The sequence below is a fragment of the Macaca thibetana genome, chromosome 12 (genome assembly GCF_024542745.1).
Source record: "Macaca thibetana thibetana isolate TM-01 chromosome 12, ASM2454274v1, whole genome shotgun sequence".
Taxonomy (NCBI): Eukaryota; Metazoa; Chordata; class Mammalia; order Primates; family Cercopithecidae; genus Macaca; species Macaca thibetana.
The window spans coordinates 118754428-119292100 of NC_065589.1; the positions used below are offsets into that span (position 1 = coordinate 118754428).

Below are 537673 nucleotides of genomic sequence, written 5' to 3' on the forward strand. Positions count from 1 at the left end.
GAAGGAAAGGAAGGAAGGAAGGAAAAAAGAGAGAGAGAGGAAGGAAGGAAGAAAAAAGAGAGAGAGAGGGAAGAAGGAAGGCAGGAAGGCAGGCAGGCAGGCAGGCAGGCAGGCAGGCAGGCAGGCAGGAAGGAAGGAAGGAAGGAAGGAAGGAAGGAAGGAAGGAAGGAAGGAAGGGAGTTTTCTGCCCACCGGCAAGATCTAATTAAAGGTGTTGCCTTTCCACCTGGATTATGTTTCAAATCACCTAAAGGCATGGGCAGAGGGGCATGGGCAGAGGGGCATGAACAGAGGGGCATGGGCAGAGGGGCATGGGCAGAGGGGCATGGGAAGAGGGGCACAGGCAGAGGGGCACGGGCAGAGGGGCATGGGCAGAGGGGCATGGGCAGAGGGGCATGGGAAGAGGGGCACGGGCAGAGGGGCACGGGCAAATGGCAGAGATAATCAGTTACAGAGCCCCAAATTTTCAGACTGAAAAAAAAGATTTTGGCAGTAAGTATAATAGTGATGGGATTAATGTCCAGAATATATTCAGACTATCCATAAATCAATGGGAATGCAACAAACCACCCAGACACATAATGGGCAACAGAATTGAAGGGACATTGCTCAGAATAAGGAGCACAAATTGCCCATAAATAGATCAGACATTGCTCAACCTCATTAGTAATCAGAAAAATGAAAATTCTGGCCATGAGATAGGATTTCACAGTCAGAAGACTGGCAAACATTTTCAGAAGACATCAAGTATTGGCCAGGATGTGATGGTGTACACTGATGTAACGCTGTGGAAAATAGTCTATCGGGAAACAGTCGAACATGTACATACTTCATGACCCAGCGATTACACTCCTAAATATGCAGACCTTCTCTGCTTATGCTTACCATGATTTGACGTATGATTTTTCGACTTTGTGATGCTGCGAAAGTGATACACATTCAGTAGAAACTGTACTTCGAGAATCCACACAACCATTCTGTTTTTCATTTTCAGTAGTGTATTTAATAAGTTGCATGAAGACTGAGCATGGTGGCTCATGCCTGTAATTCCAGCACTTTGGGACGCCGAGGCAGGTGGATCACTTGAGGTCAGGAGTTCAAGACCAGCCTGACCAACATGGTGAAACCCTGCCTCTACTGAAAATACAAAAGTTAGCTGGGCATAGTGGCGCATGCCTGTAATCCCAGCTACTCGGGAGGCTGTGACAGGAGAATCGCTTGAGCCTGGGAGGCAGAGGTTGCAGTGAGCCATGATCGCGCCATTGCACTCTAGCCTTGGAGACAAAGCAAGACTCCATCTAAAAAAAAATAGTATTAATAAGTTACAAGAGCTATTTGATACTTTATAAAATAAGCTCTATGTTAGATTTTTTTGTCCAACTGTAGGCTAATGTACGTGTTCTGAGCACATTTAAGTTAGGCTAGGCTAAGCTATGATACTCGGTAGCTCAGGTGTATGAAATGCATTTTCAGCTTACGATATTTCCAACTAACAATGGGTTTATCAGGATGTAACCACATTTTAAGTTGACAGACGTTTGTATTTTCTGGAGAAACACTTGAAGATGTAACCAGGGATCAGTTGCAAAAAATCTTCAGAGCAGCAGTGCATGTAAAAATAGGGGCAGTTGGCCGGGTGCGGTGGCTCACGCCTGTAATCCCAGCACTTTGGGAGGCTGAGGCGGGTGGATCACGAGGTCAGGAGAGTGAGACCATCCTGGCTAACGTGGTGCAACCCCATCTCTACTACAAATACAAAAAATAACCCGGGCGTGGTGGCAGGCACCTGTAGTCCCAGCTACTCGGGAGGCTGAGGCAGGAGAATGGCGTGAACCTGGGAGGCAGAGCCTGCAGTGAGCCGAGATCGCGCTACTGCACTCCAGCCTGGGTGACAGAGCGACATTCTGTCTCAAAAAAAAAAAAAAAAGAAAAGAAAAGAAAAGAAAAATAGGGGCAGTAAGGACCTATGCTCAACTGTAGAATGGCATAATGTTTCTTAGCAGTGAAAATGGAATCAGTGTAGCCACATCCATCAACAGGGTTCAATCTGAGAAGCATAATGTTGAAAGAAAAACTCAAGTTGTAAGAGGATTTTTTTTCTGTTTGTAGAAAGGGCAAAAAGGGGAAAAACTCAACAATATAATAGAAAGAAATATGTAAATATGTGGGAAAATGAAAAGTAAAGGAATGGTTAATACAAAATCAGGATTTAAGTCTCCCTGGGGAGAGAGAGAGGATGTGATTGGAGAGGGGACCCAGGCTTCTAAATTATATGTTCCACTTCTTAACCTAAGTGTGGGGAGTGGAGGGAGAACATGGGGGTTTGTTTTCATTTGGAAATGTCTGTATCTATGATATGCACTCTTTTACATACAATACGTTTCACAATCAAAACAAAACAAAATCAATCACAATCAAAACAAAACAAAAAATCTGGGAGAAGCAAGCTATTGGCCTGTGGTGACTTGCACATAGATTTGGCCAGAGTAATATACCCTGCAAGCAAAGTTACTATATTACAAAAAAATAGAAAATCAAAGGCCGGCCACAAGACTCTGACCCTGAACTCATGCCAAGAGGAAGCCATTGCTAAAGCCCTAATTATGGTTTCTGGGAGGGGCACCTCCTCAATGCCCACACCAGCCGTGGCCTGGAGGGATAATGGGTCAGGAAGATCCCCATGGATGGCACACCCAGCAGTGCCTCATGAGCTGGCCACAGGACTCACTCCACTGCCCAGGCAGCAAGGCTTCAGAATGTGATCACATTCTGGGGTGGTGATTGTGACGTATTTCCTAGTGTCTCTTTTTTGAATGAGTTTTTGTTGTGGATACCCCATGATTTATCTTTCAGATTATGAGTTGCAGGTCCCTAACAAGATACATCCACCCTGATGGAGAGGACGACACGCCACCCAGGGACCCTGGACTTTGAGCTGGTTACAATCACTGGATGAGAGGTGGGCAGGGCACATGTGTTCTGTGGATGGGAAGAGCACGTGATGGGTGGTAGATGGAACAGGGAGAAGACAGAGTGGAGACTGCTCTTGGTCACCAGTATAAACATCCCCTTTCTTCTTTATTAATCAAACCCTGATTTTGTTGGGGGAACAATGTGCTTAGCTAAAACAAACACAAAAACTGTATTTAGCAGTCTTCCTAGCAGTTGGGCAACCACGTGACAAGGTCCTGACCCATGAAATCAGGTGAAATTTGAGTGACGCATCAGGGAAAGCGTCTTAAAAATATATATATATATATAACTCAGCTAACAAGTGCCCTTCTGCCGTTGCCTTCTTTCTGTTGTCCGGAACATGGACATGAATGTTGAAACAGCAGTAGAAATCTTGTGATCATGAGGCATTTTTTTTTTTTTTTTTTGAGACGGAGTTTCACTCTTGTTGCCCAGGCTGAGTGCAATGGCGCGATCTCGGCTCACTGCAACCTCCGCCTCCTGGGTTCAAGCGGTTCTCCTGCCTCAGCCTCCCAAGTAGCTGGGATTACAGGCAGGCATCACTACGCCTGGCTAATTCTGTATGTTTAGTGGAGACAGGGTTTCTCCATGTTGGTCAGTCTGGTCTCGAACTCCCAGCCTTAGGTGATCTGCCCACCTCGGCCTCCCAGAGTGCTGGGATTACAGGCGTGAGCCACTGTGCCTGGCCGAGGCATTCTTAATGATAGAAGTGTGGACAGAATGTCTGTGTTCCCGCCAAATTCATATGTTGAAACCCTAAACCGCAGTGAGACTCCATTTAGAGTAGGGAAGTAATGAAGGTTGAATGAGGCCATAAGGATAGAACCTGATCTATAGGATAGGTGTCCTTAGAAGAAGAGAAACCAGAGCTCCCTTGCTCACTCCCACTGGCTCTTTGTGCTGCGTTCCATACTTAGAGGAAAGACTATATGAAGACAAAGTGGCTGTCTTCAAGCCAGGAAGAGGGTCCTTACCAGAAACCAAACCCTGGCCAAGAACCTTGATGTTGAACTTTCAGCCTCCAGAACTGTGAGAAAATAAATTTCTGCTGTTTAAGCCAACTAAGCTGTGGTATTTTGTTATGGCAGCCCGAGCTGACTAGGACAGAAATCGTGTGTTATCATTAGATGGTAGCACAGAAAGATGGAAGAATTCTGTGATGAATCAAGGAGCCAAGAAATAGATAATTCAATACTAGTAGTTGGAGACTTCAACCTCACTTTCAATACTGGATAGAACTGAGTAGATAGAAGACTTTAACAACACTATAAACCAACTAGTCCTAAAAAAAAAACATCTATAGAACACTCCACCCAACAACAGTAGAATACACATTCTTCTCAGGCACTCGTGGAACTGTTTCCAGGATAGACCACAGGCTAGGTCATAAAATGAGCCTCAATAAATTTAAAAAGTTTGAAATCATATAAAGTATGTTCTCTCACCACAATGGAATTAAATTACAAATCAGGTCAGGTGTGGTGGCTCACGCTTGTAATCCCAGGACTTTGGGAGGCCAAGGTGGGTGGATTGCTTGAGGCCAGAAGTTTGAGACCAGCCTGGGCAACATGGCAAAACCCTGCCTCTACCAAAATTACAAAAATTAGCCAGTCTCGTAACCCAGTGTCAAAATAAATAAATAAATAAAAATTAAAATAAATTACAAATCAGTAAAAAATGAAAATTTGGGAAATTCACTAATATGTGGAAATTAAGCAACATATACCTAAGCAGTCAAATGAAGAATGGGTTAAATAAATCACAAGGAAAATTAGAAAATACTTTGAGACAAATAAAAATGAAAACAACATATCAAAACTCATGGATGGGCTGGGCACAGTGGCTCGTGACTGTAACACCAGCACTTTGGGAGGCTGAAGTGGGAAGGTTGCTTGAGCCCAGGAGTTCAAGACCAGCCTGGGCAACATAGTGAGAGCCCATCTTTACAAAAAAATTTTTAAAAATTAGCCAGGTGTGGTGGTGCACACCTGTGGTCCCAGCTACTTGGGAGGTTGAGGTGGGAGAATCCCTTGAGCCCAGGAGGTTGAGAGCAGCAGGAGGCCACATTCATACCACTGTACTCCAACCTGGGCAACAGCGTGAGACCCCATTTCAAAAACAACAACAAAAAAAATGGATGCAGGACAGACATCAGTAAGATGGTAGACCAGGAATATCTAGGCCATTATTCTCCATGGAAACATTAAATAAACAACTGGAGACTGGTTAAAATGCCTTTATGGAAGCTCTGGAAATCAGTCAAGGTTTAAAGCAAACAAGAAAATTTCATGATGTTTTTACTTGCCTGTACTCCATCCCCTCCCCAGGTGGTACATTTTGGGGGAGGCAGTGTCCTGGTTTCCTGCTTCTTTCCACAAGTCAGAGGGAGCAGAACCAATCAAGTATACCACATTCTAGCCTCAGGGGCTGCCTGAGGGATTGTTCTCTGTAATTGTCTAAGTTGGAGCTCAGACAGCCAAAAGTGACAATGCTCAGATCTCGAGCTGGAGGAACCTGTGGGACGCAATGGTCATAGCTTCTGAAAACTGACCAGCAGACCTCTGAGCTAAGAAATTACTGATTAAGAAACACAGTAGAATACCTAAGACCTTGAGAGGAAGCAGGGGGAGAATCTAAAGGGAATTTAAGATGTTTAAAGGTAAGTGGTACATGCCTATAGTCCCAGCTACTCAGAAAGCTGAGGCAGGAGGACTGTCTGAGCCCAGGAGTTTGAGGCAGTAGTGTGCTACGACTGCACCTATGAAAAGACCTGGGAACAACACCTTATGCCTTCATGCCTGGCTGACTAGTGGTCTGCATGAGACTGGTCTGCAAAGACTGGGAAAGGTGGCTGTTTTGTCAAATGCCCAATTTTTAACAAAGGATCATAAAATATACAAATAAAGAGCAAAACATGGCTAATTCAAAGGACCCAAATAAATCTTCATAAACACAGACATCAGCCTTATTGCGCAAAGTCTTTAAAACAATTGCCTTGTGTTTGTTCAAAGAACTAATGGTAAACATGGACAAAGGACTAAAAGAAGGCCGGAAAACAATATATAAACAAAATGAGAATATCAACAAAGAGATAGAAATTATGTATACATAAAAAGAACCAAACAGAAATTCTAAAGCTGAAAAATACAATAACTGAATTGGAAATTTTGCTACCAGTATTCAATAACAGATTCAAAAAGGCAGAAAAATAATAATCAGAAACTTGAAGACAGGTCACTTGAAATTCTTGAGTCTGATGGGCAAGAAAGAAAAAAGAGTGACGGAAAAAGTGATCAAAGCCTGTGAGACTTGTGGGACACCATCAGGTGGACCAATACAGTCACTATGAGAGTCCCAGAAAAAAAGAGAGAGAAAGGGTCAGAGAGAGTTTAAGAAATGATATGGCCCCAAACATCCCATATTTGAGACATGAATATACAAATTCGAGAAGCTTAATGAACTTCAACTGGATACATCTGAAGAGACCCACACCAAGATGCATTATAATCGAACTGTCAAAAAGCCAAAGACAAAGAAGGTATCTTCAGATCTGCAAGAGAAATGCAACTCATCAAGCACAGGCGGTCCTCAATGTTACCAACAAATTTCTCAGCAGAAACCATGCAGGCCAGAAGGCAATGGGATAATATGTTTAAAGTACTGGAAGAATAAAACCTGTCAGTAGAGAATTCTATGTCTGGCAAAACCATCCTCCAAAAATGAGGAAAAAATTACAACATTTTTAGATAAGCAAAAGTTGGGAGAGGTTATTATCACTAGACTTCCCTACAAAAATGGCTAAAGGGAATCCTTGAAGTTAAAATGAAAGAACACCAGATAGTGACTTAAAAACTGTATGAAAGTATGTAGTTCTCTGGTAAAGGTAAATAAATGGGTAAATGTAAAACCAGTATTACTGCAATTTTATTTTAGAACTTCACATTTTATTCTTCTATGTAATTTAAGTACAAAAGCATAAGAAATAATTATAAATCTATGTTAATGGGTACACAATATATACAGATATAATCTGTGACATCAATAATGTAAAGTGGAGGGGGCGTGGCTATAAAGGAAGGGATTTTGTTTGAAATTCAAGTGAAGTTATAGCAGTTCAAAATACATTGTTATAGCTTTGGGATATTATATGCAATCCTCATGGTAACCACAAAGGAAATAGATATATAATACATACAAAAGAAAATAAGAAGGGAATCAAAACATCTCACAACAAAAAATCAACTAAACACCAAGAAAGGAAGTAATGGAGGAAATGATGTACAAAAATTATTCAAGACATACAGAAAATAAATAACAAAATAGCAATAGTAAATTCTTCCCTGTGGGTAATTACTTTAAAAGTGAATGAACTAAACTTCACAATAATAAGACATAGATAGGTATAATGGCTTTAAAAAGCAGTGTCTCTATGTTAACAGCATAAGAGACTCACTTTAGGTTGAAGGATATACATTGGTTAAATGTGAAAGGATAGAAAAAGATATTCCAAGGAAATAGTAATAAACAAAGCAGGAATGACTATGCTAATATCAGACAAAATCGATTTTAATGATAAAAGGGTCAATTCACCAGGAAGACACAACAATTATAAACATATATGCACCACACATCAGACCTGCTAATTATATGACATGAGTATCTACTGAATTAAAGACAGAAATAGCTCTACAATAACAGTAGAAGACTTTAAAACCCAATTTTCAATAATGGATAGAACAACCAGACAGAAGATCAATAGGAAAATAGGGGATTTGAACAATGCTTTAGACAAGTTTGACTTAAAAGATATATATAGAACATCTACCCAGCAACATCACAACACACAATTTTCTCAAGTGCACAAAGGTGAGGGAGGGTGGCTCACACCTGTAATCCCAGAACTTTGGGAGGCTGAGATGGGAGGATAACTTGAGCCCAGGAGTTCAAGGCCAGCTTGGGCAACATAGAGAGACCCCATCTCCACAAAAAGAAATGTAAAAAATTAGCCAGGTATGGTAGTGGTAAGTGCCTGTAGTCTCAGCTACTTAGAAGGCTAAAGAGGAAGAATTACTTAACCCCAGGAGGTCAAGGTTACAGTGAGTCATGATCATGCCACTGCATTTCAGCCTGGGCAACAGAGCAAGATCCTTTCTTAAAAAAAAAAAAAAGAAATAGAAAGAGAGAGAGAGAGAAGAAGGAAGGAAAGAAGGAGTGAGGGAGTCCAGGAGAGAAGGAGGAATGAAAGGAAGGAAGGAAGGAAGGAAGGAAGGAAGGAAGGAAGGAAGGAAAGAAAGGAGGGAGGGAGAGAGGGAGGGAGGGGAAGAGGAAAGGAAAGGAAGAGAGAGAAAGAAGGAAGGAAGGAAGAAAGAGAAAGAAAGAAAAAGAAAGAAAGAAAGAAAGAAAGAAAGAAAGAAAGAAAGAAAGAAAGAAAGAAAGAAAGAAAGAAAAGAAAGAAAGGAGGAAGGAAGGAAAGAAAGAGGAAGAAAGGGAGGAAGGAAGGACAGAAAGAAAGAGAGAGAAAGAAGAAGGAAGGAAGGAAAAAGAGAGAAAGAAAGAGAAAGAAAGAAAGAAAGAAAAAGAAAGAAAGAAAAGAAAAGATAAGAAAAGAAAAAAAAAGAACATTATCCAGAAGAGATCGTATGTTAGGGCACAAAATACGTTTTAATAAATTTTAAAAGATTGAAATTATGCACAGAGTCTCTTCTAATCACAATGGAATGAAACTAGAAATCAATAGCAGGAGGAAAATTTGAAAATCCACAAATATGTGGAAATTAAACAATACACTCTTAAACAACCAATGGGTCAAAGAAGAAATCACAAGGGAAAATAGAAAATATCTTCAGACAAATTAAAATGAAAACAGGTTTCTGCTGTTTTGGAGAGCAGTGATCTAATCTGCAGATACCGTATCCCCTCTTCCACTTCCTGCTGCAGCCAATAAAGGCCGTTGCTACCATTAAAAAACCAAAACAAAACAACAACAACAGGTTTCCTCTTTCACCAAGGACCTACCAAGATGAGTCATGTTCACACCAAAGCCATGAATAAGGTGGCCTGGGTCATCACAGAAAAGCCCTACATGAGCCTGGGCAACAACTTCCACATGAACATGCGTGTGTGTGTGTGTGTGTGTGTGTGTGTGTGTGTGTGTGTGTAGATTGCTATTATCTCCAGTAGGAAGCCCTGCAACAAGATAGCAGGCTATGTCACACATCTGATGCAGAGGATTCAGAGGGCCCCAGTGAGAAATATCTTCATCACGTTACAGGAGGAGGAGAGAAAAAGGAGAGATAATTCTGCTCCTGAGGTCTTAGTCCTATATTAGGAGATCATTGAAGTAAATTCTGACACTGAGGAAATGCTAAAGCTTTTGGACATTGGCAGTCTGTCCAACCTGCAGGTCACTCAGCCTGAAGTTGGGATGAATTTTAAAATGTCACATGGAGCTGTTTGACTCTTTCTGCAATGTTATAATATTTTCAGTCAGCCTGGGACAACAGCAAAAAATAAATAAAACCACAAAATAATACTTATGGGATGTAGTATAAATAGCACTAAGATAATTCATAGCTATAAACACTTAAGTTAAAAGAGAAGAAAGATATGAAATCAACAACCTAATTTTACACCTTAAGGAGCTAGAAAAATATCCCAAACCTAGCAGAAGGATAGAAATTATAAAGATTAAAGCAGAGATAAATAAAATAGAGAATAGAAAAACAATACAGAAAATCAACAAAACCAAGAGCTAGCTCTTTGAAAAGATCAACAAAATCGAAAACAAACCTTTAACTAAGTAGACTTAAGAAAAAAAGAGAAATGTAAAATAATATCAGAATGAAAGAAAGGCCATTCAACTTTACAGAAAAAAAATTATAAGAGAGTACTAGAGGGCTGGGCACAGTGGCTCACCCCTGTAATCCCAGCACTTTGGGAAGCTGAGGCGGGTGGATCATTTGAGGTCAGGAGGTCGAGACTAGCATGGCCAATATAGTGAAACCCCATCTCTACTAAAATTACAAACATTAGCCGGGTGTGGTGGTGTGTGCCTGTAATCCCAGCTATTCAGGAGGCTGAGGCAGGAGAATCGCTTGATCCTGGGAGGCAGAGGTTGTGGTGAGCCAAGATCTCACCACTGCACTCCAGTCTGGGCAACAGAGTGAGACCCTGTCTCAAAAAAAAAAAAAAAAAAAAAAAAAGAGTACTAGAATAATTGCATGCCAAAAATATTAGATAACCTCGATGAAGTGAACAAACTCATAGAAACACACAACATACCAAGACTTAATGATGAAGAAACAGAAAATCTGAAAAGACCTATCAGTAGGAGGGAGATTGGATTCAGAACCAAAAACTCCTCAACAAAGAAAAGCCTAGGACCAGATAGCTTCGCTGGTGAATTCTACCAGACATTTAAAGAAGAACTAACACCACTTCTTCTCAAAGTCTTCCAAAAACTTGAAGAGAAAGGAACATTTTCAAACTCATTCTGTAAGGCCAACATTACCATGACACAAAAGACACTACAAGAAAATAAAACTTTAGACCAATATTGCTTATCAATATTGATCCAAAATTCCTTAACAAAATTCTGGTATACCAAATTCAACAGCATATTAAAGGGACACCACGACTAAATAGGATTTACTTCTGGAATAAAAAACTCCAAGGATGGTTTAACATATGAAAATGGATTAATGTAATACACCATAGTAACAGAATGAAAAAAAAAAAACATGACCATCTCAACTGATGAAGAAAAATCACCTGACAAAATTCAATAGCCTTTCATGACAAAAACATTCAACAAACTAGAAATAGAAGAAAAGTACCTCAACATATTAAAAGCCATATATGAAAAATCCAAAGCTAACTTTATCCTGAATGGCAAGACTGAAAGCTTTTCCTCTAAGATCAGAAAGAAGACAAAGATGCCCGGTTTCACCACTTCTATTGGACATAATACTGGAAGAGTCCTAACCAGAGAAACTGGGCAAGAAAAAGAAGTGAAAGGCATAAAAATTGGAAAGGAAGAAGGGAAATTATCTCTGTTTGCAGACAATATAATCTTATATGTAGGAAACCCTAAAGGTTACACACATACACAAACTACTAAATGCATTCAACAAAGTAGCAGGATACATAGTCAGTATGCAAAAATCAGTTAATTTCTTTTTTTTTTTTTTTTTTTTGAGACGGAGTCTCGCTCTGTCGCCCAGGCTGGAGTGCAGTGGCGCGATCTCGGCTCACTGCAAGCTCTACCTCCCGGGTTCACGCCATTCTCCCGCCTCAGCCTCCGAGTAGCTGGGACTACAGGCGCCCGCCACCACGCCTGGCTAGTTTTTTGTATTTTTAGTAGAGACGGGGTTTCACCATGTTAGCCAGGATGGTCTCGATCTCCTGACCTCGTGATCCACCCGCCTCGGCCTCCCAAAGTGCTGGGACTACAGGCTTGAGCCACCGCGCCCGGCCCAAATCAGTTAATTTCTATACACTAACAATGAAGAATCCAAAAATGAAATTAAGCAAACAATTCCATTTATAACAGCATCACAAAGAATAAAATCCTTAGGAATAAACTTAACCAAGGAGGCAAAAAACTTATACTGAAAACTACAAAATGTTGCTGAAGGAAATTAAAGAAGACACAAATAAGTGGAATGACATCCCATGTTCATGAATTGGAAGTCTTAATACTGTTAAGATGCCAATGTTACTTAAAAGTGATCTAGACTCAATGCAATTCACATTACAATCCCTACATTGTGTTTTGCAGAAATAGAAAAATCCTGGGGCTGGGTGTGGTGGCTCACGCCTGTAATCCCAGCACTTTGGCAAGCTAAGGCAGGCAGATCACTTGAGGTCAGGAGTTCAAGACCAGCCTGGCTGACATGGCAAAACTCTACTAAAACTACAAGAGTTAGCCAGGTGTGGTGGTGCGCACCTGTAATCCCAGCTACCTGGGAGGCTGAGGCAGGAGAATCATTTGAACCCAGGAGGTGGAGTTTGCAGTGAGCTGAGATTGTGCCACTGCACTCCAGCCTGGGTGACAGAGCAAGACTCCATCTCAAAAAAAAAAAAAAAAAATTCATATGTAATCTGTGAGAGTCTAAACAGTCAAAATAATCTTGAAAAAGAACAAATTTGGAGGTGTCACGTTCCCTGAGTTCAAAACTTCCTACAAAGTTATAGTAATCAAAACAGCATGGCACTGATGTAAAGACATACACATAGAACAATGCAACAGAATAAAGAGCCCACAAATCTGCCCTGAATGTATGGCCAAATTATTTTAGACAAGGATGCCAAGACCATTTAATGGGGAAAGGGCAGTACTTTAAACAAATGGTGTCGGGGAAACTGGATATCCAAATACAAATGAATTATGTTGGGTCCTTATCCTACAACATGTGCAAAAATTAACTCAAAATGAATAGAAGACCTAAATGTTAGAGCTAAAACTATAAAAACTCTTCTAAAAATATAGGAGGAACACTTTATGACATTGAATTTGGCAATGACATCTTAATAATGACACCAAAAGCACAGGCAACAAAAGCAAAAATGCACAAATGGGACTACATCGAAATTTAAAACTTTAACAGAGAAACAGAAACTACAAAAAAGAATCAATTAAAATTTTTTTACTAAAAAAGATAACGTCTGAAACAAAAATTTACTGGATAGGCTTAACACCAGATCATAAATGACAGAGTATAAATAAACTTGAAGCTAGATCAAGGGATCTAATCTGAAGGACAGAACAACAACAAAAAATCGAAAATAAAAACACAATCTCAGGGAACTGTAAACAACATTTAAAAACCCTAGTTCCCTTGTATTTGGAGTCTTGGAAAAAGAAGAGAAAGAAAATGAGGTCTCAAAAATATTTGAAGACATGATAGCAGTCGCAAATTTTGTGGGCATACATTTATAGATTCAAGAAGCTCGGCAAACCCCACACCAAAAAAATACCAAAAAAATCACAAGGCATATGATTGTCAAATAAGTGAAAATCAAACATAAAGCAAAAGCTTTGGAAATAGAGAAAAATAATACATAATATATAGAAGATCGAGGATAAAAAATTTGAGTGTTCCTCTCATCAGTAACAATGAGAGTCAAAGATGGTGGGACAATATCTTTGAAGTGCTGGGAAAAAAAAAAAAAAAAAAAAAAAAAAAAAAAAAAAAAAAAAAAAAAACAAGAATTGGCTGGGTGCGGTGGCTCACGCCTGTAATCCCAACACTTTGGGAGGCCGAGGCAGGCAGGTCACCTGAGGTCAGGAGTTCGAGACCAGCCTGACTAAAATGGAGAAACCCCGTCTCTAGTAAAAATACAAAATTAGCCGGACATGGTGGCATATGCCTTTATCCTAGCTACTCAAGAGGCTGAGGCAGGAGAATTGCTTGAACCCAGGAGGCGGAGGTTGTGGTGAGCCGAGATCGCACCATTGCACTCCAGCCAGGGCAACAAAAGTGAAACTCCGTCTCAAAAAAAAAAAAAGATATTTTCAAATACATGAAAACGAAGACAATTAATCACTAGTAGACCTTCTCTGTAATAAATGTAAAAAGATGTTCTTGAGGTTGAAAGGCAGTAATACTAGAAAGAATATCTAGGAAGGAATGAAGAGCTCCAGAAATCCTGTATATGTGTATCAATATAGCCAGGCAAGGTGGCTCACACCTGTAATCCCAGCACTTTGAGAGGCCAAGGTGGGTAGATCACTTGAAGCCAGGAGATTGAGATCAGCCTGGCCAAGACGGTGAAATCCCATCTCTACTAAAAATACAAAAATTAGCCAGGCGTGGTAGTGGGCACCTGTAATCCCAGCTACTCGAGAGGCTGAGGCAGGAGAAACTCTTGAACCCGGGAGGTGGAGATTGCAGTGAGCCTGATATCATGCCACTGCACTCTGACCTAGACAGGACTCCGTCTCAAAGAAAAAAAAATGTGTATAGATATAAATATACAATTTTCTTTTGTTTTTTGTTTTGTTTTGTTTTGTTTTGAGATGGAGTCTTTCTCTGTCACCCAGGCTGGAGTGCAGTGGTGCTATCTTGGCTCACTGCAACCTCCACCTCCCAGGTTCAAGCAATTCTCCTGCCTCAGTCTCCTGAGTAGCTGGGATTACAGGCACAGGCCACAGTGCCCAGCTAATTTTTTTGTATTTTTAATAGAGATGGGGTTTCAACATATTGGCCAGGCTGGTCTTGAACTTCTGACCTCAAGTGATCCACCCACCTTGGCCTCCCAAAGTGCTGGGATTATAGGCTTGAGCCACTGCTCTGGCTGACTTTTTTTTTTTTTTTTTTTTTTTTTTTTTTTGAGACAAGCTCTTGCTCTGCCATCCAGGCCAGAGTACAGTAACGTGATCACAGCTCACTGCAGCCTCCACCACCCAGGCTCAAGTGATCCTCCCATCTCAGCCTCTAAAGTAGCTGGGACTACAGGTGCACCTGCAGGCCCAGTTAATTTTTGTATTTTTTGTAGAGATGAGGTTTTGCCATATTGCCCAGGCTGGTCCTTTTCATGACTTTAAGATGCATTTGATTGTGTAAAGCAAAAATCATAGCATTGTGTATGGGGTTTACAGCATATGTTGAGGTGATACATATGACAATTACTAAAGGATGGGGTTAGTACATGTATCTACATAAGCACAGCCAAGGTTTCTGCATTTTACATGGTGTGGACAATATTATTTCCAGTGGAATTCCACTGTGGTCAGAGGACATGCCCTGCGTGATATCAGTCCTTTTAAAAAATTTATTCAGATTTGTGGCTGGGTGCAGTGGCTCACGCCTATAGTCCCAGCACTTTGGGAGGCCGAGGCAGGCGGATCGTTTGAGGTCAGGAGTTCAAGACTAGCCCGACCAACATGGTGAAACCCTGTCTTTACTAAAAATACAAAAAAAAAAAAAAAATAGCTGGGCATGGTGGCACATGCCTGTAATCTCAGCTACTGGGGGAGACTGAGGCAGGAGAATCACTTGAACCAGGGAGATGGAGGTTACAGTGAGCCAAGATCACACCACTGCACTCCAGCCTGGGCAACAGTGAGACTCCATCTCAAAAAAGAAAAAAGTATTCAGATTTGTTTTATGGCCTGGAATCTAGTTTATTTCAGTGTAAACATGTACCTTGTTTTCCACCTAATATCAAGACAATGGTAAGGATGTCTGCTTTCCCTAAACATTGTGCTAGAGGCCCTAGCCAGTACAAGAAGGCAAGAAAAAGGGAGGGGAAAATGCAGGCCAGGTGCAGTGGTTCACCCCTAAAATCCCACCACTTTGGGAGGGAGAGGAGGATGGATTGTTTGAGCCCAGGAGTTCAAGACCAGCCTGGGTAACATGGGGAAACCCTGTCTCTACAAAAAATACAAAAATTAGTGGGGCCTGCTGATGTTCGCCTGTATTCCCAGCTACTCTGGAGGCTGAGGTGAAAAGATTGCTTGAGCCTGGGAGGTCAAGGCTTCAGTGTACCACTGCACTCCAGCCTGGGTGACAGAGCAAGACCCTGTCTCAAAAACAAACAAACAAACAAACAAAGGCACACAGACCAGAAGAAAGAATTAAAATTGTCTCCATTCTCGAGAACTCTGCAAAATAATTACAAGAATTTAAAAGAGAATTTAGAAACGTCACACAATACAGTTTAGTGTGCAAATAATTAAAAATTTAAATTAAAATAATTTCCCTTTATACCATCAAAAAGTATGTCAGTCTTAGAGGTAATTTTTTTTTTTTTTTTTAGTTGGAGTCTTGCTTTGTCACCTAGGTGTCACAATCAAGGCTCACTGCAGCCTCAAATTCCTGGGCTTAAGTGATCCTCCCGACTCAGTCCCAAGTAGCTGGGACTACAGGCATGTGCCACCACACCTTGCTAATTTTTTAATTTTTCATAGAAATGGGGTCTCACTATGTTGCCTAGGCTGATCTCAAACTCCTGGGCTCAGATAATCCTTTCGCCTCAGTCTCCTAAAGTGTTGGGATTACAAGCGTGAGCCACCACCCCTGACCCCTCTGATAATTTTTGACAACCAAAAATACCACACATCTCCAAGTCACCACCAGTAGAGAACCACTGAGAATCTTTTATGTCTTAAAACTTTGGGACTGATGTGGCCAGAACTTGGGAGCAGACTTGACTCTATAGGCCACTGTGTAGGTTGAACTTCCAGCCTCACTAGGTTCCTTTTTTATTATTTATTTATTTATTTATTTAGAGACAGAGTCTCGCTCTGTTGCCCAGGCTAGAGTGCAGTGGCGTGATCTTGGCTCACCGCAATCTCTACCTCCCAGATTCATGCGATTTTCCTGCCTCAGCCTCCCAAATCGCTGGGACTATAGGCGCATGCCACTACGCCCGGTTAATTTTTTAATTTTAGTAGAGACGAGGTTTCACCATATTGGTCAGGCTGGTCTTGAACTCCTAACCTCAGGTGATCCACTTGCTTCAGCCTCCCAAAGTGTTGGAATTACCGGTGTGAGCCACCGCGCCCGGCCTAGGTCCCTCTTTTAATAAGGCATGGACAGAGAAAAAGCAGGACCTCAGGTGTCGGAGGACTGCCTAGGAGGATTCAGGGACACAAAAGATCCCACACTCTTCAGCCCTCTCCATCTCCCTGTCCTGCCAGTGGAGATACTCCCCTATGGGAGGAGGCTGCTCCCGCCTTGTTTGAAGACCCTAATCCTCCTTACGCCCATCCTTACCTGACCTTTGAGTGTCCTCCAAATCCCAGCATACTTTAGGACAATACTTACAAAGAAAGCCTGGGGGGACAAGCTTACACACAGAAGTGATGGTAAGATTTTGGTATTTTATATCGGGAACAAAAAGCACTCAGGGAGTCAACGTGGGAGTGGATTCTGAGAATGAAAGATGAAGTCGGGACGAACAAAATTTCAGACCTGGATCTGTTCTGAAAATAGGTGTACTTACTTCACATCTTGGGATTCCCAAAACTCTTGACTGTACTTCCTGAATCTGCTCCCCTGACAGCTCTCCCCATCTCTGTACAGTTGCCCCTTTAGCAGTGCAGGGGTTAGGGCACTGATCCCCACCCTGCATGAGCTGAAAACGTGCATATAACTTTTTCTGTTTTTGAGACAGAGTCTTGCTCTGTTGCCCAGGCTAGAGTGCAATGGCATGATCTTGGCTCACGGCAACCTGCACCTCCTGGGTTCAAGTGATTCTCCTGTTGCAGCCTCCTGAGTAGCTGGGATTATAGGCGCATGCCACCATGCCCAGCTAATTTTTGTATTTTTAGTAGAGATGGGGTTTCACCACACTGGCCAGGCTGGTCTCGAACTCTTGACCTCAAGCAGTGATCCGCCCACCTTGGCCTCCCAAGGTGCTGGGATTACAGGCCTGAGCCACCGCGCCCGGCCTAAATAAACATATAACTTTTGACTCCCCCAAAACATAGCTACTAATAGCCTACCATTGACTGGAAGCCTTACCAATATGATAAAGAGTTGGGTAACACATTTTTGTGTGTGTGTGTGTGTGTGTGTGTGTGTGTGTGTGTGTATATATATATTACTGTATTCTTAAAGTAAACCAGAGAAAGGAAAATGTTATTAAGAAAATCATAAGAAGGAGGAAATACATTTATTATTCAGTCTGTGGAAGTGGATCATCATAAAGATTTTCATCCTTGTCATCTTCATGTTGAATAGGCTCAGGAGAAGGAGGAAGAGGAGGGCTTGGCAGAGGCAGAGGAAAATCCATGCGTAAGTATTCCTATGCAGCTCAAAACCATTGCTGTTCAAGGATCAACTATAATTGCCTAATCCTGCCTTTTAAGATCTCAGGCCAAAAATGTTGGAGTCAGCCTGAGCTCTTTTTTTCTCTCGCTCTATATTCAATCTGCATGATCTATTTCAGAAACATATTGAGGCTGAGCATAGTGACTCATGCCTGTAATGGCAACACTTTGGGAGGCTGAGGCAGGAGGATGGATTGAGCCCAGGAGTTCGAGACCAGCCCGGGCAACACGGTGAGACCCCATCTCTACAAGAAATAATAAAGTAACTAGGTGGGCGTGGTGGTGTGTGCCTGTAGTTCCAGCTACTCTGGAGTCTGAGGTGGGAGGATTCCTTGAATCTGGGAGGTTGAGGCCTCAATGAGCCATGTTTGCACCACTGCACTCCAACCCGGGTAACAGAATGAGACCCTGTCTCAAAAAAAAAGAAAAAGAAAAGCCTGTGGTGACATGGACAACGCTGCCATGAAAGGGGCCCTGTGTTTGGCAGGGATGGAGAGATCATGGGTGGCAGAGGCCATGTAGCAGCTCCTCCAGAGGCAAGTCCATGAGCCTTCTGGTGACGTTGTCTGAGCCTGGGTTCTCTGGGACTGAATGAGATGTGGCAGCCCAGCTAAGCTCCTACTTGATTTATGCAACCGAGAAGCTCCAGATGTTGAGGATGGATGTGTGACCTGAGAAGGCAGGATACAGAGTCCCTGCCCCTCACCCAATTCCCAGAGCTCCAGCCTGGGTTCTGCAGAGTGCACGGGAGGCTAGAAGTCTTGAGAAAGAACCCCATGCTATCATCACGAGGATGGACTCTCAGTCCTCCTCTGGGTCTTCCCTAAAGGTGCATGTGGATGTTTACCAGAGTAACTGTGCACTGGACACAACCTTTTTTTTCAATTATTTTGTTTGTTTGTTTTTGTTTTGAGACAGGGTCTTACCCTGTCACCCAGGCTGGAGGGCAGTGGTTCGATCGTGGCTCACTGCAGCCTCCACCTCCTGGACTCAAGCAATCCTCTCACCTCAGCCTCCTGAGTAGGTGGGACTATAGGTGCACACCACCACACCCGGCTAATTGCTTATTTTTTATTTTTGTAGAGATAGGGTCTCCCTCTGTTACCCAGGCTAGTCCAAAACTCCTGGATGCAAACCATTCTCCCACCTTGGCCTCCCAAAGTGCTAGGTGGTGTGAGCTACTGCACCTGGTCTGGCCACAATCTGAGCTCATGCAAATTCTTAGGGAGAAAAAAAATTTGTTACTGCAGTGCACTGGTCAAATGGGGGTTTATGGGCATCAGGTGATAATAGGTGGACTTCAGGCCCACGGGCATCTTGTGTGAGGTAGGTCTGTAAACATATCCTATGGCTACTGTCCCTTAACAACTTTCAGAATCTTCGCTGGGGCACTTTGACCCAGAAGTGAGTGCTGTTACTGTTGGAAGAGCCAGACAGAGACCTCTGGGTTCCTCCTGTCTATGAAAATAATTTATTGAAAGCTGCACCACATCCCTGTTTGAACTTCAAAGATTAATACCACCATGAAAGACTTCAAAGATGCAGAGGCCATCCATACCGTGGCCTCACAGACTTCATATATTTAGCCTGTAGACAAGACAACTGATTTTTTTTTTCTTAAAGTAAGCCAGAGAAAAGAAAATGTTATTAAGAAAATCACGAGAAGGAGGAAATATATTTATTTATTATTCTTTTTCTTTTTGAGACGGAGTCTCGCTCTGTCACCCAGACTAGAGTGCAGTGGCGCTATCTTGGCTCACTGCAAGCTCCGCCTCCTGGGTTCACTCCATTCTCCTGCCTCAGCCTCCCGAGTAGCTGGGACTACAGGCGCCCGCCACCACGCCCAGCTAATTTTTTGTGTTTTTAGTAGAGACGGGGTTTCACCGTGTTAGCCAGGATGGTCTCGATCTCCTGACCTTGTGATCTGCCCATCTCAGCCTCCCAAAGTGCTGGGATGACAGGCGTGAGCCACCACGTCTTGGGTACTGGAAAATTTAATCAGGTGGTGACTTCAAATGCAGCTCTTCCACAGACTCTCTCCTCACTGATACAAATCATTGATCCTGGTACCTGGCATTCAGCTGTTGATCTGAATAGAAACAGGAAACACTAGGAATTTTATTTTTATTTTTATTTTTTGAGACAGGGTCTTGCTCTGTCATCAGATTGGAGTGCAGTGGCACTATCACGGCTCACAGCAGCCTCTACCTCCAAGGCTCAATCAATCCTCCCACCTCAGCCTCCCAAGTAGCTGGGATACAGACATGCACCACCACACCCAGCTAATTTTCGTATTTTTTTGTAGTGATGGAGTTTCCCTATGTTGCCCAGGCTGGTCTCAAACTCCTGGACTCAAGCTATTCACCTGCTTCAGCCTCCCAAATGCTGGGATTACAGGTGCGAGCCTCTGCACCTGGCTGGGAGTTTTCTTTTAAATTGATACATAATTTATATACCATAGTAGTTACCCATTTAAAGTATACAATTCAGTGATTTTTAGTATATTCTCAAAGTTGTGCCACTATCACTATGCTTACATTGGAACATTTTTATGACCCAAAAAGATCCAGAAGTTTACTTGTACCTGACAAGGAACTAAACATTCCTTTGGCACTGTGCTTTGGAACGATGTCACCTCTCTGGTTCTGGCCCACGACATAGAGAACCGTGCCATCTCACTGTCCATCCTACAGGACGCGCTTATACCTCAATGGATCCAGTGGTGCTCAATGTGTCTGTGGTGGCTTTGGAGCAAAGCCATACCTCCTCCTCCTTCTCCTCCTCCTTCTCCTCCTCCGTCGTAGTCGTCTTCGTCGTCATCGTCGTCTTCTTCTTCTTCTTCTTCTTCTTCTTCTTCTTCTTCTTCTTCTTCTTCTTCTTCTTCTTCTCCTTCTCCTTCTCCTTCTCCTCCTTCTCCTCCTTCCCCTCCTTCTTCTTCTTCTTTCTTCTTTTCTTCTTCTTTTTTTTTTTTTTTGATATGGAGTCTCACTTTGTTGCCCAGGCTGGAGTGCAATGACATGATCTCGGCTCACTACAACCTCTGCCTCTGGGTTCAAGCAATTCTCCTGCCTCAGCCTCCCGAGTACCTGGGACTGCAGGCACCCGCCACCATGCCCAGCTAAATTTTTGTATCTTTAGTAGAGATGGGGTTTCACTGTGTTAGCCAGGATGGTCTCAAACTCCTGACCTCATGATCCGCCTGCGTCAGTCTCCCAAAGTGCTGGGATTACAGGTGTGAACCACCACGCCTGGCCAGCCATATGCTCTTCTGTGAGTGGCCAGTCTCCTGAGAAACAGCTTTCATTGTGGTTGAGAGTGAATATCCATGGGATACCAGATGACTGTGACCGTGGAACTGAACACCCCAACATGCACTGAATGTTTTCTGATCCACCAAGCCATGCAGTCTTGTGTGCCAGCAGCACCCCGCCCTCGAATGGATGGGAGCAGGCTCATGCAATCCTGGAGGGCACAGGCAAGTTGCACGAGCAGGTGGTCACCCACCCGTATGCCTACTCCTGTCATCTTTCCTCCCCTCAAACACACCACGAGCAGTGGACAGGGGAGGAAAGCAATGGAGTCTGGTGTCTGATGGCTCTGCACAATATGCTGGCACCAGCAGAATATGGATTTCTAGACCGGGCGCAGCGGCTCACGTCTATAATCCCAGCACTCTGGGAGGCTGAGGCAGGTGGATTCATTACATGAGTCCAGGAGTTTGAGACCAGCCTGGGCATGTCTGTACTAAAAATACAAAAAGAAATAGCTGGGCATAGTGGCACACACTCGTAATCCCAGCTACTTGGTAGGCTGAGGTGGGAGAATCACCTGAGCCCGGGAGGTCAAGGCTGCGGTGAGCCGAGATCATGCCACTGCCCTCCACACCTTGGGTAACCAGAATGTGACCCTGTCTCAAAAAAAAAAAAAAAAAAAAAAAAAAGCAAGCAAGCAAGAAAGAGCCGGGCACAGTGGTTCACGCCTATAATCCAAGCACTTTGGGAGGCTGAGGTGGGTGCATCACCTGAGGTCAGGGGGTTGAGACCATCCTGGCTAACATGGTGAAACCCCGTCTCTACTAAAAATACAAAAATTAGCTGGATGTGGTGGCACGTGCCTGTAATCCCAGCTACTTGGGAGGTTGAGACAGGAGAATCACTTGAACCAGGAGGCAGAGGTTGCAGTGAGCCAAGATTGCACCACTGCACTCCAGCTTAAGTGACAGAGCGAGACTCTGTCTCAAAAAAAAAATAAAAATAAAAAGATGAACTTCTGCGGAGCTCAGCCCTACTCAGTGGGTTTCTGAGGACAGTGGAGATGGGAAATCCTCCCCAAAGCACAGAACCTCAAGGATTACATCATGCACGATCCTCTTGTCCAGGAGAGATGATATGAGGTGTGGACCTCCCTAATTTGTGTGTGGTAGCTAACGGTCAGTGGTCAGGAAGTTGGAAAAAGCAAGATGGGGAAAGACTGGTAACAAGAAGTTTAAAGAAAGAGGTAGAATGAACCCAGAATGTGAGGATATTTGTGTCTTTTGTGAATGTTCCCCAAAGGGTGCCCATTGCGGAGGAGGTTTTAAATAATCGCTTTCCCTAACCAGTACCTACTCATCGACAGAGTGGAACAGTGGCAGGGGATGGAGGTTATATATTGGTTCAACAGCATGGAACTGACCATTCCAGAGCCAGTTTAGCGACGGTCACTACTGAGTGCCCAAGCAGCCTACTGCCAAAATCAACCCTAAGCCTTCAAAATGGCATCATACCCTGGGGGACCAGTCTGACTCCTGCTGGCGGTTGATTGTACTGAGTCCCCTCCGTTATTGAGGGGGCAGTGATTTTTATCCTTATTGAAGTAGTGATTAATTTTGTAAGTGAGGCTGGACCCAGTGGCTCACACCTGTAATCCCAGCACTTTGGGAGGCCGAGGCAGGAGGATCATCTGAGGTCAGGAGTTCGAGACCAGCCTGGCTAACATGGTGAAACCCCGTCTCTACTAAAAATACAAAGATTAGCCGGGTGTGGTAATGCGCCTCTGCAATCCCCGCTACTTAGGAGGCTGAGGCTGGAGAATCATTTGAACTCGGGAGGCGGAGTTTGCAGTGAGCCGAGATTGTGCCACTCCACTCCAGCCTGGGCGACAAGTGTGAAATTCCATCAAAAAATAAAATAAAATTCTGCAAGTGAGTTTTCCTTCCCTATTTGCCATGTTTCTCCTGCTAGCACCATCTGTGGACTTGCTGGAGGCCTTACTCAGCATTGCTGCTGATCAAGAAATGTCTTTCCCCGCGTGAAGAAAAGTAAGGCAATGGGCTAAGAATGCCAATGGGATTCACGGGCTTAACCATGTACCTGATCCTTCTGAAGCAGCTGGTCCTATAGAACGGTGGAATGGCCTGTTGAAGACTCAGTTGTGGCACCAGCTAAGAGATGACGCCTCTCAAAGTTGTGTTCTTCTAGACAACATGGTATATGCCCTGAATCCCTTATTAATATCTGAATATCTGGCCCTTTTTTTTCCTCTCAGCCCGAAAGGGTCCAGGTATACCTCACTCTACAACTAATAACCGACTCACAAGACACCTGTTTTTTGTTTTTTTTTTTTTTTAATTTTACTTTAAGTTCTGGGATTCACGTGCAGCACGTGCAGGTTTGTTACATAGGTATATATGTGCCTTGGTGGTTTGCTGCACCTATCAATCTGTCATCCAGGTTTAAAGCCCCGCATGCATTTGGTATTTGGCCTAATGCTCTCCCTCCCCTTGTCCCCCATGCCCCCACGACAGGCCCAGGCGTGTGATATTCCCCTCCCTGTATCCATGTGTTTTCTTTTTTTTTTTTTTTTTTTTTTTTTTTTTGAGACGGAGTCTTGCTCTGTAGCCCGGGCTGGAGTGCAGTGGCCGGATCTCAGTTCACTGCAAGCTCCGCCTCCCGGGTTTACGCCATTCTCCTGCCTCAGCCTCCGGAGTAGCTGGGACTACAGGCGCCCGCCACCTTGCCCGGCTAGTTTTTTTTTTGTATTTTTAGTAGAGACGGGGTTTCACGGTGTTAGCCAGGATGGTCTCGATCTCCTGACCTCGTGATCCGCCCATCTCGGCCTCCCAAAGTGCTGGGATTACAGGCTTGAGCCACCGCGCCCGGCCCCATGTGTTTTCATTGTTCAACTCCCACTTATGAGTGAGAACATGCGGTGTTTGGTTTTCTGTTCCTGTGTTTGCTGAGAATAATGGCTTCCAGCTTCATCCATGTCCCTGCAAAGGACATGAACTCATTCTTTTTTATGGATGAATAGTATTCCATGGTGTATATGTGCCACATTTTCTTTATCCAGTCTATCGTTGGTGGGCATTTGGGATGATCCAAGTCTTTGCTATTGTGAACAGTGCTGCAATAAATATACGTGTGCATGTGTCTTTATAGTAGAATGATTTATAATCCTTTGGGTATATACCCAGTAATGGGATGGCTGGGTCAAATGGTATTTCTGTTTCTAGATCCTTGAGGAATCACCACACTGTCTTCCACTATGGTTGAACTAATTTACATCCCACCAACAGTATAAAATTGTTCCTATTTCTCCACATCCTCTCCAGCACCTGTTGTTTCCTGACTTTTTAATAATCACCATTCTAACTGGTGTGAGATGGTATCTCATTGTGGTTTTGATTGACACCTGTTTTACATCCCCACTATGTTGGGCTCTATTATTTAAGTGGTCTTGATAACTCAAGGGATGAATGTATCCACTAGAAGAATTAAATTAAATTGGAAATGGAGACTGTCACCTTTGGAGCTCCCCATGCCACTGGAAGGTAGTCCAGAGAAAGGAAGGCTGCCAAGAATGTGGTAGCAGAGACTCCTAATTGCCCCTAATATCTGCTCTTCCCTTCTATCATGAACCCCAGCCTTCCGCTGGACACATGGGTGGATGTTCAGAAGGCAGACCCCACTTCCCTTGTGCTGGGCGAACCCATGTGACTGAGTTCTGGCCAATGGGACGTGAGGGGAAGTGACCTGTCTCAGTACCGGGACATGGCCTGAAATCCCGGGGTACTCGCCGCCTGCCTTTGTGCCTTTCTTGGAGCCTGGGTGGTTGGCCGGCACTCCCTCTGGTCTCTGGAGTCCAGAGTCTAGGGGTGATGCAGAAGGCGGCAGGGAGGGAAGCAGCCTTGCTTCGGATGACTGTGCCGCCACCGCTCCAGCACCGAGCCCTGGGGCAGGACTTGCACAGGAGAACACATGGGCTCTACCTTGCATAATGTGTCCCTGCTACTCCTGACACGTGCAGCAAACACAAACGTAAACCGCTTCCGGGGCTAACATCCCAGGGTGCTCAGCATTCTGTCCGCCCCTCCTGCTTCATATTGCCCTGGCTATCCATTTACCATGGGCAAAAGCCTTCTCAAAACGAGTTGCAGACCCTCAGGCCTGCTTGGCAGAGGCCCAGGACCCACCCCACATCTCTCCTGATCCACTGGGCACTTCCGCCTCTCATCTAATCCACTGGGCACTTCCGCCTCTCCTCTGATCCACTGGGCACTTCCGCCTCTCCTCTGATCCACTGGGCACTTCCGCCTCTCCTCTGGCCTCCCCTGTCTTCTGTTCATGGGCTCCACCCCAGTTTTCGACTCATCTCCCATTTCTCGACTCATCTCCCATTTCTCGGACTTGTGCCCATATTTGTCTTCCTGAGCCATGGTTTCCATTTCTTTTCCCTGCGGCTTATCTCTCTCCAGACGACCTCATGGATCTAAACTGTCAGACACCCAGTTCCAGCACTAGTAGGACTGCTAGGGACTGGAGTGGGATTCAGATGGGGTCTTCATTGGACAATCGAGGGCCTATTGTGTCCGGAATTTATTCCTTCTGGTGGGTTCTTGCTCTTGCTGACTTCAAGAATGAAGTTGCAGACGCTCGTGGTGAGTGTTACAGCTCTTAAAGATGGTGTGTCTGGAGTTTGTTCCTTCAGAAGTTTCCGGAGTTTCTTCCTTCTGGTGGGTTCTCCCTCCCGGTAAGTGTTACAGCTCTTAAAGGTGGTGCGGACCCAAAGAGTGAGCAGCAGCAAGATTTATTATGAAGAGTGAAAGAACAAAGCTTCCACAACATGGAAGGGGACCCACTGGCTGGGGTGGCCAGCTTTTATTCCCTTATTTGTCCCCACCCACGTCCTGCTGATTGGTCCATTTTACAGAGTGCTGATTGGTCCATTTTACAGAGTGCTGACTGGTCCATTTTACAGAGTGCTGATTGGTGCTTTTACAAACCTTTAGCTAGACACAGAGTGCTGATTGGTGCATTTTTACAGAGTGCTGATTGGTGTTTTACAATCCTTTAGCTAGACTCAGAGTGCTGACTGGTGCATTTACAATCCACTGGCTAGACACAGAGCGCTGATTGGTGTGTTTACAATCCTCTAGCTAGACAGAAAAATTCTCCAAGTCCCCACTCAACCCAGAAAGTCCAGCTGGCTTCACCTCTCACTATCACAAGGCCTGCTACACAGATTCTCGATCAACATGGCTGAATGAATGGACAACAGATGGTTGAATGAACCAGTAAATGATTACATAAAACACAACCGTGTGCCTACTGTGTTTAAAACCAGTACTGCACACTGGATCTCAGTAAGAAATCACAACACTGGCAGTGCCAAATATTCACATGGTTTGTGGCCTAAACATTCATTAATGGAGTGCAAGCAACGTTATTTACCCTAGACCCAATGGTGGAGAGGTTATCCCAGGATGTTACCCAGAGCCCACGTCATTCAGAATGTCACTGGAAAATTGGACCACAGTCACTGGTAGGATGGTGACAGCTAAAGCTCCTCTCTCCTCACTGTACTAAGGAGCAAGTAATGAATTTTTAAAATGACAATTTGATGAAAAATGATGTGTTTATTGTAAAACATTTAGTACTGTAAGTTAACAACCATCAAAAGATCAAAATGCAAAATTTTAAATATAAAATAAGTTATTATTTTTATTTGTGAGATGGGATCTCACTGTCACCCAGGCTGGAGTGCAGTGGCATGATCTTGGCTCACTGCCACCTCTGCCTCCTAGGCTCAAGAGATCCTCCCACCTCAGCCTCCTGAATAGCTGGGATTACAGGTGTCCACCACCACACCTGTGAAATTTTTGTATTTTTGGTAGAGATGAGGTTTTGCCATGTCTCCCAGGATGCTCTCAAACTTGTAGACTCAAGCGATCCACCTGCCTTGGCCTCCCAAAGTGCTGGGATTATAGGCATAAGCCACTGTGCCTGGCCTGCTATTATTTTTAAAGGTAAATATAAACTAAGTTAATATTTTATAAAATGCAACTAAGTTAAAAAAAATGTAAAATAAGTTAATAAAGATCACCGCCTAATTCTGCTACTCAGGGTAAATAGGCAGAATTCAATGTGGGTTCCACGATTCCTGCCCCACTGGCCAGGTCGCGGTAAAATCTCCTTCCCTTGCCTGTGGGCAGGCCTGACCAGATCACATGAACCCTTTACCTCCGGGTCTAGAGGTCAGGGATGAAGTCAGAGAGAGATGAAGCTGCAACAGATGCTTTTCTGTTGGCCTTAAAGAGTGCTGTGGTCTGACTGTGTCTCCCAAAATTCCTGTGTTGAAATCCTTACCCAAGGTAACAGTATCCGGAGGTGGGGCTTTGTGGAGGTGATTAGGTCATGACAGTGGAGCCCTTATGAATGGGACTAGTGCCCTTAGAACAAGAAGCCCAAGAGAGAGCCCTCACCCCTCCCACTAAGGAGGACACAGCAAGAAGGCACTGTCCATAAGGAACAGGCCCTGATAAGACACTGAATCTGCTGGCGTTGTGATCTTGTACTTCCAGGCTCCAGAACGGTGAGAAATCAATTTCTGTTGTTGACAAGCCCCCAGGTTATGGTACCCTATGACATTATAGCAGCCGGCATGGACCAAGAGGAGGAGGCAAACCATCACGTGTGGAGAGGGTCACAGGGCAGAAGACAGTGGTAGGAAAGGCAGCCCTAGGAGGTAAGGGCATCTCCCAGCTGATGGCTGGCAAGAGTCCAGGGACATTAGTTCTACAACCACAAAGAACTGAATTCTGCTAACAACCATGTGAGCCTGCAAGAGGACGCCGAGCTCCAGAAAGGAACTCGGCTCAGCCAACATCTTTTTCTTTCTTCCTTCCTTTTTTCCTTCCTTCCTTCCTTCCTTCCTTCCTTCCTTCCTTCCTTCCTTCCTTCCTTCCTTCCTTCCTTCCTTCCTTCCTTCCCTCTCTCCTTCCTTTCTTTCTCTCTCTCTTTCTTTTTCTTCTTTATCTTTCCTTCTTTCTTTCTTTTTCCTTCTCTTCTCTTCTCTTCTCTTCTCTTCTCTTCTCTTCTCTTCTCTCTCTTCTCTTCTCTTCTCTCTCTCTCTCTCTCTCTCTCTCTCTCTCTCTGTTGACAGAATTTTACCCTTTCACCCAGGCTGGAGTGCAGTGGTACAATCTCGGCTCACTGCAACCTCTGTTCCCTGGGTTCAAGTGATTCTCCTGCCTCAGCCTCCCGAGTAGCTGGGATTACAGGTGCCCACCACTACACCCAGCTAATTTTTGTATTTTTAGTAGAAACAGGGTTTCACCATGTTGGCCAGGCTGGTCTTGAACTCCTGACCTCAGGTGATCCTCACACCGCAGCCTCCCAAAGTGCTAGGATTACAGGCATGAGCCACCATGCCCAGCCACAGTAAATATCTTGATTTCAGTCTTAGAAGACTTTGAGCAAAGGAGTCAGTCAGAGAACCCAAGGTTGGACTCCTGACTATGGAAACTATGAAATCACACATTTGTGTTTTTTGAGCTGCCAACTTTATGGTAAATTTTTTATGTAGCAATAGAAATGATTACAGAATGCACAGAAACATGTTTGTATATTTTCTTTCATATAGGCACATATATAAAATAAAATTGGGGGAGCTGGGTGCAGTGGCTCACACCTGTAATCCCAGAATTTTGGGAGACTGAGGTGAGCAGATTGCTTGAGCCCAGGAGTTCAAGACCAGCCTGGGCAACATAGTGAAAGCTCATCTCCACTAAAAATACAAAAATTAGTCGGGTACAGTGGCACATGCCTGTAGTCCCAGTTACTCGGGAGGCTGAAGTGCGAGGATTACTTGAGTCTGGGAGGTAGAGGCTGCAGTGAGCCAAGATTGCACCACTGCACTCCAGCCTGAGCAACAGAGCAAGACCCTGTGTCAAAAAAAAATAAAAATAAAAAATAAAATTGGGTTTATATTATATATATACTTTCGCAAATGGCTTTTGTCTCTTAATATGTCATAAGCATTGGTTACCATTTTGATAGTTTGGTTTTTAAAAATGAAACCTTTGTGTGTCTGTGTGTGCAGTGGGGCATACTTGGGCTCTACAGTGAGGTCAGACCCTTCAAAACAGGAGAGTTCTCCTTTAGGAACTGGACTTTCATTTCCTTTTGGTGGGAACACAACAACTATTTCAGTAAATGCCATCTCTTTCCTCAATAACACTGTAAACTCTTTGAGAGCCAGATTTATGGCTTCTATTCCTGTTTATTCTTCTTGGGAATTAATTCTGTGCTGAGCTCCCTTGATGAAGCTGTGGCATGTTGATGGTGAGAAAAATGTCCTGTGGCCACTCCAGGTGCTAATCCTCTTGTTTCTGGCCCAGAATGGCCTAACCTTAAGAACCCTGTTGTATTAGTCTGTTCTCACACTGCTATAAAGGCATTACCCAAGGCTGGGTAATTTATAAAGGAAAGAGCTTTAATTGACTCACAGTTCCATATGGCGGGGGAGGCCTCAGGAAACTTACATAATGGTGAAAGGTGAAGGGGAAGCAAGGACCTTCTTCATGCAGTGGCAGAAGAGGAAAGTGTAAGCAAGGGAAATGGCAGATGCTTATAAAACCATCAGATCTTGGCTGGGCGCAGTGGCTCATGCCTATAATCCCAGCACTTTGGGAGCCCGAGGTGGGAGGATCACCTGAGGTTGGGAGTTTGGGACCTGAGGTTGGGACTCCATGACCAACATGGTGAAACCCCATCTTGACTAAAAATACAAAATTAGCCTGGTGCCGTGGCACATGCCTGTAATCCCAGCTACTCGGGAGGCTGAGACAGGAGAATCACTTGAACCCAGGAGGTGGAGGTTATGATGAGCCAAGAGCACACCACTGCACTCCAACCTCAGCAACAAGAATGAAACTCCATCTCAAACAAAAACAAAAACAAAAACAAAAAAACATCAGATCTCGTGAGACTCACTCACTATTACGAGGACAGCATGGGGGAAACTGCCCCCATGATTCAATCACCTCTCTCCCTCGACACGCGGGGATTACAATTCAAGATGAAACTTGGGTGGGGACACAGAGCCAAACCATATCATCTGTTGAGGTGTGTTAGTTTACTAGAGTTGCCATAACAAATGCCACAGACTGAGGGACTTAAAAAGCAGAAATTTATTTTCTCACAGTTCTAGAGGCTAGAGGTTTAAGATCAAGGTGTCAGCAAGGTTGGTTTCCTCTGAGGCCTCTGTCCTAATCTTGTGGATGATTATTCTCTTCTGTGTCCTCACATGACCTTTCCTCGATGCATGTGTGTCTTCATGCATTTTATGTTACTATAACAAAATAGCACAGACTGGGCAATTTACAATAAACAGAAATTTATTTGGCAAACAGTTCTGGAGCCTGGGGAGTTCAAGAGCATGGTGTCAGCATCTGGTGAGGGCTTTCATGCTGCATCATCCCATGGTCCAAGCCAGAAGAGCAAGAGCAAAAATCCACTCCTGGAGGCCTTTTTTTTTCCCCCTAGACAGGGTCTCACTTTGTCACCCAAGCTGGAGTGCAGTGGCGCAATCATGGGTCACTGCAGTCTCAACCTCCTGGACTCAAGCAGTTCCCTCACCTCAGCCTCCCAAGAGTAGCTGGGATTACAGGCACATGCTAACTAAGCCCAGCTTTTATTTTTTGTAGAGATAAGGTCTCCCTATGTTGCCCAGGCTGGTCTTGTACTCCTGGACTCAAATGATCCTCCTGCCTCCACCTTCCAAAGTGTTAGGGTTACAGGCGTGAACCACCATGCTCAGCCTTGGAAGTCATTTTTTAAAAGACATTAAGCCCACCCATGAGAGTGGAGCCTAATCACCTCTTAAAGGCCCCACCTGGCCAGCTACAGTGGGTCACACCTGTAACCCCAACACTCTGGGAGGCTGAGGTGGGCAGATTGCTTGAGGTCAGGAGTTCAAGACTGGCCTGACCAACATGGTGAAACCTTGTCTTTACTAAAAATAGAAAAAATTAGCCAGGCATGGTGGCACACGCCTATAGTCCCACCTACTTGGGAGACTGCGGTGGGAGAATCACCTGAGCCCGGGAGGTCAAGGCTGCAGTGAGCCAAGATCACGCCACTGTGCTTCAGCCTGGGTGACAGAGTGAGACTCCCTCTCAAAAATCAAACAAACAAAAAATGCCAGGCATGGTGGCTCACGCCTGTAATCCCAGCACTTTGGGAGGCCGAGGCAGGCAGATCACGAGGTCAGGAGATAGAGACCATCCTGGCCAACGTGGTGAAACCCCGTCTCTACTAAAATACATAAAATTAGCTGGGTGTGGTGGCATGCATCTGTAGTTCCAGCTACTCAGGAGGCTGAGGCAGGGGAATTGCTTGAACCTGGGAGGTGGAGGTTGCAGTGAGCCGAGATCATGCCACCGCATTTCAGCCTGGTGACAGAGCAAGACTCCGCCAAAAACAAAAAACAAAAAACAAAAAACAAAAAATAACACCACTTTTTAATTCAGTTATAGTGGTAATTAAATTTCAACATGAATTTTAGAAAGGACAAGCATTCAAACCATAGCAACGTGCATCCTTGGTACCTCTTTGTGTATCCACATTTCTTTTTCTTATCAGGACACCAGGCATATTGATTAAGGCCCACCTGAAAAAACACAATTTAACTTAATTAACTTTTTGTTTGTTTGTTTTGAGACGGAGTCTTGCTCTGTTGCACCCAGGCTGGAGTGTAGTGGTGTGATCTTGGCTCACTGTAATCTCCGCCTCCCGGGTTCAAGCGATTCTCCCGCCTCAGCCTCCCGAGTAGCTGGGATTACAGATGCCCGCCACCACGCCTGGCTAATTTTTGTATTTTTAGTAAAGACAGGGTTTCACCATTTTGTCCAGGCTAGTCCCGAACTCCTGACCTCAGGTGATCCGCCTGCCTCAGCCTCCCAAAGTGCTGGGATTACAGGCGTGAGCCACCGCACCTGGCCTAATTAACTCTTTAAGGGCCCTATCTCCAAATAAAGTCACATTCAAGGTACTGGGGGTTAGGACTTCAACATATTAATTTGGAGGTGGACATAGTTCAGCCATAACACTAGATCAAGGCGGACTCAGGGTCTTGTCATTGACAGTGGGCAAATAATTTGGAGGTCAGTCCTGCAGTCACCTGGGAAGAGAGCTGAGCTTTGCAGGGAAATGCTGCCTTCTCTAGGAGGACTTGGGCTTCCCAAAATCTGACATGAAACTCCAAGGGAGGCCAACTGAGAACTAAATGTACAAAGAGAAAGGATCTAAACCATCTGGCTTCCAAAAACAGCTTCTTGTTGGGACCTCTAGGCCCCTTACCTTTCCCTTAGGATTTGAGGAAGACAGAAGGTGCCCTGGGGGCTTCATCCATGTGAGGGCTGATACGGCCTCCACCCGCAGGCATCCTCCTGCACAGGCTTTTACACATCTTTTAATTTTTAACCTTTTACTATAACAAATTTTTAATAAACAAAACAAGTTTAAACAAAAATATAGAGTATCCTTATAGACACTTCCTAAGCTTAAATGGTTAGCGGTTTGCCATATTTGCCTTACCTATCTTTCTGTTTCACTTTTTCTTTTCTTTTTGGCTGGATCTGGGTAGCTTCTTATTAATGTTAATTTTATTTATACTTACAAATGTAATACAGACTTGGCTGGGCACCGTGGCTCATGTCTGTTATCCTAGCATTTTGGGAGGTCAAGGCGGGTGGATCACTTGAGCGAGGAGTTCAAGACCAGCCTGGGCAGCATAGCAAAACCCCGACTCCTCAAAACACACAAAACTTGCCTGGGTGTGGTGACATGTGCCTGTTGTCCCAGCTACTCAGGAGGCTGAGGTGGGAAGACTGCTTGACCCTGAGAGGTCAAAGCTGCCGTGAGCCAAGATCATACCACTGCACTCCAGCCTGGGTGACAGAGGAAGAGTCTGTTTAAAAAAAAAAAAAAAAAAAAAAAAAAAGGAATGTAGACTCAGTGAAGAAAACTTAGACCATACAGGCCAATATAACGAAACAGAAAAATCACCCATGTTCCCACCATCCAAAAACAACTACGAATCATCTTATGGTGCCTTTCTTCATATATTTTATAGTTGAGATTCTGTAATACACATGGCTAATAATTTATCATTTAAAAGTGCTGTTCAAGCAATTCTCCTGCCTCAGCCTCCTGAGTAGCTGGGACTACAGGCATGTGCCACCAAGCCCAGCTAATTTTTTTTGTATTTCTAGTAGAGACAGGGTTTCACCATGTTGGCCAGGCTGGTCTCGAACTCCTGACCTCAGGTGATCCGCTCGCCTTGGCTTCCCAAAGTGCTGGCCTTACAGGCATGAGCCACCGCGTCCGGCAGGCACCTTTTCTTATACTCTCATTTGGATTCTAGTTTTGTGAACACCACTACTCTATAGCCCACTGTTCTTCTAAATTGTCTTTCCTTCTTATTGATTTAAAAGAGTTTTTCTTTTATATATTTTGATATTGAACGCTTTATTGGTTAAATATATTGCGAATGTATTTTTCCATTATCCAGGTTACTTTTTCTTTTTTTTTATATTTATTATACTTTATGTTCTAGGGTACATGTGCACAATGTGCAGGTTTGTTACATATATACATATGTATATATGTGCCATGTTAGTGTGCTGCACCCATTAACTCGTCATTTACATTAGGTTACTTTTTCACTCTTTTAATAACTCATTTGATGACAGGAAACTATATATTTTATGTATTTTATTTTATTTTTGAAACATGGTCTCACTCTGTTGCCCAGGTTGGAGGGCAGTGGTGTGATCATGACTCACTACAGCGTTGGCCTTCTGGGCTCAAGCAATCCTCCAGCCTCAGCCTAGGCACATGCCAGCATGCTTGGCTAATTTTTGACTTTTTCATAGAGATGAAGTTTTGCCCAGCCTGGTCTTGAACTCCCGGGTGCAAGTGATCCTCCCACCTCAACCTCCCAAAATACTGGGATTACAAATTTGAGTCACCATGCCTGGACTGAAATTATTCATTTTAATGAGTCAATTTATTGATCCCTTCCTTAATGAATATTGCTCTTTATTTTCTATTTAAGAAATCTTTTCTACCCTGGGAGCATGATGATATCTGCCTTAATTATCTTCTAAATTATTTGTTTTGTCTTTCATGTTCAGGCCTATAATCCTCCTGGAATTAATTTTGTGCATGGTGTGAGGTAGGGGTCACATTTTTCTTTTCTTTTTTTTTTCCCATGTGTATCTAGTTGGCCCAGATTATTATTGAAAATGCCCTCCTCTTCCCACTTGTTTGCAGTGCCACCTTTGTTCTAAACCAAAGCATGCATGGGTCTATTTTCTCTTTATCTATTTGTCTATTACTGACGCATACCACACTACCATAATTATTTTGAAGTTTGTAAAAATTATCGATTTTTGTTTGTTTGTTTTTGAGACAGAGTCTCACTCTATTGCCCAGGCTGGAGTGCAGCGGCACAATCTCAGCTCACTGCAACCTCCACCTCTTGGGTTCAAGGGATTCTTCTGCCTCAGCCTCCCAAGTAGCTGGGATTGCAGGCACCCGCCAATACACCACTAACTTTTGTATTTTTAGTAGAGATGGGGTTGCATCAAGTTAGACAGGCTGGTCTTGATCTCCTGGACTCAGGTGATCTGCCCAGCTTGGCTCCAAAATTATTGATTTTGATGGAACAAATCCTCCTACCTTTATTTTCCTCTTCCTCAAGGGTGTCCTGGCTATTGTTATTCCTTTGCACTTCCATATAAAGTTTAAAATCAGCTTACCAAGCTGTATAATAATTCCCATTGGGATTTTTATTAGAATTGCATTAAATGTACAGATCATTTGGGGAGAACTGGTGACTTTACAATACTGTGTCTTCCGATCCATGAACATATCTCTCCATTTACTTAAACCTTTAATTTACCGCAAAAATTTTTCTAATAGTTTTTTTCAAAGTCTTGCCCATTTTTAAAAGATTTATTTCTAGATACTCAAAATTTTTATTCTGTGTAAACATTATTTGTTTAAAAATTTCACTTTCTTCTTGTGTTTATAGACAGTTTTAATTGAGTTTTATTCAGCAACTTTGCTAAACTTTTTATGAATTCTCATAATTATCTTTAGATATTTTGGGGGTTCCTATTTGCATGGTCATTTCAGTCACAAATTATGACAGTTTTACTTCTTTCTTTCTGATCCTTATGTCTTTAATCTTTCTTCTTGCCCTTCACACCGCTTCACACCGCACCACAGCATTTCGTGGAAGTAGTGATAATATGCATCCTTGCCTTGTTCAGATCTCAGAGGGAAAGCTTTCAACACCTCATCATTAAGTATGATATTTGCTGTAGGTTTTTTCATAAGTTCATTTTATCAGATTAACACAATTTTCTACTATTCTGAGTTTGCTAAAAGTATTTTTTAAAAATCATAAATGGATGTTGAATTTTATAAAATGCTGCTTCTATATGTCTGATGATTATGATTTTTCTCTTATACTCTGTTCATGTGATAAATTCCACTAACTGATTTTCTTTTCTTTTTCTTTTCTTTTTTTTTTGAAACGGACTCTCACTCTGTCACCCAGGCTGGAGTGCAGTGGCACAATTTCTGCTCACTGCAACCTCTGCTTCCCAGGTTCAAGTGATTCTCCTGCTTCAGCCTCCTGAGTAGCTGGGATTACAGGCGTATGCCACCTCGCCTGGCTAATTTTTGTAATTTTAGTAGAGATGGGGTTTCACCATGTTAGTCAGGCTGGTCTCGAACTCCTAACCTCATGATCTGCCTCAGCCTCCCAAAGTGCTGGGATTACAGGCGTGAGCCACCGTGCCCAGCCTTGATTTCTAATTTAAACCAACTTCGGAGTAAACACTATTTGATCATTATATGTTACAAGATTCCATTTGCTAATGTTTTGTGCAGGATTTTTGTATCTATGTTTAATGAGTAGATGGCCTGTAATTTTCCTTTCTCATAATGCCTTCATCAGGTTTGGTATCAAGGTTATGCTGACCTGATAAGGTAGTGTTTCTTCTCTTCTATTCTCTGGAGGAGTTTGCATGGAATTGGAATTATTTTCTTCCTTGAATGTTTGGTCAATGTACAAGTGCAGGCATCTGGGTTTGGAGTTTTCTTCACGTGGAAGTTTTAAATTATCTATTAAATTCCCTTAATAGTAATAAGACTGGCCAGGCACGGTGGCTCACGCCTGTAATCGCAGCACTTTGAGAGGCTGAGGTGGGCAGATCACTTGAGCTCAGGAGTTTGAGACCAGCCTGGCCAACATGGTGAAATCCCATCTCTACTGAAAACACAGAAGTTAGCCTGGTGTGGTAGTGTACACCTGTAGTCTCAGCTACTTGGGAGGCTGAGGCAGGAGAATCACTTCAACCTGGGAGGCACAGGTTGCAATGAGCCAAGATTGTGCCACTGCACTCCAGCCTGGGCGATAGATTGAGACTTCATTTCAAAAAAAAAAAAAAAAAAATAGTAATAAGACCATTAACAGTTGCTTTTTTCTTGTATTAGTCTTGGATTCTATTTTTCTATAATTCATCCATTTCATCTACATTTTGGCATAATATTGTTATTGCTATATTGTATATACTTATCTTTTTTGTTTTGTTTGTTTGTTTTTTGAGACAGAGTCTCGCTCTGTTGCCAGGCTGGAGTGCAGTGGCGCAATCTTGGCTCACTGCAACCTCCGCCTCCCGGGTTCAAGCGATTCTCCTGCCTCAGCCTCCCAAGTAGCAGGGATTTCAGGCGCGCACCAGCACGCCCAGCTAATTTTTGTATTTTTAGTAGAGACGGGATTTCACCATGTTGGCCAGAATGGTCTTGATCTCTTGACCTTGAGATCTGCCTGCCTCGGCCTCCCAAAGTGCTGGGATTACAGGCGTGAGCCATTGTGCTTGGCCTTTTTTATCTTTAAGTGTACAATATAGTAGTGTTTGTTATAGCCACAGAGTTGTGAAACCATCGCCATTATTTAAATTCCAGAATATTTTAATAATTCTCCTAAGAAACTACATCCACTAGCACTTACTCACCGTTCTCCCCTTCCCCCAGCTCCTGTCAACTACTAACCTATTTTATGTCTCTATATGTTTGCCTATTTTGGACATTTCATATAAGTGGGATTATATAATATGTAGTCTTTCGAGGTTGGCTTCTTTCACTTAGTGTAATGTTTTCATGGTTCATCCACGTTACAGTGTGTATCAGTACATCATTCCCTTTTATGGCCAAATAATATTCCATTGTATAGCTATATATTTTGTTTCTCTGTTCAGCACTTGATGAACATTTATGTTTGCACTTTTTGACTTTTATAATGTTGCTACAAACATTCTTGTATATATTTTTATGTAACATATATTTTAAATTATCTTAAGTAAATACCTTGGCTTGAAATTGCTGGTCATATGGAAACTCTATGTTTTACTTTTTTAGGATCTGCCAAACTCTTTTCCAAAGTGGTCGTACCACTTTACAGTCTCACCAGCAATATATGAAGGATCTAGTTTCTTCACATCTTTGTCAACACTTGTTACTGTCTGTCTTTTGGATTCTAGCCATTCTAGTGGGTGCGAAGTTGTATTTCATTGTGGTTTTGATTTGCATTTCTTTAATGACTAATGATGTTGATCATTTTTCATGTGCTTGTTGGCTATTTATGTGTCTTTTGGGAGAAATGTCTATTCAGATCTTTTGCCCATTTTTAAATTGGTTCATCTTTTTATTGTTGACTTGTAAGAGTTCTTAGATATTCTGGACACAAGTCCCTTATCAGACTTGTGATTTGCAAATATTTTCTTCTATTCTGTGGGTTGTTTTCTCACTTTTTTTTTTGTTTGTTTGTTTGAGATCAAGTCTCACTCTGTCGCCCAGGCTAGAGTGCAGTGGGGTGATCTCAGCTCACTACAACCTCCGTCTCCCGGGTTCAAGAAATTCTCCTGCCTCTGCTTCCTGAGTAGCTGGGATTAAAGTTGTGTACAACCACGGCTAATTTTTTTGTATTTTTAGTAGAGACAGGGTTTCATCATGTTGGCCAGGCTGGTCTCGAACTCCTGACCTCAGGTGATCCTCTTGCCTTGGCCTCACAAAGTGCTGAGATTACAGGCGTGAGCCACCACACTCAGCCCTCGCTTTTTTTTTTGAGATGGAGTTTTACTCTGTTGCCCAGGCTGGAGTGCAACCTCCACCACCTGGGCTCAATAGGTCCTCCTCCCTCAGCCTCCCCAGTAGCTGGGACTACAGGCATGTACTACCATACCTGGCTAAATTTTTTATTTTTATTTTTAATTTTTTTCAATCTATAATGTGAATTCATATAAAGTTTTAATTTTTAGTAGAGACAGGATCTTGCCATGTTGCCCACACTGGTCTCTAACTCCTGGGCTCAAGCGATCCTCCTGCCTTGGCCTACCAAAGTGCTGGGATTACAGGTATGAGTCACAGTGCCCGGTCTGTTTTTTTGCTTTTTTGAAGCAAAAAAAAATGTTAATTCTGATGAAGTCTAATTTATCCATTTTTTATTTGTTTGCATGTGCTTTTGGTGTCATATTGCCTAATACAAGGTTACAGAGATTTAACATATGCTTTCTTCTAAGAGTATTATAGTTTTTGTTTAATCGTTTCTTTATTTTAGAGATGGAGGTCTCACTATGTTGCCCAGGCTGGCCTTGAATTCCTGGGCTCAAGCTATCCTCCCTTAGCCGGGACAACATAGTGACACCCTGTCTCTACAAAAAATAAAAAAAATTAGTAGGGCATGGTGACACAAACCTGTAGTCCCAGTTACTCAGAAGGCTGAAGTGGGAGGATCACTTGAGCCCAGGAGGCCGAGGCTGCAGTGAGCTGTGACTGCACTACTGCCCTCCAGCCTGGGTGACAGAGAAAAATACTGTCAAAAAACAAAACAAACAAACAAACAGAAAAAGCTCCCTCCCTAGCTTGCTGAGTAGCTGGGACTACAGGCATGCCACCATGCCTGGCTTATAGTTTTAGTTCTCATGTTGGGGGTCTTTGGTTCATTTTGAGTTAATTTTTGTATATGGTGTGGGGTAGGGTTCCAAATGTACTCTTTTTGTATATGGTGTGGGGTAGGATTCCAAATGTACTCTTTTTGTATATGGTGTGGGATAGGGTTCCAAATGTACTCTTTTGCATGTGAATTCCAGTTGCTCCCAATTATGTTTTTAACATCTATAGGAGGTCTGATAATGTTCCTCATTTCATTCCTGATACTGACAATTCATGCCTTTTCCTTTCTGTCTCAATTAATCTTGCCAAAGGTTTATTAATTTAAAGAAAATGTGTAGAGACAGTCTCACTATGTTGCCCACACTGGTCTCAAACTCCTGCCTCAGCATCTGAAAATGAAATGATTATAAACATGAGTCACCACACCTGGTCAGGTTTATTGATTTTTATTTTCCAGATGGGGTCTCACTCTGTCACCTAGACTGGTGTGTAGTGGCAAGATTTTGGCTTGCTGCAACCTCCACCTCCTGCACTCAAGTGATCCTCCCACCTCAGCCTCCCAAGTAGCTGGAACTATAGGTGTGCACCACCACACCAGGCTAATTTTTGTATTTTGGTAGAGACGGGGTTTTGCCATGTTGCCCAGGCTGGTCTCAAACTCCTGAACTCAAGTGATCCACCCACCTCAGCCTCCCAAAGTGATTACATGTGTGAGCCACTGCATCCAGCCATAATTTCAGTTATTTGAAATATATTGAGACTTTATTGCCCAGTATGTGCTTAATTTTTATGAATTGTTCCTGTGTGCATGAAAAGGATGTGGACTATACCATTGCTGGTTGGAGTTTGATATATTTGCCATTTAGGTCAACTTTATTAATTGTGTTGTTCAAATTTTCTATATCCTTACTAATTTGGTAAGGGGGCCGGGCTGCTTTTGCTATTAGTATTTGAGAGAGTTGTATTAAAATCTCCCACTATGATTGAGGTTTTTGTCTATTTCTCCTTTTAGTTCTGTTAGCTCTCTTCTCCATGCACTTTGAAGCTGATGTATCAGGTACATCAACTTTAGAACTGTGTTAGCTCCCTGATGAATCAAACCTTTTACCATTTTGAAATTTATCTTTTAGTTCTAATACTGCTTTTTGCTTAACTCTACTTTCCCTAATTTTATGAAGTTTCCTGCAGCTACAAAGCTTTCTTTTGGTTGGTGTTTTCATCGTATGTCTTTTTCCAATCTGTTTTCAACTTACGTATATCTTTATATTTAGATGTGCCACAGAATATAGTTGTGGTTTTTTAAAATCCAATCTAAAAATGTGGGTCATTTCACTGGTGTATTCTGTCCTTTTTTTTTTTTTTGAGACAGAGTCTCGCTCTGTCACCCAGGCTGGAGTGCAGTGGTGCAATCTCAGCTCACTGCAACCTCTGCCTTCCTGGGTTCAAATGATTCTCCTGCCTCAACCTCCCGAGTAGCTGAGATTACAGTCTTGCACCACCATGCCTATCTCATTTTTTTGGTATTTTTAGTAAAGTCGGGTTTTCACCATGTTGGTCAGGCTGGTCTTGAACTCCTGACCTCAGGTGATCCACCTGCCTCAGTCTCCCAAAGTGTTGGGTTTACAGGCATGAGCCACCGTGCCCAGCTGCCATTGTCTTTGAACATACTGCTTCTGCTGCACTCTGTTTCTCCCTGGCTCTGGGACCCCCATTATGTGGAGTTGAGTATTCTTTTTATTGCTATGCTTCCTCTCATGGCTTCTGTATTTCCATCTTTCTGTTTTTCTGTGCTTCCCTCTTGATATCATCTTCCAACTTGTCTTCCAGTTCACTAATCTTTTCAGCTATATCTAATCTACTGGTAAAGTTATCCTTTGAGTTCTTAATTTCAACTATTTTATCTTTCTTTTCTTTTCTTTTTTTTTGAGGCGGAGTTTCTCTCTGTCGCCCAGGCTGGAGTGCAGTGCCGCGATCTCGGCTCACTGCAATCTCTGCCTCCTGGGTTCATGCCATTCTCCTGCTTCAGCCTCCCAAGTAGCTGGGACTACAGGCGCCCACCACCACGTCCAGCTAATTTTTTGTGTTTTTAGTAGAGACTGGGTTTCACCGTGTTAGCCAGGATGGTCTCCATCTCCTGACCTCCTGATCCACCTGCTTTGGCCTCCCAAAGTGCTGGGATTACAGGTGTGAGCCACCGTGTCTGGCCTATTTTGTCTTTCAATTGTAAAAATTTTAAAAATTCTGTCATATCCTTTTTTTTAGTATAGTATGACAAATTTTTAAAATTTCTAGTCAGTCTTCTGCAGAAACCCTCAATCTTGTCATTTATCTCTTCGAACTTGTTAACGTTATTTTAAAGTCTGTTTGATAACTCAGATAGTTGGAGCCTTTTGTGGGTCTTCATTCATTGTGTGTTTTTCCATGGGTCTTTGTGCACACTGTCTCCTCATGTGGTGGGCTAAACAGTGTACCTGAAAATCGCATAAGTATCTTGTGGCCTGAATGATGTTATCCTCCTCCAGAGAAGCTTTAGGTTTGTTTCTGCCAGGAACTTGGGGCATTAACAACTTGGATCCAGTTGTTTCTATTAAAGGTAATGTGGCTGTCAAAAGCCTTGCCTGGCATCTCAATTGTCTCTTCTGGAGCAGTGAACATCCCTGGGACACAAGTTGTCCTAAATGCTAGGCTCATCTCTCCAGATTGTCATCCTCTCATTCTCTCCTGCAAGTTCCTGGAAATTGTTTACTACCTCGTTAACTCTCTAATACTGTCAATAAATGTACAAAATATTTTGTCTAGCTTTTCTAGTTACCCTCTGCAGGAGGCTTTACCCAAAATCATCTAGCATACCATTATCAGAAGAGGAAATCCTCCCTACCTTTCTACTTTCCACTTAATATTAACTGTCAGTAATCCCCATGTCTTGAATAATTTTTTGGACATACACTTTTTTTCCTTCAAATTTTAAGTTCAGGGGTACCTGCCCAGGATGTGCAGATCTGTTGCATAAGTAAACGTGTGCCGTGGTGGTTTGCTGCACAGATCATCCCATCACCTAGGTATTAAGCCCCCTCATGCATTAGCTGTTCTTCCTGATGCTCTCCCTCCCCCATTCCCTCTGGCAGACCTCAGTGTGTTTTGTTCTCTTCCATGTGTCCTCATAATTCAGCTCCCACTTATAAGTGAGAATATGCTGTGTTTGGTTTTCTGTTCCTGTGTTAGTTTGCTGAAGATAATGGCTTCCGGCTCCATCCATGTCCCTGAAAAGGACATGATCTTGTTCCTTTTTATGTCTCCATAGTATTCCATGGTGCATATGTACCACATTTTCTTTATCCAGTTTATCACTGATGGGCATTTAGGTTGAGTCCATGTTTTTGCTATGGTGAATAGTGCTGCAATGAACATATGTGTGCATGTATCTTTATAATAGAATAATCTACCTTCCTTTGTGTATATACCCAGCAATGGGATTTCTGGGTCAAATGGTATTTCTGCCTCTAGATCTTTGAGGAATTGCCACACTGTCTTTCATAGTGGTTGAGCTACTTTACACTCCCACCAACAGTGTAAAAGCATTTCTTTTTCTCCACAACCTCAGCATCTATTGGTTTTTGACTTTCTGTTAATAGTATTCACCATTCTGACTTGTGTGAGATGGTATCTCATTGTGGTTTTGATCTGTATTTCTCTAATGATGAGTGATGTTGAGCTTCTTTTCATGTTTGTTGGCCACATGAATGTCTTCTTTTGAGAAGTGTCTGTTCATGTCCTTTGCCCACTTTTTAATGGGGTCTTTTTTTTTTTCTTGTAAATTTGTTAAAGCTCCTTGTAGACTCTGGATATTAGGCCTTTGTCAGATGGATACATTACAAAAATTTCCCCTAATTCTGATAGGTTGTTTGTTCACTCTGATGATAGTTTCTTATGCTGTGCAGAAGCTCCTTAATTAGATCTCATTTTTCAATGGTTGCTTTTGCTGCCATTGCTTTTGGTGTTTTCTTCATGAAATCTTTGCCTGTGCCTAGGACATACACTTTTAACTGGCTGGATGGTCTTCCACCAAAAGGCTAAGCCATCATTTATTGAGATGTTTTCTCTTCAGTTGGATGCTTTAGTGGTCTTGTCTCTCCATGGCTCAGAGTTCTCTATTACAGATGATGGCGCCCCCTCCAGCTAGTTTATATATGTATTTAGAGACAGGATCTCATCCTGTCACCCAGGCTGGAATGCAGTGGTGCAATCTCAGCTATTTGCAACTTCCGCCTCATGGGCTCAGGTGATCCTTATACCTCAGCCTCCCAGAGTATCATCTGGGACTATAGGCATACTGGTATGTGCCACCATGCCTGGTTAATTTTTTTTTTTTTTTTTGGTAGAGATGAGGTTTCGCCATGTTGCCCAGGCTTGTCTCACACCCCTGAGCTCAAGTGATCTGCCAGCCTCTTCCTCCCAAAGTGCTGGGATTACAGGTGTGAGCCACCACGCCCAGCCCCTCTCCAGCTAGTTTAAGCAGAATGGGACTTCTTACAGACAGGTAGTGGACATCATCATTGGGAGGGCCAGGGTGCCAGGGCTGGGTGCCACTCAACCAGGAACAACAAGAGACAGAGAAAATTTCTTTCCAAATCTTAGTGGCTGCCACTTGCAGCTTGGTAGCTTTGAAACTGAGGACAAGCTAGAACCTGCACCTGAGATGCCCCACAAAAACCAAATGTCACCACCACTGTGTCCATCCTCAACAAAAGCTGCTTCTCATCTTGTGAGGTTCAGCTATCTCCTTGGCAGAACCTGGCCATACACAAAGCCCTAGCATTGAGGGAGAGGAAGCTGGGTCCCACCATAGAGGAAGGCATGATGGGGGGATGGCCCTGAGACCCAACCTCTCCCCGCTGCAACCTGACACTTCGAGAGTAGCCCCCACCCCACGTGCACCTGCCTCTCTGAGTGTGTCTCTCTTGGGTCCTCTTTTGTATACTTTCGGAAAATGTCTCACAGAGAATAAGGGACCTCAGACTTGGCTGGAAAAGCAGGAGCCTGTGTGATTAGTGCTAATTTGGACAGCATCAAGACCATTTCAAATCCCTTTGGCTTTTGTTAGGAGGCAAAACCAGGCAGAGAGGAGCCAAGGAGGAGCAGGTGGTGAAGGAGACAGAGCCCATTAATGCTCGGGCCGGAGGGCAATGCCCAGCCCTTCCCCACCGCCATGTGCAGAAAGTGTTCCACAAAGGCTGACAATATCATGTATGTGGATACAGGCCTGTTAGGACACTGGGCTGGCTCACGCGGGGTGGTTTTCCTTGGATGGGAGTTCCACACAGGTGCTCTCAAGGCTCTGTAAATTCTCTACAGGAATTTTACACCTGGGGGTTTTCATGTCTGTGATTGTCTAAAGAATCAACAGGAGACTCACCTAAATGACCACCTTATAACTTGGGATTCTCACACAATTTTAGTCTTTAAATTATGAAACATTTGATAATGCAAAAGAAAACATAGAGCATAAATGAGAGTTATGGGCTATATAACAACAAAACACACACCTGTGAACCCACTCCCAAATTACGAAGCAGAACATCGTCTGGTCATTGAAACTGATGACATGCTCCCCCGATCTCAGTCCCGTCTCCCCCAAACAGGCAGTTACTCTCCTGAATTTGTTTCCTAACCACTCATTTTGTAGAGTTTTACCACGCACGTGTGTCTCTAAGAAAACGCGTGGTTTTGTTTTAGTTATTTTGGCCTTTAAAAAAAGCAAGATGCGGCTGGGCGCGGTGGCTCACGCTTCTAATCCCAGCACTTTGGGAGGCTGAGGCCGGCAGATCACCTGAGCTCAGGAGTTCAAGACCAGCCTGACCAACGTGGTGAAACCCTGTCTCTACCAAATACAAAAAATTAGCCGGGCGTGGTGGTGGGCGCCTGTAATCCTAGCTACTTGGGAGGCTGAAGCAGGAGAATTGCTTGAACACGGGAGTCGGAGGTTGCTGTGAGTCAAAATCACGCCCTTGCCCTCCAGCCTGGGCAACAAGAGTGAAAATTCCGTCAAAAAAAAAAAAAAAAGACAAAGAGAAAAAGTCAAGATGCTCTATGCTTTCTTCTGTGACTTTCTCTTTCCCCCCAAAATGGCGTTTTCAATTCCCCATGTGATAAACGCAGCTGCAGGTCCTTCCTTTTCCTTTCATGGTATCGCTTATGTGGGCAGTCCACAGTTTCCTGATCCCTTCTCCTCCCCAGGTGCCTTTGGGCTGTGTCCTGTTTCGCACACCCTTGCTGCAGGGTGTGTCCCAGAAGCAGAACTGCGGGTTGTAAGGTACGTACATCTTCTACTTTACAGACTGTTTTCCACAATGGTCATGCTGCTTGCAACTTTAGGGCTAATAGAAGCCAAAAGACTCGCTGAGTTTGCAGATAAAAATGGGGAAGCTGGGTTGGACCCCAGGACACCTCCACGGCCAAGCATGCTCCCCCACTGAACCGGCTCAACTGCCCACCAGACAAAGCACAATGGCTGCCAGGATGTGTGGGCGGTGGCTGCGTGCTCTTATATTTCATTTATTTTTGTTTTTTATTTTTTGAGATGGGAGTCCTGCTGTGTTGCCCAGGTTGGCCTCAAACTCCTGGGATCAAATGATCCTCCCACCTCAGCCTCCCGAAGTGATAGCATTACAGGCATGAGCCATTGTGCCCAGCCATATTTGCTGGGTTTTTTTGTTTTTTTTTTGTTTTTTTTGAGATGGAATCTCACTGTCACCCAGGCTGGAGTGCAATGGCGCAATCTGGGTTCACAGCAATCTCCACCTCTTGGGTTCCAGCGATTCTTGTGCCTCAGCCTCCTGAGTAGCTGGGATTACAGGCGTGAGCCACCACGCCCAGCTAATTTTTTGTATTTTTAGTAGAGATAGGGTTTCACCATATTGGCCAGGCTGGTCTTGAACTCCTGCCCACCTCGGCCTCCCAAAGTGCTGGGATTACAAGTGTGAGCCACCACGCCTGGCCATGTGCTGTTATATTTCAGTGATTTACAAATATCCCATGAGGTAGATACTGCTGCCATTGGCACTTTTTCCATGCAGAGGAAGAAACTGAGGCACAAAGAGTGAAGTAACTTGCCATGGTCACACAAGAGCTAGGAATTGAGCCCAGGCAGTTTAGTAGCAGCCACTGTGTTCTCAGGTACCATGGCAGGGCTCCCAGCTAAATAGAAAACACTCGAAGCCCCAAGTCACGTTCTGAGACCACATCCTAGTTGGGGAACCATAAACCAGTCATCCATCCATCCATCCATCCATCCATCCATCCATCCATCCATCCGCCACCTACCATGGGCCAGGCTAAGTGTTAGGAATACAGAGGTAAAGGATGCAGGTCCAGTTCTTAGCCACAGAGACGACTCAGATGACAAATAATTGCACAAATAGATACAAAATGCATAACACGTGTTAGGAAGGAAAAGCAAAAGGGTCTAATTTAGAATATTCTCCAAAAAAGGAAGGGGGCCTGGCACTGAAGCTGGGACCTGAAGGATCTGTGCAGTTAGGCAGAGGAGTGCTTGTGTAGGTGAGTGCATGGGTGTGTGTGTAGACAGGGGGCCAGACACAGCCAACAGCAGTGCAAAGGCCCTGAGGCCGGGAGGCAGTGCCTGGGGCACAGTGGCACAAGATGGGGTGGCGGAGAAGGCAGGGGCCAGGTGGCAAGCCCCGTAGGCCATGTTCAAGATTTTGGAATTTTATCCCATAGAGTGTGTATGGCAGTGACGGGTAGGAGGTAGGCATTGCACGGTCTGACATGAAAGAATGATACATCAGAGGAGCATTTTTTTTTTTTTAAACAGCACGGGCCTGTAATCCCAGCATTCTGGGAGGCAGAGGCAGCAGCATCACTTGAGGCCAGGAGTTCAAGAGGCTGAGGCAGGAAGAGTGCTCCAATCCAGGAGGCTGAGGTTTCAGTGAGCCATGATGGCGCCACTGCACTCCAGCCTGGACAACAGAGTGAGACCCTGTCTCTAAAAGACAAAAAACAAAGGCTGGGCACGGTGGCTCATGCCTGTGATCCCAGCGCCTTGGGAGGCCGGGGCGGGCGGATCACGAGGTCAGGAGATCAAGAGCATCCTGGCCAATACGGTGAAACCCTGTCTCTACTAAAAATACATGCCAGACGTGGTGGCACATGCCTGTAGTCCCAGCTTACAGGGGAGGCTGAGGCAGGAGAATGGCTTGAACCCAGGAGGAGGAGGTTGCAGTGAGCTGAGATCGCGCCACTGCACTCCAGCCTGGGCGACAGAGTGAGACTCCATCTCAAAATAATAAATACAAAACAAACAAACAAAAAATACAAATACAAAAGAAAAACCCAGCAGCCATGCAGCTTTGGGGAAGAGGATAGAAGGGGTGGAGGATGTAGGGAGTTGGGAGCGAAGGGCTGGGTAGGAGAGGGTCCCAGCAGCATCTGTTCAATGGGAGGCGGGTTGCGGGGGACTGTGGGGGCGCTGAAGGGGGAGTGCAGGGTGGGGAGAGCCTGGCATCAGCATCCACAGACTAGAGAGCAGCAAGCAGTGGGAGACGGGCAGGGAAGCCGGGCCTGGCTGCGCTAGGTTTGAGCAGCCCAAGGACAGCGTGGAAGAGGCTCCTGGCAGGCATAGGGGGTAAGGGGTGAATGGGAGGGGATGCTGGCCCCGTCCTGTCCCCAGCCCCATCATCCCCCGAGGTAGGGAAAGGTGCCTGAAAGCCCACAGTTGTCGTGTGAATCTTTCACGTGGACTGGGGGGTGATGGGGCAGAGACTTTACATCGGTTGTTCATTTGTCCAGACCTTTGTTGAGCGTCATGTGTCAGAAACGGGGGCAGGGACCTCGAGGATAGTAATAATACAGGAATTATGATGGCTGACATTTGCTCAGGCTTCTGGAAGGGTGTCAGGGACTTTAACACAGTGCGCTAATCCTCACACCCTCACACCCCAGCCCTACCTCCCCAATTCCCATCTCCTAGGGTTTTACAGAGGAAGAAACTGAGGTCGTCATAAGCTGGAGTCATTTGGCTAAAGTCACAGGTTTCAAAACACTCAGGATTGGATTTAAGCCTCAGATTCCAGCACCCAGGTGGGCCTTTCCCCCCCCCAGGCCCAGTGAGCAGTCCCCGGGCAGTGCTGTGGAGATGTTTACCATGAGCTTGGTGTCAAACGCTGGGCAGGCCTGCCTGTGACCATGGCCCATCTGAACTTGCTAGCAAGAGTCAGATGGATGGGAATGGAACAGAGGCTCAGGGAAGGGACAGAGTTACAAAGCAAAAGGCTCTGGTTCAGTCTAGAGCTAGACTTCCTGGGTTTGAATCCCAGTTCCCTTACGAGAGAGACCTGTGACCCCAGGTGAGTTACTGAGAGTCTCCGTGCCACTGTTTCCCATGTACAAAATGGGAATTATCATAGGAACTGCCTCATGCGGCTGTTGTGAGGATTACATCAGAAAGCTCAGCACAGCATCGGAACAGAGTTTGCTTTCTGTTTTGTCATTTTGAAAGAGGGTCTCTCGCTGTCACCCAGGCTGGAGAGCAATGGTGCAGTCAAGGTTCACTGCAGCCTCGATCCCCTGGGCTCAAGCGATCCCCCCGCCTCCACCTCCTGAGTAGCTGGGACTTCAGGTATTTGCCATTACACCCAGCTAATTTGTAAAACTTTTTGTAGAGACGGGGGTCTCCCTCTGTTACCCACACCGGTCTTGAATTCCTGGGTTCAATTGATCTTCCCGCCTCAGCCTCTGAAAGTGCTGGGATGACAGGCATGAGCCACTGCACCCGGCCAGCTTGGCAGTAGTAAGCACTCACAGGTCCCAGCTCTTGTCCCCACTGAAGAATGAGCAAGTGTCCAGTGGGAATGGCAGGACAGCAGAAGACCAGAGGAGAGGCATGGCCTGGGTGCTGGCCCTGGACATACCTCTGGACCCTTCCAAGTCCTCACGGTGGGGGAGCAGAGGCCACGGTGGTGCAGAGCCCGAACCACCGCTGTAGGAGGCCGCACTGCCCGCCCCACCCAGACTGTTCCCTTGGCAGGGCACGGGGGAGGCAGGGCATCCCGGAGCTGCTGGGAAGTGACTCAGGAACACGGTGTCTCCCGGAGCTCCAGGGCCCGGCAAGTCCACCTGGAGGCCGGGCCCCTGCAGCTGAGGGGGGCACAGCACGAGGCATTTTAATGTCTTTTAAATCCGTAGCTGGGATGAGACACCCATTCACACGACCTTTGTCCGTTCCTGCCTGGAGCCGCTGCAGTGAGTTAATAAATACTGGAGGAGGTGGGCCGAGCCTGCGGGGGAAGGGCTGTGCCCTGAGGAGGGAGCTCTGGCCCAGGCGGCCTAGGCCCTCATGGTCTCCTCTGCTAACGGCATCCCAGACCAGTGCTGAGTTAGCTGGTCACTATACTTACCTGTAACGACAGGGATGGCCTGACATTCCTGAGGCCATGCCTTGTTTTCAGCCACAGCCTGCGGGATCGTCCCCAACCTTGGGGTCAAACCACCTGTCACATTGTAAGCAAAATGCTCTACAGTGGTACCCCCAGTCCTGTAGGGGTGGCATTGCCTGCGCGCTCTGTGGAGATGCACGTTTTCAGGCTGCCCCAGCCCCACTGGGTCAGCAGCGCAGGCCGGCCATGATCGGCTTCACAAGGCCCCAGGGGTTCTGAGGTGCACTCTGAGGAGAGTCCTGGTAACTCCAGGGAGATGGAAGGGTGTGATGCCTGACGAGGGTGGGGGAGCACTGCCGGACCAGAAGCAGAGCGGGGCCTGGCCCCAACTCCATCAGTCACTGTTTAGCCGGGGCTCCTCCTGTGCCTGTTTCCTCTTTTGGAAACCGAACACGACAGTGTGTCCTTCGATGGCATTTCAGGACTGCTGTGAAAATCAGCAAGATGCTACAGACTAGAATCTTGCAAAGTGTGAAGTTCGTCAGTCAGGAATGCTAAGAGCCTCAGTACCCCACTCTTCACAGGTGGCCTGTGACCCTCTGAAAAATGGCAAGGACTTCCTGGCAGCCTTTGGTAAGGCAGGGCAATGGCACCAGGGTTGGAGAACCACATACAGAAAGCTGAACAGGCTGCTGTGCCTGAACCTGGTCCCACCCCCCGGGGTGTCTCTTTCGCTAATGAATAATGGGCTCTGCACACGCAGGTGTGCCTGTGGGGAGGGAAGGGGGGTGACATCAACCTCTTGTGCATTTCCGGGTCCACAGGAGGCAGGGCAGGTGACCATCGGAAGCATTTACTTCAGGCCAGCTGCTTCACTTACATCATCTCCATGAACTCTCATGGCACCTCTGCTAGGCAGTTATTTTTTATTTTTTTCTATAGTTTTGAACACAGCCAGGCAGTTCTTAACCCAATTCATAAATGAAAAGACTGAGGCAGGAAATGACCTGCCCAAGGCGGGCAGGGGTGGAGCTGGGATTCCAATCCACGTATCTGCGATCCGGAGCACGCTGTGGCGTCTCAGGCAGGGGTGCAAGGTGGTGGGCCACGGGAGAAAGGAGCACAGAGTCCCTGGATAGCGGCACTCGGGATGTATCATGCAACACGATGGAAAACAACTTTTTAGTAAAAAGTAAAGCTTCAAAATGTGGTCTATCCATACAATAGAATATTATTCAGCCTTAGGAAGGAAATTAAAAATGTGAAAAAATGCAGGTGAACATGTGTTTAAAGAAAAATTAAAAAAATAAATTCTGATACATACAACATGGATGAACGTTGACATGTTAAGCAAAATAAGCCAGTCACAGAAAGCCAAATACTGTGTGATCCACTGATGCGAGGTGCCCAGAATAGTGAAATTCAGAGAGACAGAAAGTAGGATGCTGGTTGCCAAGGAGCTGGCGGGAGGGAGGAATGGAGAAGTTAGGCTTCATGGGGACAGGTTTTTTCACTAGCTGAGAGCCCTATAGAGGGAGTCCAGAACACCATGATGATGGTTGCACAATGACCTGAATATATTTACCACCGCTGAACAGCACACTTACAAATGGTGAAGATGGTAAATCTTGTGTTATGTGTATCTTGCCACAATTTTAAGAATTGAAGGAAAAAAGGGCTTCAAAGAAGTGGCTGTGGAGACCGTGATGTGCATTGGCTCCCAGAGGCTCCGCTCCTGCCCTGCCCAGCCTGCTCCAGGCCCCAGTGAGCGGCAGAGAAGAACTGCAGGCACGCAGGGGAGCCCGGCTGCTCTCAGTGGAGCCTGATTTGCTCTCAGTGGCTCTCCAGCTCATCTCAGGATTCGAGGCTGAGGCTTCCTCCTGCTTCCACCTTTTCCGGGAGCTACTGTTCTCACTGCTCAGTGGAGGAAATGGAGCCAATGAGGGAGGCCCCTGCTCACGCGGCCTCTGGGAGCCTGGCTGGGATTCCAGCCCATGCGTCTCATCTCCCACCTTGTCACTGCACACACTGCACAGCAACCCGCTCCCAGGCGACTCCATCAGGTGTGACATTTCCCCAGGTTGACCTTTTTAAATAAAAAAATATATTTATATTTTTTTCAGATGGAGTATCACTCTGTCACCCAGGCTGGAGTGCAGTGACGCGATCTCGGCTTATTGTAGCCTCTGCCTCCCAGGCTCAAGTGGTTCTCCCACCTCAGCCTCCTGGGTAGCTGGGATTACAGGCACACCACCACACCCAGCTACTTTTTGTATTTTTAGTAGAGACGGGGTTTTGCCATGTTGCCCAGGCTGGTCTTGAGCTCAAGTGATCCGCCCGCCTCGGCCTCCCAGAATGCTGGGATCACACAGGTTGACCTCTTGATGTCAAGAGGGGAAGAAGCTCTCCTGATGTATGAGTCCTCCCAGATCCTTTATAGAAATGGCTGCGTTCTGGTGGCAGGGGGAGGGGACCAGCTATCTGCAGCGCACGGCGGTGATAAAAACATCATCAAGCAGAACATTGAATTAAGTCTCATTTATTCTAGGGCAAACTCAAAAGGGTTTTTTTTTTGTTTGTTTTCTTTTTTAGCAAATCCTAGCACATTATTAACAAAAAAAATCTGTACATTTGCCATGATACACTTGAAAGTGAAACAAATAAGATATAAATACAGATATGGATGTAACATGAAAAAGCCCCAAAACAAAAAAATACCAAAAAAAAAAAAAAACAACCCAAAAAACCCACCCAACCTGGGGATGTGGGGACCATGCGTGTGAACACAGTGCCAACAAAACTATTTTGGTGGCTGATATTTTTCAGAGCATTTCTTTATTTCCAAACATTATTGTTAGCAAAGTCCTGGTGGGATTCTACAAAGTTCTTATTTGCTGTCCTTTAAAGTGGAACATTATGCTTGATAAATAAAGGGTGGCAGGGAAAGAAAAAGGCTGATGAGACAAAGTCGGTTGCATTACCTGCACAGGGTGGTAAGCTAGTGAGGCGCGTAGAAAAGGCAGGCCCGCGGCATCGCCGCAGGTCCGGGAAGCACACACAGTGCACTTGAAGGAAGCTGCGTGCCCCAAGGACTGGCCGCGCCCTGCCCAGACCCTGGCTGCAGGGGAGGCAGCAGCTTGGAGGAAGCAGGGAGTCAGCCCTCCCGGCCCTGCAGTGGAGCAGCAGGGCTCTCGGGCCCTGGCCAGTCAGGTAGATGGGGAGGCAGAGACAGGCCTAGGTGCTCTGCTCTTGTGTGTTCTGTTTTTCATTGGAACAGGGGCCCTGCAGGGAGGCGGCGGCAAGGCAAGGCAGCTGCAGCTGTCAGGGTCTAGGGGGCGACGGTGGGCTCGGCGCCCTCCCAGTGAGGTGGTGGCGGCATGCGAGTCTCCTCGGCGCGGCGGCAGCAGTTTTCAGATTGAGGCCAAGAGACCTGTGACGTGATTGTGTCTCTCTTTGTCAGGAGACTGAAGACTGGGCAAGTGACATTCAAGGCTAGCCCTTTGTGAGTACTATGAGGACGTCCAGCGATGTTCAAGATCCTTTCTCAGTACACCGGGGACTGCAGGGCCTTCTGGAGTCAAAGAGCTCAAGGAGAAAGGTCTTTCTAACTGCATGAGGCATGAAGACACAGATAACCTAGCCCGACGCACATTCCTAAAACAGACGCGTCAACAAAAGACTCCCTCATTCACTTGTAGAGTGTAAAAAAGAAATACCATTCATGACATTTTAATAAACCAACAGTATTTATCAACAAAAGACCTGGTCCTGCTATATTTTAAGCCAAAGCTAGTCAGGAATACCCAACTCCTTGAAATGCATCCCTCAAGTTCCTGAAACAGCAGCAGTGAGGTACCACACGTGTAGGGTGCACGCACACACACACCACACGCCAAACACACACACTACATGCCACACACACACACCACACGCCACACACACACACACACACCCACAGTCAGCACCCTGGCTTCACTGTTCCTACACATTATGAGGCCTTCATTTTCAGCGCATGTTTCCAAATACAACATCAGTCTTTCCCAGCTTCCTACATCCAATCTGGAGGGTCAGGGCAGAGGGGTCTGTGGAAATGATGGTGAGAACCACGTGCTCTGGCACCCAGCGTCTGCTTTCAGTCCTAGCAGTTGCAGTGGGCTCTGCACTGGAATAGCAAATACATTATTAGAATTAATCTCAAAAGAAGCGTTTTCCTTATGGAAAAATCAGTTCCATTTATAGGATCTAATACAACAGGAAGAGACAATAGAAGTCCTCATGATTGCATTAAGAATTTCCATTTGGCTTAAGAATTTTAGTCAAAATTGGCCGGGCGCGGTGGCTCAAGCCTGTAATCCCAGCACTTTGGGAGGCCGAGACGGGCGGATCACGAGGGCAGGAGATCGAGACCATCCTGGCTAACACGGTGAAACCCCGTCTCTAATAAAAAATACAAAAAAAAACTAGCCGGGCGAGGTGGCGGGTGCCTGTAGTCCCAGCTACTCGGGAGGCTGAGGCAGGAGAATGGCGTGAACCCGGGAGGCGGAGCTTGCAGTGAGCCGAGATCTGGCCATTGCACTCCAGCGTGGGTGACACAGCAAGACTCCGTCTCAAAAAAAAAAAAAAAAAAAAGAATTTTAGTCAAAATTTATTTAAACTGACTGCAAACCTCTAGTTGCTTTTATTGGAGTAATCAGGCTCTAAAGGTGTGTGTAAAAGGGGGTAGTGGTTCCTTGAGGAGGAAGACAGACTCTAAACGTGTGTTCTTTTTAAGTGTGTTTCTAATCCTGTTTTTCTGCAATCTGCTACACCTCATAATTATTTTCCTTAAACAGTGACTATTTCATCAACAGACATTCAAGGAACGACTTCAGTTTATAACATTAAGAAAACTGTGATATCCAGTCTCTCTAGGCTTTTCTTTGCTCTTAATCCCACATTAAATGGAGAAGTCAGAACTAAGATGGTAAAGATGGCATTTACCAGATTAACTGAGACCATGTTAGAACTGAACAGCTTCAGCAGAACTTCGGGGAGAGGAAAGAGGTTGCTGCTAAATCTGAATCACCAAGTAGCCCAGGGATGTGGGTCTTGGCAGAACCCCCATGACAACAGTGTTCCCAAGGATCTCAGCAGTAAAGATGAAAGACTTCTCTTTTATCTTCTGTGCTTCATGAACTGCCATCTCAGGCATCCCTACATGATGCCATACATTTATCTTATTTTTGTGTCCAGATTTAAATTTGAAGAATTCCTTTGCATGGAAGCTCTGGGGTGAGGACCTTGTCTGTGGAGTTGATTAGGGAGGGCTGGAAGGAGACTGCTGGGGTGCACTCCCAATTCTATGCTGAAAGCCAGGGCAGTCGGCCTCCAGTCCGGATATGACAAGAAAAATTCCCAGCGTTTGTTAAAAGGCCATCTTCAGACCGTTCTTGCCAAGACTTGCTTCCCATTTTTAGTAGGTCTCAGAACACAACTTAAAGATGTGTCACCTTTCATGGTGTCAGCTGTGAAAGGGGCCCCACACAGACCATACTCACAAGAAAATAGGCTAAGGAGGAGGAACACAAAGTAACACCCCACCCCACCCCCAAATCCGTTATTAACTGAAAAAAAAAAAATGCTACTTTCTACCAAGTAGTGGCTACAGCGCTCTGATTTTTAAAAACTGCACCCCACACACATGGTTTCGCCATCGCAGCAGGCTGTACAAGACATGTTTCAGCATGGCTCTTTTCTGTTCTTACTCCTTTCATTTTGTATGAAGACTGCAATACAGGCCTTGCTTCCTTTACATTCAATACCAACAAGATTCTACAGAAAAGCTGGAAGGGACCAAAATACTGATTGTAATAAATATTTGTGGGCCTCCTTGTACTGACTGGGCAGCCGATGAAGGGGGTGGGGAGAGGTCTCTGAGAGGCACCACCGATTGCTTCTAGGTCTACACAAGAGACAGGTGCTGCCATTAGCTGTGCGTGGAGACATCGGAGGAGGAGCTGCTGTTGCTGTTAGTGGTCTGGGCCCTCTTGATATATAAGTTTAGTAGCTTCATCTGAAAAGAGAAGATGAAACTGAATTAGCAGGAAGAAAAGCAATCAGAAAGTAGAAAACAGGAAAAAGAATCCCAGGTGACAGTAAGAAAACAGCAAGTCCCTTCGTTCCCTTGGTTGAGGAATTCATTATAAAAACATGTTCTGAGTGCCTGCTGCTCATCCAATGCATCTGCCAGGTGCTAGGGACACAGAGGTGGAGAGGGAAAAGCAGTGGGCAATTACAAGAACACCACCAGGTGTCACAACTAGGTGGGCCGCAGCAGCTCATGGAGGAAGGGATACGGGGGCAGGGCCATTCATCTCAAGGGCGACTGCAGCCCAAAGGCTCCATCAGAGCCAGGGGAAAAGTAGGGTGAGAACCCCGCTCCACAGGGGTGAAGTGGCTGGGCCAAGGTCAGAGGGCAAATCCTCTAACCTTCACACCTTTAGCTTCTTGAGTAGCTGGGAGTACAGGCGTGTGACACCATGCCTGGCAGTACTTTAAATGTAAATGGATTAAACTCTTCAATCAAAAGATAGAAATGGGTGGAATGGATAAACATTTGATCCAATTATATGCTGTCTATAAGAAATTCACTTCAGATCCACAGACATAAATGGATTGAAAATGAAAGGATATAAAAAGATATTCCATGGAACAGTAGTCAAAGAGAGCAAGGCTGGCTATACTAACATCAGACAAAACAGACTTGGCATCAAAAAAGCTTCTGGAGGTAAGACTTCGATACCCCACCCTCAATAATGGATAAAAGAACCAGACAGATGATAAGCAAGCAAATAGAGGACTTAACCCTAAACCAACTTGATCTAACAGATGTATATGAAACTCAACAACGGAACACACGTCCTTCTCAAAGGATACGTCAAGTTTCAAATCTATTGAAACTTAATGTGTGATTTAACATATGGTTTATCCTATTCTCCAGGATAGACCACATGTTAAATCACACATTAAGTTTCAATAGATTTAAAAAGATACCAAAGTATCTTCTCCAACCATAATGGGATGAAGTAAGAAATCAATAATAGAAGGAAAACTAAAACATTCATAAATTTGTAAAAACTGAGTAACATATTCTTAAACAACCAATAAGTAAAGAAAAGGTCATAAGGTAAACTAGAAAACATATTTAAAACAGAATTTTTTTTTTTTTTTTTGAGACAGGGTCTCACTTGGAAGCCCCGGCTGGAGTGCAGTGGCACAACCTCAGCTTACTGCAGCCTCGACCTTCCAGGATCAGTGATCCTCCCACCTTAGCTTCCTGACTAGCTGGGGCTACAGGTGCACGCCACCATGCCCAGCTAATTTTTGTATTTTGTATGATGGGGTTTTGCCATGTTGACCGGGCTGGTCTTGAACTCCTGGGCTCAAGTGATCCTCCTGCCTCGGCCTCCCAAAGTGCTGGGATTACTAGCATGAGCCACCGCACCTGGCCTTAGAAAACATCTTGAGACAAATGAAAATGAAAAGACAATTTTGGGGGATGCAGCAAAGCAGCGCTGAAGAGGGAAATTTAGAGTTATAAATGCTTACATTAAAAAAGACCTCTCTAATCAACAACCTAAACTTTACCTTAAGGAACTAGGAAAAAGAAGTACATCTAAAGCTAGCAGAGCAAACAATAAAGATTTAGAGCAGAGATAAACAAAACAGAGAATACAAAAATAGAGAAAACTGGCTGGGCACGGTCACGCCTATGATCTCAGCACTGTAGGGGGCTGAGGTGGGAGAATCGTTTGGAACCAGTTCAAGACCAGACGTGCAACACAGCAAGACCCTATCTCTACAACAAATTAAACCATTAGCTTGGATTATGTGTGCCTGTAGTCCCAGCTACTTGGGGAGGGGGCTGAGATGGGAGGATGGCTTGAGTCCAGGAGGTCAGGGGTGCCAGTGAGTCATGATTGTGCCACTGCACTAAAGCCTGGGTGACCAAAAAAAATTATGTTTATTTATTTATTTATTTTTGCACAGACGTGGTCTTGCTGTTGCCCAGGCTGGTTTGGAGCTTCTGGCCTCAAGCGACCCTGCCAAAGTGCTGGAATTACAGGCGTGAGCCACCCGCTCCTGGCCCAATCAAATAATTTCCAGCAAGTGTGCCAAGACCATTCAATGGGGAGAGGATCATTTTTAACAGATGAGAAATCGCCATTGGGTATGTCTTTTCAACAAACGAGATACCCATCCTCATCTCATAGAGGATGACTATTAGAAATAATTAGGAATAAATTAGAAAAATGAAAAATAAAAACAAAGTAACAAGTGTTGGTGAGGAAGTGGGGAAATTCGAACACTTGTGCACTGCTGGTCAGAATGTAAAATGGTGCAGTCTCTGTGGAAAACAGCAGGGAGGTTCCTCGAAACCTTAAGGACTTGAACAGATGCACCAGTGTTCACAGCAGCATTATTCACAAGAGCCAGAAAGTGGAAGCAACCCAGGGTCCATCAACAGACGAGCAGATAAACAAACCGCGCTATCTACACACAATGGACATTCAGTCTGGAAAAGGAAGGAAATCTGACAAATGCTGCAACATGGATAAGCCCTGAGGACACTATGCTAAGTGAAATAAGCCAGCCATAAAGGACACATATGATGTAATTCCACGTATATGAGATACCTGGGGTATTCAAATTCATGGAGACGGAAAGTAGAATGGTGGGTGCCAGGGGTTGGGAAAGAAGGAAATAGGAAATTACTGTTTAATGGGTGCAAAGGTTCGGTTTTGCAAAATGAAAAAAGTTTCGAAGATGGATGGTAGTGATGGTTATACAACAATATGAACCACACACTTAAAAATAGTTACAATGGGCTGGGTGCGGTGGCTCACACCTGTAATCCCAGCATTTTGGGAGGTGGAGGTGGGGGGCGGGGGTGTTGCTTGAGGTCAAGAGTTCAAGACCAGCCTGACCAACATGGTGAAACCTTGTCTCTAATAAAAACACAAAAATTAGCTGGGCATGGTGGCAGGTGCCTGTAATCCCAGCTACTTGGGAGGCTGAGGCAGGACAATCATTTGAACCTGGGAGGCGGAGGTTGCAGTGAGCTGAGATCACATCACTGCACTCCAGCCTGGGTGACAGAGTGAGACTCCATCTCAAAAAAAGGAAGTTACAATGGTAAATTTTATTATACCACAATAAAAAGATTGGGGGCGGGGGGGAAGAAAAGAATGCTTGTTCGAGATCATAAAACTCGTAAGTGGGGAACAGGGAACAGAAGGCAAGCTGACCCCAAAGCTAGTGCTGCTGCCCTAGCAACACGGCATCTCTCCAAATGTACTACACAGTCTCCTTCCCGTCATCAGACCTCTTCCTACAGACCCTGGTATCATTTATTTTTTCTTTTTCTTTTAAAAAACATTTGAGACAGAGTTTTGCTCTGTTGCCCAGGCTGGAGTGTGGTGGTGCATTCTCAGCTCACTGCAAGCTCCACCTCCCGGGTTCAAGCAATTCTCCTGCCTCAGCCTCTTGAATAGCTAGGATTACAGGCATGCGCCACCACACCCAGCTTATTTTGTATTTTTAGTAGAGATGGGGTTTTACCATGTTTGTCAGGCTGGTCTTGAACTCCTGACCTCAGATGATCTGCCTGCCTCGGCCTCCCAAAGTGCCGGGATTACAGGCGTGAGCCGCTGCACCCGGCCTTCATTTATTAACCTCATTTAAGCACAAGGAGAGGGTGTTCCCACAGGCCTGTAACACTGGGACACAGGGAGCCATGACTTGATTCTCTTTGTTTCTAGTGAAGGAAACTGAGACAGACTTGGCACCAGGTTCTGCCAGCTACCATCCAGCTGAGGAAGGGAGGGAGTTTGTATTAGGAGATGCGTACCTGAGTCTATGAAGGTCATACGAATATACCAGAGCTATTACATTAAAAAAAATTTAGGCCAGACATGGTGGTTCACATCTATAATCCCAGCACTTTGGGAAGCCAAGGCGGGAGGATCTCCTGAGGTCAGGAGTTCGAGACTAGCCTGGTCAAGTGGGCAAAACCCCGCCTCAACTAAAAAATACAAAAACTTAACCAGGCGTGGTGGCACACGCCTGTAATCCCAGCTACTTGGGAGGCTGAGGCAGGAGAATCGCTTGAACCTGGGAGACAGAGGTTGCAGTGAACCGAGACTGTGCCACTGCACTTCAGCCTGGGTGACAGAGTGAGGCTCCATGTATTAAAAAAATAATAATAATAAAAAACTTAATGGCTGGATGAACTGGGCTACTAAAGCAGAAAGATGTGAAGGCCAGTCTCTCCAAAGCCCTGAGGAACTAGGGTTGTAACTGGGGGAGGGAAGGTGCTGGCTCCTGGTCAGGAACGTGGGTTCTGGACCCAAAGCTTCACCACGAGTGGCAGCAGTGGGTCCACTGCCAAATGGGGAGGAGAAAGCGCCTGGATTTTCCATCCCTCATCCAAAGGGTCAAATGAGTTGATGGGGCAACTCTCTTCCTCAGGAAAGTAAAAAGTGCCAGACAAAACCAAGGTGTGACTCATGTTATTTTTGGATGAATTTTCCATTTTCTAAATCTAATTTCCTTTGTGAACTGTACCATCGAAGGTCCTCCCGGGCAGCAGGAATCACCTACAAATCCCTGATGGAGGTAGGAGAGCTGGGGGGACTTTTGCTCAGGACTGTTCAGATAATCAGGAAGGGGATCTGATGAGGAGCCTGTGCAGCAGTAGGGCGAGGAGAAGGAACTGGAGAACAGAATCAGGTCACTCCCAAGCTATGCACTGCACACCTGCCTCATACACCTCTTCCAGCCTATCTGCTGATTCCTGATTACAAAAAGAGGAAAGTGTCTCCTCTGAACCACCTGTTCTCAACCAGGGGTGATTCTGCCCCTCAGAGGGTATTTGGGCAGGTGTGAGACAGCAGGGATGGTTACAATGGCAGGGGGTGCTATTGGCACATGTCGGTATAGACAGTGGTGGTCAGAGATGCTGCTTAAACTTCCTACCACACACAGGACGGCCCACCTCAACAAGGTGGCCCAGAGTGTCAACAGAGCCAAGGTGGAGAAACCCTGCTCTGAACACCCCAGCCAGAGCTTCGCTTCCCCAGAACTCCGGAGAAGCAAGGCTCCAGCTGTAATGCTCACCAGCTGTATCAAAGCAACAGCTCAATCTGAAATGAAATGGGCCCCACTTGCCAATTCCTCCTCTCGTAAGAGCAGGCGCTTCTGGTTTCATGCTTTCCACTGGCTTCGTCTGATAAGAGTGGTTTGTATAAAAAGGCGGGGATTTTAAACCCCACAGAGATGTGCTTTCTCCACAGGCAGGTCCTGAGGCCCCAGGCACAGCTGGCCTCCTCTCCGGGAGCCAAGGCCTCACCTCTTCGCCATGCCTCTCCTGCTGCAGCATGAGGCCGGGTTTTTAATCTGCTCTCACCAGCCTAGCACGTCAGATTTGAGTGATGTCGTTGTTCTTTTAACTAAAACCAATAAGCAGTCCAGCCACTCTCATTTTCAGTGACACCCATTTTGGTCCATTTTCTTCCCCTAATTCCAGACACCCTTAAAGGAACATAGGAGGCAGCAGTGTGAGGAAGAAGTCTGCCTCCTGGAGTCAGGTCTGCGCCTGGGGCAGGTTAAGGGGATGACCATGCCCACAGGGATGTTGCTGTAAACATGAGTCAACACATGCAGAGTGCGTGGGGCTGCCCCGCGGGCTCAGGGTGAGAGCCAGCTATTGCCACTACTGATGCCCATGAGGGACTCAGCTCTGATTCAGCAACTGCTAAGCAAGCAGGTACATTTCTTTAGTGTTTCCATGAACAACTGGATGGTTTCTGATTAAAGCTGTTTTTCTTTTGGAAATAAAGCAGCAGCTCAAAATCAGCATTTCATAAACAGGAGTTGAGGCAGACTATGTTGTATAATGTTAGTGTTACCTTCAACTGATTTCACTGTATAGTTCATTTTTATATTTAGAAAAATGCTATTGGAGAAATAAGGCCCCGCTAAAACACAATGAACAAAACCTGTCTGGAATCCAGAGCTGCAGTCAAATGGGTTTAGGACGAGCTGGCAGAGCCCAGGTGTGCTTCTCAGCCAGGTAACACTATACATACCTTGCTCCCTGTGAGCTGTGCAAGGTGAGGTTTCAGGTCTTCTCCAATTACGGAATAAATTGCCACCAAGCAAAACACGCTGGCCTTGCGCACGCTACTTTCGGTGTTGTCATAACCCTAGAGAGCCAGAGGAACACGAAAAGGAAACCAGATCAAAGATTCAGTCCCTAGCCAACATCCCATCAGCGTTTCCACAAATGCCCTCCGAGTTCAACCCTGGACTTGTCAGTAACAACCCAGGATAGACCTCAGCCCCGCAATGGAATCCAGACAGCTTTCACCCCAAAGATGTCACAACTTAGCATCAAGAGAAACTTGGTTTCTGGGGCGCGGAAGCAGGAGGGTGGCGAGTCCCAGACTGGTCTCTGCGTCTGCACAGGCACCACCGTGTAACAAGCTGCCACCCAAGAAACATTGCAGGCAAGAGAGAATGAGAAAAAGCAACAAAAATTGCTTTGTTCCCATTTCTCCCAAAGGTCAAGCAAATTTCCCTGTGAAAACGCCTTTAAAGAAATGAGAACAACATTACTCGTTCTTGTGAGCAAACCCTTCTACCCTCCAGGAATTGCTGGGGACCGTCTGGTCCCACAGCCTGATGTCCGTGTCCCTTTGCAGCTGGGCCTCCATCTATCTGTCGGCCTCATCCTGGCCCACACCCAGCTGGGGCTACCTGCTGCTGTTCTCCAAACAGCCTGGGACTCTTCAGCCTCTGTGCCTTTCCCTTGGTTTGGAATAATCTAGTCCTCAACAGTTAAGTGTTTAATCCCCAAGCCAAGCACCCAGCAAACAGCAGCAATGATTAAAAGTGATGCTGACTCCTCTCTACCTTTCCCCAGTGAAACTCCCTCGCCAAGGGCCAACTTGAACCCACCTCTTCTATGAACCCTCTCTCCCCCACCCCAGCCCGGAACCACTTCTCTACTGTCATGGAGCCCATGGTGACACCTGTCGTTGTCTGTGTGGCTGCACAGTAGGCTGAAAATCTTCTGAGGCCGTCCACACGGTGGAACACAGCTGCTTGATGCCAGTCTGTCTCACTCACTGTCTCATGCTTAGAAGAGTTTCAGTAAGTATTTGTGTGCTGCATGAGACCAAGGACCATTGTTTGATTTACACTCAATGGCCCACCTCGCCCAGGGCTGGGGCTACAGCAGGTGTGCAACACGGGTTTGTTGAAGGAATGGACAAAAAAAAATGATCAAAATATGTTTATAGTAAACAGAAAGTTCATTCTTTGAGCCGCCAGGAAAGTCTTCTCAGTGCATTCAGGAGAGGGGGTGAGCTGGAAACCCACAGAGGAGGCGGTGAAGTGTCCCTACCGCACGGCCTCACAGGTCCTGCCTGGTTGCCAGTGAAGGAGGAGCACAAAGCCCTTAAACATTAGTTCAAGTTAGGCAGCCCCACCCAGGCCGGGGGCAGGCCCCACCAACACGCGGGCCTACCTGCAGCAAGCCTGGGATGATGTCGGCGAGGAGCTGCAGCAGCGACTCCTTGGCGATCCTCTCGACGACTTTGGTCTGCATCTTGATGGCAGCAAGGTTGATGGGGTAGTCGGCCGTCTGGATGATGGGGCAGAGCACCTTGATGCACTGCTCCGGGTGGATGGAACTGGCCAGTGTGGACGCAGCCTCCTCAGCCGCTCTCACCACCTGAAACGCCCAGTTCCCCCAGAGAGTGAGCTCCACAGGCCACACGAAGCGAAAGATCAAACATCGCTTCTGATTTCAGAGGCCAAAGGACAATGACCTCACTCAACGTCAGACGACAGCCATTGCTTCGCCTGGCTCAATTGTTAAAGTAAACACGGTGGTCTGCAGGGTGATTTTAAAGGGGAGTGTGGGCCACGGAAAGGCAGATATGGGGGATTCTGGCAAAAACCTTAGAAAAGTGGTAGTCCAAGTGCAGCCCCCCATCAGCGCCAGCAGCAGTGCTGGGAGCCTGTTAGAAATGCAACTTCTCAGGCCCACCCAGACCTGCTTACTCAGAGGTGGGCCCCAACTGGGGGAGGGGGTGCAGCGAGCTGTGTTGGCAAGCACCAGGTGATTTCTAGACACACTAAAATTGGAGAACCTCTGGCCTAGAAGACTAGGAGCTGAATACAGAAATGCTTCCCAATGGCTTGTGGGACACCTACAACTGGAGCATCTGGAAAGCAGCCTGGAGGAGATCAGTGACTTCAACGCTGGCACTTCCTGGAAGAGGCCCACCTGCCAGGCAGCTGGGAAGGCACAGAGAGAAGCCCCTGAAAGGGTTTTCCTGAGGAATCTCTTCTGGAAAGTTGCTTTTCTACGACTCTGTGCTCACGATGACCCCTTTGCCTTCTATTTTTTAGGGAGGTACGTGAAATGGCTGTCTCATGGTCAAAGGAGCAGCCTCTGACTTCTGGAGGGCCACAAGACCCTCTTGTAATAAAGATGGAAGCTAAATGCAAAACCCAGTGAGGAAAAAAGAGGACAGCAGAAAGCCTGGTGGAAAGAGCCTGGGCTTTGGGCTCAGGGAGCAAGTCCCCGTCACGCCAGTCCCAAATGCTAAAACTCCATGTCCTCATCTGTAAAACAGGGATGTCACAGAGATGAATGGGAAGCAGTACTCATGATACAGTAGTCAGTAAAGGATGCTTCCTACTATCAGTAGCACAGAGTCCACATTGTATAAATGACAGACACAGACAGGCACCAGGCTATACGCACAGGCATTTTCTTACAAAGTACAACCGAACTCAAACACTTTCCGCCTGCTGCCCGCCCTGGCTGGGCTGCTCATTGCATCCAGATTCCTCTCTGCATTATGTTCTGCTACTCAAAGTAACTCAGCTCTAACTTCATACAACAAAAAGGTGAAGACCACCAGCCCACAGCTCCAGTCATCCCAGCCCTTGTGACTGAAGCAAGGCAGGCCCATGGAAACAGCATACGGATCATCTGGAAAGCTGCTTCTAGCTATGGGCATGGAGCGGGTGAAGAAGTCTGCAAAAGTCAGGGAGCGTGGCAAACGGACAGGAGGCCCACAGAGAGGCCACCTGAGCTGTGTAGCAGACAGGCCCAGGGCTGGGCTCAGAGGCCATACAAGCTGCTTTGGGTCACTTTGGGGCCCTCACTGAGGCTCCCCTGGGCTCTGGGAAGAGACTGTGGCTCCAGAAGAGCCTGGGCTTCACCTTCGGCCCAGGGCTACACCGCCGCACGAGCACGGCTCACTTCAGGGAGTGTGCGTGGGTCCACGTTGTCAGCTCTGCTCTGTGGAATGGCAGAGGGAAATTTTTCCAACTAGACAGCTGAGTTCATCCCATTCACGATGGACATGTTTGGGGCCGGCCGTGCTGCTGACAGTGGGTTTTTCATTACAAAGCCCCATATGAGCTTTGGCTACTCACACCCACTACCTGACACTTATCACTACAAAACCCCTGGAAGAAAGTGCACCAAGGGTTAACGCTGCTTCTCTCAGGGCGGTAAGATGATGGGTAACTGTTTTCCTCTTCATACTTTTTAGATAGAAAAATTGCAAAGAACATTAGGCTGGTGCAAAATTAGTTGCGGTTTTTACCATTACAATATAACCTTGGTAGCAAGGAAAATGTATTCCAGAAAATCTACTTGAATTGTGTGAGGCCAGGGAAAGCTGGCAGCCCAGGCCTGGCTCAGGGTGGAAGGTGGCAGGGCGGTACACTTGAGGAGCAGGCTGCGCCTCATTGGATTCCTGAAGGGAACCCCACCCCGGCATACGGGAGGTGCTCCGTGGTGCAGCCAGCACCATCATCATGACTGCTCCTGCTGACCTCCCACTCTCTCCATAAAGCCCGTCTGCTGAACTATAAAACTCACTGTCCCTCAGATGTGGCTGACACACATGTCCCAGCCCCTGCCTAGGCCTCCCTATCGGACCGGTGACACTTTTCCCCCAACTTCTGTTCTTCTGTCTGTGACACTCATACGGCACCACATGCAGACGGCTTTGTATTTTTGGTGGCATTTCCGTGTGTGTTTCTTCTTACCAAACAGCTTAGAACTGAAACATTTCTGTCATACCTCAGTACCCACTAAGCTGGGCATTTACCAGGAGTTTAGTACTTACTGAGGGACTGAGAATTCTTTCTCCTGGCTGTCTGAGACTATGTCCCACTTAAAGAAGCCCTACCTCCCTCACGTCTTTCTTGTGGAGGCCTTTTGTACTTTCTCTAGGAGGACCCGCTAACTCCTTGCAGCGCGGAGGAAAGGCTAGGAGTCTCATGAAGTAAGATCACCACACGCATCACCATGTAGCCGGCACCCTAGAGTGAACACACTGCAGCCACCTCTGGGGCCTACACCGGGATTATGGATGAATCCCTGATGGAGCCCCGGGTCAGCATGGCTTAAGGGTAAGTACTGTGTACAGGTCACAACACCCAAGATTCGCCCGTGCTCACTACGTATGTGAAGGTCAGGCTCGAGGACAAAGCACTGTAGAGAGGCAATTTTATTTTAAAAGTCATGTCCAACTCTCAAGCACCTGACAGGATTCTTTCCTCTCATTTGTGCTCTGTGTGGACGTTTGTTCACCCAGCACTGACCAGGTGCCTTCTGTGTGTCAGAGACTGAGCTCAGAGCTCTGGCCACACCGCTGAGGACTGGGCCATGCTCTGGTGGTTCAGGGCAGAGCGAGGGTAGTCTATGCAGAGGGGCAGCACGAGGGTGCGGAGACCCAGGAAAGAATCAGATGGCGGGGACCTGCTACCTGATGCACTTCCTGTGGGCGGCCAGGATTAGACGGGAGGAGGAGGGAGAATGGATGTGTGCAGAAGGCTTCTTTGGTGTTCTGCGGGCCTTCCTCCAGCTCAAGGGCCCTCAGCCATGCACGGCCAGCCTACCTTGCCTCTGCCTCATCCAGGCACCTCAGTGAGCAGGCCTTCCCTTGCCAGCCAAAGTGTTAGACTCAACGCTGATGGCATTCACTCCATGCCACAAACGTATAGGAAGGAGCCTATTTGAAGGAAGCCCACCGTGATTTCTTTTTCTTGCCAATTCAAACTCCTGCCAAAGTAGCTTTTGCCACACAGGTCACCTGAAAGCAGAGTACTGTTTGGACCCTGGTGTGTACATATGACCTTTAACTTTTTTGCCCCGACAAGGGCAGCCTCCAGAGTTAGATGAGCACATTCTCAGCCTCTGAGAGAAGGACAGGAGACAAACCTTAGTTCAATCCTCTGGCAAAAAACCTCCCTGGTCTGAGCTTCCATTTTTTAATCAAAAACTCCTAAAATGAGGATTTTATTTTTATTGTTTTGAGACAGACTCTCACTCTATCATTCAGGCTGCGGTGCAATGGAGTCATCTCGGCTCACTGCAACCTCTGCCTCCAGGTTCAAGCGATTCTCATGCCTCAGCCTCCCAAGTAGCTGGGATTACAGGTGCCCACCACCACACCCGGCTAGTTTTTGTATTTTTAGTAGAGATGGGTTTCACCATGTTGACCAGGCTGGTCTCAAACTCCTGGCCTCAAGTGATCCACCCACCTCGGCCTCCCAAAGTGCTGGGATTACAGGTGTGAGCCACAGCGCCCAGCCTAAAAGGAGGATTTTAAAGTATCTACTTTGACAGTTATCTGAATTAAGAGAGACAAGATGTGAACCAGCTTGGTATATTTCAGCTACAAAACACATGATGGCTAAGCCAGACATGGAGGCTCCCACCTATAACCCCAGCTACTTGGAAGGCTGTGCTGGGTGGATCACTTGGGCCCAGGAATTTGAGACTAGCCCGGGCAACATGGAGAAACCCCATCACAAACAAAAACAAAACACAAGCTAGGTGTTGGTGGAGGAATGACACCAGAGTGGAGCTGAGCAGCACAGGCGCCACCAGAAGGCACAGCCGCTGAGCCGGGAGCTCCCAAGTTGCTGGGGATGGGGAGTGAGGGGGGCAGAGCTCTGGGACCCCGAGACTCCACAGAGGGCTCCCAGAGCTCTGGGACCCCGAGACTCCACAGAGAACATCACACTGAATGTTCTAAGAATGGGTAACACTGGTAAGCCAGCTCCTTCCCTGGGGTCCAGTGCCAACATCATGACGGGCCTGCCCTCTCCAATGACCTCTAAGATGCCAGAGGCTCCTCAGCAAGGCTTGGCTCCTTCCTGCCTATGTGGTGCCTCCTCTCCCTGCCCACACCCTGCCCAGCCACATCTCTATGCCCCTGGCCAAGTCACCCTGAGGACTTACTGCAACACAACTCCCAGGACGCCTCATCATGTGTACGCTTCATTTTATCACTGCAGGTAAATATTTTGCTGAAATTTTCCCTCCCACTAGACTAAAAGTTCCTTGAAGGCAAGATCCCATCTCAGCCATCTTTCTATCCTCCATGCCTGGCACAATGTCCAGTATATACCAGGTGCTCAATAAATAGCTGAACTACTTTCCCCATAGCGTGGGACACACACACACACACACACACACACACACACACACACACACACACACACACACACACACACAGAGACAGGGTCTTGCTCTGTTGCCCAGGCTGGAGTGCGATAGTGTAATCATGGCTCACTGCAGCCTCGATCTCCCGGGCTTAAGAGATCCTCCTACCTTAGCCTCCAAGTAGGTGGGATTACAGGCACGCATAATATTTTAAGTTTTTTGTAGGGGTCTCAGTATGTGAGATGGGGTCTCACTATGTTAACCAAACTGGTTTCAAATGATCTGCCCACCTCAGCCTCCCAAAATGCTGGGATTACAGGCATGAGCCACTACACTCAGCCCAGCGTACAAATTTTTAATGCTCATGACTCACAAAGTCACATCTGGAGAATGCCGCATTGACTTGGATTTACACTTTTCCTAAGGAGCTAGCACAGAAAACTAGGAGCACGGCAGGTTATCTACAAATGATCAGCTTGGGCTGTGGAAAAATCAACTGTACAAGGCCCAGAGAGTACCGTTCCAGGCGACACACTGGCAAAGCAACAGACTAGTTCTTCGGAAAAGAGACTTCAGCTCAGGCTTTCCAGTCACCAGCTGTCTGAGGAGGACTGCCGTGTTTCTTGGAAGAGCTCCGTCAGGTAATGGGTTACCTCAGACGGGGTGCTCTTTTTCCTCCCCCATTTGTGCAGATCCCGAGGGCGTCTCTGAATCTGTGTGTGTTTGGGAGAGCCAAGCACGTGGCTGTGCGCCTATGTGGCTGAGTTACACACGGCTGAGTGGATGGTGAAAAGTGGAAGGAGACAGTCCCTCTCTTTTCTAATCTGGCCCAGCAATGAAACCATGCTCAGAAACTGCTGGCTTTCTACTGTGAGAAATCACTGCACGAGTATCCTAACACACCAGCCTGAAAGCTGAGGAACTTTTAGGCCTGTTTTTAAACCTGGAAAAAGAAATAAAAGGTCAGGAAACACTGGATGATTCTGTAGCGTATCAAAGTTAGAAAGCCCTGAAGCACAGGAGTCAGTATCTGAGGTCCCCGGGGAGGTGGGAAACAGCTCAGTGGGTGAAAAGAACACGGCTCTGGAGACAGGATTCAAGAGTTGGCAGCGTTGCTTTCCAGGCTTGACAGGAGCAAGCTAAGGCCTCCTGGTGCTCTTTGGGGTTGCAACGAGGATTAGTGAGAGCAGGCAATCGACTGTGGGGTTCATGGTGAGAACTCGCAGTTTTCCTTCTCTCCTCCCCATCTCCCGCACTCTATTGCCATTCAGGTTAAAGTGAATTACCCTACAGGCAGCTGCTGGGAAAAAAGGCTGTTTCAGATCTGCTGTGCTGAAACCCAAACCCAAGGAGCCCTTCACCTTACAAAAATCCAGGAATTCTGGATGTGGCCTGCAGGAAGCATTTGGTGAAATTTATCTATTATTTTATTTTATTTTGAGACAGAGTCTTGCTCTGTTGCCCAGGCTGGAGTGCAGTGGCGCCATCTTGGTGGAAGCCTCCTGGTTCAAGTGATTCTCCTGCCTCAGCCTCCAACTAGCTGGGACAACAGGTGCACACCACCACGCCTGGCTAATTTTTTTTTTGTATTTTTAGTAGAGACAGGGTTTCACCATGTTGGCCAGGCTGGTCTCAAACTCCTGACCTCAAGTGATCTGCCTGCCTTGGCCTCCCAAAGTGCTGGGATTATAGGCGTGAGCCACCACGCCCGGATGATCAAATGTATCTAACATGGATGAGGGCTTTGGTTCTAAAATGTCTGAAAATACAGTCAGAAGCTGCACATTAAGATGGGTAGTTTGAGGCCCTCTTTTTCACTGGAGTTACAGCAAGTTTCCCAAGACAGACGCTGGTTTTGGCAAGGCAGGTAGGTGTTCTCAACTTCCCTCTATACGCCAAACCCCTGGCTTTGGCGAGCTGCCTGAATCAGGGTGAACTTTAGGTTTTGCCCCTGTGTTCTATGTAACATAAGAAGCAAAGATTAAAAATGTAAGCAAACAGAGAGCAAAAGTCAACATGGGCAGCAGAAACAAAGGAAGACAATACCACTTAGTACACACGGTGGCCAGAAGTGGCAGGAGTTAGAAAGGGGTGAGGGACTATTCAAAGAGGACAGGATCAAAAAGCCTTCTGGGTTATAATCTGCCTTGAAGTCATCAAAAACTGTTCCAATTCTGCTACAGTCTCATTAGAAACACAGGACTCCTTCCCCTTTCAGAGTCAGTGAAGTAATAGTGTCTAGCTAAGAAAAACATAATTTTCACATCTAGCTTTTTAAAAATGGCATTATTACTCAGAATACTGGTGAGTGTTTGCTTAAAGGTTTCTTTCTTTTAGCACATAAAGTTTTCAAACTTTGGATTGCATGGTTTAGGTTCACAAGGTTGTGCTCTGGCTCTGTCACAGACACACCAGAATAAGTGGTTGAGTCAAAAAAAAAAAAAGCAAAGGTCCAGGAACAACAGTGGCTGGAATCAAAGAACTCTTCATGGTAGATGTCCTGAGCGTAGCTCCTCAATCGTGTGGAAGCTAAGGAAGAGTTTAGCGCCACCTTCTGGGAAAGGCCAGAAAGACCGTAAAAAATTGGATTGACTATGAGTTTAAGTATCCACCAGTAGACTGGGGGAAAAAAAAACGACCAATGTCCCAGATTGGCATTGACATGGTCCTGAGATTTACAACAGAGTGCCAGCATGGCCCTGAACCTGGGACAAGAGTCCTCACTTAGCTAGGCTCAGTACCAGTGGGAGGGGAAATAAAAGTTCCAGGCTCTAAGTCTGGAGACCTGAGTTTTGGCCCTGGTTCTGGCATCAACTAGCCAAGTGAGCTTGGGGTAAATTTCTTCATTCTCTATGCCTTGGTTTTCCTCATCAGTAAAATGAAAGGGAGAACCTAAATCAATTATTTTAAAGGTATTTCAGATTATGACATCTTATCATCCAACTCTACCTGATGAGTCTCTTCCCCTGAAAAATGTGCATGCACAAAATTCCAAGGAACTTTGAAGAGCCTGAGGAGTAGTGTCTATATGAAATGACCTCTAACAAGACAGTCATCACATCCTTGCCTGGAAAAATAGATTCAGGGCAACACAATGGACATCTTCAAATGTGGTCGGGCTCTTACGTGGGAGATTTATTCTGTTCTACTCTAAGGGGTAGAATTAGGGCCAACGGGGCAAATGATGAGAAGTGTAAAGAGTGGCAGAGAGTCCAGGAGGTGGTGTGTCCTGCTGTCCTGGAGATGCTGCAGAGGCTGGGCTGGCCTCTCAGGAGGTGCTCAGCATTAGATGGGAAGCTGGGCAGCACGTGTAAGGCTCCTCTTTGGCATTCTAATTCTGGTATCCATCTCTCAACACCCACGGCATTTCCTAGCCTAACGCAGACAATGTACTGGCTACCCCAGCTCAAATATGGACGGATTCCAAACAAAGCAGTAGCCAAAAGATACAAGTCGTATTTTTGCTGGTGTTTTAGAATTTACTCAATTGCATTTAATAGCTTCTTAGGTGTATTTAGAGAAATGCAGTTGTAACTGCTTTATGTAGAATTTTAAAAACTTGACAATTCTATTCAAAATCAGTCTACTTTCTTCAATGGAAGAGTTTAAGAAAGATACTATCTTCAATTTTCAACAATGTCAACCACCTTACTTCACTTGACTTTAATGCCAGCCTCTCAGGGCAGGGTATAAAGCACCTGCCCCCCACCTCCCACCCACCATACAAGTGCTTTAGATATCCAGAGTGTCTGTGACTTGTCCACAATTGCAGCCCGAGCTAGCAAAAGCAGCATGGGAACCCAGGCCTTCAAACCCCAAACCCAAAGGTGTTAACATTAAGCAATGGCTCTTTCTGAAGCTACAAGAGCTAAAGGGCAGGTGTCACCTCTGGCTCCTTAGTCAGTTCATCGGCGAGGCGGAACTACTCCCTACCCATGAGTAACGGCAGGAGCAGCCGCCACCACAGCCGCCACTCAGAACTAGACACCGTGCCTGGCACTTCACAAGCCTGTGAGGTGGGCTATGTTTCTTCACTCGCCAGAGAGAATATGAGGGCTCACAAAATGGTAAGTCTCCTGCCGTCTTGGCTCAGCGGGGTTCAACCCAGGAGTGTCTTCCAACCCATGCCCCCTCCCTTGACCACGTGGCCTTGGCTCCTAGACTTCTCTCCCTATCTGCTCTTTCTCAGCCCATCTCAGGTTCTAACTCCCTAAGGAACTCTTCCTTGACTATTCTGGCCCACTCCTAAACTCCTGGTGCACTTCACTTGGAAGCACACATGACTCTTTGCTTTAATCTCAACTAAACCGCAAGGCCCTTGAAGACTACAGTACACCACTACCCATCAATTATAAAACATTTATTGGAGTTTGTGCTATTAGTGTGACTGCTGGCTCAGTAACTTGGAACCTCTTGATGAAGCTATACAGGTTTTGGGGTTTTGTCTTTTTATTAAAAAGCAAAAACCTACAAAGAAAATGGGGCTTCTGGTCACATCCCAAGGTTGGGCCCAGGGAAAACTGAAAATTTAGAATTTGAAGATTTAGGTTTGTTACTCAATAGCAACTTGTATTATCTTGAGGCTGGATGAAACACAGATAATCATCTAGTCCAATTGGTACGATAAAAGATAAGGAAAAACCAAAGTACAGAGGGGTAAAGGCATTTCTCCAGAGTTCATGCAGTGTATTATTTCCCAGCGTCCACGGATACAAATGACTGCTGCCCTGAAAGGCATCTAAGGGCCATTCTTGAGTGCAGGGGATCTGGCTGAGATGAGGTCAGCTAGTGATTCTAACTGGTATTTGATCACAGACCTCTGGCACACCGGTGCCTTTCTCTGGCTACGGCGTTTGTCTAAAGGACTGCATGAGACACCATGCTGGCTGGGTGAATCAGAAACCAGACAAGTTCCCAGGAAGTTCTCTTTTCTTTTATAAATAACTTTGGTCTGATTTTGCCATTTTAATTCTTTAAAGTCATAAAATAAAAAGTTAACCAGAAATGATTTAAAAATAAAACCCCTGAAGACATAATACTGGTGGTTTTATATTTATCTAAGAATCAAACTTCCCAAAACAAGTCAAACCACTTGAAGCTGGATTCTGGTGCCTTAAACACCACGACCTTTGTGTGTGTAGCAAGAAATGTTTGGTGACCCAGCACGGTGACATGAATGATGCTAATATTTTCCTCTTTTAACAGACAAGTGTAACTGGATATGCACTAACGTGGCAAAGTTCAGAATAAGCTAAGTCTAGTGATCGGAAAACCTCAATTACAGAATATCTTCAAAAAACAGAGTTGGGCTTCTTTCGAGTTGGGCTTCTTTCAAGTTTAAATAAAACATTTACTGCGAACTTCAACATTATGGGTACTACAGGCACATCACAATGACTGGCAGCAACAAATATTCTTGCATTAAATGTGCATACAATGATTTATAATTAGTATGTTTCCTCAGAAATGGGCACTTCTGAAATGAATAAGGATGTCTGAGAACAGTTCTATGTAGCAACATTTGTAGAGCATATGACAATTTTAAAAGCGTATTTCTATATCATAATATCTTTCCTTCTCACAACAGAACTGCTTATTCAGGGTTATGCTGAGATGAAGAAACCGGGAACAGCTGGACAACAGGAGACGCGAGACTAAAAACCAGGTCTTCTGCCTCAAGATTTGTATCTCACACTGACCCCAGAATCTCTTTGTAGTATCCATTCTCTTATTTAATCCTCTCTTTTTAATCACCAAAGGAGAGGTTCTGGACCAGCTCTAAGAAACAGATTACAAATTCTAACATAAGAAGAGTTCAAATAAATGGAGTTCTCTTGGAAACAGAAAACGGGTTCAAAATTTTAAAAGATCGCTCTCAAGGCCTTAGCCCTTTCAGGTGTTTGCTAAGTGCCAACTCTACTGCAGACCACACTGGCTTCATGAATGAGGCACTGAAACTCAATAGCAAAATCTGTTTACCAAAAAGATAAAAAAGAAGTTAGATAATGAAAGAGACTTATTCAAATAGGGACTATGAAAACATTATGTCTAAGCTCAGAAACACCAACTTTTAAAATAAACACTCTAAATCGATGTCCAAATCCTTCATCTATCTTGCTTACTACTACAGAACATGTATGTTAGCTTTGGATGAATGGTGTCTGAGACAGATTTGGTACTTGGCACATTTTCAGTGTGTAAGAAACACATTCTGCACGTATAGCTCCTTTCAAAAGAAACTGAGAAAGCAGACGCTTGCTTACATGAGAAAACAAGCCATCTTATCATCAGTCCTACCTCATCCATCTTCCCAAATAGTTTTTGTGACAAATTTCAGTTTACAGAAATTGTATTTCAAGCAGCTGTCCTTCCTCACTGCAGTCACACAGTCAGAGCCGCAGTGCACGCGCTGGTGTGGTAACATCACGCTGGCAAGAGCAGGGCAGCTGGTGCCAGTGTCTCTACAAGCAGCCCCATTGTTAACCTGCCGAGTCTTTCTGTTCTTCATCTCCTGCTGAAGCCCAGTTTTTGTCTGGGAATATAAAACCAACTAGCTTCTTATTGAGAAGGAAGTTCCAAGAGAGCTCACTCTGGGATAAACATACTTTGGAAGTATTAATAAGACAGGAAAATAGACTATGTCTTTGTATGACAAATAAAGTAAGTCTAGAAACATTTCAGATCCTTTTCAATAAATGTTTGGAGTTGTAAGAATTGAATACAATGATGAGAAAATGGAAGGACTAGAGAACAATTATGTGCCATATTAATATGCCAACAAGATGCCTACAACACAAACTTTATGCGCATCTCAGCCTTCTGCCCTAAAAAAACAGCAAGAAGGAATGGAAAAAGATTGGTTAAAATAAGAGGAAGCTAAGAACTTCAAGGGAAAAGAAAAAAAAGGAACGAAAAAGGAAAACCCAACCCCAAACCTAAATATACAGGTTCTTGAGTTATTATAGTGGCTCCTGGCAAAGAGACAGAGTAAAGTTTTATAAGGAAACTCCAAGGGCAATGAGTCAAGGTGAGTCAAACTATGCAAAGCAGGAAGGCCTGCCAATGCAGGCACTGTTCCCAACACAGCTCCTCCACCGGCTCTACCACAAGTCAGTAACGGCAGCATGGAGGCCCCTGAACCTGAGTGCTGCTAAGTTTATGTTAAGCAGGACATATATTCTGCTCTTTTCCCTCGGGCAATTTAAAGGGCCTCATACCTGAGAATTTTCTCTCCTAAATTTCTAATTTTGCAGAAAAAACAAAAGATCTTCCAAGAAAACAGCAAATAACGAATCAATTACTTAATGTTGTTAACTTATACTTCTTAGGACTCACTTTAGATAGATATCTTCCAACTGGAGAGTCAGAAAGTACGTGCCAAGACACCATGGACGGCCTGGCATTTCATTTAAATGCCCAAGTCTAAGTATGTACTGCCCCATGAAAACAACTGATATCATCTCTATGTAAAAGAACATCAGGCCGGGTGTGGTAGCTCATGCCTGTAGTCCCAGCTACTCGGGGGGCTTAGGCAGGAGGACTGCTTCAGCCTGGGAGATGGAGGTTACAGTGAGCACAGCTTGTGCCACTGCACTCCAGCCTGGGTGACAGAGCAAGACCCTGTCTCAAAAACAAAGCAAAACAAAAAGAACATTTTAATTTCATTTTTTGATCATGTATTCTCATAAAGGAGAAGCAATTATGGTTTTAAAAAGTTAGCAAATGCCAGCTGCCCCTTAAAGGAGACGCAAAACCTAGCTATATCTCAGTTCTGCCAGTAACTGCTGTGCATACAGTTCCTCTAGGACAAGCTTGTCCAACCCGTGGCCCAGGACGGCTTTGAATGCAGCCCAACACAAATTCAAAAACTTTCTTAAAACATTATGAAAATATTTTGTGATTTTTTTTTTTTAAAGGCTCATCGTCTATCATTAGTGCGTTTTATGTGTGGCCTAAGACAATTCTTCTAATGCAGCCCAGGGAAGCCAAAAGATTGGACCCCCCTAATCTAGGACCTTCCCTCCTCACCTGGGAATCACTATATTGATCGTACTAGCTCACCTGGTCTTCACGTTTTTTAAATGAGTTATTATAAATGAAAAGTGCTTTGTTCAAATGTGAGTGATTATCGCCATCATGCAACCAAGCCAGATTTTGGAAACCCAGTCATTAGTCTGAAAACACATCCATCCCCTGTGTACTGTGTGCTGTTTTCTAGGACTAGCAGGTGGAGAGAGGCCCAGTCTGAGGACAAGACCTTCGCCCTTGCTGAGCTACAACTGTGGTGGAGATTTGAAGAGGTCACATCAGTCACTGCTTAAGCAGCCACACAAATGCCAAACAGAACTACGATCTAGGGTCTCTCTATGTAGATGGAAGAATTGTGTTAATTACAATTCCCTTAATCCATGAGCGTGCTCACATGACAGTCACACATGAGCCAGGAGATCAAACCGGGCAAGTAGTTATGTCTCACTTTGGGGTCAAACCCATTATCTGGCAGGCTGTTTTCTGAAGTTCCAATATATGATTTTGTTTCCCACAGTTCATTTTACTGAAGGGTGTCACTGAATCATTTGTATCAGGACAGCTCCAGCCACCTCCCCATTCTCTGTAGGCTTCTAGCTACTTGAAAGCCTGGTGAGGCACAGGGGTTGGACAATCCAGTAAGTAACAGGCTGAGTTTCTGCTGAGTGTGCACCCTCCATGGCACGTGTGCAGGATACAGAGCCATGTTCTGCCGCTCTCTACCAGGCAGCTGACATCCCAATGCCAGAAACTGCAGAGATGGCTTGCTAGCGTTTTAAATACTCAACAGCGAGTGGAAGGGGCACGGCAGGGCTGCCTCCACTCAGCCTCATCTTGCAGAGAGCGGCACACTGAATGCCGGCAGGGAGGAAGGTCAGTACAGCAGCGTGCTACCCGCTGTTGGCAGGAGCTGGGCTGGAACCACCCCTGGCCGTCTCATTTAATTCTCATGAAAAACTCTGTGGAAATATCCATTCCTGTTTTACACACAAGGAAACGGAGGCTCAGAAGGTGAAATGACTGGTCCACATATTTGGAGCAAGGAGGCACTGGTTCTGGGACTTGCACGTCTGCGATTCCAAAGCTGGTCTCCACTTCCCACACCAGACTACTAGAGGCTAAATGCCAGAAAGCAGCAGCAGACCCTTCCCTCCCACAAAGGCAGCCGGAAGCCCAGGCGTGGAACACATCTCAGGGACAGGGCAGGCCTGTTGGAAACAGCGAGAAGGAGCTGGGAACTGAACAAATGGCACTGGCCCTGGAACTGCGCCACTGCTCAACAAGGATGACCGCAACGGGGACTCGACATGGCCGAGACCCAAGGAAGGGGCTCTTAAGCTGTGGGCTGATTCTGATTCCTCTATCTCCACATCCCAGCAGCTCCCCATGACCCGCCTGTTCAGCACCCCCGGCCACGTGACTGACTCACCTCCTTATGGGAGTCTTTGTGGGCTTCCAGAGTCTTCATAATCGTCAGCTCGGCGTAGTTTTTAAATCTTGCTGGTTGATTTCTCAGAATTTCCCTCAAAACTCTCAATGCCAGTGCTCGAATTGAATGCTAGAGTACAAGGCGAAAGGAAGACATCACCAAACACCACACCGCACTTTCACACACAGCAGTCAGCAGGTTCGGCAAGGCCAAGCACCCAGTTCTGGGTTCCCCGGAACCTTGCAGAACCCTCTACACAGATCACATGGTTTACCTGAAATCAGCTTTACTTGACACTGGCTCTCTAGACATCAGCTCCATGAAGGCAGGCACTGTGCCTTAGGGTGACATTCCCAGAACCCAGTGCCTGACAGGCACTGAAACAAGCTTCTCGAACAAGCCGTGCACTCGAGACCAAATGAGGATGATACACCTAAGTTCATTACCAGTTTTCTGGGGATTTTCAGATTTCCTGAGGCTTCAGCCTACAAATTAGGCTTCTGTAAAATGTATGAAAGAATGTGTACAAAGCACCTGGATGTTTCATCAACACAGCCTGTAAGACTGAACTCCACCTAAGGACAGTGGAAGGCCTGTCATTATTCCTGACCTTCCATGTGATGAGATCACTGGGTGTGTAGAGGCCTCAAGTTGGTTAAGGCCAGAGTCATGCATCTGGAGGAAAGCCATTCCAAACAGACTCCTAATCTCAATAAAAGAGAATGGAGTTTACACCAAACAGAGCCAGAAAGTACATCCTGATTCTCTGTCACTCATCTGTACAATTCACACACTAATACACCATTTTCCCTGTCTTCTACATGACATCACTTTGTCTCCCAACAGAGCCAACAAGGCATAACTGCCTTACGAGCCAATACTTTGTCTTTTTTAAAAAGTATTTTTAAGAAGTTTTTTTTTAAAAAAAGGTGAAACAGATTACTTATTACCATTCTTCTATCTTTACTTATCCCTAAACCAAACCATTAATCCGAAGCATCAGAAAGCTATCTGAGTCTCCACAGCATGGCACGCAGCAGCCTCCCTGTCACTCGGTGGCCATGCAAGTCCCCTCTAGCTGGCCGTGGGCATGGCCTGTCACCTCCTGGCAATCCTCCCATCCCCCTCCTCCAGCCCCTCATCACAGCACTCTCTTCTCATTTCTGCTGGCCTACACAAAGCCAATGTGGATGGAGAAAGTTTTTCTTGCAGAGGTTTAATTCTGGTAATTCCCAGCATCTATTCCTGTTTCCATATAAGGGACCAGCTCCACAGGTGGGAGAAGGCAGGACTTTGACCAGATTACTCCCCCTTTTAAGAGTTCTCTATGTGCAATGTGCAGATCACAGACCAGGCATGTCACAAATGCCTAGTTTGTCACATTCAAATGTCCCAGCATAATGAAGCTTTTTTATTTTAATATTAATAATACAAAAATCAGAATCATGCTTCTGGAGCCTGCCACTTGACTGATTAAAATTATTGGAACTCTTAACATATGTAGGGGGGAACCAAGATGGAATTTCATGGAATGTAGCATTTAATTAGGTCTTTTAAAATGGACCTTTTTATTTCTCAATTACATATGAAACAAAAATCAAACTCACAAGTGAAAAAGTGTATCCTAAAAGACCACATTCTATGCTAATGAAGTTTTAAGAAATTCTGTGTTAAAGCAACTAGATGCAGGAACGAGGTTCCCTCAACTACTATAAACCCAGTTGCAGACCATGCACGTAAGCCAAGAAGCAGCTTGTTGCTGATAAAAACATGACCTTACTAAACGTGCTCAGAAAATATGTGAAAAATGAACAAATAAATGTTTTGATGTAAACAGTAAGCACAACCCAGAAAGTAAAGCTGAAGCCAAGCCCAGCAAAAAAAGGACATCGTGACCCCATTACACGGAAAGGGGCAAGGTAAGGCCAAAGCAGCATCTCACGTCTTTGTCTCCGAGGGTCTCCAGCAGCAGGAGCAGGATGGTCTTGAAGTGCTCCTCCCAGACACCCAGGCTGTCTTCCCGCGTGATCTTGAGCAGCTCTAGCAGGGCTCCCTTCCGTTCCTCCACTCGCTCGTTATGGTTGGACAGCTCTTTCAGAAGGTCAGCCACCAGGTCAGAATGGTCGATGGGCACTGGTGAAACACACCACACATACGTCACCTCGTGAGGAAATGCCCGGCACAAGGGCTTCCTCAGTGGTGCCCAGTGATCCTTCCCTTCCTGCCTCATCTCCCAGAGGCGACACCTCCTTCATGGTTCCCCTCCCACCCTCCACTCCGCTTCACTGTCCGGCCTCAGCCTACACACCCTCCACCAACCTTCTCACCAAGTTCACTGTGAAAGCAGAGGTGCGAGACCAGCTGTCCAGTACCAACAGTCAACGTCTTCACCCTTCCTTGCTATCTTTTCCCTTCTACTTCAGATAGAGAGGAGAAATGCCTGCATCCACCAAAGTCCCTTTTCAACCCTCTTATTTTCCGAAACTCTCTCCCACTGCCATGGTCCTGAGTCAGCCCCACCACTGGACAGCCTTTTACCAGGGTCAAATCCACTCCCATACACACATATTCCTCAAGGCCTCCTCACCAACACATCTGATTATCATCCATCCCCTTCTCAAATGTCTATAGCTTAGGAACCAGCATGGGGAACACACACCAATCAAGGTGTTTGGACTACTGGTGGACTATCTATGTGGAGACTAAAAACCGGCCCAAGATGACTCAACATAGTTACCTGCAGGGCTGTGAACACGGTTTCTATGGCAGAAAGGCACATCCTTTCTCCTCCATGTTCTTTTAAGAAACCTCAACTCTGAATATTCAACTTTAAATAGAGAGGATGAAAAAACAAACACATCAGACAAGTTATTAGGAACTACTTAAACGTGTATTTGCATACTTCTTTAGCTTCTAAGATGGGGTAGCAAACACACAAGAAAGCCTGAAATGGTAAAGAACTCTGTCACTTCCTCCTGCCTTCCTACCTTTTTCTCCTTTTCTTTAAGCCTTTTAGTAAACAGTTGGTGAATAACCAACATTGTAATTTCTACCTTAATCGAGATCTATAAAGGATAAGGTAAACAATTCTATAAGCAATGAAAACAAATAGTCCACTTCTCCCAAGAAGTGCCAGTCCTTACAAACACTATACCCTATTCGCTCACTGCCCAGTAAACAGAGTGTGGGCAGAGTCTGAGACACTACCCACCAGCCCATAAGCAATTAATAGCCAAGTGATTCGGCTTTTCATCCCTACAGCCACTTCTGCTTTCAAACAGAGAACTTCCCTTCTATCTTAGCATTCCCCTACTATCTGATCTCTGCAAGAGGATCAGCTTTCTTTTCTTTGGGCCCCCACTGGATCTGGCATCTGCCTCCAGCACAGGCCTTCTCTGGCACTATCAGTCTACTTCCCTGACAGACCGTGAGCTCTCTGAGGCCAGGGACTGTGTCTCCTGTGCCTCGGTCCCCGGCAACCCATACACTTCATGACACACAGTAGGCCCTCAGTGAATTTTAACTATTTAGAATTCTAATGTAGGTTCTAATTACTCATTCAAGCTTGAGAAATAAACAGGCCTCAAAACCATAATTTTTTAAAAGCACTATCAGATTGAAATAAACCAAATCACGTAACATGAGAGATGAAAAAACAAATAATTAAGTTTTGGATAAAAATACCGTCGTACAAATACATACTCATCACTCACTAGTTTATTCAATAATGGATACTGGTCTTAACACAGGAGCCAGAAAGAAACCAGACTAGCTCTGCCTCTCCTCCCTACTTCCTATGTTATGTGCTTACATTACATTTTGGGCAAATCTTTCTGACCCCACGCTTAGCTTAGCACCACACACGGTAATGCAAGTGGTCAGTGTATGTCAAACCCCTGCCTCCCAAATGCAGCACGGAGGTCAACACAGCTCCAGGAAAACCTGGTTACAAAGCAGGTGTGAGAGGAGAGGGAAGCCTCGGAGCGGTGCTTCAGGATCTCACTCCACAGCTCGGGGAGCTGGGAAGCGCAGGTCCAAGGCCTTCACAAAGGCTGAGCCCGTGCTCGCCATCCTGTTTGTTCCTACACCCCTGGCTTGCCTGGGCCCTGGGTTCTGCAGCAGAGCCTCCCTGATGGTAGAGTTTGGCCTTCCCTCATGCTCAGCTGTGGCAGTGGCTACTTCATATCATGTGTGACTGTTTATTTCCTCACCGCCTTGCCACTTGTGCTTCTGTTCACTGCCGTGTTCCCCGTGCCTAAGCACACAGTAGGGATTCAGTAAGTAGTGCCTGAACAAATGACTAAGCAGAAAGAACAGACCCAGCGTCTCCATTTACATCTGACCAGTGGGCCTGGTACTGGCCAGACAGGAGGGAGCACAAGGGAAGCACTTCTGGGTGGGGACAGTTAAGCAAAGAGACACCAACCATCTCGAAGCTGCTCCATGTCGTCATCGAACACAGCCTCTTTCAGGGCAGTCTTGTCATAGGTGTTGATGGCATCTGAGTAGGGGTATGGGTTGTAGTCTCGTGCCCGCGGTCCCGGGAAGGCGCGCGGAGGCTGGGTGTTGAGTAGCGAGGTCTTGTTATCCAGAGCTGTCCGGCCTCCTTCTACCTCACTGGTGGCAGGGGAGGCAGCACCCCCATCGCGGGACACCTGGAGCACAGTACACTGTCAGTTCCCTTCTGGGACTTATAATGGACATTTCCTTTGAATGCTCAGAAATATTAAGAGGGCCAGAGATTTTCACTTGAAATATGTATGGCCAGTGACAAAAGGACAGCTATTAGTATTGCAGTGTAAAAATACCAAATCCATAAACTACCATAAAAGGAACAATATGCCTGCATTTGCATCTAGTCTTTACACTTCAAATCTCCTTTACTTTGTAATTTGGTGATTCACTTTACCAAGATGTTTCCTGAGGGATGAAAGGCTCAGAAGCCTTTCCTTGAGAAGGAAAGGCTGTCCACTCACATCCCTGCTCTCAAGGACCAGATCAGCAATGGGGGATTTGCACTGCGGCCCTGCCCACATCCACAGACAGAAGCTCTTCCAACTGCCATCATTAAGTCTAATGGGTGTCATCCATCCCCAAATTAATTCCTTGTACTCTATGTATTCCTGCCTAGTGCTGGGCCTCAATGTGTCACAATCTCCTGTGACAGAGAACTCAGCACCTCCTAGGCATATCATCCTTCTTTTAGATATTTCTGACTCAGAGTTGTTATGCTGGGTCAAAGAACAGGTCTTTAGTATCTTCCGAATTTTATTTTTCTTTGCTAATACATTCTGAAAGTTGTCTTCAACAAATTCAACCGCTGGCCCTCTGACTGGCCCCTTGCCATGGTACTGACAAGAGCAAATCACTTTTACTCTTAGGGTCCTCTCATATGGGGCACACCACTGGTCTAGCCCCTTTGCAGGTGGCAGTGTAGCCCAGCAGGTGTGGGCTGGTGCTGGCAACGGGGCCAGACTGTTTTCCTCATCCCAGGCATCTGACTATCCAACAACGGTGGAAACATTCCAGGCAGCCAGAACACGTCGGTGACACCTATGGCAAAATTTTTACTTGTGCTGATGACAGGATACATTTCTCTCAACTTGTGCTAATGCATGTACACTTTTTTCTGGTTGTAAAAGAAAAGTAGATGTAACACATCATTTTAATCATTCGTAAGTATATAATTCAGCGTCATTAAATACATTTATGATGTGTAACCATCACCACTATGTATACCCAAAACTTTCTCATCATCCCCAACAAAAACCCTGCATCCTCATCCCTCTCCCTTCCCCACAATCCCTGATAACCTTTATTTTACTTTGTCTCTCGGAGGTTGCCTATGCTAGGTACCTCAGGTAAGTGGAATTGCTGAGCACATCCCACTGTGTGTATATACCACATTCTGTTTATCTGTTCATCTGCTGATGGGCACTTGGGTTGCTTCCGCCTTTTGGCTTTTGTGAATAATGCTGCTACGACACAATGGTGCACAAATATCTGTTCAGGTCCCTGCTTTCAATTCTTTTGGACTTGAATCTAGTGGAGGTGCTAGGATGCATTTGGTTTTTAACACCCACAAACAAAATTTTATATTAATTAAGATGTAAAAAGAATTCATAATATATGCATAGACAGAAACAAATTAAGACTAAAAAGGTATAAATCAAATCTTAACAGAGGTTTTCTCTGGGTGGAAGAAAATTCATAGATGGTTTTAATTGCTTCTTTTTATAAGTCTTCTAAAAATACTACTATTATAATGAAAAATTATTTATAAAAGAAAAAGGTAAGCCATTGAACAGGAGGTTTAAAAAAAACAACAAAAAAAGAGAAGGGTTTTAAAAACTTCAGACATTTTAAAAATAAAGCTCAACTCCCAATTCTAATCACTGTTAACAACAAAACCTTACTACCTCAGTGTGTGTCTCCACGCAGGCTTTGCACAGCAGGAATCCTGTGTGCACGCTGCCTTCTGTTTTTTTTTTTCCTTACAGTGCAATCATTTCCCACGTGGATGAAGTTTTTGTAACCACCATGTTTAATCACACCACTACCTCTACTTGGGTTTTAAAAAGATTTACTCAGATGTTCCCCTTTAATATTTTTGCTACTGTAGATAATGCTGAAATAAGCTACCTTATGGAAATGACATATATATTTTTTTCTTCTGTTGAGTTCTTTCTTTAGTGTAGACTAACCATACTGGGTAAAGAATATGCAAATCGCTTTTGCTAAATATAATTTTGCTGAGTTCCAAAACATTGTACCAATTTCCCATGGCACCAACATTACACTAGATCCTTATACCCTTTCTAGTATTAAATGTTATAATTTCTATTAAAGCAGAGCAGAAGGGAACCTTGATACAAGTCTGCTGTATTTCTGTAAGTGACCATAAGGATGGGCTTTCTCCCTATGTTGAATGTCCTCATTTTTGCTGTGTGCACCACCCTCCTACTGCATCTGACATTCATCCTATGGCTTGTCTCCCTAGATTTGGTTTCCTTGTTAGGCTTAAGAGGAGCTGTACTGGCTCCCGAATCTTTCACATTTAACAGTTTTATATTCACCTCAATGTTTTAGCTAAAAATATGGTAAGTGGTGGCTAAGTCAATTTTGAAGCTCCTTCATTCTTCGATTTTCTTTCTTTCTTTTTTTTTTTTTGAGACAGAGTTTCGCTCTTGTTGCTCAGGCTGGAGTGCAAATGGTGCAATCTTGGCTCACTGCAACCTCCGCCTTCTAGGTTCAAGCAATGCCCTGCCTCAGCCTCCCAAGGAGCTGGGATTACAGGCATGTGCCACCACGACTGGCTAATTTTTTGTATTTAGTAGAGATGGGGTTTCACCACGTTGGTCAGGATGGTCTTGAACTCCTGACCTCAGGTGATCCACCCGCCTCGGCCTCTCAAAGTGCTGGGATTGCAGGCGTGAGCCACCATAACTGGAAAAAGTAACCCCTCACACATCCACCTTTTCTACTGTTCTTGGTAGGAGTTCTGTTTCCCTAGTCAGATTGCTCCATTCCTCACACTCCTCACAAGTCCCCCGCTTCAAAGCAGGCCTCCTTCCACTGCCCTGGGAAACCAGCAGTGGGAAGACACTCTACTTCCTGCTTCAAGCCCCTAAAGCTGCCCTCCACCCTAGCTAAGACCAGTCATTCCACCTGGGTCCTAACCTCAGGTCCCCACATCCCGAAGGATCCGCATCCAATCATCTGCTCCCCTCCGCTGTGTAGGCAAGGTGCTTCTCTCCACCGGCCCTGCTGGGAGAGATCTTTCCCATCTGAAATGCCCTGTGATCCTCATTTCTCTCCAGTTTGTTCCTCAACGTCTTCATCCACTGTGATCTGGTTTCTATTCTCAACCCTGCACTCAACTATGCTCACAAGAGCCAATGTACTCCTGGAAGAAACTAAATTTGGATATTGCAGACTGTAACTACGTGTAAAGTTTATTTAAGAAGAAAAAACATGGAAGTCCAGTGAGTCCATTCTCAAAGGAAAGGTCTTAACTTTACATCAAAACGTTGGCAAGTAAATGTGTATTTTATATCTTTTAGGTTAAAATAGAACATTTAACGTGGATAATAAACAAATAATCCAATGGAGCCCTTTCATTTCATATGTGACCCGTTATCTCTTTGCAGCATGGCCCCTTTGGCTAGAATGTCCTTCCTGAAATAGTCTCCCTTATCTTCTATGCCACTACCCTCTCCTGGTCTCCCTCCTGTCAGCTCTAGCTTCTGTCCTTCCCTTAGTGCTGATGCTCCTTAGGATTCTGTCCTTATCCTTTACCTGGTGATTTCACTTACTCACTTTTCTTTAGTTATGTTCAAGCAACTAATCAATATCTCTCAAATATCGAACTTCAGCCTGAATCACTGGCTGAAACAGACTGGTATATCCAAAGTCCTGATGGATATATTTGCTTAGATATTCCACAATTTCTGCAATTTGCATGTATTCAAAAGAGCATTCATTGTATTTCAAAGACAGCATCTCCTTCTAGAGTAATATTTCACTGAATTGCACTAGCATTTGCTCAATAGCCCCAGAAGACTTCTGATTCTTGTTTCTGCTCATGCCCTATTCAACCCCACTTCCTCCTGAATTATTCTCCATTCCAAAGTTAACAGTAGCCTGTCTAAAATATAAGTATGACTATGCCACTTCGCTGCTTAAAGATCCTTCAATGACTCTAATATCACCAGGGTAAAGTCAGAGCATTGGTTGGGAATACCCCAGTGAGCACATCCTTCCTGAGCTGGCCTCTGCAGCTCTGCTCTGAATCTCCCCAACCACTCCTCATGCCCAGTCTTCTCCACTTCATCCAAATTCAAACAGGAAATCACACCATGCCCACGGCCATGTCTTAGTCTTCGAACAGGCCCTCCTCTGACTACAACCCTCCTACTCAACCTGACAAACTCCTCTGGACCTCCAGGCTTCAGTTCAAAGGTGACGACATCCTCTCTTTTGCACATCTGATATGGTTTGGCTCTGTGTTCCCACCCAAATCTTATGTCAAATTGCAATTTCCAATATTCGATGAGGAACCTGGTGGGAGGTAATTGGATCATGGGGGCGGAACTCCCCCTTGCTGTTCTCATGATAGTGAGTGAATTCTCATAAGACCTCGCTGTTTAGAAGTGTGTAGCACTTCCTCCTTTGCTCTCTCTCTCCTGCCACCATGTGAAGACCTACCTGCTTCTCCTTTGCCTTTCTGCCGTGACTGTAAGTTTCCTGAGGCCTCCCCAGCCATGCCTCCAGTATAGTCTGTAGAACTGCGAGTTAATTAAACCTCTTTTCTTTATAAATTACCCAGTGTTAGGTAGTTCTTTATAGCAGTGTAAGAACTAATATAGAAAAATTGGTACCAGAAGTGGGGTATTACAATAAAGATGCCTGAAAATGTGGAAGCAACTTTGGAGCTGGGTAATGGGCAGAGGTTGAAACAATTTGGAGGGATCAGAAGAAGACAGGAAAATGAAAGAAAAGTTTGAAACGTCCTAGAGACTTGTTGAATGGTTGTGACCAAAATGCTAATAGTGATATGGATAGTGAAGTCCAGGCTGAGGTGGTCACAGATGAAGATAACGAACTGGAGTAAAGGCCACTCTTGATATGCTTTAGCAAAGAGACTGGCAGCACTGTGCCCCTGCTCTAGAGATCTGTGGAACTTTGAAGTTGAGAGAGATGATTTAGGGTATCTGGTGGAAGAAATTTCTAAGCAGCAAAGTGTTCAAGATGTGGCCTGGCTGCTTCTAAAAGCCTCTGCTCATTTGCACAAACAAAAAAATGACCTGAAACTAGAACCTATATTTAAAAAGGAAGCAGAGGGTAAAAGTTTGGAAAATTTGCAGCCCAACCAGGCAGCAGAAAAGAAAAACTCATTTTTGGGAAAGAATTCAAGGCTGCAGAAATTTGCATAAGTAATTAAAAGCCAAATGTGAATAGCCAAGACAATGGAGTAAACATCTCCAGGACATTTCAGAGACCTTCATGGCAGTCCCTCCCATCACAGACCTGGAGACCTAAGAGGGAAAAATGGTTTTGTGGGCCAGGCCCAGGGCCCTGCTGCTTTGTGCAGCCTTGGTACATGGTGCTCTGCATCCCAACTGCTCCAGGCCCAGCTATGGCTGAAAGGGGCCAAAGTACAGGTTGGGCTGTTGTTTCAGAGGGTGTAAACCCCAAGCCTTGGTGGCTTCCATGTGGTGTTGGGCCTGTGGGTATGCAGAAGGTAAGAAATGAGGTTTGGGAGCCTCCACCTCGATTTTAGAAAATGTATGGAAATGCCTGGATGTCCAGGCAAATGTCTGCTGCAGGAGCAGAACCCTCATGGAGAACCTCTACTAGGGGAGTGCAGAGGAGAAATGTGGGGTTGGAGCCCCCACACAGAGTCCCCACTGGGACACTGCCTAGTGGAGCAGTGAGAAGAGGGCCACAGTTCTCCAGATCCCAGAATGGTAGATCCACCAACAGCTCTCAACATCAGCCCATGAAAGCAGCAGTAGGGGCTGTACCTTGCAGAGCCATAAGGGTGGAGCTGCCCAAGGCTTTGGGAGCCTACCCCTTGCATCAGTGTGTCCTGGATGTGAGACATGTAGTCAAAGGAGATTATTCTGGAGCTTTAAGATTTAATGACTGCCCTCCTGGGTTTCAGACTTGCATGGGGCCTGTAGTCCCTTTGTTTTGGCCAATTTCTCCCTTTTGGAATGGGAGCATTTACCTAATGCCTGTAGCTCCATTGTATCTTGGAAGTCACTAATTTGTTTTTTATTTTACAGGTTCATGTTGGAAGGGACTTGCTTTGTCTCAGATTAGACTTTGGACTTGGACTTTTGAGTTAATGGGGGAATGAGTTAAGACTTTGGAGGACTGTTGGGAAGGCATGACTGTGTTTTGAAATGTGAGGTCGTGAGATTTGGGAGGGGCAAGGGGTAGAATGATATGGTTTAGCTCTGTGTCCCCACCCATATCTCATGTCAAACTGTAATTTCCAATGTTGGGGGAGGGACCTGGTGGGAGGTGACTGGATCATGGGGGTGGACTTCCCCCTTGCTGTTCTTATGATAGTGAGTTCTCACCAGATCTGGTTGTTTAAAACTGTACAGCACTTCTCTCTTCACTGCCTCTCTCCTGTCACCATGTGAAGACATGCTTGCTTCGCCTTATACCATGACTGTAAGTTTCCGGGGGCCTTCCCAGCCACAACTCCTGTATAACCTGTGGAACTGTGAGTCAATTAAACCTCCTTTCTTTATAAATTACCTAGTTTCTGGTAGTTTTCTTTTTTTTTGAGACAGAGTCCACTCTGTTGCCAGGCTGGAGTGCAGTGGCGTGATCTCGGCTCACTGCAACCTCCGCCTCCCGGATTCAAGTGATTCTCCTGCCTCAGCCTCCTGAGTAGCTGGGACTACAGGTGTGCGCCACCAAGCCCAGCTAATTTTTGTATTTTTAGTAGAGACGGGGTTTCACCATGTTGGCCAGGATGGCCTCAATCTCCTGACCTTGTGATCTGCCTGCCTCAGCCTCCCAAAGTGCTGGGATTACAGGTGTGAGCCACCGCACCCGGCTTCTGGTAGTTCTTTATAGCAGTGTGAGAACCGACTAATACAACATCCTCCCTAGGTACCACAACTAGCCATGGGTCTCCTGGATGCTGAGCAGTGGCCATACTCACTGCACCAGGATCTTGTGCTTATCTGTCTGCCTCTCCCATGAGACTGGAGCTCTCAGAAAGCCATGGTGGTGTCTGGTTCAGGCTCACTATTTTTATTACATCATGAAACATAACTATGTCCAGAATAAACAAAAGCAAACTGAGAAAAAAGGCACTTAACATTCCTTGAAAAGATAGCTGAGGGCTCCTCTTTTGAAATTGAAATTTTGTAAAATTAATTACCTTGGGCCTCTTACTACTATTTTATGGTTATTTTCAAAAAGACAAAAAATAACGAAGGTGAGGATGTGGAGAAAATGAAGTTCTTATATACCATCGGTGAGAATGTATATTAGTATAGCCATTATAGAAAACAGAACAGTGGTTTTTCAAAAACCTAAAAATGGAACTACCGTACAACCAACAATTCCACTACTGGGAATTTATCCGAAGAAAAGGAAATCAGTATATCAAAGAGAAGCCTACACCCTCATGTTTGTTACAGCACTATTCACAACAGCCAAGATACAGAATCAACCTAAGTGTCCCTCAACAAATGAATGCATAAAGAAAATATGACATATATACACAATGGAATACTATTCAGCCATAAAAAGAAATGAAAGCCTATCATTCACAGCAACATGCATGAACTGGAGGACATTATGTTAAGTGAAAAAAGTCAGGTACATTAAGACCAAAATCATATATTCTCACTCATTTATGGGAACTAATAAGAGTTGAGCTCATAGAAGTAGAGAGTAGAACTGTGGTTACTAGAGGCTGGGAAGGTGGGAGTGGGGGAGGAAAAGAGGCTGGTTAATAGCTACAAAACTACAGCTAGGTAAGAGGAATAAGTTCTAATCCTCTATAGCAGGAGTCCCTAACCCCCATGCCATAGACTGGTATTGGTCTGTGGCCTGTTAGGAACTGGGCAGCACGGCAGGTGAGCAGTGGGCAAATGAGTGAAGCTTCATCTTATTTACAGCCACCCCGCATCGCTCACATTACTGCCTGAGCTCTGCCTCCTGTCAGATCAGTGGCAGCATTAAATTCTCATAGGAGCGTCAACTCTGTTGTGAACTGCACATGCGAGGGATCTAGATTGCGTGCTCCTTATGAGAGTCTAATGCTTGATGATCTGTCACTGTCTCCCATCACCCCCAGATAGGGCCATCTAGTTGCAGGAAAACAAGCTCAGGGCTCCCACTGATTCTACATCATAATGAGTTGTATAATTATTTCATTATATATTACAATATAGTAATAACAGAAATAAAGTACACAATAAATGTAACGTGCTTGAATCATCCCCAAACCATCCTCCCAACATGTGGCCCAGTCTGTGGAAAAATTATCTTCCACAAAACCAGTTCCTGGTGCCAAAAAGGTTGGGGACTGCTGCTGTATAGTACTGTAGGGTAAATACAGTTAACAACAGTTTATTGTGTACCTCCAAAACACTAGGAGAGAGAATTTTCAATGTTCCCAACATAAAGGAATGATAAATGAGGTGATGGATGTACTAATTACCCTGATTATTATACATTCTACACATGTATCAAAATATCACTTTGTAGCTCATAAATGTGTACAATTATTACATGCCAACTAAAACTAAAAGGAAAACATTATTTTAACTACAGGAAAAAAATAATGATGAAGCTCAGTAATCATGATGTTCAGTGTTCAGAAGTCTCATTATCTGTCATTTAACTGATACAGAGTTCTCTTTTAGCCTAGGCATACTTACAATATCACATTCCTTTTTGCCATCTCGTTTAATGGGCTCATTCAGATCTTCTTGGCTTCGAAAACTAAACTTTTCAATGGCTTCTGTAACTCCACGTAGAGAACTATAGATTTCTTCAGAGTTCAGGTTCTCTGTATCATAGTCCAGCATGCTAAAGATAAAAAATAATTTATTTCTTAAACTGAGGCACATACATGGAAATGAGAGGTGGGCATAAGTTACTTCCCATAATTTAAAGAATAAGACATATTTATAGTTTTGTTTATCGGGTGATTTGGAATGAAAAGGAGGCATCTTTTGTTAGAGTACCACCACCGGACAATTACACATCTTCCTTGTTAAAACTGCCAAACACATTATATCAGCACTCAATAAAAACCAGTGGGAAACAACAGTAACCACGAGAATGTAGCAACTCAAAGAGTGACACTGGTGACTGAAGGCACGAGATAATGAAAGTGGAAAAATAACTTTCTTATTTTGAAGATGGAAAAAAGGAGTTTGGTTGTTACTGGTCCCAAATGTACAAACTTAAGAGGAATGGGCAGTTGGAAATAAAGCTAGTACTACAAGCAAATTTCAAAGGAGCAAAGTAAATAACCTCACGAGACAAGGTTATACTCCCAGGTATCCAATCCAGAAAACAAACAAAACCCTATTAAAAAAACAAAAACAAAAACAAAAAAACAAAACAATCCTAGACTCAAAGTCAGATCCACCCTACAAACGGGCCCAGAAAGTCTAACTCACACATCATCTCACCCAGGGGCCTGACTCTTCTACATGCTTCTATTTGGAGTTTTATAACCAAAGCAGATTTTATAAAAAGTCACATTCCTGGATAGACATCTAAGAATCCTCATAAAAGCAAGAAATATTTGTTGTTCATGGACAAGTGTTATTGACTGCTGTCTTTACAGACATTGGGCATAGCAAAACATGAAATGAAGCAAAAAAGCCAAACAATCCTTTTTGGTGCACTGTAGTTTGTCAACAAGTGCCCTGTAGATGTCTGGAAAGTGCACTGAAACAGGGAGAATCCTGAGAACAAAAACCATCCTGAGAATAGAAAAGTTTTAAAAGCATGGGATGGATATACCAGCATAAAGCAAGCAAAACATGAAGCAACAGTCAACCAAGGGCAAGTTAAAAAAAAAAAATCTTAGTTTCAATGTCACTCGTTTCAAGAAAAGATCAGATGAATTAATCTAATTTAATTTTTAAAATAATCCTGAGCTATACTGAGGATTGCTAGGGACATGCAAAGAATCCTTGGCTGTATATAAGTAAGCATGCAACATTGTTTAAGGACTAAAGAAAAGCAATCTTCCTGTTCTTCAAGAGAGTAGTAACTGAAGAAACTAAGTATCCTTCCTACCCGACCAATCCTATACATTCCCCCAAAGTGAGTTTCCTGTAATGTAAAAATGACGAATATTTACTAAGTACTCTTCCTTAAGTACTCTGCCCTAAAAAAAAAAAAAAAAAAAAAAAAGTTTGGGCAGATGAGCAAGGTAAGATTTGGAGAGCTCTCACTTGGAGTGGCCAGATCTCTACTGGCTTGATGTTGCAATGATCCAAGTGTTTTCTAGGGCTGGTGCTGGTAAGTTCTAGAGCCCAAGAGCTGACCACAATCTCAAAGATGGGAGCTATTTGTCTAGAATTGCAAATATGGCCCAGATAAAACCCACTTTTCCTGATGAATGAAAGAAAATACATAACCCAATTGTATTCGGAGTGTTCACAAAAAAAACCAAACAAACAACAACAACAAAAAAATTTCAACTCGAAGATTGACTTGAGCATCAAACAAAAAAAAATGTGAACCTTGAACAGGTATTCTGTTGAAATTCCATGTCTCAACTGATAGGAGGTAGAATAAAAAATCTGAACAGAATTTAAGATCTCAACCTCTTCTATGTTCACAAGGCTATCTGTCAAAGAGGCAACACTCCTTAGACGTGAGGAAGGCATGACCGAGGGGCCAGAGGCTCCCCTCCTCCTTCTGAGGACACCACAATACTAGCTCATGTACAGACAAGGCATTTATACATCTGGCCAGTACACTATGTTTTATATATAAAGACTGAGTATTATGACTCAAACAAAAAATATATATACAAGATGTAAAAAAAAAAATGCCTTAAAATACTTTTAATCACAACAACCAAAAATAATAGCATAGCCCATGCAAAAGAAAAAAATCCAAAAAACTGAAAGAACGATGGGATGGACAAGAGGAAGTCTGGCGGAACGTTCAAGTTTTTTAAGGGATGTCACAATATTATTTTCCATATGTCGCTTCAGATAATGTCAGCTTTCAGATAATTCATCTCATTATTCTTAACCTGAACTTTCCTAAAAATATTTCATTTCAGATCACATCACTTCACTATTACAATAGCCTCTTTTTAGAATAAGAAAATAAAGGATTCTGCCAGGTAATTTCCGCCTTCTCACTTTGAATTAATAAACCAACTCAAACTCCCAATTTAGGAGCACCATTTGCAGAACCAAGAACAATTGAAGGTGTCTTCTTTTAGACGCACTAGCCTGAGGTTTGAAGTATCTCCTTGGTATGAAGCTAAAACAGTGAGCTGCAGGTGAGAGGCATAACTGCTTAGCTCTAGGAGGAAATGGACCATGCTACTTTCTTTGCTACTTTTACACTTTGGCTTGATTTGTAGTTTTCCAAATCAGTATCAGTTAAGTTCTCACTTAAAGGAAAAAGGAATTTCCCATGAAAGCCATTATCAAGGAGGGTAGATATTATGTCCTCACAAGCGGTATATGAGGGAGCCGCAGGACGGCCTCAGAAGTGGACTGAGAAGAGAACTGGGGAAACCTCAGTCTGCCATCTGCCCCACAGCCTGTCTTGTTTCAGCCCTGAGACAACCCCAGGACATAATTCTTGGGTTAGAGGTCAAGCCCTGATCACCTGTAAATACTCTGGTTAGACTCCAGAAGGGCTCTCTTAGGGTTTTTTAGATTAGGGAGAATTCCTTAATCAGTCAATAGTCACTGACCTAAGGTTAGGCTTACATCAGGCCATGGCAACCAACGTGGAAGCTGAATGCAGCCCTGGGCTTGCCCGCTGAAGGATTCATGTCATGGGGAGGGAGGAGGGCATGGGGTCAGGTCTCCAAGAGAGAGAAACTGGAGAGAGAAGTCTGCCTTCTTTGTCATTTTGTAGGAAAAGGGTACAATGTATAGATTAAGCATAGTCATTCTTTGTTATGGAATCAACAGGATTTTGGCACAGAGCAAAGAAACAGGCATATAGATTCCCTCTTAGTTTTATGTAACTGATAGGTTTTCTAAATGTAAAAGTCTCTAGTCAACTATCCCTGCCTCCAATGGGCAACAGAAGTTGTAAGCATTTAGTAAGCATTCTCTCTTAATGAGTTAGGTCAACACGTATTATTGTGTACATATGTGAAAGATGATCCTAGGAATGGGATGTGCTCTGGAGGGATAATCCTGATGTGTGGCTGGCAGTGAAGCTGAGTGCCCATGAGGGCATACGGGTCAACATACTGGGAGATAGTCAACAAACTGATCTTACACTTGGAGGCACAGCTAACCTTAAAAAAATGAAAAAGGAGTGACCTGCTTTGTTAACATTAAAGACAGTAGCCGTCTCCTTGTCTGCTTGCCCTAACCTTGTGTATCTAGAAACATTCATTGCAGGGTTCTCTGTACACTTTAGAAATGACTTTTAGAGGTATAAGAGCTTCAAAAGGAAGGTGTTGTTAAAATATTTCATTTACTGTTTTTGGCTTCACCATGTAGATTATTTGTATTCCACAAAAGTCAGAATACAAATCTGTGCAAAAGCTATCTATGAAGCATTTCAAAAGTAACAGACCGTTTTTTTTGTTTGTTTTTTGTTTTTTTTAACCCTTTTCCTATCACACCCTCTATCATAGAGGGTAGAAACTCATCTCACAAAGCACAATGACAGCTGGACTGCCCGGTGCTCTAACAGGTTTCTAGGGAAGAGATTCTCTGATCTTTGGACCTTATAAAAAGCATCCCCAAGAGACCCTGAAATAGACATCTGCAGTACTATGTGGACCCTTCTTTGCACCACAGATTTACCATCTGTCAGCATCTGAGGGAAGCCCACCCCGTCTTCCAGACTCATAAATAATTGTTGCATAACCAGTGTCCATGATGCTGCACTCGGCATCAACTGTGGGGGTGCATGAGGTGACTGACAGTTCTCCTTCTTCGAGGCAGGGCATCCTTAGTGAGCTAAAACAGTTATCCTGCCTTGTGGGGATTCCTTTCTGGATGTGTGTGCTCAGACTACCCTCATATGACAGTATATTAGGAAAGAAATCAGTTATATATAGTCAACAGCATGGCTGAGAGTGGGAGGTGTGGTTTGGGAAAGAGTAGGTCTCCTGGCTTCTCAGGGGAATGCCTTCTGCACTTTAGACACATGCTAAGGAAACTGCTCCCACTATTGCCCACGCTGACCTCACAGCATTTCCTGAGCTCTTTCTGGGGGCTGAGCACTGCACTGTACAGAAAGGCCCACAATAGTGGGCGGTGATGAATCTGATCAGGTTATAAAGGGTCATCTGTCCCTGTGACACAGCAGGAACCGTACTTGTGAGATTTGGCAAAGATCACACACCTGCTCACACTTCTCACCAAGGCTCTACTCCTGCTATGTGACACCAAGAAAGGGACCACACTGGAGGCAGCTTAGAGGCTTTCCCAAAGACCTGAGACGACCTTGGAAACGCAATAATATTGTGACACCTCAGACAAGTTTGACAGGTAGCTTGTTACCTGGGAGAGTAAGAGCGCCTGAGAGCCTTGTGGGAGGGAGCGGTGGGGATGGAGTTAGGCTGAGAAAAGGGAGGTGGGTGCTTCGCTAACCCGTCGGCACTCCAACCCCATAACCGACTGCAGTGATCAGAAGAGGAAAATCAGAGAGAAATACAAAAAGCAAAGGGGAGGGGAGGAGGAAAGCACTACACACTAAGTGTCTTAGTCTCTTCTTTCCTTGACAAAGTTCTATTAAAGTTAATCAAAGCAAAATTAGCACTTCATCATACAGAGAAAAGAACAAATTTTGTTTTACAATTTGGTCCTTGATGAGACTGGTTTATTCTTTCCCCTCACAACCATGGAATGTGTTTACTACTTAAAATCACATGAGATTCCAAGAGTGTCTATGTGAGAGACTGTGTGTATGTGGGAGTATGAGGGGGTGTGTGTATCTGCATGCACTGGGAAGGACATAACACAATACACAAGAAAATATGGATGTTCACTTTCAGTGAACTCATCAGTTATTTTAGAAAGAACCAAACAAAAATCATGGGGCCTCAATTCAAATGGGACCAGAGGGACTCCAGAAGGAGGACTCAGAGACCGTGCTACTCTGACCAGAACTCTCCAATGTGGAGCAGTGCATTCCCCGGGGCTGTGATCCAGTTGGATGGTGTTCAGAGACAGCACAAGCTGTTTCCTTCTGAAACAAGAGTAGCACCACTAGAGGGCTAGTGTGTTAAGTCTCAGCTGGCCAGCACAGAGTACTAGGTCATAAAAACCAAACCTCTCTGCTCATATCACCTAATATGAGAACTGAAATTCTTCTGGGAACACAAGTATTCATCTTCCCTTCGCAAATGTCACTGGGTGCCTGGGCTTGCAGAGGCCCTGAAGGAGAGTTCTAACAACTGCTGCAATTCAAAAGGATTGCGGGAAAGCCTGGGAAAGTGGGGAGCTGGGCTGGCTGGTGATGTGGGGGAAGGCCAGGGTGGAGTCCATGGCATCAGCGCCAGGGCACCTACAGAACAGCCCTGCTTGCCACTGGCATTCACTGGCATCATCACAGCGGGAGCCTCTGCATGCTAGTCTTCCCTGAGCACAGGTATAGCTCTGCTTTATAAGGAAAATAAGTCATGGAGATGTGAAGTCACTGCCGTACAGAGGCCTAAAGACACACTGGCCTCTATGTGAGGCACACACTGGGTCAGACACACACAGTGGGTTGGAGGTGAGGGCACAGGAGGGATGCAGGTGACATCTCCGGCTGGGCATCTGCTTGGGGAAGGAGGGGCAGACACACCCACCTCCGAGTGTGGGGCGGGGTCTCCCTGTTAAGCACACTTTGATTCGATCCATACTCTGGATCCTCTCACAAGAGGGCCACTAAAAATGACTTCCTATTGCTAGGGCCACACACGCTATTTACAGAGTCATCCCGCTCTATGACATGTTTGCCAAGAACAGATGGCAGACCAGCAAGGACCACCATATACTTTTTTCTCTTAAAGGAAATGGACTTCAGATGATTTCTGAAGCCCCGTGCAACTCAGTGTTTCATTTACCATAAAATCACATTAGGTAAAATATAAATATGTACTTCACATATTTATATAGGCAGTTTACTCTTTCACACAGAAATGATGTCTAACAGAATGTTTTACAAAAGTTTAACCTATTATCTACAGCATCTCTACTACTACTGGGTTGATAAAAAAAAAAAATGACTTCCTCACTGGTGAGAGATATATACATATATATTTTATATATATGTATATATATAAATAAATAAATATGACAGGGTCTCATTCTGTTGTCCAGGCTAGAGTGCAGCTCACTGAAGCCTCCATGTCCTGGGCTCAAGCAATCCTCCCACCTCAGCCTCCCAGGTGTGTGGCATCATGTCCGGCTGATTTTTTACTCTTTGAAGAGACAGGATCTCACTATGTTGCCCAGGCTACTTACAAACTCCTGGGCTGAAGCAGTTCTCCCACACTGGCCTCCCAAAGTGCTGGGATTACAGGCATCAGTCACCATGTCCAGCCGCTAGTGATATTTTTAAACAATTATCAGATTTATCATTTTAGAATAGTTTCTTACTATCATCATGATCCAAGTATAGAAATTTTGAACTAAAAAAAAAAAGTTCATTTTGACAGTTAAAATTAGACTTAAAACAGGCCAGGTGTGGTGGCTCATGCCTTTAATTCCAGCACGTTGGGAAGCAGAGGTGGGTGGATAACCTGGGGTCAGGGGTTCGAGACTCCGTCTACTAAAAATACAAAAATTAGCCTGCCGTGGTGGTGTATGCCTGTAGTTCCAGCTACTCAAGAGGCTGAGACATGAGAATCGCTTGCATTCAGAAGGCAGAGGTTGCAGTGAGCAGAGATCATGCCACTGCACTCCAGCCTGGGTGACAGAGTGAGACTCAGTCTCCAAATAAATAAATAAATAAATTTGACTGAAAATAAATAATTGGTAATAGCTTTTACCCTACAGAATAAAAGGCTAACACTGTTTGGTCAAGATAACTCAAAGGAATGGCAGGTTGCAGAAAATCAACAATTTAAGAGCAATGCTCAGAAAAAATAGCTGAGATTATATACAACAGATCTGTCTACCTTTCTATAGTCTCCTTAAATGAGGTAACCTACTCAATTCTATTTAGTGCAATAATCCATTTCTTTTATCATTTTCCTTTAGAAAATATGTAGCCTATTTGAATATTTCTAGTGACATGAAAACATGAGGCAGTTTTTCCCACTGCCGGACAGTTTTAGTTGCAAGAAAAACTATTTCTTCCGTGAGCTCAAGTTGGCTGAGGCCATCTGGCTATCTATGCACTGAATGATGGCAAGTTTAAAAAAATGTATTTTTCCAAGAAAGAAACTACATAAATAACTCCCTAAAGAAGAATCTGATAACAAGAAAATATTTAGACCACACATGAACTACCGAATATTGAAAATAAATCTCGTTTCTTCCACTGATCTGTAACTATAAATAAAAATTAAGATGAGGCCAATTAAGAAGGGATAATGACCTTGAAAAACAAAATTTTTAATGACTTGAGGACCCATGGAGATTGACTTAGCCAGTTTCAGCTCTGATGAATGATACTAACAGCATTAACAAGTTTTTACTTAGATTAGTAGCACAAATAATAATAAAATGCTTAATATGAGTTATACCTTTTGACTTACTATCTAAAGAATGTGCCACCCTAAGAATGCAATAACTAAAAGACGTATGAACTGTATATTATGGAAGAAAAGACTTCCCAATTAATGTTGTGTAACTATCTCTTCTAGACAGAGGCAACAATTTACAGAAAATTCAAGTTTTGCATATAAGTTTCTCCACTAGGAAAGACAATTTTATGATTTTACTGTCACCACTGTACCACCATATTCTTTAGACATACATGGTAGTATTAAGGAAAAAAACAAATGGCTAAACCTCAGTCACACCTGGGGAAAGTCAAACATATTTTCATTAGTCTCTGGCCTCAATTTTTTAATTGTAACAGCCTGTTGAAGCCATGACAATACAGACCAAATCTGGAGACATAATATCACATTGCCATCTACCTAAACATAGTGCAGAGAGACATCTGGGGGAGTAAACATAAGGGCAATCTAAACAGCAAGATAAGACAGCTACAGAAAATACTTGGTTTCACCAAGAGGAAAATACACATTTCTTATGTTCCAAAGTATTTAAAGGATATGAGGAACTGGAAATCTAGAGTGATAAGGAAGAAGTGTGGGAGACTCTTCATCATTTAAAAAACTAAATGTAAAAGCAATTATGTTTTGATATCTTCCTAGTAACGAGGTCCCATTAAAGGGAAAACAGCATACTTGTCATACTGTCATTTCATTTTCAGATCTCGGTGCCAGCAGCCTTCAGGACAAAAGCTTACTGGTTTGTATTGTTAGTGATCCCAAAGAGTTAATCCTGTAGACAGAGCATGTGTGCCCCTTGCTGGTCCAGACACTGGCTCTTTCATCAAAATTCTGGCCTGTAGGGCAACTACTTTGAGTGGGGCCACGGGTCACTCCCAGCCCATGTGAGGGGGTCACTAAAGCCACCACACAGACTTCTAAAGGCTCTGGTCAGATGGTGAAGTATTACTAAAGATCCCGACAAAGCAGGTTCTCTTTTTAAGTCACTGCCTCAGCTTCTATAGGGCCAATATTTGCATGGTCCCAATAAGAGTATGAAATGTGGACCCAATTTTAGTTCTCAGATTCTAAATCACAGTCCTTCAGAGCAGCATTCTGCTTCAAACATGACAGCAACTATGTTTAGAATGACTACTTGGGTTAAAAAACTACCCCAGACTTGGTGTAACTGACTATAACAAGTTGGCTTGGATGACTAAATACCTTCAGGTTCTACCACTTGCAGAACAGGTAATAAGGTTCTACATGGATTCTATGCAAAACAGTACTAAATGTAAACTTTCAGTTGTAGGTACTATTAGGTACCAGTGAGTGTTTAGAGCTACTAGAACCAGAGAACATTCAGCACACACCACTCATCTTACCATAGAAGTTAACCCCTTTGCGGAAGATTATACAGTTACAATTTGAGTGAGGACTAGAACCCATGGTTCTTGATACTCAATATTCTTTTTGTTATTTAGCTTAGTCTAAAAAATCTAGAAATAGGCGGCACAGCAATTAAGGTGCTTTAGTTTCTTTAATTCTGTGGAAAGTAAAGAAGTGACCTTACCTTGGAGACAGACCCCCATGGGAACAGTTGGTGGGTGAGGTTAGGGGGCTGGTCCTGCTGCTGGTGTGTCGGGAGGGCGTTCGGCCAATCGTATTGCTTGGAGAGCCCTGGGGTGAAGCAGAATAGGCATCATTATTCCAGTGCTGTACATAGAATATTATTCTATTCTCTCCTTGGTCTTTTAATCCACATGTAAATAAATGGGTAGAATCTGCCCAGGATGGTTCCCCTGCCCCTCAGAATCATAAGGCCAATTTTAAACCAAAAATGAATAATCATCATACAGGCACTCCTGGAGTCGAATGACTGATGTTGGGTGTGCCAGAGTGACAGACAAAATTGAGCATCTGCATCTTTCCAGTGTTGAAAAATAAGACCAACTCAGTGAATGAATGACTAATTGGATAGCCTAGTGAAAATGTAGCTGACTGAACAACCTAAGAAAAAAGGCCATACTTAAATATCAGATTCATTCATTCACGGGGCTCAGGATGGCCCCGTCCTCAGGATGCTCGGCATTTCCTGAAAGAGGACAAGGAAACGGGGTACTCTATGAGAGTAGGTTCTAGGTAATGGCTCCGCAGAGGTCATGGACATCACAGAGGCACCAACCGTGACCAAAGCACTCACCACACTGGTGTTACTGGAATTCTTGAGGTGGTTGTGCAGGAGTTTGGTGGCACCATCCTGGAATGTTTTTGGCAAGGCACCAAGTAACATGGTAAATTCAGGAGTATTCAATTCAAACAGAGAGATTAGCACAATTTGTGCTGCCTAGAAAAAGGAACCATGATTAATCTATGTAACGTACAATAGGTCCTTCATCAAAATGTTGATAAAAGTTGTTTTTAAAAAATATTTTATACGTAAAATCACTAATAAGAGGGCATTCTAGGCATCAAAAACAAAGAAGCATCTGAAGAAAATAATATCAATCATTAGTCTGACTTCAATCTGGAAAATAAACTCTGGCTTCACTTTAATGTCCTGGCCTTGGAATTCCACAGCACACTAATAATAAATTCCTAGTACTTTTCTTTTGTTATCTGGTACTAGGAAGGAAGCTGGTAAATAGCTAAATGAAACAATTAAAAAGTTTAAAAAGTTTAAGATTGATCCCACTTGAATAATTCAGAACTGAACAGGGATCTCAGTGTACCTTGGAGAGCACATATTTTTAAACAAGCTACATTAGGTTATCTTGAGAAGCCACATTTCTCTTAACTAAGAAACACGAGAAAACGAGTATAAATACCTCAGAAAAACTTCTACTTTTACACCTATAAACCAAGGAGAGAGACTTCTGAGAAGCAAACCGGACTTTGAAGGAGTCTACATTAAAAACATGCTCTTCTGCCTTTTGGAAAATGTTCTACTTTTGCTTATTAATTGAGTCAACACACTGCAAGCCTGCTTGTAATGACTGTGGTAGCAAGGTAGGCAAGCAGTAAGAGTAGTCAACGAGACTAGGGCTTCTAGTAAGTGATGTGCTTTCTATGGATTTAGTAGCAGGCAATCTGAGCTTAAAGCACAATGCCTGAGGAATTAATTATAATAATAATAGTTTTCATTTAGAAAAGCCAAGCCAAAAAAAATTTAGTAAATACTAATTGGCATTTCTTATTAATTTCTAAGAGTCAAGGGAAAGAAAAAGACACAAAAAACTGTCTGTGAATATAATCACTTCTTTTTCGTTTTTAACCATAAAGATTTTACAAACATAAAGTCTTTCCAAAGACCGTAATTTTTAAGATTGCAGTAATTATTCAGAATTTTTTTCCATGACATAGAATATTACACAAAAAATGTGCTTGCAGAGAGAATCTTTTGGAAATAAAATCACAAAATAGTTCAAGGATTTTACAATGCTACAATTAATTATACATCCAGTTAGGACAAAATTACTATTTTGTGCATGGAGAAGGAAAATAAATCCAAAAACCCAAAGGTATTTAACCAAAAATAAGAATTATGAATTTAAAAATATAATCAAAAATTACTTTAACATTTTGAAATCATTCATCAAAGCATTGGGCAAAAGTACATTACTTTTCCCCCCTTTAATTTCAAATACAGTCATCAATACCTTTTCCACCCAAATTAAATCATAAGTGGCCAAAATATTTTTATGACATGGGCAAAAAACATTATTATTGATTTTACTAAAATATGCTTTTCTACATTTCATTTTGGAAACATTTTAAACAAATTATCTGAAGGAATCTACTTCACCAACAATTCAATGTACTGTTAATTTGATATGTACATTTGTATAACAGAACAAGTTTTTCCAAAACTCATGCGAAATAACCTGCATATTTTTAAAACACATTGTATTAGGTGTTAGGAAAAAACCAATGCATGCAGAAAAATAATGCACTACAAGAAGAAAGCAAGCAGCAGCCTGGAATTGCAGCAGGAAAAACACATCAATGTCATCAATTTAATTAAAAAATATTGGCACTTAAATTTTGTTGACTGAAAATGGCATCTGAAGGTTATAAAACATATAATTACCTTCTTGAATAGTATGCTTTTTATGTCAAATGTGCCACTGCCTTTATTTAAGAGACAATATTTCTTCCCAGAATGTTATCTAATGTCTCAAGCTAACTTGAGGCTTTTCATGATGCAAATTATAAACTTAGTAGCTTAAAGTATTTCCAAAGTAAAATCTTTTAAAAATAAGATCCAAGTTCTAGAAACTGGTAGAAAGTATCATTTAAATATACATTTTTTTCCTACGAAAAGAGGCAGGGGTCTCATTGCCCAGGCTGGAGTGCAGTGGCTATCTACAGGTCCAATCACAGTGCACTGCAGCTCGAACTCCTGTGCTCCAAGCAATCCTACTGCCTCAGTCTCTGGAGTAGCTGGGATTATAGGCATATAGTGCCCGGCCCAAGTATCCAATTTTTAAAAGATTTTATATCAGAGTTTTGCAAGGAATTAGACTGTTATTATTTTCAAATATTTTATCTCTGACCCTCTGAATTAGTGAGAAGTTAAAATGGAATCCAAGCAAGGAAGAAAACTGGGTTATATTTATCATTACCATCAATATGATCTCATTAAACAAGTAATTCCAGATATGGAACTGGGCTGGAGAGATGCATTTAAAAAGCCTGGGGCATAGCTCATGTTCACTAGTGACTCAAAAAGCGGAGTACGCCACTGTTCTTGTCTGCATATCTGAACTGTTGTCTTCGTAAGAGGCAAGACCATTAGGCAGCCAGATGAAAAACTCAAGAGTACTGCTGACTTTTTCTAATGGGCAACCCTAGGGCAATTTATTTTAAGGATCACACGGCAACTTAAAATGAAATGATTCTCACACACACCCTCATAGAGGAATTTGAGAGGTGGGATTTGTAAAAGGTTCTTCATATCTCACTGCTACCATATGAAGAGAACTCCCAGGGACATCAACTGTCTTGAACGTTGCACACCTTATAGCAGAAAGGAATTCTTCCTAGCAGATCAAATCAAAATAAAGCTTTGCCAAACACTTCAGTGTTGTTATTAATTTGGGAAAACAAAATTTGAGAGGAAAAGCAGAGTTTTCCAATTTATTAAACAACTCACTGCTCCCTTCAGACTCTCAATAAAAATTGCTTCATGAAGTCACCAAAGAGAAACTATTTCAAAACCTTCAGTCATTTCTCATTTAGCATCTCTCCTTTTTTTTTTTTTCCAAGAGATGGGGGTCTTGCTATATTGCCCAGGCTGGAGTACAGTGGCTATTCACAGGCATGATCACTGTGCACTGCAGACCCGAACTCCTGCAATCCTCCTGCCTCAGCCTCCCAAGTAGCTACAGGCATGTGGTACTGCTCCAGCCTACTATCTCTCCTTTTTACTATTCTATTAAAATATGGTAGCAGTCGACACAAACATGGGTATATCACTGAGAAGGTAGTTAATCATAAAACACACCATAACACAAAGGTTGACACAGGCACACATACACACGCTGATATAGTATTATATTAATTTTAGATTTATCAAAAGCTTCCCAGTGCCTTCATAAGGGCAACTGGTATTAATAATCTAAAATGCAAACAGTGAAGTGTGCTGTTTGAAATTAGTACACAGTTTTCAATCTACCTGTTTACAACTTTCTTCCAAGTTTCCTTCTCCAGGCCCAGAGCAGGTTGAAGCTGACCTAGCGGGGAAATCCTCACCTACTCGACTACGCTGAAGCGAGGACTGGCAAACAGGAAAGGTGGGAGGATTGAATCAGAGAGAAGCAGAAAGTGCCTAAACATGGCAATCTGTTAGCTACAAAAGCATTTGGCTTCTTAGATAAAATCAGCGAGACACACATGATTGAAAGTTAGGAAGAATCAGAATAACAACAGTAGCTGCCAGTTTTAACCCTCAGTAGCATCACTAGGTCTTTTACTTAATAAACTTAAAAGTAGTATTCTTGCTTCAGGTGATGAAATGGAAGATGTCCAAATACGACTTGAAAGAGTCCGGCATGGTGGCTCACACCTGTAATCCCAGCACTTTGGGAGGCCAAGGTGGGCAGATCAACTGAGGTCAGGAGTTTGAGACCAGCCTGGCCAACAAATGAAACTCCCATCTCCACTAAAAATACAAAAATTAGCCAGGTATGCTGGCGGGCGCCTGTAATCCCAGCTACCCAGGAGGCTGAGGCAGCAGAATCGCTGGAACCTGGGAGGCGGAGGTTGCAGTGAGCCGAGATCGTGCCGCTGCACTCCAGCCTGGGTGACAGAGCAAGACTGTCTCAACAACAACAACAAGAAAGACTTAAAAGAGACTCACAGTCACAGTTAAGCTGAGATTCAGTTATTTGATAGTAAAACCCTTAGCTTTCAGACTAGAGGCATGCTGCCTTTATAATCATATATTTTTTTAAAGTTAATTAGAAATCTCACCTTTTCAATGCAATTTATGCATTAATACTTCTCCCTGCTCTAGCCAACAGCATCTTTATACTTCTAGGTTTCTCTGCCATGCCTTCATTGCCCACACTTCTCAAAACAATGTTTTGGGGGCTAAATCTGTTGCTTCATTTGACAAAGAGAATCACATGTGATAAGCTAACATACAGGCATTCTAAATTCCAACATGTAAACATACAATTAAAATTCTACTGCCATTACCGCATTCCCTCTGACTGATCACATGGCTTCCTAATCTTAGAAAAAATTCTGGTACTCAGTTTATTCCATAAATAACAGCAGCAGCAAAACCAAAACAATCACCAAAAAATAATAGCAGAGCTGCAACTGCAAATAAAATGTCTAGGTTTTAATATATGTTATTAATATATTAATAAAAATTTAATCCGCTTAGTAATGCCTGAGGCAAGTGTTACTTATGTATTTTAGAGATGAGTCTCTTTTTGTGGGTGCAAGCAATCCTCCCACCTCAGCCTCCCAAGAAGCTGAAATTATAAGCACGCGCCACCATGCCCAGTTTGAGGCAAGTATTATTATTCCCATTTTATAGACAATAAACAAGAACTCAGGCATTAAATTACTTGCTCTGACCCCAGTGAGTGGCAGACGCAGAAGTCAAATGGAGGTCAAACTCCAGAACCCACCTTCTTTCTATCAGTAATATAGACTATTATCTTATGTCAATACAGTGCATTAAGAAAGGTCTAGTGTACGTCTGCATAGTTTCATCACACAACTAAATTAGTCAGGGCTCCCACACTGAGAAAATGGAAAAGTTTACTTTTGGAATACAGTAGGCCAGTTACAGACTGGGTTGGGCTTTTTCGTCTTGTCCAAACCAGTCTCAGTGTGGTAAGCACACCTCACTGGTGATTCGTTCGTGTTTTGATTTTAAAAACACCTTAATAATTTAAGCACCCCTCCCTCCACAATGTGAAACACCCCAATATACTAAGAAGGAAAACAAAATATTAAAAATGCTAAAATCAATGAATCTGAGTTATATCAGCTTGTATTAGTTTAAAATGCTTCAAAAGTGCTTTCACAAACATGGTTGTATGGACTTAGAGAATGTCTGAAAAGTCCCCAGGTACTCTGTTTACATAAAATATTCTCCAGAGATGAGTCTGAGAATTTACTGTATAAATTTCAGACTGAAGGGCTCTTCTGTATTTAGAACACCCACCCTAAAAAAATTAAAGCAGGACATTAACAGAAGAACTTGGTTTAAGATCACAAAATGCTTTTAAATCACCAAGATTTCCATAATCCCTAATATAACCTTTAAAAAACTCTGGAAATGAAGGATGAGGCAGAACAAAGTTTATTTATACAGACATGTATTTTACGTTTAGTGTGTTAAATGATCTAGATAAGAATGGTATTAGTTTTATTTTTATACAGCTTTAAAATAATTTTAAATCTTATCAATTTTAGATCTTAGAGCAGTGATATATGCTATATCACAATTCTTCTAAGTATTTTAATTTATTTAGGCACTACTTTCATTTTGACAGTACTTCAAGAACATCTCATATTCCTGGGTAAGGCAGCTGCATCACTGACAAAAGCAACTATATTTATAAATGTTCAATGGATGGTACATCAAAACAGGGAATTTAAATAAAAGTGAATCTACCTCCAAAAAGGATTAATCTGCAGCGCCCTAGAGTTTGAGGACATCTATTTTAATACCGTCCTATGATACAACTATTTGAATCAAAAGTAATGCTTTACTAGTTAGTGCGGAATGTTACTGAAAGCCAAATAGTTTAGAGCCACGGATATCTTAGATGATTTAAAAAAAAAAATCTAGGTGACAGAACACAGAAATGCGTCTGCTAAGTAACTTGAACCACATCATAATTTGCATAGATAGCTAAAAAAGCTCCCTCCTAAAATAAGAGCCAAGGAATTATGGAATAACTACAGTAGCCTTCTGCCAACCCCCTAAAAGAGACACCAAAGTCCTGGTAGTCAAGACACTAAGACGGCCCCCAAGATTCCCCATAACGTACTACACCCTATATAATCCCTCCCACCCTTAGAGTGAGCAGGACTTGTGAATATAATGGATATCACTCCCATGACTGTGTTACATGGCAGAAGGGATTTTCGAAAAATGTAATTAAGGCCCTTAATCAGTTGACTTTGAGTTAATCCAAAGGAAGATTATCCTGGGTGGGCCTGACCTAATCAGGCAAGCCCTTAAAAGGCATCAGGGAGGCCGGGCGCGGTGGCTCAAGCCTGTAATCCCAGCACTTTGGGAGGCCAAGACGGGAGGATCACGAGGTCAGGAGATTGAGACCATCCTGGCTAACACGGTGAAACCCCGTCTATACTAAAAAAACACACAAAAAACTAGCCAGGCGAGGTGGCGGGCACCTGTAGTCCCAGCTACTCGGGAGGCTGAGGCAGGAGAATGGTGTAAACCTGGGAGGCGGAGCTTGCAGTAAGCTGAGATCGGGCCATTGCACTCCAGCCTGGGCGACAGAGCAAGACTCTGTCTCAAAAAAAAAAAAAAAAAAAAAAAAAAGGCATCAGGGAGATTCAAAATGAGAGAGATTCTATGGCTGGCTTTGTTTTAATTTCTCCTTCATTTTGGAATTAGAGTTTTGCCAAACAGTGAATTCTTGGCTAATCGCTTTTTTTCTTTCAGCACCTTCAATGTCATCCATTGCCTTCTGTCCTCCGTGGTTTCTGAAGAGAAATGAGCTGTTAATCTTATTGAGGATCTTGTGCATGGGATGAGTTTCTCCCCTCTTGCTGCTTTCAGCAAGCTTTGGCTTTCAGCAATTAGATATTATGTGTCTAGGTGTGAATCCTTTTATTAAAAGATCTTGGCTGGGCGCGGTGGCTCGTGCCTGTAATCCCAGCACTTTGGGAGGCCAAGGCGGGCGAATCACGAGGTCAGGAGTTCAAGACCAGCCTGAACAACATGGTGAAACCCCGTCTCTACTAAAAATACAAAAATTAGCTAGGTGTGGTAGTGTGCACCTATAATCCCAGCTACTCAAGAAGCTGAGGCAGGAGAATCACTTGAACCCCGGAGGCGGAGATTGCAGTGAGTCGAGATCGCACCACTGCACTCCAGCCTGGGTGACAGAGCGAGACTCCATCTCAAAACAAACAAATAAACAAACAAACAAAAAATCCAAATTTTTTTAGGTTGTTGGGCTACTTAGATGTATAATGTTTTTTGTCGAATTTGGGGAGTTTCTTAGTTATTATTTCTTCATGTATTCTCCCGATAGCTTTGAATAAGCAAACTTCCTGGTAGCCTCTACTATCTGAGAATGGCTCCCCGGTTGACAGTCAGCAAGAAAGCAGGCGGCTGAGTTCTACACCGGCGAGAGACTGAAATTTGCCAAGAACCAATGAGCTGGAAGAAGATCTCAGCCTCAGATGAGACTGCAGATCCAGATGACATCTTGTTTCAGCCTCTGAGACACCGACCAGAGGACCCAGAGAACACATGCCAGATTCCTGATTTATTACTGTGAGATAATCTGTATTGTTTCAAGGGAAGTATGTGGTAATTTGTTATACAATAGAAAACGAATAAAGAAGTCAAAAGAAGGGAACTTCCAAAACTATAGTTTTAAAAATGATGGCTTCAAAATATCATTTGAAATGAAATCATTCCATATGGGTAGTTATCATTCATTAATTCATTCAAAATATATTAATACCTACTATGTTACTCCAGGCATATGCCAGGCACTGAGCATGCAGGGTGAGCAAAACAGTCTCCTTACTGCTCAACTTCCCAAACCCTCTGCTTCAGACATATCAGTCTATTTCACTGTTCCCAGACAAATCTCATTTCTTAAACAGGACTATTGTCCTTCCCCTAAACTCATCACTTATGCAAACTGCATCCATATTCCACATCTGAGGATGAATCTTATCTTCTCTAGGAAGCTTTCTATGATTAATACAGAGTGCACTGAGTGACAACATACAGAAAACCAGGCCAGTATTCCATCAGTTTGAAGGAAGTTGCCCAGGGTAACAGGGCCCTAACCACTAAAGTGGGTTTAGAGGAAGCACAAAAACTCTAGGTCCAAGGTAGGGTGGTGGGGAAGATGCCAAGGAACACAGAGGCCAAGCCTAGTCCTGAAGATACTGAGGAGCAACACTGCCTAGCAAGAGAATTTGCAAGAAACAGATCAAGACTACATCAGTAGTCTGTATGTCTTGAGGTTCATTCCAGGGCCATGGCCCAAAATACTAGGCCTTGTCTGTGTATTAAAAATCAGCCAAGAGTGAAAGGAACCCCCATCAAAAAAACAACAGAGTGTCTAGGTTCTGCCCTATATCAATGAAATCAAATTCCTTGGGAACAGAGCTCAGAAATCCACGTTGATTTTAATTGCAGCCAGGACTGGGAACTATTAAATCTGAATCTTCTCAAATTCCTCTGAAGATCAGGATTATTGTCCTAGAACCTAGGTATAAGTTAGGTGTGAAGGTGAGGATTTAAGTACACCTCACAATGGGAAAGGAGAAGTAGGGGGGCAGGCATGGAAAGTAGCACGTCAGTGGAGATAAAGCTTTGCGAAGTAACACTGTATAATCCAAAATAACTGAAACAAGTGTTGAAGCTCATTCAAACAGTAAATGAACGAAGTGATTTCTGGCAAGATATCTAATGTTCTATTTATATTTGGCTTGAGCTAGTATTAAAATAAGCTGAGGTTTTTGGAGCCTCAGGCTAATAATTCAAAATTATCTGTAATGTTCTGAATAGAATAGTAAGGACAGTAAGTCCTTGTTCAAATATTATAATGTGCATGTCCACAGGGAGTGGGCATTATCATCAAAGCTCATTTGTTCCAAACAGGCCCTAATCGAGGTAATATGCAAATCTAAAATATGTTTCAGCCCGTAGCAGGCAATACTTAAGTAACATTCCATCGCAGAAGCACATACTCACATATCACACACATACTTATGTGCTACATATTGAAAGATGTTTGCTCTTTTTTAAGAATCTATTGCATCTTATCAAACTTTTCAACTACATTTTAACGATCAGGAACCTTGTAGCCAGCCAGCCCTAGGTCTGCAATTTTGTCTTCAAAGTATGTATTACAAACTGATATAAGGAAAACAAACATCTGTGTAAAAGACACTAATTTACTAGTGATTTCATATTAGAAAATATATAAAATAGATGCCTGGGGAAACCATAAGCCCATCGTGCAAGATCTCAGATTTTCATTTTTATGTTCAAAACTGGGCAGAGCCGGAGAGAGAAAAGAGCAACAGCAGAGCCTTAGGGACAAAAGGTTTGTGTGTGGGCGGCGTGGTTTTCAAGTTTCTAAATACATTTGTCTAACACAAGCCCAGGAACAATCTGTAATTATACATCAGTTCTCTCGGACATACCTTTCTCACGTCTGAACTCTTTGGTTCTGTTGTCCAGGTTATGATTCTAGAAACAGCAAGCCTTGTCTCACTAGAGTTTACAAAATCTGTTGGATCCATCTGTCTGGCCAGAGACTCAATGTATTTCAGGATTGCAACTTTGACCTGAAAGAGCCAATAACTATAAACATTAAGTACACTTGATGAATCTTTGAACACAATTCTTATCAGGTGGCTAGAGAAAAGTAAACCCTGTTGAGAGTGATCGCCTTTCTTTCTCCTGTATTGATAGTTTCCACATGGAGCGACATCCAACAGGGGAAAAAGCATGAAATGACTGATCGGTAAGTCTGGGGACAGGAAGAAGCACAAGACTCAGTTTTCTTCATTTTTAGGTGCCTGTAGAGAAGCGTGCTCTCCCCCTCACCTATGCTGTAAGACACTTCCGGGGCAGGAGCCCTTGTGAGAGGCCTGTGGGATTTCCAGCTCTGCCACTGACTGCAGGCTACGTTCAGCTCTAGTCTTGTCACACATTCTAGGCCATGGTCTGTAAGGCAGCATTTTCAGTAATCAAGCTGATGCTCTGCCCTAACTTCACCATCAACTTCTCAACTAGTTTTGACTTCAGGAGAAAAAGGTAATTATTTATTAGGCTCATCCTAAAACCTCCAAAAAGTTAATGATCAAAGAACAGACGATGAACGTGACCTAATCCAAATTAACACACATCCTCCCTCAAACTTGGTCTTGTTATTACAGGTATGATTTTCCACAACATGTAACAATTAACTTGCATAGCTTAGAATGTTAATATTAAACATTCCAACAAGATACCTATTTCCACACATAAGAATGTCTTAATTTTCTAGTTTAAATATTAATTGTGAAAAAGACTAGTACTGCCCAAATGTTAGTGAGGATGTAGAAAAACTAGAGCTCTCATAAACTACTGGTGAATACAATATGGTACCACCATTTTAGTGGTTTCTAAAAAAGCTAAACATATACCTATCCAATGAACCAGCAAATACACTACTAGGTACCAAACCAAGAGAAACAGGAACATGTCCACAAAGAATCAAGCAAGAATGCTCACAGCAGATTTATTCACAATAGCTAAACATGGGTCATGTACAAACAAAAGTAAATTTAAGCAAATTTGAGTTCCAGGGTTGAATTGTAATGACAAATAATTACTGACCTTGAGGTTTGGAGTTTGAGTTTGATCCACAATAAATCTCATCAAAATGTTAAATTGTTGATCAAATGGAAAGGAGTCCCTAGGTTGGTGGGAAAAAAGTGATTTTTAAAGAAATTTATTACAAAACAATATAAAACTATTTAACAAAAGCATATCATTGTAAGTTAATGTATGTAAAACCCTGTTCACATTTTTAACAGTGCTTTTCGTTTTATGTAAAGTAATATATGTTATACAGAAAATATGGAAAAAGGAAAATCTTTTTGCAGTCCCCAAACACAAACTGAACTTACTTTGAGTGGCTATTTAAAAAATTAAGACTAAGCAATAAACTAAGGAAGAAATTTCTACCCGCCATTTTAGGGAGTTGCTCATTTTCCCTCCAGCTACCTTTCTGGATACTGCTTAAACATAAAAATCACTTCTGATACCCAAATCTCATTTTTACATCCTGACTGGGCTGCTTACAGCTGACCCTGCTTAAACTAACCGTACCATCCTCTTTGGTCCTGGTCACTGCTTAGGGTCCCTGCACACCACAAAAGTGTGTCGCCTGTGAGACGGCGACAAAACATTTTCCATCCAGCCACAAATCACACACAGAAGCCTGGGGCCCCAGGAGCCCCTTCTCTTGCTCCATTCTTGCCTTTGCTGATCTTATTTCTCGTGGCATCATGCATCTCTAACCCAATCAAGTAGCCCTCAGGGACTCTTGGCCAGAGAGTCAGTGCTCTTTCTGTTAAAATGCTGTAATTACTAGTATTAGTTAAAAATTGCACAATGGGGCCCATGTGGAAAATGGTGATGTAACGTCCATATTAACGGGACAGATAATTGCAAGGCAAATATCTACACTGCTTTCTTTGGACCCCCTTAGAGATTTTTCCCAATCTACATAAATGTAGTAAAATAAAGAAGTAGGTTTGACTCTTTAAAATGAAGCAAATAGAATTGATTTGAAAAGTAAATAAAATCATACAACAAAAATAAAAAGCACATGGCATATATTAGGTACCAGTGTTATTCTACATATAATTACTAATAAAAAGTGAACTTGATCCAATAGTACCCTTTCCTCCCACCATCTAGTTGGACCCTGGAATCTCTGAAGATCACTTCGGGAAGGAAAGTATACTTTAGTATACCTGATTTAAGTGACTGTCAACAAACCACCCACAAAATGTCTCTCCCTTTTTCTGGCAGCATGGGGTGGATGGAGAAGACATTTCAGTAATGGGCGTGTATAATCGGGAAATACGCCATTGTTAGGCACAGGCAAAGGAAAGGAAACCGAGGCAGATTAGCACTCAAGTCTATAAACTGAGAAGCAATTCTCAGCCGTCACTAAAACCTCCTATTAATAGTCACTGACTATTCTAGATCAGCTTAAACAACTGTGTATCTCAACTGCTGAGAAAAAGAAGGGAATATTAAAAATGCTTTAGGCACTCACACCAAATCTACTGAGATGAGGACTCTTAAAGGGGCATCCGGGAAAACTAACAGGAAGTCACAACTGTATTCCTTAATCACCAAAGTTTAGGAATACAATCTTAATAGTCCTACCATTCCTAAAAATATGAAATGGATCTGGTCATTGGTAAATTCACCTAAATTAAGTGACCTATAGGCCAAGTCTGGCTCACATATGTTTTGTTTGGCCTTCACAGTATCTTAAAAAATTCTCAAATATGTTGCCCAAATCCACATTTCTCACATTTCTTTAAAAGTCTGGTACTACTGAGCCCATGTCCCAATGTGGTCACAACTGGCCCCAGCCTTTCAAGAGCCCTCCTATCTACTCCACTCGATTATACCAGCTTATCAGCCTAGCCCCTCAGTCAATCTTGGCTAAACCTTTATAATTCATTGGTATAATGGTGTACTGTAATGCCCCCTAACTCCACTAAGTTTAGCCATGCAAAGGAATGACAAAGTTTGAAGGCTTTATTGCAAATGTAGTACGTTACTTTCATTCTTATTTATTTATTTTATTATTATTCTTTTTTTAAGGCCTCACCAACAGATGCAAGTACATTACTTTGAGTTCATTAAAAACCAGAAGGGAAATCTCTCTGGATAATAGAATTCTATAGCAATGCAATTACACAGACTGACAGGGTCAAGGGCCAAAAGAAAACAGCTGGCATCATGGTGTAGAGGAACAGATGCATTCTTTGAAGTCAGAGTCATGTAACAGCTGCACACATAGGGAAGCTGGCAGGACAGGATATGCTACTGTGCTAGTCAAGGGAGCCAGAAAGGGCAGAGAAGGCTCTAGTGCTATCCATACCACCCCCCTGCCCTGACAGGAGGTGAGGACACACACCCACAAGACAGTCTGCAACAATAAGAACAGACAACAGTGCAATCATCAGAAATCCTGGATTTTCATTCCCAAACAGCCACTAACACAAAGTCAAGGTAAAGTGTCTGTTTCTCACTGACAAAATGAGCATCATCTTTAAGGTCCTTTCATCTTGAAATTCTATGATAACTATAATTATTCCAGGTTGTAGTAACTTATAAAAGTTATCGCCCTGATAATTTTCTGAGTCACTTGGAAGTTATTCCTTTGTTCTTTAAAAAAGTTCACCAATTTGACATTCCCCCCCATCCATATTCCACCAAATCACAACCAAGACATTACTGCAAAGTGTCTTCCAAGATCTTTTAATTCTCATACTTGCATACTGAGGACCCACAACTGCACAGACGATAGAGAAGCAGTTTCTGAACAGCAGCAGCACGTAGTCTTTTCTAACTTTTCTGGGTTTCAGCAGTTTTTCTTTTCTCATAACAGCCAGAAGGGTCACAACTACTGCAAATGTGCTATTAATCTCTGAGCCAATGTACTGTCAATTTAGAGAATTTTCCTGGACCAATGGAAACTCTACATCATACACTGATAGAACAATTTCTAGTATGACTTGTAAGTTGAAGTAATAAAAACACTAAGGTCTTCAGAAAAATGTAAACAAATATTCTAAATGTTTTCTTTAAATGTTTTTTAATGAGAAGAGAATCAATTTCCAAAGTTTTACATTTGTTTGTTATGTATGTCTTAAATACAAAAGTAATATCAACACAAGGAAGATATGGTATTTCATTTCATGGATTGGTGAGACATGTCAACAAGTATGTCAACAACAGAAAGTGAGAACTGAGTAAAAGATATTCAAGTGAGTGACAAACGCCATGGGTAACAAAAGAGAATGGCAAAAAGTCACCTACAAGTATCCTGTAACGTCAAAACTAACTCTTAAACACTTACCTTGTGACATCTAGAGCCTTTTGAACTTTTGCTTGCACAGATCCAAGTAAATCTGCTCCCATTTTCTTAAGTAATTGTGTGAGAAGAACAAAAAGCCAGTCTTGTAAATCATCCTTATGAATTATTATAAAATCCACAAGAGTCTCCAAAAACATACTGAAAACCTAGACACAAATGAAAACCAAGTACTTCACATATTGAATTCACAATTTCCTCCAAAGTCTACAAAACATTAAAAATGCCCATACGTGCTTTGCCCAGACTCTTGTAACTTAGGTTAACACTGTCAACAACTGTTCCTAGTACAGAAGGAAAATCTAGTGCAGAAAACAGATAAAGGAAAAAGGAATGGAACTTACTCTCTGTTGTGAATTCCACCGCAAACGAGGCCATGCAACAAAACAAATTCCATGTTAGTTGGCAGTGAATTAATACCATTTTCATGCGTTTAAGAAAACCTGAAGAGGCTACAAACCAATGAAATATTCTCTCCTCCCTCAATATACGTCTTTAAAAAGCAGTACAGAGAGAAATGAACTTTTCTGAGTTTAATCATGAAGGCTTTTCTTTCTTAAACAACAACAAATCCTTGTGTCCTAATTCTATAGTATTCTTATTCACTATCTAGCAGTCAACACATACTATTATAAAATGAGCCAATAAAAACACCTACTCACTAGTGTGTAGCTATTGCTTTTCACGTCAGATATTTTAATGTACACCAATTTCAGGATATCATAAAGTAACAGATGGTTACAGTTTAGAATAAAAGATATTAACATAATTCTCATGCTGTTGTGTAATGATTTTTGCTAAGGCAAAAGAGAGTGCATAGTGGAATATCTCTGAACCGATTTCAGAGAGAAAAGTAGCACTGAGTATCCCTACCTTGCTAACGAAACTTGTTCTACTTGGACAGCCCATGAACCCTATCCCGCCTCATTTCTAGTAGAGCAACTATTCACCACCAGGGGTCTCCTGTGAGACAGCTCAGGAAAAAGGTCATTTAGCTGTGGGATTCCTGGCTTAGCTTACAGGCAGCTAACAAATATTAACTAAACTGAGACCTCCAAACTCACTGTACAAGAGACTTCTGATGGAAACAAATTTCCTTCTTTATCCTCACATTCTGCTTCTGAATCAGCAATCTAGGGGTGACAGGTAACAGAAATTTATCAATGTTCTAAACCATCTAATAGTGCTTATGTTTTAAATCTTAAGAATCTAATTATGCTTATGCATTAAATCTTACTGCTTTTAACACTACCTTAGAGAAAAATCTTGATACATTTTATCTTTGGATATCTATGTGGCCTTTAAAGGTTTAAGCTCAGCCTTTCCTGAATTTTTATTGAGACAGAATCTCACTCTGTTGTTCAGGCTGGAGTGCAGTGGTGCGATCTCAGCTCACTGTAACCTCCGCCTCCCAGGTTCAAGTGATTGCCCCCCAAATAACTGGGATTACAGGCACACGCCACCATACCCAGCTAATTTTTATATTTTTAGTAGAGACAGGGTTTCGCCATGTTGGCCAGGCTGGTCTCGAACTCTTGACCTCAAGTGATCCACCCGCCTCGGCCTCCCAAAGTGATGGGATTACAGGTGTAAGCCACCGTGCCCAGTGGATTTCTATTAATATTGTTAATGTTGACTTTGCTGTGAGGGTCATAGCAGAAAGTTTAAGACATGCTTCAAGAATGACACTGAGTGAGGAGAGCTGTGGGGAGAGGGGAGGAGAACCCTTGCATTCACTCCCCTTTACGCTCATGAGCACCTCAAAAGGCTGGGGCCGTATCTTCTTTTCTATATCCCCGCCCCAGAGCAGTTACTCAGTAAATGTTAAATGACTGGGTGAATGAATGGGTGGATGGATGTTTGATATTTCAAGGACAATTCCTACGAGGAAGCAAGGATAGGAAAAGAAAGATGATGATGACTAACTGGCTGGGCTCTCTGGCTGCCACGGGTTTCTTTCTTCCAGGAAGACTCGGAGGAGGCCATCTTTACTAGGAAAACTAGTTGATCCTGCATGTCAGCATTAAAGATTTGCTTCTGCTCATTTAAGGTTCTATCCATTTCCACACCTTACTTTTGTTCTTTATCTACCCCTTTCCCTAAATCTTCATCCTGCCCTCTACTTTCTTCCTCTAAAAGCATTTAATAGTCTCTAAGGGCCTCCTCCCAAACAATGGTATTTAAAATCTAGACCCCAAGTAAATTTCTGTAAAGAGTCCTTCTCTCACCCCTTTTCCACCACCCCTGGAAAGTGTTCTGTCCCATACGCATGGGCGTTTCCCCCTCAGCTGGGACTCTCTCCTCAGAAAAAGCATTCCTCAGGCTTAGTGTTCCCTATGGCCCTCAGGAGGTGTGGGCACCAGCTAAGTGATCACCAATTCAGCAAGTTCTTGGGAACAGCAAAATCCTATTTTAAGAAATAATCTGGTTTTTCAATAAATCCATTAAATACTTTCATTTTTTCTATCTTGTCCTATACAGACATATTCTACATGGGATACAAAAATAATTATACACTTATTTTCTTCACTATATACTATAACATTAAAAAATGCATGATATTATAATACGATCTTATACCCTAGCACCTACCTCACTGTTTGGCTAACAGGAGACATACAGAAATATTTGCTGAATGTAAGAAAGACCATCTGATTCTCTCCCTGATAACTCTTACTTGAAGCACACTTAATTAACTTGAAATTTTATGCACATTTAAGTTTCCAAGAATTCTGTTTTAAAAAGATGTAACATACACTAGTGCTGAAACTGGTGTTACTCTGTAAGGTCGGAACTGCACTATCGGGAATTCGCTCTCATTCTTGGATAGTATATCACACAGAGCACACAGACATGCAGGGGGAAAGACAAGGGCAGGCATGACTTCCAGACCTACCTTGCTATGAGGGTCAGCAAACATCCGGGTGAAGATCTCACACAACCTTTTCAGTTCAACTCGACTAGAAGAAATAAAACAGAATTCAATGAATTGACTACTTGTATTATTTTTGAGACAGGGTCTCATTCTATCACCCAGGCTGGAGCGCAGTGGTGCAATCATAGCTCACTACAGCCTTGATCTCCCAAGCTCAAGCGTTCCTCCCACTTCAGCCTCCTGAGTAGCTGGGAGGTGCACACGACCACACCTGGGTAATCTGTTTGATCAGTCAACTACATAAGCTTTACATAATTTATATCTACATAACAAGGTTTTTTTTCACAAACTCTTATTTAATTTGTAGCTAAATCAAATAGGAATACAAAACCAGAGATCGGTTCTCATTTTAAGATGAGGAAACTAAGACTGAGTGATTTACTCAAGGGGACACATCTGGAAGTGATAAAGCCATGCACCAAAATCTTTTTCATTTTATCCCAGCTGTGTCTTCCACATGCCACGATTGAAAAGCAATGGAATAAAGTTTAAAAAGCATGTCTATCCTGCATTGTAATGAGAGGTACAAAACGAAAAAGGCAAAAAACAAAACAGCATGTGTTTCAGGGTCAGACAGACCTGGATTTTAATCTCAGTTCTGCTGTAAATAAGGTACTCTGGGCCGGGCACAGTGGCTCACACCTGTAATCCCAGCACTTTGGGAGGCCAAGGCAGGTGGATCACCTTAGGTCAGGAATTCAAGACCAGCCCGGCACCATAGTGAAACTCCGTCTCTACTAAAAATGCAAAAATCAGCTGGGCATGGTGGCGAGTGCCTATAATCCCAGCTACTCAGGAGGCTGAGGCAGGAGAATCGCTTGAACCCAGGAGGCACAGGTTGCAGTGAGCCGAGATCACGCCATTGCACTTCAGCCTGGGCAACAAGAGCGAAACTCAGTCTCAAAAATAAATACATAAAATAAATAAGTACTCTGCTATCTTTAAGCCTGGTTTTTCCTTATTGGTCAAACAGGGTGCCATGTCATGTGGCTGCTGAGAGGATGAAAAAAGATAACACATTGTACCTTCTACTGCACCTAGGACAAAACAAACATTCATTTCACATTGGTGCCCTTTGTCTTTTCTGATCCTTGACAACCACCAAGTCCCATGGTTAAAGTTTGATAGAAGGGTCCTCTCTTCCACAAATCATCCCTGATTAATGCCTTCTTATGTGGATGAGACAGTTGGTTCAAGGACCCTTCAATATTGTTAACGATGTAACCTAGATTAGACCAACGCCAATCAACAGATTCCTAGAAATTATTCAATAGGTACTTGGTGAACACTAAGAATCTACAAAGTGGGACCACCAGGATTAAACAGATTCTTGAGGAACAATCGTGACAAACCATCTTCTGTTTCTGACAGGTGACCAGAGCATCACAGGATGCCTGTGTTTCAGAAGGCATATGACAAAACTTCCTATATCGCCTTCATGAACAGACGAATAATGGGGGGCAGGTATGAGTACAGGAGGCTGGAGTCAGATGGCCTGAAGAGCCACAGTGAGAGCTGGGCGACTTATCAGCCAGTGCTCACTTAGCCTTACAGAACCCAAGAGGGATGCCCATCTATGACCATTAACTTATCTTACAAAAACTATCCAAAGGATAAAGTAGACTGCATTTCATGTATTCTAAGTCGCCCATTTCTTAGTTCCCATTCACATCTCCTTTCTCTAATTTTCACATCTCTGTAATTGAGTCATCTTATAATCAATGACATTTTTGTGCTGTCACGGTTTAATACGCGTGACATTTATTAAAGGGCTAAAAATAAGGGTGTGTGTACGGTGCCTTAGATTTGACAAAATATGGTATAACCACATACTTTTTCGGTATGTATAATACACGCTTACTTTAGAAAATTCATGAAACAGAAACAAAGAAAAAAGCAAAAACAATCCATTTAAAAGACAATGCTGTTACTAGAGTGCTCCATTTTGTTACCTCCTTACTATGTACATTTATAAGCTACATATATGCACACGTGCATCAAAATTTTCCAGACTAAGACTGATAACATCCTATCTAGGACCCTAAAGTATAATGAACCATACTAACCTGCAGAGTTGTTTTATTTATTTATTTTAAACCTGAATTGCATACTGTACACAGACATTTCTCAAATAACATCTACTGGACAAATATGAAACAGAAGGGAACCAAACATGAGGTTTTTGTTTTGTTTTGTTTTGTTTTTGAGACAAGGTTTTGCTCTGCCACCCAGGCTGGAGCGCACTGGTGTAACCATAATGCACTGCAATCTCCAACTCTGGGCTCATGTGATCCTCCTGCCTCAGCCTCCGAAGTATCTGGGATTACAGATGCATGTCACCACATCTGGCTAACGTTTTAACTTTTTTGTAGAGATGGGGGTCTCCCTTTGTTGCCCAGGCTGGTCTCAAACTCCTGGACTCAAGTGCTTCTCCTGCCCTGGCCTCTCAAAGTGCTGGGATTACAGGTATGAGCCACTATGTCCACCCTAAATCTTTTATCAGCCTAATAAGTTACAGAATATTTGCCAGATGGGCTGGGCGCAGTGGCTCACGCCAGTATTCCCAGCACTTTGGGAGGTAAAGGCAGGCAGATTACGAGGTCAGGAGTTTGAGACCAGCCTGGCCAATATGGTGAAACCCTGTCTCTACTACAAATACAAAAATTAGTCAGGCGTGGTGGCGCGGCTACTCAGGAGGCTGAGGGAGAAGAATCGCTTGAACCCGGGAGACGGAGGTTGCAGTGAGCCAAGATCGTGCCACTGTACTCCAGCCTAGGCAACAGAGCGAGATTCCATCTCAAAAAAAAAAAAGTGAAAGAAAAAAAGGATATTTGCCAGATATTTCAAAGCCTCTGGATGGCAGGGACTGTCTCTTAGTCATCTTGGTACCTTTAGTGCCTGTTCCTGCAAGCGGACCTCTTGAAAACTCCATTAATTATAGGAAAACCCTTTAAGCCCCTGAAGAGTTCAACAGGGGATTCAAACTTAGCTCATATTCTTGCTGTGGTCCTCACCTCAGTGTTCTTTGGCTCTTCAGTAAGTTCTGCAGGCCCAGAAGCCCTTCTTTCCTTTCTGACCAGTTTGAACTAGCACAGTGGTTGAGAACTTCTGCTACATCTTCAGTCTGCCGCAGATAATGGGGAATGCCACCATTCCTGGAGCCATATGAGCGCTCAGAGCAAACACTTGAGGCATCACTGTTGGCATCATCGTCAGAATACATCCCATACGGCTCATATCTCCTCCTCACAGGCTTCTTCTGACAGGACCAATGAGGGATGGGAGTGATTGAGGAAGAAATAGAAAGGTGAAATGACCGTGAGTCATACCAAACAAAATCTACAACAAAGAGTTAAGTGTAGAAAGACATATGCACACACACACTTTTCCTGTGCTTACAGATTATGGAAATACAAACAGAAAAGCAGTTTTCCATTAGGTAAAATAACTAATAAGCAAAGCACTCTGTAGTAGAGAGGAAAGAGTGTGGCCTCTAGTACAGTGTGTGGACTTTACAGGAAGACAGAGAGATCACAATCCTGGTGCCAACACTGACTGGGCTGCATGACTTCTGAAAGCCTCCTAGGCCTTTTGCTTCGGTTTCCCCGTCTTTAAGACAACAATAATTATACCTATCATACAGGCTTGTTGTGAGGATTAAATGAAATTATATGTTAAATATTTTAGCTGGGCACCTGGCACAATGCAAATACGTGCAGCCAACAGCCCCTCCGCAGTCAAAAGCAATATATCTTGAGCATGGTCTATGGATAAACTTGTGTGAATATTTATGTTTCCTGAAAAAGTCAGAATTTGAAATGTCAGTGGCAGAAGCAGCCCATGTAAAAGGATTCCTAAGTCATCTCCCTCTGTTGCCCAGGCTGGTTTCTAACTCCTGGCCACTTTTATTAAAGACTTAGGGTTTTGAAACACAAATAGGCTTCTCTGAAAGTAGACTATAATACCCACTTTATTCATTTCTCTGACCCTGAACACAAAACTGCTATACCCATAAATATGATATAGCAGCAACTATATAAAATTGATAGAAGCAAAACAAATAGCTATTGGCTTTTTTTTTTTTTTTTTTTTTTGAGACGGAGTCTCGGTCTGTCGCCCAGGCTGGAGTGCAGTGGCCGGATCTCAGCTCACTGCAAGCTCCGCCTCCCGGGTTCACGCCATTCTCCTGCCTCAGCCTCCCGAGTAGCTGGGACTACAGGCGCCCGCCGCCTCGCCCGGCTAGTTTTTTGTATTTTTTAGTAGAGACGGGGTTTCACTGTGTTAGCCAGGATGGTCTCGATCTCCTGACCTCGTGATCCGCCGGTCTCGGCCTCCCAAAGTGCTGGGATTACAGGCTTGAGCCACCGCGCCCGGCCATAGCTATTGGCTTAAACCAAACAAATACACTTCTCTAATAATATGGCATATTATTATTAATCCAACTTGCTCAGGACTGTTCTGCCTTAAGCCTATTGTCATAATTATTAATAGCATCTCCCTTTTAATCTCAAAAGCATTTTTGTTTGGATAATAAATTATATGGTCACACAAAAACCAGATTCCTAAAATAAGAAAAATGTTGATAAATCCATTCATGAAATCATGACGACGTAAGAATAGGCACAAATTGAGTTAATAAAATGAAACACTACTAGGCGAAGGAGCAGAGCTTGACATTCGAAATAAATACTAAAACAGATGTACATGAAAGGTGACTGACTCCACCATGAATAAAGACAACAATGATGGTGAATCACTGTTATGATTCAGCAAAATCATTTTTCAGATCAGAATTTCTATACTATATTTTTTGGTTTTCACTAGCTTCTGAAAGAAATATACTTGCAACAGAAGAAATAAAGTTGTAAAACAAAAGTTAAAGCACTGGTACCTTGCTCCTGGAGTCTCCTAACAGCTGTAGGCAGGAAAATATTGAAGGATGGGGAAAAAGCATAGAGAATTATGTCAGAAGCATATGTAGGGACTGTTCTTGCAACAAAAGTGTACAGCAAAACATATCTTAGCAAACCAAAAACACAGGTTAGCGAGCGTTTCATATCAAGCGAATAATAATAAAGAATGCTTTCAAAATGGCATTTCCTAACCCTCCTCCATGTCTCAGAAGACCTTCTGGTAACTTGCTGTAATTCTTTGCTAAAACTTTTCCCATACCAGTGAGGCAAATCTCTAAGGTCACCATTAATTCTATCTCTTCCTCTGAGACATTCTGTCTGGCACCGTGGTATCTATTCAGTGAGGCAAAGATTCTGTACCATTTCTGTGTTTTCTCTTCAGAAGCAGGTCACTTGGAGAGACTAAACAGTTTGGACAAAAAGTAACAAGGGCAGTATGAATCTAATGGGAGCCAGAGCTCAGAGAAAAGCTCAAGTCAAGTCAAGCCAAAGCTCAAACTCTCAAGTCCTATTCTGCCTCCTAGAACTTTACACACAGTCCCTTATGTAGTTCTTTAAAGAACTAAGAAATTCCCCTGACTTAAGTGGAAATCTCAACTAAGGGCTTCACATCCATCATTTCCCACCCCTTTGACCTCCACTTCCCAGGGTCTCTGAACGAATAAGATACAGACTCTAAATGCTGCAACTTGGAAGGACAAACAGTTTCAGAGAATTCTGTCCCAGCTCTTGACTCTTAAAGCCACAGTTAGAGCAATTACCCTGAACTCTAGCACCTGCCAGAAAAAAGTCTTTCTATACATAAGGTTGAGGAATACACATGGCCAGGCAGCTTGCCTACAGGAAAAGCATTATGAGAGTAGCAAACTGCTTGCTCACAGATACTTGTCAAAGAACCTGACTGAGCAGGAATAAATGAGGGCGAGACAAGAAGGAATGAAAACTGGAATCACCATAGCCATAAACTGTAAAATGTTGATCTGACAAAACATGGCTGGATTAAAAACTTAAGAATCTGAAAGCAGGATATTACATACTTTTTTTCCTTTACACGAGAATAAATCTTAAAACAGCAAGAGCAAGGCCAGTGATCAGACAGTTCTAAAGAACATCCATTTCAAATGCTGAGCACATAAACCGGAATATGCAAGAGACTGTGTGACTAGCTGAAACGCATCTTTAAAAAGCAATTTGACCACAAGCTGATTCTACCAAGGAACTTTTTGGTATAACCAAAAAAATTAAAGGATCCATGATCATTTATGCTTTTCAGATATTACACTATAATGATGCAAAAACATACTCCACCATTGCTTCACATCCTCAAAGATTTAGGAAAAACAACATAAAATCAAACGGACAAGATAATAGAATAAACGCAAGATTTTCAAACCTCAAACTCTATTACCTATTATTATAATAAAATGTCTAGGTTATGCCATCAAAGTCTGTAAAGCAATAGAAGCAACAGAATGGAAAAAAGGAAGTGCCAGGGGGGAAAAAAAAAAAACCATGGTTAAAAAGAAAAAAAGAAGCCCAGTGACATCTGAGAAGTCCAGTGTCATCAAAAGCTCCTTGATACTGAAGAGCACCGATAAGAAATACTTGACACTAATATTTTCTGTAAAGTCCATTTTCACTTATATGTGTGCAGAGATAAAAGTTTAAGGAGCAAACAATAACAATATAAATTTACCCAACAGTTACACAATTTTAAAGAGTGTCAAAGATGATTTAATAATCTGATTTGGGGGCAATTTCCTGTTAAGACAGAGAGAAATGCAGATGAGTATTTCAAACAGACTCTGTTTACATACATACTGTGCCTCTTACCAAAGCATCAGCAACAGCAGCTTCAAGATCTGTACTTGTGCTCAGAACTCTCATGGCATTCACAGAACCAGGTATTCTTCCTGGCTGGCCAAGCCCAAATCGATCTATTTAAAAAACAAAAGCAAAAGATGTGTCACTTTAATTGAAATTATCTCAATTCCTTGCAAGGACTACTGCCTCTTCCCACCAAGTAGACAGAAGCACTGAAAAATCTCTAGCCAATTTTAACTACACTTGACTTTACCAGTGGTAGAGGTTAAGCTGTTCACATTTAATGCTATTGTGCCACAAAGCACTGTCACTCAAAATTGTTCAAACATGATATTTTATTATTGAAAAGTTTCTGAGATATGAGAGGGAAGGGGGAACTTATGGGAGCTGGGCTATGAGTCGAATCTTTTAATCTATTTAGCTTTCCCTATAGAGGCAAGTGGCCTTGATGTTTGGTCAAACTAATTAGAAAGCTTCATGGTTTCATAAGAGTTCTAATGCAATGTGTGGTAAAAAATTAAAATTTGAAACAAATTGATTTCTGTGCAAATTTTTATTAGTGTCACTACTGTTTATTGCTAAACTCATTTTAGATATTTGTTCGTCATGATACCTGTGTCAACAAAAATTACTTAAAAATCAATTTATTAAAATTAATAATCACCAAAAATCTTGCACTTTCACTGATGAACATTAAAAATTTAGATAATATAAGTTTTACTTGGGTTCCTCAAATAATTTAGAATGGTAATCTTTATACAGATAAACAAAATAACAGAAAGAATCCAATGAATTTAAAACAAATTTAGTAGTTCAAACAATAATTTTAAGTTTATTTGTGAACATGGAAATGAAAACTCACTTTTTAAAGTCCCATTAAATTAGCTGACCAGCCTTCCTTAGGAAGTGCTGGAGATTAAAACTATACTAGGAGAAAGGCAGTGTAAGTCGTATCTTCATTAAGTGTGTTATACATTATCTACCAGTAAAAAATTTCTTATTTAAAAAGTCTAACATATAAAAACCTTTGGAAGAAAAATGTTACGATAAAATATTTTCTATTTTCTCTGTGTTAACAAATAAGACATTGGACAAGGAAAATCTCTATGTTAGCCACATTCTAGAAGCATCTAGAATAAAAGGGAAGCTAATTTTACATGAATTGATCTTTCCTATAAAACAACATATTTAAAATTTTAGATATGTAACAAGACAGTGCCTACAAAACTGGTGAACTTAAAAAGCGAATTGTTATTTAGCTTTTTAAAAATGTCAATTTCAAAACATTATACCTTCCACCACCATAGAAAGGGAGAAAAATTTAAACACTGCTTATCAATAGTTATACAGTCATGAATTTTTTAAAAGAAAAAAAACTGTATGTTATACTATCCCCTTTTTTAATGCATTTGCTGGTCATTCCAACTGTCATCTTAGTCATTATGTTTAAAAGGTAATGTGCCATATAAACTAAAACAGGCCATTAAAAATTATATATATCTATATTTATCAGTTGAAATATGAAACAAGTGTAAATGTGAGATTTACTGTGCACATATAGTTTTATAGACGATCTTTGTTCAAGTTTTTTTCATTAAAAAAGGGTAGATAGTAGATTTATGAGTAACAGAATGAAAGTAATTCAATTATAAGCCATTAAAAAATTACCCAGCATAAACTTAAATAAAACGAAGTCTAACAAAATTAAAAAAAAAAAAAAAATCTCATGCCAGCAATTCTTGCTCCAGGGAGAATACAGATTTTTTCAGACACAAAATTAAAACTATAAGAACAATGCAATTATTCTGTGCTTCCAAGATGCATACAGCTTTGCCATACATAGTGACTACAGATCATTTGATATATATCATAGACAATTTGAATTTCAAATCTTAAGGGGAAATGTTTATCCAGATCTAAGCAAAACTATAAGCTTTGTGTTTTCACCAGAGCAAAATCTGTTCCATAGTCTCAAGGCTCTGATACTATTAAAAGTTCAATTTTTCCAAGAGATGAACACATATGACTGTGCTCTCAGTCTGGCCCCTAATCTTCAGGGAAATGTACATAATCAGAATATACAGAAGGCAGGGCATGGTGGCTTTGCCTGTAATCCCAGCACTTTGGGAGGCCAAGGTGGGTAAATCGCTTGAGCCCAAGAGTTTTGAGACCAGCCTGGGCAACACGGTGAAATCCCGTCTCTACAAAAACAACAGAAACTAGCTGGGTGTGGTGGCACGCACCTGTAGTCCCAGCTACTTGGGGAGCGAGGTGGGAGGACCGCTTGGGCCCAGGTAGCAGAGGTAGCAGAGGTTGCAGTGACCCGAGATCACACTACTACACTCCAAGCCTGGGCAACAAGTGAGACCCTGTTGCAAAACCCAAAACCCAAAACCCAAAAACAAACAAAGTATAGGGGGCTTCATTTAGAGGGAAAAAGAGAAAATACCAGACTCAGTGAATTGGTAACAATTGTCACCATCAACGGTCTGCAAATTCATAGATTCTACCTTACTCAATTGAGAAAACTGTAGTCATTAGGGACTGTTAGCATGAAATCTAACAAACTGATATATTACTGTATGCTTACTTTTTGCCACTGTGGCTAACCAGTGGATGCTGAGTATTGCTAAACAGAACTGAGGGAGCAGGTTTGGGGTTTGCAGGCTGCAAAGGATACCTCTGGCCTGACTTGATTACCTGAATCCTGATCTTGTTTTTCCATAAAACTTTGAGAACAATACACTTATTTTCATACATATGAAATTATGTATGCTATAATTTGCAACACTGTTAACTAAATGGTACCTTAAAAAATGTGAACTTGACATTAATAACTAGCATTAATATTTGGCAGTTTATTCGGAGTAAAGACTTTGGAAGGGAATCTGTTGGGTGATATCCATGCCCCCTTGCCCCACAGGAACCCTAAATAATACCTAATTTTGGTTATTTTCCTGGGGACAGAGTGGCAGGAAGGGAATTACTTCCCGGTTTTATGTTTTGTTTTAACGTAAATATGAATACTGGAGAAACGATGTTGTCAAACAGGCTATAAAGCATCTACAGCCTATTAACAGAACTATAAACATTCAATAACTTAAAAAAATTAAAGCACATTGGGGAAAAAAATATGAGGTGCATACATGCCAAGTGCTAGCCGACACAGATGAAAACAAATGTTAACATGGGTGTGAAACTAGAACATATGAAGAAGCCAAGTCATGCAGTTAGCACTTGTTCACCTGACTGCCCAACAGATTCAGCAGTGGAGAGAGCACTAGTGGACCTGGAATGACGTCGAGAGGCTGCAGGTAAAAGGAATGGCAACACCCACAGGATTAACACAGAAGTACCAGAGACAGAAAACGCCACAGTCCAAAGGAAATGCAGGGACTGCTACCAACAAGGCCATGTTTTCTCATGAGAAGAAATGGTGCTGGATATGAATGGACAGCAAGTGCCAGTCCCCAAACTCCACAGTGGCCCGCTGGCTCTCGCACAGCTATTAAACACACAGGCACAACAAAGGCACTCTTAAAGGTGCTCCAAACTATGCATCAACCAACTCGGACTCCAGGGTTATTTTCACGCCATGAAGCCTCTATCAGCCAGTATGGAAATATGCAACATGAAGAACAGCAGGAGTCACAGAGCACCGTCTACATCCCAGAGTGGAACGGCAGTAAGACGGACTGTTAACTCAGCTCACGAGATGTTTTATCAGTACGTGATGCATATGCAACCATGCACCAAAAACAAGCATAGAAGTTCATAATGTTACTTCAACGGAAATAAAATGAAATCACAGGAAGGGGATTCAACAGTTGGAATTCCATTTTCCCCAGTCAAAATGTTTGTTGTTCTGTTGCATGAATATCCTAATTATTATTATTACTATTATTTTCAGACAAGGTCTCACTCTGTTGCCCAGGCTGACGCGCAATGGCGCAATCATGGCTCAGGATCAAGCAGATCCGCCTGCCTCAGCCTCCTAAGTAGCAGGGACTACAGGGATGTGCCAGCACACCCGGCTTTTTATTTATTTTATTTTATTTTATTTTATTTGTAGAGACGAGGTCTCCCTATGTTGCCCGGCTGGTCTCGAACTCCTGGGCTCAAGCAATCTGCCCACCTCAGCCTTCCAAAGTGCTGGGATTACAGGCGTGAGCCACCACGCCCGACCATATCCTAATTATTAGTACTTGTGTAATTGTTGGAATTTGGTTGTATTAAGTTTAATGATTTTTCCCTGGAGAAGCAGTTACAGTACACTGGTTATGAGTACCAGCTCAGTAATGCAGCTGTAAACCCTGGTTGGATCACAACTAGCCATAGGACTGACCTTGGGCAAAGTACTAAATCTATCTGTGTCTCAGTATCTTATCTGTAAAATGGTGCTAATAACGGTTAATGTTACCTACCTCTTGGGAGTTACTGAGAGGATTAAAAGAGGCTATAAAGCACTTAAACAATGGTTAGTAGCGTTGGTAGTGCCGGTGGTGGCAGTAACAGATAAGAGCAACCTCCAATTTACGATCTGACATTATTATAGTACCATTTTATTAACAAGTATTCCTAAAGAGCATATTACTTCATCAACCTGAGGAAATACATGCTAAATTCTGTCCTCATGTGGACAGAAAATAACTTTTAGAAATAATTATGAAATAAAGACTTGGTTCAAAACATTAACTTATTGACTATAGTTCCATGCAACATATGGCTTTTCCTTAACCTCAGGAAAAAACAAAAGATAATGTTCTTCCATTCATTACTCTGAAAAATTCACAGTGATTATACCACAGAAAATTTATAGGTTTAACAAAATAATACTGAGCAGTGCCACATTTTATCCATACTACTATTCTGTACATGTTAACGCTCTCACATTCAGTCATAAAATATCAATACCTCGAATTCTTTAATATAATTTTTAAGGTCCATGTTACTTTGTAAAATGTGCATCCCTATGGCACATGTGGTATTAAATAGCAAAGATTACCTGGCAATTTTTACCAGTTTGCAAAAAAAGGAAAATATCCCTTTCTCAAGATTCACAAAAATTAAAACTAAATTGGCAAAGAATATTATAAAATTATCACTTTCCCTAAAAAAGGAAGTTGGTAAAATATCTTGTGTTAGGACTGAAGCAAACTATACATTTTTGTACAAGCACATCACTATCTTGATAGTTCAGACTGAAATAGTTTTTAAGCAGTACCTGATATGCAGGTTCCTTACCAAGTGGTCCTTTGGTTCAGTTTCAACAGAATATTCTAAAAAAAATCTGTCATGCCATGAGTCCTCTGTCACATTCACAAGTTAACACCCAACACTGGAATCCTAGGCAGACCCACTTATGTGAGAGCCTAATTTACAGCACCCCAGAGCCCTTATTTCCCTTAATCAAAAATTCTCACCATAACCATATACATTCGTACCATCGAAATGGTCCAAAACAATAAAAATGCAAACTTAAAAATATATATTCACTAGAATATAAGTACTTTTACTCTTTTTTTGTTGTTGTTAAAGAGTTGGCTATGTAAGTGGATTCAAAGAAGCACTGACACACGATCTCACTAATTTCCAAAAGGGGTGGGAAGAGATTATTAAAATTAATGAGCTAAAGAAGAAACCTTCAGAGGATGTGTAGTAAGCTCCCCTGAGGACAACAACCTTCTGGGATGTATCTTTGAGTTCCCAGGTCCTAACCCCAAGCCTGGGAATAAATGATTCAGAAACATCTTCTAAGCACCCTCCCATCAAGAAGCCTCAGAACGAGCATTTAATATATTTTTCAAGGAACAGATGAAAAACACTGAATTATCCAAACTACTTCCAAATGAGGCAGGCTTGAAGTCAAATCTGAATTCAAACCCTGGCTCCACCATTTAGCTGTGTGATCCTGAGAAAGTGGCTTATTCTCCCTAAGACTCTGATGATGATGATACCTGTCCCAGAGGATGAACAGGGACCACACAGCATTATGCTTGCTGACTGCTCCAAATGGTGTGCATACACATGAGCAATGCTGTTGTTCTTGCCGGACATAAGTTTTAGGGTTAGGTTTAACCTAAGGAGGGGAAACGCATGATACAAAAATTTAGCTCGAAGAACTTAACTACTGCCCTGACCACAACAGAAGACATGTGCTGATGCTAGAGTTTGTGAGGACCCACACCTTCTGCCTTGGTAGTGGCAATTACACATTTCAACATTCTGGGTTGTCACCAAGACAGCTAAGCAGATCCACTTAATCAAACAATGCACAAAACAGACAAGATTCACTCAACCACTCAGAGTTCAATTAGGGTCTCAAGAATTCAGCACACCTCGCCTGCTCCACGTGCCAGATACCAAAGGAGGCTTCCACGGACAGTATCAAAAATAATAGTACATATTTGAAAGGAAAACACTGAATTGCTTCTAAGAGACAAAATAACGAATAAAGGACTGAATTGTTCACTCATAAATAGGTTGTTCAGAAGTTCAAATAGTGAGCAAGGATGCAAAGATATACAGCCTTAATTTAAAAGGAAAAATCACCAGTTCATTCAGAAAAAAAAAAAAAAATCATCATTGCCACCTCTGATTATTGAGAATTCTGCTGTAATGCTTCAGACTGCTGTGGAATAGGTGGCATGCAATAGGTAAGCTGCCCCACTCAGGGGCTCATGCTAACAAGGTGGAACACCTCACAACAGGTATTGCCTCGCTAAATCACAGGGACCGTCTAGCAGGGCTTTGGCATGTGGTTGCCTGTTCTTTTTCAGAATCTCATTAAGGACAATGGGTCATAAAGAAATGTATCTAGATTTTTATTATCGATACTGATTAGGGAAAAAAGATCAGAAGCAGTGAATAACATTTTTAGAACGAGCTAGGTAGAGGCATATATTAAGACCTTATGCTTTTAACATCCCTCTTTCGTAGTGACATGTATAGTTTTCAAAAGACCAGTTATATAAATATATAGTTAAAATTAATAGACTGCTGGAGTCCAAAGATCCATATAATTTCAGGTCTAGGTCTAATTATTACAAAATGATTTCTACGTTTACGCTTATCAAGAGGAAAATGGACATCTGTACAGCACTTAACATGGCAAGCAGCCAAAAATAATTATTGAAGAATACAAAATATTCCTTTTCACAAAAGTATGTGCTGACAGATGTCTTTTGGGGATCAACAGTTTATACTAACTAAAAAGGGTTTATTATGTGTCCATTTTAGAAGGCAGGACTATTAACACTAAACAGAAAACTCATTTACTTTTCTAAACATTATTGCAATTGTACTTTTGTTCCTTCTTTGAATTAAATTACACACAGACTGATCTGTAGTAGAATTAAAGATAAATTGTAAAAAGTCAATGACTCAGAATAAACTTTGGATTAACTTTATTTTTAAGCAGCAACGAACTTCGGCTGAGTTTTGCCTTCGGTTAGAAATGACAACACAGATGGGCTTGCTGAGAGCAAGTGGTCATCAATGACAACAGTACAGAGTGAAGTGGTGTTTTTTTCCTCTAATATATAAAAATTCGAAGTTGCCAGAATTCAAGCATGCAGAGGGGGACAACGGGGTAACTAAGGAAGAGGAAAGAAAGAAGAAAGGACCACAAGGACAGTAGAGGAGGAAAAGCAGGTCATTCCACCTAGCAGTGTCTTGGACAAGCAGGGTAAGGAACTCTTTGCTCCTCAGCCAGCGCCTACGTGTACTCACCAAGTGGAGGAAAGCCCCGAGCAGGGCTTGTATCTCGGCTGCTCTCACGGCTGGTATCGCGGCTGCACCCCTGACTCATGCTGGGTCGAGGGATACGGCTGCTCCGTGCTAGCGTGCAGCATGAAGGGTTTCAGAGAAGGTGAACAAGTTTAATGAAGACAGAAAAACTCACAAAATGTCAGTCACATTTGGTTACTGTAATTACAACATTGTTCACGCTGGGGAGTTCTGATGACTGAGCTGCCTATCCATGCTGAGGTCTCACTGACTGACATGCCAACAGGGGAGGGTTTGGGTAAAATGTGATTATGCTCAATGCCTCAGAAAGCTGTGAATTTCAGTATGAAGGTGAAATTACACCTAAATGTAAGAAGTGAAAAGAAATCTTTCCGAACAACAAACTGGCATCAGAAAATACAAGATCAAAGGCCTTTTAGAAACGATCAGTTTTTATGAGTTTAGCAAACTTCTCAACAAGAGGACAAAAAACCAAAGCTGTATTCATACGCACTTGTTTCTTAGAAAGGTAATTTAATTTGGATTAACAAACAGAATAACCATGTCGGTCACTGAAGTCCATGAACTTACCTAATGAAAAGGAAGAGGGCTCACTGCTCCCAGGCTGGCCATCTTCACCAAGAGAAGCCATAAGGGTTGACATAACCAGACAGCCTACCCACTCCAAGTAAGTGTGCAGATGCTTCACACATATCCAATTCTCGAAACCAGCAGGTAGAAAAAGTGGGGACTGTTATCCTTTCCTTTACTGATCCCAACATCTTATCCCTGCTTTTTCTATGAGAATCCAGAAAGATCTGCCTGTGCTCTACCAAGCACCGCCACTGACCCAGTCTTCCACACTGTGTCTCCAGCAAGTAGATCAATACTCTCAGTACTTGGGGGAAAGATCCCTCCACTGACCTGAGAACAGCAAATAACTTTCTGATCATCTACGGATACAGTTAATCATTCTCATGTTATAAAACACTGAGACTACAAGACAGAATTGCATGGATAGCCCAGGGTCTCATAAAAACGGGGCTGTGAAGCTCAGAAAATACCCTTGTTTCTCCATCTGAGAAAATGGAGATACATTACTGGCAAAATACTCCAAAACAACCTTAGATATTGAATACATGTACGTGGACTGCCTAATGTAACAGCTGATGGGGACAATATACGCTTCCATCTTGAGAGGAGGGACTAGAAAAAATGTCAAGAGATTTTAGAAAATACTTGCATCGCTGATCTAAAAACAAGTATGTTTCCATACTGCAACAAACATTGTCTATTATTTAAGAGCAAAGATTTGTTATACAGCGAAAGTATAACAAGAATGTCTTATAAACCAGAATCATAACACTCCTTGATTAAAAAAAAAGAATATGAAAGGGAAAACCAAAGTCAACTTTCTATTGTGCTCAGCCGCTCAGTGCTAGAGTAGAACTAGACTCTGAAGGCATTTAAGTGAAATCCAAATGCTTAGTACTGGTCAGGAAAAAAAAAAAAAAAAAGTCAAGCACAGGAACATCATCTCAACAATGTAGACATAAAGGGCTTTATTTGGGGGTTTACCAGAAATTCTTAAGCTCTCCTTAATTTTGCCAGAGTGATGTGAAAGCACTGAATTTTTACTCAAAGTAGTAGTGACTATTTAATCAGCAATTCTTGATGACATTCTAAACAGCTCCTACAATGATGACAAAAGGAGATGCCAAATTAAATGCTTAAAAAACTAGGGAACATGTACTGGCTCTACCAATCTGGAAAACTTTCCTAGAATGTACACAGCAATACCACTCATCCTTAGAAAACCAGTGCCAAATCTGAGTCAAAAACTGACCATTCCAGTTCCACGCCATCTCACTGGTCCAGCCACTTGGCCTCTTTGGGTCTCAAGCCTCCCATTAGGAAAACGAGGAAAAAGAACACGTCTCCTCATTTTAAATGAGAAGGGTACTGTGAGATAATGCGCATACATAAGTATTTCCAAGTCTCTTGCTGAAGAGCACACGTGAAAATTTTGTCGTATTCCACTGCTCACTCCAAAACAAACGATAAAAAAGCTATAAAAAGTCTTGATAGTTGTTTAAACAAGTTCATGCTTAGTTGAGCATTTTCTTAATAGTTCTTGCCTGATTATTTCTGAATTTTTCCCAGCCCCATCTCCTTCCTTAAATTCATATACATGCTAGAACAATGGGGAAAAAATGCTGTCTTTTTGGTCTGAGTCTGTTTTGTGAAGACAATAAAAAGCATTAACAGTAGTAAACAGATATGCTCTGAAATAACAGTATGCATAAATTTCTTAACAAGGTTTACCCCCCACCCCCCGTATTTCACCCAGAGACAGTTTATTCACCCATTTGAGCTGATTTTCTCCTTTAACATATGGCTAGTAGCAATATAAAGAAAAATAACTCTGTCTGTTCATGATTTTGTGAAAATATGGCCATAGTTACCCTAAACTTCAAGAGCTCTGGCATCATTTACTCTTCAAAGTAAACCTAGTGGTGACATCAATGGTTCAAATGTTAAATAATTTAAAATACAAGAGAAACACAAACTCATACTACTACTTTGAAAGACTAATATAAAAGAAGAATTTAAAATAAGTATATTTATTTATTTCATTTCTTTCTTTCTTTCTTTTTTTGAGATGGAGTCTCGCTCTGCCACCTGAGCTAGACTGCAATGGCATGATCTCAACTCACTGCAACCTCCGCCCCCCAGGTTCAAGTGATTCTCTTGTCTCAGCCTACCGAGTAGCTGGGATTACAGGTGCACGCCACCACGCCCAGCTAATTTTTTGTAGTTTAGAGACGGGGTTTCACCATGTTGCCCAGGCTGGTCTCAAACTCCTGAACTCAGGCAATCCACCCGCTTCAGCCTCCCAAAGTGTTAGGATTACAGGCGTGAGCCACTGCGCCCGGCCTATTTTTTATTTTTGAGCCCGGCCTATATTTTATTTTTGAGACAGAGTCTCCTTCTGTTGACAAGCTGGGATTTGGTGGCACAATCTTGGCTCACTGCAACCTCCGCCATCCAGGTTTAAGTGATTCTCCTGTCTCAGCCTCCTAAGTAGCTGCGATTACAGGCACGCACCACCACAGCCAGCTAATTTTTCTATTTTTAGTAGAGATGGGGTTTTGCCATGGTGGTCAGATTGGTCTCAACTCCTGACCTCAAGGGATTCACCCATCTCAGCCTCCCAAAGTGCTGGAATTACAGGCGTGAGTCACTGCACCCGGCCTAAAATAAGTATATACATGATTTTTTATAAATGAATTAATTAGGTGATCAAAACTAAAAGAAAAAAAAACACCAAAATAATTTGTCTCTTTAAGTGCCAAACTAAATGTTCTATGTGAAAATATGTTACAGAGGAGAAGGCATAAGAGGGAGAGACAAGGAAAACATACTTGTACGGTGAACTTCCTAAAAAAGCAGTATTCCTAGGTACCTCTGGGGTCTTCTGCTTACACGAAATGCTGGGAAGCCATAAGATCCATAAGATACCCACTTGATTGGTTTACATTTCTTGATAGACACTCTACCCTACTTCAGTGTTTTAATGGTAATCTTGACTTTTACATCTTAAGGAAGGGTGCAACCAGGACTCATGAAAGCAGAATATAAGAGAATTAATAAAAAGCACCAGAAGTTAAAGACATGAAATGTCTCTCTGGTCTAGACATTTTCATGTCTTGGTCTTAAGACAGGAGTCTCATTTCACAGTTGAAATGAACTATTATTAATGTTTAATTATTTCAAAGTATTTTAACCAGAAAACTTTAAGAACATTTTAAATACACATCCACAGAATGAAAGCTGCAAAAATATCAAATGTGTTTTCATAGCCTTTCCATAGATGAGTGGGAGAAGAGAACAAGGGCAAACTTCCAAAATATAATCACTACAGATATTGGTGATTTGTGTGACATTATTGTATCTATAAAGTATTATCTTTAGGACATACAGAAATAAAACAACTTAAAAATATATTTTCCTACTCGGACAGCTTATGAGGGAACAAATCACCAAGAAAAAAGAGAGTAGCAGGGATATATTTTGCTTCTTGAATATTCAACAGGAATTGCAGGCTGTTTTGCTTAAGAAAATTTAAATGCCAAAGAAGATCCTTGGCATTAGTTTTAAAACAAATGAAAAAAGAAAATTTTGTTAAGAAGTATCATTTCAAACAAAAAGAGGCATAGGTGAACCAAACACAATTTGTAGATAACTACAATTAATTCTCAGTGCAAATTCCAAACCTAGTTTAGCTATCATTAAAACTGTTGAATTCGTTGGTTTGGGAATTATAGAAAATATTCCTAAAAGATGTTCCTCCTCTTTTTTTCAACAATTATATTGAAAATTGCTATACAATGAGTCAAATGTTAAGAAACATAGGCATATATCCAGTATATACTAAACGATAATAGTAATATATAATCTATTACTGAATAATGCTATTATGTCTGCCACCCTATTAAACGGAATTTCTAAGCAATACCACAGGGAAAAAATGAAAATACATTTTATTCATATATATTTCTTTATAAGCATATATTCTCACAATGTGTGGAAATTTAAAGAAAATATCTTCCTTAATATGACCTCAAAGCTCCACACATAACTGATCCCTTTAGCATCAAGGAAGTAACTTTCTTCAAATAAAGGTTCAAATAACTCTTTGGAAGGGAACAGGCTTCTCTTAAGTTCCTACTGATGCTCCATAATACCTGTTTTAAAAACGTATAAAATATTGTCTTTTCAACTACACACAACACAAACCTCTTAGTTAAAATCATGGAACACATTAGAATTACGTTAGATAAATGAAGTCGGGTTATCTCCCAGTTTTCAGAAGAAGATTAAATTGGCATCTTCAATAATATAAAAAGAAAAAAATCTCAAAACAGAAAAGAATCTTTCAATGTATAAAACTAACATGGATTGCAGACAGACATCCTATAAACTTAAACAATTAACTATGGAAAAAGACAGCTAAAACATAACACCTAGATTTAAAATCAAATGCATTTTCCAAACATAAATACGTTACAGCATCAGACATAAAATTCAGATATTCCAGCTGTGCCCTTTTCTATTGTTGTATCCACATCGCCAACCAAATAACTTGTCAGCTAAGAGACCACACTATGCAATGCCAGTAAAAAGCTGGCATCATAGAGAATTACTAAAACCACGAAATACTTTCTACTTGCTTTGGAAATAGGATTTCAAATCAAACCATATCCATTCTTAAATATCTTCTCCTGCCTTCTCGTAGCTAAGATGGCCTTCAAAGACTTTCATGAGCTGGACTCTACCAGTCTCTGCCCCCAACTCCCACCCACTCTGACTTTCGGTACAGTAGCCAAATGAATGACGTATGGCTGCCTCTTGCCTGACTGCTTCTGCAGATGCTTCTCTCTCCTCTGGAAACCTTTCCCTCCTCTCCCCACCTGGACCAATCCCATCTTGTACTTCATGAAACCAGAACCTACACTGGGCAGCCTCCCCTAGCAGGAAATCTGGGGTGACCAAGGGTCTAAGATACTCCTTTTTTAGGTCATAGTTTTGATTATGGGGAGCACCCCATCATAGTATTTGTCTTACTGTCTTACATTTCCACCTCTCCCCAACAGATATCAAGCTTTTTGAAGTCAGAATCTAAATCTATGTCATGTATCTTCTAATTCTCAGGTCTAACAAAGTGCCTGGTACATCACAGTAAACACTGTTGATGAGATAAATGAATAAATGAGAAAGATAAGCCAACACAATGTAAGAATACAGTAGTCTGATTTTATATTAATACATTTTACCCTTAGGAAGTAAAGAAGTCATAGAGTATTAATTTAGATTTTTTGTATTATATCACAAAGACTTCTAAATTTTATATTTAAAAAGGTAGTATATGAATTAGATTTTAATGGAGTAAAATATATTTAAGCTACTGAGAGTAATTCACATGATTCTATACACTATTACAAAGAAGCTAAGTAACACAAAAATAAATATTATATATTGGTTTGAATCAATTCCTAGCTTGCATGCTTAAACAAATCTATGTCAAAAGTAACTATACATATTTTTTAACCATAAGTTTCACCAATTAGAGAAGATCAGAATTAAAATAAATGTGGACCCTAAATGTTGTTTTTGAAAAATTCATGTAGGTTAATGTCTACTTAGTGCTAATCAGTAAAAGGAAAATGAAAAGCAACACTGCTTCTAGTTGTGGGGGAAACACCCTATTTCCCCAATTCCAGTGCTTGGTACAATGACTGCAAAATACAAAAGCCTATAATGACATAATTCCTTCCCATCAATTTGAATGGTTAAGTCCCACATATTTTTCTAACTGAAACCTCAATATGCCAAAATCTGTATAAAGCACACCCAGGCAAAGTGACATCCTCAGTTCAAAAAATAGATCTATATTTCCTACATTAGACATAGTCATTAGCTTATAATCAAAACTATGACCAAGCTGGGAATGGTTTTCCAAGATCTTTGAGAATCCTTACCTAATCCTATTCGGTTTGGACTTGTTTCCCGGCTACATCCCTGGCTCCTGGGAATCTTGCTTCGCTTTTCTGAGGACGGTGTCACAGGTGGGCCTCGTGAGGAGCCCCCAGCAAGTCCACCATAACCACTTCCCAACAATTTTCCTGGGGAACTTGACCGGCTGCCAGCTAAAAGTGAAGCAAAATGACAATGAATAATAGATGTAAATGTAGGAATAAACTATAATACTTTCAAAAGCCAGGTTTTACACATTAATTTGGCTAAAATACAGAATTTTATATAAAAATAAATTTTTATTTGGTGGTAATTTTTTAAAATGTAGGAGCATAAAAGACAACTGAATATCATAAAAGAATATACTTAGAAGAATTACTGGTAGAATAGCCTCCTTATTCCACAGTAAATATCTACAAATACTACAAAGGTGTTTATTCTTGTTCTGGTTTTTTTATTCTGTAAGAGCTGATTATGTTAAAAATTTTAGGTGTCACTGCTAGAAGAGCAGAAGTAGAACTATAACAATTTTCTTAAGCATTAGCTACAGAAAATAGATCCAAGAAAATTCTATTAATCTGACAAATGATATAAAAGGGAGTAGGGGGATAAAATAACCAGAAACCTGGTAAATAAAAATCACAAAATAAGATAGAAGTTCAAATATATTAGTTAATCATAACAAATGTGGCAGGACTAATTCATCTATTTAAAAGAGATTAAAACAAGCCTGGGCTGGTGGCTCATGTCTGTAGTCCCAGCACTTTGGGAGGCCAAGGTGGGAGGATCACTTGAGCCCAGGAGTTTGAGACCAGTGTGGGCAACAACAGGGAGACCCCATTTCGCCAAAAATTTTTAAAAATTTGCCAGGCATGGTGGCACATGCCTCTAGTCCCAGCTACTCAGGAGACTGAGGTGGGAGGATCACTTGAGCCCAGGAGGTCAAGGCTGAAGTGAGCCATGAGCACACCACTGCACTTCAGACCGGGCAACAGAGCAAGACCCTGTATCTTTAAAAAAAAAGAAAAAGAAAAAAGAAAAGAAAAGAAAATGCAAAGTAAAATAAAATGAAATTCAGCTGCCTGGTATTTTTAAGAGTCAAACAATACACCACAAACAAAAACAAATAGAATAAAACACAGCATTTAAAAAGGACAAAGAAGGATATTTAATATTTATGAAAGAATAATTGTCCATGAAGATACAATAATCACGAACCTTTATGCTGCAAACAACACAGCTTTGAAATATAAAACTAAAAAAAGATAAAAGTACAGGGAGAAATGGAAAAAGTCACACCTACCGAAAGACCTCATGGAAAGACTAATACTACTGAAAAACGATATACCTCACAGAAATTGACAGAGCAGTCAAAATTGTGTCTGTGTGTATACATGTAAGTATACAAACACACACTTCCCACATACACATATATATCCCAACAAATAGAACACACATTCTTTTTACCTTTCCGCACATGAATATTAAAAACAAAAATCGTGTATTAAGCCTCAAAGTAAATCTCAAAAAAAAAGTCTACAAAAGTAGAAATAACATGGAGCACAATCTCTGAGAAGTATGCAATAAAACTGGAAATTGAAAACAAATAATATGGCTGATAATTTTTATTAATAGATAAGTAGCTAGATACATATATTACTATTTCTTGTGGGACATAATTCTCTCTTAGAGGAAACAACAAAATTTTAAGCATCACACCAATACACTCAAATGGCAATCATTTGCATTGATAGATTACCTCCCTAAGTAGAGAAGGCAATACAATTCTAAAATATAAAGGATACATTTTTTATGTACTAGAATAGAATGACCCAGAGGAAGAAAACATTTGAAGCAACACTTACCTGTAAATTTATATGTGTGTTTATTTTAAATATATATTATTTAAAAATAAGTATTATATAAATCAAAACCACCATCATTCAAATGAAACACTTAGGTGAATACTCACAAAAATTAATAGTTTATAATGATTTAACTACAAATTGAAGTGAAAAATCATTATAAAAACCAATGAAGAATTTGTCTCAGGACCTACTAATCTCACCCATTAAATTTGAGCATACTAATAAACTATTAAACTATGTATAAAGGGGAAAGAAATCCATTTCAAACTCTAGAATTTGAACACAAAGAAAAATGCAGAAAGATTAACTAAGCTTACAATAAAGAGAGAAATTAATATTGTGCAGGGAGCATGGGGTCGGGGAGAATGCCAACAACAACAACAAAAAGGCAAGAAGAGAAACGGCTTACCACCAGCAGGATTAGCAGATCTGGATCCTTGATTATGAGAGCAGACCAAAGGACAGGCAAAAAGTGGATTAAAAGACAATAACACAATACAGAAGGTCAGCATGCAACACAACACAAAGGTCTTTGTTCACAAATACATTAGCAAAACAGCTATATTTCCTAGGACTTGTTCCTCCTATTTTTGTACTTATGTTTATCTTTGTCATTCTACATTAGCATTTATTTCAGATCTGTTCATAAAACACTTTTAAACCTACAATGTGCGAGGCTCATATCTGCTTTCTAGCTTTAAGCAACCTGAGGGAAGTGATTGTAACGTACTCATCTGTGTATCACTACCATCTTCAAAAGTGCTTACCACATAGTAAGTGCTCAATAAATATCAACTAACTGAAACTGCTGTTAACTAGTTTCACCTGTCCTGACTTCCCCTAAACCTCAAATATTTAAAATATGCCAATTATTAAGGGCCCTAAATCTAATATTAATGAAGCCTACTTAGTATTAAATCAGGACTATGAATACTAGTATATCTACATTTGTGATATATATGCTTATATTTACCACTTATTAATTGTTTAAACTTTTAATTTACATGCATAAGTTGAAAGTACAGGCTTGATCACTGGCTAGTGTGGTCACTCTTCCTGAGTATAATTTGGTGAGTGAAGTAAAACTAAGGAGTTTTAAAAGGGGAGCCCCAAGGCTAGGTACAGTATTTTTATAAGACTGAAAAATTAAAGCTGTATTATCACCCTAACCACTATTAGAGAAGGAAGTGTAATCTTCACCACCTGCCAAGGTAACCCACACATTCCTAAAACCTACAATATAAGAGAGAAAACTACAGCATTGACCTAGCTGGGGCAGGGAATCCCAAAGACCCCAATGCTGATAAACAGCATTAGAATGAAACACGTAAAATACTGTTCAACCCTCAGCCTCCACAGAGGGAAGTAACACTGCATAGTTACACGCTTAGACATTTTTTATTTGGTTTAATTTCATTATATCGACCTAGGTTCTGAGATTTGAACACTTTTTGTCAACAATTCCTTTGCAGTAAAATTTGACCCATATGTATGAGTCAAATAACCTTTTGTGTCTCCAGGCATCACTAGGGTTCAACAGAATAACCAGAGCCAAGAAGTTGTTCCCAAGATAGACACTTCCGGACTACACTTGCACCCTGGATCTGAATGAAAACTCAGTTTAAGTTCTACAGTAAGGAGAGCATTCTTGGTCTTAATGGACTCAATCTATCTTCAACTGCATTCCTTATCATGTAAATCCATTCCTAGCCTTATTTCCTAAACCTACTGAAGTAGACAGGGATCAAGGACGCTCAACTTCAGCTAGGATGGGAGTCTGCTGATCTGAAGCAATTATGACTATAAAGCTTGTGTCCATTTACTGTCTATCACATGCTAAGCTCCTAATGCTCATTAAATCCTCATGAAAACCCCATGCGGGTGGGAACTGTTATCACTCAATTTACAGACAATGAAACAATGGCTCACAAAGGTTAAAAGACTCACCCAACATCACACTGGAACCAGGATGCAAACCCAGTTTTGTCTGACACTGAAGCCCATGCTTGTAGTGTATCATACTACACAATACAACCTAGGCCACAGGAAGGTTCTGTAGCCTCACCAAAGGCAGCACTATAAGTGATCTTCTGCTTTCTTTGCAGAAATTATATAACATGAGGACTGCAGTTATCAAAGGGAAAGAATTTAAATTCAGAAGGTGTTAAGCAAGGCCATTCTCTATACTAAGACAGCTCTTAAAGTTTGGTGCAGACTGAGCACTCTTTACAACAGATAGATAGTTCCTTGGGTCACAAAGGAGGCAGACAAATGTCAGCTAGTGAGTGCTATGCTGTGGGACCACATGCAGCTCCTGGGGACAGGAAGACTTCCTTCCCATGCTCACCTTGCCCAGGAGCACTCTGCTACCCAGCTCTACTCGACATGCACACAGGGGAAGCGGGCCCCTTAAAGTTTATGTGTGGCTGGAAAGTGAGACACCAAGGGAGGATCTGAAGAGTGGCCAGAATAAATTCATTCCAGCTGTGGCTGCTTTCATGGCTAAGGCTAACAAACCAACTGACTTCACATATACAGAGACGCAATCATGGAAGCAGCTAGGCAAAGCAAGAGCCCACATGGCAGGAAGAGAGGTGTGGGCTGCAAATGTTAGAGCACAGAATTAAAGGGGGAGAGCTTTCAATGGATTTACTTATTTACCACTGGAAAGAACATAGCATTAATAGTTTTCTGCCCAAGGTACCGTTCTAAAATTACATCAGAAGGATTCCTTATCAATGCAAAAATGAGTCACAGAACAGGTTAAGTTACAATTTGACAGGCTTCAAAGGAGGGAGAAAAACTACATTTTAATGTTTAATGTTTAACAATACGAAAATGTAAATCACCTGGACAGGAGACAAATGTATGCCTGGAATGTTTCATTTTTTAAGCTTACCCAACAAACAGTAAGAATACTCACAGTATCTTAGAGCCACAAAAAATGTGTTTTTCCCTCTGAAGTCAACATAAAGATTGTAAAATGTTCAACCGCAGAATGAGCTGTTGAATAAAACTGAGGTAAGCAAGACCATAAAATATGTTTCTTACGCTGGGACTGTGAAACCACTTTAGCGCGACTGCGGCCCCGGTTATCAGGTGTAGAGGCGACGTTGGTGGCACTCCCAGAGCTTTGCCGTCTTGTGCGGATCCGACCTGGAGGACATAGCAAAAAGAGTGTTTCACAACATTTCCAGTAAGTGCCACCTACTCAAGAAAAGAACCCACGCCCCAGAAGAGAGGCACTGACCAGCCAACTACAGGGGAGCAACGGCGTGTGTGAGCAGATCCTCCACATGAGGTCTGCCACGTCCCCCTGTGTGAGAATGCACACACACGTGCATATGATCCACGCGTAACTGTTCTACGGACACAGCAGGAACTCCTGAGATGGAGCCATGGACCTGCAGTTGTTTATAGGTTCCAACTATCTTAGTATGTTATCTCTTCAGACAAGGAAATGATATCCATTTGAGGACATTTCCCATAATTTTTTCCAGATTAAATTTTCTTTTCTATGGTCTACGAATCTGGCAAATTTCCAAAAACAGAAAATATTAGCTGTCACTGTAAAAAAAAAAAAAAAAAAAAAAAAAAAAAAAAAAAAACAAAACTATAGAAAATAAGAGTAATGCAAAAAAAAAAAAAAACAAAAAACAAACCCAAAACAAAAAAGTCTACCTTCTTAACTCAGCCATCATAGAAGCGATAGCTCCCCAGTGAATAAACGTGTTTTTGATATGTAGCATTAAACTTCTATTTTTAAAGCATGTATGTCAGTAAGTTTCTAAGATAAAGAAAAGATAACGCTAAAGAGAGAGATACAGCTAAAAAGCATCAGTATTAGGAGTACCAAGAGAAATGATGGCCCGAAGATAATTCAATGCTGTAGGCAGTTATGAAAAAATTACAGCAATTATTGAACCATGAAGACATAAAACTGAAAATGAATTCAGAAACACAAAATCATTAGTGATCAGACTAGTATGAGTAGCGATTAAACTTAAAAAAAAAAAAATGGGCCTTTTTGGTTTCCAGAGAGCACAAAATGCCTCTCCAGTCATAATTCAATGGGAAAACCACAACCAACTTGAACTCCCACTGGCTTTTTATGTTGTTCAAAATCAGTTCCACCCCCGCAAGCAAAAAAGCTTACAGAGAAGTAACGCAGAAAGCAAATCCTAAAGCTTGAAAAAGGTTCAAGAAAGGAAGGTAAAGAGCAATGAAAGAAAGCTGGCATTAAAAAAATAGTAAAAGTAGTTAAGAATCAATGACTTTTAATAACAGTTTAAGGAAAAACTTATACACAAACTCTAGAATCTATACAGAAGTGAAAAGCTATACCATTTACTAACAACTATATATGAGTCAATTCAGAATCCTCACAGCACATAAAGTAATTACTCCCATTTTACAGATGAGAAAACCGAGAAACAGGGAAATAAATCAATTTGTCCAATGTGACACTACTGGTCTAGATACCTGTGCCTGCCTGGCTGGCTGGCAAGGCTATGAGTGATGACCTTTGACTTTCCTAAGGAAGTCACCGAGCTAAATCAAGGCAGTCACAAAGGCAAAGTGAACATGAAAAACCAACTGAATTTAAATTCTTAAACTCATTATAAAATATTTAGGTCACAAAGACTTTTTAAATGGACATGTATACTTATTTAGCTTAAAAAATACAAACTCTCTTTGCTAACCCTCTTGTATTCTACTTTCCCCCACCATTTGGTAACATGAACCTAAACGCAGTGTTCAGCATTCCCTTTTTTTTTTTTTTTTTGTAAATACATGTCTTCACAACCAATAACTATGTGGTTTTGTTTTACATATTTAGAAAGTTTTAAAATTATAACACAAGGTCTGTATTTTTCTAAAGCATACTATTTTGCTAATATTTTACTGGAAGAGTCACTTATGTACGTATGGATAAGAGCGGATATACTTTATTTTTTCCATATAACTAACTAATGTTGAAATAAATTTACTTAACAGCTTTCTTACTGATTAAAATGCCACCTTCATTGTTTATCAAGCAGCACTTGTGTGTGTCTGGGTTTCTCAGCCTTCTAGTCAATGTGTTCATACCTACATGACATCACAATACTGTGATTAGCTTTTTATTAACTAATTAATTAATATATGAGGCAGAGTCTCTTTCTGTTGCCCATGCTGGAGTGCAGTGGTATGTGATCTTGGCTTACTGCAACCTCTGCCTCCTGGGATCAAGCGATTCTCCTGCCTCAGCCTCCCCAGTAGCTGGGATCACAGGCACGTGCCACCACACCTGGCTAATTTTTGTATTTTTAGTACAGACAGGATCTGACCATGTTGGCTAGGCTGGTCTTCAATTCCTGACCTCAAGTGATCCACCCGCCCTGGCCTCCTAAAGTTCTGGGATTATGGGCGGGAGCCACTGCACCTGCCTGTGATGAGCTTTTTTTTAAAGGACATCCTGCTAATTGGCAGGACAAGTAAATTCACCTTTTCCTAAGCCCTTTGCTCTCTTCCATATGTACGTGCAGACACAATAATACCTGTTGAAATGCTGACTGGCATTATGCGAAAGTCTGGGTTAAGGGGAAAAGCTTTATAACACTGGTCTTCTCATTCATTATATCTTCTATGTTTAACTTTTTCGATGTCTTTTGGTAAAGTTTGATCATTTTTTCAAAGTTCTTACTCAATTTTTATAGACTTGTTTAAAGTTGCTTTATTTTTATATTTTATTAAATTATATTGTCTGTTCTTGGCAGGTAAGAATGGAATCGTTATATTTTGATCCTAACACACTAGGATTCTGCTAAACTTTTATTAATTCTACTAATTTGTATACAGATTTGGGGTTATCTAAATAGAATAAAACCCACAAATAACTCATCAGCTTATTCCCCTGAAATAATTCACTTTTACTTCTTTGCCTTTATTGTGGTATCTCGGTCATGTAATACAATGCAAAATAGAAGCAGTGAGGGTAAGCACTGTTGACTCAAACAAGATTTTTTAAAAGAATTTCTGAAATTTCACAGAAAGTGTATCTGTCAACAGGTTAAGAAAATTTGGCCTTGTGCAGTGGTTCACACCTGTAATCCCAGCACTTCGGGAGGTTGAGGGGACTGGATCACCTGAGGTCAGGAGTGTGAGACCTGCCTGGCCAATGTGGAGAAACCCCGTTTCTACTAAAAATGCAAAAATTAGCCAGGCGTGGTGGCGCGCGCCTGTAATCCCAGCTACTCCGAAGGCTGAGGCAGGAGAATCTCTTGAACCCAGGGCGGAGGTTGCAGTCAGCTGAGATTGTGCCACTGTACTCCAGCCTGGGCAAAAGAGCAAAAAACTGTCTGAAAAAGAAAAGAAAAAAAAGAAAATTCATTTCTGTGCCTAGTTGCCAAGAATTTTTATCACAAACGTTTGAATTTTTTGATGTTTTGATCTTTTGAGATAAGAGGGTTTTTCTCCTGAATCTGAACTACATTAATAAATTTTTAAGTATTAGGCCAGGCGCAGCAGCTCACGCCTGTAATTCCAGCACTTTGGGAGGCTGAGGTGGGCAGATCCCTTGAGGACAAGAGTTTGAGACCAGCCTGGCCAACATGGCGAAACCCCATCTGTACTAAAAATACAAAAAATCAGTCGGGCATGGTGGTGCAGGCCTCTAATGCCAGCTACTTTGAAGGCTGAGGCACAAGAATTGCTTGAACCTGGGAGGCAAAGGTTGCAGTGAGCCAAAATCGTGCCACTGCACTCTAGCCTAGGCAACAAAGTGAGACTCTGTCTCAAAAAGAAAAGAAGAAAACTTAAACTTGGGCTGAACCTACATGGTCATGACATATACACTCACATACACAATGTTTGTATGTACTCTGGTCATACGAGCTGCATAAAACCAGTGAGGGAAGTACTCCCTCTTTTCCTTTGCTCTGAGTTTACGTAAGCTTGGAATTACCTGCTTTTATTATGTTTTTTTGCATCTCCACTGATAAACTGACAATGCAATTATCCAATGTTTGATACTTGCGTGTGGAACCATCTGAGCATGGCAGGAATTTAGAGTATCTTTTCCATTTTTATTGTTTATTTTGGCAGGGCGGGAATAGGGCAACGAATTTAACTACTGATTCAAATTGTTTAATGAGCAGTCTTAAAACCACTCACATGGCTCATTTCTTTGAAGAAAACAGTTTTGGGTTTTCTTGAAATTTGTGCAATTTGTTTTTGAATTGAATTTATCTGATTACCTTAATTTTTAAAAATTATTATTATGTTTTCTTTGAGACAGAGTCTAGTTCTGCTGCCTAGGCTAGTGATCACAGCTCACTGATGCCTCACTTCCCAGGTTCAAGCTGTCCTCCCACCTTAGCCTTCTAGTAGCTGGGAGCAGCTGGGACTACAGGTGCATGTCACCACGACAAACTAATTTATGAATTTTCTGTGGAGACGGGGGTCTCACTATGTTGCCCAGGCTGGTCTCAAACTGGCCTCAAGCAATCCTCTCACCTTGACTTCCCGAAGTGCTGGGATTATAGGCATGAGCCATTGTACCTGGCTTCCTATTACCTTTAAAACTCTACTGATCCACATTTATGCCTAATTTATTATTCTTAACAGTTAATTTGTACCTTTTCTGTATTTCGTCATTTTTCAAAAGTTTGCCTACTTTATCAGTATTTTCAAAAACTGAAATTTTGCTGGTTGCAGTGGCTCACATCTGTAAGCACAGCACTTTGGGAGGCTGAGGCAGGTGGATTACTTGAGGCCAGGAGTTCGAGACCAGCCTGGGCAACATGGAGAGCCCTACCTCAGCCTCCCAAAGTGCTGAGATTACAGGCGTGAGCCACTGTGCCTGGCTTTCATGTCTTTCACCAATTATGAAAAATTCCCAACCATCATCTCTTCAAATATTGTCTGTGCCCCATTCTCCCTCTTCTTCTTAAACTCCCATTAGACATGTTAAATTTCTTTACTATCTTGCATGTAACTTAACAACTTTGTCATATTTTCTAACTCTGTACTATAGTCTGGATAATTTCTTCCTAACTTTCTTAATTCATGAGTTCTCTCTTCAGTTACACTGATTCTACTGCTCAATTTACCCATGCAGTTTTTTATTTTTATTTTTTTCAGACAGAGTCGTGCTCTGTTGTCCTGACTGTAGTACAGCGGTTATGATCATGGCTCACTACAGCCTCAACCTTCTGTGCTCAAGGGATCCCCCTGCCCCAGCCTCACAAGTATCTGGGGCTACAGGTGTGCACCACAATGCCTGGTTAACTGTAAAAAAATTTTTTTTGGTAGACATGGGGTCTCATTATATTGGCCAGGCTCAAGCAATCCTCCTGCCTCGGCCTCCAAAATTCCTAAGATTACAGGTGTGAGTCACTGTGCCCGACCAGTTTATTTTAAAAATTTATTATATTTTCATTTCTAGAAGTTCCATTTGTTCTTTTTCAAAATCTGCTTGGTCATTCTTGACAGCCTCTTACTCCCTTTCTAAAATTTCACTTTATTTCTTTAACTGTTAAGACAATGAAATGATTACTCTTCTTGGAAATTTATGGAAATTCTTTAAGATCTAGATTAAAGCTGAATTACTCCAAAGAAGATCTCTGATTTTGTTTGTGTCCTGTGGACAGAAGTAATCTACAGTCAACTTAAAATGATTTATCTATTTGGGTTTTTCAGACTACAAAGGTAATGTAAATTCTGACCAGAATCCTGCATCAAGATTTTGGTTGTGCATTCTCGAGGGAGATTACTTTCCCCCTCTAACCAGTACCAGAGTTAAGATGGGCAAATTTCTCCGTTGCTCTTTTCAGTTTAGTAGAGTTAACTTTTTGTTCACCAATGACGATGCAGGTCTTAAGTGGGCTTGGGCTTTCTGTCCTTTCTGTTCTGCACAATCATCACATCAAATGCCCAAGGAGTTTAGGGTGACGGCCAGCATTAGCCCTGACACACCAAGGCTCCTGTCACGCTTAGGTTTGAAGCTATGTGGATTCACTGTTTTTACTCTAGAACAGTAATATATTCTCAATTGGGAGGATTATTCTGGCTACTAAGTTGTATATATCCTTAAAAAATACAAGTTTCTTATTTCTTTTAAACACTTATTTTACATTTTGTAACAGATCCTTAAGTCCTTAAGGGTACATTCTGTTTTTATTCTTTTTCTCTGCTGCCTCTTACTCATAATGGATATAACTCAGCATATGAACTCTTACTTCGCTGATTTCCATCTGCAGGAAACCCGAGGAATTAGATTTGACAGCCGCTTCCGCTACAGAAGTTTAATGTTTGTTCCTGGCAAGCACCCTTGGGGGCTATAAACACAAACTACTTTAGTTCATTAGCTTGGAGTCTTCCAAAGACCACAAGTGAAGTAAATTTAAAACCACAACTTGTGTGAGTAGACAGCTTAGTTACAAATTATGAAAAAAGATTAGGGGTTTTTTTCCCCCCTCTGTCTAAGGCAAAGTCAAGACAGACATCATATCAATTTGAAGATAAAGAGGAGTTTTTGTGTTGTTTTGTTTTTCTCACTTGTCCGTCTTGTCATGGATATATAGCCCCTTGTCAATGCTTAATGCCAACTCTCAATCTTCACCTTGGGTCAACTCAAGGTCTTGTGATCTGTGTGTCTAGCTATTCACATCAATAACTGAGCCCTCGGGGACAGCCTTAAAAATCACTTCAAGCTTGTCACTCCAGTCTGTGAACCTCTTGGTTTTGAACATTTCCTTACTTTTTTGGGAACACAGCTATGCAGCTTAAAGGGTCTCTGTTGTGTAAAACTCAGATATATATTTATTTTATAGGAAGAGGTGTCTTTTGTTTCATTTTGTTTTGTTTTCAGTCTATTGATTTGGTAATATTACTATGAGTACCTGTGTACGTTTTTAAAAGATGATATAAAATGCTCTGTGGTAATTAGGGGAAAAAAGTTTCAATAAATGAAACAAGCAGGCTGGGCGCAGTGGCTCACGCCTGCAATTCCAGCACTTTGGGAGGCCAAGAAGGGAGGGTCACTTGATTCCAGGAGTTCGAGACCAGCCTGGGCAACATGGTGAAATCCTATCTCTACAAAAAAACACAAAAAATTAGCAAGGCATGGTGTTGCACACCTGTAGTCCCAGCAACTTGGAAGGCTGAGGTGGGAGGATCACTTGAGGCTGGGAAGTCGAGGCTGCAGTGAGCCATGATCATGACATTGTACTCTAACTTAGGTGACAGAGTGACACCCTATCTCAAAATACAGATAAATAAATAAAAATAAAGCAACAAACAGTAAAAATATACTTCAGTTCTGTATTATGATCTATTAAGTAACAGAGACAAGCAGATAGATGTGAAGGAAGAAAAAAAGTCAGCACAAGTAACAGAAAAAAAAAAAAGAGGTAAAGAACTGTATGGCAAAAAGAATTTTGGAGGGAGGGATGAACAAGATACACAACAATAAACAAACCTAACCAGAGCAAAGCCAGACTCAGAGGAAAACAAAGACTTGTAAGAGGAGCGCAAAGCCTTCGACTTTCTTTTTCTTTTTTTTTTAATCAGTGTTGACCAGGTTGGCCTCGAACGTGTAGCCTCGCCTCCTCGAGTCCCAGGGCAACCCGCCTGAGCCACAGCAGCTCCCAAAGCCTTCAACTTTCATGGAATAAAGAAAGATCACTCATCTCATGACTTTTAAATACTGCTCCTAAGGATTCTTTTTCACTCACATTGCCATTCCTTCTAGAAAAGACTCCAAACCAGGAGAAATTCAGCCTGTGTACCAAGTGTAGTTTGTGGGCCTGGTTTCCCTATTTCCTTGTTAGGCAAATGAAAAACCACTAAATAGCCTCATGTCACCAGGGTTTTTCTGTTCCCTGCATGTTTCAAATGTTTCAGCAAATTCCCAGATTACAGATTATAAAATTAAAAGGTCTTCAAAGTAAGTCTCCATTCTCATCACACTGGGACGTGTTGGCATACCTACCTGTTGCACATTTCACTGCTTGGGGGCATAATTAAACCAGCCTTTACTCATACACTGACATCTTTCATAGAACCAAAACCGAGGAACTCGATCATTTCTAAATTCGCTACCTATGACTATTCTCCCCAAAAGAATAATTTCCTGCCAGGCATGGTGGCTTACACCTGTAATCCCAGCACTTTGGGAGGTTGAGGTAGGAGGATGACTTGAGCCCAGGAGTTTAAGACCAGACTAGGCAACATAGGGAGACCCCATCTGTACAAAAGAATTAAAAAATTAGCCAGGCAGGTATGGTGGTGCATGCCTGCAGTCCCAGCTCCCCACCTCTGACGGGCAGGGTAGGGAGCTGAGGCAGGAGGATCACTTGAGCCTGGCAGGTCAAGGGTGCAGTGAACTGTGATAGCACCACTGCACTCCAGAGCCTGGGTGACAGATGAGACCCTGCCTTAAAAAAAAAAAAATTCCTTCATATTTTAAAAATTTAAAAGAGGCTTAACACCCTTTTACTTCAATATATAGACATGCGTACTTTTCCCATTGTATAAAAAGATCAATTACCTAAAATTTACAGTTCTTGGATAATTTTTTACATTTTATTTCCCTGTAAAACTGTACTAAAATCTAAGTTCTTTTTCCTGAAGACAAGGCTATATGGTTTTTATTGTGTAATCTTAATTAAAAACACCGAAAGTTAAGTTGATAAGGCTTTTGACAACATTTTAATAAACATGATTATTCCCCAAAACAAACAATGGTTGTCAGTCCCACAGGCCATTCCAAGCACTGTAACTTTTCATTTAAAGTTACTTATTTGGGGAAAAATATGAATGCTTTTCCTAAGCATAATAGCTTTTTTAAAAAGTATGAGAATGCATTCATTTACCATATGACAATCTAATCATAAACTTCCTCATGTGCAACATAAAAGACATTATGTTTCCCTCATCAAAATCTCCAAAATTACTGAACATAATATACTGAAGACAATAACCTAAAAATAAACTTTCATCCAGAAGTTGAGTTTTTTGTTCTTTACAAAAAGTATTTTTCTAATTAGCCGTGTTAGGATTCCTTGATGTAGACAATGAATAGCTCCTAAGGAACATATATTTTTCTCAATTACTATAGTAATAAAATTGCCAATAAACTCAAATGTACTGCCTAAATTTCTTTCTTTTTTTTGAGACGGAGTCTTGCTCTGTTGCCCAGGCTGGAATGCGGTGGCATGATCTCCACTCACTGCAACTTCTGCCTCCTGAGTTCAAGCAATTCTCCTGTTTCAGCCTTTTGTTTTGTTTTGTTTTGAGACAGAGTCTGGCTCTGTCTTCCAGGCTGGAGTGCAGTGGCACGATCCCGTCTCACTGCAAGGCCCGCCTCCAGGGTTCACGTCATTCTCCTGCCTCAGCCTCCCTAGTAGCTGGGACTACAGGCGCCCACCACCATGCCCAGCTTATTTTTTGTATTTTTAGTAGAGACGGGGTTTCACCGTGTTAGTCAGCATGGTCTCGATCTCCTGACCTTGTGATCCACCCGCCTCGGCCTCCCAAAGTGCTGGGATTACAGGCATGAGCCACTGTGCCTGGCCTGTTTCAGCCTTTTGAGTAGCTGGGACTAGAGGCGCATGCCACCACATCTGCTTATTTTTGTATTCTTAGTAGAGACCGGGTTTCACCATGTTGGTCAAGCTGGTCTCGAACTCCTGACCTCAGGTGATCCACCTGCTTGGCCTCCCAAACTGCTGGGATTACAGGGGTGAGCCACTGCACCCACACTGTAAGTTTTTAATTTAGAGCATACAACTGTTTTAAAATCATTTAGTCTCATAAGCTAGATTATGAAATATTTAAGAGACTTATTAATAAATTTTTAAAAGGCCCATAATGGTTCCAAAAATGCAGGTGGAAAACTCATATTGAAAAGGCACCAAGTGACATTTCCTGCAGACTTTACCTAAAAAACCACTGTGGCGTTTCTAAACAGAACAGGCTCTCTCAGTCTCACTGCTGAAACCAACAGAACAATGACAACCTAGAAGTGTTCAGACTCACGGGTCTCTCTAGGCCTTGACTAGCCAGGTGTTGGCACAGCCTGTGCAGCCCCAGTACACAAACACTGACACTCTCTGTGCTTCTCCAGCAAGGGTCTCTATTGTTGGAGTCTGAGCTCTCTAGAAAAGCAATTTCTCCCAGCAGAAGGAAAACCAGAGAGTTAGTTTCCTGTACAATAACTGAGGCGGCAATTCTGACCTTACTCAGGACTGTGGAACTGATGGGGAAAAAAAAAAAAAGGTTAAAAACTTCTAGGGCTGGGTGGAACAACAGGCTGATTTCAATTCTGTTACATAGGCATGGAAATCAGGACATTCTGGAAAAACATATAATTTCCCATGTAGTGTCTTTGCTTTCCATTTCATCTACATTATTCTCTTCCACTCTCCTACTCCCCTCCCAGCAAGGCTGAGAAAACACTCAGGACTGTTTCTTTGGGGAGGAGACACATAAAATTACCCATATCAGCTTAAGAAATGAAGAAAATTATCAACCAGCTTTTCAATCACACCAGCCTCTGCCTTCTGCTGTCAGACATGACGTGCTCATCAGCACAGAGGTTTCTTGTCTTTATTTAATTCTGGAAATTTTTTGTTTTACAAAATTGTCCAACCCTAAGAACCACCAATGAGGCTGAGTAGAAATTCAGATTCTCTGGTTCCTTCCAAACTTAATCAGCATCTTCAGGGGGAAGGAGCTAAGAGTATTTATTTTAGTAAGTATCCAAGTAATTCTCACGATGTGATACATTTAAGAAAGACTGATCTTGGGACCATGTTCACCTTTAAAAAAAAAAAAATCCATTCCTCTCTTTCCTTTATGAGTCCTTAGAAAGTAACACATGGATTAAAGGAACTGAGCTGCACACATCAAGCTAAACCCAGCCAACTTTGCCTGCTAGCCCTTTGGGGCGACTAAATAATATACGAAAATGAACTAGCTCTGCCTAATTGTTAAGTAATTATCCTGAAGGTTGGTGGGTCTAAGCCTCTATTTAGGCAGAGACTGTTCCTCTAAATTTCAATTACTTAAAAGCATTATCACGCGTTCTATCTAGCAAAGGAATAATATTGTCTTACATGCACTTATCAAAAACCTGCAGAGACTAAAAAAACTATGTCTAAAATTCTAAAGGTAATGCAAAAATAGGAAGAGCTTCTTGAGAATGGCATAAAAAAGAAAATAAAGTGGATTTGGATATGCCTATTTCTTTCAGCATTGTTATATCCTTGGTGTGTAATACAAAACACGGCACATGGAAGGCATTTAATACATGGTTGATGAGGGGATGAATGAGAGTAAATAAATGAATGGGGCGTGTGTCCATGAGACAAATAAAAAATAGCATCATGTAAGTCAGTAGTACCTTTAGAGGAGAGAAAAAAAATTTTTTTTTTAAATTTCTTTAAATTACCTGTTAGAAAACGTTTACCAGCCTTTAGTCTGAATAATTGACATTGAAATTTACTTTCAAAACAGGAAAGGCAAATCCTGAGAGGCCCACAAAAGCACAAAAGGAAAGAAAAGGAAACAAAAGCTAAGGTAGTGCTTCAGGAGTAATAAAACCCAAGACAGGCAGTCCATGAGGACAGCAGCACACAGTGTGACATCGACGCTCCTCCCCAGAGTGTGGACTCAGCATGAAAAACCACGCACAGCATACTTTAGTGCTAAAATTCACAAGAACAAAGACTGAACAAGAAAGGGAAGGAGAACTTAGGTAGAGGTAGGGCAAAAACCCAATGGAGACAGAATGAAAAGAGAGGAGGAGGGACAGCGTGCAACATCTCATGCAGGGGCCTTGGTGAGGACAAGTGGGTACTGGGCAACACTCGGTGAGAACAGAGGACCAGAGAAAGTGAGACACACCTCAATCACAGAAACAAACCGCTTACCCTCCGCTTTAGTGGTAGTACCATCTTTAAGCAAATTAAAAAACAAGGGAAGGGATAACAGGGAACAGTTAGTAACATTCAAAAAATTAAAAAGCCAAATGTTATTAGCTACTAAAAAAGCAAAAGTACAATTTAAAACAAAATTAAAAGGGAAACAAGTTCAACAGCAAAGCAGAGTCTGAAGCAAGTAAGTGTGCCTTGTATTGAAATTAGCTTGACATAGCATAATGGTTTTTTTGCCTTTGGAAAAAAAAACATAGAAGGGCAACCCAGGGTAGTGCCACAGTTGAAAGAAAGATTGTTTTTTGTTTTAGCCAACTCTAATCCTCTTAAGAGTTCCTTTTTCTTGGAAGAAAGTACCAGCAGAACAGGGCAGAGAGGAGGAACTAGAAGATAAAATACTGAAGAGTTACCCAAAGGGCAGAGCCAAGTAAGAAGCTCAGAGAAGCTTGCTCTAGCAATGCCTATCCCAACTACACGTCCAGCAGCGAAAGCTGTCGAGCATGGTACCTGAGTCCAGGCCTATGTACTCCATGTCTTCCCTCATGTGTCTGGACTCTAGAAGTTTGGAAAAGGATCATCAGCTTTAATGCTACACTTTTGCAAAGATGTCATGTGTCAACCTAAGTAGCAACTGTAACAAATTCTCACTAGGATTGTGTTATATTTCAATTTTTTGGTGTTTTCGTTTGGGGACAAAATAAGGGAAATTGAGGTAGAATTCTCAGGAAACAGAGAATTTGAATACTCCAGTCTCGTTCTTTGAAGAGGTTAATACTTGACTGAAAACTTACCATCAGTGCTTCTGAAGGGTCAGTTCCATATTATCATACCAAAAGATGTGAGGGCTTTTACTAGCACTGGGGGAAGTCTATACCAGTCATATTCAAACACTCCAAATACAGACAGAAAAACAAAAACACTGAGTATTTTAATGGCTGATTTTTACTCACTTTTTCCAGCAATGGAACAAACACTAATTACAAATACTAAAGGTGGATCTAATATACTAAAGCATAGGTAAGTACTGAAAAACTAAACTAAAATTAACAGAACTAATTCAGCGTAGGAGGGAAGAGTTGTTACTTCTCCTTTCTTTTCTCAATGGTTACATAACATAATGTTGGAATACTTAAAACCATTTAAAAAAGAGAGTTCTTAATGACATTGTTTCTTCTCAATTGTCATGTGTGTATGAGGTATTTCCATAAAAACAAGACTGACTGAGCAGATGTTCCAGAACACATATCTTTCAAATTAATAATGTTCCTATCACAATCACACTGTCTTCCACCTTACAGGACAATAGTTTATAAAGAATCTTTATATAATTTTGTTTTGCCTCATATATGAGTTAGGTGGCTATTATTACAAGTAATCTGCAGGTATGGAAAACAGACTTACAGATTCCACGGCCTGCTCCAGGTCACAGAGCTAATAAATGGCAGACCCTAAAATCTTCTCTGAATGCTATTTGTTCACTGTACTTCCAACGTTGAAAACGTTTTCTGAACATTAGTTTTAGAACTGACTCCGGAATTTGTTTGAAAGTTACATGAGTAACTCCACCACAATATTTCAGGAAGTTTAAATTTTGTTCATTTCCGTAAAATCTAAACTAGAACCAATCCAGCTAAATCCTTAGATTCTGACTTTGGATGAATTGGCTCTTACAAAAACAAAACGAAACAAACAATTAGCCTGACACATAGTACGTGTTAAGCATTTGCTGAAAAATATGAGTAGCTGATTTGTCACTATGTGAGATAGTAAAAATTTTGAAAGTAATTTTTTAAAAACATTTTTGGGCAATCCTCAGAAGGCATGCTCCTCCCAACGTGATACATGGAAGGACAACACTCGTTTGCACAGACAGGATTATGCTGATTCATGAGCTCATCACATTCCTTCAGATTCTTCCTGCCATTCCCCACAACCCAATCCAATGATCCCTGCCAGCTCTGGTTATATTCTCAAATTGAGAAATACCTAACTACACTACCTTTGGTGAATTCCTCACTGAACCTGCTGGCTCTGCTCCCACCAGAGTCAGAGGTGGAAAAAACTTAGCTTTGACAATATGGGAGGTGGCTGGGCTTGCCACGGAGGAGGAGGAAGAGTTGAGGAAAGGGTGTGCTCAGTGCCACCCACCCTCCGAGCACGCATGTACTGTGTACTTACTCATCACTAAAACGGATGATGCACCAAAGAAAGGGACACTCAACAAGGGTAGCTGGCTGATCAGCAGCAAGCGCACAAAGCTACTTAAACAGTAGCCCTGCAACAGTGAGACTTGCCTCAATCATGGGTTTTTGTATTTTGCTAAGAGGTAAGAGTCATCTCTCGCAGAGCAGTGCAGGAGGGAAAGGGTGACAGTGGTGTGGTTACCTAAGGATGCGTATGACCCTGGAGGCAAAGCCGCTGCAGAGCTGAAAGGCGTCGTGCCCGCAGATGAGGAGACTTTGGATTTGGCACTGGCTGCTGCATTCACATCAATATCACTTCGAGATCGCTGGAGGGACCCAGTCGTTGACACAGATTTGGTACTAACTGTAGAAGCTTTAGTGATAAAGGAGGAAATATGAATAAGGACTACATAGAATTTTGAAAATACACTGCTAAAGTTTGATGTTGTTTTGCTTTCCTGAAAACAAATACCACGTTTTAACAAATGTTGGAGCATAAAAAACTGACCAACAGTTTTTCCTGGTCCCAGAAGAGAGTTCAGGCAATGCTGAAGGAAACTAAAAGTGACCTCAACTGTAATGTATCAATTACATTTGTTTTCTTGTTATCGAAGACTATAAACCCCAAGGAAACGGACCATGTTTCTGCTTGCTATGAAGAAGTGAGATAAGGAAAAAATGCTCACGTCTATGGAGTCTCCTCATGAAATGACGTAACTGCGCCACGCCCTCTTACCTAGACACCCTCCTCCTTCTGGAACACGCCACTCTCCCACCACCAACCACCACCACACTGCTGCTGCTGCTCAAAATGCCACCAAGATGTCTTCACTGTCTCATCAAAGGATCAGAGACAGGAGGTGCAGTTTGTGGCAGTGTCAACATGCAGGGGAGGTGGGGAGAAAAGGTCACAGAGCTTCATTCCTAAGTCACCCCGTCAATGTTGTCCTCAGCAGTGAGTGGCCCTGACAAAGCGGAGCTCTGCCGGAGAGTCAGAGCAGGGCACAGCAGGCTATGTTCAAGCCTAAGAAGGAACTGAGAGCAGGCTGCCGGCCTCCCGTGCCTGGGCAGCCTCTCGCAGCTGCACGTACAGACCACCAGAGCCGAGCACAGGCCTTCTCCGCGGCTGTCAGTCTCACCTCTAGATGTGGTACTTCCAGTAGGACTTCTTTTGGCAGACAGCGGACGACTAAAAGTAAAGATGTATACTATTTATTACACGTACTTTATCCGAATTAATACAAATACAAACTACAACAGGAAATTATTACGATGAAGAATTATTTCAAACACAGAGAGTGAAATAGTCACTACAGACAGAAATCAAACACAGAGCAGAGATGACAATATATTAATTCATGGAGTTTGAACGCCCTCCATTTCCAAACTTGTCTCCAGGTTCACACTTACATCCTCTGAGAAGACTCTCTGAAGCACTGGTGTATATAGTTCACACTACTCCATAATTCACTTATGTTACTCTAAAACTGTATTCTAGGACTGCCATATAAATTTAACTGAAAAATAGTATGGTAGAGACCAAAGCAACCTATTTCTTACCACTCCGTGGTGGTATCTTACTTTGCACCAGGATCTACCTGAAGTAAGGGGGTGTTGTAACAAGCACACATGTAAAAACATAGCTAGAATTTGTGTTCTCATGCGACAAACTTTGAAACACAAATTCTCACGAGAATGCTAAGCAAAGATGAATCCCTTACTTTAGACTCTCTTGAGAGCTGGAAGACGAGCGGTCTGACTGAGGCAGAGACACTATGCTGTCTGAGTTCTTCAGGTGGGACTGCAGGGCTTTCTGGTAGGAGGACTCCAAGGTGTGGTATAAGTGCTCGGCTTCTCTGCTGAAGTGACTGTGGAAACCCCAGTAACATCTAGAGGAAACACACAAAATCCTGTTCTAATCCAAGGATCCACACAGGTCTTTCGCTGAACTCTGGAGTACACCACAGAGGATTTTCAAGGACTGGAAGCCTCAGTTTAGCTGCTAATAGTAGCAGGAGGAGAGGGTGAACAAAGGGGACCTGGTACGAATCCCGGCCTCACAACTTTACTGTCTTTTAGACAATGGGCAAGTCACTTACCCTCTCTCAACGTCAGCCTCATTTATAACATGGGAATTAAAGAGTCTAACTTGCAAAACTGGGGAATCTTAGGGAAGGTGCAGCTAAACATCTAGGACTATACCTAGAACACAGGACAGGCTCATTAAAATGGCAGCTATTATAAATTCACATCTCTTGATATAAAGTATTTAAAATTGCCTTAGGTAACATGTGCAAAAGAAAAATTTTAAATTTTAAAATGTTCTGAGCTACTTGAAATCGGTATCACATTATGACTAAAAGACCAAGAAAAAAAAAGACCAAGAAAAAAATGGGCCGGGGATGGGAAGGGTCCAATACAAGGATAAAAACAGCATAAACAGATCATTAACAAATCCATTCCTAACAGTTTTCAGCAATGACTAATTATGTCACTTATTTTGGTAGAAACCAGCCAAGAAAAAATTGGCACGAACACTTCATAGTTATAATAAGCTCAGAAACAAGTGAAATATAATTTAACTGTGAAGGCAGTCAAAGATCAACAAGTACTAGATCAGGATGCATCACTGCAGCTAAGCAAAACCATAATGATGCAGATTAGATTTTAGCATGTATCAATTAGGAGAGTTGGTCAACTATGAGAGTAAATTCAAAAAAAAACCACAGATGCAACATTGGCAGCAGTTATCGATGCACTGCCCAAGAGAGAATGTCTTAATATCAAACTTCTGGTATTTACAGTCACAGTAGCAAAAATTATTTCCAAGGCCAGACGCAGAGGCTCACACCTGTAATCCTAGCACTTTGGGAGGCCAAAGCGGGCAGATCATGAGGTCAGGAGATTGAGATCATCCTGGCTAACATGGTGAAACCATGACTCTACTAAAAATACAAAAACTTAGCCAGGCGTGGTGGCGGGCACCTGTAGTCCCAGCTACTGGGGAGGCTGAGGTAGGAGAATGGCGAGAACCCAGGAGGCAGAGCTTGCAGTGAGCCGAGATTGTGTCACTGCACTCCAGCCTGGGTGACAAAGTGAGACTCCATCTCAAAAAAAAAAAAAATTTCCAAGGAGGTAACAAATACAGAGGCCATGCCCACATGATTGGAGGAAACAGTCCTAATGGCAAAAGTACCTCATTTGTGAGACAGAAACAGCAAGTTATCACTGTGATAATCCCAGGCATTAGGTCAATTCAGCTCCCCTTAATATGATTCACACCAAGGAATCACAGATGCTTGCAAAGAAGTGACTGCAGGAAGAGAATTCCCTGTGGCCACGATTTTTCATGGTAAATCATTAAAGCAGCTTTGGATTACAATATGGCTTAATGAATAAATGAATACATTGAGCATGTATACAAGTGCCTTCCAGAGCTATGTGATAATTTGTGATGAATGTAAAAATGAGCATTCTTTTGTCTCCCTCAGTCCTGTTTATTCACAAGGTTGAGTGATGTTATTTAAAAAAGACAGAAATATTCCAAAATGGCCTATTGGGGGTCATGTTTAAAATTCATGGTTAACAAATATGTTCAAGTAACTTAACAAGTTTTTAATAAGGCAATCCATATAATTCATGTGAAATACAGAAGAAGTTAATTTAAAAAGTGGGGTACAATAAAAACTTACTTTCTGGCTTCTATTCTTGCTTCGGAATCAGCATCATGTATTCCCTTCTTTATTGTTTCAGCTAATACTGATATGTGTCTAGATATTTAGAAAAGAAAGCAGTAACAATCATAAATGTATGGTTTAATGCGGATGAAACCAGGTGGGAGAAATAACTTCCAAATAGCAACATGGAGCTGGGAGTCTCTGTGCCAAGGCTGGTCAATTCCCAGGTGGCTGGGCAAAGCAGAGCACTCCTACAATCCTTTAATTTTCAGCCCTGCCCCAACACCCTAGCTCCACTCCAACCCACCCATACCTAAAGACTTTCATAACTCTATTCTCTTGTGGGATTTTTTTAAAAAACAAAAGCTGATTTTTCAAAATTTGCACTTACAGCTCAATCTTTTATGAACCCCAAAAACAAAATCTTGTGTTTTTCATATCAGAACTAGTTTCTAAGGAAATTATGAGATAATGACCTTAATATTGAATAGGCTGTCTACATCAAATACAGAGGGAGAAAAAGAAAACTTTCAAATGAATGAAATTCCTTGAAGGACCTAACAGCTACAACTCGTCTACTAACAGCAACTTTAAACAGTTACCTCATGGGAACTGAAGGGGATGTCAAGCAGCAGGGCCAGAGTCAGTAAGAGTTTCTACTGGCTCTGCAGCTGTCAGAATGCACACGGACATAGTAGTATTTCAACCAATGAAATTCACTAAAAGTGTCTGCGAATATTATGTGACCAACATCAGTAAAACAACAGACGTAGTCATGAAAACAAACGCATATATTCCTCCATTCTTACAGAAAGCCAGCTGGACCACTCACCAAAGCATTCACTCTCAAGATTCAATTCAGAGGGAAAAATGGTTTCAAATCAGATGCTCACCGTTCTAGTGAATGTGTCTGCCATTCTTGTAAAAGCAAATCTAAAAATTCAAAACAGCGCCTAAAAAGTATTAAGAAATACACAACTTATTAATATATATTTTAGTGAAAATGAAACAGCATTTTTCTTAAGTGACCCAATACTGCTTTTTATAATTAGTAAATTTCTTCTGATTTCTGTGATTAGAAAAACAGAACATAAAGAATGAATCAGAACTGACTAAAAACCAAAGCAAATGAAAGTAATGAAACAACTACTGGTACCACAGGGACACAGGGCCAGGATCCAAGCATTTCTCTCCAATCAGAAGCTTGCACTTCATGGCAACATCACTAAAAGGACTTACCACTGTCATTCGTTTTTACACTATCCTAAGTAATATGTTAATAGAAAATGTACGCATGCACAGAAGATCAAGAAACACGACAGAATCAGGTCTTTGCATTAATTTCAGAAAATGCTTTGCACAAAAAAAGTTAAAAGTACCTTGAAAAACTAAGTGCTCCCTATATTTTCATGCTAAGAAGGCCCTAAGTAGTGCTTACAATGGATTTTCTCCAACTACTGTGCTTTCCTCTGACCAACCTTTCAGCATTCTTCTTTAAGCCTTTTCACTTTTATGATTTTTCTTGGTCTGATTTGTGTACAAAAACAATTGAGATTACATCACCACTTCAGGTTCTACCTCTACAAAATTTTCTTTTTCTGGCTGGGCAGAGGCTCATGCCTGTAATCCCAGCACTTTGGGAGGCCAAGATAGGCGGATCACTTGAGGTCAGGAGTTCAAGACCAGCCTGGCCAACATGGTGAACCCCGTCTCTACTAAAAATACAAAAATTAGCCGGACATGGTGGCGGGCACCTGTAATCCCAGCTACTTGGGAGGCTGAGACAGGAGAATCACTTGAACCTGGGAGGCAGAGGTTGCAGTGAGCCGAGATCGTGTCATTGCACTCCAGCCTGGGCGACAGAGCAAAACTCTGTCAAATAAACAAACAAACAAATAAATAAAATTTTCTTTTTCCTAAGTCTAGCATTTCTATTTTTGTATGAATAAATCTTAATAGTCCTAGGAACCCATTCAAGAACACACAAATCAGAAGTAAAATCTTTCTCTAAAGAAATGACCAGTCTTTCTTTCCTACAATCTTCCCAATTCACAACTTATAATCCATACACAATCATTCAATACATCAAGGCTGGGAGCAGCAGCTCATGCCTGTAATCCCAGCACTTTGGGAGGGCAAGACAGGAGGATCACCTGAAGTCAGGCGTTTGAGATCAGCCTAGGCAACAAAGTGAGACATCTCTCTACAAAAAAAAATTTTTTTTTTTAATTAGTTGGGCCAGGTGCGGTGGCTCACGCTTGTAATCCCAGCACTTTGGGAGGCCGAGATGGGCGGATCATGAGGTCAGGAGATCAAGACCAACCTGGCTGACACAGTGAAACCCCGTCTCTACTAAAAATACAAAAAATTAGCCGGGCATAGTGGCGGGCGCCTGTAGTCTCAGCTACTCGGGAGACTGAGGCAGGAGAATGGCGTGAACCTGGGAGGCGGAGCTTGCAGTGAGCCGAGATCGCGCCACTGCACTCCAGCCTGGGTGACAGAGCGAGACTCTGCCTCAAAAAAAAAAAAAAAAATTTAGTTGGGCACGGCGGCATGCGCTAATAAAGTCCTAGCTATTTAGGAAGCTGAGGTGGGTGGATTGCTTGGGCCCAGAAGTTTGAGACTGTAGTGAACTATGATTGCACCACTGCATTCCAGTTTAGGCAACCAAGTCAGACCCTGTTTCAAAAATAAATAAATAAAAATAATTATTTACTAACCCTTTACCGTGTGTCAGATGCTGGAGATCCAATGATAACCAAGACACAGCCCAGAGAACAAAAGAGACAGTCACATTGCTAGACTGTTTGGGGCTCCAGCAGCTCACAGGAGAGCCCTGCAGCTTGGTCCTAGGGCTGGCAGTGGTGGGGCCAGAGGGGTAAGCAAGTCTTTTCAAAGGAAAAGACACCAACTACACACACACCCATTCCTCACCATCACCTTCCCTATTCCTGCCCCAATCTAGACCATGTTTATTCTACTTTCACCTTTTTGCCTGTGGCATTTCCCAGTCTGGGTTTTTCTTGGCTCTTTACTGCACTTATTCCTACTCATCTTTCAAAATGTGGCTCATTTTTAACCCACCTATGAAGCTTCTTGGGAAAACATCAGCAAGCTTTAATCACTGCTGTATCTGAACTCCTAATTCCACAATATATATGATAACGTCAGAGTGTGTGTAATCCATTTGTTACCAATTCTACACAGCCAAGCTAAGTACAGGCTGCATATGTAACAGAAGGTGCACTGCTTTGCTTACACTGCACTCTTAAGCTCCCTCTCCCTTTCTGAGGGCAGAGGGCAGAGGGACTGGGCAAGATGGTCCCTATTACTTCTCTCAGCATTAAGACATACAGTTCTGACTGACACCCACTGGCTAAATACAGAAACAACAATCTGAGTGTGTGGTTCAGAAATTGGTGAGGGTGGAGGCATTTCTATTGTCACAATGACTGTGGGGTGCTACTCATATTTAGTGTCAAAGGCCAGAAATGCTAAATGTTATGAAGTGAATTTTATCTCCCTGCCCCACCAAATTAATATGTTGAAGTCCTTACTCTCAATGTGACGGTTATTTGGAGATGGAACCTTTGGGAAGTGATGAGGTTTAGATGAGGCATGATAATGGGGCCCTCATTATGAGATTAGTGTCCTTATAAGACGAGATAACAGGTAGCTTGCTCTCTCCTCCCTCCCACCCTGCTCTCCCTCTCTCCCATGTGAGGACACAGGAGAATACTGGTCTACAGGCCAGGATGAGAGTCCTCACCAGAATCTGACCTTGCTGGCACGCTGATTTTGAACTTCCAGCCTCTAGGCCAGGGGTGTCCAATCTTTTGGCTCCTCTGGGCCACCGTGAAAGAAGAAGAATTGACTTGGGCCACAAATAAAATACACTAACACTAATGATAGCAGATGAGCTTTAAAAAAATCTCATAATGTTTTAAGAAAGTTTACGAATTTGTGTTGGGCATTCAAAGTTGTCCTGGGCTGCATGGTTGGACAAGCTTGCTCTAGACTGTGAGAAATAAATCTGTTGTTCATGCCATCCAGTCTGTAGTATTTTGTAATGGCAGCCCAAGATGATGAATCCCCTAAACATCCTGCAACTTTCCACAACAAAGATCTGTGTCATCTTATTGGAGAAATTTTGCCTTACACAAGGAAAAACACATTCTGAATTTCTCTTGGAAACCTAACATTAGCAAAATGAAAACAGCAGCAAGATGAAAATAACAGCCACAGCTGCAACAAATTAAGCTTTCACTAAATGTTTTACCTAATGACTGAATCCTCCAAATCTTATAGAGGAGTACCCTTATACCTAACGAGTCAGACGAGTAAGTGGGAGAGGAATGTTTCAACTGATGCTCGTCAGGTTCTGAAGTTCACAATCATCCCTCTGGTGTGCTGACTTTACATTCTCATCTCTAGGGGGAGCTGAAGCTGCTCCACTCTAACCCCAGGAGAAGCTGAACCCTAGGTCAAGGGTAGATTGCATTCGCTGGGGGTACACACTTAAGTCACACAGTATGGAGTTACATTTTTTCAGTGGAAGGTATACATTTCTTTTTTCATGATTTTAGATAGCTGGATTATTCCTCTTTTCTCTTTTTGTCTTTCATGTAGCTATTAATGAGATGGATCTAAAACCAACTACTCGGTATATATCGCAAAAAAATGCAGTCAGTATGTTGAAGAGATATCTGAACTCTCATGATTATTGCAAGACTATTCACAAGAGCCAAGATAGGGAATCAACCTAAGTATCCATCAACAGATGAGGAGATAAAGATAATGCAGCATACATACACAACAGAATCTATTCAGTCTTAACAACAACAACAAAATAAAGCCTGTCATTTAAGACAACACAGATAAACTTGGAAAATATTATCTTAAAAGAAATAAGCCAGGCATACAAAGACAAGTACTGCATGATCTCACTTATGTGGGGAGGAATCCAAAAAGGTCGACTCAGGCTTGGTGCAATGGCTCACACCTGCAATCCCAGCACTTTGGAGGTTGAGGCCAGCCTGGGCAACATGGTGAGACCTTATCTCTATAAAAAATTTAAAAATTAGCTGGGGGCGTGATGGCACACACCTATGGTCTCAGCTATTTGGGAGACTGAGGCGGGAGGATCACTTGAGCCCAGAAATTAGAGATTGCAGTGAGCCATGAGTGTGCCACTGCACTCTAGCCTGGGTGACAGAGTGAGGCACCACCTCTAAAGCAAATAAAGTTGGACTTACAGAAGCAGAAAGTAGAATGGTGGTTCCTAGAGGCTGGGGGTTGGGAGACGGGGAGATGTAAAGTATGCAAAATGTCAGGCAGATATGAGTAAGTTCAAGAGATCGATTGTACTTCATAGTGATGGTGACTATAGTTAGTAACAACATATTATATACTTTAAAACTGCTGAGAGTAGATTTCAAGTGTTCTCACCACAAAAAAGTAAGTATGTGATGTGATACACGTTAAAGAGCTTGATTTAACCATTCCAAAATGTATACACATTATCAACACAGCATGTTGTACACCATAAGTCTTCACAATTTTTACTTGCCAATTAAAAAAATAAAGGTTGGGCATGGTGGCTCACATCTATAATCCCAGCACTTTGGGAGATCAAGGAGGGAAGACTGCTTGAGCCCAGGAGTTCGAGATCATCCTTGGGCAACAGAATAAGACCCCGTCTCTAAAAACAGTAAAAAAAAAAAAAAAAAAAAAAAGATTAGTGGGCCATGGTGGGGTGTGCCTCTAGTCCCAGCTACTTGGAAGTCCAGGAGCTTGAGGTTACAGTGTGCTGCACTCCAGCCTGGGTGAAAGAAAGAAAAGAAAGAGGCCGGGCACGGTGGCTCAAGCCTGTAATCCCAGCACTTTGGGAGGCCGAGACGGGCGGATCACGAGGTCAGGAGATCGAGACCATCCTGGCTAACACGGTGAAACCCCATCTCTACTAAAAAATACAAAAACTAGCCGGGCGAGGTGGCAGGCGCCTGTAGTCCCAGCTACTCGGGAGGCTGAGGCAGGAGAATGGCGTGAACCCAGGAGGCGGAGCTTGCAGTGAGCTGAGATCCGGCCACTGCACTCCAGCCTGGACAACAGAGCCAGACTCCGTCTCAAAAAAAAAAAAAAAGAAAAGAAAAGAAAAGAAAGGAAAGCAATAAAGGAAGAAAGGCAAGAAAGGAAGGAAGGAAAGGAAAAAGGAAAGAAAAAGAAAGGGGAAGAGAACAAAAGGGAAAAGAAGAAAAGGAAAGGAAAGAAAATTTTTAAAAAGGCAGTCTGTGGCCAATTTGCTAAAAATAATAAAATAAATTTTAAAACGACAAATCCAGAGCTGCTGCATGCTTAAGAGGGTCTTGTACCCATAGAAACCCAGCAGGATCAACATGACACCCCAGGGAAAAAGGCAAACAGCTAGCAAAAGTCATCCGGGCTCTAAATCTTAGAGTGAAGGATTCTTTCACAGGTCTGAGCTAAAATAACACAGTCTTTACTCCTCACACGTAGTTTAGGGCAGCTCACCAGCACATATAAGACAGGGACTTGGGAACAAACCCCTAGCTAGTTACCCAGGTTGTATTTGCCTGCGTCTTCTGGATATATCTCCCACAACTGCACAGAACTAAGTAATAGTGAAGATTCAGAATCCCAGAAATCGCTAAACAGAAGATGCAAACAACACATACCTTTCATATATGAAACTACTGCCATTGATGTTTACGGTATTTTTTTCTTGCATGCAGTTACTGCTTTTACTCAGGGAATAGGGCAGACCAATGACAAAGGTAGGAGGATTATCACAGGAAAAAAATGTACAGGGGGTCCTCTCCCCTTCTCCTTCTGCCACTAGCCCCCAAACTCACTCTCTCTCACACAGACACACACACACACACACACACACACACACACACACACACACAGAAACATAATAGAGGTTGTCCACATTCATTTCCCAAAATATTTAGATCTTGATTCTTCAACTCAAAATCATTTATTGCAGTGATTTTAAGTAATACTAAGCATTTTAAACATGAAATTTTATCCATGGAAGGAGATTTGGAATTTGTTTTGGTTTTTAAACAATTTAAAAACAATGAGAAAACCCTTTAAAATTTACCTTCTAACAGCGACAGACTTAGAGGTACAGTTGCTTGTTATGACAGGTATTAACCTAGGGATGTGTGTGTGCTGTGAAGAACAACAAAAAACAGAGGTGAACACTTGCAAATACAAAAGTAAAACAAAATTAAAAGAATCACTTCCTCACTAATCTACTTATATAGCACATATACATTCAGATTAGAATGTCAGTGAGTTTTAAAAGAAAAAAATAATTCACAGGATATTGTCAAAAGGCATTAGAAAATTTACAGAGTTAAGAACAGGCAACATGATGACATGAAGGTAAGCCTAAAACAATCATTACTATGAGGTCTAAATTATCTCAGCTGTAGAGATCTGAGTGGGTTTGAAAGAAGTCATCAGACCAATGTATTTTGATATTGTTTCAACGGAAATGTCCAATAATGACCTTGGGTTTAACAGTTAAAGTAGGCAGTGCAAGTAAGAACAGTAAGAACTAATAATACAAAGTAAACAACCAAAATAATCAAGAATATTCTGGATAGACTTTAGACAGTATCATCAAGCCTCAAAGCTTCAAGAGCTGCTTCTGGGCAAAAAGGACTTGAAAGTGGTGGGGAGGTAACGTGGAAAACCATTTTAAACCTTTGTGAACTATTAGATTTTGTTAAAAACTTGTGTACAAATTACTTGGATAATTATTTAAATTTGAACAAATAAGTGCCTAGAAAATCTAACCAAAGAGAATATTTTGTTTCTGTGCTTATGTGCAATTAATTGAACTTTTGGGTGAACAGCAAAACCACAAGTACCAATACCTAAAATGGAAGGACTGGGATTAAGGAGGTTAAGACTAAGAGTAATATCTAAGTAACAAGAATACAATATAATCTCAGAAGCAGACACCGGATGTTCGAATATTTTAAACCAATAGTGAGCTAACAATCAATACCTCATTAACTTTATAACACATCCATAATTCACATTATGGATTATAAAAAGCTCATATGCCACAATTAAGTAGGGGGAAAAGATGATATATATATATATATAAAATTCCAATATAATTATGCTAATAAATTTAATTACTCAATATAATTATGTTAACAAAAATGCCTCTAATATTTATCAACCATCGGTATTTACCACTTGCTTATTTCATGTATGGCCTATAACATACTTACCCGAATAATTAACCTAACAGCTACAACACCAGACGTGGCCATAATTTTGGCACTGTTTGGAATTAAATTAAAGATAGTTGGCATAATGGCTTCGGCTCCATGGTCAAACTTATTCCCCAGAACTGATGACAGATGCCTAAAACAAGAAATGGATACTGGACTGTAGTTATTTTTCTTAGAAACAGTGAAGCACATAAACCATTTAACATCTAGAGCCTTCATTTAAAGTTATCTAGAAAGGACAAGGGTCTAAGATTTCCGATGTGCATGTTGAGAACTTGGCAAATAGTTCTTAGCCCAAAAGTGGTTTTTTGTTTGTTTTTTTGTTTTTTTTTTTTTAATTTCCAACTAGTCTTTGTGGAGCTTTTTGTTTTCTAGAGGCAGGATCTCACTACGTTGCCCGCGTTGAACTTGAACTCCTGGGCTCAAGCAATCCTCCCACTTTGGCTTTCCAAGTAGAAGGGACTCCAGGCAGATACCAGCCCACCTGCCCCAACTAATCTGAAAATACCAAACAAACTGACGATATATTAATAAAACACAAATATGAAAAAGCACCCTTGGCTCCTTTTTCATATTTTTTCTTTTATCTTAACATAAAATATTCAGGCTTCAAAATCTGACTGCAGCCAAAACTTTAAACAGCTGTGATGCCTCCTCTTGCTGCTGCTGCTTTGATATTCTGAGATACATTCTAACACAAAGTTTTATTAGCTTTGATTACTAGTACACATATAGCTAGAATAAAATTTTACTGCAGTAAATGCCTTTAACTTCATAACTACAGTACTCTTCTAGGAACAAACATTCTGATAACCACACTATTGCCTGCCAGCAAAAATCAATGAAAAATGAGAGAAACAGGATTTCATAGAGTTTCATCTTTCCATATTAATAACTGCTTCAAAGTTTGAAATAAAGGCTTCAGAGCTATATCACTGAATAAAATAAAATTTAAAATCTGTCACACTTCACATAATTGAGCAAAAAGTATTGTAAAACCACTGACAGAAGTGTTAACTGGAATGGGTCTTGAAGACTAGTCGGAAGTTACATTAAAGAGACCCAGCTCACAAGTTCAAGGAGACATCTCTGAAGCTCTGTGGTGACACTATTTTATGGTGAGAATATGGAGCGTCGCAGTCCTTACCCCAACGTGATACAAGCCTCCCGCACTACCTGAGACCGCAGATCCTTAGCAGAGAGTTTAAAGGCTCCATCCAAAAGACGCAAATGTTGAAAGAAGTTATCATACTCAGCGGCACCAGCCAAAAGTAAAGATCTAATCTTTTTTAGCTAATGGAATAGAGAAAATTCAGAAAAACAGAAAACAATTCTAACACAGAATATACAAAACAGAAGCCATCAACTACAAAAGAGATAATTGTTAAAGTTCAACTGATTAGAAAGCATTCCCAAGAGAATTCAGCCAGTATTGTATTAGCTAATACAATAAACAAATCTACATATCACAAATAAGACTAAATAATTTTTAACTGGAGTATTTGTGACACATATATTGTAATTTCTGCAAAAACAGTTTTACATTTGAAATATCTTAAAGTATTTATAGATCCTACAACACTAATGATAAATAATTAAAAACTTTTGGCTTGTGAAAAGCCCCTCCTAAGCTTACCTCCCCTCACACCCCACTTCAACTGCCATTTATTTAATGAACCAAAGGAAGCAGCATTCCTACCTGAACCATTATCCTCCACCGAACCATTAACTGGCTGGTCTGATTTAAAATACAATATAATGGCAATGGTACCACCTCCCTTCTTGCCAGCCAACCAGTAGAAAATAGCCTTCTCAGATCAGACACACCCTCGCTTTAACGCCCAGCCCACTTTCCATTAATCTACTTTTAAAAATAAAGGAGACACAACTTTCTAGCAAGTGATATGAAGAAAGAAAAGAATATTGGGGGACATATACTAAAACTGCCACAAAAAAGCCACTTTAAAGGCAAACAATCACAGAATGAAATTTCTGCTAAGGTGACAGTGGAGGCTGTCACCATACACTCCACAGTTAGGTCTTTGTTAAAAGACTAGATGATTCATAAAGGTTTAAGTTGGTGTGTTTCAAAAATAAAAATAAAAGGAGATACTCTACTAAAAGGGTGAAGTGTACATACAATAATTTGTATTTAAAATATATATTATTTAAAATTCATTAGAGTTGTGCCCTGATTTCATAATAAAGTATGAGATACTTAAATACATCTTATGAAAAGGTAATCACATGAAGTCAACAGCTTACAGCATTTACTCTCTGTTCCCAATCATGCTTGTCATCAGATAGTATTTCCCTAATTTTGTTTATGGATTCCTCAAGGTCTCGGCTGGAATAAATCTGTAAGCAAAATTAATTTACAATCAATATAAAAACATGCAGAATAAACAGATTACTTCTTAATTACATGAAGTCAAGACCATTTAGTAAAAGAAATTATTTAATTTTTAAGAAACACCTATGAGAAAATATCTGCAGAGTTTTGTCTATAATGAGGATCTTTCTCACTATAAATGTGTACACACATGATTTGCTGCCATATGTGAATAACCCTGCCTCAAACGTAGCTTTACTATAAACTTAACAGATGATTTCATGTACAAAGAGAAACAAGCCTAACGGGAAACAGTCAGTGATGCCTAAGTCATTTCTTACTCTTAGTATTATTTATAACATGACACTATACCTATAATTTTAAAGACTTTCAAATCTACATTCTCATTTATCTCCACATCTTACTTAGAAAACAGGTAGGGTACAGGGTATAATCAATCTTGATGTATGCTGGGAAGGTCAGGTCAAGCACTTAAGGATGAACCTGAACCCGAGATTGTTTTTTTGTTTTGTTTTTTTTAAGAGACTGGGTCTCACTCTGTCGCCCAGGATGGAGTACAGTGGCGCAATCTCAGCTCATGACAAACTCCACCTCCCGGGTTCAAGGGAGCCTCCCAGCTCACTCTCCTGAGCAGCTAGAACTACAGGCATCTGCCACCACAGATGATTTTTGTATCTTTTGTACAGATGAGGTTTCGTCATGTTGCCCAGGCCACCGAGATTCTTGTTACCTGCTTTATACACATACGGCAACGAAGGTGGCAAAGAGAGTTGTACACAACAGACTAGTAAGTGCCACAGGAATCCAGGGCACAGACAGCCGGTGTAGGCTGAGGAAAAGTATTAGTCTCAACCAGCAATAGATGATACTAAGGCACAAAGCAGTCAAAAACTTGCGGCTGTATCCCAATTTTTATAAATAATCTTTGTTTCATCTGTTAGGTATTTAAAGTGAAGCATCAAAGAAGGTATAAACTAAGCTCTTATTAAATCATTCTCTGTAACTTTTCAGACACCAAAATCCTTCAAAGTTATGAAGTTTTCTAAAAAAAATCCCTAAATAAATATGCCTTTTTTATTTTCTAATTGAGCATCACCTATTTCTTACTCTTTTATGTAACCTGATCCATAAACTTAATAATAGAGCAACCAATGTCTTTCCTGTTCTTACTGAAAGATCATCTTGGGCCTTGACTTTTGCTCCAACATTTTCTAGTCTGCACCTCAGATCTCCTGTAGTGTTGACAGTTAAAATTACCTGACCTAGTAAAGAACATTACACAGGCATACTTGAAAAATAAAATGTGAAGAAAAAGTCTACCCTTGTTTGTAATCACACTCAAATATCCTCACTGACCTGTACTACAGGTACATCATCAAATGCTTTAATAAAATCCTCTTCATCCACAGCACCAGCTCCTTCTTTTGCAGCTGTAAAAAAGAATTTCAAAAAATATGAAACAATGTATATAACACATACACTGAAGAAGTCTAAACATACACAATCAAAATTCTGTTTTGGAAGATTCAGAACTATTTTTTAGAAAGGCTTCATATAACTTTGGAGTGTCATGAAATTGACAAACATTACTGACTTCACATCAAGATGAAATACAGTAATTCTACAATGCTATATACATTAGCTTAAGGTCACTTAGACTACCTGTTTAAGCAGGGAGGGTATGGTTTTAAAGGGTTTAGATATTGTATTAATACACAAGTCTTTTGAAAGATTCCTAATAAATGGATCAAGCAGAAAATTTAATTCTTCAGGGAGTAACTTAAACTGTAATTACTAGGAATTCAGCATTACAAATTTGTCACTATTCAAACCAGTCCTAAATAATTTCAGTTTTATTTAACTTTATATTAGTTTGAAAACATTTCTATTTCCTTGAACTCATGATAACTATCATTTTTTTCATTTAAGAATCAGTTACAAGTTTCTCCTACAAAGTTATCCTAAGATGCTTTGTATACTTAAAAGTATGTGAAGAAAGTATTTCTTTTTGCTAATCTGAGCTCCCTTTTATGCATGAAAATCAAGTGATGCTTTATCAGATTTTTTCACATTTTAAAAACTGGTGTCTATAGTCATCTTCATAACCCCCATTAATGATTTACATGGATTAGTCTGATTGCTTTTCTAAGACTTTCTTACCACACATGTATCTGGTGTTCGGGGTCCTGATAATTATCCAGACAGAAAGGAGCTTTAAAGACAATCCCAGGTAGCAGTAAATGTGTGTCATCACTCTTGCTGAAGATCACTCACACCGTGGAAAAGCTAACTACTCTAAAGGCCAATAGTTACTCACTGTGATGTGGTGCTCTGTGTCTGTTTCAGCATAAAAACTGGATCCCATTGAGCAGATAGGCCCTGAATGCCTCCTTTGCATGAGGCCCTACACCATGCACCCACACATACCAAAGAGGACTCAGAGGCCAACAACAGTCCCTGAGCCTAGGGTATCTGATGAGGAGGAGCAAACCAGGAAATTCATGACTATGGTTTTAAACAACATGGAAAAAAGGATAAGTGCAGGGCTGAAGGGGAAAACCGAGCTGATATGTGCATAATCTACACAGCAGGGACTTCTGGAAAGTGTATGGATGTGGGATGGGAAGGAAAGCACCAGTCTAGTAATTTTCTAAGCCTTGTTTGTGCAACAGATAATTACCCAATAATAGATCAAGTAAAAAGAAAGATTGTTCAGGCATTAAAAGGAACAAAGTATTGATATATGCTACAAGGTAGATGAAACACTGAAAACATTCCCTTTAAAATGGCTATTTTATGTTATGTGAATTTAAAATCAGTAACAAAAAGTAAAATGTTTTTAAATACACCAAAAAAATGATTAGAAAGAACTGGAAATAAGTACAATTAACATTCCTACAGCTCCTCTATCACAGATGCTGGGGTCAGGAGGCAGAGTGGTCCCATGCTGGTCTGGTCAAGATACCAATATTCTAGGGCCAGTTCAGAATTCAGGAGAGGCCATCAGGAGACAGCATTTTAATGCTAATCACGAGTATAGCTTTTATTTGGTCCTTTTGGCTTCATCTTTTTTGGCTCATGGGATTCCCCATCCACCACTATCCCCACCACCACCAACAGCTCAAAAGCTAAAGCCATCAGTGAAAATGGTTCTAAAAGCAGCAGCTACACAATTTTTCTGAGGTAAATTTCGGAAGGAATTTGCATGTAAATGTGAAACTTGACAGAAGATGAGAGTTGTATATAACAACTAAACTGTCTACATTAGGAGTGAAAGGAAGAATTTATGGGAGAAATCTCCTACAATTTATTTAATGCAACATCCTTACTGGTCTCACAAGGAACCATGTTACTTGTAAGAACAAAATGTATTTTATCTTATTTATTTTTATTCCCAACTTTTAAGTTCAGGGGTACATGTGTAGGATGTGCAGGTTTGTTACATAGGTAAACGTGTGCCATGGTGGTTTGCTGCACAGATCACCCCATCACTAGGTATTAAGACCAGCACATTAGCTATTCTTCCTGATGTTCTCCCTCCTCCCACCCCAAACTCTGCAACAGGTCCCAGTGTGTGTTTTCCCCACCCATGTGTCCACGTGTTCTCATCATTCAGCTCCCACTTATAAGTGACAACATGCAGTATTTGGTTTTCTGTTCCTGCGTTAAACTGCTGAGGATAACAGCTTCCACCTCCATCCATGTCCCTGCAAAGGACATGATCTTGTTCCTTTTTATGAATGCATAGTATTCCATGGTATATATGTACAACATTTTCTTTACCCAGTCTCAATGGGCATTTAGGTTGACTCCAGGTCTTTGCTATTGTGAATAGTGCTGGGATGAACATATGCACACATGTATCTTTGTAACAGAATGATTTACATTCCTTTGGATATATACCCAGTAATGGGACTACTGGGTCAAATGGTATTTCTGCCTCTAGGTCTTTGAGGAACTGACACAGTCTCTTCCACAGTGGTTGAACTAATTTACACTCCCACCAACAGGGTAAAAGCACTCCTTTTTCTCCACAACCTCGCCAGCATCTACTGTTTTTCTGACTTTTTAATAATAGCCATTCTGACTGGTGTGAGATGGTATCTCATTGTGATTTGCATTTCTCTAATAATCAGTGACGTCGAGCTTTCTTTCATGCATTTGCTGGCCGCATGTTCATCTTCTTTTCCTAAGTGTCTGATCATTTTCTTTGCCCACTTTTTAATGGGGTTGTTTTTTCTTGTAAATTTAAGTTCCTTGTAGATTCTGAATGTTAGGCCTTTGTCAGATGGATAGATTGCAAAAATTTTCTCCCATTCTGTAGGTTGTGTGTTTGCTCTGATAGTTTATTTTGCTGTGCAGAAGCTCTTTAGTTAAATTAGGTCCATTTGTCAAATTTTGCTTTCATTGCAATTGCTTTTGGCGTCTTTGTCATGAAATCTTTGCTCATGCCTATGTCCTAAATGGTATTGCCTAGATTTTCTTCTAGGGTTTTACAGTTTGAGTTAAATTTTAACTCTTTCATCCATCTTGAGTTGATTTTTGTATAGCGTGTAAGGAGGAGGTCCAGTTTCAATTTTCTGCATACGGATACCCAGTTCTCCCAGCACCATTTATTAAACAGGGAATTCTTTCCCCATTGCTTGTTTTTATCAGGTTTGTTGAAGATCAGATGGTTATAGTCGTAAGGTCTTTATTTCTGGGTTCTCTATTCTATTCCATTGGTCTGTGTGTCTGTTCTTGTACCAGTACCACACTGTTTTGGTTAGGGGTAGCCTTACAGTATAAAGTTGGATAGCGTGATGCCTCCAGCTTTGTTCTTTTTGCTTAGGATTGTCTTGGCTATATGAGCTCTTATTTGGTTCCATATGGATTTCAAGATAGTTTCTTCTAATTCTGTGAAGAATGTCAATGTTAGTTTAATGGGAATAGCTTGAATCTATAAATTGCTTTGGGCAGTATGGCCATTTTCATAATATTAATTCTTCCTATCCATGAGCACGGACTGTTTTTCCATTTGTTGTATCGTCTCTGATTTCTTTGAGCAGTGTTTTGTAGTGCTCCGTGAGGAAGTCCTTCACTTCCCTTGTTAGCTATATTCCTAGGTATTTTATTCTTTTCGTGGCAATTGTGAATGGGAATTCATTCACGATTTGGCTCTCTGCTTGCCTGGTGTTGATGTATAGGAATGCTAGCGATATTTGCACATTGATTTTGTATCCTGAGACTTTGCTGAAGTTGCTTATCAGCTTAAGAAGATTTGGGCTGAGACAATGGGGTTTTCTAGATATAGGATCATGTCATCTGCAAATAAAGATAGTTTGACTTCCTCTCTTCCTATGTGAATACCCTAACCCTAACCCCAACCCCGTGCTCCTTTAGCTCAGTGAAGTTCATTATTATCCACATTCTGAGGCCTACTTCTGTCATTTCAGCCATCTCAGCCTCAGCCTAGTTCTGAGCCCTTGCTAGAGAGGGGTTGCGGTTATCTGAAGGAAAAGATGTTTCAGCGCTTTTGTGTTGATTCTTTCTCATCTTTGTGGGCTTATCTACCTTTGATCTTTGAGGTTGTGGTCCATTGGATGGGGTTTTTTGTGGTTGCTGTTTTCTGTTTGTTTTTCTTTCAACAGTCTGGTCACTCTTCTGTGGAGCTGCTGCTACCCAGCTTTCTACAGATTGTCTTTGAGGTCTTGAGCTCTGCCCTCCCTGCATGAAGAGCCTGCAGTCCAGGTAGAGAAACACGGGCCTTCCACTCCCACAGAGCTACCTCCCGCTGGCCCAGCTCCACCTCACGCTACCATCCAACAGACACACCAACAGCTGCCACCTCACCATGGCTCACCGGGAACTGGAGCAGAGGTGGCTGTCTCCACCACCCACAGCCTGACCTGCATGCGGAGCATGCACACACGCCCCAATACCTAGGGGCCAGTCCACAAGATGTATTTTAAAGACAGGAGTTACAGTGTGACTTCTGGATTATTCTCAGTCTTGTTAAACAGAAATTGTCTAAAACGCCCCTAGTGGTTTCAGGCATTGCTGGATCCAGATAACTAAACAATGCGATGAGGGTGTGCTCTTGCTTTTATCTCGGAGCTATGCTTTCCTCTGTGCTAGTTTCCTTCTTCTATAGGCTCCGCCTTAGCAGAATGTGGCAAAAGTCAACACAGTAGCTCAGATTTACAACTTACCAGCTAATCAGCACCAGTACTGCAATGCTAATTCAATTAAAGAATAGCAGGCAGAAACCTGCTGCATACGGGGACTGTATCACTTCTGAGGGCCACCACAGGCAAGTACTTGCATCTCTGGTTTGAAAAGCTGGCATAGCTGACCCTAGAACGCCACACAGAGCTTAGACTAACCTGAAGACTTGGATCCCAGGGTGGATGAACCAAGCCGGCGGGTGGTTCCCATTCCAACGTTTCTCCGAGAACTCGGTGGAGCCTTGGATGACGTAGAACTAGCAGAGGAAGGTCTGTTACCATCCACAGAATCTTCATCATCGAAATTTTTATCTGAACAGTAAGCACAGAAACCAATGTTTTTTAAAAAAAAAAAAACTATATACACACACACACACACACACACACACACACACTTTTTCATACTTTTGCATACTCTTTTGGAGTCTGCGGTGCCCCTCTAGGGTCTGGAAAGCCTTAGGTTAAGCCCAGAATGAAGCCACAAAGATCATACTTGCTTTCACATACCCAGAATACTTTTGCACTCAAATTTTGAAAAATAGAACAAATATAAAGAAGAAAACAATCTCTCATAAAACCACCACCTAGAAACAGTTATTTTCACATTCTGGAACATTTCTGACCATCCATGCTTTTTTATTTTTTTAAGATAAAGGGTCTCACTGTCACTCAATCCTCCCACCTTGGCCTCTCAAAGTGCTGGGATTACAGGCATGAGCCACTGTACTTGGTCACTTGGGTATTTTAAAGTAGCAGCTGAGATGAGAGTATGTATCATATTGGAATAGTGCTTACTTCAAATATGTAAATGTTTCCTCTGTGATGAAATATTTTTCAGAACCACCATTTTAATAATTGTATGGTACTTTGTAATTGGAAAATGGCACAAGTGAAACATTCTTATGGTTAGACATTTAGGGTGTTTCTAATTCCTCACCATTAGAAATGCAATATTGCAAATGCCTTCCAACATTTTTTGTTTGTTTGTTTGAATTTCCAATCGTTTTAGGAATGAAAACCCTAGAAGCAACAACAGTGGGTCAAAGAATGTAAAAGTTCTTGATGTATAGTGCCAAAATTATCAGAGAGGTCATATAAATGTACATTTCCCCTAGAAGTTCAAAGAAGTACTCATCCTTCCACACCACTGCCAACATTTAATATTACTATTTTTAAACTTTAATCAATCTGACAGGTGAAAAAAAGACTTCATCTTCTATGTTGCATTTCTTTTTTAGTGAAGATGAACATTTTTTTCATAAGCTCATTAACTTTTAAATTTTTTAAACAGCAGTGGATTCAATCAATACTCCTCAAGTTGCATTTAAAATAAAAAAAAAACAAAAAAAAACACAGCTGTAGTCCTACCACTTTGGGAGGCCAAAATGGGAGAACTGCTCAAGGCCAGGAGTTCAAGACCAGCCTGGGCAACATAGCAAGGTCCTGTCTCTTAAGAATAAAAAAATATGTCAGATATGGTGGCATGTGCCTGTAGTCCCAGATACTCAGAAGGCTGAGGCAGGAGCATCACTTGAGCCCAGGAGCCTGAAGCTGCAGTGAGCCAGGGTCATTCCACTACATTCCAGCCTGAGTGACACAGCAAGACCCTGTCTCAAGAAAAAAGAAACATCTTTGGATTCTTAAAAATCAATAAATTTATAACAACACTTCAATGATGCAAAATTAAAGTTTATGCATCAAGTATAAGAGTGAGTCATTTAGGAGGCTAAACAAAGAACTTAAGAGTAATTTAAATAGAACAAAAATCAACATCTGTAGCTGGCAATATTCATGATTTCTCAAAGGGGCATTAGTTCTTTACCAATAAGTTTGAAATAAATCATTGTGATCCAAAAAATATACAGAATTCCTGTTTTCCTTGATCTAGTCGCTTCTTAAGCTAAATTATCAACAGCGAAGTCTTGTGTCTACTCAAGACCCCAGTGCTCCCTGAAACTCAACAACAATGCACTCCAAATTACACGGCTCAGTTTACTCAACACAGGGTAGGGGGAGGAGGAGAGAAAGACATCCTCACAAATCCATGTCTTTATGCAAATTAGCTCCTTTCACTGTGCCTTTAAATCCCCCAGATTGTCTTGTTATGCCATGCTGTTTCAAGATGGTTCTTTCAACCCATACATCCATTTTTTATTGATTCACATGCACAGTGCTATTAGCATAGACTTCCCGTGGATTCAGAAAGTGGTTCATAATGGCCTTCCCAAAATGAAAATTTAAGTCTAATGTAAAGAATAAGAACAACCCAAAGGAGAAGTCACCCACTGAGTACTGTCAGCATTAGCGGTGACAAGGACAGATCTCACTCAGCCTATCTGTCCTCTGGGGAGCTCTAAGAACATCTGAACAGATGTCATTATTCTACTACCTTAAACCATAATCATTCTGCTGAGTAGGAACAGTTCTAGTCTGTGGGACAGGTAAAAAATAAATGGGAGACATGAGGACACTATCATGCTTCACTCACAAATTCATGTAAATTATGTTTAATTCAGTCTTCTAACACATGCAGGCATGTCATTTAGAACAATACTCAGTTGCCAAGAATTATTTTCAATGGACCAATTTCAATGGAATTCCTGAAATTTTTTGCTTGCATCAGTGATAAGACTAGGTGTGGACCAGACTTAACCTCCTGCAATAAATAGCTAGAAAACCTGACAGTATATCTGAAAGAACTACGTGCAGGCACTGGATACTACGCAGTGCAGAACTTGGCTGCTCAGCTAATTTGCATAAAGATATAGATTTATTTGTTTCTCCCTGCAAGAAAAGAAACAAACAAGGTAAGCTATACAATCACCCCAACTTTCTGCCTGGAGGTGTTAATAATTTCCAGGTCACCAAGTACAGGGAAGGGGACCTCAAATTAAACTTAGTAGCCCTGCAGATTAGATACTGCAGACAATAAAGAACAGAGTTCAGAGAGGTTGAGGGTGCTAGAAATTACAGGAAGCTACACAGAAAGAGGGCTACAGAAATGTGCTAAGTTCTAGGCCTCACGTGTGAGTGAACTTCCACGAAGCAAGGCAGAAAATGACCAAGAAGGTGTGAAATGAACAACTCTTAGAGTTTACACAAGTAGGGAAGCTCCAACCAGCCAAAGTGGAATGTTCTTGGTGACCCACCCAAGGCATTCCATGGAGACCCCCAGAGAGGTCAGGTCTTAGTGAGGTTGAAGTATGTCTGGAGTGAAAGTTAAATGAAATCTGCCCTATCAGAGCTTAAAAGCAGGCCTACAGGGCATTAGAAAGACCTGCAAGTAACTTATCTGCTTTGCCAAAACAAAGTGTGATATTCCTAAAAGAAATAAAACAAGACACAGACACTCAACAAGGTAACATTCACAATATACAACATCTAATATAAAATTCCTTCACTATGTACAGAGAAGCCTTAAAAAAAAAATTTCCTAAACATGACAAGGAGGAAAATGTGGCCCATAATCAGGAGGGGCAAAAAAATCAGAAAATAGTAAACTTCTGAGAAATGATGAGATAAGACATTAAACTTCTATTATAACTATGTTCAATATTAAAATAATACATAGATATTCATAAGAAAAAAGGAAGTTTTTTTAAGAATCCAGTGGAACTTACAGATTTTAAGAAAACATAATTATCTGAAATGAAAATTTCACTGATTGAGATTAAGTGCAGGCTAGACATTGCAGAAGTAAAGAAAAAAATCAGGGAACTTAAACATATAGCAACAGAATTTATCCAAAATAAGCACAGAAGCACAGAAACAAAATAGGCTGAAAAAATAAATAAAAGGAATAGAGTCTCAGAGACCTGAAGGATAATATCCAGCAGTCTAACACACACAACACTGCAGGCCCGAAGGACAAGGGGAAGAAGGGGAAGGACAGAAAAAGATTAAGAAATGATGGCCAGAATACTTCCAAATTTGACAGAAACTATAAACCTACAGATCCAAGAAGCTGCATGCCCCAAGCAAGACACACACACAGAAAAGCATACTGAGGCACACCATAATCAAACTGTTAGGCCCAGACAAGAGCAGCCAGGGGAAGAGACATAGTACACAGAACAACAAACATAACAGCAGCAGCAGAATTCATCAGAAACCCTGCCAGCCAGAACACAATGGAAATGACAGCTTGAAAATGGTATTCACCTAGAAGTAACCTAGAATTCTATATCCAGTGAAAACATCTGTTAAGAATAAAGGCAAAATAAAAACTCAAACAGAAATTGTCATCAGCAGACCTGCACTTCAAGAAATGTAACAGGAAGATCTTCAGGCAAAAGAAAAAATGATACCAGTTGGAAACTTGGATTTACGTAAAGAAATAAAGAGCAGTAGATACGGTAAATATGTGAATATAAGACCTTCTTCTCATATTTTATTATTTATTCTCCTGTTTTAATTCTTTCACACTACCATTTCTATAGAAGATGACTGACTGTTTAAAGCAAAAATATTTAGCTTTCATTCTTTTTATATTCTCATGTAATAGGCCAATAACCTGGGGGCCAGAGGAACCATAATTAGGATATATGTTGCCGTACTAGATGACACACACAAAACAATACGGGAAATAAGGCACAGGGAAGGCATGAAGAAAATGGAAGCAGTTCCTTTCGGTCCTCAAAGAGCATATATTTTTCAAAGTTGATTATAACTTGTCTAAACTGCCTGAAGATGTCACACAACAGTGTATCACAAACCTTACCGAGAAGGCACACCCTTCATCACCAACACCTGTATGAAATGTCTCCCAAAGAAGGGAAGGATGATGCCGGGCGCGGTGGCTCACGCCTGTAATCCCAGCACTTTGGGAGGCTGAGGCGGGCGGATCACGAGGTCAGGAGATCGAGACCATCCTGGCTAACACGGTGAAGCCCCGTCTCTACTAAAAATACAAAAAATTAGCTGAGCGTGTTGGCAGGTGCCTGTAGCCCCAGCTACTCGGGAAGCTGAGGGAGGAGAATGGCGTGAACCCAGGAGGCAGAGGTTGCAGTGAGTCAAGACAGCACCACTGCACTCCAGCCTGGGTGACAAAGTGAGACTCCGTCTCAAAAAAAAAAAAAGAAGGGAAGGAGGAAAGGGCATACCAAGCAGCCAATGCAGGGCTTTTTAAACTGAATTTTAGGAGTTCTACCTGTCTTTTTACTTACCCTTTGGAAACAAATTTAACAAGCTTACTTAGCTGATTCCCTAAGCAGATTAGAAGTAACTAACTACAGGGATAGTGAGAAGGAGGACGTGCAAAGTAATGTTAATAAGTGAGCTGAAGGCCTAATAGCCTAATAGAAACTACGAAAAGCAAACACATGCACATAAAAACCCCTAAACCCAAAATGCTTAGAATACGGTTGACAGTACAGGGGTCAAATCATATCTATACAATAACAGCACAATGACCCCACACAACAACTTAAGATTCAATTTTTCAATGATCTGTGTGCTAGTGAAGAAAGTAATTCACACTTCCCATTTCGATTGGAAATTCAGGAAAACAAAGGACAAAAGTATATTTATTTTCTAGATTAAGAGCTGGACACAATGCTTTGAACTGAAACACCTGCAAAGGCTTTTGGAGGATAAAAACCAACTGAGCCAATTACTTGAAAACTTAACTAACATTTTACTGTTTAAAAATAAGTTTAGCCTATGTTTCCTAGCTTTTTGGACACCAGAAATTAAGATTAAATTTAAAAGGAGGCTGGATCATCAGAAAAGTACCCAGTTTCAGTTAACTAGGAAATTCTACTATGTAGAATGAGCCATTCTTTAACTGGACAAATAAGCTGTATCTGCAACTGGACCATGGTTACAGCAGAAGATGAAGAGTCTCACACCCAGGCTCTAACATTCAGTATTTCTCAGCTAAATTAACCCATACTGAACTCTACTAGCCATTTGGATTCCCATTTTCTTTAGGCTTTTCTGCTAAGCAGACATCTGGCAGTACCTAACCTCTTTTTCTAGAGCTTTAACTAAGGCAGAAACGTGTGAAATTGAGTATTTTTAACTGCAGGCTTGTGCCATTACATCAATTTTAACATTTTCACATAATACAAGAGCATATGTTACACATAAAATCATCTTAAGGGGAAGTTCTCTTTAAGCCCAAAGAAATAATTAACTGTATCTTCAGCCACCACTGCAAAGACGGCCATGGGAGGGCCACTTCTTTCATCTGATAGTCTCAGGTAGAAATCCGAAATAAGCAGATGGGAACCTTCAGCTCCCAGCAAGCATCACCTCCTCTGATTCTTTAAAAATCATCTGAGCTCCATTCCACCTTTTATAGAATCAGGATAAACCACTTAAAAATGACTCATGAAAGGCCAGGCGCGGTGGCTCAAGCCTGTAATCCCAGCACTTTGGGAGGCCGAGACGGGCGGATCACGAGGTCAGGAGATCGAGACCATCCTGGCTAACACGGCGAAACCCCGTCTCTACTAAAAACACAAAAAATTAGCCGGGCGAGGTGGCGGCGCCTGTGGTCCCAGCTACTCGGGAGGCTGAGGCAGGAGAATGGCGGGAACCCGGGAGGCGGAGCTTGCAGTGAGCTGAGATCTGGCCACTGCACTCCAGCCTGGGCGACAGAGCGAGACTTCGTCTCAAAAAAAAAAAAAAAAAAAATGACTCATGAAATTTCTACAGAGTGATATTATAATTTTCACCCAACCCTGAATCACCCCAGGGTGCTATCAGTCTAAAGACAAACACGAACTCAAGTCTGAGGTCTGGAACTTGGAATTAGAAGCTTTGGGCCATACTGTTTGCTTGGAAAATTTAAACACTCATCTATGAGGACCAACAAAACGTCACAGAAACTAAGAAATATCTGCTCATTGCCTATCTGCCAGGAAAGCCAGAACCTAAACTACAAAGCTTTTCCTTCTCTTCTCCTGAGGCAGGCTTTGACGGACAGAAGCACAACGGGGAGAAAATGCCTCATTTTCTAAAGAAAAGACAACTATCTGCTTCACTGCAGCAGGGTCACTTTGAAGAAGCTGCTATCCTGACAGGCTTTCAGATTCACCCACTCCCTGCTAATTGAGATTCTTCTCCAAGGGAGTAAGAAATGTGGCAGCCTACTAACTAGACTATAATTAGCTCTCTCAAGAGGAAGCGGCACAGAGACAGGATAATGAGCCCAAAGGCTGGCTGCTTTTCATAAATATCCCAACATTTCTTTCTTCTTGAATTTGCAGAGCTCCAAGCCTTTTGCAAAGGCTGTTTCTACTATCTGCAATTCTTGTCCTGTCTGCCAGACACACCCCTATGCATTCTTGAAAACACAAGTCTACCGCTAGCCTGAGATCCTGCCCGGCTCTGACCACGCGTGTACCATTTACTCCATCGCCCCCTGAAATCAGCTGGCTGCAGATCTGTTTGGTCTCTCTGTCCCCAGGGTAGAGACCACTTTGTATTCTTCTTGGTATTTACAACATCTAGAACAGAGTCTGGGCCAACAACCAGTAGACAGTCAAAAAAATTTAATTCTGGTAGTCCACATGAAGAAAGGCAAAATTTGTGAATGGATGAAAATCTTTTCTCATATATCTTTTTTAGAAGCTTTTATTACTTTTTTTTAACATGCATATGGCTTAATTAGATAATAAATTCAAACAAGGTTATGAAAATAACTGAGGACAAATCAACAAACACAATTAAAACCTCAAATACTTTTTAAGCTTCCAAATTTTCCTGCTAGAAAGAAATGTATATCCTTCTTTCCCAATAAAACATACACCTATTTTTAAATTAAGTCACAGTTCCACTATAAGCAATCATAAGCTCCCCAAATTAAACTAACAATTTGATATATATGCATTTCTAGACTTTAATGCATTCATAAACATGAATTCTATACACACGTATAAAAACTGCTTTTTTGCACACCACCAATATTTTTCTAGATCAGTATTAATCTAGTCAATTTTAAAGACTACTTACTATGACACTGTGTGCATTTACTATATTTAATCAATCATCTGTTTATCGATAGTTGAATTGTTTTCAATTTTTCACCCTCATAATACCACTGCAGTCGGTATCTTTAAAAGTAACAAGAAAAGTAACAACTAATAGAATCACAGCACTTAACTGTGTACCAGGTCCTAGGTTTGGTTGTGCATAGTCACATTAAATCCTCCTGACAACCCTGAGAGTTGTCACTTTGGTCTTAAAAATAAAAAAACTTAAGGCATCCAGACACAATATGCCCAAAGCTACACAGCTAACAAGGAGGTGGAGGAAGCCAGGATTCAAACCCAGGCCTGTTCAACTCAACATCCTATGCTCTGAGTCAGGACATTAAACGACCATCTGCCAAAAAAAAAGCAATTCCCATAAGCTGATGCTTAGTAGGTGCGGGGCACTGTGCTAAGTGTGTTCCGCACGTTGTGTTGTTTAATTCCTACTGCAGATGTTTGCTTACTCAAAATTATTTGTTTAAGATAATTTCTCAAGTACAGTATCTTCAGTATCTCTTATGAATGTAAACATTAAAAATCCTCAAAAAAATACTAGCAAACCCAATTCAGCAACATATCAAAAGAATTAACATTATGGCCAAGTGCGACTTATCCCAGCAATGTAATGTTTGTTCAGTATACATCATAGTTGTCATATTAATATAATAAAAGGCAAAAAACAACATATTCTCTAAACACAGTAAAATGCTTTCATGCTAAAAACACTACAAGCAGGGATTAGAAGAGAACTCCCTCAACCTGATAAAGACCACCTCCAGGCCAGGCGCCGTGGCTCACACCTGTAATCCCAGCACTTTGGGAGGCCGAGGCGGGCGGATTGCCTGAGGTCAGGAGTTCCAGACCAGCCTGACCAACATGGTGAAACCCCATCTGTACTAAAAATACAAAAATTAGCCCAGCGTGGCAGTGCACTCCTGCAATCCCAGCTACTCGGGAGTCTGAGGCAGGAGGATCGCTTGAATCCGGGAGGTGGAAGTTGCAGTGAGCTGAGATTGCGCTACTGCACTCTAGCCTGGGCAATGGAGCCAGACTCCATCTCAAAAAAGAAACACACACACATATACACACACACACACACACACACACACACACACCATCAACAACATGGTCAAAGACCAGATGCTTTCCCCCTAAGATCAAGAACGAGGAAAGATGTTTACTCTCACTACTTCTATTCAACATTGTGGTAGACGTTCTAGCCAGGGAAATCCGACCAGAAAAAGAAAAAAAAAAAAAAGCATGCAGACTGAATTGGAAGAACTAAAACTATCTCCATTTACAAATGACTTGATTTGGTATGTAGAAAACACTGAAGAATGCACGCAAAAAATCAGAACCAATAAACAAGTTCAGTGAGGTTGTAGGATATAAAACCAGTATTAAAAAATCCATTGTATATTCTATACATCAAATTAAGAAAACAATTAACAATAGCATCAATAAAAACACCTAACAACTTTAACAAAAGGGAACTACAAAACACTGTTAAGATCAACTAAAGACAAACCAATAAATAGAAAGATATTCCATGTTCATATATCGGAGGAATTTTTGCTCATTATCTAAACTATATTCCTTGCCCAACTGTTCCCTCTTAATTTTAACCAAAGTTGGATAAATAGAAAAGTATAAAAGTGCAAAACACACTGTATGAATTGAATGGCTAGATAAAGACTTTTTCTTCCAAGTTTCTACCTCCCTTTCTCCATCAAAGTATGGGAAGCGGGGTACACGTATCACCCCCAATCCAGTCAATATGGACCAGCGTTAAACAGGGCCGGTTCTACCACTCTGTACAAAAAAATCCTTCAATATCCATATTCTGAAACAAAAATTCCTCTCCCTGTTTACAAAATTAAAGAAGGCTTTTGTCAGAACACAGGGAACATAAAAATTTCCAACTTGGCTGGAAATGTTGGCATTTTTGACAACACGAAAGTGGAAATGGCATACTAGAAGCTCTGAGGGTGCTAGCAGAGTGCTACTTCTGCCCTTGGGCACCAGTAATCCATCCTCTACCACAGAAGTGAGCCTGGAATGCAATCAAGCTGCCAGTTAGGGATCATGTTTCATTCCTTCCGCCCAAAAGCTTGCTGCCAAAAAGCTGGGCTGGCATTTTAAGACGATTTCAACAATGACACCACTGGTACAGATAATGTGAGAAGAGAGAACTGGAGCACAGACAGGTGGCAACTCACAAATTCATTTCAGCTTTACTAGTCCTTCACAAAGGGAGTTAAAAAGGGACAAAACCTTCTGCTGGGAAAGACAGGCAAGGAAAACACCAACAGAAACCAGAGAGGGAAATGAACTGTGAGGAGGGCAGAAAACAAACTTCCATAGATACCTGCTCCTGAAGGCACTATAGGAGCTCAAAGTTCACACTGGGTAAGAGCTGCTGAGTGCCTCCTGCAGGTGCAGATCAAGGCACAATTAATTCCTCTTTGGGTCTTGGGGAAAAGGCCCTGGCTGCTGCTGTATAACTTACAACCAGGCTCCAGAGAGATGCAGGCATACTCACAACAGAGGAGCCCAGGGATGGTTCTGTGCAGGGAGAAATCCACAGCTCGCACTGGGCAGTGAGCCTGCCCTGGGGCAGAGCTGTAATGTCACAGGCCTGCACTTTCAGCAAGACCAACCTCATGTGAGGTATAAAAAGAAAATGAAAAGAGACAGGCTTCTGTTTCCCTGTCTGAAAAAAGGATGATCCTGTCTACCTATGCAATGCGCTGCCCACCCAGTATCAACCCTCTTCTTCTACTGACAGCCCAGGGCAGTTCTTGGGTAACCACCTCCCCCACCCTCAGAGTGACAACACCTTTGTTTGCCTCAGTGGATCCTGGCCACAGCATCCGGGCTCTCCCAACCCATCACAGTAATTAATTCTAGAACCTCCCTTCTTGTGGACTTAGAGCTATGCAGGTACAAGCCTAGAGCTGTTGGAGCCAACCAACGGCAGTGCCTGCCCAAGAGAGAGGCAAAGCAAAAGAAAGTGGAGTGAGAGGCAGTGAGAGTCGAGGTCTAATGCCTGGCATGTGTCCAAAGGAGGGCAGCAAGACCCACACACCCAGACTTAGTTCCACGAGCCAAGTCACTCCCCTTCCCCCTTATACCACTTGGAATGAGGCCTGTATTGCTGGCAACCCAAAGCATCTCTGTACTATATCAAAGGGATGTCATGCAGATTAGACAACATGCATTAAAGACAGGAAAACCATAAGTACTGGACAAATGGCAGCTATTTTACACCCTCATTATTTATGCTATGCTTTGCATGCAAAAAAATCAGCTCTTCAAAAATATTTCAACAGAAGTGAGGAATTAGGAACAGAATTTTCTTTAAAAATGTGCTTAAAAGGCCATACAACTAATTCAAGTTAGGCAGCCGAAAGAAATGTATGGACATTATAGAGAAATGGAGGAAGGCATGGTTAAAACCACCTTCTCTAGAACTGATTCCAAAGGGAAAGTACCCATTTCCCCCTTGACAAGTGTCCTTAAGAGGTCTCAATGACAAGTTTCTCAGGGTCACAAGAAAGAAATTTGTCATTTGTAAGCAAAAGGAAAAAGCTCAATTAGGAATATGCTTCCATCAAGTGGCATCAATGTTTTAAACTCTCTCCAAACCCTCCATGTCCTGGAACTTGAAAGTTCGAGTCCAGAGCACAGGGTCACCTTACAGGTGATTTGGTCTCAAAGTAATCATTTTGTTACTTCTGTAAGAAAACTGGACTCCCAGAGCACCCTAGCCTCTACTACTGGGAGGCTACTGGAGAGCATACCACCTCTGAATACGTCTAGCATTTCTCTAGTAAGCACACTTGTGTCCCAGGTACTTTGTTGGGAGCTGGGATGTAGAAAGGGAAGTCATGGTTCTCACTCTGGAGTGCACAGTCTGACGTGGGAACACAATCAACAGCACGTAGGATTCAGTGTGAGGTTTTCCTAACAGCACACACACAATATGACATATGAATCCAAAGTAGGGCCAGACAAATTTAGAAAGGATCCACTGTGCCTTCCAACCAACCCTCGGATGTGATCCGTACTACTTTGGTCCACTTAACATTGACTAAAAGTGTGAGAGGCTTTAAATGTGTGCACATCTTACTTAACTCAGGAACACCCTGGGCTACCAGGCTCGGTGAATATACAGCGAAAGAGAACAAATTCCAAAGACTCTTGCTGAACAGATGTAGCAGAGGCAAGGAATTCCTGACAGGGGATAATGAAAAAATGAGCCAGCTTCCCTCTGCACCTGGACAGGCCCAGGTGCCCCCACTACTCTGTGTGCCCATCCTGGACACTATGGAACAGAGAATTAAAGGCAAAGTTTCCAAGTCATACCCAGGAGTTAGGATTCCTGAAGTTAGAATCTCTTGGCCAAACTGGAGGCCCAGTTTAAGTTAACCCTGTTAATATTAAGCCTTCCTCAGAGAAAAGAACTTACAGCAACATGCCAAGAGTGATGTATTTAAGATCAGTCTTGAAGAAGAGTATCTCCAAACATATGTCTTACCCTTAGAGACAAAAAGCAAAGGAAGGGAGTACAAAGAGACTGGTACTTTAATATCCAGAGTAGATGAGAATAAACTATCCTTCCTGCTGGAATAGCTAGTTCCCGACACAAAACTCTGAGCACCTGAGCTGAGCCCACAGTATCATTTCCTGGAATGACACTCACACTGAAACATCCACAGGAACTCAATTCTCCATAGAAATATCCACCATTCCTCAACATCCACAAGAGCTCTTAGACTAGGCCCTGTGCGGGGCGGGGAGGGGGAAAAGGGGCAGCTAAAGCAGGATGCCCAGATGGAGGAGGTCAGTTCTTCTGCCAAAGCCCAGGAGAGCTTTGGTATCTAAAATACACACACACACACACACACACACACACATTCATTCATTCTCTCTCTGTCTCTCTCAGATAAATGCTAGGAGAAACCTTCAGATTCCTAAAGTAAGAACTAATTTTTTCCTTCACTACAATGCCTAATTCTTTTCATCCTATCCCGAGCTTTACTGAGCTATTGTGGATGTTTATAGTCATCATGTTTCCACAGAGACAAGCTTGAAAGCAGCTAGAAATTCATGACCAGAGAGTACAAAAGTCAATAGTGAGGTGATTCACAAACTAGCTTTCTACCAGGCCCTGTGTGGGTCGGGGAGGGGGAAGAGGGGCAGCTAAAGCAGAATGCCCAAATGGATGAGGTCGGTTCTTCTGCCCAGAAGAGCTTTGGTATCTAAAAGAGGAAGATTCCTATTGATGACCACTTATTTCAACCCCTCTCCCCTCCCTCTCTTGCTGGATGAACTCTGAGTTAGGTGACTGATGGAGGGTACTAGAGGGCAGTCCCAGCTCCGCGAACCTGGCAAGTAGGAGAAGCAGAAGCAGCTCTCTTGGGGAAGGCTCTGTCTGTTTTCGTCTTACCCTGGGTCTGTCCGGTCCTGGGCAGAGTTTGAGGCACTAATACACTTAGGTCTGGGAATGATGGTCCTTAACGACACATGAAGCCAGGCTTTCAGTCTAAGAGCTCTTGTGGATGTTGAGGAATGGTGGATATTTCTATGGAGAATTGAGTTCCTGTGGATGTTTCAGTGTGAGTGTCATTCCAGGAAATGATACTGTGGGCTCAGCTCAGGTGCTCAGAGTTTTGTGTCGGGAACTAGCTATTCCAGCAGGAAGGATAGTTTATTCCCATCTTCCCTAATTCACCCCCAGGGAGCTCTTTGGTACTCTGGATATTAAAGTACCAGTCTCTTTGTGCTCCCTTCCTTTGCTTTTTGTCTCTAAGGGTGTTTATATATACACACACACATACAAGAACTTGGGTTTATTTTGTCCAATCAATATTAATATGTCTGTTTTTTTGGTGCAATGTTCATTCAAATCTGAATAATTCCAGTCCTACAATTTGAAACGTTAAAGTCATATTTTAGTTGATGATTTTCAATGATTTTAATAAGACCTTTGGATAACTATAGCATACATACACTTAAAACAAAAGCTATCTAGAGTGCTCATTGCTGTATTTACATAATTATAAAGAGTTAACATAAACCAAAAACAACTTGTCTCAAAATTTCAAAGTAGTTAGCTTTCTAAAATTCTTTTAATTATATGTGGATATTATTACAAACCTAAATGTAAATGGCGCTCATCTTCCCTGCTATCATTTGTCTAGAGAATTGTCCAGACATTCTGATGCATGGCCGGGTATACAGGCCACACAACTGCAGGCTAAAAACAGGAAGAAAGCAAAGCTTAGGAGGAATCAACATCATGAGAGGTTTCAACAAGTATATTTTAGGAGGAGGAAGTGCAGATAAGTGCAATTATTCTATGTAAGGTACAGGATATCCTTAAAGAGATTTTTGTAAATGATAGCTATATTACTGAAAGTACTTATTTGATAACTGTCCCCACACTTTGATCATATGCTTATTTTCTAGGCCAAACAGGTCAAGTGAGTGTGCCACACACCACATCTCCATCATCTCGGCCCACCGAGGCCTGCTCACCACTACCTTCAGCTTCCATCTGTATTCCCCAGCTCCCAAGCCAACCGCCCACATAATAATCACATTGCCCAATTTATGCCAAGGACAACCACTGTGTGAGAAATTTCACACCCAATTTATAAGCACCAACATCCCATGCTCCCTTTTGTCCTGCATACCAAAAAGTCAGCCTTGCTGAGCACAAACACCACCATGCAGAGAACTTCTGAGCACGAACGCTGCGGGGCCAGGGTCTTGGGCCCCATCACAGGCCTTCCATCCAGCTCACAAATATGCTGTGACTATGGAGGCCAGGATTCTCTTCCAGCTGACTATGGACCTCTTGATAGCAGTGGGAGGAAACAAGGGAAGGACACAAGAGAACATGGTGGGGAAGAGGTGGGAGAAAAGGGGAAAAGAAAGGAACAAATGGAGAATGGAAGAGGAGAACAGATTCTCTTTCTTAAGCTCTAGTTCATGAGTAAAGCATTAATTTACTTCAAGAAACAACAGCCAAGATAATTTACAGGAGGAGGAGACGGCTTGTTGCCACCTGACTTGGATAACTATCTCCCTCTTTTGCTTATTCACTGAGGATGAGGATCTACTACATTTCAGGCACTTCACTAGTTCCTGGGAATATGGTATGAACAAAACATTCATGCTAACTGCCCAAAGGGACTTTCCACTATAAAGGGGAACAACATTTGTAAAGACAAATCTGTGATAAAGGCGAAGAAGGAAAAGAAGAGTGTTCTGTAACAAAGTGAGGGGAAAGGCCGAGGGTGGTGAGAGGCATTTTGGACATGGTGGCTCAGAGAAGGCCAAATCACACTATGCTGCAGGCCTTTTACCAAAGGCATAACCTCATCTACGTGGGACAGGACTACTCAGGCATCTCTGTCATGGACACGGAATTTAAGAGTAGGAGGCAGAGAAAGGTAGAAGGAAGGTTCCAATTTGCCTTGAACAATGAAGCAAAAGAATGCCTTTGACTAAGCAGCAGGGCAAGGCTCACTGTTTTGACAGGGAGAGAGATCCTACAAAAAGTGTCCTCTTTCTCTTTGGAAAGGGTTTACTTACCCTGTAGGTCTAGCCTCACAGCCACCACCAGCACATGCACAAAGGTTATCAGAGCCTGGCCTAACTGCAGTAACTGAATACAGTAAGCCAAGCTCAAACACCATTTTCATTTCTGTACAAAGAAATCCAAGTACACTAACGACTCCAAAAATTGTTTTAAGATAGAAAAGAGGGCCTTCCAATTGTGTGTGTGTTTTTTTCCGTCAAATTTTATATTTTAAAGACCCATGAGCTGGGTATGGTGGCTCACATCTGTAATCTCAGCACTTTGGGAGGTCAAGGCAGGTAGATCACCTGAGGTTTGAGACCTGCCTGGCCAACATGGTAAAACCCCATCCCTGCTTAAAAAAAAAATACAAAAATTAGGGCATGGTGGCAGGCACCTGTAATCCCAGCTATTACAGGCATGGGCCACCACACCCAGTTCACATACCCTTTGTGTATGCCTAGATGTTTGTAAATGCCCACCCTGTGCCTGGCACTCAGTTGGCTGCTGGTAATTCAGAGGTGAACACAGCAGTTTCCATCTTTATTCCGCAAAGCCGATCATAAGCCAGCATAAGGAGCCTTAGGAAAGCGAATTCCTAGAGGCCACAGAAGTCCAGGCAAGGCATTTCTGAGGAAGCCTCTGCACCAAGACCTGAAAACTAGGCAGGCGTGAGGAAAGTGAAGTGCATTCTAGGTGAAAATAATGTGTGCAAGCTTCCTGGGGCAAGAAAGGGACAAGGCAGGAATGGCAAAGGCACAAAGGCATTAATGAACGAGAATGGGTGACTATAATTACAATAATAAGGACAACCACAAACTTCTTCCTGGTAATAGGTTAGAGAATAGTAGGGCAGTGAAATCATCATTTATCCCTCAAAAAGGAACTGAAAAGGTACAACGCAGGCCTTAAGTGGACATATTCTAACTTACATTTTTACTATTTCATGGAAAAGGGGAAAGTTTTAAGCAACACGAAGGGATGTGAATAAAGTTGGCATACTGATGACTGAAACCTGAGACTTCCAAAGTCAACAACTACAATTTCAACACCTTAATCTGAGTGTCATATTACGTAAGAGTCACCATATATCCTTTCATTGATTAAATGTTCATTTCTCCTTTTGATCACAGTACTTATTTTACTTTCCAACTTGCCCTGAAAGTTATAAATGTCAGAACCCAAATCCCACAGATACCAGATCTACACCCTGCGCTCTTTTGGAAATGTCATTTTAATTAACACTGTACCAATCCTGACCCAATTCTTTTTGACAATCACTACATAGGCACAAAAGTAAATCAGGTGGAAAAACTTAGAGCCAAATTTGGAAAAGGTTTCCTACCAGAATGTTCTCTCATACTTTAAAGTAATTACACTAAGAGCTACTTGCCATTTGTGCAAATAATAATAATTCTTCAAATCATCCATCTCTGCTTTAACGATCTCATTCTCCAGAACCCTGTTTGGCTAGAGAGGCAAATACCATACTGCTACATACGAAGACAAAGATAAATAAGATGACAATTTAACATAAATATCCATGTTCCAATAATACCTACTCCTCTAACAGCAATCTCAACTCTACTCCAAGATACAAACCCGTTTGAATCAAACTCACGTACAAACAAAATTCTATGTCCAAGTATCCAGAACTATAATCACCTATAATCATCTTACCCTCAAAACCTGCTGTCCCTCCAGGCTCCCCACTTCAGTTGGTCCCACCACCATTTGTCCAGGCCAAAATATGGAATTGTTCTTAACTCTTCCCCTCCTATCTCCTATCAGGTCTTTCTCCACCCACTGCCCTAAACAAGCACTGGGTGTGGTCAGTGCTGCTTCGAACCACCTCTCACTTCCAGTTCCTCTCCAGTCCCACTGAGGCCGACCTAATTTGGGTCTTCCTCATCCCTCAGGTAATCTGTATTACCAAATAGTATCCTTACTGGTGTCCATGTCTTTAATCTTTGTATGTTTTGTTTTTTTAATGACATGTTTTAAAGACACGAAACAGTGAAAAAGATTTTCTTAAAGCACATAACCCAACATGCAGACCAACTGTTACCTTTAACTACTGTCCCTAGCGTATTCAGCATTCCTTAGTTTTTCCCTAACGTCCTTTATCTGCTCCAGGATCCCATTCAGGACACCACATTACATTTAGTCATCCTGCCTTGCTAGGCTCCTCTAGGTTGTGACAGTTTCTCAGACTTTGTTTTCAATGACCTTGACATGGTTAGGGAGTTTATAGAATATCCTTCATTTTGGGTTGGTCTGAGGCTTCTGCCATGTTTCCACAGAGCTTATGGGGCTTTGGGAGGAAGACCACAGACATAAAATGCCATTCTCATCACATCCTATCAAGAACACCCACCACACTGACAGACTAGCAAGTTATGCTCCCCTCCTTTAGAGTGGGATATTTGCATAAATGATTTGGAATAATTCTGCACAAGAGGTTCGTCTCTTCATCTCCATTTACATACTTTTCAGTCATTTTATTTACATCAGTATGGATCATTAACATTTATTTTATACTTTGGGTTAAAACCCAACACTACTTTACTATGTTGCTTCAAGTGTTCTAGCTTTGGCTATTGGAAGCACTTTCAGTTGACTCCTGTCTCTCAGAGATACCCATACTGTTGTTTTGTTTTGCTTTTTCTTTGATTTTTTTCAACCACTTCCCTACTTTCTGGCCCTGCGAGATACACTGGCTCACCTTGCTCCAGGCCTAAACTCAGCCATTTCCCCAAGGAGCCCTGGTGGAATTAGTGACCAAGATCTGCGTACTGAATGGCGGTTTCTTTTTACAAGATCTTAGGATACATTTGATTCCGCATCTTGTTTTCTTAGTTTTCCCTATCGACACAAAAAGATCAATTGTATTATTTTAAACCTCAGTTCAACCTTCACACCTCCTGTTAGGAGATCATCTGGAGCTGCCACAGTGGATGTGTCCCTATATCAATAGGATAAGACTGATGTGCCAGGCCCAAGGCCCCCACTGGCTCCTTAGCATAGGGACTATCATCCCCAATTTGCACATGAGAAAATGAAGGTGGACAGCCATGCTGCCAGTCCCAGGTCACATACTGCCCGTGCAGTGGTGGCACTCATACCCTGTCTGAGGGATTCCAGAGCACTTGGCCTGACAAGATGGCTTTCTGGAAGAAAGACTTAGGTCTAAGATGGCAAAAACTAGGGCTCTCCCCTGTCCTGCAACTAACCCAATTCTAGAAAACCCAAAACCTTTGGTATCTGTGTTGAAAAGCCGCCCTTCCTACTCCTCATGGGGCTGCTGTGACGTTCCTAAAACACAAAATGCAGGAAAGAGTTCTGAAAACACTAAAGTACCCTACACACCTTGGAAGACCCACTGCTGTTATATTTTGCAGATTTTTAATGGTCATGAATTAATATATGATTCAAATATGCCACTTCCATAAGAAACAGTATTTTAATCCTTGTTTCCTATCACGATTACAGTTACTGAGGGTAAAAGTTACCAAAGCATCTAAGCCTGAATTCCAGGTGACAGTGACTAAGGAGGCAGGCAATTTGAAAAAATATATTAAGTGAAAGAACAGTCTTTATTTTAAACTCAGATTCAGGAGGCTATCTCCATGGCTTTTAACATGAAAAAGTTGGCTCCCATATTATGTTGACCTGTTGCTAAATACAAATGAAAATATCACAACTTAAGACAAATGCCACTTATAAGTGACACACTTTCAAATCCTCAAAGGAAAGGCTCTGGGAGAGGTTACTTCAGAACATGAATTATTTAACTCCCTGCCCAGGTATTGATTTCCTGCAGCAGTTTAACCTGAAAATAGCATACGCTACTTAGGTATGAAATAAAAATATTATCACTGTATACCTTAAATCCTCAATTAAAAAATACAAATATACTTTAAACTCTCGATTTAAAAATATGAGCAGAAATGTAGCATCTTCCAGTACTTTCAGCCCAACTTAACCAAATTTAAGAAAATAGCTGTAGAAACCTTTAATAATCTACTACAAAATAAACACTGAGCAAAAGTCCTGAATGTGGGCCCAATTCCCCACAGCAGGAGACAAATAAACACTTGTTACTGTATGCAATTTTCCTCTGTGCAATACCTGTTTCAGTAGAAGAGTCTGGAAATACCCTTTGGAGACAACAAATTAAGAGCCTGCCAGCAAAACCATCCCCTAGGAAAGCAAGACAGCGATACAGGTTGTTCCCATCACATCAACTGCACCCTACACCTTTGAATGCAAACCCTGTTTACACAGACTCTTTTAAAATCACTTCGATACTGGCCAAACCTGGGAAAAAGCTATGTGGAAAGACTGACAGCTAATCAATAAGATTTTTTGTGAACAACACTTCTTTTGTAGTTTTCCTGTACATTTCTGCATTTTAAAAATGCAAATCTTTTAAAGGGGAAAAAAATAAATAATGACTTAAGACAGAAGCAGTATCCTTGCACTGCTATCATTTATGCTTTTCCTCTATATGCTACTGGGAAAACTTAGAAATTTCTAGCCAGTAGATTCCTTTCAAGACTGCTTAGCTTTATTAACAAATACCCTGCAATTGCAAATAGATTTATGTTCATAACCCTCATACTGTGAACATAGGAAAGCAGAGAAAAATTAAAAGCCCATGAAATAAACAGAAGATAAAAACACAGCTAGCCTCAGCCTACTGTGCCTACTTCCTTGGTCCTAGTCTTAGAAGGTTAACATTGATGTTTATTTCCCTGTAGGCTTCACAATTTTTCCCTGCTTAAATACCAACAAAATTCATAACAATCTTTCCCATATTTCACCCAGGATTTTTAGTTATCAAAGGAATTATAAAAATATTCAAGCATTTCCTAGCCAAGCAGCAATAATTATAAACACTTTTCAGAATATATTAGAACAGCCTACCTTTACCAGTAGTCATGATTGTCAGTAATCCTGGTACCAAATAAAAACACTGCTCTGAAAGCTATACCTACTCACAGCAACTTAAGCATCAGCAAACCCTCCACCCACACTTGTTCAGTGTGATCCGGCGGCACCAATGACAACTGCCACCCTATTCCAAAATAAAAGCCTAGACTAACACTGATTTTTTAAAAAGGGTTGGGGGGTGGGGGCTGGGGGGAGGTGTGAGCCTTCTCCATCCAACTCCACTCATGTAAGAGAGTCTTCTTTAAAAGTGCTATTAAAAATTTTTTAATCAGTTCTTCCCCCTCAAGAAACAGAAGAATATTCCTAACACAAATCTTAAATAGAAAAGTATCAAAAAGCAATCTTATTTCCACATAGAAAATAAAATAAGCTGTCCGCTGCAGCTTACGTGACTTATGCTGCCATCAGAAGCAGTCTCTTCCAGGCTATTTTAGGTGGGCTTCTTAGCACAGCTCAACACATATGCCAGCCTTGTAACAAACACATTATCCTTGTATTCGTGACTATGGAAACACTTTCCTAAGATACTGAACCACTATCCCAAACCTTGTAATATGCATAGTCTAATAAACAAGCACAGGGAGAGAGTGTGAACCTAGTATTGGCACCTGATCCACTTATTCACAATCATTGCTTTTAAAGGATAAGCATGGATAATAATGGCTTGGCTTCTTAATAAAGAAAAGACAACTGATTTGCCTTTAAATGAATGCTTTGTCCTAGCTACACCAGGCAATAATTCCGATCTTATCTAACACAATCTGTCAATGGTCTGTTTTCAGACTTGCACAGGTATTTCTCATTTCCAACAAAGTAGAACTGATACCTGTAATATTTTTCAAGTTACAGTTTTTTAAGTGTAAAACCATAAGGCAGAATGCATTTGGTAACAAAATGATACCCGGTACATTCACGTATAAGAGTCAATAATGCTATGATTACTTGTTACCTACTTTATAGTTTTATTAGCAAATAAATATTGGGTCTTTTACTTTAGCTACAAATTTATTATAGAATTATCATGGATTTAACCAAAATGATAGTTTGTATCTTTCCTCATAAACATGTTAGTTTTGCTCAAGAAACTCAAAAGCTTGTGTATTTTTTAACCAAATTAATGTTCATGGGCCTCGCTTCAATCAAATCCAATTAAAGATCATTAAGTGGTTGCAGATAAAGGACACTGAGTAGTCCATAATTACTGGCTCTTTCATTCTGAAAATCCAATTCTCCCATGAGCATAAGCACATCTGCATGATTTAAAAACTTACAAATAATTTGCTTTTTGAAACTCATGGAAAGAAAAACTGTAATTTTTGCTTCAAGGGGCTTGCTAATTACACAGAGATGAAAAAAAGAAGAAACATCTATATAGCAACATATTTTTAACTCTCATATTCTCACCATTCAAAGCCGAAAGGCCTTCGGGTAACCTAGCAACAAGAAGGAATCACACAAAGATGAAGTATTCTATTACAGACAGGAAGCCCATTTCAAATTGCTACTCGGCTGCTTTTTCATTGCTGTTTTAGTCACAATTTGATTACGCTTTTAAAAATTAAGTCCATGGGTTTCATATAAATATTAAGCATCAGAGAACAACATAATTTTGAACATGTCAAGATATATAAACCCTGGATAAAACCCTATTATTTCTTAGGAGTATCACCATTAAATATGGTTCTTCCAACTTAGCTAAAATCCAGAACGGTTATTTCTTACTCAAAAGGACACTGTTGTTCACAAGCAACAAAAGAAAAAAAGCAAATTGGACTTCATCAAAATTTAAAACTTTCATACACCAAAAGATACTTAAAAGTGAAAAGAGGCCGGGCGTGGTGGCTCACGCCTGTGATCCCAGCACTTTGGGAGGCCGAGGCAGGAGGATCACAAGGTCAGGAGATCGAGACCACCCTGGCTAACATGGTGAAACCCCGTCTCTACAAAAATACAAAAAAAAAAAAAAAAAATTAGCCAGGCGTGGTGGCAGGCGCCTGTAGTCCCAGCTACTCGGGAGGCTGAGGCAGGAGAATGGCGGGAACCCGGGAGGCGGAGCTTGCAGTGAGCTGAGATGCGCCACTGCACTCCAGCCTGGGCAACAGAGCAAGACTCCGTCCCAAAAAAAAATTCTGAAAAGATTGGCTCACACCTGTAATCCCAGCACTTTGGGAGGCCGAGGCGGGCAGATCACGAGGTCAGGAGATCAACACGATCCTGGATAATACGGTGAAACCCCGTCTCTACTAAAAATACAAAAAAATTAGCCAGGCATGGTGGTGGGCACCTGTAGTCCCAGCTACTTGGGAGGCTGAGGCAGGAGAATGGTGAGAACCCGGGAGGCGCAGCTTGCAGTGAGCCGAGATCGCACCAGCGCATTCCAGCCTGGGCGACAGAGCGAGACTCCCTTTCCAAAAAAAAAAAAAAAAGTGAAAAGATAAGCCACAGAAAGAAAAAAAAAAAAAATTTTACAAATCGTATCTGCAAATCATATATAGTTCAACAACAAAAAGACAGACAATTCGATTTTTAAGTGGGCAAAGTACTTGAATAGATGTTTTTCCAAGGAAGATCTACAAATGGCCAGGAAGCACAGGAAATACGTTCAAATATATTAGTCATTAGGGAAATGCAAATCAAAACCACAATGAGATACCACTTCGTATTTACTAGGGTGACTATAATAAAAAAAAAAACAACATCAACAACAAAAAACAACAAGCATTGCCAGAAAGTGGAGAATTGGGCAATGGCTAGAGAGAATATAAAACGGTGCAGCCACTGTGGAAAACAGTTTAGTGGTTCCTCAGTAAGTTAAACATAGAATGACCATATAATACAGCAATTCAACTCCTGGATATACACTCAAAAGAACTGAAAACAGGTGTTTAAAAGCTTGTAAACAAATGTTCAAAGCAGCACTATTCACAATAGACAAAGGTAGAAACAATCCAAATGTCCATCAATAGATGCACAGTTGCAGCTATCTGTGAATATACTAAAAATTACTGAATTATACACTTGAAATGAATGCTGTCATGGTATGTAAATTATATTTCAATAAAGCAATTTTAAAAGAGCATTACTATCCATACTACTCAAAGCAATCTATAGATCCAACATAATCCCTATCAAATGCCAATGACATTCTTTACAGAAATTAAAAAAGTAATCCCAAAATTTACATGGAACCACAAAGGACTCAGAATAGCCAAGGCCATCCTTCCTAAGCAAAAAGAACAAAACTGGAAGAATCACATTATCTGACTTCAAATTATACTATTACCATTGCTGTTTTTGTGGCAGCATGGTACTGGAATAAAAACAGACACACAGACCCCAATGGAACAGAATAGAGATCCCAGAAATAAAATCCACACATCTACAGTGAACTCATTTTTGCAACAGTGCCAAGAACATACACTGGGGAAAGGACAGTCTCTTCAATAAATGGTGCTGGAAAAACTGAATATCCATATGAAGAAGAATAAAACTAGACCCCCATTTCTCACCACAAAAATCAAATAGAAATGAATTAAAGACTTAAACCTAAGACCTCAAACTATAAAACTACTAAAAGAAAACATGGGGGAAACTCTCTAGGACATTGGTCTGGACAAAGATTTTGTCAGTAACACCCCACAAGTATGGGCAACCAAAGCAAACAATCAACAAAGTGTAAGACAACCCACAGAATGCAAGAAAATATTCGCAAACTACCCACCTGACAAGGGATTAACAACCAGAATATATGAGGAGCTCCAACAACTCAATAGAAAGAAAACCAAATAATCCAATTTAAAAATAAGCAAAAGATCTGAATAGACATTTTTCGAAAGGAGACACACAAATGGCAAACAGGCATATTAAAAAAGTGCTCAACATCACTGATCATCAGAGAAATGCAAATCAAAACTACAATGAGGTATCATCTCACCCCAGTTAAAATGGCTTTAATCCAAAGACAGGCAATAACAAATTTTGGCAAGGATGTGGAGAAAAGGGAACTCTTGTACACTGTTGGCAGAAATGTTAAATTAGTACAGCCACTACAGAAAACAGTATAGAGGTTCCTCAAAAAACTAAAACTGAAACTACAATATGATCCAGCAATCCCACCGCTAGGTATATACCCAAAAGAAAGGAATCAGTATATTGATGAGATATCTGCACTCCCATGTTTACTGCAGCACTGTTCACAATAGCCAAGATTTTAAAGCAACCTAAGTGTCCATCAACAGGAGAAAGAATAAAGAAAATGCGATGCCTACACACAACGCAGTACTATTCAGCCATAAAAAGAACGAGATCCTGTCATTTGCAACAACATGGATGGAACTGGAGGAAATTATGTTAAGAGAAGCTAGGTATAGAAAGACAAATTTCACATGTTCTCACTCATTTGTGGGAGCTAAACATTAAACCAACTGAACTCATAGAGATAGGGAGAAGAATAACGGTTACCAGCAGAGGCTGGGAAGAATAGTGGTGGTGGGGAAGGGAGTGGGGATGGTTAAAGGGTACAAAACCATAGTTAGAATAAGATCTAGTATTTGATAGCACAACAGGGTGACTACAGTCAACATTTATTATACATTTTAAAATAACTAAAAGAGTGTAACACAAGAAATGACAATTGCTTGGGTTGATGGATACCCTACTTACCTTGATGTGACTGTTATACAAAATACCTCATGTAACCCATAAATATATACACCTGCTATATGCCCATAAAAATTTAAAATCTTGAGCCAGGCACATTGGCTCACGCCTGTAATCCCAGCACTTTGGGAGGCCGAGGCGGGCGGACCACCTGAGGTCAGGAGATCGAGACCATCCTGGCTAACACGGTGAAACCTCGTCTCTACCAAAAATACAAAAAAATTAGCCAGGCATGGTGGTGGGTGCCTGTAGTCCCAGCTACTCGGGAGGCTGAGGCAGAAGAATCCCTTGAACCTGGGAGGCGGAGGTAGCAGTGAGCCGAGACTGCACCACTGCACTCCAGCCTGGGCAACAGAGCAAGACTCCATCTCAAAAAGTAAAATAAAATAAAATAAAATAAAACAAAATAAAATAAAATATAAAAATCTTTAAAGAGTATTGTCACTTTAAAGAATACAATGGCTGGGCGCAGTGGCTCACGCCTATAATACTAGCACTTTGGGAGGCCGAGGAGGGTGGATCACCTGAGGTCAAGATTTCAAGATCAGCTGACCAACATGGTGAAACCCCGTCTCTACTAAAAAGACAAAAACACAAAAATTTGCTGGACACGGTGGTGAGCGCCTATAATCCCAGGTACTCGGGAGGCTAAGGCAGGAGACACGCCTGAACCCGGGAGGCGGAGGTTGCAGTGAGCCAAGATCGCACCACTGCACTCCAGCCTGGGCAACAAGAGCAAAACTCCGTCTCAAAAAATAATAATAACAATTTTAAAAGTAAATAAATGTTAAATTTTAAACATGTACTCCAAAATAATCTGAAAGTCGACAAGCATGACAGTTATTCTCAAATATTATTTTTATTTAAAAAATGAATATACCCCTAAAATCGAGCAACTGGAGGAGAATCTATTATTCTGAGCACCAACCATGTCCCAGGCACTGTGCTAAGAATTTTACACACAATCTCATTTATTCTCCACAAAATCTCTTTAAGGTCTTCACTCCATTTTACAGATGAGCACATGTGGTTCACAAGAGTTAAGTCACTTGCCCAAAGTCCCACAGCTAAAGCGTTGCAGAGCAGGGCACAGATGCCTTTCCTAAGGAGGAAGGATAGTCACACATTTCCAAAGCAATCCCCTTCGGCTTGCTCCCTGACACTGTCTACACTTCTCCACATGGAGGCATGGGGGCACCCACACTCGAAAATTAACAACTAAAACTACTGCTTGGCATACACAGTCACCATTTATTAAACAGATACTTGTTGCCAAGTCCTTATGCTGAGTACAGGCTGCTAAATTTTCACAAATGGGCATTAGAAGGACATAGATCATTTAATAGACACCCTTTTGAGTCAGCCTAGGAAGCCCCTCTGTGGACATGCAGCGCTAACCAACCAAGGCAGCTATCGAGTGATCAGAACCTCTGCCCAAGAGGTCGCTTAGGAGCCTGGAAATGAGCCCCACGTTGTCATTCATTCTCTCCTGTGTTTTGCTCAGTTCTCTCTCAGCTCCAGCTCATATGCAACACTCCAGAACCCAGTGGGTATATAAGAATCCATGGGAAAAAGCAGAGAGAAAAAGAATCTAGTCATCTCAGATACTAAATGTTCGTACACGCACTCAAGATTTACTAAGAAGAAAAGCTGGTTCCTGTGAAACAAACCAATCACAGAGAACACTGGGACTAAGAGGACAGCCTGCAAGGTATCCGAGTCTCAGAATGAGCAAAAACAGACACACAGTCCCCTGTATGCAGAAGGGTTACAGTCCAGTGCCGAGATAGGTATTAGTCAAATAATCGCCAAATGTAAACCTGCAAAAATGATGCCTACCAAGCAGTGGGGTAGGGGGTGCCTGCCCAAATTTAACAGAGGGATCTGACACCATTTGGGAGGACAACAGATGAATGGAATTAAGAAAAATGTGTATATATACACAATGGTATATAATTCAGCCATAAAAAGAATGAAATCCTGTTATTTGTAGCAACATGGATGGAACTAGAGGCCATTATATTACATAAAATAAGCCAAGCACAGAAAGACAAATATCACATGTTCTCACTCATATGTGGGAGCTAAAAGGGTATATCTCACGAAGGTAGAGATTAGACTGGTGGTTACCAAAGGCCAGGAAGAGGGGGGAAGACTGAAGAGAAAAAAATATATATAAATGTATTTATTACCACTGAACTGTACACTTAAAAATGGTAAAAATAGTTAATTATATATGTAGATTTTACCTCAATAAAAAAGCAATATTTGAGTTAAACTCCATACGAATCAGTGGTAATATTTATGAAAAGCGAGGGAGAGGGAGGTATCAAAAATGACACCCAACCTTTAGCATACCAGGATGAATAATGGAGCAATCACGCTTATAAGGAGTACAGAAAACATTTAGGGTGGAGCAATATTTACTGTTTTGTGTTTTGTCTTTCAGCCAGAAGTAGCATATAAATTTGGTTTTAGATATATGTTTCAAATACAAGAGGAAATGTCAGACAGGCAGCTGTTTCACATACAGTTCCAATCCTGTCCCAAGATCTGTATAGGAGACAAACATTTATGAAAAAATGTGATATAGCTAATAAATAAAATTACAGCTATGGATATCTGTAACCAGGGAAAAAGCACTGCCTGAGAAGGGAAAAGGCCTAGAATCAAGCTTTAGGAATATAATGACTAATTAGTAGACATTAGATAAAGGAAGCCAAGAAGGTGCAGCCCAAAAAGCAGGAAGAAACCAGGAGGAGGTCAGACCCAGCTTTCCTTTCTTCTTTTTTTTTTAGATGGAGTCTGGCTCTGTCACCCAGGCTGGAGTGCAGTGGCACAATCTCTGCTCACTGCCACCTCCACCTCCCGGGTTCAAGCGATTCTCCTGCCCCAGCCTCCCGAGTAGCTGGGACTACAGGCGCTCACCACCACGCCTGGCTAATTTTTTGTATTTTTAGTAGAGATGGGATTTCACCATGTTAGCCAGGATGGTCTCAATCTCCTGACCTCATGATCCCCCGCCTTTGGCCTCCCAAAGTGCTGTGATTACAGGTGCACACCGCCACGCCCAGCTAATTTTTTGTATTTTAGCAGAGACGGGGTTTCACCATGTTGCCCAGGCTGGTCTGGAACTCCTGAGCTCAGGCAATCTGTCCGCCTTGGCTTCCCAAATGCTAGGATTACAGGCATGAACCACCATGCCTGGCCTCTTTTCTGTGGTAAAAATAGGTAATAGTTTCTTCTTCTTCTTTTTTTTTTTTCTGAGACAGAGTCTCGCGACCAGGCTGGAGTGCAGTGGCACGATCTCAGCTCACTGAAACCACTGCCTCCCAAGTTCCAGCAGTCCTCCCACCTCAGGGCCCCACCTGCCACCCCCATAGCTGGGACTACAGGGGTGCACCACCACACTTGGCTAATTTTTGTATTTTTGTAGAGATGGAGTTTCACCATATTAGCCAGGCTGGTCTCAAACTCCTGACCTCAGATAATCTGCCCATCTCGGCCTCACAAAGTGCTGAGATTACAGGTGTGAGCCACCACACCTGGCCAAAAATAGGCAATAGTTTCTTAGGTATAACAAAAGAAAAAAGAAACAGATAAATTGGACTTCATCAAAATTTAACACTTTATATTTCATGTGACACTATCAAGAAAGTGAAAAGAAAACCCACAGAATGGGAAAAAATATTTGCAAATAAATCACATCTGTTAAGAGTCTGGTATGTAGCACATCTAAAGACCTCTTATAACTCAACAATAAATAGGCAATTAAACCCTTTAGAAAATGGGCAAAAGATTTATTTGAATAGACATTTCTCCAACCAAGGTATATAAAGGGTTAACAAGCCCATGAAAAAGATGTTCAGTACCATTACTCGTCAAGGTAAAGCAAATCAACACCACAATGAGATACCACTTTACACCCAGTATGGTAACAATAATGAAAAAGACAGACAATAACAACTATTGGTGAGGATGTGGAGAAACTGGAAACTCTTACAGGTGGCTGGTAAGAATATAAAATAGTGCCGCAAAACTGGAAAACTGTGTGTTTACTGTGTTTGAGCAGTTACTCAAAAAGTTAAATGTACAACTCAGCCATTCTACTGCAAAGTATACAGCCAAGAGAAATGAAAATACATATCCACATGAAATCTTTTACAACAATGTTCAAAGAATCATTCTTCACAATAGCCAAAAAGTTGAACAACCCCAAATGTCCATCAACAGATGGATAAAGAAAATGTAGTCTAATCACACAATGGAATCTTGCTCAGCCATAAAAAGCAACGAACTTCTGATACATGCTACATTATGGATGAACCTTGAAAACACCATGCTAAGTGAAAGATACCAGACACAAAAGCCAAATATTACATGATTCCAATTATACAAAATGTCCTGAATAGGCAACATAAAGACAGAAAATAGGATGCCAGAAACTGGGGAGAGAGGGAAATAAGGAGTAAGTGCTAATGGGAATGGGATGTGAGGGTGAAGTATTTTAGATTTAAATAGTGGTAACAGTTGCACACTTTGTGAATATTCAAAAAAAAAAAAAACCACTAAAGCACACACTTTAAAAAGTGAAACACCAGTAGGTAAATTATATATAATCTCAATTTTTAATTTTTAAATGAACGGCAACTAGAAGGAGAAAGTATCTCAATTTTTAAAATATACTGATAACTTCACAAAAAACCTAACACCTATTTCTGACAAAAACTCAGATAAGGGCATTTAACTTTCTTTCTTTAACTTTCATGTGCCCACCTGGGTCTCTCCCAAGCACACCTTCCTTTCTTTCCTGTTCTGAGCCTTTTTAAATAAACTTCTATTCCTGCTCTGGAAAAAAAAAAAAAAAGATAAGATAAACAGAAGTAAATAGAAAACTACCTCATTTTGATAAAGAACATCTACAAAAATCCTACAGCTAATACCATACTTAGCACCTAAGATAGGAACCAGACAAGGATGTCCTGTCTCACCACTCTTATTTTACATAGTACTGGAAGTTCTAGCCAGTGCAATAAGGCAAGAAAAAGAAATTAAAAGCACACGTATCTGAAAGAGATAAAACTGTTGCTATTTGCAGATCACAAGACTGTATATGTAGGAAACTCCACAGACACTACAAAAACTCCTACAACTAATAAGTTCAAAAAGGTTGTAATATAAGCCATATAAGGTAAGAAATGGAGAAAGCAGAGGATGGATGGATCTAGAGAAAGCTGAACAGTCAAAGGTTTGAAGTTCAAAAGAGATCAAAGAATTACACTGGGAGTTGTGTTAAAAAAAAAAACACGAAGGAAGAGGAGGTTGGGGGGGAGAGAGAGAGAGGGAGAGGGAGACAGAAAGAGAAAAAGAGAAAGAGAGAGAGAGAAAGAAAAGAGAAGAAAAGAGTTGAAAAAGGAAAGGAGGGAGGGAAGGAAGGGAAAAGAAAAGAGAAAAAGAAGGAGGAGGAGAAAAGGAGGGAGAGAGAGAGAGAGAGAATTAGATAAAAGAGGGAGACAGGTTTTATTCCATCACTACTGCAGTTTCTCTACGCCATCTAAATGTGCAATGAAGGAAATCAGGTGGTTTGTTTTTTGACAGCAACTGAACAATTTATTGGTCTCTCAAAGTTACTGTAAAGAGATGAAAATCATTTAGGTTAGAAATTCTAAAATTTTACACATATGGCTATATATTAGTTTCCTTAAACATTTTGGCTCTAACAATTAAAACAGTAATACTATATATATATAAAGCAAAAAGCTGAAATTATCGACCTCCAAGAAATTTTGTTAAGGCTTCCTTACCATTTGCTATTTTTAACACAGATGTTTAAAAGAACTGTTTCCATTCTCAAACCTACACCTATGTGTGTGCACGAGCGTGCACACACACACACACACACACACACACACAAAAGGGAATTTGGGGGCAATATTTATACCTAACCACATAGAAAATGCTGCTTGTGATACATCCAATGCCACACAGTTTTGGCATTCCTGAGGGTGAAATCATATTTGTCACATCACTGGATCCCATGGAGTGTATGTACACTCTTTTAGGCAAGATCCCCAATGTGGATGCAGTCTTTCTCCCCAATGCCAGCACTATAATGAGATTCTGTTTCACAGCCGTAATACTGGCTTATGAAGCACAAACTCACTTTCCTGCCACTGCTTTTACTTACTTGCCCAGCATGCTCTGTCCCAGTGCCAACAATTTTTAAACTGAGAAACCACACAAATACACCCACACAAAAGTAAAAGCATGTGTCCATCAACTAACTGCCTGTGAAGACCTGCCTGCGGACACCAAGCAACCCCACTCATCACGAGTGCACCACTCAGATGCCATTGGCTCTACCAATGATATGTTTTTTAAAGTACATATCAAAGTATGTACACTAAAGTACAGGGTAGAGAAAATTACACCATAGTTATATACAAATTATACTGTTATAGGAAAATGAACTAATATAGCAAAAATGATTTTTAATGGTAATAGCTGAATTATGATATTCGTTTTCTATTATTTTTTACGATCTACGAAAAAGAGATAAGGAGGATTAACGGAAGCATTTTTAGATCACTTTAAGCATTTTATATAGGAAACATGTTGTTCAAAGAAAAAATCCTCTGGAATAATAATAGGTACACAGCAGAGCGCAAGTCAAAAGCCTTGCATTCGGTTACCCGCTCTGCCCTATGTACCAACTTACTTTGAGGAAAAGCACTCAGACTCTTCTTTACAATCTCAAGATATTCAAAATGTGAAGGCTTGTACTAGGAAGACAGGAGTAGTGATGAGGAGAATTACTGGGATTCGGGGTACAGTTTTAAAAGTAAATCCAACATGATTAATGAATTCGGTACTGGTTGTAATCTAATATACCTAAAAATTCTAAAATAGCCTAGCTATGATACAATGAGGTATCCAGAGTTAGAAAAGTTTTTCTCAGCAATTAACTTTTTGATATTCTTTCCTTCATACAGGAGTAATTCATTCCTGTCTTTTCCTCTCCTGGACTCACAAGAATTACCCACTAGTTCTCAAATATCATCACAAAGTATAGGGAAAGAAATACAGGAACCGGAAACAACAGGTTACGATTCACATCAAAATCATTACTTTATTTATTCAACAATACTTACTGCACACCTATCACAAGCCAGGGACTCTTCAAGGCATTGAACTCACGCTCATTGAGAAACAAATAAAGAACAATAAAGGGAATAAAGTAAAGGTCCTGCTCTCATGAGTAAACACATACTTTTCTAGTGATACACGCTAAGAAGAACCCTCCAACAGGGTGAGGCACAGAGCGTGCTATTCCCGTGGCCTTCAGTAATGCAGTGATACTGTATGAAGTGAGATCTTCATGGCATGAGGGAGGAGGGAGGAGGCCACAATGATACCCACAGGGCAAATACTTCAGGCAGAAAGAATTATAAGCACAGAGGTCCTGAAGCAGGAGATGCTCAAAATGTTCAAAATTAGCAAGGAGGTCAACGTGGCTAGAGCAAAGAGAACTTTCACAAAGAACAATTCAAATGACATCAGAATGGTGATGGGTGCCAGATCACTCAAGGCCCAGTGAGCCATGGTGAGTTGCTGAATTGCAGCCTGGGTGTGATGGGAAGCCTTTGGAGGTTTAGGAAGAAGATTCACATCACCTGACTTGTATTCTGAAAGGATTACTCTGGTTGCTATATGAAAAACAGACTTTAGGTATGGGGAAACAGTAGAAGAAAAGATACTGTTTAGGAGGGAAACACAAGAGCCCAGGTAAAATACTATGACAGCTTGCGCTGGGAAGACAGTAGCAGTGATGATGAGAGTTCCTGGGATTCAGGATGCAATTTTAAAAGTAAAGCCAACAGGATTAGTTAAATTCAGTACAGGTTATGAAAGTCAGTGATGATTCACTCCACTGTTTCTGGCCTGGAAAACTGGGTGAATGGAGGTTAAGTTTTAAGAGTTAGAAACTCTTACTAAATTACCTAATTCAGCTGTTCACATATAACATAAATGATACAAATGTAAAACTGAAAAAGCAAAAGCAGAGAATGCTTTTTCTACTCACCATTTGCAGATTGTATCATGTTTCCAGATTTCTGGACTTCATCAAATTTTGTAAAAATTACATTCAATCTGTATGAAAGCAAAAATGTAAACAAACCATCACTGCTCATAGCCAATTACATTAAAATGCTAATGTGAAGTTGATCCCCACCGCCCCCCAAAAATCAATGATACAGACCCACCTAAGAACGAAACACAGTGACTAAATCAATAACATTAACAATAGCCAACAATAACTGAGCACTTACTATGGGTAAAGAATGGGCCTAGAAGTCTATCTGAAAGAGCTCACTTAATCTCCTTAAGGTGACATACATGTGGGGTGGAGATTCTAGCCCTGAGAGTAGTAATCCAGAGCCCCTGCTCTCAGACATTACTGACTACTCTACACAAAATGTATATATTATGAGAAGTGTGTGTTTCTCCTATTTCTCTCTTAGCGCAAACTATCAATTACTTAGGATGGAGCTTTTCAAAATGCACTAATAGTACATTACAAAGGCTTGTGCTTCCTGCTGTGATTCATGCTCAATCCAAAAATGCTAGAAATAATTTCTCTAGAAACAAATGCTGTGACTGGATAATCTTCAGCTTAAAAAAAATCTGTATTACATTTATTTTCTATTAATGGATCATTTCACCTTGGCATTTAAATTAAAGCAAAATTCCTTAACCAGTCTAAATACTCCATCCTAGTGACACCAAAAATGAAAGAAAAAGGTGGGAGAATGCAATCATACTTAATAGAAAAAGTTAAAAAAGAGGCTTTCTTGAGCCCAGCGTGGTGGCTCACACCTGTAATCCCAGCACTTTGGGAGGTTGAAGCAGGTGGATTGCCTGAGGTCAGGAGTTCGAGACCAGCCTGGCCAACATAGTAAAACCCCATCTCTACTAAAAATACAAAAAATCAGCTGCATGTGGTGGTGGGTGCCTGTAATCCCAGCTACTAGGGAGGCTTAGGCAGGAGAATCGCTTGAACCCAGGAGGTGGAGCTTGCAGTGAGCCGAGACTGCGCCACTGCACTCCAGCCTGGGCAACAAGAGCAAAACTCTGTCTCAAAAAAAAAAAAGAAAGAAAAAGAAAAAAGAGGTTTTCTCAAGCACAGCACAGGTATATTGGAGTAAGTGTTGAGATTCCAAAGTAATGTATCTATGCCTTCAATTTTAGGGACATTTTAGTGCTTTTTAGCACACCATCCTATCCTGCCAGCTCTCATCATTTCAAACATGTTTGTCTTTTCTTCTCAAGCGAATGGAAGCTCCTCAGGGGTATAGATGTGAGCTATGCTCTCTTGGTATTTGTATCAAGCACTACATATGCCATGCAGATGCTCGCTCAGGAGTTACATCTCTATGTTAGACAGCTGAAACCTAACTCCTCACTCTGGAAAACTGTGGGTATTCACACAAGCTCTGGTGTTTGTTCATTCATTTGTTCATTCACTCAAAACTAGAGTGCCCACTATGAGCCCAACACCGAGCTAGTGAGTTCTTACCCTCTGGAGCTCATGCTCTAAGTAACAGAGAGGCCAAAATTACACATCAGCAAATGAAGGGGATGAACCAGCCTGATGCACTGCCTCTCCCCATTCCATAGGTGACACCAACAATCTTTTCAAGCCATCTTTCCACCAAGCCCAGATGTTCCCTCAGAATCCTTCTCAAAACTATTCCAGGCAGACGCTACCCATTAGTTAAAACTGGCACTGAATAAAACTCCAACTGCCATCTCAGGACCAGAAATGAGTAAAACTATAACTCACTTTCAACTCCAGCAGTTACTAAAGAACTGGAAAGATGCCTTACATGATTGTGTTTCTTATGATGTTTCCATTATCTTCCCTTTTTTAAAGTAACAAAGATCTTCAACGGCTTGACAAACTCATAAATAACATCATGACACAGGTTGCCAGGGCATGCCCTCACTAAAGCACTACTTGATTGTGTCACAACCACAGCCTCTGATGTGAGCATGCCTGCAAGTTTGTAAGTTGGAGCCAAGGTATACCTCTAGTCTGGTTGTTCCTGAAATTACTGGAAGAGGGCAAGTATTTCTCCCATTCCTGGGAGAGTATTCAGCATTCTAAATGGTAATTGTGTACGGAGTCTGTGGATTCGTTCTCAGTGGTAAGGCATGCTCACTGCGGTCACATTACCCACGACCTGGCAGGCCTGAACAACTAGGTATGAGAACACTATAAACATAACTATTATTGGTATGTGCACCTTAATTCAGAATTCCCTCTGCTTTCACACTCCTGTCTCACTAGCTCCCTCATTCTCTGCTCATTAATGCTGCTACAACAGCTCCTATCAAGGTTACCACCTAAAGAGACACTCTAACACCAACAAAGCATTCCTTAGGAATGAAAGGACTGGTTTTGTTTGCTAGCTCTGAGCACAAAAATATAAAATGTCTCTCTTGGGAACTACTGATTCACACAAATCTAAAGGGATGAGTTTTATATATTCAAAGACATTGAATACATAACTAATGATTACCCTCTGAAGCCACCAAATTGTTTTATTTTAAATCTCTGGATTTCCATTTAAAATAAATTTCTTTACTGGTTTGACAAATAACTACCATCTTCCCCTACTTTTTCTGAATTTAAATTTCCATATTAAACTCTTCAATCCAATTGGAATTTATTTTACTATAAGATTTAGTTCAAATTAGTTCCTTCCTAGAAAATTTTATATATACATTTTAAATAATTTCCTGGAAGCAAATACTTAAACACAGCAATCTCAGTCAATAAGCTGCATCCATATACTTAGAGCTTCTAGCATGAAAAAGAGAAATCGACATAAACACATACTTAGAAATCCAAACTTGGAGGACAGACGAGATTTTGAAGAGAAAGAAAAAGTTTTCAAAAAAATGTCATTAGTGCTTCCAAAGAGATAAGAGAAAATATTGTGATCATAAAACAGGAGAGGAGCCCTTTAAAATGGCAGAGTATGGACCCTCGAAAATCTGCTTCAAAGAAGCAAAGAAAACATTGGCAAAAACTGTCCAAATCAACTTACCATCATGGTAAGAGAAAACAAGCAGCCTGGCAGCCACTAGAAAGAGCTGAAACTCCCAAGTCTGGAGCTCCCTAAAAGTCCCCATTCCCAAAGAACTATCATTCCACCTACCTGGCACATCCCTGCGAGCCCAATTGTAGGGCTTGTCTTTATCTGACCTGACTTAGAGCTTGTTCAATGTTAGAGGCCTTTTCCCTGAGGTGATGATCAAAACTAACCAGTGACAACTGTTCAATATGGTGGACACCTGAGACAGAAATAACAACTGGAGCAAAGAAACTGACCAAAAATGGGGGGTGGGGGGACAGGAAAAGAGGGCGGGGGCTAGAAATTGAGATGTCCACAGCAAACTCCGAATATACTGACATACTCCTGGGAATCTGGGAGGTATATGTGCAAGGCTATGCAAATGCACAGGCCCAGGAAAGACCCCTGAAGGCTCTAATGTCCCCCACTGGCTGACTTTGACACTCTGAACAAGCAGGAAGTAAAAAGGAAGACAGAGGTGTCACAAAACACCTCTCACAGCACTGAAAGCATGCCCCCAAAACACAGAGCCAGTCACTAGAGTCTGGGAGACTTACTGGTTCAACACGCTTAAGGAAACCTCTGTGCAATCATTAGCTAATCGCTAAGCTAACTAACCAGAGAATTCAGTGGCCACATAAAATAAAGAACAAAGACTTTAAGGAATTCATTTAGGAAAGTCACTAGACCAAAATAAGCAACAAAAACAATAAACAGTAACAACAAAAACTCTGGGGAGGGGAAAGAATATGATTTCCTGAGTTGCCACAATATATTATTTAAAGTGTCCAGAGTCAACAAGAAATTGTGAGACAAAGAAACAAGAAAATATGGCCCATATAAAGGAAATAAAATTCAGTCAACAAAAACTATTTGTAAGGAAACCTATACATTGGCTTAACTCAATGAAGACTTCAAGTCAATTAATATAAATACGCTGAAAGATCTAAAGAAAACTATTTCTGAATAATTAAAGTGCAAAAACAATGTCTCACCAAATAGAGAATAACAACAAAGAGAAAGAATATATTTAAAAGAACCATATAGAAATTCTGGAGACGAAATGTACAATAACTGAAATTAAAAATTCACTAGGAGGAGTTCAACAACAGATCTGAGCTGGGACAAGAAGTAATCAACAAATTTGAAGATGAGTCAACTGTTATTATATCCTATCTAAGTAACAGAAACAAAAAAAAAATGAACAGAGCCCAAGAGATCATCTTACAAAACCAATGTACCAACACAGTCACATAATAGAGGTCCCAGGAAAAGAGAAAAAAGACAAGGCCATATGGTACTTTTCAAAGACTTTTTGGGTCCGATTCTTTGCCCTAGTTGTTATTGTTGCCTCAGGCAACTACCACGTTGAAAAATTATCAAAAAAGATATGAAGAATAATGGCTAAAAACTTCACAAATTTGATATAAAACAATCTATATATTTAACAACCAACTCCAAACAGGATAAACTTAAAGAGATCCAAATCTAGACACAATAACCAAACTGTCACAAGAGAAGACAAAGAGAAAATCTTTAAAGCAACAATGGAGAACCCACTCATTGTGCACAAGGGATCCTCAAAAAGGTCAATACCTGATTTCTCATGAGAAACCATGAAAGCCAGAGTGGAGCAGCGTGAGAATAGATAATATATTCAAAGTTCTGAAATTAAAAAGACAATCAACCAATAATTCTATATGTAACAAAACTATCCACCAAAAACAAAGGAGAACTTAAGATATTACCAGATAAACAAAAAGCAACAGTCCTTCGGGTTGAAATGAAAGGACACTGTACAACAGCTCAAATTCACATGAAGAAATAAAGAAAATAAGTAAAAATATAGTTATACCTATGTAGTCATAGGTAAATACAAAATATAGTATAAAGGTACTTTTTGTTCTTAACTCTTTTCTTGTTCTACATAACTTAAAAAGAAACTGCATAAAGCAATAAGTATAGAACTATATGCATTGGTGGGCTTATAATGTATAAAGATATAACTTACATGACAACAGCAAAAAAGAAGAAGACAGCTAAGTAGGAGTAAAGCTTTTTAACACTGAAATTAAATAGTATCAGTTTAACTAGGCTGTTTAAGATGTTAATTGTAAGCCCCAGAGCAACCGCAAATAAGCCCCTCCAAAAAAGTAAAATAAACAGAGAGTTATAGTATTACACTAGAAAATATCTATTTAACACAAAATAAGGCAGTAACAGAGGAACAAAGAAACAAATCATGACATATGGAACATAAATAGCACACCTGCAGACATAAATTCTACCTTACCAGTACTACATTAAATATAAATGGATTAAACACTCCAATGAAAAGTTTTTAAAAGTCAGACTGCATAAACAAATAAGACTCGGAATAGGAACAGCTCCAGCCTCCAGCTCCCAGCAGGAGCGACACAGAAGATGGTGATTTCTGCACTTTCAACCAAGGTACGGGTTTATCTCACTAGAGTCTGTCTGGTCCCCCCTTCCAGCCAGAGCTGAAGCAGGGCGAGGCATCGCCTTACCTGGGAAGGGCAAGGGGGAAGGGAATTCCTTTTCCTAGCCAAGGGAAATTGAGACACACAACACCTGGAAAATCAGGTCACTCTCACCCTAATACTGCGCTTTAAGAAGGGTCTTAGCAAATGGAACACCAGGAGATTATATCCCACACCTGGCCCAGAGGGTCCCAGGACCATGGAGCCTCCCTCATTGCTAGCACAGCAGCCTGAGATCTAACTGCAAGGCAGCAACCAGGCTGAGGGAGGGGCGCCCGCCATTGCTGAGACTTAAGTAGGTAAACAAAGCCTCCGGGAAGCTCGAACTCACCCACCGCAGCTCAAGGAGGCCTGCCTGTCTCTGTAGACTCCACCTCTGGGGACAGCGCATAGCAAAAAACAAAAATGCAGCAGAAACCTCTGCAGATATTAATGACCCTGTCTGACAGCTTTGAAGAGTGCAGTGGATCTCCCAGCACGGAGGCTGAGATCTGAGAACGGACAGACTGCCTGCTCAAGTGGGTCCCTGACCCCTGAGTAGCCTAACTGGGGGACATCCCCCACTAGGTGCAGACCAACACCTCACACCTCACATGGTGGGGTACACCCCTGAGACGAAGATTCCAGAGCAAGAATCAGACAGCAGCACTTGCTGTTCAGCAATATTCTATCTTCTGCAGCCTTCGCAGCTGATACCCAGGCAAACAGGGTCTGCAGTGGACCTCAAGCAATCTCCAACAGACCAACAGCTGAGGGTCCTGACTGTTAGAAGGAAAACTAACAAACAGAAAGGAACCCACACCAAAACCCCATCAGTACATCACCAGCATCAAAGACCAAAGGCAGATAAAATGGCAAAGATGGGGAAAAAGCAGGGCAGAAAAGCTGGAAATTCAAAAAATTCAAAAAATCAAAGCACATGTCCCCCTCCAAAGGAACACAGCTCATTGCCAGCAACGGATCAAAGCTGGATGGAGAATGACTTTGACGAGCTGAGAGAAGGCTTCAGTCGATCAAACTTCTCAGAGCTAAAGGAGGAACTACGCACCCAGCGCAAAGAAACTACAAATCTTGAAGAAAGAATGGAAGAATGGATAACTAGAATAATCAATACAGAGAAGGCCATAAACGAACTGACAGAGATAAAAACCATGACACGAGAAATACGTGACAAATGCACAAGCTTCAGTAACTGACTCGATCAACTGGAAGAAAGAGTATCAATGACTGAAGATCAAATGAATGAAATGAAGTGAGAAGTCTAGAGAAAAAAAAGGAAAAAGAAATGAACAAAGCCTCCAAGAAATATGGGATTATGTGAAAAGACCAAATCTACGTCTGATTGGTGTGCCTGAAAGTGACGGGGAAAATGGAACCAAGTTGGAAAACACTCTTCAGGACATCATTCAGGAGAACTTCCCCAACCTAGTAAGGAAGGCCAACATTCAAATTCAGGAAATACAAAGAACGCCACAAAGATACTCCTCGAGAAGAGCAACTCCAAGACACATAATTGTCAGATTCACCTAAGTTGAAATGAAGGAAAAAATGTTAAGGGCAGCCAGAGAGAAAGGTCGGGTTACCCACAATGGGAAGCCCATCAGACTAACAGCAGATCTCTCGGCAGAAACTCTACAAGCCAGAAGAGAGTGGGGGCCAATATTCAACATTCTTAAAGAAAAGAATTTTCAACCCAGAATTTCATATCCAGCCAAACTAAGTTTCATCAGTGAAGGAGAAATAAAATCCTTTACAGATAAGCAAATGCTTAGAGATTTTGTCACCACCAGGCCTGCCCTACAAGAGATCCTGAAGGAAGCACTAAACATGGAAAGGAACAACCGGTACCATCCACTGCAAAAACATGCCAAAATGTAAAGACCATCGATGCTAGGAAGAAACTGCATCAACTATTGAGCAAAATAACCAGCTAATATCACAATGACAGGATCAAGTTCACACATAACAATATTAACCTTAAATGTAAATGGACTAAATGCTCCAATTAAAAGACACAGACTGGCAAATTGGATAAAGAGTCAAGACCCATCAGTCTGCTGTATTCAGGAGACCCATCTCACATGCAGAGACACACATAGGCTCAAAATAAAGGGATGGAGGAAGATCTACCAAGGAAATGGAGAACAAAAAAAAAGTAGGGGTTGCAATCCTAGTCTCTGATAAAACAGACTTTAAACCATCAAAGATCAAAAGAGACAAAGAAGGCCATTACATAATGGTAAACGGATCAATTCAACAGGAAGAGCTAACTATCCTAAATATATATGCGCCCAATACAGGAGCACCCAGATTCATAAAGCAAGTCCTTAGAGACTTACAAAGAGACTTAGACTCCCATACAATAATAATGGGAGACTTCAACACCCCACTGTCAACATTAGACAGATAAACGAGACAGAAAGTTAACAAGGATATCCAGGAATTGAACTCATCTCTGCACCAAGTAGACCTAATAGACATCTACAGAACTCTCTACCGCAACTCAACAGAATATACATTCTTCTCAGCACCACATTGCACTTATTCCAAAATTGACCACATAGTTGGAAGTAAAGCACTCCTCAGCAAATGTAAAAGAACAGAAATTATAACAAACAGTCTCTCAGACCACAGTGCAATCAAACTAGAACTCAGGACTAAGAAAATCAATCAAAACCACTCAACTACATGGAAACTGAACAACCTGCTCCTGAATGACTACTGGGTACATAACAAAATGAAGGCAGAAATAAAGATGTTCTTTGAAACCAATGAGAACAAAGATACAACATACCAGAATCTCTGGGACACATTTAAAGCAGTGTGTAGAGGGAAATTTATAGCACTAAATGCCCACAAGAGAAAGCTGGAAAGATCTAAAATTGACACCCTAACATCACAATTAAAAGAACTAGAGAAGCAAGAGCAAACACATTCAAAAGCTAGCAGAAGGCAAGAAATAAACTAAGATCAGAGCAGAAGTGAAGGAGATAGAGACACAAAAAACCCTCCAAAATATCAATGAATCCAGGAGTTGGTTTTTTGAAAAGATCAACAAAATTGATAGACCGCTAGCAAGATTAATAAAGAAAAGAGAGAAGGATCAAATAGATGCAATAAAAAATGATAAAGGGGATATCACCACTGACCCCACAGAAATACAAACTACCATCAGAGGATACTATAAACACCTCTACGCAAATAAACTAGAAAACCTAGAAGAAATGGTTAATTTCCTGGACACTTACACTCTCCCAAGACTAAACCAGGAAGAAGCAGAATCCCTGAATAGACCAATAGCAGGCTCTGAAATTGAGGCAATAATAGCCTACCAACCAAAAAAAGTCCAGGACCAGACGGATTCAAAGCCGAATTCTACCGGAGGTGCAAGGAGGAGCTGGTACCATTCCTTCTGAAACTATTTCAATCAACAGAAAAAGAGGGAAGCCTCCCTAACTCATTTTATGAGGCCAACATCATCCTGATACCAAAGCCTGGCAGAGACACAACAAAAAAAAGAGAATTTTAGACCAATATCCCTGATGAACATCAATGCAAAAATCCTCAATAAAATACTGGCAAACCGAATCCAGCAGCACATCAAAAAGCTTATCCATCATGATCAAGTGGGCTTCATCCCTGGGATGCAAGGCTGGTTCAACATACACAAATCAATAAACGTAATCCAGCATATAAACAGAACCAAAGACAAAAACCACATGATTATCTCAATAGATGCAGAAAATGCCTTTGACAAAATTCAACAGCCCTTCATGCTAAAAACTCTCAATAAATTCGGTATTGATGGACCGTATCAGGATACAAAATCAACGTGCAGAAATCACGAGCATTCTTATACACCAATAACAGACAAACAGAGAGCCAAATCATGAATGAACTCCCATTCACAATAGCTTCAAACACAATAAAATACCTAGGAATCCAACTTACAAGGGATGTAAAGGACCTCTTCAAGGAGAGCTACAAACCACTGCTCAGTGAAATAAAAGGACACAAACAAATGGAAGAACATACCATGCTCATGGATAGGAAGAATCAATATTGTAAAAATGGCCATACTGCCCAAGGTAATTTATAGATTCAATGCCATCCTCATTAAGCTACCAATGACTTTCTTCATAGAATTGGAAAACTGCTTTAAAGTTCATATGGAACCAAAAAAGAGCACATATTGCCAAGACAATCCTAAGCCAAAAGAACAAAGCTGGAGGCAACACGCTACCTGACTTCAAACTATACTACAAAGCTACAGTAACCAAAACAGCATGGTACTGGTACCAAAACAGAGATATAGACCAATGGAACAGAACAGAGCCCTCAGAAATAATACCACACATCTACAGCCATCTGATCTTTGACAAACCTGACAAAAACAAGAAATGGGGAAAAGATTCCCTATTTAATCAATGGTGCTCGGAAAACTGGCTAGCCATAAGTAGAAAGCTGAAACTGGATCCTTTCCTTACTCCTTATATGAAAATTAATTCAAGATGGATTAGAGACTTAAATGTTAGACCTAAAACCATAAAAACCCTAGAAGAAAACCTAGCTAATACCATTCAGGACATAGGCATGGGCAAGGACTTCATGTCTAAAACACCAAAAGCAACAGCAACAAAAGCCAGAATTGACAAATGGGATCTAATTAAACTAAAGAGCTTCTGCACAGCAAAAGAAACTACCATCAGAGTGAACAGGCAACCTACCGAATGGGAGAAAATTTTTGCAATCTACTCATCTGACAAAGGGCTAAATCCAGAACCTACAAAGAACTCAAACAAATTTACATGAAAAAAACAAACAACCCCATCAAAAAGTGGGCAAAGGATATGAACAGACACTTCTCAAAAGAAGACATTCATACAGCCAACAGACACATGAAAAAATGCTCATCATCACTGGCCATCAGAGAAATGCAAATCAAAATCACAATGAGATACCATCTCACACCAGTTAGAATAGCAATCATTAAAAAATCAGGAAACAACAGGTGCTGGAGAGGATGTGGAGAAAAAGGAACACTTTTACACTGCTGGTAGGACTGTAAACTAGTTCAACCATTGTGGAAAACGATGTGGCGATTCCTCAAGGATCTAGAACTAGAAATACCATTTGACCCAGCCATCCCATTACTGGGTATATACCCAAAGGATTATAAATCATGCTGCTATAAAGACACATGCACACGTATGTTTATTGCAGCACTATTCACAATAGCAAAGACTTGGAATCAACGCAAATGTCCATCAGTGACATGCTGGGTTAAGAAAATGTGGCATATATACACCATGGAATACTATGCAGCCATAAAAAAGAATGAGTTCATGTTCTTTGTAGGGACATGGATGCAGCTGGAAACCATCATTCTCAGCAAACTATCGCAAGAACAGAAAACCAAACACCACATGTTCTCACTCATAGGTGGGAATTGAACAATGAGATCACTTGGACACAAGAAGGGGAACATCACACACCGAGGCCTATTGTGGGGAGGGGGGAGGGGGGAAGGATAGCATTAGGAGATACACCTAATGTAAATAATTGTTACAATAGTAACAGTTATGAACATATATGCATCTAAGAACAGAGCCCAAAATACAGGAAGCAAAAAGTGACAACTGAAGAGAGAAATAGATAATTCACCAGTATTAACTGGAAACTTCAATATGTACATTCCTTAATGGATTTTAAAAACCAGAAAGAGGCTCAACAAGAAAATAAAAAGACTTCAATAACACTATAATCCAACTAGAACAAACATCTATAAGATATTCAAACAAACAGTATCAGAATACAGATTCTTCTTTTTTTGAGACAGGGTCTCTCTCTGTCACCCAAGCTGGAGTGCAATGGCACGATCTCAGCTTACTGCAACCTCAACCTCCCAAGCTGGAGAGATTCTCCGGCCTCAGCATCTCATGTAGCTAGCTAGGACCACAGGCACATGCTACCACACCCAACTAATTTTTTTATTTTTTTGTAGAAATGGGGTCTCACATTGCCAAGGCTGGTCTTGAACTCCTGGGCTCAAGCAATCCTGTCTCAGCCTCCCAAAGGGATGGCATCACACGCATGAGCCACTGGGCCTGGCTTACAGATTCTTTCCCAGCATACATGGAACATTATCCAGGAGTCCACATGCCAGGCCACAAAAATAAGCCTCAATAAATTTCAAGCCGGGCATGGTGGATTATACCTGTAAACCCAGTACTTGGGGAGTCTGAGGCAGGGAGATTACATGAGGGCAGAAGATCGAGACCATCTTGGGCAATGTGGCAAAACCTCATCTCTACTAAAATTAGAAAAATTAGCTAGGTGTAGTGGTGTACATCTGTAAGTCCAGCTACTTGGGAGTCTGAGGCACGAGAATCGCTTCAACCCAGGAGGCAGAGGTTGCCGTGAGCTAAGATTGTACCACTCCACTCCAGCCTGGACAAGAGAGTGAGACTCTGTCTCAAAAAAAATGTTTTTAATTTAAAGAAAAGAATTTCAAATGACTGAAACCATACAAATTATTTTTTCTAACTACAATAGGATAAAATCAGAAATTAATAACAAAAAGAAATGAGAAATCAAAAAATGTAGAAATCAAATAAACACTCCAAAGTAACAACTCAAAAATGAAAACAAAAAGGAATTAGAAAATCTTTGAGATATATGAAAACATTAACATATCAAAACTTATGGAATACAGCTAAAGCAGTACTTAGAAATTCATAGGTGTAAATGTCCACATTAAAACAAGATCTCAAATCAATAACCATCTTAAAAAACTGGAAAAAGACAAGTACATCAAACCAATCAAAAGTAAAGATTAGAGTGAAATAAGCAAAATATATACAACAGGAAAAAGAGAAAAATCAATGAAATCAGAAGTTAGTTCTTTGAAAAGACAAAAATTGACAAACCTTAACCAGACTGACCAGAGGGGCAAAGGCTCAAATTAATCAAATAAAAACCTTGAAAGGGAAGGCATCACTGCTGAGCATGTACAAATAAAAAGGATTACAGGGGAATTCTATGAACAATTATATGCCAACAATTAAATAACCAAGATAAAATGACTAAATTCCTACAGAGACCCAAGCTACCAAAACTGCTTCAAAAAGAAACAGAAAATCTGAATAGACCCCTAACAAGTAGAGAAATTGAATCAGTGACCTCTAACAAGTAAAGAGATTGAATCAGTGACTCAAAAAAAATCAGCCTGAGACCAGCCTAGACAACATGGCAAAACCCCATCTGCACAAAAAATACAGAAATTACCCGCACATGGTGGCGTGCACCTCTAGTCCCAGCTACTTGGGGGGCCGAGGTGGAACAATTATTTGAGCCCAGGAAGTTAAGGCTGCAGTGAGCAACGATCATGCCACTGCACTCCAGTCTGGGTACCAGAGTGAGGTCCCACCTCAAAAAATAATAACAACAAATAAAAATAATTTTTAAAATTAAATAAATGGACAAATGAACAAATGAATGAATGAATGAACCAAGAAAGAAAAGGCCTGGTCTCCAAGAAACAGCAGATGCACCTGCCGAGAAAGGTGAAGCAAAGACCCAGTATGACAAAGAGATGTCAGGATGATGGGTTTCCAAGAGGCAGTGAAGGCAGCCAGTCCAGGTGGAAACAGGCTTTAGGGACCAACTGGCAGAGAGGTTACAGGTATCCAGCATAAACCACACTGTGCTGTGCAGTTTGACACAGTGAGCCACTCTTATCCCACTTGTTGGGAATGGTGGGGGCCCTCCCCAAACCCACATTTCTAGACACCAGCCTGGGGCCAGGCCTGTAAGCAGGCCTTTCTAAGGACAGCAGTCTCAGGCTGGCTGCATGAACTCTTTCCTGTACTCTCACCTCTCTAGATCTCGGTCCTACCATGTCGTTTCTCCCTGATTTGCTAGTTTGCTGTGGTTACTTTCCAAACATACAGAGGAAGCCTCCTGTTAAGATGGAAACTGTGTAAAATGGTGGATTCACGGTCTGGGGTCACATCACGTTACACAGCATGGCGTGAGGCCAGCCCTGCAGCAGGGCAGGGTTTCACTCTCAAGACCTGTTTCCTGAACAACCATGGTGACTTCGTCATTTAACAGTCCCTTCCCTTGATATCATGCCTTCCCTGATCATCTGTGCCCTCCAATTTTCCCTGAGAGATTGTTCAGTATTGCTGCTGAGTTCTTTTTCCTCCTCTGTTCTCACCGTATATTCAAAGACCAGAAGGCTGAGGTTCACAAAACAAAGGAATTAAAAAAAAAAAGAGGCCGGGCGTGGTGGCTCAAGCCTGTAATCCCAGCACTTTGGGAGGCCTAGACAGGCGGATCACGAGGTCAGGAGATCGAGACCGTCCTGGATAACACGGTGAAACCCCGTCTCTACTAAAAAATACAAAAAAAACTAGCCGGGCGTGGTGGCGGCGCCTGTAGTCCCAGCTACTCGGGAGGCTGAGGCAGGAGAATGGCGTGAACCCGGGAGGCGGAGCTTGCAGTCAGCCAAGATCATGCCACTGCACTCCAGCCTGGGCGGCAGAGCGAGACTCTGTCTCCAAAAAAAAAAAAAAAAAAACTATTCTCACAGATTATCTTTTGTAAAGAACATGAAAAGTAGTTTTATTCCCATCTAATCATCCTGTGCACAGATGGTGAGAGCAATTCCAGATCAGGCATGACTCTCAACCACAAGGAAACATAGTCCACTTGTTTGCCCGTGGAGCCGCCACTTGAGGGTCTGGGGCCCACTGCTGTCATATTTGCCTTAGAGACATCAAGACAGTTAACTCCTGTATATTTCAGTATTCCATACCATTTCTAGATGCCCAGTACGCCATCAACTATTTTGTGAAACAGGGCAGAGAAAATTAAAGGCAAGTCCGAAGAACAGGATTTTGAACTTGGTTCTGACTCTTAGTAGCTGTGTAATCTCTCAAAAGTCACTTCATGTCTCTAGGCCTCTGGGGTTTGCATAGACAAAATGACAGGCTCAGATAAGCTGCCCTGTGAGTCCACTCCAGTTCTGTCTGGAATTTTAACACTACTTTCCCCCTTAAAGGAATGACCCAGGGTAAAAGTTTGGAATTAATTTGGTGTTAAGTTTCTCCATCACAGTTAAAATTATACATATCTGATCATTACACTATTTTAAAAATTTGGACTATAACAAAGTCACATTTCTGGACTCCAGTTGTCTTGGGTCTGATGAGACGCTGATCCCTTTGCATGGAATTATACACATTGAGAATGACATGAAAACAGAAAGTTACATTTAAAACATGATTTCTAAAATTATAACTTATGAATTTTTATCCAAACACATCCTGGAATGGCTTCATTCATTCAAATGTATTCTAGGCACCTACTATACTAAGTGCTGTCTGTACAGATATAGATACAGAATCTTAGATATAGAACCATAAAACTGTAAGAGTGCTGAATTTTTCAATACCAATTGCTTTTAAAATCAGTATGTGGCATGGGACCTGGCCAGTCTGGGTGAGAAAGTCTCATTTCTGAGGAAGTGGAATGGGAGGGGACCCCTGATGTATGATCTGGACAAAATCTCCAACTACCCTCTAACCGTATATTCTTTGAATAAAATAACCACAACAGAAAAAGTACTGCAAATCAAGATATTAACTGGAAAAGAATGGGGGGTAGAGCAGAAGAAAGCAAAAAATCTGCACTCACCGGGACTGTGGCAATCCTTTTTTACTGAGATCTGCCCTCACACGTTCTCCTACATGTCTGTAAATTTCCACTAAGCTGTTTATTGCTGCATCTCGAACCTAGATATAAAAGAAGAGATCTTACAGCTGCTCTGTGTCATCCCCCAGCAAGTCCTGCTGGGATACAACAGGCCATATACCACCCCAATTTATCACCATTTTACCAGTGGAACTGTGAATATAATCCTTATATACATTTGTCTAGAGAAAGCCATGTTTGACAGTTTTCACTTTGCTGATACAATGTCAAAGGGTAGTAAAACTGTGGGACCCCCATCCCTATATACACAGTAAAGTCCATATCCTTAGTTCTTTGCATTCTTTAAGATAATTTCAGAAAACTGGAATTTTCAGACCATCTTTCCAAATTAAGAAACAACACTAAAAATAAATAAATTATACTAAAAATAAAATACCATGTGAAACACTCTGGGTTTAAGTCAACTAAACAAATACTTAATGAGCAACAAAAATGGAGAGTACAGGCTATATGAAGTTCCATACTCAAGAAGCCCCTAGTCCTAAGAAGGAGATTTTTAAAAAGTCCTAAAATTCTACATTCATTACAGGGCATGATGCAATAGACATTATTCAAGAGCATAAAGAGCTTGCGGTTTAAAGAAGGGAGCAAACACATTAGGGGATGTCAAGGGATGCCACATGAGGAAAAACCACTGCAAAGTGCTTGGAACAGCAGGATTTCACCAGGTCCAGATGGAATGAGCGGATTCCGAATAAGACACAGCCTGTGCAAAGGCACGAAAGCAGACATGTACGGCACATGCCTCAGGAAGAGGAAGCACACCAGTCTGGCCAGACCAGATACAAACTAAGAAAGCAGCATGAAATACGAAATAAGGTGTGAGAGACAGGGTAGATTTTTTCTTTTTAACCTGGGAAAATTTGAATACAGACTGTATATTACACATCACTGTATCAATGTTAAATTTCCAGGGTGAGAAAAATGACAAGTTTATATAAGAAAATATCCTTGTTATTAAATGATACACACTGATATGTGTAGGGTTTAAAATATCGTTATAGGCTGGGCGCGGTGGCTTACGCCTATAATCCCAGCACTTTGGGAGGCCGAAGCAGGCAGATCACGAGGTCAGGAGTTCGAGACTAGCCTGGCCAACATGGTGAAACCTCGTCTCTACTATCAATACAAAAAATTAGTCGGGCACGGTGGCGCATGCACCTGTTATCCCAGCTACTCAGGAGGCTGAGGCAGGAGAACCCAGGAGGCGGAGTTTGCAGTAAGCCAAGATCGTGCCACTGCACTCCAGCCTGGGCAACAGAGCGAGACTCTGTCTCAGAAAAAAAAAAAAAAAAAAAAAAAAAAAAAAAAATAATTATATCTGCATGTTACTTTCCAATGGTTCAAGAAAAAAGTGTGTGTCTGTATATGTATGTATGTGTATACACACAGATACAGAACAAATGTGACAAATGTTAACTGGTAAATACACTCAATTTCTCTGTACGTTAAAAACAATTGCAAATAAAAAGATAGGAAGAAAAACATTTTTAAAATATAAAATGGAACCAAGGCCAGGTGGTACTGGGGGAGGCTGTGCTTAATTCAGTAAGCAAAGATGGGAGTACAACATCAAGGTAGTGCAGAATGGAGAGAAAAGAAGTAGGAATACAAACAAAAATTTACAGTTTGAAACACTGAAGGTAGCCCTCTGATTTAGCAGTGTTACATGACAGGTAACTTTACTCATAATTTTTATCTCTTCCAGCGGAAAAAGGCAAATCTTAGGCTACATTATCTTGTCCCCCAAAACCTCATGCTATGGACTGAACTGTGTGCTCCCAAAATTCAAATGATGAAGCCCTAACTCTCTAACATATTTCAAGATAAGGCCTATAAGGATGCAATTAAGGGCCGAGCACAGAGGCTCACACATGTAATCCCAGTGCTTGGGGAGGTCAACGTGGGAGGACAGCTTGAGCCCAGGGGTGTGGGACCAGCCTGGGCAACAAAGTGAGCACCCAACTCTACAAAAAAATTTTTTCTGAATTAGTTGGGCCAGTTGGTACTCACCTACAGTCCCACCTGCTTGGGGGGCCTGAGGTAGGAGGATCACTCAAGCTCAGGAGTTGGAGGCTGCAGTGAGCTATAATCCTACCACCGCACTCTAGCCTCAGAGACAAAGCAAGACTCAGGCTTTTTGTTTTTTTAAAAAAGAAGGTAACCGGGTACGGTGGCTCGTGCCTATAATCCCAGCACTTTGGAAGGCCCAGGCAGGCGAGTTCAAGTTGAGGAGTTCGAGTTCAGGCGAGTTTGAGGTCAGGAGTTCAAGACTGGCCTGGCAAACATGGTGAAACCCCGTCTCTACTAAAGTATACAAAAATTAGCTGGGCGTGGTGGCACACATCTGTAATCCCGGCTACTTGGGAGGCTGAGGTAGGAGGATCACTTAAACCTGGGAGGCAGAGGTTGCAATGAGCTGAGATCACGCCACTGCACTCCAGCCTGGGCGACAGAGTGAGACCTCGTCTCAAAAGACAAAAGAAAAAAAGGAGGCAATTAAGGTTAAATGAGGTCATGATGGCAGGACCCTAAAATTAAGAGGATTAGTGTCCTCATAAGAGAAGCCAGAGAGCTGTGTAGGCACATAGAACAGGTCATATAAGCACATAGTGAGATGGCAGCCATCTACAAGCCAGGAAGAGAGCCCCAACCAGAACTTAGCCTCCAAAACTGTAAGAAAACTAATTTCTGCTGTTTAACTCACTCAGTCTACAGCTTTTTGTTATGGCAGCCAGAGCTGACAAACACAGATTATCAGTTTATTTTGGGGGGGGAAAAAAAAGTAATTTCTAATGTTAGGAAACATTTTTACATTGAAAAATGCAGTCGGGTACAGTGGCTCATGCCTGTAATCCCAGCACTTTGGGTGGCCGAGGCAGGCAGATCACTTGAGGTCAGGAGTTGGAGGGAGACCAGCCTGGCCAACATGGTGAAACTCCGTCTCTACCAAAAATATAAAAAGAAAAAATCAGCCAGGCATGGTGGTGTCTGTCTGTTTGTCCCAGCTACTTGTGAGGCTGAGGCACAAGAAACGCTTGAACCCAGGAGGTGGAGATTGCAGTGAGCCAAGATCACACCACTTCACTCCAGCCTGGGTGACAGAGCAAGATGCTGTCTCAAAAAAAACAAAAAAAGAAAAATGCACATATTACAGAAGTAGTCAATGCTACTATAACTTGAATATTATTATTAAAGTATATCACCACTGCTTATTTTCTAGGGATAACACATCTGCTCAGAGCAAATCTCAATGGGTGATCTCTTTAAAGAACAATCAATACCCAGTCAGTTACTTAGAAAGTCTGGGCCATAAACGTTTAAGAGATTTACTGGAAAAATTACTAGCTTTAGAGTGAATTATTAATAAGTAGACTTAAGGACCTACTTGGCCATTTAGGGAGCTGTGTAACCTTAGACAAAACACTAGAACTCCTTTGGTCTCAATTTCTTCCTTTGTAAATTGAGGATTGCTCTGAGGACTGGAAGAAATAACAGTTTCATTCAACAAATATTTGAAGGCCTACTAGGTGAAAATGAACTGAAACGCCTACACAGGCCAGGCAGTGACATGAGGAGTGAATGACTGCAGCAGGCTGAGTGCAGGGTGACGAATGGCACTGGCAGGAAACCCTGGAGGCAGGGACAGAAGAGGGATAAGGTGCAGAGGTTCAGGCGGACGGGCCAGCACCACCCGGCCACAGAGGAATGGAAGCACAGCTGTACCAGACCTTCTATTCTTTCAAGACAAGTTAAAAATATAAATCTCCCAAATATAAAATCATTTGAATTCAAAATATAAAATTAAAACACTCTGCAGGCACAAGCATACACACACCCACACATCTATAGGCTGAAACCAGCTTTACGCCAGCAGTTTGTGGCCTATAGTTTGTACCTATAAAGCAATCAACACAATGGCTAGTGTTATCTACATCTTTTAAACCAATATCTTTATCCTTTAAAATAATTGTTCCTTAGACCTAGAAAGTTACAGGGTCAGATAGCATTTAGGGGTCTAAACTATTCTTTACTGAAGAACTGCAGATGAACAGATATTCTTCGGTACTGCAAAGTAGGACACTCTAATAGAGAAGAGGTTTAAATGAAAGCCATTCAGCCGAGACTGAAGGACAATGCAGCTATTCGCTTCTACACAGGCTCTCACTGGTCTCGCACTGCCTCTCCCTGCTGAGCCCTCAGGCACACCCCAGAAAGGCACCGCAACGTGTCAGGCCATGAAGACCGCAAAAAGACAAGAGCCCCATACAGGCAGCATGCTCTGCCAGGTCTCATACGCGTGCTTTACAGAATCTAAGGTCTCCAACGTCCGACCATATTGTTCCTTCCTTCCTCATAGTCACTGCACAGAGGAGGGTGTAGAGGCTGGCAAGGTTAGTCACCTGCCCAAGGCCCACAGAGCAGGAATGGCAGGCTGGGGTCCAAAATCCTACCTCTCTGGGGCAAGCCAACATTCTTACCAGCACACTGCACCTTAATGCAGATGCCAAAATAAGGGCTTCCTGCAAAGGAAAAAACTCAAAGGAAGGCTTCCGCCCTAGGGTGCGGGACAGGGAAGCAGTCTATAAACTGATGAGACCCTAAACCCACCCTGTCCTCCTAGAACCCAGCACAGCCCCGCAGCCAGTGCCTTGGAGCATGGGTACCCCAGCACCCCACACAGCTGGGCCCAAGAGCTCAGCCCGGCCCAAGAGCTCACCCCGGCTCCCAGGCTACAACTGTGGCGGGCCACATGGGAGCTCTGGCAAGCCGGCAGCAGAGGTGCTCCTCCCTCCTCCTGAGCTCTGTCTAGCTGGAGAGAGCACGGAATGAGCAATGGTCATCATATGTTTCAAGATGTTTTAGGCTTTGAAAACGTGACCTAACTCAACAAGAGGGCCAGCAGTCAGCATGGGGAGGCCCACTGGATGCCACCCTCTGCCAGCCTGCCTGCAAAAAGGGAGGTGAGGTGCTGTGAAGATGAAATCAAAAGTTTTCAGGCAGAACTCAGGCTTTTCTTATCTAGTCAAGGGAATTCCTAGTGTCAGGATGCCTTGGACCACCGGCTACCTCTGTTACAGCCACTGCCCTGTCCTCATCAACAAGCACAGACTTTGTACTGAAATCCACACCTCCGGGAAGAAAAGCTTCTCTCAGCTCAGGAGGGACAGCCTTAGTGTATGGCCGTCACATAATTCTAATCCCTTCCCAGCAGCCGGGTCACACAGGAGCATGGAACGCAACTCTCCAACAATGAAACATGATGGGAGTCTGTAGGAAAGCTTCTGGAAAACATTTCTCTGCTCTTGGAAAAAGACATTCAGGGAAAAGTGAACACCAGCTGGGTGTTTGACGATAGGAGAGAACTGCTGATTCTTGGGGCATACGAGGTGACAATGTTATTTAAGGTTATGTTTTTGAAGGAAAAAAAAAGTCTATCTTTTAAAATATTTAAGAGTTAAACAAATGTGGTCTAAGATTTGCTTCAAAATAATCCAACTTTTGCTTCAAAATAGTGGGATGCAGGAGGGAAAAAAGGCAAAACTGCACTGGCCTTGTCAAATGAGCTGATGGCACATGGGGACGCTTTATGGCACTATCACTACTTATGTGTATGTTTGAACCTTTCAATATGAAAGCTGAAAACAGAAGAGGAGCTCAGGAAGCGCCTCCCCTCTGCCAGGCCCACTGTGCATGCGTACGGCAGCTGTACCTGTGCTGTGCCTGTGCTAAGAGCTCCAGGGGGCAACACACACAGCCTGAGATGCCTGAGACTCCGGCTCCGAGCTACTGGCAGATCCCGGAAACTTCCTATGTCAGGACCCGTCATCATGCAGAATGACACATTTCCCCACTGCTCTGATGATTCTCAGTTGGGCTTTCAGTCACTTGTAACCAAAAGCATCCTAGCCCACACACACTGTGCACCTGTGGCCCCCTCTGAAAGGCTTCCCTGCTCTGAGTCACTGCACTCAGACCACTAAGAAACGAACACTTGCCGAGTTAATTTTAACCACCAAATCCAGTCTCTGTTAGCCACTGCCCAAAGAGCTGAGAGGATTCTCCACACACTGGCTGTATGGAAATGAAGAGCTGGAGGCTGACCACTAGATCAGGCGCCTGAGGGCAGAGACAACGCTGATACAACAGTGTCCCCTCTGGTCTGAGACTTGGCAAATAAAGGAAAGTTATTCAAATAATTATGGGGCATTGGGAACTGCAAAGAGGAACAAGTTATAATCCTAAATCTAGAGGATGAGAAACTAGTAGGAAAGATTAATGAAAAAATTAAAATAAAGGCAACAGCAAAAGCACATGCAAGCTACACAAGAACCCCAGAAGCAGGAATAATTAACTTGGTTAGTATCGGGGAGGTGGATGGCAGAACTTCCTGGCAGAAGAGAGATATGGATTGACTGTATGTCTGTGTATGTGCGTGTCTATGTGTGCAAATATATGTGCGGACAAACCATTCCTAAGGCACATGTGAATATATGGATTATTTTCAGAGTCTCAGTTTGGAATACTCTAGCCGTAAATCCTGTCTACTACAGAATACTGAAAGCTGCCCATAGAGTAACAATCTCATTTTACGGATGAGGTGGGGGAAATGAAAAAACAAAACAAATAATAAGAATTTTCTCAAAAGCAGACACACAGGCCTAGAACTCAACCCACAAAACCACTATAGGTTCCAAACTCCTGGCCAAAGCCTAGGGCTTCCTGGCACAAAAAGTATAACTGCCATTAAAGACACTAGGCAAGAAGTGCTAACTTGAATTTTTGACTTAAACAAGTCTCATATTTTCTATCTTATTTTTAAAAACTATCTCTTTGTTTCTTCATAAATTATTTTTTAAAATTATACAATCTATTTGTGATTTATACAGCAGTAAGATGTGAAACAAAAAACAAAACTACTTTTGTTTTTCAGTTGTATTATTACTATTACCCACAATCAGTCAGGAGCACCTGATTTGTGGTAGTGAAACTAGTGTCTGGTATGTGGCAGTATGTGCACGGTCTACTCCAGGGCTGCCAATGTTTGGGGTAAGTATGGCTATGTCAGTATCACAAATACATCTCAAGACACTAAGGCTATCCTACAATTAAGGCTTTTCATATTCTTAAAGCACTATACACCTGAGTTTCTCAGAAACCCACTGGCACATGGTAGGTGCACGATTTCTGCAAATGAAAATGGCCATCTCAGATGAGGAGGAGACTACTGAGTAACTTGGCCTTCTGAAGAGTCTTCTACTTGGACCAACAGGTCACACCAGCACCTAAGAACACTCACTTGCAAGGACTCTCATAAGGATTGAGGGGTGGGGCACTTACCACTGCCTCCACTTTAAAGGGGAAACTGAGGCTCAAGATCCAAGTGACCCCAAGGTCAGCTATTACATACAAAGCAGGCATCTATGCCTTTAACCTAGGTATCTTACATTGCGTCAGGTAGCTCAAGTATTAATATTTAACATACTCTGCCTTTTGGCAACTTCAGAACAGTATGTCAAACTATTAAAGACTCAACATTATCTTAAATTCTTAAACAACTGAATCAACATTTTGAGAATGTGGGATTGTGCTGATCGTTTGAAATTTAATCTGTGTACTTCTAAAATAAAGGAAATCTTGTTAAAATCCCTAGAGAACTTACAAGTTAACTCTAGATGTAAAGGAAAAAAATAGCATCAGAGAGTAGCCCAACACAAAAGCAGACTAGGCCCTACCTGTCTCCTTTCTACCGAAGCTTTCGGGAACCTTTAAGTGAGGCCTCCTCTAGCAGAGAACTTCAGGGAAAAGGAAACCCTGTGAAGAGTAAGGTACTCTCCAAGGCTCACCTGAATAGCTTCAAGGATGAGAATGGGCCCATTCAAAATATTAAATGTGCTTACATTCCACTCCCAATGTCTCTTAAAATCTACACCGAATGCATGATCTTTTGGGCAGGGAAATACTGAGGTTATACATCAGTGACGAGCCCTAGGACAACGAGGCATTTCCTTCACTTTCCTCTAGAGGATGTGGTCCACCTCAGTCACAGAAGCAAAATCTGAGTCTCAGAAGCAAAATTAAGCTAGTAATCTCCATCCCCTTCCCCAAAAAGCCCAAGGATCCAGACAGACAAGGCAGGCCCACAGCACGAGCTCTCGCTAAATATATGTGGAAGAAAAAGAGGAAGAAGGGGAAACAGGGGTTAGTGAGGGGACCCTGTGGGATGGACTGCAGTGTGGTGCACAGCCATACAGTGCTTCCCTCCCCAAACCGGATTCGAGACAACGTCCCTTGCTGTCGTTCTGGACGGTGTAGGTCTGGCCTGTGTTTTTATACTGCCTCCACCGTGGAAGTGCATTTAGAGGAGCCAGCCCCGCACCACCCACCCCAGGTTCTAAGATCTCCACAGGCAGTGTGAACATTCACATCACCTGTCTGGCCAAAGTCAGCAACTGAAAGAGGATAGAATCACCTCAGCAAGTTGGCTTTTCTGTTCTGCTAGAGCACTCCACGTGGCAGCAGCCACACCCCCAGAGTGCCGCCTCTACAAAGGATTTTTCCCACAGAAAACAAAAACAGAAACAAAACCCAAAGGGGGAAGGGTACAAAACAATAATCTATTTGGTAATTTAGAATCTTTTTAAAAAATAGTTCCATTTATTTTTAAATTAACATTGAATATAAAGTATGATTAAGTAAATAAAAATGTCTAGCCGGGTGTGGTGGCTCACGTCTGTAATCCCAGCACGCTGAGAGGCCGAGGTGGGCGGATCAAGAGGTCAGGAGATCGAGACCATCCTAGCTAACATGGTGAAACCCCGTATCTACTAAAAATACAAAAAATTAGCCGGGCGTGGTGGCAGGTGCCTGTAGTCCCAGCTACTCGCGAGGCTGAGGCAGGAGAATGGCGTAAACCCGGGAGGCGGAGCTTGCAGTGAGTCAAGATCACGCCACTGCACTCCAGCCTGGGGGACAGAGCGAGACTTCGCCTTTTTCTTTCTTAGAAGAAAAAAAAAAAAAATCCTAAGCATTTCTTTCCAATGCCATTTATTTTCCTTTTCTTTTCTTTTCTTTTTTTTTTTTAGACAAAGTCTTGCTGGGTTGCCCAGGCTGGAATGCAGTGGCACGACCTTGGCTCACTGTAAACTCTGCCTCCCAGGTTCATGTGATTCTTGTGCTTCAGTCTCTCAAGTAGCTGGGATTACACGTGAACGCCACCATGCCTGGTTAATTTTTGTATTTTTAGTAGAGATGGGGTTTCACCATGTTGGCCTGGCTGGTCTCAAACTCCTGGCCTCAAGTGATCCACCCACCTTGGCCTCCTGAAGTGCTGGGATTACAGACATGAGCCACCGCATGCCCAGCCTAATGCTATATATTTTCAACAAAGGCTGAAAAACGGCATGAGTGGAATAAGCAAGCAGGGAGACAGCAGACGACAGGCAGTGAGGAGGGGAGAGGCTGGAGTGGAAGGAGCAGCACAACAGCCAAAGAGAAGGGAGAGACAACTGCTGCTGGAACTAAGAGCAAGGTAAGGAAAGGGCCTGGAGAGCAGGAGGGGAGGGGTGCAGACTCAGGGGAGCTAGAGGCCAGGGGAGGCTGGGTGGAAGGCCAGCCTGATACAGCCTCCTGGGAGGGTAACTTAGCAATTATCAACCAAGATTTCACAGAGAGGCCACTGCCCATATATATTTATCTTGTAAATTACTGTTCCACTTTCTGTCCCTTCTTCTAATGAAGTATCATTCTTATCAGTTTGTATGAGATGACATAATAAAAATGACTCTGGTTGAGAAATAGCATTGAACTGGGAGGAGAGTTCAATGCTACTTCTCCAGCCCAGACTTGTACAACTTTTGAATTGCCTGGTAACTCACAGGTGAGACAGCCAGCTCCTCTCCTACCCTCACACTAAAGAAGTGGTACTTTTCGTTAATTTAGGCAAAATCTGCAGTTCTTAAGGGTTCAGAGTTCAAGGAGTTTCCACAATGATATACACAGTGGAGCCACCCCCACAAAGCAAAATGTAGAACATTCCCATCACCTCAGAAAAGTCCCCTCAGACCCTCTTCCAATCATTCTCCCCCACCTCAGCAGATTCTGCACCACAACCCCCGGCACCACCCCTTTTGGCTGCAGAGGTGGTGGCCAGACATCTTATCTTGGAGGCTGGTCTGGAAAACATCAGTTTCTAGGCTAGTTGATTTCTCAGCCCTGTGTATGGAAGAGCGCAGAGTGGCCACCACATTTACCAATTTTAAACTTAAACGCAAACTTATTTTATATATTTAAATGTATAAATATTTTATAAATGCTAATGGGTACTGGATCTCTTAAAAAATCATTGTTCTATGAAGACTAGGACTCCAGTCCCACCCACCTATCGGGTATACACAGAGCACCAGAATGCATCTCAACAGTCTGTAAGCAATGGCCTCCCCCGCGGGTTTTCCTTCTCACTCACCTGGCTGTTTGGATCTCCAAGTAAGTTGCATATATGTGGCACAATCTTGCTTAGTGTTAAAGTCTGAGCTCCAGAGCTGAAAACAAAAGGAGTGCTTTCTTGTTAGTGAGAACTGAAGAAAGACAGACGCCTGTCTGCCCACACCTGCCCTTCCCGTGTCTCCCCAATCCCCACCACCACCTCATACCAAGTCTCTCTCCATCCCATCCACACTGGCTCCAAAGTAAATGTGTCCGATGGCCCCTTTGCACAGAGTTCAAAACCTAGGGTGGCTTCTCCCAGGTGAGTCTTCCTCCTGTCCCCCAGGGCTCTGGCCAATCTGGCCCTACCCCTTTAACACTGGGCCAGAGCACCCCGGGTCCCGCTTGCCTCACAGGTGCTGCCTCTGCAGTGCTGTTCTGTCACTGTAAGCCAACTACGAGTCACTGGAGGGACCTTGTTTAACTCTCCCGTGTGCTGTGGCAGAGCCCTCTGCTACGGTAGACAGTCAGGCAATACCGCTGGATGAAAAGACTGCAATCAAATCAGAGCATCTACCTACTGGGGCACATCTGAGCCAAGTACTACCCTACTGGGGCACATTTGAGTTACAATTTTCACCATCACCATCCCTGCCATGACAAATGGCCTTTGTGAATAAAAATCTCTTGGTTAATCTGCCTACTACCTTACCATAAATTCCTAAAACTGGAGCTACTGTGATCAAAGGCTAGAGGTTTTTTTTTTTTTTTTTTTTTTTTTTTTAAAGCTTCAGCTACATATGGCCAAATTTAATGGCACTGAAAAAACTAACATATTAAGATGGAAAAAATGTACAAGTAATATAAACATTACAATCTCAATTTTGTTTTTAAAAATAACATAACTTTACAGGTTAGGATAAAATGATTATCTGAAGGTAACAGAATTACAGTAATCTTTATTTTTTCCTTGTGTAAATTTTTATGATATATACAGTATTATTTTCATAACCAGAAAAAAAGTCTTGAAATTTATAATTTTAAAAAAGCCTCTCCTAAAAATAAGTACATGAAAAAAATGTTCACCATCAACAGCCATTAAATAAATACAAATTAAAACCACAATGAGGTATTACTACACACATATAAAAATGGCTAAAATAAAAAAGTGACAACATCCAATGGCTAGCAAGGGTATGTAGAAACCAGATCATTCGGACGTTGCTGGTAGGAACGTAAAACAGTGTGGACAACTCCGGGGAAAAAACTGGCAGTACCTTTTAAACTAAAAATGAAATTACCAAATGACCCAGCAAGTGTACTCTTGGGCACTGATCCAAGAGACATGGAAACTTATGTTCGTGTAGAAACTTGTACATGCATGTTCACAGCAGCTTCATTTATAAAAGCCAAAAACTGGAAATCACCCAAATGTTCCTCAACAGGTGAATAGTTTAACCAACTGTGATACATCTATACCAAGGAATTCTATTTAGCAAGAAAATGAACTATCAATGTGATGTGTAACCTCAAGGGTATCATGCTGAGTGAAAAAAAGATAAAACTCAAAAGGTTACATACTGTATAATTCCATTTACATAACACTCTTGAAATGACAAAATCATAGGCAGGGAGAGCAGATTCGTGCAAATTCAAACAGATTCACGGTTGCTAGGGGTCAGGATGTAGCTACACATGGCAGCATGAGGGAGCCCTGCAGTGACTGTACAGTTACATATACACACAAATGCACATGTGTTTACCTGAGACACTTGCACAAGTTCTAGGGATTGTATCAATCTCAATGTTCTGGGACTGATGCTGTACTATAGTTATTCAAGGTGCTAACACTGGGCAAGGGTGGGTAAAGGGGGTGTGAGACCTCATACTACACTTCTTTGCAACTTCCTGTAAATCTATAATTATTTCTAAGTAAAAAGTTAAAAAAAATTCAGCCAGGTAAAAATGTCAGGCTCATCCCAGACTTACGCATTGAGTGTTGCTATAAGGCAGAGACAGATGCCTTCTCGAGTACGGAAATTCTTGTGTTTGAAGCCTCCGAGCATTCTGTCCCATACGTACTGTAGATGACAAAGAACAGGTGAGGAAAGGAGAAGACTGCTGCAGCTGTCACTTAGTAAGGCAAGCCTCTCAGAAGGCAAGCCTCTTAACGGGTACCAAATTAGTCCCATCCTCTACCAACACATTTAATCCTCTCAAGAGCATACTGGAAAATGATGACATCTATCATGTTACCAAGTATACTAAATTATAATTTTTAAAACACATTCATTTACACAAGCATTTAATTCTCCCAAGAACCCTAAAAGGGAGGTACAACTGTCCTCATTTTATGGGTGAGGAAAGCCAGGCCAAAAGAGCCAGTGAGTTGCCAAAGATCACACACTCACACTGCCCTCTGCTTTTTCTCATCACCTCCCAATAAAGGACAGTGGAAGCTGGGAAGGCAAGGCTGTTTCGGTCCATCCCAGCAGCCCCAATTAACCAGAAGACAGGGGCCAGGGCTCCAGCCAGGCCTCCTGACTCCCAGACACCACGGCTTCCTCTTTTCAGACAACTGGAGAGTCGGTTACATAAATGAGCTGAAGGGTCTAATGGATTAAAACTAAGTATATTACATTCACTAATTTATTCAATACCCCCATGTTAAATCCACTATTCATCTCATACTTTTGTGACTTATTTATTTAACTATCTTGCATGAGTAAACAGATTGAATGCTGTGAAAATTTTTATCTGTAATACATCAGCTTAAGTCTATGGAGTCACACCGTTTGTGCAAGCACACACACACCCTCGCAACTGCATGCATGCGCACTGGCCAGCTGACCTCAAAACACATCTCTTGCCCCTACCTGGGGATTAGCAGCTTGATCCATGATCTTTAGCAGCAGAGTTTGGTCTTGCTCCCTCACAGAGTCTTTAGCATCTCCTAGTCTGTCTATTAGACTTGGCAGCACTGAAAATCAAAACGGAAACTGATCAAATGAAACCCTATTTGGGGGTCTGCGGTCACCAAGTACTGCTATTTCAATTATGTGGGAAGACAAACCCCTGACCCAAATGATGTATCTCCTCCTAAAACCACTCATCTTTGCTCACAGCTCTACTCTCCTTGCTGAAATCCATGAGAGTCACCAAAAGAGTCTGCAAAATCCTTTGCATGGAAAGATATACTATTTGTCTTCCTCCTTACCCCACGTTCCTCCAGCCAGTTCCAAACGTATTTGTAAGCTGATAAAAATTGAAGACCTTGATAGGAAGAGTCAATAGAAAGGAAAATTTAGGTAAAAGACAAGGAGGGGGCTCCAGCATATGTGTTTGGGGGTGGAAGGGGTAGGCACTTATGAATAATCTTACATTTCATCAACATTGTGTATTTTTAGTTTTACATCACACCCAAACACACATGAGACAGAGCCCAGCTGTCCATCTTCCCCCACCTACCCAGTGTGGACCCTCCCACCAGTGCTCCAAGTGCACCTATAGACCAGAGATCAGCTTATTTTAAGAGCTTGCAAACCTCTATAACAAGAGCTATCCCTGAATAATTCAGCTAATTTAGGAGATAAATGGAACCCTATTAAAATATCAAATTTCTAAAAGTAAAGGTTTTTTTTAAAAAATTTGTAAACAGTCGGTGCTAGAATGGGAAAATAGCTCACGACCTTTTCAGAAGGAGCATATTGGTCAGAAACTTAACAGAAAAGAATACATGTGTACCAATGTAAAATAGAGAAATTCCATAAGGAAATGGTTGCATAGAGCTTCTTAGTGTTTATACTGCCCCCATGAAACACCGGAGGTCAGGAATTTAGAGGTATTTAAATCTATGAAATCTGTGGGGTTTGTTCCATTTTGCTGACACATCGTTTTTCCTTCAGAATAACAGTGAACGTTTACTATACACTTGTAATGACATTTACAATCAAGATGAAAATAGTAATGCCAACCATAGTCATCTGGGGAAAAATACAACTGGCTTGGTTTTACAGGATTTCTCAAAGAAAACCGCCTCTCATTAAAGGGGACCGCGGTCAGGGTCAAATATGACTTGGTTGGCACAAAGGGTGACAGCTAATTTAGCATAAGAAATAAAAATGGCACTAATATTTCATATTAGAACACGTATTACTAATTTCCGTATGAGAACACAGTGAAGCCAGTACAAGGTATGGGGAAGGGGAAGGGCCAGAGGCCAGGAAGCCCAGCGGGAAGGGAAGGCAGCGGGGCGGCCGGCCGGGGCTGCGAGTGCTACGGGGGCTGCGGGGGAGGGCGGGGACTGACTGACTGGGAGGAGCGGAAGGGAGGCCGAGGGGGCTGGAGGGGAGGCAGGGTAGCGGCCGGGAGGGTTTGGGAGCAGCTAAGTGGAGAAGCCGGGAGACCGAGGGAAGGCTGGGGGTCTGAAGGGGCCGGGTCCGCTCCACAAGTGCCGCAGCTCACCTGTGCCGATCTGCGCCTTGAACCGATCCTGCAGCCGGGTCACCAGGGCGGACAGGATGTCCATGCCTAGCAGAACCACCTGCAGCGGGAAACACCGGGAGCCTGTTAGCGGCCGGCCTGCGGGGCAGCGCTCCCGCCCACCCGCTCCGGGGACGCCTCGACATTTCTGGCCCAGACGCAGTCCGAGAGTCCAGAGCGCGCATGCCGACTGGAGGACCAAAGAGATTAGCACGAGGAAGGATGATCTTCCACAAAAAGAGCTGTGTACAGCTATAACGGAAAATACTCGGTGAGGAGAAACGAAATAAAAGGCAGTACAGCGTAGCCAAACCCAGGGTAGCCGCCCGTGGAGTTCAAGAGAGCGCCGTGGCCCCGCCCCCTCCAGCCCCGCCCCGGCGAGAAAACGTATGCAAATTTTCGAGCGGCCGACGCGCGGTCTTCTGGGTAAAACCGAGCCGCCGCTTTTGCGACCCTTCAGGAGCCTCAGAAAACAAAGAATTGGTGGTGTCGTCGAAAGCCGTGGAGGCTGGAGGTAAGCTAGCTACCAGACCGACTAGGGCGGGACTCACAAATTAATCACCACAACGCAATCAGGTATTGGCGCTTCCTGCTTGCAGCGCACGCAATTTGTCCCGCAACCATCCTTTTCTTGGGGTTGCGCTACTGTCCAATGAGCGCATAGTGAGGGCAGTACTGCTAACGCCTACACAACACACCCGCATCAACTAAAGCTTTGCTTTACCTTGGTGCAATTTTTGGAAAAATGAAAAACCGCTTTTCCCAGACTTGTCAGTTTAAAAAGTAGTAAACTGCAAATAAGCTGCACTCCTGTAGCTGTGTGTTAAACCAGTAGGTGGTGCACAATATACATGATTTCATTTTCTCATCAAAAACTCTCTCAGTTTTTGCTGTGCAAACGGGGAGGGTTTCCATGTAACTTTACCCCGGTCATCTACTTCGACTGTCATGTAACTCCAGCTTTACGCTGAGCCAGCCTAGTAGTCTAGATAAAGTTTCAATAGGAGGCGAAGTTTCAGTAGGCCTTTGTACCACATAAAATGGAATCCCAGCACTTTGGGAGACCGAAGCGGGCGGATTACAAGGTCAGTAGATCGAGACCATCCTGGCCAACATGGTGAAACCCCTTCTCTACTAAAAATACAAAATTAGCCGGGCCTGCTGGCGCACGCCTGTAGTCCCCACTACTCAGGAGGCTGAGGCTGGAGAATCGCTTGAACTTGGGAGGCGAAGGTTGCAATGAGCTGGTATCCCACCACTGCACTCTAGCCTGGCGACAGAGCGAGACTCCGTATCAAAAAAAAAAAAAAGTTAAATAGTGAGCTTTCTGTGGAATGGTCCAATAGCCAGATTAAACCCTTCCTCTGTAGGAAGCAGTTTTGCACTGTGAGACTTCATTAAACACGCTTCCAACACAAAGCCGAGCACTGCCCAGTGTTCACACAACAACCAAACAGGACGGGGCAACAGTTAGGATTTCTTGCATGCAGCCTGTGCCTGCGTCTGGCGGCTGATAAAAGCAAAAACTGCGACTTTTCTATTCAGCTTTGAAATCCACTGCTTCAAAACTGAAGGAATCCAAATTGGCCCAATAATCCCCACAATATATAAAATGTTCTTGCAAGAAACTGGCTACTTGACAATATTGAAGAAAACAATTTTTAAAACTTTTATAGAGAGAACAATTTATAAACAGATTTTTCTTTTAATGGTATAAACACTTTAAAATAATGACTCTACTTTCGAGCTAAAAAGGATTAGGTTTCACACTATGACTTCCTTCCAAAGAGTACAGTATGAAGTGGGGGAGTAACTATCCAGCGGAGAAAACTGACAGACACAACCTCAGCCAGACAGTGGAGGTCAACATCAAGCACACTTGGTATGATGTCATGAAAACGGCATTTTGCCTTTGTGATAGTCCTTCCCAAAACCCTTAAGCCCAGTCTAAGCATGAGGAAAACATCAGAGAAATTCCGATAGAGGGGCATCCTACAAAACACCTGACCAGTACCCCTCAAAACAGTCAAGATCATCAAAAACGAGAACTCTGAGAATCTGTCTCAGCAACAGGAGCCGAGGGAAACATAACAACTAAATGTAATGAGGTATCCTGGAAGAGAGTCTGAAACACAAAGATGACATTTTTCCTTAGGTAGAAACTAAGGAAATATGAATAAAGCATGAAATCTAGTTAATAATAATACATCAATACTGGTTCATTGATTGTCATAAACCACACTAATGTTAGATATTACAATGAGACGATATTACCTTTGCAATTTTTCTGTAAAAAAATAGTTTATTTTTTAAAAAGAACAGCCCATCATGGAAGTGAGTTATTTAGCTTTTGTTTGGTGAAATCTTAAGCTTATCTGCACAGCTGCATTACTGGTTGCGAGTAGGGGTATTATTCATGACAGAAACATCCCTTCATACATCGCTCAAGGCTAAGGTGAAGAGGACTGTTGTTTATTTGGGGGAAGGCTGACATCAGCTGTTCCAGGACGGCAGTTTACTTGGTAGGTCTGAGCAGAGAAGGCCTCGCGAGGCCCGGGACAGTCAAGTTTCAATGCCTTGCCTAGATGAACTGGGGAGCGTGGAAACTCCCAAAGAAGACTGAGTCAGTAGATGCACCTGAGTCCCCAGAGAAACAGAACAGGAGAGGTCCAGGGCGCCAGCCAGGAGGACAAAAGGCAGTTCCAGGTACTTTCACAGCCCTTCTCCTGGGCTTCCATTTCCCTACTGAAGAAAGGGATACATGAAAAAGTCCTTGCCCAGAAGACCACTCTGATAATTAACTGTGAAAACCTCTTTGTGCCTAAACCTCCTCATCTGTAAAACAGAGACAATAGTAACAGCTACCTCGTGGGTTGTTGTGAGGATTAAATAAAGTGTGTATGTAAACTGTGCCTGGCACGTGGTGAGGGTACTTTCTTTTTTTTCCTGTTCCTGCTTTCTTCAGCCCTTAGGTCTATAAAACCAACTTCTTCTCCATGGCTCAATGGAATACACAATTCTCTTTCCTGGAAATGAGGTGTTACCTGATTCTAAAATCACAAATAAAAGTCATTCAGAATCTTTAAATTTTTTGTAATTTTTTTCTTCCAACACCATTAGCTCTGCGTGACCCTTGAGCACTGCCTCCGACATTTTACTTAATTATCTACGTTTGTGCTTGTTTCCCCAGCTACACTCCTTGAATGTAAGGAACACTACCATCTTGCATTTCCTCAGAATTCCCATAATAAATAGCACAGCGCTGGGTACAAGGTAGGTGATTGATAAACCCTACTGTATTGATGTGAAGGAGACTGGAATAGATGAGCTCTCAAGGTCCAACATCTTCTTTATCCTAAAATCCTTTAAAAGACCCTTTTGTAAAAGAGAGAAGAGGGCTGACCAGGTCACTGGGACCAATACTCCTGCCGAGCACAACTAAGAATGCTGGATATAAAAGAACTTCTGCAGCATCAGAGAACTAAGAAGGCACAGAAGAACTTCCAGGTCAAGAAACACAAACAACTAAAATCCACAGACATGAGCCTGCAACAGCTGGTTCTCTTTGCCCTGGGGCCATGTATATACTGGGAAAGGGTGCAGAGAATCACTTTAATAACCTTGTGGGTCATCTAGGAGGGCAAAGGTTACATTCCAAAGCCCTCCAAAGTTGGTGGCCTAGTTAACCCCCACCACGTGTGCTGGAAACCCAAATGGCTAGACATTAGGAGGAGAGTGAGTTGGAAATAAAACAGCCTTCACAGGGACTGCAGCCCAGTTTCCAAGCATCTGGGTGGCCCGGAAAAAAATTCTAATCCCTGACATCAGATTAAAGTGAGTTTAGACTGTTTGTGTCCAAAAGCCCTTAGCAGATAAAAACACATGTCATTTCTGGATAAAGAAAACGTCATCTTAATAATCTAGTCCTTGGTTTATTCCTGTAACAATTTTTCTTTTGTTGCTGCTGTTTGTTTTTTTGAGACGGAGTCTCGCTGTGTCGCCCAGGCTGGAGTGCAATGGTGCGATCTCTGCTCACTGCAACCTCTGCCTCCTGGGTTCAAGAGATTCTCATGCTTCAGCCTCCCGAGTAGCTGGGATGTGTTATCAGCCCGGCTAATTTCTGTATTTTTAGTAGAGATGGGGTTTTATCACATTGGCCAGACTAGTCTCGAACTCCTGACCTCAAGCGATCTGCCTGCCTCGGCTCCCAAAGTGCTGGGATTACTGGCGTGAGCCACTGCGCCTGGCCTATTCCTGTAACAATTTTTCAAAGAGAACATGTGAAACACAACCAAAGATAACCAGGCACACAGGACAAAATAAATGAAAACTAGCAGAAACAAAGACCAACCTGAACTCTGGATGCGTGGATAGGAGAATAATTACAAACAGACTTCAAAATAACAAGTCAGGCCGGGTGTGGTGTCTCACACCTGTAATCCCAGAACTTTGGGAGGCCGAGGCAGGCGGATTGTCTGAGCTCGAGTTGGAGACTAGCCTGGGCAACATGGCGAAATGCCATCTCTACGAAAAAATACAAAAACTAGCTGGGCGTGGTGGCGGGCGCCTGTGGTCCCAGCCACTCTGCTTGGGAGGCTGAGGTGGGAGGATCACTTGAGCCTGGGAGGCGGAAGTTGCAGCAAGTGGAGATCGTGCCACTGCACTCCAGCCTAGGCAACAGAGACACCTCATCTCAATAAATAAATAAATTAAATTAAATAACAAGCCTTATTATGTCTAAGACACATGATTAAAGTTTTGGGTAGAGAAATGACAACTTTTAAAGTTACACAGATTAAACAAATAATACAAGAGAAAGTTAAATACTCAACGAATGGGCTCTTTTTCCTAAGTGCACTGTAAATACATGAAGAGAACTAAACAGGAAACTAAGTCTGCAGAAAAAATCCAGAATAAAGTAAAGAAAGGCAAAAAGATGGAAAATTCAAAAGAACAGGGAAGAGAGAATAGAGAGAAAATGTTAAGTTTAAATGGAATTCAAAAAAAGAAATGACACAACAGGTATAAAGCAATGGCTGACATTCATTAGAATTTTATTTTTATTTTATTTTATTTATTTTTTTGAGATAGGATCATACTCTGTCACCAGGACTGGAGTACAGCTGCGTGATTTCGGCTCACTGCAACCTCCACCTCCCAGCTTCAAGGGATCCTCCGCCTCAGCACCCCGCCCCCTCCCCAGTAGCTGGGACTACAGGCACGTGCCACCACACCTAGCTAATTTTTTGTATTTTTGTAGAGGAGGGGTTTTGCCACGTTGCCCAAGCTGGTCTTGAACTTCTGGACTCAAGCAATCTGCCTGTGTTGGCATCCAGAGTGCCGGGAATACAGGCATGAGCCACTGCACCCAGCCCAGAATGGTATTTTAAAAAATAATAAATAAATAGTGTTGGTGAAGATGTAGAGAAACTGAAACTCTTGAACACTGCTGGTGAAGTGTAAAATGGTAGAGTTGTTGTGGAAAATGGTTACAGCAGTTCCTCAAAAAAGATTAAACATAGTATTACCATATGATTCCAGCAATTCTACTTCTGGGCCTATACCCAAAAGAAGTAAAAGCAGCCGGGCGCGGTGGCTCAAGCCTGTAATCCCAGCACTTTGGGAGGCCGAGGCGGGTGGATCACGAGGTCAGGAGATCGAGACCATCCTGGCGAACACGGTGAAACCCCGTCTCTACTAAAAAAATACAAAAAACTAGCCGGGCGAGGTGGCGGCGCCTGTAATCCCAGTTACTCGGGAGGCTGAGGCAGGAGAATGGCGTAAACCCGGGAGGCGGAGCTTGCAGTGAGCTGAGATCCGGCCACTGCACTCCAGCCTGGGCAACAGCGCGAGACTCCGTCTCAAAAAAAAAAAAAAAAAAAGAAGAAGTAAAAGCAGAGTTTCCAAAGACAGTTGTAAACCCAGGTTCACAGCATCATTACCTACAACAGTAAAAAGGTGGAAACGACTCAAGTGTTGACTGACAGATGAATGGATATGCAAAATGGAGTCTACCAGTCTGCCCATACGATGGAACTTTAGGCCTTTTCTGAAATACTACAACATGATGAACCTTGAAGGCTTTACGTGGAGTAAAGTAAGCCAGTCACAAAGACAAATGTTGTCTGGTTCCACTTACATGAAGCACCTAGAGTAGTCAAAGTCACTGATTCAGAAAGTGGACTGGTGGCTGCCAGGGGTTGTGGAAGGGAGAAACGGGAGTTATTATTTAATGGCTTCAGGGTTTCAGTTTTACAACAGAAAAACATTCTGGAGATACATGTTGGTGATGGTTGCATAATTCAAATGCACTTAATGCCGCTGAATTGTACACAAAACTAGTTGCATGGTGAATTTTATGTTCTGTATATCTTACTACAATTAGAAATAACTTTTAAACAGCTATTTAAACAATAGCTGATGGTTATGAAGCTTGTGTTATGGGGCAATAAAAATGCTCTAAAATTAGTGGTGATGGGTTGTACAACTCTGTGAATGTACTATCAACCACTGAATTTTACCCCTTCAAAAAGAATAAAAGGCCAGGCTAGTGGCTCACATCTGTAATCCTGGCACTTTCAAGGCGAGCAGATCACTTGAGCCCAGGAGTTTGAGACCAGCCTGGGCAACATGGCAAAACCCTGTCTCTACAAAAAAATACAAAAATTAGCCAGGCCTGGTGGCACAAGCCTGTAGTCCCAGCTACTCGGAACGCTGAGGTGAGACGATCGCTTGAGCCCAGGAGGTTGAGGCTGCAGTGAGCTCTGATGATGTCACTGCACTCCAGCCTGGGTGACAGAGCAAGATCCTGTGTCCAAGAAAAAAAAAGAGAAAGAAAAAGAAAGAGAAAGAAAGAGAGAAGGAAAGAAGAAGGAAAGAAAGAAAAAGAAAGAGTATATCAATACCTGAAGAGATAATGGCTGAAAACGTTCCAAAAACTGAAGAAAAACATCAAGCCACATATGCAAGAAGCCCAGTGTATCACAGTACACTAAGGAAAAAGAAATCCATACCTAGATACATTAGCTACATTGTTTAAAAGATAAAGATTAAGACCAATACTGCCAACAATAAAGAAATGCATCAGCAAAGTGAACAGACAATTACTAATCACCAACCTATAATTCTATGATCTGTAAAATACACCTTCCTAGAAAGTGAAATAATTCTCATACAAAAACTAAAAGAACTTTTCAATACTTATCTTAGAAGCTATCCATTCTTTTAAATTCAATTTTAGTGACTGTCCTGGTGCTACTGGCTTAACAATAAATCATTCCATGTAACTTGCCATATTAATAGCATGACTTTCCCCTTTATTATGTTAATCACCTCAAAAGATGCAAAGCATCTGAGAAATTTAACATCCACTGCATTCATGATTAAAAATTCTTAGCAGATTAGGAAGAGAAAGATTCTTCCTTAACTTCACAAAGGATATATTTTTTCAAACCTACAAAAAGCATCACACTTAATGATGAAGTGCTGAAAGCTTTCTCTCTGAGAGTGGAACACGATAAAAATATCCACTCTACAATTTCTGTTCAACATTGTGTCTGCAGTCCTAGCAAACTAATTTTGGCAAGAAAAAAATAAAAGTATGAAAATTAGCAAAAAAAGAAAAAATTATCATTCTAAATGGAAAATATAACTGCATAAAACAAAATCTAGAAGGGGCCGGGCACGGTAGCTCATGCCTATAATCCCAGCACTTTGGGAGGCCATGGAGGGCAGATCACGAGGTCAAGAGATTGAGACTATCCTGGCCAAGATGGCGAAACCCCATCTCTATTAAAAATACAAAAATTACCTGGGAATGGCAGCGGGCGCCTGTAATCCTAGCTACTCCGGAGGCTGAGGCAGAGAACTGCTTGAACCCAGGAGGCGGAGTTTGCAGTGAGCCAAGATCATGCCACTGCGCTCCAGCCTGGGGTGACAGAGGGAGACTCAGTCTCCAGAAAAAAAAAAAAAGAAAAACACTGAAAGATCTAAAGATGCATTATAAAATTAATAAGCTTTGTAAGACTAATACAAAGCCAATATATATGAAAAAAATTACATTTCTATTCTCACAAGCCAAAAATGTTCCTATTTTTAATTGCATAAAAATAAACACCTATGAATAAATCTAGCCAAAATAAATATCTGCCCAAAAAGTTATGTAACAATTTTTAAATTTTTTAAAGATAGCTAAAATAAATACAAAGATAGAAGTATAGGTTGGAATACTCAGTATTGTGAAATTTTCAGTTCTCCCAAATTGATCTAAACATTCAATAAAATTCCACTCAAAACCCCAATAAACACAAACATGTATTTTTTTTTAAGAACAAGTTGATTCCAAAATACATGTGATAATATGAATGGCAAGGCACTCTTTTGGTAAAATAAGGTGATAAAACTTGCTCCCCGTGGATATCAAGATGTATTACAATATCATAGGAATTAAGACAATGCGCTGTCAGTTGATGGACAGACACATACACCAACAGAGAGGAAAAAGAAACAGACTCGGGCCTATGGGGAATTTTATGACAAAGTAGGCATTACAGAGCAGTGACAAGAGGGCTACTTTTTAAATCAATGCCCCTGGATCAACTGAGTATCTACATGGATTTAAAAAGAAGCTGACTCCTATCTCACACCCTGCACAAAAATGAATTCCTGACAGTAGATAAATGTGCAGAAAGCAAAGCAATACACCTTTTAGAAAATAACATAATAGCTTCATGATCCCAGGACAGAGGAAAATACCAAGACACAATAAACACAAACCATAAAGGACAAGATTGATGAACTGGACCAAATCAGAGTTAAGAACTTTGGCATATCAAAACCACTGAAGAAAGTGAAAGTCAAGTCACACTAGAAGAAGATACTACAAACAAATCAGCAACAACAGGCTTGTTTCCAGAATATATAAAGGTGCTCTGCAAAGCAAATGGTAAGCAAGCCAGTAGAAAAACGGGCAAAATATGTGAAGACGCACTTCACAAAAGATACCAACGGTCATCATTCTAAGAAAAGCTGTTCCATTTCCATTAGTCATCAAGGAAATGCAAATTAAAGGAGACACTACTGCACACTCACAATGGCTAAAATGAAAAAGACCCACAAGACTGAGTGTTAACAAGGATGTGGGACCACAGACACCCTCCTACATGCTGGCAGGAATGTAAATTGGCATAATCAACACTGAAGAAAACATCTTGGCGTTAGCTAACAAATGTGAGGATATGCAGCAATACTGCTGCTAGGAATATGCCCAACAGAAACACAGGCACACATATAACAGGTGAAATGCACAAGAATGCTCAGAGCAATAGTACTACAGTAGCCAAAAACTAGAAATTCATAAGTCCATCCACTGTGGAATGTTGAAGTTGTGGGTTTCATACTAAGAGATGCAACAAACATTGAAAATAAATGAATCATAGCTACACTCAGCAATACAAAATCTTGTAAGAATGAATCAAAAGGCCAGAAACAAACATACCCACATTTGTATGAAGTTCAAAAACAAGCAAATAAAGTGGACACGATGGTGTCTAGAGTCCCAGCTACTTGGGACGCTGAGGCTGGATGATCGCTGGAGCCCAGGAGTTCAAGTCCAGCATGGGCAAGATAGTGAGACCCCATTTCTAAAAATAATTAATTTTCAAAAAACAAGTAAACATGGCCAGGCGGGGTGGCTCACACCTGTAATCCCAGCACTTTGGAAGGCTGAGGTGGGTGAATCAAGAGGTCGGAGTACGAGACCAGCCTGACCAACACGGTGAAACCCCGTTTCTACTAAAAATACAAAAAATTAGCTGGGCATAGTGGCGGGCACCTGTAATCCCAGCTACTTGGGAAGCTGAGGCAGGAGAATCGCTTGAACCCGGAAGGCGGAGATTGCAGTGAGCCAAGATCGCACCACTGCACTCTAGCCTGTGCAACAGAGTGAGACTCCATTTAAAAAAAAAAAAAAAGCATACACTGTAATCTTAAGGTGCATATTTAGATAATAAAACTAAAAAGAAAAGGCAGAAAGCAGTTACCATAAAAGTCAGAAGAGTGGTTACTTAGGAGAGTCCTGGTGGCGATGTCCTAAGCAATGTTCTATTTCTTGTCCGGAAGATCAATTAAACAGCTATTAGCTTTAAAATACATTCTTAAACTGTGTCTTTGTGTTTTGTGCACATTCTATCACACTTCACAGTTTTAAGTTTTAAAAATTAGAGCAGTGGGAGTGATGCTGACCACCAGACCTGTAAGTTTATAACAAGTGGCTTAGACCTTGTTTCTGCCTTTCCAAAACACTTGTAAAGGCCCCCAAATGGAACAGTTCTCTTTCCAGATACATGAGTTCTGCTCATTGGCAAAGAAAGGAATACTCAATCCTTTTCTCCAAAAAACATCCATAAGGGACAAACCAGGTGGTAAAAACAGGCCATTTCTTAAGCTTCAGAAGACTGGATTGTCTAAGGTAAAAACAGTGCTCACACTCATACTGTATTTTATTGTTTTAAGGTATTTTTGCATGAATCTGAGCAATCTCACAGTAATCCTGAGATGGAGAATATATTATCCTTATTTTGGAAATAAGGAAAATAAAGACCAAAAGACTTACCCAGGGTTGTAAAGTGTGGTTAATGACCAAACTGCAAACAAGCCTGAGCCTCCTGAGTACACCAAAGCCATTTTCACTATAACATAATAATGATGTACACAAAACCCCACAGTTTTAGTGTTTTTCATCTCTCTTTCTCTCTCTCTAGCTAGCTTAAGACCTTCTCTGCCAATATCAGATAACCTCAAACGTCAGCCTCGGCGCTGCACCCGTCTGAGACTCTGGGAATGCCTTAGCTAGGAAAAAACACGCTGGCTTTGCATGCGCCGCTTCGGGGCTGACGTCCAGCTCTCCCCCCAGTGGCCGCTGCTCCATCTCCGAGCCTCAAATGCTCATCAGTAAAACCAGAATAATAACACGTTTACCTTAAAGAGTACACATGAGGCTAACAAAGTCTTAACAAAATGCTCAGAATATCACAGGCACCCAGTAAGTACTATTTCCCTTCTTTATGAGAGCAGCACTTTTAAAAATAATAAAAAAGCATGGCTTACTGAGTTAAGGGGCAAACAAAGTAGGTACAAAATCTAGAAAAGAAAATGAGGTTGCCTAAAATTCCATCACAACAATACCCCTGTTACTATTTTGGTGACATCTAGGCACACTCACATGCACATTTTTCCATTCAACGTGCAACAGACATCTTCCCAAGTCAATAAATACAGATCTACACCCCTATTTTCAGTGGCTTTATAATACTGTACCTAGGTATCATCATTACTCACCCAGTTCTACTAACATGCAGGGTTTTCATTATTTTACACAATATGATGATGGACACACACTTCCACACATGTGCTATCATCCCCTTAGTACAAATGCTGAAAACATTTGCTGGGTCAAAAAGAAAACACACTGTATACTACACTGTTAGCTCTGTTCTTAATGTAATGCACTAGGTGCTGCTTTAAACACAGGACTATGCCCTGCTGATTTCTACACAGTTTTTAGTTATTTTAAAAGACTCTAGATTGCAACCTCACTAAGTAAGGAGAAATTAGCACTCTACACTGTACTTACTTTCACATTCAAGAATAAAAGCACAACACAAATACCCCCTCAAGAAAAGTGTGATAGTCAGTGACTTTGCATACACACGCGTAGATGGGAAAAGTAGTTACCGTTACCCAAACTTGTCATCCTTCAAAGCAGTCACCTAGGAAATGCCTGGGTGCTCAACCCAACAACAATGCCACTGGGCAGTCTATTTTTAAAATTCCTCTTCTGGAATGCCCTCCAGAGATAGTGTATGAACCATCAAAGTAAATGTCTGTTAAAATACGTAATTAATATTAGATTATTGGGACTTGCAAAGTTATGGGCTATTACCAGTAATCGTCCATATAAAGGATTTTACCCTTCAAAAGGTATTTAGGATCATCACACCATCAAACCACTTTTTTTTATTACACATGAGGCAGCAATATGCCAAGTCATGCTAGGAGACAAGGTTTCAAATACAATGAGAGGCAGAGTTAGTAACCTTTGTTTGAAGACCTAGACCAATCCAATACAACTTTCAGCAATGATAGAAACGTTCTACATCGGTGATATCCAGTACAGTAGCCACTAGCCACATATGGTTACTAAGCAAACGAAATGTAGCTAGTGCAAATGTGAGACAGGACTTTTCATTTAACTTCACTTAATCTAACTTTAAACCACCACAGGAGGCTCCTGGCTACTGTGCTGGACAGTGCTGCTCTACACCACTGGCTGCAAATTCGGACACACAGGTAGAAGAAATATGGCCGGTCATGTGATAGAGGTGAAGGGACCATGGAAACTTGGGGTACCTCTTAAAGCTCCAGTCACTTGATAACATGTGGGACTGAAGAACAGTAAGGCCCCATCTCCAGATTTTAAACCCTGGCAACTTATCCAAAGAATTCTAAAGCACTGAGGAGGCCAAACAAAACATATCTGCGGGTCATATCCAGCCACAGACCTCTAAATTTGCAATCTCTCTCATCCAGACACATCCCATAAACATGAGATCAGGCACCAAGACATTCGTGATGGTTTAAGGAAATAAACAAAGATCCAAGTTTCCCATATGGACTTTCAAATTTTTCCCTAATATGCTTCCAAGCTGATCTACCTGTTTCTCTCTCCCAGCAGCCCCCAGCCCGCCAGCAGAACTCACAGGTCTTCCTCCGGCCCAAGATTCCTGGAGTCTCCCTAGACTCCTCCAAAGCTCAGGTCCCAATCCTTCTAAGAGACAGTTGCAGCTAGCCCCCTCCACAAGGTCTCCAGCCTCCTAATTTCTCTAAACCCCAATCTGAATAGTACTTTTTTCTATCTCCTTTATATGCATACTAAGCAACTCTCCAAAAAGACCACAAACTACTCAAAGCAGAGCAGATTCTTACACAACCTTTTTCACCCACTCACTTGCCCAGAGACTGTAAAAAAAAAAAAAAGTGGGGGTGGACGGGAAATCATGGGGCAGTGAACATCTATCTTGCAGAGATTCTCTATTTAATCCTCACAACGACATTTTGAGGCAAGTATCATATCTATAAATATGCCTACTTTGCAGATAAGGAAACTAAGCCCCAAAAAGATGAACAAATAATTAGGCAAGGTCACTCCATGGTTATGTGGTTTAATAACATTAATCCGTTAGTCTTACAAAAGGGCAAACCAAGAACACTACGTTTGTAATGACACCCAAGTAAATCACTCTTCTGTGTCTACTTTTTCCAGAGAACCATCTGCCCACTGGTGGTGCTTCTGACAAAAAGTGTGTAACAGAAGCTGTTCCCAGAGTGTACTGGAACTAATTTTAGAGACCAAAATATCTGTGAATCGGCTAATTAGTTCTAGCTCCCAGCATGCCAGTCTCCACAGAGGCACTGTGGGAAACGAGTGCACTCCTTCCTGAAGTCAGGAGTCATCTCCGTCCACTGATTTTTCTCCGAGTTCAGGCCAGGGTGAAATCCCGACAAAAATCTTAGCTCCAGGATGACATTTTATTACTTTAAAAAAAATACAAAACAATGTATAATATTACTACCCTTTCTTGAAATACTGAAATCTGGAAAAATATAACAATAGTCTGTGCTTAACATACTCTCTAACTCATGCAATGCATGTTTTTTTTTTTAAAGGGGGAAGGTGCATTCATTTATTTACTTAGAATTTACTGATCACTTATTAGAATTCTATATACTTGATCAAATACCAATCAAGTATAAGGGTAGGATGAACAAGCTGTTAGACATATAAGGAGTTACTAAACACACACGTACCACATGACTGCAATTCCACTCCATACATAAAGATCTGGGTCAGTAAACAAGAAAATAAACAAAAAAAGAGAAAAACATGGGATCCTAGAAACAGAGGGGCCTACTCAAAAGAGAGGTGAAGGCAATTACCAAGATGACAGCAAAAGGGATTCTCAGAACGATGGCAGGACACCTAATTTTTTCTTTCTTTTTTTTTTTTTTTTTTTTTTTTTTTTGAGACAGAGCCTTGCTCTGTTGCCCAGGCTGGAGTGTAGTGATGGGATCTTGACTCACTGCAACCTCCACCTCCCAGGCTCAAGCAATTCTCCTGCCTCAGCCTCCCGAGTAGCTGGGATTATAGGCGTGAGCCACCACACCCAGCTAATTTTTGTATTTTTAGTAGAGACAGGGTTTCACTATGTTGGCCAGGCTGGTCTTGAACTCCTGACCTCAAGTGATCCACCCGTCTTGGCCTCCCAAAGTGTTGAGATTACAGGTGTGAGCCACTGCACCTGGCCTGGGCACCTAATTAAAATCAGCACAGCGAGGGGAGAGAATGAGAGCAAGTCAGAAATCAACAGGGGAACACGAAGCTGATGCTCCAAAATCAAATCTCCAAGTTTGTCTCCAAAAACTTTTTGTTTTTATTTTATTTGTTTGGTTTTTTTATTGCGGGGTTGGGGTGGGTACGGAGCAGATATTTGCTTGAATTATGATCCAAAAAAATCCATACAGGACGTTTAGCAGGTGTGGCATACGGCAACTCAAGGTTATTCTAAAGGCTCTCTGACTCTAGAGTTGGCCCCTCCTACCCCATTTCTTTGCGTGTCATTTTCATGCTGCAGAAATCCGGTCAGTTCTGTTACGGAGACAGCCACAGTCAGCTTTGTCTGTTTCCTCGGGCATCACTGAACTTGACCCTCTATCTGTGCATTTCCTGCAGATGGAAGTCAGCTCCAGAGATCTGACTAGACTCAGATTCAACATTTCTGGCCAGAATATTTTATAGGTGGTACTATAATCTTTATTCCAATAATATCTCCCACATTTCATCAAATCTAAGACACCACCAACTTTATGAACACCAAAGAAATAACTAGTGACCCAACTGATGAAAAGACTCATCTTGATATCAGAGATGGTAAAACTGTAGAGGTAAAAAAAAAAAGTGTCTCAGAATTGAAATTCTATCATAGTTTGCTCATTACTTAAAAAAATAAAAAACTTTAATTGCATTTATAGTTCTATAGAATGACAGCTTCAAATACACCTTTTAAAACTGAAAGATTCTTAGAAGTATGGCATGCTTTACATGCAATGCCTCTTGGAAACAGAAATGATCTTTCAAGGTACTTTCCAATGATGGATTTCAAGGCCCTTTCCCTTTCACATCTCACCCCACCACATTTCCTGTGATTTATCACATCTCTATACTTTAGCCATGAGACTACCTTTCAGGGGATACCCAGAAAAAGTAAAAACAAGGAACAGCTAAAAAACTCAGTTATGTTGGAAATAACTCAGCAGTTTATTTAAAAACTAAACATGTACCATATGACTGCAATTCCATCCCTAGGTATCCACCTAGAAATGAAATACAGAAATGAAAGTGTAGGGGGGTGGCCAAGATAGCTGACGAGAAGCAGCTAGTGTGCGCAGCTCTCACAGAGAGGAACGAAGGGGCGAGTAAATATAGCACCTCCAATTAAACATCCAGGTACACGCACTGGGACCAATCAAGGAAACAATTCCACCCATGGAAAAGGGAGAAAAGCAAGACAGGACAACGGCCCACTCGGGAGTGAAACGGAGCCAGGGGAACCTCCCCCATCCAGGGAAGCAGTGAGAGAATATGGGACCCCAGGAACCCACGCTTCTTCCACAGATCTCTTTGCAACCCTCGGGTCAGGAGACCGCCTCACGAACCCACTCCACCAGGGTCTTCAGTCCAACACAGAGCTACGTGGAATCTTGGCAGAGTAGTTGCTCAGGCGTGAACAAAGACCCAAGAGCCGTGGACACCCAGGCTTTCTGGGCTTCAGAGCAAAAGGAGCTGCAATTCCATCTTTGGGTTTGAAGCGACCGAGGCAACTGGGGGCTGAAGCAGACCCTGAGCATAGCACAGCTGCTCTATGAAAAAGAGGTGAGACTGCTTTTTTAAGCAGGTCCCCGATCCCATTCCTCTTCAGTGGGTGGGCCCTCCCAACCAAGGTCTCCAACCGCCACCTACAGGTGCCTTTGGGCTGACAACAGATCCGTACCTCTGCTGCCTCCAAACTAGAAAAAAACATAAACACCGAGATTGTCCCAGAGCTGCAGTGGGCAGCTCAGGAGTGCCAAGCTGCGATCTACAGCCAGCACTCAAGGTGGAGAGAAACCCACGCTTTTTGAGAATTGAGAGGGAACACGGCTGCAACTGTGAGGAAATACAGGGGAGCCACACAACCAAACAAGAGTCTACCATGACTCAGTATGCCTATGTGCCACATACGGGATCATAACCCAAAGCTTCAACACCAAAAATACCTCGCTAACATACCACCCTCTGAAACCAAAGACAAGAAGTCAGCTTCAAAGACCCTACACAAAGCCTCAGCCCTGTGAAAACATCCAGCAAAGAAGTCACTTGACTGTACTCAATCTACACTGCAGTTAAAGGAACACCCAGACTTAGAGATAAGCAAAAAAACTTTGCTTAGAGATAAGCAATGCAAGAACTCCAGTAACTCAAATGGCCTGAGTGTCATATGTCCTCCAACAACCACACCAGTTCTCCAACAAGAGTTCTTAACCAGGCTGAGTTGGCTGAATGGCCAAAATAGAATTCAGAATATGGATAGGAACCAAGATCATTGAGATTCAGGAGAACAGCAAAACCCAATCCAAGGAAACTAAGAACCAAAATAAAATGATACAGGAGCTGAAGGACAAAATAGCCAGTATAAAAAAGAACCTAAAGGATCTGACAGAGCTGAATAACACAATACAAGAATTTCACAATGCAATCACAAGTATTAACAGCAAAATAAACCAAGCTGAAGAAAGAATCTTGGAACTTGAAGACTGGGTCTCCGAAATAAGATAGTCAGACAAAACTAGAGAAAAAAGAATAAGGAATGAATAAAACCTCAAGAAGTATGGGATTATATAAAGAAGCCAAATCTATGAAAAATTGGCATCCCTGAAAGGGAGGAAAAGAAAGCAAACAACTTACAAAATATATTTCAGAGTATCATCCATGAAAACTTCCCCAACCCTGCTAGAGAAGCCAAAAGTCAAATTCAGGAGATACAGAGAACTCCTGCAAGATGCTACACATGAAGATCATCCCCAAGACACATAATCATCAGATTTTCCAAGGTTGAAATGTAAGAAACGATGTTAAAAGCAGCTAGAGACAAATGGCAGGTCACCTACAAAAGGAACCCTGTCAGGCTAACAATGGACTTCTCAGCTGAAACCATGTAAGTCAGAAGAGATTGGGGGCCTATATTCAACATTCTTAAATTAAAAAAAAATCTTCAACCAAGAATTTCATATCTAGCCAAACTAAGCTCTTTAAGCAAAGGAGAAATAGGAACCTTTTTCAGATAAGCAAATGTTGAAGGAGTTCGTTACAACCAGACCTGCCTTACAAGAGATACTGAAAAGAGCACTAAATGTATTAATATAATAGAAGGGAAAGATCACTACCAACAAATGTAAAAACACAGACCAGTGTTAAATATACAGACTAGTGATACCATAAAGCAGTCACACAAACAAGCCAGCATAATAACCAGTTACAAACACAATGACAGGATCAAATGCACATATATAAAACTGACCTTGAATGTAAATGGGCTAAATGCCCCCACATAAAAGGCACAGAGTGGCAAGCTGGATAAAAAAGCAAGACCCAATGGTATGCTGTCTTCAAGAAACCCATCACACATGTAATGACACCCATAGGCTCAAACTAAAGGGATGGAGGAAAATGTACCAAGCAAATGGAAAACAGAAAACAGCCAGGGTTGCAATCCTTATTTCAGACAAAGAGACTTTAAACCAACAAAGATAAAAAACAACAAAGATGGGCATTACATAATGGTGAAGGGTTCAATTCAACAAGAAGACCTAAGTATCCTAAATATATATATGCACCCAATACAGGAGCACCCAGATTCATAAAGAAAGTTCTTAGAGACCTTCAAAGAGATTTACACTCCCACAAAATAATACTGGGAGATGGCAACACTCTGACAATATTAGATCATCAAGACAGAAAATTTATAAAGATATTCAAGACTGGATCTCAACACTGGACCAATGGATCTGATAGACCTCTACAGAACTCTCCACCCAAAAATAATAGAATATATAAGCTTTACATCATCACATGGCACATACTCTAAAATCAACCACATAATTGAACATAAAACAATCCTCTGCAAATGCAAAAAAAAAAAAAAAAACCAAAACCTGAAATCATACCAAACATACTCTTAGACCACAGCACATTAAAAACAGAAGTCAAGACTAAGAAAATCACTCAAAATCATACAATTACATGTAAATTAAACAACATGCTCTTGAAAGACTTTAGGGTAAATAAAGAAATTAAAGCAGAAATCAAGAATTCTTTGAAACTAATGAGAACAAAGATACAACATACCAGAATCTCTGGGACACACTAAGGCAGTGTTAAGACAGTAATTCATAGGACTAAATGCCAACATAAAAAGAAAGATCTCAAATTCACAACCTAACATCACAACGGAAAGAATTAGAGAAGCAAGGACAAATCAACCCAAAAGCTAGCAGAAGACAAGAAATAACCAAAATCAGAGCTGAAATGAAGGAAATCGAGACATGAAAAACAATTTTAAAAAATCAACAAATCCAGGAGTTTAAAAAAAAAATTAATAAGATAAATAGGCTGCTAGCTAGACTAACAAAGAAGAAAAGAGGGAAGATCCGAATAAACACAATTAGAAATGATGAAGAAAATGTTACTACTGACCCCACAAAAATAAAAACCATCAGAAACTACTATGAACACCTCCATGCACACAAACTAGAAAGCCTGGAAGAGATTAATTAATTCCTGGACACATACAATCTCCTAAGATGGAACCAGGAAGAAACTGATTTGATTCCCTGAGCAGACAAATAATGAGCTCCAAAACTGAATTCGTAATAAAAAGCCTACCAAATTCACAGCCAGTTCTACCAGATGTACAAAGAACAGCTGATACCATTCCTACTGAAACTATTCCAAACACCTGAGGAGGAGGGACTCCTACCCAACTCATTCTACTAAGCCAGCACCATCCTAATACCAAAACCTGGAAGAGACACAACAAAAAAAGAAATCTCAAGCCAATATCCTTGATGAACATCAATACAAAAATCTTCAACAAAATACTTGCAAATCGAATCCAGGAGCACATCAAAAAGCTAATTCACTATGATCAAATAAGCTTCATCCCTGGGATGCAAGATTGGTTCAACATAATGTAAATCAATAAACTGATTCATCACATAAACAGAACTGAAGACAAAACCACATTATCTTAACAGATGCAGAAAGGGCTTTCAATAAAATTAAACACCCCTTCATGTTATTAGGTATTGAAGGAACATACTTCAAAGTAACAGCCATCTATGACAAACCCATAGCCAACACCATACTGAATGGGGAAAAGCTAGAAGCATTCCCCTTGAAAACCAGCACAAGACAAGGATGCTCACTCTCACCACTCCTATTCAACATAGTATTAGAAGGTCTAGCTAGAGCAATCAGGCAAGGGAAAGAAAGAAAGGGCATCCAAATAAGAAGAGAGGAAGTCAAACTATCCCTATTTATAGACAATATGATTCTGTATCTAGAAAACGCCACAGTCTCAGCCAAACGCTCATTCAGCGATCAACAACTTCAGCAAAGTTTCTGGATACCAAATCAATATACAAAAGTCACTAGCATTCCTATACACCAACAACTGGCAAGCAGAGAGTCAAGTAATGAATGAACTCCCATTCACAACTGCCGCAAAAAGAATAAAACACCTAGGAATACAGCGAACCGGGGAGGTAAAAGATCTCTACAATGAGAATTACAAAACGCTGCTCAGAGAAATCAGAGACGACACAAACAAATGGAAAAATATCCCATGCCCATGGATAGGAAGAATCAATGTCATTAAACGGCCATACTACCCAAAGCAATTTACAGATTCAGTGCTATTCCTATCAAAAGTAGCAATGACATTCTTCAAAGAACTAAAAGAAAATATTTTAAAATTCATATGGAACCAGAAAAAAGCCCAAAATAGCCAAGGCAATCGTACGCAAAAAGAACAAGGCTGAAGGCATCACATTACCTGACTTCAAACTATACTACAGTAACCAAAACAGCATGCTACTCCTACAAAAACAGGCACATAGACCAATGGGACAGAATAGAAAGCCCAGAAATAGGCTGCACACCTATGACCATCTGATCTTCAACAAACTGACAGAAACAAGCGATGGGAAAAAAACTTCCTATTCAATAAATGGTGCTGAGATAACCGGCTAGCCATCTGCAGAAGATTAAAGCTGGACCCCTGCCTTACAACATACATAAAAATCAAGTCATGCTGGATTAAAGACTTAAATGTCAAACCCCAAACTATAAAAAACCTGGAAGACAACCTAGGCAATACCATTCTGGACACAGGAACGGGCAAAGTTTTCATGACAAAGACACCAAAGGCAATTGCAACAAAAGCAAAAATTTACAAATGGGATCTAGTTAAACTTAAGAGCTCTGCACAGCAAAAGAAATTATCAACAGAGTAAACAGACAACCTACAGAATGGGAGAAAATATTTGCAAACCACGCATCTGACAAAGGTCTAATATCCAGCATCTATAAGAAACTTAAATTTACAAGAGAAAAAACAACCCCATTAAAACATAGGCAAAGGACATGAACAGACACTTTTCAAAAGACATACATGCAGTCAACATGCAGGCATATGAAAAAAAGCTCAACATCACTGATCATCAGAGAAACGCAAATCCAAACCACAATGAGATACCATCTTACACAGTCAGAATGACTATTATTAAAAAGCCAAAAAGTTACAGACGCTCGTGAGGTTGCAGAGAAAAGGGAACACTTACCACTATTGGTGGGAGTGTAAATTAGTTAAACCACTGTGGAGAGCAGTCTGGCGATTCCTCAAAGAACTAGAAGCAGAACTACCATTCGACCTAGCAATCCCATTACTGGGTATATACCCAAAGGAATATAAATCATTCTACCATAAAGACACATGCATGTATATGTTCACTGCAGCACTATTCACAATAGCAAATACATGGAATCAACCTACATGCCCATCAATGACAGACTGGATAAAGAAAAGTGGTACATACACACCATGGAATACTATGCAGCCATAAAAATGAATGAGATCACATCTTTTGTGGGAACATGGATGGAGCTGGAGGCTATTATCCTTAGCAAACTAATGTGGAAACAGAAAACCAAATATTGCATGTTCTCACTTATAAGTGGGAGCTAAATGATGAGAACACATGAACACAAAGAAGGGAATAACAGACATTAAGGCTTACTTGAGGGTGGAGGGTGGGAGGAGGGAGAGGACCAGAAAAGGTAACTTTTAGGTACTGGGCTTAATACCTGGGTGATGAAATAATCTGTACAACAAACCCCTGTGACATGAGTTCACCTCTGTAACAAACCTTCACATGTACCCCGCAACCTAAAATAAAACTTTAAAATAAATAAAATTTTAAAAAAATAAAATAGCAAGGTATTGCATTTTTTAAGAAGAAAAATGGGCCAGGCATGGTGGCGCATGCCTGTAATCCCACCACTTTGGGAGGCTGAGGTGGGCAGAGTAGGAGGTCAGGAGATAGAGACAATCCTGGCCAACATGGTGAAACCCTGTCTTTACTAACATACAAAAAATTAGCCGGGCGTGGTGACGTGTGCCTGTAGTCCCAGCTACCAGGGAGGCTGAGGCAGGGGAATTGCTTGAACCTGGGAGGCAGAGGCTGCAGTGAGCTGAGATCGTGTCACTGCACTCCAGCCTGGTGACAGAGCAAGCCTCTGTCTCAAAAAAAAAAAAAAAAAAGTAAAACATAAAAATGTATGGTCACATAAAGATTTGTATCTTTAATTATTCATCATTAATTATTAATTAATGCATAATTATGAAATACTGCCATATTATTCATAATAGCAAAAGGCAGAAATAAGCCAAATGTCCATCAAATTATGAATGGATAAACAAAATGTGGTAGATCCATATAGTTAAATAACACTCAACAGGCTACAGACAGTGACTCACACCTGCAATTTCAGAACTTTAGGAGGCCACGGTGGGAGAACTGCTTAAGCCCAGCAGTTCAAGATTAGCCTGGGCAACATGGTGAGATGCCATCTCTTTTAAAAAAAAAAAATTAGATGTGTGTGGTGGCATGTGCCTGTAGTCCCAGCTATACTGGAGGCTGAGGTGGGAGGACCAGCTGAGCCTAGGAGGTCGAGGCTGCAGTGAGCCATGATCACCTACTGCACTCTGGCCTGGGCGACAAAGCAAGATCCTGTCTCAAAAAATAAATTAAAAATAAATAACACAACAGTAAAGAGTAACAAACTACTGGCACATGCTATGACATAGATGAAGCATGAAAACATGATGTAAAGTATAATAAATCAGATAGGCTGGTTGTAGTGGCTCACACCTGTAATCTCAACGCTTTGGAAGGCCAAGGCAGGAGGATCGCTTGAGCCCAGGAGTTTGAGACCAGCCTGGGAAACATAGGAAGACCCCGCCTCTACAAAAAGTATTAAAAAAAAAAAAAAAAAAAAAAAAAAAAGCCAGGAGGGGTGGCACTTGCCTGTGGTCCCAGCTACTCAGGAGGTTGAGGTGGGAGGACAGCGTGGGCCCAGGAGTTCATGGCTGCAGTGCGCTGAGATGGCACCACTGCATACCTGCCTGACCTTGTCTTAAAAAAAGGAATTAGACTAAAAGACGACATATTGTATGTTCCCATTTATAGGAAATGCCAGAAAGGACAAATCAGTAGAAACAGAAAATAGATATATCATTGCCTAGAGCTGGGGGTAGAAGTGAGGGTTGACTGCAAATGGCATGAGGGATCTTTTTGGGCTGATAGAGAAACGTGAAGATGGTTGTACAACTCTGTAATTTTACTAAAAATAATTAAACTGTACATTTAACAGATAAATTTTATGCTATATAAATTATACCTCAATAAAGCCACTTTTAAAAAAAAGCAAAATCTGTTACTAGGCTTAAAATCATTCTCCTATGATGTCTCTAGTGACTGAATTATGCACAGAACTTATCATACCGGCCCAAAACAAGTATTTCTTATTTCTCTATCCAGAAATACTAGCTGTTGTGGAAGAAAACAAGGCCCTGGGTCAGGAGCTGAGAGTTGTGGGGGGAAAGCAGCATGGTCTGTGCAGACCCAGAGTCCTAATGGAGCCGAGAACACCCTGGAGAGCTCACGCTGCACACAAACCTCAGCAGGTCTCTCTGTGGCCCACGAATCCCCTGCAGTTGTCCTGGATGTGCTGTGCTCTCGCATGCTCCCGTTTGCAGCACTGTGCGTTCTCTCTGCTGTCTGCTCTTGTGCCTCTTTCAGGACTCGCTTCACGCCTCATCAACTCCACTGGCCTCCCACCAATATCCACTAGTCTGAGACAGAAGCTGTTTCCAGCCACCTATTATACTGTTCTTCCAGCAGTCAGACTCATTTGTGACCTCTGATTTTAAAACCATCTATTTCTTTAATGCCAAGAGTCCAGACTGCAACCTTCCAGAAGACAGGTTTTTATTCTTCTATCATCAGCATCAACTATAATGATAGCAAATTTTGAGGAGGAGGATGGAGGGAAGCTGAATAAGACAAACAGAAAAGAATGTAAATATCATGAACTATGTATTCCAATTAACAAACCCAAATACAATGACTGCCATCAAGACATTATCACTCTGTCCTACTTGTATCCTTGCTTTCAATCCCAGCCCGCTCAAGGTCTATTCTCAACAGACAAGCAAAATGTCTTTTTTTTTTTTTTTGAGACAGAGTCTCGCTCTGTCACACAGACTGGAGTACAGTGGTGTGATCTTGGCTCAGTGCAACCTCCGCTTCCTGGGTTCAAATGATTATCCTGTCTCAGCCTCCTGAGTAGCTGGGATTACAGGCACGCACCACCACGCCCAGCTAATTTTTTTGTGTTTTTAGTAGAGATGGGGTTTCACCATGTTGGTCAGGCTGGTCTCAAACTCCTGACCTCATGATCCACCCACCTCGGCCTCCCAAAGTGCTGAAATTACAGGCATGAGCCACCGCACCTGCCCCCTACCCGCCGCTTTTTTTTTTTTTTTTTAAGACAGGCTGCGGTGCAGTGGCACGATCTCAGCTCACTGCCACCTCTGCCGCCCAGGTTCAAGCAAATTCTCGGCCTCAGGCTTTCGAGTAGCTGGGATTACAGGCACACGCCACCAAGCCTGGCTTATTTCTGTATTTTTTGTATAAAGATAGGGTTTCGCCATGTTGGCCAGGCTGGTCTCATACTCCTAGCCTCAAGTGATCCGCCGCCTCAGCCTCCCAAAGGGCTGGGATTACAGGTGTGAGCCACCACGCCCAGCCACAGAATGTCCTTTTGAAAGGCAAGTCATATCGTTTCACTCCTCTCTTCAACACCATCCAATGGCTCCCCAGCTTGGGTAAGAGCCAGTCTTACTATGGCCTACAAGCCCTCATGATCTGACCTCTCATTACCTCTCTGAGCTTATCTAGTGGCCCTGCCCGCTCCCTTCACTGGCCTCCTGGCTGTTCATCAGATGTGCCAGACCCCTTCCGCTCTCTGCACCGGTGCTCTGTATGCCTGGAATGCTCTTCCCCAAGCTACCTACCTGGCTTGTTCCAGCATCTCCTTCAAGTCTTTGTTCAAATGTCATAAAATTCACGGTTAACATGCTTATTGGCTCCTTCCCCCAAGTAAAACATAAGCTCCTTGAAGACAGAAATATTCACCTGATTATCACTGCTATTGTCTAGAATCATATATGTTGAAAAAATGAACGAATCCCACTGACAGGCCTCAATGCTCACCTGGGAAAATGTCTTTCTGTTGGGTTCTAAATTAAGTTGAACATGAATGAAAACTTATGACATGCAACTCCCCTCCCATACTTCTTGCTGCTAAAAAGTGATACCAAAATACAAATAAAGAGAAACTAATACAACTAAAGCACCATGAAAACAGTGGTACCACGTAAGTTGTCCTGTACTGGGTCACAAGACCTGCATCTTAGTTCTGCTACCAAATGACTCTAGGTGTGTTATTAACACTTGCATCATTGGAGGCAACGGTCTACAAAACTAAAACTAGTGGTCTCTGAGACTCTGCAAGCTCTGTGGCTTGAATTCTGTTCTTCATTCTCCCCGTTCTGCAGTTCTGCTCACTGTGAGTGTTGCCAATTCCTGTTGCTGGCCCTGCCCTAGGTTTCTACCGCTGCCTTTCTCAAGAGCACGTGACAGAACTTACTCTTACCTGGTTATCAGTTCAGAGGATAAGTTTTGTTTGTGCCTTTCTTCACTCAGTAGATAGCTTAAAGCAGTGGCCTCTAAACTTTTTGATTACATAGAATACCTATTATGTGGCCAGGCTCAGTGGCTCACACCTGTAATCACAGCACTTTGGGAGGCTGAGACAGATGGATCACTAGGTCAGGAGTTCGAGACCAGCCTGGCCAACATGGTGAAACCCTATCTCTACTGAAAAAACAAAAATTAGCTGGGCGTGGTGGCAGGCGCCTATAATCCCAGCTACCCAGGAGGCTGAAGCAGGGGAATTGCTTGAACCTGGGAGGCAGAGGTTGCAGTGAGCCAAGATCGCGCCACTGCACTCCAGCCTAGGCGACAGAGTGAGATCTGTCTCTAAATAAATAAATAAATAAAAGAACTATTAACAATGGAGGGCGGAAAGAAGAACAGAATCAACCATAAGCTCTGCTAACTTTTTAGTCTATTGTAGAACCCTAGAGACGGAGGTTGCAGTGAGCTGAGATCGCGCCACTGCACTCCAGCCTGGGCAATGGAGCAATACTTCATCTTGGAAAAAAAAATACCTATTATGTGTAGGCTGGGAGCAGTGGTTCACGCCTGTAATCCCAGCATTTGGGAAGCAGAGGCGGGTGGATCACAAAGTCAGGAGTTCAAGACCAGCCTGGACAAGATGGTGAAACCCCGTCTCTACTAAAAATACAAAATTAGCTGGGCGTTGTGGTGGGCACCTGTAATCCCAGCTACTTGGGAGGCTGAGGCAGAGAATTGCTTGAACCTGGGAGGTGGAGTTTGCAGTGAGCCAAGATCGCGCCATTGCACTCCAGCCTGGGTGACAGAGTGAGACTCCATCTCAAAAAGGAAAAAAAAAGAATACCTATTATGTGTATTTACTTATAAATCATACAATCTATTGTTATGTAAATTTAGTTATAAAGCATATGCAAAACAGAATAACTTCAAAGAATAAGGTGAAAAATAAATACTAACAAGGAGTTGTAATGTTCTTCCTATAGCCCAATCACTGGCCTGTCCCTCACAGAACCCACTAATCTAAAATGAAAGCAGCATCACGCAGATTGAAAATGGGAAAGCAACAGAAAAAAAGAAATCCTCCAGGCATCCTAGGAAGCGTCTCTGCTGTGGTTTGAATGTGCCCCCAAATTTCACATGTTATCAGTTTAATCTACAATGCTACAATATTGAAAGGCGAGGCTTTTAAAGAAGTGACTGCATCATGAGGGCTCTGTCTTCACAAATGAATGAATGGATTAATGGGTTATCATGGGAGTGGAACTAATGGCTTTATAAGAAGAGGAAGAGAAACCTGAGCTAAAGCACTCACAGCCCCCTCACCATGTGATACCCTGCACCACCTCAGGACTCTGCAGAGAATGCCCACCAGCTAGAAGGCTCTCACCAGAGGTGGCCCTTTGACTCTGGACTTCTTGCCCCTCACGACTGTAAGAAAAAACATTTCTTTTTAAAATAACTTATCCAGTTTCAGGTATTCTGTTATAAACAAAAGAAAATGGACTAATACACTCTTGCTGCCAATCGGGTGAAAGTGACAGGTAAGGTGATATATTCCCAAGTGCCTCAGACTCCAAATCACGAAGAATTTCAGAGCTAGCCAGATTCTCTCATGGTTCTGCTCAGAACGTTTCGTAAGAATGACCTTGCAAACTGAAGCTTTCAACCTGGTCTGGGTACCTTAAGAATATTTTATGAACAATCAATCCACTGAACTGCACGTATCAGTAGACCCCGGTTAACGGCACAGAGTACCTGAAAGCCATCCCTTGTCTGAAATCACACAGAAAGGTTTTAGAGCCATGGCACTGTGATGGAAGGAAAGAAGGTGTGGACCACACCTCATGAGATGTGCAAACAACATGGCTCATGACAAACCCAGCAGAATGCTCAATCTTTAGAAACCCAACATGGCTACAGCAATACAGACCATAACAACTTTTGGCAAGGACATGGAGAAACTGAAACCCTCATACATTATTGGTGGGATTATAAAATAACGTAGCCACTCTGGAAAACAATCTAGCAGTTTCCCAAAATGTTTAACATAAAATTACCACGTCTTATACATTCCCCTCCTAGGTATATAGCCAAGAGATTTAAAAATCTACATCCACACAAAAACATGAATGTTCAAAGCAGTATTATTCATAATAGTCAAAAAGTGAAAACATAATATCCAACAATGGATGAATAGGTAAACAAAATGTGATATACCTACATAATGGAATATTATTTGGCAATAAAAAGAAATTAAGTACTGAATTCATGCTACAACATGGGTAAACCTTGAAAACATTACGATATAAATGGAAGAAGTCAGATACAAAAGACCACATATTGCATGATTCTAGTTTATGAAATATCTGGAATAGAGATAGAAAAACAAATCCAAAGACAGAAAGTTGATTAGTCATTTGCCAGAAGCTTTGGACAGAGGATGGGGAGTGACTGCTGATAGGTACAGAGTTCCTTTTCAATACAATGAAAATCTTCAAAAATTAGACAGTGGTGATGAGTATACAACTCGTATGCAACTCGGAAAATACAAAAAAACCCACTTAATTGTATACTATAAAATGGAGAATTTTATAATTCATGATATATAAATTATATTTTAGTACATTAATAATTATCATCATCATCATCAATATCATCATAATGGCTAATGAAATATGGTATCCTGGATTGGATCCAAGAAAAGAAAAAGGACATTAGTGGAAACACTGATGAAATCCAAATAAAACCTGTAGTTTGATTAATAGTGTTGTACCAAGTCCCTTGTATTTCTTAGTTTCGATAAATGTACCATGGCACTGTAAGAAGCTCACACTAAGGGAAGCTGGGTGAAATGTACATGGGAACTCTTAAATCACTTAAAAGTAAAAAAAAAAAAAAAAAAAAAAAAAAAAAAAATTAATGATAATGAAAAAACTTAAAGTACTATACTTCAATACCACAGAACACAGTGCAGCTACAGGAAAGAATAATTTATATCTACATGTATTTAACACGGAAAGATGTCTGTGTTATGAAGTTTTTAAAAACAGCAAGCTGCAGAACAGTGTGCAGAATAGTATGACTACATTTCCTTAAACACTTACATGCCGTGGTTGTGAGCAATGTGTTTGTATGCCGGGGAGCAGGATGTTCACCGTGTGCTTCATACATGTGTGCATTATGCAATTTCCATAGCAGATACACATAAATTTGAAATTTAAGAAAGCCACAATCAAAACAATTTTTAACATTTTAAGTTTTAAACACACACATTTAAATCCCCTCAGAAGCTGCCTGCCAGGAAGGAATGGAAGATGGTCTTCTGTCTAGGTTTTCTCTGCAAAGCGGAGAAGGAATCCACACCCAAGAACAACTCTCTGCTCCGCGGTGGTTTCCACCTCCGGGAATAAGGGGTATCGCATCAGTACCAGGCATTCTAAGAACAGCAAGTTACTGGGAATCCCTGAAGTTAAATGCTGGGTGCATGGATTCCTTATAACATTCTCTCTACTTCTGTGTATGTTTCACAATTTTCTTTTTGTTTTTGCCCAAGCTGGAGTGCAGTGGTGCTATCTCAGCTCACTGCAACCTCTGCCTCCCGGGTTCAAGCAATTCTCCTGCATCAGCCTCCCAAGGAGCCAGGATTACAGGCGCCCTCCACCACTTGGCTAATTTTTGGTTTTTTTGGTTTTTGTTTTTTGAGACAGAGTCTCACTCTGTAGCCCAGGCTGGAGTGCAATGACACGATCTCGGCTCACTGCAACCTCTGCCTCCTGGGTTCAAGTGATTTTCCTGTCTCAGCCTCCCAAAGTAGCTGGGATTACAAGTGCCTGCCACCACGCCCAGCTAATTTTTGTATTTTTAGCAGAGACAGGGTTTCGCCATGTTGGCCAGGCTGGTCTCGAACTCCTGGCCTCAGGCAATCCACCTGCCTCGGCCTCCCAAAGTGCTGGGATTACAGGCATGAGCCATCGCGCCCAGCCCAATGTTTCACAATTTTCATAATACAAAGTTAAAAAAGTAATAATAAAGGTGTCCTATAGGTTTGATCTTTAGGAACTATCTCTCCTTAATTACCTGGGAACCAGGATTAAGGCTCATGACTATTATTCTAGGCAAAGAATCCCTACTGTACAATCTATCCTAAAGCCTTCTTTTCTCTTACCTTAAATACTGCAGTGACTAAAGAGAGTAGCTTGCAGTGCACTGATCTCATACAATCACTATCAGAAAAACTAGAGACAAAATGAAACAAAAAGACAAATACTTAGATCAAGTGTCCAATCTTTCGGTTTCCCTGGGCCACACTAGAAGAAGAAAAATTGTCTTGGGCCACACACAAAATACACTAACACTAATGACAGCCGACGAGCTTTAAAAAAAAAAAAAAAAAATCACAAAAAAATTTCATAATGTTTTAACAAAGTTTGTGAATTTGTGTTGGGCCACATTCAAAGCTATCCTGGGCCTCCGAGCCAGCGGTTGGAAAACTTGATTTAGATGGAGATAAGGGAAAGTGAATCCCGCCTTCTAAAGCACTGCGCTCCCTAAATAAAGGATGGTGCAGGTATTTAAAGAGGAAAAAAAATGCCAAAGTTAGAGTTCATACACTCACTATTCTCCCTTGAAGAAAATCATCAGTTTCCTACCTTTGAGTGGCTTATCTACAGGGTTGTTACATGTCTGCAGACATCAGGATTGCAAAAATCAGAGATAACGTTGTTTTCATTAGGGAATCTGGCAACTTACAAGAAAGGGGCTCAAAACTACATTATGTTAAGGCTTAATGTTAGACAAGTATTCTTTGTCTTCTGTGGTTTTTCTGGAGATGAAACGCTTTACTTCTGACTGTGGGACTAATGTGTTCCTACAGGTTGCAACATAAAACGGATTTCTCCCTATGAACCTTACAGAAAGAGCTTGACAACCTTTGTCCTGGACAGCAAGCCTTCTGAGAGCGGGGGCCAAGTGACTTCTCTTAGTCTCCTCTGAGCAAAGCCCAGGGCCGGCCACAGCATAGGAACCTGGACAGGCAGTCCACCCTCAGGGCCTGCCTGTGACCCCTGCTAACCTGTGCAGAACAAAGACGTGCTGAAGGATATGAGTTCTTCAGAGGACTGGGGGAATTGACTTACAGAAAATGCTCAGCACGTGGCCTAGCATGAGGCATTCTTTAAATCTGAGTCTCCTCCCCATTCCAACTCTCATCCCTTTTCCTGAATTCTGTCTTTACTGATTTATCTAGTCACCCAGCAAAGAACAAATCACTCCGAAGCCATGGCAGGCTAGAACACAACTAGTTACTGCAACACTGATGGAGTCCTATGACTCCCTCCATAAAATCAACTGAGTAGAATACTGAACAGCTCTTCTGAACATTTTCAGACAAATCTAATCTAGAAACCTTTCCACTTGGGAGCTATCTCATCAAACTCTTCAATTATGTACTAGGGGATCAAACACAAGCACAGAAACACAACAGGCAAATTTCACTTAAGCTTGGCTTTTGCCCTCTGGTGTTTTATTATTGCTCAGGTTTTGTTTTTAAGTTTTGTCTTTCAATGATGTGGCTTGGTACAGAGAACTTTCTCCTGCTTTTGATTTTATTCTTTCAGAATCTGGAAAGGAGGTCAGCTGTCCTTTCTAGGCTTCAGTTCCTTCATCTGTAAAATGAAGTTGTTCTAAATTATTTTTCATGTCTCTTCTAAATTTAAAATATTATATGCACACACGTTTGTGAGTCCCGATGACAGTCCCAACACAGGCCAAGCTAATCGTGTGACCGACACTACCCCAGAGGCACTTGGCTGAGGCTCTTGGGGTCTGGGGTGGGCAGTGTATCTGCCCCATCTGGCATCACACTCCTAAGGTGTGCCCTCCCTCCCAACTGATCCCTTTCAAATCAAGTACAAGGCATCTCTCCTCAACTAGAGGCTTCCCCCAATGCCAAGCAGCCTTCACTTCCCTCTCCCTTCTCTGACCTCTAACCACAATCCTCGAGGACAACATAAGTGGGCACTTGATTTTTCTCCACTTTTTTCATAGGGTAGTTTATATCATGCTGAACAGGCTGTCAAGCAACCACTGCCTGATGATTTGTTGACAGAGTCTGCATCACACGGAAAAAGGAGATGGGTAAAGCAACAAGACTTTGTCACAGGCCAGTAGCAGTTTTAAAGAGGAGGCAGAAAGAATCAGTAGAAACCTCACGTCTGGATTGAGTGTCACCTCTTCCATTTCAGGATTTCATTCATGCTTTCAAACATACCATGCTTTTAGCCAAAAAATAAAACATTAACATGCCGACACACTTAATGAATTCTCTTATTAAAAAAATATGCTAACTTGTTCTAGCATAGAAAGCTTAGAGGTAGGATATGGAAATCAAAAATAAATTTGCTGCTCTAATTTCTTCTAACTTCCAACTTTTTGTAAAACAAGAAAGCCCTGAGAACTTGGAACAAATTCTCAGCTCTGGGGAAATTAGCTTCTTTTGTATTACCTCCCACTCTTATCTAATCCTGATTTCAAATTTCAGAAGTAAGTAAAACCAAATTTGGGAGAAACAAACAAAACAGAATGAGCAAGGAGTGAGAATGAAAGTTCATTGTATTCACTTGTTTTCATGCTGCTAAGGAAGACATACCCAAGACTGGGCAATTTACAAAAGAAAGAGATTGACTGGACTTACAGTTCGAGGCCTCACAATCATGGGGGAAGGCAAGGAGGAGCAAGTCACATCTTATGTGGATGGCAGCAGGCAGAGAGAGAGCTTGTCAAGAGAGGCTCCCATTTTCAGAACCATCAGATCTCATGAGACCCATTCACTACCACAAGAACAGCATGGGAAAGACCTGTCCCCATAAGTCAGTCACCTCCCACTAGGCCCTACCCACAGCATGGGAGAATTATGGGAGCTACAAGATGAGACTTGGGTGGGAATAAAGACCTGTTCCCATGAGTCAGTCACCTCCCGCTAGGTCCTACCCACAGCATGGGGGAATTACGGGAGCTACAAGATGAAATATAGGTGGGAATAAAGACCTGTCCCCATGAGTCAGTCACCTGCCACTAGGTCCTACCCACAGCATGGGGGAATTATGGGAGCTACAAGATGAGATATAGGTGGGAATAAAGACCTGTTCCCATGAGTCAGTCACCTGCCACTAGGTCCTACCCACAGCATGGGGGAATTATGGGAGCTACAAGATGAGATATGGGTGGGAATAAAGACCTGTTCCCACGAGTCAGTCACCTCCCACTAGGCCCTACCCACAGCATGGGGGAATTATGGGAGCTACAAGGTGAGACTTGGGTGGGAATAAAGACCTGTCCCCATGATTCAGTCATCTCCCACTAGGCCCTACCCACAGCATGGGGGAATTATGGGAGCTACAAGATGAGACTTGGGTGGGAATACAAAGCCAAACCATATCATTCATGATGGAATTATTCCAAGTGAGGAATTCACTGCTTAGCTAAAGGCACTGATGAAAAACAAAAAAAGCTGGGGGGTGGGGGCTAACATTTATCCATTCTTCTATAAATGTTCCATTGTATGAACCATGTTTTACAAATCTATTCTTTCTGAGACCCTGTCACTTAACCTCTCTGGCCCAGCACTGGACAATCTCATATCATGACTAAAATGGTTTGATTTCTATAATTAAGGACTTCACCCTAACTTAGAACCACTGAAGAAGAATTATCAAAGATTTTAGTCAGAAAGGGCCTGGGTCATCACCCTGTATTTGATTTACCCTGTTTTAGTGACAGATTTATCACCTGTACTCACATCCAAGTCCAAGAGTCCAAGGCGCTCCAAAGCCCGGCTCTTTCTACGGTACGATGATTATTCCCAGGGGTGGAGAGAATTAGGAATCCAAGTCCAAAGCTATGCCAGTTAAACATGCGAAGCCAAGGACACAATTTCATCAACTTTTACTCCTGACAGCCCACCAGAATGACAGAAGTACAGATCATCGCCAAAACAACCTAAAGAATTGGGGCATTGGTAGAACATAAGCAGCCATTAGCAAATACATTTTTTTCCCCAAACACAATTTGAGAAGAAAAAAAGAGAGGGAAAGCCGCAACTCAGAATATGCTCCAAAGGGGCTGCAGTTGACGTGAAAGCTTATCCTCCTGGTCCCTAAATAAGTTCTGGGTTCCTGTGGCAGCTATGGGGCAAGAAGGACTGGGACACTGGGATAAGCAGGAGAATGCAGGTGGACAAGGGGACTGCCACTGCCAGAGAAAATAAGTTGTATACACTGGTGAGGAAAGACGAGGAGGAGGCCTATCGACAGGCCAGGTTGGGCCCCCTGCACAGAGGATCGATTCTGTGATGAGATGAGAGTTCATATAATTGCCTCCTACCACTAGACTATGAATAAGGTAACCACATAATTTGTCATCTGAAGTGGGGAACTTTGAGATTCAAAGGACACACTCTTATACCAGGACAAGAGGCATAAATAGGGAATGTCCGGGCCATGTGGACATAGGGTCTCCCTGGGCATGAGTTCCTCAGGGCAGGAACCATGTCTCATTCTGCTCCGTATTCTCAAGACCAAGGAGGCTCTCAGGAAACATGCAGAATAACTGATGTGACTACTTTCTCCAGTAAATCGAATTTGCCAACAGCAATCTGTATAGTATTTCTACCAGGGCTGCCTTGTTGCACAAGTCCAGGAGGCGCTGTCACAGCCCCATGCAGCAGCTGTGTTCACAGAAGAGATGCACTTTTTTTAAGAAATTTGTTTTTAAACCCTCTCTAAATGAACTTCCTCCACATCCACAGCCAACCAAAGCTCTGCCCTGAAGCCACTTTCCCACTGAACTTGCTGTGACCTTCCAGGTTCATCCTTCTCTTGGCAGGGACAGGCTGTCACAGCCCTGAGAGCTGCAGAGACAGCTGATGCCCCATACTGTGAGCCCAGAACCTTTTTTCACTTGGCTGCTCCAATTCTGGCATTATCTGGCTTAGCAACTCAAATCAAAGATCATCAGGCATGACCAGCAGATCTGCATGCTCAAGTCTAGATGCTGACAGCAATACTGAGAGTCAGAACACACATTAAGAGCAGAACGATCCTAAAGCTTGTTCTAAGTCTTTTCCCTGTTTAGATCAGTTTGTTATAGTTATCCACAGGTAAGGTACTAAAACAAGGGCCCTGGGATTTATCTCTTTTCCGAGGAGAAAACACCCAAAAAGCACAAGTGAACTTTCTTGCAGGGGTGTTTCAGGGAAGGCCAGAAACAAGCACACAGCAGGAGCTAGCACTGGGCTCTGAGACTGACAGGTGTGAGTCCTATTAATGGACCTCCAGCACCCTTCTTACATTTCACTGCTTTAATCCAAGCTACCAAACAATTCTAATGAGACCAGCCCATAAACTATTCAGGTGCCTCTGAAGCAATCATCTCAAAGTCCTCCCACAAGAGGGGGTAGACGTGTGGGTGCAAAAAGAGAAATGGGGAGGAAAGCAGTGGGACCACAGGCCAGACCTCAAGGTGCCTTGCACTTCTTAGACCCCATTATCAGATCACATGGTAGGTGTGTAATGTGAATTCCCATGTTTATAAATCCTATAATTACTTTGCAAACTATATTGCTCTGTAATGTGTTCTGTGTTGCACCATACTTTGTGTTAAAAGTAATAGTTTGTAAAATGTAAGCAGTTAGTGGAAACAACCTGGTCCTCTCTGTTTTTCTTGAAAGGCTGGGTTTTCAAGTAGAACTATGGCAGAGAACTAAAGAAATATTGTTTATAAGCATGATGCCCAACATGTCTGCAAACAGGACTTCCTTAGGTGAGGGAGATTCAAAGTTCCAAAACAGTAAGCATTGTAGACAAATTACAATCATTTTATTGAGGATTTACTGTGTGCAGAGCATAAGCTCATGTCTTAAATTACTTTCAGATGCCACTAGTGATTTTGATAAGTACCTACCAATGCCAAATGCTCAAACTAGTACCCAACTAGCTCCCCTAACATTCCAGTAATCCACCCTCAATCTCATTACCTCTTACCCACTGAACTATTTTCTAGGAACCTCTTATTCATCCTCAAGTTGGCTGACACCCCACCATAATTTTTTTTTACTTTCCAAGCTGCAACTTGGAACACCCTAGGAGCCTGCTCAAAAACCTTCAATGAACCCTCAGAGCCTGCTTAAAAAACAGCTTAACAGCCCTGGTGTGGCCTTCATGCCCTCTGAGGTTGGGCACCAATCTCTCTTTAGGAAGCGCAGTTCAGGGGAAGGGTTTGGGTTCTGAACCCATAGCCCCATTTCAGATGCCAGCTCTACCACTTATCTTCACCTATTAAAGGGGAATTACAACAGCAACTAACAAGATGGTTGTGAGGATGCAGGAAAATAATTTGCCTAAAAGAGCTCAGCGCAGGCCTGGCATGCAGAACTGTTTCATAAACGTTAGCTATTTTCATGATCCTCGGCTTCTTCCACTCACTGAACAAACAGTCGAGCACCGCTGTGGGCCAGGCACTGTCCTGCCCCATGCTCAGCTTACAGACGGAACAAAACAAAGCCCTTGCCCTCCCTCTGGGAGCTACCCAAGAATAGGGGGAGGGAGGGTACCCCAGAGCTTCACTACACACGATCCATGGGCCAACGTGGAATTTCCTCAGCCTGCTCCAGCATTGCTCAGCACTATTTCCACCTGGAATGTTTACTTCTACATGCCTAAATCCTGCCTATCTTATAAGATACAGCTCCAGGGCCACCTTTCCAGAAGCTTTTGCTAGTTATTTCCCACAGAAGGGCAGCCTGGACTTAGCACTCTGCATCTCTTGTAACTGGTTGGCTGTAACGTACGACACGAGGTCCTCCCGTGCAAACGTCTCCTCTGCTATAATCACTAGTTTTAAGGCAGTGAATAGAATTTTTCTCCCTTTAACTCACACACACACAAATACAAAATGTGTGAAACAGGCAAATAAATCTCTAACCTAATTATCCTCTCATCATGCTACGATTAAGCTATGAAACCTAAAGAGAAATCTGGACTACAAAGAGGTGTTAGGAAAGAAAAAAAGTACCTTTGGAGCTCCACATAATACAAATACACAGTATCAGAGTTTAGTGATTTATCTTGGCTAAGAAGTTATAAAGTCTCTTTCTTCATGTGACTACTTCTGTCTTCCGAGATGGGATTGGGAAGCTGGTAAAGTTTTGGTGGACTGGTGAACTAAGATTTTCATGCTTTTACACCCATGAATCAAAAACAGACAAAGATCAAGGCTTTATAGACTTTCAGGATGTCATCAGAGTATCCAGTTTCCAACATGCATTGAACAGCGCCACTACAGAACAGAGGGAGGATTCATCCACTTTTCTAGAGGGCTTCGGACAGATGTGTACTGTGCTCTCAGACTCAGGGCTGAATCAGTAATGGACAGGGGTGGCTAATGACGTCCAGCCAGAATTGGTTCAGTATGATTCAGAGCTCAGAGACAGCACATTACTGCTAAGCAGGGCCAAAGAGACCTAGCTTCCATTCCTCCTGGAACCCTGCGGGCACCTGTAACAATGGACCAGAGACGGGTGGTCAGCGGCCTTCAGAGCCCCCTGGTCCTCACATTGGGGCGGTCCAATCAGATAACAAATGACCCTCAGAAAACTCAGCCTTTGATTTCAAATAAGAAACATGTTGTATTCTAGATAAGCAAAAGAACAAATGGAACAAACATGTCTTTAATAACCATAACTCAACTTTAGTGAAGACTGCCCAGCACTAAGCAAGTAACAGGCTCACAGCTCAAAGAAGGGATGAGTCTATCTGGAGAAAGGATTTTTCCACGTAACTGAGGACCGATTCTAAATGTCTTAAGTTTCCATTTAGTTAATAGAAATCTCCTAAAATGTACGAGACATGCCTATTATAGAGAATATTCTAGAGTTTGGCTTTTCTTGAAGTCACCATTACAAATAGAGCCACTGTGTGAAGCTCAAGTCCAAGAGTTGCTTTCCAGGGTCCTATAAAATAGAGCAAATCAGAGAAGACCTCTGTCATATCCAGGTCCTTGGTCTTCCCTATCTTCACATACTGCTGAGACACTGCAGGAGACAAACTTACACACAAGTTTTAGTTAGGGAGGTGGCAGGAACTGTGGAGGAACAGAATTGGTAGGGTAGCCTCTGGCTGTCCTGAGCTGGTGTCATATATCCTTGAAGCCAGAGGGATCTAAAAGGTTGCTCTCAGGAAAGCCATGTGCCTTCCGGAGATATAAATGTTCAATCCCTCATTATGTTAATTTACTCAATAAATATTTATTGAGTGGCCACCATGTCCCAAGCACTGTTTTGGGCAATAGAGAACGCTAATGACTTTGCCTGTCTTGCTTAACTGCCATCAGAGGTCTCTGCCTCAAGAATCTTACATTCAAGTAGAAAGAATTTCAAATAGTGGCAAAGTAATTGGCTGAGGGTAGAGGCTATTTTAGCTAGGGACGTCACAGAAGGTTTCTAAACAGTGAATTGAAACTGAGACCCAAATGACAGGATATAGCTCATAACACAGATCGAGGGAAAGCCAACTAGACATTAGAAAGCCCTCTGAAGCACAGTCTAGAGACAGAGAGACCAGGGTGGCTGGAGTACAGTAAAAGACAGCAGGAACGAGAACAAGGCCAGGGACGGCTAGGGCTAGGCCTTGGGCACAAGGTCATTTACCCTTGTAAAGTAACTATTTTAATTTTATTTTAAGTATAATGGGAAGACACTGGAGAAGGTTAGGCTGACAAGTGATAGAACCCAATTTATGATGTTAAAGGATTTCTTGGGGCCAGACGTGGTGGCTTACACCTGTAATCCCAGCACTTTGGGAGGCCAAGGAGGGCAAATCTACTGAGATCAGGAGTTTGAGACCAGCCTGACCAACATGATGAAACCTCATCTCTACTAAAAATACAAAAAGTTAGCAGGGCGTGGTGGTGCGTGCCTGTAGTCCCAGCTACTCGGGAGGTTGAGGCAGGAGAATCGCCTGAACCCAGGAGGCGGAGGTTGCAGTGAGCCAAGATCGCAGCACTACACTCCAGCCTGGGTGACAGAGTGAGACTCTGTCTCAAAAAAAAAGATTACTTGGAATGCTGTGTGCACTGGAGGCTCACCATGGCCAACCTTGTTTGTAAACTGTGCTGATGTGACAATAACACATGGTGGTTAAGAGTGCAGACTCTGGACCTAGATTCTGCCACGTACTAACTGTGTAACTTTGAGCAAATTAATTCCTCTATGTGCCTCAGTTTCTGCATCTGTCAAAGGAAGATATTTGCTGTTTTAGTTTCCGTGTTAAGGAAAAAAGGTAAAAAGGGGGGGCGTCCAAGTGTCTAAATGTACTAATATGCACACACTTCTTTCCAAGAGGCCTCTAGCATGTCAGTCTGTTCTCTCTTTCCCTCCTTTCCCTCCCCACCCAATCCCCAAAGGAAAGAGACAGGCGGCACAATCTTGTTAACAAAGTAAAAAGTGCCTCTCCTTTTTATTGCTGGAGACTATCACTAGGGTGGGAGGAAGAGGTATGCCCAAAATGTGACCTAGAATTTAGTGCAGCACTCAGTAGAACACTTTAAAGATAAAGCCCAGCTTGCGTAAAAAGGTTTTCCTTCTCAAAGTGAAAAATATCTCTGTGGCTAAAGTCATTAAAGCTGAGCATTTAAGCAACATGGTAGACTCCCACACGCCTGCTTGTTCATTTTCTAACAGCTGCAGGCAGAAGCTAGTGAACTCTTAATGATCCACGGGGCTTTCAGCCTGCCATGCATCCTCTATCACAGCAAGCATGCGGTTTTCAGTATCAGGGAGCCCGGCTTCTCCCTTCAAAAGGCAAGAGGGGGTGAGTGTTCCTTCTACAGTGTGAAAACTAGAATTTCTATGTCTAGATTTCCTTCACTAGGACCCTGTATGATATAATACCATGATTTTTCTATTTGGAATTTTCTGAGAACAAATCACAATTTAAATTCAAGTTCTTCAATTAGTAACAAAGGTTAGGATGGATGCCAAGGCTTTCATCCAACTAAAACTCATTTTCTGGATTTATTGGACAGGAAGGAAACAAGGAATATTCCTGGCTGATTCCCAGGTGGCCCTCCCACTCACTTACCCCTCCCCACTTCATTCTCATGAGAAATGAAAGTCACCCAGGGGATCTGGATGCCCATTAGAATCTTCCTGCCTTACAGAAACCGTGGCTACAAATTTATCCCCCTCATAAAGCTATACTGAATTAGGATACAACTATAAGAAAGGAAATTGTCATGGGGATTTCTATTTTTTTAATGACATGGTACATTAAGCAAAAAACACAAAGAAAAGGCCACCTCAAATACAAGCAAGCAGGAGACACTTATAATGCAGCTTACTATAATTAAATGTATTTATTTAGTTTTTGTTTTTTGTTTTTCTTTTGGGATGGGGTCTGTCACTCAGTCTGGAGTACACTAGAGTGATCTTGGCTCACCACAATCTCTGCCTCCCAGGCTCAAGCAATTCTTCCACCTCGGCCTCCCAAGTAGCTGGGATTATAGGTGTGCGCCACCATGTCCGGCTAGTTTTTTCATTTGTTTTGTTTTGTTTTGGTAGAGATGGGCTTTCACCATGTTGCCCAAGCTAATATAATTAAATTTAATAAGCAGTTACTATATGCTAGGTACTGCTGTGCAAGCAACGGGTTGAGACACACAAAGAAAAGTCAAACTATGGCCCTCTTCTGCAAAAATATCAATATTATAGCTGAAACAAGTATGCGAATGGCAACGACATAAAGCAAAACATGGTCTGGCAAAGTGTGGTGTGGGCTCAGTGGTATGGGAGCAAGCCATTTCAACTGGGAAAAATTAGCACAGGTTTCACAGGAGCCATACCATGTAAGCTGAGTCTTCAAACATGAAAAGAAGCTTGACAAGGCCAACAAGAGGCAATCCACACAGAGGAAAGAGAATGGGGTGGCGGGAGGATGCACCAAATCAGTGTGGCTACAATATAGAGGGAACGTGGTGGAAGAAAAGCAAAGAATGGCATGTTTAGGACAAAAATATTAGAAGGTGTTGAGTATCATGCTCACGTGCTTGGGCTTTCTTCTTTAGGCAGCAGAGAACTCAAGGCTTTGGAGCAGGGATGGACAAACAAATCTGTGTTTTAGAAAGCTCACCTATAAAAGATGTAGTTCTGAATACCAAAAACAAAGAAAAAAGAAAGAAAACCACTTGGCCTAGGGAGGGAAACTAGTTGGAAAGCAGCTTCAAAAGGCTAGGGAAGAGAAAAATGGCATCTGATTCCTATAGCAGAGGCAGACTTAGAAGAAAAAAAGGCAGAAGTCTGACAGGTAGACATTTCAGATAAAATAGTAGGGCCAGGCACAGTGGCTCTGGCCTGTAATTCAAGCACTTTGGGAGGCCGAGGAGGGCAGATCACAAGGTCAGAATATTGAGACCATCCTGGCTAACATGGTGAAACTAAAAATACAAAATCCATCTCTACTAAAAATACAAAAAAAATTAGCTGGGCATGGTGGCGGGCGCCTGTAGTCCCAGCTACTCGGGAGGCTGAGGCAGGAGAATGGCATGAACCAGGGAGGCGGAGTTTGCAGTGAACCAAGGTTGCGCCACTGCACTCCAGCCTGGGCAACAGAGCGAGACTCCATCTCAAAAAATAAAAATTTTTTAAAAAAAGATAACATTTTCTTCATGCTTTTCTGCCATTTTCAAATAGGCACACATTCTTAAGGCGGGCGGGGGAACAAAAAATAATTATTTCAGAGAAAACAAAAGTACTAAAATTTATTGACAACTGGATTGTGTGTGCTAGGAGAGCGGAACATTTGAGACATAAAGAGTTAAAAGTTAGGGCCAGGGGCAGTGACTCACACCTCTAATCCCAGAACTGTGGGAGGCTGAGGAGGGCAGATCACTTGAGCTCAGAAGTTTGAGACTAGCCTGGGCAATATGGTGAAAACACGTTTCTATCAAAATATATATATGCTAAATTTTCTTTTTTAAGTTAAAAGACTTCCATTGATGGTGACCGGTCATGCCTCAAACCTAAACAAGAACAAAGGAGGAAAGGATGCATAGTTCATCCACCACCTTCTTCTGACCAATGAGAAAAGGGAAAGGGTATTAAACCTAGCTCAGGTCCCACTAACCCAGAGATGAACTAAAATTACTCTGCAATGCTCATGAAAGCACAGTTTTGTTTTGTTTTGTTTTTGAGATGGAGTCTCGCCCTGTCGCCCAGGCTAGAGTGCAGTGGTGCAATCTCAGCTCACTGCAATCTCCACCTCCCGGGTTCAAGCAATTCTCCTGCTTTGGCCTGTCTAGTAGCTGGCATTACAGGCGTCCGCCACCATGCCCAGCTAATTTTTGTATTTTTAGTAGAGATGGGGTTTTGCCACGTTGCCCAGGCTGGTCTTGAATCAGGTGATTCGCCCACCTCGGCCTCCCAAAGGGCTGGGATTACAGGTGTGACCCACCGCACCCAGCTGAAAACACAGTTTTCTAAGCAAAATAAATATAAACAAAGGAATATGTAAACAATGTGACAGCAGGATATGATTAAGAAACAGTTTTCAAGTTTAAAGTCCTTTTTTAAGTGTCTTCAGCATGCCAAGAATGTATATGCTAATAAATTAGTTCTCTAATTTTTAAGACACCTGTTAAATAACATTATTGCACTATTTGGCCCAAAAGTATCATGGTCTGGATTACCACATTCACTACAGTTAGATCATATTTCTTCAAAGTCTAAGTTAATTCTCTCATATTAATTGATATTTCTTCCTATTACCCTGTCACTTTAAATCTGAAATGCTGAATTAGAAGACTTTTCTGTTCAAAAGCCAACAGACACACAACTTAAGTACAAATAAAACTGAATACATGTGAGTAAAATTATTGGTTTGTATAAGTATCAATATCCCGGTTGTTATTTGATACCGTGGTTTGGCCAAATGTTACCATTTTGGGAAACTGGGCATTTATAAAAAGGATCTCTGTATTTCCTTATAACTGCATGTGAATCTATGATTACCTCAATTTTAAAAGGGAGAGGGTGGCCTTAAAAACAAACAAACAAACAAACAAAACACTAATGGGCAACTCTGTCCTGTGAAACCCTATTTGCTCTCACCACACAGAGACCAGCAACAAAAACAGAAGCTTTGCAGAAAGTAGAGTGGTGGTTACCCGGGTGTCTGGGGTATTCTGCTGAGGAGACACAAAATTTCAGTTAGACAAGAGGAATAAGTTTAAAGGATCTATTGTATAATATGGTAACTACAGCTATTAATAATGTACTGTATTCTTAAAAATCACTGATGGCTGGGCGCCCTGGCTCACGCCTGTAATCCTAGCACTTTGGGAGGCCGAGATGGGTGGATCGCCTGAGGTCAGGTGTTCCAGACCAGCCTGGCCAACATGGTGAAACTCTGTCTCCACTAAAAATACAAAAATTAGCCAGGTGTGGTGGCACACGCCTGTAATCCCAGCTACTTGGGAGGCTGAGGCAGGAGAATCACTTGAACCAGGGAAGTGGAGGTTACAGTGAGCCGAGATTGTGCCACTGAACTCCAGCCTGGGGGACAGAGCAAGACTCCATCTCAAAAAAAAAAAAAAAAAAAAAAGCGAGGCGCAGTGGCTCACACCTGTAATCCCAGCACTTTGGGAGGCCAAGGCAGGCGGATCACGAGGTCAGGAGTTCAAGACCAGCCTGGCCAACATGTGAAACCCCGTCTCTACTAGAAATATAAAAACTAGCTGGGCATGGTGGTGCATGCCTATAATCCAAGCTACTCAGGAAGGCTGAGGCAGGAGAATTGTTTGAACCAGGACCTGGGAGGTGGAGGTTGCAGTGAGCTGAGATCATGCCACTGCACTCCAGCTTAGGCTACAGAGAGAGATTCCGTCTCAAAAAAAAAAAAATCACTGAGAGATTTTAAGTGTTCTCACCACAAAAAGATAACTATGTGAGGTAATGCATACACTAACTAGCTCGATTTAGCCATTCCAAAATATATACAGATTTCAAAGCATCATGTTGTATACAATATATATAATTTTTGTCAATTAAAAATACATTTTTTTTCTTTTGAGACAAGTCTCCCTCTGTCGCCCAGGGCTGGAGTGCAGTGGCGCAATTTTGGCTCACTGCAACCTCTACCTCCCAGGTTCAAGCAATTCTCCTGCCTCAGCCTCCTGAGTAGCTAGGATTAGACGTGCACCACCATGCCTGGCTAACTTTTTTTTTTTAGTAGAGACAGGGTTTCACTGTGTTGGCCAGGCTGGTCATAAACTTCCAACCTCAGGTGATCCGCCCGCCTTGGCCTCCCAAAGTGCTGGGATTACAGGGGTGAGCCACCATACCCAGCTACATTAATTTTTTAATAAAACACTTTTTTCAAAAAAGGGAGGCTTTAGAGCTAATTGCTTATATATAAAAGCATAGCAATGTATCATATTCTGAAGCTCACAGACCACAAAGTAAAAGGGAGAAAGGAAGAGAAGATTCGTGAATAATAAGCTTTACACAGTCCCGTAAACAGGTAGGGCACGTAGTATTATTGCTCTCCATCGTACAAACCAGGAAGCAAAGACTCAGTGACATAAAGTGGTCTGCCCAAGTCTACACACCAGAGTAAAGCAAGTGTTCACAACTCAATATAAAAATACGAAAAGGAAAAGTAATTTCCTACTAGGAGAGGAGTGGGTGAGGAGAGGCAGAAAGGAGGAAGACGGATAAATACACCTAAGCTAACATTACTTAAGTGGCATAATCTCCAAAGCATCAGTGTAAATATCCAGGCTCATGACCTGCTACAGGGCTTTATATTATGAGCTATAGAGAAGACACAGTTAAATGTGTCCCTACCCAACGCCAGAGGGTGCAGATTCTCACCCCCAACTAAAAAATGACTGATGTTGCTAAGACCCAGGCCAAAGCTAACCTTTGAATCCCTGATGGATAGGCCTCTATCATGGCAAGGTATTACACAACTTGGCCTGCAATTATTATTCGTATTTGACCATGAAAAAATCTTGTGGAATACCATGAACAGGAGGGGTTAGGGGTCTTCTCATTTATTAGACAGATTTTACTGAGTAACAACTATGTGCCCAGGCACTAAGCAAGGTGTTACACGTAAAATTATTTTTTTAAAAAGGGGGTAGACATGGGGTGAGAGGTACAGACATTAATCAAATTATCACAACATAAATTAAGCCATGGTAAATGCTACAAGGTAAAGCTTTGAAGGCATACAAAAGGGATGCAGGAATGCCCAGCAGGAACAGATCTAGGTTATGGGACTTCAAAAACAAAACACAGTCCTTGCCCTCTGGAAGCTCATAATCTAGTGAGGAAGACTTGTACAAAGAGGTAGCTTCAATATAGTGCAACACCAGGTAAAAGTGCTTCCTTGTGTTCAAGTCTGACAAGATGTTCTAGGCTTATCTATCTCGGACACTTCCTGCTTAGATTTGAAACCAGCCATTTCTCCAAGGAGCCTCAATTCCTTTCACTAGGAATTGGCCTTTCAGATTAGCTCTGTGCCCTCTGACATGGCTTGAAAGGGCTCCTACTGGCTAATATGAGACCTCAAGAAGATGCTCAAATGGAATGGAACCCATGTATGTTTAAATTCATGAGTTATATTAATACTAAAAAGATCCTCTTACTTTCGGAGACTGGTAGACACTAACTTATGTTCTGAAAATCTAAGGAAACACTAAAACAGTCAAACTACCTTTCCTACACAGAATGTATTTCAGAATAATCAACTAGTTGAAGAGGCAAAGTTCTTTATAGAAGAATCACAGCTACCAAATAATAGAACTAAAGGAAATGACAGAATTAGAAAATGTCCTATTTTTGTGACAACTGAGGATAACCAAACACAAACTAATTAGTAGGTGACATTAAGGGACTGGTGGTAATTTTGTTAGGCGTGATAATGGTACCATGGTTATTTTGTAAGACCTTATCACAGATACATATTAAAATATTGATAGGTAAAATGATAGGACACGTGGAATGGGCTTTAAAATTCTCCAGGGGACTGGGGGCCAGCGGAGGGAAGACAGATGAAACAAAAGCAGCAGAACACTAACAGTGTTGAAGCTGGATGATGAGTATGGAGGTTCATTCTTTCATTTTCTTTACTCTTACGTATTTTTGAAAAAAAAATCCATGACAAAAGATCCACCTTTATGCATGGGATAATCATCACAATGCATACTTCAAATGGCCAAAATGTGCACATGACCTAAATCTCTATCACTAGGAGACAAATTAAGTAGACCGTAACACATAAAAGGAATCCTATGAGGCCATAAAAATGACCATATTTCAACAAGAAAACATATCTGGCTAACTTTTTACATGGAGTAAAACAAAACAACAAACCAACAGGCTATAGAATAGCATATATGGTGAAATTCTAATGTGATATACGCAGAGAGAAATGCCACGATGCTGTTCCCCATGGTGCGGGCATCTCTGGGAGGTAATGTATGAGGCAAGTTATTTTCCTCACTGCTCTGTGGGAACTTCTCATAAAGACACTGACCCACATAATTCTTTGGGAGGCAAGAGGGTTCAAGTTTATCTTCAGTTTCCTCAAATTTAAAATGAGGTTGAAAATATGGTTCTTGTGGTGATTTAATGAATAAAATACTGAAAGCAATTATCACAAGATCTGGCATATAACTAGATATTCAAAACATGTTAGAGGCCAGGTGCAGTGGTACATGCCTGTGATCCTAGCACTTTGGGAGGTCAAGACGGGAGAAGCGTTTGAGTCCAGGAGTTCGAGAGTAGCCTAGGCAACACAGACGACCTCATCGCTACAAAAATTTTATTGATTGATTGATTGATTGATTGATTGAGACAGGGTCTCACTCTGTCACTCCAGCTAGAGGGCACTGGTATGATCTCTGCTCACTGCAACCTCTGCCTTCTGGGTTCAAGTGATCCTCCCACCCCAGCCTCCTGAGTAGCTGGGGTTACAGGCACCTGCTACCACGTCCAGCTAATTTTTTAATTTTTTATAGAGATGGGGTTTCACCATGTTGCCCAGGCTGGTCTCGAACTCATTAGCTCATGCAATCCGCCCACCTCGGCCTCCCAAAGTGCTAGGATTACACAGGTATGAGCCACCACACCCTGCCGCTACAAAAGATGAAAAACAAACTAAACACCTGGGCATAGTGGTGCATGCCTGCAGTCCCAGCTACTCAGGAAGCTGAGATGGGAGGATCACTTAAGGCCAGGAGTTCTAGGTATGATTACACCACTGCACTCCAGCCTGGACAACACAGTGAGAGACTATCTTAAAAAAAAAAAAAAAAAAGTCACACCAGGCACGGTGGCTCACGCCTGTAATCCCAACACTTTGGGAGCCGAGGCAGGCGGATCACGAGGTCAGGAGATCAAGACCATCCTGGCCAACATGGTGAAACCCCGTATCTACTAAAAATACAAAAATTAGCTGAGTGTGGTGGCGCATGCCTGCAGTCCCAGCTACTTGGGAGGCCGAGGCAGGAGAATCACTTGAACCAGGGAGGCAGAAGTTGCAGTGAGCCAAGATTGCGCCACTGCATTCCAGCCTGGCGACAGAGCAAGACACTGCCTTAAAAAAAAAAAAAAAAAAAAAAAAGAGCTAGACCTCTTCTTTTTGCTTTTTTACATTCCAAAACCAAAATAAAGCAATCACTTCTTAAAAACACATACGCTTATACACTTCCCCTCTCTTCCTCCATAAATACCATAAAATTCATCCTGTTAAAGTGTACAGTTCAGTAACTTATCTGTTGACACCTAATATACATATCTGTTTCATTTTAAAGATAGAATTCAGTCTTCCTTAATACAGCTCCATAAGGTATCTTCTGAAACAAATCTTTGAAAATACAGTATTATCCACGTCCTTAGACCGTCACTTCACAACATGTTAGAGGTGAGCCTAGTCATTTAATCAAGTGGTTTTTTACTCTCACATCAAATGCCTGTGAAAATGCAGCATTCTCTCAGAACCAGGCTTCTCCGTAATTTACTATGAAGAAGACAGAGGGACTAGGGGGATCTGAAGGAGCTTTCTCACATGTATGGGATTCCTTCACATATGGAATCCCTTCCCCTCTTCTAGTTCACTTGTTAAAAATTGGTGTTTCATGTGCATACCATAACATTCATCCTTTTAAAGTGTACAACTCTGTAATTTACAGTACCACACATAGGTTGTGCAGCCATCACCACTATCTAATTCTAAAATATCTTCGTCATCTCAAAAATAACTGTTATCCATTAGCAGCTGCTCCCGATTCCTCCCCCCCTCAGTCCCTGGCAACCACTAATGCAATTCTCATTCTCACTAAGGCTATTTTGTTGGTGAAGGGGAGAGGAAGATGCAAGACATTCATTCTTGAGTCAAAGGATCTCTATTCTACGAGGTTTGTAATATACAAAGAACATGCTTTAATTCCCCATGTACCATTATGCATTGAGGAAGATAAATAAGCATCTTCCTCTTGAATTAATCCTTCTACTATAAAGCAGAAATCAAACCAAACTGCCAGATTTGGCTTACTCTGACTGCATTGCTAATAAATGCTGAACATTTGGCATGGCATATTTCATAATCTTCTATCTCAAAAGTCTGAGGCAAAAATAACAAAAAAAGAAAATCTGCAGCAATTACCATGAAAAAATAAACTAAATGTAAAAAGTAGTAAATGAAGTCATTAAAACAAGCTAAATTCATACCAGTGTTTGCTCATCTCACTGGCAAAACTCATCAAAACAGTTCAAGTATTAAATGTAGTGTGTAAGAGATTTTCTACAGATTTTTATTTCTGTCTTTTTAGAGCAACCAGATTAAAATTTAAGGGAAAAAGTGGGACTGATGCAGTGGAATATGCTTTAGTGGATCCCTGATCCTAACTGTAACATTGTTTGGGTATTGCCCATATGTTAAAGATGCAAAGTTACTTTATTATGAGCAGAATTCCAAGAGAAAACATTAAGAAATCACTGTGAGGTACCAGTGATCTTCCTTAATTTCAGAACTGCAACTATATACCTAACAAGGGCATTACTTTTTGCAACAAATTTTTTATTTCTTCATGTAGCAGACAACATAAATAATGTATCATCCTTGATCATATCCTGACAAATACCTTCTCAAAAGCACTTGTAGAAGAAAATTTTTAAATTTCTCTTTATAAAATAATGTATGCCTAGTGCAAGGCATTTTAAACATGCAAGACAGAAATATAACCTATCTATAATTTCATCAATTAGATTAACACCATTAACATTTTCATTTCTTTCTAGATCATTTTTCTACACATTTGTACAAAGTTGAGACTTTGCTGTATTTAAATTTTGCACTTGCCTTTTTCATTTTACATTATTCCATTAGCATGTCCCCCACATCACTGAAAACTCTTTATAAACTATACTTGCTGCAGAGTGCACCATCACCTGGATAAACATGTAAACACTTATACACATTTATCTTATATTCTCCTAGTGCTGGGTAGTTAAGATTTCCCGATTTGAAAGTCATTATTTCTTATTTCAAGTGATTTTTTAAAATCATCATGCACATATTTTTTCTTGGACACATAACTCATGCACAAAGTCATAACTCATGAACCGTATAATTTGGTTCCAAAGGACTTGGATATTTTCAAGCCATTGTGATGCAGAGTAACTGCCAAAAACTACATTCCCGTCTGAGAAAAAATATCGTCCATATCATTAGGACTTTGGAATGAACAAACAATGACCCATACATTCTTTAAACCACTTAGAAATTAAAGGCCGTGCCCTCAATCAGTCGAAAAGCATTCTCTCCTATCTTAAAGGTGCAATCAGACCCCTCTCCTGACCTTTAATACCAAACACGTGAGGAAGGAAGATTCATTTTGTTTACCTGTGTGTCATTTTGGTAATGGCTATCGTATATAGCTGACCTTGAATTTCTAATTTAGACTCTATTCACAGGCAGACCAGCATTCCACAAAGGTCACTCTGCAGAGCTAAGGATCTCAGGAACTATTATACAGTACCCTAGAATAATTTATCTGCCTACCAAAGGCCTTTTGTTCTTAAGTAAGAAATAAGGCCAGGAAGGGTGGCTCAAGCCTATAATCCCAACACTTTGGAAGGTCAAGACAGGAGGATTGCTTGAGCCCAGGAGTTTGAGACCAGCCTGGGCAACACAGTGAGACCTCATCTCTACAAACAATTTAAAAACCAGGTGATCAGGGTGGCACATGCCTATAGTCCCAGCTACTTGGAAGGCTGAGTTAGAAAGATTGCTTGAGCCTGGGAGGCAGAGGTTGCAGTGAGCCAAGATCGTGCCACTGCACACCAGCCTGGATGACAAAGTGAGATACTGTCTCAAAAAAGAAAAGGCCAGGCACCGTGGCTCACAACTATAATCCCAGCACTCTGGGAGGCCCAGGCACGCAGATCACTTGAGGCCAAGAGTTCGAGACCAAGCTGTCCCAACTGAAAACACAAAAATTAGCCAGGCGTGGTGGCAGGTGTCTGTAATCCCAGTTACTTGGGAGGTTGAGGCAGGAAAATCATTTGAACCCAGGAGATGGAGGTGGCAGTGAGCCAAGATCATGCCACTGCACTCCAGCCTGGGCGACAGAGTGAGAATCTATAGAAAGGAAAAAAAGAAAAGAAGAAAGAAAGAAGAAGGGAAGTGAGGGAACTGAGGGAGGGAGAGAGGACAGGACAGAACAGGGCAGGGCAGGAAAGGGAAAGAGAAGGAGAGAGAGAGAGAGAAAGACAGACAAAGACAGAGAGAGAGAAAGAAAGACAAAAAAGAAACGAAAAGAGAAGACAGAAAGAAAAGAGAGAAAGAAAGAAGAGGGAGGGAGAGAGGGAGGAAAAGAGAGAAATAAAGATACATGTTTTTGGAAGGAAGGAAAGAAGTTGGGGAGGGAAGAAGGGGAGGGAAAGGAGGGAGGGAAGGAGGGAGAGAGAAAGAGAGAAGGAAAGAGAAAGACAAAGAAAGGCAGAAAGACAGAAAGGAAGAAAGACAGGCAGACAGACAGAAAGCAGGGGGGAAGGGAGGGAGGGAGGGAGGGAGGGAGGGAGGAAAGAAAGACAGAAAGGAAGGGAGGGGAAGGGAGGGGAAAGGGTTAGTTTTCTTCCTAAACTTGGTTCTAAGGTAGTCAAAATTATTCTTCTGGCTATTAAAGTGCTAGTCCACTTAAAATCTGTATACCTTCAAAAAATGTTTTCTTTCTTTTCTTTTCTTTTTTCTAATTGAGACAGAATCTCGCTCTGTCACCCAGGCTGGAGGGCAGTGGCGTGATCTCAGCTCACTGCAACCTCTGCCTCCCAGGTTCAAGCAATGCTCTTGTCTCAGGTTCCCAACTAGCTGGAACTACAGGTGCCTGCCACCATGCCCGGTCAATTATAGCATTTTTAGTAGAGACGGGGTGTCACCATGTTCGCAAGGCTGGTCTCAAACTCCTGACCTCAAGTGATCCGTCCGCCTCAGCCTCCCAAAGTGCTGGGATTACAGGTGTGAGCCACCGCGCCGGCCAAAGGCGTTTTTCTTTTTCTTTTTTGTTTTTTTTTGAGACGGAGTCTCACTCTGTCGCCCAGGCTGGAGTGCAGTGGCCGGATCTCAGCTCACTGCAAGCTCCGCCTCCCAGGTTCATACCCTTCTCCTGCCTCAGCCTCCCGAGTAGCTGGGACTACAGGCGCCCGCCACCACGCCCGGCTAATTTTTTGTATTTTTAGTAGAGACGGGGTTTCACCATGTTGGCCAGGATGGTCTCAATCTCCAGACCTTGTGATCTGCCCACCTCGGCCTCCCAAAGTGCTGGGATTACAGGCGTGAGCCACCGCGCCTGGCCTGTGTTTTTCTTATTCATCTGTGCATGCCAAGCCAGAACCCAGTCACTGTGATAAGGGACTGTTGTTGTTCTTCTGAGCATCTGCTGAAATTTTTTATTCCCTCCACTGAAAATCTAAACGTACTACGTACTACTATTAGCCTGAGGGAAATTCAAGACTTGTTTTATTTTTCTTATACTCCCTAAACAACGTGATTACAAAGCAAAGTTATACCTATTAGTCAGAGGCTGCATGAAGGACCATTCAAATTCCAGTTAAATGCTGACTATGTGGTTTAGAGACTATTACTTAACCCGGAGGAGTCCCAGAGCTAACCAACCTCTGGGAATTGTGATAAGATTGAAGAATAATGCATATATATATATATATATAAACCTGACACATAGCAGGAGGTCAAATACATGGTGATTATCTTCATGATGTTCAGACCATTTCTTTTCTACAATCCCCACCGCCATTTATCCATTTTGGCAAAATATGCAAAGCAAACATTTCTAATTCACTCTTGACTTCACTCAAGCAAAATCACCTCCCTTTTTTCACAGCATGCCCATCAAGTACCCATAGAGTGCTTATCAAAGCTAGTATCTCCCCTCTCAAGTCCGTCCCTGTTCTTGCTCATCTGTATTCTCTTTAGTTCTTCACTACCATGGTGTGAATGTTTGTGTCCCCTCCAAAATTTATATTGAAACTGAAACTCAATGTGATAGCATCAAGAGTTGAGGCTTTGGGGAGGTGATGAAGTCATGAGGGCAGAGCTCTCATGAATGAGACTAATACTTTATAAAAGTGTTAGGATCTTTTCTGAAATATCTTTATGTAAAAACTGGGGGGGAGGGCAGGTGGAGGAACTAGCTAGACCCCTTTTTTCCCTTCCACTCTTCTGCCATGTGAGGACGCAGCATTTGTGCCCTCCAGAGGACGCAGCAACAAGGTATCATCCTGGAAGCCAAGGCCAGGTCCTCACCACTCAACCTACCAGCACCTTGACCTTAGACTTCCAGCCTCCACAACTGTGAGAAATACATTTATTTTTTATTTTTGTGGAGATGGGCATCTCACTTTGTTTGTTGCCCAGACTGGTCTCAAACTCCTGGGCTCAACTGATCTTCCCGCCTCGGCCTCCCAAAGTGCTGGGATTACAGGCATGAGCCACTGCACCTGGCCAAACTTTCATTATTTATAAATCACCCAGTTTGTGGTTCTTTGGTTACTGCAGCAGAAACAGACTAAGATATTCTCTATGATCAGTTTTATGCTCATTTGGATGCAATTTCTTCCAACACTGAAAAATTTGAAGGGCACTCCATTAGTTAAATAGTCAAATTACTGCTGACATGGTGACTTAAAGTCTCCCCCTTACTCCAGCCTGATTGAGAATCAACTACCTGAAGCTTAGACATGATCTAAGCCTGGTTTTTAAGGAAAGGTGGAGAGGGAGGCTAAATGCCCTCCAGGTAATTCTGATATGCCTCACAAAGAGATGATTGCTTATTTCCAGAAGAAATTTTAAAAAATAAAAAGGCGGGGTATGTACCCTACAATCCTTTTTTTTTTTTTTTTTTTTTTTCCGGAGACAGCGTATCACTCTGTCACCCAGGTGGGAGTCCACAATCCACTTTAGTACACATTTTGACGCAGTGAGAAACCTGGCCCAGTAGCCTTCACCCACTGCACTGCAAAGACACTCAGCCAATGCACCCTCAACTACCGTCTCTTAAAATGAGACTGCTCTGCAAACAAACTGTTTATCCATCTGTGGCCTCTCTACCACTGTTTGGTTGTTTGGGTACAATTTAAATCCGTAACAGGTCATCAAAGGCCAGCAGTGATAGTGCTGGAATGCTGGATCAACCACAAAGAAATGAAAGAAGGCTATCACACTGGATGCTATAACATGATCATAAAGCTAACAAGTACTTACTACACGTCAGCACTTACGATACGTCAACCACTTTCTACACATGAACTCTTCTACACTCACAACAACCCTATGGATCAACACTGTCCCCATTTTGCAGATGAAAAACTACGGAGAGGTTAAGAAACTTATCCAGTACCACACAGCTAGTGAGGGAAGGTCTAAAGGGGGAGTGTGAATTCTAACCCAAACAGTCTGGCCCCAGGTTAACTTTTCAATTGTAAATTGCCTATTTTACATAGCTGGAGTCACCTTCAAACAAAAGAAAACGGGGCACGGTGGCTCACGCGTGCAATCCCAGCACTTTGGGAGGCCGAGGCGGGCAGATCACGAGGTCAGGAGATCGAGACCATCCTGGCTAACACGGTGAAACCCCATCCCAACTAAAAATACAAAAAATTAGCTGGGCGTGGTGGCGGGGGCCTGTAGTCCCAGCTACTCGGGAGGCTGAGGCAGGAGAATGGCGTGAACCTGGGAGGTGGGGCTTGCGGTGAGTCGAGGTCACCCCACTGCACTCCAGCCTGGGCGAGAGAGCGAGACTCCGTCTCAAAAAAAAAAAAAAAGAGAAAGAAGAACACCAACACCACTAGGAACTGATGAGTGGAAGCCCCAACATTACAAAATGTTTTTAAGACATCTCTGTAGCTTGAGAGCATTTGTCAGCAGGTTACAAAAAACAACAGATGGAATAGCCAGAGGTAGGTCATGATTTCAAAGGATATGCAGGTATAGAAAGCAACTGCGAAGTGAGATTAGAACACAGCTCCACATAAATTAAGTACATCTGCTCTCCTTTGCCTGTGTTCCCATTTCTAGGACTGCATCCCCTGCCCTAAACAGGGTGTATCTAGTTTTGGAGATGGGAAAAAAACAAAAAAACAGATCAATTTTCCTTATAGAGAAAGCAATCAAGATCTCAGTCTATAAAAATAAGTCTTTCAGCCAGGCGCGGTGGCTCCTGCCTGTAATCCCAGCACTTTGGGAGGCCGAAGCAGGCAGATCATGAGGTCAAGAGATCAAGACCATCCTGGCCAACATGGTGAAACCCCATCTCTACTAAAAATACAAAAATGAGTTGGGCATGGTGGTGTGCACTTGTAGTCCCAGCTGCTCTGGAGGTTGAGCCAGGAGAATCACTTGAACCCAGGAGGCAGAGGTGGTTGCAGTGAGCTGAGATCGCACCACTGCACTCCAGCCTAGGCGACAGAGCAAGACTCCATCTCAAAAAAAAAAAAAAAAAAAAAAAGTCTTTCTACCAAGATACTTAAGGTTTCTTAAGAGCATAGCTACTTGGGGGGAAAAACAGACTTCTGGATGGCTTTCCATTCTGCCACATTCAACCTGACTACTCTACTTGCTCCTTTAGTTAAAGATAACAGACACAGGCAGAAAGAAACAAACACATACCTAATACAAATACGGCTGACATGTACTTTGACATTTTTGAGGACCTTATTCTTTTTTTTTTTTTTTTTTTTTTTGAGACAGAGTCTTGCTCTGTCATCCAGGCTGGAATGCAGTGGCATGATCTCGGCTCACTGTAACCTCAGCCTCCCGGGTTCAAACAATTCTCCTGCCTCAGCCACCCAAGTAGCTGGGATTACAGGCACACGCCACCACGCCCGGCTACTTTTTATATTTTTAATAGAGATGGGGTTTTACCATATTGGCCAGGCTGGTCTCAGACACCTGACCTCAAGTAATCCACCTGCCTCAGCCTCCCAAAGTGCTGGGATTATAGGAGTGAGACACTGTACCCGGTCCCTATTCTTCAAAAAGAAAGAAAAATTTTAAATCATAGTTGTATTAAAAATTTTCCAACAAGAAGTTATAAAGTAGTAATCCCTATAATTCTCTCTACCCCCCTTAAAAAATATGCTATTAATAGTTTGGCATATGCCATACCAGATTTTTCTGTATGCACAGGCATAAGGTTTTCTTAAACTAAACTATGCTCAATATGAATTTAAAAAAAAAAAGGCAACTGTCCTTAGTGTGCACGAATGTGTTTCCATTGTGCCCACATCCACCTGTGCTTTGGGGCCCTGTGAGCATAAATCCTTCTCCTTCATTGTATATGAAGAGCTGCACGTTGAAGCCCCTGAGGCCTAGGTTGGTAGCATACACTCAGCCCCCACGCAGTATGTACTGTGAAGCGCACAGCTTTCTCCCAGCTGCTCTGAACATACTTTTCTCAAAGTAGCATAACCAAGCAAGTTGGCTGATCCTGGCTAAAATAAAGTATCCCAGGGAAGAAAGATCTGGCCTTAAAAGACTAGATCGGGGCCGGGCACAGTGGCTCACGCCTGTAATTCCAGCACTTTGAGAGGCCAAGACTTGCGAATCACAAGGTCAGGAGCTCAAGACCAGCCTGTCCAACGTGGTGAAACCTTGTCTAAACTAAAAATACAAAAATTAGCCAGGCACGGTGGTGTGAGCCTATAGTCCCAGCTACTTGGGAGGCTGAGGTAGGAGAATTGCCTGAACCCTGGAGGCGGAGGCTGCAGTGAGCTGAGATCACGCCACTGCACTCCAGCCTGGGCAATAGGATGAGACTCTGTTTCAAAAAAAAAAAAGAGAGAGAGAGAATAGATCAGAACCCTAAGGGGTAAGAGGTATGCAGGGAATCCCGCCCTCCCTCCATCCTTAGAACATCCCCCTGCCTGGATCCAGGGCAGGGCTGGAAATTGGTCCTGGAGCATCCCTTTCCTAACCCCCACTACCACATCCTCCTCTTAATTTCCTTAACATCTCCCCTTCCCTTCTCATTTTAAAACCCCTCCATTTGGGACCTCTAAAAGAAGAGCGCAAACTGGCTCTTAGAAAAATATGTGATGAATAAACATAAGAAGCTCAATGCTGGCCGGGCGAGGTGGCTCACGCCTGTAATCCCAACACTTTGGAAGGCTGAGGCAGGCGAACCACCTGAGGTCAGGAGGTTCGAGATTAGCCTGGCTAACATAGTGAAAACCCCGTCTCTACTAAAAATACAAAAAGTGGCCGGGTGTGCTGGCACGCGCCTGTAGTCCCAGCTACTCAGGAGGCTGAGGCAGGAGAATCACTTGAACCCGGGAGGCAGAGACTACAGCAAGCCGAGATCGCGCCACTGTACTCCAGCCTGGACAATGGAGTGAGACTCAGTCTCAAAAAATAAAAAAAAAAAAAGAAGCTGAACTCCACTAGTTTAACTCCCATTCCCCACAACACAATACCTGTGATGGTTTTAAACAAGTTTAAAACAACAACACGGTTTTAAATTTATGTGGTAAGTGTTATGTATGATGTCTTAAAGCAGAATATAATCCCTTATACATACCAATACCTAAAGAATTCAAACTTCACATTTATATAGAAAAAATGGCATCATGCCATAAAAACACTAGTATTTTGCAAGTAGAATTACAAAATTTAGTATAATCACTAAGGATAAATCTTCAGTTTAAACAGGTTGGAAAGTTGGAAAAGTTCTTGCTTGATAACACAGCTGAAAGCCCAAATAATGAAGGATCATCAGAAGAGAAAATAAAGGAAATAAAGTACAAACACAGAGACGTATTATGCCAAGCACTGTGCAGTGCCTGGGCATGCCTCGGGTCTCCACGAAGTATGCAGTAGTCTCCTCTTATGGACAATAAATGAAGGCTCAATGGCATGTCTAAATCCACACAAACAGTAAGTAGAGAGCTGCGATTCAAACCCTGACCTCTGATCCCAATGCCTGAGGCTTCCACTAGACCCCAGGCCTTCCCCAAGCAATCTAAAGTATGAAGTTCATGATTCCCCCGGGGGTCACACATGGGCCATTTGCCCCCAGCCGAGCCCCGCTTCTTTTAGGAGACCTGGTACTCCTTGCCCTGTCCCTTTACGTGAGTGGGAGCGACCATTTTCGTGCACAGCCATGTCTCCCCGGCTACAATGTATGGGCTGAGGGTTTACAGGGATTGTTTGGGGATTTGTGGTGGTTTCACTCCAAGCTGGGAAAAGAGAAACTCAGTCTTCTGATAGTGGAGCTGCAAGATGTGAGCTGGAGTCATAAACAGCATGAACACAACACTGAAGAGAGGCCTATATCCAAGAATGCAGCCACGGGGCAGACAGAAACACGGTTCTCGCCACCTAGTTTGCAGTGCTGTCTCCAGAGCGATCTCAACCACCACGCTGGCCAGTGACATGCCCATCCATCTGACTTGCCTCCTATGATCAGAAAGATTACTGACCATCGTTTTCTCTACAAAGGTGTTTTTTGAAAAACATTCTTTAGTTAGGCTAGAATCATATGAAGAATCAAATAAAATCACATACTTACCCCTCACTACCCAACAAAAGCATATCACTATGGGCCTGGTGTGGTGGCTCACGCCTATTATCCCAGCACTTTGGGAGGCCAAGGCAGGCGGATCACCTAAGGTCAAGAGTTTGAGACGAGCCTAGCCAACATGGTAAAACCCTGTCTCTACTAAAAATACAAAAATTAGCCGGGTGTGGTGGTGCACGCCTGTAGTCCCAGCTACTCAGGGGGCTGAGGCAGGAGAATCGCTTGAACCTAGGAGGCAGAGGTTGCAGTGAGCCGAGGTCACGCCATTGCACTCCAGCCTGGGTGACAAGAGTGAAACTCTGTCTCAACAACAACAACAAAAAATACCACTACGTATTTGACAGTATTATTTACCATCTTCCAATTTAGCCCAGTTAAGATGAGCTGATATTTATTAGGTTATAGTAGGTGTGAAAGCACTTGGAAAAAAGAGTGGAATATTCCAAAGAAATGAATTTTGATGTTTTTTTCTCACAACTCCATTGGGAGATAAATCAATACTATCCTCATTTTGTGGAGGAAAAAAAAAAGATAACTGGATTAAATAACAACAAATAGACCCAAATAGATCCATTTCAATGTGCACATCGTTGAGGTATTAGGTCTTCCTCCTCTGCATATAGGCATCTCCTGCTCTGCAAATGTGTAATACACCTCAGACAGACAATTTTCATCAAGCAGTTAAGGGGGAAATGAGATCAACAAAAATAAAACCATTTTATTTACCTTATTTCCTCTTAAAATGTGCTCTTATCTGAAAGATTAGAAGCAGAAGAAATAGTCTCCATTGCTGCACCTAGCAACAAACAGATATCTTTGGCCCATTCCAAAGGAAAAATATCAAGAGAAATGGTAACACCCAGGATTAATATGGAGGCACTCCTGCAACACTGACGGGCGGGCAATATGCCAGACTCTGAACCAGCAGTTCAGCTTTTCAGAACTTCCAGCGCAGAGGTACACAAGAGGGCAGAAACACGTATGTACAGGGATGTCAGTGCAGTGATGCTCTGGCCAAAAGATGAGAAACCACTTGGATGATAGCAACCATGTACAGAAAAGGAAATGAAAGCTACACATGTATAGAAGAGAGTGTTACATTAAAAATATTTTAAATCATCTTATAAGTGATATAACTTACTTATTGCTAAGATGATCATGACACACGTTTAACTCAAACAGCTGACAAGAGAGCATGATCGGTCTTACATAAATATTCTTTCCATCTTTTTTCTACGGATATAAACAATAAGATACTTATCTCAGGGCAAAACACTGAGTGATTTTAATTTTTTCATTACAACTTTTAAAAAATATGTTCCTGTTTATACAATAAGTACACATTACTTTTACTGTAATAAAAACAAAAAAAAATTATTATCATTTGCAAAAATCCTCTAAGCAGCCTCCAGAAATGTGTTTGAAAAAGGTTGTTCCCAAGATATATGTATAAATCACAAAGAACATAAGCTTAGGATTCTCAGCCAAAGTAAGAAGTCAAAGACAAAAATATCTCCATGGCTATTTTTCTAAATGTTCTTCAAAAATTATTTGATTTTTAAAAATTACTTCTCTAAATCAAAAAGAAATCAGATGCACCATGCAGAAAAAGAACTTGGACATCTTTTTTCACAAGGCTATCCACAGCCAATAAATTGTATCATGAAGCCTGAAATCTCAAACAATTATCAAATTCATCCCAGTCCTTCACATATGCACACTAATACCAAAAACCACCAGGTCGTCGTCCTCCCTAACGCCATTACTCAAATTAGCTTCTCCTTCACTTCCTCTTAGTCCTAGTCCACAAAGCCTTCATCAGACAATCTTTAGCACCCACTGCTGCGGTGTCTGGGTGAGACCCAGACACCTCTCCCTGAGGTCTTTCAATGGCTTCCACTGCCCTGCAAATCAGTACTAAGGTCCTACACTACAGTGCTGCAGGGAAGTCTCTCGATTGCCCTCAGGGCTCCCCCACCTAGGAAATGTGCTCAGCCTCACTGGTGCACAGCCAGGCCACTTGTATCTCAGAATATTATCTCTACGAAGGACACTGAACAGCTTCCTTCATGGAGCCGGCTGAGCTATCTCTTGTCCCTCATCCAAAAGAATCCTAAAGACCATCTCATGCACAAAGCTTTTAAGGATGGTTAAACACCGAGAGATTCCTACCAATCATCAAAGAACTTCCTCCCCATGTATAACCATATCTATTTGCTCCACAATGGACAGCTACCTTTTAACAGCTCCCTCTTTGCTCCTTCCCAAAATCCCACGTAAAATGCAGCTGTAGCTGAAATAATTCTTCCAGGTTGACCTCCCATTCTCTACTTGGAGCCATTTTCACCTGATTTTTCTGGATTTCTTACCATGATCCTTGTCACAGACTCTCCCTCTGCCTAACCTGTTAAACAGGTAACTGGGTAGGGCCTGCCAGCTTGGTTTTCTTTTTACTCCAGTGCTGTCTGACAATTCCCTTAGCCCACAGTTCAAGCTGGTGAGTTCTGTCTACAGCTGAATAACCTGGATCTCACTTACACTCAGACCGTGTCATCCATGTGCATGTTTTGCTATTCTTCTCCTCTTACAAAGCATCCTTTAATATCCTGCTAACTCCAGGAAGATATTTTGCTATTACATGTCTTTTTATATTCCCTTAATAATATTTATGAAAACTTTTAGCTAGCCATCGCTCCATTTTAACTTCAGGCTCAAACCAAACTTCATCGCATTATTACATGTTCACTAAATTATTAGGTTGCCTTAAATAATGCATGAATATGAATGTACCTAAGTAACATTAATTTTAAACACTTTTTTCTCCTTCACAGTAGTTCCTTTTTGTGATAACTACCAAAAAATATACACTTCACTCTTTCTATACATTTCAAAAATATATGAAGCCAACATAGGATATGCATTTCAAAAACATATGAATCCAACTAATAAATGAAGAAGGAATGTTGAACTAGAAAATGACCGTTTGGCAACCAGCATAGTAATTAATAACTGTTTTAGGTAAAAATCATCAACGGATCCTGAAGCTACAGGTGAAAGTTTGATGAGTAATAGGATATTTATACAGTCTTGAAGTATCTCCCCACAAGATACCTATTAATTAGAAAGACGGGGAAAAAGTAACTTTTTGAAACCTGGCAAACACCTCTTTAACCACGTAGGAGGAAGAGATACCGTGTCCCTCCTGATGTGAAGCACTGAGAAGGGTATGTCATATCTACAGAATTCCTGCCAGAACCGTATAAACGTCATCTAACCAGGAAGAAGCATCAAACAACATCAAATTGAAGAACTACACACAGTAAGGTGACCTAATTCTTCAAAATTATTAAGTCAATAAAAATAAGGAAAGACTGACAATGAACTGTTCCAGGGTAAAGGAAACTATGGCCGGCCGCGGTGGCTCACGCCTGTAATCCCAGCACTTAGGGAGGCCGAGGCGGGTGGATCACCTGAGGTCAGGAGTTCGAGACCAGTCTGACCAACATGGTAAAACTCTGCCTCTACTAAAATTCAAAATTAGCTGGGCAAAGTGGTGCATACCTATAATACCAGCTACTTGGGAGGCTGAGGCAGGAGAATCACTTGATCCAGGGACAGGGAGGTTGCAGGGAGCCGAGATCACACCATTGCGCTCCAGGACTAGATCATGAAACAGGATTAAAAAATTTTTTTCTTGTTGCTATAAAGGACATTAGCATGACAACAGGTGAAATGTGAGTATGTCTCATCAAAGGTATTAGTAGTCAATCAATCTTAATCCTGATTTACATAGCTGTACTAACATTATATAAATGAATGACCTCATTTCTAAGAACCACTGTTCTTAGAACACAGCATGTGTGTATTGCAATGGAGCACTGTGTCTATTACTCTCAAATGATTACAATAAGCATAATAATAGAGAAAATAAGACAAATGTGATAAAGAGTTAACACTGGGGTCCAGGTGAAACATACATGAAAATTCTTTTAACTGTTTTCTGATGTTTTCCCACATGTCTGAATATTTTCTGCAATAAAAAGTTTAAAAAGTATGTATGGTCATGATTCTAATAGGACCAAAGAACTATTTTAAATATATTCCTCTTAAATATCTTTTATTAAAGTCGAAAATAAGTTGCTTCTCTCTCATTCAAAACTCGCTCCCTTTAAGAAATGATCTATGGGGTGCATCCACACCCTTTTCTTTTATGCTCCAATAAATGCTACTATTACCTCTGCTACAAAATTATAAAGAAAATACTGCATATTGCTTCAGTGGTGGGTGCTAAAGTCCTGCCTCTGACACTTTATTCAGACTAAAATCCTGCCTCTGACACTTTCTAGTCATGTAACCTGGGGCAAGTTTCTTCAGTGTCCCCAGTTAAAGAATGGGAATAATCACAGGGCTTATCATACAGCATCTATGTCATAATTACAAGGCAATGCATGCAAAACGCTTAACAGTGTCTAGCACATAATGGTGCTTAATAAGTGTTAGCTACTAGTAAACATTAGCTGTTAATCATTAGCCTCATTGTTGACTTCATGTTCTCACTCCAGCTGTTTTTCTTTCTGTCTTGACATTCAATTTTTATTACTTCTTCTGTTGCATGTATCCTTACTTAAATTTTTAGTTTTCAGAAACAAGGGAAAGTATAAGTGTTAAAAATTTTACAAACAAGTGAAATCTTCCTAAAACAGGGGGCCTCAGTCAATGGGTTGGTTTACACCAGTCGGTTTTCAACTCACCTTTCACAGACTTCCCAGCCAGCTGCTGCTCTACTCAGGGAGTTTATTATCAACACTGCACAACTGATGGATTCATATCTTATTACAAGAGACCCAGGGCCTCTGTTCCAGGGCAAAGGCTAACTGACAAGGCCACAAGAAAACATGTAACCTCAGTCCCACATAAAAGTTAACTTTCCTCAGATTTTATGATTATTTGGCCCAATAACATACATTTTCGTCAACTTCCTTTTACTGACCACATGCCACATATTAAAAGACTACACTGGCACCTTATATACATGGGCTTACTGAATCCTCTATGTAGTAAATATCATCAGACTCATTTTACAGGTGAGGAAATACATTCTAGAGAGAAAGCTACCTGCTCAAAGATATGAGTGGCAGAGCCAGACAGGAATCCAGACAATTCACACTCAAATCTAAAATATTTCCAGTACACTTTGTTGCCCTTGCATATAGGTAAACACATTGAGGAAGAAATGCCACTAATTACATACATCAAGGACACCATTTTTACCAACAATCCACATAAATTTTCTTGAAATAACCTTTCCTAAGGTTTTTTGCTTTTGCTTAGTGCTGCTAACTGTAGCTTTTCTACTTATGACAGAGGCACCTGTCTTTTTAGATTACACCATAGAAATTCACCTCCTACAGCCAACAGGACAAACACTGCAAGGAAAACCTGGAAAGAATGGACAGTCTCTGAAAGGATGTGTCACTTGGTGGCAGCAGCGAGGGGACTGCCAGAAAAGGAAACAGAAGTCACTTAATATGAATCCAATAATCTTTTCTGGCTCTCCTCTCAAGGACACAAGGGGGAAAATAAAACCCTCAATGAAAGCCAAGGTTTTGGAGATAGGCAAAAGAAATGAGAGGAACCTCCCTTATCTGTCAACACAGTGTCCTCCTGCCCATAAACACACTTGATCCAGGGGTATCATGTGCTCTGTAAAGCAGCTTAGGAGAGACTAAATCTTCTACAGTCTACCAAGAAAATGCTACCCAGAAAGGGAGAAACAGGAAAGGAAGAAAGACTTTTTCAGAACCCTCTGCAGCTTACACCTTTTGGTTCTTTATAACCCCATTTAATCCCACGTCTCTGTCAAGGCCTCTCTAACTAAGCATACCCTAACATTTTTTCTTTCTCCACATGACAGAATTTATACAAATTCCTAGGATGCAATTTAGCACTGAATTATTTCCTATCCTACACTGTGCACTGTCCTCTCATATGCCCTACGTGTCCCTCCAATCAGACCACAGGGCAGAGACAAAGGAAACTCTGGGTTAACAGGGAATCCACAAATTTCAAATATAAGGCAGCACAGAATGGCCTTGAGCCAAATGTGCATGGAGATGAAGCCCACACAGATTGGACAGACCTAGACAGCCTAGGCACTAGGCCGGGACCGCACCCAGTTTTTCCCTACTGCATAAGTGTAGCAACTGGCACATCATACGTGTTTAATTAACTCTGATCGCTGCATAAGGACTTGAGTTCAAGTCTCAGAAATCTTAATTACTAGCTTTATCACCTGGAACAAGTTAGCTAATTTTTTCAGCATCAGTCTTCTCAGGTGTAAAATGGGAAAAACAATGTCTGTCTCATATGGTAATTATAATTTAAAAAATGAACACATATTTAGCACAATTTCTGGCTCACAGTAAATGCACCACAGCCATAGACTATCATTATTATTCTACAGTATTAAATACAGGTCCACAATTGCTTATCCAAAACTCTAGAGGCCAGATACATTCTGGAATACAGAATTTTTCAAATTTTTAGGAAGGTAAAATAGTGCACAGAGAGAGAGAGAGAGATTGTGTGTGTGTGTGTGTGTGTGTGTGTGTGTATGTGTGTATGTGTGTCGGGGGGTATAATATAGCCCCTTGAACAGAATCCAGGGCAGCAACCCACAATCAAGCACATTAATATTTTGTAGTGAAACACAGCCTAGCCAGGTAAATACAGACCATAAATAGTCTCATGTCAGTTCACTTCAGGTCAAATGGCAAATTAGTAATGAAAAACAGCAGGCTTTCAGAGTGTTTTGAATTTTGAAACTGCGGAGAAAGGCCTGTGGGGCTGTATTCACAAAAAGCACCAAGCCCCTGCTAGGAAGCGTTGTTTCCAATGAGCCCAGTAAAGGTGCAGGTACTTGCACTGGTGTGGTGTGGTGTGGATGTGAGGCTGCATGTTACTGCACTGCTGCGCAGAATCAAAGCTGTCAAGATGACCCAAGAAAACTGCGTAGCATAAGTCCCCCCCAATTCCCTCCGGTTGTATAGCCCAGGCAGTCTCTCCAGGACAGGTCATTCTTAATATTTCATCTCTTCTCACCTGAAGAGGGAAGAAGGAAGAACAGAAGCAGCTGGAAATGAGTGCAAGAACCTATCCCCACCATTTTTCCCTTTCAGAAAGTTTTAATCAAGGCAGACAGGAAGAGGAGAACAGATCAATGAGGACAGCCATATTCCAAATTTGGGGTTATTTTTATTATTTAATGTCTCCTGCCAGGATTCCCATGGTCACTATGACAACATGGAACCTTCACAAATTCTTCCATGTTGAACAGCACCCCCATGGTGTAGCACAGTGCTGTTCTGAATGTATGCTTATTTAAATAACCAATTACTCAACCCACAGATGGCTTCTACCACCAAAGAAAGTCCAAGCCAGCTCCCTGTAGATGATTAGCAGTAAGCTAACAGAATTCAAACTGATCCTAATACGAGTCTGAGTGAGAGAGGCAAGTTTTTCTGAAGTATCACATAAGGTAGTCTAAAACCAAACGTGATCTATTTAATCCAAACGAATGCTCTCCCCTATTCCCAAATTATATGCAAATGATAAGCCTTCCTACCCATCTCCCAGATGAATCACTAATGGTTCTCACCACTGAAGGAAAAAGTGTTTACCTAAGTGGCACACAGTTGGTACTCAATGTTCTAGTGAAGGGATAGGCAAACCATGATCCAAGGGCCAAAGTGGCCCTCAGCCTGTTTCTGCAGATCAAGTTTTACTGGACACAGCCAAGCCCGTTCATTTACCTATTACCTGTCACTGCTTTTGCAATACAGTGACTCATATTAGTTGAATATTTCAAAGAGCATATGGTCTCACGAAGCCTACAATATGTACTATCTGGGTTTTAAGGAAAAGTTCACTAAACCCTGTTCTTATGAAAGCAGCACTAGCCAGAAAATCAGGGACCTATATTTAAATCTAGTTCCATAATCACTAGTTAAAATTGCCTCATTATTTCTGGGCCTCAGTTACTTCCTGTATAAAATTAGGACACCACTATCTACTTACCCTGCAGGGTTGTTATAAAGACTACATGAGGTAAGACAGATTAACATACCTCAAACTAAGTAAGGAATAAATGGTAGCCATTAAATTGCCATTAATACCACATACACATTTATCTGTTAGGGAACAGTTAAATGCAAAGATACTGAAGCTCCAGCCACTTTTTTTTTTTTTTTTTTTTTTGAGATGGAGTCTCGCTCTGTTGCTCAGGCTAGAGTGCAGTGGCGCGACCTCAGCTCACTGCAAACTCTGCCTCCCAGGTTCAAGCAATTCTCCTGCCTCAGCCTCTGAGTAGCTGGCACTACAAGCATGTGTCACCACGCCCGGCTAATTTTTGTATTTTTAGTAGATACGGGGTTTCACCATGTTGGCCAGGGTGGTCTTGAACTCCTGACCTTGTGATCCGCCCGCCTGGGCCTCCCAAAGTGCTGGGATTACAGGCGTGATTCACTACGCCTGGCCATATTTTTTTTAATAAGCAATTGAGCTGACATTCATCTACCTTCCCTGTTAAGAAAAGAAATAACAACACACAAGTACTATTGTTGGGCAAGCCAAAATTACTTTTCCATTCTCTTTTTAAAAGAAGGCCCTTAATTAAAAAAATAAATAAATAAATAAATAAAAGGCCGGGCATGGCGGTTCACACCTGTAATCCTAGCACTTTGGGAAGCCGAGGCAGATGGATCACGCAGTCAGGAGTTCAAGACCAGCCTGGCCAATATGGTAAAACCCTGTCTCTACTAAAAATACAAAAATTAGCCTAGTGTGGTGACGCATGCCTGTAGTCCCAGCTACTCGGGAGGCTGAGGCAGAAGAATCACTTGAACCCAAGAGGCGGAGGTTGCAGTGAGCCTAGATTGCATCACTGCACTCCAGCCTGGGCGACAGAGCAAGACTCTGTCTAAAAAAAAAAAAAGTTCAAGAAGCCAAGGTTACAAGGTCAGGTGTAGTGGCTCATGCCTGTAATCCCAGCACTCTGAGAGGCCGAGGCAGCCAAATCACTGGAAGTCAGGAGTTCGAGACCAGCCTGGCCAACATGGCAAAACCCCGTCTCTACTAAAAGTACAGAAAAAAATTAGCCAGACATGGTGGCACACGCCTGTAATCCCAGCTACTCAGGAGGCTGAGGCACAAGAATCATTTGAACCAGGAAGCAAAGGTTACATTGAGCCAAGATCGTGCCACTACACTCCAGCCTGGGTGGCAGAGTGAGACTCTGTCAAAAAAAAAAAAAAAATCCAAGAAGCCAAGCTTCAAAGTTTTGTTAAATATAAAGCTAATCCCTTTAATCTAAAATATTAAAGGAATCATCTATTAAAGAAATGACAAATAAAGCTGAAACTGTACCTCAGGAATTCAATTTTTAAAATCTTGATTTATAATTAAGAAAAAAAGGGAAGTAGGAACTAAAAGGTAGTTTCCAGGTTTCGGTAAAGCCACCAGCAACACCTGGCTGAGGAGTCTATGTTCCTGAGATCACTCATGGAACCAGTACTTGTTGAGCACCCACAATGTTCCATACTCTGGGCTCCAGATGTGAACATGCAGATGCTGCCACTACACTTAGAGAACTTACAAACCATAAGACATGGCCCTTGAGTGCAAAGACCACCTCTATTAAGTCATATAACATATTAGAGCTTGAGGGCTCCCAAGAGATTATCTAGTCTAACATCTGCATCGTACAAACAGGTTAACTGAGTTGTCCGTGGTTACAAGCAAGTTAGTGGTAAACTCCAACTTCCTGACTTTCCTTCACACTAATCTGTCTTTGCTTAGGAATTACTTCACCAAGAGTCAAGTCTGAATCTTTCACTCCTCTGTAACCCTGCAAATGTCATTCTGGAAAAACCAACCAACCTTCAAACTTCTCATTTCCTTTAGACAGTGTTACTACTTTCTTCTTCTGTCTTCCCACAGAACTCTGTGTATTTGCATTACTGCACACATTCCACTGTTCTGTAACTTGTTTATCAGTTTCCTCTCCATACACTACGAGCTCCTTGAAGACAATTACTTTCGCACCAACCTAATAATTTAACATCCATGCTAACCCAGTTCCATCCCAAACCTCCTTTTCCTATTAGGAGCCTGACAGTATTCAAGTATCTGCCCTCTTTCACATGGTCACATGCTTCACTCAAGGGAGGCCCCCACTTAAGACCAGTAGGTTAAGCATGACATTCAAAAGAAATCACGGACACTCGTTTTCCAGTGGTGCTGAGGTGGGCACGCAAAGCCACTCTGGCAAATGTGATGAAAGAAAAGTCTGCTGGGGAGCTTCTGAGAAAGGTTTCCTTCCCCCAAGTGAAAGGCACAAGAAGATACTCTCCTTCCCTGGACATTGCCTTAACTACTACTGGATTTATTTGAGACACTAGATTTCCTTGGAGAACTTTAGGTCATTTGAGTCAGTTTCCAATTACTCTTAGAAGCATCCTAATATGCACATAGAAAAAGTGGTGGAGTTGTGACTCAAAAACACAGACAAGGTGATTTCACAGACCTTAAAAATGTAACAACCATAGATAACAGATAACATCTGACTGAATGAGGAAAAGCTTTCAGCTTTTTTTTTTTTTTTTGAGATGGAGTCTTGCTCTGTCACCCAGGCTGGAGTGCAGTGGCATGATCTTGGCTCACTGCAACTTCTGCCTCCGGGTTTAAGCAATTCTCCTGCCTCAGCCTCCCGAGAAGCTGGGATTACAGGCGTGTGCCACCATGCCCGGCTAATTTTTGTATTTTTAGTAGAGATGGGGTTTCACCATGTTGGCCAGGCTAGTCTCGAACTCCTGACCTCATGATCTGCCTGCCTCAGCCGCCCAAAGTGCTGGGATTACAGGCATGAGCCATCGCACCCAGCCCGCTTTCGGCTTTTAAGAACTAGAACAGTATAAATATGCCCACTCTCACCCTCTTATTCAACATAGTACTGGAAGTCCTTCCCAGAGCAATTAGGCAAGAGAAGAAATAAAAGGCATCCAAATTGGAAAGAGTAGGTAAAATTGTCCCTATTTGCAGATGACATGATCTCATATACAGAAAAACCTAAAGATTCTACCAAAAATCTCTTACCACTGATGACCGAAATCAGTAGTTACAGGATACAAAATATACAAAAATGAGCAGCATTTCTATACACCAAACAACAAACTAGCTAAAAAAGAAATCAAGAAGGCAATTCCGGCAGGGCACAGTGGCTCACGCCTATAATCCCAGCACTTCGGGAGGCCAAGGCGAGTGGATCACCAGAGGTCACGAGTTCGAAACCAGCCTGGCCAATGTGGTGAAACCCCGTCTCTACTAAAAATACAAAAATTAGCCGGGTATGGTGGTGCACGCCTACAGTCCCAGATACTCGGGAAGCTGAGGCAGGACAATCGCTTGAACCCAGGAGGCGGAGGTTGCAGTGAGCTGAGATTATGCCACTGCACTCCAGCCTGGGCAAAAAAGCAAGACTCCGTCTCCAAAAAACAAAAGAAGAAGAAGGAGGCAACTCCATTTATGACAGCTACCAAAAATAAAATACCTAGGAATAAATTTAACCAAGGAGATGAAAGACCTCTACAAGGAGATGAAAGACCTCTACAAGGAAAACTACAAAACACTGATAAAAGAAACTGAAGAGGATACAAACAAATAGAAAGACATCACATGCTCATGGATTGGAGGAATTAATATAGTTAAAATGACAATAGCAATCTACAGATTGAATGCCATTCTACCAAAATATCAAGGACATTCTTCACAGAAATAGAAAAAAAAGTCCCAAAATTTGTATGGAACCACAAAAGACCCTGAATAGCCACAGCAACCCTGAGCAAAAAGAACAAAGCTAGAGGCATCACACTAACAGACCTCAAAGTAAACTACAAAGCTGTAATAACCAAAACAACCTGGTACTGTCATAAAAACAGACACATAGGCCAATGGAACAAAACAGGGAACACAGAAATTAATCCAGGTATCTACGGCCAACTGACTTTTAACAAAGGTACCAAGAACACTCACTGGGGAAAGGCCAGTCTCTTCAATAAATGATACTGGGGAAACTGGATATCCAGATGCAGAAGAATAAACTAGATCCCCATCTCTCACCCTATACAAAATCAAGTGTAAATGGATCAAAGACCTAAATGTAAGACTCAAAACGATAAAACTACTAGATGAAAACATTTAAGAAATGTTTCAGGACATTAGTCTGGGAAAATACTTTATAAATAAGACCTCAAAAGCACAAGAAACAAAACCAAAAATGAACAAATAGGATTATATTAACTAAAAAGCTTCAGGGCAACCAAGAAACAACAAGGTAAAAAGACAAGCTACAGAATGGGAGAAGATATTTGCAAATTACTCCTCTGACAGGAGATTTTTTTTTTTTTGAAGCCAGTTAAATTTAGCAGTGGGGAGTCATATACCAACTTTAGTGACACTATGTTAAATTCTGATAACTCATTACCATTGGACCAGCCAGACGGGGGTTAATATCTAGAATAAACAAGGAACTCAAATATCTCAACAGAAAAAAATACATATATCCAATTTTTAAAATTGACAAATAATCTGAACAGACATTTCTCAAAGAAAGACATACCAGTGACCAATAAATACATGAAAAAATGTTCGACATCACTAATCATGAGGGAAATGCAAATCAAAACCACACTGAGGTATCATCTCACCCCTGTTAGGTTGGCTATTATCAAAAAGACAAAAAATAATAAATGCTGATGAGGATGCAGCATTTATTATTTTCCCACTGTTGGTGGGAAAGTAAACTAGAACAGCCACTATGGAAAACAGTATGGAAGTTCCTTAAAAAACTATGAACAGAACTACCATAGGATCCAGCAATCCCACTAGTGGGAATTTATCCAAATGAAAAGAAATCAGAATATGGAAGAGATATCTGCTCCCCCATGTTCACTGCAGCACTATTCACAACAGCAAAGAATGAACTTACATGTCCAACAACAGAGAATGGATAAAGAAAATACGGTATATATATTCAATGGAGTATTATTCAGCCATGAAAAAGAATAAAATCCTGTCCTTCACAGCCAACATGGATGGAACTAGAGGGCATTATGTTAAGTGAAATAAGCCAGGAACAGAAAGCTAAACACCACATGTTCTCACTCATATGTGAAGCTAAATAAAAGTTGATCGCATACGTTAAAAGCAGAAGAGAGGATAGCAGAGGCTGGGAAGGATAGGAGGAAGAGAGGAGTAGGAAGAGATTTGTTAAAGAATACAAAATTACAGCTAGACAGGAGGAATAACTTCTGGTGTTATATACCACTGTAGGATGACTAGAGTTAACAGTAATATAGTTTCATTTAGCTAGAAGGAGGATATTAAACGTTCCCAACACAAAGCAATGATAAATGTTTGAGATGATGGATATACTAATTAACCTGACCTGATCACTACAAATTATATTCATCAAAACATCATTAGGTATCCCACGAGTATGTAAAATTATTTGTCAATTTTTACAAATAACTTTTAAGAAAGAACAAAATTGTAGTGACTAGACTCTATCACCTCTCATCTCTTTTAACACTCCCACCATCCAGCACCAATGTGAAACACGTTAAGAAGCAACCAATAATTTCAGCTAAGTGAATAAACAGATGAATGAAATAGAATTTTAGCCAGAGTTTTAAGACAGGTAGGATAGGCTGGGCGCAGTGGCACAGGCCTATAATCCCAGCATTTTGGGACGAGGAGGCGGGTGGCTTACTTGAAGCCAGGAGTTCAAGATCAGCCTGGGCAACATGGCAAAACCTTGTCTGTACAAAAATATAAAAATTAGCTGGGCATGGGGGTGCATGTCTGTAGTCCCAGCTACTTGAGAGGCTGAAGTGGGAGGACTGCTTGAGCCCAGGAGGTGGAGGTTGCAGTCAGCCGAGATAGAGCCACTGCACTCCAGCCTGGGTGACAGAGCAAGACTCAGTCTCGAAAATAAACATATGAAGACAGGTAGGATAAATGTTATATCCAGTGATAAGTGAAGTATTAGGGCCATAGGTAACGTATTTAGAAAACAGAGTACATACCACAGCAAAGGAGTCCTGTGACTTTTTAAGTCCAAACCAATCTCAAAAGATTGAGTCAATGAAAACAGCACAAAATATTCTATTTCTGTAAGCCCCTTCAACAACGTTTATAGCACCTATTAGCAGTCGTGCAAGCTTTCCACTCTTCCTTCCATCTCAATCTTGACCCAAAGGGGCCACCCTCTAGGGAAATGAAAAGAGAGAGTAAGGGGATGGGGATAGGGGAGGAAGCAGAGAGAGGAACACCACCTCTTCAGCACTTCAAGTTCAATCTAGTTTTCATTCACAAAAACTGTCTCTGAAAGGTAAAATGGTCAACCTTCACAACTCATTTGACCCATGGGACCTGGCCCCCACCCCCAGCCCCTGCCAAGGTCACATGAACAGCCTTGACCTTTATATCCTGAAGGATATCCTCTAGGCCATTACACACAGGTCACAGAAAAGTCCTTGACAACCTATTTCTGTCCAGGTACCTGGGCCAGCTTCACAACAGTGACCTGAAGGTAAAATGCTCCACACCCTATTACCAATTCAATCCCCCAGAGAAAATCAGTGAAGACATTTGTTATTTATAAAGGGCAACTCACCAAGGTCTCAGGACCTATTTGCTGCAAAACACAATATACACAGTAACTTCAAGGCTACAAATGCTTGCCAACTTTCCAGCAAAAAAAAGCCTCCCCTTATCTGTTCACTTGACCTTCTGTCAAAGTGCTAAAGGATAAGAATTTTTTGATCTTCAATGAGTATCAAAGAAAACTCTACTTTCTCCAGAATGAAACAACCCAAGGCCACAATCTGATTGAGTATCTTACTGGAAACCAAGGAAGCATGCTGACTGCTTACAAGGCATTTTTATAAGGGTCAATTTTGATCTACCAATGCAGCCCAGCCACCTCCAAAAGTGCCTTCTAAAGCACAGCTTACCTTGTAATTGCTAGAGTTCACCCAAGAGGTAGCAAGTCCATCCACAAGTTTATCTAACATGGTCTGGTCATGCTCAAGGTCAGCAGACTTCTGTTTGTCTGAGAAATAGTCTATCAATTCTTGGCCAACCTGCAATCGTTTCCCCACATCCTTCTGCAACACCTGCGCCAGGCAGGACTCCATGCGAGGCTCCATAGTGGAATTCAAATCCAGATCCAGCAAAAGCTAGAGGGCAGTCAGGATGACTCCCTCCCAGCAGACGTATCGGGGAGGTTGCCTCTTTGTTCGCTGAAGGTTACTAAGAGCCTGTGTTTCAAAGATGCAATCTGGGGAATGGCAACAATGCACCATGTGTGTCTGAAGAGCAGCTGGTAGGATATTAAAAGTCCAATTTAAATAACTAGTAGGAGATAAAGGAGTGAGTGGCAGAGTGATGTTCTACTATTGGGTCTGAAATACTTCATAATTCAGCAGTCCATTCTGAAAAGTAAGAGAAGAGAACGACAAATTAGCACAGATAACACAACACTCAAATGTTACGAAACACTAAATCAAAGACAAAGCAATTCATGCTGCAGAAGCATTTATAGTCACAAGCAGAGTGAGAAGCACGAACGGCTTGGCAACCATATCGGAATAACATAATTATTATTTTTATCAGGAAGAACATCGAAGCCCAAAGAAGAGCCAATGAGCCACACAGTTGGCGGGTCGATGTTTTCCACAGTTTCCCAGCTTGTAAATGCACCAGTCAGGAAAGCAATCTTCTGCTTTAGCTAGAGTATTTATTTGTAACTTCAATTCTATTTCCCACCAGAAATCTAACACCACTCTGTGTCTGAATCACTGTAGGTACTGCAGCTTACTGCCTTACTCTCAGTCTTCTTAAAAAAAAAAAAAACCAAGTATGGGAAATGAGGAAGGCTCCACAGAAAACACTGTTGACCAAAGTGGCTGGCTCGGTCACATTAAACAAAGTCAAGGGCAGCACCTACATCACACTACTTTACAATGGAGTAAGTGGTAGCCTCCACCTCCTCCTCCCTACAACAAAGAAAAGAAAGACACAAAAAGAGAAAGGAGGCGGGCGCAGTGGCTCACGCCTGTAATCCCAACACTTTGGGAGGCCGGGGCAGGCAGATCATTTGAGGTCAGGAGTTCGAGACCAGCCTGACCAACATGGTGAAATCCCTTCTCTACTAAAAATACAAAAATCAGCTGGGCATGGTGGCAGTGCCTGTAGTCCCAGCTACTCAGGAGGCTGAGGCAGGAGAATTGCTTGAACCCAGGAGGCGGAGCTTGCAGTAAGCCAAGATCGCGCCATTATATTCTAGCCTGGGTGACAGAGCACAACTCCGTCTCAAAAAAAAAAAAGGCTGGGCACGGTGGCTCACACCTGTAATCCCAGCACTTTGGGAGGCCGAGGCAGGTCAGGAGTTCAAGACCAGCCTGGTCAACATGGTGAAATCCCATCTCTACTAAAAATATAAAAACTAGCCGGGCGTGGTGGTAGACACCTGTAATCCCAGCTACTCGGGAGGCTGAGGCAGGAGTATTGCTTGAACCCAGGAGACGGAGGTTGCAGTAAGCCGACACAGTGAAACTGCACTCCACCCTGGGTGACAGAGCAAGACTCTGTCTCAATAAAAAAAGAGAAAGGCAACAGGCTCATATTCTGATCAGTTATTGACACAGTATTCTCGGCTAACAATAGCACCATTTGGGCCTAGTGTTTTGATATTAAAATTAGGAGATCGCAAAATCATGTTTGAGTAGGGCAAAGTACATGATATGGGAAAAGTACCCAAAACTGTTTTAACTACACAAATTGCATAAGCTCTCTTGTTAACCTACAGCTGCTGGAGCATTGTACACATTTATTTCTTACTTATCCTAAAACCATTACTTAATTCCTTTCATTTTAAACCAAGAAGACCCATAGGAAACCTATCTTCAAGATTTAGTACCTCCCTGATACTGTGCCAAATTGAAGTTTTTTTCACACCAATAGTAAGTCCCAACTTTCAAAGTTTCCAGAAAATATATCTTTGTTTTCTAAATAAAGTAAAATTAAAATTCTCAGTAGAATAACTCACAGTCTGAACACAGCAATTCTCTCCCTTTCTAATACCACCCCATCCCCACCCCTCATCTCAACATAAAAACATTGAGATTCTTTCTGAGGTATGGAATCACATACATCAAGTCACTCAGTGAGGAAAACCCTCCTTCAAAGCCCCAGCACATAACTACCCATCTTCTACTTTACTACTTCCAATAACACAGAAGAGTGAGGGAGGGACAGCATTCAACAGGACTTAGTATCTCACAGAGCAATCCTTCCTTATATTGAGGAGAGATCTGCTTTCCAGTCACTTCCAAATGCTGGAACTAGTCCCTCCTTCACAGGAAAGAGCTTCAAAAGCAGCTATTATCCTTCATTCCAATTTTTAGTACAAATATGATACTTCCAGTTCCTTTATCATCTCTTATGTTGGACGAAAGAAGGTATCAACGACACGGGAAAACTTAAGAAACCAAAAGGATTTCTTCCGGACCTAATATTAGTCCAAGAAGCAGACCAAATAAGCACCAGGCTGATGGTATATTAAAAATGGCCACAAATTCTTTGCTACTCCTCCCTCACCAAGGTGGAGTCCAGGTTCCCTCCTGCAGTGACTCTGGGCTTAACCCTGTGAAATCAGCAACTACAAAAGCAAGCAGAGACTTGCTATGCAAGCAATGGAACTTGCCCTCTTAGAATGCTGCCCTGGGATGGCCATGCTGTAAGGAAGCTGGTCTAGCCTGTCGGACATGAGAGGCCACGTGGGGAACCAACACGCTCTGACCAACAGCCAGCAGCAACTGCCAGACATGTGAGTGAGACCATCTGGGACCATCTACCCATTCCAGTCGTCATCCGACTGCAGTGATGCCAGTAAGTGTAAGGAAATAAGCAGAAAAGCCACCAAGCCAAACCACAGAATTATGAGAAATAACACTTCATTGCTGTTTTATTTAAGCCACTATATTCACAGCAGTTGGTTACACAGTAACAGATAACTGATATACTCCTTCTTCCCCTAAACAACTATCATTCATTTTCATTCATTCTCAATGAAAAACAATTTCATAGTGTTTACTCCTTCAAGGGGCCTAAAATGAACAGATACTAACCAATAATAATAATAATATAATAATAAAATTTAAGGAGCTACATGAGGTGTCAGGTTCTGTGCTTATGTAATACTGATTTATACAATACTAACTCTAATTTTTCAATTTTATAAAGTAGGTGTTAACATCCTTATTTATAGATTAAGAAATTGAGGTAAAGTAAAGGTAAGCAATTTTCCAAGGTTGCATGGACAATGAGTTTCCTTCCCCCACCTTGAAAACATTATTAGAAGTCTTAGCCTAATTCTGTTTTGACTCAAGAGGAGGTTAGATTTCCTGTTTAGCTAGGAAGCAACAGGCAAGAGAGCAAGGTCTCCATTCCTTAAGTAAACACTAGGAAAGATCCCATTTGTTCAGGTCTCCCTACCATGATTTATAAATATATATCATAAGAAAACCTCCCCTTCAACTAGAATTGAATAAGATTTCTAGCAAATAAGCTTATGGTTCTTGAATGTAATTATGCAACAAAGGCTTAGTACACTCAGAAATAGGTCACAAATTCCTATGAACGAAATGCAAACAATGAAAGAGACTGGAAGCCCCTAGGCTTTCAGCAGATTGAATTCTCTCTTCTTTTTCTTCCTAATTTACAACAAGGTAACTATTATCTCTTACACGTATTCTTACTAAACTGAGGTTTTTGAACTTTTTTAATGCTTTTGTGTGTTTTCTACATCTCTACTTTCAAGGAATATTAATCACATAGTTCCAAATTCACAAGGTACAAAAGTGCAAGACCTGTCTTCCACCCCTGACCCTCCCAGCCACCCAGTGTCTCTCCTTAAAAGCAAGTAATGGCCGGGCACAGTGGCTCACGCCTGTAATCTCAGCACTTTGGGAGGTCGAGGCGGGTGGATCACGAGGTCAGGAGATGGAAACCAACCTGGCCAACATGGTGAAACCCCGTCTCTCCTAAAAATACAAAAATTAGCTGGGCATGGTGGCACGTGCCTGTAATCCCAGCTACTCGGGAGGCTGAGGCAGGAGAATCCTTGAAGCAGGAGTCAGAGGTTGCAGTGAGCTGAGATCACGCCACTGCCCTCCAGCCTGGCAACTCAAAAAATAAATAAATAAGGCCAGGTGCGGTGGCTCACGCCTGTAATCCCAGCACTTTAGGAGGCCGAGGTGGGCAGATCACGAGGTCAGGAGATCGAGACCATCCTGGCTAACACAGTGAAACCCCGTCTCTGCTAAAGAATACAAAACCTTAGCAGGGTGTAGTGGCGAGCACCTATAGTCCCAGCTACTCGGGAGGCTGAGGCAGGAGAATCGCTTGAAGCAGGGAGTCAGAGGTTGCAGTGAGCCGAGATCACGCCACTGCACTCCAGCCTGGCAACAGAGAGAGACTGCATCTCAAAAAATAAATAAATAAGGCCAGGCGCAGTGGCTCACGCCTGTAATCCCAGCACTTTAGGAGGCCAAGGCGGGCGGATTACGATGTCAGGAGATCGAGACCATCCTGGCTAACACGGTGAAACCCCGTCTCTACTAAAGAATACAAAAAATTAGCCGGGCGTGGTGGCGAGCGCCTATAGTCCCAGCTACTTGGGAGGCTGAGGCAGGAGAACGGCGTGAACCCGGGAGGCGGAGGTTGCAGTGAGCCGAGATCCGGCCACTGCACTCCAGCCTGGGGGAGAGAGCAAAACTCTGTCTCAAAAAAATGAATTTAATTAATTAATTAATTAATTAATAATAAGCAAGTAATGTCACCAGTTTCCCATGTATCCTTTCAGAAATATTTTTAACTATCAAAACAAATAAATATATGTGTTCTCCTCCCTGTATCCTCTAGGAAGAGTTTTCTAAACATTTATAATTAAATCATAAAAAGAGAAATCAAAAAATAATTGTATTTTAAAATGCAGAAAACTTAGAAAATAAGAGGAAAAAAGAAAGACTTGGAGGAGTAAGAGAAGAAGGAGGAGGAGTTACAGGAGGAAGAGGAGCTGGAGGAGGAGAAGTTACAGGAGGAAGAGGAGCTTGAGGAGGAGGAGTTACAGGAGGAAGAAGAGCTGGAGGAGGAGGAGGATTTAGGAGAGGAAGAAGAACTGGGAGGAGGAGGAGGAGTTACAGGAGGAAAAGGAACTGGAGGAGGAGGAGTTGGAGGAGTTACAGGAGAAAGAAGAACTGGAGGAGTTGTTGGAGGAGTTACAGGAGAAATAGGAACTGGAGAAGGAGTTACAGGAGGAAGAGGAACTGGAGAAGAGGAGGAGGAGGAGTTACAGGAGGAAGAGGAACTGGAGAAGAGGAGGAGGAGGAGGAGTTACAGGAGGAAGAGGAACTGGATGAGGAGTTGGAGGAGTTACAGGAGGAAGAGGAACTGGATGAGGAGTTGGAGGAGTTACAGGAGGAAGAGGAACTGGATGAGGAGTTGGAGGAGTTACAGGAGGAAGAGGAACTGGATGAGGAGTTGGAGGAGTTACAGGAGGAAGAGGAACTGGAGAAGTTGGAGGAGTTACAGGAGGAAGAGGAACTGGATAAGGAGTTGGAGGAGTTACAGGAGGAAGAGGAACTGGAGAAGTTGGAGGAGTTACAGGAGGAAGAGGAACTGGATGAGGAGTTGGAGGAGTTACAGGAGGAAGAGGAACTGGAGAAGTTGGAGGAGTTACAGGAGGAAGAGGAACTGGATGAGGAGTTGGAGGAGTTACAGGAGGAAGAGGAACTGGAGGAGGAGGAGTTGGAGGAGTTACAGGAGGAAGAGGAACTGGATGAGGAGTTGGAGGAGTTACAGGAGGAAGAGGAACTGGAGGAGGAGGAGTCGGAGGAGTTACAGGAGGAAGAGGATAAGGAGGAGGAAGAGTTACAGGAGGAGGAAGAGGAGGAACTGGAGGAGGAGGAGTTGGAGGAGTTGCAGGAGGAAGAGGATGAGAAGGAGTTACAGGTCGAAGAGGAGCTGGAGGAGGAGTTACAGGAGAAAGAGGAACATGAGACGAAGGAGGAGTTACAGGAGGAAGAGCAACTGGAGGAGGAGGAGGAGTTACAAGAGGAAGTGGAGCATGAGGAGGAGGAGTTACAGGAGGAAGAGTAACTGGAGAAGGAGAAATTGGAGGAGTTGGAGGAGGAGGATTTGGAAGAATTGAAAGAGGAGGAGAAGGACCTGGAGGAGGAGGAAAAGTGGAAGGAAGAGGAAGAGGAGGAATTAGAGAAGTTGGAGAGGGAAAAGAGGAGGAGGAGTTGAGGGAGTTGGAGGAGAAGGAGAAAAAGGAGGAGAAAGAGGTGAAGTTAGAGAAGTTGGAGGAGGAGGAAGAGGAGCTGATGGAGCTGGAGGAAGAAGTAAAACTCTTCCATCCACCCATATCCTGCCCAGGCTCTCCATGAGGGAAAGGTAGAATAAGGAAACCTAGGTCTCGTTAACCATAACCAGTGGTCACTTATGGCTGAGCTAAGTAAAAATCAGGTCTATTTTATTTAAGACATAATGGGAGGCACTAGGATACAAAAAAAAAAAAACAGGACTCAGCCCTTGCCTGCCCTTAGTGAGATCATGAACTACCAATTACAATCCCTGCAGTCGGTTCTATCATCAATGTTCAAAAGAGTAGTGTTACAGAGAATTATCTTACAGCAGTGTTGACATCAGAGATTATTCAGAAGGTAACACTATTTCTGAGTCCAAAAAAAAGTTCAATTTTCATACATTTTCCTAAAGAACATGAGAGACATTAAAATGATACAGAAGAAACAGTAGAGGAGGTGACAATAGCAAAACATCTTTATTCTTCATCAGGAAAAGTTTTCTCTTTTAGCAAGATCTACTATGAAGGCTACTGAACATATTAAATGTCACTGTATCAGTCACCTGAGAAAAGGGACACATTTCGGATATTTCTAAAAAAATGGTCCAATTCTTCCCAAACCCAAACCCCTTTCATTCCCCAACACCAACGTTCTATGCCCCCACTACAGTAGTTAGGTTCCAAGCATCTCAACCTTTTCCTGTCACATCATCTTGGTCCACAGGGACAAAACAATAAAAGGTCAAGACAATTGTCCTAGTCTTGCTCCTTTATAGTACCCTGGAAAGTAGAAATTATCGGAGGAACCAGAACAATAGGCCAACTCTGCTGCAGGCCAACAGGAAGAAGTTTAAAAATACCAACTTCAACAAAAAGGAAGGAACACACAATAAAAAAGGACATCTTGATGTAATGAAAAGAGGCATCAAGTTGGGAATTTTGGCCTCTGGTCTTGATTCCTGAGTGGCACTGTGGAGAATACCAGCTCTAGCATGCATCAAATAAAATTAGGAATGGAAAAGGAAATGCACAGAGCCTTTAAAAAAAAAAAACAGCACCTATCTCCAGCCCCTTAATTACCATATCTACCTGTGGCACTTACACACACTATCAGTAAAGAACTATTAACAATGGGGGATGGAAAGAAGAACAGAATCAACCATAACCTCTGACAACTTTTTTAATCTACTGTAGACTTCTTTGTAAGAAATTAAAAGTCGGACCATTTATACTTAGTAGCTTAAAACAATCATGAATTAATATTTCTCATAAGTCTACGAGGTGGCTGGGGTCAGCTGGGAAGATCCTGTGCTAGCCTTTCCTGGGATTATTCATGCAGCTGAGTCATTTGGCATTTTTACTGCAGCTGAAGGCTCTACAGTGGTGTCACTCACATGTCTGGGACTCTGGTGCTGGCTTTTGGCTGGGCCTCTCTCCACACATGATCTGTAACCTTTCAGTGGCACAGCCTAGAGTTCATCATGTAGTGGCTGGAGCACTCCAAGATGGAAAGGGGGAGGCTACCAGGCCTCCTGAGGCCTGAGATCCACAACTCGCATGTTACTTCTGCCACAATCTATTGGTAAAAGCAAGTCACAAGGCCAGTTCACAATGAAAGTGTGGGGAAGCTGGGCGCGGTGGCTCATGCCTGTAATCCCAGCACTTTGGGAGGCCAAGGCAGGTGGATCACCTGAGGTCAGGAGTTCGAGACCAGCCTAGTCCACATGGTGAAACCCCATCTCTACTAAAAACTAGCCAGGCGTGGTGGTGCGCACCTGTAATCCCAGCTACTCGAGAGGCTGAGGCAGGAGAATCACTTGAGCCTAGGAAGCAGAGGTTGTGGTGAGCTGAGATCACACCACTGCACTCCAGTCTGGGCGACACAGTGAGACTCTTGTCTCAAAAACAAAAAACAAACAAACAAACAAACAAAAAAGTGTGAGGAAATGGATTCTACCAATCAATAGGAGGAGCTACAAAATACTGTGACATGTTTTTCAATCTAACACATATGTACGCAATGGATATTTGTAGAATGAATAAATGGATGGAGTGAATATATTCACATACCCTGTTTATCCATTACCAGTCTATCTCAATCACTTTTATTTACTCATCAACTTATCAAATATAAAATCTCACTATAGAATATACTAAAGAAATAAGTCTATGACTTCACTTGAAAGAGCTTCCAACATACTTGGAGAGGACAGGACATACATACACACAAAAGGCTTATCAATGTCGGAGGTCAACACAAACACAAGATGGATAATTGGTAGCTTTAACGAGTAAAATACTGCACCTGCCAAATAAGGAATATGAATAAGTACTATGAAAATTTTAGAGGAAGGAATGGCTTAAGAAGGCTTGGAATGACCAAGTCAAAACTATATAAACAAGATTCAGCTTAAGCTTTGTGTTAAAATGTGGCTAGGATGTGCATTCAATAGTTATGGTGGCCAGGCCCAGTGGCTCACACCTGGAATCCCAGCACTTTGGGAGGCCAAGGCAGGCAGATCACCTGAGGTCAGGAGTTCGAGACCAGCCTGGCCAACATGGCGAAACCCCATCTCTACTAAAAATACAAAAATTAGCCAGGCATAGTGGCGCATGCCTGTAATCCCAGCTACTTGGGCGGCTGAGGAAGGAGAATCGCTTGAACCCGGGAGGTGGAGGTTGCAGTGAGCCGAGATCACAAAACTGCACTCCAGCTAGTGTAACAGGAATGAGACTCCATCTCAAAAAAACAAAAACAAACAAAAAAAATACTTATGGCACTTAAGGAAAAACAGCATAAGCAAAATGAGGGAGGTGAAGTGTGGTAAGGCAGACACAGTGAGATACCTGTGAGATAAGTAGGCATTATTATTCTCATTTTGAAGATACAGAACTGCAACTCAGAAAGGTTAAAAAAACAAAAACAGGCCAGGCGTGGTAGCTCACACCTGTAATCCCAGCACTTTGAGAGGCCGAGGGGGGCAGAAGTTTGAGACCAGCCTGGCCAACATGATGAAATCCTGTCTCCACTTAAAATATAGAAATTAGCAGGGTGTAGTGGCACACGCTTGTAATCCCAGCTACTCAAGAGGCTGAGACAAGAGAATCGCTTGAACCCGGGAGGCGGAAGTTGCGGTGAGCCAAGATCGTGCCACTGCACTCCAGCCTGGGTGACAAAGCAAGACTCTGTCTCAGAAAATAAGAATAAAATAAATAAATAAATAACAAAAACCAAAAAACCTGCCTAAGGTTTTAAAACAACTGTCAAGCAATAATTCAAAACCAGAGCTGCCTGGCCCCAAAGTTTGTGTTCTTTTCACTATACTACAAACTCCACTGAAAGTTCAAAGCATGGGCATTTACTAACTGAAACATGAAAATGTCTCAGCTACAGCATGTGGGGCATAAGACGGAGAAAATTAAGAAACATGAAGTCAAATCATAAATAAGGAGTTCAAGAAGCCTTAATAAAATAATATTCCATATGAAAGTATCAAGAAGGAATTAAATTACCAGCACCAATAAATCAATAACCACATTTAAAAATCTCCCTGGGGTCAGTTGCGGTGGCTCACGCCTGTAATCTCAACACTTTGGGTGGCGAGAGCAGGTGGATCACCTGAGGTCAGGAGTTCGAGACCAGCCTGGCCAACACGGTGAAACCCCATCTCTACTAAAAATACAAAAATTAGCATGGTGGCAGGCACCTGTAATCCCAGCTACTCGGGAGTCTGAGACAAGAGAATCACTTGAACCTGGGAGGCAGAGGTTGCAGTGAGCGGAGATTGCACCACTGCACTCCAGCTTGGGCAACAAAGAGCAAAACTCTGTCTCAAAAAATTTAAAAAACAAAATCTCCCTGGAAAATAGGATTGAAAGAGGGTATGATAATTTAAAGCCAGTTCTGGAAGAAGGTATGATAGTTTCATGCCAGAAAGAAGGTATGATAGTTTAAAGCCAGAAATTAGCAGGATTTACTCACACTAAGTCAGCACGTTTCTATCAATAAGACAAGCTTTTTTGCATTAGGATGATTTCTGCAACAATTATAATATGATTGAAAACGAAGAAAGACAGATGCGCTGCCATGCCCTGCCAGCAGGAAGTCTGTTCTTAGTCTACCTGTTCCTTCTGTCCTTTCCTTCTCTTTTTTCTCCCTCCCACTGTCCCACTCATTTTGAGGCCCACACATTCACTCAGTGAGCAAGCATTTACTCTGACAGGTATTGAACTATGCTAACTACTAAAAATCACAGAAAGTAAAGACTTCATCAAGGCCTTCAAGAAGGTCACTGTCTGAAAGAAGAAAGAGACAAACACAAACAGTCAAAATAGTATGTGGACAAGTCTTAAACCAGAAGTCTGCAGAAGGTGCTGTAGGTAGAAGAGAAAGGAAGATAAAACTGCCTAAGGGAACTCAGTAATGCTTCAATCAGGAATTGCAAGGATGGGGCACTGCACCTATCAACTAAGCACCACGCAGCTCAGCACTGGGAGCTCAGCACTGGGGCAGCCCTGGCTCTCATCTGTCAGTCACAGGTCCTTCCCTGTCTGCCACTGCAGACTCACACTCCAGCCTCCCTGACTCCCTCCCTATCTCCTCTCAGCTTCCTTAATGGTTTCAGCACCCACACAGATGACAACTCCTCCTTTCTGCCTCCTCAGACCTTTGACCTTCCAGTTGTCTACTCCCAGGAATCAGCAATCTCTCCTCTGCTAGCTCATTCCCAGCAGCTTGTAAATGTCCTCTAAATCACTCATCTTACAAAGGCCCTCTCTTGAGCTCACATGCCTTTCATCAATGACACCATCAACAGTGAAGCTTCTTTAAGCCGTTGTCTACACCAGCCAGCTCCACTGATGCACTTCCTGTCCCCTCCATAGACCCTCTGATCTGGCTCCACTCACTCACTCCACAAGAGTAGCTCTTATCAGGATCACCAATGACAGCCATGTTGGCAAATCCAAGGAAGACTTTTCTGTACTTAACAAACTGCACCCCTCAGCAGCAATCCAAAGTTGATCGCCCCTTCCTTCTTGAAAAATTCCCTACTTGTGTGAAAATAAATGTTTATGCCTTCTTGCTACTTCTCTGGTTGCATCTACTAAACCATCTCTCATCTCTACCCACCTTCCAGATCTCTGTTGGTGGGCTCAGTCCAGTGCCTCTTGTCCCCTCATGCTGCTCACTCCAAAATAACCAGCATCCATTCCCATGCCGATAAACCGATGTCTCCCAAATTTGTATCTCCAAGCCAAATACCTCTGGGCTCTGTCATATACACTGGCCTCCTTTTGGTTCCAAACTCTTTACTACTTCAGAGGGCTATTGCTTATGTTGTTCCTTCTGCCAAAAACTCTCCTTACACCTATATTGGCCCAGCTACCTCTTTTTCATCTTTCAGACTTCAGCTTAAATGCTGTCTCCTCAGAGACCCATTGGAAGGCCATTCTAGGGGTACTCCCTTGTCACTGCATGCTGTTCTCTACTTTCAAGCATTTAAGGTGCAATTCTATCACGTATTTTCTGTCTGATTTCCCAACAGGACTGTCAGGCTCAAGAAGGTAGGGACTTAATTTATTTTGTTCACCTAATGCCTATAATGCCTGTTGCAAACAAGGTACTCCAGAAATACTTGTCCAAAGAATAAAGTTTGCTCGGGCTGAAAATCAAAGGACAAACAGTCACTGGCAGTCTTGAGTTCCATTCTTTCTTAGAAGTAGAGGTAAGGGAGAAGGCAGAAAACATTACAGGTAAAAGGAATGTGCAAATACATATGGACAAAGCACAGACGCAAGAGTGTGTGGCCTGTTCAGAGGAAACAAGCAATCTAGAAAGATCACAGAACTGGTTCCCAACCTGTAAACATTACCGATCCCCACTCCTGGGCTGAAAGGGGAAAGTTATTAAAAGGATGTCTGATAATTATTCCATACATACACCAAGAATTCCTATACAGACAAAATATTCATATTCATGTTTCAATACTGAGAAAGTATTCATATTTTCAAGCTTACCTTTATGCATTATGAATGTATTATGAATTTTTAACGCAAAAATAATATAAAAAGTGCTTCGAAATTCTTAGTTTGATGTTTTTATTTCAATTAACAAATACTAGAAATTCTACTAGAGCTCTCTAGAGCTCTGTAATTCTAGATACTAAGAAGATGAAATAATTATCAAAAAGCCTATAAAATACCAGTCAGGCATACAACAAAAAGACTGGACAGAGATAAGACCCAACAGTCAATTTCTAGCACCAAAAGTCAACAGTGCTTTGGTCTTGCAGGGAAATCTATACAAGTCATCTCTGAACTGGAGAATGTAGAAACTGGATGAATATGTAATTGTGTAACTTGGAAAGAACATTAAAAGCTGGAATTACTCAAGTATATTCAAGAATATTCTGCAGTAGGGAAAAAATCAAAGTTAAACTAATTTTCTCTCATTCTGTATCCCTCACTCCAGTGTGCACAATGATTAACTACAATGTAATTACGACAAAACCCAACCACAATGTAAAAGCACCAAAATGAATAAAAGGTTCAGGCTCACCACATTACATTAAAAAGGCAGGTCACGTGAACAACAAAATAAAATCATTAACATTGGTTAATTTTCAGCTGATAAAATTACAGGTTCCTTAATCTTATCTTTGTGCTTTCCTGTGTTTTCCAAATTTTTTCTATGATGAATACATATTACTTTTATAATTACAACTAGAAAAATGGTATTCAAAACTCAGGCACTATCATTTCATAGTGGAGGGAAACCTACCTTTCAATACTAGGGAATACAGTGAAGTAAACAATAAGAAAAAAATTCCTAAGAAAATGGAGCTAGCAGATCAGTTATTTCCATAAAAACATGTTGTGAAATACTACAGGCTGGTCAACACAAATAACTGTAAAAACAAACAACAAAAAAAAAGGCCACTGCATTACAGTACACTTGCCATCAGAAAATAACAGGAAAAAATACTACACAGGTGTCAGATAAGGTACTCGTGATTAGAACTTACCTTCACCAGTATTTTAATAAAGTAAATTTTTAAAATCCTCTCAGATATTTTAAATATATTTTTCCCTAAATGTGAACTGTAAAAGTAGAACACAGTTTCATTCTATTTTTTCTCCTCCTGTGGCAGATTTAGGCTATTGGATTAAATTTGCTTCTATTTTTTTCTACTCCTTGAAACTCCCCCAAAGATGAAACAAGATGGACATCCACTGAGAACTGCTGAAGTTTGGGGATGGGTATTCCAAGGTTTGTTAAAATCTCTTTACTTTTATATCTGTTAGAAATTATCCAGGGCCGGGCTCGGTAGCTTACGTCTTTAATCCCAGCACTTTGGGAGGCCCAGGTGGGTGGGTCACCTAAGGTCAGGAGTTCAAGACCAGTCTGGCCAACAGAGCGAAACCCTGTCTCTACTAAAAATACGAAAAGCAGACGGGAGTGGTGGCGCATGCCTGTAATCCCAGCTACTCAGGAGGCTGATGCGGGAGAACTGCTTGAACCCAGAGGCAGAGGTCACAGTGAACCAAAATCACACCACTACACTCCAGCCTGGGCAACAGAGCAAGACTCTGTCTCAAAAAAAAAAGAAAGAAAGAAATTATCCAGAATTAGCGGGACCAGTGGCACATGCCTGATTAGGGATCAGAAATTACCTATAATCAAAGTGGCATCTAATTGTGCTTTTGATTTTCATCTAAGGACTAAGGATACTGACCTTCCTTTTTTTTTTTTTTTTTTTTTTTTTTGAGATGAAGTCTCGCTCTGTCACAAGGCTGGAGTGCAGTGGCACGATCTCAGCTCACTGCAACCTCTGCCTCCCAGGTTCAAGCAATTCTCCCACCTCAGCATTCCGAGTAGTTGGGACCACAGGTACATGCCACCACACCCAACCAAATTTTGTATTTTTAGTAGAGAAGGGGTTACACCATATTGGCCAGGATGGTCTGGATCTATTGACCTAGTAATCCACCCACCTTGGCCTCCCAAAGTGCTGAGATTACAGGTGTAATCAGCCTAGACTTGAGCTTCTTTTCATGATGTATTAGCCATTTGGATATCTTCTTTGGAGAAATATCTGATCAAATCCTCTGCTCATTTGTTAACTGGGTTATGTGTCTTTTTACCGTTGATTTTAAGAATTTCTAAAATATACTTTGGATAAAAGTCCTTTATCAGATATATGACAAGCAAATACTTTTTCTCATTCTGGGATGTCTTCATTTTCTTGATGGTGCCATTTGAAGAAAAAAAAAATTTCCATCTTAATGAAGATCAATTTATCTGTTTTTCTTTTAGTGCCTATGTTTTAGCTGTCATACTGAAGAAGCCAGGCATGGTGGCTCACACCTGTAATCCCAGCAGGTTTGGGAGGCTGAGACAGGAAGATTGCTTGACTCACGAGTTTGAGACCAGCCTGGGCAATGTGGCAAACCCTATCTCTATAAAAAATTCAACAATTAGCTGGTACATGCTTGTAGTCCCAGCCACTCGGGAGGCTAAAGTAGGAGGATCGTTGAGCCCAGCAGGAAGTCAAGGCTGCAGTGAGCTGCAATTCCCCTACTGTACCCTAGCCTCAGCGACAAGAGTGAGACCCTATATCAAAAAAAGAAGAAAAAAGAAACCATTGTCTAATACAAGGGCATGAAGATTTACAACCATGTTTTCTTCTAAGAGTTGTTTTTTCTTTTTTAATAGAGATGGCATCTCGCTATGTTGCCCAGGCTGGTCTTGAATTCCTGGGCTCAAGTGATCCTCCCACCTTGGCCTCAAAAGTGCTGGGATTACAGGTATGACCCACTAGGCTTAGCCTGAGTTTTATTGTTTCAGATCTGACATTTAGGTCTATGATGAATTCTGAATTTATATATATATAAGTGAGGTAAGGGTCCAAATTCCGTTTTTTGTTATGTGGATATCCACCTGTACCACCATCATTTGTTGAAAAAGATATTCTTTCTCCACTTAATTGTCCTTGCACTTTGTGGAAAATCAATTGACCATAAATGGAAGGGTTTAGTTCTGGATTCTCATTCTATTGCATTGATCTATATGTCTATCTTTAAGCCAGTATCAGATGTCTCAATTATTGTAATTTTGTAGTAAGTTATGAAAGTCCTCCAACTTTTTTTTCAAGATTGTTTTGGCAATTCTGGGTCCCTTGCATTTCTACATGAGTTTTAAGATCCGCTTATCAATTTCTGCAAAGTAGGCAACTGGGTTTGTTTGTTTGTTTGTTTATGAGACGGAGTCTCACTCTGTCACCCAGACTGGAGTGCAGTGGCACAATCTCGGCTCATTGCAAACTTTGCCTCCCAGGTTCAAACAATTCTCCTGCCTCAGCCTCCCAAGTAGCTGGGATTACAGGCGCACACCACCACGCTTGGTTAATTTTTGTATTTTTAGTAGAGATGGGGTTTCACCATACTGGTCAGGCTGGTCTCGAACTCTCGATCTCACACCCGCCTCGGCCGCCAAAAGCACTGGGATTATAGGCATGAGCCACCACACCTGGCCTGGAATTTTAATAGGGATTGTGCTAAATCTATATGGGGAGTATTACCATCATAACAATAATAAGTCTTCCAATCCCTGAACATAGAGTATCTTTCCATTTATTTAGATCTTTCAATGATGTTTTACAGTTCAGAATGTAAGTTCTGGCCAGGCACAGTGGCTTACACCTGTAATTCCAGCACTTTGGGAGGTCGAGGCAGGTGGATTGCTTGAATTCAGGAGTTTGAGACCAACCCAGGCAACATGGAGAAACCTAGTCTCTAAAAAAAACAAAAATTAGCCAGGCGTGATGGTATACGCCTTTGGTATCAACTACTCAGAAGGCTGAGGTGGGAGGATCACTTGAGCCCAGGAGGCAGAATTTGTAGTGAGCTGATACTGTGCTACTGCACTTAAGCATGGGCAACAAGAGTGACACCCTGTCTCAAAAAAAAAAAAAAAAAAAAGGAATGTAAGTTCTGCACTTCTTTTGTTAACTTTATTCCCAAATGTTTTATTCTTTTTGACACTATTGTGAATGGAATTGTTTCCTTGGTTTCATTTTTGAATTATTCATTGTAAATGTATAACAATAAAATTACTTTCTGTATATTGATCCTGTATTCTGAAACTTTGAGGAGCTTATAACAATTTTATAGTGCATTCCTTAAGATGTTTTATATACAAGATCATGCCATCTACAAATAGAGATTATCTTACTTCCTTTCCAATATGAATGCCTTTTCTTTCTTTTTCTTCCCTAATTGTCTTGGCTAGAACCTCCAATACAATGTTAAAGCTAAGTGTCAAAGAGACTATACCTGTCTTGGTCAGGCGCAGTGGCTCACACCTATAATCCCAGCACTTTGGGAGGCTGAGGTGGGTGGATCACTTAAGCTCAGGAGTTCGAGATCAGCCTGGGCAACATAGTAAAACCCCATCTATATAAAAAATATCTCTAGCTCTCCTCCCGCTACCCAAGATGCCGAAAGGAAAGAAGGCCAAGGGAAAGAAGGTGGCTCCAGCCCCTGCTGTCGTGAAGAAGCAGGAGGTCAAGAAAGTGGTGAATCCCCTGTTTGAGAAAAGGCCTAAGAATTTCGGCACTGGACAGGACATCCCGCCCAAAAGAGACCTCACCCGCTTTGTGAAATGGCCTCGCTATATCAGGTTGCAGCGGCAGAGAGCCATCCTCTATAAGCGGCTGAAAGTGTCTCCTGCTATTAACCAGTTCACCCAGGCCCTGGACCGCCAGATAGCTACTCAGCTGCTTAAGCTGGCCCACAAGTACAGACCAGAGACAAAGCAAGAGAAGAAGCAGAGGCTGTTGGCCCGGGCCGAGAAGAAAGCTGCTGGCAAAGGGGACGTCCCCACTAAGAGACCACCTGTCCTTCGAGCAGGAGTTAACACCGTCACCACCTTGGTGGAGAACAAGAAGGCTCAGCTGGTGGTGATTGCACATGCCGTGGATCCCAGAGAGCTGGTTGTCTTCTTGCCTGCCCTGTGTCGTAAAATGGGGGTCCCTTACTGCATTATCAAGGGGAAGGCCAGACTGGGCCGTCTAGTCCACAGAAAGACCTGCACCACTGTCGCCTTCACACAGGTGAACTCGGAAGACAAAGGCGCTTTGGCTAAGCTGGTGGAAGCTATCAGGACCAATTACAACGACAGATACGATGAGATCCGCCGTCACTGGGGCAGCAATGTCCTGGGTCCCAAGTCTGTGGCTCGTATCGCCAAACTCGAAAAGGCAAAGGCTAAAGAACTTGCCACTAAGCTGCGTTAAATGTACACTGTTGAGTTTTCTGTACATAAAAATAATTAAAATACAAATTTTCCTTCAAAAAAAAAATCTCTCTATATATAAATTTTTAAAAATTATAATGATTATATGTCTTGTTCCTAATCTTAGGACAGCATTCTGTCTTATCATTAAGTATGATATTAGCTGTAGGTTTTCACAGATGGTTTATCACACTGAGGAAGTTCCCTTCCATTTCTAATTTGTTGAATGTTTTTTATCATGAAACAATGTTGGATTTAATCAAATGTTTTTCCTGCCGCTATTGAGATGTTCATGTTGGTCTTGCCCTTTATTCTATTACATGGCATGTTACATTAATTTACAGATATTAAGCCAACTTTGCATTCCTGGGATAATTCCCACTCGGTTACAGTATAGAATTCTTCTGATATGTTGCTATATTCAGTTTGCAAGTATTTTGTTGAGGTATTTTACACCTACATCCATAAAGAATACTGTTCTGTAGTTTTCTTGTCTTCTGATGTCTTTGCCTGGTTTTAGTATCAGCCTAATAATGTCCACACAGGATAAACTGGAAAGTAACACCTCTTCTTTATTTTGAAAGAGCGTGTGAAGAATTTGTGTTGATTCTTCTTTAAATATTTGGTGGAATCACAAAATGCGAAGTTATCTGGACCCAAGCTTTTTTGGGAGGGGCTTTTTTATTGTTAATTCAATCTATTTACTTTATTGGTCTATTCAGATTTTCTATTTTTGGGGAGGTTGAGGCAGGAGAATTGCTTGAACCCAGGAGGCAAACGCTGCAGTGAGCCACCATTGTACCACTGCACTCCACCCTGAGTGACAGAGCAAGACTCCATCTCAAACAAACAAAAAAGACTTTATTTCTTTTCGAGTCAATTTCAGTAGCGTCTTTCAAAGACTGCATACATCTCATATGTGTTATCTAACTTGTTGGCATAAAATGGTTCCTAGTATCTCCTTATAATCTTTTTTAATTTCCATGTAAGGTCAGTAGTGATGTCCTTTCTTTCGTTCCTCATTTTATTAATTTATTAATCTAGCTCAAGGTTTGTCCATTTTGTTGATCTTTGCACAGAACCTATTTTTGGTTTGATTTTCCCTACTTTTTTTTCCCTCTATTTCATTTATTTCTATTCCAGTTTTTATTATTATATTCCTTCTGCTTGCTTTGGATTTAGTGTGTTCTTCTTTTATTAGTTTCTTAAGGTGGAAGATTTGACATCTTTCTTCTTTTCTTAATTCAAGCATTTATAGCTATAAATTTCCCTCTGGGAAATGCTTTTGCTGTATCCCCTAGCTTATGATACATTGCTTTGTTTTTTGCATGAAGCACAGTAGGCCCTCAATAAACATCCATTGTTGAAAAACGAGTGGCAGGGTTTTTTTTCCTCTTGTTGTTGTTTTTTGAGATGGAGTGTCACTCTGCCACCCAGACTGGAATGCAGTGGGCAGTCATGTGATCTGGGCTCACTGCAACCTCCACCTCCTGGGTCCAAGCTATTCTCCTGCCTCAGCCTCCCAAGTAGCTGGGATTATAGGCACCCACCACCACACCCAGCCCAGCTAATTTTTTGTATTTTTAGTAGAATGGGGTTTCGCCATGTTGGCCAGGCTGGTCTTGAACTCCTGACCTCAGGTGATCCACCTGCCTTGGCCTCCCAAAGTGCTGGGATTACAGGTATGAGCCACCGCACCCAGCCCAGGGTTTTTTTGTTTGTTTTTGTTTTTTCAATTGTGGCAAAACATACATAAGATTTGCCATTTTAGGCCGGGCGCGGTGGCTCAAGCCTGTAATCCCAGCACTTTGGGAGGCCAAGGCGGGCGGATCACGAGGTCAGGAGATCGAGACCATCCTGGCTAACACGGTGAAACCCCGTCTCTACTAAAACATACAAAAAAAAACTAGCCGGGCGCGGTGGCGGGCACCTGTAGTCCCAGCTACTCGGGAGGCTGAGGCAGGAGAATGGCGTGAACCCGGGAGGCGGAGCTTGCAGTGAGCTGAGATCCGGCCACTGCACTCCAGCCTGGGCGACAGAGCGAGACTCCATCTCAAAAAAAAAAAAAAAAAAAAAAAAAAAAAAAAGATTTGCCATTTTAACTATTTTTAAACATACAATTAATTCGGTGGTATAAAGTACATTCACATTGTTTGCAACCATCATCATCATGATGTGATATATTTTGTCTTCATCTCAGAGTATTTTCCAATTTTCCTGTGGCTTTTTCTTTGAATCATTGGTGATTTCAGTTTGTGTAGTTTAATTTTCACATATTCTGAATTTCCCAAATTTCCTTCTGTTATTGATATCTAATTTCATTTCATTATGGTCAGAGAACATAGTATGATTTCCATCCTTTAAATTAATTGAGGCTTGTTTTATGGCATAACATATGGTCTATCCTGAAATGTTCCATATGTATTTCAGAACAATGTGTATCCTACTATTATTGGAAGGGGTGTTCTATAAATGTTTGTACCTTAATGATTTAAAAGTTTGCCTGTATCTAGATCAGGTTTACAAACAAAAAAAAAAATTCTCAATTATTTCAATTTTAAAATTTTCATTTTATGACTTTCTATACTAAGTATTCCATGTGCATATACAAATAAAAAGAAAGTCTCCCTTCAAAAATAAAAATGTTTCTGGTAACACATGAATAGTTGGTTTCTAACAGTGAAATCCACTAAAAAGCTAAGCACAAAGGAGCACATATGCTGGCTTGAGAGATTTTCTTTCTTTTTTTTTTTTTTTTTTTTTTGAGAGGGAGTCTCGCACTGTGATCCAGGCTGGAGTGCAGTGGCACAATCTCGGCTCACGGCAACCCCCGCCTCCCAGGTTCAAGCGATTCTCCTGCCTCAGCCTCCCAAGTAGCTAGGATTACACACACCCACCACCAGGCCTGGTTAATTTTTGTATTTTCAGTAGAGACAGAGTTTCACCATGTTGGCCAGGCTGGTCTTGAACTCCTGATCTCAGGTGATCCGCCCGCCTCAGCCTCCCAAAGTGCTAGCATTACAGGCGTGAGCCACCGCGCCCAGCCTGCTTGACAGATTTTCTAAGAGGTTCACGAAACAGAAAAATCCCCAGACTTAGGTGAATAAGAAAATAAGAGAACAGGCCAGGCCCGGTGGCTCACAACTGTAATCCTAGCACTTTGGGAGGCCAAGGCGGGAAGATCATCCTGGCCAACATGGTGAAACCTCATCTCTACTAAAAATACAAAAATTAGCTGGGCGTGGTGGCAGTGCCTACAGTCCCAGTTACTCAGGAGGCTGAGGCAAGAGAATCGCTTCAACCCGGGAGGCAGAGGCTGCAGTAAGCTGAGATGGCACCACTGCATTCCAGTCTGGTGACAGAGCGAGACTCTATCTCAAAAAAAAAAAAAAAAAAGAGAGAGAGAAGAGAAATCTGATATGTCATCTGATATAGTATGACAGCTGACATGGCCATCCCAAATTTCCCAAGGGAGCTAGGTTATACCCAGTTGAAAAAAAACAAAACTCCTAAAGTCCTGGGTATTTAATGTGACGACAGAAGGTGTAAGAAGGATGAGGATTTAAAAAAACAAAAGAAGTCTTTCTGCGTTACCAAATAAAGAAGTCAAGCTATTAATAATTAATACACCAATAGTTTAAAACTTGCCTTTCATTTCATCAATAAAATAAGCATAGCTACTTCATATTTGAAGCAGTACCTTCCAATTTGTTAAGTGATCATACAAATGCTACCTTCTCTATCCCCTACAAAATCTGTCAGATTATAATTATAATGCCTATTTTACAGAGAAGAAAAGATTCAGAAGCAAAGTGACTTCTGGGGTAACACAGCAAGTATGAAACAGAACCAGGATTTCGATTCCTTTTTTGTTTTGTTTTGTTTTAGAGAGATGTGGTCTTCCTATGTTGCCCATGCTGGTCTCGAACTCCTGGCCTCAAGTGATTCTCCCACTCTGGCCTCCCAAAACACTGGGATTACAGATGTGAGCCACCACGCCTGGCCAGAACCAAGATTTGAATTTTGCTTTCTAACTCAAAATCCAGAGCTATTTTCACCAAAATGCAGCTCCTTCTTCTCACCAAAAACAGACACACATCTCTGAGTACTTTAGACATACATATCATTTAGGAAAAAGACCTACAAAAGAAAGATATATGCACCATATTTAATGTTCTCAAAATAAGAGCCAAAAAGCTTGAATATAGAGGAACAACTAGTACCTGGCCCAGCACCACATACTGAGCAAGTGATCCACAAAGAATAAATGAAGAGAAAGAACCATCACATGCATTCCCGTAAGTAGCTTAGGACAGTAATCGGCAACATTTAGTTCAGAGAGTTCAGGACGTCCCATAGATGCCAATGGTGAGCCAAAAGCATGATCAAAAATAGGAAAAAGAGAGGAAAACTAGGAAAACGTATGGAAAGAAAAAGAGGAGAAACAACAAAATATGCGTAACCATTGGGGGAAACTGGGTGAAGGGTAAACATGAACTCCCGTACATTTTTTGCAACTGCTTGTGAATCTATAATTATTTCAAAATAAGTAGTTAAAGAAAACAAAAGAAGAAAAAAGTGGAAAGACAGACATGAAATGAAAAGGCTCTTGGTCCCAGTTTCCTAAGTTCATGGAGTACCTAATGTACCAGGCAATCTGCCAGGCACTGCCCTCAACAAGCTCCATGTTCACTGCAGAGAGAGAGACAAGTAAATAATCTATTCCACCACAGTATATCAAGATGCTTTCCTGCAAGGCTCTACTTTTCTAATTCCTTAGCAAACATGGATAAAAGAAAGGCTACAACAGTGAAACAAATATAAGGGCACCACTAGATAAAGCTACATCTTAGGTGTACCTTGAGCATGAGAATGCAGGCCTTGCTTATTGTCCCTCACCATCCAAGCATATTTACCTTGCTTAGGCAAGATTCATACTCCTCAGTACGAATCTGATGGACAAGGAAAATGTGCAGAGTCATAGACAACCTTCAAAGATAAGGAACTCTGTGTCTACTAAAGAAAGAGAACTTCATTTTGGGCTTTAGAGATTCATTTATTCATTGACAATTTAGATCTTCTTATGTTACTTCAAACCCTTTCAATGCAATTTAAGTGACCTGTCAGGGAAAAATAATGTGGAACGTCACCTGAGCAATGACAAAGGCTACTGAAAAGATAATTTCATATACTATAAAATAAGCAATTTTATACACTGTATACAATTTCATATACTATGAAATACTGTGAAATTTCATACCCTGTCTACCACTATTCAATCATATTTCAAGCTCATATACTTTTAAGTCTGTACTTTACTAAGCTTATACCTAACAAAAATTTGCTATATTTCTCAGGTAAGCTATAGAAAGACACTGCTTTTACTAAAATGAAATTTTTATAGTTATGTTTTATGGGCTTACAAAAAATAAATTCCAAAAGAAAAGTGCAAAAAGAGAGCTGTGCCTTAACAATGTTAGTATAAACTGGGTTGTACTACATACAGCAGCTCGGTTTTCAAAATGAGTTGTGATTGCCTCAATATTTTTCCAACATAAACTTATTCCTATTCAACATTAACATGGTTTTCCTTAAAATATCAAAAGACCTAACCATCACTCTAGTCCTGCATTTTCAAAAACGGTCACTTAAGAATGTAATTGAGGCCAGGCACGATGGCTTACACCTGTAATCCCAGCACTTTGGAAGCCTGAGGCGCGTGGATCACTTGAGGTGAGGAATTCGAGACCAGCCTTGCCAACATCGTGAAACCCCGTCTCTACTAAAAACACAAAAATATTAGCCAGGTGTGGTGGCGCATGCCTGTCATCCCAGCTACTCCCGATGCTATGGCACAAGAATCGCTTGAACTAGGGAGGCAGAGGTTGCAGAGTCAAGATCACACCACTGCACTCCAGCCTGGGTGACAGAACAAAACTCCTGTCTCAAAAAAAAAGGAATGTAATTGAATATAATCAAATAAACAATTTAATGTACTGCTGATGAAAATAAAAAGTAATAATATATAGGACAATTTGGCAACATCTCTTGATCCAACCAGTCCAAATCTAAGAATGCATCTAAGGAAATAATTTATCAAGTATGCTAAAATGGGCTGGGTGCCATGGCTCCTGACAGAGCGAGACTCCATCTCAAAAAAAAAAAAAGGTATACTAAACTAAACATATCAAGTTGTTCACTGCAGCTGGTCATCCTTTCTTTTAATTCTTTTTTTTCTTTCTTTATTTTGGTCATCCTTTTTAAATGAAATAATCCTAAATGTTAATGAATAGGGAATTGGGAAATAAATTACAGGACATCCAAACAACAGCAAACCATGCAGTTACCAAGAATGATAATAAAAAATCTGTTCTTGCCAAGCGCAGTGGCTCAGCCTGTAATCCCAGTACTTTGGGAGGCAGAGGGGGGCGGATCATGAGATCAGGAGATTGAGACCATCCTGGCTAACACTGTGAAACCCCGTCTCTACTAAAAATACAAAAAATTAGCCGGGTGTGGTGGTGGGCACCTGTATTCCCAGCTACTCGGGAGGCTGACGCAGGAGAATGGTATGAACCCAAGAGGCGGAGCTTGCAGTGAGCCGAGATCGCACCACTGCACTCCAGCCTGGGTGACAGAGTGAGACTCCGTCTCAAAAAATAAATAAATAAATAAATAAAAATAAATAAAAAATCTGTTCTTATTGGTCTGTAAAGATATCTGCAATCATTTTAGTGAAAAAAGCAATCCAGAAAACAATTAGAAACGCAAACTAGGCCAGGAGCGGTGGCTCACGGCTGTAATCCCAGCACTTTCGGTGGCCGAGGCCAGAGGATCACCTCAGGTCAGGAAACTGAGACCAGCCTGGCCAAAATGGTGAAACCCCGTCTCTACTAAAAATACAAAAATTAGCTGGGCATGGTGACGGGCCCCTGTAATCCCAGGTACTTGAGAGACTGAGGCAGGAGAATCACTTGAACCCAGCAGGCAGAGGTTGCAGTGAGCCAAGACTGCGGCACTGCACTCTAGCCTGAGTGACAAGAGCGAAACCCCATCTCAAAAAAAAAAAAAAATTAAAAAGTATTTATTTAAATGCATCATGCATAGAAAACGTATGGAAGGGAACACACCAAAATGTTAATACTGTGTTTTCCCTCTTGTCACCCAGGCTGGACTGCAGTGACATGATCTCGGCTCACCGCAACCTTCGCCTCCCAGGTTCAAGCTATTCTCCTGCCTCAGCCTCCTGAGTAGCTGGGACTACAGGTGCACACTACCATGCCCAGCTAACTTTACATTTTTAGTAGAGACAGGGTTTCACCATGTTCGCCAGGCTGGTCTCGAACTCCTGACCTCAAGTGATCCATCCGCCTCCACCTCCCAAAGTGCTGGGATTACAAGCATGAGCCACTGCGCCCAGCCTCTATTCCTATTCTTTTTAGTTAAATCATAATCTATCCAATAAATACCAGAAAGTTGTTTTTAAAGTTAAATCAAATTGTAATCCTGATATCACAATCATCATCCATTACTACAAGTATTGAAAACCACAGAAAGTTTGGTAGATCACCATATTAGAAAGAAACACACGTGCACACACGTACACACACACACACACAGAAGCAATTATTCAGTAAATCTTCTGTATCTAGTACTCATCTCTAGAAGGCAGTATTGGTAACACCTACAAGGAAACAAAACTTATTCCTGCCTCGTCCAGTCACAAAATTCTTGCCAAGTCAAAACAGAAAAGCAAACAAGAAATGAGAAGAGGCCGGGCGAGGTGGCTCACACCTATAATCCCAGCACTTTGGGAGGTCGAGGCGGGTGGGTTGCCTGAGGTCAGGAGTTTGAGATCAGCCTGGCCAACATGGTGAAACCCTGTCTCTACTAAAAATAAAAAACATTAGCCAGGCATGGTGGTGGATGCCTGTAATCCCAGCAACTCAAGAGGCTGAGGCAGGAGAATCGCTTGAACCCGGGAGGCAGAGGTTGCAGTGAGCTGAGTCTTGCCACTGCACTCCAGCCTGGGCAACAAGAGTGAAACTATGTCTCAAAAAAAAAGAAAGAAATGAGAAGAGTGACCAATTTGCCTTTGATCACTGAACTATGGTCATGTTTTCACTCAAAAAATGACACATGACATGTTTCTGCACCGTTTTGAAATTATTTATTTATTTATTCACTTTTTTTGAGATGGAGTCTTGCTCCGTCACAGGCTGGAGTGCAGTGCTGCGATCTTGGCTTACTGAAACTTCCGCCTCCTGGGTTCAAGCAATTCTCCTGCCTCAGCCTCCCAAGTAGCTAGGACTACAGCCACATGCCACCAGGCCCAGATAATTTTTGTATTTTTAGTAGAGACGGGGTTTCACCATGTTAGCCAGGATGGTCTCAATCTCTTGACCGCGTGATCTGCCCACCTCAACCTCCCAAAGTGCTGGGATTACAGGCATGAGTCACTACGCCAGACCTGAAATTACATTTTTTAAATGTGTTTTTAAAATACATATCGCAGGCCGGGCACAGTGGCTCACACCTGTAATCCCAGCACTTTGGGAGGCCAAGGTGGGAGGATCACTTGAGCTGATGAGTTTGAGAATAGCCTGGGCTACACACTGAGACCCCAGCTCTACAAAAAATACAAAAATCAGGCCGGGCACAGTGGCTCACACCTGTAATCTCAGCACTTTGGGAGGCCGAGGCGGGTGGATCACCTGAGGTCAACAGTTACAGACCAGGCTGGTCAACATGGTGAAACCTTGTCTCTAGTAAAAATGCAAAAATTAGCCAGGTGTGGTGGCGTGCCCATGTAATCCCAGCTACTCGGGAGGCTGAGGTGGGAGAACTGTTTGAACCCTGGAGGCAGAGGCTGCAGTGAGCCGAGATCACGACACTGCACTCCAGCCCAGGCAACAGAGGAAGATCCCATCTCAAAACAAATAAAATTAAATTAAATAAATAAATAAAATAAACAATATTAAAATCAGCCAGGCATGGTAGTATGCACTTGTAGTCCCACCTACCTGGGAGGCTGAGATGGGGGAATGGTTTGAGCCCAGGAGGCAGAGGTTACAGTGAGCCAAGATGGTGCCACTGTACTCTAGCCTGGGCGATAGAGCTTTGTCTCAAAAAACAAACAAACAAACAAAAACGTATCTATATTGCACACTGAATTTCATTAAAACTTCCAAGGTGAATAATCTGGGAATATCTAATATCTATTTATATCAATGTTAAGGCACATAACTTTTAACCCAAAATGTCGAACTTCTGGGAATTTATTCCTATATGTGCAAAAATAATATATTATAGAATTATTCTTTGCAGCATTGTTTATAAAAGCAAAAGATTAGATAAAACTAAATGTTCATCAATAGAGGACTCAGGAAATCATGATATGCCATGCAACAGCGTACTATTCAGTCATACTATTCATTAAAAAAAAAGGAGGAAGTCTTTAATGTACTGACGTAGAATGATTTCCAAGATATACTAAGTTTCAAAAAAGCAAAATGCGGCTGGGCACGGTGGCTAATGCCTGTAAACCCAACACTTTGGGAGGCCAAGGTGGGCGGATCACCTGAGGTCAGGATTTCAAGACCAGCCTGACCAACATGGGGAAACCCCATCTCTACTAAAAATACAAAATTAGCCAGGCATGGTGGCGCATGCCTGTAATCCTAGCTACTTGGGAGGCTGAGGCAGAAGAATCACTTGAACCTGGGAGATGGAGGTTGCAGTGAGCCGAGATCATGCCATTGCACTCCAGCCTGGGCAACAAGAGTGACACTCCGTCCCAAAAAAAGGAAAAGAAAAAGCAAAATGCAAAAGTAGTCTATAATCAGCCACGATCTGTACAAAAATGGAGGGAGGTATGTGTGCATATATGTATATATGTATGGGTGTGTGTATATATATATATATATATATATGGGCTTTTTTTTTTCATGAATATAATTAATAACATTGGTTGGCCAGGCGTGGTGGCTCACGCCTGTAATCCCAGCACTTTGGGAGGCCAAGACGGGCAGATCACGAGGTCAGGAGATCGAGACCATCCTGGCTAACACGGTGAAACCCCGTCTCTACTAAAAATACAAAAAAATTAGCCAGGCGCGGTGGTGGGCACCTGCAGTCCCAGCTACTGGGGAGGCTGAGGCAGGAGAATGGCGTGAACCCGGGAGGTAGAGCTTGCAGTGAGCCGAGATGGTGCCACTGCACTCCAGCCTGGGCTACAGCTATAATATTAAAATTTCATGCATTTAACTAATAGTCCTATTTCTCACTTCTGGATAATTTGAGCAAGATGAAGCGAATTCTCATATAACTATAATACATTTACATTCACTCATAATAAAAAGAGAAACAAATATATCCCTTAGATACCTTCTTAAAACTTCTATGTTCAATAATGCACATAATAAACTTGTAACTACAATTCAAAATAATAATGCCATCACTATTCAGAAGCAAACACAACAGCAACAAGTTTCCTAAAAGAACAATGTCTAACCCCTGCCCTGCAAATTCCAAAACTGAATCACTGACCAGTTTATAATTCAAGTAAGGATCTGAAAATACAAGAGTCCTGATTTCATCAATATTTAGGACTCTCTACAACACATTAGTTTCAAACAGCCTTCTTCTCTCAGCAAGAGTGCTTTCTTGCCTCTTATCTGCGGCCACTTCTCAAAATGAGACCATGACATTACTATAGCCAAAAGTCAATCTCCTTGTCTTATGGTGACAAGCTAGGTCCCCAGCCAACACTGCTCTCTCAAAAATGGAAGACAACGAAACAGACCCCAGAGTACCCCACCAGGAGAGTGTGCACCTGGCTCACGGCCTCACATCCTTCAGGCCAAAACAGGAAGGGGCCACATCTCTTTCCCCAGCCCCAGATTAGGATCTCATCCCTCTTCAGTTTTCCCATAGTAGCACGCTTAATACACAGAATAATAACCATTACTCGTCTGCCTTCCCTCTAAGGCATGGAGCTCCTTGGAAACAAGGCTTAACAGCCTTTCTCTCTGCCCTTAAGCATAACAGCAAAGTTTGTTGAATGAAGATTTTGATCAAGTTATACAGTTTGTTCAATCTCTAGTAATTACCTAGGATATATCCTAGAATAATGCTCTTATTTTAATGTCAGCAGTTTCATTAAAGACTCTCTGTTTTTAGGTCCATTTCTCATTAATGCCTTGTGTACAGCCTTTCTGCATCACCTCCAGTCTCCCTACCCCACCCCAAAAGAGGTCTAGTAACCAGATGATTACAATGAGCCGTTCCTAATCTCCCAGTGCTTAGTCATTCTTTCATGACTCCATAAAATCAGTAACTCTACAATTAAACTAAATACTGTCCCTTTGTCCAAACAAATTCTCTTTTGGCCACTTCAGAAATCTACTGCATGTTCTGAAAAGAAAGACAGAATGGCAAGCTTTCCCCACTATGTTTACTTTAGAAACACAGTCACAGATCACAAGAAATCTGCCTGGCACACCAATCACTCCCAACAGGTACGCTCAATCAGCAGTAAGTCCAGACAGCTCACACTGAGGGCATTTTTTAGAGGGCTACCTTCCTCAGAATAGGGTCCCATGTCTGGAGGGTAATTTATTAAATAAAAAGAATGCCTCTTCTGTCAAACGTTTTAGACAAAATATATGCACAAAAGTATAGCAATAGCTATAGATTCAGATACACACCAGTCCAACTTCTCCATAAAGAAGGATAGAGGTAGTAAAAAAGTTTGCATCCCTCCTTCCTACTCTCCCTGGCAAAAATCATGCTTCCTACTAAGTGGGTTTAAACTCTTGTTAAATCACTCTCTTAGAGAGCTAGGCACTGTGGCTCACTCCTACAATCCAATCTCAGCACTTCAGGAGGCCGAGGAGGGAGGATCACTTGGAGCCAGGAGTTCCAGGCAGCAGTGAGCTATGATCACACCACACTGCACTCCAACGTGGGCAACAAAGTGAGATTGTATCTGAGAAGGAAAGGAAAGAAAAAGGAAAAGGAAAGGAAAAGGAAAAGGAAGGAAAGGAAAGGGGAAAGGTAAGGAAAGGAAAGGAAAGGAAAGGAAAGGAAAGGAAAGGGGAAAGGTAAGGAAAGGAAAGGAAAGGAAAGGAAAGGAAAGGAAAGGAAAGGAAAGGAAAGGAAAGGAAAGGAAAGGAAAGGAAAGGAAAGGAAAGGGGAAAGGAAAGGGAAAAGGAAAAGGAAAGGAAAGGAAAGGAAAGGAAAGGAGAAATGAGAAAGGAGAAAGGAGAGGAAAGGAAAGGAAAGGAAAATAAAAGAAAGGAGAAAGGAGAGGAAAGGAAAGAGGAAAGGAAAGGGGAAATGGGGAAGGGGAGGGGAGGGGAGGGGAGGGGAGGGAAGGGAGAAATCCCTCTGTTGATTGACAATTATCTGGAAAGCATATGAAATACTGTATTTGCTCTGGCCTCTCTGATGTTGTTATGTTGCTTGGAATTAAAGAGAATACAATAATTCCTTCCTTTGTTTCCACTGTTAATAATAAATAGCTTCTAAAAAAGACAACAGATGAATAACCAACACCTCAGATAATAGAAGTGTTTACATAACAAGATAATAAGAAATACCTACTTAAGAGTCAAAATTTACTGGAAAACAAAAAGCAAAGGCCAACCTTCAAGCGGAATCTTTCCCTTCTTTGACATCTGGACTGTAGATTACAAAATGGACTCCCCAGGGAGGTCTGATCTCTTAGGGCAAGTAACATTAGCCACTACCGAACACTAAAGAGTGATGGAGGGAACTATGATAACACAGATTCGGAGAGAAAGATCAGAGACTTCACTAGTTAACTTTTGGAATTTCTAGACAAGAATTTTCTAAGGCTGTTTATTTTAATTTTTTGTTAGAAAAGTAATACATACTCATTGCTCAAACTCAAAATAATTTTTGAAACTAAGAGTATTTGTCAAAAATGAAAAAGCAAGATATAGACATACAAAATAACCTCTAAAATAAGTATATTCTCAATTCAAAATTCAGTTACCAGAATCTTAAATAAATAGTTAACAAATTTTCAGGCTAGGTGCAGTGGCTCATGCCTATAATCCCAACCCCTTGGGAGGCACAGGCGGGCAGACTGCTTGAGCCCAGGAGTTTGAGATCAGCCTGAGCAATATAATGAGACCTTGTCTCTAAAAAAATAATAAATTTTTGAGGCCAGGCGCGGTGGCTCATGCCTGTAATCCCAGCACTTTGGGAGGCTAAGGCAGGTGGATCACAAGGTCAGGAGTTCAAGACGAGCCTGGTCAAGATGGCGAAACCCTGTATCTACTAAAAATACAAAAATTAGCCAGGCACAGCACAGGCACCTGTAATCCCAGCTACTCAGGAGGCTGAGGAAGAACTGCTTGAACCCGGGGGGTGGAGATTACAGTGGGCCAAGATTGCGCCACTGCACTCCAACCTGGGTGACAGAGTGAGACTCCATTTCAAATAATAATAATAATAATAATAAATTTTAGGGTGGGCACAGTGGCTCACACCTGTAATCTCAACACTTTGGGAGGCCGAGGCAGGTGGATCACCTGAGGTCAGGAGTTCAAGACCAGCCTGACCAATATGGTGAAACCCTGTCTCTACTAAAAAAAATACAAAATTAGCAGGATGAGGTGGCTCATGTCTGTAATCCCAGCTACTCAGGAGGCTGAGGCATGAGAATCACTTGAACCCAGGAGGTGGAGGTTGCAGTGAGCCAAGATCACGCCATTGCACTCTAGCCTGGGCAACAAGAGCAAAACTCCATTTCAAAAAAATAACAATAATAATAATAAATTTTTTTTAAAATTTCAGACATCCATAAAATGAGCCCTATATTGTGCTACCTAACTAGAGCTTACCCAAATACCACGTGTCACACACACAAAAAAGTCCTAAGGCATTTGAAAGACCAAGATACTATTGTCAATCCCTACATTTGGGAAAATGACTTAAAAGGACCAGAGTAAAAAACTCTGAAGAACTTTTTAATACACTGACCAGTAATTTTTTTTTTTTTTTTTTTTTTTTTTTTTTTGAGACGGAGTCTCGCTCTGTCGACCAGGCTGGAGTGCAGTGGCCGGATCTCAGCTCACTGCAAGCTCCGCCTCCCGGGTTCGGGCCATTCTCCTGTCTCAGCCTCCTGAGTAGCTGGGACTACAGGCGCCCGCCACCTCGCCCGGCTAGTTTTTTGTATTTTTTAGTAGAGACGGGGTTTCACCGTGTTAGCCAGGATGGTCTTGATCTCCTGACCTAGTGATCCGCCCGTCTCGGCCTCCCAAAGTGCTGGGATTACAGGCTTGAGCCACCGCGCCCGGCCCCAGTAATTTTTTAAGAATGATTTTCTGCAACTACCCCAAATGTATTCACATAGATCTATGTTCAGCTTCACAATTCAGTCAATATAGGTTAAGCATACCACCTGTATGGTACTAGACTAGACACCAGAGTGATGTCCTCTCCTCAAGAGAAGAGGAAATTGAGAAAGAAAGAAACAGAACATATACTCTCCTACTCCGAAGGTCCTTACAATCTGTTTTTGGGACACAAACTATTTAAAAGTTAACTACACAAAGTTAAAAGAAAGGAGGGGAATTCTTATTTATTAAGTGCCTCATATATCAAGCAGCAAAACAATAACACACACAAAACATTTTGTGTTTTGAGGGAAGAAAATAAGGAAAAGAGGAGGAGGTTGAGAGGATAGGAAATGAAGTCAAAATCCCAAAGCAAACTATAAATGCCACTCAGTGATACAGAAAATAAGTAATTAAAACGTTTATATTGGTCTTCAACAAATAGTGCTAGTACAATGGGCTATCTACATGAAAAAAAAATGAAGTCAGACCCCTACCTCACACCATGTACAAAAATTAAATCAAAATGGATCAAGGATCTCAAAGTGAGGGCTAAAATTATAAAATCTTAGAGGAAAACATATGGATAAATCTTCATTACTTTGAATTTGGCAATAAATTCTTAGATATGCTAACATAAACACAAAGGTTAAAAAAAAATTAGGCCGGCATGGTGGCTCACGCCTATAATCCCAGCACTTTGGGAAGCCGAGGCAGGTGGATCACCTGAGGTCAGGAGTTTGAGACCAGCCTGGCCAACATAGTGAAACTCCGTATCTATGAAACATACAAAAATTAGCCAGGAATGGTGGTGCATGCCTGTAATCTCAGCTACTCAGGAGGCTGAGGCAGGAAAATGGCTTGAACCCAGGAGGTGGAGGTTGTAATGAGCTGAGATCATGCCACTGCACTCCAGCCTGGGCGACAGAGTGACATTCCATCTCAAAAAAAAAATTTTTAGGCCGGGCGCGGTGGCTCAAGCCTGTAATCCCAGCACTTTGGGAGGCCGAGGCGGGCGGATCACAAGGTCAGGAGATCGAGACCACAGTGAAACCCCGTCTCTACTAAAAATACAAAAAATTAGCCGGGCGCGGTGGCGGGCACCTGTAGTCCTAGCTACTCAGGAGGCTGAGGCAGGAGAATGGCGTGAACCCAGGAGGCGGAGCTTGCAGTGAGCCGAGATCGCGCCACTGCACTCCAGCCTGGGCAACAGCGTGAGACTCCGTCTCAAAAAAAAAAAAAAAAAAAAAAAAATTTTTTAATTTTCTTAAGAAAAAAAAAATCCTTCCTGTAAGAGGTAACTTTAAAAAAAACAAAAAAGGAGATAACACAAGCAACAAAAGAGGACATTATCGAGAAAGTGAAAAGACAACCTACCCAGTGTGAGAAAATATTTGCAAATCATATATCTGACAAAGGACTTGTAACCAGAAGATATAAATCAATCGTAAAACTCAAAAACAAAAAGGCAAACAATTCAAACAATTCAATTTAAAAATAAGACTTGAACAGACATTTCTCCAAATAAGATATACAAATGACCAATAAACACATGAAAAGATGCCTAACATCTTAGTCATTAGAAAAATGAAAATCAAAACCAAAATAAGATACTACTTATATTACAGAATGGCTATAAAAAAAATTAAAATAAAAAAAAAACACAGAAAATGACACGTGTTGGTGAGAATGTGGAGAAATTGGAACCCTTGTACATAGCTAGTCATAATGTAAAATGGTACAGCCACCGTGAAAAAACAGTTCAGCAATTGCTCCAAAAAGTTACAACACAGAATCACCCAAATGACCCAACAATTCCACTCCAAGGTATATACCCAAAAGAAGTGAAAACAGAGATTGAAACAGATACTGTACAACAGTGTCCACTGCACCATTATTCACAATAGCCAAAGAACAGAAACAAGCCAACGTTCACCAACAAATTAATGGATAAACAAAATGTGGTATATCCATAAACTAGAACATTACTCAGCAATAAAAAAAAAAAGAATGGTGTTCTTTTTTTCTTTTTTGAGACAGAGTTTTGCTCTTTTTGCCCAGGCTGGAGTGCAGTGGCATGATCTCGGCTCACTGCAACCTCCGCCTCCCAGGCTCAATCGATTCTCCTGCCTCAGCCTCCCAAGTAGCTGGGATTACAGGCACGCAGCACCACACCCAGCTAACTTTTTGTATTTTTAGTAGAGACGGTTTCACCATGTTGGTCAGGCTGGTCTTGAACTCCTGACCTCAGGTGATCCACCCGCCTTGGCCTCCCCAAATGCTGGGATTACAGGCATGAGCCACCGTGCCCAGCCAAGAATGGAGTTCTGATACATGCTACGACACAGATAAACCTTGAAAACATTACACAAATGGGGACGGGTGCAGTGGCTCACGACTGTGATCCCAGCACTTTGGGAGGCTGAGGCGGGTGGATCATGAGGTCAGAAGATCTAGACCATCCTGGCTAACACAGTGAAACTTCATCTCTACTAAAAATACAAAAAAATTAGCCGGGCATGGTGGTGGGCGCCTGTAGTCCCCGCTACTCGGGAGGCTGAGGCAGGAGAATGGAGTCAACTCGGGAGGCAGAGCTTGCAGTGAGCCAAGATTGTGCCACTGCACTCCAGCCTGGGCGACAGAGCGAGACTCTGTCTCAGAAAAAAAAAAAAAAAAAAAAAAACACTGTGCAAATGAAACAAGCCAGTCACAAAAGGAAAATATGGTATGATTCCATTTACATGAAATATCCAGAATAGGCAAATCCATTGAGTCAGAAAGCAGATTACAGGTTACCAGGTGCTAGGAGACAGAGGAATGGGCAGTTAATTTCTTGATGGCTACAGAGTTTCCATTTGGGATGATGGAAAAGATTTAGAAACAGATTATAGCAATGGTGGCACAACAGCATAAATGAATTAATGCTACTTAATAATGGTTTAGGCCAGGCGCAGTGGCTCACACCTGTAATGCCAACACTTTGGGAGAGGAATAAGGCAGGCAGATCACCTGAGGTCAGGAGTTCAAGACCAGCCTGGCCAACATGGAGAAACCCCGTCTCTACTAAAAAATACAAAATTAGCCAGGCGTGGCAGCACATGCCTGTAATCTCAGCAACTCGGGAGGCTGAGGCAGCAGAATCACTTGAACGCAGGAGGCGGAGGTTGTGGTGAGCCAAGATTGTGCCGTGGCACTCCGGCCTAGCAACAAGAGGGAAACTCCATCTCAAAAAAAAAAAAAAGGATTATAAATCATGCTACTATAAAGACACACGCACACGTATGTTTACTGTGGCTCTATTCACAACAGCAAACACTTGGAACCAACCTAAATGTCCATCAATGATAGACTGGATTAAGAAAATGTGGCACATATACACCATGGAATACTACACAGCCATAAAAAAGGATGAGTTCACGTCCTTTGCAGGAACATGGATGAAGCTGGAAACCATCATTCTGAGCAAACTATCACAAGAACAAAAAACCAAATACCGCATATTCTCATTCATAGGTGGGAACTGAAAAATGAGAACACTAGGACACAGGGTGGGGAACATCACACACTGGGGCCTGTCACGGGTAGGGGGCGGGGAGAGGGAGAGCACTGGGAGAAATACCTAATAGAAATGACAGGTTGATGGGTGCAGCAGGCCAGCATAGCACGTGTATAACTATGTAATAAGCCTGCACACTGTGCACATGTACCCTAGAACTTAAAGTATAATACAAAAAAATGGTTTAAATGGACAATTTTATGTTATGTATATTTTATTACAATAAAACACTTAAAAGGAAAAAAAAACTTTATCAGGTCTCCAGTTATCTGGATTAGGTCTAAGGTTAGATTTCATATCAGGAACTCAAATCTAAAAAGAACTGTACAGTCACTGATCTAATCCTCGTGGAAACCCTAGTCGGAAGTCTGCATCTCTACATCCCTCCTGACTAGTGAGTGGTTTCCAGATGCTGCCAGATAGTGGGAGCAGACCTTTCCCCAAGGCAGCCCACTGACCTTCACGAAGGAAGAACAACCTGAGCTGGAAAAAAAAAAAAAAAAAATGGGATAAATGAAAAGCATGCTGAAGATTTTGAAAGCCAAATTCTGCTATTCTGCAGGTGTGTGACAACAAACAAATTATTCAACTTCTCCAAGTCTCCGCTTTCTCTCATTATAAAATGACAATAGCACCTGCCTTTAAATGTTACTGTAAGAACTGGCAGAAGTATACCTCTAGCACCCATCCAACTGCCTGGCAAATGGTGAGTGTTCTATCCCATGATAATTGCTCATGTGACAATAGGTCTATGTGCCACCTTTCGGCCAACCAAAGGCTGAGCAGGATATGGCTTGTGTTGGGAGAACACTATGACTTATCAGAACTTAAATAAAACAGCCACCAGCACCACAGAGAAACATCAGAGAAGGAGCTGTTTTTATGCAGTTCCACTCTCTTAGGAAAGACTGGTTTATTGTTCCAAGAACGAACCCAGCTACTCTTCATTTAGGAAGGCACTGCTACACAATTCATTCTCTCTATACAACAGGCCTCTGTTGGCATGTCTGGGCTACTGTTCGTAACAGAGTCTGCCTCCACCCACAGGAAAGACACAGTCAGTGAAGAAAATTAGCTAAAACTTACTCCCCAGAGAATGCTCTCAAACTTGTGTAGCCCCAGAAGCACTTGGGGAACCTGTTAAAAAAAAAAAAAAAACAGGTATTGCCCACACCCACAGATATTCTGATTACTAAATATTTTACACAGGAGCCTAGCACAAAACTGTTTAAAGAAACACTAGAAAGTAGGCCACAAAAATGTAGTAAGATCACATTCTGATGTGGACAGTCTAACTCCAACAATCTGTCCCACAAAGCAAAGGCTGCATTCACCTCTATGCCCATCAAGAAATGCAATAATTTTGGTCATGCCAGACAGGATTGGAAACCAAGGAAGTAACAGAGACCACCCGCATGTAATACCCAATGTGAGTTTCATACAGTTTCTTCTGAAAGCCCTCATGATTGCTTATTCTTTTTAAAAATAAACACAAAAAGTAATGAAAAATAAAAATAATGTACCAGCTACACCTCATATAATAGCAAAAATATACTTAAATTATATTCACCAGAAGTTGGTAACATTTTTGTGAAACTAGCACATCCTTAGATTGCTGGGAAAATTACTAAATGGTACAAATTTTTGGTTAGCCAGTGGCAATACGTATTAAAAGTCATAAACATAGGCCGGGCACGGTGGCTCAAGCCTGTAATCCCAGCACTTTGGGAGGCCGAGACGGGCGGATCGCAAGGTCAGGAGATCGAGACCATCCTGGCTAACATGGTGAAACCCCGTCTCTACTAAAAAATACAAAAAAAAAAAAAAAAAAAATAGCCGGGCGAGGTGGCGGGCGCCTGTAGTCCCAGCTACTCGGGAGGCTGAGGCAGGAGAATGGCGTAAACCCGGGAGGCGGAGCTTGCAGTGAGCTGAGATCCGGCCACTGCACTCCAGCCTGGGCGACAGAGCGAGACTCCGTCTCAAAAAAAAAAATAAATAAATAAAATAAAAAAAATTAAAAAAAATAAAAGTCATAAATATGAGGCTGGATGGCCGGGTGCGGTGGCTCAAGCCTGTAATCCCAGCACTTTGGGAGGCCGAGGCGGGTGGATCACGAGGTCAGGAGATCGAGACTATCCTGGCTAACATGGTGAAACCCCGTCTCTACTAAAAATACAAAAAACTAGCCGGGCGTGGTGGCGAGCGCCTGTAGTCTCAGCTACTTGGGAGGCTGAGGCGGGAGAATGGCGTGAACCCGGGAGGCGGAGCTTGCAGTGAGCCGAGATCATGCCACTGCACTCCAGCCTGGGAAACACAGCGAGACTCCGTCTCAAAAAAAAAAAAAAAAAAAAAAAAAAATGAGGCTGGATGTGCTGGTGTGTACCTACAGTCCCAGCTACTCAGGAGGCTGAGGCGGGAGGATCATTGAGCCCAGGAGTTCGAGTAGACTAGGCAACACAGCAAGACTCTGCTTCTTTAAAAAAAAAAAAAAAAAAAAAAAAGTCATAAATACCCTTCAATTCAATAATCCCACTTCTTTGAATTTATCCTAAGGGAATAACACAGGAGAAACTACACGAAAAAGATAGTCACTATTGGATTACATATAATAAAAAATAAATAAATAAATAACTACTCAGACACAGTGGCTCATGCCTATAATCCCAGCACTTTGGAACGGTGAGGCAGGAGGATTGCTTGAGTCCAGGAGTTTGAGACCAGCCTGGGCAATATAGTGGGGCCCTGTCTCTACAAAAAATACAAAAATTGGCAAGGGTGGTGGCATACACCTGGCTAATCTCAGCTGCTCAGGAGGTTGAGGTGGAAGGTCAAGACTGCAGTAAGCCATGATCATACCACCACACTCCACCCTGGGTGACAGAGCAAGTATCTTTTTGCTAAGAAAAAAAAAAAGAAAGAAAATCTTCATGTCAAAACTCTCAGGCCAGGCGCAATGGTTCACACCTGTAATCCCAGCATTTGGGAGGCTGAGGCAGGTGGATCATTTGAGGTCAGGAGTTCGAGACCAGCCTGGCCAACATGGTAAAACCCAGTATCTACTAAAAATACGAGCCGGGCATGGTGGCGCACGCCTGTAATCTCAGCTACTTGGGAGGCTGAGGCAAGAGAATTGCTTTAATCTGGGAGGCAGAGGTTGCAGTAAGCCGAGATCGCGCCACTGCACTCCAGCCTGGGCGTCAGAGTGAGACCCTGTCTCAAAAAAAATCTCAAACAGTTTACCAACATTTGCCATATTAACTCAAAATGACAAAGCTATTAAAACTTAAAATTACATATCTTATGTAATTATAAGAAAACCATTCATAAAACATGGAAGACCTAAAATTACTTACAAAAAGAATGGACACATGGACAGTCTCAAAGAGTGATGCACTGGGAAGTAACAGCTCATGTTGAAATGGTCTGATGTGGTTTTCCTCCACTGGTCTCTCAACTTTCCATATTATTGCTACATTATTGGAGTAAGACTAAATAAATTTAACTGATTCTGCCTGGAGAGTTAATTGGACAGCAGTGAGGAAAAGTCCTACACTGACCTCAGCTATCCTAAATGAAGACAGGCTCACCTAAAAGTACCATGCTATCAGATGGCCACAAGGCCAGTTCTAGATTTCTGTCCCCAAAAGATCAATCTTAACAGATACACAAAAATATAAAACCTTGAATTTACTTCTTTTCCTTTTTTTTTTCTTTTCTTTACTCTAAAAGTAGTATTTTTCTAAAAGCAAGTATATACGCACTAAGGGAAAGGAGGAAATCTGATTTGACAGCTATTGGCATGGCAAAAAGACTAGAAGACTTCATGAGCCACAACTTCAATAGAAGCCGAGATGATGCAGCTAGGAAACAGCGTGGTTCACATGAAAAGGACATTAGGCTGAGAGACAGAAGGCCTAGTTCTCATTCTAGATCAATCAGGGTGAATTTCACTTGCAGGCCTTGATTTCTCATCTGCAAATTGATAGGATCGTGATGCTATTTCCCCTACCCATCTCATAGGACTTGGAAGGGAACAAAGATTATGACTGTAAAAGTGCATTAAAAATCATTTTTATCTTTTAAATCTGGCCATTATTATGATGAAGACATTTATTTATAAATTTACAAAAAAAGGGTAACAATGTGTAGAAGGATACATTCCAAACTGGTTAAGTGGGTGTTTCTCCAGGACTCTGAAATTGGGAGCCATGCCTTTACCTGTATCTGCATTGTTTGAATCTTTTAGGAAGATCTATTCATCTATTACTTGGGGAATTTTAAAATTTTAATTTGTAAAAGCTAATGATATCATGCATGTAAAGTGCAGAGTTTTCCACCTCTGGGTCATCTAAGAATCATCTGGGGACTGTTAAAACTGTGGTCGCCCAGGTACCATACAAATTCTCCGGGTAGAAGATAATGAGGCCAGGCTGCTTGTATTTTAACAAGGTCCCAAAGAGATTCCAGTGACTTGATTACTGCAACTATTACTACATGGTTATTAACTCCTACCATGTATTACCCACTTAACACATACCCGTCACTGCCCTCAACACTTTACATGTATTATCTCATTTAATCCTGACAACAACCCATAGGTAGGTGCTACAATTAACACCGCCCTCCCCTCACCCTCGGTTTACAGATGAAGACACTAAAATTATTGAGATTATTTAGCTGGCCTAAAATCACAGCACTTGTAAGTGGCAGAGCCAGAATGCACAAGGAAATTTGAAAATCATTGATTCAGTTTCCTAACTGAAGAAAACAGCTGTATATTCTGGTCAGGTCATATCTTCTGTTTTGTTTCAGACACTGCATTTAAAGGACATTAAAACAACAACAACGGCCGGGGGTGGTGGGTCACGCCTGTAATCCCAGCACTTTGGGAGGCTGAGGCGGGCAGAGATCACCCGAGGTCAGGAGTTTGAGATCAGCCTGGCTCAACATGGTAAAACCCTATCTCTACTAGAAATACAACAAAAATCAGCCAGGCATGGTGGCACACGCCTGTAGTCCCAAGCTACTCAGGAGGCTGAGGCAGAACTGCTTGAACCTGGGAGATGGAGGCTGCCGTGAGCCGAGATCGCGCCACAGCACTCCAGCCTGGGCAACAGAGCAAGACCCCGTCTCAGGGGGAAAAAAAAAAAAACAGTTGGGCCGGGCTTCCTAGCACTTTGATAGGCCAAGGCAGGAGGATCACTTGAGCCCAGGAGTTCCAGACCAGCATGAGCAACACGGTGAGACCCTATCTCTACAAAACATTTCTAAAACAAAATTTAGAAAATTAGCCAGGTGTGGTGGTGCATGCCTGTAGTCCCAGCTACTCAAGAGGCTGAAGCAGGCAGACTGATTATGTCCAGAAGGTCAAGGCTGCAGTGAGCCGTGACCATGCCACTGCACTCCAGCTTGAGCAACAGAGCAAAACCGTCTCAAAAAAAACAAAACAAAACAAAAAACAGAGTTGCCTAAAGAAAGCATGGTGAGCCATAACAAATCAGGAAAGAACTAACGATTTAGGGCTGTTTGCATACTTGCATGATTATAATGGCTGGTTACCAGCCATCGATTCATGTTATCGTTGTCTCCGGAACTAGACTGCAAGCCCCTGAAGTGCAGGGGCCATGGATGTCTCTTCAACTGTGCCCTCTTGGTCCCTGGTGCTCAATTCAAGAGAGAGTTTAATAAATAACCAATAAGTCTAGAAGTGTCAGATCTGTCATGGGAAATACGAAGGGCTATTATGTGAAGAAGAAACAGACTTAATTCAGGTTGCTTCAGGAAGTATAACTAAGGTCAATAGGTGAAAGGGAGGGAGCGGACTGGAGTAATCTAAAAACATTTCTGGCAACCAAGACCTGTCCAGGGACAGATGCCTGCAGTTTGACACTGATGATCAGAATGTAGCAGACAAAAGGAAAGATGTTGGACTACTGGGCCTCTAACAACTCCTCCAAAGCTCAAATTTTATTAGTCTACATTAGGATACATTTGTTTACTCTTTCATACATTCTACAGTTTCCATTAGTTACACAAGTCACTTAGTCACTTAGTAAGCAACAGAGGACACCACATTGTGTTCTACAAACTCCCTGTGCCCTCAAAGATCTAGAGAAGAGTAAATGCACAAGAGTGAATCTAAGCAAGCAGGAAGGTGATATATACAACAGGAAGCAGCAAGCAGTGAGGAAACTTCCAGGCAGGAAACAAGACAGAAGTTAACAAAGGTATTATGGAAGAAATGTCACCATTTGAGCACACCTGAGCTAGAACTTTAGGATCCATGAGGGGAGGTGGGAGGAGGGCTGTCATAAGAATGTGAGGAGGAAAATCACTGTGTGGCAGTAATGGTCTGGGCATAAAGGGGACAGAAAAGCCCTGGGGAGGTGAAGAACAAGCGAGAAACAAGCAGTAAATGCCAGCATTTTAGAGGTCACTTAGTCAAACACATATACCCATACTTTGTCGATGATGCCCCACTGGCAATGGCTAAAACAGTTAGTTCATTTTTTTTTTTTTTTTTTTTTTTTTTTTTTTGAGACAGAGTCTCGCTCTGTCGCCCAGGCTGGAGTGCAGTGGCCGCATCTCAGCTCACTGCAAGCTCCGCCTCCCGGGTCTACGCCATTCTCCTGCCTCAGCCTCGCGAGTAGCTGGGACTACAGGCGCCCGCCACCTCACCCGGCCAGTTTTTTGTATTTTTTTAGTAGAGACGGGGTTTCACCATATTAGCCAGGCTGGTCTCGATCTCCCGACCTTGTGATCCGCCCGCCTCGGCCTCCCAAAGTGCTGGGATTACAGGCTTGAGCCACCGCGCCCGGCCAGTTAGTTCATTTTTTAAAATTACATCTTACAAACCAAAAACTATATCATTAATGATTTCTACTTCGCTTAGTTTTTGTTTTTAAGACTAACAGATCCTTCCCTTGTTTTGTTTTTGTTTTTAGACAGGGTCTCACTGAGTTACTGAAACTGTCAGTTTTTTGCCGGGCACGGTGGCTCAAGCCTGTAATCCCAGCACTTTGGGAGGCCGAGACGGGCGGATCACGAGGTCAGGAGATTGAGACCATCCTGGCTAACACGGTGAAACCCCGTCTCTACTAAAAATACAAAAAAACCAGCCGGGCGAGATAGCGGGCGCCTGTAGTCCCAGCTACTGGGGAGGCTGAGGCAGGAGAATGGCGTAAACCCGGGAGTCGGGGCTTGCACTGAGCTGAGATCCGGCCACTGCACTCCAGCCTGGGCAAAAGAGCAAGACTCTGTCTCAAAAAAAAAAAAAAAAAAAAAAGAAACTGTCAGTTTTGGTAACTACAGTTTGGTAACTACAACCTACTTTGTCATCCAGGTTATAGTGCAGTGGCATGATTTCGGCTCACTGTAGCCTCAGCCTCCCAGACTCAGGCAATCCTCCCACCTCATCCCCCGCTCCCTCCGAGTAGCTGGGACTACAGGTGCATACCACCATCCCCAGCTAATTTTTGTATTTTTTGCAGACAGACAGGGTTTCACCATGTTGCCCAGGGTGGTCTCAAACTCCATGCGACCCGCCTGCCTTGGCCTCCCAAAATGCTAGCATTACAGATGTAAGCCACTGCACCCAGCCTCTTTTCTTGTTTTCTAGGAAATATTTTAAATGTTCTGTTTCTAAACATTTAAGTTTTACTTCTGTCTACTGTTTCCACTATTTGACAACTAGATGTAGTTACCAAAACTGACAGTTTCAGTAACTCAGTTGAACCTAATATTTGTAATCACTTAAATGTTTCTATTTACCAATAGCACTACAAAATAAAAAAAATTATAATCTAAAAATTATTAAGTAGAAGATTATTAAGAATAGATGGGTCTCAAACAGTAAATTTAAGTCTCAGGCCCAAGAAGCCATCTCACTCAACTTATAAATCATGACACTAAGCTACTTAAGAAAATAAACAAGACTGAAGCAAAAAATCTCAATCTAAAACCAGTAAACACGGGCCCAGCATGACTGCTCACGCCTGTAATCCCAACACTTTGGGAGGCCAAGGCAGGCAGATCACCGGAGGTCAGGAGTTCAAGACCAGCCTGGCCAACGTGGTGAAACCTGTCTCTACTAAAAACACAAAAATTAGCTGGGCATGGTTGTGGGTGCCTGTAATCCCAGCTACTCAGGAGGCTGAGGAAGGAGAATCGCTTGAACCCGGGAGGTGGAGGTTGCAGTGAGCTGAGATTGCACCATTGCACTTCAGCCTGACCAACAAGAGCAAAACTCTGTTTCAAAAATAAAAATAAATAATAAATAAAACCAGTAAACAAAATATAACACACTTAAATGACAAACTTAATGTTCTTCTGGCCAATCATTTCTCAACATCCCTGTCAAACTATTTTAAGCGTCTGAAATCTTGCTCTATAAAAAGCAAGTTCCCATCATCTGAACTACACTTAAAGAGATCTATCCCACTAGTTACTGAAGCATAATACACCAGGCTTGAGAGTTTCACTTGCTATCAATTAAAAAAAAAAAAATGCTACCTCTTTTACATAAATAAAGTTTAATCTGTAGGTTAATTCAAAAGCCTGACATACTAGGAGATCTGGGTTTTCCGTTCTAACACAACTTTATGGTGCAAACTTAGCAAAAGCCTTTTCTGTATTTGCCAATTCAGTTATAACACACACATACAATATTTGATACCTCCACCACCAACAAAGTCTTTTCTAAGGAGTTCTGACTTTGGTTAACCTTACTTGGGAGAATTAAAAGCTATGGCTGAAAACTCCTTCATAAAAACTAAAACTTTAGAAGTCTAAAATGGTGTTACAATCTAGCCCATAATAAACAATGAATACCATCTAGCCCATAATAAACAATGAATTATAGAAACTGAGATTTGAGTAACAACTGCTAAAAAGGTGTATTACACAATTTAACAAGATAACCAAATCATCAAAATTTAAATCTTTCTTAACAAAGGTAAAAAATAAATAATATTCAGTACTCTGAGGCATTGTGCTACCTTTTATCTATTTGGTCTCTACATCAATGTTGCTATTCTCCCACTCCCTTGATGAGCAAACAGAGGCAATGTCCAGGACCCTTCATATCATCAGTTAACGTCGTAAATGATCATAGCAATAAAAACAATTTCTAATGCCAGAATTGAAAACGGACTGTGCCACCCAAATAGGGTCCAAGGTAGGTGACGGCATGAAACTATTTCTCGCTTCTGATTCTTCTGCATCACTGTCTCCCAAAGGACTAGAGAATCTGAAGCTCTCATTGCCACATCTACAAATTAAAGTATCATGTTTAAAGAGCTCACAGTTTCTACGAATGGTCAGTATTTAATGAAAGCACCTCACTACACAGAAACTCACCCAGCTGCAAACTCATCACAGCGTGCTTTCAGACTCCACATTAATTTTTTTTTAATTTTAGAAACAACTATTTTAAAAATATTATGTAATAATTTAAACTCTGGAAAGCCCCATACTCATCCCAGCAGCTCGGAAAATGGAAAGCAAAATTCGATTAGCTCCATTGTATCTAGCCAGGCTAATGTGCAAGATCACACACTCATCTTCGTCAGAGCGTCTCTGCCAATACCAAAGAACAACAAAGGCAAGTTGAGAAGTCTGCACAGGCTTAACTCAGCACTTGTTCGCTTTCCCAGCTTCAGAAAGAAGCTCTTCGAAGGCCCCGGGGACCAAGGGGACCTTGTGCATCCCATCAAGCCAGCCGCTCTGCTCGGCGCCGCTCGCGCAGCTTTTGTCTGGCCCGGTTGGGAGCCCGGGCCGCCCGCCTCCCGGCACCCCTTCTCTCTGGATCTTTCTCCACACCCATCACTCGCCGATGACTAGTTGTTGTGGGTTTCTCTCCCTCGCCCCCTCCCTTCCTTTCAAACGCGCCCCGGGCTCGCTGGCTTCTCCCACCCAGCCCGGGAGACTCGGTTTAGGAAGGGGGCCCGGGTGGGGTCTGGAAAAGGGAAACAGAGAGGTGCACACAAAGCCGACTGACCCCACGGCCGATCCCCTCCCTCTGCAAAGCAGCCTGGGTTCAGCGACCTACTGGTTGGATAAACAACCCTCGCATCCCGCTCCTCGCCAGGCTCCCACCTCAGAGCCGCCCCATCCCCCCAAAGTGCACCCAAGAGCCGATGACAGCGCTGGACATCGCCCCCACCCAGACCCGGCGCCCGCCACTGCGCGGGAGGGGCCAGGGCCGCGGGAGGGCTCGGGTCTGACCCTCCACCCCCTGACCGGGTACTTACAGCCCTGTTTTTCGTTACTGTTGCCGCTGCGGACCAGAGAGCCGCCGCCTTCTCCTCCACCCCAATGAGGTTAAGCGCTTGGTGCGGGGATTAAAAAAAAAAAAAAAAAAGGAAAAAAAAAAAAAAAAAAAAAAGACCGAGAGCGAGAGAGACGCCGAGGGCGCCTGCGCAGTGCGGTCCCCCTTTTTCTTCTTACCGCCACCGACCCGGCTGCACCATAGAGAGCGTAAACCGATACCAGAGAGGCGGTTGCCTCTCTATGGTAACGCCCCGCGCACGCGCCGGCCTGGCCGTGTTAGGCTTCGCGGGCGTAAAGTCCCCGGGAGCTTTGCCCCTCACGGAGAACGTTGGTTGACCCTGATGGGTACCCGTAGGGTAAAGGTTTTGGGGGTTTTTTTGTTTTTTTGTTTTTTTGTTTTTTTCAGGAAAGGGTGCCCCCAGTGTAGTTAGGCCCCTTGGAAAGTTGCGACAAAACTCGAGTTACACAAGGAAGGTCGGAACTAAGTGGCCACAGCAACAATGCACCAGCAAGCAGGGAGCGTGATAGGAAGAGCTAAAGAGAAGTCGGGAAACCCTGGGTAAAAGTCGTCCAAGTGGAACTTCCTTTGGTCTGGGGTCTGATACTCGAAGGAAAGGGTCTTTCACTTCTGGGTTGGTACGGCCGCCTACAAGGCGACTGCAATGAAGGAAATTGTGCCCTGCGACTTCCCGTAACAGAGCTGTGCGTCCACTCTCCCTTTTCCGAGCAGGCGCGGACGCTTGTGCCGGAAGTAAACTTTGTAACGGTTCTTTACCTTTTGGGGAGGGGAGACAGCCCTGAGAAGGCTTCGGAGAGCCTTGAGTCGGCCTGCGAGCAGGGTTTCTTACTTGAGCGCCTCCACAAATAAACGCTCCTTCGCTCCTCCGTCGCGTGCGTTTCCCTGGGATAATAAGTAGGAAAGTGGTGGCTTTTATTTTTTTGAGACAGGATCTCACCGCTGTCGCCCAGGCTGGATGGAGTGCATTGGGCGCGATCACGGCTCACTGCAGCCTCGACCTCCCAGGCTCACATGATCCTCCTGCCTTAGCCTCCCGAGTAGCTGGAATTACAGGCGCGCACCACTACTCCTAAGTACTTTTTGTGTTTTTTTGTAGAGATGGGTTTCACCATGTTTCCCAGCCTTGTCTCAAACTCCTGACCTCAAGTGACCCGCCTGGTTGGGTCTTCGAAAGTGCTGGGACTGCAGGAGTGAGCCACCACATCCGGCCCGGAAAGTGTTTTGGAGGGTAGAAAACTGCAAATTATAGTGCTGCTTTCAAGGATCCCGAAGGACCCACAGTTTTGCCGCATCAGGCTCCTATGCGCGCCGGTAATTTGATGTGTTGAGATGCACTGCCTAGTGCATCGTTTTTACTGGAGGAGATTGTGTGCGGAGCTCCTCGCTAGTATCATGTGTATGTGTTGGGATGGGAGAGAAGTGCAGGAGAACTGTGAGAGAACGCCCCCTGATCCTCAGGGTCTTAAGAGGTATGGTCGGAGAGGCTAAGCTAAAGCATGAAAGCCATGTGTAGGCCCTTCTGTGTAGTGTAGAAAAGGGAGAGGTCTGTGGTTTCAAAGAGTAGGGATGACATGGAGGATGCGACTCCTGGTTGGATCTATAAAGTAATGTCTTTGGGACGAAAGCACATGCAACCTTTTGAAAATGGATGGGTGATAATGAAAGACCATTCCAGAGAAGAAACACCGTGGTGCAAAGGCTCAAGAGGCATACTGGAAGTACAATGAAGAGATCAGTCTAACTGAAATGGGAAAAATAGAAACGAGAGAAAAATAAAAAGTAAGATTTCATGAGAAAGGTGAAATAGATTTTTAAATTTTTTTATCGACACAACAAACTTTATCATCTTAGCCATTTTTGAGTGAATAATTCGTTAGTATTAAATACATTTACCTTGTGCGGCCAGTCCCCAGAATTCTTTTCATCTTGCAAAACAAAGCCCGCACCCATTAAACAATTTCTCATTCCTCATTTTCCAGCCAGCCTTGGTAACCACCATTCTAGTTCTGTCTGTATGAATTTGACTACTTTAGGTATCTCATGTAAGTGGTATCATACAGTATTTGTCTTTTTGTGATTGGCATATTTCACATAGCATAATCTCCTTGTGGTTTATCCATGTTGTAGCATGTGTCAGAATTTCCTTCCCTTTTAAGACTAAATAGGCCGGGCGCGGTGGCTCAAGCCTGTAATCCCAGCACTTTGGGAGGCCGAGATGGGCGGATCACGAGGTCAGGAGATCGAGACCATCCTGGCTAACACGGTGAAACCCCGTCTCTACTAAAAAATACAAAAAAACTAGCCGGGCGCGGTGGCGGGCGCCTGTAGTCCCAACTACTCGGGAGGCTGAGGCAGGAGAATGGCGTGAACCCGGGAGGCGGAGCTTGCAGTGAGCTGAGATCCGGCCACTGCACTCCAGCCTGGGCGGCAGAGCGAGACTCCGTCTCAAAAAAAAAAAAAAAAAAAAAAGACTAAATAATATTTCATTATATGTATATACCGTCTGTGTTATTTCCACATTTGGCTATTGTGAATAATACTGCTTTGAACATGAATGTACAAATAACTCTTCAAGATCCTTTTAGGCTGATACAGAGATAGTAAGTTATCGTGATTGTTCACTGTCAGTTACAGACCAAACTCCTTATTCGACTTGTGCTCCACTTCCCACCACTGCACTTGACTAGTCTTAAACAAAAAAAAGAAAAGCCCTGATTTTAATAGATTGTGGGGCCAGACACAGTGGCTCATGTCTATAATCCCAACACTTTGGGAGGCCGAGGCTGGTGGATCACTTGAGGTCAGGAGTTTGAGACCAGCCTGGCCAACATGATGAAACCCCATCTCTACTAAAAATACAAAAATTAGCCGGATGTGGTGACACACACCTGTAAACCCAGCTACTCAGGAGGCTAAGGCAGGAGAATTGCTTGAACTCAGGAGGTGGACATTGTGGCGAACCAAAATCTTGCCACTGCACTTCAACCTGGGCGACAGCGAGACTCCGTCTCAAAAATTAATAATATTAATAGAATGTGGGAGATTTGAAGCCAAGTATAGAAATTCATACTTTACATTGTTTGAGGTCCTTGACTAGGCATAGTAACATGATGAACTGTTTTGAGTTTGTTTGTTTGGTTTTCTTCCGAGACCTAGTCTTCGTCTGTTGCCTAGGCTGGAGTGCAGTGGTGCGATCTCAGCTCACTGCAACCTCCGCGTCCTGGGTTCAAGCGATTCTCTTGCCTCAGTCTCCTGAGTAGCTGGGACTACAGGCACGCGCTACCAGGCCCAGCTAATTGTTATATTTTTAGAAGAGACGGGGTTTCACCATGTTGGCCAGGCTGGTCTCAAACTCCTGACCTCAAGTGATCCATCGCCTCGGCCTCCCAAAGTGTTGGGGTTTCACCGTATTGGCCAGGATGGTCTCGATTTCTTGACCTCATGATCCAGCCTCCCAAAGTGCTGGGATTACAGGCATGAGCCACCATGCCCGGCTAGAAAGATCTGTTTTAGCAAGCAACTCTGGCAGTGGAAGCTGAACACATACTCCCTTTCTATAAAGCATTTATGGAGGCCTCTAGATGTGCCAGGCATTGTACTACTGCTTTATTTAAATTATCGATGGGTCCATGAATCCATTAAAATAAATGCGAGCCAGTTGTTATTCACCCCAATTTACAGACAAGAAAATCAAGGTTCTGTGTTACAGATGGGCTGAGAAAAGGCTCACCAACCACATGTACACACAAGAGAATAGGAAAGAAAACTGCCACTGGAGCCAGGCCCCAGCAGGCACTGACTATTCATTGGTTTGGATGAGGATACTGAAAGAAAAAAATGACATGTAAGAGTGACTTTTCTCAGGAGAAAGAATAGGCTGACATCAGAGTCTTTGCATTATACTGTGCCCTTATTCTTACATTAGTGGTGTAATGTAAGTATACTTACATTAGTGGTGAGTATAAGGGCACAGCACAACAGAAGTACATTTTGCAAGATTCCTAAAAGAACCCTGGGGTTTACTTTTAGGTTTATTACCTTTAACAAATATAAAATGCCAGGTAAATATATCTTTGTATGTAGTAGAGAAATTTATTAATAAGACATACCCTTCCCTACTCAACATTTCATCTTTCATTTTATATTCTCAAAAATACTGTGAGGTCTTTTAAGGAAATGATCTCCTTTTGGCGGATGAGGAAATTAAGGGCTAGAGAGGAAAAATTATCTTCTCAATGTCACATGCCTAATTGGTCTCAAAGCTTTGACTGGAACCTGAGCCTCCAGGATTGCTGCTATGCTTTCATCTCCCTTAAAGAGATAGATAATGGTAGTCAGAGTGAGTGGACAATTTTTCTATTTAGTCAGTCTGATCTTCCTCAAGGATGCATATCCAGACTCCCATGGAGCTAGTGATAGTTAAACAAAGAGGCAGAGAATATAGTGCATTATAAATAGCATTCATACACTCAAAAATATTGCGTGCCAACCCTGTGCCAAACACTTAGCAAAGCAGGGAAAAATCCTGTCCTCATAGCAGAGACTAAATTAATAAGTAAAATATATACTAAGACAGAATAAGTGTTGGCAGGAAAGAGTGAAGCAGTGAGAGGGGAATAGGGTGAGCCGAGAGAGGTTTTTGTTTATCCCAGAGGCGGAGGAGCCCCACTGAGAAGGCAAACTGTACAAAGATCTAAAGGAGGCAAAGGAACAAGAAATGTGCCTTGGGTGGACAGGGAACATTCCGGGTAGAATAACAAGTGTGGAAATCATTGAGGCAGAAAGATGCCTACTACATTGTAAGAACAGAAAGCAGTCTGACTACAGGAGGGTAAAAGTAGGAAATGAAGTCAGAGAGGTAAGAGGAATTCAAATTGGGTATGCACTTACAGGCCATTTTAAGGACTTCTTTGGCTTTTTCTGAGGGAGATGGGAAGCAATCGTTAGTAGAAAAGTAATGAAATCCTACTTACATATTTAAAGAATCATATTGACTTCTATTTTGACACTAGATTATTGAGGAGCAAGGGGGACCACTTAGGAAGCTATTGTAATACTCTAGGTGAGAGATAAGTGGCATAGAAAAGGTGCAAGCAGTGGAGGGATAAGGTATCTGGATATATTCAGGGTGGCACACAGAATTTGATGACAATTTATATAGGATGTGGGAAAATGAAGGGAGTCCAAGGTGACTACGATTTTTGGCCTGAGCATTTTGAAGAATGGAGTTGCCATTAAATGAAATGGGAAAGATGGAGGAGCAAGTTGGGGATGGGAAGAGATAAATTCCATTTGGGGCCAGGCGTGATGGCTCATACCTGTAATCTCAGCACTTTGGGAGGCCAAGGCAGGCAGATCGCTTGAGCTCAGGAGTTCAAAACCAGCCTGGGTAACATGGTAAAACCCTGTCTCCACAAAAATTAGCCAGGCATGGTGGCAGATGCCCATAGTCTCAGCTGCTTGGGAGGATCACTTGAGCCCTGGAGGTGGAGGTGGCAGTGAGCCAAAATAGCACCACTGCAACTCCAGCCTGGGTGACAGAATGAGACCCCGTCTCAAAAAGACAAATAAAAATTCTGTTTGGGAACTTAAATTTGAGATGCCTGTTAGAATACCACATGAAAATATTGAGAAGAGAGTTAGATATGTAGGAGTCTGGAATTTAGAAAGGTCCAGACTGGAGATGTGAATTTGGGAGACAGCATGTAGAGAGTATTGGAAGCCACAAAATAATCTGCATATAAAGTGGGGACAGAAGTTTGAGAATGGTATCTTAGGCACTGAAATCAGAGGAAACCAGGAAAAGAATCCCAGTTGAACTGGATGGGGAGAATGGCCCAAGGAAGAACAACCATGTCAATTGCTGGGTTCTAACTGGCCACTGCTTATGATAGTAGAGTAGTAAGGATAAAAGCCTGATTAGAATGGATTTAGAATAGAATGGTGGGAACGGAATTGGAGAGAGGGAGAATAGATAATTTGGGGACGGAGTTGTTCCTAAGGATAGGGGGCAGAAAAGTGATAACTGCAAGGGGTCAAGACTGGTTTTAAAATTACTTCACAAATTTTTTAGTATTTCTAAAAGAATTATTTTTTTAATATAACTTCAGACCGCTATCGTTCCTTTATATCAACTACCCTGTTGTTCTTCAAAATTAACCCAACTGTCTCATAAAATTTTTTGCTACCAGCTTATTGAGATATAATTCATATATACTATGCACTCAAAGTATACAATTCAACAACTTTAGTACATTCAAAGAATTGTGCAGGCTGGGCGCGGTAGGACATGCCTGTAATTCCAGCACATTGGGAAGCCAAGACAAAAGGATCATTTGAGCCAAGGAGTTCGAGATAAGCCTACGCAACATGCAAAACCACTTCTCTACAAAAATTAGCTAGGCGTGGTGTCATGCACCTGTAGTCCCAGCTACTTGGGAGGCTGAGGTGGGAGGATTACTAGAGCCCAGGAGGCAGAGATTGCAGTGAGTGCCACTGCATTCCAGCCTGGGCAGCGAAGTGAGACCCTGTCTCAAAAAGTAAAAAAAAAAAAATTGTGCAACCACAACTACAGTTTGTTTTAGAACATTTTCATCACCCCAAAAAGAAACATTACTATGGACTTAGGGTGACAATGTTGTGTCAGTGTAGGTTCTTTAATTGTAACCGCTCTGGCGAGGGATGTTGATAATGGAGTGAGTATGCATGTGTGGAAACAGCAGGGTGTATGAGAAATCTCTGCATCTTCTGCTCAATTTTGCTGTAAAACCAAAACTACTCTAAAATATAAATTTTTTTTTCTTTAAAGAATGGTACTAAAAGAAAAAAAAAGTCCTAAAATCTTAAATAAATAAAAACTCTACTGTTGTGAGTGGGCACTCTCCATTTCCCCCTAACCCACCCGTCCTAGGCAACTGCTAATCTACTTTTTTGTCTCTATAAATTTGCCTGTTCTGGATATTTCATATAAATGGAATCATACATTTGCACTGGCTTTTTTCACTTAGCATTTTTTTCAAGGTTCATCCATGTTGTACTTCATTCCTTTCTATTGTGAAATAAAATTCCATTCTAAGTATATATACCACATTTTGTTTGTCCACTTATCAGTTGACAGACATTGAATTGTTTCCATTTTTGGACTATTTTGAATGATATTATCAGCGTTCTATTATAAGATTTTGTGTGGACATGTGTTTCCAGTTTTCTTGGACATAAATGTAGAAGTAGAATTGCTGGATCACATGGTAACCATGTATTTAACCTTTTGAGAAATGGCCAGACTGTTTTCCAAAGTGAAGCCTCCATTTTACATTCCCATCAGCAGTGTATGAGGGTTTCAATTTCTTCACATCCTCATCCTCACCAACACTTGTTATTATCTGTCTTTTTTTATTATACCTGTCTTACTGAGTGTGAAGTGGTGTTTGTGATTTTGATTTGCTTTGTGTGTATGTGAGAGACAGGGTCTCACTTTGTCGCCCAGGCTGGCATGCAGTAGCACAATTACAGCTCACCACAGCTTCAACCTCCCGTCGCAGCCTCCTCAGTAGCTGAGACAACAAACGCGCACCACCACACCTGGGTAATTTTTGTATTTTCTGTAGAGACAGGATTTCACCATGTTGCCCAGACTTGTCTTGAAGTCAGCTCAAGCGAAACCCTGCCTTGGCCTCCCAAAGTGCTGAGATTACAGGCCTGAGCCACCATGCCTGGACAATTTGCATTTCTTTCTTTCTTTTTTTTTTTTTTTTCTGAGACAGGTCTCGCTCTGTTGCCCAGGCTGGTGTGTGCGCAGGCTGGCACAATATTGGCTCACCATAGCCTCTGCTTCCCAGGCTCAAGCGATCCTCCCACCTCAGCCTTCCAAGTAGCTAGGAGTGCAGACATGTGCCACCATGCCTAGCTAATTTTTTTTTTATTTTTTTGTAGAGACGGAATTTAGCCATGTCACTCAGACTGATCTCAAACTACTGGGCTCAAGTGATCCTCTCACCTTGGCCTCCCAAAGAGTTGGGACTACAGGTGTGAACCACTGCACCCAGTAGATCATGTGTTTTTTTAATTCTGTATTAATACGGGACATTACATTGCGTGTAGGAATTCCCAGAGCAAATCTCACTTGGTTATATATATAATCCTTTTTATATGTCACTGAAATTGATTTGCTAGTATTTTGTTGAAGATTTTTGCATCTTTGTTAATAAGAGCTATTGAGGCAGGGCATGATGATGAACGCCTGTAATCCCAGCACTTTGGGAGGCCAAGGTGGGAGGATTGCCTGAGCTCAGGAATTGGAGACAAGCCCAGGCAACACGTTGAAACCCTGTCTCTACAAAAAATACAAACGTTAGCTGGGCATGATGATGTGTGCCTGTAGTTCCAGCTACTTGGGAGGCTGAGGCGGAAGGGTCACTTGAGCCCTGGATGTCAAGGCTGCAGTGTGCCAAAACTGCACCACTGCATTCCAGCCTGGGCAGCAGAGTGAGACCCTGTCTCAGAAAATAAATAAGTAAATAAGCGATATTTGTCTCTAATTTTCTTGTGATGTCTGATTTTGGTATCAAAATAATACTGGCCACATAAAATGAGTTGGGAAGTGCTCCCTCCTCATCTATTTTTTCAAGAATTTGTGAAGTTTTCCTTTCATTATTATTACTTTTCTTTTTTGAGACAGAGTCTCACTCTGTCACCCAGGCTAGAGTGCAGTGGCACCATCGTGGCTCACTGCAACCACCTCCTGAGTTCAAGCAATTCTCGTGCCTCAGCCTGCCGAGTAGCTGGGGCTATAGGTGTGCGCTGTGACACTCAGCTAATTTTTGTATTTTATTTATTTATTTTTTTTTTGAGATGGAGTCTCACTCTATCACTCAGGCTCCCAGGCTAGAGTGCAATGGTGTGATCTTGGCTCACTGCAACCTTCACCTCCCAGGTTCGAGCAATTCTCCTGCCTCAACCTCCTGAGTAGCTGGGATTACAGGCGTGTGTCACCACACCCGACTAATTTTTGTATTTTTAGTACAGATGGGGTTTCACCATATTGGGCAGGCTGGTCTCGAACTCCTGACCTCGTGATCCACCCACCTTGGCCTCCCAAAGTGCTGGGATTACAGATGTGAGCTAGTGTGCCTAGCTACTTTTTTTATTTTAAGTGGAGACAGCGTTTCGTTATGTTGGCCAGACTAGTCTCGAACTCCTGGCCTCGAGTGAGTCATCCACTCGGTCTCCCAAAGTGCTGAGATTACAGGTGTGAGCCACCATGCGCGGCCTGCATTCTGTGTTTTTTTGTTTGTTTGTTTGTTTTTGAGACAGACTCTTGCTCTGTCACCCAGGCTGGAGTGCAGTGTTGCGATCATGGCTCACTGCAGCCTCTGCCTCCTGGGTTCAAGTGATTCCCCTGCCTCAGCCTCCTGAGTAGCTGGGATTACAGGCACCCACCACCAAGCCCAGCTAATTTTTGTTTTTTTGTATTTTTAGTAGAGACAGGGTTTCACCATGTTGGGCAGGGGCTGGTCTTGAACTCCTGACCTCATGATCCGCCAGCCTCAGCCTCCCAAAGTGCTGGGATTATAGGCGTGAGCCACCACGCCCAGACATCATTGATTATTTTTTAAATGTTTGGTAGAATTTACCAGTGAAGCCATTTGGGCCTGGGCTTTTTGTTGTGGGTAGTTTTTCTTTCTTAATAATTCAGTCTCTTTATTATAAGTCTATTCAGACTTTCTATTTCTTCTCAAGTCCGTTTCAGTAGTTTATGTTATTCTAGGAACTTGTCCATTTTATGTAAGTTATCTATTTTGTTGGCATTTAGCTATTCATAGTATTCTTTTTTGATTCTCTTTATTTCTGTAAGGTCAGTATTAATATACTGTCTCATAATACTCTTTTTTTCAGTTTGTTCAAATCAGGACAAATAATTCTGATACACGACAATCGATTTATTTGTCTCTAAGGTCTCTTGTAATATATAGATTTCCTTCAATCTCATTTTTTCTTGGTATATATTTGTTGAAGAAATGAAATTACTTGTATATTTCCCACATTCTGTATTTTTCTGATTGTATTCTTGGAAGTCATTAACATGTTCTTCTATTCCCTAGTTGATAGGTAGTTCTTCATTGTGATTTAGGTTTGATTTTTTTTATGGCGAAACTATTTCTTTTTTTTCCACCAGTTGTCAAATGATCCTTTATTGAAATATTTTCCTTTGTGCTTCTTAACTAGCTGGGCATTCCACAGCACCACTGTTGATGTCATCTATGATTTTATGAGGGTGGCGGCCATCAACATTACAGCCCAAAGACTGGGCAGTCCCTAGGAGCTCTTTAATGGTTCCAGAGAGTTCTCTGTCTAAAGATCGGTGCCACATCTGTTGAGCAATATTGACGATCTCATCAGATGTGATATTCCCACTGTGTTAAATGTTTTTCTGTTTCTTTCTGTCTCTTGCTGGTTCCTTGAGGGCTTTGATGATCAGGGCAGAGGCAGAAGGCACCACCTCAATCTGGGCCTGTCTGTTCTGAATGATCAGTTTCACTGTAATCCTCAGGCCCTTCTAGTCACCTGTAGTCACCTGTTGCCTTGGCAATGTCATCACCACCCTTTTTTGGAGACAGACCCAGGGGGCTGATCTTGGGGGCCAGTGCAGACATGGCACTGACTTCATCCCCGGTGCACCTCAGGTAGGCGACTTTGATCTCCTTGGGGCCAAACTTTGGCAGCATAGTGGAGGTGGCTGGTGTCGGATGAACCCGAGTTCAGGACAGCCAAAGAAAGTTGCACCTTGGCCGCCTCCGAGCTGAGAGCTGAAAGCAGCAAAACTATTTATACATCGATTATCAGGCACATAATTTCCAATGGTACCTCTTTACGTGAAGTTGGCAGTCATTGATGACCGCTGCCTGGATTCATTATTACAATTGAAATAGTTCAATAGAAGGCAGAGTAAGTGGGCATCAATCAGTCCTGACTGTAAGATCTTTTGGGAGGTGTCTTTTGATGATTATGAGTACTACATTCTATACTATTCTTAGAACCTTGGAGTCAGGACTGAGCACGGTGGCTCAAGCCTACGTGTAATCCCAGCACTTTGGGAGGCTGAGGCGGGCGGATCACCTGAGGTCAGGAGTTCGAAACCAGCGTTACCAATATGGTGAAACACTGTCTCTATTAAAAATACAAAAATTAGCCAGGCATGGTGGCTTGTGCCTGTAGTCCCAGCTACTCAGGAGGCTGAGAGGAGAATTGCGTGGACCCGGGAGGCGGAGGTATCGCGCCACTGCACTCCAGCCTGGGCAACAGAGGGAGACTCTGTCTCAAACATAAATAAATAGATAAATAAATAACCCTGGAGTCAGGAGATGGGATCTACTCCCAACTAGCTGAGCATCCTCTTTGGCACCTGTTTTCTCATCTGTAGAATGGGGGAATAAAGTAATACGATGTCTAGGACTTTTGGCTATTCTAACATTCTCTGACTAAACAAGTAGAGGACTTAATCTTTACCAAAGATTATTTGGGTGAGTTAAAAAGGAACTGCTGACCTTGTGTTGTTATTCCCATTTCATACCAAAAATGTTTATTTCAAAGCCAACCTTTATCAGTCGTGAAATCCAGTAAAGTATATAACAGAGTCTATTAAAAGTATTATGAGGCTGGGTATGGTGGCTCACGTCTGTAACCCCAGCACTTTGGGAGGCCAAGGCAGGCAGATTGATTGAGTCCAGGAGTTCAGGACCAGCCTGACCCATATGGCAAGACCCCATCTCTGCAAAAAATATGAAAATTAGCCGGGCACAATGGTGCATGCCTGTAGTCCCAGCTACTTGGTGGAGCTGAGCTGGGAGGATCACTTGAGCCCAGGAGGTCAAGGCTGCAGTGAGCCATGAGCATGCCATTCCACTCTAGCCTGGATGACAGAGTGAGACCCTGTCTCAAAAAAATAAAAAATAAGTGAAAAGTATCATGAGAGCAGGAAGCCAAGGCCAAAAGCCTTGTTTTCTGGATTCTAGTTCTGGCTCTGCCTACTTTTTCAGCTAATCAACATGCCCTCTCAGGGTCCTGTCCATAGAGTAAAAGATTGCATGAGTAGCTCTAAAGGCCTGTAAGCTTTATGATTTTATGCCTATTCTTGATTTTTCCCACAGTTTTGAGGATGCTATTTTTGTTAATATCTTTAGCCCTACTGGTTTTTGTCTGCATTGTGATTATGTCTTACTCAGCAACTAACTGGCAGAGGCCTGCCCCAGGTGTCAGTTCATATAGCAAATTCAGCTTGGGCATAAAGAACTTTCTGGAAGCAGATACACCAAAATATTAGTAATTTATTATTTCTAGGTGGGAAGATTATTGGTCATTTTAAAACTTACATTTGTATTCTTTATTTTATTCTACAAACATATATTTTTTGGCCAGGCACGGTGGCTCACACCTGTAATCCCAGCACTTTGGGAGACCAAGGCAGGTGGATTAGCCAGGCATGGTGATGGGTACCTGTAATCCCAGCTACTCGGGAGGCTGAGGTAGGAGAATCGCTTGAACCCAGGAGGCAGAGGTTGCAGTGAGCCGAGATCGCACCACTGCACTCCTGCCTACAGAGTGAGACCCTCGGTCTCACACACACACACACACACACTATATATATACACACACACACACACGCTATATATATACACACACACACATATGTATGTATATTTTTTTAATTTTTTTTTTCTCTTTTTAGTAGAGACAAGGTCTTGCTATGTTGCCCAGACTGGTCTTGAACTCCTGGGATCAAGGGATCCTCTAACCTCAGCCTCCCAGAGTGCTGAGATTACAGACGTGAGACACTATGGCTGGCACTTGTTTTTTTTTTTTTTTTTTGAGACAGAGTCTTGCTCTTGTCACCCAGGTTGGAGTGCAATGGCATGATCTTGGCTCACTGCAAACCCCACCTCTCAGGTTCAAGCAATTCTCCTGTCTCAGCCTCCCAAGTAGCTGGGATTCCAGACTTGCACTATCATGCCCAACTAAGGCATATTTTTATATTTTAAAAGTTATTCTTAAAGGATTTGATAGCATGTTTTTGATCGCATGCCCCAGCAAAGAGGAATCACTAAACTTTAGTTAGGTAGATTTCTTTCCCTTCCTATAATTCAGTTTGGCAGCACCTTCCATGCTCGGTTAACCTAAATACTTTAGTAATAAAGACTTACATGTACCTAATTAGATAGTCAGCTTCACTTAATCTTCTTAATCATCTAGATTAGATGTTAAGTGAAAAAATATTTTATGCCTACAGAAATTAAGATTCAGGAAGGACAGTAGCACATACATGCTATCAATGTCTGTGTCATAACTCATGGAATCTGGATTTGCACTACTTGGGGAACAGGTAGTGTCTGCTAGAGAAGTGGTGTGACAGAAACATGGCAAAGGCAGGGTGTGTCTCTTGTAAATGATGAAAGCAGAAGATTAAAAACTAGTTTGCTAAATCATGTTCATAACCACTCCCTGGAGAGCAATTACTCTGATGACTTGACTTACCTGGTAAGTACCACCCACTGTAGGAGAAAATACAGGTGTTTGGTTCACTCTTATGGATTTCCCCATGTGCAAAGGTGTTATGCTGCTGCTATGCCCCTCTTTAAACACTGTAGTAGCAGTTCCTGGAGAATGGTAGAGTAAGGGGTGCCCTCACAGCTATCAACTCACTGTGTGATCCAGATGAGTAACGTAGCCTGGTCACAAGCTCCAAGGTTACTTATTTTTAATGGAGGGGATAGTTCTAGTTTCCAGTGTTATCATGACTAGTAAAATTGATATTAGAAAACCCACTTCTCAGTAAGGAAGGCAGTTTGAAAGGGTTCTTGTGAGAAGCGTGACAAATACAGGCAGTTCTATGGACAGTGTTTATGTAAAACAAATGATTGAATAGCCATTTGAACATTAACTGTTTCCCAGTGTGTTATAATCTGCACCTGCTCAGGCGTTTAGAAGACTCTTCTTACACCTAGTAAGGACCAAGGGCAAATAGCAAAAAGTAAATAACCTGACATAGAGTTTGGAGATTTCCTTTTGAATTGCCCTCATTGAGATTTCTCAAGCAACACTGGTCCATGCCAGTTTGCAAATGGGCTCTTGTGCCAGTGGCTCAATCAACCCATCCAAATGCAGAGAACCATTTGGAGGCATTCAAAACCAAATGAGGGGCAAATTTCTTTCATTTATATGCTGTCTGTTAGCCTCTCTTTCACCAAAAATTTACCTGATAATGGATATGCATACCTGAAAAAAACACAATTTTTACACTCAAGGAAGTTTCATAGGAAAAAATCAACTATTACTAAACTATACAGTTACTACAGTGATGGAGATGTGTGCAGGGTGCTATAGGAACATAAAAGGGAGCACCTAACAGGTGTGGGTGAGTCAAAGAGAGCTGGGGAGGAACGAAGGCAACATTCTTGAGCTAAACCGAATAAACAAAACATTGAAACTCACAATTATGACCTATTTCAAACTCTTAGAATTACAATAATGATTTAGACTAGTTCTCATTTGGACAGGGTTTGTTTACTCTTGTAGTTTTGAGCACCCCTTCATCTTTCCATTTTAACAAGGGCATACGGAGCTTCACAGATAATATCTCCAAAAATGGGCATATTTTGACTTGTGGACCATCACATGCACACACACTTCAAGGTCACTTTCATACAGCAAAATGAGGAAACAGTTTATTAGCTAGATCAGAACGTGCAAATGAGGCCGGGTGTGGTGGCTCATGTCTGTAATCCCAGCCCTTTGGGAGGCCAAGGTGGGCAGATCTCCTGCAGTCAGGAGTTCGAGACCAGCCAGGCCAACATGGTGAAACCCTGTCTCTACTAAAAATACAAAAATTAGCTGGTGTGGTGGCAGTCGCCTGTAGTCCCAGCTACTCAGGAGGCTGAGGCAGGATAATCCTCAGGACAACAGATCCTGGTCAGTATTTGTTCACTTATATTAGGCATAAGATAATTCCAGCTATTTATTATAAATGTTGGCATATTGCCTGATTGTCGTGCATGGGAATCTTGGACTGCAACTACAGCAATTTCATGACTGTGTTTCTTCTATTTTTGTTTTTGCAACGTTAGTTATATCATGCAGTACTTGAAACAAAGGTGGAGTCTGTGACTCTGTCAGCCTGCAGTTTAAAAAGTTAGATGATGCATTAAGAAATCAACAGATTTTGCCAGGAAGGTGGTGTGTGCCTATAGTCCTAACTACTTGGAAGACTGAGTCAGGAGGATTGCTTGAGCCTAGCAGTTTGAATCCAGTCTGGGTAACATAGTGAGACCCTTTGTCTTAAAAAAAAAAAATCAACACATTTTAAAATTATTTCAAGATTTGTATTTGCCATATTTCCTAGCTAGTATTATTTATTTAGAGTTTCCTATTGCGGGTGAAATTCTCTTGTCTTCTGCTGTTTGCAGTAACTTGAGTCTTTTTTCATCTCTTCAGATAATCTACTTATATTTATGCCAGGTTTTCTAGTTTTCCTATTGCTTCCTCTAATTTTTAAATATAGTATATACAACATTGAGCATAGTTTCTCATTAGTCTGTTCACAGTCACTAATCCTCAAATGTATTTGATTCTATCACTTTCCAAAATTTGCCTTTGCTGGTTCATAATATAGCTACATAACTTCCCCAGCTCTGCCCTCACTCATGGAGTGTATTTCTCTACATCATGACCACACTGCATTGGCATTCTGAGTCATCTGGGATTGGGTATCCTTCCTGCTATTAACTGTGTAATATTTAAACTTCCCCGCTTGCCCATCTCCTTTATTTTGTATTCAAACACCGCATGAATTAAATTAACGTTGGTTGCTTTTAACCTGTAATTCCTGACTGCAGCAGGTAGTTAGTTGCCACCTCTTGAAATGAACAGATTTGACTAGAAGCTGACACTTCTTACTCCCACTGAACTTAGTATGTTACATTTCTATAAATTCAAAAAGCAAAATCATACCTTTCTTATCAATGGGCCCTCTTTGTCCATTGATAACATAATATTGCAATATAAACAAAGAGTATTTGTACCATACCTCAGAAAACAAATTAGATTACTATTAATGCAAAACAGGGGAAAAGTAGAAAAATGTTACTGTAAAGAGACTATCAACCACTTCAAGGGATTTATCAGGTAACCGCCTGTGTAAGTTACAAAGACAATGCTAACCTATAACTAGTGTATATCTAGATGAGCCGCCAGGACTTTGCCTAATGGCAGATGGGGTAATTGGACTCCACACCTTCAACTTGGGCACATGGAAAACAGCCTCCCTGAAAGTTGCCTGGGGATGTCCAGTATTGAACCAACCGGCTTAGTGGAACTGTTACGAGAGAGAAACTTCAGAGCCAAGGAATTTCTTGGCAGAGCCTCAAATTCTGCCTTGGAATCATGAAAAGTTAGATCTAGAAGGTAACTTAGAGATCATTTAATCCACTGCCCTTATTTTATGGTGAAAAACTGAAGGCCAGATCTGTTAAGGTCTCACACTCGTAGTTAGTGACAGATCCAGAGCTAGAACTAGATCATCCTGACTGCATTTCAGTAGTCTTAGAGCTGGCTGGCAAATTCGACAACTCATATTGAACCCATGTTCCAAAAGGTATCTTGTATCGAGCTTATAAACACCCCTTTTAAAATTTATTTTATTTATTTATTTATTTATTATATTTTAAGTTGTGGGATACATGTGCAGAACGTGCAGGTTTGTTACATAGGTATACATGTGCCACGGTAGTTTGCTGCACCCATCAACCTACCATCCTAGGTTTTAAGCCCCGCATTCATTAGGTATTTGTCCTAATGCTCTCCCTCCCATTGCCCCCCATCCCTTGACAGGCCGCTGTGTGTGATGTTCCCCTCCCTGTGTCCATGTGTTCTCATTGTTCAACTCCCACTTTTGAGTGAGAACATGCGGTGTTTGGTTTTCTGTATGAACACCCCTTTCACAGCAAACAGGTTAGAATATTTGGAATAGAAAACCTTTATTATAAAGTCACAAGAAATACCTGTGTAGACTTGCTGACTGGAAGTATTTGGCTCCCTAAGACAAAGAAGAGTCTTAGTCATCTGGTTAAAGTTAAAAACGATTATATCACCAGGCTGAAAGCAGACATTCTGTGGAAGCAGTAGGCTGAAATTAGAATTGAATATAAGAGTTTAGAGAAAATTGAATTTGGAGCTATCTCACAACACTGGGAGTTATTCTGTTTTTGTTTGCTTTTAATATTTCAGGCACACAAAAAAGAATAGTGACTATAATGAACTCCTTGTGTAGCCCCACCAGACCCCATTTTCTTCCGTCCCCACTGAATTTGATGCTTATATTTCCATGCCTATTCATGTGGTTTTCCTATATGTAAATGTATCCCTAAGTGATGTTTAGCATTATTTTCATATTTTAAGCTGCATAGATGCTATCATATTGTATATATCTTTCTACAACTTGCGTGTGTTTTGTTTTGTTTTGTTTGTTTGTTTTTTGCTTAATACTAAGTTTTTGAGATTTATCCTGTTGATGAATAGGATTGCTGTAACTGATTTATTTTATTTTTTGGAGATGAGGTCCCACTATGTTGCCCAGGCTGGAATGCAGTGGCAGTTCACAGGCACAATCATAGCACACTGTGGCCTTGAACTCCTGAACACAAGTGACCTCTTGCCTCAGGCTCCTGAGTAGCTGGGGACTACAGGCCCGAGCTGCTGTACCAGGCCAGCTAATTCATTTTAACTGCTTTATGGTGTTCCATTGTATGAATGTTTCAACATTTAGCTAATCTCCTATTGACTGACATCTAGTGAGTTTCCAGGTTTTTTGATTCGCTTTGTTTCATTTGCTGTTTTATTTTAAAGTTGCTATTGCAAACATTTTTATGAAACTGGTGCATGTGTGAAAGAGTTTGTCTAGTGACATTTACAAGGTCTCAGTGTGTGTGTGCAAATCTTGAATTTAGCAAAAACGTCTCAAAATAGCAGGTTATGAGACTAACACGAGGACTGTGTATTTTTAGAGTTTTGCTTTTTTGTGAATCTGAAGAGTGTGAAATACTATTTCCTTCTGGTTTTAATTTCTCTGATTGCTTGTGGGGCTGAGTACCTTTCCATGTGTTCACAGACAATTTGGATCTCCTCTTCTGCCTAGGTCACTTTTCAGATAAGCTGCTGAACTTTTTTTTTTTTTTTTTTTTTTTTTTTTTTTGAGACAGAGTCTGGCTCTGTTGGCCAGGCTGGAGTGCAGTGGGGCGATCTCAGCTCACTGCAAGCTCCGCCTCCCAGGTTCACGCTGTTCTCCTGTCTCAGCCTCCGAAGTAGCTGGGACTACAGGCGCCTGCCACCAGGCCAGGCTAATTTTTTGTGTTTTAGTAGAGAGGGGGTTTCACCATGTTAGCCAGGATAGTCTCGATCTCCTGACCTCATGATCCACCTGCCTCGGCCTCCCAAAGTGCTGGGATTACAGGCATGAGCCACCACGCCCAGCGAGCTGCTGAACATTTTATTGTTCATTCTGAAAAATGTTCTATAGTCATTATGTAAATCCTTATTGTATGCATTGCCAATATCTTCTCCTAATCTGGAGCTTGACTTTTCACTTTTATAATGATGTATTTTCATGAACATACTTATGAATCTTTTATTTTTTATTTATGCTTATCATTTCTTTAAAACATCATTTTTCACTCTAAGGTCATAAGATATTCTCCAATATTTTTATTTAGTTTTTTTAAAGTTTTATTTTTTTACAACCTTTAAGTCTTTTATATGCCTGGAATTAACTTGTGTGTGGTAGGAGATCAGGAGCTAGTTTTATTTTTTTCTACATTGACAAGCAATTGTTTAGAAACCATTAATTGAATATTACATTTCTTCCCCACAGGCGGGTAATGGCACTTTCATCATATATCCTGGACTCTCTGTCAGTCAGGTTATTATTCCTGTGCCTTATTATACCATATTAATTACTATATCTTTATGGTAAGTCTCAATATGTGGAAAGCCCCTATTTATCAAGTGGATGCAATGGGAGCTAGATGGATTTGCCCTATCCTTCTTGAATACCACCCAAGAGGTATGAATACTGTGGGGAAGGAAACCCAGAAGGATGCTATCTTAGCCCTTTTGTGTTGCTATAAAGGAATACTTGAGGCCGGGTAATTTATAAAGAAAAGAGGATTATTTGTCTCACAGTTCTGCAGGCTGTATAAGAAGCATGATCCAGCCTGACCAACATGGTGAAACCCCATCTCTACTAAAAATACAAAAATTAGCTGGGCATGGTGGCGCACCTATAATCCCAGCTACTCAGGAGGCTGAGGCAAGAGAACTGCTTGAACCTGGGAGGCGGAAGTTGCTGAGCTGAGATCATGCCACTGCACTCCAACCTGGGCAACAGAATCTCAGGAAGAAAAAGAAAAAAAAAGCATGATGCCAGCATCTGCTTCTGGCAAGGGCTTCTGGCTGTTTCCACCAGTGACAGAAGGGTAAGGGGAGTTGGCAGATTCAGAGATCACATGGTGAGAGGGGAGGCAAGAAGTGGGAGGAGGTGCGAGGCTGTTTTTAGTGACCAGCTTTCCTGGGAACTAATAGAGTGAGACTCAGTACCACAAGGACAGCACCAAGCCATTCATGAGGCATCTGCCCCATGACTGAGCAAAACACCTTGCATTAGGCCCCACCTCTAACATGGAGGACTAAATTTTAACATGAGATTTAGGGGGACATGAAAACTATATTGGAAACTATGGGATCAGCCATTATTGCAGTAGCTGAGTGGGGAAGTGGGAATCCTGGAACTGGAGATCAGTGTCCCACACCAAGGAACTGTGCTCTGTGGAGACCTGTGGGGCCCTCTAAGAACTCAAATGTGTGTCTCATAAGAGACAAGGCCTTGGATACCTGCCCACAAAGGGCCTCTGTGGTCCTTCAGTGTTATTAAGTAGAACAACAGCAACCAGCAGAGGACTCCAGTTGCTTCCAATGAAGTAAAAAGACACTTTCTCTGAAAGTGGAGTTAAGAACACAATTCTCCTTACAATGGCTGGGCGTGCTGGCTCACGCTTGTAATCCTATCACTTCCTGGGAAACTGAGATGGGCAGATAACTTGAGGCCAGGAGTTCGAGACCAGCCTGGCCAACATGGTGAAACCTCGTCTCTACTAAAATACAAAATTAGCAGGGTGTGGTGGCACATGCCTGTAGTCCCAGCTACTTGGGAGACTGAGGCATGGGAATCCCTTGAACCCGGGAGGTGGAGGTTGCAGTGAGCTGAGATCATGCCACACGCTTCGGCCTGGGCAACAGAGCGAGACTCCATCTCAACAAAAGAAAGAAAGAGAGAGAGAGGGAAAAAAGAAGGAAGGAAAAAAAATTCTACTTACAATAGCAGCAAAAAGAATAAAACACTTAGGAATAGATTTAGCAAAAGATGTACAAGACTTGTACACTGAAAATTGTTGAAATAAATTAAAGAAGACCAAACAAAATCCCAGCCAGCTTCTTTGTACAAATTGACAAACTAATCATACAATTAATATGGAAATGCAAGAGACCAAGAAAAGTCAAACTATTCTGGAAAAAAAATAACATTGCTGGAGGACTCACACTTTCTAATTTCAAAGCTACAATAATCAAAACTTACTACAAAACCAAAATAATCAAAATGCTATGGTATTGGCCTACATATAGACATATTGACAAACGGAATAGAATTAAGAGTTTATAAATAAACTCATACATCTGTGTTGAATTGATTTTCAACCAGGGTGCCAATTCGGTGAGAAACAAACATTCTTTCAACAAATGGTTCTAGGACAACTGGATAGCTACATGCAAAAGAATGAATTTAGACCCCTTGCCTCCCACCATATGTAAAAATCTACATGAAACTAAAACTGCTTTAAAAAATAGTCTATTCATTTAGAAACAGGGTCTTGCTCTGTCACCCAGGCTGGAGTACTCTGACACAACAATAGCTCACTGCAGCTTCAAACTTCTGGGCTCAAGTGATGCTCCGGCCTCAGCCTCCTGATAGCTAAGATTACAGATATATGCCACCATGCCCAGCTATTATTTAATTTTTTGTACAGACCAAGACTGGGTCTTGCCATGTTGCCTAGGCTGGTCTCAAATTCCTGGGCTCACGCGATCCTCCCACCTCAGCCTCACAGCACACTGCTGCAAATTCCATGAGATGGGTGAAAAACTATGAGTTCCCAATGTGTGAGAAGGGGGAAACCTGCCTCTGAACACACATCTCCACTGGGGAACCTCAAAACCCAGATTATGGAAGAAGGATTTAACCTTGCCTAGAGCTGAAATGGATTTAGTGTAAAATATAAAAGTAGAAAAAAACAGTAGCAGGAAGAGCCTTGTAGGTGCTCCCATTCTCCAGCTTGGGCCAGGGAAGCCATCCCTGACTGTATCTCATAGAGGCCATTGAGGAAGACAGTTGGCAGAATTTGGGCAGGGTCACAGGGTGAAATAAGCCTCCAACTGAACTTTGTAATAATTTTGACTGGGTGCAAACTCTGTCGAGCAGAAACCGGGGGTAAAAGTGAACTGCTACAGAAAGGAGCATAGGAGCCACAGCTGACAGTGTGGGCAGACAGGGAGGGGCGAGGCCTGAAAGCCATGCTTGCTTTCTCAGTGGGGAAACTTATACCCTGGGACTAGGTCTGAGTCCTGCACACCAGCTGCCTGGAGATAAACTGCGCTGTTAGCAGGGCACAGTGGGAGTGAAACTGGCCTTGCCAACTGTGTGGGAGCTGGGTGAGCCCTGTGGCTACTTACTTTCCCTCACTTTCCTGGTGACAGAGGCAGCCATAATCCACACTGGAACATAACCCCATTTGCCTGAGAATCCGCCCCCTACAGTGGCTGTGGCAAAAGAGTCTGAGCTCAGACATGCCTAATCCTGCCCCAACCTGATGGTATTTCCCTACCCACCCCAGTGCCCAATCACAAAAGACAAACTCTTGGGAGCTTTATGGCCCTACTCATCACCTGAGAAACCTGAACACTTATCCTGACCAACTTAGGGCAAGCTTATATCCCCCTTCTACTATCACAGCTGGTGCTCTCCTGCAAGTACCACCTCCTGGCTGGAGGCCAGCCAACTCAGGGTATGGCAGCAACTCATGACAAAATAACCCTGCTCCAAGGAAAGAAAACATAGCTAATTTCACTATCTGCAACATCCTGGCTAAACAGAGGTACTGTCCATGTGGCAACATCACTGCTATCATAACCAGCATTTGAGAAAGCCAGCACACTAAACATCTACAACCAAGGCTTCTCATAGAGTCTATGTCACTCCCCTGCCACTGCCCCCAGAGGAGGTGCTGGGATCCATAGCTGGGAGACCTGAATATGGATTACATCACAAGACGCTTTGCAGACCCCAGCAAGATCATGGAGCTTGGAAGCCCCACTGGATGCCTAGACCCAGAAGAGCAATAACAATCACCACAGTCCAGCTCTCAGAAAGCCCCATGCCTAAGAAAAGGCGGAGTACACCACATCAAGGGATCACCCTGTAGAACAAAAGAATCTGAACAGCAGCCCTTGCGTTCCAGATTTTTCCACTAAAATAGTCTTCCCAATGAGAAGAAATCAAAAACATAATTCACGTAATATGACAAAACAAGGTTCTATAACACCCACAAAAGACCACACTAGCTTCCTAGCAATGGATCCAAACCCAGAAGAAGTCTCTGAATTGCCAAATAAAAAATTCAGAAGGTTGATTATTAAGCTATTCAAGGAGATACTAGAAAAATGTAAAAACCAACTTAAAGAAATGTAAAAATCAGGCCAGGTACAGTGGCTCACACTTGTAATCCCAGCACTTTGGGAAGCCAAGGAAGGTCACCTGAGGCCAGGAGTTTGAGACCAGCCTGGCCAAAATGGCAAAACCCTGTCTCTACTAAAAAAAAAAAAAAAAAAAAAAAATTAGCCTGGCTTGATGATACATCCCTGTAGCCCCAGCTACTCAGGATGCTGAGGTGGAAGGATCACTTGAACTTATGAGGTAGAGGTTGCAGTGAGCCAAGATGATGCAACTGCACCCAGGCTGAGTGATGAGTGAGACCCTGTCTCAAAAAAAAAAAAAAAAAAAAAAAAAAAAACCATACAGGACATGGATGAAAAATTCTCTAGAGATATAGATATCATAAAGAAAAAACAATTGGGCCATGCATGGTGACTCATGCTTGTAACCCCAGCATTTGGGAGTTTGGGAGGCCAAGGCGGGCTGATCACCTGAGGTCGGGAGTTCACGACCAGCCTGACCAAAGTGGAGAAACCCCGTCTCTACTAAAAATATAAAATTACCTGAGCATGGTGGTGCATGCCCGTAATCTCAGCTACTTGGGAGGCTGAGGCAGGAGAATTGCTTGAACCCAGGAGGTGGAGGTTGTGGTGAGCCAAGATCATGCCATTGCACTCCAGCCTGGGCAACAAAAGCGAAACTCTTGTCTCAAAAAAAATAAAAAAAGAAAAGAAAAAACAATCACAACTTCTGGAAATGAAAGACACACTTAGAGAAATTCAAAATGCACTGGAAAGTGTCAACAATAGACTAGAATAAGTAGAAGAAAAAACTTCAGAGCTTGACAAGGCTTTTGAATTAACCCAATCAGACAAAGACAAAGAAAAAGGAATTTTACAAAATGAAGAAAGCCACCAAGAAATTGGGGATTGTGTTAAATGAACAAAACTAAGAATAATTGGGATCCCTGAGGAAGAAGAGAAATCTAAAAGTTTGGAAAACTTATTTGAGAGAATAATCAAGGAAAACTTCTCTGGCCTGACTAGAGATCTAAACATCCAAATAGAAGAAGCTCAAAGAATACCAGGGAAAATCATTGCAAAAAGATCACCTACGCACATAGTCATCAGGTTATCTAAAGCCAAAATGAAGGAAAGAATCTTGAGAGCTGTGAGGCAGAAGCCTCAGACAACTTACAAAGGAAAGCCTATCAGATTAACAGCAGATTTCTCAGCAGAAACTCTACAAGCCAGAAGTGATTGAGGTCCTATCTTTAGCATCCTCAGACAAAATAATTGCCAGTCAAGAATTCTATATCCAGGCCGGGCGCGGTGGCTCACGCCTGTAATCCCAGCACTTTGGGAGGCCGAGGCGGGTGGATCACAAGGTCAGGAGATCGAGACCATCCTGGCTAACACTGTGAAACCCCGTCTCTACTAAAAATGCAAAAAATTAGCCGGGCGAGGCGGCGGGCGCCTGTAGTCCCAGCTACTCGGGAGGCTGAGGCAGGAGAATGGCGTGAACCCGGGAGGCGGAGCTTGCAGTGAGCCGAGATCGCGCCACTGCACTCCAGCCTGGGCGACTAAGCGAGACTCTGTCTCAAAAAAAAAAAAAAAAAAAAAAGAATTCTGTATCCAGCAAAAATAACCTTCATATATGAAAAAGGGAGAAATTATTTTTCAGACAAACAAATGCTGAGAGAATTTGTCGCTACTTAGCCAGCACTATAAGAAATGCTAAAAGGAGTTCTCAATCTTGAATGAAAACTTCAAAATATACCAAAATGGAACCTCCTTAAAGCATAAATTTCACAGGGCCTATGAAACAGTAAAACAATGAAAAACAAACAAGGTATTCAGGCAACAACTAGCACAAAGAATAAAATAGTACCTCACATCTCAATACTAAAGATGAATGTAAATGGCCTAAATGCTCCTCTTAAAACATTCAGAATGGGCTGGGTGCGGTGGCTCACGCCTGTAATCCCAGCGCTTTGGGAGGCTGAGGTGGGCAGATCACGAGGTCAGGAGATCTAGACCATCCTGGCTAACACGGTGAAACCCTGTCTCTACTAAAAATACAAAAACATAGGCTGGGCATGGCAGCAGGTGCCTGTAGTCCCAACTACTCAGGAGGCTGAGGCAGGAGAATGGTGTGAACCCAGGAGGCAGAGCTTGCAGTGAGCTGAGATCGCGCCTCTGCACTCCAGCCTGGGTGACAGAGCGAGACTCTGTCTCAAAAAAAAGATGCAGAATGGCAGAATGGATAAAAATCTACCAACCACATATCTTCTGTCTTCAAGAGACTGGCCTAATGCATAAGGATTCACATAAACTTAATGTAAAGGAGTGGAAAAAGATATTCCTTGCAAATGGAAACCAAAAGGGAGCAAGAGTAGCTATTCTTATATCAGACAAAACAGACTTTAAAGCAAAAAGTTAAAAAAGACAAAGAGGGACATTATATAATGATAAAAGGATCATTTCAACAAGAAAATATCACAGTCCTAAATATATATGTACCTAACACTGGAGGTTCCAAATTTATAAAACAATTATTACTAGACCTAAGAAATGCAATAGATGGCAACACAATAATAGTCGGGGACAGCCAGGTGTGATGGCTCACACCTGTAATCTCAGCACTTTGAGAGGCCAAAGCGGGTGGATCACCTGAGGTCAGGAGTTTGAGACCAGCCTGGCCAACATGGCAAAACCATTTCCCTGCTAAAACTACAAAAAGTAGCTTGGTGTGGTAGCACACACCTGTAATCACAGCTACTCTGGAGGCTGAGGTAGAAGAATCGCTTGAACTCAGGAGGCAGAGGTTGCAGTGAGCTGAGATTGTGCCACTGCACTGCAGTGTGGGAGACAGAGTGAGTCTCCATTTAAAAAAAAAAAAAAATAGTAGTTGGGGATTTCAGTACTCCAGTGACAGCACTAGACAAGTCATCAAGACAAAAAATAAACAAAGAAACAATGGGGCTGGACATGGTGGCTCACACCTGTAATCTCAGCACTTTGGGAGGCCAAAGTGGGCAGATGACCTGAGGTCAGAAGTTTGAGACCAGCCTTGCCAACATGGTGAAACCCCGTCTCTACTAAAAATACAAAAATTTGCTCGGTGCGGTGGCAAATACCTGTAATCCCAGCTACTCGGGAGCCTGAGGCAGGAGAATTGCTTGGACCCCAGTGGTGGAGATTGCAGTGAGCCGAGATCATGCCGTTGTACTCCAGCCTGGATGACAAAGTGAGACTGTCTCAAAAAAAAAAAAGAAACAAAGAAACAAACAAACAAAGGATTTAAACTATACCATAGAACAAATGGTCTTAACAGGTAATTTACAGAACATTCTACATAACAACTGCAGAGTATACATTCTTTTCAGCAGCACGTGGAACATTCTCCAAGATAAAACATATGATGGGCCACAAAACATGTCTCAATAAATTTAAGAAAATTGAAATTATATCAAGTACTCTTTCAAACCATAGTGGAAAAAAACTGGAAATTAACTCCAAAAAGAACGCTCAAAACTATACGAATACAGGGAAACTTAATAATCTGCTCATGAATGATCTATGAATCAGCAATGAAATCAAGATGGAAATTAAAGAATTCCTTGAACTGAATGATAATAGTGACAGAACTTATCAAAACGTCTGGCATACAGCAAAAGTGGTTCTAAGAGGAAAGTTCATAGCATTAAATGCCTATATCTGAAAAAGCACAAATAGCCAATTTAAGGTCGCACCTCAAGTAACTAGAGAAACAAAAGCAAACCACACCCAAATCCAGCAGAGGAAAAATATTACAAGGATCAGAGCAGAACTAAATGAAATTGAAATAAAAAAATATATAAAATATAAATGAAACAAAAAGCTAGTTATTTCAAAAAAAAAATGATAGACCATTAGTGAGATAAACCAAAAAAAAGAAGGGAGAAGATCCAAATAAGTTCAATTAGAAATGAAATGGGAGATAGTACTCCTGATACCACAGAAATAAAAAACGATTCAAGACTACTATGAACACCTTTACACACACAAACTAGAAAACCTAGAGGAGATGGATACATTTCTGGAAATATACAAGCCTCCTAGATTAAATAAGGAAGAAATAGAAATTCTGAACAGATCAATAACAAGTAGTGAGATTGAAACAATAATGAAAAAAAAATGCCAACAGCAAAAAAAACGTCCAGGTCTAGATGGATTCACATATGAATTCTGTCAGGCATTTGAAGAAGAATTGGTACTGATCATACTGAAATTATTCTAAAAGACAGAGAAAGTGGAAATCCTCCCAAATAATTCTATGAAGGCCGGATACAGTGGCTCCTGCCTGTAATCCCAGCACTTTGGGAGGCCGAGGCAGGCAGATTACTTGAGGTCAGGAGTTCAAGACCAGCCTGGCCAACATGGTGAAACCCCGTCTCTACTAAAAATACAAAAATTAGCTGGGTGTAGTGGCAGGCGCCTGGAATCCCAGCTACTCATGAGGCTGAGGCAGGAGAATTGCTTGAACCTGGGAGGCAGAGATTTCAGTGAGCCAAGATTGCACCACTGCACTCCAGCTTGGGCAACAAGAGTGAAACTTTGTCCAAAAAAAAAAAAAAAAAAAAAACTCTATGAAGCCAGTATCACTCTAATACCCAAACCAGGAAAAGACATAACAACAACAACAAAAATGCAGACCAATATCCCTGATGAACGTAGATGCAAAAATCCTCAACAAAATACTGGCTAAGCAAAACCAACAGCATATCGAAAAGATAACACATCACGATAAAGTGGGTTTTATTCTAGGGATGCAGGGATGGTTTAACATATGCAAGTCAATAAATGTGATACATCACATAAACAGAATTAAAAACAAAAATCATATGATCATCTCAATAGATGCTGAAAAAGCATTTGACAAAATCCAGCATCCCTTTATGATTAAAACCCTAAGCAAAATCGGCATAGAAGGGACTTGCCTCAAGGTAATAACCATCTATGACAAACCCTCAGTCAACATTATACTGAACAGGGAAAGGTTGAAAGCATTCCCCCTGAGAACTGGAACAAGAACAAGGATACCCACTTTTATCACAGCTATTCAATATAGTACTGGAAATCCTAGCCAGAATAATCAGACAAGAGAAAGAAATAAAGGGCATTCAAATTGGTAAAGAGGAAGTCAAACTGTTGCTGTTTGCCAATGATATGATTGTATATCTAGAAAACCCTAAAGATTCATCCAAAAAGCTCCTAACCTGATAAATGAATTCAGTAAAGTTTCAGGATATAAAATCAACGTACACAAATAAGTAGCACGGCTATACACCAGCAGTGACCAACCTGAGAATCAAATCAAGAACTCAACCCTTTTAACAACAGCTGTAAAAAAATAAAAGACTTAGAAATATACCTAACCAAGTACGTGAAAGATCTCTACAAGAAAAACTACAAAGTATTGCTGAAATAAATCATAGATGACACAAACAAATGGGAACACATCTCATGCTCATGGATGGGTAGAATCAATATTGTGAAAATGACCAGTCAAAAGCAATCTACAAATTCAGTGCAATTCCTGTCAAAATACCATCAGTGTTTTTCACAGAACTATAAAAATAAAATCCTAAAATTCATATGGAACCAAAAAAGAGCCCACATAGCCAAAGCAAGACTAAGTAAGAAGAACCAATCTGGAGGCATCACATTACCTGAATTCAAACGATACTACAAGGCTATAGTTACCAAAACAGCATAGTGCTGGTATAAAAATAGGCATGTACGGCCGGGCGCGGTGGCTCACGCCTGTAATCCCAGCACTTTGGGAGGCTGAGGCGGGCGGATCACAAGGTCAGGAGATCGAGAACACGGTGAAACCCCGTCTCTACTAAAAATACAAAAAATTAGCCGGGCATGGTTGTGGGCGCCTGTAGTCCCAGCTACTTGGGAGGCTGAGGCAGGAGAATGGTGTGAACCCGGGAGGCGGAGCTTGCAGTGAGCCGAGATCGCGCCACTGCACTCCAGCCTGGGCGACAGAGCGAGACTCCGTCTCAAAAAAAAAAAAAAAAAAAAAAAAATAGGCATGTACATCAATGCAACAGAATAGAGTACCCAGAAATAAAGCCAAATATTTAAAGCCAACTGATCTTTGACAAAGCAAACAAAAACATAAAGTGGAGAAGGACACCGTATTCAATAAATGGTGCACCCTAAACAAATGGTGCTGGAATTGTTGGCAAGTCACATGCAGAAGAATGAAACTTAATCCTCATGTCTCACCCTATACAAAAATCAACTCAAAATGGATCAAAGACTTGAATCTAATACCTGAAACCATAAAAATTTTAGAATATAACATTGGAAAAACTCTTCTAGACATTGACTAAGGTAAAGAGTTAATGATTAAGAACCCAAAAGCAAATGCAACAAAAACAAAAATGAATAGATGAGACTTAATTAAACTAAAAAGCTTCAGCAGGGGAAAAAAATCAGCAGACTTGACTGGGTGCAGTGGCTCACGCCTATAATCCCAGCACTTTGGGAGGCCAAGGCGGGTGGTCACCTGAGGTCAGGAGTTTGAACCAGCCTGGCCAACATGCTGAAACCCCATCTCTATTAAAAATACAAAAATTATCTGAGCGTAGTGGTGCACGCCTGTAATCCCAGCAACTCGGGAGGCTGAGGTGGGAGAATCACTTGAACCTGAGAGACAGAGGTTGCAGTGAGCCAAGATCGCACCACTGCACTCCAGCCTGGGTGACAGAGCGAGACCCTGTCTCAAAAATAAAATAAAGTAGGCCGGACGCGGTGGCTCAAGCCTGTAATCCCAGCACTTTGGGAGGCCGAGACGGGCGGATCACGAGGTCAGGAGTTCGAGACCATCCTGGCTAACACGGTGAAACCCCGTCTCTACTAAAAAATACAAAAAACTAGCCGGGCGAGGTGGTGGGCGCCTGTAGTCCCGGCTACTCGGGAGGCTGAGGCAGGAGAATGGCGTAAAAACCCGGGAGGCGGAGCTTGCAGTGAGCTAAGATCCGGCCACTGCACTCCACCCTGGGCGACATAGCGAGACTCCGTCTCAAAAAAAAAAAAAAAAAAAATAAATAAATAAATAAATAAATAAATAAAATAAAATAAAATAAAGTAAAAATAAAATAAATCAGCAGAGTAAACAGAGAACCCCGAGAGTGGGAGAAAATTTTCACAGACTATTCATCCAACAAAGGACTAATATCCAGAATCTACCAGGAACTCAAACAAATCAGGAAAAAAAAAAAAAAAAAAAAAAAAATCCCATTGAAAAGTGGGCTAAGGGCATGAATAGACAATTATCAAAAGAAGACATACAAATGGCCAACAAACATGAAAAAAATGCTCAACATCACTAATTATCAGGGAAACGCAAATCAAAACCACAGTGTAATACCACCTTACTCCTGCAAGAATGGCCATAACTTAAATATCAAAAAATAATAGATGTTGAAGTGGATGTGGTGAAAAGGGAACACTTTTACACTGCTGCTGGGAATGTAAAGTAGTACAACCACTATGGAAAACAGTATGGAGACTCCTTTAAGAACTAAAAGTAGAATTACCATTTGATACAGCAATCCCACTAATGGGTATCTACCCAAAGGAAAAGAAGTCATTATATGAAACAGACTTACACACGCATGTGCATAGCAACACAATTTGCAATTGCAAAAATATGGAACCAGCCTAACCCTGATTTCCACTGAAAATCCTAGGAAGTTATGTTAGTTGTGGGCTTGTAAAAGAAAAACAACAGCAAACAAACAGACAAAAAAAAAGAAAGAAAAACCTCGGAAGTAATTTCAGATGGTTTATATGAGATTTTGTGAAAAAAACTATTTTCTAATGTTTAGAAAGATGTTTCCACAATTTTTTGTTGCTTAACAGAACTAAATATTTAGCTTTTCTGTATCATATAGATGACTCAGACATTTTGTGATTAGCTATTACCCAAGTTGACATAACATGACTTCGTTATTGAAAAAGATTTTTTAAACAATGTAAAGCTCATTTATAAACTTTTATTTATTCTCTTTTGCAAGTAAACCTTACGGTAAATAATAAATAACAAATAAAAAAGTAAATAAAGTTTTATTTATTCTTAAGAATTATGCTTGAGTAGCTCATTAAATAAAGGTAGCTACTGAAACTGCCTTTGCAGGGCCGAGCAGTGGCTCATGCCTGTAATCCCAGCACTTTAGGAGGCCCAGGCAGGTGTATTATCTGAGGTCAGGAGTTAGAGACCAGCCTGACCAACATGCTGAAACTCTTTCTCTACTAAAAATAGAAAAAATTAGCCAGGTGTGATGGTGGGTGCCTGTAATCCCAGCTACTTGGGAGGCTGAGACAGAAGAATCACTTGAACCCAGGAGGTGGAGGTTGCAGGGAGCTGAGATCGCGTCATTGCACTCCAGCCTGGGCAACAAGAGCAAGACTCGGTCTCAAAAAAAAAAAAAAAAAAAAAGAAAAGAAAAAAGAAAAAAAGAAACTGCCTTTGCAAAATTATGACTGAGACAGTGAAAGAGATCTAACTTAACTGACCATCTTGCTTCTAGCCTACAAGCTGTCTTTGTTCAGTCCATCTTGCCTGGGGACTAGATTGTCTTCGTAACATTCACCACAAGATTAGAAATTATGATTTAGGAGTCATGCAGCTGGAGGCTAAAAGATTATGACCCTCCCTAAATTTCTCCTAAGATCAGTGCTTGAGATATTTTGCAGACCCTGGACTAGATGGATCAGCTGGCTCCACCCAGATTGATAAACTGGCTCATCTGATATTGTGGCCCCTACCCGTGAACTGACTGTGTGCAAGAAGACAGCTTCAACTCTGGGTTCTCCCCACCCACCAAGTTGTCCTTAAAATTTCTGCTCCCAAAATGCTTGGGGAGACTGATTTGAGTAATAAAACTCTGGTCTCCGCACAGCTGGCTCTGTGTGAATTACTCCTCCTCTATTGCAATTCCCCTGTCTGGAGAAATCGGCTGTGTCTAGGCAGTGGGCAAGGTGAACCCATTGGGTGCTTATATGATCATCTTCAGTTTTTTCTTTGTAATCATGTTTACAGCCCACAAATGTTAGGAACTTAGCACTTTAGGCAGAACTCTAAAGTTAAATACACAGATATTTTGTTGATCAGAGGACACAGTTGTTTTCATTAAATCAACAGTATTAAACTAGTCTTAGTTACCAACAATTTACACAAATCATTTGAACTAAAAGGCATTTGAGTTAGTTTATATTTTTCTCATAAAATATATAATGTAAGTGCTTACTTTTTCTTTAACCCAATTAATTAGAGTTTTCATGTATTTTGGTAATGAAATATCACATCCACATGATGTACATAAACATATATACATACAGACACACAAAGGTAGAGTCTGTAGCTTGATAAACTTCATTTGCCAGGGATTTTTTTGTTTTGTTTTTTGTTTTTCTTTTATTTTTCTTTTTTTGAGACAGAGTCTTGCTCTGTTGCCCAGGCTAGAGTGCAGTGACATGATCTCAGTTCACTGCAACCTCAACCTCCTAAGTAGCTGGGATTACAGGCACCCGCCACCACGCCTGGCTAATTTTGTTTTTGTATTATTAGTAGAGACGGGGTTTCACCGTGTTAGCCAGGATGGTCTCGATCTCCTGACCTTGTGATCTGCCCACCTTGGCCTCCCAAAGTGCTGGGATTACAGGCGTGAGCCACCACACCTGGCCTGTTTTTTTAGACAAGGTGTCATTCTGTTACCTGGGCTGGGGTGCAATGGTGCAATTTTGGCTTGTGGCAGTCTCCACTTTCCTAAGGCCACAAGATTCGAAGTTAGGATAATACATGTTACACTGTTAACTTTTAGCAAACTTTGTTGAAAACCTTGTAAGTTTGGGATTTTAATTATCCTTTGCTATTACTAAGACCTCTTTAGTCCAAATTAACTTAGAATTAGTATAGATGGTTCCTGGTTCTGTAAGTATTTTAAGGCTTGGCTGAGTGCAAACAGCTCCCACTTTTTAGCAGACCAATTATTAGGCAATTTTCCTATTTCTACAAGAGTTTCCCTATCAATTACTGAATACCCGTTGTGTCTTTTTCCCTCAATCACCCGGGAGGAACCATCTGTCATCCTGTCCTGAAGGGAGTTCCTCCTAGGTCTGGTTGGACCTTTGTATGATGGTTAATTAAGATTTAGATCCCCTGTTAGGAAACCCACAGGGTTAAGGGAATTACCAGTGGCTAATGTGAAATCATATTTTTCTAACAGAATAGCCTCATACTTTAAGATTCTTGAGTAAGTAAGCTGCCTTTTTGCTTTTTTGACTTAGGATAGTTCTGGCCTGGTGAGGTGTACTCAAATGAGGTTTCCTCTTAAAGTTATTTTTGTGCTTTCTTCAGTTAGCAAAGCAGTTGCCGCTACAGATTGAATGCATTTGGGCCATCTACGGGTTACTGGGTTAAGGATTTTTGATAGGAAGGCTACGGGTTGTTTACACTGACAACAAGATGGAATAGCTACTTAAGGGGGGTAAACTAGGACAGGGGCAGTTGCTAATAGATGTTTTAACCTTTCCACCTGTTGGATTTCTGGTAATTGCCAAATGAGGAGGGGGTTTTGCCCATCTTGTGTGAGTTTTTTGTATAAGGGTTTTGTTTTGTATGGCATAAGAGTCTATCCATAGATGACAGTATCTGACTTACCTTAAAATTTTCTAAGTTCTTTAGTCTTCAGCAGAGGCAAGAATAGGATGCCTTCAATCCATTTAAGCTCAATTTGCCATTTACCTTTGCTAATTAAATGACTTGTTCTAATATTTGACTAAATAAATTTGGAGACTTTGTAAAGCCATGGGGTGAGACTGCCCATCAGTATTGCTATTTTCAATCAGCGTGAGGGTCTCTCACTCAAAGGCAAATAGGTCCTGGCTATCCTCTGGAATGGACAAGCCTGGAGGCATCTTTTAAATCTATTACTGTAACAACAGGGTGGGGTAGTTTGGACTTGATTAATAGCTCTAAGGTCTTGCTTCTTTACAGTTAGTATTGGAGTGTTACAGGGTCATGGAGAAGACCTTCAATTTTCAATTATAGGTTTTACATTTACCCAGGCTTTTAAAGGAATAGGGTACATTGCTTTCTCTTTACTACTTCTCTCTCTCTCTCTCTCTCTTTGACTCTGTCTCTTTCTCTTTCTCTCTCTCTCTGACTCTCTAAGTTTTTTTTTTAATCCTGCTAATATTTTAACATTAGTCCTCGGGGATTATTAGGGGGAATATTATTGTTGCTAGCTTTCTTTCTTTTATCCTTTACCTTACTTGGGGTATTTCTCATTTTGGGAGGGAGGCTCAATTTCCCTTACCAGAAATGTCTCACCTTTTGGGGTGAGGCTCAATTTCCCTTACTGGAAATGTCTCACCTTTTGGGGTGAGGCTCAATTTTCCTCACTGGAAATGTCTTGCCTTTTGGGGTGAGGCTCAATTTCCCTCACTGGAAATGTCTCACCTTTTGGGGCAAGGCTCAATTTCCCTTACTGGAAATGTCTTGCCTCTTTTTAACCCCCAAGATATCCTGACCAAGGAATACTTCACTGCCTCCTGTGGCTTTTCTTTCCTTAGTCCTGGCTAAGGAGTGCCTTACCACCCCTAGGGCTTCTCTTTCCTTGGTATGTCCCAACCAAGGAATGTTTCACTGCCCCTGCAGTTTTTCTTTCCTTAGTCCCGACTACCAAAGAAATACTTTACTAACTCCTCCAGCATTTCCTTCCTTGGCTTGTGCATGAGGTTGTCTGGTCCACATGGTATGTGAGGATCCTTTACCCCTGGTCACTGGCCAGTTTCTTTCTACATTGCTGAGAGTCTGGGTTTATTCATCACACCAGGTAGGTCTCGGTTCCTCACCCCTGAGGCTCCCAAAACAAGGCGGCGAGGCACCTCCTCATGAGAGAGGACCGGAGACTGCCCAGAGGAGAGTGGGTCCCCGTACAGGCCACTAAATTGTTAGAAACGCAAAATGCTTGTTCCCTGGTGCCTCAAAGAAATAGCACTCAAGCATTAATTTTCTCAGCAAGGCAATTTTTACTTTCTGCAGAAAGGGTGTTCCTTGCAGATGGAACAATGGCGAGAGCACACCTGGACAGGGGAGGGGCAGGAGTTCTTATTCCTGATCCAAGTATCCCTACTGCTGTGTCATTCCTCTAATGGCTAGGGTTGGACCTCACAGTCTAAGCTAATTCTTATTGGCTATGTTAAAAAGAGCAGGAGTGTGAGCTGGAGTGGTGGGATGAGATGAGTAGTTTGGCAGGAAGGATGGTTAGGAACAGGTAACTAAAGGTGACTTAGGTCAGAGCAGGTGACCAATGGAACAGATGTGAACTACTGATTAGGACTGGCGGGAATGGGAAAGTTGTTTACTGAAACTAGAGGCAAGGAGGTGAAGAGAACCAGGAAGTTGAACTTTAAAATGGAGAATCAAAGAATAAGAGAGCTGAACATACTGATATACTGATTCTTTGAAGAGAAACTTGGGGTTCACTATATTTAGCAGGAAGCTGAGACAGGAGGATTGCGTGAGCCCAGGAGTTTGAGAGCAGCCTGGGAAAAATAGTAAGACCCTATCTTATTAAAAAAAAAATTTTTTTTTGAAATGGGGTCTCTCTCTGTTGCCTGGGCTGGAGTACAGTGGTGCCATCTCCACTCACTGCAACCTCTCAGCCAATTCTCCCACCTCAGCCTCCTGAGTAGCTGGGACTACAGGCATGCACCACCCTGCCCAGCTAATTTTGGTATTTTTTTGTAGAGACAGGTTTTCATCATGTTGCCCAGCCTGGTCTCGAGCTCCTGAGCTCAGGCATTCCTCTCACCTCGGCCTCCCAAAGTGCTGGGATTACAGGCATGAGCCACCACACCTGGCCTTAAATTTTTTTCTTTTTTTTTAATATGTGGAAAGCAGACACAAGTAGAAACCAGCACAGCTAGCTAACTTCCACTAGTGATAGAGGCAGGAGACAGCCAAGTGCCGTCCATGTCATTATATATAGGGAGATTGCCTAAACATGCCCACGGTGAAAAATTCCGTCCCTTAACACATGCACAGTAAGGGAAATAAATCAATGCAGAGTGACTCAGACTAAGGGCCTGCATGCACACTGGAAGAATGGGGTGGAGTCACCAGGAATTCATGCCTTATGCTGAGGAGGAGCTGGGCCTCTTCAACTTGGGCGTGGTGGCCTTGTATTCAATTTGTCAGGTGGATACCTGCATACAGGACCCTCCTTTTGCTTAATAAATTCCGCCCTCCTCACCTTTCTTTCTTTCTTTTTTTTTTTGAGACTGAGTCCTGCTCTGTCGCCCAGGCTGGAGTGCAGTAGCATGCTCTTGGCTGACTGCAACCTCTGCCTCCGAGGTTCAAGTGATTCTCCTGCCTCAACCTCCTGAGTAGCTGGGACTACAGGCACATACCCCCACACCTCGTTAATTTCTTGTATTTTTAGTAGAGATGGGGTTTCACTAATTTGGCCAGGCTGGTCTTAAACTCCTGATCTCAAGTGTCTGCCCACCTCAGCCTCCCAAAATGCTGAGATTACAGGCGTGAGCCACCACACCTGGCCCCATCCTCACCTTTCAATGTTTCTGCATGCCTAATTTTTCTGGATTTAGCTGAACCAAGGAACAAAAAAATTCTGCATCACTAGTTGTGCTGGCTTCCACTTGTGCCTGCCAGTATCCCACGTTTACATTTAATCTGGGGTTCCCAAAGACAGGAACACCATGAGACCAGGCCACACAGCGCTTCCACGGCGCACCTTGCTGTAAAAACATTCCCCTGAGGCTATTGGGCAACCCAACGCAAATCAGCCCACTCTGTGACCAGCCCATCTTCCATCAGAGCCTTCTCCATTGGTAGCGAATGTTCCCACCACGTCCAGGTGTTCAAACCTGCCTTTTAATCTAAGTGCATGAAGAACAAATGGCCTCTTGCAATAACAACCATTCACTACAATCCTGTCAGCCACTTTCCAGGTTTTGCCAGTGACTTGCCAGCCACTGCACACACAAAAGTCAAGTTCTCTCTCACAGTAAAAAGTAATTCCTGGTACCCCAAAAGCCAAAGATCAGGTACTACTTTTAACAGCTCTTAGCCTGGGACAGTGGCTCATGCCTGTAATCCCAGCACATTGAGAGGACGAGGTGGGCAGATCACCTAAGGTCAGGAGTTTGAGACCAGCCTGGCCAACATGACGAAACCCTGTCTCTACAAAAATACAAAAATTAGCCGGGCATAATGATTGGTGCCTGTAATCCCAGCTACTCGGCTGAGACAGGAGAATTGTTTGAACCCAGGAGGTGGAGGTTGCAGTGAGCCGAGATCCCGACACTATACTCCAGACTGGGTGACTGAGACTCCACCTCAAAAAAAAAAAAAAAAAAAAAACAGCTCTTATAATTCTTCGTTAGTAACAATTTTGTTTCCTCCATGGCAATATGAATTGCAGTTTGTGAATTAAAAGCATTAGAATTTGAAAAAATTTTGACTGGACGTGGTAGCTTATGCCTATAATCCCCAGCACTTTGGGAGGCCGAGCGAGGCAGACAGATCACCTGAGGTCTGGAGTTCAAGACCAGCCTGACCAACATGGTGAAACCCCTTCTCTACTAAAAAAATACAAAAATTAGCCCGGTGTGGTGGCACGTGCCTGTAGTCCCAGCTACTTGGGAGGCTGAGGCAGGAGAATTGCTTGAACCCGGGAGGCAGAGGTTGCAGTGAGCCAAGATCATGCCACTGTACTCCAGCCTGGGTGACAGAGTGAAACTCAGTCTCAAAAAATAAATAAATAATAAAAAAATAAAATAAAATTCAAAATTATCTGGTTATCCCGAATTTTATCTGACATGCCCTTTCATCAAATTGTTATATCCTATGTCTTTCCTCAATTATATTTTATCATGAAGGCTTTCCCAACCATTTTATTTAGTATGGCTCCCCCACCTCCACTTCTCTCATAAATTGTTCTGGCCCTAGCACCAGCGTACAGCATAGTTTCCTGTTTATTTGCTTAGTGTCTATCTCCTTCAGTATAGAATGTAATCTTGTGGTGGGCATGGTGGCTAACACCTGTAATCCCAGCACTTTGGGAGGCTGAGGCGCATGGATCATTTGAGGTCCGGAGTTCAACACCCCATCCTGCCCAACATGGTGAAACCCCGTCTCTACTAAAAATACAAAAAAATTAGTCGGGCGTGGTGGCACAAGCCTGTAGTCACAGCTACTCAGGAGACTGATGCAGGAGATTTGCTGGAACCCGGGAGACAAAGGTTGCAGTGAGCTGAAATCGCACCATGGCACTCCAGCCTGGGCGACAGAGTGAGACTCCATCTCAAAAAAAAAAAAAATAGAGTAATCTTGTGAGGGCAGAATTTTGTTGCTATGTTCACCACTGACTCCAAAATGGCACATAGCAGGCTCTCAATATATATCTGTTGAACAAATGGAAGCATAAATAAACAAGCAATGCTACACTTGCTTTCTCCAGCACCATGGGAGCAGATCCAGGGAGCAAACAGGGAAAGAAGGCTACAGCCCCTGCCCCCTGGTGGAGCTGGAAGAATCAATAATTTTCATTTATTTATTCATCTAATGTGCTTTGCACACTCGCTATCTGCCAGGATCAGCTTGTTGCCAGGGATGCTGGGTAAACAATCGCACAAGGTTCCTGTGGTCTGGAGGAAGAAACAGATGTTAATGTGCAATAGGGAGATGGTTACTTAATTATAGTGGTGAACTGTCAATGGAGGAAAAGCAAAGAAAAAAAAAGCCTAAGCTGATATAGGGGTCAGGGAAGACTTCCCCAAGGAAGGGACGTGGAGTTGAGGCCTGAGGCTGAGCATGAATTAACTGGAGGCAGAGCTCTGTGGATGGAGATGTCATTCCAGGCAGGAAACCCAGTGAATGCAGGTACGCTGATGGAAGGAAGGCCAGGGTGAGGAAAAAGGCCAGGTTACAGGCAATTACTAGGAACCTTGTGGCCTGACTTGTCGCTGAGGAGGAAGCAATAGCCAGGTCAGAGGGCCTTGTAGTTCAGGTGATGCCCCGTTTCTGTGTTAGTCTATTTTTGCATTGCTATAAAGAAATACCTGAGGCTGGGTAATTTATAAATAAAAGAGGTTTAATTTGGCTCACAATTGAGTAGGCGCCAGGAAGCATGGCGCTGGCATCTGCTCCTGGTGAAGCCTCAGGGAGCTTTCAATCATGGCAGAAGGTGAAGGAGGAGCAGGTGTGTCACCTGGTGAGAGTGGGACAGAGAGACAGAGACAGGGAGAGAGAGAGTGCAAGAGAGAGCAAAAGAGGGAAGAGGAGCCAGGCTTCTTTAAACAGCCAGCTCTCATGTGAACTAATAGAGCAAGAACTCACTCATCACCACGGCAAGGACACCAAGCCATTCATGAGGGATCAGCCCCCAAGACCCAGACACCTCCCACCAGGCCCCACCTCCAACACTGGGAATCGCATTTCTTTTGCTTTGTTTTTTAATTTTATTTTAAGTTCTGGGATACATGTGCAGAACGTTCAGGTTACATAGGTTTACATGTGCCATGGTGGTCTGCTGCACCTATCAACCCGTCATCTCGGTTTTAAGCCCCACATGCATTAGGTATTTGTCCTAATGCTCTTCCTCCCCTTGCCCCTCCCCCCATAGGTCCTGGTGTGTGATGTTCCCATCCCTGTGTCTATGTGTTCTCAATGTTCAGCTACCACTTATGAGAACATGTGGTGTTTGGTTTTCTGTTCCTGTGTTAGTTTGCTGAGGATAATGGCTTCCAGCTTCATCCATGTCCCTGCAAAGGACATGAACTCATTCTTTTTTATGGCTGCATAGTATTCCATGTTGTATATTTGCCACTTCTTAATTCAGTCTATCATTGATGAGCATTTGGGTTGGTTCCAAGTCTTTGCTATTGTAAATAGTACTGCAATAAACATACCTGTACATGTGTTTATTTATTTATTTATTTATTTTTGAGACAGGGTCTTGCTCTGTCACCCAGGCTGGAGTGCAGTGGCAAGATCTCGGCTCACTGCAACCTCCGCCTCCCAGGTTCAAGCAATTATCCTACCTCAGCCTCCCGAGTAGGTGGGATTACAAGTGCACGCCACCATACTCAGCTAATTTTTTGTATTTTTAGTAGAGAAGGGGTTTTGCCATGTTGGTCAGGCTGGCCTCAAACTCCTGACCTCATGATCTGCCCGCCTCGGCCTCCCAAAGTGCTGGGATTACAGGCGTGAGCCACAATGCCTGGCCATGTGTCTTTAGAGTAGAATGATTTATATTCCTTTGAGTATATGCCCAATGGGAGGGAATCGCATTTCAACATGAGATGTGGAGGGGACACACATCTGAACCATATCATGCAGCATTTCCAACTCCAGCTCCCTCCTCTCCGCAAGAATGTAGAACATCCATCACCCCCAGGATCAGCTACCTTGAGCCCAATCCTCTGTAACTCACTGAGATGCTATGAAGGGCCTGGTAGGTGCCACACTGTGCCACAGTCATGCTCCAAGACAGTGTGGAGCGAGGGCCAGAGGACCAGGAGGCAGGATTGATTTGGAGACATTGCCTTTCTTCAAACCTCAGTTTTCTCATAAATCAAATAAATGGTTGCAGAAGATAAGCTCATATTCATTCCATTTCTAGAAAAAAATCTGTGATCCAAACAGTAGCGTTGACTAATGGAAAGTACAACTGGCTGTTTCCCTTGAACAGTGGGTTTACTGTTGTTTTTCCAATTATAAAAGCAATAAGATTATTTGTAAACTATAGAAAAGTAGCAAAAGTTTCTTGAATGAGATTTGATTTTCAACCAGGGCAAATAAAGACTTTTCTGGGGTTAAGAGGGCTCTGTCTTCTCCATGACTTTATACGAATCTGTGCTGGGGACTGGTCAGCTGTTCAAGTACAATGTAGCCAGCTTTGGTTCTGTGCCAGGATTAGGCCTACAATATTTCAGAATTCGTATACAAACCCCGATAAAGTGTTGAAGGAGATGACCGCCCTATAACCTGTTTTACTGAATGTTTACTATGAGTTTTTCTACTATCCTCATGAGTGAAACTCTACAGGAAATTCCTCTGCTTAAAATTAAAATCAAGTGGGCCGGGCGCGGTGGCTCAAGCCTGTAATCCCAGCACTTTGGGAGGCCGAGGCGGGTGGATCACGAGGTCAGGAGATCGAGACCATCCCTGGCTAACATGGTGAAACCCCGTCTCTACTAAAAATACAAAAAACTAGCCGGGCGTGGTGGCGGGCGCCTGTAGTCCCAGCTACTCGGAGGCTGAGGCAGGAGAATGGCGTGAACCCAGGAGGCAGAGCTTGCAGTGAGCCGAGATCGTGCCACTGCACCCCAGCCTGGGCGACACAGCGAGACTCCGTCTCAAAAAAAAAAAAAAAAAAAAAAAAAAAAAAAAAATTAAAATCAAGTGTATCTCAAGAAAGTCTACTGTCCCATCTGAAATGCTTCTGTTGTGTGTTGTCTGCAAATCTGGAGTCTCCCTGTTTTGTTCAGGCTGGTCTCGAACTTCTGGGTTCAAGAAAATCTCTCTCCTCAGCCTCCTGTGTAGCGGGGACTACAGGAACCTGGCTGTGGTGGATACTGTTATGCCAAATTCCAGTCAGCATCCTCTTTTAAATGAAGTTGAAAGAAGAGATGATGAAACTGGCAGTGTTACTGAGTGGGAAATGAAGGTGAGAATGCACACTGTGAATGAAGACATGGAAGTAACTTCTGCAACACAATCCTGTAAGAGTCTTAATGCTACACTCCTTCGTTTATCAAATGATGTACCTTTATTGTGAGGGAAGAAACTGGGCCGTTCCCTCTGGTATTGAGAGGCAATTTGGAATCTCTGCCATTTCTTAGGACTGAGTATTTAATGTACTATTTTGTGGATATCTGAGAGGCAGAAATGGGATTTAATGATCTCAACTGTCATCCATCTAAAAAACCTAATTCGCAATTTTAAATAAAATGGCATGTTGCCTTCTACTATTCTCTTTTTGTTTTTTTAAGACAGAGTCTCGCTCTGTCACCCAGGCTGGAGTGCAGTGGCATGATCTTGGCTCACTGCAACCTGGTCTCAAACTCCTGACCTCAGGTGATCTGCCTGCCTCAGTCTCCCATGGAGTCTCGTTCTGTCACCCAGGCTGGAGTGCAGTGGCGCAATCTTGGCTCACTGCAACCTTTGCCTCCTGGGTTCAAGCGATTCTCCTGCCTCAGCCTCCCATGTAGCTGGGACTAAAGGCACCCGCCACCACGACTGGTGAATTTTTGTATTTTTAGTAGAGATAGGGTTTCACCATGCTGGTCAGGCTGATCCACTATGTTGGCCAGGCTGGTTTCAAACATCTGACCTCAGGTGATCCGCCTGCCTCGGCCTCACAGAGTGCTGGGATTACAGACGTGAGCCACTGTACCCAGTCAAAGTCTTATTTATGAACAAAGTTTGTACTATTAAAAAGAAAGTAGTCAGATACGGTGGCTCACGCCTGCAATCCCAGCACTTTGCGGGACTGAGATGGATGGATTGCCTGAGGTCAGGAGTTTGAGACCAGCCTGGCCAACATAGTGAAACCCTCTCTCTACTAAAAATACAAAAAATTACCTGGGTGTGATGGCGGTTGCCTGTAATCCCAGCTACTAGGGAGGCTGAGGCAGGAGAATTGCTTGAACCTGGGAGGTGGAGGTTGTGGTAAGCCAAGATCGCACTATTGCACTCCAGCCTGGGTAACAAGAGTGAAACTCCGTCTCAAGCAAACAAACAAAGTAGAAAAAAATAAAATTTTCTCTGTCTCATTATCCAAAGACAACTAGTATTAAAATGTCTCACTATATACATTACTCTTGGTTTTTTTTTTTTTTTTTTTTGAGATGGAGTTTCACTCTTGTTGCCCAGGCTGCAGTGCAATGGCGCGATCTCAGCTCATCGCAACCTCCACCTCCTAGGTTCAAGTGATTCTCCTACCTCAGCCTCCTGAGTAGCTGGGATTCCAGGTATGCACCACCATGCCCAGCTAATTTTTTGTATTTTTAATAGAGATGGGGTTTCTCCATGTTGGTCAGGCTGGTCTCGAACTTCCGACCTCAGGTGATCCGCCCGCCTCGGCCTCCCAAAGTGCTGGGATTACATGCATGAGCCACCGTGCCCAGCCATACATTACTCTTGTTTTAACACAGCCATCATCGAACTCTATATTAAATACTGATTTAGTTGTTTTAATTTATTTCAATAATAATCATTTGGCTTTATTATAATGAGTTTTTCATGATTACAGTTCACAGTACTATTCTCCTATAGTTGAGTGTTTTGGTATCATTTTTTTACATTATTAATAATGTTGCAATTGGTATTTTGGTACAGAAAGCTTTTATTGTATTTAGAATTATCTCCTTAGGCTAGAGTCCCAGAAAAATGATCAAAAAGTACAAACATTTTTAAGGTTCTTGACACTTTAAAAATGACTTTCCAGCAGGGCACGGTGACTCATGACTATAATCCCAGCACTTTGGGAGTCCAGCAGTTTGAGATCTGCCTGGGCAACATAGCAAGAACCTGCCTCTATTATTTTTTAAAAAAAGGTAAAAAGATTTAAAAAATTAAAAAATTACTTCCCAAAAGCTTTTGCTAGTATACATGCCCACCAGCAATATAAGTCTCTGTCTCTCATAAATATTTTTTGAAAAGATCTGCAATTTATTGGGGTGGAAGATTTTTTGGTGTCATATTTTGGGATGGTGTGCCCTGAGCCCCAACAGAACATATTCTGAATCCAAAACCTCAAAATTGGCTAAGACCCAAAATGTTGGTCATTTGCATTTGGCGGATGGAATGAAACAAATCACCTTTCCCCCAACTGACAATTCCCCATCAGGGATCACCAAGGGCCAGAAAAAGGTCAGGGACTCTGGTAGAAGTCTGGGTACAGCGAGGTCATCGCACACGGCTTTTTTCCAGGCTCTGTCACAACCTGGGAGAATATTCCTAGGGATGACAGAGTTGGGGAAGCCACATCCAGATTCTGTTTCTTACCCTCCTTCAGGCACTGCAGGTAAGAACTGTGGTTTGGGTCGGTAAGTGACTTGATGATGAACATCTCCAGTGGAAGTGGGCAGTCTAGGCCGAGGCTCACTAGGGGAGAGAGGCAGGCCTGAGGGAAGGTGAGAGGCACCAATGTCAGCATGACAAGGGCTACTCCTGTGTCCTAGCAAGGCTTGCAAGTGCCTCCCACAGCAAAAGCCTTCCACCAAGCTGGCAGCATCCAAATGTCAGCATCAAACTTAAGCAAACAGAAAGAGTTATTTAATTCCCTTTAACTAATGTGTATCTACATATGTATATATATCAAAATGTTAAGAGGGGTTACTTCTGAATTTCTGAGATGACAAGTCATCTTTATATTCTTCTTTACACTTGTATATTATTTGTAAATTTCTAAAATAACTGCCATTTTCAAATTGAAAACATCCAGACTTCATAAATCATTGTAAAAATACTTTAAGTGAAAACTCAGTTCGAAGGAAATTCTAGTCAAATATGGCAGATGGAACATCAGAATTTATTTCTTCTTCCTACTTGAAGCATCACTAAAGTTAACAAAAGTATTAGAGCAGGCATAAATCCAAAAGACAAAGAAATAGGAGAAAGAAGATGACAACAGCTTGGAGATGTCCACAAAGTAGAGGAAGCCAAAAAGTAAGGGACAGAGAACTAGCACTGCACAGAGAAAGCTGCTGCTGGCCAGGCGCGGTGGCTCACGTCTGTAATCCCAGCATTTTGGGAGGCCAAGGCAGGTGGATCACAAGGTCAGGAGTTTGAGACCAGCCTAGCCAACATGGTGAAACCCCATCTCTACTAAAAATACAAAAATCAGGTGGGTGTTGTGGCGTGCACCTGTAATCCCAGCTACTTGGGAGGCTGAGGCAGGAGAATTGCTTGAAGCCGGGAGGTGGAGATTGTAGTGAGCCGAGATCGTGCCACTGCACTCCAGCCTGGGAAATAGAGCAAGACTCTGTCTGTGGCGGGGAGTGGCGGGGTAGAGAAAGCTGTTCCTTACAGCTGCTACAGGGCCTGGAGGTCAAGGAGTCCAATGGGAAGGAACAGGCACAGGAGAGGGCAGGATGGGGCTCACAGCAGGACTGCTTGTTAGTCTGTTTAGAAGCAGGCTGTGCCCCATAGAACAGTGCCTAACGCATGTAGATGCTTAATAAACATTTGTTAATGAATGGGTGAAAGGGTAAAGGAATGGCCTTCCAGTTGGAACTGAGGCCTCTCTGGTTGCCCTATTAAGAGGGCACATCAGAAGAACCTCTCCACATTGAGACATTGAATCTGTGCCCCCAGGGCTGAGGCCACATTATGGCACTGGCACTCAAGGGCTAAAGGCACATGCATCCGTGCTCAGTGCCAGGCCTCCCTTGGTGTGGCTGCTGTTGGCTGCCTCCTGCCTTCGGCCCATAGGAAGAGCCCAAGGAAATGGCTGGGACAGAGGGAAGAGGAACAGCTGGGGCTGGGAAGCAAGGATGAAGCTTGGCTGGCTGCACCTTCAGTGCAGACCTCTGCATGTGACCCTGTTCCTAAGCCCAATTGCACAGGGGCCTTGAGCATCTGTGGACGGGACACCATGGAAGCACTCACACCCCTCTCCTTCCCTGCTGGAGGATGGACCTTCCTCTCCCAAGCCAGGCTTCTCTGCCTTCAATGATTCTGGACCAGCCCTGCACCAGCCACTTGCCCTGGGGAGGGGATTGTTTCACAGACCCTTGACACCTAACAGCCAGTCCTGCTCCCACCTAGGGGGACCCACATTTATCAAATACTGTCTTTAATTTACACTGGTTGCATTCTCTCTGCCAGCCTGTGAGGAAAAACCACTTTCCCAGTCTGAGGAAATGGAGGCTCCGATAAGCTAAAAAAACAACCCCCAGTCCAGTCTCTGCACCTGGGCCTGGCAAAGATTCCTCTGAGAGCTTTCCAGATTCCACACTTGCTGACTGTGGCTTCCTCTATGCAGGGCACTGGCTAGCCCTGGGGACACTCAAAGGTAAATGGGCCTTGTTTTTTCCTTCCAGGAGTTTGCTTATCTTAGAAGAGATTGGAAAGTAGCCAAGTGGCTACAGAGCACGAGTCAGAATAGGGTCACTGTTGTAGAAGCACAAAGGAGAGAGAGAAATTCAGGTAGGGCTGGCAGGAAGAGTTCAGGGCCCTTTCTAAGGAAGGAGAACTTGTGCTGACTCTTGGGAGAAAGAAGGGCTCTCTCTCCAAGCAGTTTGGAAAGGAAGTCCATCCGGTGCGGGGGGACACACATCAGTCGTGGTCAGTGGGACAAGCTGGAGGGCAGCCTCAGAGGCCGAGGGCCGGTAGGGCAGGGGCTGAACCTTAGGCAGCTTCCCTGGCAGCACTTGTAGGGCAGCTTCTAGGAGGCAGAGTCTGGGTGGGAGCACCTGGGGATAAGAAGGTATTGGAGCAGAAACCAGAGCTGGGCAGTGGGAACAGAGAGGAAGACCAACAGGAAGGACACTGCTGAGGGAAAGACAGAGGACTGTGGACAGGGAGAGGGCAGGGGAAGGAGGCCCAAAGGAGGCCCTGCCCTCGGACCACCAGGAGACAAGAGGCACCCTATCCTCTTCTGTAGTGGGTGGGTTTTAAAGCTCTCTGTGCTAATTTCCTATCCAAAAGTCCTTTTAAAAAATAGATTATAATCCTGGCACTTTGGGAGGCCGACGTGGGTGCATCACCTGAGGTCGGGAGTTCGAGACCAGCCTGACCAACATGGAGAAACCCCGTCTCTACAAAAAATACAAAATTAGCCGGGGGTGGTGGCGCATGCCTGTACTTCAGCTACTTGGGAGGCTGAGGCAGGAGAATTGCTTGAACCTGGCAGGCAGAGGTTGCAGTGAGCCAAGATCGTGCCATTGCACTCCAGCCTGGGCAACAAGAGCAAAACTCCGTTTCAAAAAAAATAGACCAATGAGGCTGGGCTCGGTGGCTCACGCCTGTAATCCCAGCACTTTGGGAGGCCGAGGTGGATGGATCACCTGAGATCAGGAGTTCAAGACTACCCTGGTCAACATGGACAAAACCCATCTCTACTAAAACTACAAAAATCAGCCGAGCATGGTGGCACGTGCCTGTGGTCCCAGCTACTTAGGAGGCTGAGGCAGGAGAATCACTTGAACCTGGGAGATGGAAGTTGCGGTGAGCCAAGATTGTGCCACTGCACTCCAGCCTGGTCAACAGAGCGAGACTCAGTCTTAAAAAGGAAAAGAGAAGAAAAGAAAAGAAAAGAAAAGAAAAGAAACAACAAAAAAAGAAGCACTCTCACTGCAGAAAGGAAAATGGGTTGAAAGGGATCAAAGGCCAGTTAAGCGTCTTTTACAGTAATTTAGGTGGGAGGCTTTGAGAGGGAGTTAGAAAACCTCTGGTCAACATTTATATCAGTAGACAAAGGGGCTGCTGGAAGAGGGATAGGAAAGAAGAATTTACCTTTGCATGTGCTGAGTGCACAGAGGAACTGTGAACTTGACCAGGGCTGGGCTGTGAGTGAGTCACAGAGCCTAGCAAAGACCTGCTCCTGACTGTGCTTGGGGACCGGGTATCCCACCAATGGGAACAGGTGGGAACAAAGACAAGAGTCAGTTCTGTAACCACCCAAGAGGTTCACCTTGCCCGCTGCCTAGACAGAGCCGATTCATCAAGACAGGGGAATTGCAATAGAGAAAGAGTAATTTACCCAGAGCTGGCTGTGCGGGAGACTGGAGCTTTGTTATTACTCAAATCAGTCTCTCCAAGCATTCGGGGAGCAGAGCTTTTAAAGATAATTTGGTGGGTGAGGGGAAGCCAGTGAGCCAAGAGTGCTGATTGGTCAGGTCAGAGATGAAATCATAGGGAGTCGAAGCTGTCTTCTTGCGCTGAGTCAGTTCATGGGTGGGGGCCACCAGATCAGATGAGCCAGTTGATTGATCTGGGTGGAGCCAGCTGATCCATCAAGTGCAGGGTCTGAAGAATATCTCGGGCACTGATCTTAGGAGCAGTGTAGGGACGGTCAGAATCCTGTAGCCTCCAGCTGCATGACTCCTAAACCATAATTTCTCATCTTGTAGCTACAAAGGCAATCTAGTCCTCAGGCAAGGAGGAGGTCTGCTTGGGAAAGAGCTGTTACTATCTTTGTTTAACTATAAACTAAGTTTCTCCCAAAGTTAGTTTAGCCTATGTCCAGGAAAGAATAAGGATAGCTTAGAGGTTAGAAGCAAGACTGAGTCGGTTAAGTTAGATCTCTTTCATTGTCTCAGTCATAATTTTGCAAAGGCGGTTTCGGTTCTTATCTCCTTGGCTGAGACCAGGAAATCAATTATCCCAGGAATGGAGTTGTAAGCAGTGGCTGGTTGTCTTTTGAAATAATACCATGTCACAACAGCATTCAATTATTATTAATTTACAGAGCAGCTAATCTTGATGGGCACTGTCGGGTATGGGTATGGATGCGGGTGAGACACTTACCCTTCCTTCCAGTTGCTCATAGTTTAGTAAGAGACAGAGTCTCGCTCTTGTCTCTTGTCGCCCAGGCTGGAGTGCAATGGCACCATCTTGGCTCTCTGCAAGCTCCGCCTCCCAGGTTCAAGTGATTCTCCTGCCTCAGCCTCCTGAGTAGCTGGGATTACAAGTGCCCACCACCACGCCCGGCTAATTTTTGTATTTTTTTTAGTAGAAATGGGGTTTCATCATGTTGGCCAGTCTAGTCTCGAACTCCTGACCTCATGATCTGCCTGCCTTGGTCTCCCAAAGTGCTGAGATTACAGGCGTGAGCCACCGCGCCCAGCCCTGACTGTGGTTTCTAACACTGTCTCTACAGGAAGCTGTCTTTCTAATAGTCTCACAGATCTTTTTTTTTTTTTTTTTTTTTTGAGACAGAGTCTCGTTCTGTCGCCCAGGCTGGAGTGCAGTGGCCGGATCTCAGCTCACTGCAAGCTCCGCCTCCCAGGTTTATGCCATTCTCCTGCCTCAGCCTCCCGAGTAGCTGGGACTACAGGGGCCTGCCACCTCGCCTGCCTAGTTTTTTGTGTTTTTTTTTTAGTGGAGACAGGGTTTCACCATGTTAGCCAGGATGGTCTCGATCTCCTGACCTCGTGATCAGCCCGTCTCGGCCTCCCAAAGTGCTGGGATTACAGGCTTCAGCCACCGCGCTCGGCCGTCTCTCAGATCTTAACCTATGTATTTGTATCCTCTTACTAGTGGGCCCAGTACCTGCGAAAGGGCAGCTGTGTAACAGCATTACCACAACTCCATTGTACAAGTTGAAGTTCATTGCATTAACTTTGCAAGGATTAATTAATATAGTGTCTCTCTTCCAGGATTCCTATAGGACATGCTGCTAAGGGCTCAGGCCAGGAGTGGGCTCCATCCTCAGCTGTTTTCCAGAAGCCACAGAAGCAACTGTTTTCACCCCCATACTCAGAGCGAACGAAATGGGGGTTGCCGGAAGAAAGTACTTCACGACGACAGAGTGGTTATCAAAATATGCCAATCAGCCACACAGCTCCCAGCTCACCAGATTTGTCAAAGGGCCAATCAGCTCGAAGGGTTCCTGTGGAGAAAAATGCTCATTTATTGGGAGACAGAAAGGAGAGGTTTGGCTGAAACCACTTTGCCTTCACCAGCAACTTTTTAATCCCTTTGTCTGGTGCATGAAATCAGTTCCCGGAACACAGAGGTTATTAATAACTGTGGGACCTTTTCCCAGTCTCCAGATCAATTGGCAGAAGCCTCTGGTTATTTCCTTCTGGATGCTTCTATTATTTGGAGCTGGGAAGTTACCTCCTCCTCAAAACCTGTACAGATTTTCACCGGGCTTGGGGATTAACAGTCACCCAGCAGCCCCCAGCCTTGCCTCCTCTCTACTCTTCCCTGGCTGGGCTGGCTCTGTGCAAGGCTGGTGTCTTTGCTTGCGCCGAGAGACGACGTGCTGTCCAGTGGAGTCCTGCATGTACCTCTCCTCCCACTGGTTCCTCACTGCCAGGTGCGGTCCAGGGCGTTGATCTGGATCCATGGAGCCAGCCTGATTTAGAATGAGTCACTTTGAGCTGGCTCCTCTCCTCATGCTTGGCAAAGGCCCCAGCATCAGCTGCTGGGCAGGTGCTGAGCAAGGCCGAGGTCTTCACTCGGGAACACTGGGGTGGACACTTCTCCAGGAGGAGCTGCTGTGATCGGCAGGACTCAGTAGGGAGAGTGTCTTCCATGTAGGGCCTCCCCGTCTCTTCCTCTTTCTTCCCGCCTGCGGGGGCCAAGCCGAGCCTGTGGCTTTACCAGGATCTCAGTGCAGGAAACGCTGCAGCTCCTCTGACTCTCATCTGCTCTCTCAGCTCGGGGTCGCCCCTTGCCTCCTGGCCGCATCACAAGGGATGGCCCTCAGCACCCAAACCCAGACAGGCACAGTGGGCTGGACAAATTTGGGTCATACTGGCTAAACACCGTTAGCTCCCCTGTGAAATGAAAGCAAGAGCCTTCGCCTTGCGAGGCCAAAGGACATGAGGGCAAAGCACCTCCCATGCGGGCACAGCGGGCCTCTACTGAGGGCTTGATCATCAGGAGCGTTGTCACCTCCGAGAGCTGACCTCATCTCTCCCCACAAACCTGCTCACCCGGTCTGCTTCCTGTCTGGGTGGGTGGCATCATCACTCTTAGTCACTCAGACTGAACAAAGCAGCTCTCTTCTGGCTCATCTTGCACTGGCCTATTTGTGTGTGTGTGTGTGTGTGCGTGTGTGTGTGTGTGGTAAATATGCCTAAAATATATCTTTTTTTGAGACAGGGTCTCACTCTGTCGCCAACGCTGGGGTACGGTGGAACCATCTCGGCTCACTGCAGCCTCCACCTCCCGGACTCAAACCATTCTCCCACCTCAGCCTCTGAAGTAGCTGGGACTACAGGTGCGTGCCAGCATGCCCAGCTAATTTTTGTATTTTTTTTGTAGAGACAGGATTTCACTGTGTTACCCAAGCTGGTTTTTGTTGTTGTTGTTGTTGTTGTTTGGAGACGGAGTTTTGTTTTTTCGCCCAGGCTAGAGTGAAATGGTGCGATCTTGCCTCACTGCAACCTCCGCCTCCTGGGTTCAAGTGATTCTCCTGCCTCAGCTTCCTGAGTAGCTGGAATTACAGGCGCCCACCACCACCCCCAGCTAATTTTGTATTTTTAGTAGAGTTGGGTTTTCACCATGTTGGCCAGGGAGATGAACCTCAGATGATCCACCTGCCTCGGCCTCTCAAAGTGCTGGAATGACAGGCATGAGCCACTGTGCCTGGCCCCAGGCTGGTTTTGAACTCCTAAGCTCAAGCTACCCACCTGCCTCAGCCTCCCGATGTGCAGGGATTACAGGCGTGAGCCACTGCACCTGGCCTGACAGTGCTTTTATTCAAACACAATCGGGTTTTAATTCAGCCTCCTGAATAGCTAGGGCTATGGGCACATGCTAACAGGCCTGGCTTCTGGCAGATTCTTATAAACATACCAGCCGGGAGCGGTGGCTCACGCCTATAATCCCAGCACTTTGGGAGGCCAAGGCAGGAGGATCACCTGAGTTCAGGAGTTCGAGACCAGCCTGACCAAGATGGCACCACTGCACTCCAGCCTGGGCAACAAGAGCGAAATTCCATCTTAAAAAAAAAAAAAAGTAAACATACCTATGACCCACATTTCACTCCTGAGTATCTACTCACAGAAACGGAAACATTCACAAAAAGACTTGTACTTGTTTTTCACAAAAGTTTTATCTATAATAGCCAACCACTAGAAACACTCCAAATGCCCATCAATTGGTGAACAAATTGTAGTAATCGATACAGTGGAACACTGCTTAGAAATGTTAAAAAAGGAATTACTGATACACCTGACACAGATGAATCTCTAAAGCATTATGCTAAATGGCAGAAACTAGACACAGAACACCACATACTGTATTTACAAGAAAGAACAGAAAGGCAGAACCATTGTTTCAGGAAGCCGATCAGTGGCTACCTGCAGCTGGGAATGGGGGAACAGGCTTGACTGCAAAGGGGGAAGAGTGATGGTTGGAGTAATGGTGGTTTTACAACTGTAAGGGTTTGTTGAAACCCACTGAATATTTTATTTAAAATTGGTAAACTTTACTGTTTGTAAATTATAGTTAAATAAAGTTGATTTAAAAAATAAATAGGCTGGGCGTGGTGGCTCACTCCTGTAATCCCAGCACTTTGGGAGGCCAAGGCAGGCACTTGAGGTCAGGAGTTCGAGACCAGCCTGGCCAACATGGCAAAACCCCATCTCTACTAAAAGTACAAAAATTAGCCGGGCATGGTGACAGGTGCCTGTAATCCCAGCTATTCGGGAAGCTGCGGCTGGAATTGCTTGAACCCGGGAGGCGGAGGTTGCAGTGAGCAGAGATCATGCCATTGCACTCCAGCCTGGGCCACAGAGCAAGACTCCATCTCAAAAAAAAAAAAAAAGTAAATAAAGCCATATAATAATGAAAACAACCCCACCGTCTGGAAAAAGAGTAAAGAAATTATAGAGACCTGCACAGTGTGGAGGCTTAAGACAGGGCGCTCTGGAGGAATCAACTTCCATCCAACCAGGGGCTGTGTTTGGTGCAGGAGAGGTGGCCTGGCGGATTGTTCTTAGGCTGAGGTTCTCAAACTTCGGTTGCCACCAGGACAGCTTGGGAACTTGGGAAAAAACAAAGGCCCAGGCCCTATCCTGCTGCCATGAGCCTGGGCTTCTGTGTTCTTTCAGGCTCTTTGAAAACTCAACAGATCTAAACTAAGTTTTGAAACAAATCCACAAGTGGGTTTCTCCTCCACAGGGTAAGATTTTCTCCACATGTTTTGACTTGGGTGCATGGGCGTTGCCTCCCCTGCCTGTGGCCTTCAAAAGACCATGGGTGCGAAGTCCAAGCTCTGACTCTTCTGCCTACGATTCTCTGTCAAATGAGGGGCCAAAATTAAAACTACAGTGAGGTATCACTAAACACCCACTAGAGTGGCTAGAATTTAAAATTCTGACTACACAAAATATTGGCAAGGATGCGAGCAACTGGGACTCCCATACATCGCTGTCGGAAATAGTTTGGTAGGTTCCTATAAAGTTAGAATAAATTTATCATATAACCCAGCTTGTACGCATTTATCCAAGAGAAATAAAAACATATGTTCATTCAAAGCCTTGTATATGAATATTTATAAGTGCTTTATTAATGATAGCATAAAACTGGAAGCAATGAAAATGTTTATCAGCTGGTGAATGGACCAACAAACTGCTTCATTCACCCAGCAATAAAAAGAACTACTGATACATGGATGATGGTCTGTGAAACAGAGAAGAATGAGTCCATGCTGTATGATTCCATTCATATGAAATTACAGAAAAGTTCAGCCAGGCGTGATGGCAGGTGCCTGTAGTCCCAGCTCCTTGGGAGGCTGAGGCAGGAGAATCATTTGAACCCAGGAGGTTGCAGTGAGCTGAGATCGTGCCACTGCACTCCAGCCTGGGTGGCAGAGCGAGACTCCGTCTCAAAAAAAAAAAAAAAAAAAAAAAAAAAAAAAAAAGAAAAGAAAAAAGAAAAAGAAATTATAGAAAAGACAAACTATAGTGTCAGAAATGAGATCAGTGGTAGCTTGGAACCAGGGGTTGTGGGAGGAGATTGATGGCAAAGGAGCGTGAGGGAACTCTGGGGTGATGGAAATATTCTACATTTTGATTGTGGGGCTAGTTGCACAAGTGTATGTATTTGTCAAAACTCATTCAACAGCTGGTCATGGTGGGCTCACACCTGTAATCCCAGTGCTTTGAGAGGCTGAGGTGCAATAAACTGACATTAAAGTGTGTTTTGGACCAGGCGCCATGGCTCACGCCTGTTATCCAAGCACTTTGGGAGGCCAAAGTGGGCAGATCACCTAGGTCAGGAATTCGAGACCAGCCTGGCCAACGTGGTGAAACCCCATCTCTACTAAAAGTACAAAAGTTAGCCGGGCATGGTGGCATGCGCCTGTAGTCCCAGCTACTTGGGAGGCTGAGGGAGAATTGCTCAAACCGGAGAGGCAGAGGTTGCAGTGAGCTGAGATCACGCCATTGCACTCCAGCCTGGCAACAGAGCAAGACTTAGTCTCAAAAAAAAAAAAAAAAAAAAAGTTTGTTTTGTTTTTAAGGCCTACTTCAATGCAAGCAGAACAAATTTTTAATCTCCGAAAACATGGCTTTTGAAAGGAAAAAAATAAAGAAAAACTCTGCCACTGGGCTTGTGTTACCTGCTTAAAGGATCTGGCGGCTGAATGAAGGTCATTGTATCATCAGAGAAAGCCCTCACTTCCTGACACATGTAGCATCTGTGAGGAACAATTAATTGCAACCCTATACCCCCCGCACAAGGGATTTTTATGGTCTCCCAACCCCAGGTTGTTAAAATGAAGGGTCAACATCCCTGCTGGTCAGTGGGAAATTCTTCACTGACACATACATACCTGCCTGGTGATTTGTGGGCCATTTTTCCATTTAGCAGGCAGCTGTGGGTAACATTTCACCAGGAAAAGAGAGGCTAAATTATGCAAGACATTTACAACGTAAAGAGGGGAGAAACTTCCCTCTGGTCACACTGGGGGTGGCAAGAGTATGTATGAACTTCCTTCCATTTTACCAGCAAAACAGGTGCCAAACATCTCCCATGGACTTCCCAGAGCCTCTGCTCTCAGCTTGCTGAGACTTTTGGAAACTGTTTGAAGGCTTCCAAACACCTGCTAACAGGAAGACAAAAGAGTGAGGTTTCTATTTTCTGACTTCATCAGGATGATAGGAATGTTCTTGAGTCCACTGCAGCCCCTCGCTGTGACCACATCAGCAGGGCGGGAGCAGGGATGGCGCTGGCAGCAGGCCTCTTCCCACCACTGATCTTTTCTTTTCTTTTTTTTTTTTTTTTTGAGACGGAGTCTCGCTCTGTCGCCCAGGCTGGAGTGCAGTGGCGCGATCTGGGCTCACTGCAAGCTCCGCCTCCCGGGTTCACGCCATTCTCCTGCTTCAGCCTCCCGAGTAGCTGGGACTACAGGTGCCCACCACCACGCCTGGCTAGTTTTTTGTATTTTTTTTAGTAGAGACAGGGTTTCACCGTGTTAGCCAGGATGGTCTCGATCTCCTGACCTCGTGATCCGCCCGTCTTGGCCTCCCAAAACGCTGGGATTACAGGCTTGAGCCACGGCGCCCGACCCCTGCCACTGCTCTTGAGCCCATCTCTGACTGTATCATTCCCAGCTATTTGTTATAAGTCTTTCCTCTTAAACCTACAATTGTTTCAAATCTGCCAGTTTATCTTTTTTTTTTTTCTGTTTTCTTTCCTTTTTCTTTTTTTCTTTCTTTTTCTTTTTTTTATTCATTCAAATATGTATTGAGCAGCTAAGGAGGTACAAAGTCGATTTAAAACATGGCCAGAGGTGAGGCAAACGCACAAGTAATAGAAAGCAAAGAGCAGGGTTCACTGAATCACAGCAGTCAGAAGAAAGTGCTTTAGGGAACCAAGAGTGAGATTGTTTCCAGCCCGAAGAGGCATGGGTGACAAATCAGGAAAGGGGATTGAGATTAAAATAGAAGACTTCAGTCTGGATTGTTGATGACACTCAGTATGGACTATATTTGTCTCTCCTTTTCCTTTCTCCCCATCTTTGGGCTGTTCAATGCGCTTTTTTCTATACTTGCTTCCATTTTTGCTTTAATGTCTTCTACAGAACTAGGTCCTTTTGGCGTTTTATGAGTTTTTTTCCTGTTTTTTTGAAGGATTCTTGTCCTTTTGATCTAGGTGTTGATGATGGTTTTGAGTCTTTTCCATTCTGATTTGACTTTTGTGCATTTTTGGCTGGAGTATCGTGTATAGATTTCTTCACTGGTGCTTTTTCTTCAGCTTCCTTATCATCAAAATCATCATCATCATCATCATCTTCATCAGCAGCAAGTTTTACTTTTTTCTGTGGAACCTCCAGGGGCAGACCACTTTCCAGATATACTTAAGAGTATATCCTCTTCATCTTCTGACTCTGCATCTTCCTCCATAGCTACTAAGTGCTGTCCACTAATAGGCACTGGCCCTGAGCCATGCTTCAACCCTCAGACCACTGCTGGTGTTATTTCAAAGCCCCCAAGGGAAACTGATGGCTGTACAGACATTTTTAAAGTTGCCAGTGTTACTTTAATTGGACTGCCTTCGTAATTCATTGCCTCTGCTTCAACAATGGGCAATTCATCCTTTGCACCAGCCCCTAAACTGACGGTTCTTAAAGATAACTGGTGCTCACGGTCATCATTATCCACCTTAAAGTGATCATCTTTGTTGGCCTTTAGTTCACAACCGAAAAGACAGTTCTGGGGCCTCAGGGGACTCATGCCTATGTCCATCGAATCTTCCATCGGGTGGTGGCGCGCACTTAGGCGGGAGAGAAGGCGGACAGAGATAAACGACCCCTGCTCCAGAGAACAGCCACGCAGGATGGAATCACACCAGGCCTTTTTTTTTTTTTTTTTTTTTTTTTTTTTTGAGATGGTGTTTTGCTCTTGTCGCCCAGGCTGGAGTGCAATGGCATGATCTCGGCTCACCGCAACCTCCACCTCCCGGATTCAAACAATTCTCCTGCCTCAGCCTCCTGAATAGCTGGGATTACAGGCTTGCGCCACCACACCTGGCTAATTTTGTATTTTTAGTAGAGACAGGGTTTCGCCATGTTGGTCAGGCTGGTCTTGAACTCCCGACCTAGGTAATCCGCCGCTTCAGCCTCCCAAAGTGCTGGGATTACAGGAGTGAGCCAGAGTGCCCAGCCTCCTTTCTTTTCTTTTTCTTTTTTAAATTTTATTTATTTATTTTTAAAACAGAGTCTTGCTATATTGCCCAGACTGGTCTCAAACTCCTGGACTCAAGCAATACTCCCACATCCCAAATAGTTGGGACTACAGGTATGTACCACTATGCCCAGCAAATCAGCCAATTAATAATAATAAAAAAAATCTGTTGCCTGTATTAGGATGTTTTTGCTTGCCTGTGACAGAAATCTAACTCAAACTGGTTTTGGGGTGTAAAAGAAAAGTATTAGCACACCTTACTAAAAAGTCTAGGGGACGTCATGCATGGCTGGATTGAGGGACTCAGACAAGGGCATTAGGAAACCACCTCCTTCTATCTCTTGATTTGGCTTTCTCTGGGGCTGGCTTTAATCTTGGGCTAGAGCTCCCTGTGGTGATGAAAGGGCCACCAGCTGCTCCTCTGAGTTTAGAGACACTGTGGGAAGTGTGCCTATCCCAACAGTTCTAGCAAGAGTCCTGGGGAGGACTCTCATTTGCTCAAACTTTATGACATGTCTGTCCCTGTGGCCTGGGCCTTGTTGCTACTGGCAGGACCTCTTGCTGGAGTCACTCACATGGGTTGATTTGAAAGGGAGACTCGCATGGGTTGACTAGAGTGGGGAGAGGTGGTGAATTCAAAGAAAATGGGGAGGCGAATGCGTAAGGCCGACGAGGCTGGGAACCAGAAACAGCAGATGTCTGCCACAGTCCTCCTGTGTTTCTGAGGTGCTTCCTAGCATGGTATGCCAAATCTTCGGTCTTCCCCATCCCCCACAGTGGCATCAGATAATTTCCTCCTTTCCAGTGAATGAACTCATTGGGCACTTCTCTTACATACGCCCACATCTGAACTATTCACTCCTTTGGCACTTCCTGGGTACCTGTTCTGTGCAGTTCTGTGCAGAATTGCCAAGTATGGGGGAGTAGGTGGGGGTGGGCACAAGGTTGAACGGGACACAGTCTGAGGGAGACAGACAGTAAACAATTACAGTGGGGTCTGTCCCTCTGACTCTTCCAGTTTGTGCCCACCTTCCTGTGTTCCCAGTATTTGTACCTCAGAAATGCTCTCTGATGTTAGACACTGATCTGTGACAGGCAGGACAGATCAGTCAAGGTGGTGGAGGAGCGTGGTTGTGGGAGGTGCACTGACTGTGGCTGTTTATTCTCCCAGAGAGGAGACACTGACTGCCCTGGTCAGCACAGTCTCGGAGCTGTCCATTACCAGGGCAGGCTGGGGGTCGCATCAGAACTTCTTCTCCAGTGAGGATGTGTGGGGCTCAAATGAACTCTAGAAGTTAGGGCAGGAAGGACCTTGACTGGCAAATTCAGGGCCTTCTCTCCCTGATACAAGTGCCTAGGCTCAGAGGGGGAAGGGGGCTACACCATGGCACCCCAGCAAGTTCCCACAGGGCGGGAAGACAGTCTCCATCCCTGACTTCTGCCTTGTGTCTCCTGCCTTCCCCACCACTGCGGCCGGGGCTTTATGGAATGTAGTTAATTTCATTTCCTGGGAGGAAAAAAAATGAATCCAGTAAGAGAAGAAATAAAAGGCAATGCCTCTGATTTTCAGAGTGCCATTTCCAAAAGAGGAAAATGAGTTCTGGAGAAAGATTTTCATTGAATGAATTGGGGAAGTAAGAAAATAAGTAGCTAATACTGATAGAAAAACATGACGTACTGGGGACTAAAAGAGATAAAGGTGAGCATAGCAACCGTGGGGCACCTACAGCAGCATAGATAGGGCCATGGACAGCTTGCATGTGGCCAGCATCATAATTCATCAAATCCAAGATGCTTGTGGATGTAAGACACTCCACAATTTATGTACCACTAAGAAAGAAACACTGCCAATTATACTCTGATATGCCACAGGTGAATTTCTGTGGCCAAATCTATGGCCTGTAGAGGTAGATGTAAAATCTGTACCCCGGCTGGGTGCAGTGGCTCACGCCTGTAATCCCAGCACTTTGGGAGGCCGAGGCAGGTGGACCATCTGAGGTCGGGAGTTCGTGACCAGCCTGGCCAACATGGTGAAACCCCATCTCTACTAAAATACAAAAATTAGCTGGGCGGTGGCACACGCCTGTAATCTCATCTACTCAGGAGGCTGAGGCAGGAGAATCACTTGAACCCGGGAGGCAGAAGTTGCAGTGAGCTGAGATCACGGCACTGCACTCCAGCCTGGGCAACAGACTGAAAAAAAAAAAAAAAAAATCTGCATTCCTGGCTCCCAATCCCACTAAGTGTGAGTAAAAAGGATAAGAACCACGGACAGGACTGATCTGAGATGCACGGTTAGGACAGAATAAGGACTCAACTAGGAGGAATCATTTACCGTACACCAGTTTGGATGCTAAGCATCAAAGGAGATGTTTGAGGCAAGCTCCCTGACAAAAGTATGACCTTCTAGGACCTGCGGTCTTTATTGCCTTGCTCGTTCCAAAGGGATCCTCTCATTCTTAACCTGTCCATGATGTCTCAGATATATAATTATTGATTAGAAGAGTATTTTTCAGACCAATAAGCAGCACAAAAAATGTTTGGAAAAAGAAAACTACCCTGGCCGGGCGCGGTGGCTCAAGCCTGTAATCCCAGCACTTTGGGAGGCCGAGACGGGCGGATCACGAGGTCAGGAGATCGAGACCATCCTGGCTAACACGGTGAAACCCCGTCTCTACTAAAAAATACAAAAACCTAGCCGGGCGAGGTGGCGGCGCCTGTAGTCCCAGCTACTCGGGAGGCTGAGGCAGGAGAATGGCGTGAACCCGGGAGGCGGAGCTTGCAGTGAGCTGAGATCCGGCCACTGCACTCCAGCCCGGGTGACAGAGCGAGACTCCGTCTCAAAAAAAAAAAAAAAAAAAAGAAAAAAAAAGAAAAAAGAAAACTACCCTACAGTACAGTTTCACATTTTTCTTTCCTTTCTTTCTTCCTTCCCTCCTTCCTTCCTTCCTTCCTTCCTTCCCTCCTTCCTTCCCTCCTTCCTTCCTTCCCTCCTTCCCTCCTTCCCTCCTTCCTTCCTTTCCTTCCTTCCCTCCTTCCCTCCTTCCCTCCTTCCTTCCTTCCCTCCTTCCTTCCCTCCTTCACTCCTTCCTTCCTTCCTTCCTTCGTTCCCTCCTTCCTTCCTTCCTTCCCTCCTTCCTTCCTTCCTTCCCTCCTTCCTTCCTTCCTTCCTTTCCTTCCTTCCTTCCTTCCCTCCTTCCCTCCTTCCTTCCCTCCTTCCTTCCCTCCTTCCTTCATTCCTTCCTTCCCTCCTTCCTTCCCTCCCTCCTTCCCTCCTTCCTTCCCTCCTTCCCTCCTTCCTTCCCTCCTTCCTTCCCTCCTTCCTTCCCTCCTTCCTTCCCTCCTTCCTTCCTTCCTTCCTTCCTTCCCTCCTTCCTTCCTCCTCCTTCCTTCCCTCCTTCCTTCCTTCCTTCCTTCCTTCCTTCCTTCCCTTCCTTCCTTCCTTCCTTCCCTCCCTCCCTCCCTCCCTCCTCTCTCTCTCTCCCTCTCTCTCTCTCTCTTTTGAGACAGAGTCTCACTCTGTCACCCAGGCTGGAGTGCAGTGGCGCAATCTCGGCTCACTGCAACCTTAGCCTCCCGGGTTCAAGCGATTCTCCTGCCTCAGCCTCCCGAGTAGCTGGGACTACAGGCGCCCGCCACCGCGCCCGGCTAATCTTTTTTGTATTTTTAGTAGACATGGGGTTTCACCGTGTTAGTCAGGATGGTCTCCATCTCCTGACCTCTTGATCTGCCTGCCTTGGCCTCCCAAAGTGCTGGGACTACAGGCGTGAGCCACTGCACCCAGCCATTCAGTTTCACATTTTTCTAAAGCAGAGCAAAAGATGAAGAAAATGGATTTGTAACTTCCAGAAGCTGGTGAAAACATTTTGCTCTAAAGAGAAATAAAAATGCATAAGGAGAAAGGGACATAGCCCTTGGAACCAGGCTGACTTGGGTTTCAATTTTGACTCCAATCAAGTGGCCTCTGGTAGAAGTAATGTTCCAGAAATGATGAGGGCAGTCATAGTTTCAAGAACAGCTGGGGGGCTCCATGCTTCCTACCCTCACTCTTCGATGTGGGAGGTGCCATGTTACCTCTGATGAGGCTGAGGCGGGCGGATTGAGGTCAGGAGTTTGAGACCAGCCTGCTTAACATGGTGAAATCCCTGTCTCTACTACAAATACAAAAATTAGCTGGGCGTGGTGAGCGCCTGTAATCCCAGCTACTCAGGAGGCTGAGGCACGAGAATTGGTTGAACCCAAGAGACGGAGGTTGCGGTGAGTCACTCCAGCCTGGGCAATGGAGCAAGACTTAGCCTCAAAAAAATAAAAATAAAAATAAAACCCAAAAAACTAAAAGGATTATACAATTTCAAGGCTGGAAACTTGCTTAGCTCTCCTATTGCAAGGTCATTGCCAGATTGCTCAATCCAATTGTCCATTTTCAGACTGCATCTTAACATGTCTAGCAATATGGGGCCCAGCTGATCACTTTCTCCCCCGGGTAACACCCTATTCCCTTGACTTCCGGGACACAGTGCACTGGCTTTTTCCTCACCTCGCTATTTCTGCTTTTCGGTGTTGCCTGCTGGTTCCCGCCCATTGTCCTGGCCTCTAGACATAAGAGGGCTTCAGGGCCCTTGCTCCTTTATGACCTCATTGGGTCTCATGGCTGTCTCCTGAACGGATGTCTCCAGCTCAGAACTCTCCTGTGAACCACAGGCTTCTCTTCAGCTGCACACTCTGTCTTACCCCATAGCTATCAGGAGCATCAAACTTTCCATCTTTAAAGTGTAACTTCTGATCTCCACTCTTCCTTCAAACATCTTCCCACAGCCTTCCTCATCTCAGCCAAGGCAGCTCCCTTCTTCCAGTTGCTCAGGTCAAAGTCCTCAGTGTCAAACTTGACTCCTCTTTTTCCCTCTCACATTCATATCGAAATCATCAGCTACACCTGTCAGCCACATTTTTTGTTGTTGTTGAGTCAGAGGAGTCTCTCTGTCACCCAGACTGGAGCGCAGTGGCGTGATCTCAGCTCACTGCAGCTTCGACCTCCCGGGCTCAAGTTATCCTCCCGCCTTAACCTCCCAAGTATCTGGGACTACAGACATGTGCCACCATGCCCAGCTAATTTTTTGTTTTTTGTAAAGATGGGGTCCTCTATGTTGCCCAGGCTGGTCTCAGACTCTGGGGCACAAGAGATCCATCCACCTCCACCTCCCAAAGTGCTGGGATTACAGGGGTGAGCTACCACGTCCAGCCTACTTTCAACATTTATCCAGAATGTAAACACTTTTCACTTTCCTTGATATCACCAGGTCCAACCTGCCACTGACGCCCATCTGGATTCCTGCAATAGCATCAACCTCCTGTGTGTCCTTACAGTTTATTCTCAGTGCTTCTGTATTGAACATTGATCCCTTAAACCATAAACCCACCGATGCTCCTGACTCGCTCAGAGCCAAAGCCAGTGGTTTGCCTGTCTACTTTCCTTCTCTACTTCCCCCTTGGCAACTCTGCTCCAGCTACACTGGTGCCCTTGCTGTTTCTAAAATAACCATGCCTGTAGTCTGAGCTACTCAAGAGGCCGAGGCGGGAGGAATGCTTGAGCCCAGAAATTCGAGGCTGTGGTGAGCTACAATTATGCCACTGGACTCCCACCTGGATGACAGAGTGAGCCCCAACTCTAAAAAAGTAAAAATAATAAAACAACCCAGCTTGGTTGGCCTCTGGGCCTTTGCACGTGCTGTTCCCTCTGCCTTAAAAGCTTTTCCTCCAAGATCTCTGCATAGCTCCCTCACTTCCTCAAGGGAGTCTCCACTCAAATGTCATGTTCAGTATGAGGACTTTCAGTGATCATCCACTGAAAACGGCAGTCCCACTTCCACCTCTAGAAGTCCCTAAGCCCATTTCTTGTTTTATTTTTCTCCACACTACTTACCATTTGTGTCACATAATGTATTTCTTTACTTTTTCTTTTTCTTTTCTTTTTTTTTTTTTTTTTTTTTTTTTTTTGAGATGGAGTCTCCCTCTGTCACCCAGGCTGGAGTGCAATGGCATGATCTCTACTCACTACAACCTCTGCCTCCCGGATTCAAGCAATTCTCCTGCCTCAGCCTCCCAAGTAGCTGGATTACAGATTCCCAACCACTATGCCTGGCTAATTTTTTTTTGTATTTTTAGTAGAGACGGGGTTTCACCATGTTGGCCAGGCTGATCTTGAACTCCTGACCTCAGGTGATCTGCCCACCTCGGCCTCCCAAAGTGCTGGGATTGTAAGTGTGAGCCACTGCACCCGACCTTCTTTACTTCTTTATCTGGTAATTGTTTGTCTCGCAATGCTGAATATAAGCCTCACGGGGTCAGGAATTTTTGTTCACTGCTGATCCCCAGTGCCTGACACATGGTGGGCACTCACGAATGTTTTGAATGTGTTCATTCATTAAATGAATGTGATGTGCCAGCCCTGTCCCCATCGCTGGGGATACCGCCTGGGAAGCTGGGGAGGATGGTGGCATGTCCACTTGAGTAGCAAGTCGGTCAGGGGACTGGGGTGGAGGAGCAATGCCTGGGACAGAGATACCTTTTCAAGCCATGTGAATTTTCATACCATTTGCATGTATTACCTATTCAGATAATAAATTAAATGGAGGCCGGGCGCCGTGGCTCAAGCCTGTAATCCCAGCACTTTGGGAGGCCGAGACGGGCGGATCACGAGGTCAGGAGATCGAGACCATCCTGGCTAACACGGTGAAACCCCATCTCTACTAAAAAATACAAAAAACTAGCCGGACGAGGTGGCGGGCGCCTGTAGTCCCAGCTACTCGGGAGGCTGAGGCAGGAGAATGGCGTAAACCCGGGAGGCGGAGCTTGCAGTGAGCCGAGATCGCGCCACTGCACTCCAGCCTGGGTGACAGAGCCAGACTCCGTCTCAAAAAAAAAATAATAATAAAAATAAATAAATAAATTAAATGGAAAAAAAAAAAGGCACCAGAAAATAAGGAGCCTACTGAATAACATGGCTTTTTATGGCTGGTTCTACATTAACATCAAATCAGATAGCTGGCTAAGTACAAATTTGCAAGGTAGGGAAGTTATACAGTTTGCATTTACTAAACTACTGGGTGCAGTGTTTAAAATTACACCAGGCATGCCTTGGCAGTGGTTTTTGTTTTTTATAAAGTTGATTAGAAGGCCGGGCGTGGTGGCTCATGCCTGTAATCCCAGCACTTTGGGAGGCTGAGGCGGGCGAATCACCTGAGGTTGGGAGTTCAAGACCAGTGTGAACAACATGAAGAAACCCCGTCTCTACTAAAAATACAAAATTAACCGCGCGTGGTGGCACACGCCTGTAATCCCAGCTACTCGGGAGGCTGAGGCAGGAGAATCGCTTGAACCCAGGAGGCAGAAGTTGCAGTGAGCCGAGATCACGCCATTGCACTCCAGACCAGGCGACAGGAGCGAAACTTGGTCTCAAAAATAATAATAATAATAAAATAAATAAATAAAGTTGATTAGAGAAAAGCCACAATATTGATCATCTAGCCAAGTGTTAAAGGAGAAATAGAAGAAAAATTAACACAGTACAAAAAACTGCCAGTGAGTATCCTGCATCACTGCCAAAAACATCTCAACAGTTTCTCCTTGGGGACAGATAATTAAGATATTTCCCCTGGTTCCTCTTGCAAAAGTCCTACTTTCCCCCAAACCAACAAACTCCTCTTTTGAATAACCAGATCACAGAACCTGTGAATGAAGCTGCAGAGAACAACAGCGTTACTCATGGCACATTTGCTGCAGGAACTATGTTTGGCAAGTATCAAATGTCTGAATTTCTTTTCCTGGACTTTGTAGGGTTGACAGCATTTATTTATAACAGGGGAGATTCCAAAATTGGTCCCTATCAGTAGAGAAAAGTAATGTCTGCGATACTGCTACAAGTTCATTTTCTTTTTGTTAATACAAATTGAAGCAGAGCAGGCCACTGCAGTAATTGGTAAGCTACTTAATTATAAAACAGATTAGTTACTGGAACAGGATGGATTTGTAGATAGGTATGTGAAACATTCCCTAATTGGATCGATGGGATGGGACATTAACTCCTGACCTCAGGTAAACCCTAGCTAGCCAAATAGTTTTATTATTTTGTTTTTATTTGTTTTGGAGAGAAAAAAGGACAGAAATAGATCACCTACATATAACTTGAAAAACATTTCCAAAATGTTGAGGTTTACTAGCTGAAGTAGAAAAATGCTCCAAATTCTAAGTCCAGTGTTTACTTCGTGTTTATACTTCAGGCCTCATGAATAAGAAATAAAACCAAAATAGCCCAGTGACTGGAAAACAGGAAATATACTCTGAACACCGTGGGCTACAGATTGTGTTTACAGTGATTGTGGTACTAAAGCAACCTTCTCTTGTGTAAAATTATTTTTTTATTTATTTATGAGACGGAGTCTCACTCTGTCGCCAGGTTGGAGTGCAATGGTGCAGTCTCAGTTCACTGCAATCTCCAACTCCCAGGTTCAAGTGATTCTCCTGCCTCAGTCTCCTGGCTGGGATTACAGGCATCTGCCACCACACCTAGCTAATTTTTGTATTTTTAGTAGAGACTGGGTTTCACCACATTGGCCAGGATGGTCTTGAACTCTTGACCTCAAGTGATCCACCTGCCTTGGCCTCCCAAGTGTTGGGATTACAGGCATGAGCCACTGCGCCCAGCTGAAATTTTCTTTTTAAATAGAGCCATCATTTTAATATATACCTAAGAACATTATATACACTGTATATAATTATATACAATTATTTGCTGGCCATGGGCAGTAGCTCATGCCTCTAATCCTAGCAATTTGGGACACGGAGGCAGGAGGATCACTTGAGGCTAGGAATGCCAGACCAGCCTAGGCAACATACTGAGGACCCATTTCTAAAACAAAAACAAAAACAAAAAAACCAACGGCTGGGCTTGGTGGCTCATGCCTACAATTCCAGTACTTTGGAAGGCAGGCAGATCACTTGAGGTCAGGAGTTCAAGACCAGCCTGGTCAACATGGTGAAACCCTGTTTCTACTAAAAATACAAAAAAACAGCCGGGCGTGGTGGCACATGCCTGTAATCCCATCTACTTGGGGAGGCTGAGGCACTAGAATCACTTGAACCTGGGAGGTGGAGGTTGCAGTGAGCCGAGACCATGCCATTGTACTCCAGCCCGGGCAACAAGAGCAAAACTCTGTCTTAAGAAAAAAAAAAAAAATTAGTTGGGCCTCATGCAAGTTCCTGTAGTTTCACCTACTAAGTAGGCCAAGGTGGAAGGATCACCTTAGGCCAGGAATTTGAGGCTGCAGTGAGCTATGATCATGCTACTGTGCTCTAGCCTGGGCGACACAGTGAGATCCTGCCTCTAAAAACCAATACAAACCAAACCAAAACTGCTTTAGCCATGCAAAGTGGCTCACGCCTATAATCTCAGCATTCTGGGAGGTCAAGGTGGGAGGACTGCTTGAGGCCAGAAGTTGGGAGATTAAAGACTCCATCTCTATTTAAAAAATAAATAAATACTTTGCCCATAAAATTGTAAAATTAATCAAAGTTATATTTCTTTATACACAAACTCATAAGGTAAATATTTTCATGCTTCATGTCATCGGAATGTTGTATTGCTGGTGATCCAAACCCATTTGGCAAATATATTTTCACCAATTGTCAATTACTGGAAAGACTGTTTCCTAAGCACCAAATTGCTTCAGAGGCATTTGATAGTGGTAGTTTCTGTCTTGTTGTAGTGTAGAAGTTGGTGTGCTGAGGCCGGGCGCAGTGCTCATGCCTATAATCCCAGCACTTTGGGAGGCCGAGGCGGGTGGATCACCTTAGGTCAGGAGTTCAGGACCAGCCTGGCCAACCCAATGAAACCCTGTCTCTACTAAAAATACAAAAATTAGCCGGGTATCGTGGCAGGTGCCTGTAATCCCAGCTACTCAGGAGGCTGAGGCAGCAGAATTGCTTGAACCTGGGAGGTGGAAACGCAGTGAACCAAGATTGCGCCACTGCACTCCAGCCTGGGTAAAAGAGTAAAACTCCAGTTGGGTGCGGTGGCTCACGCCTGTAATCCCAGTACTTTGGGAGGCTGAGGCGGGTGGATCACCTGAGGTCAGGAGTTCAAGACCAGCCTGGCCAATATGGCAAAGCCCCGTCTCTACTAAAAATGAAAAAATCAGCTAGGCATGGTGGCAGGCACCTATAATCCCAGCTACTCCGGAGGCTGAGGTAGGAGAACTGCTTGAGCCCAGGAGACGGAGGTTGCAGTGAGCCGAGATTGTGCCACTGCACTCCAGCCTGGGCAACAGAGTGAGACTCTGTCTTTAAAAAAAAAAAAAAAAAAAAAAAAAAAAGGTTAACACTAGGGTATAAACCCCTTTAATAATTTTGGATTTTTGCCAATCTCTTTAAGTGCAATGAGTTAACTGTAGATTTTCTCTGCCGGCTTCAGCCTTCTCAGAAGCTGGGACTTCAGGCTCATGCCACCGTGCCAGGCTGACTATAAATTTCAAGTGCCTGGGATCTATTGCCACCTAGCGTTATATTGCTCTCAGTTATTTCAAGGCTGAGCATTTAAGAATAGAAATCTTGTTGGCCTTCTTCCTTCCATGTGTGCCCCAGTGCCCCATTTCTGCCCCCAGTTCATAAAGTCACTAGGTCCCTCTACCAATAACTTGGAGAAGAAAAACAGCAAACAAGGAAAGTCGGCTGGGCACAGTGGTTCATGCCTGTAATCCCAGCACTTTGGGAGGCTGAGATGGGTGGATCACTTGAGGTCAGAAGTTCGAAACCAGCCTGGCCAACATGGTGAAACCCCGTCTCTACTAAAAATACAAAAGTTAGCCAAGTGTGGGGGCGGGTGCCTGTAATTCCAGCTACTCGGGAGGCTGAGGCAGGAGAATCGCTTGAACCCGGGAAGCGGGGGTTGCAGTAAGCTGAGATCGCACTATTGCACTCCAGCCTGGGCATCGCAGCGAGACTCTGTCTCAAAAAAACCCCCCAAAAAACAACAACAACAAAGGAAAGTCACTAGGTCTTGTCAATGCAAGCTTTTTACTTCTCCCCGTTTGTTTGTTTTTAGAGAGGGGGTCTTGCTTTCTTATCCAGACTGGAGTGCAGTGGGGCCCTCCAGTGCTCACTGGTGTCTCAAACTCCTGGCCTCACTCAATCCTTCCATCTCATCTCAGCCTCCCAAACTGCTGGGATTACGGGCATGAGCCACTGCACCCTGGGCGACGCTATGCCCTTTTCCTTTCTATGGCCACGAATAATCTAGCATTTATGCTAATCCCACTGAAAGTAAACTTTAAGGGCTTGAGTCGGTTCAGCTGGCAAGCTACTTAAGCTCCCTGGGTTTCAGTTTACTCATCTTTCAGATGGGAATAGTAAATATCAATTACGTAGAGTTGTTCTGAGGAAATGTGTTAACATATTTTAAATGTTTACAATAGTACTTTACATGTGCAAACACGTAATAAATGTTCATTATTATTGCATACTTCATGTTATGCCTGAGTCCTTTTTTTATTTTTAGAGACGGAGTCTCACCCTGTCACCCAGGCTGGAGTGCAATGGCGTGATCTTGGCTCACTGCAACCTCCACCTCCCGGGTTCAACGGATTCTCCTGCCTCAGCCTCCCAAGTAGCTGGGATTACGGGTGCGTGCCACCATGCCCGGCTAATTTTTTGTATTTTTAGTAGGAATGGGGTTTCACCATACTGGCCAGGCTGGTCTCGAACTCCTGACCTCGTGATCCGCCTGCCTCAGCCTCCCAAAGTGCTGGAACTACAGGCTTGAGCCCCCATGCCCGGCCGCCTGAGTCCTTAAATGGAGTACAAGTGTTGAAAAGTCATGATTACTTCCTATTTTATGGTCAAAAAGCAGAAATTAGGTTCCCTATGACAATTCAGGCTGATTGATTTATCTTTTTTTGTGCATGTGTAGGGGGTGGTCAGAGTCTTGATCTGTTGCCTAGGCTGGAGTACACTGGCACGATCTGGGCTTACTGCAACCTTGGCCTCCCAGGTTCAAGTGATTTTTCTGCCTCAGCCTTCTGAGTAGCTGGGATTACAGGCACGTGCCACCACGCCTGGCTTTTTTTTTTTTTTTTTTTTTTTTTTTTTTGAGACAGAGTTTTGCTCTTGTTGCAACCTCTGCCTCCCAGGTTCAAGCCATTCTCCTGCCTCAGTCTCCTGAGGAGCTGGAATTACAGGCATGTGCCTCTGGGCTTACTGCAATCTTGGCCTCCCAGGTTCAAGTGATTTTCCTGCCTCAGCCTCCTGAGTAGCTGGGATTACAGGCGCGTGCCACCATGCCCAGCTAATTTTTGTATTTTTAGTAGAGACGGGGTTTCTCCATGCTGGTCAGGCTGGTCTCGAACTCCCGACCTCAGGCGATCTATCTGCCTCGACCTCCCAAAGTGCTGGGATTACGGGTGTGAGCCACTGTCCTCAGCCGAGAGGTCTGTTTTGGATAAAAAGTATTTTGCACATATTTTCACGGAGTCTGGTTTGTGTTTTCAGTCTCTTAACAGTCTTTCACCAAGCATTTTTTTTTTTTCCCCAGAGTCTTGCTTTGTTGCCCAGGCTGAAGTGCGGTGGCGAGATCTCAGCTCACTGCAACCTCTGTCTCCCCGGTTCAAGCAATTCTCCTGCCTCAGCCTCCTGAGTAGCTGGGATTACAGGTGTGGACCACCACATCTGGCTACTTTTTGTATTTTTAGTAGAGGTGGGGTTTCATCATGTTCGCCAGGCTGGTCTCGAACTCCTGATCTCAGGTGATCCACCCACCTTGGCCTCCCAAAGTGCTGGGGTTATGGGTGTGACCCACTGTGCCCGGCCGCATTTTTTTTTTTTTAATTGGGCAGCCCTGAACCAGAACAGGTTCAGAAAGACTCCTCACCAAGTGAGTTTTAAATTTTGATTAAGTCCAATTTATCAACTTTTCCTTTTTATAGATCATGCTTTTGGTTTCAAGTCTCTTTGCCTAAACACAGGTCATGAAAATTTTTCTGTTTTCTTCTAAAAGTTTTTTAGTTTTATGTTTACATGTAGGTCTGTGATACATTTTGAGTTCATTTTTGTAGAAGGTGTGAAGCTAGTGTTTCCTATCAACATTGCTTGCAGATGTTCACATGTTGATGTTGATCTGCAATAAGATTTTACATATACATATTTTTGGAGATGGAGTCTCGTTCTGTCACCCAGGCTGGAATGCAATGGCTGGATGTCGGCTCACTGCAACTTCCACCTCACAGGTTCAAGTGATTCTCCTGCCTCAGCCTCCCTAGTAGCTGGGATTACAGGCACCTGCCACCATGCCCAGCTGATTTTTGTGTTTTTAGTAGAGACGGGGTTCGCCATGTTGGCCAGGCTGGTCTCGAACTCCTGACCTCAGGTATTTGGGACCCTCAGCCTCCTGAAGTGCTGGGATTACAGGCGTGAGCCACCGCCCCTGGCCACATAGGATTTCAATTGAGTATATTCCTCAATTGAAAATCATCTGTAGAATTCTATTACCTTTCTGTTGTGGTATGTGCCAGCATGTAATTACACTGCAGTTAGTCATCTTCTGTTGAAAGATAAGTGGAAGCTTTGTAGTCACTCAGTTACATACATTTTGAAACATGGAAATTTCCTTTGCACTTTTACTGAGGTCTGAAAACACTGTTAGAACCACAGTTGGAGGTTGGAAAGTATATCTGCTGTAAATATATGTGTAGGAATGCAGATCTCACGGCTTGTAACTCTCCACAGCACAGGAAGTACATAAAGTAGCCTGATATTACTCGTGATTCAAATGTTGTCATCCAAATGACTTTTCAGCCTTGTAAGTTTTGAATGTAAGTGGCTTTGGCTTTTAATTCTAAATTGAATTCATTGACTTAAATTCATGCAGAAACAGCGAGTTTGCAGCAAAATTTACTTTCTGCACCTGTTCAGTATTTGATAATAGTTGAATGTTCTCAGAAATTTTAAATCTTGGCCCTGAACTCAGGAAGTCTAGGTAAATCTTTATCTCTGCTAAGCCATCAAACTGCTGTGTGGTAGGTAGGATGAGTCAGGATATTCTATTTCTGTCAAAAATCCATGGAACTGCTGATGATGACCAAGTCCATGGGAACAAATGAAGTGCACTGGTGACTACTGCTTCAATGACACCATAGGTTTACGTATTTTCTGAAAAGCATCTGCTGGTAAATCATACAATGACTAACCTTCAAATGCCCTGTATTTTCACAAGTGGGAAATTTGTTCAACTAACCCCTTTTCTACTACATACATATTTTTACTGCTATCAGTTTGTGTCCCAACTTGGCAAATCCTGCTTCAGGTTGTAATACATTTCTCAACTTTGAAAATATTTTTGCTTACGGTTGCTCCACAGACTATTCAGAGGCTAATTGTTCAGTCACTTCCAGGGTGACTTCTAAGGTCCAATTTTCCAGGGACTGAGGAGGTTACCAGAATGTGGGACTTCCAGTGTTTAAGCCAGAAAGGTCCTAGGCAAACTGAAACAAACTGATCGCCCCAACACTTCCAACTCGGCAATGACTCTTTGAATGATCGACTGAGCAGTATTGGTAACACCTGTTAGCCCCTCAGGAGTCAAGGAAAAGGTTCAAAATCATTTGTCTTGTTTTTAAACTACTGACGTTGCTTCCTCAAGCAACTGTTTTCACTGAAAGGCCAACAGTTCTAAGTTTATTTTGGTGGCTCATGCCTGTAATTCCAACACTTTGGGATGAGGAGGGAAGACGGCTTAAGACCAGGAGTTCGAGACCAGCCCATGTAACAAAGTGAGATGTCTCTACCAAAAATAGTTAACTGGGCATGATGGCGTGTGCCTGTGGTCCCAGCTACTTGGGAAACTGCGTGGGGAGGTTCACTTGAGCCTGGCAGGCAGAGGCTATAGCGAGTCATGATCATGCCACTGCACTCCAGCCTGGGCCACAGAGTGAGATCCTGTCTCTAACAACAAGAAGTTTATTTTCTCTGGCCACATTTCTTCTGCTGTTGGAATCAAACACAATTATCTCATCATTGCTAAATGGCTTTCCTTGCTTGGCTAACAAGCCACTTGGAAACTTACTTTAGTTACAGCCTCATTTTCCTGTCAAGAAATTGGGTGCTGATACACCATTTTATTTTTATTTTTTTGAGACGGAGTTTCGCTCTTGTTGCACAGGCTAGAGTGCAATGGCATGGTCTCAGCTCACTGCAATCTCTGCCTCCCAGGTTCAGGTGATTCTCCTGCCTCAGCCTTCCGAGTAGCTGGGATTACAGGTGCCTGCCACCAGGCCTGGGTAATTTTTGTTTTTTGTTTTTGAGATGGAGTTTGTTTTTGTTGCCCAGGCTGCAGTGCAGCGGTGATCTCGGCTCACTGCAACCTCCGCCTCCCGGGTTCAAGCAATTCTCCTGCCTCAGCCTCCTGAGTAGCTGCAACTACAGGTGCTGGCAACCATGCCTGGCTAATTTTTTTTATTTTTAGTAGAGACGTGGTTTCACCATGTTGGACGTGCTGGTCTCGAACTCCTGACCTCAGGTGATCCACCTGCCTCAGTCTCCCAAAGTGCTGGGATTATAGGCGTGAGCCACTGTGCCTGGCCAATTTTTTGTATTTTTTTCCTTTTTTTTTCTTTCTTTTTTTTTGAGATGGGAGTCTCACTCTGTCGCCCAGGCTTCAGTGCAGTGGCGTGATCTCGGATTGCTGCAACCTCCGCCTCCCAGGTTCAAGCAATTCACCTGCCTCAGCCTCCCGAGTAACTGGGACTACAGGCGCGTGCCACCATGCCCGATTAATTTTTTATATTTTTAGTAGAGATGGGGGTTTCACCATGTTAGCCAGGATGGTCTCATCTCTTGACCTCGTGATCTGCCTGCGTCAGCCTCCCAAAGTGCTGGTATTACAGGCGTGAGCCACTGTGCCCAGTCCAGTTTTTTGTATTTTTAGTACAGATGAGGTTTCACCATGTTGGCTAGGCTGGTCTTGAACTCCTGACCTCAGGTGATATGCCTGCCGTGGCCTCCCAAAGTACTGGGATTAACAGGCATGAGCCACCGCACCCAGCTGATACTCCATTTTAAACATCTAACTCTTCTGATGCTTTCCTATGAGTTGGGACTACTCCAATGATGAAATACACAATCTGTAGTGCATCCAGCAGCAGTGCTAAGCAGAGGACCACATATGGTCTGTTACAACTGAGTTCCCATAGCAGAAAAGTAGCCAGAGACAACATATACACATAAATGTGGCTGCATTCCAGTAAGTCTTTACTTACATACACTGAAATGTGAATTCTCTATCATTTTCACGTGCTGTACTTTCCCCCCAACCACTTCAAGAAATTGCCTTTGTTGCGTTAAAGTGAGATTTTAGAATTAATATTAGCAGTCTCATACCACAATCAGCCAGGGCTACAATTTCCAGTCACAGTGACCAGTTGCCTTGGCTTTGGCCACGCTGTATTCCAAACAATAGTAATGGAAAACCCCATTCTGAACTTGTGTCAACTTCATTCATTTGCCATTCAAAGGCCATTTCTGTGGCATCTATTCACTCAACACTCCATCTTATGGCCAATACACAGCTTGCGAAATGTCAGGCTCCAAATTTTTTCCTGTATAGCTTTTTGTCTGATTATATATAATAGCAAAACAAACCTCATTAATTTTTAAAAACTAAGAAAGGGAAAAATGGCTGGCCTGGTGGCTCATGCTAGGAATCCCAGCACTTTAGGAGGCTGGGGCAAGAGGATCGTTTGACCCCCAGAATTCAAGAACACTGTGGACAACACAGCGAGACCTGTTTCAACTAAAAAAACACAAAAGAAACAGGGAAAAACCTAATTAGTTTGATAACTGAATTAATTTTGATATACACTTTTCCATTAAAAAAAAAAAAGTTTTTTTTACAAGAAATGTCTATAGCTGGCCAGGTGTGGTGGCTCATGCCTGTAATCCCAGCACTTTGGGAGGCCGAGGCGGGTGGATCACTTGAGGTCAGGAGTTCAAGACAGGCCTGGCCAACATGGTGAAATCCTGTCTCTGATAATACAAAAATCAGCTGGGCATGGTGGTGCATGCCTGTAATCCCAGGTACTTGGGAGACTGAGGCAGAAGAATCATTTGAACCAGGGAGGTGGAGGTTGCAGTGAGCAGATCGTGCTACTGCAGTCTAGCCTGGGTACCACTGAGTGAGACTCCATCTCTAAACAAACAAATAAGGGGGGTGGCAGGTGGTTGTTCAGGGAGAAATACTCAGTTCATCTTGCCATGTACATGTATGTGTTTGAATGCACATGCCCCTTAAGATCAAACACAACAGACTTATGTCTTCACATGGAGAACTTTATCTGATGCTTTCCCAGGGGAAACCAGATGGATGTCCAGATCCAAAGTTTGAGAGATGGTTCAAATAGGGCATTATTTAACAAATACACACTAAATCTTCTATGTGCCAGGAACAGTTCTAGAGATCTAATCTGCTCTTTGCATGTATTTAAAACCAACTCTACTTTGCATCAGAATACCTAGCCCAATATCATATGAAAGACTTACAAAATTATAGATGAAAGAATGCTTAGCGGCAATGAATTAAAAAAAAAATTTTTTTTAGAGTGATAATGAATTTTTTTATTATACTTTTAAGTTCTAGGGTACTTGTGCACAATGTGCAGGTTACTTATGTATGCATGTGCCACGTTGCTGTGCTGCACCCATTAACTCATCATTTACATTAGGTGCATCTCCTAATGCTATCCCTCCCCATTCCCCCCATCTCACAAGAAGCCCCGGTGTGTGATGTTCCCCATCCTGTGTCCACATGTTCTCATTGTTCAATTCCCACCTGAGTGAGAACACGTGGTGTTTGGTTTTCTGTCCTTGTGATAGTTTGCTCAGAATGATGGTTTCCAGCTTCATCCATGTCCCTACAAAGGACATGAACTCATCCTTCTTAATGGCTGCATAGTATTCCATGGTGTGTATGTGCCACATTTTCTTTTTTTTTGAGATGAAGTTTCACCCGTTGCCCAGGCTGGAGTGCAATGGCGGGATCTTGGCTTACCGCAACCTCCGCCTCCTGAGTTCAAGTGATTCTCCTGCCTCAGCCTCCCGAGTAGCTGGGATTACAGGCATGCACCACGACCCCAGCTAATTTTGTATTTTTAGTAGAGACAGGGTTTCTCCATGTTGGTCAGGCTGGTCTTGAACTCCCGACCTCAGGTGATCCACCTGCCTCGGCCTCCCAAAGTGTTGGGATTAGAGGTGAGCCACAGCGCCTGGCAGATGCCACATTGTCTTAATCCAGTCTGTCATTGGTGGACATTTGGGTTGGTTCCAAGTCTTTGCTATTGTCAATAGTCCTGCAATAAACATACATGTGCATGTGTCTTCATAGCAGCATGATTTATAAATTCTTTGGGTATATACCCGGTAATGGGATTGCTGGGTCAAAGGGTATTTCTAGTTCTAGATCCTTGAGGAATTGCCACACTGTTTTCCACAATAGTTGAACTAGTTTACAGTCCCACCAACAGTGTAAAAGTGTTCCTCTTTCTCCACATCCTCTCCAGCACCTGTTGTTTCCTGACTTTTTAATGATTGCCATTCTAACTGGTGTCCGTTCTTTGGGATGGAGTTTCACTCTTGTTGCCCAGCCTGGAGTGCAATGGCGCGATCTTGACTCACTGTAACTTCCGCCTCCTGGGTTCAAGCAATTCTCCTGCCTCAGCCTCCTGAGTAGCTGGGATTACAGGCATGCGCCACCATGGCTGGCTAATTTTGTATTTTTAGAAGAGATGGGGTTTCTCCACGTTGGTGAGGCTGGTCTTGAACTCCTGACCTCAGCCGATCTGCCCACCTCAGCCCCGCAAAGTGCTGGGATTACAGGCGTGAGACACCGTGCCCAGCTTTTTTTTTTTTTTTTTTCAAGAGACAGGGTCTTGCTCTGTCACTCTGGCTGGAGTGCAATGGTGCAACCACAGGTCATTGTAGCCTCAAACTCCTGAGCTCAGTGATCCTTCCACCTCAGTCTCCTCAGTAGGTGGGACTACAGGAATGCGTTGCCATGCCCAGCTCATTTTTGTTTTTTTTTTTAAGACAGAGTCTTGCTCTGTCACCAGGCTGGAGTGTAGTGGCGCAATCTTGGCTCACTGCAACCTCCGCCTCCTGGGTTCAAGTGATCTCCTGCCTCAGTCTCCCAGGTAGCTGGGACTACAGGTATGTGCCACCACACCCACCTAATGTTTGTGTTTTTAGTAGAGACGGGGTTTTACCATACTGGCCAGGATGCTCTTAATCTCTTGACCTTATGATCCACCTGCCTCGGCCTCCCAAAGTACTGGGATTACAGGTGTGAGTCACCATGCCCAGCCTCATTTTAAAAATTTTTTGTAGAGAGGGGCTCTCATCATGTTGCCCAGGCTGGTCTCCAACTCCTGGCCTTAAATGATCCTCCTGTCTCAGCCTCCCAAAGAGATGGGATAATAGGCATGAGCTATGACATCTGAAAGCAATGTTTTTAATGAATCTGAATTTGCTAATGAAGGGGAAAATTTACTTTTTTTATCCCCCCAATGACTCCCAAGTCCTACTCGCAAACAAATAAATCGTAGAAAAAAAGTTTAATTGCTGGTTATTGTTTGAATCTTGAAATACAATTCCTCACTGATGACACTGGTATAAAATGGTGGTTATTAATCCATGCTAGCACAACCAAAACTAACGTTAACATTATCGGTAAAAATGAGTCATTTTTGAATCTCGATTAAAATGTGAACACAAAAACAAATCTGTGTTAACACTGGAACTGCCTTCTCACTCTACATATAATTAAACTTCCAGCTTTAACCATTTCATGTTGAAATCTAAAGCATCCCCATGAGTTAAATGTCCCTGACAAACCATGTAGGTGGACAAACAAGATTGGTGGTCTTTAAATGCCAGTGACAGAAAAGGCTGCAGTTTAGTACTTAAACCTGCAGTTAGTGGTCAACTTTCTATCCAAGCAGAGTAAACTAAGGATAGCTATGAAACATCAAAAGAAAATTAGAGGCCAGGACAAAGAGGCAGTGTCAGCCAACCCAATGCAAGCTGGTATGCACCTCTGTATTTCAGACAAGGGCAGGCAATCCAAAATTACAGATTGCTTTTTTTTAACTTGACCAAACAGTGTATTTTTCCTCTGAAAATCTTGTCAAAGGTTGCAATTCATTGCACCTAGTAAAATACAAAGTCCACTCTCATAAAAATATTGTATTTTTCAGAAGAAATATAATACATTGAAAATCACTGATTGCTTTTTCTTCGTCTTTTTTTCCGTGAATGTGTAGGTGTTTGAGTCTCTTGTATTTCTTCTTTTACACAGGATATGGGCTGTTTGAAAACTATTTCATTATCTTTGTCATCATCATTCAGTTCAGCCACTTCAGATTTTCTCCTCTCCAAAAATGTTGGTGTACAAACTGGTGTGGGGCCCTGGATTCAACAAGTAAAGAATGTAATACAGAAATGTAGACCAAGATTATGACTTAACCTAAAAATATCACCTCTTCTCTATTTTTACAAGTTGTGCCCCATTATTTTAGGTCTGTTTCCGTCTTTTGGTGATACTATTGCAAAGAATAAAGAACTCAGATGCTTATCAACTTAGTAAAGAAATTCACAACAAAAATAGCATGTTCCATTACAAGGTTTTAGGCAGAAAATTGCTAAATCTACAATAAAGATCTACCAAATGTCACAATATTTAATTTGAAATCTTAAAATGAGAGTAGCAGAAACTACTTTTCCTTCTTCAAATTATTTCTATAATATCTGGTGCCCAGAATATTGAAAACCATTTTACCTGGCTATCCACAGTCTTCTCAGGAACGTTGGGAGTACCTAAAACTTTTTTCTTCTTCTTACGTAAAACCTTAAAATAAAATTTTAAAGGTCATCAATTTGAATATGGATCAGCTATGGTAGTCTTCAATGTTTTCCTACTTATCTTTCTCTAATATCTTGCATGTAAAATGATAAAAAACATTTTACCTGGCCTTTCGTGGACGTCTGACGATTAGTTTTTGAAACACTTTCCGTTTTCTGCAAAATCTTTAATAAAGAAGTTATAAATTGACAATCTCGTATCTTTTCTTTCTAAACTTAGCATTAGATCCTCATATATATTATCAGTAAATCCTCCCTAAATGACAGAACATTTCAATTTAAAAATCAAAACTCATAAATATAGTGAATTATCTCAAGTAAAGGGCAAAACTAGGAAATACCCAGTAGAGGAACTGACAGAGCTGCAGAGGTTGAACGGAAGGCCAACACCTGGAGCTCACTGATTCACAGAATCCTGAATTCAGGAGGGCGGAAGCAAGAAGAACGTGTAAAGCCAGGCCACCCCCATCTCCACTAAGTCACAAACAGGGTACAGGAAAAGCAGTGCTTGCATGCCTCTTACCAAGTTTCACTGTCTCAGTTCCCAAATGGTTCACAAGAGTACCAGGGCCTAAGGCCTTGGCGAAATGTTCTAATACTATTAAAGACAATATTTGGAATTTGGGCAAAAAGTTAACCACCGAGAATTGAGCCAAAGGAGAATAACACAGTCACCTAGTTTCTGGATAAGGTTAAAAACCTAGTAGATTGGCTGGCCCAGTGGCTCACACCTATAATCCCAGCATTTTGGGAGGCTGAGGTGGGTGGATCATGAGGTCAGGAGTTCGAGACCAGCGTGGCTAACATGGTGAAACTCCATCTCTACTAAAAAAATACAAAAAATTAGCTGGGTGTGGTGGTGTGTGCCTATAGTCCCAGCTACTCAGGGGGCTGAGGCAGGAGAATCACTTGAAACCGGGAGGCAGAGGTTGCAGTGAGCCAAGATAGCGCCACTGCACTCCAGCCTGGGCAACAGACGGAGACTGTCTCAAAAAAAAAAAAAGAAAAGAATAAGACCCTTACCTATACTAGCCATACCATAATGAGCTTCATTCTCGATCTATAATAAAAGACACAGCTCTCCTTACTGTGACAGATGGACGAAAGGTTCAGTGTTTTGGTATTTACTTATAGCATACAGTAAACCAAAGACTTAATTCTGGCAGTGTCACCTCTGAATGACAATCTTTTTCTTTTTTTAGAGATATGGTCTTGCTCTATTGCTGAGGCTGGAGTGCAATGATACAATCACAGCTCACTGCAAACTTTAAATCCTAGGCTCAGGAGATCCTCTTGCCTCAGCCTCCTGAGTAGCAAGGACTACAGGCACACACTACCTCAGTTGGCTAATAAATGGCAATCTAAGAGTATTATAGTTTTCAGTTAAATAGTGGGTTTACTTCAGTAACTTAAAAAACAGATTATGTAAGGTAAACAAATCAGATTATCTCCTTAAAAGAAGCTTCCTCTTCTAGCCAGGCATGGTGGCTCACTCCTGTAATCCTAGCACTTTAGGAGGCCAAGGCGGGTGGATCACCCGAGGTCGGGAGTTCGAGACCAGCCTGGCCAACATGGTGAAATCCCGTCTCTACTAAAAATGCAAAAAGTAGCTGGGCGTGGGGGTGGGTGCCTGTAATCCCAGCCACTTGGGAGGCTGAGACAGGCGAATCACTTGAACCTGGGAGGAGTTTGTGGTGAGCCGAGATTGTGCCACTGCACTCCAGCCTGGGCAACAGAGACTCTGTCTCAAACAACAACAAAAAACAACTTTCCTCTTCTGTAATAACAGAATCTGGTCTCACAATGTTTTAGGAAGAACTTACAATGGAATGTTTCAAAAGTTTAGTCAGGCCAGGCATGGTGGCTCACACCTGTAATCCCAGCACTTTTGGAGGCGAGGTGGACGGATCACCTGAGGTCAAGAGTTTGAGATCTGACTGACCAACATGGTGAAATCCCATTTCTACTAAAAATACAAAAAATTAGCCAGGTGTGGTGGTGCGCACCTGTAATCTCAGCTACTCGTGAGGGTGATGCAGGAGAATTGATTGAACCTGGGAGGTGGAGGTTGCAGTGAGCTGACATTGTGCCACTGTACTCCAGCCTGGGCAATAGAGCAAGACTCTGTCTCAAAAAAAAAAAAAGAAAAAAAAGTTTAGTCAAAAAACTGGCTGGGCACAGTGGCTCACGCCTATAATCCCAACCCTTTGGGAGGCTGAGGTGGGTGGATCACCTGAGGTCAGGAGTTCGAGACCAGCCTGGCCAACATGGAGAAACCCCGTCTCTACTCAAAATGCAAAAATTAGCCAGGCATGGTGGTGTGCACCTGTAATCCCAGCTACTTGGGAGGCTAGAGGCAGGAGAATTGCTTGAACCCAGGATGTGGAGGTTGCAGTGAGCCAAGATTGTGATAAGCACTAGGCTAGGTCCTTTACAAGGTACAAAGTCGCCCCCTCCCCTCCCCACAACAAACCACAAAAAAGATTTCACGAATATTTACCAAGGAAGGAAAATCATAATCAATTCCTTTTTTGGCTAATTTCTTCCTGAGTAATCTTTCTTTCTTTTTAAATCGCTCCTCCATCCGTAGCTTTTGTGTTAGTGTCCGATTCCGATTATACCGTTTCACTGATGGATGTGATGGCTGCTTAAATGGAATATTCCAGTCTTTAAAGAGTTCTTTATGTACTTTTTCAGGTGGCATAAAATGACCTATTTTTAAAAAGAAAAAAACATAAAAAGTTTCAACAAAATGGTAGGAAAGAGATTTTAATGCTAACTTTAGAATCTCCCCAGTGCCATTCCTCACATAACAAAATGATGTGGCTGGGTCCAGTGGCTCACACCTGTAATCCCAGCTTCTCTCACAGCAATGGGAAGTGAATAGAGACACTACCGGGTCAGCCTCATCAGCTGTGAACTTGGGTACCCAAGACGGCCACATGCCACCATGTGCACAGGGAGGCCAGAAACTTCACTTTGGCTCCCAAGGGCAGCAGGATCTGGACAGGGATGCTCTCTGCATCCTATGGACTGCAGGGTAGGGGCTGCGCTGGCTCCTTTCTGCAGAAGGAACTGTGCTAGCTCCTTTCTGTAGGACGAACCTGCACTGGCTGCTTTCTGCAAGACGCACTACTCACCTCGTGCTATCGCTCCTCCACTCCCTCTGGCTTCTCTCGTGTGGAAGCGCTGCAGCCACTGCCATTTAGACAGATTTTGCAATGCGATTCCTGACCTTTGATGCTATCCCCACTGCCCTCACGATAAATTCTGAACTGGCTGACTTAGAAGGCCCTCGGTAACCTGACCTGAAGCTTCTTCCTGCTCCCTCCTCTCTTGCTACTTTTCCTCACATTCTCTCACAGCCGAATGGTTAGGCACCTTTGGCTTGGCATTCACTGTTCCTCAGCCAGGAATGGTCTGTCTTCACTCCTGTCCCCTTCACCTGGCTCGCTCCTGTTTAGTCTTCAGGTTTCAATGTCAATGCTGCTTCCTCAGAGAAGCCTTTCACAGCCCATAAGGATGGTTAGCTGCTCCTCCCGTGTGTTCCCAAGGTAACTTGTTCGGTTCCATTGAGAGTAAAAACAGCTCTCAGGCTGGGAGATTTTAAAATTCCAATTAGAATCTGCCTGCAACATACACTGAAGTCCTTGCACCATTCTGTAAGAGTCATCCCAGAGATGAAGTGGCATGTCCAAGCAGCTGGGCACGCCGCCCTTCCCACCAGTCACCCACCAGCAGCAGGCACCAGGCAACCCTGCAGTAAGACAGGGGCACTTACACTCCAGGAGTCTTTCACCAAACAGGTAGTTGTTCATTGTTTCAGCAACTATCTTGGCAACATCCTCAGACTCAAACTCCACAAATGCATAGCCTTTGCTATTTCCAGTCTGCAACAGAGAAGTTGCCACAAAAAGTAGAACAATCAAATTTGAATGCATCATCAAATTCCTAAAATGCCATTATTTTAAATAATGTATATTAGCTCCTTATCAAATATTACCACACACTTAATTCTAACTTCAATTCACATATTCTGGGGACTGCTATGGGAAAAAGAAAAGATGCAAGAATCTGGACGCACAGCTGATTTTGTGGTATTCTTGGGATTTTGGTTATATGTGATAAATACACAGTTCCTATGGCTGGAATTTATTCAGTAACAACACCCCATGGTATAAAAAAAGTCTTCAACTTAAAAGCCACATGGCTTAACAGTGGGAATCAGGAGGCTCATTTCTAGCACCAGTTGTGTCAGTAACGAGCAACTTGGACACTTCCACAACTGAGTCTCAGCTTAATTATCTTCAACAGGGGGATTCTTGGAAAAATTTAAATCCCTCAAAATCCATTTATAATCTCAACACTCAAAAGGGAGGGGAAGGCCAGGCGTGGCTACTCACGCCTGTAATCCTAGCACTTTGGGAGGTTGAGGAGGGTGGATCACCTGAGGTCAGGAGTTCAAGACCAGCCTGGTCAACATGGTGAAACCCCATCTCTCCTAAAAACACAAAAAATTCACTTTGGGAGGCCGAGGCGGGTGGATCTCGAGGTCCGGGGTTCGAGACCAGCCTGGCCAACACAGTGAAACACCATCTCTACTAAAGATACAAAAAATTAGCTGGGCATGGTGACATGCACCTGTAATCCCAGCTACTCGGGAGGCTGAGCCGGGAGAATCACTTGAACCTGAGAGGCAGAGGTTGTAGTGAGCTGAGATCGTGCTACTGCACTCCAGCCTGGGCGACAGAGCAAGATTCCATCTCAAAAAAGAAAAACTAGGCCAAGCGAGGTGGCTCATGCCTATAATCCCAGCACTTTGTGAGGCTGAGGTGGGTGGATCATCTAAGGTCAGGAGTTAGAGACCAGCCTGGCCAAAATGGTGAAACCCTATCTCTACTAAAATACAAAAATTAGGCCGGGCACAGTGGCTCACATCTGTAATCCCTGCACTTTGGGAGGCTGAGGCAGGAGGATCACCTGAGGTCGGGAGTTCGAAACCATCCTGACCAATATGGTGAAACCCCATCTCTACTAAATATACAAAAATTAGCCAGGGGCGGTGGTGTGCGCCTGTAATCCCAGCTATTCAGGAGACTGAGGCAGGAGATTCGCTTGAACCCAAGAGGCTGAGGGCGCAGTGAGCCAAGATCGCGCCACTGCACTCCAGCCTGGGCAACAGAGTGAGACTCCGTTTCGGGGAGAGGGGGGGAAGGCCAGCACGGTGGCTCACGCTTGTAACCCCAGCACTTTGGGAGGCCAAGGCGGGAGGATCATGAGGTCAGGAGATCGAGACCATCCTGGCTAACACAGCGAAACCCCCTCTCTACTAAAAAAATACAAAAAAAAAAAAAAAAAAAAAAAAAAAATTAGCCAGGTGTGGTGGTGGGCGCCTGTGGTCCCAACTACTCGGGAGGCTGAGGCAGGAGAATGGCGTGAACCCGGGAGGCAGAGCTTGCAGTGAGCCGAGATCACACCACTGCACTCCAGCCTGGGTGACAGAGCGAGACTCTGTCTCAAAAAAAAAAAAAAAAGTTAGCCAGGCATGGTGGCGGGCACCTATAATCCCAGCTAGTCTGGAGGAGGGCAGGAGAATCGCTTGAACCTGGGAGGCAGAGGTCACAGTCAGCTGAGGAACTGTGCCACTGCAATCCAGCCCGGGCAACAGAGCGAGACTCCGTCTCAAACAAAACAAAACAACCACCAAAAAAACCCTGAATAGAATGAAATAGAAAATCAGCAAATCACACAAAACAAGTTTAAATATTGTCTCATATGGCTTTTATTTCAGTTATGCTTACATGTATGTGTATGTGTGCTGGTTTGTGCTATGAAACTTTTTTTGAAAACCCTCATCTTCTCTGTGATGGTAAAAACTTACTTCTTATTGTGAGCCAGTCTGCAAAATGCTCTTCTAGAAAAATCTGTCTATACCTGCACAAAGATTGTTCCTAGCAGCTTCATGTAAAGAGTTAAAAATAGTAAAAAACCTAATGTTCAGGCTAGGCACAGTGGCTCGCTCACACTTGTAATTCCAGCACCTTCGGAGGCCGAGGTGGGCGGATCACCTGAGGCCAGGAGTTTGAGACCAGCCTGGCCAAAACATGGTGAAACACGGTTTCTACTGAAAATATAAAAATTAGCCAGGTGCAGTGGCCAGTACCTGTAATCTCAGCCACTTAGGAGGATGAGGCAGGAGAATCACTTGAATGTGGAGGCGGAGGTTGCAGTGAGCTGAGATCGTCCCACTGCACTACAGCTGCCTGGTGACAAGAGTGAGATTGTCTCAAGAAAAAAAAAAAAAACCCAAAACAAAACCTAATGTTCAATAGGAGCGTGGATAAACTTTAGTTACCTAAGTAACAAGCAATGATGATAACAAAGGCACTAGAGTTACACGGATAAAGCTCAGATTATTGAGTAAAAAAATTCAGCTGAAGAATGATAGAAATAATATAATTTTAAAATAATACTATATGTACATTTATATATGTACACACGTGTTGTAGCACATATATATATAGATACAGTAAAAACTTATAAACATATATAGCAATGAAAACTGAATTTGTGGCCAGGAGCGATGGCTCACGCCTGTAATCCCAGCACTCTGGGTGGCTGAGGTGGGAGGATCACAAGGTCAGGAGTTCGAGAACAGCCTGGCCAACTAATGAAACCCCGTCTCTACTAAAAACACAAAAAAAATGTAGCCAGGTGTGGTGGCAGGTGCCTATAATCCCAGCTACTTGGGAGGGTGAGGCAAGGAGAATCGCTTGAACCTGGGAGGCGGAGGTCGCAGTGAGCTGAGATCGCACCACTGCACTCCAGTGCAAGCTTCTGTCTCAAAAAAAAGAAAACGGAATTTGTGAATTTAATTCCCTAATTAAAGGAGAAGGTGAAGAACACTGGGAAGGGTACAAAAGGGACCTCAATTCTACCTATAATCTGTATCTTTAGGACAACTAACAGATGATGGATGCACACCCTATCCCCTAGATGCTAAATCAAATAGGTGCCTATGGCTACAACCCAAGTTTATGTGCCGGGATTCTATGTTTCAGATTCTAAACCTCCACTCTTCTTTTTGGAATGAAATCTGATAAGAGTATGTGAATGTGCTCTTTAATGTCAAGAATCACACACATTTGAAAAACAAAACGTCAAATCCAACTTTAAAAATCTTACCCTTTTACTTCTGGACAGTCTGAATCGTGTCACAGTGCCAAACTGGGAGAAATACGAAAAGATCTGGGTTTCGTTAAGTAGGTTAGGTAGGTGGCCCACATAGACTACTCCAGAAGTAAGTCGTTCTTGTTTTTTCCGCTGAAGACATAAAGACCAGGTAAATTAAATATTTTTTAAAATAAGAAAATCACATTGTAACGAAACTTACAAAACCCCTAGCCCTAGGCCCAAGAACCTACTCCGCATTTCCACTTACCACAGTAGTAATTAAAGAAGTGGCTGTTGAGTGTCTCTCTCCCCACAAAGGCCATGGCCAAGCAGTAATCAACTATCTTTCCAGCCTGGCATCCCAGCACCCAGTATAATGTTAGTGCTCAATAACTATGTCAATCAACGGATAAGTAAGGACATCTTCGAACAAGCCATTTTGGATCTTCTGCCCAGAGAACTCTACATAAATATAGCCTTCAATTTTGTATGCATATTACTGTTTACTCGCATTTCATCGAAAAATTTTCGAGACGCTTGCTAACTCTCACAATACAGATTAGCCTTTCAGCGTCTCAACCATCATACCCTTACCTCTGTAACAAGAACTTCTAAGTTTTCCTGTGTAGTTTATGCTAAAAACCACAGAAAGTATAAGCGATGTCAGGGGCCCTGGTCAGCAAGCGGAACCTGGCAACTACTCTATTTTAATAACTCCCAGATCACCAACCCGGCATACAAACCTCCCGAATGTGTTAAGTCTGGGGCCCCCGTTTTCGGGGGGAACGCGGAAGCGTGACAGGTCTAACCCGGAGACAACCTGTGGTATGGGAACCTATTCCCTCCAGGTGGTTCCCTCCGCGGCTTCCGTCACCCCAATACTTCCCCCTTACCCTCCACATGAAGGCTCCAAGGCCTCAGCGGCCAAACCTCTCCATCATTTACCGACCAGCGTAAACCCTTTAGTCTCAGAAACCGTGGCCTGCAAGCTTAAGAGGTGGGTCCCTGATTCGGTCAAATCCGCTAGGGATACTCTGGAAGGCGTGCGCGAAGGCAAGGGGAGTCCGGGCGGGGAACCGCGCAACCCCAGATACCCTCTAGACCCTGTCCGTCGCCCCCGCTCGCAGCCTGGACCAGGGTGCCTGCTCACCTGGGTTATGCGCTTGCGAACCTGCGCCACCTCCTTTTGAAACTCGGCATCTTCCTGCGGGTTAAGCGACAGGATCGGCCCAGCTGGGCCAGAAAAAGCCGCCATGCCAAAAGCGGCCAACACTAACTCCACGCGGCGCTCCCGGAAACGACGGGCTCCCAGCTCCCCTGAGGCGGAAGTAGAGGCAGGACAGGGGCGTGGCGAAGCGCGGAGGCGAGGCGTGGCGAGGGGTGGGGAGGGCCATGAGTCGCGCGCGGGGTTGGAGCAGGAGTAGCACGGAGAAGCGGGGGTGGGGCACGAGGCGCGGGGCGCGGGACGCGGGACGGGGCATAAATTGTGCCGCGGTGCGAGGGCGGGGCACGAGGCCTGGCGAGGGGCGGGGAGAGGCATGAGTCGCGCGGAGGCGCGGCACCGGGCGTGAGTTGTGCCGAGGCGGGGGTGGGGAGTGGGGAGTGGGGCGGGACGGGGGTGGGGTGGGGACAGGGGTGGGGGTGGAGACGGGGGGTGGGTGGACAGAGCGGTGCGGGGCAGGGGGGCCCCGGGGCGGGGGGGAGTGGGGTCTGGGGCTGGGCTGGGGAGAGTTTCCGCGCCCTCCGCTGTAGGGGCGCCGATTGGCTTGGCTTAAGAGTGCCTGAAACAATTACCTTCACGCCTACTTAGAAAGGCGGTCTACAATTACAAAACAGTACTGGTGCCCGAGATGCTGCTCACATTCCTCAATTTGCTTATTATTATTTTCGAAACAGAGTTTCCGCTCTGGTTGCCCCAGCTGCAGTGAAATGGCTCAATCTGAACTGACTGCAACTTCTGCCTTCAGAGTTCAAGTGATTCTCCTGCCTCAGTCTCCCGAGTAGCTGGGATTACTGGCGCCCGCACCACGCCCCACTGGCTTATTTTTAGTAGAAATGGGGTTTCACCATGTTGGTCAGGCTGGTCTCGAAGTCCTGACCTCAGGTGATCTACCCGCCTCAACCTCCCAAAGTGCTGGGATAACAGGTGTGAGCCACCGTGCCCAGCCCTAATTTGGTTATTTCACTCACTAGTGTGTGAGCCCCTCCTGTGTGGAGACCCCTAGAGAATTTACAGCCTGGGGCAGCATGGCTGCTTTGAGAGATGAAAGAGCCTCGTGGGGGAGAGGCACACTGGGTGACACAGGAGGGTCCCCCTTAGGAGGTGGTGTTGGCAGCGAAGCCTGAAGGCTAAGGAGCAGGGTCTGGAGAACTGAGGCCCTGCCATCTGCTGGATCAGACAGGCCTACACATGTGTTCCTAGGTATAGAAAGAAGGACCCAGCAGTGGGGTTGGAGCCCAGCGTAGGAGGGAAGAGCTGCGAGGGGGCAGGCTGGAGTCCCATGGCTCTGTGTGTCAAAGTATGAAACTGGGGTTTTGTTGTAAATGCGAGGGGGTGGTTGGGTTTTAAGTGAGGCTGTGGCTGTTTACACCTTTTTTGTCCAGAACTGGTGGATTCTTGGTCTCCCTGACTTCAGGAATGAAGCCACAGACCCTCGTGGTGAGTGTTACAGTTCTTAAAGATGATGTGTCCAGAGTTTGTTCCTTCTGATGTTCGGACATGTTCAGAGTTTCTCCCTTCGGGTGGGTTTGTGGTCTCACTGGCTTCAGGAGTGAAGCTGCAGACCTTTGCGGTGTTACAGCTCTTAAAGGCGGTGCGTCTGGAGTTGTTCATCCCTCCTGGTGGGTTTGTGGTCTTGCTGGCTTCAGGAGGGAAGCTGCAAACCTTTGTGGTGAGTGTTACAGCTCATAAAGGCGGTGCACACCCAAAGAGTGAGCAGCAGCAAGATTTATTGCAAGAGCAAAAGAACAAAGCTTCCACAGCATAGAAGGGGACCTGAGCAAGTTGCCACTGCTAGTTGGAGCAGCCTTCTTTTATTCACTTATCTGACCCCACCCACATCCTGCTGATTGGTCCATTTTACAGAGAGCTAATTGGTCCGTTTTAACAGAGTGCTGATTGTTGTGTTTACAAACCTTGAGCTAGACACAGAGTGCTGATTGGTATATTTATAAGCTAGACATAAAAGTTCTCCAAGTCCCCACCAGACTCAGGAGCCCAGCTGGCTTCCCCTAGTGGATCCAGCACAGGGGGCACAGGCAGAGCTGCCCTCCAGTCCCGCTCCGCGTGCCTGCACTCCTCAGCCCTTGGGCGGGTAGATGGGAAGGGGCGCCACCCAGCAGGGGGCTGCACCCCTTGGGGAGGCTTGGGCTGCACGGGAGCCCACTGTGGGGCATGGCGGGCTGCAGGTCCCTGGCCCTGCCCCATGGGAGGCAGCTGAGGCCTGGCAAGAATTTGAGCACAGCGTGGGTGGGCTGGCACTGATGGGGAACCTGGCACACCCTCCGCAGCTGCTATCCTGGGTGCTAAGCCCCTCACTGCCGCTCCAGTGCAGGGCTGGCCCAGCCTGCACCCACTCAAAACTTGCGCTGGCCCACCAGCACCGCAGGCAGCCCCGGTTCCTGCTGCGCCTCTCCCTCCACGCCTCCCCTCAAGCAGAGGGAGCTGCTGTGACAGCACAGAGAGGGGCTCCCACAGTGGAGCCGCAGGCTGAAGGGCTCCTCCAGCGCGGCCAGAGCGGACGCCGAGGGCTGCTAGCACGCTGTCACCTCTGTCTTTTCTTTTTTTTTTTTTTTGAGACGGAGTCTTGTGTTGCCCAGGCTGGAGTGTAATGGCACGATGTCGGCTCACTCACTGCAACCTCTGACTCCTGGGTTCAAGCGATTCTCCTGCCTCAGCCTCCTGACTAGCTAGGGCTACAGGTGCGCACCACTACTCTTGGCTAATTTTTGTATTTTTAGTAGAAACGAGGTTTCGCCATTTTGGCCAGGCTGGTCACGAACCCCAGACCTTAAGTGATCTACCCGCTTCGGTCTCCCAAAGTGCTGGGATTACTGGTGTGAGCCACCGCACCCGACCTGTTTGTACCTTTCAAATACTATTACACTAGTGAGTAACTGAGTGGAGAGGAAGAGTGGGGAGTGGATTGCCGAGGAAGCAGGGAGGTGAGGCGAGAGTGACAGATCAAGCACAGCTAGCGTCAGGGGATAGCACCCCCCTCTGGAAGCCCTGAGGGCAGCCCAGGGTGTGTGTGCCTGAAGAGTGGCCTGTGGGCCTGAGGTGGAGGCCCTGGGAGGGAGTGCCTAGCGGAGGCCAGCCCACTTCCTCTGACAGACACTTGCCTCCCTCACTCACAGCCTTCGCCTCCTTCACCCCGGCACCCTCCGGTTCAGCTCCACTGTCACCCCCAAGGGGGCATCCCTGAGGCTGTAGCAAAGTCAGCTCTTCCAGTTAAGCACCCTCTTCCCATTGTGTTTTCTTTTTGTTTTTTTTGAGACGGAGTCTCGCTCTGTCGCCCAGGCTGGAGTGCAGTGGCCGGATCTCAGCTCACTGCAAGCCCCTCCCGGGTTTACGCCATTCTCCTGCCTCAGCCTCCCGAGTAGCTGGGATTACAGGCGCCCACCACCTCGCCCGGCTAGTTTTTTGTATTTTCTAGTAGAGACGGGGTTTCACCGTGTTAGCCAGGATGGTCTCGATCTCCTGACATCGTGATCCGCCGTCTCGGCCTTCCAAAGTGCTGGGATTATAGGCTTGAGCTACCACACCCGGCCTACCCCATTGTGTTTTCATGGCTAGGCTGGATTTTTGGGAGTGAGCGAGCAAGAGCAATTTGATTCTTTTTCAGGAGTGCCCCTTTCCATGGGCTTGTTCTTGCTCTCCCCGGGATGAAATCTTGGGGAGAGCTCCGCACTTGTGATGGCTCCTCAGATGTCAATTAACAGAAGCATTTCCACGCGTTCAAAATCTAGTATCAAATGTCTCCTCTCCCTGGCTCAGTGTCTCAGGCAGAGAAATCCCCAAAGGGGAGCACAGTCCACATCATATTTGTTCTTGGCTCCACCTTCTCTCTACACCCCAGTTTCTTTTTTTGGCCTTTTGTAATCCCGGAAAGGCCAAAAAAAAAAAAAAAAATGGAGAAAGGAGAAAGGGGCTCCTTGCTAGCGGGTGCCACGTGGCCAGGGAGCTTCAGAGGCGGCAAATGCCAGGGTGCTGGCACCTTCTCTCCAAGCACACATTTGAGGTGTCCCTTAGCCGGCCGCTCATGACTCTGCCTGCCTGCCAGAGCTTCTGCTTGCCGGCCAAGGTCAGCTCTGCGTCCAGAGGCTCCTGCTGGAGGGGCCTTTCCGACTGGACTTTATCATCCTGATCCTTTAAGAAGGGCCACGTCTTTTGTCTGTCACTGCCATGGGATTGCACTCTGCGTTGCTGCCAGGCAGACCTCCTGGCTGGCCTCATAGATGTCGGTGTATAAACCAGGTACAAGTCCCTGTATCCCCCAAATTCCAGAGGACGTAGACCAAATTCACTGGTTCCCTGAAGGTGCCATCTGTGTCCTCGTGTGTGTGTGTCTGTGTTTGTGTGAACCCTGTCCTCCTTCCTGAAGGTGACATCTTGACATGTCTCATAGCTACTAAGGGGAGAGGAGGATACGGGAAGGAATGACGGCAAACACATCTCTAGAGAAATCCTTTCTCAGGTTTTCCCAACCAACTCCACCTCCATGAGTGCCTGGCCTTGCCTTACATCCCCTCAGGTGGGTAGTGACCCAAGGCTTCTCAAACTTGAATAAGCATGTGGATTGCCTGGGGCCCTTGGGGCCAGGCAGGTGCTGATTCAGTAGGTCTGAGGTGGCCCACGTTCTATGTTCCTATCAAGCTTCCAGAAGAGGCCAATACTCCATAGACCACACTTAAAAACAGGAATAGAGATTTGTGGCATTGATTACTGAGTCCGAATTCTGGTACAGAATGTATTCTGTCACCCTCCAGAAGATTTGTTCAAGTCCTAATCGCTGGTACATAGGTACGTGTGAATGACACTGTACTTGGAGAGTCTTTGAGGATGGAATCACATTAAGATGAGGTCATGGCTGGGCACGGTGGCTCACGCCTGTAATCCCAGCACTTCAGGAGGCTGAGGCAGGCAGATCACTCGAGGTCAGGAGTTCGAGACCATCCTGGCCAACATGGTGAAACCCTGTCTCTACTAAAAATACAAAAATAAGGCCGGGCACAGTGGTGGGTGCCTGTAATCTCAGCACTTTGGTAGGCCGAAGCGGGTGGATCACTTGAGGTCAGGAGTTCAAGACCAGCCTGGCCAATAGGTGAAACTCCATATCTACTAAAAATACAGAAATTAGCCAGGTGCGGTGGCAGGCACCTGTAATCCCAGATACTTGGGAGGCTGAGGCAGGAGAATTGCTTGAATCTGGGAGGCTGAGGTTGCAGTGAGCTGAGATTGTGCCGTTGCACTCTAGCCTGGGTGTCGAGGAAAACTCCATCTCAAAAAAAAAAAAAAGAAGAAGTTATCAGGACGTGGTGGTGCATGCTGGTAGTCCCAGCTACTTGGGAGGCTGAGGTGACAGGATCACTTGAGCCTAGGAGGTTGAGGCTGCAGTGAGTGGTGATCACACTACTGCACTCCAGGAGTGATAGAGTGAGACCCTGTCTCTAAAAAAAAATGTCCCAACAAAAGCCTGTTCTCCTTAGCCAAAAGACCAAGAAAGGAGCAGGTTAGCAAGACAGAAAACTGTTCATTTTTTTTTCTTCTTTTGTCACCTCTGGCCAAACAGAAAACTTTTAGACAATAATGGCTCTACTCCAGCCAAACACACAGAAAAAACAGTGCTGCCCCCTACCTCACATATGCCATCAAAGTCCCAGTGGGGTGCCTAGACTTCCACCCTCATGAGGCTTGCTGATGCACCGAAACACCCCTCCCATGATGCTGTCGGGAAAGCCAGGAGAGAAGCTGGGGCTTTCAACCTGCCAACTGATAACGTCAGCAGTAATGATGGTGTTGGTGGAGACCATGTGTGGAGCCTGGATTTCCAACCCCATTCAGCAGTAAAGAGAAGCCCCTACGCTTGGGTGTCAACAGAGGCCAAGTGGGAAACCTGGCTGTATATTTCCACCAGAAAGTCACAAGGCAGTGTCCTCCTCCTCTTGCTGGAGAAGTATCAGAAGAAGCCAATTAAAACAAAAGGTTTAAATAAGATCCAGAGTTTCATAGCATAATACAGAAATGTTCAGGTTTTGATAGAAAATCACTTGTCATACCAAGAACCAGGAAGATCTCAAACTGAATGAAACAAGATAATCAATAGATGCTGGTATAGTCTGAATGTTTATACCCCCTTTCCCCCACCAAATCCCTATATTGAAATCCTAACCTCCCCAGAGTGATGGTATTAGGAGGTAGGGCCTTTGGAAGGTGATTTGGTCATGAGGGGATAGCGCTCATGAATGGGATTAGTGACCTTATAAAAGAGGCCCTGCAGAGCCCCCTAGCCCCTTCTGCCACACAATGAAGAGATGGTCATTTATGAACCAGAAAATGTGTCCTTAGCAGACATTGAATTTGCTAGCCCCTGGATCTTGGACTTCCCAGCCTCTAGAACTGTAAGAAGTAAATTTCCATTATTATAAGCCACCCAGTTTTGGGTATTTTGTTATAGCAGTCTGAGTGGGCCAAGACAGATGCCAATACCAAGATGACAGAGATGTTAGAATTATCTTACAAAGATTTTAAAGCAATCATGATAAGAATTCCTCCACGAGCAATTCTGAACATACTTGAGATGAATGAAAGAAATAGTAAGTCTCAACAAAGAAACAGAAAGTCTTGGCAATAAAATAGAAGCTATGAAAAACCAAATGGAAATTTTGAAATTGAAAAATGTAGTGAACAAAATAAAAACTCAGTATTTGGGCAGAATGTAGAATACAGAAGAAAGAATCAACGAACTGGAAGACAGAAAAATAAAAATGATAAATCTGAACAACAGAGAGAAAATAGGGTAAAAAACAAACACAGCCCCAAGGACCTCTGAGATTATAACAAAAGATGTAATATGATTGTCATCAGAGTTTCTGAAGGAGAAGAGAGAGAAGGAAAGGTTGAAAACGCACTCAAAGAAAAAATGTTTAGGCTGGGCACCTTGGCTCATGCCTATAGTCCAAGCACTTTGGGAGGCCAAGGCAGGTGGATCACTTGAGCCCAGGGGTTCAAGACCAGCCTGAGCAACATGTAAAACCCCGCCTCTATAAGAAATACAAAAATTAGCCAAGCATGGTGGTATATGCCTGTGGTCTCAGCTACTTGGGAGGCTGAGGTAGGAGGATCACTTGAGCCTGTGAGGCCGAGGTTGAAGTGAGCTGTGATTGTGCCACTACATTTAGCCTGGGCGATAGAGTGAGATTCCATTCCCCGCCCCAAGAAAATAATAAAATAAAAAAGAAAAAATGTTCAAAGAGACTCCCAAAATTTAGCAAGACACATAAACCTACAGATTTAAGAAGGTGAGCAAGCAAACCCCAAAAGTTTATTCTTTGAGAATAAACTCAAAGAAGTCCATGTGAAGACACAATATAATTAAATTTCTGAAAACTAAAGGAAAAAAAATCTCAAAAGCAGCCAGAGGGAAAAAAAAGACTTTACCCATAAGAGAAAAATCACTGACAGAAGATTTCTCATTAAAAACCCTGAAGTTTGGAGAAAAGTGACAAATTTTTCAAAGGATGAATGTGAAGAACTGTCAGCCCAGAATCCTATACACAGGGAAAATATACTTTAGCAATGAAGGGGAAATCAAGACATTTGCAGATAAAGGAAAGCTATTAGAATTTGTTGCAGTAGACCTACCCTGAAAGAATGGCAAAAAAATTCTCTAAATGGGAAAGAAAAAATAAGAGAAGGAAACCTTGGAACATCAGGAAGGAAGAAAGGACACAGTAAGCAAAAATATGGGTAACTTCAATAGACGTTCCTTCTCCTGAGTTTTCTAAACTATGATTGCTGAAGCAAAAATTATAATATTGTCTGATGCGGTTATAACTGTATGTAGAGGAAATATTCAACTATTATATTATTAATGGGGGAGAGTAAAGGGACATAGGGAAATAAAGTTTCTATATTTCACTTGAGCTAATAAAATGATCATACCAGTAGATAGTGATAAATTTTGTCTATTTGTCTACACACACACACACACACACACACACACACAACATTTAGAGTAACCACAGAGCTATGCAAAGAGATCTTTTCAAAAACAGTGTAGACAAAGTGGAATTCTTAAAAATGTTCACAGGGGCCGGGCGCGGTGGCTCAAGCCTGTAATCCCAGCACTTTGGGAGGCCGAGACGGGCGGATCACTAGGTCAGGAGATCGAGACCATCCTGGCCAACATGGTGAAACCCCATCTCTACTAAAAACACAAAAATTAGCTGGGCGTGGTGGTGCACGCCTGTAGTCCCAGCTACCTGGGAGGCTGAGGTAGGAGCATTGCTCGAACCCAGGAGGCGGAGGTTGCAGTGAGTAGATATTGTGCCATTGCACTCCAGCCTGGCGACAGAGTGAGATGCCATCTGAAAAAAAAGAAATCTGTAGTGATAGTTAGAGACTCCTCTATTAACAATTGATAGAATAAGGCCAGGTGCGATGGCTCATGCCTGTAATCCCACCCCTTTGGGAGGCCAGGGCAGGAGAATTGCTTGAGCCCAAGAGTTCAGGACCAGCCTGAGCAACACAGTTAGACTCCATCTCTACCAAAACTAAAAGAAATTTAGCTAGGCAGGATGACACACACCTATAGTTCCAGCTTCTCGGGAGGCTGAGGTGGGAAGATTGCTTGAGCCCAGAAGGTTAAGGCTGCAGTGAGCTGTGATCATGTCATTGCACTCTAGCCTGGGTGACAGAGCAAGACCCTGTCTCTTTTTTTTTTTTTTTTTTTTTTTTTTTTTTTTTTTGAGACGGAGTCTCGCTCTGTCGCCCAGGCTGGAGTACAGTGGCCAGATCTCAGCTCACTGCAAGCTCCGCCTCCCGGGTTCACGCCATTCTCCTGCCTCAGCCTCCCAAGTAGCTGGGACTACAGGCGCCCGCCACCTCGCCCGGCTAGTTTTTTGTACTTTTTAGTAGAGACGGGGTTTCACCGTATTAACCAGGATGGTCTCGATCTCCTGACCTCGCGATCCGCCCGTCTCGGCCTCCCAAAGTGCTGGGATTACAGGCTTGAGCCACCGCGCCCGGCCGACCCTGTCTCTTAAAAAACCAAAGCCAAAACAAAGGCCAGGCGCAGTGGCTCACGCCTATAATCCCAGCACTTTGGGAGGCATAGGCAGGAGGATCCCTTGAGGCCAGGAGTTTAAGACTAGCCTGAGCAACATGACCAGACCCCATGTCTATGAAAAAATTAAAAAAAAATTATCAAAGCATGGTGGTGCACACCTGTAGTCCCAGCTACTCTAGAAGCTGAGGCAGGAGGATCAATTGAGCTCAGAAGGTCAAGGTTGCAGTGAGCTATCATCACACCACTGTACTTCAGCCTGGGTGATAAAGTAAGACCCTGTCTCTAAAAACAAACAGCAACAACAACAACAGCAACAACATCCTACAGCTGGCATCACAGTTAAGGGTGAGAGACTGGATACTTTGGCTGTAAAGTTGGGAAGAAGGCAAAAATGTCCCTTTTCCATTCCTATCCAATATCTTACTGGAAGTCCTATATAATGCATTAGGACAGGAAAAGGAAATAGGAAGTATATAGACTGGGACAGAAGAAATCAAACTATTTGTTCACAGATGAAATGACTGATTCTGTAGAAAATTCCTTAAAAAATGAATAGAACAACTAGACAAATCAGCAGGGCATAGAAGAACTCAATAACACCATCAGCTAAAAGGGCTGAATTGACGCTCCACCCAACAACAGAGCCTTTCAAGTGTTCGTGGAATATATGCTAAGAGAGACCATATTCTGGAGTATTTAAACAAAATCTTTTTTTTGTTGTTGTTTTGAGATGGAGTCTGGCTCTGTCACCCAGTTGGAGTGCAGTGGCCGGATCTCAGCTCACTGCAAGCTCCGCCTCCCAGGTTTACGCCATTCTCCTGCCTCAGCCTCCCCAGTAGCTGGGACTACAGGCGCCCGCCACCTCGCCCGGCTAGATTTTTGTATTTTTTTTTTTTAGTAGAGACGGGGTTTCTCTGTTAGCCAGGATGGTCTCGATCTCCTGACCTAGTGATCCGCCCGTCTCTGTCTCCCAAAGTGCTGGGATTACAGGCTTGAGCCACCGCGCCCGGCCGGAACAGAATCTTAACTCATTTAAGAGAATTGAATCATAGCTTGTTCTCTGACTATAATAGACTCAAACTAGAAATCAATAACACAATAACAGAAAAATCTCCAAACACTTGAAAATTAAGCCATATACTTCTAGATACTCCATTAGAGAGGAAGTCACAAGAGAAATTTAAAAAATACATTGAACCAAATAAAAATGAAATACAACATACCAAAAAAGAGCAGTGCCCAGTGGGAAAGTTACAGCACTAAAATGCATCCATTAGAAAAGTGGGAAGATCTTAATAATCTAAGCTCCATCTCAAGAACCTAGAAGAGTAAAATAAAACCAAAACAAGCAGAAAGAAGAAAATAATTAAGAGCAGAAATTGATGAAGCTGAAACAGAATAGAGGCCAGGCATGGTGGCTTATGCCTGTAATCCCAGCAGTTTGGGAGGCTGAGGTGGGTGGGTCACCCGAGGTCAGGAGTTCAAGGTGGGCCCGGGCAACATGGTGAAACCCCATCTCTACTAAAAATGCAAAAATTAGTTGGGCACAGTGGTGTGCGCCTGTAATCCCAGCTACTCGGGAGGCTGAGGCAGGAGAATCATTTGAACCCAGGAGACGGAGGTTGCAGTGAACCGAGATCACGTCACTGCACTCCAGCCTGAGCGACAGAATGAGGCTTCATCTCAAAAAAAAAAAAAGAAAAGAAAATTAAACAGAGAACTAGTTATTTTAAGAGATCGATAAAGTGGATAAACCTCCAGCAAGATTAACAAAGAGAAACAAAGAGAAAATGAATAAATTTCTCCTATCAGGAATGAAATACAGGGTGGCACTACAGAGCCTGAAAACAACAAACGAATATAAGGAAATACTATAAACAACTCTATTCAAATAAATTTGACTTCTTAGACTAAATGAACCAATTCCTTTAAAAAACACAGCTACCATAGCTCACCCAATATTAAATAGATACTTTCTAGCCTGGGCAACATAGCTAGACCCCATCTCTACCAAAAAAAACAAAAATTAGCTAGTTGTGGTGGCATGTGCCTATAGTCCCAGCTACTGGGTAGGCTGAGGCGGAAGAATCACCTGCTGACAGAGCGAGACCCCATCTCTTAAAGAAAAAGATACTTTGAGTAGCACTATGACTATTAGGAAATTGAATTTGCAATAAAAATTCTCCAAAAGAGAGCTCCAAAGAAGGTTTCACTGGAGAAGGTTTCAGCAGAGAATTCTACCAACTAAAGAACAAACACCAATCTGCATAAGCTCTTCCAGATAATAGGCCAGAAGGGGACACTTTCCAGTTCTTTATGAAGCTAGTACTGGGGGAGGAAAAGCTTTCTCTTTGTTATACTTTGTTCAGTTTATGGGGGCCTCCAAAAAAACTATTTATTTGAGGCAGAGTCTCACTCTGTCACCCAGGCTTGAGTGCAGTGGCAGAATCATGGCTCACTGCAGCTGCGGCTTCCTGAGCTCAAGTGATCCTCCCACCTCAGCCTCTGAAGTAGCTCGAACCACAGGCATGCGCTACCATGTTCAGCCAATTTTCAAAAAATTTTTGTAGAGATAGCGGTCTCACTATGTTGCCCAGGCTGGTCTCGAACTCTTGGGCTCAAGTGATCCTCCTCCTTAGCCTCTCAAAGTGGTGGGATTACAGGTGTGAGCCACCATGCCCAGCCAGGGCCTGCAAATTAAACTGACAAAAGACAGATTAACAGAACAGAAAATCAGCATGGGCATATAAGAACTCAACACCACCATCAACTAATAGGTTCTAATTAAACTTTTTATAGAACACTCTCAAAAAAGGATTATTTGCATGGATGCTGGAGCTAGCAAAATAAGTAGCTAGCCTACTAAATGGTTAAAATTAGAGGTTTATATCTGGGTGCAGTGGTTGATACCTGTAATCCCAGCAGTTTGAAAGGCTGAGGTGGGATTGCCTGAGCCCAGGAGTTCAAGACCAGGCTGGGCAACAGAGTGAAACCGTCTCTACCAAAAAACAAAACAAACAGCGACAAACAAAAAATCCACACAAAAAACAAAGACAGACAAAAACCAATTAGTGGCTTATGTGCCTAACTCAGTAGGTAAAAGGGAGAGGTGACGAAAGTTTGTATGAAAACAAATAGGATTCTTTAAGACAGACAAATGGGTTTTGGGAGAACAAACAGGAGCTAAGAAAGGGTTTTTTTTTTTTTTTTTTTAGACGGAGTCTCTCTGTTGCCCAGGCTATAGATCAGTGGTGTGACCTTGGCTAACTGCAACCTCTGCCTCCCGGGTTCAAGCGATTCTCCTGCCTCAGCCTCCCGAGTTGCTGGGATTACAGGCGCACACCACCACGCCAGGCTAATTTTTGTATTTTTAGTAGAGACGGGGTTTCACCATATTGATCAGGCTGGTCTCGAACTCCTGACCTCGTGATCTGCCAGCCTCGGCCTCCCAAAGTGCTGGGATTACGTGTGAGCCACCGCGCCCGGCGGATAATTTTTTTTAAAATGTAGGTGCTAGTGGTCTTACTGTCTTCTTCATGGACATGAAATTCTTCTCATATAATGAGAATTAAATATGATCCTTCATATAAAGAGTTTAGAATAACGTCAGGCACAAAGCAAGCAGTAAGTTATAATTTAGATAAGAATCATTCCAGTTCATCTGGAGAGTGCAACACACACACACTGTATTTGTGTATGGAATAACTGTTCAAGAACACACACACACAGTATTTGTGTATGAAATAACTCTTCAAAAACAAAGGGGAAACAGTTATAGGGCATGGAAGGGGAATTAGGACAAGGTGTGAGTGGAAAGAGAAACATCCCACCGCCCACGCTTAAAAAATCCGTTTAATTTAAAAATAGGGAATACAGCCATACAGAGAAGACATTAAAATAAAAGATTTACACAGAAAATTTTCCTTCCCAATCCATTCCCTACTCACAGTCCTACATACGTTACTTTTATTTTCCTTTTTTTGGAAATGTAAATGCACGGCCCCCTACTTCCTCACGAAGGCTGCACTCTCTCTACGTTCTTCTGCACCTGTGTTTTTGTGCATACTCTTTCGTTGTGAAATATTTCCCCCCAACTGCTGTAGTGTATGAAATAAATACACACACGTAACCTAAACAACCCCGCTCGCCCGCACCACCTACAAGCCCGTCCCCGCCCTCCCTGAGGCCCACGTGCTCCGAGGGCCCCCTTCGCAGGTTGTTCCTGGCGATGCCTGTCTGAAGGCCTCAGACTGAGGCCCCGCCCACTCTCCTCCTCCTCTGCCCTTTGGACGCGCGCCTCGCGGACGGCGCCTCAGGCAGCGCGGCGGACAGCCCGTCCTCCGGCGCGCCGCGGGCCTCGGAGGACCCCAGCGACGGTCGTGGCGTAAGACCGGGGGGACGCGGCGATAGCGGCGGCCGTTGCGATTGATTGCGCTGGTTGCCTCCGGCGTCCACTTCCCTGGCCGCCCTTGCTACACTGGCTGATTGTTGTGCAGCCGGCGCCATGTCTGTGAGCGAGATCTTCGTGGAGCTGCAGGGCTTTTTGGCTGCCGAGCAGGACATCCGAGAGGCGAGCCCCCTCCCTTCCCCATTCCCTTTGCCTTTCCATGCCTAGGTGGGCCACTGCGCCCGACCCTCCTCTGTCGCTCAGTCTCGGGCGGTGGGGACGCCTCCGAGGGTGGGTTGCTTCCCCTCTAGCTTTAGGTTAGGACACTCCCCGCCCCCGCCCCAAATTTTGCCGCTCTGTCCTGATTCCTTGTGTTCGGGTCTCAGCTTCTAAGCATTACCTGCCTCATTTGTGTCAGTTTTCCTTCTTTTCAGCGCTTGTTTATACCGAAGGCTCGATTCACCTGGTCTTCGGCGAATGAGCGTTTCGTGTATTTTTGTTGGTGTCTTAAAAGCACATGTGATCTCCTGCTTAAAACTGTCCTATGGTTTCCTATCCCACACAGGATAAAAAATCAGACCCTCCTGTGGCTCACACGGTCTCTCGTCAATCTCATTTATGGTCTCTGTCTTTGTGTATGATGTTCACTTTACCTCTTCTAGTGCGCCAGATAGCTTCCTGCCTGTTCGCTTTTCCTGGAATTTGCTTCTTTCCCGTTCTTTTCGTGATTGTCTCGTATTTATGTCATTGACGTCACAGTCTAAACGATCTATTTCCTGTTATGTTTTCTAGTAGCACCTTAAGTTTTTTAAATGTGTGTAATGTTGATTATTTAAAAAAAAATCTTCTCCCCCATTGTATGTTAAACCATCAGAGGGAAAGGATTGTGTGCTCGGTTCCCCAGTATTTACACAGTGCCTCACACATAAGTATGCTCAGTGAATATTTTAAAAATGAATTAGAGGCCGAGAGCGGCGCCTCAAGCCTGTAATTCCAGCATTTTGGGAGGCCGAGGCGGGTGGATCACTTGAGGCAAGGAGTTTGAAACCAGCCTGGCCAACATGGCGAAACCCTGTCTCTGCTAAAAATACAAAAGAAAATTAACTGGGCATGGTTGCGAACGCCTGTAATCCCAGCTACTTGGGAGGCTGAAGCAGGAGAATTGGTTGAACCCAGGAGACGGAGGTTGCGGTGAGCTGAGATCGCGCCGTTGCACTCCAGCCTGGGTGACAGAATGAGACTCCGTCTCAAAAAAAAAGAAAAAAGAAAAAAAAGAAATGTAAATACCCAACTCTTGTATTGCATTTAACTCTTCATTCTGCAAGTTACGTTCACACACATCATCCATTATAATGTCCCAATTGAATCCTTGGGGTGAATGGGTGGCTATTATCCTTTAAAGAGTACCTGAGGAATCTAAGGCTTTTTAGTGACTTTTTGAAGTCTTACAGAGGAAATAAGTGGAAAAAAGTCAGGATTCAAACTTGGTTATGATCACATAAACTAATGTGTTTGGTGTGAGTGTATGACAATAATTCTGTTGAGTATCTGATTTTTATTTTTAATTCTCTCTAGGAAATCCGAAAAGTTGTACAGAGTTTAGAACAAACAGCTCGAGAGATTTTAACTCTACTGCAAGGGGTCCATCAGGGTGCTGGGTTTCAGGACAGTAAGTTCTTTGTTTTATACTCAATTATCAGTCTCTTATTTAGAAGAGAGTTTCTATCCAGAAGACATTTTATAATGAAAAATGGCTATCATGCTTTATGGTGAGTAAAAATTGAAGAAGGAGGTGATTTGATAATTTTGGTTGATTTTTCTTGCACTACCAGATAGTATGGTTTAAATAGAGATGTTTTCTATTGTGATGGCATTCTACTGATGATAATTACAATTGCTTAACCCATTTCCTGTTTAGAAAAAAAAAGTGCAGCTTTCTGCTAGCACAGTATTCTCAGGATAAGTGGGAAAAGGGTTTATTAATATTTATTTACTTTTTCTCCCGAGACGGAGTTTCGCTCTTGTTGCCCAGGCTGGAGTGCAGTGGCGCCATCTCAGCTCACTGCAGTCTCCGCCTCCCAGGTTCAAGTGATTCTCCTGCCTCAGCCTCCTGAGTAGCTGGTATTACAGGCGCCCGCCATCACGCCCAGCTACTTTTTTTTTTTTTTTTTGTATTTTTGATAGGGATGGGGTTTCACTCTATTGACCAGGCTGGTCTTGCACTCCTGACCTCAGATGATCCTCCTGCCTCGGCCTCCCAAAGTGCTGGGATTACAGGTGTGAGCCACCGCGCCTGGCCCAAGCGTTTATAACTCTTGTGTTATCTAGTGACTTTTATTTGGCCCTTTTGTGTGTGTGTGTATATATGTGTGTATGCACCAGTGTGTAGTTGAATCCAGTCTTTCAGTGATTGAATACCTTTTAATATGAGATGAACAGTATAAAATGTTCTCAAATTAATGTGTTTATAGTCAGCCTCTTGAATGAAAGTAAAATATGTCAAGTTTAGACATGGAACCTTCATTGTAAGGTATAGCCAGCACAGCTAAAAGAGCTGAAGTATGTTTTCAGATATAAGGATGATATAATAATGTATTTACACGTGGTAGAGGCAAGTCATTTTTCTTAATGATACGGAGTTGGTCATCCTGATTGTGAATACTTGGTAAAGGCTTTTTTCTGCCAAATATGGGAGGAAGAAGCAATCCAATTTTATGCATCCTCTGAGGAGTGAACAGGAATAGCAGCTGGTGTGCAGCTCCTTAAGGATGACGTTATTTATGACAACCTAACGAATTACCAATGTGTCTCCTAATATATTCCCTTTTGGCAAGTTGTTTATTTTTCAGTATAGCTAATTAGTAGGGAAACTGGGGATGATACTTTTTGAGAACCAGGTTGAAAAGCAGAGATGTGTACATTAGTTGTGAGGTTAAAAAAAAAAGTTTATTAATTTCCAGGTAGATTACTTAGATTATTAAGCAAGAACTGTATTTGAAATTTGGTAAGTTTTTCATTATTACATTTGGTTATCTTTTGTGATTAGTTCCAAAGAGGTGTTTGAAAGCTCGAGAACATTTTGGTACAGTAAAAACACATCTAACATCTTTGAAGACCAAATTTCCTGCTGAACAGTATTACAGGTTTGTAAGAAAAACAGCATTATTTTATGATGTTAAGTAAAAAAAAGAGAAAAATTATACATACTAAATGATTGCTTGCAACTAGGCAAGCATCCTTCTGTGTAGAAGTAACAAAAAGAGAAAGAACTAAACTGATAATGGTCATGACAAAAATTGGTGATTTTATTTTTTTCTTCTTTTTACTTTCTGAATCTTAAGGAACATGTATTACTTTTGCAGTGAAAAAGCAATTAAAAAGAAAATGTGGTATGAGGGTCAAAAGTGAGAATATCTTTTTGCTGTATTCAAGTTTCTTGTGAAATTGGGTGAACTATAGTTAGTGAAATAATGAGATTAGGTGGCAGTATATATATGGAGTTGAGTTTTATTTTGAAGCTTGAGTTTCACTGCCAAGTAACATAATTAGCTAATATTTTATGCCATGTCTTCTTGTTAAAGTCAACACTGTTGATTTTAAGATACACCATTATTTTATGTACCAGTAGGGAAGGAAAATTTTGCTAGTCATAAATGTGAAACATGGGCCACGCGTGGTGGCTCACGCCTGTAATCCCATCACTTTGGGAGGCCAAGGCGGGCAGATCACCTGAGGTCAGGAGTTTGAGACAGCCTGGCCAGCATGGTAAAACCCTGTCTCTACTAAAAATAACAAAAATTAGCCCGGTATGGTGGCTCATGCCTGTAACTCCAGCTACTTTGGAGGCTGAGGCAGGAGAATCACTTGAACCTGGGAGGTGGAGATTGCAGTGAGCCGAGATTGCGCCATTGCACTCCAGTCTGGACGACAGAGTGAGACTCCATCTCAAAAAAAAAAAAATTGTGAAACATGGATTGTGAAATGTCTCCTGGTTTCATAGGTGTTAAACTGGGAAGAACTGCATCTGAATCAAGAATTTCTACTCATTTTAATTTTCTTACTGAAAAAGATGTTCTTGTAAGGCATATATATCAACAGTAAACAGGATGAATATTTTCAAGGGTGGATAGTATAACCTCATGAGAATATTCTTTTAAGGCGGAGATTGATAAACCACTAGTGGCTGTTGTCTCTGGGAGCTAAGAATTGCTTTTGTTTTTTCAAGAGTTGTTTAAAAAAAAGGAAAATGCCCAGATAAGAATACATAACAGTGAAAGAGGCCCACAAAGCCTAAAATATTTACTACTTGGCCCTTTACAGAAAAAATCTGCTGATCCTTGCTGTAAGGCAGGGGTTCCCAACCCCCAGGCCGCGGACTGGTACTGGTCTGTGGCCTGTTGGGAACCGGGATGCACAGAAGGAGGTGAGCGGTGGGTGAGCGAGTGAAGCTTCATCTGTATTTACAGCTGCTCCCCATCACTTGCAATACCGCCTGAGCTCCACCTCCTGTCAGACTGGTGGCAGCATTCGATTCTCACAGTAGTGCGAACCCTATTGTGGACTGTGCACACAGGAGATCTAGGTTGCATGCTCCTTATGAGACTGTAATGCCTGATGATCTGAAGTGCAACAGTTTCATCCTGAAACCATCTGCCCCGCTTCTGTGGAAAAATTGTCTTACATGAAACTGGTCCCTGGTGCTGAAAAGGTCAGGGACCGCTGTTGTCATAGCTGAAGCACAGAGAGAGGTAGGACAGTAGAACGGGTGGGGTATTTAGAGACCATCTTCTCTGGAGGTCACACACAGGCTGCCCTCTGGCTGGATTTGGTCTTCAGAAGGGTTTGTGTGACCTGCATTGTGTCGAGACCTTTTTTTGAATGTATTGCCGCATTTGAATATCAGGAGGCATTGTGTAAATATCCACAGGTTGTAAAATTTCCTTTTCTTTTTTCAGGCTTCTAGCTCAGTATTCTGTTTTAAGTCCATTTGTTTAGTGATTGCAAATGGGAATTTTGTGAATCAGAATTTTCTTGGTATCCTGCACTGAAATGAAAATGTAGGAATACGTTGAGGATGATATATAACTGCAGTTGTCTTCAATCATCAGTTGCAAAGTTTTATTTTTTTCAGAGCAGTATCATTGTTCTTACTGATGAATTTTAGAAAGCACAATTGCTCTTGTCATCTGTAACCTTCAGTTGTTGTTTTTTTTTTTTTTTTGAGATGGAGTCTCTGTCGCTTAGGTTGGAGTGTAGTGGTATGATCTTGCTCACTGCAAACTCTGCCTCCCAGGTTCAAGCGATTCTCCTGCCTCAGCCTCCCGAGTAGCTGAGACTATGGGCACACGCCACCACGCACGGCTAATTTTTGTATTTTTAGTAGAGACGGGGTTTTGCCATGTTGGCCAGGCTGGTCTTGAACTCCTGACCTCAGGTGATCGACCTGCCTCTGCTTCTCAAAGTGTTGGGATTACAGGCGTGAGCCATCGCACTGGGCGTAAATTTTCATACTCATCAGAATTAGACCATATTTCTCGCTGATTAAACTTAAATAATTGTTAAAATTTCAACTTGTAAAATTTATGCTAAATGTCATATTTCTCTTTACATATTGGGGATTTGCATAAGATTTTATTTGAAAAATGATCCCATTTCTAAACTGTTTGAACATGACTATATTAAACCCGTCTTTCTGAAGGTCCCTAACCTTGGAGGCTAAATTTGCTTATTTTCCTGCAGATTTCATGAGCACTGGAGGTTTGTGTTGCAGCGCTTGGTCTTCTTGGCAGCATTTGTTGTGTATTTGGAAACAGAAACACTAGTGACTCGAGAAGCGGTTACAGAAATTCTTGGCAGTAAGTGTCTTTATTAGTGGGATCTGCAGAATCAGGCATGGTTGCTTAGTTTTTGGTGGAAAGGGTGGTTGTACTTTGTTTCTTAAAACAAATAAGAATTAGCTAGAAACCACTTGTAGTTGTAGCTTGGTATCTGAGGATGATTGGTTCCAGAGCTCTCCCAATACCCAAATCTGAGGATGTTCAAGTCCCTTATATAGCTGGTGTAGTATTTGCATGTAACCTATACACATCCTCCCACGTACTTTAAATCATCTCTAGGTTTCTTAACATATCTAATACAGTGTAAGTGCTATGTAAATATATATATATATGTTTTGAGATAGAATCTCACTGTCGCCAAGGCTGGAGTGCAGTGGCATAATCTCAGCTCACTGCAACCTCCACCTCCCAGGTTCAAGCAGTTCTGCCTCAGCCTCCCGAGTAGCTGGGATTACAGGTGCCTGCCACTACGCCCAGCTAATTTTTTTTTTTTTTCCCCCAAAATGAAGTTTTGCTTTTGTTGCCCAGCTGTAGTGCAGTGGCACAATCTCGGCTCACCACAACCTCCACCTCCTGGGTTCAAGCAATTTTCCTACCTTAGCCTCCTGAGTAGCTGGAATTATAGGCATGTACCACCACACCTGGGTAATTTTGTATTTTTAGTAGAGATGGGGTTTCTCCGTGTTGGTCAGGCTGGTCTTGAACTTCTGACCTCAGGTGATCCACCCGCCTCAGCCTCCCAAAATGCTGGGATTACAGGTGTGAGCCACCACGCCCAGCCAATTTTTTGTATTTTTTTAGTAGAGATGGGGTTTCACTGTGTCGGCCAGGCTGGTGTTGAACTCCTGACCTTGTGATTCGCCTGCCTTGGCATCCCAAAGTGTTGGGATTACAGGCATGAGCCCTCCGCACCTGGCCTTTTCCCAAATATTTTTGATCCACAGTTAGTGCAGAGGGCCGACTATATTTGGAAAAACAAAAGCTAAAAATAACAACGGCAAACTTATTTGTACTTGCTTTAGTTTTTAAAATTGAATTTTTAAAACTTTCAAGCCTACAGAAAAATGGAAAGAATAGTAAAATGAATACCTGTTTACACGCCACTTAGATTTACCACTTGTTAACATTTTGCTACATCTGCTTAATCTTCTCATTTTGTGTGTGTCTCTGTCAGCCATTTGATAGTTGCAAATATCGTAACTCCTGTCTTAAATGCTTTATCATGCACTTTCTAACAAGAAGTATGTTCTCTGACACAACTCGATACCATTTTTGATAGTATTACTTTTTGAGGGAAGACTGAATTGAATTTTGCTTAAGAACTCAAAAAATCCACAGTGAGGTTTAGTTGCTAAGGGTGTGAATATATTAAAAAGCCGGTTTTTAAAAGATTCATCCTTTCTTCACTTACTTTGGGAGAAATTATGTGTATATTTTTATGTTCTGAGGCTTGACTTGGATTCACAGCATGACTTTATTTTCATGTGTTTTTAGTTGAGCCAGATCGGGAGAAAGGTTTTCATCTGGATGTAGAAGATTATCTCTCAGGAGTTCTAATTCTTGCCAGTGAACTGGTAAGCTCAGTAACTTGCTGGTTGCTTTTTTGATCTTTCTGCTTCACTGTCAGTTTTTAAAATGGGTACCAAAATTCAGAACGTCTTAATTCTTTTCTAAGCCATCTCTCAGTCACCAGGTAGTCACTGACTGGCACTGTAGGTGTTACAGTTTCCTAGGCATCAGAGAAAAGCCAGATCAAATGATGAGTGCATACTTACTGAGTTAAGAATTTTCAACAGATGATAAGACCTCTTCCTTTTAGGGTAGTGGCAAAACATCTATTCCTGGTAACTGTTAATTCATGTAATTGTTTTGGAGACTCATTTGTCTATATAACCATATAAGTTATTCTTTATTCCTTTAATCACTATTTGGGGAAATTGCCTGGTAAAAGTCTAAAGAAAAAAAAAACTGTCAGTAGCAAAATTGAGTAGTTGTGGTAGAGACTGTGCCAGTCTGCAGAGGTGAAAATATTTACTTCTGGCTCGTTAAGAAACAGTTTGCTTGTCCTTGTTCCAGAGGAAAGCAGTCCAGGGCTGGTCTGATGATTCCTTGATCTTTGGCCCTAGGTTCTTCTAGCTTCAGCTTCTTTCTTATGTTCCAGAACTGTTGCTCTAGTCACATCTTCACTCTAGCCAGCAGTAGGAGGAAATAGGAAAAAGGATATGCCCTCTCGCTTTGAGGACATTTCTTTCAAGTTGTCCACACAACTTCTATTAACATTCTGGTGCCTTGCCTGCAGGGGAGGCAGAAATGGAGTCTATTGGAGTGGGTATGTGTGCATTGAAAACCTGAGGAAGATGGTGAGAATGGATAATGGGGTCCACTTGCAGGCTGTACCACTTGTCTGGCTTTTTCGAGACACCTGACCAGTAAACATGAAGCATCTTGTTAGTATTAGTTGTTAAGTGGAAGGTGTCTTTAGGACCACACATGTTGGGGCCAGGTGCGGTGGCTTACACTTGTAATCCTGGCAGGTTTGGAGGCCCAGGTGGGAGGATCCCTTGAGGTCAGGAGTTCCACACCAGCCTAAGCAACAAAACAAGACCCCTTCTTGATTTGTATTAAAAACAACAACAACAGCAACAACAACAAAACCTTTATGTGAGACCAAAAAAACCCGTATGTTGAGAATGCACTAAAGGGGTGGTGTAGGTAAACCTGGGAAAGTGGAGAGGATTTACAGAAAGGGGAATCTTTTTTACTATTTTAAGATGTTTTGAAAAGCCAGTCAAATGGAGCAGTGAGGGGTTGTATACTGACACCGAGAAGGGGAGCCTTGAGTTGGGTCTTGAAATCAATCTTAGTTCTCCTTCAAGATACGGTTACACTGACGTAATTTTAGATTCTTATCCCAAGTCTGCCTTACTTGATTCTAGGTGATTAGAGTTGCAGCTTAGTAGGTGGGCTCTAGAAATGTGATCATTTGGCCAAGGTTGGAAGAGATAGTGGAGCTGCTGTGATTACTTTGTGGTTTATTTCTTCGTTATGAAAGCAGATGAGCTGTAAAGATGCTTGTGTATGTAATGTAACACTTTATTATGCAATAGCCAGTTTAAGAAATTAGAGAAATTTTAGATGTTAGTAATATTAAATTTTACTTGGGCAAAAATGGTCTCATTTTCAGTGGGATTCTTTTCGGAGAAGCTCCTGTCTTGTCTGTACTTGCATGTGCCCTGAGATAGAACATGAGTGTAGCTGTCTAGACCTGCGGTTCTTGTGGCTTTGATTCAGAAGAAGATGCACTGAGGAGCAGCATGTTGTAACAAGCCCCTGATTTCTCTTTCCTGGTACAGTCAAGGCTGTCTGTCAACAGCGTGACTGCTGGAGACTACTCCCGACCCCTCCACATCTCCACCTTCATCAATGAGCTGGATTCCGGTTTCCGCCTTCTCAACCTGAAAAATGACTCCCTGAGGAAGCGCTACGACGGATTGAAATATGATGTGAAGAAAGTAGAGGAGGTGGTTTATGATCTCTCCATCCGGGGCTTCAATAAGGAGACGGCAGCAGCTTGTGTTGAAAAATAGGAGGCTCTCCTTGCTCCTGGCCTTGCTGACCTCAGCGGTTGCCAGGAAGGGGTGAGCACAGAGTGCCTCTTACGGTAGTTAGGATGCCCAGTTGCTAAACACTGCGCTTTATTTTCTTAACCAGTTGTGGTGTGAGTATCAGAATTGAAACACTTTTTTGGGGGTAAAAAATAATAGCCTTTACATGGACAGAATTTTCTTTGTTGTTTCAGTGAATTGGCTCTGTAATTCAGTGTATTTCAGTTCCGTCAAAAAGTGTAAATGTTAGTTTCTTGGTAAAGTCCTTTTCTTGCTTACCTTGACTGTTGATGTACTGATTGAGAAGTTCATTGTCTTGTTTGTGATTCTTCCAGATGTGATGCTTGATATTTTCTATATGCGAGTTAGCCATCCACACCCAGGCATAGCCTGGATACAGTATTAAAATAGATAATTAAAAAGATGGTTGCCAAGCAAGGAAAACTTATTTTATATTTTCCCTTCCTTATTTTAAGCATTGTGAGTAAATCAGATGTTGAATTCTTTTGCCAAGGGAATTATAGCCCCAGGTTCTCTCTCACTGCCATCAGAATATACAAGATTAAACTGCAAAGTCAAGCTCAGCAGATTATTTTGGAAAGTTTTTGTATTAAGGGATTTAGTGACATCATTTGGTTCTCCACCATGCAGGGAGTAGGGCTTAGTGTTTTAAAACACCTCTGCTTTCTCATGTTGCCTTAATATTCTGCTGTTGCAGCAATTAAAAATGGTCTTCACGTGCATGTGGAACTAACACGTGATATGATATATTCCTAAACTATGAAACCTTTTTTCTAGTAGTCAGCTAGATCATTTGATCTGGGAGTATAAAACCACCCACATAAGTTAATAAGCAAAATCCTGACTATTATGTTGTTAGAGAAAAATGCTTTGCTTTGTCTGGAAGAAAGATAAAATAGTGAATTCTAAATAAATCAGGCCGGGCGTGGTGCCTCACACCTGTAATCCCAGCACACTGGGAGGCCAAGGCAGGGGGATTGCTTGAGCTCAGGAGTTCGAGACCAGCCTGGGCAACGAAGTGAGACTCCATCTCTATATAAAAACAAAAAACACGAAAGTACACACAAAATAAATCAGTGGGATTTGGTAATATGTTTTAGAGTAAGAAATTTCAGGTTGTTGGTGACTGTCAGGTTTTTTTTTTTTTTAATTTTTATTTTTTTTTGAGACAGAGTCTTGCTCTGTCGCCCGGGCTGGTTTTTTGTATTTTTTAGTGGAGACGGGGTTTCACCATGTTAGCCAGGATGGTCTCGATCTCCTGACTTCGTGATCCGCCCGTCTCGGCCTCCCAAAGTGCTGGGATTACAGGCTTGAGCCACCGCGCCCGGTCAGGTTTTAAATGTACAGTTTGGGGCAAGTCATGTAAATACTCTTGGTGGTCTTCAATTTTCAGGTAGTACTAAGAGTATGTGCCAGGAAACTCTTGCTATCGAATTGAGACGATTAAAATGGTGACTTAATCCATAGTTACTTTGCACTCACTGAAAGGAAAGTGCTTTCCAGAATAATACAAAGTATCTAAAAGTGTCACCTTTTCTGGCCTGATCAACCTGATCAACAATTTGGGCTTCCTGTTTGTATGAGGGGCTATTTGGCATACTCTTCACAGCTTTTATCAGTACAAATTAAAGGCTGACTACATTTTTTCATCACGAGAAAAGCAGTTGAAATGAGGCATGAGTTACTGTGCATTGGGATTTTAGAACAATTTTCTTGACAGCTCTTTTGTGAAGTTAGGTTCTTAAAAGTGCCCATGGTGGTCACTTAAAATGTGCATTAATAGCACTGCCAGGATCAAGCATGAAAGACTTTTAAATTAGATCATCACACATAAGGCAGTAAGTTTGATAATAGGTTTTTTTGGTTTTTTTTTTTAACCTCTTTAAGTATTGATTCTGCTTGAGAATATTGAAGTACTTGCCAGAAGTTGTGGATTTCAGTTTTAACACATGCAATTTAAGTGGAGAAGCACACTCTGGTCTTGGAATTCCATTTGAGGATTTAGAAGTGTCATGTTTATACTTACTCAGTTGTGTTTGTTGCTGGCTTGTTGTAAAGCAATAAAATTTTTTTGGTCTTTTTGTAAGTGAGTGTGCTGCTGTAAGAAATCTCCCATGTGCATAACAAATTCTGAATATTTTTTGAGGCTAAAGAAGACCGGGGTGACAAGCACATACTGCCGTGTAATGGTTACACTAACCAAAAGACACCAGCCGCTCAGAGTTCTATACTGTAAAGCGCAGATAACATTTGTGTGTTATACCTTGATTGGGGAATTAAAAGTCATTTAACTGAAGATGTTGAGAAACCTGGGCTCTGGTGTGAGTATACCAGAATTACTTTTTTCAATTGTAGAAAATCAAGCAGGTTAGAGAAAATAGAGACGAATTAGGAGACACTGTCTTACGGATTCATTTATAAGAAGATAACCAGCCATATACACGTGGGGATATTTGCCGTGTCTTAAACTTGAATAATAATAGGAGCAATGCTTAAGGGAGTTTAATAGAGAAGGAAAGCTTTGGCAGTGTTTTGAGACCTTAAGTGGCTAAAGAGATGAGACAAACATGCAGGTTGCTACTGGCATAGTTTCATAATTGTGTACTCAGAAATTAAAGTTTGCTTGTTTCTCAGTCTGGATTAAACTGTTTGTCCTCCTTTTCAGATAGAGCATCACAGTCAGGGCTGACACCGAAATAAGACTTTCCCTGAGCCTGAATTTGTTTTTTTTTTTTTTAGTATCTACTGTAATAAGCATCAAACAAACAAGCAAAAATAAACAGTGTCCCTTCCCCTGGACAACAACAACAATAACAAACATTTAAAGGCGGTAAAATTTCCAGGACTGGTTGGTTGAATGAGTGGGCTGGGTGTGGGTAGTGGGACGAGACGAGATGGGAAGGGGAGGAATCTAGCATCGCTGCCGGGTTTCTGGCCCAGGTTTGGTGCCATTCACTGAGGTGAGGAGTGTAGGAAGATCGCGTATCTGGAGCGGGCTGGGCAGCTGATGCATTTGCTTTTGGATGTGTTGGGTTTATGACACTGGAGCAGCCAGGTGGATACATCAAAGATGGGTAAGATCTCCCTGGAGAGCGTTTACAATGAGAAGAGTCACAAGCTGCGGACAAATTCTTGGTTAATAGCATGGCTTAAGGTAGGCAGAGGAAATGGAGTCCACAAGGAAGTGGAGAAATGGTCAGAGAGGCTAACAGAATGGGAAGAGTGGCTTGTTTCAGAAGCCGGGGAATAAAGGATCTTAGGTTTTTGGGTGAGGGATTTAAAATAATCTACAGCCTGGGAGCTCCATGACTCATCTGTCAGGTTAGGTTAGGTTATCCTGTGGGAACACCACGAGAGCTCACAGGCAAGGAACAAGGTTTATTTCTCACTCGCTTCCCTCTCCATTGCAGCTTAGCTGGAGATCTGTTCCACGTTGTCCTTATGTAGGGTGACAGAGCAGCCACTAACTGGACCATTGCTAGTTTTAGTGGGAGAGGGAAGGAGCTGTGGAGTGTCTTGCACAAATACATGATCTGGTCACTCTGACAATTATTATTTTTTTTTTTTTTTGGAGATAGTCTGGCTCTGTTACCAGGGTTGGAGTGCATTAGTGCAATCTGGGCTCAAGTGACCCTCCCACTTCAGCCTCCCTAGTATTAATAGCTGGGATTACAGGTGCATGCTACCATGCCTGGCTCATTTTTAAAATTTTTTATAGAGACAGGGTTTCACTATCTTGCCCAGGCTGGTCTCAAACTCCTGAGCTCAAGTGATCCTCCCACTTTGGCCTCCCAGTGTGTTGGGATTACAGGCGTGAACCACCACACCCACCCTCAATTCATTGTTTAGAGCTAGACATGTGACCCTGCTAAACCACAAGGGGGTCAGGAAGTGAAATCCTGTCTTGTAGGATGAGAGGATGGATAGACAAATATTGAAGTTTTGGGGGATGTTTAGTTCAATTTGTTAAATATATAGTAGTAATATTTCCATATACACATAAACACCAGTTGGCTTGGGAGGGAGAGAAGATGCCCCAGGACCCCTCTCCTGTTTGACAGAGTTCTCTGGTGTGTGTGCATTTGCGTTGGATTTGTGTTACATTTTAAGCCAATATTCAGTGAGCTCTACATGTTCCATGTGCTGGGCTAAACATTTTGTTTAGTTACCTCATTTTGTCCTTGTAACAACTCTGTGAGGTAGCTACTACTATTTTCCTTATTTTAGACTTGGCTTAGAGAGGGCAGTTAACTGGCTGTGAATTCATAGCTATGAAATGAAAGAGCTGCTATTCAGAACCCAGTTATTCTGCCTCGACGTTCTAACAGACCATTTCTTCCTGGATGCTCTTGCATGGCATCCCTTCATAGCCTGACAAGGCAAACATCAAATCCACAAATAGTTAAGAGCACAAAGCGTATGTTTAACTTTGGGCTAAGTGTGGTTTGTCTTAAAAATAAGCATGAAAATAAATAGACTTGGTCCTCACCCTCAAGATGTTTAGGTCTAGTTGCAGGGGAGGAGGTGGTGAGAAAAGATATTAAACAGGTAAGAGGTTAAATATTCAACTAATATTTGAGTGCCTACTGTGATTTATTTTAACAGCTTTATTGAAATACATTCACACACAAAATTGAGCCATATCAAGTATATGAATCAGTGATTTAATTTTACCATGTGGTGGAAGCATCACCATAAATCAGCTTTAGAACTTTTTAAAATCTCTCCAAAATATCCCTGCTCCTACTGCCAGCCCTAGGCGACACTAATTTTCACCTCTAAATTTGGATATTCCATAGAAATGGACTCCTACAGTAAATGATCTTGTGTCTTTTCACTTAGCATAATGTTGTTAAGGTTCATAACTTATGTTAGTTTGTTCCTTTTTATTGCTGAGTAGTATTCCATTGTTTGGATACTCCACTTTTTTTTTTTTTTTTTTTGAGATGGAGTCTTGCTCTGTCACCCAGGCTGGAGTGCAGTGGCACGATCTTGGCTCACTGCAACCTCCGCCTCCCGGGTTCAAGCGATTCTCCTGTGTCAACCTCCCGAATAGCTGGGATTACAGGTGTGTGCCACCACGCCCAGCTAATTTTTGTAGTTTTAGTAGAGACAGGGTTTTGCCATCTTGGCCAGGCTGGTTTTGCCGTGTTGGCCAGGCGGGTTTTGCCATGTTGGCCAGGCGGGTTTTGCCATGTTGGCCAGGCGGGTTTTGCCATGTTGGCCAGGCTGGTCTTGAACTCCTGACCTCAGGTGGTCTGCCTGCCTTGGCCTCCCGAAGTGCTGGGATTACAGGCGTGAGTCCGGCCAGATATTCCACATTTTATCTATACATTCATCACATGGTGACACATTTAAGTTTCCATTTTTTTGGCTATTATGAATAATGCTGCTCTGAACATTAGCATGCAAGTCTGTGTGTGAACGTGAGTTTATTTCTTTTGGATAGGTACCTAGGAATCTGTGGTAAAAATGGTAAGTTTATGTTTAGTTTTTTAAGAAACTGCCAATCTGCTTCCAAAGTGGCTGCACTATTTTAAATTCCCACCAGCAATATATCAGGGTTGCCTACTAGGAGTTTAAATTCAAGACAATAACAGACAAGATGTCATAGGCACAGTAGTTAATTTCTAAATAACTTGTGAATAATTGCTATAGTTTAGGAGCTGCTGCTTGAACTAGGTCATGAAGGAGGTGAGTTTTTTTTTTTTTTTTTTTTTTTTGGTCTTTTTGAGACAGAGTCTTGCTCTGTTGCCCAGGCTGGAGTGCAGTGGCACAATCTCGGCTCACTGCAACCTCTGCCTCCTGGGTCCAAGCAATTCTCTTGCCTCAGCCTCCTGAGTAGCTGGGACTACAGGCGCGTGTCACCACACCAAGCTAAGTTTTGTATTTTTAGTAGAGATGGAGTTTCACCACGTTGCCCAGACTGGTCTCGAACTCCTGACCTCAGGTGATCCACCTGCCTTGGCCTCCCAAAGTGCTGGGATTACAGGCGTGAGCCACCACCGAAAGAGGTGAGATTTAGACAAGCATGGCACTAGAAGGTCATTTTGGTTGGGCGGAATAATTGACACCAATGTGGAAACGTATCCATTTAATGGGGTTCGGGAGGTCACCCATGTGAGTGGAGGAGGAACTCTGGCAAGGTTGGATTGTTAGATTTAGGAAAGCTTGAATTGGGGGGTTAGGAAGTTTGGACTTCAAATGATAGGCATTGGAGGACTGAAGGGGTTTTTGAGGCGAGGAGGGAGCAGCTTTGGAGTCAGACAGTCCTAGCTTTGAATCCTGCATCTATCATGTTACCAATGGGGAGAAACCAAAGGCAGGGACACCTGTGAGCAAGCTCTTGCTGTCTTTGAGGTAAGGGTCAGATTGGGTAGCTGGTGATAGGCATGACTGGGTAAGGGCAGATGGAGTGCACTGCAGAGAGAATTGGCCAAGCTTGCTGACTGATGGAGTTGGGGTAGACAGAGTAGGGGCTGAGAGAAGTGGAAAGCTGCCTGAGCTTCTGAAAGAATATCCATGGGAACAGTGGAACTAGTTTCTGGGGGAAGAGGGTAAGATGAGAAGTTCAATTTTGCAAGTGTTGAGTTTACTGTGTTAGATGTTGCATGGCTGGCTGTACTTTTTGGACTAGAATTTTGGGTGCCTGAGGCTGGAGGTGAGGGAGTTCTTTAGATATAGAGTGGATCTTGGAACTGTGGTTGTGATGAAGAGGGAGCCCAGGGACATGATTGAAGACATCAAGAAGATGGGAGGAGCCGGAGGCCTGTGTCCAGGTCTGCCCAAGCAGGAGCTGGGGCCGTTATGTGACAGATGCACCGTGCTTTCTCTCCTACTGCACTAGAAATCCTTTACTTACTACGAAGACTGTAAGGTTTTTGGCTGAAGGAAAATAAACCTATGAAATTATGTAGAATCCCCATAGAAGAAAGTTGGACTTGTTAGAAAAAAAATGACAAAGGCAGTAACCTATTTAGCCTGACCCTTACATCAGTTACTCATGATCATCTGGTGTCATTTAATATTAATTAACATTTACCCACAGCCATCTGCTCTGGCTAGAGTTGTGCGTTCATCCGTTGCAGCTGTGTTTTTTCATGATCGAATGCTGGCCTCGCTGTCTGGACCCACCAGCTGGACCTGCCAGCAAGACCAGTTCAGAAGTCGGAAGGATTCCCCTTCAGCTTCCTCTGCCACGTCCCTGCTGTCAGAGCTTCCTTTAATGAACCCTTTGCTCACCCTGACAATGGAAGTGAAGCCGGATAATTTTTCACAGTTGGGAAGTACAAAGGGCAGGATGTTTGCTTTTACTTTCTGGGGAAAGATGGCAAGACTGTTGTAATCATTTAAGGGGTTGTTTTGGAAGCATGGTTGATGGACTGGGCCCTTCTACTTTGATACACTGTTAGAACCAGCACCCATACAACAAAGACTCTTTTTTTTTTTTTTTTTTTTTTTTTGAGATGGAGCCTCGTTCTGTTGCCCAGGCTGGAGTGCAGTGGTGCGATCTCAGCTCACTGCAACCTCCGCCTCCCGGGTTCAAGTGATTCTCCTGCCTCAGCCTCCCGAGTAGCTGAGATTACAGGTGCCCGCCACCATGCCCAGCTAATTTTTGTGTTTATAGTAGAGATGGCATTTCCCCATGTTGGCTAGGCTGGTCTCGAACTCCTGACCTCAGGTGATCCACCCGCCTCAGCCTCGCAAAGTGCTGGGAGGACAGGTATGAGCCACCATGCCCAGCCACAGCAAAGACTCATCATCAGTCAGTGTTAGTGTTTGGATTTTATTTCTTTGCATCTAGATGTTAACCCTCAAATCTCCAAGACAAAGAACAAAGGATCAGCAGGGATGGATCCGGTTTTTCTTTCTTCAGCTGTTCCCAGGAGAATTTGGCCATCAGTCTTCCTGGGATCAACCCCAGAGGTGGTGGGCATGAGTGGGTTAACGACAGGAGTCCTGCCCAGGGGACTTGGAAAGCCTGTCTTATGTACTGTCCCACCCCCTCAAAGAACAAGGACGTGACTTTATGTTGTTTTATGAAACCGGCAAAATGGGTGCCCGGGTTCTTGGGCTGTGGGCTGCCTGTATCATCAAGCAGCTGTAACCTTTCCTTAAACCAAAAACAGAAAGAGGACTATTTCCCCAACTACTTTCACTGAGGAAAAAGGAAGTGGGGTTGGCACAAGCATTTGTGAGCTGACTCCAGAAGGAGAAGGAAAACCTTGGCTTTAATCTTTCTTTTAAAAAATACACATTGGAAGGAGGGAAGGGGATATAGTTGGTACTGCCTGGTGTTCTGTCACAGGTATGGTGGGAGTTGCGGGGAATATCTAAATGTCTGTATCATTGCTTCATGATACATTTTGTATGTTTTCCTCCTTTTTGACTCGTGCTACTTTTATTAGAAATAAGAAATCATCATAGAAAATTGGGAAATTGGCTAGGCATGGTGGCTTATGCCTGTAATCCCAGTACTTTGGGAGGCTGAGGCAGGTGGATTACTTGAGCTCAGGACTTTGAGACCAGCCTGGCCAACATGGTGAAACCCCATCTGTACTAAAAATACAAAAATTAGCCGGGCGTAGTAGTGCGCAGCTGTAGTCCCAGCTGCTAGGGGGACTGAGGCGGGAGGATTGCTTGAGCCCAGGAAGTCGAGGCTGCAGTGCCTGGGTGACAGAGTGAGAACCCTGTTTAAAAAAAAAAAAAAATTGGGAAATTGCCAAAAAATTATAAAGATGTGTATAGATTTTTTGTATTGTGATTTATCGTAAATATACTACTGAGTTTTAAAAGACTTTCTGAGATACCTGTGAATTCTACTATGACCTTTTGATTTGATACTGTTGTTTAGCTAATGGCTTATGTGAACGGTCCCTTCTCTTTGCTGAACTCCTTCACCGAAGCGCAGAGGGTTTGGTTGGTCTCCAGTTCTCTGCAAGCCCTGTGGACGTGCGGGTTCTGCAGTCAGGCTGCCTCTGTCCCTTAGCAGCACGTTTTCCATTACCCCTTTTGTACAAAGCTGTGATAAAATAAAAACTTCAGCCAAATTAAATTTAAAAGAGTTTAATTGAGGCCGGGCGCGGTGGCTCAAGCCTGTAATCCCAGCACTTTGGGAGGCCGAGACGGGCGGATCACGAGGTCAGGAGATCGAGACCATCCTGGCTAACCCGGTGAAACCCCGTCTCTACTAAAAATACAAAAAACTAGCCGGGCGAAGTGGCGGGCGCCTGTGGTCCCAGCTACTCGGGAGGCTGAGGCAGGAGAATGGCGTGAACCCGGGAGGCGGAGCTTGCAGTGAGCTGAGATCCGGCCACTGCACTCCAGCCTGGGCGACAGAGCCAGACTCAGTCTCAAAAAAAAAAAAAAAAAAAAAGTTTAATTGAGCAACCAACAATTTGAAATCGGGCAGCCTCCTGAGCCAGAGTATGCTCAGCGACTCGCCTAACCACATGGTGGAAGATCTACGGACAGAAAAAGAAAAGTGGGCCAGGTGCGGTGGCTCATGACTGTAATCCCAGCACTGTGGGGAGACCAAGGCGGGTGGATCACCTGAGGTCAGGAGTTCAAAACCAGCCTGGCCAACATGATGAAACCCCATCTCTACTAAAAATACAAAAATCAGGTGACAGGCGCCTGTAATCCCAGCTACTTGGGAGGTTGAGGCAGGAGAATTGCTTGAACCCGGGAGGCGGAGGTTGCAGTGAGCTAAGATCATGCCACTGCACTCCAGCCTGGGTGACAGAGCGAGAATTTGTCCCGGAAAAACAAACAAAAAAACCCAAAAAACTATGTGGCTGGGCGCGGTGGCTCATGCCTGTAATCCCAGCACTTAGGGAGGCTGAGGCAGGTGGATCGCCTGAGGTCAGGAGTTCATGACCAGCCTGGCCAACATGGTGAAACCCTGTCTCTACTAAAAATACAAAAATGATCTGGGCGTGGTGGCAGGTGCCTGTAATCCCACCTGCTCAGGAGGCTGAGGTGAGAGAATTACTTGAACCCGGGAGGCGGAGGTTGCAGTGAGCCGAGATCACACCACTGCACTCCAGCCTGAGCAACAGAGTGAGACACCATCTCAAAAAAAAAAAAAAAAAAACACAGAAAAAACCAGAACCCGGGAGGCAGAGGGCAGAGGGTACAGTGAGCTGAGATCGTGCCATTGCACTCCAGTGTGGGCAACAAGAGTGAAATTCCATCTCCAAGAAAAAAAAGAAAGAGAAAAAAAAAGTAAAAGGAATGTGATGGACAGGAAACAAAAATGAAGTACAGAAACAGCCTGGTTGGTTACAACTGGATGTTTGCCTCATTTGAACCAAGGTTCAAACGGATGGCTACATTTGATTGGCCAAAACTTGGTGATTGGCACAAGTGTAGGCTATGGTCTGTTTATACCTCCACTTGTTATAGTCCACGATGTACAGAGAAACCTTTAGGCTGAACTTAAAATATGTAAAGGAGACAGCTTTAGGTAAATTTGATTTAACAGCTGATATTATTGAAAAAAAATATCACTGTTGGATATTCCTATGAAACTAGACGATGTCGTATGCCATTTTCTGCTTTGTGAAGCATTTTTACATTCATCACATCATCTGACTTTTGAAGCTGTCCTGTGACCCATTCTGTGACCCATTCTGTGTGACTCCTGGGGTTGACAGCTTGAGTCTTAGACAGTCGGAGGAGGAGGCACTGCTTTTCTTCCTCAGCCAGCCCATCCTCTCCCTGCTATCACCTACTTACATGCTTGTTGGCTTGTACTTTAGCTTGAATTCTGGTCACCACTTGACAGTGTCAAGGGTTCAAAACTGATCTTGTGCTGCTGTGGAAAACACTTTTAAAAAGTTAAATTTTTTTTTTTTTTTTTTTTTTGAGACAGAATCTCACTCTGTCGCCCAGGCTGGAGTGCAGTGGCGCGATCTCGGCTCACTGCAAGCTCTGCCTCCTGGATTCACGCCATTGTCCTGCCTCAGCCTCCAGAGTAGCTGGGGCTACAGGTGCCCACCACCACGCCCGGCTACTTTTTTTTATTTTTAGTAGAGACGGGGTTTCACCATGTTGGCCAGGCTGGTCTTGATCTCCTGACCTCATAATCTGCCCGCCTCAGCCTCCCAAAGTACTGGGATTACAGGCGTGAGCCACTGCGCCCGGCCAAAAGTTAATTTTTAATTTCTAATTTTTAAAAATTAGAGATGAATTCTCACTATGTTGCTCAGGCTGGTCTCAAACTCCTGGCCTCAAGTGATCCTCCCACCTTGACCTCCCAAAGTTCTGGGATTACAGGTGTGAGCCACCACACCAGGCCCCTCAAAGTGTTAAACAGAGTTACCCATGTCCTCGCCATCCCACTCAGGATATACTTGAGAGAACTGAGAAACCTACGTCCACAGAAAAACAAGAATGTTGGTAACAGCATCATTCACAATAGCCAGAGAGTGGAAACGATCTAAATGTCCATCAACGAATGAATGGATAAACAAAATGTGGTGTTTCCTTACAATGAAATATTATTTGGCAATAATAAAAATGAAATATGCATGCTACAACAAAGATGACCCTCGAAAACATTGTGCTAAGTGAAAAAAGCCAATCACAAAAGACCATACCCTCTTCTATAATCCTGCAATTATTGTGGGTTGCTGGCTCAGCACGAAGAAGAATGGGAAGGGACTATGGCGGAGACTCTAGGTAGGAGCTGAAGGACTCTGTGCCCTTAGAAAAGATGGACACATTTCTGTGTCTAGATTGGCGGTTGACTTGTGCATTGGGAAGGGAGTCACTTACATGTATCCGGGAGAGACTTGGAGAGAGAAATCAGGGTGGGGCTTGATATGCGGCTTTTGGCTTCTATTGGGCCACATAACTTGGAGTTGTCTTTACTCCCATTGATTGGGGAACTGATGGAGAAAGTCCAAGAAATTCTACAGTTGAGAGATTATCCGTGTCTTTGACACACTGCTATGGGCTTCCTGAGAATATCCTGCGGGTTGGGCATCTCGTAACTCCTCAGGATTAGCTACAGCCTTTAGTTGCAAGAATTTTCAACCATAAAAAAGAAATTTATTGGAAAGATGAGCAGCTTGTAGAAGTTATACAAAAGCTTATGGACTACATCTTAAGAAAAACTGTGATTAAACATACTTAAGATTTACCATTTCAACCATTTTTAAGTGAGCAATTCTGTGGCATTGATACATTCACATTGTTATACAACCTTCACCGCTATCCATCTTCAGAACTTTTTCATCTTTTCAAACTGAAATTCTCTTCCTTCCTTCCGTCCTTCCTTCCTTCCGTCCTTCCTTCCTTCCTTCTTCCTTCCTTCCTTCCTTTCTTTTTGACGGAGTCTCGCTCTGTTGCCCAAACTGGAGTGCAGTGGCATGATCTTGGCTCACTGCAACCTCTGCCTCCCGGGTTCAAGCGAGTCTCCTGCCTCAGCCTCCCAAGTAGCTGGGATTACAGGTGTGCATCACCATGCCTGGCTAATTTTTTGTATTTTTAGTAGAGACGGGTTTCGCCATGTTGGCCAGGGTGGTCAACTCCTGACCTCAGGTGATCCATCCACCTCGGCTTCCCAAAGTGCTGGGATTACAGGCGTGAGCCACTGTGCCTGGCCTTCCACCTGGAATTCTGTACCCGTTAAATAATAACTCCCTTTTACCCCTCCTCCTAGACCTAGCAACCTTCATTGTACTTTCCGTCTCTATGAATTAGACAGTTGTGGCTACTGCATGTCAGTAGAACCACACAGTATTTATCCTCTTGTGACTGGACTGGCTTATTTCATTAGCATAATGGCTTCCAGGCTTAGCCATATTGTAACATGCGTCAGAATGTTCTTCCTCTTCAGAGCCGAGTAATATTTCATTGTGTGTGTAGACTTCATGTTGTTTGTCTGTTACCCGCTGGTGAGCACTTGGGTTGCTCTGCCTTTTGGCTATGGCGAATCAGATTGCACTTTGTTTGTTTTTTTTTTTGAGACGGAGTCCCGCTCTGTCGCCCAGGCTGGAGTGCAGTGGCTGGATCTCAGCTCACTGCAAGCTCTGCCTCCCGGGTTCACGCCCGTTCTCCTGCCTCAGCCTCCCGAGTAGCTGGGACTACAGGCGCCCGCCACCTCGCCCGGCTAGTTTTTTGTATTTTTTAGTAGAGACGGGGTTTCACCGTGTTAGCCAGGATGGTCTCGATCTCCTGACCTCGTGATCCGCCCGTCTCGGCCTCCCAAAGTGCTGGGATTACAGGCTTGAGCCACCGCGCCCGGCCCAGATTGCACTTTGAAGACAACGTGTAGTAGGTATGATTTTTACGGGCCATGAACTTAGGTGTGCAAAAAAATAAATTTCTCTATAACAGAACCTAACTTCTGTCTTGAACATGTCTTCTCTCTTATAGTATAAACAACTCCAATGTATTTTTCGTCGGTGACATAAGGGTGTCCTCAGTGATTTTGGATGAGAATTCAGTTCAGGATTGTTTTTTCTTCTGACCGCATCCCTTTGATGGCTCTCAGTTCTGTGCCATGGCAGTGTGTGTGTGAGAGAGAATGTGTGTGAGAGAGTATGTGTGTGAGAGTGTGTGTGAGTGTATGAGTGTGTGTGTGTGTGTGAATGTGTGTGTGTGAGAGAATGTGTGTGTGTGAGAGAGTGAATGTGTGTGTATGAGTGTGTGAGAGAGGGAGAGTGTGTGTGTGAGAGAATGTGTGAGAGTGTGTGTGAGAGAGGGAGAGTGTGTGTGAGAGAGGGAGAGTGTGTGTGTTTGTGTGAGAGGGATAGTGTGTGAGAGACAGTGTGTGTGTGTGTGTGAGAGAGGGAGAGAGGGAGTGTGTGTGTGAGAGTGTGTGTGTGAGAATGTGTGTGTGTGTGTGAGAGAATGTGTGTGTGACAGTGTGAGAGAGGGAGAGTGTGTGAGTGTGAGAATGTGTATGAGTGTGTGTAGAGAGGGAGTGTGTGTGAGAATGTGTGTGAGACTGTGTGAGAGGAAGTGTGTGTGAATGTGTGTGTGTGTGTGAGAGAGAATGTGTGTGTGAGAGAATGTGTATGAGTGTGTGAGAGTGTGAGAATGTGTGTGTGTGAGAATGTGTGTGAGTTTGTGAGAGAATGTGTGTGAGAGTATGTGTGTGAGAATGTGTGTGAGAGAGTATGTGTGTGTGAGAATGTGTGTGTGAGAGTGTGTGTGTGTGAGAATGTGTGTGTGTGAGTGTGTAAGAGTGTGTGTGATAGGGTGTGTGTGAGAGTATGTGTGTGAGTGTGTGTGTGAGAGTATGTGTGTGAGTGTGTGTGAGTGTGTGAGAGTGTGTGAGAGAATGTGTGTGAGTGTGTGTATGAGAGAGGGAGTGTGTGTGAGAGAGTGTGTATGTGTGAGAGAGTGTGTGTGTGAGAGTGTGTGTGAGAGAGTATGTGTGTGAGAGAGAGTGTGGGAGAGAGTGTGTGTGAGAGAGTATGTGTGTGTGAGAGTGTGTATGTGTGTGAGAGAGTGTGTGTGTGAGAGTGTGTGTGAGAGAGTATGTGTGTGTGAGAGAGTGTGTGTGAGAGTGTGTGTGAGAGAGTATGTGTGTGAGAGAGTGTGTGTGAGAGTGTGTGTGAGAGAGTATGTGTGTGTGAGAGAGTGTGGGAGAGTGTGTGTGTAAGAGAGACAGAGGGAGTGTGTGTGTGTGCGCGTGTGTGATTGTGTGTGTGCATGTGTGTGACTGGTCTGCAGTCATGCTCTGTCTTAGGCTGACAGCTTCGGAGGTTCAAATGTGTGTTTCCCTCGTTCCACGTTGGCATCCATCGTGAAGTCCGCCTTTTCCTGGCCTCGGACCATATGGCCCATGCTTGTCTTTGTTGTGGCTTTCCCTTATCTTGACTGCAGGACCAGCTCTTCTCCACTGGCTGACTTTTACACCGCACTGCGAGACGTGGGGAAATTTGACTTACACGTTACATGGGACCGAGGTAGCCTCGTGGAGTTGCCCCAGCATGTTGGTTGCCAATCTATAGAACTGTTCCATGCCTTAACAGCACAAGGAAGGCTGTCGCCTCCTGGGAGTCTCGACAAGGGGCGGGGTGAAAGTCCCCTCTCTTCTGTGAGATCATAATGTGTGAAGGGCTCTGTCATCCTCTTATCTTGGACATCACCTTTGGGGACTGGTTAGGAGCCAAGATTCTCTTGAGTGTCTCACTCTCAATCGTTGAGTGTCTCACTCTCAATCGCCTTCCAACTCTTTTTCTATCCTTAGAATGGTTTTTTTTTTTTTTTGTTTTTTTTTTAATTCTTTTTTTTTTTTTTTTTTTTTTTTGAGACGGAGTCTCACTCTGTCACCCGGGCTGGAGTCCAGTGGCTGGATCTCAGCTCACTGCAAGCTCCGCCTCCCGGGTTCACGCCTTTCTCCTGCCTCAGCCTCCCAGGTAGCTGGGACTACAGGCGCCCGCCACCTCGCCCGGCTAGTTTTTTGTATTTTTAGTAGAGACGGGGTTTCACCGTATTAGCCAGGATGGTCTCGATCTCCTGACCTCGTGATCCGCCCGTCTCGGCCTCCCAAAGTTCTGGGATTACAAGCGTGAGCCACCGTGCCCGGCCCGTCTTCCAACTGTTTTTCTATCCTTAGAATGTTTTAATCTCCTTTCTCTAGTGAAGGAAAAACTGGCTAGAGAAGCATTTCTCTAAGCCCCGTATTTATATAGGCATACCTCTGAGATAATTTTGGGCTCAGTTGTAGACAACTACAATAAAGCAAATATCAGAATAAAGTGAGTCACGTGAATTTCTTGGTTTCTCAGTGCATATAAAAGTTGTGTTTAGGACTGGGTGCAACGGCGCACACCTGTAATCCCAGCACTTGGGAGGTTGCGGTGGGAGGATTGCTGGAGACCAGGAGTTTGAGCCAGCCTGGGCAACATAGCAAGACCCTGTCTTTACAAAAAAATGAAAAAATTAGCTGGGCATGGTGGCACGCACTTGTAGTCCTAGCTGTTAGTCCAAATTGCACCATTTTGTAAGCTCCCTGCTATTTTACAGACTTTGGTTGAAGCAAAACATTTCACAGGGGTTTGGGTCATAATAAACATCCTGCCTAACCACCTCGGACAAAGGCCGTATTAAAGAAACATCCCTATCATATCTTGGTGGGCAAAGGTCCAAGGAACACCGCGATGACATCCCGCCGGAACAAGGGCCAGAACCACCTCATCACAGGAACGTCTTTTCAATATCCTGCCGGTCAGCAAGCCGTACTGCTCAGACCCCTCCCGCCCATACCTGTAACTACCCCCAGCCTATAAGCAGTGGTGGGCACTGGCATTAGGATGGTTCCCCACTTTGGTAGGTTTTATGGGGGACATAAAGCCTGCATTTGCTGTTGAGCTGCCCTCTCTGTGTGGGTGTCCCTCGCCTTCCCTTCAAAACCTAACTAGCTCCTTGGGAGGCTGAGGCTGGAGGATCGTTTGAGCTCAGGAATCTGAGGTTATAGTGAGCTCTGACTGTGCCATTGCAGTCCAGCTCAGGAGAAAGAGTGAGATCCTGTCTCTAAAGAACAATACAAAGCAAAAAATATCTACAAAGCACCATAAAATGAAGTATGCCTGTACCAAGAGCTTGGAAGCTGAATTCCAGGAAGAGACTTTGAATTTTCAGCTTTGCTGTGAGCTGTGGTTCCTGAGCCCCAGGGGCTGTGCTAGACATAGCCTTCAGGTCTGCTTCCCAGTTTTCTCCATTCTGCTCCGTCTCCTTAGAGGATGACGTCAAAGGTCTCCGCTGGTTTCCAGCTTCTGGATGTATCTGGCCAGTAAGGAGCACTGATAAAAGACTGAGGAGGGAGGAAAGTAAGATCGGGATGACTTTGTCTGTTAAACCAGAATCATAGTTCCTGCCTGGGGACCTTGTCCTCACAGTTCTCTTCCTTCGTTCAGCTTCCGATAACCATGCCCTTCTCTCAGCCAGGGTGACAACAGCGCTGCCCTATTATTAGCTAACGGGCACGACATTAGCCCTTATGTTTTCTTCAAACACTATCCATCCCTTTATAGATTATCCTTTTATTAAACTCTCCTCAAATTACCCAGTTTGAGCGTGCCACTGATTTCCTGTTGGGGTTCTGACTGATAATAATGCCCCTTGATTGACAACCACACCACCACCCATTGACTATCCAATGTGAGAGGAGGCCCCGAAGCAAAACCAGTAAGAGGAATGCATTCCGATAAGCTAATAGACGTTTCCTACATGAACAAGGTGCAGCTGTTCTTCCTTTGTTATTGGCATGCTCTACTGTGAGCCCATAGGTCAGGTGCTGGGGAATGGATGGTATGTGTTCCCTGGGGGATGGGGTGGGAGGAGGTGGTTGACTTATCTCTACTGTTTTTACAAAAATCCCTTCTCCCTACACATTTTAAAGGCTATAGAAATTCACTAGTAAATTGGAAAAAAAAAAAAAGAACCCATGAGAAATTTAAAAAAATGCTTATTTGTACCACCCAGAGGAAACTACTATTAAAATTTTTGTTTATAGTCTTCCATTTTTTTCTATTTCACTATAAAGAATAATATTGATATTTGATACAAAATTTCTAGTTTTTCATTATGACAAATAATAGTGTGATAAACATCTTGATATGCAGCCATTGATTGCATCTCAGGTTATTTCCTTTGGAAGATTTCCTAGAACTCATATATTTGCTTTTTTTTTTTTTTTTTTTTTGAGATGGAGCCTCGCTCTGTCACCCAGGCTGCAGTACAGCAGCTTGATCTCGGCTCACTGAAACCTCTGCCTCCCGGGTTCAAATGATTGTCCTGCCTCACTCTCCCAAGTAGCTGGGATTACAGGGATGCACCACCATGCCTGGCTAATTTTTGTATTTTTAGTGGAGACAGCGTTTTGCCACACTGGCCAGGCTGGTCTTGAACTCCTGAACTCAGGTGGTGCACCCACGTTAGCTTCCCAAAGTGCTGGAATTACAAGCGTGAGACGCTGTGCCTGCCCGAACTCATATATTTGAATTAAGAGTGTCTTAGTCAGCTTGGGCTGCCATAACAAAATACCATAGACTAGGTGACTTAAACAACAGAAATTTATTTCTCACAGTTTTGGAGGCTGGGAAGTCCAAGATCAAGGTTCTAGCTGATTTGGTTTCTGGTAAGGGCTCGCTCCCTGACTTGCAGACGGCTGCCTTCTCACTGTGTCCTCACATGACACAGAGAGGGCTCTGATACCTCTCCCTCTTCTATAAGGGCACCATCTCTGTCTGATTGAGACCTCGCCCTTATGACCTTATTTAACCTTCATAACCTCCTCATAGGCCCAGTTTCCAAATACAGTCACATTGGTGGTTAGGGCTTCAACATGTAAATGTTAGAGGGTCACGATTCAGTCCGTAGCAAAGGATATGATATTTTAAAGACTAGATACATAATTTCAAATTGCTTTCCAGAAAAGTCATCCCGGTTTATGCTACCACCAGCCGTATGTAAAAGTGGCTGTCTCACCATGCTGTCACTAGCATAGCTTATTATGAGTTTGAAAATTTGCCTACTTCTACCAATGTATCTTTTTACTATTTTATTGTTTATTCTTAACACCAACATCTCAAAATACCCACTATAACCTGGGTGTGGTGGCTTATGCCTGTAATCCCAGCACTTTGCTCGGCTGATGTGGGAGGATTACTTGAACCCAGGAGTTGAGACCAGCCGGGACAACACAGCAAGATGCTGTCACTACAAAAAGTTAAAAAGTTAGCTAAGCCTGGTGGTGTGCACCTGTAGATCCAGCTACTCAAGAGGCTGAGGTGGAGGATTGCTTGAGGTCGGGAGGTTGAGGCTGCAGAGAGCTATCATGGTGCACTGTGCTCTAGCCTGGGTGACAGTGAGATCATCTTGTGCTCTCAAAAAAAGAAAATTTACTACTAATATTTTTGTGGTTCTAAATTTTCCAAAAAATAGAATTACAGTCTATATTCTGCTTGTAATTTGCATCTTTGAAATTTAGAAATATAGTGTGAATTTTATTGTATTTTCTTTGTATCCACTTCATTATTATTTAACATTTATCATTGATTAAAACAGTTACATCATATGGCGATTCCTCAAGGATCTAGAACTAGAGGTACCATATGACCCAGCCATCCCATTACTGGGTATATACCCAAAGGATTATAAATCATGCTGCTATAAAGACACATGCACACGTATGTTTATTGCGGCACTATTCACAATAGCAAAGACTTGGAATCAACCCAAATGTCCATCAGTGACAGACTGGATTAAGAAAATGTGGCACATATACACCATGGAATACTATGCAGCCATAAAAAAGGATGAGTTTGTGTCCTTTGTAGGGACATGGATGCAGCTGGAAACCATCATTCTTAGCAAACTATCAAAAGAACAGAAAACCAAACACCGCATGTTCTCACTCATAGGTGGGAACTGAACAATGAGATCACTTGGACTCGGGAAGGGGAACATCACACACCGGGGCCTATCATGGGGAGGGGGAAGGGGGGAGGGATTGCACTGGGAGTTATACCTGATGTAAATGACCAGTTGATGGGTGCTGACGAGTTGATGGGTGCAGCACAGCAACATGGCACAAGTATACATATGTAACAAACCTGCACGTTATGCACATGTACCCTAGAACTTAAAGTCTAATAATAATAATAATAAAATCTACTAAAAATATAGACTGTAAAAGCTGCCTTATCTGCTACATTAGGTTGGTGTAAGATTGCCCATGAATAATTCATTTATGCAACAAACAACAACAACAGTAATGACAGTAACGCTTAGGGTATTTAGCATGTACCTAAAACCATTCCACTTTTTTAAAGGACTGTATGTTAAATCTTCATAACAGAACAAGGGCCAGCTTTTTGCCAGACGGCATGGTATATAATATGTTCTGGGGATATAAATACTAATAGAAAAAGATGTACAGTGTTACCCTCAGGCATTTCTAGTATAAAGGAGGGATTAGCCATTAATCAAATAATCACACAAATATGAAATTATACTTTAGACACAAAACACGTAACGGGGAAAACAACATCTTAGTTGAATAAAGATAGACAAGTACCTACTTTGTGCCAGGCATGGGGTGATTTAAATCCGTAGACAATAGCTCCCACTATGGGTGATGTGTAAATATCATTACTTACGTGCATGGTCTGGGAGTTTTGGAGTGACCTGTAATTGTAAGCATTTGTCTAAATAAAAAGAAGCTGAAATACAAAAACAAACAAACAAACAAAAAAAAACCAGTTACATCAGTAGTCATGTTTATTGTAAAAATTTGATTCACCTCTCTATGTGGCAAGTTTCTGAAATAACATATGGGTCGAGAGTATTGTGTCCCTCTTTGGAAAACGCCATCTGGCATAGCTTCCTTGAGTGCAGGGATTCTCGCGGAGCTCTGGAATCTCTTATCGGTGGACTTGTTTCAAGAGACATTGGTTCCTGTGGGCATTAGGCTTCTACCCTAGCACGGTTCCTGTTCCTGTGCCATGTTGGGTCTCCCTGGGGAGAGGACAGCTCCTGGGGTGACCCTAGGGCTGCTGCATGGCAAAGTCCAATGTATCGTTCTTATGCCTTTGCGTCCTTGTAGCCAAGGAAGGGGAGTGCCTGGTGCTGCTGGTGGGCCAGCTGTGGTTCCTGCCCTATGACCTTCCCAGAGGCTCTGATTCCCGGTGTGGCTCATGGTCAACTTGTGAGTCTGAATGTTTAGTAGCATCTGAAAAGAACCACAGGAGAAGCTGCACCCTGAAATATAGTCCGTACAGGAAAGGCAGATCATTACTTGATTCTTTCCTTTTAATTATCAGTTTCCAGAATGATGAATTGGTGCCTTCGCAACCCCCAAAAGTGACCAATGAGGGTTTCCTTTCTCTTCTTACACTTAAAAAAGCAGCCTTATTGAGGTATATTTTTTTCTCTTGTTTTATATATATATATATATTTTTTTATATTTATTTATTTTTTTTAAATTTTAGTATTTTAAAAAATTTCAATAGGTTTTTGGGGAACAGGTATTATTTGGTTACATGAATAAGTACTTTAGTGGTAACTTCTAAGATTTTGGTGTACCCACCATCCGAGCAGTGTACACTGTACCCAATTTGTAGTCTTTTATCCCTCGCCAACCCCCAACCTTTGCCCCGAGTTCCCAAAGTCCAATGTATCATTCTTATGCCTTTGCATCCCCATAGCTTAGCTCCCACGTATGAGAGAACAAACTATGTTTGGTTTTCCATTCCTGAGTTACTTAACTTAGAATAATAGTCTCCAATTCTATCCAGGTTGCTGCGAATGCCATTATTTCATTCCTTTTAATGGCTGAGCAGTATTCAATGGTATATATATACACACACACATATATACACACACACATATATATACACACACATATATATACACACACACATATATACACACACATATATCTACACATACACACACACATATATATACACACACACATATATATATATACACACCACAATTGCTTTATCCACTCGTTGATTGATGGGCATCTGGGCTGGTTCCATATTTTTGCAATTGCAAATTGTGCCGCTATAAACATGCGTGTGCAAGTATCTTTTTCATATAATGCCTTCTTTTCCTCTGGGTAGATACCTAGTAGTGGGATTGCTAGATCCAATGGTAGATCTGCTTTTAGTTCTCTGAGGAATCCTTACTGAGGCATAATTTAAATAAAATAAAATTCACCAATTTTAAGCATACAATTTTGGTGAGTTTTAAATATAACCAGGTAACTGCCACCACTATCAAGACACAGAACATTTCTACCAACTCTAAAAGTTCCTTCATGCCCTCCCTGAATCCAGGCTCCTGGCAACTACTTATCTGCCTTGTCACCACAATTCTGCCTTTTCTAGAATTTCATATAAATGGACTTGTAGGTAGACTTTTGTGTCTGGTTTCTTTCCCCTAGCATAATGCTTTCATATTGTTTATTTATTTACTTTTTGGGTAGAGATGGGGTTTTGCTGTGTTTCCCAGGTGGGTCTGAAACTCCTGGTGTCAAGCGATCCTCCCACTTCAGCCTCGCAAAGTGCTGGGATTACAGGTGTGAGCCTCTGTGCCCAGCTTGCTTTTGAAATTCATTGATGTTTGTGTATAGTGGTAGTTTGTTCTTTTCTTGTTTCTTTTTCTTTTCTCCACTGCGGGAAACGGAGTTTCTTCCTTTTCTGTTGCTGAGCAGATTCATGCGTATGGATGTACCACAGTTCATTCATCCACTCACTAGCAGATGGATATCCTCCGGGTTGTCTCCAGCTTTTTGATACCATGAATAGAGCTGCTATAAACATTCTGGTACAGTTCTTCGTGTGAATGTGTTTTTATTTCTCTTGGGTAAATAACCACGAATGAAATTGCTGACTCATGATAAGCATATAGTTAATTTTATCAGACACTGTCAAAATGTTTTCTAAAGTGCTTGTATTTTGATTCTCACTGATCAGTTAGTAACATATGCCCTGTAAAAGTGCACAGATCTCAAGTATATAGCTAGGTACAATTTAAATACTCAAAAAATTAAAAATATGATCTAGTAATTCCACATCACTGCATATATCTAAATAGTTGAAAGTAGGGTCTTGAGAGGTATTTGCACACCCATGCTCGTAGCAGCGTCATTCACAATAGCTAAAAAGTGGATGCAACCCAAGCGTCATTGATGGATGAATGAATAAACAAAATGTAGTGTATACACACAATGGGTTATTACTCAGCCTTAAAAAGGAAGAAATTCGGCCAGGCGCGGTAATCCCAGCAATGTAATCCCAGCACTTTGGGAGGCTGAGGCGGGTGGATCACGAGGTCAGGAGATTGAGACCATCCTGGCTAACACGGTGAAACCCTGTTTCTACTAAAAATACAGAAAATTAGCCGGGCGTGGTGGCGGGAGCCTGTAGTCCCAGCTACTCGAGAAGCTGAGGCAGGAGAATGGCGGGAACCCGGGAGGCGGAGCTTGCACTCCAGCCTGGGCGACAGAGCGAGACTCCGTCTCAAAAAAAAAAAAAAAAAAGGAAGAAATTCTGATACATGCTACAACATGGATGAACCTGGAGGACATTATGCTTGAAATCAGCCAGACTCAAAAGGACAAATACTGTTTATGATTCCACTTATAAAAGGTACATAGAGTAGTCAAATTCGTAGTAGAATGGTGGTTGCCGAGGACTGGGGAAGGAGAAGAATGAGGAGTTATTGTTTAATGGATGTGGAACTTGTTTTACAAGATGAAAAGAATTCTGTAGATTGGTTGAACAGCAGTGGGAATATACTTAACACTACCAAACTGTACACTTAGAAATGGTTAAGATGATAAGTATAAAAAAAGATAACAAAATGATAAAAATAAAGAAATCATAGAAAAAATAATATATGTGCCTGTGTAACTGCCTTCAGATCAAGATACCAGCACCCTAGAAGCTTCTTGTCTATTCCCAGCCACTGCTCTGTCCACCCTGAAAGTAACCACTATCTTGACTTTTCTCATGATGCAATGAGTTTTGTCTGTTTGTGAACTTAACCAAAATGCAATAATTTCTGTAACATTTTGACATGACCTGAGAGTGTCTGATAGTTTTCTTACTCTTAGACACAAGATATTCTAGACTCAGTATTCATTTTCCGCTGCAGAACTGGAGTAGCCATGTCTCAAAGGTTTCTTGGTTCCCTTTAGAGGAAAACGGTACTTAGAGACCACAGTATGGGCGCCAGGGGTTGCTAATTGGTACTGGGTTATCATTGCTGCTGGCCTTTTCAGTGGTCACTGCTTTGACATATGTAGTTTTAAAAATTTATTTATTTATTTTTGAGACAGGGTCTTGCTCTGTTACCCAGGCTGGAGTGCAGCTATCCTGTGATCATAGCTCACTGCAACCTCTAACTGAGGCTCAAACGACCCTCTTGCCTCAGTCTCCTGAATAACTGGGACTACAAGTATGTGCTGCCTCTCCTGACTCATTTTTTAAAACATTTTTGTGGAGATAAAAATCTCACTATGTTGCCCATTCTGGTCTCAAACTCAAGTGATCCTCCCTCTTTGGCCTCCCAAAATGTTGAGATTACAGGCATGAATCACTGCACCCAGCCCATACTTTTTATTTTTTCATTGTTTCATTTTTTTTTTATTTTTTGAGACAGTTGCTCTTGTCACCCAGGCTGGAGTGCAATGGCATGATCTTGGCTCACTGCAACCTCTGCCTCCTGGGTTCAAGTGATTCTCCTGCCTCAGCCTCCCAAGTAGCTGGGATTACAGGTGCCTGCTACCACACCTGGCTAATTTTTGTATTTTTAGTAGAGATGGGGTTTCACCATGTTGGCCAGACTGGTTTTGAACTCCTGACCTCAGGAGATCCACCCGCCTCGGCCTCCCAAAGTGCTGGGATTACAGGCATGAGCCACCACACCCGGCTCCATACTTTTTAAAATAGAAAAATAATTCATGAATTATTCTGATATTTCCAATCCAATTTAAAGATGACAGCATTTTAACATTTTCGAATTTTATGTTTGATTCTCTTTTTTCTACCCTAAACATGTTTGTGCTTGATGATATTATCATAATTTCTTACATGCCTTCTCTTATTATCTATATTAATATCCATATCTCTTGCTCTGCAATAATTTCAAAATACTCATTCCAGGCTGGGCTCAGTGGCTCACGCCTGTGATCTTGGCACTTTGGGAGGCTGAGGCAGGAGAATTGCTTGAGTCCAGGAGCTTGAGACCAGCCTGGACATCATGCATCATGGGGAGATCCCATCTCTACAAAAATAAAATAAAATAAAAATTAAAAAAACCCCAAAATACTGATTCCAATGATGTTATTAACATTAAGTTCTACTGAATGTGGTTTAAGATTTCTTTATGATTCTTTTTTGTCCTTTGGATGTATTTGTATTTGTCCTTAGGGATGTACTATTAAAATGAAACTAGGTATTTCATAGTCACTTGAAATAATTTTTATGCCATAAACTTGATATACTATGAAGCTTATTAGTTTCAGCTTGAGTTTGATTGTTAGGAATGACTTTGTTTTTGCTTTTAATCTAACATTATACAAGGTACATTCAAAGATGCCTGCATTTTATCCTTGCCCATCCACTCTGTTTTTCCTATTTCCCTAGAGTCATGGGTTTCAAGCTGTGTGCCAAGGTACCCCAGGGCACCATTTTGAACTCAAAGAGGCACCTTTGCTGGAAAACGGGTTAGAGCCAAGAGAGGTAGGCAGAGGAAACTGTAGCCAAGCTCATGCTGCTCCAACAATCTGGGTGGGAAGCAAATTTGAATGCTGCACAGCCAAGAGAGTACCAACATGCCCTACTCAGACAGGCAGTCTCTCTTCAACTCTAGCCCCTCCCTGCACCACACTCTAACCCTTGTTCTTTTCCTCCTTCTTTAAGATTAGGTGCGACTCATTTCTGAAGTCGTGCTTGGGACAAAATTCCCAGCACTCTTGGGATAGGATTGGGATCATGTCCCCAGGCTGAAGCACTCTGTAACTGAGACTTGAGTTGTACAGCATTTTAGAGATAAGGAAACAGGTTTCGAGCCATGCCCTGCACTGGGACCTGAGCCCACAGCAGTCCTGGTCCAAAGTCGAGGCTCCTTCTATTTGCTGTGCTGCTGCCACAGTCTCTGCTTTCAAGGAATTCGCTGTCTGATCAGGGCAGTAATGTGCAATGTAGGACACCAGCAATACAGGGGTGTGGAAGGAAAATAGCACGGGTGGGCTGAGAACCGGTGAGTGCATTAGGTCTGAGCAGCCCACACTGCGGGCTTGTCACCACATTCTAGCTCCCACCTCCGCAGTCAGCCTTGCCTCTGAGTCCTCATCAAGTAAGCTTGGAGAAACATTGACAAATCAGCTAACCTCTCTGGCTGAAAAAGGAATATGAGAAAAGATGAAATGGTAAGGATAAAGAATAATCTTATTTTTTTCTCTAGAAATGTATCAGGTAGAAACAAAGTCTCAGGCTGGGTGTGGTGGTGACTCACACCTGTAATCCCAGCACTTTGGGAGGCTGAGGCAGGAGGATTGCTTGAGCCCAGGAGTTTGAGACCAGCCTGGGCAACACAGTGGGACCCTGTCTCTTAGAAAAGAAAGAAAATTAAATTAAAAAAATAAATAAATAAAAAGAAGAAGAAAATAAGGTGAAAGTCTCTTATAATTCTACTCTCCAGAAATAAGTGCTTGTATCAGTTTGACTATATTCTTCCTTGTTTATTCTATAGATATGACTAAAGAAAAAAATTTTGAAAAATTTTAAACTTTGGAACAGTTGGCTTTTATAGTGAACACCTATAAACCCACCACCTAGATTTTACCATTAACATTTTACTCTACTGTCTTATCGTATGTTTGTCTTTTTTTTTTTTTTTTTGAGACAGGGTCTGGCTCTGTTGCCCAGGCTGGAGTGCAGTGTTGAAATCTCAGCTCACTGCAGCCTCCTCCTTCTGGGTTTCACCAATTCTCCTGCCTCGGCCACCAGAGTAGCTGGGATTACAGGTACATGCCACCACACCTAGCTAATTTTTGTATTTTTAGTAGAGACGAGGTTTTGCCATATTGTCCAGGCTGGTCTTGAACTCCTGAGCTCAAGTGATCCGCCCACCTCGGCCCCCCAAAGTGCTGAGATCACAGGCGTGAGCCACTGCACCCAGTGATTTACTTTTTCAAAACTTCACACGCTCTCCTGGAGCCTAAGACAAGATTGATCTATCTATCTGTCTGTCTATCCCTATCTATAGATATAGATGCACATACACACACACATACATACGTAGGTACACACACATATAAATACAGTCAAGCCTCATTATTCACAGATTCTGTATTTGTGAATTCACCTACTTGTTAAAATTTACTAGTAACTCCTAAAGTAATCTTCATGGTCATTCCCAGACATGCTTAGAGTGGTAAAAAATTGAATTCTCCAATGTGCACATTTCTAGATGAGATGAACAAGGGGATACTCTGCCTTCTTGGTTCAGCTCCCACACTGTAAACAAGGGTCCATTTTGTGGCCTATTTAGTGCTCCTTTTTTAACACTTAAAATTTTTTTAATTTAACCTTTTTTTTTTTTTTTTTGAGACAGAGTTTTTGCTCTGTTGCTCAGGCTGGAGTGCAGTGGCATGATCTTGGCTCACTGCAACCTCTGCCTCCTGGATTCAAGTGATTCTCCTGCCTCAGCCTCCCAAGTAGCTGGGGTTACAGGTGCTTGCCACCATGCCCAGCTACATTTTTTTTTTTTCTGAGATGGAGTTTCGCTCTTATTGCCCAGGCTGGCATACAATGGCGTGATCTCAGCTCACTGCAACCTCTGCCTCCTAAGTGCAAGTGATTCTCCTGCCTCAGCCTCTGGAGTAGCTGGGATTACAGGCATGCGCCACCACGCCCAGCTAATTCTTTTTTTATTTTTAGTAGAGATGGGGTTTCTCCATATTGGTCAGGCTGGTCTTGAACTCCCGACCTCAAGTGATCTGCCCATCTTAGCCTCTCAAAGTGCTGGGATTACTGGCGTAAGCCACCACGCCTGGCCTAATTTTTGTATTTTTAGTAGAGAGTGGGTTTCACCATGTTGGCCAGGCTGGTCTTGAACTCTTGACCTCAGGTAATCTGCCCTTCTCAACCTCCCAAAGTGCTAGGATTACAGGCGTGAGCCACCATGTCCAGCCTTAACTTGTTTTTGGAGATGGGGTCTCACTCAGTCACCCAGGCTGGAGTGCTGTGGTATGATCATAGTTCACTGCAGCCTTGAACTCCTGGGCTCAAGTGATCCTCCCTCCTCAGTCTCCCGAGTAGCTGGGAGTACAGGTGTGTGCCACCACATGTGGTGAACACTTTTTACATTTGTATGCTTTTCTCGGGGGGGATTTCACTGGTTGAAATGGCCCCCAAGAATAGTGCTCAAGTGCTGTCTAGTGTTTCTGAGTGCAAGAAGGCTGTTACGTTGCCTTACAGAGAAGATATGCGTGTTAGACAAGCTTCACTGAGTGCTATTGGCTGTAATTTTAATGTTAATGAATCAATAACATGTGTGTGTCTTTAAAGAGAACACTCATAAAACAAGGTTATGTATTGACTGATTGATGAAAATCTTGTGAGCAGAGGCTTGCAGGAACCTAACCCTGTATTTCCCATAGGAGCCATAGTTCAGTATTTGTAATTCAGTGCTTGCAGTGACTTTATAGAACATAACTACCAGGAATAATTAGAATTGAGTGTATATGTATATGTGTGTGTAGATGTGTATTTTCCCACGTGCAGCACTCTCATCTAATCTGGTTGGATTGTAAATTAGTGTAATTTGGAAAGCAGTGTATTGAGTATCTGACAAATGCACAGTATTTGAATCTAATTATTTATTTCCTGAGATTATAGCCTGAAGGAATAATCCTAAATACTGAAAAACTTTAACTACAAAGATATTCATTGCAGTACCAAATAGATTATAGTATATCTACATAATGGAAAATAATAAAATATTTATCAAGATTTTATCATAAGATGGAAAATCACTTAGTGTCGTGTGAAAAACCAGGATATGCAGTTCCGTATCCTATGTGATAACCTCTTCACATTGCAGGTGTTTCCCAAATGCCATCAGCCTGCGGGGTGGGTAGGGGGCGATGAACACCTGCAGTGCCTTCCTCCCTTCTCGCCATCCCCCACCCGCACCCCCCTGGAAGTCTTTTCCTCTGGTCATGGAGGGAGGCTAGTCTTAGCCACTGCCATCTTTCCCATTACTCTACGAGGGCTATGGTTGAAAGAAATGATCCACAATCCATGTCTACCCAGCTCCTTGAGGATCTCATCCCCAAAGCTGCAGAAGATTTCTTGTGCCTGTTTACTTCCATCCCCTGCCATCCTGGTTGCAGTAGGAACTGTGAAAGGAGCAGGGCACTGCTGGGGCCAAGGGGGTCCTTGTCACCTGCTGGGCTGGTTGCAGGTCTGGATTCTTTTCCCCACCCCCACCCCTATGTAGAAAGCATGCAATGCCCGTGAGAGCCATGGTGGCTGCCTCCCCTCCCCTCCCCTCCCATCCTCTCCCCTCCCCTCCCATCCTCTCCCCTCCCCTCCCCTCCCATCCTCTCCCCTCCCTTCCCCTCCCCTCGCTTTCCCTCCCCTTCCCTTGCCTCCCTCCCCTTGCCTCCCCTCCCCTCGCTTCCCCTCCCTTTCCCTTGCCTCCCCTCCCCTCGCCTCCCCTCCCCTCCCCTCTCCTCACCTCTCCTCTCCTCCCCTTCTTGTACCATCCTACAATCAGCTGCCATTTCTCTACTCCTTCGTCTGGCTCTCTAGGCCACCAGCAGCAGAAGCTCCCAAGATGAGCAATACTCTTTCTTGCTGGGAAGAAGGTGGTCTTTCCTTATGTATGTGAAAAAGCGTAGGTATGAAAGGAAGGCCAGAAGGAAAACTCGAAAGTGTTAACAGTGATGACATTCAGATAGTAAGGCTGCGATGTACCTTATAGAGAAAATATGTGTGTTAAATAAGGTAGGTGACCTTTTCTTCCTTCTATTTTTCTGTACTTTTCAATTTTTCCATAATGAGCATTTATGGCTTTTATAATTGGAGAAAAGAAAGAACACGGGCTCAGAGTGGTCAGTTAATTAGGCCATAGGGGCACTTGCTGTATATTCACAGGTAGGTAGTTGGGGCTTAGGGACAAGGGTTGCTTTCTGGAACCTGAAGCCCAGGTGGGGAGGATGCTTAGTGATAATTTTTATTGATCTTCTTGCTCACCCTCTTGACCTTCCCTGGAAGAGAAATGTGGGTGAGGTTGCTGTAGCATTGTCATCGCTCTGGGTTCCACCCACACTCAGGGTGAGAGGGAGATTCTGAAGCTTTGTGTTTCTTGCTAGCTAGTCAAAGTTGACTAATTCATGTGGTATGTACTGTGGATGGGACTGGCTATGTAGTTGGAAGTACCCAGTGCAAAATGAAAATGTGGGGGGTCCCCGTATGTTCAAAAACTACTAAGAATTTCAAGATGGTGGCAGCAGAAATTTAAGTCAAGCACAGGGTCTTTTTAAATGTGGGGTCTTGTGGGACTGTCCAGGTTTCTTTCCTGCCTGTGGACACTTCCACTGGACACCTGTAAGCCATGCCCAGGGAAGGGATGGAAAGGGAGGCTTAGAAGGCAGTGACAGATGGAAGGCAGGAGAGCAGTAGAGGAGAAAGACCCCCACTGGTGGCCCCATCTCCGTGGCGAGTCTGGAATACAGAATGGGTCCTGTTTGAGACATGAAAGAGTTAGGAGATGCAACTTCTGTTCTCTGTACTGTGCAATCATGAATTAATCTTTCCTCTGTTCTCCTCCCCTCTCCTCCTCTCCCCTCCCCGCCTCTTCTCATCTCAGTTTCCTTATTTCCACAATGAAGGGGATGGAGTTGATCTGCAGAGTCTCTGCCAGCTCCCAAAAAATTCTGTGATTTGGACTTTCTGTGCTCATGTAGCCCGTGTGACAGCAGCTACAAATGTGTTCCACGAGGTCCTGAGTTGACCAGCTCCTTTCAAGGCGTAGTTCAGGGCTGTCACATAGAAGTGTCATGGTGACCTTGGGGGTGGTGACAGCGGCTAAAAGATGTTGAGAGAGACAGTGCAAGAGAGGAAAGCATCTTCCCCCTGGACCCTAATATGGAGACACCTTTGACTAGCTGGCAAGAAAGACAAAACTTAAAATCTCCCTCTCCTCTGTCGAATGTGGGCAGAACCCAGTGATTCTGAAGCTGCAGACAGTGGGAAGCCATTCCCAGGGGAACACAAACACCGCTAGCAGGTTGTGTTGGAGGAAGCAACCCTTAGCATTACAATTGCATACAGTGCTTGGTAGGTCAGGTGAATTTTTGTATTACAATGTTGGCAGAGATTTCCTGTGAATTTCTGGCAAGTAACAATATGGACCCTGATTTTAAAGGAAGCTGCAGCCCTGTATAGAAGACATGAAAAAAGAACAGAATGGCATGGTCCGTTTAGAGTTTTTACTGGTTCCTTAGGTGGAAGGACTGGAAATTAATACCAGGATCCTGCTGTATGTTTAGTTTGTACATATCGATACTCAGTTTCACGCACTTCCCATTTTGTGATGGGAGTTCAGTTATTCATAAGTTGTTTGGTTGTCTTCACAACGTCCTGTGCTGACGAGCTCTTACAGGCCTTGTTCTAGAGGTGTATTCAGAGCAGCTGGTCGATATTCTGTTTTGCAGAGGGACAGGGTTATGGGTGTGACATGTTGAATTTGCAAATCAAATTGATGAGGTGCTTTGATGACATTTTATGTGACGATAAAGTAAAAGAAAAGCCCCAAGCTGTGGTGCAGAGAAACGTGAGAAGAGTGATTTATGTGAGGAAATGGGAATTTGCAGGGCGGGTTTGCTTGGCTATGTGAATACATTTTTTCATCAATATTTGGAATTTCGTATAAAAGAATTTGTGTTTATGGCCAGGTGTTCATGCCTGTTTATGGCCAGGTGCTCACGCCTGTAACCTCAGCTCTTTGGAAGGCCAAGATGGGAGGATGGCTTGAGGTCAGGAATTCGAGACTAGTCTGGGCAACACAGTGAGACCCTGTCTCTACAAAAAAATAAAAACACAACAAAACTAACTGTGTGTGGTGGTGTGTATCTATAGTTCCAGCTACTTGGGAGGCTGAGGCGGGAAGATCACCTAAGCCCAGGAGTTGGAGGCTGCAGTGAGCTATGATCCTACCACTGCGGTCTAGCCTGGGTGACAGAGCAAGACACTGTCTCAAAAGAAAAAAAAATGAATTTGTGTTTGTAATACTTTAAAATTTTCTTTTTTCGAAAAGTAAGATTGTTTTTGTTGTCCACTTGGCCAGTCCAAAGGTCCTTTCCATTGTCATTGGGTGGGCCAGTTTTTCTCCTCCCATTTTCTATGATGCGTGTATGTTTTGGGTCAACAATCCTCTGGTGATCTCTTTTCCTTAGGTTTAATGTAATTTTTCCTCTTGCATGCCAGTTTCATGTTTTCTCACAGAAGTACTGGGAAAGGATCTTCATATTTAACTTTATTTATTTATTTATTTGTTTATTTATTTTTGAGACAGCCTTGCTCTGTCGCCCAGGCTGGAGTGCAGTGGCATCATCTTGGCTCACTGCAACCTCTGCCTCCTGGGTTCAAGTGATTCTTGTGCCTCAGTGTCCTGAGTAGCTGGGACTACAGGTGTGCACCACCACGCCCGGCTAAGTTTTGTATTTTTTGGTAGAGGCAGGGTTACACCATGTTGGCCAGGCTGGTCTTGAACTCTTGACCTCAAGTGATCAGCCCACCTTGGCCTTCCAAAGTTCTGGGATTACAGGCGTGAGCCACTGAGCCTGGCCTTTATACTTAACCTAAAAATTGTTTTTGTTTATTTACTTTTGAGATGGTGATCTCACGAGGTTGCCCAGGCTGGTCTCAGACTCCTGGGCTCAAGCTAGTCTCCTGCCTTGGCCTCCAAAGTGCCAAGATTAAAGGTGTGAGCCACTCCGCCCAGCCCATATTTAACACTTGACCCAAATTTTTCTCTTTCCTTTAGGACAGAAAAATAATACACACCAAAAGAAATGTGAGGAACAAATTCAGTTAAGTCTGGTGGTTCTGACGCCACTGCGGAATTAAAAGATCACTAAACGTAGCCTAAGATTTAAGGCCTGCTGGTGGAGGCAAGACAGATATTTTCCTCTTTTTTAGGTCCTGAAGTTCACAGAATGCATTAACATCGTTTGTAATTGAAAGCATTTGTGAGATAGTAGAAGCCACAGACTCACAGCTCTGGAAAGGAATTTTAACAGGTTATCCTGTTCAGACAAGACCCCAGCATCTTCATTTACTTAGTCAGAAAACAAGGCTCACATAAGCTAGGTGGTATACACACAGGCGCCCATGAAGAAAGTGGATCTGCTTTGTTGAAGGTTATTTAGATGAGGCCGACAGACTGTGCAAAGATGGTCCCAGTGATCTATCCCTGGATGCACATTCTGTTTCTTCCATCAACGGCCGGGGGATTGGGGGACTGTTTCCTCTCGTCTTGGCTGGGCAGGCTCTGTGACATCTTTTGACTGATAGAATGTGCTTGGAGTGACACAGTGGACTTCTTGGTCCAGACCTTCAGAGGCCTTGCAGCTTCTATTTTGGCCGTCTTTTTATTTATATTTTTATTTATTTGTTTTGAGACATGATCTCACTCTACCACCCAGGCCGGAATGCAGTGGCAGAAATCATAGCTCACTGCAGCCTTGACCTCCCGGGCTCAAACCATCCTCCCACCTCAGCTACCTGAGTAGCTAGGACTGTAGGCACATGCCACCACACCCAGCTCATTTTTGTATCTTTTGTAGAGATGGCATCTCATCATGTTGCCCAGGCTGGTCTCTGACTGCTGGGATCAAGCGATCTGCCTGCCCCTGCCTTCTGAAGTGCTGGGATTATAGGCGTGAGCCACTGTTCCCAACCTGGGCCACTTTGAGATCCAGCTGCTGTGTCAAGAAGCTAAGCCCTGTCAACCCACAGAATCATAAGAAAAAATACATCATTGTTTTACGCCACCAAATTCTGGTGTAGTTTGTTATGCAGCCATAGCTAATCGAAAGTTATGGTCAACTATCATTTGGAAACGTATGCATTTTGGCGTTATTTCTCTATGGAATCCTGCTGAAGTTTCTGTCAATCAGAGGAGTCCCCTCTAATAATAGTGGTGATAGTAGCAGTGATAATAACAATGAACATCGTGACACAAAGAGTTAGGACTTGACAGGTATGGAGTTTGCAGTGAGATGAAGATCATGAAAGTAAATGGCATCGCATTTTTTAAACGATGAATCCCACACCTATGTTATTTATTTCCTCAGCGCTGAGACAGGTCAAGGAAATAGCCCTTCAGTCTTCCTCAGGAAATGTAGACTGAATCAGCATTTACCCTCCCCTGGAAAAACACAGGAGCTGCGCATTCCTGGGATCTCAGCAGGGCTTTGGGGAAGAACGGAACTGGGCTGGAGTCAGGGTTTCTGCGCTGACTCCAGATTTTCCCCGGCTGTCGTCACCTGTGATGGCTGGAGAGTATCTGAAGATGACGGGTGACTCCAGGACCTACGGCTCCCTCCTTAGGAGCAGGGTGAGGGACCAGGTTGCACACAGGTGATGATGGAGCGGGTGGGCTGTCCAGCACATGGCTTGGTGAGCAGGATTTGAGATAGTCATCCCACTTTCTGGTGGGACAGACCCCTACTCCCAGTGACGCAAGATGGTTGGACCCATGACTGATTTCCTGCCTTACTCCCATTCTTTATGGGGCCAGTTTTAACGAGCACCCAAGCAGAAATGCCTTTGACTCCTGGATGGTGAATAACCGTTATTAATAAAGGGGCAAGCGGCTTGTCGTGGAACCTTGCATATTTCCAGATTAATAATGCCGTAAACTCCCCCACAATGACGTCTCAGCCACTCGAAATACAGAGGCTTGTTTCTGCGCACTCAGGGGCTGAGAATGGGACTAGTGACCTCCAGAAGGAGCAGCACAGCCGGCCCTGCCCGGGAGTCCAGGCCCTGGGTTCTCACTCTCCCCCTGCCCAGCTCTCTTCTCTCCCATGCGTGTCCCCGTGGGGTCTACCTCTAGGGAGCAAGTAGCCGATTCCATGGGGTGACTGGTGGATGGTCGGGAAGTTCTGTCTGCTTTCAGATATCTTCCACATGAGTCTATCAATTTGTCTGAGATTCCATCATTTGAAAACTCAATTAACCCGAGGCTTCAAGTTACTCCAAACTCCTGGATTCCTATATGAAAAGGCAAATACCTTAGGGACAGTGTGCAGATTTCATCAGTTTTCAGTAATAGGCTGTTGGCAATTAATGTCATTGATTCACATGACATATTTGCTGAGTATCTACTGTGTTCGAGGAGCTGGGAATATGGTGGTGAAAACACGCACAAAATCCACGCCCTGCAGAAGTTTCAAGTGGAGGGAGATAAACGGTAAAAAATAAATGTGAAATGTGTAGCACGTCAGACGGTGAGAAACGTGACATGAAATAAAGTGGGGAGGAGAATGGGGAGGAGCTACACTGAGGAATTCGTGGAGTCCCAGGGCCAAGTGCAGATCCTTGGAAGATGCTCTTCGGGGACAGAAGTGCCTGGGAGAGGGAGAATTTGGGGCCACTCCTCCACATAGAGTGGCTTCTGCTCCCCTAGGTCAGGTTCCAGGGGAAGAGAGATCTCAGAAAGAAGTCATGTCTCTCTAGGCTAGGTGCGATGGCTCACGCCTGTAATCCCAGCACTTTCGGAGGCCGAGGCAGGCAGATCACCTGAGGTCAGGAGTTTGAGACCAGCCTGGGCAACATGGTAAAACCTTGTCTCTACTAAAAAAAAAAAAAAAATTAGCTGGGCGTGGTGGCAGGTGCCTGTAATTCCAGCTACTTGGCTGAGGCAAGAGAATCACTTGAACCTGGGAGGTGGAGGTTGCAGTGAGCTGAGATTGTGCCATTGCACTCCAGCCTGGGCAACAAGAGTGAGATCTCATCTCAAAAAAAAAAAAAAAAAAAAAAAAAAAAGTCTGTCTTCTCTTTCCAGCCAGTGTTCTTAGTTTGTGAAGCTTGGATGACGACTGGGGCCCTCAGACCCCTTGGCCCCTCCTCAACCCTAGGTCTTCAGAAGCCCAACACCTGTTCGTCATTTCTGTGGCTTCCCAGGGAGTCTTACTCTTCCACTTCAAGCTGCTGGGTTTGACACTGAGCAGTTTCTGTGCAGCCACAAAGATTCTGATGTGAAGCACACTGCTGCTTCCGAGTGCCCCAACCCGTCTCCCCCGATTAAACACTAACCAGGGCTGCCACAGCAAAGTGACTTGAATGGGTGACGTCAACAACAGATTTACTTTCTCACAGTTCTGGAGGCAGGTGTCCAGGATCAAGGTGATGGCAGGGCTATTCCTTCTGTGGCCTCTCTCCTTGGCTTGTGGATGACCGTCTTCTCTGTGTCTTTCCAAGATCTCTTATCTGTGCATGTCGGTGTCCTCGCTTCCTCTTCTTATGAAGACACCGGTCATGTTGGGTGAACGTCTGCCTACGTGACCTCATTTTAACTGAGTTATCTTTATAAAGACTGTCTCTAAACATAGTCCCATTCTGAGATACTAGGTGTTAGGATTTCACCACATAAACTTTGGGGGGACACAGCTCAGCCCATACAATGAGCAACTTGCCCTTTGCAGAAGGTCCATGTGGGAGAGGAGGAGGGGCTTACTCCACACTCTCCATGGCAACCGCTCAGTCTCTGGCTATTTGGTTCTTTCACAGTCCCGTCTTGGCCCTTCCACCAGCAGGCTTTTCCCTTTTCAGATTTTGTTTTTTTTTTTTGAGATGGAGTCTTGCTCTGTCGCCCAGGCTGGAGTGCAGTGGCACAATCTCAGCTCACTGCAAGCTCCACTTCCCAGGTTCACGCCATTCTCCTGCCTCAGCCTCCTGTGTAGCTGGGACTACAGGTGCCCGCCACACGCCCGGCTAATTTTTTTGTGTTTTTAGTAGAGACGGGGTTTCACCATGTTAGCCAGGATGGTCTCGATCTCCTCACCTCCTGATCCGCCCTCCTTGGCCTCCCAAAGTGCTGGGATGACAGGCGTGAGCCACCGCGCCCGGCCCCTTTTTCAGTTTTAGATTGCTGATCTTTGCCCATTGTCATCCAGCCTCACTCTTCTGTTTCTTCCTTGTTCCCCAGAGGCTATTGCTGGCCTCCTCTTCTCCCTTTGTCTTTGCCTCTGGAAACCCCTGATTATGCGCAGGAGCTCCCCGCTGCTTCTAATGGAGAGGTGTCGGTTGCCACCCAGAGCACAAGGTTGGCTTCCCCCCAAATAATGACCCCAGAGCTTTCCCACACCGCAGCACTCTTCCTGAAGACTTCTCATGCCTGCCACTGGAGTAGCAGCAACTTCATCTTAGCTGTGGAAGGCACTGCTGGTGGACACCTGATTTCATCCGGGAAGCAATGACCCAGTTAAAAATGCTCATCTTGGCCAGGCACGGTGGCTCACGCCTGTAATCCTAGCACTTTGGGAGGCTGAGGCAGGCGGATCGCAAGGTCAGGAGTTCAAGACCAGCGTGGCCAACATGATGAAACCCTGTCTCTACTAAAAATACAAAAATTAGCTGCCTGCGGTGGCGCATGCCTTTAATCCCAGCTATTCAGGGGGCTGAGGCAGGAGAATAACTTGGGAGGCAGACGTTGCAGTGAGCTGAGATTGAGCCACTGCACTCCAGCCTGGGCGACAGAGCAAGACTCCTTCTCAAAATAAATAAATAAATAAATAAATAAATAAATAAATGCATAAATAACATAAATAAAAAATGCTCATCTTAAGGCCAGGTGCAGTGGCTCACTCCTGTAATCCCAGCACTTTGGGAGGCCAAGGCGGACGGCTCACGAGGTCAAGAGATCGAGACCATCCTGGCCAACATGGTAAAACCTCATCTCTACTAAAAATACAAAAATTAGTCAGACGTGGTTGCGGGTGCCTGTAGTCCCAGCTACTTGGGAGGCTGAGGTGGGAGAATCACTTGAACCCAAGAGGTGGAGGTTGCAGTGAGCCGAGACTGTGCCACTGCACTCCAGCCTGGGTGACAAAGCGAGACTCTGTCTTAAAAAAAGCTCACCTTCCAGGACTCCCTTGCAGGACGGGGCGGCCATGTGACACCATTCCGGCTAAAAAGTGGGAGTGGAAGTCACCAGGTAGTGCCCTGGGAGAACTTGGAAAACGAACACATGTTCACTAGCACAACCGTTGGCCCTTCGCCATCTGCATCTTTCAGCCTGGGATGAGAATGCAGCAGCCGCTGTCCATGACCAGCATGTTGACAACCAAATGTTAGGGCTGACAGGGAAGGAAAAGAGAATGAAGGGGGTCCTTGGTAAAATCTTTGAGCACTAGCCCTAGGCAACTACTTCTAGGTGTCTTGTTACATGGGACAAATGATTCCTAACTTGTTAAGGTAGATTTTTTTTTTGAGGCATTCAACCCAATGCAGTCCCAACTAATACACTATTGGGATTGGGTGTTTGTGGTTCAGCAGAGCAAGAATCAGCTACAGAGGCAGGAAGAAAAAGTGTGATAGATGGCCTGGGATTAGGTCCTAATTCAAATTTTCACCTCAGGGTAGTGCCAGGGCTTTGGTGCATGTGTGTCATCTCCTTGGCTGGTGGCTTTCACTTTTCTCTCTCCCTTCCCCGGAGTTCGTGGTCGCAATGTGCCTGCTCATCTGAATCTTCCTGGCCTTGAATGTCCTCTTCTCAGCATCCAGGAATGTCCAAACATGCATCCAACAACCAGTCGGGACTAATGAGCCAAGCACGGTGCCTGGCGTATAGCTAGCACTCAACACATAGACCTTAATTGAGTTAACAATAGGAGATGTTGATGGGAGCTATTGCTAGGCAATATGCACATATTTATCATGCATTTGCTTATTCATCAATTTAAAGGAAAGTTTGTTTTCTCCGATTGTAAGAAATAGCATTAGCTGTCCTTTCACTGTGTGTTAGGTGTTTTGCTTTCATTTTTGCTTCTCTTCAGAAGAAGTCTGCAGGGTAGATACTGTGACCATTTTATAGATGAAGAAAATGAGGTTTAGAAAGCCAAAGGCACAAACATAGTAAATGGGTGAAACAAACATTCAAACGCTCTGAAGTAATGCTTTTTTCAATATAAATATATTGAATAATGTATTTTAATATATTAATATTTATTATATTATTAAATATATTTCAATATAATTTAAATATAATAAATATATTGAATAGTAAATATACCATGCTGCGGTTCATAAAAGCAATGCATGCTTATTAGAGCATATTTATATACATATATGTATACATGGAATATATAGCTCAAATGTGTATAGTTTCTATAGAAATTATGGCAAAATAGAAAAAACGGCTTAATCTCTCCACATAGTTCTGCTTCTACACATATATTTCAGATGGTTGAAGTCAAACTACAGAAAGCAAATTGTTTGTACATTTGCTATGTACTGGGAATTGTCACAAGTTTGGTTTTTATTCACCCATCGCTTAGCATGAGCATTTTTCATTGCCCATGCACTTTAATGCATTGATCAAATGCATTAATCAATCAATGATTAATGCATCAATCCAAGCTCCCGCCTTTGTGTCTGGTAACTGATGGCATGCATTTTTACCTGCTGCAGGAGAGCACTGGGGGCCATGGGCTTTGGGCATCTTAGAACTCTCAATAGAAGAAGCAGGTTCTAAGGTGTGATCTCAGCTCACTGCAACTTCTGCCTTCGGGGTTCAAGTGATTCTCCTGCCTCAGCCTCCCAAGTAGCTGGGAACTATAGGTGTGTGCCACCACACCCGGCTACTTTTTGTGTTTTTAGTAGAGACGGGGTTTAATCATGTTGGCCAGTCTTGTCTTGAATGCCTGATCTCAGGTGATCCACCTGCCTTGGCCTCCCAAAGTGTTGGGATTACAGGCGTGAGCCACTGTGCCCGGTCTAGGAGTAACTTTATGACCTTGGGATAGGCAATTATTTCTTTGATATGATAACAAAAACACAATCCACAAAGAAAAAGTAGATAAACTGGACTTCATCAAAATTAAAAACTTTTATGCTTCAAAGTAGAGTATAAAGAAAGTGAAAAGACACCCTACAGAATGAGACAAAATATTTGCAAATTACGTATCTAATGAGATCAGGTGCATTCAGGGTGGTATGGCCGTAACTGCAAATTGCATATCTAATAATATCTAGCCTCCAGAAGATACAAAAAAATCTTACCAGGCAACAACAAAAACACAAGTAACCAATTAAAAAGTGGGCAAGAAATCTAAATAGATATTCCTCCAAAGAGTGACCAAAAAGGACATGAAAAGATTATTATTAGCTATCAGGGAAATGTGGAGAAACTGGAACCCTCATACATGGCTAATGGGAATGTAAAATGGCATGGCCACTTTGCAAAAACAGTATGTCAGTTCTTCAAATGATTAAACATAGAATTAGACATCCATCTATAATTGATGAATGGATAAACAATATGGAGTATCAATCTATTCACCTATAAAAAGCCGACTAACTTGGTAAATACTGGGAACTTTCTCACTAAGGCATCCAGACGGACACTGGCAGGTCTATCGTAGAACCAGACAAGATTTACACGATTTCCCCCTTTTGAGATTCCCCCCACCCCCAATTTTTGGATTTTATGGTTTCTATGGCATCCTGGGCTTCTGCCTGGCATGGGGTTCAGTTTCAGCCACACCACTTGGTGTGTGTGTGACTTTTATTAATCACAACATCTCACACTGTTAATAGCATTTATTTTGTGCCAGATGGTTTCCTCTAGCACTCCCTGTATGTTAACTCATTTATACTTTTAACAACCTTCTCAGGCTGAATAATAGCTCCCCAACGAGGTTCACATCTTAATCCCTGGAACCTGTGCATATGTTAGCTTAGATGGCAGAAGGGACTTTGCAGATGTAACCTAATTAAGGATTTTTTTGTTTTGTTTTTTAGAGACAGGGTCTCGCTGTATTGTCCAGGCTGGTCTTGAACACCTGGGCTCAAGTGGTCCTCCCTCCTTGGCCGCTAGGATTATAGGCATGAGCCACAATACCCGGCTGAATTAGGAATCTTGAGATGGGAAGATTGCTCTGGATTTGGGTGGGCTCAATGTAATCATGAGGGTCCTTTACGAGAGGGAGGGAGGAGGTCAGGGAGAAGAGAAGATGCTGATGTTGAAGATGGAGGAAGGGGCTGGCAGCAGCTTCAAAAAGCAGAAGCAAATCTTCCCCTGGAGCCTCTGGAAGGAACCAGCCCTGTGGATGCCTTGATTTTAGCTCCGTAACACTCCATTTAAACCTCTGACTTTCAGAACGATAAAAGACAAAATGCTTTAAGCCAGTACATTTGTGGTCATTTGTTACAGCAGCTGTGGGAAACGAATCCAGGTAGGCACTATTATCATCTTCGTTTTACCTATGAGGAGACCGAGGCTCAGGCCCAAGATCACACAGTCAGAAAATGGCACAACTCGGAAGAAACATTTTTCTCTCTGGCTCCAGAGATGGTCCGTTTGACTAATATGACGTTTGACCTAAGACAAGTTACTTAACTTCATCATCCTCAGTTTTGTCATCTCTATTAATCCTTATATTACTGGATAAGAGGACTAAGTGAGATGTAACACATAATATCCTAGGTGTGGTCGTGGTAATGATGATGATGACAACGATAAAAGATGCCACTTGTGAGGCGCAGGAAATCAGCGCTGCACAAGCTTTGGTGGCGAGTGTGGAGTAGGGAGAGACGTAGATTGTTTCCCAAAGGGAGCTTCTGCTTGTGTCTTTTGGTTTTCCTTTGGCTTTGTTCTCAGCAGTCAAATGCCTCTTTTCTTTTTTTCTTTTTTTCTTTTTCTTTTTTTTTTTTGAGACGGAGTCTGGCTCTGTCGCCCGGGCTGGAGTGCAGTGGCCGGATCTCAGCTCACTGCAAGCTCCGCCTCCCGGGTTTACGCCATTCTCCTGCCTCAGCCTCCCGAGTAGTTGGGACTACAGGCGCCCGCCGCCTCGCCCGGCTAGTTTTTTGTATTTTTTAGTAGAGACGGGGTTTCACCGTGTTCGCCAGGATGGTCTCGATCTCCTGACCTAGTGATCCGCCCGTCTCGGCCTCCCAAAGTGCTGGGATTACAGGCTTGAGCCACCGCTTTTTTTTTGTTTGTTTTTGTTTTTTGAGACGAAGTCTCACTCTGTTGCCAGGCTGGAGTGCCGTGGCATCATCTAGGCTCACTGCAACCTCCAACTCCTGTGTTCAAATGATTCTCCTGCCTCAGCCTCCTGAGTAGCTGGGACTACAGGTAGGTGCCACCACACCCAGCTAAGTTTTGTAGTTTTTAGTAGAGATGGGGTTTCACCGTGTTGGTCAGGCTGGTCTCGATCTCCTGACCTCGTGATCCACCCCACCTTGGCCTCCCAAAGTGCTGGGATTATAGGCATGAGCCACCGTGTCCAGCCCAAATGCCTCTTCTCACAATTCCACCTTAGCAGCTCTCCTCACACGCCAGCTCCTTGTCCCAGTCCCACACACATGTTCACAACTAGTTCTTTTTTTCTTTTTTTTTTTTTAAGACAAAGTCTCGCTCCATCACCGAAGCTGGAGTGCAGTGGCACAATCTAGGCTCACTGCAACCTCCACCTCCTGGATTTAAGTGATTCTCCTGCCTCAGCCTCCTGAGTAGCTGGGATTACAGGCATGCACCATAATGTCCGGCTAATTTTTGTAATTTTAGTAGAGATAGGGTTTCACTATGTTGGCCCGGCTGGTCTGGAACTCATGGCCTCAAGCAATCAGTCTGCCTCGGCCTCCCAAAGTGCTGGGATTACAGGTGTGAGACCCTACACCGGGCCCTTAGCTCAAATTTTTAACCAGCCCTTTTATGCCAAAATCCAGGGGCAGGGCAGACTCCACACAGGAGACTGTCATCTGTGCCAGGGCTGACGGAGGCCTTCGGGACACCCTGCTTGCTGTCCCAGCAGCCCCTGGTCAAGCTGACAGTTCAGACCCAAGTTGAGAGAGAAAGTGCTAATCTCAGAATGCAGAAAGGAGATTTTGAGAGAAAAGACCAAAAGTAGATACATATGCACATATGGAACTTTTTTCTGATCATAAAAGGACTCTCTGTTCCAATTGTACAAAATACAGAAGTGTATTAAGAGTAAAAGTCTCCCACAGTTTTACACTAGAGAGAATCGCTGTTAATGTCTTCCGTGTATTTTCTACTAATCTTTGTTTCTGCACGTATAAATACCGTGAACAATTTTGTGTCTTTTCTTTTTGCAGTTAACGGTACATTGTAATCGCCTCTTTATACCATTACATTGTGTTCAAAAGTTTTATTTTTATTAGTTCTGTAAGATATTCTATTTATATTCCATTCTCTTTCTATTTAGATGGAAACCAAGAATGAGTCTCACTAGTATAAGATTTCTTATAACTTTCCTGTTGATTATTTGGGTCCTTTTTTTTTTTTTTTTTTGGTAGAGCAAGAACCCAGCGAGTTGAGTTTCAATGGGAGCAGGATGGAGAAGAGGTTGAGAAAGTGAGTCTTGTTGCATAGGGGCTGTGCATGTGTGTGTGTGTATCTTTGTGGAGTGAAGAGGGTGTGGCCTTGATATCCGGAGGGCTCCCCATATGCCATCCATGGGGCTGCTTGGATTCCACTGTTGTATTTCAGAAGCTCATCAGTTGAAGAAGCTGCATAAAGCTTGTTCTGAGATGTGGCTTTTTGTGAGCTGGGGCCTAATACAGCAAAACAAAGAAACAAGGTTTACAATCTTTCTGATGAGTTTCCTCTTTATTTATTTATTTATTTATTTATTTATTTATTTATTATTTTTGAGACAGAGTTTGGCTCTTGTTGCCCAGGCTGGAGTGCAATGGTGCGATCTTGGCTCACTGCAACCTCCGCCTCTCGGATTCAAGAGATTCTCCTGCCTTAGTCTCCCGAGTAGCTGGGATTAACAGGTGTGTATCACCACGCCCAGCTAAATTTTTGTATTTTTAGTAGAGACGGGGTTTCACCATGTTGGCTAGGCTGGTCTCGAACTCCTGACCTCAGGTGATTCACCTGCCTCAGCCTCCCAAAGTGCTGGGATTATAGGCATGAGCACCGCGCCCGGCCGGGTTTCCTCATCTTTTTCAGGCTTGAAATTTGAAGACATTAATAATAACTTCCCAAGGTGCATTTTTTCAAAAGCATGAGAAAGCTCCAGTTTGGAACAAGTGCTGAGATGGACGGTGAGTCAGGGTCAAGTTCTGGGCTGCCTTTGCACCTGGGCTTGTCTTTATCCAAGCTTGTGGTAGCCATTCTCCAAAGATGACCCCCTAATCAACCATGCCTCCCAGTATTTCTTCCCTTGTATGGTCCTCTTCCCTTGAATCCAGGCCAGATCTGTGACTTGATTTTGACCCATAGAATGTAGCAGAAGAGCCTGCATGGCTTCTGAGGCTGCAGCTTTTGGGAGAGGCCATCTACCATTGATGACAGACATGCAATGTGGAAGCCAAACCAGCCATGTGGGGAGGCTACCTGGACAGAGGCACAGGGCCAGCACCAGCTGTGTGTGGAGCCAGACATGTGAGTAAAGAAGTCATCTTGGATGCACGGCCAAGTTGAGCCTTCAGATGACTCTGCTTCCAGCCACCTTCAGACTGCAACCACATGAAAGATCCTAACTAGAAACCTCCCAGCTGAATCCAGTTAACCCACAGTGCTGAAGGGGATAATAATAAATTGTTGTTTTAAGCCGCTAAGTTTTGTGGGGCTTTGTTGCATAGCAATAGATTATCCAAACTAATTTATTGCAAGGTTTTCTAGGTGTCTGTTGAGCTCAGGAAACTGGGAACTTCTTCAAGGCGGGGACTGCATCTTAGCATTTTTGTTATTGTGAAGGTTAAATCCTTCGGCATAGAGAGGCAAACCTGGAATGTTCAAACAGTGCTTTGTTAAAAGTCCTGGGATAACAGAAGCAGCAAATACAGAGAAGTATATGAAATGCTAATCTATCTACAAAATGTATCTTATTCGTTTTCTGCTTTGGTCCACCACGCCTAGTAAAGAGAGGGTTTCACTGTGCTGGCCCAGCTGGTCTGGAACTCATGGCCTCAAGCAATCAGTCCGCCTCGGCCTCCCAAATGCCCAGGGGCTGGGGAGTCCAGTACACCAGAGGGTCCCCAGTCACTATTCCAGGCACATGCTTCTATTCCAGGGACTTGACCAGCTTCTAGATGACAGAGGCCATTTTTTTTTCTTTATATACTTTTGAAAGAGTAAATATACTGATTTAAAATAAATTGGTTTAAAATGGAAAGATACAAGTCTCCCTCTCGTCCCCGTCCACAGCCATCTGATTCCCTCCTAAAGGCTCCAATAATACCAGTTTCTCGTGTACTGTCCTGGAAATATTAGATCACCTATATGAGCATTTTATATGTGCATATGCTATGCATCTATCTGCACATATATGCAATAAATATGCTATGTACGCTAGCATACCATGTGCACTTTTTTCATATAATATCTTGGAGATCTTCCCATATTGTTCTTTTTTATGGCTACCTAGTATTCTGTTGTTTCATTGTACCACAATTTATTGAATATCCTCCTGTTGAGAGACATTTAGAATATTGTCAATATTTTGCTATTAAAAACAACACTGCTATGAATACCATATGTTATAATATTACAATTTATACCAGTACCACTTCGCATGTGCATATTCCTCTGGAGAGTGTATTCCTAGGACTAGCATTGTTGGGTCCGGCTGTCTGAATTCATGGTTCTCATGGGAGATGGGGCCTTTTCTGGAGAAACTGCATCTGGGCACTAAAATGCCCAGATGCTTGCAGCCACAGCAGGATCTATTAGGCCTGGAGATTCTGATTTCCTCCCCCACAGCCCAAGGCAGGGAGTGCTGGTTGGTGAGTTTGTGTGAGGGGCCTCGGAGGGGACTGGCCTGGAACGATAGAGCATTTCACTCTTCTTTAGGGTGGGAACGAGGGAGTTATTTTCCCGTGTACAGCTGAGTTTATCTGGGTACTGGGGGAGAACAAGGACTGAGTTACTTGCTGAATCTTACCCATCAAGAAACTTTCCCCAGTTTTCAAGAAGAATAGACCAGGCTCTGGCCCTGCCTCCTGGCTATTGAAAGTTTAAAAGTATCTTTTCACTCGTGAGTGACCTCCAGCTTAGATTTTTGGCCAAATTAGACTGGCCTTTCCCCTAAACTAGAAGCAGAGAGGCTTTGTAGCGCTGAAGGTCAGTAGGCATCATTACTTTAGCTCTGTTAGTTGAAGTTCTCGAAAATAGCCAAAAGATGGCACTAGACACAAATGATTCCACCTGGTTCCAAGGCCACCGCTGCTTTCAGGGACGCCGCCAAAGCCAGATCCTGCTTGAGCTTCCTGCCTTTTCCTAAGCTTCTGAAGCACCTAATCCTTACTAGAACATGATGTTAATGAGGATGCCAAAAACGGGAAAGGAAGCAGAATGAAAGCAAGCCAACAAACAGAACAATGCCAAGGGAAGAAATAAAACGGTTCTGCTCGTGTGACAGAGGGCGGGCGGGCGGGCGGGCAGGCTCCCACGGGGGGCCGGCTCCCAAAGCAATGAGAAACCTTTAGGGAGCTTGCTTGCTCTGCCTCTAGCTCCATCCAGACGGGTCTTATTCAGGCGCTGTGGGTGTAGGCTAGATGGTGGTGGCTTAAGTTTTCATTCTGCATCTCCTAAGCAAGACCTTGCAAAGTCCCCAGCCCTGGAGGCGTCTTTGTCAGGGCTATCCTTACACCCTCTGTGGGTCTGGCCTTGGAACCATGGCCTTGGCCTGTCTGCTGCATCCCACATCCCATCTGTCCAGCCATGTGCAGCCCCCACACAGCCCCAGGGCTCCTCTCCCATCTTCTCGAGGCGCCTTCTGCCACCAGGCAGAGTGTGGTCATTCCAGGGTAATTCCCGACAAGAGTCAGGGCTGGGGACCCTCTGGTGTACTGGACTCCCCAGCCCCTGGGCGTGAAGGTGACAGCGGTGGGGACAGCACTGATGGAACTGTCATAGCACTGGCACTTCGTAAGTAGCTAATGAATAAACCAAACAGCAAGCGAAACTCCTTTGCCTGGATGGGACAAAGGAGTTTCAGAAGGTTACAGGGAGGGCTGGTGTTGTGAGGAGAAGCCCAGGCCATTGCCTTTATTCCCTCCTCCTGACCACCAGGGCTGATAGGGTTTGGCTGTGTCCCCACCCAAATCTCAACTTGAATTCTATCTCCCAGAATTCCCACGTGTTGTGGGAGGGACCCAGAGGGAGAAGTGATTGAATCCTGGGAGTCGGTCTTTCCCATGCCATTGTTGTGATAGTAAATAAGTCTCACGAGATCTGATGGGTTTATCAGGGGTTTCTGGTTTTGCTTCTTCCTCATTTTTCTCTTGTTGCCGCCATGTAAGAAGTGCCTTTTGCCTCTTGCCATGATTCTGAGGCCTCCTTAGCCATGTGGACCTGTAAATCCAATTAAACCTCTTTTTCTTTTTTCTTTTTTTTTTTTTTTGAGACGGAGTCTCGCGCTGTGTCACCCAGGCTGGAGTGCAGTGGCGCGATCTCGGCTCACTGCAAGCTCCGCCTCCCAGGTTCACGCCATTCCCCTGCCTCAGCCTCCGAGTAGCTGGGACTACAGGCGCCCGCCACCACGCCTGGCTAGTTTTTTGTATTTTTAGTAGAGACGGGGTTTCACCATGTTAGCCAGGATGGTCTCGATCTCCTGACCTCGTGATCCACCCGCCTCGGCCTCCCAAAGTGCTGGGATTACAGGCTTGAGCCACCGCGCCCGGCCTAAACCTCTTTTTCTTTCCAGTCTTGGGTATGTCTTTATTAGCAGCATGAAAATGGACTAATACAATAAATTGGTACCAGTAGAGTGGGGTGTTGCTGAAAAGATACTTGAAAATGTGGGGCCAGGCGCGGTGGCTCAAGCCTGTAATCCCAGCACTTTGGGAGGCCGAGGCGGGTGGATCACGAGGTCAGGAGATCGAGACCATCCTGGCTAACATGGTGAAACCCCGTCTCTACTAAAAATACAAAAAAATTAGCCGAGTGTGGCAGCGGGCGCCTGTAGTCCCAGCTACTCAGGAGGCTGAGGCAGGAGAATGGCATGAACTTGGGAGGCGGAGCTTGCAGTGAGCCAAGATCGCGCCACTGCACTCCAGTCTGGGCAAGGGAGTGAGACTCCATCTCAAAAAAAGAAAATGTGGAAGTGACTTTGGAACCGAGTAACAGGCAGAGGTTGGAACAGTTTAGAGGGTTCAGAAGAAGACAGGAAATAGTGGGAAAGTTTGAAGCTTCCTAGAGACTTGTTGAATGGCTTTGACAAAAATACTGATAATGATATGGACAATGAAATCCAGGCTGGGGTGGTCTCAAATGTAGATGAGGAACTTGTTGCGAACTGGAGCAAAGGTGACTCCTGTTATGTTTTAGCAAAGAGACTGGCAGCATTTTACCCCTGCCCTAGAGATTTGTTCAAAGAACTTGAGAGAGATGATTTAGGATATCTGACAGAAGAAATTTCTAAGCAGCAAAGCATTCAAGATGTGACTTGGGTGCTGTCAAAAGCATTCTGTTTTAAAACGGAAACAGAGCACAAATGTTCAGAAAATTTGCAGCCTGATGATGCAGTAGAAAAGAAAAACCCATTTTTCAAAGAGAAATTCAAGTTGGCTGCAGAAATTTGCATAAGTAACAAGGAGCTGTATGTTCATCCCTAAGACAATGGGGAAAATGTCTCCAGGGCATGTCATAGGTCTTCACGGCAGCCCCTGCCATTACAGACCTGGAAGCCTAGGAAGAAAAAATGGTTTCATGTGCTGGGCCCAGGATCCACATGCTGTGTGCAGCAGAGGGACTTGGTGCCCTGCATCCCAGCTGCTCCAGCTATTGCTAAAAGGCGCCAAGGTACAGCTTGGCCCATGGTTTCAGAGGGTGCAAACCCCAAACCTTGGCAGCTTGCATGTGGTGTTAAGCCTGCGGGTGCACAGAAGTCAAGAGTTGAGGTTTGGGAACCTCCATTTAGATTTCACAGATGTATGGAAATGCCTGGATGCCCAGGCAAAAGTTTGCTGCAGGAGCAGGACCCTCATGGAGAACCTCTGCTCGGGCAATGGGGAAGGGAAATGTGGGGTCAGAGGCCCCACATAGAGTCCCTACTGGGGCACTGCCTGGTGGAGCTGTGAGAAGACGGCCACCATCCTCCAGATCCCAGAATGGTGGATCCACCGACAGCTTGCACTGTGTGCCTGGAAAAGCTGCAGACACTCAATGCCAGCCTGTGAAAGCAGCCGGGAGCGGGGATATACCCTGCAAAGCCACAGGGGTTGAGTTGCCCAAGACTGTGGGAGCCCACCTTTTGCATCAGCGTGACCTGGATGTGAGACCTGGAGTCAAAGGAGATCATCTTGGAGCTTTAAAACTTGACTGCATCTGCTGGATTTTGGATTTGCGCGGGGCCTGTAACCCCTTTGTTTTGGCCAATTTCTCCCATTTGGAACAGCTGTATTTACCCAATACCTGTACCCCATTGTTTCTAAGAAGTAACTAGCTTGCTTTTGATTTTACAGGCTTATAGGTGGAAGAGACTTGCCCTGTCTCAGATGAGACTTTGGACCGTGGACTTTTGGGTTAACGCTGAAATGAGTTAAGACTTTGGGGGACTTTTGGGAAGGCATGATTGGTTTTGAAATGTGAGGACATAAGATTTAGAGGGGCCAGGGGTAGAATGATATGGCTTGGCTACGTCCCCACCCAAATCTCAACTTGAATTGTATCTCCCAGAATTACCATGTGTTGTGGGAGGGACCCAGCGGGAGGTAATTGAATCATGGGGGCTGGTCTTTCCCATGCCATTCTTGTGATAGTAAGTCTCACGAGATCTGATGGGTTTATCAGAGGTTTCTGGTTTTGCTCCTTCCTCATTTTTCTCTTGCTGCCGCCATGTAAGAAGTGACTTTTTCCTCCCGCCATGATTCTGAGGCCTTCCCAGTCATGTGGAACTGTAAGTCCAATTAAACTTATTTTTGTTCCCAGTTTTGAGTATGTCTTTATCAGCAGCGTAGAAATGAACTAATACAAGGACTTATGGAGAATTGCACCTGTGTGAGCCTTGTGGCAATTTTTGATAGCAGCTTCCGGGGCCTCTCTCCAGTTCTCCTTTTTTCCCCTTCGTTCCTTCCTTCCTGTCTCCTGAGCAAGGCCTTGCAGAGGGTGGAAAGGCCATCACTGCCATGCATGATGCAGAGCTTTGTTCTTTTTTTTTTTTTGAGACAGAGTCTTGCACTGTTGCCCGGGCTGGAGTGCAGTGGTGTGATCTCGGCTCACTGCAACCTCTGCCTCCTGGGTTCATGCAATTCTCCTGCCTCAGGCTACTGAGTAGCTGGGATTACAGGCACACACCACCACACCTGGCTAATGTTTTGTATTTTTAGTAGAGATGGGGTTTCACTATGTTGACCAGACTGGTCTCCAATTCCTGACCTCGTGATCAGCCCGCTTCGGCCTCCCAAAGTGCTGGTATTACAGGTGTGAGCCACCGCACCTGGCCAGAGCTTTGTTGTTTGTTTGTTTGTTTTTTTAATGTATACGTCTGGTGGAGTGAGACCTGTTAGCTGGAGGGCTTCCTTTCCAGAAACTGAAGTAGCTCTGGGGTGGTGGAGAATGCTCTCTGGCTAAAGAGAACTGGCCAAGGGCAATGGCCTGAAAATGCTGCCTATGGTACACTGCTGTCCTCCTGTCCCACTGGGAAGTGTATCTACCCTGCGGAAGAGGGAACATTTCCTTTCCCCAAGCAAGGGGGTGCTAACGGAGAGATTTTTAGGTTTGGACAAAGGTCAGGGGATGGTGGAACTTGTTGGCGCCCAGAGTGGGCTGTGGCCTCCTCCTCCTCCCCAAGACTGGTCCTCATCACTTTGCACCACCTGCTGCACGTTTACTGTCACTGATTATGTCGTAAGTCTGGGCTGCTTCTGGTTCCTCTTGGCGCTCGGCACAAGTGACGTCTGATGCAGGTATGAGTGACACTCAGGTTATGATATTCCAATACCCAGGGGCTCCACGGAGAAGGTGAAGGGCCAGCCACATTAATAAGATCCAAGTCTTCAGCTAGATATGAAAAGAGGAGAGGAATATGAAATACAGAGAAGGAAGAGGCCAAGCAATAGAGAAAAATGAAAATCATTAGATATTCGGTGAGCCTATTTTCCAGAACCAGGTGAAGCAGGAAATGAACTGGAGAACTGCACAAAGCCTGGCTTTCAAAGACCAGACATTTCCTGGGGGCAAGAGAAGGGGGGAAAAATGGGCAGATCTGTCCTATAAAGCAATCCTTTTCTTACTTTTTGCAGATGCCTGGAATATTAACCAAAAGGATGAGAAAACAGTCCAGCTTCACATACAGCTTCTCAAGCCAGGCAGCTCTGTTCCTGTAACACCACTGAGCTGTACAGTTCCTGGGCAGACTCCTCGACAGGGAAGGTGATGGGCTCTTTGCCTGTCTCCCCCAAAGGGGATAAAGAGCGTCACTTACTGGCCAGTTAGTAAATGCCAGTTTCTGTGCCAAGTTGTACACATAGATCTCTTTACTGAGAGCACACATTGCCTCTATAAACTAGGTTCTACTGTCATCCCCATTTTACAGAAGAGGACACTGAGGCTCTGTAAGGTCATGGAACTTGCTGGAGGAGTCTGCACTGGTACTGAGCCTGACCGGAAGTCAGGATTCAGCCCCAGAAGCTCCACCCAATGTTGCTTTCATTAGTAGTGAAATGGATCTTGCTGTTCATGCTCAAGTCCATACATCTAAGCATCCAGAGGAAACCAGGCTCTTAAATTTGGGAAAAAGAAGACAGAAAAATTGTCCTGCTGCCACTCCCACCCTCCCTTCATTCTTGTTGCCTCTGTTCTTCCTGCCTTTTGTCATTTGATGGCTCTCCCTTGGCTCCTGTCAAAGCCTGGCCACCATCAGGGAGAAGGGACAATTGGGGATTGCTCAAAAGCATTCTGAGAGAGAGGTTTTGGGCAGAACAGAAAAAGGAATGATTAGGCCACCCTTGGCCCCCTGTGGCAAGTGGGGCAGGGAAGCACAAAGCCTGTGGTGTTGGCAGTACACTCTCCTGCTGCTCCCTTTTTCTTCTCTAGGAGCTCCCTCCATCCATCCCTTCCGGGCAGGTGAGAGGAGGTTGCTGCCACTTGGCTGGCTTTGCCACTGCCACTGCCCCTGCCCTAGTTCCATGCCCTTAAACAGTGTGCTCTGAGGAGGCCCTGGTTGGGAAGGCAGGCAGTGGTGGTGACTTAGAGATGCCACCCAGGGAGGGCAGGGACTACCAGTAAGGTTGTCCCTCCTTGAAAGGAGCGGAGGGGATGGGGATGGGGAGCCGGCAGGAATTTGGCACCTGCCATGCCCCAGGCACGCAGCCACACACTCCCCATCTTGCTTAAACCTAAGGACACTTCCGCCTGTGTGGGTGAAGGCCCATCATCGCCCAGCTGGCACTCCCACCCCTGGTGCAGGGAGCCACCAACCCGATGGCTGTGGGCGAGTGAAGCGTTTTGTTATGTGACCCTTCTGCTACAACTCACTGGTCCAGGGGTGGCCCCAGATTGTCTCCTGGGGCCTGCTGAGCTAGAGCAATCAGATTCTTTCTCTCATCTTGAACTTGAACTAAGAAATGAGGAAAGGTTGCTAGATGTCAGTGGCAGGGGTTAGGATGTTCAAGTGAGGAGGGAATAGAAACCCAACTTGAAGGCTGCTGATAGAGAGAAGAGATTAAAAGCCTGAAAAGCAATGTACCGATTCAATACCATTTTCTCTATTGCATTGCCTCTTCCCTCAAGGCTATTCCTATCAAACCACAAACGTCATTTTTCACAGAATTAGAAAAAACTAGGAACTCAAAAAGAGCTTGAATAGCCAAGGCAATCTTAAGCAAAAAGAACAAAGCTGGAGACATCACATTATCTGACTTCAAACTATACTACAAGGCTACAGTAACGAAAACAGCATGGTACTAGTACAAACACAGACACAGACCAATGGAACAGAATAGAGAACCCAGAAATAAAGCCACACACCTACAACCATCTCATCTTTGACAAGGTAAACAATAGTAAGCAATGGGGAAAGGATGCCCTCTTCAATGAATGATGCTGGGATAACTTGCAAGCCATATGCAGAAGAATGAAACTGGACCTCTACCTTTCACCTTTCACCCTACACAAAAATTTACTGAAAGATGGATTAAGGATTTAAATGTAAGACCTCAAACTATAAGAATCCTGGGAAAAAAAGACTAAGAAGTAACATTCTTTCTAGTTACTATATTATATAATATTATATAATTATAATTATTGGATTTGGCAAATAATTTATGACTAAATAATCAAAAGCAATTGCAACAAAAACAAAAATTGACAAGTGGGACCTAATTAAACTAAAGAGCTTCTGCATAGCAAAAGAAACTATCAACACCTACAGAATGGGAGAAGATATTCAAAAACTATGTATCTGACAAAGGTGTAATACCTAGAATCTGTAAGGAACTTAATTCAATAAGCAAAAACCAAAGATCCCATTAAAAATTGGGCAAAGGATATAAAGAGACACTTCTCAAAAGAAGACATACAAGCAGCTAATATATGAAAAAATGCTTAACATCACTAATCATTAGATAATTGCAAATCAAAACCACAATGAGATACCATCTTATGCCAGTCAGAATAGCGACTTCAAAGTAAAAAAATAACATGCTGGTGAGGCTGCAGAGTAAAGGGAATGCTTATACACTGCTGGTGAGAATATAAATTATTTCAGCCACGATGGAAAGCAGTTTGGCAATTTCTGAAAGAACTTGAGACAGAAATACCGTTTGACCCAGCCATCCCATTACTGGGTATATACCCAGAGGAAAATAAATTCTACCAAAAAGACACATGCACTCGTATGTTCATTGGAGCACTATCCACAATAACAAAGATGTGGAATCAACTTAGGTGTCCATCAACAGTGGATTGGATAAAGAAGATGTGATGCATATACACCATGGAATACTATACAGTCATATAAAAGGACAAAATCATTTGTAGCAAAAAAAATTGATTGCTACAAAATCAATTTGTAGCAATATGGATGTAGCTAGAGGCCATTATATTAAGCAAATTAATTCAGGAACAGAAAATCAAATATTGAATGTTCTCGCTTATGAGTGAGAGTTAAACACTGGGTACTCATGGACATAAAGATGGCAACAGTAGGCACTGCAGGGTATTAGAAAGGGGAGGAAGATGTGGGCCGAAAAACTAACTATTGGGTACTACGCTCACTACCTGGGTGATGGGATCATTCGTACCCCAAACTTCAGCATCATGCAATATACACATGTAACAAACCTGTATTTGTGTCCCCTGAATCTAAAATAAAAGTTGAAATTATTGTTTAAAAAAAAAAGCCTGAAAAGTAGGTGGAGATTACAGAGGCACACCATGTGCACCGGTTGTTTCCTACAGGAAAGCACTCTGATGTGGCCATGGGGGCTGAATCTAACCTGTGAGCCCCTCCCAGACCACCCCCGCGTCCAGGCCCCGCCCACTAGCGGGAGGGGCGCCTTTCTAACTGGGCGGCCGGGCCACGTGGCTGTTTGGACAAGGATGGAGGTGCAGCCGATCTTTAGACCTGCTTAGTCCTGAAGCTGCCAGAGCCTCAAACCTAGACCCATTTGCCTTGCCACAGGAATCCTGTTTTCTGGGTGGCTCGTTTGCTGCCCTCTCTAATCACGGAGAGATGGTCTCTGCTTGCAACCATCTGATCCTATTGTCTCCCATCTTAAAGCTGTTGAAACACAGGCTCAGAGGCTGGCTCACCGTCACCCAGCACCCAGCTGGCTGCTTTCCTGCAGTTCCATAGGACGTGAGAAGCTCCTTGAGGGTTTTTTCTTTTTTGAGACAGAGACGGAGTTTTGCTCTTGTCGCTCAGGCTGGAGTGCAATGGCGCGATCTTTGCTCGCTGCAACCACGGCCTCCCAGGTTCAAGCAATTCTCCTGCCTCAGCCTCCCAAGTAGATGGGATTGTTGTGGAAGCTGCACGCTGCAGGGATGCTCACTCTGCCCTGGCTCCAAGGCACAGACAGCTCAGAGAGAGGTCACAGGCGCGTGCCACCATGCCCGGCTAATTTTTTGTATTATTAGTAGAGACGGGGTTTCACCATGGTGTCCAGGCTGGTCTTGAACTCCTGACTTCAGGTGATCCGCCCACCTGGACCTCCCAAAGTACTGGGATTACAGGCGTGAGTCTCCACACCTGGCCATTCCTTGAGGTTTTGTAAATGGGTTTGCCTGTCAGTGAGTCTAGGAGGACAGGGGAGGGATGTAAAGGGCCATGGGAGTGGGTGGTCGAATTAGGCTTCCATGCCTGGGACTCAGGCCCAGCTCTCCCACTCCCAGGCCCCTCCTTGCAAGGCTCTATACCTCCTCCTAGTCAACCTGCCTCTCCCTCATCTGAAGGGACGATGCAACTGCGCACTGACATCTTGAATCTCAGTGGCTCTTGTTGAGACCATTTTTTCTTTTGGTTATCTTATCTGGCTATATACTGCCCCTGAGATTTTTGGGTTGAATGAGGGCAAAAATCTAAGTATTTAGAGCTAGTCATAAATGAAGGCATCACACCTGAGTTGCTAGTTTCCTTCTTTGACGTGGCTCCATGCCACCAGACAGAGGCATTGCGTTCTCTGTGTCCTATATTTGGAGCATGGCCCACTGCAGCGAGGAGCAGCTCTCCAGGCTTGTAGAGCAGAGGCCATCCGTCAGGCTCCTGGACATCTTCCTGTACCATGCCCCTCCTCCTTTGCCTTTGACAGCTGCGGTGGGAGGAAGGGAGCAGAGTAGAAGGGCAGTGAGCATCTGTTTCACCTCCCTTCCCTGCGGGCAAAGGCTGTTTCCAGTCAAATCAGTGCACACGTATGGAGGGGCCACACTCATGAGAATGGCCCATGAGGTTTGAGGGTGACTCAGGAACCCCGGGGCAGATGTCTATTTCTAGTAGCTGGTGCCTGGGGAAAGGCTGGTATGGAGGCCCATAGTTTGATTCACCCTCCCAAAGAGGGCAGCAGGGCAACCTTCCACCAGCTTCCCCGGGTGGGCCACGGGAGGCACTTGAAGGTTCCGTGCTCCCCACAGTGAAGAATCTGGAGGCTGGCTAAGAGAAGCACAGAGCACCGCCCCCGAGAGAGAGAAGTCCTTGCCCCAAAGGGAGCGCAGGAGTGCACATTCTAGCAGTGGGCAGGGGAGATGGGCAGCCTCTCTCTGAACTGTCTGTGCCTTGGAGCTAGGGCAGAGTGAGCATCCCTGCAGCGTGCAGCTTCCACGACAAGAAACCACAGGTGGCCGTGGCACAGTTCATTAGACCTGGCCCGCTGCAAGGAGCCGGCAATCCTCCAAGCTCATAACTGAAGGTGGAGGGAGAAGTGAGCAGTGGTTCAGAGAGAGGACTGCTCTTTGAAGTTCCCCTCGGGGGCATGAGCACTATCTCCCTTTGTCTTCCCCGCTTCTCTTCCGGGCCCGGCCCCCTTTGCTGGAAGGCAAGAGAGAGAGAGGGTAGGCAGCCACTCTGGCTCTGAGATGGGGCTTTGGGCTGAGGATTATAGCAATATCTATCTGTAATAAGGTTACACATTGCACTGTTGTAGTCAGAAGTGGCTGAGAAATTATCAGAAGGGCCAAAGACACATCTCTTTGGGAAGATGTGACTTTCTTCCCTTCTCTACTGGCTTCCCACACACAACCCCTCCATGACTGTTGAGAGAATGGGGGCTTAGAAAGTGGAATTACTGTCAAGTCAGTATAAACAAAAGGTTTTAGGTTTGTATGCAGGTGGGTGAGGGTATACCTAGTCTATTTCAGGTCCCTCTCAGGACTTCCCCAAATGCTGGGGTGGCATTTCTGAGCACTGTGGGTGGCTTACAACTGTAGACAGAAATTGGAGAGCCTGGTCACTGTGAGGCTAGGGCTGGGGCCTGGGAGGGAAGGTGTGCAGAGGTAGATATTGGGGAGTGACCAGGAGGGAGAGAAGTGGCGGGGGAAGGGGGTAGGGGAGGGGGGCAAGGAAAGTTATCAAAAGGCCCTTCTCAGGATGGGAATATTTTAAGGACGATCTCAAAGGGGAGAAGCAAAGCAGACCACAAATCTGGAGGCCTGAGCCCAAGGGATGTGTGGAGAAATGGTTGGGTCTCCGGAGTTGGCCAGAAAGAGAATGTTCACATGAGAACCATGGCCCCACGTAGCAAGCTTGGAGATGGTTGTGTTGTCTCCTGATTATCAGCCCAGGGAAGGGAGGGTAGGAGGTGAGGACGTCACCCAGAAGCCAGATTTAACTAGCCGACCTTGGAGAATTTGGGAGAGAAGCACACCCTGTCTAGCAGACTCAGCTCCTACTTTCTTGGAAACAGGAGGCATCCGGAGAAGTGTAGCCGTCCTTGCTGGGCTGCACAGTTTACTACGGGAAATGTAACAGGGTTGTGTTTAGTATTTTCTTTTTTGTGGCTCCATATTTAGAGCGCAATGCTGGGGCCTCGGATCATAGGACTTCCTCCTTGGTGAAGAGATGACGTCTTTCACTGAGGTTTGTTTGCTGCTGTAGGGAAGGCGAAACATTTGATGGAAGAAGGGCCTTCGCCAGGCAGGAGCCCTTTCCTTCCCCCTGGAGGAGAGTTCCAGGGAGGCAGGTGAGCAGCAATCAGAGTGGGGGCCTGGGCTTGCCTCTCCAGCACAGTCCTGGGAATCCTGGCACTGTTGGGGTTGGGAGGGCAAATGTCCAGTAGCTCGAGGAAGAGGGAAGCAGAGGGACTTAACCCTTCTCCCCAGGGTGGACTTTCTTGTGGGCACCCCTTCTCTGCACCAGGATGGGGCACCTGCATCCGGGCAAAGATGGTGTTGGGGGCAGAGAGAGGGCCTGAGTCAGCCTTCCTGGATTGCTGGGGCACCCATGTGACATGGCTGTGACCCCGTGTTCCTGGGTCCTTATGGGAAGGGTAGCTGAGTGGGGAGCGGTGGAAATTCATGGGGGCAGGGGTGAGGTCCTGGTGGTGCTGGTATCTGCCCATCTGCCCTGTGCCCTGTGCCCTGTGCCCTCTGCCTCCAGGGCTGCAGCCAGCTTGCAAATTGCAGGCATGCTCAGAGGGACTTTCTGGCTCTGCCACTCCCATTTCAGCATCCTCAGTTTCCTCCAGCCATCCCAAGTGCTGCGTGCCAAGATTTTTGGTTCAGCCTCCTGGCTCCCATTCTGGACCCACAATTAAAAATTGACAAGAGAACCCCCACTTGCCCCTTTTTGCAGGTCAGCCCTGGGTTCTGCAGCCAGGAATTCAGCTTCAGGCACCATCCACAGAAATGCCTGGGAGGAGTACACGGTTGTTTTCTGAAACATCAACCTCCAAGAGTCAGGGAGGCTCCTTAACAACCTGCTATGGATTGACCATGAGTTTATTTAAGCCCTCCCTGAACCTGTTTATGTTTCATTAAACTCTTTTATTGATCCTCTTAATTTTCCCTTTGCTGATTTACTCAAGGCCTTGACTTCACACCCGTCTCCCTGGAGTTCAGGTTTCAAGGGCTTCCAAAGTGCATCTGGGGTACCCAGGCCCCAGCCAAGGGCCAGAGCCGCGGAATGGGCCTTATGTGCCCTTCTGCCACCTTCAGCAACTTCCTCTTCCTGCTCCTCTAGACCCCACAGGAAGGTCAGGTCTGCCTCTCCCCTGCCTCCATTCAACCTTTGCCTTTTAAATGCTTAACCCCAAACAATGAGTCTTTGGTGGAGAAATCTCAGACCGCTCTTATCTAGTGGTAGAGATGCTTTGGGGTGGCAAGGCCTTTAAATTCCACTTGTATGTGGCCCTCTAGTGGTAGAAATAATGTTCATTAAAGCCACAATCCGTTGAGAGGATAGGGAGGTGGGAAGTTTGCAGAATGACTGCTGGATCAGCTTGGGAAATTTACAGATGATCTGTTTCAATCCATTCTCATTTGCTCCCCCAAATTGGGTTCTGTTTACACTTGGCATTAAAAAAAAGAAAAGAAAGAAAATGAAGGCTTGGTATGTGGCTATGGCAGACAGAAAGAAAAGGCTGGGTGACCACGTGGTGTTTGCCATTCTGTTCATTAGACCAGGAGAGAGGTTTCCTGGGCCTGCTCCTCTGGGGTGGTTACTCCTCTCTCCTTGATATATTTCCTTTCCAGCACCATTTAGGAATGGGGTTTCTAATTAGAGGAGAACTTTTTAAAAAGTTGATTAAAATATAGTTTTTTTCTATTGATTTATCTACAATCTCTATGTATTTGTGGTGGAAGGGTTTTGTGTTAGCTAACTTCACCATTTCGCTGAACCAGAAATTCTCTGCTTCTATTTTTCTAAGGAAAGAAGTACATGCGCTGTTCAGTAAGAACATTTTTTACTGTTTACTTTTTAGTTTCAGTAATTTTTAGGGGTACAGGTGGTTTTTGGTTACATGGATTAGTTCTTTAGTAGTAAATTCTGAGATCTTGGCATACCTATCACCTGAGCAATACGCTGTACCCAATAGTCTTCTATCCCTCACCCCCCTCCCAGCCTCCTCCCGCTCAGGCCCCACAGTCCATTATCACTGTGTATTTTTGTGTCCTCATAGCTTAGTTCCCACTTACAAGTGAAAACACACAGTATTTGATTTTCCATTCCTGGGTTACTTCGGTAAGAAAATTCTTAATACAAGACTGACCAACCCGTGTTGCCTTTTTTTCTTACTCTCTCAAAGTTATAACGCAAATCAAAAAATACAAGCTCTTCTGCAAAGAGGTGGACTGATCCCTAGACAGGGGCTAAGAGGCCCGTGTTGACTCCTCTCTCATTTCTGTGTTCCAGCTCACCAGCCGTGCTCCCACGGACCTGAGCCGCTCTTGTCTGCCGCGGGCCACCTGGCTGCGGCTTCCCTCCCTGAGGCCCTGATTCTTGCTTCCTGACTGTGAACTTCCTCTTGTCATTTACAGCAGGCTGTGCTTCACACTGCACACCTTGGGGGCGGGGTGCTTGGAAATCGCAGACACCATAGATCAGGAGAGTGACTGTAACAATTTTGACAGATGGTAGGGAAGTGTCTTGTGGGAACCTTTTTGTAATTTGCACCAAGTCCCCATTTGGGATCGTGTTGGGGCTGCTCAAATATTTCTTTAAGTCTGCTCTGTATTGATTTCTGTGGAGTTTTGCTTCTTCAGATACGCTCTGTTAATTGCTTCTGTTAGATAGCGGCAGCAGCAACAGAAACAAACATAAATGAACTCCTAATAACGTCTATTATTAATTGCTAACATTTACTAAGTGCTTGCTATGGACCAGACATTGTGCTAGATGCTTTCAAAATACAACTTCTTGTTGTTGCTGTTGTTGTTTTTGTAGAGACGGGATCTCCTAATGTTGCTCAGGCTGGTCTTGAACTACTGTGCTCAAGCAGTCCTCCCACCTCCGCCTCCGCCTCTGCCTCCCAAGGTGTTGAGATTACAGGCGTGAGCCACTGCACCTGGCCTTTAACTTACTTCAACCTACAAGGCAGCGCCAGTGTGAAACCCATTCTACCACTGGGCGCCAAGGCATGACAAAGCGATATAACTTGCCAGGCGTTGCAGAGCACAAGTGATGGAGCTGGTACTAACCCTCCAGCTGTTTTACTCTAAACCCATGTTTTCTTCCTGCTGTACTGGGTCCCTGGGTTCAGAGATGAAGCAGCTCTCAGTCATGTGGGACACATTCAAGCCAACTGTTCCCATATAAGGATCTACTGGCTATGTTGGGGTTACCCACCGGGCAGTGGGATCCCAGGAGAGGGAGAACTGCAGTAGCTGAGGGTGATCAGGGGACGCTTCACAGAGGAGGGGACTCGTTCCTTTACCTGGGTGTGGCTTCCACTCTTTTTCATCCCCTACAGTCCTGCATCTCTGCCTGAGTCTGCCGCCTCTGTTCCTGGGTGTGCTCAGGGTTCAACATGGCGGATACTGGGAAAAATTATATTTTCCAATGGACTGGAAGGGTGAACTCCTGACAGGGATGCAAGCTGAAAAACAAGCTCTTTACCAGATAGAGAATGGACACATGGTGATGCTTCCTGAAGAATTCCATTCAGCAGCCTCCTGGGATCCATCATCCATAGTTTTATAAATGGTGTATCTCACAACCCACTCCCAGATGGGCCACCTCTGCCCCTCAGGCTGGCCCTGGCTGCACCTACAAGTTCCATGAATTCCTAATTAAGAAAACAATAGCTCTCTTTCACTGAAGCCCAGAGCTGTCAGAGTCCTTTTCAAGACAAGGAGAGATTCATCAGCTTCCAATCAAGGAAAATTAATTTATGTTGGTACCAGTGTCTTGTAGCATTGGATTTCAAATAATTGTAAACAAAATGAAATAACTCAGGCAGCTCTCTGTTTCTCACTCAGTTCTCGCCGTCAATGGGATAAGATAAATAGTTGGCTGTCCTTAAACTTTGGAAAACACCACCAAGGAACTGTGTGGCTTGATGCCACTGGGCTTAGTGTCAGGAGGGTTAGGACTCAGTGGAGGTGGGAGCATCACCCAGTCAGTGGGTGGCATCACAACCACCTGGTGATGTGTTGAGATGCCCCGGGGGCAGGAGGAGTGCAGCCAGTGACCTCAGCAGGCACGAAGAACACTCCTTTAGGGGCAGCATTGCTAGACATCCCCCACAATAGCACATGTGTTGGAAAGAGCACTGTGATCAGGGTTCTGGATACCATCCTGCCTCTACCAGTGAAGTCAAGTAATCCTGGGGGCTCCTGCTCTCCCATCTGTAAAGTGAGAAGATCAGACTGTAGCTCTGTCCGGGAGATGCCCACAGCCTGGGTCCCTATGGCTGTATTAGTGCTGATTCAGTTTTTGCTGTCTAGAAGACTACAGGCCTTTATTTTATTTATTTATTTATTTTTGAGAAAAGACTCACTGATGAAGCAAGAGAACAGTGTAAGATAGTGGATAATCCACTATTAGTTTGGGTGAGGGAGATGGAAGATGCAACCACTTTTCAAAAACATACTTTCAAAGGTATTTTTGTCAATTTCTGAGTGGTAGGGAAATTGGGTATATTTATTTTATCACACATTTTATTTATTTTATTTGTTTGAAGCAGGGCCTCATTCTATCACCCAGCTGGAGTTCAATGGTGTGATTATAACTCACTGCAACCCTGGACTCCTGGGCTCAAGTGATCCTCCTGCCTCAGCTCCCTGAGTAGCTAGGACTACAGGTGTGCACTACCATACCCAGCTAATTTTTATTTTTATTGTTAGTAGAGACAGGGTCTTGCTATGTTGCTCATACTTGTCTTGAACTCTTGGCCTCAAGTGATCCTCCCACCTTGGCCTCCCAAAGTGCTGGAATTATAAATGTGAGCTATAATCCGTGCCCAACTTTTTACCACACATTTTTGCATTTTCTAAAATCATTACAATCATATGTAAGACCTTATGAAATCCTTGCCTACCTTAAGGTCATGAAGACTTTCTCTTATGTTGTTTTACCATTCACATGTAGATCTACAATTCATTTGGAATTGCCTTTTTCTGGCATGGTGTGAGGTAGGGGTCAAGGTTTATTTTTGCACTGCAGCACTACTATTACTGTAAATCAGGGGACTGTATGTGGTGGTTTCTCCTTTGTCTGATTAGTCTGTTTGTCTATCCTTGTGCCAATACAGCACTGTCTTAAATGTCACAACTTTCTTAAGAAGGTTTTGATAATCTGGTAGTGTGAGCCTTCCAACTTTGCTCTTTCTCTAAACTATTTTTATTATTTTTGACTCTTTTCATTCCATATGCATTTTAGAATAAACATCAGTTTCCATGAAAACACTTGCTAGGATTTTGAATGAGACTTTATTGAATCTATGAATTCATTTGGAGAGAATGGGTATGTTGATAAGATTAGATCTTCCAATAATATACCCAACTTCAGAGGGTTGGCTTTTGCCAATTCCCCTGGGGCATCATTTAGCTGAGAACCAAATTTTATGTGACTTTTTTAGCCTAGGGGTTCCTGACCAAGTTGGGTGGGATAAATTTGAGCCCCAAATATATGTGAAGTCAGATTTATGTTCATTAATTCCCAGATAACTATCTTATTTATTTATTTTCCACTTTAAGTCTAAGCTAAGATTTCTTTATCATCCACCTGAGTTGGTGAGAATTTTTTCTTTTCTAGTTTGTACTTTTGTTTTTCATCAGACCCACTCCCTGTAATCCCCAATCCCCCTGGGAGTTGCAAGCTCATGCCCCTTCCTGAATCCATCCTCTTGGCCAGGTTTCACAGCAGCAGCTCATGGTTTTTCTTGGCCCCTGGGGAGTTCTATTTCCTTTGTTCAGGGCTCTGTCAAGATTGAAAAGGCTGCTTATTATATTTACCCAACATTTCATGGTGTTTGTGCTAGGAGGTGGTGTTCTCTGATCTGTTCTCTGATCAAAATTTCAGAAAAGACATTGTTCTGAGTAGCCACAATGTAAGCATAGAGATGGGTCCCTTTTTCAGTTTGGGATATTCTTTCCATTCTTTGGTTAGCAGAGCTTTGTTCTTGGTTCTGACCAGGAAGGCTTGGGCATTAGGTACTCCTTAGCAGAACAGATGTGGCCATGTATGAAGCCACTTAGTGTGAAATAGTCTTCCCAATGGAAGAGACCATGCCATGGGACTTCCTTCCACATGACGTTTTATTATCAGTTGACCCACCACCTTCAGTCTATTCTCAGCTTCCATCCTCCTCCCTTTCTCATTGCCTCACTGTGGGGCATTTTGCTATATTTTCATTACCTCGTTTTAGGGATATCAGCCCTCCTGGGGATCCCTGTATTTCTCGTGAATAACTTCTGATAATGAGGGTAGAGAGAGAAGGTTGATTATTTAAAAAAACAGAAAAAAACAGCATAAACTCCTACATCTGCAGACTGTCTCTCACCTAACCCTACTTCTCACTGAATCCTTCTGGGGCATCCAGCCAGAAATAATTCTATCTATAAGTAATTATAGATAAAATTATTAGACACTGACATAGCATTTGTGAATTAATTAAACCAGTAGGAATCAGGATGCCTGACTCTGTGTCAGGCACTGGGCTAGTGATGCATAAGACAGACAGGATATACAAGAAATTATTCCAACACTTGTTAAAATGGCAAGGAATATTTTCTTCAAGACTATGATAATATGGGAGGGAGATTGAACTGAACTCTAAATACAGCAGGGACAAATGGGGATTTATAGGCCATGGGCAGGGTGAGGGAGTGGAGGGAAGACCACTAAGACCCTTGATCAAGTCTCAAGGGTGGAGGAGGAGGAGCTGGTTTGGCTAAGTTGGGGAGGGTTTCAATTACCTGGCTCAGCAAGATTCTCTGCCAAAACTGGATTTGGTCATGAGGCCTGGACAAGTCTCACTTGAAAAGAGGGCCAGGGGAGGTTGACTGAAGTTTGGGCAAGGAGGGAGTCCTTGTCATGGGTTCCTGATCTCATGGAGGTGTGAGCCAATGGGATGCAAAAGGTGGGCCTGGCACCACCTTGAAATCCCTGCTATAGCTTTGTCAATGATGCCCTGACACTAGGTCCTGTGGTCCTTGCTGTGGGGCATTTTGCTATATTTTCATTACCTCCTCTTAGGGATATCAGCCCTCCTGGGGAGCCCTACATTTCTCATGAATCACTTCTGGTAATGAGGGTAGAGAGAGAAGGTTGATTATTTAAAAAAACAGAAAAAAGTAGCATAAACTGCTATGTCTGCAGATTGCCCCTCACCTAACCCTACTTCTCACTGAATCCTTCTGGGGCATCTTGATGTCTCACTAGTCACTCGAGGGCAAGCCACATCTTTTCTTGGATCTGGAAGCCTTTAGCGTCATCCTCACTTGGTCTTCCACGGACTCGCAGGGGAAGCTTTACCATTCGTTACTTGCCAGTTGCTGACTTAGTCCTCACACACTCCAGATGCCCAGAAAAAACACCTGCGTTTTTCTTCCCAAGACAGCTAACATCTGTCCCAGCCCCGTCTGCTGCAGGAAGCGGCCTGTTTACTCCCTGTAGCAGGGTAGGAAAGAGTATGTTACAGCTGGCTGTCCCTTGGTGCCAGTCCAGAGCCACACTTCACACACATCACTGGCACCTCCTCTGCAAAGGTGCCCAAGGTCCCACTACGACACCTTGGTTATCTGGGGTAGGAGCATGTGCACTGCTAGCCATTCACACTTCAGGTAGAAAGAGTGACCTCTACTGGCCTAGAGGAAAGTCATCCTGAGAGAGTAGGAGAGCTGGATGCAGCAAAAGTCAAAGGTTAGGAGAGTCCTGGAGTGAGTGCAAGTGTGTGTGCTCATGCCCCCCCACCCCCACACACAGCCAGCTGTAGAGGTGGGACAGGGCAGGCCTGCATTACCCTTCCTGTTTTCCTGTGGACTCAGGGAGGTGTGGTGAGAGGATGTGGAGTGATTTTATTTGTTCAGCAAACATGGGAGCACCTGCTCTGCATTAGGAATGGTGCTGGGTGCTGCAGTCAGGAGGAGGAAGAGGAGGAAGAGGAGGACATGGTCCCCAGATATACAGGAGCAGGAGCAGGGGACAGATGGAGGGACAGATAAGGAGAGGCCTGGTGTGCTGGCAGAGACTGCACAGGAAGTGGTGGGAGGGGACAATTGTACCTGAAGGGTGGGGGCCAAGAGGGGCTCAACCTCTGAACTAGTATTCAAGCTATGCAGAGTTTGCCAGACAGGTGGAGATGCAAGTGGGAAGGGCATTTGAGTGGAAGGAAGAGCGTGAGCAAAGTGCAGCCGTGGGGCTTACTCTGGGAACTGCAAGTAGCTCTTTGTAGGCAGGGAGACCGTCAGGTGTGAAGAGTGGAGATGGGAGACAAAGCTAGAGAGGCCCAGGAACTTGGAAACCATGCCCAGTAATTTCAGATTTAATCACATGGGAAACGGGGACCAGGAATCTGGCAGCTCTGAAGCTTGGTTCAGGATTCTGTCCCAGGGACACAGACTGGATCATCTTGAAGGCTCTGTCCCCTCTCCCCACTTCCAGCACAGGGCCACTAACTTCTTTTCTAGAGCCACGAGGATTTCCCAGACTCTGAGCAGGAGCTGCACTCTGATAAGGAATGCGAATGGGCCTTTAGTTACCCCCCGCATCCCAGAGATGGAGCTAAGCCACTGAAATAACAAGCTGTTTCTCCCTTTGGCTCTTTCTGAAGGCTGTGCACTGCCCAGGGCCGTTCCTACTGTTCATTACTCACAAAGCAAAAAGCTGCCAGGGATAAATGAACTGCACCTTTAACCTCAGTCTGCCTCAGCACCCAAATTTCCCTGCAACTCTTCCAGATCACTGTCTTTCTGAAATAGGGGCCGTTTGCAGCTCCTCACGTGATGGATGATGTGGGCAGAGAGGGAGCTGTGGCCCTGGAGTCCAGGTTCCTTGACCTGTCCTGTGGCCTTTGTATTTGCCCTTGATATTTATGATGCTGCCAATTACCCTGATCCATTCAGTCACCGAGAGCAGCAGTCACTGAACCTCACTGGGCTGTGAGATGCTTGGAAAGCCACAGATGTGATGGCCACAGGACAAGGGAATATCAATTTTGCTTTCCCACAGCGTCCCCTCTGCCTAAATTTCTATCCTAGTGTCATAGCAAGAATAATGCCTGGAGTGGCGATTCTCAAGCTGGAGTGATTTTGTGCCCCAGGGGACTTCAGCAATGTCTGGAGACATTGGGTTTAATAAAACCTGGGGGCTGATGCTATTGGTATAGAATGGGTAGAAGCCAGGGATGCTACTAGACATCCTGCAATGCACAGGACAGCTCCCATAACAAAGAACTATCCAGTCCAAAACCTCAGTAATGCTGAGGTTGAGAAGCCCTGATCTACAGCACCATGGGATACTCCACTTGTATAAATTTCTTTTTTTTTTTTTTTTTGAGTCTTGCTCTGTTGCCAGGCTTTAGTGCAGTGTTGTGATCTCGGCTCACTGCAACCTCCACCTCCTGGGTTCAAGTGAGCCTTCTGCCTCAGCCTCCTGAGTAGCTGGGACTACAGGCGTGTGCCGCTACGCCCAGCAAATTTTTATATTTTTAGTAGAGATGGGGTTTCACCATGTTGGCCAGGCTGGTTTCAAACTCCTGACGTCAAGTGATCCGTCCGCCTCGGCCTCCCAAAGTGCTAGGATGACAGGCGTGAGCCACTGCGCTGGGCCTAAAATTCTTCTTTCAATGGCCTTCTGAACAGTCTGTCTAGTGCTTCTTGTTCTTTTCCCTTGGAAGGGCCTTTCAATCCTAATTCATCTGGTAAACTTCCATGCATCCTTCAAAACCCATCTCAAGTTCGCCTTTTTTTTTTTTCTTGAGGAAGGCATCCCTGGCCTTCCAGATCCTGACCATGAGAGTTAAGGATTCCCTTCTCTGTCCTATTTCTCTACTTGCACAGATTTTGAATGCAGATGCTTTTAAGCTACCAGTACTTCATCTCTATGTCTGTCTCTCCTATTCCCTTTGAAAAGAGGGATCCTCAGGTCCCAAGCCCTTGGGAGAACAGCTGAGGAGCTCACCATATTCAGAAACAAAGTTAAAAAAATGTTGGCCAGGCACAGTGGCTCATGCCTGCAATCCCAGCACTTTAGGGGGCCGAGACAGGTGGATTACTTGAGGTCAGGAGTTTGAAACCAGCCTGGCTAACATGGTAAAGCCCTGTCTCTATTAAAAATACAAAAATTAACTGGGCTTGGTGGCAGGCGTCTGTAATTCCAGCTACTAGGGAGGCTGAGGCAGGGGAATCGCTTGAATTTGGGAGGTGGAGTTTGCAGCAAGCTGAGATTGTGCCACTGCACTCCAGCCTGGGTGATAGAGCAAGACTCCATCTCAAAAAAAAAAGTTAAAAAATATTAAAAACATGAATGAAATTGTTTCTGAATTGAATGACATAAACCTCAGTCTTTCTAAACAGATTCTCTTTACTGGGTTTCCAGCTCCAAGGGCCTGACACGGTAATGACGTAAACATGTGTTAAATTGAGTTGATAATGAAAAGAGAGAGGGTTTTATAACATGGAAATGGTCAGCAAATGGAAGAATCCCTGGAGAGCACCGAGGATTTTCATTACTTGTTAAAGACTTGAGGTTTGGGTCTTTTCGTGTTGGTTTTGTAACTTTTCTTGGTCAGATGAACTGTAGCTCTGGAGGTGTGTGTGTGTGTGTGTGTGTGTGTGTGTGTGTGTGTGTGTGTGTGTGTGTGTGGTCTGCAATGGTAAATGGTGCCGAGTGGCCCCTTCTTGGAAATGAATGACTCATTTCTCTTTTTTCATGCCAAGCAGGTGCAGAGAAAATGTTTACCCTGAAGAAATAAGCAA

The 537673-nt window shown here is 43.0% G+C and overlaps 4 protein-coding genes, 2 long non-coding RNA genes, 1 other non-coding gene and 1 pseudogene across 13 annotated transcripts; 4 read left to right on the forward strand and 4 right to left on the reverse strand.

Annotated features, from left to right (window-relative positions):
* Positions 1 to 51956: 51956 nt before the first annotated feature.
* On the reverse strand, positions 51957 to 362866 carry CLASP1 (cytoplasmic linker associated protein 1). 6 transcript variants are annotated; one of them, XM_050751936.1, is made up of 42 exons: positions 361465 to 362866; positions 314784 to 315263; positions 242074 to 242152; positions 240486 to 240589; positions 239599 to 239690; positions 237650 to 237725; positions 227107 to 227204; positions 211846 to 211913; positions 178737 to 178889; positions 173728 to 173801; positions 172284 to 172376; positions 171166 to 171311; positions 170016 to 170151; positions 168866 to 168936; positions 162633 to 162692; positions 161755 to 161832; positions 159784 to 159951; positions 159202 to 159251; positions 158265 to 158435; positions 156387 to 156434; positions 155877 to 155900; positions 144010 to 144114; positions 141368 to 141394; positions 139096 to 139263; positions 132557 to 132664; positions 124835 to 124938; positions 122980 to 123003; positions 121103 to 121347; positions 118050 to 118113; positions 115139 to 115302; positions 111865 to 111943; positions 110685 to 110828; positions 104467 to 104568; positions 100993 to 101136; positions 100363 to 100469; positions 90835 to 90985; positions 81843 to 82071; positions 79359 to 79549; positions 77417 to 77545; positions 63004 to 63210; positions 61562 to 61678; positions 51957 to 55485 (listed from the first exon to the last, which is right to left on the reverse strand). In XM_050751936.1, exons 2-42 carry the CDS (start codon positions 314976 to 314978, stop codon positions 55399 to 55401), a joined length of 4680 nt encoding a protein of 1559 aa, XP_050607893.1. In that variant the 5' UTR covers positions 314979 to 315263; positions 361465 to 362866; the 3' UTR covers positions 51957 to 55398. The 6 variants fall into 6 exon arrangements, with proteins under 6 accessions (XP_050607893.1, XP_050607894.1, XP_050607896.1 ...); XM_050751937.1 differs by lacking the exons at positions 132557 to 132664; positions 141368 to 141394; positions 155877 to 155900; positions 361465 to 362866 and adding an exon at positions 360051 to 360135 and having other exon boundaries at positions 121103 to 121344; XM_050751939.1 differs by lacking the exons at positions 132557 to 132664; positions 141368 to 141394; positions 155877 to 155900; positions 156387 to 156434; positions 361465 to 362866 and adding an exon at positions 360051 to 360134.
* LOC126932781 (uncharacterized) lies at positions 211329 to 236711 on the forward strand. The gene is made up of 3 exons (XR_007718314.1): positions 211329 to 211365; positions 234119 to 234234; positions 236576 to 236711. It is a non-coding gene; the product is annotated as an uncharacterized LOC126932781 (long non-coding RNA).
* On the forward strand, positions 242711 to 242836 carry LOC126933287 (U4atac minor spliceosomal RNA). Its single transcript, XR_007718526.1, has one exon. It is a non-coding gene; the product is annotated as a U4atac minor spliceosomal RNA (small nuclear RNA).
* LOC126932780 (uncharacterized) lies at positions 272393 to 285940 on the reverse strand. Its single transcript, XR_007718313.1, has 2 exons — positions 274728 to 285940; positions 272393 to 274632 (listed from the first exon to the last, which is right to left on the reverse strand). It is a non-coding gene; the product is annotated as an uncharacterized LOC126932780 (long non-coding RNA).
* Positions 331696 to 332530, forward strand: LOC126932778 (60S ribosomal protein L7a-like). The gene has a single exon (XM_050751942.1). The coding sequence runs from the start codon at positions 331696 to 331698 to the stop codon at positions 332494 to 332496; it is 801 nt and encodes a 266-aa protein (XP_050607899.1). The 3' UTR covers positions 332497 to 332530.
* An 8058-nt stretch (positions 362867 to 370924) lies between the features above and the next one.
* On the reverse strand, positions 370925 to 371447 carry LOC126933040 (60S ribosomal protein L12-like; annotated as a pseudogene).
* Positions 371448 to 436944: 65497 nt separating this feature from the next.
* Positions 436945 to 446870, reverse strand: NIFK (nucleolar protein interacting with the FHA domain of MKI67). The gene is made up of 7 exons (XM_050752493.1): positions 446693 to 446870; positions 445555 to 445692; positions 442151 to 442259; positions 440870 to 441081; positions 438475 to 438534; positions 438287 to 438355; positions 436945 to 437916 (listed from the first exon to the last, which is right to left on the reverse strand). The coding sequence occupies exons 1-7, from the start codon at positions 446795 to 446797 to the stop codon at positions 437728 to 437730; spliced, it is 882 nt and encodes a 293-aa protein (XP_050608450.1). The 5' UTR covers positions 446798 to 446870; the 3' UTR covers positions 436945 to 437727.
* Positions 446871 to 460200: 13330 nt separating this feature from the next.
* On the forward strand, positions 460201 to 472326 carry TSN (translin). Of its 2 annotated transcripts, XM_050752495.1 has the most exons (6): positions 460201 to 460401; positions 461794 to 461887; positions 463265 to 463361; positions 465958 to 466073; positions 467550 to 467629; positions 469409 to 472326. In XM_050752495.1, exons 1-6 carry the CDS (start codon positions 460336 to 460338, stop codon positions 469640 to 469642), a joined length of 687 nt encoding a protein of 228 aa, XP_050608452.1. In that variant the 5' UTR covers positions 460201 to 460335; the 3' UTR covers positions 469643 to 472326. The 2 variants fall into 2 exon arrangements, with proteins under 2 accessions (XP_050608452.1, XP_050608453.1); XM_050752496.1 differs by lacking the exon at positions 467550 to 467629 and having other exon boundaries at positions 460207 to 460401; positions 469409 to 469482.
* Positions 472327 to 537673: the final 65347 nt, after the last annotated feature.

What these genes read in the sequence shown, in the direction of transcription:
- CLASP1 (XM_050751936.1), bottom strand. Translation starts at nt 314,978, where the DNA reads ATGGAGCCTCGCATGGAGTCCTGCCTGGCGCAGGTGTTGCAGAAGGAT. An exon ending in CTGTTAGGTTAATTATTCGG is followed by an intron (nt 168,937 to 170,015) that starts GTAAGTATGTTA and finishes TGTTCTTCACAG; the next exon opens with CACACACACATCCCTAGGTT. An exon ending in AGCTCTCAAGAGAGTCTAAA is followed by an intron (nt 159,252 to 159,783) that starts GTAAGGGATTCA and finishes CTTTACTTTTAG; the next exon opens with TCGTCCGCTGTCTGCCAAAA.
- LOC126932778 (XM_050751942.1), top strand. Translation starts at nt 331,696, where the DNA reads ATGCCGAAAGGAAAGAAGGCCAAGGGAAAGAAGGTGGCTCCAGCCCCT.
- NIFK (XM_050752493.1), bottom strand. Translation starts at nt 446,797, where the DNA reads ATGGCGGCTTTTTCTGGCCCAGCTGGGCCGATCCTGTCGCTTAACCCG. An exon ending in ATTATGATTTTCCTTCCTTG is followed by an intron (nt 438,535 to 440,869) that starts GTAAATATTCGT and finishes TCTTTATTAAAG; the next exon opens with ATTTTGCAGAAAACGGAAAG. An exon ending in AGACGTCCACGAAAGGCCAG is followed by an intron (nt 438,356 to 438,474) that starts GTAAAATGTTTT and finishes TTTTATTTTAAG; the next exon opens with GTTTTACGTAAGAAGAAGAA.
- TSN (XM_050752495.1), top strand. Translation starts at nt 460,336, where the DNA reads ATGTCTGTGAGCGAGATCTTCGTGGAGCTGCAGGGCTTTTTGGCTGCC. An exon ending in CCGAGCAGGACATCCGAGAG is followed by an intron (nt 460,402 to 461,793) that starts GCGAGCCCCCTC and finishes AATTCTCTCTAG; the next exon opens with GAAATCCGAAAAGTTGTACA. An exon ending in TAATTCTTGCCAGTGAACTG is followed by an intron (nt 467,630 to 469,408) that starts GTAAGCTCAGTA and finishes TTCCTGGTACAG; the next exon opens with TCAAGGCTGTCTGTCAACAG.